General features: G+C 42.5%; 1 protein-coding gene across 4 annotated transcripts; it reads right to left on the bottom strand.

Moving 5' to 3' along the window:
* Nucleotides 1–133,838: 133,838 nt before the first annotated feature.
* GRB10 (growth factor receptor bound protein 10) lies at nt 133,839–419,292 on the bottom strand. 4 transcript variants are annotated; one of them, XM_081345556.1, is made up of 17 exons: nt 419,167–419,289; nt 315,001–315,098; nt 289,631–289,727; nt 242,955–243,159; nt 224,029–224,170; nt 208,222–208,378; nt 186,813–186,928; nt 185,692–185,766; nt 177,008–177,145; nt 170,349–170,459; nt 163,818–163,916; nt 160,290–160,367; nt 159,324–159,440; nt 153,202–153,268; nt 150,482–150,569; nt 149,358–149,451; nt 133,839–137,603 (listed from the first exon to the last, which is right to left on the bottom strand). In XM_081345556.1, exons 2-17 carry the CDS (start codon nt 315,049–315,051, stop codon nt 137,457–137,459), a joined length of 1,782 nt encoding a protein of 593 aa, XP_081201682.1. In that variant the 5' UTR covers nt 315,052–315,098; nt 419,167–419,289; the 3' UTR covers nt 133,839–137,456. The 4 variants fall into 4 exon arrangements, with proteins under 4 accessions (XP_081201682.1, XP_081201683.1, XP_081201684.1 ...); XM_081345557.1 differs by lacking the exon at nt 419,167–419,289 and adding an exon at nt 418,800–418,911; XM_081345558.1 differs by lacking the exon at nt 289,631–289,727 and having other exon boundaries at nt 419,167–419,292.
* Between the last annotated feature and the right edge of the window lie 157,424 nt (nt 419,293–576,716).

The following is a 576,716-nucleotide window of genomic DNA, read 5'->3' as shown; positions in this document are numbered from 1 at the left end:
TCTGACTTTAGAGTAATTGTCCAAAATAAATAAATTCACATACAGGCTGGGTTCAAATAACACACCAAACCCTAAACCCAAGGAGATAGGATAGGACAGGATAGGACAAAATAAAATAGAATTGTCAGAATCCATTTATATGTCATTTCTAACTCTCTTTTCTGGGCAAACCCAAATCTCACCCACCCACCCACCCTTGGATTCTGCCATCCCAAGGAGGAGAGGGAACAAACATGGGAGTTTATTGCTTTCACTTCCTTTCCTTAGATGTAACTTTTTGTTTATTTTGTCTGCCTGTTATCCATCACAATAAGATCAATGAGACGCATTTTCCCTCTTATCTTATGGTCAACTAAGAAAGGGGGTGGGGAAAAAAACCCCTCCGGAATCTGGTTTGTTTCTCCTGATGGAACGTGAAGGGGTGGGATTGATTCTGCTATGAATGGACTGATGTTTCTCCTTTTCCCAGGAGCAGCTTACCACCTGGAACTTAGCTGATCTGGAACTGACCAAATGAACTGTGGGGTGGGGCTTGCTTGGGGACATTTAAAAATTTGTGAAGGTATTTCTCAGATCCTGTCTATTATCTATATCTTAGTAAAATCTCCTGCTTGGATAATCTTGTCTCCAAGAGTGTTTCCTTCTTAAGATGTGGACTGAAGTGGGTTCTGACATTAGACAGGATCTGCATCAAGAGTCAACCTGGAAGGAAGAAACTTACTGGGGCACTTTGCAAAAAATACAATGTCTAACAATGAGGAAGGGAAGGAGGGAAGCCCCATGGAAAGGGAACTTTCCCCCTGACTGACATCCCACCAACTATCAGAAGCTGAAGTGGCATATTCCTCTGGGGAAGAGGTGGTGGAGATGCACAACTGCAAACCATGGTGGTTGATGGGCATTGGAAGGAAAAGTAAGTGGGAAACGGCATAGAGGAAAGTGACCCTGAGACAAGGCAGCCAGCAACCTGAATGGAAGCAAGAAATGGAGAGCTCTCTGCACGTCAGCAAAGAGGACAGGAGTTATGCACCACATGCAGACTGAATCCTAGAAAAAGCTATTGACCTGATTAAAAAAAATCCTTGGCTCATTAAGGGAGGAGAAACCTGAGTCCCGCAGCCACATCAGCATCTGGAGCTGCAGCTGGAGAGACAGTGGGGGGGATCCAGAACCTGTAGCACTGGGGGTGTCCTCTGAACCTAGAGCTACTACCTCAACAGCATCCACCCCCTGCCGACTTGCAGACGGGGATCAGGATGGGGGGCAATACTGCCAGCAGCATAGGCACCAATCCATTTAAAGACTCCCACCTCTGGAAGCAAAATTCAGGGGGGAGCTGCCACACTTGGGGTTTTTCCTAACTCAAATCCTCAGTTATATGGAAGAATACAGACAGGACATCCCCAGTGACAAAGCCTGCATCTGCATCATGCAATCCACCCTGGATGGACTGGCTGTAGACTGGGTGGTGAACCTGCATGACTCCAATGCCCCAGAACTCAATGACTTCAACCGGTTCATGTCATCCTTGAGAAGGCAATTTGAGGACCCTTTGGCTGATCGTAAGGCCTGGGAGAGAATCAAAATGGTGAGGCAGGGCAGACAGCTGGTGGCTGAATATACCCAAGAATTCCAGGCCATTGCCAATAAGCTGAACTGGGCAGAAGACATCTTCCTTAGCCATTTCAAAGATGGGCTAAACTATGACCTGTATGACACTTGCTTTGAGAAGACCCACACCACCTTGATGACTGGTACATCCTGGCAGAGGAGGCAGAGATAGACCTACTGAAGAGGCACTGCCGAGGAAAACCATGGACCCGCCCGCCTCCCAAGCAAACACATGAGACAGAGAAACCACTGGCTATGGCTAACAAATCAACAGGCTGTTTCAAATGCAGGTGAGAAGGCCAGCACACTGCAGAATGCCACTCAAAAGCCCCTCAGTGCAAATCAGACCTGTCACCAGCCAGGAAATCAGAGACGACCCCAGCCAAACCAAAAGAACCTGCCATGTGGGGGATAAAAGCTGCAGAATCCCAAACTCCTGCAAAGGAATGGGAGAGAACTCTGGCCTACACCACAAGGGTGGTGGACACCTCAGAGGGCAGCTCTGACAGCAAACCCCTGGTAAGTGGATCCATTTCACCCATCCTCAAGACAGTGACTATATTAGCCCACTCCATGCCCGAAGCTGTCAAACTGAAAGCCTTAATAGACTCTGGCTGCACCCGCTGCCTCATTAGCTCAATGCTAGTGGGGAATGTGGGCATTCCGGTGAGGAGACTAAAGCAACCTATCTCCTTTGGCAAGGTAGATGGGTCCATAGCAGGGGGGGTACCAGCTACCCTAGCCACTTTACCAGTCCACCTGTCCCTGGGGAACCATGTGGAAGATATAATGTTTCTAGTGACCCCAGGCATGGAATGCCCAATGATTTTACAGCTGGAATGGTTAAAGAAATGGAACCCCTGGGTAAATTGGAGAACAGCAGAACTCAACTTCCCAGAGGGGGAGTGTGTAAACTCAGAAGCCCCAAAGCCTCACCCCCTCAAACTCAAAGAATGGAAACAGCATCAGTGGGAGAAGAGAAGGGGTTACCAGAAATACCGGAAGAATACTGGGACCTTGCTGAAGTCTTCAGGAAGGAACAGGTGGATGAGCTCCCTCCTCACTGACCCAAAGACTGTACTATAAAAATCAAACCCGGGGCAAAACTCCTGAACCCAAGACTATACTCCATGAGCCCTAAAGAGATGGAGGAGATGGAAAGATTCATAAATAAAAATTTAGAAAGGGGATTTATTGAACCTGCCAAACCCAAAGTGGCTGCTCCATTCCTATTTAGAGAGCAGAAGGATGGCACAATGCGCTTGTGTGTAGATTACCGCACCCTAAATGCAATTAGTGAAAATAATCTATATCCCCTACCCCAATGAAGGTAGGGGTGGGGGTGTGGCGGTGGTTGTGAGGGAGACCTTCTGTCCGCAGGAGGCCATCGTTGTCCAGATATCCTGGTGTGAGTCACTCCTCCTGAGATGTGGCCCTAGGGCTCAGTTGGGCTTGCTGCTGGTGTACCTTTCACCTAGTCGCATAGCAGCAGCCCTGCCTGAACTTCTCAATATCCTCTCGGGTTTGGTGATTGAGTTCCCCAAACTTATGATTTTGGGGGACTTTAATCTACCATCCCTGGGGGGATCATCAGAGTTGGCTCGGGAGTTCATGGCTTCCATGATGGCCATGGACCTGATGCAAGTAATTCAGGGCCCAACTCATGGGGGGGGGTGTCACACGCTCAATTTGGTTTTTATATCGGGACGGTGGTTAGATGATCTGGGTGGGGGTTCTCCAATTATTATGCCCCTGTCATAAACCGATCATCATCTCCTGCGGCTGGTCTTCCGTTTCACCACTCCCCATTGTGGGGTTACGGAACCAACAAGATGGTTCTGCCCTAGGTGCTTAATGGGCCCTGAGCGGTTCCAGGCGGCGCTCGGGTCCCCACCTGCTGCCTTCACTCACAGCTTGGCCAATGCCCTGGTGGAAGCCTGGGAAAAGGCAGCCACAGAGGCACTCGACCGTGTTGTACCCATGCGGCCCCTGACCCGGCGCAGATCCCAGTGGGCTCCATGGTTTTCCGTTGAGCTCTGGGAGATGAAGCGTCGGAGATGGGGCCTAGAGAGCTGTTGGAGATCCAGCCGGTCTGAATCTGACCGATTGTGACTAAAGTCCTCTACGAGGTCTTATCTTGCTGTGATGAGGGCAGCAAAGTCTAATTACTTTGCTACCCTCATCGCGTCCGCAGATAATCGCCCGGCCACCCTGTTCAGGGTGACCCGCTCCCTGTTAATCAGGAGGTGAGGGAGGAGCCCTTGCAGGGTTGTGCCGAGGAGTTTAACCAACATCTGTCAGACAAAATCGCTCGGATTCAGGCCGGTCTGGACTCCGACTGGGCAGAGTCTGACAGAGATGACATGAGTGGTCTTGGTGATGTTATCTGGGAAGAGTTTGACCCTGCGACTCTGGAAGATGGGGACAGGATCATGGGGAAGCTGAGCTCCACCACGTGTTTATTGGACCCATGCCCCTCCTGGCTGGTCTATGCGGCTCGGGAGGGGACACGAGGCTGGCTCCAGGCAGTGATAACTGCTTCTTTGAGTGAGGGTAGCTTTCCTGCTGCCTTGAAGGAGGTGGTGGTGAGGCCCCTCCTCAAGAAGCCTGCCCTGGACCCGGCTATTTTGAATAACTATCGTCCGGTCTCCAACCTTCGCTTTCTTGCTAAGGTTGTTGAGAGCATGGTGGTGCATCAGCTCCCTCTGTTCCTGGAGGAAGCGGATTATCTGGACCCGTACCAATTGTTTATGTTTATGTTTATTATATTTGTATACCGCCCTTCTCCCGAAGGACTCAGGGCGGTGAACAGGGCATATATAAAAATACAAATTACAAAAATTAAAAAGAGAATTAAATACAAGCCCAAACTAAAAACAGTAGAAAATGTAAAAAATCCCCAATAAAAACCCCAACGCATCCCCCATCAGGCCAGGCCGGCTTGTTCAAATAGGTAGGTCTTCAAGTCACGTCGGAAGGAGTGAAGGTCAGGTGCCATCCGGAGCTCAACCGGCAGCTGATTCCATAAAGCCGGGGCGCCCACAGAGAAGGCCCTCCCCCTGGGGGCCACCAGCCAACATTCTCTGACCGGTGGCACCCTGAGGAGGCCCTCTCTGTGGGCACGCACAGGGCGGAGGGAAGTTGACGCCGACAGCAGATGGTCCCCGAGGTACTCCGGACCCATGCCATGTAGGGCTTTAAAAACCATTACCAAAACCTTGAACTTCACCCGGAAGACAACTGGCAGCCAATGCAGCTCACGGAGCAAAGGTGTAACATGGGAGTACCGGGAGACTCCCAAGACAACTCTCGCGGCTGCATTCTGAACCAGCTGGAGCCTCCGAGTGGTCTTCAAGGGAAGCCCCATGTAGAGAGCGTTGCAGTAGTCCAGACGAGAGGTCACGAGCGCATGAGTGACTGTACACAGGGCATCCCGGTCTAGATAGGGCCGCAACTGGCGCACCAGGCGAACCTGGGCGAAAGCCCCCCTAGTCACAGCCACTATATGATCTTCCAAAGTAAGCCGCGAATGTAGGAGGACTCCCAAGTTGCGAGCCAATTGGGCTTTAGGCCCAGGTACAGCACGGAGACGGCATTGGTCACGCTGGTGAATGATCTCTGGCGAGCTCGGGACAGGGGTTGTTCCTCTGTCCTAGTCCTATTAGACCTCTCAATGGCTTTCGATACCATGGTATCTTACTGCGGTGCCTCAGGGGGTTGGGAGTGGGGGGCACTGTTCTCCAGTGGTTCTCCCCCTACCTCCTGGGCCACTCGCAGTCAGTGTTGACAGGAGGGCAGAGGTCGGCCTCGAGGCCTCTCATTTGTGGAGTTCCTCAGGGGTCGGTCCTCTTGCCTCTCCTGTTCAATATCTATATGAAACCGCTGGGTGAGATCATTCGTGGTTTTGGAGTGGGGTATCATCAGTACGCCGATGATACCCAGCTTTTCATCTCCACCCCAAACCACCCCAGTGATGCCCTCGATGTGATGTCCCGTTGCCTAGAGGCGGTTCAGGTCTGGATGGGGAGGACCAGGCTTCCGCTCAATCCCGACAAGACTGAGTGGTTGTGCATGCCAGCATCTCGGGAAATTCAGATTGTTCCACCTCTAATTATGGGGGGTGAGGTATTACCCCCCGTAGATAGGGCTCGCAACTTGGGTGTCCTCCTAGATTCACAGCTCTCCTTGGAAGATCATATAGGAGCTGTGACTAGGGGGGCCTTTGCCCAGGTTCGCCTGGTGTGCCAGTTGTGGCCCTATCTGGACCGGGATGCCTTGCACACAGTCACTCATGCACTCGTGACCTCTTGTATAGACTACTGCAATGCTCTGTACATGGGGCTGCCCTTGAGGACCACTCGGAGGCTTCAGCTGGTGCAGAATGCGGCCGCACGAGTTGTGATGGGGGTCTCCCGATACTCCCATGTAACACCTCTTCTCCGCAAGCTGCATTGGCTTCCAGTTGCCCTCTGGGTGAGATTCAAGGTGCTGGTGATTACCTATAAAGCCCTAAATGGCATGGGTCCAGACTACTTACGGGATCACCTGCTGCCGGCGTCATCTTCCCTTCATCCCGTGCGCTCCCACAGAGAGGGCCTCCTCAGGGTGCCGTTGGCCAGAGAGTGTCGGCTTGCGGCCCCCAGGGGGAGAGCATTCTCTGTGGGTGTGCCAGCCCTATGGAATCAATTACCGGTTGACCTCCGGATGGCTCCCAACCTTCGCTCTTTCCACCGGGATCTGAAAACCTATTTATTTGAGCAGGCCGGCCTGTTTTAAGGGTTTGGGGTATTTTAATTATTTATTATTAGGGCTTAGTTAATTTAATTTCATTTTAAGTTTTGTATGTAAAGCTTTTATTGCCCTGTTCACCGCCCTGAGTCCTTCGGGAGAAGGGTGGTATAGAAATTCAATTATAAATAAATAAAATAAATAAGAGAGCACCTATTTAAGGGGGTCTTGGTTTACTTAGATGACATCCTTATCTTCACTGAGACAAGGAGGAGCATATTAATCTAGTCAGAGCAGTTATAAAAAAGTTGTGGGCTGACCACCTATATGCAAAATTATCGAAATGTGAATTCCACCAGGAAAGAATAGACTATCTGGGGTATCACATATCCCCACAGGGCATCAAAATGGACCCCGAAAAAGTCAGGGCAGTATTAGAATGGGCACCACCCCGCACAAGGAAGCAATTGCAAAGTTTCCTGGGTTTTGCAAATTTCTACCACCAACTCATCCCTTCATTCACCCAAATAGCCCTGCCCCTCACGAACTTGTTGAAAACAAGAGGGGGGGGGCATTGAAACCCAGCCAGCCCCTGAAATGGATAATGGAATGTCAAGCAGCATTTGAGAGGCTTAAGAGGCTTTTCTCTGCCAAGCCCATACTGAGACACCCAGATCTTGATACACCTTTTATAATACAGGCAGACGGGAGCTGTATTATTACAGGAAAATGACGAGGGGGTAGTGCAACCATGTACATATACGTCCATGGAGACAGAACAACATTGACCCATCTGGGAGAAGGAGGTTTACGCTGTGAGATGGTCATTACTTACATGGCATCATTTCCTTGAAGGAAATAAAATCCCCTTCCAGGGCTGGACAGACCACAGAAATTTGGAAGCACTAAAAACACCCAGGAAACTCACTCCTAAGGAAGCCCACTGGTTTCAGCATTTTCACCAATTCCATTTCACACTTTAACACTCACCAGGGAAAGAATTTCCTGGCAGATGCACTGTCTCGCATGCCCCAATATAACAGCACATGGGCCACTGACTCTAAACCACTTATGCCCAGACAACAACTGGCAGTGGCAGTAACTACCAGGGCCCAAGCTACAATGAAGCCGCAGTTGGATAGCCAAACTGGGATCGAATTCTGGAAGTCCTTAGAAACAGATGAATCGTGCCAAAAAAATAGACATGTATGCACAATCAAAGACAGATTACCCTGGGTGGGGGAGAAGTTATACATACTGGCCACCCAGTGGATCAATTTCATGCAGTTGTACCATGATACAAAATCAGCATGACATTTTGGGTTTGTAAAAACCTTACATTTAACTAAAAGGCAATTTTGGTGGCCATCCATGAAAAAGGACATAAAAAGCTATGTGGCCAGCTGCCAAACATGCATGACAGCTAAGAGGTTGCAAGGAAAGTCACCCAGACTGTTACAACCAGTGGCGAACCCCTCAGCCCTCTGGAAAGAAATAGCCATGGACTATATAGTGGAATTACCAGAAAGCAATGGGAACACTGTCATCTGGGGGGTTATGGATCTGTTTTCTAAACAGGTACACTTTATCCCTTGCCAAAAGATTCCCACCACAAAAACCTTAGTGAAACTATTCGTGCAGCACATTTACAGACTGCATGGGGCACCTTAACACATCATATCTGATAGGGGAGTACAATTTACATCAAAGTTTTGGAAGGAATTTTTATCCCTCTTAGGAACCACTCAGGAACTAACATCTAGTCATCATCCTCAGCGGAATGGTCAGTCAGAATGCAGGAACTCTGTACTTGAGCAATATTTAAGATGCTTTATTAATTTCCAACAATCAAATTGGATGGACCTACTCTCTTTCACAAGGGACGCGGTGGCTCAGTGGGTTAGGATGCTGAGCTTGTCGATCAGAAGGTCGGCAGTTTGGCGGGTCGAATCCCGAGTGCCGCGTAACAGAGTGAGCGCCTGTTACTCGTCCCAGCTTCTGCCCACCTAGCAGTTCGAAAGCACGTAAAAATGCAAGTAGAAAAATAGGGACCACTATGGTGGGAAGGTAACAGTGTTCCGTGCGCCTTTGGCGTCTAGTCATGCCGGCCACATGACCACGGAGACGTCCTCGGACAAACGCTGGCTCTTCGGCTATGAAACGGAGATGAGCACCGGCCCCTAGAGTCGGAAACGACTAGCACGCATGTGCGGGGGAACCTTTACCTTTACCTTACTCTCTTTCACAGAAGATGCTTACAATAACACAGTCCACTCTAACACAGGCTATACTCCTTTTCAAATAGCCACTGGTTAAAGTTTCAACCCTGTGCCAGAACTAATTGCAACCGAACCCAAAATCCCATCGCTGAAAGAATGGATGGCACAATTGCAAAGCACCTGGCCAATCATTAGGAAAGCTTTAGATGAAGCTAGGCAAGCATACAAAGCACAGGCAGACAAGAAGAGAGTCGATCCCACACCATACAGGGTAGGAGAGATGGTATATCTATCCACAAAATACCTAAAATCTCTACAGCCCTGCAAAACACCTGGACTAAAAATATATAGGACCTTTTCCAAAAAGAATCATAAACCCAGTAAGAGTAGAATTAGAACTACCCAAAAACCTTAGGCAAATACATCCAATCAGTTTGCTAAAAAGGGAAACACAGTCACCCTTATGGCCCAAAACCCCACCACCACCACCTGCAGTCATGGTTGAAGGAGAACAACACCTCAAAGTAAAAGAAATCCTAGATTCTAGAAAGTATCATGGGGATATTCAATATTTAGTAGCTTGGAAAAACCTTCCCTCCTAAGAAAATGAGTGGGTCAATAAACATCATATCAGAGCACTGAAACTGCTAAGGAAGTTTCATACAGAATACCCCAACAAGCCTGGCTAACAGTTATAATTTTGTCTCCTCTACAGGTGGATCTCTCCTATCTTTAAGGGGAGCAGGATGTCTGAATCCATTTATATTTCATTTCTAATTCTCTTTTCTTTGCAAACCCAAATCTCACCACCACCACCCCTTGGATTCTACCATTCCCAAGGAGGAGAGGGAATAAACATGGGAGTTTATTGCTTTCACTTCCTTTCCTTAGATATAACTTTTTGTTTATTTCGCCTGCCTGTTATCCATCACAATAAGATCAATGAGAGGCATTTTCCATTTCATCTTACAGGCAACTAAGAAAGAGGGTGGGGGGAAAAACCTCCAGAATCTGGTTTGTTTCTCCTGATGGAATGTGAAGGGGTGGGATTGATTCTGCTATGAATGGACTGATGTTTCTCCTTTTCACACAAGGGGCTTACCACCTGGAACTTGGCTGATCTGGAACTGACCAAATGAACTGTGGGGTGGGGCTTGCTTGGGGACATTTAAAAATATTGATCTGTGAAGGGATTTCTCAGATCCTTTCTATTATACCCTCTATTATCTATATCTTGGTAAAAGTTCCTGCTTGGATAATCTTGTTTCCAAGAGTCTTTCTTTCTTAACATGTGGATTGAAGAGGGTTCTGACAAGAATGCTTTATTAGCTAAGTGTGATTGGACACACAAGGAATTTGTCTCTGGTGCATAAACTCTCAATGTACATACAAACAGCAAAGTAATATAATATAGTAAGATACCAATAAGACAAGGTGGTAGAAAAGATGAGAAGAATAATAGTAAAACAGCATACTACATGGGTAAAAACCCTTGGATATAAGGGTGGGAATTAAGTGTTCAGCCAAATGATGGCATGAGGGGGGAAAAACTGTGCCTAGTTGTTTTGGTGTGCCCTATAGCAGCATCCTGAGAGGAGGAGTTGGAACAGTTTATGTCCAGGATGTGAGGGGTCTGTGAATATTTTCCCAGCCCTCTTTCTAACCCTTGCAGTATACAGGTCTTCAATGAAAGGCAGGCTGATTGCAATTTTTTCTCCAGTCCTATTTATCCTTTGAAGTATATACCCAGTGGTGATATTCAGCCAGTTTTCACCACTTTGGCAGAACCAGTAGCTAGTTTTTTGTTTCTCAGGCCCAGAATGGTCTTCAGGAAGTGGCATCCACACAGAGAACCAGTTGTTCACATATTTAAATCCCACCACTGTATATACCTGTTTTGTTTAGTAGCTCTACCAAACCAGACAGTTATAGAAGTACAAATGACAAACACAATAATTTTTCTGTAGAACTGTATCAACAACTCCTGGGGCAGTTTGAATTGATGGCTATATTAGTGGCTATATTTAATGGCTTTAATAATTCATCTAACAAATTGATCCAGCATCTCATGACAATGGCTGAATCAGAAATTGCAAATCTCATTATAGCATATTCTAGCATATATTGAAAATTTAGCTAACAGAGATACTAAATAAATTAATGCTAATGCTAAGAATACTATTTGATATCAGAATAACCATAAAATTGTCAGCATCTTTAATAATGATGGAAAATCACCAGGAAAATTGTTCTTTCTTCAAACTGAACAAGGAAAGTTTCAGATGCTAAGCAAAATCCAATGTTTAAAAAAGGTCTGATTTTGTTGCACTGTAATCCTTCATGGATTACTGCCTTGTCATGGTGAAGGGGCTTGCGTAATTCAATGAAGCTATGAGCTATGCCATGCAGGGCCACCCAAGATGGACAGGTCATAGCAGAGAGTTCTGACAAAACGTGATCCACTGGAGAAGGAAATGGCAACCCACTCCAGTATCTTTGCCATGAAAACCCTATCAACAGTACCAAAAGGCAAAATGATAGGATGCTGGAAGATGAGCCCTCAGGTCAGGAGGCATCCAGTATGCTACTGGGGAAGAGCAGAGGGCTAGTACTAGTAGCGCCAGAAAGAATGAAGCGACTGGGCCAAAGCCAAAAGGATGTTCAGCTGTGGATGTATCTGGTGGTGAAGGAAAAGTCTCATGCTGTAAAGATTTTTTCTCCATAGGAACCTGGAATGTAAGATCCATGAATCAAGAAAAGCTGGACATGGTCAAACAAGAGATGACAAGAGTGAACATCAACATCTTAGGAATCAGGGAACTAAAATGGACAGGAATGGGTGAATTTAATTCAGATGACCATCAGGTATACTACTGCAGGCAAGAATCCCTCAGAAGAAATGGAGTAGCCTTCATAGTCAATAAAAGAGTAGGAAAAGCAATACTGGGATACAATCCCCAAAATGACAGAATGATCTCAGTTCGAATCCAAGGCAAACCATTCAATATCACAGTAGTCCAAGTCTATCCCTACCACCGGTGCTGAAAAGGATGAAATTGACCAGTTCTATGAATCCCTACAGTACCTTATAGAACTAACACCAAAAAATGATGTCCTTATCATCATGGGGGATTGGAATGCTAAAGTAGGAAGCCAAAAGATAGGCAGAATAACAGAATAAGTTTGGCCTTGGAGTACAAAATGAAGCAGGGCACAGGCTGATAGAATTTTGTCAAGAGAATACGATGGCCATAGCAAACACTCTTTTCCAACAACCCAAGAGACGGCTCTACACATGAACATCACCAGATGCTGAACCCGCAGTTACTACTTCAGCAGCCCCCACTCCCCACCAACCCGCAGATGGCGGTCAGTATAGCAGACAATACCGCCAGTGGCAAAGGCACCGATCCATTCCAATATTTTATTTATTTATTTATTTATTTATTCGGTTTATATACCGCCCTATTCCCAAAGGACTCAGGGTGGTTTACAAGGCAAAATTTAAAAACAATCCAATATAAAATTAAAATAAAATTAAATTAAGTCTAGCCGCAAAAATTAAATCACAATTTAAAAACATTAAACCCCTCAGTCCAGACCAGATAGCTCAAAGAGCCAGGTTTTTAGGTCCCGGCAAAAAGAACAAAGGTCGGGGGCAGTCCGGAGTTCCATTGGCAGTTGATTCCATAGGGCAGGCGCGCCCACAAGAGAACGCCCTCCCCCTGTGGATCGCCCATTGGCAATCCTTGACCGGCAGTACCCTGAGGAGGTCCTCCCTATGGGAGCGCACAGGACGATGGGAAATTGATGCTGGCAGCAGGTGTTCCCTTAGATAATCTGGGCCCATGCCATTTAGGGCTTTATAGGTCATCACCAGCACCTTGAATCTCACCCAGAGGGCAACCGGAAGCCAAAGAGGTGTTACATGGGAGTATCGGGAGACTCCCATCACAACTCGAGTGGCTGCATTCTGCACCAGCTGAAGCCTCTGAGTGGTCCTCAGGGGCAGCCCCATGTAGAGAGCATTGCAGTAGTCTAGCCGGGAGGTCACGAGCGCATGGGTGACTGTGCGTAGCGCATCTCGATCCAGATAGGGCCGTAACTGGTGCACCAGGCGAACCTGGGCAAAAGCCCCCCTGGCCATGGCTCCTATATGATCTTCCAAACTGAGCCGTGAATCCAGGAGGACACCCAAGTTGCGGGCCCTATCAACAGGGGGTAACACCTCACCCCCCATAGTTAACGATGGAAAAGATTGGTTAGTCTGAGATGCTGGTATGCACAGCGACTCAGTCTTGGCAGGATTGAGACGAAGCCTGTTTCTCCCCATCCAAACCCGGACCGCTTCCAGGCAACGGGACATACCCTCCAATATTCCCACCACTGGCCACAAAATTCAGGAGGGAGCCACTACGCTTGGGGTTTTTCCAAACCCAGGTCCTCAGCTACATGGAAGAATACAGACGGGACATCCCCAGCAACAAAGCTTGCATCCTTATCGTGCAATTCACCCTGGACGGACCAGCCACAGACTGGGTGGTGAACCTGCATGATTCCAATGCCCCAGAGCTCAACGACTTCAATCGTTTCATGTCCTCTCTGAGAAAGTGATTTGAGGACCCCCTGGCTGATTGCAAGGCCCGTGAGAGAATCAAAATGATGAGGCAGGGCAGACACCCGGTAGCCTAATATACACAAGAATTCTCAGCCATTGCCTACAAGCTGAACTGGCCAGAAGACATCCTTCTTAACCATTTCAAAGATGACCTAAACTACAACCTGAATGATACTTGCCTGCCTCAAGCCAACTTGATAAATGGTACATCCTGGCAGAGGAAGCGGAGATTGATCTACTGAAGAGGCACCGCTGAGGAAAACCATGGGACTGCTTACCTCCTGAGCTGACGCATGAGCCAGCAAAACCAGAGAATGCTGCTCAAAAGACTCTCAGTGCACACCAGATCCATCACCAGCCAGGAAATCAGGAAAGTGCCCAGCCAAACCAAAAGAACCCGGCATGCGGGTGATAGAGGCTGTGGAGTCTCAAACCCCTGCCAAATGAAGGGAGGGAACTGGCCTACACCACAGAGGTGGTGGGAACCTTAGATGACAGCTTAGAGGGCGAACCCCTGAAAAGTGGATCCATTCCACCCATCCTCAAGACAGTGACTATATTAGCTCCCTCCATGACTGAAGCTGTCAAAGTAAAGGCCTTAATAGACTCTGGCTGCATTCGCTGCCTCATTTGCCCAATGCAAGTGGGGAACTTGGCCATTCCAGTGAGGAGACTAAAACAACCAATCTCATTTGGCCAGTTAGATGGGTCCATAGCAGGGGAGGTTGCCAGCTACCCTAGCCACTTTACCAGTCCACCTGTCCCTGGGGAATGCCCAATGATCCTAGGACTGGAATGGCTAAAGAAATGGAACCCCTGGGTAAATTGTAGGATGGCAGAGCTCAATTTCCCAAAGGGGGATCATGCAAACTTAACATCCCAAAGGCCCCCACCAATCCTAGGAGTGGAGAAAGCATCAGTGGGAGAAGAGAAGGGTTTACCAGAAATACTGGAAGAATACCGGGACCTTGCTGAAGTCTTCAGGAAGGAACAGGCTGATGAGCTCCCTCCTTATTGACCCACAGACTGTGCTATAGAAATCAAACATGGGGCAAAACTCCCAAAGCCCAGGCTGTACTCCATAAGCTCTAAAGAGAAGGAGGAGATGGAAAGATTCATAAATAAAAACCTAGAAAGGGGATTTATTGAACCTACAGCCCTGTAAAACCTTGGACCAAAATATATAGGACCTTTTCCAATTAAAAGAATCATAAACCCGGTAACAGTAGAATTAGAACTTCCCAAAAATCTTAGGCAAATACACCCAATTTTTCACTGCAGTTTGCTGAAAAGAGAATAACAGTCACCCTTACAGCCAGAAATCCCCATCACCGCCTCCAATCATGGTTAAAGGAGAACAACGCTTCGAGATAAAAGAAATCTTAGAATCTAGGAAATATCATGGAGCAACTCAATACTTAGTAGCATGGAAACACCTTCCCTCCTCAGAAAACGAGTGGGTCCATAAACGTTATGTCAGAGCACAGAAACTGCTAAGGAAATTTCATACAGAATATCCCAACAAGCCAGACTAACCACTATTTTTTTTTCTTTCCTCTACAGGTGGATCTCTCCTATTTTTAAGGGGGCAGGATGTGAGAATTCATTTATATTTCATTTCTAACTATCTCCTCTGATCTTAAACCAAATCCCACCTTTCCCTGGATTCTGCCATACTCCCAAGGGGAAGCAGGGATATGCATGCAGATTTTATTGCTTTCACTTCCTCTATTAACCACAATGTAACCTTTTGTTTATTCACCTTCCTGTCTGCTATCCATTACAATGTAACAAATTGCCTCCTATACTATGCATCTCTCTGAACTTCTTCTCCCTTACCGGGCAGCTAGAAAAATGGGAGGGGAAAGAGATACAAACCTCCAGGATCTGGTTTATTTCTCCAAAAGGAGGTGTGAAGAGCTGTGGAATGATTGTGCTGCAAATGGAACTGGATTGATATTATCTTCCCTTTCCCACAATGGACTTACCACCTTGGGATTGGCCAGTCTGAACCTCCCAGATGAACTGTGGGGTGGGGTTTGCTTAGGGACACTTTAAAATATTGATCTGTAATGGAATCCCTCAGATCCTATCTTATGCCTGCTAATTCCTATTCTTAATAAAAGTTCCTGCTTGGAAGAAACTATTCCCAAGAGTTCTGGCTTTCTTAAGATGTGGGCTTGAAGTAGGTCCTGTCAATGACTTTTAATACCTTGATATGGCAGAATAGCTGCTCCTCCTGTAGGCTATTCTGTTAACTGCAAACACTCTGCACAAACACACTTTTTCTGAGCTATGCTATATGGGAAGTATTTTGCATTAGAAGGAATGAAAAAAACATACATTTGATCAAGATTTCCCCCTTTTTAAAAGAACCAGAAATAACATTTTAACATTTCTTTTGAAATCGGATTAGAAGGGATTAAATTCTCTAAGCAGCAATAAATTCTGGTTTGTAAGATCTTACTAATGTGACTTTTTCAAATGATAAGCTTTCAAAGTCAAAATAATGAACTATTTTTAAATCTAAGCATTATCCTGCTGTTAGCCAGGAAAACTGGAGGTTTCTTGCACCTGGTGTGCCTTCACCTAAATAGACTCAGAGTCAGAAATGTGAGATTAAAAAGTATTATTTATTTATATAGACAAGTAAAAAGGGCCCTTTGCTGAAGTCTCAGCACAAAGGAGCAATTTTCTGTTTTCAGGCACAGGGTTTTTATGTTTTTACTTGAGAAAACAATGAATTTATTCATTGGTTACAGTAATTTGACATATCACTGACATTTTTATACCTGCCCTCTGGCTTTCCATGTAACATATACCATCCAATATGTTACCATGATCCTGATAATGCTCATCTAAAACATAGAAGAACAGAGTTGGAAGGGACCTTGGAGGTCACCTAGTCCAACTCCCTGAACAAACAGGAGACTATACCATTTCAAGCAAATGCCTGTTCAGTTTCTTCTTGAAAGCTTCCAGTGATGGGGCTTTCTGAAGGGAAGGTATTCTACTGATTGTGTCAGAATCCATTTATATTTCATTTCTAACTGTTCAAATCTAAATCTCACCCCCTTACTGGTTTCTGCCATTCCCAAGGAGGGGAAGAGAACATGTTAATTGGCCATCCCTATCCATTAGACACAAGGTTGTTTATTCAGCCTGCCTGGAGGCCATCATCAAAGACCAGGGAAAGAACCTTTGAACTGAGAAGAAAAAAGAAGGGGGGGAATTCTGGTTTGTATCTCCGATTGGAATTTGAAGGGGAGGAAGCAACGATGTTGTAAATGCATGGAAGGTCTCTTTTCCCACGAAGGGTTTTGACACATGAAACTTAACTGATCCGGGACTGACCAAATGGACTGAGGGGAGGGGTTTTTACTCGGGGATACTTTAAAAATATCAATCGGTGACACAGTTGCCAGATCCTGTCTAGATTATCCACTGTCAACCATGTTTTACTAAAAGTTTCTGTTTGGACAATCCTGTCTCCAAGAGTTCTTCTTTCCTAAGATGTGGGTTGGGGTGGGTCCTGACAGATTGATTGTTTTCATTGTTAGGAAATTTCATTTTAGTTCTATGTTACTTCTCTTCTTAATTAGTTTTCATCAATTGGTTCTTGTCTTGCCTTCTGGTATTTTGGAAAACAGTTTGTCCCCTTCATCTTTGTAATAGCCCCTCAAACATTGGAACACCATTATCAACACCTAATCCTTCTTTTTACTATATTAGACATACCCATTTATTGCAACTGTTCTTCAAGTGTCTTAATCTCCAGCCCACTAATCATATTTGTTGCTCTTTTCTGCACTCTTTCCAGAGTTTCAACATCTATTTTATATTGCATTGAGCAAAACTGGATGCAGTTCATCAGATTTAAAAATTTAGACGGTGTGTTTTCAGATCTAAATATTCAGGTGTGTTTTTACCTGTCAGCCATCGCATTTGGTACATTCAACTGAAGAAACTCTCAGCTCTTTTAAATTACAAGAGTGTAGCTTTATTGAAAGATCCATCTAGGTACTGCACAAGCAAAGTCAGTTCTGAGATTTTTGTCATGAAAGCTACATAGCTAAAATTCCTTTTCCCCCTCCAGGCCACCCACAGTGCATAGTTAACCAATTGGGCTCAGTTCTTTCATTTTGGGGGAAGAGTGTCTGTGCTGCTCAAACATTTCATAACCTGACCTTGCTCTCTAACATCTCACTGGAATAGAAGACACTCTTACATTTGGAGCTTCCTTCCCTCCTTAGGAATTCACCCACCCCTGTTCCTTGCAGTTTTGGCAAACTGCGAGATGTCAATGCTGCTAACATCTGATGTTTTACTCTTAAAATTAGAATTGGAATTAGATGATACTGGGGGAGGGGGAGGAGGATTGTGTATGGGAGTTAGTTAGACATAACAATATTGTAACAGTGTAAGAACCAAGGTTTTTTGAAATAAGAGATGATAAGAAATGGCAGGTTGGAGAACAGGAGGGAAAGCCTCCATTTCAAAATAATTGGATAATGTTATTTATGATTGCTAATTAGAGGAGGGGATACTATGTGCTCAGAGAAGGGGAATTCAGATTTTGGCTTTGCTATGTACGTGCCAATGCTATACTATTCAAATAAAGATTCTTTAAGGTAAACAATGCCTCGAAGTTCTTTGAAGAGTTTCATTGTTGGAACCATGACATTAAGCCAAAATCTCCAACTTTCCTAACTATCTAGGGGTCCCAAGCCCCAGTCACTGTCCCTAGAATCAAGGGATAAGCTGACAAAGATTCAGGGAAGATTTCAGCATGGAGAAAGAGAAAACGCCTGAAGCCAGCACCCCGGCAGCAGCTACTACCCGAGGGGGGGGGGAAAGGGGGAGCGACAGCCAGCATGCCAGTGAAGAAGGAGCTTTTCCAGGCCTCCCAGCTGGGGGCAAAACCCAAGCCACTAGGATAGCTGATTTGGTTGTCAAAATGGACCCAGCCCAGCAGAGACTCCAGATGCCTTGTGACAGCCTTGCCATCCTCAAGTGCTTCAAAGGCAGATGAGGTTGAGCTACCACAAAGGGATTCCCACATATCGCATTCCCCAGATCAGTAGAGAACTATCAAATTGTCTGCCACTGAGGACTCAGATGAGTGGAAATACCTGTCCGCAGCTTGTAGTCAGTCAATAGAGGAGTTGGTGGAAAAGTTTGAGGAACTAGAGATGAGGAGAGCAACCTTCCTGCTTCCCATATGCCAGTGATCGGGATGATTTTACGAGTCAGCCACCAACTCTTGGTGAGAGGAACTCCCAGCCTCTCCTTCACAGATAAGACAGCCTTCCTGCCCCTGAAATGCCCTACCAGGGCCTCCAGCCCCACAGAGAGAGACAGCTCCAGTTGCTACTCCTCCAGAAGCCCCGACCGTCACCAATGAGATGAGGGTCCGGGCAGTCGCCAGGACAGCCAATCCCCAGACCAGTGTGCACATCAATCACCCAGTCTGGGGTCCCTGCAGCAATGGGGAATATGCATCCCCCACAGGTGGGAGGTCAGCAATTTCTGAGCTTGCAGCAGCTAATACAGGCCTTGCAACAACTTGGGGTGATGCAGAGGCCAGGAGACCAGCAACCGGTGGGAGGACAGCCGCAGCAAGGTGGTTGGTTGCTGCCCCTAAATGTACAGCAACTGATGAGCTGTCCACAAATGATGAGGATCCAGAAAGAACCCCCTCCAAGGCTGGAGGGGGGTCTACAGCAATAGAGGATGCCACAGCTCCCTGCAGACCAACAGCAGGGGGGATGGCAAAAGCCCCCACTCAGGCAGCAACCATTGAGGGGCCTACAGCAACTGAGGATGCCACAACTCCCTGCTGACCAGCAGCAGGGGGGACAGCAGAAGCCTCCACCCAGGCAGCAACCTTTGAGAGACCTATGGCAACTCAGGATGCCTCAGATGCTGGTACTACAACAACAGCAGGGGGGTGGCAACAGCCCTTGAACGTGCAACCACTGGGAATGCAGCAGCAGCCAGGGTGGGGCCATCAGCAACTGAGGGTGCAACAGCCACACTGGAGGGCCCAACAGCTATTGATTGCTTTACCTTTCAGAGCAACCTTCGATGGGGACCCAGAAAAGTTGATTTTTTTTTTCAATCAAGTGTGCTCTCACTTGAACCACTCTGTCTATCTCTACCCAGGCCCAGCCGCTATGGTCGATGTGATTGCATCCAGCTTAGAGGGAGAGGTATCTGAATGGCTGAATAATTTATATAACAAGCAAGCCCCCAAATTGGAAGACCCCTATCTCTTCCTCCTAGGACTGAGAGCAAGTTTTGAGGACCCATCCATTGCCCTCAAAGCAGAAGAACAAATCCATGAGATAAAGCAAGCTGGCAGACCTGTTCTGAAGTATGTACAAGAGTTTTGCAAGATAGCCAGTCAGATAGAGAGGTGGCCTGAGCAGTCCATTGTCCATCACTTCAAAGAAGGGTTAGACGATCACCACTCTCAGGCCTGCATCTATCGAGCAGTACCTGATTAGCTGCAAAAATGATACCAGTCATGGTCGGTTGGAGAACAGGAGGGAAAGACTGCATTTCAAAATAATTGGAGAATGTGATTTATGACTGTTAATTAGAGGAGGGAATTGTGCTTGATACTATGTGCTCAGGGGAGGGGAATTCAGATTTTAGCTTTGCTATGTATGTGCCAATGCTATGCTACTTGAATAAAGATTCTTTAAGATAAACAATGCCTCAAAGTTCTTTGAAGAGTTTCATTTGTCGGAACCATGACACAAGCAACAGCAGGTACAACTATGGATCTGAGTCAGCTTTGACATGCCGACCTTCCAGCAGAATGAAAAATAAAACACAATAGAGCAGACAACATTAGACATCCACTTCCACAACCTCCCTCACTTGGGCCAACCTGGATGCTCAGCATGAAATCTGCACATTAATCTAGCTGCCTTTACATCCATTGCTGCCACCCATTTTTGCATTGGCCAATGGATAGTTTCTCCATAATACTAGCCACTGCAGTTGTCTACATCTGTGATACTGGGAGTTAAGAATCTCCTTAATTTCATAGTGCTCATCTCCTTTGACCAAAATGGGAGGAGGAGGCACTTCTGCAGCAGGTCCTACCCACGAACTGTGGAAATTTCAGAAAACTGCAGTGAAATGCTGGGTGGATTCACCTGAGGCTTTTTGGCAGCTGTAATTTTTACAGTAATCAGATTTATGATCCGGATAATTTGGAAAAGTCCTATATACTTGGGGCCCAACTTCATACAAGGCTGCCTCAGGTTAAGAAACTTTGAATAGAATAGAATAGAGCTGGAAGGGACTTTAGAGTCTTCTACTCCAGCCCCCTGCTCGAACAGGAGAAAACAGTAAAACAAAGCGGTGGAGATTTCTAGCTAAATTTCGACTGCCTTTCTCTCTCTTTTCTTGGGGTCTCCTCCCTTAACCGTGTAAAGGGTACGACTTCTTCCCTTGAACATTAAGCCGTTGGAATAATAGCCCAATCTCCCAAAGAGAGACAGTTCAGTTCTTCCCCCGCCAAGTACTAGCTTCCCCCACCCACCCACCCTGCAGAAAAACCGCCTGCCCGGTTTGGTTCCTGGGAGCAGAGGGGGCAAATACTATTTCAGACAAGTGACTGTCTAGTCTCTTCTTAAAAACCTCCAGTGATGGAGTGCCCATGATTTCTGGAAGCAAGCTGTTCTGCTGGTTAATTGTCCTCACTGTCAGGACATTTCTCCTTAATTCCAGGTTGCTTATCTCTTTGGTCAGTTTCTGACCATTGTTCCTTATCTTGCCCTCTGGTGCTTTGGAGAACAGTTTGATGCCCTCTTCTTTGTGGCAGCCCCTCAAATATTGGAATACTGCTATCATGTTGCCCCTGTTTCTTCTTTTCTTTAGACTAGCGGCTAGCCAAATCCAAGTCCTGCAGGCATTCTTCATATATTTTAGTCTCCAAGTTTTTGATCATTTTAGTTGCTCTTCTCTGAACATTTTCCAAGGTTTCAACATCTTTTTTGTAGTATGGCGACCAAAATTGTTTGCAGTATTCCAGGTGTGGTTGTCAGGACCCACTTCAATCCCACATCTTAAGAAGGAAGAACTCTTGGAAGTGATTTCTTCCAACAGGAACCTTTATTAAGAGTAGTTGAGAGCAGGCATCATAGACAGGATCTGAGATTTCCCATGCAGAACGATAGGTTAAGGTATCCCCCAAGCAAGACCCCACCCCATAGTCCATTCGGCCAGTGTGAAACAGCTAATCCCCAGGTGTTAGGTCCATCATGGGAAAGGGGGAGATAACATCAGCTCATTTCCAATTCACACAGGGATGGTCAGCGGCTCTTCACACCTTCCTCTGAGACCGTAGAAATAAACCAGGCATGGAGGCTACATTCCTTATTCCCTCCCTTGTTCTAGCTGACAGTTTAGTGAGATAAAGTTCAGAGAGAGATATAATGCAGAAAATCAAAATGTTACATTGTAGCAGATAGAGGACATGGAGGTAATAAACCCACAGGCACAACCCCCCTTCCTCTTGGGAGTATGGTAGAACCCAGGGAAAGGTGAGATTTGATTTTGGGTCAGAGGGGATAGATAGAAATGGAATAGGAATGGGTTCTGACAGTGGTCTTATTAGGATTTTATAAAGTGGTACTAATATATCGCGTGATCTTGATTCTATGCTTGTTTATGCAACCCAGGTTTGTATTACCTTTTTTGGCTGCTGCTGCACACTGCTGGCAAGTAATCATTCACTAGGATTCCAAGGTACCTCTCACAGTTACTGTTTTTGAGCCAGGTCTTGCCTAATCTGTACTGGTACCTTTGATTTTTCTGCCTAAATGTAAAACTTTGCTTACCTCCACATTGAAACTCATTTTTGTGGATAGGGCCCATTGTTCAAGTTTGTCAAGGTTTTTTTGGATCCTGAGCTTGTCTTCTGGGGTGTTGGCTATTCCTGCCATTTTAATGTCATCTTCAAATTTGATGAGTTCCCCTTCTATTCCCTCTTCTAAGTCATTAATGAAGATATTGAAGAGTACTGGGCATAAGTCAGAGCCTTGTGGTACCCCACTGCTTACTTCTCTCCATGTTGATGTAGTACAATTGAGGATTACTCGCTGTGTACAGTTTGTCAGCCAGCTACAGATCCATCTGTTAGTGCTGTTGTCTATCCTACCTTTTTCTAGCTTACTAAGCAGCAGGTTGTGATCTTCTTTGTTAAATGCCTTACTGAAATCTAAGTATACTATGTCCACAGCATCCAAGAAGAAATTTAGTCACTTTATCAAAGAATGAAATAAGATTGGTTTGGCATGATCTGTTTTTGACAAACCCATGCTAGCTACTGATTATAACTTTGTTTGCTTCCAGTTGTTCACAGATATGTTTTTGATTATCTTTTCCAGGATCTAATTAAGTGCCATCTGTAAAACATTTTGTATAGATTTTCTTTGTACGCCACCGCTTTTGTTATTTTAGAATTTCCCAAAGGCTTTGCCAGTTTTCTAGTTGTATGTTATGTCCAAAATTCTTTGCCCATGTTATCACTGTTTCTTTAACTTGTTCCTCTTCCATCTTTAAACTTAACATATATTTATAAAATTTCTTAATCAATTTTTCATCTGATGTCAGTAGTATCTGATCAAATTCTGTCTGTTCTTTATAAAATCCAGATGTTTTAACATCTTTTTCATATCTCATTTTGATTTGCAGGTATGGCCACCATGATAGGTCAATACCCTGTTCTTCTAATTTTTGTCTGTGCTTTAATTTCCCTTCATTATTCAAAATGTCTTTATAGGTCACAATTTTCTCAGAGTTAGTTAAGTTTGGGTGAATAAATGCTTCCATTTTTGAGAGCTATCCAGGTATTTTCATGTAAATTTTCACTTTTACTTTTTCCCATTCTAGAAGAAGTGTATTTCTTATGAGTTTGAAAGTATCTTTCTTTTATTCTTCCTATGCCATAGAAAGGCATGCCAACCAAGTTGTAGGTCATGTCCTTCTAGGTATAGTAGTCTTTTGTCTCTAAGGGTTATCCACTCTTTTAGCCATGTTAATAGAGCTGCTTGATACTAGAAAGTCCAGTCTGTCAGTCCAAATCCTCCATTTTCTTTTGATTCTTGTAGCATTTTCAATCTAATTCTAACTTTTTTCTTTGCCAAATGAATTTCAGTATTAATGTATTTAGTTCATCAAAGTTTCCCCCCAATCTTATAGGTATTGTTTGAAATACAAAGAGTATTGTTGGTAAAATATTCATTTTCACTGCTGCTATTCTCTCCAGCATTGAAAGTTGTAGATTTTTCAATTTTTCCAAGTCTAGTTTTATTTGTTTTAATAATTTTAAGTAGTTATCTTTTATTTTTGCACATCTATTTAAAAAAAACAGACTAAACAAGAGAGGAGGTGGAGTTGCTCTCTATATAAGAAATAACTATCTCTACAGAAATAGAGCACAACAATGACAAAAACTGTAAACTTGAATGCATTTGGGTCAATATAAAAGGGGGGGGGGAATGACATTGCCATAGGTGTATACTATAGGCTGCCCAACCAAGCAGAGGAAATAGATGAACTTTTTGCTAGCCAGCTAACTAAGGTATGTAAGAAGCACATCACAATAGTAATGGGGGACTTTAATTACCCTGATATCAACTGGGAGACAAACTCTGCACCAAGTGGAAGATCAAACAGATTCCTGACAAACCTAGCAGACAACTTTCTCTCCCAAAAAGTAGAGAAGGGAACTAGGGGATTAGCCATATTGGATTTAATTCCTACAAACAGAGATGAAATGATAGAAAATGTCGAAGCCACAAGAACCTTGGGGTGAAGTGATCATGCAATATTGGAATTCAACATTCTGGAAGCACAAGCAATAGAACACAGTCTTGGACTTTAAAAGAGCTAATTTCAATAAACTTAGAGAGACCTTGGGAAGAATTCCATGGATGAGAATCCTCAAGGGGAAAACAACTCAAGAAGTTTGGGAAATTTTGAAAAGTGAGATAATAAAGGCCCAGTCTAGCACAATACCAACAAAGAAGAAAAATAACAGCTCTCAAAAGAAATCAGCATGGCTGCATAAAGACCTCTCCGATAAATTGAAAGATAAAAAGGACAAGTATAAGAATTGGAAAGAGGGGCATATAACTAAGTCAGAATATCAGCAAATTGCCCGTGCCTGCAAAGATGAAGTGAGGAAAGCTAAGGCTCAAAATTAACTAAGGCTTGCGACCAAAGTCAAAAATAACAAAAAAACTACTTTCAACATATAAAAAACAAGAAAAAAGTTAAGGAAATGATTGGTCCATTAGTGGGGGAAAGTGGCAAGAAGGTGACAAGGAATAGGGAGAAAGCAGAACTATTTAACTCGTTTTTTGCATCTGTCTTTACACAAAGGGGAAAAAAAACAGTCCAACTTACCAAAACCAGTGCCATAAAAAACAGAATAGAAACGCAAGATAGGCAAGAAAATGTTAAGTGAACATCTGTCCAGCCTAGACGAGTTCAAATCACCAGGACCAGATGGATTACACCCGAAAGTTCTCAAGGAACTGGCAGACATGATCTCAGAACCACTGAACTACATTTTTCAAAGATCCTGGAGCACTGGAGAATTACCAGAGGACTGGAAGAGAGCTGATGTAGTCCCCATCTTCAAAAAGGGGAAAAAAATAGATCCAGGAAACTACAGACCTATCAGCCTGACCTCAATACCTGGGAAGATTCTGGAAAAGATAATCAAACAACAAATCAGCGAACACCTTGATGCAAACAAAGTCATCACTAAAAGTCGACATGGGTTTGTCAAAAACAGATCATGCCAGACAAATCTTATTACATTCTTTGACCAAGTGACAAAATTAGTGGACCAGAGGAATGCTGTAGATATAATTTACTTGGACTTCAGTAAGGCATTTGATAAAGTAGATCACAACCTATTACTTGATAAGATAGAAAAATGTGGGTTAGATAGCATCACCACCAGATGGATTCGTAGCTGGCTGACAGGCCGTACTCAGCATGTGGTCCTCAATGGAACTGCATCTACATGGAAGGAAGTGTGTAGTGGGGTGCCCCAGGGCTCTGTTCTGGGCCCAGTGCTCTTCAACATCTTCTTTAATGATTTGGATGAGGGGATAGATGGGGAACTCATCAAATTTGCAGACGAGACCAAGCTGGCAGGAATAGCCAATACTCCAGAAGATAGGCTTAAAATACAGGAGGATCTGGACAGACTCGAACACTGGGCACTATCTAACAAAATGAAATTCAGTGATGAAAAAAGTAAGGTTCTACATTTAGGCAGGAAAAATCAAATGCACAGGTATAGTATAGATGGTACCTTGCTCAATAGTAGTAACTGTGAGAGGGATCTCGAAGTCCTAGTAGACAATCACTTAAATATGAGCCAGCAGTATGCTGCAGCTGCCAAAAACGCCAACACAGTGTAGGCTGCATTAACAGAGGGATAGAATCAAGATCAAGTGAAGTACTAATACCACTTTACAATGCCTTGGTAAGGCCACACCTGGAATACTGCATCCAGTTTTGGTCACCACAATATAAAAAAGATGTCGAGACTCTAGAAAGGGTACAGAGAAGAGCAACAAAGATGATTGGGGGTCTGGAGGCTAAAACATATAGGGAACGGTTGCTGGAATTGGGTATGTGTAGTTTAACAAAGAGAAGGGTGAGGGGTGACATGATAGCAGAGTTCCAATATCTCAGGGGTTGCCACAAAGAAGAGGGAGTCAAGCTATTCTCCAAAGCACCTGAAAGCAGGACAAGAAGCAATGGATGGAAACTAGTCAAGGAGAGAAGCAACCTAGAACTAAGGAGAAACTTCCTGACAGTTAGAACAATTAACCAGTGGAACAACCTGCCTCCAGAAGTGGTGAATGCTCCAACACTGGAAGATTTTTAGATACTGGACAGCCATTTGCCTGAAATGGTATAGGGTTTCCTGCCTGAGCAGGGGGTTGGACTAGATGACCTCCAAGGTCCCTTCCAAATTATTATTATTATTATTATTATTATTATTATTATTATTATTATTATTATTATTATTATTATTATTATTATTATTATTATTATTATTATTATTATTATTATTTTGTTAAATAAATCTCCAAATATTTGATTTTTTTACTATTTGGAGACCTATGTTTTTCTGATAGTTGATTTTTTTTGTTTTCTGTGAGATTTTTAATTATCACTTTGGTCTTTTATGTATTTATTTTCAGACCTGCCACTTCTCCAAATTTTTCTTTTTCATAAGCTTAAGGCTTGTCTCAAGTGTTCTTCTAGTAGAAAAACCAGATGCAAATGCTTGTAATTTGTATTTTTCATCTTTTATCTCAAATCCTTTAATGTCTGTGTCTTACCTAATGTTTCTGTTTAACACCTCCAGTGTTAATATAAATAAGAATGGAGATAATGGACACTCTTGTCTTGTGCCTTTTTTCATATTGAAGTTTTCTGTAAAATTTCCATTTACAATTACTTTAGCTGTTTGTCTATAATAAATTGTTTTAATTATATTTATGAAGTTTTTTCCAAAATCCATTTCATCTAATTGTTGAATCATAAATTACCAATTTACATTGTCAAAAGCCTTCTGTGCATCTAGAAATATTAATGCTATCTCAGTGGTGGGATTCAGTCAGTTTGCACCACTTCGGCAGAACTGGTATCCAATTTTTTGTTGCCCAGGTCCAGAATGGACTTCTGGTAGCGGCATCCACACAGAGAACTGGTTGTTCACATATTTGGATCCCATCACTGAGCCATCTGCTTCCCTAGGTGGAGTTCATAGTATTCTAAAATGTCTAAGATCATTCTTAAATTATTTTTTATTTGTCTTTTAGGTAGGAATCCGTTTTGGTCTGTATGTATAAATGCAGTCAAAAATTTCTTTAATCTTTCTGCTATTATTGAGGCAAAAATTTTGTAACCCATGTTTAATAGAGCTATTGCTCTATAATTCTTTATTTGTGTCAGGTCTGGGTCTTCTTTAGGTATTAAAGTGATGTTAGATTCTATCCATGTAGTTGGTATTTTAGCCTCTAAAAGTACTTCATTACACATTATTGGATTTAGTGTGTCTTATAGATATTTATAAAGCTCTGGACCTGGAGTCTTATCATTTTTTTGTCTTGTTATAGCCTCTGTCACCTCCATCATTGATATTTTTTCATTTAAAATATTTTGTATATTCTATGGGATTTTTGGTAGATCTTTTTTTTTATATTGCTTTCTTTTTTCTTGAGAGGTTTCCTCTGTATCATGAAGTGTCTAATAAAAGTAACACCAGCTGCCTGCAATTAGTGCAGGTTCGCATCCCACCAGGCTCAAGGTTGACTCAGCCTTCCATCCTTCCGAGGTAGGTAAAATGAGGACCCAGATTGTTGGGGGCAATTAAGCTGACTTTGTAATAATGCCGCTTGGGGGTGTGTAAGAAAGCCCTAATAAGCAGGCATATACATAGAATGAAGGCTACTGCTAAGCTTGTAAGCCGCCCTGAGTCTTCGGAGAAGGGCGGGATATAAATGGAATTAAAATAAATAAAATAAAAAATAAAATAAAGTCTTTTTTTAATTATATCATTTTGGAACTGTAAATTGCCTTTTGAGTCTTGCAGTTTGTTCATCAATTTTTTCTCTCTGTTTTGAATTTATATGCTAGCCATCTACCTGGTTGTTGTTGTTTTTTTTAAAAAAATCATCTGTTTGGCCCTAGGTTTATTTTATGTTTTATTATTTCCATTTGTTTTTTAAGTGTTTTCTTTTGTGGATCTATTTGTAGTTCTAATTCTAATTTCATAAATGCTTCCTTTAACTTTAACTGTTGTTTAAACTTTAAACTGCTTTTTTTCTTTATTCTTTTTCACCATGTAGCCAACCCTCTGAAGGATGCTTTAGCTGTGTCCCACACATTTTGAAGTGATGTCTCTTCTTTTTTATTTATTTTGAAAAAGAACTTTATTTCCTTTGTTGCTATTTGTGTAAATTCTTTCTCTTTCAATAAAGATTTGTTCAGGGACCATCTTAATTTTTTCTTGTTTCCTCTCCAAGTCATCTTTATTGGGTTGTGATCTGCCCATATATTGGGTTCTATCTCGATCTCTTCTATAGTTCAGAAGACATCCTTACCATATCAATTCTGGACCATGATTTGTGTTTGTTTGTGTCAGAAGCCATATTTTAATGGGTCCCCTTTCCTCCCTCTTACTTCTGTCTTTCCCACCTTTAAACCCAAATCTCATTCTCTTCTCTTCCTGGGTTCTGCCGTACTCCCGGGGGGGAGTGCTTGTGGGTTATTGTTTTGCTTTTCTCTATCGCTACAATGTAACACTTTTCATTCCTGCATATTTCTTCTGTGAACTTTCTCTCCCCTTGTTGTCAGCTAGTAAAAGGGGGGAGAAGAATGGAATGTACACCCAGCTACTGGTTTATCTCCAGATTCACAAGGAAAGGTGCAAAAAGCCAACACAACATTGTTGCAGCCTAGGAGACAGCCTGATGTTATCTCCCCTTTTCCCACAATGGACTTAACACCTTGGGATTGGCCTGTTTGAACCAACCAGATGAACTATGGGGTGGGGTTTTGCTTGGGACACTTTTTATCTATTGATCTGGTGGGAAACCCTCAGATCCTGTTTATTATGCCTGCTATCTACTTCTCCTAATAAAAGATCCTTTTGGAAGAAACTGCTTCCACAGTTCTACTTTCTTAGGATGTGGGTTTGAAGTGGGCCTTGACATTAGACAGGATCTGCAGTAATAATCAGCCCGGAATGAAAGAACTTATTGGGGGTCTTCACAAGACCATGTCAGACAATCGAGCAAGAAAGGAAGAATCCACTACAAAAGGGGAGCCCCCCTGCTGGCTGGATCCCTGCAAACTATCCAGTTCTGAGTCTTCCTACTCATCAGTGGTGCATAGCCACAAACCTCGGTGGCCGGTGGGAGTCGGGAAGAAGGATGACTGGCAGAAGAAGGTGAGAAAGGTGACATTCCAAAGAGGCAGACACCAGCTAGGTTGGAAGGAGGAAATGGAAAGATCCCTCCATCTCAGCAAGGATGAGGAAGGTCATCGGGGGCATTCAAGCTGGCTGCTGGAATAGGCAATCGGCATGATGAAGATAGCCTTGGACTACCTGAAGGAGGAGAAACCTAAATCCTATACAGGAACCATTCATCTGGGTTGCAGGAAAAAGGGCACTGAAGGCCAGTCCGAAGCTAAAGCCCCTGGGACATCCAGTGGAGTGACTGAACCTGCTGTGGTTGCCGCTGCTGCCCCTACTCCCCAATGCGTGGAAGCTGCAACCCAAGAAAGGAGACACCACAAGTGCAAGAAGAGGCAATGCTCCATCCAAAAGTTCCCACCACTCGATGTGAAGTTCCGGAGTGAACCACGACGTCTGGGGTTTTTCCTAACCCAGGTCCTGAATTATATGGAGGAATACAGTTGCGACATTCCCAACGACCGTGCGAGAATTTGCATCATGCAAGCCACCCTGGATGGCATTGCAGTGGACTGGGTCATGGACTTCTACAATTCCGATGCCCCAGAGCTACTGAAATTCAATCAGTTCATGTTGTCCCTCAGATGCAGGTTTGAGGATCCATTGGTGGCTTGAAAAGCCCATGAAAGAATAAAGACAGTGAAGCAAGGCAGAAGACCAGTGGTGGAATACACTCAGGAGTTCGGAACCCTAGCCAGTAAGTTGAATCAGCCAGAGGACGTTTTACTTAACCATTTCAAGGATGGCCTGAATTATGATTTCTACGATGCCTGCCTTCCGCGTGGAGACCCCCACTGCCTGCAGGACTGGTGCATCCTGGCCAAGGAAGCTGATGTCACTGCGTGTTTTTTTAGTTTTGCCAGCTTCGCTCATTTCTAATTGTACATCTCTTCTGCTCTGCACCTGTGCTATTATCTTATCATGTAACCATAGTGAATCCAGCTATGTCCAGCTATGTTTTGGTTTTAAAATGTTTTGTGCGCATGCCTTAAAAAGTTTCTCACAGTTACTTCCTTATTTTGTTTTTCTGCCTGATGAGAGAATGTAGTCAGTTTAGGTCTTTTGTTTTCTCATTAAAAGTTTTACTATAGAATATGCCTTGGATTTCTTTTCTTTGATATTGACCATGCAAATGAACCACGGTCCATCCTCCTCTGGTCAGAATATTAATTGTTCCGTCACATTTGGTCCCTGAGGATGGTTTGTTTTTATTTTCAAGATTTATTGATAGGAAATTAGCCAGGCAGTTAGTCCAGCACTGAGGAGGCTGTGATTAATTGCTGCAAAGAAAAGAAGAAAGAAGAAGGAAAAGAAGAAAGAAGAAGGCCGGTTATCAGTCAGATGAAGAGGAGGCAGCCGTTTCACAGAGAGATCTCCCTTCAAGTTTACAGACTCCATTGGCATCGGCTACACGTCTTGGAGAAGCAGCCTTTGAGCCAAGGTCAGTTTCACCATTTTCTGTTTTTACAGACTCTCACGCTGATGCCTCAGCAGTAACCTCTGCTCATGGGGATCAGGCTGATTATGAGAGATTTGGTGCTAGACCTAAGGCTTTACTAGGGAAGGAAGTGAGCTATTATCCTCCAAGCCCTGAGCAAACTGTGCAGGAGAAGGCTTTGCACAGTTATTATGAACAAATTGAAGTTTTTGAGCAAGAGCTGCAAAACACAAAGTTGTGTGCAGCATGGTATAAAAAGCATGGGAGAGCCTCTGCTGGCATTCAGTTTTCAGAATCGGCCATTTTGCCTCCCTCTTCACAAGCAAAGCCACACCCACAAAGGATCGCAATTTTGCCTTTTTCCTCAAAGACAGAGGCACGCCCACAGTGGAATCTTGTGTCAGATGAATGGGAGCCTGACTGCCTGCTGTGTCAAATGACATGTGAGGATACAATGGTGCCTGAATCTAATGTTATAGCACCATCTGCTGGTGAATCTGTTTTACATGATGCATTTCAAAGAATGCAGAATGCATTTTCACAGATGTCCCTTCAGCAGGCATTGCTCCAAGCTGCCACACCTCCTCATTCATTGGGAGCTTCAGCTAGAATGCCTATTAATACTGCTACTGTTAAAGTTCCTGTCTCAGATGGAGCACAGCAGCCTTCACCCCAAGTGCAGCCTCCACTGGTTCCTCAAATACAAAGGCCAGTGCTGACTGCAGGCCAACTTAATGTAGCAGCTCAAGCACCAGCACCTTCTGCTGGCCAGGGTGGTATTGCAGCTCAAGTACAGCCACCCCCAGCACCAGTACCTGTAGCAGCTTCAATGCAACTGCCATAGGCCCTGGCACAGGTGCTACTGGTGCCCCCTGCTGGTTACATCCGAATGGCACAGCCTGCACAACCAGCACCTCCTGCAGGCCAAGTCCCAATTGCACAACCTGCACAGCCAGTGCCCCAATTGCATGTTCCTCAACAGGCACCCTCTATTGTACCACTGGCTGGTGATTCAAAACTGAAGCGGTCAGGATAGAATTACAGGGCATGGGTCAGTGAAGTTGGACTTCTGCTTCGTAGAGAAGGTACCCATGTGATGGTGTTTAATCCTCCTGCCCAGCCATGGCCTCCTGACATATGGGACTTGAATAATAGAGCATGCACAACGTTATGGATGTCCATGGACACTGAATTGCAGCTCACATTTTCACAAGATGCAACTGCCCAACAAATTTGGGCTCAATTAGAAGCATGTTACCGGCCTACGTCCATTGAGTCTACATGTTTGCTTTTGTCCAAGTTCCATGGTTCTAGGTTAAAACCTGGTGAATGTATTGGAGAACACTTAACTAAAATGAAAGGAATAAGAAAAGAACTGGGTGAGAAAGGCTATCCTATTGATGACTTTCAAATGATAAGCATTATTATTAACTCTTTGAATTATGGATGGAAAGATGCTATTTCCAAGATTAATCAAGTGCCTATTGCTCAACGCACAGTGGATCATGTATGCAGACTTTTAACTAAGAAGAGGCGCTTATGCAAGCCGTGCCACATTTAAGGGAACCACCTGCATCAAAGGCTTCAGCGAGGCGTTCCTTCCATGGAAGGGCCTACGTACCAAGGATGCCAAGATGCTACATCTGCAATCGTGTGGGACATGCCACCCGGGATTGTCCCCAACGGTTTCCAGCGCCCGCCATGTACCAGCCCAGAGGAACAGATTCCAGAGGAGGCAGAGGTAGAGGCAGACGACAAGGTCGTGGTCCCAGGCATGATCCTGAAGCTCCACTTGCCACATTGGTTGTAACCAACGATCCACAGCCTCAACCAGAGTACGACAGATGACTTCTTTGGACAGCGGAGCAGCGTTACATGTTACCTACAGAAAAGAGCTGTACACAGAGATGCACGAGCCTGAACCTGAACTTCATGAACTGTATTCTTTTTCAAATCATCCTGTTCAGGTCATGGGAAAAGGAATTGTTTATATTGAAGAGTTCGGTGCATTCATTCTCGATGTTTACTACGTACCATCAGCTAATAGTAATTTGCTTAGTCAGAGTCACTTGTCTAGGGTATCAAAATTCCAGGTCCATCATCTCAAAAAAGCAAGTTATGTAGTTAAAGATGGAGATATTGTTGCTGAAACCATGTTGATTGGTGGTGTTTATTATATAAAGCCAAAGTCTAAGCTGCAAGAGCAGGCAAGTATACCAGTGCCAAAAAGGGATAGCACAGGCCTAGTGAGAGATGTCCCAGAGAGAGATCCTGTTGCTACCCCAAAGGCTCCTAAAGCCAATGAAAAGACAAATGAGACACAGGTTGCTCACGGCAAGCCTGGGGTCCCTAATAAAAATGCTAATGTTGAGAATTCACTAACAGGTAAACCTTTGCATTCCAGGTGTATTCTGGGAAAAGGCTGCTACGGATGCACTTAACCGAGTTGTTCCCTTGCGGCCACTGACCCGATGCAGATCCCAGTTCGCTCCATGGTTTTCCATGGAGCTCCGGAAGATGAAGCATTGGAGATGGGGCCTAGAGAGCCGTTGGAGATCCACCCGATCTGAATCCGACTGATCACGACTAAGATCCTTTACTAGATCTTATCTCGCAGCAATGAGGATGGCGAGATCCAAATACTTCGCTACACTCATTGCATCGGCAGATAACCGCCCGGCCACCTTGTTTAGGATAACTCGCTCCCTCCTTAATCAAGAGGTGAGGGAGGATCCCTTACAGGGTCGTGCCGAGGAGTTTTGCCAACATCTGTCGGACAAAATCACTCGGATTCGGACCGGCATAGACTCCGACTGGGCAGAGTCTAACGATCAGAACATGGGTGATCTTGTCGATGTTATATGGGATGAGTTCGACCCTGTGACCCCAAAGGAAGTGGACAGAATTATGAGGAAGATGAGCTCCACCACTTGTTTATTAGATCCATGCCCTTCTTGGCTGGTTTATTCAGCTCGAGAGGGAACACGAATCTGGCTCCAGGCGGTGATATCCGCCTCCCTGAGTGAGGGTTGTTTCCCCTCCGTCTTGAAAGAAGCGGTGGTGAGACCCCTCCTCAAGAAACCTACCTTGGACCCAACTATATTAAACAACTTTTGTCCGGTCTCCAACCTTCGCTTTCTTGCTAAGGTTGTTGAGAGTGTGGTGGCACATCAGCTCCCTTCGGTTCTGGAGGAAACTGACTATCTGGACCCGTACCAATCGGGTTTCAGGCCCGGACACAGCACAGAGACGGCATTGGTCGCACTAATAAATGATCTCTGGAGAGCTCGGGACAGAGGCTGTTCCTCTGTCCTAGTTATTCTAGAACTCTCAGCGGCTTTTGATACCATCGACCATGGTATCTTGCTGCAGAATCTCAGGGGATTGGGAGTGGGAGGCACGGTTCTCCAGTGGTTCTCCTCCTATCTCATGGGACGTTCGCAGTCGGTATTAACAGGAGGGCAGAGATCGAGCTCGAGGCCTCTGACTTGTGGAGTCCCTCAAGGATCGGTCCTCTCGCCTCTCCTATTCAACATCTACATGAAACCACTAGGTGAGATCATTCGTGGTTTTGGAGTCGGGTATCACCAGTATGCTGATGATACCCAGCTTTTTATTTCGACCCCAAACCACCTCAGTGATGCACTTGATGTGATGTCCCATTGCCTGGAAGCAGTTCGGGTCTGGATGGGGAAGAACAGGCTTCAACTCAACCCTGACAAGACTGAGTGGCTGTACGTACCGGCATCTCAGGATATTCAGAACATTCCATCTCTTTCTATAGGGGGTGAGTTATTACCCCCCACAGATAGGGCTCGCAACTTGGGAGTCCTCCTAGATTCACAGCTTTCCTTGGAAGACCACATAACAGCTGTGACTAGGGGAGCCTTTGCCCAGGTTCGCCTGGTTCACCAATTACGGCCCTATCTAGACCGAGATGCCCTGCGTACGGTCACTCATGCACTCGTGACCTCTCATTTAGACTACTGCAATGCTCTTTACATGGGGCTGCCCTTGAGGACCACTCGGAGGCTCCAACTGGTACAGAATGCAGCCGCGAGAATTGTGTTGGGAGTCTCCCGATACTCCCATGTTACACCTCTACTCCGTGAGCTGCATTGGCTCCCAGTTGTCCTCCGGGTAAGATTCAAGGTGCTGGTAAAGGTTTTCAAAGCCCTACATGGCATGGGTCCGGAGTACCTTAGGAATCACCTGCTGCCAGCGTCAACGTCCCTCCGTCCAGTGCGCTCCCACAGAGAGGGCCTCCTAAGGGTTCCGCCATTTGGAGAATGCCGTCTGATGGCTCCCAGAGGGAGGGCGTTCTCTGTGGGCGCGCCTGACCTATGGAACCGTTTACCGGTTGAGCTCCGGATGGTTCCGACCTTCGCTCCTTCCCACGCGACCTAAAAACATATCTCTTTGAGCAATCCAGTCTGGTCTGACGGGTTCTGTTGTAATTATTGTTTTAAGGTAACTATCTTCTGCATTTGGGCAAAATTAGGGTTTAATTTGTTTTCAATATCTGTATTTGTGCATTCTGTTATTTATGTCACTGTTAACCGCCCTGAGTCCTTAGGGAGAAGGGCGGTATGCAAATCAAATAAATAAATAAATAAATAAATAAATAAATAAATAAATAAATAAATAAGTGGCATAGAAGATTGGGTCATGCCAGTTTCTGTGTTCTGAAGAAGATGCCAGAGTTCGCTAGAGGTCTGGATCTAAAGGGGTGTAAGGTGTTCTTGGACTGTGCTGTCTGCAAGAAAGCCAAATCTAAAGCAGTAGCAATTCCAAAACGTGCTACATGCCTGTCAACACGAATTTTTGATTTGGTACACACCGACATAGTGGGTCCTTTTACACCAACAATTGGTGGTAAAAGATGTTTCTTGATAATTGTTGATAATTACTCTAGATATAGTTATGTATTTTCTATGAGAGAAAAATCTGAGACCTTTCAGATCTTTAAAGACTTTGCCAATCTTGTCTATACCCATTTCGAAGTCAGCATCGCCAGAATTCAGAGTGATCGTGGTGCTGAATTCATATCTCAGCGTTTCCAGGACTGGATGCATAAGAATGGGATACTACACCAGACCTCAGCTCCTTACACTCCGGCTCAAAATGGAGTGGCAGAACGCAGAAATGGGGTTCTACAAACCATGATGCATTGCCTTCTTGAAGATGCTGACCTCAGTATTCCATACTGGGGGGAAGCTATCAAATATGCTAACCATATCATCAACCGCACTTGGAGTAGTGTGATAAATCAGACCCCTTATTTCATGTTATATGGACACAAGCCTGACCTCTCACATCTCCATATTTTTGGTTCCTATGCTATGGTCAATATTCCTTTAGCCGAAAGAAAGAAAGGGGGTCCTGCAGCAAAAAGGATGAGATTTATGGGCATTGATGATAATTCAAAATGGAGCAAATACATGGACTCTCATCACGTTGTAGTGATTTCACAATCTGCTATTTTTTTATTGAAAAGTTTTACAATACATTTTATCTTTAGGAAAACAAAACCCCTCCCAACCCCCTCCCCTCCCACCCTCTTCCCACTCCCCAACCCTCCCCTACCCCTCCCTCCCTTTCCCCTCCCCCCCCGACTTCCCAGAGCTGAGTACAGGGTATAAAAATACAAACAATCATAATCTAACTTATACAAACAATCCTAAACTATTTAAACTATCGCACTTTAACTCATATAGATAAACTCCAAACGTATATATATCATATCAATAATTATTCAAATGCAAAATAATACTTTTTAGTCCCATATTTGCTCCGTAGTATCTCTCTGTTGCAAATAGTCTTTCAGGTGCACTAAGATCTTTACCATATCCTCGAGGAAAAAAAACTTTACAGTCCATTCTTCTGTAGTCGATAATTTTACCTTTTTACTAGAAATCTTACTACCATAGTTAAATTCAACATCCATTTAATATCCACCAATAAGAACAATCACAGATAAAACAATTTTATATCAATTATTAAAAACTATTCTTCTTTCCAACTAGGCTTTAAATTTCCATACTAAAACCAGGTTTATACAACCTTTCCTTCTCCTAATATATTATACAACTTAAAATACCATACATTACTTTCCAAACTTAAATTTTTTTTATATAATCACATCATTCTTATATTTTCTATTACATATTTCATTATTACCCATAAAAATATTACAAGTTAACTTTCATCTATAATTTTCCCAAAGTTGCACCAGAGCATATCACAAAGTATATACCTGGAACACAATATCCACCTTCTTATCACACCGTAAATATACGTACCAACCAAATAGCAAATCATAACCTACAAAATATCAGTAAGCACTATTTATTTATTTATTTATTTATTTTAATTCCATTTATATCCCGCCCTTCTCCGAAGTCTCAGGGCGGCTTACAATTAAATTTTCATAATCATCTTAAAACTAAAACAACATAAAATATTACATGGTTATTTTATAAGGGTGAAAAGTATATCCCCAAATATTTAGCCCTTCTAACAATTTCAATTCCCATAATCCTTATTACATTATTATCTCCTGCAGTTATGCAACTAAATCTTCAGGCTTGATTCATTCGTCTAGAAGCAGCACGCCTCTTCCAATTTCTGGCCTCCTCCAGTGATACTGAAATTTGACCCACTCCTGTAACTTTCTCATCTGTCTGTATTATTCCTTCAGCATCTTGTAGATTCTCTCTGTATCGTTGAGATTCTCTCTCACCTTTTTTCTTTGTAGATTCCAAAAATGGTATGGGGGCTGCTTTTAAAACATTACTGTAGAAATCGCGTGCCTGAATCACCGTAGTAAAACAATGCCTCGTACCCTCATAGGTCACCACCATACCCACTGGTATCTGCCATCTAAACTTGATATCACGTCGTCTCAATTCTTGTGTCAAAAAAGCAAATTCCTTCCTTTTTCTTAAAATTCTTGAAGGGATCTCTTAAAATCAGAACTTTTTGCTCAGCAATTACAAAATCAATATTGTAGGAGGCCTGAATAACTTCATTTCTAATCATTCTCTTTGTAAAATAAACCACCACATCTCTGGGTAATTTCCTTTGTCTTGCAATCCAAGAATTAACACGAAAAACTTTATCTATATCTTCCATTATTTCATCTGCTGGTCATCTCAGCACCCCCTCCAAAGCCTCAGAAACCATTTCCTTCAAATTTTCTTTAGGATTTTCTTTTAAGCCTCTAATCCTTAAAGCAAACTCCATCTGATAATACTGTGTCGAGATCAAATCATAATCAATTTTCTCTACCACCTTTTCAGTTTCTGTCATTTTTGCTTCCAGTCTAATATCATTTTGACTGAGATCTTCCACTCTTTCGTCCAAATTCTCAATACATATAGCCATGCCTTGCAATGCAGATAAAATGTCTGCTCTCAGTTCTGTTAATTTCTCTGTAATCTTTTCATCCATAACCTTAGCTAGTTTTTCTGTTAACTTCTCCTCCAACTTTTTGTCCATTATCTCAGCAAATTGTTGCATTTGCTTTTCCATAGTCTCTTGCAGCACATTCTGCAAATCTTTTACTGTAAAGGCTGATGCAGATACGGGTGCAGGGGACAATAAAGTTTTCAACGAAGACTGCTGCACCAGAGCAGGAACTTTAGAAGATATAGCCGCCATTTTCACCCAATATTGTTAGCTACGCACTTACACTTACGAGCTCAGCAAAGTCCATTGGGTTAAAGATCAAAACACCATCTTCACCAAAATCTCCTGCATCGCTCTGCCTGCGTCCTCGTTCTCAAAAGTTCTTCCTTGCTAGCAGGGATGGCTGCGAACACCCTGTTCTGCTCCAAAAAACCCGGAGCAGAAGCGCCTCGCAGTCCGGAGCATGCCCAGGCTTCGGGGGGGCTCAATCCTTCAGCCGCCAAAACTTTAAGTTCTGGCGGCCCCAGAGAGCTCTACCCCTACCTGGGCACTCACCCCCTCCTCTTCTCCCAAGGAGGGGGCTTCCGAGCTGCCGAAACAGCTGATCGGCGCTGTTTTCAGTAGCTCTACGCAGCCGCGAGGCTGACAGCCGAAGAATGGCTGCCTCCGGCGACACCTTGCCATCCGGAAGTCCCACAGTCTGCTATTTTTGAAGAAGATGCTGACTGGTCCAGGATTCATTCTAACGATCCTGGAGTTTATTTTCATAGAGATGATGCTGCTGATGCCACGCAGCCTGATGATCAAGATGCACAGGTGAATGTTCCTTCCACGAGTTCTACTCAACCCATTGTTCCGTCTTTGCAAGCCACTGATGCTGCTGCTGGCGACGATGGTGAAGACAAGGATGAAATGGAACAAGAATGGATGGTTGTTCCGAGACGTGCCAAGAGGACCACAAAGGGAATCCCTCCAAAACGGTATTCATGGCAAGTAACGAAAGCACATTTACCTTTGATTTGTAATGTTACACTTCCTCCTGAGAAGTTCACACAAATCAAACATCTTCCTGAATCAGAGCAGAATAAATGGTATGAGGCAATGCAGGCTGAAATGAACAGTCCAAAGAAACTTCAAGTGTTTACGCCTGTAAGCCCTCCAGCAAACAAGAAAGTTGTTGGCACTCGATGGGTCTACAGAATTAAAAAGAAGCCAAATGGTGAGTCGTTGTACAAGGCCAGACTTGTAGCCCAGGGTTTCGCTCAACGTTATCCTGAGGACTATACAAATACTTATTCACGCACAGTGCGGACTGAGAGTGTGAAAATCGCCTTAGCCACTGCGACTATCCTTGGTCTAGAAGTTTTCCAGTTTGATGTTGAAACAGCTTATCTACACGCTGATCTTGATGAAGAGATTTGTATCAAAGGTCCTCCAGGTTTCTGACAGCAAGAAGGGGATAGTTGGTTTCTACACAAAAGTCTTTATGGTCTGAAACAGTCTGGTTTAATGTGGTACTTATGTCTTTCTGACAAACTAAATTCAATGGGCTTTATTAAGTCCAAAACAGATGAGTGCGTGTTTACAAAAAGATCTGATAATAGGTATGAGATAATTCTTGTTTATGTTGATGATATTGTTTATATTGGTCCAAATAAGCAGATGAGTGAATGTTTTGCTAAAGCTTTACAAAAGTTTTTCACATTGAGGTCTTTAGGACATATTAACACTTATTTAGGTGTTCAAGTTACCAAAACTCAGAAGGGGTTCAGTCTTACACAGGAAGATAAGATTGAACAACTATTGCATCACTGCAACATGAAGGATGCTAAACCAGTGAGTATACCCATGCAAACCGACTTTCACAACTTGACACATGAACCGAGTCCTGAGTTTGAGGATCAAACACTTTATCGCTCAGTCATTGGGTCGCTGCTATATATTAGTAGTTGGACTAGACCTGACATTGCACTTAGTGTTAATCTCCTATCACGACACATAGGCAAGGCAAAACAGTTTCATTGGACATGTGTTAAGAAATTATTGAGATATCTAAAACACACAAAAGACATGAAGTTGTTAGAACCCACACATACTGACTATGCAGAGTTATGTTGTTATGCAGATTCAGATTGGGCAAGTGATAAGAAATCACGTAAAAGCACTTCAGGTTATATAATGTTTTTAAATGGATGTCCTGTTTACTGGCATGTGCGTAAATAGAATTTTGTTTCTTGTTTCTCTACAGAAGCTGAATATGCCTGTGTTTCAGATGCATGTAATTCTCTAACGTGGTTTGATGCCTTAGTCACAGATATCTGGACACCTCTGATTCGACCAGTCACTGTGATGGAGGACAACGAATCTGTGGTTTATATATCTGAGAATCGCTTTACAGGTTCCAGGTCTAGACACACTGACATCCGTTACCAAAATATAAGACAAGCAGTTAAACAAGGTTTTGTCAAATTGCAGTATGTGCCTACACATGACCAAATTGCTGATATGCTGAACAAACCACTTCATACAGCCCAACACGAGTATCTGCGCAACAAGATGTGCCTTATCTGATTTTCTGCTTCACTGACAAAAGAAGGGGATGTCACTGCATGTTTTTTTAGTTTTGCCAGCTTCGCTCATTTCTAATTGTACATCTCTTTCTGCTCTGCACCTGTGTTATTATCTTATCATGTAACCATAGTGAATCCAGCTATGTCCAGCTATGTTTTGGTTTTAAACTGTTTTGTGTGCATGCCTTAAAAAGTTTCTCACAGTTACTTCCTTATTTTGTTTTCTTCCTGATGAAAGAATGTAGTCAGTTTAGGTCTTTTGTTTTCTCATTAAAAGTTTTACTATAGAATATGCCTTGGATTTCTTTTCTTTGATATTGACCATGCATTCCTCTGGTTGGAATGTTAATTGTTCCGTGACAGCTGAGATCGACCTAGCCAAGAGACAATGCAGAGGAAGACCCTGGGGAAAATCACCATCAGAACCATCCCATGAAATCATGAAGCAGCAGTCAACCACCAAGAGAACCACTGGCTGTTTCAGATGTGGCAAGTAGGGGCACCGTGTTGCAGAATGTCACTCATGCATCCCAACCAAGAAGGCAGACTGGATCCTGGCTGGGAAGTCTGGGAAATTGCCCACCAAACCAAAGGAGCCAACCATGAAAGGCACAGAAGCTGTTGAGTTCCCTGCCACTGCCCAGCGAGGGAAGGGAACTCTGGCTTACACCATCCAACTCATCTGATGAACCCCTGGCAAGTGGACCCATTGTGCCCCTCACTCAGACAGTGACCATACTAGCCCCCACCATGCCCAAATCTGTAGATGTCAGGGCATTAATTCACTCTGGGGGTATCTGTTTCCTTATCATCCCAATGTTAGTGGGAAACTTAGGCATACCGGTGAGGAGGCTGAAGAAACTGATTTCCTTTGGTTAATTAGATGGGTCCATAGCAGGGGGGATGTCACCCACCCTAGGAATGCTGACACTCCCACTCACCCTGTGGGACCACATAGAGACTATAACATTCGTGGTAACCCCTGACATGGAATGTCCCATAATCCTGGGCATGGCATGGCTGGCCAAATGGAACACATGTGTGGACAGGAGAACAGCAGAGCTTAGATTCCCAAAGGGGGAATCAACCAATATATCAACTTGGCCCCCCTCTCAAGAGGCCCCAACAGAGAAAGCAGTGATAGGGGTTGAAAAGAAACTGCTTGAAATACCAGAGGAATACAGGGACCTGGCTGAAGTGTTCAGTGAGGAGAGGTCGGATGAGTTGCCACCACATTAGCCCACAAACGGTGCCATAAAGATCAGACCAGGGACAAAACTCCCAAACCCCTGATTATACTCTGAGCATCCCAGGAGTTGCAGGAGATGCAGAAGTTCATAAATAAAAACCTAGGGGTTTTATCCAACCAGCTAAACCAAAAATGGCTGCCCCTGTCCTGTTCAGAGAAAAGAAAGATGGGTCTCTTCATCTCTGCATGGATTATAGGGCTCTGAACACAATAAGCAAAAGCAACCTATACCCACTCTCCCTCATGAAGGACATGTTGTGCCATCTTTCAAAAATTCAATTGCCCAATGGGGTACCAATTCTGAGTCCTGCCATTTGGACTGCAAGGGGCCATGGCTGTCTTTATGCAGCTAATAAACAACATACTAAGGAAGCACCTATACAAGGGGGTGTTGGTTTACCTGGTGATATCCTTATATTTACCGAGACTATGGAAGAGCATGCAAAATTGGTCAGTGGTCCTAAACAAATTGTGGGCACCCACCTCTATGCCAAACTGTTTAAATGTGAATTTCACAAAGAGAAATAGACTACCTGGGATACTGCAACTTCCCTGAGACCATACAAATGGACCCTGAAAACGTTAGGGCAGTGTTAAAATGGGCACTACCCCACACAAGAAAGCAATTGCAAAGCTTCCTGGGGTTTGCAAATTTCTATCACCAATTTATTCCCTCATTTGCTCAAATAGCCATGCCCATCACAAACTTATTAAAGACCAGAGGGGAAGGCAAACCTAAACCCAGCCAACCACTAAAATGGATGGTAAAATGTCAAGCCGCATTCAAGAGACTAAAATGGCTGTTCTCTGCCAAGCCCGTTCTGCAGCACCACGACACCAACAAACCTTTTGTAATCCAAGCAGACACTAGCGATGTAGCAGTGGGGGCTGTATTGCTACAGGAAAACAAGAAAGGAGATTTACAACCTTGTGTGTACACCTTGAGGAAACTAACGAAACTGAACAGAGGTGGACAGTATGGGAAAAGGAGGCATACACAGTGAGATGAGCACCTCACCTGGCAGCACTTCTTGAAAGGGAACAAAATCTCCTTCCAAGTGTGGACTGATCATAAAAATTTGGAAGCATTAAAAACACCAAGAAAACTTACTCCTAAACAAGCACAGTGGTCGTAACATTTCCACTGGTTCAATTTCACTATCAAACATCTACCAGGGGGGAAGAATTTTCTGGCAGACATGCTATCCAGAATACCTCAATACAATAGTACCCAACCCAGTGTAACAAAGACACTCATGCCCGAAACACAGCTGGCAGCACAAGTAACTACCTGAGCACAAGCCAAGCTACAAAAACCATTAGCCAGGCAGGCAGGCAGGAACTGAATTCAGAAAAGCACTAGAAATTGATGAATGGCTCCTGAGTCACAAACATTTGTGCACCTTCACAGATGGATTGTCCTGGGTGGGGGAGAAACTATACATACCTAAGAGTCAGAGATTAGCATTCATGCAGCTCTGCCATGATTCAAAATCAGCAGGCCACTTTGGATTCATAAAAACACTACACTTAGTGAAGAGGCAGTTCTGGGGACCATAGATCAAAAATGATATTGAAAGCTATGTAGTCAGCTGCCCAATGTATGCATCAGCAAAAAGATTACAGGGAAAATCATCTGGACTGCTACAGCCAGTAGCAAACCCTCAGCTCCCTGGAAGGAAATTTCCATGGATTTCATAGTGGAACTACCCAAGAGCAGTGGGAACACAGTCATTTGGGTCATAACAGACCTATTTTCCAAACAAGTACATTTCATACCCTGTTCAAAAATCCCCACATCAAAGACACTAGTAAAGCTGTTTGTTCAACACATCTATCACTTGCATGAGGGGGTGACAGGGGGGTGCAGTTCACATTAGAGTTCTGGAAAGAATTTTTGTCCCTTTTAGGGACCACTCAGGGACTGTCATCTATTCATCATCCACAAATGAATGGTGGGACTGAACGTTTGAACTCAGTACTTGAACAATAACTTAGGTGCTTTATTAATTACCAACAGACAAACTGGACAGATCTACTTCTGTTTCCTGAAGTTGCCTACAACAATGCCATCCATTCCAGCAAGGGCTACACCCCATTACAAGTAGCCACAGGACAAAGTTTCAACCTGATGTCAGAACTGTCACCTACTGAACCAGCCATCTTCTCATTAAAAGAGTGGATCACACAATTGCAGAATACTTGGCCAGTAGTTAGGAAAGCATTAGACGAAGCTAGAAAAGCATACAAAGCACAGGCAGACAAAAAGAGAGTCTGTTAGCCATATGGTGATAGCCTATCTAGTTGGGTTAGAAATATATAAACCATGATGTTGTAACTTTAAGGTGCTAATTGGCCAATGGGTGTGTAAGTTTTTGGATGGCCATAAGAGGGAGCTAGGAACGTAGCTTCTCTCTCTCTGCTCTTGCTGTTTTTTTTATTGAAAAGTTTTATCATACATTTTGTCTTTAACAATCCCCCCTAGCCCTCCCCTATCCCTCCCTCCCTACCCCTCCCCCCTCCCCCCCCGACTTCCCAGAGCTAAGTACAAGGTATAAAAAACCAAAAAAAACCAATCGTAGACATTCATATGCTAACAACCATAAACTCTGAAATCCATCTCTCTCTAGCTCATATAGGGTAATTACAAACACTATTAATATAAGATATATAAAAAAAAGGAAAAGAGAAAAAAAGAGGAGAAAAAAAAGGAAGACTTATTCAAATGCTACATGAAACTTCTTAGTCCCATATTTGTTCTGGATATACTCAATCCATTTTCTCCACTCCATAACATAACGTTCTTGCGAGTGATCTTTCAAATAAGCCGAGATCTTTGCCATCTCTGCCAGGTCAGAAACCTTTAAAGTCCATTCTTCTACAGTCGGCAGTTCCTCCTTCTTCCAATATTAGCCTATTAAGAGTCTTGCTGCCGTAATTAAATTCAACATCAGCTTAGTGTCCACAACCGTAGCATCTGTAATTATACCCAACAAAAAAAGTTGCGGACAAAACTTTATCCTTTGCTTGAAAATCTTCTGCATGTTCCACCAAATTTTTATCCAAAAGGCCTTAACCTTTTTACAAGTCCACCATATATGAAAATATGTTGCATCTTCTTCACCACACCTCCAGCATTTAGGCTGATAGTTCGGATACATACTTGCCAGCTTTTTAGGATCTAAATGCCATCTGTAAAACATTTTATAAAAATTTTCTCTTAAATTTTGAGCTTGTGTGAATTTTACGTTCCTCACCCAAATCCTTTCCCATGTGTCCATTGTAATAACTTCTTGGATATTTTGGGCCCATTTAATCATACAATCCTTAACGAGTTCTGTTTCTGAGTCAATTTCTATCAAGGCAAGATATATCCGTTTAATATGTGCTGGACCCTGATTTCTGATTTGCTTTATCAGATTTTCATCAGTCATTGTAAAACCATTTTTCTGATCTTCTTTCCACCTGGCCCGTAGCTGAGTATATTGAAACCAAGTCTGAACAATCTTCTCATCTTGCAAGAGACTATATGGTTTCAAACACCAGACATTTCTTTCCAAGCTTAGAATCTCCTTGTACGTAGTCACATCGTGTTTGAAACCAGCATGTATATTTTCTATTGCGTGTTTTGGGATTGCCCACAATGGTATCTTACAATCTAATTTATGTCTGTACTTCTTCCAAACCCTCAACAATGCCTGTCTTAAAATATGCACTCTAAAGACATTATCTACCTTCTTATCATACAACAAATATGCATGCCAGCCAAACAACAAGTCATGGCCCTCAAGATGTAATAATCTCTCTTGTGTCAAATTGATCCAATCACTTATTCCTGCTAAAGCAGCAGCTTCATAATATAATTTAAAATTAGGCATTTTAAGACCACCTCTTTCACGAGTATCCTGTATTATCTTTAGTTTAACTCGTGGCCTTTTCCCTGCCCATACAAATTTATTGATACCGCGCTGCCATTCCTCCAAGTTAGAATCTTTCTTAAGAACCGGTATCATTTGAAATAAAAATAAGAATTTAGGCAGGACATTCATTTTCACTGCTGCGATTCGCCCCAACAAAGACAATTGCAATTTTTCCCAACTCTCCATTTCTTTTTGAATTTTCCCCCATAATTTTTCATAGTTATTTTTATATAACTTTGTATTAGAGGGCGACAAAAGCACCCCCAAATATTTAACCCTTTTAACAATCTCAAATCCAGTTAATCCTTCTAAGAGAGCCTTTTGCGAAGCTGTCATATTTTTGGCCAGAATTTTAGTTTTTTGTGTATTGACTTTAAATCCAGAAACCTTCCCATATTGTATTATTATCTCCATCAGGTCCACAACAGAGTTCTCCGGCTGGGTCACTGTAACAACCAGATCGTCTGCGAACGCTCTCAATCTATAATCCTGATCTCTAATTTGTATACCCTTAATTTTTTCCGAATTCCGTATTTTAACCAACAATATCTCCAATGTTAGTACAAATAACAAGGGCGATAACGGACACCCTTGCCTTGTGCCCTTCTCAATATTACATGCTTCTGTCAGGCTATTATTAACTATTATTCGGGCAGTTTGTTTTTGATATAATGCCCTAATTGGTTGCAAAAAATTATCCCCAAAATTCATTTTATCCAAGACTTTCATCAAAAATTGCCAATTCAATTGATCAAAAGCTTTTTCAGCATCTAAAAAAATTAGCGCCGCAGGGATCTGGTTATTCCTTTCCAAAAACTCTAACACATCAACTATATGCCTCACATTATTTTTCATTTGCCTACCACTAATAAACCCCGTTTGGTCCCCATGAAACGTCTGTTGCAGAACCCTCATCAATCTATTAGCCAACACCTTAGCAAATATCTTGTAGTCTGTATTTAAAAGCGATATCGGTCTATAATTTTTAACTTGAGTAGCATCTTGGTCTTCCTTCGGAATCAAAGAAATAAAAGCAGTTCTCCAAGACGGAGGCACCTTTCCCCCCCTCTGAATTGTCTGGAACAGTTCCTTTAACGGTTTTATCATCTCTAATTGTAAATTTTTGTAATAAGCCGCAGTCAAACCATCCGTGCCTGGCGCTTTGTCCACCTTCAATTCCTTAATTGCTATAAGAATTTCTTCTTCTGTTATCAATTGATTAATCCCCTCTTTTTGTTCTTGCGTAAGAACCGGGATGCTAGCATTCTCCAAATATACATCAATATCTTTTTCATTAATCTTCTCCTTAGCATATAATTTAGAATAAAAGTCCAGAAAGGCCTCCTTAATAAGGTCCTGTTGAAACACAACCCTTCCCTTATGCTCAATTTTATCTATATTAGAAGCCCTTTGTTTTTTCCTCAGTCTATAAGCTAACCATCTACCTGGTTTATTAGCATTGCAAAAGGTGTTGTGCCTAGCAAACCGCAAATTGGTTGCCACTTGGTCAGCCATTAATTTATCAAATTGTCCTTTTAATAGCTTAATAACCTCCTTAGTCTTCACATCCGCTGGATTCAAAATCAAAGCCTTTTCTTTTTCCTTAATTTCATTCTCCAATTCTTTCCTCCTGGCTTCCAAAATACGTCTATGTTTATTGTTCATATATATCAACACCCCTCTCATATAGGCCTTGCTAGCATCCCAAACCATGTCCATAGAAGTGTCTTTGTTCATATTAATTTCAAAAAAATCCTTCATCCGCTGTTTACATTCTTCCACATTTCTCTGATTTCTAAACAAATTCTCATTTACGCGCCACGAGCGCCTATCTCTATTCTCCTTATTAATCTCTAGCCAGACTGGGCTGTGATCAGAAATAGTTCTTGCACATATCTTCACCTTTTTAATCCTTGAAAAAAAGTCATTAGTCAGCAAAATAAAATCAATCCTGGAGAAAGATTGATGTCTGTCAGAAAAAAAAGTATAATCCTTTTCATGCAAATGTATTTCACGCCAAATATCTCGCAGTTCCAAGTCATCCTTCATTTCAAAAAAGGATTTCGGCAGTCTAGCATGACTTGGAACGTGTTTAAAAGAACCAGCCTTATCCATCTGTACATCCAAAACACCATTCCAGTCCCCCATAAAAATAAACGATTTATAATCCAACTGAGTAAGCTTTGTGTGAAGTAAACTAAAAAAATCAACTTGTTGTTGATTAGGAGCATATAATCCAACTAAAAGCGTCTTTTTACCTTCTAACAGCAACTCTATCATAACGTATCTTCCATGCTTATCTGCTTCAATTAAGTCCGCTGTTAAGGCACTTTTAACATAAACAACCACTCCATTTTTCTTATTCATTGCAGAAGCAACAAATTGCGTGCCCAACCTTAAGTTCAATAAATACTTTTGGTCCATAGCCCTAATATGCGTTTCTTGCAAACATATAACATCTATCTTGAATTGTTTTAAATATTGAAAAACTTTCTTCCTCTTCTGTGGTGAATTTAGTCCATTAACGTTCCAGGTTAAGAATTTAGTCGCCATGCATGTCATCCCAAAGCTGTTGGAGCACATCTTTAATAGGCTCTCCTTTAGGCCGTGCTCCTCCCACTGCTTGGCTGTAAGTACGTTTTGGAAGTTCCATAGACTTCTGCTGATCTTGTTCTTTTATTTTTTTTGCTCGTTTTAAAGCAGCACGCGTCACCCTCTGCTCTCCAGGATCATCCAAAGAAGTTGTAGCTTGATCTCCTCCAGCACCATTCTCCTCTGTCTGTCCAGCTTCAGCCTCTTGAAGTTTTCCTTCTCCAGATCCCTTTGCAGCTTCCAGAAGTGATAGTGGGGTTGCTTTTAAAACATTGTTATAAAAATCCCGCGCCTGTGTCACAGTGACCAGACGGTACCTTTTGCCTTCATGCATCGCCACCAATCCAACTGGAATCTCCCATCTGAACCTTATATCACGTTGTTTGAGCTCTTGCACAAGAAATGCATAATCTTTTCTTCTCCTTAAAATCTTTGGAGGAATTTCTTTTAAAACCAAAACTTCTTGGTCAGCAATCACAACTTTAGTATCATAGGCAGCTTGAATAACTTCATCTCTAGTTTCCCTCTTTGCAAAATATACCACCACATCTCTAGGTAACTTTCTCTGTCTAGCAATCCATGAGTTAACACGGAACACTTTATCCATGCCTCCCTTTATTTCAGATGCTGGCTGACCCAATACTGCTTCCAGAGCTTCAGAAATCAGCTGCTTTAGATCTTCCTTAACATTTTCTTTTAAACCTCTGATTCTAACAGCATATTGCATCTGGTAATATTGAACTAGACACAGTTCTCTGTCCATTTTGTCTCTTAAATCTTCATTCTCCAATACCTTTGCTTCTAATATGGCATTCTTTTGAGTCAAGTCCTCCACTTTTTCATCCAGATCTTGCACACATTCAGCCACACTACGCACTGTAGACAAAATGTCTACCCTCATCGCACTGAACTTCTCCTCCATCCTCTCCTCCAATTTCTCCTCCATCTTTGCCAATTTATCACCCATTGATTCCAAAATTACCTGGGCATGTTTTTCAAGAGCATCTTGTAAGTCCTTCGATGTCAGTGCAGCGGGAGGAAGCAAAGCTTGCAATGATGTCTGTTGCACCGGAGAAGTTCCAGCACTCCGAAGAGTTTTTGGGGGAGGTTTAGCCGTCATCTTTTTACTTTCACTTGTGACGCACTTTCACTTTAAGTTTATAAAGTCCATTAAGCTAGAGAGCAAAAATAAAAGTCCTCTTCACCTTATCCTCCTGTACCGGTCTGCCTGCTCCTTTTATTCCATGGTCTTTCCTTCTGGCAGGGGTGGTCGCAAACGCCTGGCTCCACTCCAGAAATCACGGAGCGGAGACGCTGAACAGCTGGGAGCAACCCAGGCTACGGGGGAGTTCAATCCTTCAGCTGCCCAAGCTTTAAGCTCAGGCGGCCCCGGAGAACTCAACCCCTACCTGGGGCCTCTCCCCCTCCTCTTCTCCCAAGGAGGGGGCTTCAAATTCACCCAAACAGCTGATCGGCGCTGTTTCGGGTGAAAACAACACAGCTGAGCCGCGGGCAGCCCGAAAAGGCTGTCTCCGGCGCCGCGCCGCCACCGGAAGTCCAATTACAATTAGAATATTGTTCAACCGATATGAATATCGCAGATCATTTCACTAAGGTCCAAAGTGCTGTTAAACACAAGGCTAGTTGTGAAAAGATTGGACTAAGATTATAAGAAGTTATATATTATCCTACCCAAAGGGGAGAATGTTAAGCATATGGTGATAGCCTATCTAGTTGGGTTAGAAATATATAAACCATGATGTTGTAACTTTAAGGTGCTAATTGGCCAATGGGTGTGTAAGTTTTTGGATGGCCATAAGAGGGAGCTAGGAACGTAGCTTCTCTCTCTCTGCTCTTGCTGTTTTTCACTGTTAGTTACTCTGTTACTACTATTGTTGGTTTACTACTGTGTTAAACCTGAACAACTGTGTTTTTGACCTCTGGACTAGTAAGAAGACTTTGTATTTGGATTACTACTTGGACTGTTACTATTGTGTATGACGTGGACTGTTTATTTTTGACCGTGCTTTGTTTTTCAACCACAAAGTAAAATGTTTTTCTGTTTATCACAACTCAGTGTCTCTTGTGGTTACTGTGTGACTCTTACTGCTCTCAGTACCCTTCATTGTCTGTGCAACTTCTTGTTAGTTCAAGGAGACCTCTGCACACTTACTGACAGAGTCGAGCCAAAACCGTTCACTGTAGGGGAAATGGTCTACCTGTTTTTTTGGCAGTCAGGTTTCCAAACCAAGGCCTTTGAATTGCCAGATAGGTCTCCCTTCACTCCAATACATATTATTTGAATCAAAGGAGGCCATGTAGCCATCAGTGATCCAGAAAAACCAAAGCATTTGTAATCATTATGCTGTTGCCCTGTTAGTTCTAGTCTCTAAAAACTTTATCTTCAGTTTGGTCTGGATTCCTCTTCTGTCTGGGTTAATCTGCTTTAAGTAAAGAGTCTTATCCAATTTTGTAATTAATGCTTGGCTATCCAGGCTTTCAGAAAAGCCATCAAAAGAGCCTATAACTTTAGAAGTATACTATGTACAAGATAGTGATGCTAACATAGAGGATGTGGAAGATCAACTTGAAACTCACACTTTGATAGTTTGACATAAAGTTTGGCATTAAACAGCTTATTTAACACTAGTTTTATGTGGTCAATCATATTCATGCTACTCCCAGGGTAGGGGCTGGGGGGTGGCAGTTATTATTAGGGAGAGTCTTTGTCCGAGAGTGGTCACTGTCCCTCAGATAGGTGGGTATGAGTCTCTCCTTTTGAAGTGGGGTCCTGGAGTTCAGTTGGGCCTATTATCACGTACCTGTCTCCCAGCTGCGTGTCATCAGCCCTGCCCAAGCTTCTCAATGTCTTGTCCGGGATGGTGATTTAGTTCCCCATGCTTATAGTTCTGGGGGACTTCAATCTACCTTCTGTGGGTGAGGTGTCTGAGTTGGCCCGGGAGTTCATGGTTTCCATGACGGCCATGGACCTGACTCAAATAATTCAGGGCCTGACCCATAATGGAGGTTACACACTCGGCCTGGTTTTTATCTCTGGGCAGTGGATTAATGATCTGGGTAGGGGGGATTTAACCATCCAACCCCTGTCATGGTCCGATCACTTCCTTCTCTGGCTAGACTTTCAGTTCGCCACCCCCACTGGTAGGCAGAACTGACCAGGTGGTTCCACCCCAGGCACCTGATGGACCCTGAAAGGTTCCAGATGTAACTTGGGACATTTCCTGCTTCCCTTGCCCATGACGCTGCCAAAGCCCTAGTAGAAGCATGGGAGAGAGCAGCTGCTGGGGCCTTGGATCGAGTTGTGCCTTTGCGGCCTCTGACCCGGCACAGACCCCGGGTGGCCTCCTGGTTTATCAAGGGGCTCTGAGAGATGAAGCACCAGAAAAGATGCCTAGAGAGCTGTTGGAGGTCAGCGGATCCAAATCTGATCCAACACAGCTAAGAATGGAAGCAGCAAAGCGTGTTTACTTTTCCGCTCTCATTGCATCTGCAAATAACTGCCCAGCCGCCCTGTTTAGAGTGACCCGCTCCCTGTTTAACCAGGAACCGAGGGATGACCCCTTGCTGGGTAGGGCTGAGGAATTTGTGCAGTACCTGCAGGACAAAATCTCTCAGATCTGGACCAGCTTGGACTCCGACTGGGCAGAGTCCGGTGGAGTGGAAGGGCAGACCTTGATTTTACCATTTGGGGTGAGTTTGACCCTGTGTGTTCTGTACCAGCCTGCTACCGGCCCTGCAGAAAATGCAGGGACAACCCCTTTTACAAGAAGGCAAGAGGCTGGAATTACGCCTGCCAAATTTATTACCACAAAAACAAACAGAACAAGACAAACCAAGAAACAGGAGCTTTAAGAAACATGAACTATCCAAGCGGTTGCCTTCAGCAAACCAGCCCTCCCCACACATTCCCCTTATATAGAGTTCAGGGCGTGGCTTCTCTCTGCCTCCTTCCAAGAAGCCCCATTGCCTTCCTCTGTTTACTCCTAATTGACTGCCTCCTGCATCGGGTGTCCTTGAACAGGGCCAGCTGTGGGTCATCTTCATCCACACTGTCAGGCTCACACAGCTGGGTCTCCGTGGTGACCAAGTGGGAGGGGCCTTGCTGAGGGCTCTCAACAGCAAGATCTTCAACCCCCTCAGCAAGGTCTTCAACACCCCCCTCCTCCTCCTCTGAGTCGTCCGACCCAACTGCCGAACCCACAGGCTGACCCTGAATAACAACACTATCCCGCACCGCAGGGCCCTTCCCCTGGGTCTGCTGATCCGGATGCAGTCGGGATGGAAATTGTTCATGAAAAGCGGTCACCAACGCAGGGGCATGAACGGCGGTCGCGTCTTCCCAGGTGAAGTCCTCTGGTCCGTAACCTTTCCATTCAATCAGATACTGGAAACGACCTTTCAGCCAATGGGAATCCCTGATGCTGGTGACCTCGTACTCGGGGGTGCTGCCTCCATCACAAGGTCCTGATGGGGGAGGTTCTGCTTGGCGGAGTGGACAGGCCAGTTGCTCGGGGACCAACAGAGACCGATGAAAGACTGGGTGCACGCGCAGGGAACGTGGCAGAGTTAAGCGATAGGCGACTGAATTGATGACAGCCTCGACTGGGAACGGTCCTAAATATCGGTGATCTAACTTTCTCACCGGCCGTGTTGACGGTAGGTTCCTGGTGGACAACCAGACCCGATCTCCCACCGATAGTGGAGGCGTATCCCGTCTTGACCGATCAGCAAACTTTTTGTAATCGGCCTTGGCCTTCTCTAACTGACGTCGCACCAATCGATGGATCGCCTGTAACTCTGCCATGAAGTCGTTCGCTGCCGGCTCCGGTGAGTCCACGGGAGAAAGGGGGAAAAACCGGGGGTGATATCCCACATTGGCCAAGAACAGGGTCATCTGTGTGGAGGTGTGCTGCGAATTGTTAAATGCAAACTCAGCTATGGCCAGATAGTCCACCCAATTGTTTTGCTGCAGATTGACGTAGCAGCACAGATATTGTTCCAGGATACCAATGACCTTCTCGGTTCCCACGTCAGTTTGAGGATGATGTGCGGACGAGAGGCAAATCTTGATATCCAACGCATGCATCAACTCCTGCCAGAAGCGGGCTGTAAACTGGGGCCCCCTATCAGAGACGACTCTATCAGGGAGGCCGTGCAGCCGAAACACCTGCTGAATGAACATACGACTAGTGGCGCGGGCTGATGGTAAGCCGTGACAGGGGATGAAGTGCGCCATCTTGGTCAGCATGTCCACCACCACATACACTGTCGTAAAACCAGAGGATGGGGGTAAATCCATCAGAAAGTCCATGGACACAGCCCCCCAGGGTCTTTTGGGTGTCAGCAAAGGCTGCAGTAATCCAGGCGGGGCCCCTGTTGCTGACTTGGCCTGCCTGCATGGGATGCAGGAGGTAACATAGGACTGGAGGTTGTGTCGGACTCGGGGCCACCAGAAGGTACAGGAGACCAAATTCAGGGTCTTGAACAGGCCAAAATGCCCTGCCGCCGGGTTATCGTGACACTGGCTGAGGATGAGTCCCCTGAGTGGCCCTCCCAGAACGTAGAGCCGGTCACGATAATACAAGAGTCCATCCGTGACCGTCCAAGGAGAATCTGGCCCCACCTCCTCCTTCCGCTGAGCCACCCACACCTCCTGCTGCTGTGCCTCCTGGATCCAAGCCCGTATATCAACCGGCTCCCGCACCGCAGCAAAAGACTCGACGGGGATCACTGTCCTGGGCAGAAGCTTGTCTTCCACTCGGGAATATTCGGGCTTCCTAGACAGAGCATCTGCTCTTTGATTGTGCCCGCTAGGTATGTACCGAACCCGGAAGTCAAACCTCGCAAAGAAAAGAGACCATCGGATCTGGCGTTGGTTCAAATTCCGAGCGGTCTGCAGGCTTTCCAAATTCTTATGGTCCGTCCGGACCTCGATTTGATGCCGCGCTCCCTCCAGATGATGCCTCCAGGCCTCGAACGCCACTTTGATGGCCAGCAGCTCCTTCTCCCAGATTGTATAATTGCGCTCCGAAGGGTTCAGTTTTCGTGAATGGTACGCGCAAGGGAAGAGGGTACCGCTGGGCATCATTGCCTGGAGTAACACCGCCCCAATGGCAATGTCGGAGGCGTACGCCTCCACAACAAACAGCCGTTGCGGGTCAGGATGCTTCAAGATGGGCTCCTTCATGAAGGCTTCCTTCAAAGTCTGGAAAGCCTGTTGTTCTGGAGCATTCCACTGGAACCGAGTTTTCTTCTGCAGGAGCCGGGTGAGGGGGGCTGTCAAGGCAGAAAACCCAGGGATGAAAGTTCGGTAATAGTTGGCGAACCCAAGAAGTCGCTGAACATCCTTCACACGACGCGGGGGTTGCCAACTCTGCAAAGATTCAACCTTACTCGGCTCCATGGTGAGGCCCTCAGGAGAAATGCGGTGACCCAGGAAATCGATGGTCACCTGGTAGAACTGGCACTTCTCCAACTTGGCAAACAGCCGATGTTCTCAGACTCACTGCAGGACCTGATGGAGATGCTGATGGTGCACCTCACGCGACGGGGAGTAGATCAGCATGTCATCCAAGTAGATCACGACAAACTGATCCAACAAATCCCGAAAAATGTCATTCATGAAATGCTGAAACACAGCGGGGGCGTTGGTCAGGCCAAACGGCATCACTGTGTACTCAAAATGTCCATAGCGAGTACCAAACGCCGTCTTCCACTCATCACCCAGCCGAACCCTGACGAGGTTGTAAGCTCCACGCAGGTCCAGTTTCGTGAAGATCTTAGCCTCCCGGAGTCGGTCCAAGAGTTCGGAGATGAGGGGCAGCGGGTAACGATTGCGCACCGTGATGGCGTTGAGTTTCCTATAATCGCAGCAAAGCTGCAATTCACCAAACTTCTTTTTGACGAAGAGCACGGGTGCAGACACTGGCGAGGATGAGGGCTGGATGAAACCGTGAGCCAAATTCTTCTCCAGAAAGTCCCGCAATGCAGCCAACTCGGGGTCCGACATGGAGTACAAACGCCCCACTGGGAGAGGCGCATCAGGGACTAAATCAATTGGGCAGTCATAGGGCCTGTGCAGGGGTAATTGATCCGCCTCTGTCTCGCTGAACACATCAGCAAAGTCGGACAGTTCGGGAGGCAAGGAAACCCCTGGGGAACCCTCCACCTAGCCGGCACAGATATGGCGGGAGTGGTCCACGCACTGCAAGCTTGGGAAGGTGACCAAGTTCTGTGACCAATAGATCTGTGGGTCATGCGCCCGGAGTCACGCCAGTCCCAAGACCACGGGGAAGTGCAGATCTGAGGTGATATAGAACTGGATGGCCTCCACATGGGAACTGATGGCCATACATAATGGTTGCGTGGCGGCCGTAATTGGCCCAGACAGGAGCACTCGATGATCGATAGTCTCCACTAACATGGGCGGATCCACCGGGCACTGGGGAACAGCCCATTTGGCCACAAATGCTGAGTCCATATAATTTGTGGTGGCCCCAGAGTCAATTAAGGCATGGACTGGAATCCCCTTTGGCTTGCCAGGAAGGATCAGACGTGCCTCCAAAATCAGATGCCGTGGAGGTCCACAGGCAGCATCGGAAAGATGTCGCTCAGTGTTGTTGTGGGACGCCCGATCTATAACACTGTCTAGATCGGGCTTGGGGCGTTTCTCGACAGAAAAGTAGGGGACTTTCTCTGGGCAGACTCGGTCACTGATGCCCGCTGTCACTTCTTTGGGCAGAAAGCAGCCAAATGCCCATGGTCCCCACAGTAAAAACACAACCCCCCCGATCATCGTCTGTTCATTTCAGTCACCGATAGACGAGACCTGGTGGCACCCAGCTCCATTGGCTCCTCCCTTTGAACTGGGGGCTCACGCACAACAGGGGCTGCAGGGGTCCGTGGGGTGGCACGGTGACTCCTTCGCTGCTGCAACCGAGCATCGATCCGCAGGCAGAGATGGATCAGCCCATTCACACGGGCCAGCTCATCCAACATCTCCTCCAACAATCCATCCTGGAAGGCATCCACAAGCGCAGCCTCATTCCAGGCGGAATCCTGGCTAAGCAGCCGAAAATCGCTGATATAGCCCTGTAGGGGGCGTTGACCCTGCCTCAAAGCTTTCAGGCGTTGAGTAGCAGTCTGCGTCTTTATAGGGTCCTCATACATCAGACGCATATGATCACAAAACCCCACAAAGTTGTCCAACAATGGGCTAGGTTGAGCCAGCAGAGGCGTGCCCCAATGAGCTGCATCACCCGAAAGAAGGCTTAACACAAACCCCACCTTATCCCGGTCAGTGGGGAAATTAGCTGCTCTCACGCTGATAAAGAGCTGGCATTGTCCCAGGAAAGCAGGAAACAGTTCTGGAGTGCCTGTAAATTTATCCGGCATCGCAACTTGGCATTTTCTCCTGGGTGGGGGTGATGGTGGGGGTGCAGCATGAACCTGAGCTTGCAGTTGAGCCACCTGAGCTGCCAGCAAAGTGAGTTGCTGGGTGAGCTGGGCATTCTCAGCACGTAGCTGCTCCATAATATTAGTAAGGGGTGGGAGGCTGAAGGCAAACTGTTCTGTACCAGCCTGCTACCGGCCCTGCAGAAAAGGCAGGGACAACCCCTTTTACAAGAAGGCAAGAAGCTGGAATTACGCCTGCCAAATTTATTACCACAAAAACAAAATGAGCAAGACAAACCAAGAAACAGGAGCTTTAAGAAACATGAACTATCCAAGCGGTTTCCTTCAGCAAACCAGCCCTCCCCACACATTCCCCTTATATAGAGTTCAGGGTGTGGCTTCTCTCTGCCTCCTTCCGAGAAGCCCCATTGCCTTCCTCTGTTTACTCCTAATTGACTGCCTCCTGCGTCGGGCGTCCTTGAACAGGGCCAGCTGTGGGTCATCTTCATCCACGCTGTCAGGCTCACACAGCTGGGTCTCCGTGGTGACCAAGTGGGAGGGGCCTGGCTGAGGGCTCTCATCAGCAAGATCTTCAACCCCCTCAGCAAGGTCTTCAACACCCCCTCCTCCTCCTCTGAGTCGTTCGACCCAACTGCCGAACCCACAGGCTGACCCTGAATCACAACACTGTGACTCTGGATGATGTGGACAGGATCATACATAAACTGAGCACTACCACTTGTTTATTGGACCCATGTACCTCCTGGCTGGTTTTGGCCGCCCGGGAGTTGACAGGGGGCTGGCTCCAGGCAGTGGTCAATGCTTCTTTGACAGAGGGTGTTTTCCCCTCTGCCTCAAAAGAGGTGGTGGTGAGGCCCCTCCTCAAGAAGGCTGCCCTGGACCCAGCCTCGTTGAATAACTACCATCCTGTCTCCAACCTTCGCTTTGTAGCGAAGGTTGTTAAGGGTGTGGTGGCACATCAGCTCCAACAATTCATGGAGGAAGCGGATTATCTGGACCCATACCAGTCCGGTTTCAGACCCGGCTACAGCACGGATACGGCATTGGTCACACTGGTGGATGATCTCTGGTCAGCCCGGGACAGTGGCTGTTCCTCTGTCCTGGTCCTACTTGACCTCTCAACAGCTTTTGATACCATCGACCCTGGTATCCTGTTGCGATGGCTCGAGGGGTTGGAAGTGGGAGGCACTGTTTTACGGTGGTTCTCCTCCTACCTCTCAGGCCGTTCACAGTTTGTATTGGCAGGAGGACATAGATCTACCCTGAGGCCCCTCACTTGTGGGGTGCCTTAGGGGCCGGTTCTCTCCCCCCTCCTGTTTAACATCTACATGAAGCCACTGGGTGAGAACATCTATGGCTTTGGGGTGAGGTATCACCAGTATGCGGATGATACCCAGTTGTTCATCTCCACCCCGAGCCAACACAGTAATGCCCTTGACGTAATGTCCCGGTGCCTGGAGGCGGTGCGGGTCTGGATGGGAAGGAACAGGCTCAGGCTGAACCCCTCCAAGACCGAGTGGCTGTGGATATCGGCATCTTGTACTGTCCAACAAGTTCCTTCTCTTTTGATGGGGGGAGTTATTGCCCCCCTCAGAAAGGGCTCGCAACTTGGGTGTCCTCCTGGATTCACGGCTCAACTTGGATGATCATCTAATGGCTGTGACCATAGGGGCCTTTGCACAGGTTCGCCTAGTGCACCAGTTGCGCCCCTTTTTGGACCGAGATGCCCTATGCACGATTACCCACACCCTCGTCACTTCTTGTTTGGATTACTGCAATGCTGTTTACATGGGGTTGCCCTTGAAGAACACCTGGAGGCTTCAACTGGTGCAGAATGCAGCCACGTGGCTGCTTATGGGAGTATCTCGGTACTCCCATGTTACACCACTCCTGCACGAGCTGCATTGGCTTCCAGTTGCTCTCCGGGTGCGATTCAAGGTGCTGGTTATAACCTTTAAATCCCTACATGGCTTAGGCGCAGGGTACTTGCGAGACCACTTCCTGCCATTGTCAACCTCCCATTGCCCGGTTCGCTCCCACAGAGTTGGCCTCCTCAGGGTGCCGTCGGCCAGGCAATGCTGTCCAGCAACCCCCAGGGGCAGAGCCTTCTCTGTGGGCACACCGACCCTCTGGAATGAATTGCCCCTGGAGCTGCAGACGACCCCTGACCTTGGGTCCTTCCGCCATGACCTGAAGACGTGGTTGTTCCAACAAGCGGGCCTGGACTGACTACGGTTTTAATTAGCTTTTTACTAGTTTTTAAATTGTCATATAATTATTGCATTTATTGTTTAATTCTTTTTTAAATTTTCTATTTTATGTTTTTAATTTTTATTGTTATGGAAAAGGGTGGCATATAAAATTAATTAATTAATTAATTAATTAATTAATTAATTAAATATCAGGATGTCATCAAGATACACCAGAACCCCTTTATATAAATAGTCATATAGGACCTGATTAATCAGTTGCATGAAGACAGCTGGAGCCCCCCTGTAGTCCAAAAGGCATGACTTTGAATTGATAGCTCCCCATGGGACAGTTAAAAGCAGTCTTCTACTCATCTCCCTCCTTTATCCTCACCCAGCAATATGCCTCTCTCAGGTCTAATTTAGTGAAGACACTCCCCTTAGCCAGATGGTTTAGTAAGACCTTCAGGAGAGAGAGGGGGGGTTATTTTTCACACTCATCATAGTCAGACCTTTATAATCCATGCAGAGATGAAGTGACCCATCATTTTTTTAAAATAACACTGGGGCTCCCACTGCAAACTTGGCCTGTTCGATAAAGCCCCTCGCTAGGTTTTTGTCTACATATTGCTGCATCTCTTCCATCTCAAGGGGGAACATAGCATACATTCTTGGTCATGGGAGTTTGGCTCCCAGTAAGAGTTTGTGGTTGGTGGGGAGGCAGGGTGTCACATTGTTTCTCACTAAATGCCTCCGCTAAGTTGTGGTATTCACTGGGGATGAGTGGCTCGCCTAGTTGAGACAAGGGGTCCATGTGTGTTAGCTCATTGAGTGGGCTAGGTTCTCCTGTAATGTCTGTCAAGTTAAGTGGGGGCTTGGATCCTATAGGTAACCTCACAGTCCTCATACCCTTCTCCCACCAGATAAATGGCTTCCATTTGTCCAACCAGGCTAGCCCTAAGATCACAGCCTCAGTCATTTTCGGAGCCACATGAAATGAATGAACTCCCAGTGTTCATCTGGGTGCTGACCATGCACTGGGTACAACCTTCCTACAGAGTGGTGATCCAGAGATCACTAACAATCTGTTACATAGCTTGGATGCAGCTCAATGTAAAAAATGGGAACAATACAAAGAATCACTAAATTTCAGCAAATCCAGCAGGAAATCTTGGAGCCTATGAAGGAAAATGGGTGGACTTAGACAATCTGCACAACAAACACCCAATGTAACTCCTGACCAAATAACCTCTCAAGTTTTATCTGTCTCCAAAGCTCCAAGGATGAAAGATCATTCAACTCTCTTCAAGAAAGCATTTGTAGCTTTTTGGTTATAAGGCCAAAGGCTTCTCTATAAAGGAATGTGTAGTGTATGCTCTTAAAGCATACACGGAAATGTCAGCACAGCAGGGGGCTGGACAGCTCCAGGCTATAACCGCTTTGGCGGGAAAGCCTGAATAAAGCAAGTTGTTGACAGCCCCAGGGCATGGTCAGCTATTGCGGGAAGCCAGGGTTTAAATCCATTGGTCACCTGCACTGGCGGGAAGCCCAGGTTTAAATCTATTGGTTGCCATTCACCTGGGCAGGTATAAAGAGATGCCAGGTAACACCTTTGCTCCAGCTTCATTTCTGACTCAATAAAGAAATACTACCCAGCTCAAGTGTCCGTCTCTCCGTGCAACCACGCGACTTTGCACTGGCGACGAAGGTGGGATCCTGCACCGGACAATGCTAGCCGCGGACAGAATCCAATCAGCAGCCCCGGACCAAGACGCAGGACGACCAAGATGGCGGAATGGCACAACTGGGTCAGTATCCCCTTTTCAATAGCAACCGCCCAGAGGAGTGGGAAGCATTCGTGGGGCAGCTCGAGTGCTACCTATGGGCAAATGGGGTGAAAGATGACCGGCAGAGAGCAGCGGCGCTACTCTGCAGCTGCGGCACAGAAACGTACCAGCTGGAAGTCGGTCTCTGCGCACCTGACGACATCCACTCCGTCGGGTACAACGGGTTGCTGGCGAAGCTGACCGAGCACTTCAAGCCCGAGACGTCCGAGATCGCCTGGCAGTAACGGGACCAGCAGCCGGGTGAGTCTGCCAAGCAATACATGGCTGCCATGAGGCAGGCAGCTCACCTCTGTAATTTTGAAAATTTAGAGATCCGGCTGTGGGATTGGATCGTCTGTGGGTTGAGGGACAGGAAGCTGCGCCAGAAAATCTTTGCAAGCAGAAGCTGACCCTGAGGGATGTCCAAGAGGAATTCCTCGCCTGAGACGCGGCTGAGGAGTCCAACGCAAGGGAAGGTGAATCCATCCACCAGTTGAGCGGCTGCAGCAATGTGGACGGGGCAGAGTTGGAAGTGGATGCCATCCACCGACAACAGCTACCTGTCACCCCCAACCGAGACAACGTGAGGGAGCCAAGACCAGCCACGGCGGACGGAAGATGCCAGGAGTGCAGGTGCGGAGTGAACTGGCCCCGGTCTACCCAACTTCACGGCTACAGCGCGAATCGGCCCCGGTCTACCCAGCATTGCGGTTGCGGCCCCCGGTCTACCCAGTGTTCCAGCTGCGGCACGAACAGCTCCCGGTCTACCCGTTGCGCCAGCTGTGGAGGACAGCATCCCCGGTCTACCTGCCATTTCAAGTCGGCCAAGTGTCGGGCATGTGGGAAAACCGGACACATCGTAGCAGTCTTCAGGAGCAAGCAGCGGGATAGCCTGCACGAGGTGGAAGCAGAGTTCCAGTTTGCTACAGGTACCGGGGAGCGGTTGCCAGGACTGACAGTCAGCCACACGGCGGGACGCCAGACGTTTGTCTAACAGGGGCCCCTGTGGCGCTAACCCTGAAAATAAAATTGAGGCTGAAGCTGCAAGGGGTCCCCTGCACGATGGAGCTGGACTCAGGGTCATCCGTGTCCATCATCTCCACCAGAACGTTTAAGGAGATTTGCAAGCAGAGCGGCCAACGGGTTCCCTTGAGGCCATCCAGACTGACCCTCTATGACTTTCAAAATTCACCCATTAACATCTGGGGGGAGGCGTTGGTGAGGGTTCAGTACAAAGGGTTTGAGGGCAAATTAAGTGTACTGGTCGTCGAAGGCCAGCGGACCAGCCTCGTGGGGTTAGGGTGGTTCAACGCGCTGAGCATTGGAATCACGGGGATTCACCAGACGCGGAGCTGCCTTTCCCTTGAAACTGTCTGCAAGGATTTTGCGGACATGTTCGACGGACAGCTGGGAAGGTACACAGGTCCCCCAATCTCATTTAAGTTAGACCCCCAGGTGCAACCCATAAGAATGAAGGCTAGGAGGGTTTCGTTTGCGCTAAAACATAAGATAGAGCGGGAATTGGATAAGCTGGTAGACCAGGGGGTGCTAATGCCAGTCGATGGAGCGGAATGGGAAACACCCATTGTAACATTGCTCAAGGCAAACGGCGAAATTAGAATTTGCGCCGACTATAAGGGGACAATCAACTGGGCTCTGAGCACTCATTCATACCCGGTTCCTGCGGTAAACAGCATTCTCGCATCCCTGCAAGGCGGGTCGGTGTTCGCTAAACTGGATCTTGCCCAAGCTTATCAGCAGCTGCCAGTAGACCCAGGGGCTGCTAGAGCACAAACAATAATCACACACAAAGGGGCGTTCCGGGTAGACCAGTTGCAGTTCGGGGTCAGCGTGGCTCCTGGAATATTCCAGGAGGTGATGGAAAGGACCCTCAAGCAAATACCAGGGGTTTGCCCTTATTTCGACGACGTCCTGATCGCAGCCAGCTCCGAGGACGTTCTGGCAGCCCGACTGAAGGCAGTACTTGAGAGGTTCAGGGGTGCAGGGTTGAAGCTCAAAAGGGAGAAATGCAAGATTGGGGTAACTGAGACAGAGTTCCTGGGGTTCAGGATTGATGCTCAAGGCATCCACCCATCTGCATCCAAAGTCAGGGCAATCAAAGAAGCCCCAACTCCCAAAAACAAGTTGGAGTTGCAGGCATTCCTGGGCCTCCTCAATTTTTATCACGCATTCCTGCCACACAAGGCTACAATTGCAGAACCCCTACACAGGTTGCTTGACAAGCAAGCATCCTGGGACTGGACTGACAAACACGCTAACGCATTCAAAGCACTGAAGAACCTGTTAGCAGGCAATGCCACAGTCACCCACTTCAGGGAGGACCAGCCAATCTGCCTTGCTTGCGATGCATCCCCTTATGGGATTGGGGCAGTTCTCAGCCATTTAAGGGAGGATGGAACTCAGGCCCCCATCGCCTACTACTCCAGGACCCTGTCAGCTGCAGAGCGGAATTATGCCCAGATAGACAAGGAGGCACTGGCAGTGGTTGCATGAGTAAAGAAATTTCATGACTACCTTTATGGTAGGGAATTTCTAATTTATACAGACCATAAGCCATTATTAGGGTTATTTACAACAGAGAAGCAGACACCACAGATCCTGTCACCCCGGATGTTACGCTGGTCCATATTCCTGTCTGCATACTCATGCAAACTGGTACACAGGCCGGGCAAAGAGATGGGGCACGCCGATGGCCTCAGCAGACTTCCCCTAAGGGATACTGAGCCGGACCCAGCACCGGCTGTCCAAATACTGGCAATACAGGAACTGCCAGAATGCCCCCTCAACGCAAGGGATATAGCCACAGAGACCCCCAAGGACAAGGTTCTGAGCAGGGTACAATCATGGGTGAGCAGTGGGTGGCAGGACAAATCACCAGGGCAAGAGTTCATTGCTTACTTCTCTAGAAGGCATGAACTGTCCACACACAAGGGATGTCTCTTGTGGGGAAGTAGAGTCATCATCCCCACAAGGCTCAGAGAAAGAGTCCTCCAGTCATTACACGAGGGCCACCCAGGAATAGTAAGAATGAAGGCCCTGGCAAGGAGCTATCTGTGGTGGCCAGGGTTGGACAAGGAGATAGAAGAACTAGTAGCAGGGTGTTACACATGCCAGAGGACACGGCCAGGACAACCACATGCACCAGTTCACAAGTGGGAGGAAACACACTCACCATGGTCCAGGGTGCATATAGACTATGCAGGCACATTCCAAGGACACACATTTCTGGTAGCAGTAGACAGCCATTCTAAATGGCTGGAGGTGGTGCCTGTGGGCAACTTGACCTCAGCAGGAACCATTCAAGCATTGAGGGGGATGTTTGCTACACATGGTCTGCCTGATGTGATCGTGTCAGATAATGGAACACAATTTACCTCCTCGGATTTCCAGGTGTTCCTGAGGACCTTGGGGATTAGGCATGCCACCTCGGCTCCCTTCCACCCTGCCAGTAATGGATTGGCAGAACGATTCATGCGGACAACAAAGGATGCCCTCAAGCGCATAGTACAGGGAAATTGGAAGCAAAGACTGGCCACCTTCCTCCTACACCAACATGCAATACCGTGCACTGCCACAGGCAAAAGCCCAGCGGAACTCAGATGGGGCAGACACCTCATAACAACACTGGACAGGCTTCACCCAGACAGGGTAGCAGCAGACACCAGGACCCCCAACATCAAAACAAGTTTCAACACAGGAGACCCCATCTGGGCTAGGAACTATAGCACAGGTCACCCATGGGTGCCAGGGGAGATATTAGAGCAAACAGGACCCCTTTCCTACAGAGTAAGGGTGGAGGGGGGACTCCTTTGGAAAAGGCACCTGGATCAGCTGAGGAAAAGGGCTCCTGAAAGGGTTATAGAGGACACACTGGGGGCTGAGGAGGAAGAGCCAACACAAACAAAAACACCCAGGAGGGTTACCAGAGGGGCACAGTGGCAACCCCACCCCAGGCAGGAGACTGATAGAGAAACCTGGCAGCCACCAGAACCCAGCAGAACACAAAACCCGGGCACCGCAACACACACACACACACACACACCACAATCCACCACAACATTCACAAGGAAGAGAGCCTAGACACAGCACCACACCACCAGGTGAACCACTCCCAAGAACATCAAGCAGGCCGCACAAGGCTCCAAGCTACCTCGCGGACTATGTGCGTTCTTAGGGGGGTGGAGAAGCAACCAAGGAATAACAAATGTAAATTCTTGTGTATGTAAAATTTGTGTATAGTGTAAATAAGTGTATATAGTTTGGAGACAGGATGACAGAGGGTAATTCCTCACTATGGGGGAAGGAGTGTAGTGTATGCTCTTAAAGCATACACGGAAATGTCAGCACAGCAGGGGGCTGGACAGCTCCAGGCTATAACCGCTTTGGCGGGAAAGCCTGAATAGAGCGAGTCGTTGACAGCCCCAGGGCATGGTCAGCTCTGGCGGGAAGCCAGGGTTTAAATCCATTGGCCACCTGCACTGGCGGGAAGCCCAGGTTTAAATCTATTGGTCGCCATTCACCTGGGCAGGTATAAAGAGACGCCAGGTAACCCCTTTGCTCCAGCTTCATTTCTGACTCAATAAAGAAATACTACCCAGCTCAAGTGTCCGTCTCTCCGTGCAACCACGCGACTTTGCAGAATGACACTGCCATTGGCAATTTGAAATGTGGTAAAGCATCACGCTTCAATGGCTTTCATTCAGAATTCCTGATAAACTCTGGGAGGCAACACAGAACTGGATTGGTAAATTCCTCTTTCCAACAGCTGCCTCCCACTAGAATTTTTTTAAAAAGCTAAAATAATATTACTTCTAAAACCTGGCAAACCATAAGACAGAGTTGAAAGTTATCACCCAATCGCTCTTTTGAGCTCCTGCTATAAATTCCTGGAAAGATTAATTATAAACTGGATAGGTCCCACAATAGATGAACATCTGCCTGTGAAATAAGCCAGCTTCTGACAAGACTGGAGCTGTGTAGATCAGGTGCTAAGGCTAACAGGTTATATTGAAGCAGGTTTCCAACAAGGCTTCAAAACCACAGCCATGTTCATAGACCGAACTGTGGCATATGACACAGTTTGGAAGGATGTCATATTATCCCCTATAAAAATGTCTGTCAATTACTTAATAACATGCTGAGTGATAGGCCCGCCCTTAGACCCACCAAACTCCGCCTAGCTGACTTCCAGAAAACGCCCATTAAACTCCGGGGAAAAGCTTCCGTCCCCGTAGAGTTCAAGAAATTTAAAGGATCCCTTCCTATTCTTGTGACCCAAGAAAACAGAATCAGCCTGCTAGGATTAGATTGGTTCGAGGCACTAGGAATAGCGTTGACAGGTGTCAACGCCATTCAGCTGTCAAAATTGGAATCCGTCTGCCTTCAATTCGCGGACGTTTTTGACAGCTCACTAGGGAAATACACGGGACCGCCCGTATCACTTAAACTGAACCCAAATGTGATGCCTGTCAGAATCAAGGCCAGAAGGGTTCCCTTCGCCTTGAGGGGAAAAATAGAAGCGGAGCTTGACAGATTAACAAACTTAGGGGTCCTCGAACCGGTAGAAGGGGCCGAGTGGGAGACACCCATAGTGACCCCAGTTAAGCCAAACGGCCAAATAAGATTATGTGCCGACTATAAGGCGACCCTCAACCTCGCTTTAAACGCACATGCCTACCCGGTCCCGGCTGTCAAAGACATCCTCGCGGCCATTAAGTCAGGCGCCATATTTGCCAAGTTAGACTTGGTGCAGGCGTATTTACAGCTGCCTGTCACCCCTGACACCGCTTTGGCTCAAACAATAGTCACCCACAAGGGAGCATTCAAAATTAACCGCCTTCAATTTGGCATCTCTGCAGCCCCGGGAATCTTCCAGGAAATCATGGAGAAAACACTTAAGGGAATTCCCGGGGTCTGCCCATATTTTGACGACGTCCTAATTGCAGGGGAATCAGAAAATGACCTGGCTGACAAACTAACTAAGGTGCTCCTAAGGTTCAGGAAGGCTGGTCTCAAATTAAAAAGAGACAAATGCTCCATCGGGGTGCCCTCAACAGAGTTCTTAGGTTTTAAAATAGACGCCAAGGGAATTCACCCCACAGACACTAAAATTAAAGCTATTAAAACAGCACCAACCCCCAAAAACAAACAAGAACTTCAGGCTTTCTTGGGGTTAGTTAACTTTTATCACACCTTCCTACCGCATAAAGCCTCCATTGCAGAACCCTTACATAGATTATTAGACAAGGGCAAACCCTGGACGTGGACCCCTGAGCATGATAAAAGTTTTAACCTCCTAAAAAACTTACTCTCCAGCAGCACAACGGTAGCCCTGTTTAACGATCAGCTGCCATTATGTCTAGCCTGCGATGCCTCCCCGTACGGCATCGGAGCAGTCCTAAGCCATTTAACTAAAGAAGGAATACAGACCCCTGTAGCGTTCTATTCTAGAACGTTGTCAAAACCTGAGCGTAATTACGCTCAAATTGATAAAGAGGCTTTAGCTATAGTGGCTAGCGTAAAAAAATTTCATGATTACCTGTATGGCCGACCATTTACTATTTTTACGGATCATAAGCCCCTGTTAGGACTTTTCACAGTAGACAGGCTAACACCACAAATATTATCTCCCCGCATCCTGAGATGGTCTACCTTTCTATCAGCCTATTCATACAAATTAGAATACAGGCCAGGGAAAACCATGGGCCATGCGGATGGCCTGAGCAGATTGCCCCAAACAATAGTGGACCCAGACCCAGCACCAGCTGGAAGAATACTAGCTAAGTCAGAGCTGCCAGAATGCCCATTATCTGTCAAAGATATCTCCGCAGCTACCGTGGCAGACAAAATCCTAGGCAGAGTCCTAGGCTATGTCACGACGGGCTGGCAATATTCACCCCGAGACCCACTATTCCAACCTTACATCTTACGACAAAAGGAATTATCCACCCATCAAGGATGTCTCTTATGGGGCAGCAGGGTAATCATCCCAGACAAACACAGACTCAAAGTGCTAGAGAGCCTACACGAAGGGCACCCGGGCACCGTCAAAATGAAGGCTCTGGCCAGAAGCTATGTCTGGTGGCCTGGTTTAGACAAACACATTGAAGCACACGTAGCTGGCTGCTATTCCTGCCAGCTAGTTAGAGCCGCCCAGCCACAGGCTCCCATACATAGATGGGAAACTACAAAGACACCCTGGTCTCGCATTCACATAGATTATGCAGGTCCATTCCAGGGACAATCATTCCTAATTGTCGTCGACAGCTTTTCAAAATGGCTAGAGGTAGCGCCAGTAGCCAGCACAACCTCCTCAGCCACGATACAAGTTTTAAGGGGATTATTCGCCACACACGGGCTCCCTGATGTTATAGTTTCCGATAACGGCCCCCAATTTACCTCCTACGAATTCCAGAGTTTCACAACGGCGAACTCTATTAGGCACACCACTACGGCTCCCTTCCACCCATCGACGAACGGCTTGGCAGAGGTGATGGTAAAATCAACCAAGGAGGCACTGCGCAAGATCATCTCCGGCAACTGGCACCAAAGACTGGCACAATTTCTTCTGTCCCAACACACCACGCCTTGCACAACTACCGGGAAGTCCCCAGCAGAACTTCGCTGGGGCAAAAGATTAACCACCAGACTAGACCGTCTCCACCCAGACAGATCCCCTCCAGACCCAGAACCAGCCCTCCAACATAGAACTCTCAACACAGGGCAAGCTGTCTGGGCCAGAAACTACGGGGGAGGGAACAAATGGACACAAGGGGTAGTCATCGAACAAACAGGCCCTTTGTCATACATCATTGACATTGGACAAAATATACATATCCGCAGACACATTGACCAACTCCGCCAACGCAGTCCTCAAAACATAGGGGGAAGGGGGGACGACGGAATACTAACAGAAGCACCGCCGCAGAGACTGGCACGACAAAGCTCCCCCGACCGGAACATTCCATTTCAACACCCCGCACCAATCAATGCGGAACCAGCAGAACCAAACCCCCCACCCCCGGAGCCAACCCGAGAAGCCCCAAGGGAAACAGAACATCCAGCCGAGACAACTCCCCGGCGCTACGAGAGACTAAAGAAACCTCCCACCTACCTGAAAGACTACGAATGGGGAAACCCAAAAAAGAAACAGTTGGGGTAAAACAACTCAATCAGAGGGAGGGGGAAGGGGTGTTGTGTATTTACTAGTTATTATTATATTGAGTTTAACAGAAGTTACAGGGCTGAGGTAAAACCACGGCAGCTTTTGACAGCTGTCAAAAGCTGCCGGACGAAACCGCGCAAGCGCCAACAATTGACAGCTCTACACGCGCTACAGATGACAGCTCCGAGCTGTCAAAACCGGACGGCCCCGATTGGCGGTGACTGCGGCGCGGGAACAGACTCACCCCTGATTGGTCAAGCCGCCGGCAGCTGTCAGTATAAATAGAAGTCATGTTCTCTTGTTCTTTGCCTGGTTCGGAATAAAAGTTAAACCGTTAACTTGCTGTCTCGCCTGCTTCTTAGCCAAAGCACCTTTCAGATATAATGAGGACAAGAAGATTAAACAATGGCTTCCCACAAGGCTCTGTAATGGAACCTACGTTATTCAACTTATACATATCAGATATGCTGGCAACAAGGGGATGCAAAATTGGATATGCTGATGATTTGGCCATAGGAGTACAAAAAAACAACAACCCCAAAGCATGGAGGTGGCTGACAGTCTAAACTTCAAAAGAGCTGATTTCAACAGACTTAGAGATTGCTTAGAGAGGCTCATCCTATTTTCCAAAGCACCAGAAGACTGGACAAGAACTTTTTTTAGTCCCACAAACTGTTTCCCTGCAGCAGAAGAGAAACACGCCAGAGCTGGAAAGCAGGTTAGCAAAAAAAAAAAAATGCTTTTGGGAAGAGGGAGGAGCTACGCTGGGAGAAGTAGCAGCAAGGAGCTGCTGTTTCCAGAAGGGAGAAGGGAGACATGGGATAATGCAGGACAGCAAGCAAGTGCTATTCTCTGCTCTGCATCCCTGCACAGAGCTGCTCTGTTGACAAAGGACTGGCGGAGGGGGGGGCTGACTGAGTTCCGGCACCTTTTTTCTTACATAAAAAGCACTGCCTATTTTTTTTTACTCTTTCTATCCCAACATAGCCTCTTCCATTCTTGTAACATGCTGTATTTTCATAACATTCGTAAAATTATTTCCATAATGTTAAACGTACCCTTCTTTCCTCAACTCTCCTCCTTCCCTTCTTTTCATCTGTCACCAAATTTCCTTTCTGCACCTCTGTTCTTTTCATCCTATTTCATTCCTCATCTGTTCCCTTTTCATACCTGTATTTGTACACAAATAGCAACAGGTTGACAACCATTTATGCAGGCTCAGACCTTATTGTCACAAAGTGTGTGCATGCATGAGCAAGCACACATATGCTTTATTTTTATCTTGCATGGAAACATTTGTTGTTCCATCGGAGATTCAGCAAGACACATAGCACCATTTACAAGGATTGATGGGTAACTGCCCTTACTGCACATATTTTTTCAACATATTATAAAAACCATGTATTTTCAACAATAACAAAAGAAAATGACTGCATGTTTATGTGTGCTTTTGCATTCATCAGTCACTGCTGTAGCTTTTGTAATTTTCACCTACTTCTTCCCATTCTCTTAAAGACAATAACATTTTTGACAACATGTATACATACCGTGTTATCGGAATATGAAGCACAGTGCAATGCATAGTACACTTTATATGGATTCAGACAGTTTCACCTCAGGCCAAAGGAATAAATATCACACATGGCACACAACCCTCCTCCTTTCCTAGACTAACTGAACCATGGTCAAGAAACACTGATATGTGCACAGAGAGAGAGAGAGAGAGAGAGAGAGAGAGAGAGAGAGAGAGAGAGAGAGAGAGAGAGAGAGAGAGAGAGAGAGAGAGAGAGAAAGAGAGAGAGAGACAGACAGACAGACAGACAGACAGACAGACATGTACATAACAGCTTGGTGTCATCTGCAAATTTGATGAGTTCCCCACCTATCCCCCCATCTAAATTGTTGATGAAGATGTTGAAGAGCCCTGGGCTCAGAACAGAGCCCTGGGGCACCCCACTGCAAGGAAAGAAGGAAGGGACAATGGGAGAGAGGGAGGGAGGGAAGGAAGGCACCCACCCAAGTCCTACCCCCCTCCACCAGAGACCCATGGATTCCCCCCCACGGGCACCCCACAACCTGAGTGATGAGCTGACCCCCCCCACCCCGGCCATTGACTTCACTTGTCAAAAAGTTGCAAAAGGTGATCACATGACCCTGGGGATGCTGCAACAGTCATAAGTGTGAAAAATGGTCATAAATCACTTTTTTCAGTGCCTTGTATCTTTGAACAGTCACTAAGTGAATTGTTGTAAGTCAAGGACTACCTGTACTTTATCATTTTATTTCTTTTTTTTTGGTCAAGTTTTTGACACCTTGCTGGGTGACTGGTAGTACTCAGATATTGCCTTATCCTAAAAGTGGTACAATGGGTGAAAATGTGGAAAAGCCCTTATCTAGGGAACTCTCTTTCAAGAGCATAGTTGATACAATTTCCTTCTTTTTGTTTGGGTGTATTTATTTTAAGGATTATTTCCAAATTTTCCTTTTGACCTCCTTTTTCATTCTTATTACTATTGCCAGAATTTTGTGTTACCAGAAATTGTTAGTTTGATTAAGTTTGAATAAAGACAATAAAGGATTGTTTCAAGGATTCAATGCTTTCTTTAATTGCCAAATATTCAAAAATTGATATCACAATCTGGGCTGTTAATAAGCATTGCTTAGATGTAAAATTAGGGGTTTTTTTTCCTTTTTTCTCTCTCTCTTGGCTTCCTTCTGACAGTAATGCACATGGCAACCGGCACAACTGATGATGTAGCTGATCTTAGTGAATTAAAGTTGTTATGACAATCTGATTCCTCTTGTAATGAAGAAAGCAATTTTATCGGTTGCTTATGCTCAATTTTGTTTTTAAGTCTAACATATCCAGTAATTATCAGAGTTTAGTTCATAACTAGATAGCTCATAATCTAGTGGGTCATTTCTACATATAATATATGCTTGCATCATGTCTCCTCACCTCATGACTCTCAGGAGAGACCTAGTGAAATCCCCTCCTTCTCCTCTGGCTTCTTGCTCTTCCTGCCACTTTGCTAGGCAAGGGAGAACAAAAGGAACAGTAGACCACAAGGAAAACTGCAGCCCCTGTCTCCATTCGGCGCAGATCCTCACCTCACCATTGGATTTAAGTGGGGTGACTATTGGGGTCTCCCACTCCCCCCCATCTATGGGCTCTAAGATTCCCTGGCCTACCAGCTTGTCCAGTTCGCTCTCGATTTTGTGCTTGAGCGCGAACGGGACTCGCCGCAGCCTGACTCTAATGGGGGGGATGCTCAGGTTCAACTTGAACGAGATGGGGGATCCTGTGTATTTTCCCAGCTTCCCATCAAAGTCGTCTGCAAACTCCTTGCAGACGGCCTCGAGAGATTCTCCCTGGATCCGGTGGATCCCTGTGACTGCGATTCCCAGGGCCTCAAACCAGTCTAGGCCGACTAGACTGGCCCTCCGGCCCTCTACCACTACTACCTCCAGGTGCTCCTCGCGACTCTTAAACCTTACAGAAAGGGTGGCCTTCCCCCTTACCTTGACCGGTGTGTTTTGGAAGTCAGTCAGGGCTAAATTTGAGGGCCGTAATTGAATCCGCTGCTTGCTCCGGCTGTTAATGTATTTAAGGGTCTCGTCAGAAGTAATGGAGACTGCCGAGCCAGAGTCAAGCTCCATGTTGCAGGGGACGCCCTGCAAGTGGATTGTCAATTTAATTTTTGGTTTGAGCAGCTGGCGGCTACCAGTGTGGTGGATGCCTAGCCGGCTCTCAAAATATCCAATTCGTAATTGGGTCAGGGCCCCAGTACCTCTCAATGGCGACTCTTCCAGGTGCAGCTCATGAATCTTTTCTCGGGGGCAGTGGCTATGGCAGAGCACGGCTATGTGGTCTGTCTTCTTGCAGTCCCAACACGTGGCCGACCGGAACTTGCAGAGAGTGTACACGTGGTTTCTGTCACAACCTGTGCACTACTGTGAGCTGTTGGTTGGCTTGGGCTTGTCCGGGTGTCTGTCTCATTGGTCAGGGGTCACCTTCCTCCAGAGGAGGTCGATGCTTTGTTCATCCTCCTCATCCTCGGCTGTGGTGACCTGCTGGTGAATGCTGCCCGTCTGGCTGCCAGTTCTGGCTTCCTGGATGGCCTGGACAGCCCCGCAGGCCACTTCATGGGCCAGGATGGCATCCTGGGCTTCCTGGAGCGAGACCTCAGCCTTCGCGAACAGGCGCTCCTGCAGCCTCGTGTCCCGTAGGCTGCAAACCAGCCTGTCGCATAGCCGTTCCTCCAGATTCGAGAATTTGCAGGGAACGGCAGCTTCCCGCAGGGTGGTGATGTAGTCAGCCCCAGACTCATCGGTTCGCTGGTCCCTCTTCTCAAACTGCAACCTCCAGGCCAGCGCGGACATGCGGGGCCAGAAGTTTGTGTTCAGCTTGGCGACGAGGTCCCGGTAAGAGACGGTTTTGATGGGCTCTGGGGAGAATAGGTTCGCGGTGACCTCAAGCAGTGCAGGGCTGCCGATACAGACCAGGGCTGCCGCCTTCGAGCTGTCCTCTGAGATCTGATTAAATCTCATGTACAGCTCGTCGTGCAACAGGTATCAGGCTCATCTCTCCAGGTTACGGGTGTCGAATTCGCGGGGTTGTCCTGTTCTTGCCATCAATCCCTGCTGGCTGCTGTGGTGGCTGGTCTCAAATCATGGTTGCAGTGGCCGGAGCCAGTCGCAGGTCACTCGTGGTGGCCGGGTCACGGTGCTGGCGGTCGCGTTGAGGGGGGAGGAAGGATGCCTCTTTCCTCCAGCATGTGGTGCGTTCCCCTACTGACTTCAGCTCTTCTGTCGGCAGAATCCCATCCTCGTCACCACTGTAATGTAGTGGGTCCGACGCAAGGAAGAGACGCCAGCCGGAGTACGGGTTCAGCTCTTTATTGGGGGGGTACCGTACTGGCGAACAAGGGCTACCTGGCCTCCTTATATACCAGCCAGGTAGGTAGGTAGCCAATGGGGTTGGCCCTAAGTTTCCCACAGAAACTAGGTTTTCCCGCCAAACCATTCAGGCCAACGCCCCCTAGTGGCCACTATTATGCAGGTGACCTGCACCTGGATACATAACAATTCTGGTATGTCTTCAAGGACTCTCCGGGGACAAAGGGCACTCACTTGTCACTGATGCTTCCCCATCAGCCTTACCTAGCCAGCAGGCATTCAGGTCACTTCCTTGTCCTTCTAATTTCTACATATAATATAGGCTTATTATATGCCGTTTTCCCTTCCTTCATGATTCCCAAGAGACTCCTCTTTCTTGACTGATCTGTGAAACTGCCTACCATTTTGCTGGGATAAGGATAACCAAGGGAGCATACTGCACTTGCATAACTGCCAGCACTGCCCAGCCAACCCTACTGTGCCAGAAGGTATGAGTCACTTCCTTGTGCTTCCCTCATTGGCCACCACTGTTAAGAGATTTTAAAAGCAGTTAATGGCCACTTGCTTTTGGATCTTGTCACCATCTAATTGGATGCAGGAGCTTTTGTAGCCTTGTATTTTGAAAGCCAGGAAAGTATACAGAGTAGTCTGGCTGCGAGCAGTTGCTACTTGGTGCTCTCCAGGATGCACCATGAGAAGGTGAACTAGCTTCACAGCTCTGCTGACAGACTCATGTCCAAAGATCTTAAAATCTTAAAATTCTTCACTACCTGAATTTTCACTTCTAGCACCAGCAAAATAGTAACTATGTGCTTTCACCTTAACAGCAAACTAACATATGAAGCATTTAAGGTCTATTTAAACAACAACTTATTCCCCTATGATCCCCATCCAAGGTACCTTGGTGTAACATTGGAATGACTCTACCCTACAAGAAATACCTAGAGAATACAGTGGTAAAAATCAAGAATAGAATAGAATAGAATAGAATAGAATAGAATAGAATAGAATAGAATAGAATGGAATGGAATGGAATGGAATGGAATGGAATGGAATGGAATGGAATGGAATGGAATAGAGCTGGAAGGGACCTTGGGGGTCTTCTAGTCCAGGGCTTTTCAACCAGTGGTTTCACGGGCTTAAAGTCTGAAAGAACCAGGCTCTTGACTGACTGACTGCCTTTCTTTCCCCCCCCCCACTCATCTTTTCGGGGTTTTTTTTAAAACTTACCGCTTTAGAGGCAGTATAAAGGCAAACTCTGGCAGGCGCACACAGGGCGAGAGTCTCGGTCACCTTCCTCCCCCCACTCTGCTTTTTTTTTCCTGCCCTTTCTTCAATGGCCTTGAATGTGTGCTGAGGAGGAGCAGGGGCATCCGGCCCTTTTTCTCTCTGCTGCCTCTGCCGCTGTCAGCACCATGTTGAAACAACCATTGCTGCTGCCCTTCCCTCAACCTGCTGTGCCTTCCTCGGGCCCCTCTCCTCCGACCATGCTGCTGTTGCCTGTTTTCTGCAAGCAAGTGATCCCAGGTGACACTGGCGCTTGTGGCTTTTCTGTAGCTCAGACCCGAGGGCGGCTTCATTCCCACTTGGCCTCTCACAGGACCTGGGCTGCCTGCACTGGTGGGAAATGCAGCACTTCTTTTTCCTCAGCAGTGGAGCACAGGTGTCACTTGGTGGCGACTCTGTGAGATGCACCTTTGCAGTGGGTTTCCCCTTCCATTAGATTTCGGAGGTTATGCTCCTGGGGCATAAAAGTAGAGGCTCCAAACAGCGAGAGTGACACAGCTCTCCAATTCTCTGTTTTAGGATGAAACAGTCTCAAAGGTGGGGACCAGAGATTACTTCGCCCAAAGGAAGGATGATTTGGTGGCAATGCGGGTTTGTCTCCCTTCCTTTGGAGGAGGGAGAAAAGCATCACTCTCTTCCTTTGGGCGGGTGCAAATTATCTTGAGAACGGTAGCAATGCGGCCAGAAATGGGCATCTCTCAACAGTGCTGGGAAGAGCTATGGGAGGAATGATGTAAACAGAGAGGATCGGGGAAACTGGCTTGAACGCTAGGCTCCGGTAGAGGAATAATGACTGGGAGAAGTAGCCGGTTTGTAATGTACATGCCTGAAAATGGGAAACAGGCAGGTTGTGTGAGGTGCATCTATTGGGGAGAAACTTAGAATAGGAGGGCATGTGCTCTCCTCTGCCTCTGCGTGTGCACAGGCATTGCTGTGATGTCGCCGGTTCACCTTGCCCAGCTTCTCCATGTGGTGAGAATGTGCTGCTGCCTGCCAAAACCAGTCTGGGGTCTGGGTGGGGTAGCGCAGGACAATGGAAGGGAGGGAGAGAAGGAAAGGAAAGGAAGGAAGGAAAGAAAGAAGAAAGAGACAATGGGAGAGAGGGAGGGAAGGAAGGCACCCACCCCAGTCCCACCCCCTCTCCACCAGAGACCCATGGATTCCCCCCCATAGGCACCCCACAACCTGAATGATGAGCTGGCCACACACCCCCAGCCATTGATCACATGACCCTGGGACACTGTGAATGTCATAAGTATGAATCAGTTGCCAAGCATCCGAATGTAAATCACATGACCCTGGGGATGCTGCAACAGTCATAAGTGTGAAAAATGGTCACAATTCACTTTTTTCAGTGCCATTATAACTTCACACAGTCAATAAGTGAATTGTTGTAAGTCGAGGACTACCTGTACTTTATCATTTTTTCCTTTTTTTTGGTCAGGTTTTTGACACCTTGCTGGGCGACTGGTGGTACTTGAATATTGCCTTATCCTAAAAGTGGTACAATGGGTGAAAAGGTTGAAAAGCCCTGTTCTAGTCCAGCCCCCTGCTAAAGCAGGAGAACCTATACCATTTCAAACTAGTGGCTGTCCAGTTTCTTCTTTAAAAACCTCCAGTGATGGAGTGCCCACAATTTCTGGAGGCAGGTTGTTCCACTGGTTAATTGTCCTCACTGTTAGAAAGTTTTTCTTTAATTCCAGGTTGTTTCTCTCTTTGATTAGTTTCCAACCATTGTTTCTAGTCCTGCCCTCTGATGCCCTCTTCTTTGTGGAAACCCAAGATATTGGAACACTGCTATTATGTCGTCTCTGTTTCTTCTTTTGTTTAGATTAGCCAAACCCAAGTCCTGCAGCTGTTCTTCACACGTTTTAGTCTCCAGGCCTTTGATCATTTTAGTTGCTTTTCTCTGAACTTATTCCAAGGTCTCAACATCTTTTTGTAAACTAAAATTGGTTGCAGTATTCTAGGTGTGGTCTTACTAGGGTTTCATAAAGCAGTACTAATACTTTGTGTGATCTTGATTCTATGCCTTTGTTTATACAACCCAGGTTTGTATTAGCTTTTTTGGCTGCTGCTGCACACTGCTGGCTCACAGTCAAGTGATCGTCCACTAGGACTCCAAGGTCCCTTTCACAATTACTGTTTTTGAGTCAGGTCTAGCCTAATCTGTACTTATACCTTTGATTTTTCCTGCCTAAATGTAAAACTTTGCTTTTCTCCACATTAAAACTCATTTTGTTGGATAGGGCCCATTGTTCAAGTTTGTCAAGATCGTTTTGGATCCTTCTGGGGTGTTGGCTATTCCTGCCAGTTTAGTGTCATCTGCAAATTTGATGAGTTTCCCTTCTATGTTGTATTCTTGTTCTACTAGGAACAAGATACTCCAGAAATTATTTATTTATTTATTTATTTATTTATTTATTTATTTATTTATTTATTTATTTATTTATTTATTTATTTTATTGGATTTGTATACCGCCCTATTCCCGTAAGACTCAGGGCAGTTTACAGGGCAGTTAAAACCATGAATACAAAAAATTAAAAACAATTAAAACAATTAAATTAAATTCAAGCCCCAAGAGTAAATCTAAAACCCACTTAAATTAACAACCCCACAGTCTGGACCAAACAGATCGAACAGCTGGTTTTCAGGTCCCGGCGAAATGAGCGAAGGTCGAGGGCAGTCCTAAGTTCTGTGGGTAGTTGGTTCCATAGGGCAGGCGCACCCACAGAGAACGCCCTTCCCCTGGGAATAACCCGCCGGCATTCATTAACTGGCGGTACCCTGAGAAGGCCCTCCCTGTGGGGGCACACAGGACGATGGGAAGATGATGCCGGCAGCAGGTGTTCCCTTAGATAGTCCGGACCCAAGCCATTTAGGGCTTTATAGATCATTACCAGCACCTTGAATCTCACCCGGAGGGCAACCAGAAGACAATGTAGCTCACGGAGAAGAGATGTTACACAGGAATATGGGGAAGCTCTCATCAAAACTTGCGAGGCTGAATTTTGCACCAGTTGAAGCCTTCAGGTGGTCCTCAAGGGCAGCCCCATGTAGAGGGCATTGCAGTAGTCTAACCAGGAGGTCACGAGCGCATGAGTGACTGTATGTAGAGCATCTCGGTCCAGATAGGGATGCAACTGGTGCACCAGGCAAATCTGGGCAAAAGCCCCCTTGGTCACGGCTCCTATATGATCTTCCAAACTGAGCCGTGAATCCAGGAGGACACCCAAGTTGCGAGCCCTATCAACGGGGGGTAATACCTCATCCCCCATTGTTAATGATGGAGAAGGCTGGTCAGCCCGAGATGCCGGTATGAACAGCCACTCAGTCTTGTCAGGATTGAGACGAAGCCTGTTTCTCCCCATCCAAACCTGGACCGCCTCCAGGCAACAGGACATCATGGTGAGGGCATCACTGGGTTGGGTCGGGGTGGAAAGAAAAAGTTGGGTATCATCAGCGTACTGGTGATACCCCACCCCGAAACCACGAATGAAATCACCCAGCGGCTTCATGTAGATGTTGAACGGGAGGGGAGAGAGGAAAGAAAACCATGGAGCCCACCGGGATCTGGATTACAGCTCATGAAAACCCCAAATCCACAATTAGAATATTGTGAAAAGGTGCAATATTCTAGGCTCAAAGTGTCCCACTCTAATCAGCTAATTAAGCCATAACACCTGCAAAGGGTTCCTGAGCCTTTAAATGGTCTCTCAGTCTGGTTCAGTAGGAATCACAATCATGGGGAAGACTGCTGACCTGACAGTTGTGCAGAAAACCATCATTGACACCCTCCATAAGGAGAGAAAGTCTCAAAAGGTAATTGCAAAAGAAGTTGGATATTCCTAAAGTGCTGTATCAAAGCACATTAATAGAAAGTTATGTGGAAGGGAAAAGTGTGGAAGAAAAAGGTGCACAAGTGTTGGGGCCTTTCACAAGGAGTGGACTAAGGCTGGAGTCAGTGCATCAAGAGCCACCACCCACAGACGGATCCTGGACATGGGCTTCAAATATTGTATTCCTCTTGTCAAGCCGCTCCTGAACAACAAACAACGTCAGAAGCGTCTTACCTGGGCTAAAGAAAAACAGACCTGGTCTGTTGCTCAGTGGTCCAAAGTCCTCTTTTCTGATGAGAGCAACTTTTGCATCTCATTTGGAAACCAAGGACCCAGAATCTGGAGGAAGAATGGTGAGGCACACACTGCAAGATGCTTGAAGTCCAGTGTGAGGTTTCTACAGTCTGTGGTGATTTGGGGAGCCATGTCATCTGCTGGTGTTGGTCCACTGTGCTTCATTAAGTCCAGGGTCAATGCAGCCATCTACCAGGAGATTTTGGAGCACTTCATGCTTCCTTCCGCAGATGAGCTTTATGGGGATGCTGACTTCATTTTCCAGCAGGACTTGGCACCTGCCCACACTGCCAAAAGCACCAAAACCTGGTTCAATGACCGTGGGTTACTGTGCTTGATTGGCCAGCAAACTCGCCTGACCTGAACACCATAGAGAATCTATGGGGCATTGCCAAGAGAAAGATGAGAGACATGAGACCGAACAATGCAGAAGAGGTGAAGGCCGCTATTGAAGCATCCTGGTCTTCCATAACACCTCAGCAGTGCAACAGGCTGATAGCTTCCATGCCACGCCGCATTGAGGCACTAATTGCTGCAAAAGGGGCCCAAACCAAGTACTGAGTACATATGCATGCTTATACTTTTCAGAGGTCCGATATTGTTCTATGTACACTCCTTGTTTTATTGATTGCATGTAATATTCTAATTTTCTGAGATTGTGGATTTGGGGTTTTCATGAGCTGTAAGCCATAATCATCACAATTATGACAAATCACAGCTTGAACTATCTTGCTTTGCATGTAATGAGTCTATCTCATATATTAGTTTCCCCTTTTAAGTTACTGTCAGAATCCATTTATATCACATTTCATAATTGTATAGGTAGAACAACGTGCTATTTCTGGGGATTCTGCCATCTCTCCGAGCGGGGGGGGAGAGGATGGTTACTAAAGCGATTTTCAAACAACAGGGGATGTTTTAACTGGGGGAGGGAGGGGGACAGACAGGTCTGGATTGTATCTTCATTTACAACTGAAAAGGAAAGCAATAACCATAAAACCAAGGAGAGTTCCCTTTCCCATGGAAGGACCTGACACCTAGCAACTGATGAGAGCCTGACCAAATGGATGAGGGGAGGGGCTGAAATGGGAATGTTTTATATAGGATTGAAATGTAACTTTGTTAGATTCCGTCTTGTATTCCCACAATCGATTCCATCCTAGTAAACATTTTCCTTTTTGGACTAAACTTGCATCCAAGAGTTCTTATTTCCTAAGATGTGGATTGAGGTGGGTCCTGACAGTAGACGGAATCTGCTTTAAGAGTCAACCTGGAAGGGAAAACCTTACCGGGGGACTTTGCAACAAATAAAATGTCTGGCGACGAAGCAAGAGAGGAGGGAAGCCCCATGGAGGGGGAGTCTTCCCCCCAAATGGAATCCCAGAGACGATGGGAAGCTGAAGCAGCATATTCCCCCGGGGAAGAAGCGGTGGAGCAGTACGACCGAAAACCCCGGTGGTCGATGGGCGTTGGAAGGAAAAGTGAGTGGGAAAAGGCTTCGGGAGAAACGACCCTGAGGCGTAGTAACCACCAACCGGAATGGAGGCAAGAGATGGAGAGTTCCCTGCACGCCAGCGAGGAGGACCGGATCCTGGAAAAGGCCATTGATCTGATGAAAGCAACCCTGAGTTCACTGAGGGAGGAGAGAGCTGAGAATCGCAACCGAGGCAGCGCCTGGGGACGCAACTGGAAAGGTAACGGAGGGGATCCAACACCTGAAACCCCGGGGCCGTCCAATGGAACAGGAATTGCTGCCTCAGCAGTACCCACCCCCCCCAGAACCACAGATGGGGACCAGGATGAGGAGCGATACCGGCCACGGTGCAGACAACACTCCAGCCAAAGACTCCTGCCCCTGGAAGTCAAATTCAAGGGGGAGCCATCACGACTGGGATTTTTCCTAACCCAAGTCCTCAGCTACATGGAAGAGTACGGACGGGACATCCCCAGTGACAAAACACGCATCCGAATTGTGCAATCTGCCTTGGACGGGACGGCTGCAGACTGGGTGGTGAACTTGCATGACTCCAACGCCCCAGAACTCAATGACTTCAACCGATTCATGTCATCTTTGAGGCGGCGGTTCGAGGATCCTTTGGCTGACCGTAAGGCCCGGGAGAGAATCAAAACGGTGAGGCAGGGCAGGCGAGCAGTGGCTGATTATACCCAAGAATTCTGAGCCATTGCCAGCAAGCTGAACTGGCCAGAAGACATCCTCCTTAGCCACTTCAAAGACGGTCTGAACTACGACCTGTATGACGCTTGCCTGCCTCGAGGAGACCCACCCCACCTCGACGACTGGTACATCCTGGCGGAGGAAGTGGAAATAGACCTACTGAAGAGACACCGCAGAGGAAAACCATGGGGCCGCTTGCCACCCGAGCAAACACGCGAGGGGGAAAAACCACCAGCCACAGCCAAAAAATCAACAGGTTGCTTCAACTGCGGGAGAGAGGGCCACCGTGCTGCAGAATGTCGTTCAAAAGCCCCCCCACGAAAACCAGAGGCATCATCCTCCAAGAAGCCGGGGAAGCCCCAAGGCAACACAAAAGAATCTTCCATGAAGGGGACAGAGGATGTAGAGTCCACAATTCCTGCCAGGAACTGGGACTGGACTCCGGCCTGCACCACAGGGACGGTGGACAACTCAGAAGACAGCTCAGAGGGAGAACCATTGGTAAGTGGACCCCTTCCACCCATACTTAAGACAGTGACTATATTAGCTTCCCCTATGCCTGAAGCAGCCAAAATAAAAGCTCTGATAGACTCTGGGTGCATCTGCTGCCTTATCAGCCCAACGCTGGTGGAGAGATTGAGCATCCCAGTGAGGAGGCTAAAACAACCAATCTCTTTTAGTCAATTAGATGGGACAATAGCAGGGGGAGGACCAGCCACCCTAGCCACTTTACCAAACCACCTATCACTGGGGCCCCATGAGGAGGACATAACGTTTATAGTGGCCCCAGGCATGGAATGCCCAATGATCCTAGGACTGGAATGGCTGAAGAAATGGAACCCCGGGATAAACTGGAGGACAGCAGAACTCAACTTCCCAAAGGGGGGGCAGAAGAACTTAGACTCCAAAAGCACCCCCCCAACCCAGAGGGAGGAGACAGCAGCAGTGGGGAAAGAGAAGGGATTACTAGAGATACCGGAGGAATACAGGGACCTGGCTGAGGTTTTCAGTGAGGAAAGAGCAGATGAGCTTCCCCCCCACCGCCCCACAGACTGCATCATAGAATTCAAACCTGGGGCAAAACTCCCAAAACCCAGGATGTATGCCATGAGCCCAAGGGAAATGGCAGAAATGGAGAGATTCATAAAGAAAAACTTAGAAAGAGGATTTATTGAGCCTGCCAAACCCAAAGTGGCCGCCCCGGTTCTGTTCAGGGAGAAGAAGGATGGGTCTTTTCGCTTGGTTGTGGATTATAGAAATTTGAACACAATTAGTGAATGTAATCTGTACCCCCTTCCCCTAATGAAGGATATGTTATCCCACCTATCGAAAGGAAAGATTTTTACCAAACTAGACCTGAGGGAAGCATACTACCGTATTAGGATTAAGGAAGGAGACGAATGGAAGACTGCATTCAACTGCCCAATGGGGTGTTATCAATTCAAAGTATTGCCATTCGGACTGCAAGGAGCCCCCGCAGTCTTTATGCAATTAATCAATGACGTGCTGAGAGAGCACCTATATAAGGGGGTCCTGGTTTACCTCGATGACATCCTTATCTTCACAGAAACCAAAGAGGAACATATCAAACTAGTCAGAGCAGTCCTGAAGAAGTTGCGAGCTGCCCACTTATATGCTAAATTATCGAAGTGTGAATTCCATCAGGAAAAAATCAACTACCTGGGATATTGCATATCTCCAGAGGGCATCGAAATGGACCCTGAGAAGGTCAGGGCAGTACTAGAGTGGGCACCCCCCCGCACACGGAAGCAATTGCAAAGTTTCCTGGGGTTTGCAAACTTCTACCACCAATTCATCCCCGCATTTGGCCAAATAGCCATGCCCCTCACAAATTTGTTGAAAACGAAGGGGGGCTCACCCGTGAAACCCAGCCAGCCTCTGAAATGGTCAATGGAATGTCAAGCAGCATTTGAGAGACTAAAGAGACTTTTTTCTGCTGAACCTGTCCTAAAACACCCAGATCCCGACAAACCTTTTGTAATACAGGCAGATGCGAGTGATGTAGCGGTAGGAGCCGTACTATTACAAGAAAATGATGGGGGGACATTGCAACCATGCACATACACATCCAGAAAACTCACAGAAACAGAACAACGCTGGCCAATATGGGAAAAAGAGGCATTCTCGTTGAGGTGGGCATTACTAACATGGCGCCAATTTTTAGAAGGAAATAAAATACCTTTCCAGGTCTGGACAGACCACAAAAATTTGGAAGCACTAAAAACGCCCAGGAAGCTCACTCCTAAGCAAGCCCGCTGGTCCCAACATTTTCATCGATTCAATTTCACTCTCAAACACTTACCGGGGGGAAAGAACTTCCTGGCAGATGCATTATCCCACATGCCCCAATATAACAGCACAAGAGTTACTGACTTTAAACCACTTGTACCGGAACAACAACTGGCAGCACCAGTCACCACCAGGGCACAAGAAAAAATGAAGCCGAAGGTAGATAGCCAAACTGGAATAGAATTCAGGAAGTCTTTGGAAAGTGATGAATGGTTCTAGAAAAATAAACATGTGTGCACAATTAAAGATGGACTGCCGTGGGTGGGGGAGAAGCTATATATACCTGCCACACAGAGAATCAATTTCATGCAACTGTGCCATGATACAAAATCAGCAGGACACTTTGGCTTTGTAAAAACCTTACACTTAACTAAAAGGCAATTTTGGTGGCCATCTATGAAAAAGGACATAGAAAGCTATGTGGGTAGCTGTCAAATTTGTGCGATGGCCAAAAGACTGCAAGGGAAACCGCCAGGTCTGTTACAACCGGTGGCAAACCCCTCAGCCCCATGGAAAGAAATAGCCATGGATTTTATCGTAGAACTGCCAGAAAGTAATGGAAACACCGTAGTCTGGACTGTCACAGATCTGTTGTCTAAGCAAGTACATTTCATACCTTGCCAAAAAATCCCGACTGCAAAAGCATTAGCAAAACTTTTTGTACAGCATATTTACAGATTGCACGGGGTACCACAACGCATCATATCTGACAGAGGGGTGCAATTTACGTCAGCATTTTGGAAAGAATTTTTATCCCTCTTAGGAACCACCCAAGGACTGTCATCTAGTCACCATCCTCAGACAGACGGAGCTTCTGAAAGACTTAATAATATACTTGAACAATATCTGAGATGCTATATTAATTTTCAGCAGTCCGACTGGACGGACCTACTGCCTTTTGCAGAAGTAGCATATAATAATGCAGTCCACTCAAGCACAGGTTACACTCCTTTTCAAGTAGCTACAGGCCAGAGTTTCAACCCAATACCAGAACTAACCCCAAAAGAACCGGTTATCCCTGATCTGAAGGAATGGATTGCTCAATTACAAAATACATGGCCAATCGTTAGGAAAGCGTTGGAAGAGGCCAGAAAAGCATACAAGACACAGGCAGACAAAAAAAGAACCGATCCCACACCATTTAGGGTAGGAGAGATGGTATATTTATCCACAAAATACCTGAAATCACTCCAACCCTGTAAAAAACTAGGACCAAAATATATTGGACCCTTCCCAATTAAAAGAATCATAAACCCAGTAACAGTTGAATTAGAACTACCCAAAAATCTTAGACGAATACACCCAACCTTCCACTGCAGTCTATTAAAGAGAGAACAACAATCACCACTACGAGCAAAAATCCCACCACCACCACCCCCCATCATGGTGGGAGGAGAACAACATTTTGAAGTGAAAGAAATCTTAGATTCCAGAAAACACCATGGAACGATACAATATTTAGTGGCATGGAAACACTTCCCCTCCTCAGAAAATGAGTGGGTTAACAAACTCCATGTTAAAGCACCTAAGTTGCTTAAGAGGTTTCATACAGAATATCCAAACAAACCAGGCTAACATTTATATGTTTTCTTTCCCCACAGATGGACTCATCTTTTTTCTGAAAGGAGAGCCGAATGTCAGAATCCATTTATATCACATTTCATAATTGTATAGGTAGAACAACGTGCTATTTCTGGGGATTCTGCCATCTCTCCGAGGGGGGGGGAGAGGATGGTTACTAAAGCGATTTTCAAACAACAGGGGATGTTTTAACTGGGGGAGGGAGGGGGACAGACAGGTCTGGATTGTATCTTCATTTACAACTGAAAAGGAAAGCAATAACCATAAAACCAAGGAGAGTTCCCTTTCCCATGGAAGGACCTGACACCTAGCAACTGATGAGAGCCTGACCAAATGGATGAGGGGAGGGGCTGAAATGGGAATGTTTTATATAGGATTGAAATGTAACTTTGTTAGATTCCGTCTTGTATTCCCACAATCGATTCCATCCTAGTAAACATTTTCCTTTTTGGACTAAACTTGCATCCAAGAGTTCTTATTTCCTAAGATGTGGATTTGGTTGGGTCCTGACAGTTGCATTACTGAAATAAATGAACTTTTGCATGATATTCTAATTTTTCGAGTTTCACCTGTAGACTAATCAAGGAGAAAAGCAATCAGTGAAAACAATAAATCAGTGGAATGGCTTGCCTTCAGGAGTTGTGGGTGCTCCAACACTGGAGGCTTTTAAGAAAGAAGGTTGGACTAATCACTAGAAGACCTCCAGGATCCCTTCCAACTCTGTTATTCTGTTAAAATAAAACAGAAAAATTATGAACAACAACTAATGGTGGATGACAACCATTTAACACCAGGAAGACTTAGATCCAGGAACCCCACTGGCACTTCTACAATATCTGCCCAACAACTTTAATATCAATTCCAGTGAAAAGCCAAATGGGTCACTGAATGCCCAGTCATAAGAAGACATATAAATGATCCCACAAAAAAAGGTGCCAGTCTTTGAACTACCATGTCAGGAATGGACAATCCTGAAGAGGATTTGCACCTCACACTGCATCTGCCAAGACTCTCTGTTTAAATGGGGCATAGCATCCTCACCTCAGTCTGACTGCAGGGTCCCACATCAAAGTGTAGATGACATTGTGACTGGCTGTGAATTGAGGGCATACACCTGTATCTGATTTTTTAAAAATATAACAACTATTTTTCCTACACCTCCTCTATCATACCAAATTTGATCCTGTTCAATTTTGGCCCCTTTAACATATTTTTTTCCAATAATCCTTTGGGCTGGAAAGAAGAATAATGTAGGGAAGTATGAAGTTCTGGAATTCATCCAGCTCCTTACTAGCAGCTCAGCTCCTGGTCCTGTGACAGAACAGAGGCAGGACTTATTGCTTTGCACATACAGTAGGAATACATGGGAGTTCTCCCCCTCATGTTTGTCTCTCTTTTGTAGAGTTATCCTGCTGATGAACAGAGGGACAGAGCTTGAAGTCCCTTGCATAACTTTCTGCCAACATTCCATTAGATTGGAAAAATAAAAATTGTCACTCAGAAATTCAAGCATGTCTTTGTATTTTCAATTTTCATCATCTACGTTCTGACAGGGCAGTATCTTCCTTAGATAGCATTGAAGTTGGTCAACTTTTTCCACACTTTCTCCCCGCTACTGTTTATCAAAACTTTAAAAAATGTGTTTCTGCAGTAACAATGGCTAGTACTGCTTCTCTCTGCTGCCCATGTTAATTCTTGGTTATTCATTTGCAGCTAAGCAAACATTGCACATTGCCCTGGGTAGTTTCAAACATGAATCCAGTATTTTGCTCCCTTAGCTAATTATAAATGCAGAATTCTGAATAATGGAAGACTTAACCTATATTCTACTTATCTACATATCTTTATACAGTATATATTACTACAATATGTACTATATTTTTATTTTTCTTAATTTTATCTTATTAAATTTAATTAATAATAAAATATATCTCCATATATAGATCCTTCTCTGCTATCTCTCTTGCCCTTTAGAACAGGTGTCCCCAACCCTTGGCCTGTTGACTGCCATCAATCTGCAACATGCTAGAAACTGGGCTGCACAAACAAACAAAGCTCCATCTGTGGGATTTAGGCAGCATGCAAAAACATGCTCCCTCCAGTTCGTAGAAAAACCTCTCTCGACGGAACCAGTCTCTGGTGCCCAAAAAGTTGGGGGCCACTGCTTTAGAACATCTTATTCCTAGAAACAAGGTGAACCCCACTTTTCTAGCTTTCTGAAAGAGCATTAAGACCTGACTTTGCCAACTGACATAGGTAGAGTAGTATTGGACAACCCTGGGGTGAATGGTGATGTGAGGATGCTTCCTCTGCCTGTTTTAACTTGCAATGTCTCAATTTTAACTGTGTTCTTAACTCTGTGTTAATTTTGTTGTATTTATGCTTTTATACCTCTTTTTATATTTTTATTATAAACTGCCCAGAATCTCTTAGGTGAAATGGGCAGTGCAAAAATTTAATATATAAATAAGAATACATCAATTAAAAAAACATAGGAAAGCAATGCAAAAAGTCCCTCCAGAAACAAAGAGATATTTTGTCTCACTTTTGTGTAAAACACAATGTGTTTTTGAATAATAGCTACAACTGCAAAATCTATTAATATGGGTACTCATACCATAATTATTATAAAACAAAGTTACAATTTTAAAGAACATATGGTTAGAAAAATTAATAAATTTTATCCATAATAGCACTGAAAACAGCGTACAGCGTTAAATCTCTATTTCAATATAGTATTATATTAACATTTTCAGAAAAAATAGCACAAAGATTAGTTGATAATACTCAGATCTCAGTACAGTAATAAGTTTAAATTTTACTTACTGTTTTCCTATAATGCTCAAGTGTTCTAGCTGAAGTGGATAGAACTGGGTAGTTTTTTTCAATAACAAACAAACTTGAATACTTCAAAAGGTCCAATCAGAAGGAAGGCCATTCTGTTTTACATCATCTAACCATATAACATAACAATCATTAACTTTTTGTAGTTATGTAATTTTTTTGTTTGTATGTACTTTTTAAAATTACCCTGAATTGTCAGTTTGGGATATTTGAATATCAGTTCTCCTGTGCTGACTGCAATAGAATTAAGTAAAAAATAAGTTTAAAAATAAGGTTCCATTGCAGAATTGATTTCATTTATTTCTTAGATTGCTGACCATCCTGCCTAGAGGGTGGCTAACCAGTGGTGGAATTCAAATAAGTTAACAACCGGTTCTCTGCGGAGGGGGGGAGGCAGGGGGGATGCTGCCACAAGGCAGGGGGAGAGGGGGGAGCTGCCCTATGCACCCCGTAACAATTTACCATGCCAAAGGGCCCCCACAGCCAGGCCTACCATGCCCCAGCACCAGTCATAATTCAACTCAGCTTAATTCATAGTGTCCTCCTTTGCTTGAGAACCTTATTATATAGATGTTAAAAGCTGCATCATTGAGCAAGTCTAACAGAAGTGCATTTATGCTCTAAGGGAAGGAACAACAAAGAGGCACTGAAGCTGCATATGTCATTGCTGGGAGATTAATGGAAACTGATGAGACAAAAAAAAGGAGTCTTATCTTAGAAATAGAGTTGGAAATGACTAGCACGGAACCTTTACCTTTTTTTATCTTAGAACTAACCTGGGAAGCTTACTGAAAGCAGATTTATTTACTCAACAGGAACAGAAAAAGCAAAAAACTGCAATCATGTCAGTTTGGTGAAAAATTTATTAAATTTATTTTATTCTATTTATCAGTGTCATTAGCCTGGAAGAAGTGATATAAAAACATCCATTCCCTTTTTTTTATGGAGCAGCCTACAAAATTTAGGGTTAGTGTTGATTTAGGAACACTTCAGGATTGTTTTCCTCCTCAATAACTTGCAATTCTCCATTCTATTAAGTAGCCACACTCAGACCTTTTTCAGTCTAGTCTATGGAGATTTGCATCCTCTTTCAACCAAAATATTTCCTAATATTGATCACAACCATCCTTCTAAAACTTAAGCCTCACTTAGCTCTTATCTTGTATTCTTGTTCACCTTGAAATGTTTTATGTACAGCTTGCTCTTAAAGGTATTTAGCTCCAATGTAAATCTTTTTTATGAATCTGTTGCTGGACTACACTTAAGAGACTAATCTACTTTTACATTTTTAAAACATATAAGGAAAACTCTTATTAATTGGGCCAGAAATCTATTTAATCTAATATCTGCGGCTATAGTACGCTGGATTGTGACTTTTGGTGTTATTTATGGGGTCTTCCATTTCTTAAAATATCTTATTTATTATCTCTACTTAACCAAAAGAGGCTCTTTTAGCTTATTTTAGTTTGTTATTCTTTATTATTATTATTCCTTTGTTTTAAACAATTACTTTATTTGGTCCTGTTTCTATTGGGAAATTGCTTCTGGTTTTTATGCTAGAAGTAAAAAAAAGGAAACACAGAGTTTAGTTAGATTGAATAATGTGTACTTATAGAAATGATTTGGAAGTCAATACCTTTTTCTCTTTTTTTAATTCTACACTTCTCTCCTTCTTAATGTATATTTTCATTTCATTTTATTTTATGTTATAATAAATGTCAATAAAAGTTATTAAAAAGAGAGATTAAATGTTGCCATAGAAGTCAGCATCTCCAGTTATTGAGAGGAGGAAAGAGGCTAAATTCCAGAATGTTTGGAAATGGCTCAAAAACTGATCCTTCAGCACCTCATAATCTATAGACCACAAAAAACTGAGATATAGATTAAATAAAGAACTTCTCTGCTTCTTCTCTTTGTCATTCTGCCTGCTCATTAAGAGAATGCTATTCTAAGGTCACTTCCCTCCACCTTTTCCATGTATACAAGTACAGAGGATTTGCTCTTTCTTCAAGTAATTTTGTCTATCCCAAACATATATTTTCTTAGATGCCTGATATTTTAGTTGGAAAGCTTCACACCTTGAATGATCCAGTATTCTTGGCATACACTCCTGACAGACATTCTATGCCCATGGTGGTGAACCTATGGCACACGTGCCACAGGTGGCACGCAGAGCCCTCTCTGTGGGCACACATGCCATCACCCCAGTCCTAGGCCTTCAGCTGGGTTTTATAAAACTTTTTCGATTTAGGCCTCCGCTGCCATATACACAAAAAAAAGGTTCAACCAATCAATTTCAACTTCTCATGGAGAAAAAAAGTTCATGCAAATTTGGAATTGATTGATTGAACTTTTTAGTCCCACCCAGCCTGCCGTTACCACCACAGCCACACCCACCCAATGGGCCATGCCCACCCAATTGGCCATGCCCGCCCATGGCCACACCCACCCAATGGGCCATGCCCACCTGGCACACAATGATACATAAGTGGGTTTTGGGTTGCAGTTTGGGCACTCAGTCCCTAAAAGGTTTCCCGTTGTCACTGCGTGTTTTTTAGTTTTGCCAGCTTCGCTCATTTCTAATTGTACATCTCTTTCTGCTCTGCACTGTGTATTATCTTATCTTGTAACCATAGTGACTCCAGCTATGTCCAGCCAATGTTTTGGTTTTAAACTTTTTTGTGCGCAGGCCTAGAAAAAGTTCAGTTTCTGTTTTACTTTCTTACTTTACTTTCTGATTTGAGAATGTGGTCAGTCTAGGTCTTTTGTTTTCTCATTAAACGTTTTACTATAGAATATGTCTTGGATTTCTTTTCTTTGATATTGACCATGCAAATGAACCACGGTCCATCCACCTCTGGTCGGACTGTTAATTGTTCCGCGACACTCATCACTGTTCTATGCTCATTCATTCCAGGGACAATCCCCACCACAATGGGCTGCAGTGCTGTGGGGAGAGAGATAAAATGTGTGTGTGTGTGTGTGTGTGTGTGCATGTGTGTGTGATTCATGTCAGAATCTCTCCAACATGCACATGCAAAACAACGTAAGCTCTGCTGCTAAATTGTGGCAATTAACACTTCTGATAGGAATAAATTGAAAGATTACAACATCATTTCACATATGTAGTTCCAAGGCTCTTCCCTTGGAAACTCTACAATGAATTCAGAGTTCGGATGATTTCATATGTAACCTCCTATCCTAAAATAGATATTGAGAAAACAGTTATATTTCTTCCATTTCAAAACACGCTAAGAATAATGCCAATATATTATTCTATAATGTATCAGCTAAAACTGTCGCGGAACATTTAACAGTCCGACCAGAGGTGGACGGACTGTGGTTCATTTGCATGGTCAATATCAAAGAAAAGAAATCCAAGGCATATTCTATAGTAAAATTTGTTCAATGAGAAAAAACAAAAGACCTAGACTGACTACATTCTCTCATCAGACAGAAGAACAAAGTAAAGTAGTAACTGTGAGAACTTTTTTTAGGCATGCGCTCAACACTGTTTAAAACCAAAACATTGGCTGGACATAGCTGGAGTCACTATGGTTACATGATAAGATAATACACAGGTGCAGAGCAGAAAGAGATGTACACTTAGGAATGAGCGAAGCTGGCAAAACTAAAAAAACACGCAGTGACATCCCCTTCTTTTGTCAGCGAAGCAGAAAATCAGATAAGGCACATCTTCTTGCGCAGATACTCGTGTAGGAAGTGGCTTGTTCAGCATATCAGCAATTTGGTCATGTGTAGACACATACTGCAATTTGACAAAACCTTGTTTAACTGCTTGTCTTATATTTTGGTAACGGATGTCAATGTGTCTAGACCTGGAACCTATAAAGCAATTCTCAGATATATAGACCACAGATTCGTTGTCCTCCATCACAGTGATTGGTCGAATCGGAGGTGTCCAAATATCTGTGATTAAGGCATCAAGCCACGTTAGAGAATTACATGCATCTGAAACACAAGCATACTCAGCTTCTGTAGAGGAACAAGAAACAAAATTCTTTTTATGCACATCCCAGTAAACAGGACATCCATTCAAAAACATCATATAACCTGAAGTGCTTTTACGTGATTTCTTATCACTTGCCCAATCTGAATCTGCATAACAACATAACTCTGCATAGTCAGTATGTGTGGGTTCTAACAATAACTTCATGTCTTTTGTGTGTTTTAGATATCTCAATAATTTCTTAACACATGTCCAATGAAACTGTTTTGCCTTGCCTACGGGTCGTGATAGGAGATTAACACTAAGTGCAATGTCAGGTCTAGTCCAACTACTAACATATAGCAGTGACCCAATGACTGAGCGATAAAGTGTTTGATCCTCGAACTCAGGACTTGGTTCATGTGTCAAGTTGTGAAAGTTGGTTTGCATGGGTATACTCACAGGTTTAGCATCCTTCATGTTGCAGTGATGCAATAGTTGTTCAATCTTATCTTCCTGTGTAAGACTGAACCCCTTCTGAGTTTTGCTAACTTGAACACCTGTTGTTGTTGTTGTTGTTGTTGTTGTTGTTGTTAGCTGCGAAGTCGTGTCCAACCCATCGCGACCCTATGGACAACATTCCTCCAGGCCTTCCTGTCCTCTACCATCTTCTGGAGTCCATTTAAGCTCACGCCTACTGCTTCAGTGACTCCATCCAGCCACCTCATTCTCTGTCGTCCCCTTCTTCTATTGCCCTCGATCTTTCCCAGCATTAGGCTCTTCTCCAGTGAGTCCTTCCTTCTCATTAGGTGGCCAAAGTATTTGAGTTTTAGCTTCAGGATCTGGCCTTCTAAAGAGCAGTCAGGATTGATCTCCTCTAGGACTGACCGGTTTGATCGCCTTGCAGTCCAAGGGACTCGCAGGAGTCTTCTCCAGCACCACAGTTCAAAGGCCTCAATTCTTTGGCGCTCAGCCTTTCTTATGGTCCAACTTTCACTGCCATACTTTGCAACTGGGAAGACCATAGCCTTGACTATACGCACTTTTGTTGACAGGGTGATGTCTCTGCTTTTTTGTGTGCTGTCTAGATTTGCCATGGCTTTCCTCCCCAGGAGCAAGCGTCTTTTAATTTCTTGGCTACAGTCCCCATCTGCAGTGATCTTGGAGCCCAGGAAAATAAAATCTGTCACTACCTCCATTTCTTCCCCATCTATTTGCCAGGAATTGAGAGGGCCAGATGCCATGATCTTGGTTTTCTTAATCTTAAGTTTCAACCCAAGTTTTGCACTCTCCTTCTTCACCCGCAACAAGAGGCTCTTTAGTTCTTCTTCACTTTCTGCCATTAGAGTGGTATCATCTGCGTATCTTAGGTTGTTGATATTTCTTCCGGCAATCTTAATTCCAACTTTTGATTCATCTAGCCCTGCCTTTCTCATGATGTGCTCTGCATATAAGTTAAATAGGCAGGGCGACAGTATACAGCCTTGCTGGACTCCTTTCCCAATTTTGAACCAATCAGTGGTTCCATGTCCAGTTCTCACTGTTGCTTCTTGACCCGCATATAGGTTTCTCAAGAGACAAATAAGATGGTCTGGTACTCCCATCTCTTTAAGAACTTGCCACAGTTTGTTATGATCCACACAATCAAAGGCTTTAGCATAGTCAATGAAGCAGAAGTAGATGTTTTTCTGGAACTCTCTAGCTTTCTCCATGATCCAGCGTATGTTGGCAATTTGATCTCTAGTTCCTCTGCCTCTTCGAAATCCTGCCTGTACTTCTGGTAGTTCTCGATCCACATACTGCTGAAGTCTAGCTTGTAGGATTTTAAGCATGACTTTACTAGCATGAGAAATGAGTGCAATGGTGCGATAGTTTGAACATTCTTTGGCACTGCCTTTCTTTGGAATTGGAATGTAAACTGATCTTTTCCAATCCTGTGGCCACTGTTGAGTTTTCCAAATTTGCTGGCAAATTGAGTGTAGCACTTTTACTGCACTGTCTTTTAAGATTTTGAATAGCTCAGCTGGAATACTGTCACCTCCACTAGCTTTGTTGTTGCTCAGCTTTTCTAAGGCCCACTTCACTTCACATTCTAGGATGTCTGGCTCGAGGTCAGTGACCACCTCATTGTGATTATCAAGGACATTAAGCTCATTCTTGTATAGTTCTTCTGTGTAATTTTGCCACCTCTTCTTAATCTCTTCTGCCTCTGTTAGGTCCCTGCCATTTTGGTCCTTTATCATGCCCATTTTTGCATTAAATGTTCCCTTCATCTCTCCAATTTTCTTGAAAAGATCTCTGGTCCTCCCTATTCTATTGTTTTCTTCTATTTCTTTGCACTGTTCATTTAAGAAGGCATTCTTATCTCTTCTAGCTATTCTCTGGAATTCTGCATTCAATTGGGCATATCTATGTTTTTCTCCCTTGCCTTTCGCTTCCCTCCTTTCCTTAGCTATTTGCAAAGCTTCCTCAGACAGCCATTTTGCTTTCTTGCATTTCTTTTTCTTTGGGATGGCTTTGGTTGCTACCTGTTGTACAATGTCGCGAACCTCTGTCCATAGTTCTTCAGGCACTCTGTCTATCAGATCTAATTCCTTAAATCTATTTGTCACCTCTGCTGTATATTCAACAGGGATATGATTTAATTCATACCTGAGTGGCCTAGTGCTTTTCCCTACTTTCTTCAGTTTAAGCTTAAACTTTGCAAGGAGAAGATCATGGTCTGAGCCACAGTCAGCTCCTGGTCTTGTTTTTACTGACTATATAGAGCTTCTCCATCTTTGGCTGCAGAGCATATAGTCAATCTGATTTCTGTGTTGACCGTCTGGTGATGTCCATGTGTAGAGCCGTCTCTTGGGTTGTTGGAAAAGAGTGTTTGCTATGACCATCGTATTCTCTTGACAAAATTCTATCAGCCTGTGCCCTGCTTCATTTTGTACTCCAAGGCCAAACTTGCCTGTTATTCCAGTTATCTTTTGGCTTCCTACTTTAGCATTCCAATCCCCCATGATGATAAGGACATCATTTTTTGGTGTTAGTTCTATAAGGTGCTGTAGGGCTTCATAGAACCGGTCAATTTCATCCTCTTCAGCACTGGTGGTTGGGGCATAGACTTGGACTACTGTGATATTGAATGGTTTGCCTTGGATTCGAACTGAGATCATTCTGTCATTTTGAGGATTGTATCCCAGTATTGCTTTTCCTACTCTTTTATTGACTATGAAGGCTACTCCATTTCTTCTGAGGGATTCTTGCCTGCAGTAGTGTACCTGATGGTCATCTGAATTAAATTCACCTATTCCTGTCCATTTTAGTTTCTGATACCTAAGATGTCGATGTTCAGTCTTGTCATCTCTTGTTTGACCACATTCAGCTTTCCTTGATTCATGGATCTTACATTCCAGGTTCCTATGGAGAAAAAATCTTTACAGCATCGGACTTTCCTTTCACCACCAGACACATCCACAGCTGAGCGTCCTTTCGGCTTTGGCCCAGTCGCTTCATTCTTTCTGGCGCTACTAGTACTAGCCCTCTGCTCTTCCCCAGTAGCATATTGGACGCCTTCCGACCTGAGGGGCTCATCTTCCAGCGTCATATCATTTTGCCTTTTGGTACTGTCCATAGGGTTTTCATGGCAAAGATACTGGAGTGGGTTGCCATTTCCTTCTCCAGTGGATCACGTTTTGTCAGAACTCTCGGCTATGACCTGTCCGTCTTGGGTGGCCCTGCACGGCATAGCTCATAGCTTCATTGAATTACGCAAGCCCCTTCGCCACGACAAGGCAGTAATCCATGAAGGGGACTTGAACACCTAAATAAGTATTAATATGTCCTAAAGACCTCAATGTGAAAAACTGTTGTAAAGCTTTAGCGAAACATTCACTCATCTGCTTATTTGGACCAATATAAACAATATCATCAACATAAACAAGAATTATCTCATACCTATTATCAGATCTTTTTGTAAACACACATTCATCTGTTTCGGACTTAATAAAGCCCATTGAATTTAGTTTGTCAGAAAGACATTAAACCAGACTGTTTCAGACCATAGAGACTTTTGAGTAGAAACCAAGTATCCCCTTCTTGCTGTTGGAAACCTGGAGGACCTTTGACATAAATCTCTTCATCAAGATCAGCGTGTAGATAAGCTGTTTCAACATCAAACTGGAAAACTTCTAGGCCAAGGATAGTTGCAGTGGCTAAGGTGATTTTCACACTCTCAGTCCGCACTGTGGGTGAATAAATATTTGTATAGTCCTCAGGATAACGTTGAGCGAAACCCTGGGCTACAAGTCTGGCCTTGTACAATGACTCACCATTTGGCTTCTTTTTAATCCTGTAGACCCATCGAGTGCCAATAACTTTCTTGTTTGCTGGAGGGCTTGCAGGCGTAAACACCTGAAGTTTCTTTAGACTGTCCATTTCAGCCTGCATTGCCTCAAACCATCTATCTTGCTCTGATTCAGGAAGATGTTTGATTTGTGTGAACGGCTCAGGAGGAATTTTAGTGTAAAGGTGCTTTCGTTACTTGCCACGGATGCCGTTTTGGTGGAATTCCCTTTGTGGTCCTCTTGGAACGTCTCGGAACAACCGTCCATTCTTCTTCCGTTTCATCCTCGTCTTCATCATCGTCGCCAGCGGCAGCATCGGTGGCTTGCAAAGACGGAACAATGGGTTGAGAAGACCTCGTGGAAGGAACATTCGCCTGTGCATCTCGACCATCAGGCTGTGTGGCATCGGCAGCATCATCTCTATGAAAATAAACTCCAGGATCGTTAGAATGAATCCTGGACCAGTCAGCATCTTCCTCAAAAATAGCAGATTGTGAAATGACTACGACGTGATGAGAGTCCATGTATTTGCTCCATTTTGAATTATCATCAATGCCCATAAATCTCATCCTTTTTGCTGCAGGACCCTTTCTTTCTTTGGGCTAAAGGAATATTGACCATAGCATAGGAACCAAAAATATGGAGATGTGAGAGGTCAGGCTTGTGTCCATATAACATGAAATAAGGGGTCTGATTTATCACACTACTCCAAGTGCGGTTGATGATATGGTTAGCATATTTGATAGCTTCACCCCAGTATGGAAGACTGAAGTTAGCATCTTCAAGGAGGCAACGCATCATGGTTTGCAGAACTCCATTTCTGCGTTCTGCCACTCCATTCTGAGCCAGAGTGTAAGGAGCTGAGGTCTGGTGTAGTATCCCACTCTTATGCATCCAGTCCTGGAAACGCTGAGACATGAATTCAGCACCACGATCACTCTGAATTCTGGCAATGCTGACTTCAAATTGGGTATAGACAAGATTGGCAAAGTCTTTAAAGATCTGAAAGGTCTCAGATTTTTCTCTCATGGGAAATACATAACCATATCTAGAATAATTATCAACAATTGTCAAGAAATATCTTTTACCACCAATTGTTGGTGCAAAAGGGCCCGCTATGTCAGTGTGTACCAAATAAAAAATGCATGTTGACAGGCGTGTAGCGCATTTTGGAATTGCTGCTGCTTTAGATTTGGCTTTCTTGCAGACAGCACAGTCCAAGAACACCTTACACCCCTTTAGATCCAAACCTCTTGCGAACTCTGGCATCTTCTTCAGAACATGGAAACTGGCATGACCCAATCTTCTATGCCACATATGGATACAACTGGAATGCAAAGGTTTACCTGTTAGTGAATTCTCAACATCAGCATTTTTATTAGGAACCTCAGGCTTGCTGTGAGCAACCTGTGTCTTAGTTGTCTTCTTGTTGGCTTTAGGAGCCTTTGGAGTAGCAACAGGATCTCTCTCTGGGCCATCTCTCACTGGGCCTGTGCTCTCCCTTTTTGGAACTGGTATACTTGCCTGCTCTTGCGGCTTAGACTTTGGCTTTAAGTAATAAACACCACCAATCAACATGGTTTCAGCAACAATATCTCCATCTTTAACTACATAACTTGATTTTTTGAGATGATGTACCTGGAATTTTGATACCCTAGACAAGTGACTCTGACTAAGCAAACTACTATTAGCTGATACTACGTAGTAAACATTGGGAATGAATGCACCGAGCTCTTCAATATAGACAGTTCCTTTTCCCATGACCTGAACAGGATCATTTGAAAAAGAGTACAGTTCACGAAGTTCAGGTTCAGGCTCATGCATCTCTGTGTAAAGCTCTTTTCTGTAGGTAACATGTAACGCTGCTCCGCTGTCTAAAGTCCAAAGTAGGCGTCTGTCGTATTCTGGTTGAGGCTGTGGATCGTTGGTTACAACTAATGTGGCAAGTGGAGCTTGAGGATCATGCTTGGGACCACGACCACGACCTTGTCATCCGCCTCTACCTCTGCCTCCTCTGGAATCTGTTCCTCTGGGCTGGTACATGGCGGGCGCTGGGAACCGTTGGGGACAATCCCGGGTGGCATGTCCCACACGATTGCAGATGTAGCATCTTGGCATCCTTGGAACATAGGCTCTTCCATGGAAGGGATGCCTCACTGGAGCCTTCGATGCAGGTGGTTCCCATAAATGTGGCACGGCTTGCTTAAGTGCCTCTTCTTCGGTTAAAATTCTGCATACATGATCCACTGTGCGTTGAGCAATAGGCACTTGATTAATCTTAGAAATAGCATCTTTCCATTCATAACTCAAAGAGTTAATGATAATGCTGATCATTTGAAAGTCATCTATAGGATAGCCTTTTTCACCCAGTTCTTTTCTTATTCCGTTCATTTTAGTTAAGTGTTCTCCAATACATTCACCAGGTTTTAATCTAGAACCATGGAACTCAGACAAAAGCAAACATGTAGACTCAATGGACGCAGGCTGGTAACATGCCTCTAATTGAGCCCAAATTTGTTGGGCAGTTGCATCTTGTGAAAATGTGAGCTGCAATTCAGTGTCCATGGACATCAATAATGTTGTGCATGCTCTATTATTCAAGTCCCATATGTCAGGAGTCCATGGCTGGGCAGGAGGATTAAACACCATCACATGGGTACCTTCTCTACGAAGCAAAAGTCCAACTTCACTGACCCATGCCCTGTAATTCTGTCCTGACCGCTTCAGTTTTGAATCACCAGCCAGTGGTACAATAGAGGGTGCCTGTTGAGGAACATGCAATTAGGGTACTGGCTGTGCAGGTTGTGCAATTGGGACTTGGCCTGCAGGAGGCGCAGGTTGTGCAGGCTGTGCCATCCGGACGTAGCCAGCATGGGGCACCAGTGGTGCCTGAGCCAGGGCCTGTGGCAGTTGCATTGAAGCTGCTACAGGTACTGGTGCTGGGGGTGGCTGTAGTTGAGCTGCAATGCCACCCTGGCCAGCAGAAGGTGCTGGTGCTTGAGCTGCTACATTAAGTTGGCCTGCAGTCAGCACTGGCCTTTGTATTTGAGGAACCAGTGGAGGCTGCACTTGGGATGAAGGCTGCTGTGCTCCATCTGAGACAGGAACTTTAATAGTAGCAGGCTTAATAGGCATTCTAGCTGAAGCTCCCAATGAATGAGGCGTGGCAGCTTGGAGTGATGCTTGCTGAAGGGACATCTGTGAAAATGCATTCTGCATTCTTTGAAATGCATCTTGTAAAACAGATTCACCAGCAGATGGTGCTATAACATTAGATTCAGGCACCATTGTATCTTCACGTGTCATTTGACACAGAAGGCTGTCAGGCTCCCATTCGTCTGACACAAGATTCCACTGTGGGCGTGCCTCTGTCTTTGAGGAAGAAGGCAAAATGGCAATCCCTTGTGGGTGTGGCTTTGATTGTGAAGAGGGAGGCAAAATGGCCGATTCTGAAAACTGAATGCCAGCAGAGGCTCTCCCATGCTTTCCATACCATGCTGCACACAACTTTGCATTTAGCAGCTCTTGCTCAAAAACTGCAATTTGTTCATAATAATTTTGCAAAGCCTTCTCCTGCACAGTTTGCTCAGGGCTTGGAGGATAATAGCTCACTTCCTTCCCTAGTGAAGCCTTAGGTCTAGCACCAAATATCTCATAATCAGCCTGATCCCCATGAGCAGAGGTTACAACTGGGGCATCAGCTTGAGAGTCTGTAGAAACAGAAAATGGTGAAACTGACCTTGGCTCAGAGGCTGCTTCTCCAAGACGTGTAGCCGATGCCAACGGAGTCTGTAAACTTGAAGGGATATCTCTCTGTGAAACGGCTTCCTCCTCCTCAGCAGACAGATAACCGGCTTTCTTCTTTCTCCTTTTTCTCGGCATATTTGCAGCAATTAATCACAGTGACAAAAACAGATAGTACAATATAGATTATAGAAATATTGAAGAAAAGTTATTCATATTACAAATATCAATATACATGCATGAGCTCCTCAGTGCAAATAGAGAGATCCCGGAGATAGCTAAGCTTGTAAGCCGCCCTGAGTCTTCGGAGAAGGGCGGGATATAAATGGAATTAAAATAAAATAAATAAATAAAGAGTTGGTCAGTGCACTTACATTGGCATGTAACTAAATTTTCTTCAATGTGCATATAAACACAACCTGTTTAATATGTAGATCCTGGAAAGCATGTAGCCAAGATGCTCTCTTTAACAAATAGGGAAAATTGAGAGAGAGAAACACTGAATAATAATAATAATAATAATAATAATAATAATAATAATAATAATAATAATAATAATAATAATAATAACAACAACAACAACAACAACAACAACAACAACAACAACAACAACAACAACAACGATGACGACGACGACGATGATGATGATGGAAGGGACCTTGGAGGTTATCTACTCCAACCCCCTACTCAGGCAGGAAACCCTATATCATTTCAGACAAATGGCCATCCAGTCTCTTAAAAACTTCCAGTGTTGGAGCATTCACAGATTCTGGAGGTAAGTTGTTCCACTGATTAATTGTTCTGTCAGGAAATTTCTCCTTAGTTCTAGGTTGCTTCTCTCTTTGGTTAATTTTCATCCATTGCTTCTTGTCTTGCCTTCAGGTGCTTTGGAGAATAGCTTGACTCCCTCTTCTTTGTTGGCAACCCCTGAAATATAGAACATTGCTATCATGTCACCCCTCATCTTTCTCTTCATTAAACTAGACATTTCCAGCAACTATTCCTTATATGTTTTAGCCTCCAGTCCCCCAATCATGTTTGTTGCTCTTCTCTGTACTCTTTCTAGAGTCTCAACATCTTTTTTACATCGTGGTGACCAAAACTGGATGCAGTATTCCAAGTCTGGCCTTACCAGGGCATTATAAAGTGGTATTAACACTTCATGTGATCTTGATTCTATCCCTCTGTTAATACAGCCTAGCAATGTGTTGGCTTTTTTGGCAGCTGCAGCACAATGTTGGCTTGTATTTAAGAGCGATTGTCCACTAGGACTCCGAGATCCCTCTCAGAGTTACTAATATTGAGCAAGGTATGCTATACCTTGTTTTTTCTTGCCTAAATGTAGAACCTTACATTTTCACCATTGAATTTCATTTGTTTAGAGAGCACCCAATGTTCAAGTCTGTCAAGATCCTATCTTCTGGAGTGTTGGCTATTCCTGCCAACTTGGTGTCATCTGCAAATTTGATGAGTTCCCCATCTATTCCCTCATCTAAATCATTGATGAAGATATTGAAGAGCATTGGGCCCAGAACAGAGTCCTCAGGCACCCCATTACATACTTCCCTCCATGTAGATGCAGTTCCATTGAGAACCACATACTGAATATGGCCAGTCAGCCAGCTATGAATCTATCTGGTGGTGATGCTATCTAACCCACATTTTTCTACCTTATCAAATAGTATGTTGTGGTCTATTTTATCAAATGCCTTACTGAAGTCCAAGTAAATTATATCCACAGCATTCCTCTGGTCCACTAATTTTGTCACTTGGTCAAAGAATGCAATAAGATTTGTCTGGCATGATCTGGTTTTTGTTTTTTTGTTGTTTTGGTACAAGATTTATTAATTTTTTTTAAATTTTACATTCAGGTATTTATGAAGCAATATGGTGGTTGGGTAGTTAAAACTAAACAATAGCAAATAACAAATTATTTGTAAATAGCTCAAGTTATGTCAACAAAGATTCCCTCTCCAATTCCCTTATTTATAACATAGTCAAATTACTCAAATTAATCTAGTTCTAGGTTGCTTCTCTCCTTGACTAGTTTCCATCCGTTGCTTCTTGTCCTGCTTTCAGGTGCTTTGGAGAATAGCTTGACTCCCTCTTCTTTGTGGCAGCCCCTGAGATATTGGAACACTGCTATCATGTCACCCCTCACCCTTCTCTTTGTTAAACTACACATACCCAATTCCAGCAACCGTTCCCTATATGTTTTAGCCTCCAGTCCCCCAATCATCTTTGTTGCTCTTCTCTGTACTCTTTCTAGAGTCTCGACATCTTTTTTACACCGTGGTGACCAAAACTGGATGCAGTATTCCAGGTGTGGCCTTACCAAGGCATTGTAAAGTGGTATTAGTATTAGTACTTCACGAATAGTATTAGTACTTCATGAACAGTATTAGTACTTCCAGAATAGCCTATAATATATAGAAAAAAACTTAATTTTCGGGTAACCCACATTTCCCTATTTCATTAAAAAGCAATTATCCTGTCAACAGTACATATATTGTTCATTTCAATACATTCTTATTTTTTGCAAGTATATTCTGTTTATTCTGAGTATCTCGATACTCTCATGTTACACCACTCCTGCGCGAGCTGCATTGGCTTCCGGTTGCCCTCTGGGTGCATTTCAAGGTGCTGGTAATTACCTTTAAAGCCCTACATGGCTTAGGCTCGGGGTACTTGCGAGACCACCTGCTGCCAATGTCAACCTCCCATCGCCCAGTTCGCTCCCACAGAGTCGGCCTCCTCAGGGTGCCGTCAGCCAGGCAATGCTGGCTGACGACCCCCAGGGGGAGAGCCTTCTCTGTGGGCGCGCCAACCCTCTGGAATGAACTCCCTCCAGAGCTGCGCATGGCCCCTGACCTTCGATCCTTCCGCCGTGACCTGAAGACATGGTTGTTCCAACAAGCAGGCCTGGACTGATCATGGTTTTTAAATTTGGTTTTTATCGGCTTAAATTGTCCTTTATTTCTTTATTTATTGTTTAATTCTTTTTTAATCTTTGTACTCTATGTTTTTTAATTTTTTATTGTTGTGAGCCGCCCTGAGTCCTTAGGGAGAATGGCGGCATAAATTTTTTATTGTTTATTATTATTATTATTATTATTATTATTATTATTATTATTATTATTATTATTATTATTAATAATAATAATAATAATAATAATAAACTATTAAGATAATATATAGAATATATTTGTTGTAATGATAAAGATATAAACTGATTTTATATTTAACTTTTAGACGTCTAAGGGAAAGGAAAGTTAGCTATTAGAATTGAGTTATATTATAGAATTTGGAAGGATACAACAAGACATTTTTTCAATAATTGGTGAACTATTAAGATGATATTATTATTATTTATTAATAATAATATTAATAATAATATATTATTATTATTAATAATAATAATATATTAATAATAATAATAATAATAATAATAATAATAATAATAATAATAATAATAATAATAATAATAATAATAATAATAATAATAATATCATCTTAATAGTTCACCAATTATTGAAAAAATGTCTTTTGTGGTATCCTTCCAAATTCTATAATAGAACTCAATTCTAATAGCTAACTTTCCTTTCCCTTAGACGTCTAAAAGTTAAATATAAAATCAGTTTATATCTTTATCATTGCAACAAATATATTCTATATATCATCTTAATAGTTTATCAATTGTTAAAATAATATCTTTTATTATATCATTCCAAATTCTATAACATAGTTCAGAGTTATGTTCTAATAGCTTAATTTTGTTTTCCCTTAAAAATGTAAAACTTAAGTATAAAATCAGTTTATATCTTTTAAGGATTCCCCTTAGCCCATTAAAAGAAATTTTAAGCTCTATCATTACAAATCCCAACAAAAAGACAAATCCATTTTTATAAATCTAACTCTCGCCTTCTTTTTTTGCCAATCAGGCTTCTATATTGGTGCCTTTAGATTCTCAAATGTGTCTCTCTTTCTTCCTACACACATTGTTTGAATCCAGGGAGACCATCCAAATGTCAGTTTTGCAAAAAAAGTGTCCCCTTTGTAATAATTGAAGTGTTGCTTTAATAGCTCAATTGTTGATGTTTGGTGTGATATAGTTGTCATTAGTTCAGTCTGGTCTTCTTCTTCCAATTCCATCTGGCATAGGTAAGAGGAAATAACTGGTGTTATAGTTATTATTTGATTGGCTGGGTTCTCAATGTACTGTATTTGAAGGCCTTTAATATCTTACATCTTAGTGTTGCTGTCTTTGGCTACTATTGTTGTTTGAGTTGTAGGTTTTATAGTTAAAGTCGAGGTTTGGGCTTCAAGGTTCTCAATAGATTGTATTTGTTGTTCTTTAGAGTCTCCTATTTTAATGTTAGTTTTCACTTCTGTTTGTTTTTGGATTGTCAATTCATCATTTAAAGTCAAAGTTTGATTTGGTAGTTTTAAACTGTCGGATTTATCTTGCAGTCTGGTTTTGATTTGCTCAGTCATTGCCAAGATTGTTTCAACTATTAAGTTGTGGAATATAATCCTCCATTTCTTTGATGTTTACAAATACATCTTTCGTGGAGGCTGTTTTAATAAGAGTCAATGAGTGTCCACCTCCAGTATTCCTAAAGATTGTTTTCAGTGCCAGATATTCCCAATTCTTATCTTTGAAGATAGTGTCAAGGACAAATCTGTTATTCAATCAGCTTTCACAATAAAGAAAAGGTTTACTTGCTATATCAAGTTTTGCTACAAGATGTCATCAATAGCATATAGAATAAGGTGTAGAATCCTTTTCCAGACTAATATGAGGCATTATCCAATTAGTCCATTTTTTTCTTTTTCCCTTCTTTCACAGCTTAAGCACAAAATAGGATAGTAGATCCCCACAAAAATAAGAGCTTTTTAATAGGTACAAATAAGGTTGCTTAATTTTTTAGCTTAGCCATTTGATTTCTTTTAAAGCTTTAAAGATTATTCCCCAAGTAGGCAGTCGCCAATCTTTCAAAAAAGGGGAAGGAAATTTTCAAAAAGGTCCCACAGGAAAATAGGGGAATAAGAAAGGTAAGGTCTCACCCCGGTCCTCCAGATTGCTTCGTTGTATTTGATGGTGCTTTGGGCTTTTGGCAGGGAATGGCTTAATGATCGGACATCTTAATGGTCAATCTCTTCTTTGGGCCAAAGAAGCTGCTCCAGATCGAGCAGAGGGCTACCACCCTTCTGCAATCACAGGGAAGGCCTCCTCACGGTGGTCACCCCTCCAGGGCAACTTTCAACCTTTTTCAGGGTCCTCCAAGGAAGAAAGATGAGACGGCAGGGAGAGGGCTCTTCCTGCACTTCTGCAAGAGCTGCGTGTGCAAACCAGAAGCCTGGCATGATCTGTTTTTGACAAACCCATGTTGGCTTTTGGTAAATGATTTTGTTTGCCTCTAGGTGTTCGCTAATTCATTGCTTGATTATCTTTTCCAGAATCTTTCCAGGTATTGATGTCAGGGTGATAGGTCTGTAGTTTTCTGGATCCATTTTTTCCTCTTTTTTGAACATGGGAACTACATAAGATGAGATAAGATTAGATCACCTTTATTGTCATTTTTACTGTGGGCACAATGGCACACATCAAAAATGAAATTTAGTTGCCTGTTCTCAAAGTGAAACATATACATGACACACACCTAAAACATACTATATACAACATATGTATAGACCCACATCCCTGCATATACATAACAATAAAATATTAAATACTGTCCATCTTGAATATATAATGGAAGGAGGAAGCCTGAGAGTTCACAAGGTTAATGCTGTATGGAATGAAACTATGGCTGAATCTGGATGTTCTGCTTCAGATACCATGAAGCCTCCTCCCAGAAGGTAACAAGAAAAACAGATTGTGAAGAGGATGAGTATTGTCCCAGACAATCTTACAGACACTGTTCAAACAACACTTCTGTGCTATGTCCTGGATGGGAGGGACAGAACTGCCAATGATCTTTTCAGCCATCCTCACCACTCTCTGCACTGCCTTCATGTCTGAAGCAGTGATGCTTCCAAACCAGACTGTGATGATGTATGACAGGATGCTCTTGATCGTACCCCTGTAGAAAGTGGTCAGAACAGGGGAAGGAAGATGAGCTTTTCTCTTCAGCTCTTTTCCAGTCCTCTGGTAGTTCCCCAGCACTCCAGGATCTTTGAAAAATATACTTCAGTGATTCTGAGATTATATCTGCCAGTTCCTTCAGAACCTTGGGTTGTGACCTATAAAGCCCTAAATGGCACGGGTCCGGATTATCTTCGGGAGCTCCTGCAGCCAGCATCACTTTCCCATCGTCCTGTGCGCTCCCACAAGGAGGGTCTCCTCAGGGTGCTGCCAGTCAGGGAGTGCCAGCTGGCGGCCCCCATGGGGAGAGCATTCTCGGTGGGCGCGCCTGCCCTTTGGAATCAGCTGTCAGTGGAACTCCGGATGGCCCCCGACCTTCGCTCATTTTGCCAGGACCTAAAGACTTGGCTATTTGAGCTTGCCGGCCTGGACTGAGGGTTTTTAAGGTTTTTAAGGTTTTACTTTTTATTTTTTTGGGCTATCTAATTTAGTTTTCATTTTAACTTGTATATATTGTATTGTTTTAATCTGCCCTGTAAACAGCCCTGAGTCCTTCGGGAAAAGAGCAGTATATAAATTGAATTAAATAAATAAATAAATAAATAGTAATCCATCTGATCCTGGTGATTTGAACTTGTCTAGGGTGAACAGGTGCTTTCTTACCATTTTCTTGCCTATCATGACTTGTGTTTCTGTTTTTTACAGTATTGTTTTTGATAGGTTGGACTGTTTTTTTCCCTTTGTGTAAAGACGGATGCAAAAAATTAGTTAAACAGTTCTGCTTTCTCCCTGTTGTCACTTTCTTGCCACTTTCTACCACTAATGGACCAATCATTTCCTTAACTTTTTTCTTGTTTTTTACATGTTGAAAGAAGCTCTTTTTTGTTATTTTTGACTTTTGTTGCAAGCCTTAGTTCATTTTGAGCCTTAGCTTTCCTCACTTCATCTTTGCAGGTTGGGCTATTTGCTGATATTCTGCCTTAGTTATGTGCCCCTCTTTCCACTTTTTATACTTGTTGTTTTTGTCTTTCAATTTATCAGAGTTCTTTATGAAGCCAAGCTGGTTTATTTTGAGAGCTGTTAATTTTCTTCTTCATTGGTATTGTGCTTGACTGGGCTATTACAATCTCACTTTTCAAAATTTCCCAAGCTTCTAGAGTTGTTTTCCCCTTGAGGATTCTCATCCATGGAATCCTTCCCAAGCTCTCTTTAAGTTTATTGAAATTAACTCGCTTAAATTCCAAGACTCTAGTTTGACTGTGTTCTATTGCTTGTGCTTGCATAACGTTGAATTGAAGAAAGTATTATTTTGAGTTTTTGGAGTAACATTCTTATGTGTGCTATCCTGAACATATAATTTGGTAATCTTAGGGAAAAATGGGAGTATAAATTGCATGGAAATTTATAACCAAATATGCTCTGCATTTTACTTGAAGAAAACCTTTTACATTGCCTTGAAGCTTCTGGTCTTCTACTTTTTGGTCAAAAGTCAGATGAGGCTATTATGCAGTGACTCTGATTCAGTAGGACTCTCTTCAGATTTTGTTAAGGGCATGCTGGAGAAAGCAGTCACATTATGATGAGCCTTGTCAGAGCAAGTAAACAGCATGCCTTCAACAATTTTCATCAAAATTTTTGGTGAGTAGCAAAAAGAGCAAAGCATTAACAGTCTTTCAGAATGGCCATGTTCTCTCACAAAGCAGTTTCATGTCTTTTGCATGAAACTTTGTTGAAGCAAAACTTCCCTTCAAAGACTTCCATAGCCCTGGTAGATACCATTATGGAATCATCCAGTACTACATAGGATTTTCAGCCTCTAAAATCTGAGAAGACTGACAAAACATTTGGCACACTGAAGTCTACTGCTACAAGATCACAAATCTTTTCTGTTTCCCAATTTACAATCCGTTGTAAATTCTACCAAGATATAAATTTAGAAAAAGTAAAATGTTTCATTTTTTCTAGTTTTTTATTGATTGATTATGGTATGCTTTTACATTTAAAATATGTAGCTTTATTACTCCAAACATTGTTGCTATTTTGTTATTTTCAGAGGAAAGTGCTAACAACATCCAAAAGGTGATACTGGGGATGATTTTGCTCTTGACATTTAGGAGAACTTATCAGACAGTTTGTATTGCAGTTTATCAGTATGCAAAGGGCATGTCATTCCCTTATCTTTTACCTAATGTGGCTGAATACATTTTGGGCTGGTAGCATGAAAGCTTCTTAGGAATTGGTGAATGCTAACAAGGTAAAACATCAACTCAATGGAGAAAAATAATATATTCATTTCTTAATCTTTCATAAGGAGTTAGGGTTTTTCCTGAAGTGCAATGCAAGTATCATTGGTGGCCAATTTTTTTAAAAAAATATTTTATTGATTTTTTTTTTAACATAATCACTTTAATATTTGGTAAATAACATGTTGTCTGGCTTTATATTTTAAAAAAACAGTCAATAAAAATTAGTTTCTATAATTCTATAATCCACACAATAGCTTTGCTTGATTTTCTCTTCTTCTAATATTCTCTTTTGCCAACCTTGAATTGATACAATTTTTATTGCTAAGCACATTGATTTGTGCTTTAAATTGTAAGCCGCCCTGAGTCTTCGGAGAAGGGCAGGATATAAATAGGAATAAAAAATAATAATAATTAAATATACCATATTTTCCGGTGTATAAGACGACTGGGCATATAAGATGACCCCCTACATTTCCTGTTAAATTATAGGGTTTGGGCTATACTCACCGTATAAGACTACCCCTCTTCCAATGCACACCAAATAAAAATTAAAAAACATCAGATTTGATTTTAATATGGTAATTTTAATTCAAATGCTTATGACATTCAGGTACTTAGTAGGAAAACTGTCACTTATAAACATGGCTGTTTGTCATCAAACATGTAAACATAAAACAGTGCAAGTGGATTAAACATAATAATAATAATAATAATAATAATAATAATAATAATAATAATAATAATAATAATAATAATAATAATAATAATAATAATAATAGTTGGAAGGGACCTTGGAGGTCATATAGTCCAACCCCCTGCTAAGGCAGGAAACCCTATACCATTTCAGACAAATGGCTATCCAGTCTCTTCTTAAAAACTTCCAGTGTTGGAGCATTCACCACTTCTGGAGGCAGGTTGTTCCACTGGTTAATTGTTCTAACTGTCAGGAAGTTTCTCCTTAGTTCTAGGTTGCTTCTCTCCTTGACTAGTTTCCATCCATTGCTTCTTGTCCTGCTTTCAGGTGCCTTGGAGAATAGCTTGGCTCCCTCTTCTTTGTGGCAGCCCCTGAGATATTGGAACACTGCTATCATGTCACCCCTCCCCCTTCTCTTCGTTAAACTACATATACCCAATTCCAGCAACCGTTCCCTATTTTCCTAATTCACTTTTTCACTTTTCCTAATTCACTCTAAAGCTTTCCCTGCGCAGAGCCTTAAGTAACACCAGCTGCCTGCAATTAGTGCAGGTTCGCATCCCACCAGACTCAAGGTTGACTCAGCCTTCCATCCTTCCGAGGTAGGTAAAATGAGGACCCAGATTGTTGGGAGCAATAAGATGACTTTGTAATAATGCTGCTTGTGGGGGGGGGTGTGAAAGCCCTAATAAGCAGGCATATACATAGAATGAAGGCTATTGCTAAGCACATTGATTTGTGCTTTAAATTGTAAGCGGCCCTAAGTCTTCGGAGAAGGGCGGGATATAAATGGGATTAAAAAAAAGACCAAATGGGAGATCCGCTCCAGGTTTTCCAGCCAGCCCGCCCAGTTCCTGAGTCAAATGTGTCCTTAGAGCTAAGCAGCTGCTCTGACTGCTGCATTCCCCACCTGCCTTTCAAGTTGGGATAGACTACAGCTACTCTTCAACTTTAGAAGGAAAGACGCCCAGACCCCAGCCTGTAAAAAATCACAGACTGCAGCTTCTTCTCCAATTGGTCCCGCTTTCCCTGCGCAGAGTAAATGGGAGATCCGCTCCAGGTTTTCCAGCCAGCCCTGTCCCTAAAGTTTCAGCACCTGGCATATAAGACGACCCCTGACTTTTGAGAAGATTTTCATGGGTTAAAAAGTCATCTTATATGCCAGAAAATATGGTAGACATTTTTCTAATATTTCTGCAAATAATAACCACATCAATATAAAGCTTCTTTTCTAACTGATCATCTTGATTGCCTCATCATAGATCCTGTGTCATGGTTCCAACAGATACAACCAATTAAAAGAACTTCAAGGCAAGAATTTCTTCCTCAAAAATCATTTTATTCAAGAAACAAAGTATCAGCACTTACATAGTTGAACCGAAAACTGAAAGTTGCATCCCTGATACAAAGTAACAAGTTGTAATTCCCACCCCAACCAAGCTGTCACACATCACATTCACCAATTACAAATAAACATGGGCTTTCCCCTCCACACTCTCTTGCCAAAATTCTTTACTCACATTGACCTTGAACATAACCCACATCTGCAATTTTTATGGCTAACTAAGAATGCCCAAACACTACCCTCCCCCCTTAGCCTGTCTACGTGATAATCCCCAACTATAGAATGGAAAACTATATTGAAAAGTAAAAGTAAAATGGCTACAATTTCTTCTGTTGTCGCAATGCTGACATCCGGCCCCTCTTAATGAAAGGAGAAGTCCTATACTACAAACAAAAACCTAAATCAAGGCACACACACACACCCCGGTGTTTGTTCAGATGTTTATCATGAAATCTACAAATAAGCCTACCTGCTTTCACATCAGTACATTTCACCCAAGTAGCTTCTGACAGTGGATAGCCCTTCCATTGTACCAAGTATTGCAATTTTCCTTTGTACAATCTAGCATCTAAAATTTGTCTCACTTGATAATGGGTTTCCCTGGCTACCACCAGGGGTCCAGGAGCTTTCTTAGGAGGGGGTCTCAGTGTTGATTCTTTGTAAGGCTTTGTTGTGATTCAGCATCAGCCTGTAATACCGACAATGATGCCTGCCAGGGGACTGTGATGAACAATGATGATCAGGGCTCCTCTTATAGCCAGGACTGTCCCGACATGGGTGGTGATCTGGACTCCTTGATGGTTGATGATGACCAGGACTGTCATGCTGTTAGTGATGGTCTGGGGTCCTCCTCCTCACTGGTCTTGAGGTCAATACTGGTGACTCTGGGCAGGGAATGGCCGCCCAAGGCCCAACTGCAGAGCTAGCGCTTCTTTTCGGTAGGGAATGCCTCGGTTGCATTTGCCATCATGCTTGCTAGCCAGTAATGGGCAGGCGACCTGTTCTACGTTTCCCACTTCTAGCCCCTCGAACTTCTCTCTCAACTGCTGTACTGATTGGCTCTGGACTGCTGACAGGTATTTCCACTCACGCAACTCTTCTGCTGCTCCCAACTGTTTCGTTCCTCTACCGTCTGGGGAGCGCGATTCCTGTGAGGCACCTGTTTGAAGTTCCAATTCAGCTGCTTTCAAAGAACTCTTCCTCAGTTAGGTTCTCTCAGGATACTTAGAGTCTCCACTGGGCAGGGTCCAGTTGGAAGAGCACAACAGCTCCCGTGTCTTTGGTCTTGCTCCCACCGTGATTGCTTGTGCTTCATCTGCCGAGGCAGCAGCCATGGTCAGGGTGCTGGTTGTGGGTTCTTCCTTTTTATCCATGTTGGGATCTTCCCTGAATCTTTGTCAGGCTCCCTTCTGCTTTGGGTAGATAACTGGAGATCAGGACCTCAAGAGTAGAGGTGAGTTTGGGGTTAATGTCATGGTTCCGATAGATGAAACCAATTAAAAGAACTTCAAGGCAAGAATTTCTTCCTCAAAGAACATTTTATTCAGGAAACAAAGTATTGGTACTTACATAGTTGAACCCAAAACTGAAAGTTCCCTCCCCTGATACAAAGTAAGTTGTATCAAGTTGTAATTCCCACCCTAACCAAGCTGTCACACATCACATTCACCAATTACAAATAAATGTGGGCTTTCCCCCCCACTCTCTTGCTGCCAAAATTCTTTACTCACATCAACCTTGAACATAACCCACATCTGCAATTGTTATGGCTAAGAATGCCCAAACACTCCCCTCCCCCGTAGCCTGTCTACGTGATAATCCCCAACTATAGAATGGAAAACTACAGTGGAAAGTAAAATGGCTACAATTTCTTCTGTTGTCACAATGCTGACACCTGTTTTTTAAAAAAATATTTAAATTTGTTTTCCCCACTATGTTCAAAACATTCTTACCGGTTCAAATTTTCTCAGAGTTCTTTACACTTAAGTATTTAAGTCTTTTTCCTCATACAGGCCACCCCAACACTTTTACATTTCTCATATCTTAAAAAAAATGAGAGAGAGAAGAAAAACAAATAAGAAGGTAGTATACTACTTAAAATACATGTCTCTCTTTTATCCAGAATTTTTCTATCCAGAATTTATATCCAGAATTTTTCTTTTCTTTTTAACCATATTTAAATGTATGTTTAATCTTTAAATATTCCATTTAATAAATCCAATTATCTAATCTTTTAGATCTATTCAAAACATTTTTATCCACTGAAGTTTTCTCAAGATCAATTACACTTAAATATCTAAAATATTTCCTTTATATAAACCCTCCCAACATTTTTATATATCGCATGTCAAAAAACAAAAGAAAAAAAAGAAAAAAATACTATGTTACTTGAGGGGCTCATCCCTCTTAAACTAAAATTCATTTATATCCAAAATCTTTCTATTTCTTTAACCATATTCAAACAGATGTTTAATTTTTAAATATTCCCTCTGATAAATCCCATCATCTAATTTCTTAATTCTCACTTTAGGGTTTTTTTGTTTTTTTGCCATATTTCCTGATCAATTGAATCCGTTGAATCAAAGAGTCTTCCCATAGTCTTGTAAATGTTATTGCAGGTACAAAAGGAAATCAAGTAAGATGTTTTTATGGGAAGGTTTCACCCCATCATATTCATTGAAGATATTTTCCTTTCTCTCTCTCTTAATTTCTCTTATCATTATTTGTCTCTCAAGTTTTACTAGTTCTGACATCTCTGTAATCCATTTTGTCAAGTCTTCTTTCTTGACCTCAGATTTATTTTGTGATCTTAGAGTATAAGTTATCTTTTCCATATCCAGTATTTCTTGCAAGTTTTTTCCCACCTGGTTTAAATCATACTTCCTTCTATTGTTAGGTTCTGTCTTTAAATCTCTTTCCTCTGATTTATATTCAGTTGTCTGTTTTATCTGCTCATTCTCTATTTTTATTTTCTGAGAGGTTTTTGTTGTTGTAAAGTTAAATTGGAGATGTATTCATTTATATTTCCAAAAGTTTTTTTTTAATTTCCTTGTGGTTTGAGATCATTGTTGTTTGAATTAGTTGCAACATAGCACACATCTCCTCCTGGAAAGTTTTTTTTTCTTGTATTCTTTCTGCAGATCTCTGGTTTTTCATGATAGCCAAAAATCAGAGTTTTGTTTTCTCTGCAAACAGCTTTAGAGTCACAATTGAGTAAGTATTTATAATCCAGAAAGTTATTTTTTTCCTAAAGTTTGTAATTCTCACTTTGTAGGTAACCCAAAAATTTTTTCCACAGCTGTTCTCTGTTATTAAGGCATTGAAGGTCACAAAGACAAGTTATCTTTTCCTGGGCTTTTCCAGTTCCTATATTGGAACAACTACTATTGTATATTTTCATCCACCACTAGATGTCAGCACCAATTCATTTTTCAGTTTTCAAAATAAACAGTTGCTGTCCTCCACCAATTTCAAACTTATCCACATTTAGGTCTTATATTCATTTCATTTCAGCATATTTCTGTCCCCCCTTAAAAAATTAAATTCACTGCTTACGTCTGTAGGAGGGTGGGGCAAAGATCCCCCTCCTTCTCACTTTTGGAGGCTTTTTCCTTCGGTTTCCCCCCCCCAACAAAATCAATTATCAAGTAGGAGAGAGACAATCAATGTGTTTACCCAATTCCAAGCACATTGTTTACAGTCAGCTTAAAACAGTGCTTTTGGGCTTCAGCTGCTTGTAGCTTGGGCTAGACTCTGGAGTTAAGCTAGCCTTTCACCTGCTGGTTTCTGGAGGGCTTTCCCCAAATAACCGGATCAACTGCCATCTCTCCACAATTGGCAGGGCTTCCCTCCTTCATTGTTGCCTCTCTGGGGTGACTTCAGGCCCATTTAGGGTCCCCTAACAGACAGAAATTGGCCGTAGGATGTAGAACCCCTCAATCCCTTGGCTGCTGCACTACTGCACAAAACTGGAAGCCCATATTTTTCCATCTTTAATTGACTCACTAGTTTTCATCTTCTCTGGAGAACAGGTCTTACCTCGATAATTATATCATCATCATCATCATCATCATTATTGCCATCATCATCATCATTTTTTGGGTTGTTTACCAACAAAATTACATTCAATGTTAAAATTAAAGCCCTTCTCTCTTTTTTTGAATTTTTTTATTAGTTTTTATAGGGCTAAAGAGGGGGATAAGCGAATGGGAATTTGGGATAGGGTACAGGAGAGGTTGGGGGTGAGGGTTGGGGTTTTCCCTAATAACATTCAATATTTGGCAAAGAGCATATTGTCTGGGTAAATATATGTAAATAAAAGTAATAAAGCTAATAATTAATAACAATGATAGGTATAATAGATTATCATAAACAATACTAAGTTTTCAATGTATGGTATTTTTCTTACTCAAATAAATTCAAAATTGCATATCACATTCCTTTCTCTCTAACTTGCTTATCTACCCATTGATAGAATTTATTCCAAGTTCTATAGTAAACTGAATGTTCTTTCTCTTTAATCTCTAAAGTTAATCTATCCATTTCTGCACAATCCAATATTTTCTTGATTAATACTTCTTCAGTCGGTAGCTTTTCATTTTTCCAATATTGGGCATATATAATTCTCACTGTTGTCAATACATGTAACATTAAGTATCCACTCTCCTTGTCATAGTTGGGGCCTATCATTCCTAACAGAAATGATTCTGGTTTAAATTCTATTTGTTTTTTAATCATCTTCTCCAACAATAAATGTATCTTAAGCCAAAACCTTTTTGCTTTAGGACATGACCACCAGATATGGTAATAGGTACCTGGTCTTTGGTTACATTTCCAACAGACTGTGAAGTATTTTTAAACATTTTGGCTAGTCTCACTGGTATCATGTGCCATCTATAAAACATTTTATCCAAATTTTCTTTATATGGTACAGCTTTTGTTAATCTAATATTTCTGTCCCATAACTTTTCCCATTCTTCAAGCTCTATACCAGTGATGGCAAACCTTTTAGAGACCGAGTGCCCCACACTTATTTATCACAAAGTGCCAGGACTGCATCAGCATTGTGGTGCCCTCAGGGAGAGCAGGGAGAGCAGGGAGGCACCTCTGAGTGCCACCTCTGGCATGCAAAAACTGGGGGTGCAAAAATGGGCCACCGTGCTGCAAGAGACAAAAACAGCCACTGCCACACTGCAGGGTGCAGATACAAGGCACTGCACCATGCAAGAATGGGGCAGGGCTAGTGAGAATCACGCAGGCACTCACCCCACCAATTTGCAGCATGTGCATGCTCATGGCCCCATGCACGCATGCACACATGTAAAATGCTTCCCCCTCCCTTTTCTTCCAGTCCACCAATTGACAATGGTTGGTGACCTCTGCTCTACCACCTCTCCTCAAGCTTGCTAGTTGGCCGCTTCGTCTCCTTTTTGCTGGGTGGGGCTCCTGCTCTGGGCGGTGGTGGTGGCCTGATGGACCTGCTGCTGGCAGTGGTGGTGCGTGTGCCAACAGAGAGGGCTCTCAGTGCCACTTCTGGCACACGTGTCATAGGTTCACCACCACTGCTCTATAGTATGTCCAACATTTGTATAGTATGTCATCTTGAGAGACCTGGAAGTTATGTCAGGATGCTTTTTGTTGACTACAGCTTGGCTTTCAACACCATTTTGCTGAGCATTCTCATAGAGAAGCTGAGTGACTTGAAATTCTCCCCCGCCATCTGCAATTGGATTCAAGACTTTCTTGGGGATCGGTTACAAACAGTGAGGGTCGGGTCTGCTTTGTCCACCCCTCTGAAGCTTTGCACCGGCACGCCACAGGGCTGTGTGCTTAGCCCCTACCTGTACTCTTTATACACTTATGATTGTGTATCATCTGACCCATCCACTGCGATAATCAAGTTTGCAGATGATACAACTGTGGTGGGTCTTATTACAGGTGGGGATGAGACAGCATATAGGGCGGAGGTACAAAAACTATCCATATGGTGTAGTAACAACAACTTGCACCTAAACATTGGCAAGACGAAAGAGATGGTGTTAGACTTCTGGAGAAAAAAGGAGGAACCTGCCCCACTTTACATCGGAGAGGACTGTGTAGAGAGAGTTTCCTCCTTTAAATTTCTGGGAGTCTACCTCTGTGAAGATCTGACCTGGAAAGTTAACACAACCCAGGTGGCTAGAAAGGCCCAACAGAGGCTTCACATTCTTAGGGTCTTGCAGAAGAACAGGGTAGAACAACAGCTAATGACCCTCTTTTACTGGTCTACTATAGAGAGCGTCCTCTCGTATGGTATTGTGGTTTGGTATGCTGGTCTGACAGCCGCGGACAGGAAAGTATTACAGAGGGTAGTGAGCACAGCACAAGACATTGTGGGCTGTTCCCTGACAGCACTGGATGACATCGCCAGGGCTCGTTGCCTTGGAAGAGTGAGGAAGATTCTCAGGGATGACTCACACCCTGGACAGTATCTCTTTACTCTCCTACCATCCGGTAGGAGATATAGGAATATAGCCAGCCGTACCAACAGGCTGAAAAATAGCTTTTATCTGTGGGCTGTTAGGCTTTTAAATGGGACATAATCTCTGTGAACTTATGCAGAATTGACTTGGGAGGCCGGTGTGTGGTGTAGTTGGTTCACATGGTATGGTAGGATGGAGGGTTTGTTGTCACTGTGTGTTGGGGGGAGAGAGCATGGGGGGAGGCTCAGCTAATCTCAATGTACACATGTTGTACTTTGACAATAAAGGTTTATTATTGTTATTATTTGCCCATATTATCATTGTTTCTTTAACTTGTTCCTCCTCTATCTTTAAGTTAAGCAGAAATCTGTAAAGTTTTTTAATCAGCTTTTCATCTGTTTTTAGCAATGTAAGATCAAGTTCTGTCTGTTCCTTATAGAGCCCTGTTGTTTTCACGTCTTTTTCATATCTTGATTGGGTTTGTAGGTATGGCCACCATGATAGGTCAATACCTTGTTGTTGTAAGTCTTTTCTAGATTTCAATCTTCGTTCATTGTCCAGTAAGTCTTTATATGTTACAAGTTTATAATAGTTAATTAAGTCTGGGAAAGCAAAGGATTCCATTGTTGAAAGCCATTCAGGTATCTTCATATAATTTTTTTCTTTTATTTTTTTCTATTCTAAGAGAAGTGCATTTCTTATAGCATGGTTCTGGAAATATCTATGCGCTTTATTCTTCCCATACCACAGAAAGGCATGCCAGCCAATCTGCAGGTCATGCCCCTCTAGGTATAGTAATCTTTTGTCTCTAAGTGTTATCCATTCTTTAAACCACGTTACAATAGCTACTTGGTAATATAACAACCAGTCTGGGGGTCCAAATCCTCCCCTTTCTCTAACATCCAGTAGCAATTTCACTTTAATTCATGCTTTTTTCCTTGCCAAATAAATTTCAATATTATGGTATTCAGTTCATCAAAGGTGGCTTTTTTTAATTTTACCAGAATAGTTTGAAATAAAAAAAATTATTTTCGGTAAGATATTCATTTTAATTGAAGCTATTCTCCCTAGTATTGACAGTTGGAGATTTTTCCACTTTTCTAAGTCCAGTTTTATTTGTTTTAACAATTTTGTATAGTTGGGACTTCCGGGTGGCAAGACGGTCATTTCTGACCGTCAGCCCCATTGCTCTGTTTAAATCGCGAAAACAGCGACAATCAGCTGTTTCACAGTTTGGGAATCCCCCCCTTGGGAGAAGAGGGGGGGTGAGCATTCAGGTAGAGGTAGAGCTCCCCTAGACCCCCAGAATTATCACTCTGGGGGTCGAAGGGTGAGAGCTCCCTTGGAGCCTGAATTAGCTCCGGACTCGGGGACTCCTCTGTTTCAAGGTTTTGAAACAGAGCAGGACACTGCAACCATCCCTGCTCCCAATATTGTATTTTGGATTACTTGGACGCAGGCAGAGCTGAGCAGGAGAATATTGAAATAGCAAGTGTATGATCTTTAACTCCGGTTTAACTTAAAAGAAGGGGAGGCAGATGGTGCTGGAATAAATCTTTAGAGAAAGTGGGAAGCACAAAGAATAAGGGAAATAAAATAAAAGGAGGAAGATATAAAGTGGATTTTTAAAGTTGTAAAAGACTCTGTTAAAAACATTTGAAGTTAGCTTAAAAGTGATTTAAAAGACTTGGATATTTAACACTGAAGCAACAAAGTTGCAATTTGGGCGGAAAAGTGAAAGTGAGAAATGAAAGTTAATTGGGTGTTAAAATGGCTTCCAAACCACCTAGATTCCCTGCTTCTGAAAGTGCGGGGGCTTCACCAGTTCAATAATCTGGACTTCAAACATTGATGCCACCCCCCACAGCACCTACACCCACATTAACACTACAAGATTTAAAAGATGCTTTAAAACTTCAATCTGAGCAAATATCTGAGCAAATGGCAGAGCTTATTAATGAGAAAAATAAGGAAATATGAGAGGATATTTTGCTGGCATTTCAGGGACTGAAAGTTTGTATTGAGAGTCTGGATGAACGTGTGGAAGAAGTTAATCAAAATAATTTGATATTGGAAGCTAAAATCAGTGAAGCTGAGAATAAAATGGATAAAATTGATGATGAGGTGGTGATGATACAATATAAGGACATGGAGTTTGCCTTGAGGATCAGAGGTCTGAAAGAAAATCCACAAGAAAACCTAAAAGAGATATTGGCAAAAGCTGTGGTGTCTATTTTGGGTTGGCGAGCTGAAGATTTTATATTGGAAATAGACAAAATATTTTGTGTCAATTTCTGGATTGCTAGGCAAAGAAAACTACCAAGAGATGTGGTTGTTTACTTCTCAAAGAGGAAGATCAGAAATGCGATCATACAAGCCTTTTATAACAACAGATTTAAAGTGGCTGATCAAGAGGTTTTAATTTTGAAAGAAATACCACCAAGAATTTTAAGAAATAGGAAAGAATTTGTTTTTCTGGCAGATGAATTAAAAAAACCGACAGATTCAGTTTAGATGAGACATACCAACTTGGATAGTGGTGAATTATGTTGGTACAAGATATTGTCTTAATATAAGGGTAAATAGGTGTTTCAATAAAATCTTATTAAAAAGGCTTTTGTTGAATTTTATTCTAAATTATATGCAAGGGATATAACTCAAGGTTTAGATATAGATAGGTATCTACAAGAACAGAGGGAAGGGATGAATCAACCGATAACTGCGGAAGAAATTATTTTAGCAATTAAACAACTAAAAGTAGGTAAGACACCTGGAACATATGGTTTGACAGATACTTATTATAAAAATTTACAATTAGAGTTGGTGGAACCTTTGAAAGAATTATTTAGGACAATTCAGTCTGGAGGGGAAGTGCCTCCATCGTGGAGAACAGCATTTATAACATTGATTCCAAAGGAAGATCAAGATCTTACCCAATCTAAAAATTACAGACCTATATCGCTTCTAAATATGGATTATAAGATATTTGCAAAGATCTTAGCAAATAGATTAATGAAGGTTATGCAGAAAATGATTTATAGTGATCAAACAGGATTTATAAGTGGTAGACAAATGAAAAGTAATGTGAGACATATTCTAAACCTATTAGTATATTTGGAAAGAAATAATCAAGTCCCTGCAGCATTGATTTTTTTGGATGCTGAAAAGGTGTTTGATCAATTGAATTGGCAATTTCTATTTAAAGTTTTAGAGAAGATGGAGTTTGGTGATAAGTTTTTACAACCTATTAGGGCAATATATCAGAAACAAACAGCCCAAATAATAATCAATGGTAGTTTAACAGAAGCTTGCAAAATTGGAAAGGGCACAAGACAGGGATGTCCGTTGTCACCATTGCTGTTTGTTTTAACATTGGAAATATTATTGATTAAGATACATGACTCAAATAAAGGGAATTAAAATTAAAGATCAAGATTATAGATTGAGAGCGTTTGCAGATGACTTGGTTATTACATTATTACATTGGGTCTAATGTACATTGGGTCTCAGTCAGTTATAGATTTAATGGAAATAATTTTGCAATATGGACAAAGGTTAATAGGATTTAAGGTTAATAGGCAAAAAACTAAAATTTTGTCTAAAAATATGACTACAGAACAAAAGGTAATTTTAGGAAAATTAACAGGATTTGAAATAGCTAAAAAGATTAAATATTTGGGGGTATATCTTTCAGATTCAAATGTGAAATTATACAAAAACAATTATGAATTGTTATGGTTAAAAATACAAAAAGAATTAGATACTTGGAAAAAAATTACAACTGTCTTTATTGGGAAGAATTGCAGCAGTTAAAATGAATGTTTTACCAAAATTTTTATTTTTGTTTCAAATGATACCTATACTTAAAAAAGATTCAAATTTGGAGGAATGGCAGAAAGGTATTAATAAATTCATTTGGGCAGGGAAAAGACCGAGAGTAAAACTTAAGATAATGCAAGATATACGTGAAAGAGGTGGACTTAAAATGCCCAATTTTATTTTTTATTATTATTATTATTATTATTATTATTATTATTATTATTATTATTATTATTATTATTATTATTATTATTATTATTATTTAAACTTATATACCGCCCTTCTCCCGTAGGACCCAGGGCGGTTCACAAGGCGATTAAAACAATATAACAATACAAAAGTTAATAACAAATTAAAATAAATTAAATTATCCTTAATTAAAATCTAAAACCCTTAACTCTAATTAAAAACCCAATTGCAATAGGTTAAAAATTAAAAATTCTCAGTCCTGGCCGGAAAGCTCAAAGAGCCAGGTCTTCAGGTCCCGGCGGAACGAATGAAAATCTGGGGCAGTCCTGAGCTCTACAGGTAATTGGTTCCAAAGGGCAGGAGCACCCACAGAGAAGGCCCTCCCCCTGGGTGTCGCCCTCCGGCAATCCTTTGCCGGCAGCACCCTGAGAAGGCCCTCCCTGTGGGAGCGCACAGGACGAAGGGAACTTGATGCCGGCAGCGGGTGTTCCCACAGATATCCCAGACCCAAGCCATTTAGGGCTTTATAGGTCATCACCAGCAACTTGAATCTCACCCGGAGGGCAACCGGAAGCCAATGCAGCTCACGGAGCAGAGGTGTCACATGGGAGTATCGGGGAGCCCCCATCACAACTCACGCGGCCGCATTCTGCACCAGTTGAAGCCTCCAAGTGGTCCTCAAGGGCAGCCCCATGTAGAGAGCATTACAGTAGTCTAACCAGGAGGTCACGAGCGCATGAGTGACTGTGCGCAAGGCATTCCGGTCCAGATAGGGCCACAACTGGCACACCAGCCGAACCTGGGCAAAAGCCCCCCTGGTCACGGCTCCTATATGATCTTCAAAACTGAGCCATGAATCCAGGAGGACACCCAAGTTGCGAGCCCTATCGACGGGGGGTAACACCTCACCCCCCAGCCACTCAGTCTTGGCAGGATTGAGTCAGAGTCTGTTTCTCCCCATCCAAACCCGAACCGCCTCCAGGCAATGGGACATCACGTCGAGGGGATCACTGAGCTGGTTTGGGGTGGAAAGAAAAAGTTGGGTATCATCGGTGTACTGATGATACCCCACCCCAAAACCACGAATGATCTCACCCAGCAGCTTCATATAGATATTGAACAGGAGGGGAGAGAGGACCGACCCCTGAGGAACTCCACAAATGAGAGACCTCGGGGCAGACCTCTGCCCTCCCATCAACACCGACTGCGAATGGCCCAAGAGGTAGGAGGAGAACCACCGTAGAACAGTGCCTCCCACTCCCAACCCCCTGAGACATCGCAGTAGGATACCATGGTCGATGGTATCAAAAGCCGCTGAGAGATCTAATAGGACTAGGACAGAGGAACAACCCCTGTCCCGAGCCCACCAGAGATCATTCATCAGCGCGACCAATGCCGTCTCCGTGCTGTACCTGGGCCTGAAACCCGATTGGTACGGGTCAAGATAATCGATTTCCTCCAGGAACAGAGGAAGCTGATGCGCCACCACACTCTCAACAAGCTTCGCTAAAAAGCGAAGGTTGGAGACCGGACAATAGTTATTCAAAATAGCTGGATCCAGGGCAGGCCTCTTGAGAAGGGGTGTCACCACCACTTACTTCAAAGCGGCGGGAAAGACACCCTCACTCAAAGAAGCAGATATCACTGCCTGCAACCAGCCTCGTGTCTCCTCCCAAGCTGAATAAACCAGCCAGGAAGGGCACGGGTCCAATAAACAGGTGGTAGAGCTCAGCCTCCCCATAATCCTGTCCACCTCCTCGGGAGTCACAGGATCAAACTCAGTCCAGATAATACTCTCAAGACCGCTCTATTCCTCCCCATCAGACTCTGCCCAGTCAGAGTCCAAACCAGTCCGAATCTGAGTGATTTTGTCCGCCAGATGCTGGCTAAACTCCTTGGCCTGCCCCTGCAAGGGCTCCTCCCTCACCTCCTGGGAGAGGAGGGAGCGAGTTACCCTAAACAGGGCAGCCGGGTGATTATCTGCGGACGCGATGAGGTTGGCGAAGTAATTAGACTTCGCCGTCCTCATCGCTGCGAGATAAGACCTAGTGAAAGATCTTATTCGCAATTGGTCAGATTCAGACCGGCTGGATCTCCAACAGCTCTCCAGACTCTGTCTCCGATGCTTCATCTCCCGTAGCTCCACAGAAAACCATGGAGCCCATCGGGATCTGCGCCGGATCAGGGGTCGCAAGGGTACAACCTGGTCAAGTGCCTCGGTGGCAGCTCTCTCCCAAGCCTCCACCAAGGCATCAGCCAGGCTGTGAGTGAGGGAGATAGGTATAGACCCAAGCGCCGTCTGGAACCATTCAGGATCCATTAGGCACCTGGGGCGGAACCACCTGGTCGGTTCCACAGCCCAGCGGCGAGGGGTAGCGTATCGGAAGACCAGCCGTAGGAGGTGATGATTGGACCATGACAGGGGGACAATATTTGGTGTACCCCCTCCCAGATCATCAAACCACTGCCCAGAGATATCTCTCACAACAGAGATATATCTCGGAATGGAGAAGATGGATTTTCAATTATATTATGAAGCTGTGGCTTTATCGTCAATCAGTAATTGGTTTAATTTAACAGAAGGAAGATTATTGAATATTGAGGGATATGATTTATTATATGGTTGGCATGCATACTTATTGTATGATAAAAAGGTGGATAATACCTTTAAGACACATATATTAAGGTATGCTCTGTTGCGAGTTTGGAAAAAATACCAATACAAGTTAAATTATAAAATACCAATTTGGGCAATACCTAAATATGCGATAGAAAATATAAGTCTCGGATTTAAACATGTTGTGACTACATATAAAGATATTCTCAGACTGGAAAGGAATGTATGGCAATTAAAGCTATTTAATACTTTAGAAGAAGGGAAAATAGTACAAACTTGGTTTCAGTATGGCCAGATACAAGCTAGATGGAAAGAAAGATCAGAACAGATGAAAATCTGGTAAAACAAATTAGAGTTCAAAGTCAAGCACATATAAGAAGGATATATAATGCATTGATAGAAATAGATTCAGAAATGGAACTTGTTAAAAGATTGTATGATAAAATGGGCCCAGAATATTCAAGAGCCAATAATGATGGATGTTTGGGGGGAAAATTGGGTCAGAAACGTAAAATTTACCCAGGCACAAAACTTAAGAGAGAATTTTTATAAAATGTTTTATAGATGGCACTTAGATCCTAAAAAATTAGCATGTATGTATCCAAATTATAAGCCTAAATGTTGGAGGTGTGGCTGTGAGGATGTAATGTATTACCATATGCAGTGGACTTGTAAAAATGTTAAAGCTTTCTGGATTAAAATTTGGTGGAATATGCAGAAGATATTTAAGAATAAGATAAGGTTTACTCCACAGTTATTTTTACTGGGTATTATTACTGATTGTACTGTTATAGAAACTAAATTGATGTTGAATTTAATAATGGCAGCAAGACTTTTGGTTTCGCAATATTGGAAGAAGGAGGAACTGCCTACTATAGAAGAGTGGACTTTAAAATTTTCAAACTTGGCAGAAATGGTAAAAATTTTGGCATATTTGAAAGAACAATTGCAACAGAGATATATCTCGGAATGGAGAAGATGGATTTATTATATTCAGAATAAATATGGGACTAAAAAATTTCACCTAGCATATGAATGAGTATTAGAATTATAAGATGTATTATTATTTACTTATGTTTAAGGGGAGTTAAAGTGCGATAGGATTTAAAGCGTATTTATAGTTGGTTAGCATATTTTAGCTTAGGTTTGTTAGAGGCAATACCCTGTATTCAGCTCTGGGAAGTTGGGGGGAGGGAGGGGGTGGGGGGGAGGGGGAGGGAAGGAGTATATGTTTAAAATGTACTGAAAAACTTTTCAATAAAAAATAATAATAATTTTGTATAGTTGTCCTCTTTTACTATTATACATCTTGCTGTTAAGTAAATTCCCAAGTATTTTTTAACTATTTGAAGATTTCTTTTTCTTGCAAGTTGCATTTTCTGTTTTTCTGTTAAGTTCTTTGTCAAAACTTTAGTCTTTTCTCTATTTATTATCAGGCCTGTGACCTTGCCATATTGTTCTATTGTGGCCAATAATTTTGTGCTAGTTTCTAGAGGTTCTTCCAATATAAAGACCAAGTCATCTGTGAATGCCTGCAATTTATATTTTTCACCCTTTATCTCCAGTTCTTTAATCTCAGAGTCTTGTCTAATATTTCTGTTCAATACTTCCAAGGTTAATATAAATAGCAATGAGGATAAAGGACATCCTTGTCTTGTGCCCTTTTTAATATTAAAGTTTTCTGTGTAGTCTCCTTTTACAATTATTCTAGCAGTCTGTTCATCATAAATTGCATGAATTGCATTCATAAAGTTTTTCCCAAAATCCATTTTCACAAGTTGCTGAAACATAAATTGCCAATTTAAGTTATCAAACGCTTTTTGTGCATCAACAAATATCAAAGCCATCTGTTTGCCTGGATGAGCTTCATAGTACTCTAGAACATCCAATATTGTTCTTAAATTATTTTTTATCTGTCTTTTAGGCAGAAAGCCATTTTGATCTGTGTATATAAATTCAATCAAGAATTTCTTAATTCTTTCTGCCATTATCGAAGCAAAAATTTGATAGTGTATATCTAATGAAATTGGTCTGTAATTTTTTATATGTGTCAAATCTGTATCTTCTTTAGGTATTAAAGAGATATTAGCTTCAGTCCATGTCTTTGGTATTTTGTTTTTCAGGAGAGTTTCATTACAAAGTTCTTTCAGGATCGGAGTAAGCACGAAACACAGTGTAGAATTCTGCAGGTAGTCTGTCTGGCCATGGAGTCTTGTCCCTTTTTTTGCCTTTTTATAGCTTCTATAGTCTCCATCACTGATATTGGCTCATTCAATATATTTCGGATATCCTGGGGAATTTTCGGTAAATTTGCTTTTATTAAATACTGCTCTATTTTTTCCTTAGAGATTTCCTTTGCCTTATAAAATGTCTCATAATATTCTTTCACAATTTTTTTTCATTGCATCATTTTGAAACTGTATTTCTCCTTTTGTATCCTGGAGTTTCTTTATTATTTTCTTTTCTTTTTCCTTTCTCAATCTATATGCTAGCCATCTTCCTGACTTATTAGCGTTTTCAAAGAAATTCTGTTTAACCCATTTAATCTATTGAGTCATTAATTCCATCTCAGCTAAGTTTAATTTGTGCTTTATTATTTCCATTTGTTTCTTGAGTATTACTTTATCAGGACCTATTTGTAATTCCAATTCTAGTTTTCTAAGTTCCTCCCTCAACTTTAATTGTAGTTGTTTCTTTTCTTTGTTCTTCTTAGCAATATAAGTTATGGCCAGGCCTCTAAAATATGCTTTGGCAGTGTCCCAAACATTTTTATTTATTTTTATTTTATTTTAATTTCATTTATATCCCGCCCTTCTCCGAAGACTCAGGGTGGCTTACAAGCTTAGCAGTAGCCTTCATTCTATGTATATGCCTGCTTATTAGGGCTTTCACACACACCCCAAGCGGCATTATTACAAAGTCAGCTTAATTGCCCCCAACAATCTGGGTCCTCATTTTCCCTACCTCGGAAGGATGGAAGGCTGAGTCAACCTTGAGCCTGGTGGGATGCGATCCTGCACTAATTGCAGGCAGCTGGTGTTACTTAAGGAGGCATTAGCCCACTGCTCCACTGTTTCTTCCTTCTTGTTTATTTTAAAGAAAAATTCCATTTCCTTTATTACTAGTTGTGGGAATTCTTTCTCCTTCAATATCAATTTGTTTAGAGACCATCTAGGTTTCTTTTTAATTTTTTTCCAGATCATTTTTATTGGATTGTGGTCTGCCCAGTCATTGATTTCAGTTTCTGCCTCTTGAACTATCAGTTTCAAATCCAATGAAATCCATATCATGTCAGTTCTTGACCATGATTTGTGTCTATTTGAGTAAAATGTATATTGTAGTTTCTCTGGTTTTTCTCTCGCCATATATCTAGAACACTGAATTCTTCTATCATTTTTGAAAATGCTTTAGGTAGTAAATTTCCTTCTTTCCATCCTTGTTTAGCACTTTTATAGTCCAAAGTTCCATCCACTATTGCATTAAAGTCTCCCATTATACAAAAGCTTTGGTAGTTTAAGTCTAATATTTTCTTATATAGTTCAAGATAGAATTGTTCTTGTTTATCATTAGGTGCATATATTCCAATCATTAATATCTGCTTTTGGTCCATCATGATTTCAACCATTAGAATTCTCCCCTCATCATCTGCATAAATTTGTTTAGGCATCATCTTTTCTTTGTGCCAATGATCTAATCTACATACTACAGGAATAATTCATAAAATTAAAATTCAAGTGCTATCACAAATATAAAAAGCAATACTTTTATGATTATATATAGGTACTCAACTTATGACCATAACTGAGTCCAAAATTTCCACTGCTAAACAAGATAGTTATTAAGTGAGTTTTGCCTCATTTTACAACCTTTCTTGCAACAATAAGTAAATCTCTGTAGTTGTTAAGTTAGTAACATGTTGTTAAGTGAATCTGGCTTCCCCATTAACTTTGTCAGAACGTCACAAGAGGTGTGTCACTTCTAGCTTACCAAGGAGTAGTTGTGGCCTACTTTATAAAATGCCTTACTGAAATCTAAGTATACTATGTCCACAGCCTTTCGCTGGTCTTCTACTTTAGTCACTTTATCAAAGAATGAAATAAGATGGTTTTGGCATGATCTGTTTTTAATATACCTGCACTGGCTACTAGATGTAACTTTGCTTCTAGTTGTTTGCAGATCTGTTTTTTGATTATTTTTTCTAGGATCCTCCCATGTATTAATGTTAAACTGATTGGTCTGTAGTTTCCTGGGTCCATTTCCCCCTTTCTAATGTTACTATTTTGTTTCTCTCCCTCTCTTATGTTTGTATTCTACAGGTGGACCTGTCATTTTTCTAGAGGGGCTGTATGTCAGGTCCTCAAACATATTCCTGCTCTTGTAACCAATATTTGTATCTGCTTGTGCAACCATTATTTGGGGCCTGCCATTCTGTTGGGAGGAGGGATGTCTTTGGGGTGCTTTGCACTGTCTTGCCATTATGTCCTTTCCCCAGCAGAAGGAATGCATCTCCCTTAACTAGGAGACGCTTGGCATTTGGAGGCAGAAGGATTAATTAATTAATGAACCTTTATTGTCAAAGTACAACCATGTATACATTGAGATTAGCTGAGCCTCCCTTCATGCTCCCTCCCCCGAACTCACAGTGACAACAAACCTCCATCTTATTACACCATGTGAACTAATTGCACAACACACCGGCCTCGCAAGTCAATTCTGCATAAAGTTTATAAAAATTATTTCCCATTCAAAAGCCTAACAGCTCAAGGATAAAAGCTGTTTTTCAGCCTGTTGGTGCGGCTGGCTATACTCCTATATCTCCTACCCGATCGTAGAAGAGTAAAGAGATACCGTCCAAGGTGTGAGTCATCCCTGAGAATTTTCCTCACTCTTCCAAGGCAACGAGCCCTGGCGATGTCATCCAGTGGTGTCAGGGGACAGCCCACAATGTCTTGTGCTGTGCTCACCACCCTCTGTAATGCTTTCCTATCCGCGGCTGTCAGACCAGCATACCAAACCACAATACAGTACGAGAGGATGCTCTCTATAGTAGACCAGTAAAAGAGGGTCATTAGCCATTGTTCTACCCTGTTCTTCCGCAAGACCCTGAGAAAATGAAGCCTCTGTTGGGCCTTTCTAGCCACCTGGGTTGTATTAAACGAAAGTGAGAGAGACCTTGAGAAGCGAACCAATAGAGCCAGTTACCAAAACACTATGGCACCTGTGGATTGGCTAGAATTCAAATGGACCCTGGGAACCTGAAGGGAGGAGTTAAAATATTGCTTTTAATATGCTTTTAATATACTGTTTGTGCAGATTTTTCTCCAGATCTCACATTGATTGGAGTGAGGAGCACCTAAAATTCCTGAAGAAGAGGGCCCCTCCCCCATCCAAAGAAAAGGGCAGAAGGCATGGACTATGTTAGCCTCTGCCCGCAGCGAGCGTCCCACCAGAATACTGGGACTTAACCGAAGTGTTCAGTGAGCAAAAACCAGATGAGCTTCCACCTCACTGACCCAGAAACTGTGCCAAAGATGTACTCCATGGCTCCTAGGAAGTTGAATGAACTTTGCAAATTCATTGAGAAAAATTTGGCACGGGGGTTTATTCAACCTGTCAGATCCTGGGTGGCAGCCCCTGTGCTATTTACAAGAAAGAAAAATGGGTCTCTTTATCTGTGTGTAGATTGCAGGAGTCTGAATATTGTGTGCATGGAAAATGTGTACCTCCTCCCTCTAATGAGAGACATGTTAGTGCACCTGTCAAAAGGAAAAATTTTCCTTAAACTAGGCTTGCAGGAGACAAGAAGGGGGACAAATGGAAAACTGCTTTTAATTGTCCCCTGGGCTGTTTCCAATTTAAGGTGCTTCCTTTTGCATTACAAGGGGCCCTGGCTGTTTTTATACAATTAATTAACAAGGTTCTGCATGAACATCTGTATAAGGGGTTTTTTATTTATTTTGATGATATCCTGATCTACACTGAAACCAAGGCAGAGCATATCAAGCTGGTCAGAGCAGTTCTAAACAAACTATGCTGTGCTAAGTTGTATGCTAAACTATCAAAATGCGAATTCCACAAAGATCACATTGATTACCTGGGCTATTGCATCTCAAACAAGGAGGTGGACTCAGAGATAGTACAAGCTGTCCTGGAATGAGCCCCTCCTCACACCAGCAAACAACTCCAGAGTTTCTTAGGTTTTGCAAATTTTTACTTTCAATTTATCCCTTCCTTCGCACAAATTGCACTTCCCATCACTAATCTGTTAAAAACCTGAGGTGGGGATAAACCAAAACCTAGCCAGCCATTGAAATGGATGGGGGAATCTCAAGCCGCTTTTCAGAAACTTAAAGAGACTTTTCTTTGCAGAGCCAGCACTGAAGCAACCAGACCCAGAGGTAGCTTTTTTTTATTCAAGCCGATGCTAGTGATGTGTTGTAGGAGCAGTTCTCCTCCAAAGAAATAAGGAGGGGAAATAACAACCGTGTGCAACCTCTAAGTAGTTATTGGAAACTGAACAGAGGTGGGCGGCATGCAAAAAGGAAGCCTATGCAGTACATTGGGCTCTCCTAACCTGAAAGCATTTCCTAGAGAGGTGTAAAATACCGTTTCAAGTGTAGACTGATCATAAGAATCTCGAAGCTATGAAAACCCCTATGAAACTGTCTCTAAAGCAAGCAGGGTGGTCTCAGCATTTCCACTGATTCAACTTTACAATCCACTACCTCCCTGGAGGGAAGAACTTTCTAGCAGATGCCCTGTCCACAATGCCACAATATAACAGTGTAAAATCTGAAATAGTTAAACCATTTCTAACTCCTAAATAATTAACAGCACCTGTCACAAACCAGGATTATGGTGCCAATAGACAACATGGTAGCCCAAGAGTTCAAGAAAGCTCTGAAAATCAACAAGTAGTTTCAAATCTATAAGAACTTGTGTTGAAGAACTTGGGTTGGGTTGGGGAGAAAATATATGTTCCAGCAGTTCTAAGACTGAAAGTGATGAGAGCAGGACATGATTTGAAGATTGCTGGACATTTTGGTTTTGTCAAAATCCTGGACCTACTTAAGAGACAATTCTAGTGGCCTTCTTTGAAAAAGGACATAGAGAGCAATGCAGCTAAGCAGCAGCAGGAAAAAAAAAACCTAGACTGCTCCAGCCAGTAGCGAGCCCTTCAGCACCCTGGAGAGAGATCTCTATGGATTTTATTGTTGAGCTTTCTGAAAGTGCTGGAAATACAGTTATTTAGGTGGTTATGGACCTGTTCTCTAGGCAGGCCCATTTCATCTGTGCCCAAAGACCTCAACTGCCAAAACCCTGGCTAAACTCTTTTTGCAACACATATATCAAATTCATGGAGCCCCACAATGAATACTTTCAGATAGGGGTCCAGATTACCTCCAAGTTCTGGAAAGCTTTGCTGGACCTTTTGGATTCTAGTCAAGGGTTGTCTTATAGTCACCATCCTCAAATGAATGGGAGGACAGAGAGACTGAACTCAGTTCTAGAACAGTACCTCAGATGCTTTATCAACTATCAACAAGATAATTGGACTGAATTGTTACCCTTTGCTGAGGTTACCTATAATAATGCTGTGCATTCAAGCACTGGTTTCACCCCTTTCCAGGTTGCAAATGGTCAGACATTTGTCCCTATGCCTGAATTACCTGCTAAAGAACCTGGCTTTCCCTCTTTGCATGAGTAGATTAAACTGCTGCAAAATACCTGGCTGGTAGTGCAAAAAGCTTTAGATGAAGCTAGAGAAGCCTATAAGGATCAAGCTGACAAAAGGAGGGTGGGGCAAAACCCTTTTAAGAGATAAGGTGTATCTCTCTACCAAATATTTGCAATCCCTACAACCTTCCCCAAAACTGGGCCCTAAGTTTGGTGGGCCTTTTCCCATTAAGCACATAATCAATCCAGTGACTGTCAAATTAGAGCTCCCTAAGAGCCTACAACAAATCCACCCTGTTTTCCATTGTACTTTACCCAAACCTGAAATCACGTCTAAGCTTAGACCAATGGCACCTCCAGTGCCTACAGCCATATTGGTCGAGGGTGAACAACATTTTGAAGTAAGAGATATTTTGGATTCACACAAACATCATGGTTACACACAATATTTAATAGCTTGGAAGGATCTTCCATCCTGTCAAAATGAATGTGTTTATAAAAAACATATCAGAGTGCCTAAGTTACTTAATTTTTTTCTCACTAAGTATCCTGACAAACCTGATTGGAATAGAATAGAACTGGAAGGGACTATGTTTTTTTTGTTGTTTTTTTTCTTTTCTTAAGCTGCTTCAGGTGTGTCTCAGTTCAAACAATGTAGCAAACAGGCTCCGGCAGTTGCAAAAAGCGATAACCTTAAATTAAGCCTGTTTACCTACAAAGAAAACTTGCTAAAAGCCATAGACAGACTCAAGATAAGAAGGTTAAACCTAATTACATTACTTTAAAGGGATTAAACTTATGAAGCCAATACTTTGGACTCATTGCTAGCCTTTGTGAAACAGACTAAAATATTCCAATAACCAAAGCACACAAACCGAGCCTCTGAATTACAAAATGCTGTTAAAACTGTATAAAAATCCTCATGGTAATCCATTCAAGCTGCCAGCTGAACAGGAACCCACTGGCTTCCGAAATAAACCCACCTTCTTTTCGACATTCTCATCTACCAGCTTTTCATTTCATCAGCACTGATTGCATTCTCCTGGCTGGAGAAAATAAACCAGGGGACCTTTTCTTCCAGCAACAGCTGCTGCTTCTTCCCTGTTCTTTTCTTTCCTGCCTGCTGGCTCACCTTCCACAGTTTCTTCTCCATCCCCTTCTCTTTCCCTATTGTCTTTTTTCCCCTTTACTACCAAAATCACCTCATTTTATATCCTCTCCTTCCCTCCCCACTTTTCTTCAGTTCACCTCCAGCTGTGCACTGCTTCTAGAAGCACAAATCAGCTGGAGCCCTGCCAGGGCTCCTGAGGCTTCTGCTGAGCCCTGACAGTCCTGCAGCTACAGCTGCCTCTCCCTCAGGCTTAGGTCACTTCAGCTCATTCCCCTCCAATGCTACACTTCTCTAGGATGGTCGCATACCCCTGCCATTTGCCAAAGTACCACAGGTGGTATGCATACCACCAGTTGAAAAGCCCTGGTCTATTCCAACATTTTCTAGCTTACCAAGGAGTAGGTTGTTGCCTACTTTATCAAATACCTTACTGAAATCTAAGTATACTATGTCTACAGCATTTTGCTGGTCTACTAATCAAAGAATGAAATAAGATTGGTTTGGCATGATCTGTTAACAAACCCATGCTGGCTACCAGATATAACTTTGTTTGCTTCTAGTTGTTCACAGATGTTTTTTGATTATCTTTTCTAGGATCTTCCCAGGTATTGATGTTAAATTGATTGGTCTGTAGTTTTCTGGATCCATTTTTTCCTAATTCTAATGTGACTGTTTTCTTTCTCCTTCTCTCCCATGTTTGTGTTCTAGAGGTGGACGTGTCAGTTTTCTAGGGGTGATGTATGTCAGGTCCCCAAACATATTCCTGCTCTTGTAACCAATATTTGTACCTGCTTGTTTGGGGCCTGCCATTCTGTTGGGAGAAGGGATGTCTTGGGGTGCTTTGCACTGTCTTGCCATTATGCCCCTCCCCCATGCCCTCCTTATCTAGGAGACAGTTGGCACTTGGAGCCAGAAGGAAATTAAAGCAAGAGACCTTGAAGAGCACACCAACAGAGGCAGTTTCCAAAACACTATGTCACCAGCGGATTGGGTGAAATTCAAATGGACCCTGGAAGGAGGAGTAAAAATATTGCTTTTAATGTACTGCTTGCATGGGTTTTTCCCCTTGTTTGCCCTGATATCACAAGCCCCTAATAAAAGTTCATTTTGAGACAATGCTTGTTTCAAGAGCTCTGCTTTCTGGGTGGCTTGGTTGAGGTAGGTCCTTACAAGGTGATTACATGACACTGAAACACTGCGTCAAATATATGTTTTGCCAAATATCCAAATTTTGATCATGTGATTACATGGATGCTGCAATGGTCACATGGAAAAACTTAAAAATATATATATCATATTAAGTTGATGATTTCTTATATATTCTATATCTTTTAACAGCAGATGCTCTGAAAGTAGCTTAACCCTTTTAATTAAAAAGAATACAATGGATTCATGTATATAACATTCAGGTAAATTGCTAATTTGCTCCGGTATTGCCTACAACTCCAGTATTGCATTGGTAATTTGTCCCTTTGAAAAAACAAAATGAAGCCTGACTAGCAATATAAAATGAATACCATTGTTTTAATGTTTATTTCTAAACATTTAAGTGTAAGAAATATAACCATTTTTGTACAAAAATACCTAAAAAATAACAATTAAGTTCACTAGTCAAAAAAAAGAAAAAGAAAAGCTACTTACAATATGAAGCAATGCATACTGAACTGTGTCCCTTAAGTTAATAATTTTTGCATTCCCTGATAACTTTTATTTAATTTTACAGTCACAATAAAATCTTGTGGTATGATAATATAGATTATGCTAAGCAAGTTTTGCCACTAGAAAGGTGCATTGGTTGGTCAAAATGGTCAGGTACTTAGTGCAGAAAAGTTAGACAAAACAATCTAAAAATAGAGGCACATTTTTCTTCAAGATTAATTCAACAAATAAAAAAGTGGTACTTTAAAAAAACAGAAATAATATAATTTATCTTTTTTTAAAAAAAATTACCAAATGGTTTGGCATTTTCCTTCTTAACATATTACAAGATGCTGTATGACATATTTTATTTACAAAACAATCACAGGCAAAAATAAAATAAAACCAACAGGCTCCAAAAAGAACCCTGAGCATCTCTCCTTACATTCATGTCATTTAAATATCTTTTTAAAAAAATCAAATTTCCTTCAACCCTTGTTTCCTAAGTTGTCAGACAGCTGTATCTGTTGGTAATGTTCAAGATGGTTTAGATTGTACATTTCTAACAAAGGGAAGAAATGCAATAATTATGTGCTCAAGTAATTCTAAAGATAGTACAAAATAGTCTGTCCTGTTCATTCAAATTTATAATAAGATATATTGTCAAATTCAATTAAATGCATTTTTTATAACATGAAGCTATTGCTGGGAAACTGAACAATTGGAGCTACTGAAAAATAACTTAATTTCTGACTCAAGCAACTTCACTTAAATTTGAAAATCAGTATTTTGAAAATAATTCTGTTTAAGTCCATTTTACGAATATGCAATATTAAGTCAACTTATATTAGTTTATCTTATAGCTGTTTATAAAATATGTAAAATGTAATAATCAAAGTATTTCTAACAAAAATCAAGTTTCTTCATTGTATATATAGAAATTTCATAGGAAAACCCCTATTAGATTTGTTCTGTAAATTAAAATACCGTATTTTTTCATCACTATGGAAACTCAAGCTAGTTATATTGTTTTAGGCTAATCTCAACAGTATATGATTACCTTGTGAATAAATAACTGTACTCAATGTCAACTGTTCAGATTGCTATTAGTTACATGCAATAATTAGTATTAATTAATATCAATATAAAGGTTCAAGACTCCTGGAGCGACAGAGAAGTAATTCTGAACATTCATAGGCTGGAACATACTTCTTGATACATAAAACACTTCCTATATGCACTTGACCATCATCCTCAAAACACAATAATCATAATCATTGACCTTAATTAAGTGCAAGCTATCAATTAAAGAAGTATTGCTATGTAAACATGGAAAAGCTGAAATATTAAGCATTGCCTTGATTCCATTGTTATTATATTCTCCACATGGTATATCTCCATGTACACAGTTATGCGGAATTAGAAAACATGAGCCAATATCAGTACATTGACAGATATCTCACTTTAGTGGCATATATTTTTATTAGCTACATTTACAGCTAGAAAGCTGTGCCTTTCAAAAGAAATAAAGCATTATTTGTTCTGCATAACTATGTACAAATTAACATTCTAAGTGTATGGTTTTAGGAGGCCTAAACCAGGACTCATAGTAAGATGATGAACTAGGACTTGAAGCAAGTTTTCTCTAGTCGTTACAGATACTGGCATGTAAATTTTAGTGCATAAATCCCAAAGCATCAATTATCTGAGCTGTCAATGGCATGTCCTTCAATGGCTGAGACAGCTGGATATATAATTTCCAAATAAAAATGATTTATCCAGTTACTGCACTGCTGCATGTGTATTGCTCTCTTTTACAGCTAGACTGAAATAGACAGAGAGAATGTGAAGCAGTACCAGATGGATGATTTCCACAGTTTTGAACAAACTCACAGTGTAATTTTTGGCAATCCAGCAGCATGTTATCAGACTGCATTTCTCAATATTTACTTTACTGAAAATCATATTTATCATGTCATCATGTAGGAAAAGTATATCCGTGCTGATGGAAGATTCAATATCTAGCTATAATTAAAGATTGAGAATGTTATATGAACACTTCTCCTTTGCTTTCACTTTTGATTCTACTTATAATTTGTGTAACCCCAACAATAATATTTTTATTAAGCAAAGAAACATAAAATCAGAATTGTGTTTTGGTTATTAGAAAACACACATCCAGACAAAAAATAATTGGAAGGAACATACAGACTTTACAAAGCACTCTTAAATTCCTAACCATAGTTAGAAGACTAGGCAGTATTATATGTGCAATGGAGCTATATCATACATTCTGAAGAGTGAAGGAAATAATGCTAAAAATAGCAAACACTGATTTGTTTTATGCCAAGTAGACTACATAAATGACAATCTATTCCCTCCCATCAAAACATAAAAAGAAAAAAGCCAGATGATTCCAAATACATATAGTATCATTCAACACTAAACTGGCTACTGATAGTGGATTTTCCCATGGCATATATGCAGAAAGAGGACCTCCAGCAGACTGGGAAGGAGGGAGACAATTGAAACAATTCAAAACATCTGTGCATAAAAGAGTCCTCTTTCAGACACACGGTCATTATATTAAAAAGCATATACTAGTAGTGGGATATTTTTCCATCTCAGAATTGTCTCCATGTTGTTTCTTCAACATAAATGGTGGAGCATTTCATTTCAAAAGGGAGAAGCTATTTTTTGACTTTTAAATTATAATTAGACTGAAGCAAATTACTCAATATATAATTTGGAACACCCAAATCAGGCATCAATTTAAAAACTATCATTTAATATAGGCTAAATATAATTTTCAAAAGGAGTGCAAAAAATTGAAAGAGAGAGGGAGAGAGAGAGGAATATAAAGAAAGCAAACAATAAAAAAGAAAGAAAATACTCATTTAAATTGTCAAGATTAATCCAGGGTAAGAGTTCATTTCAATAATTTTGCTTCAAAAACCTGACACTATTATGGGGCAAGCCAAGGGACAATTTCCAGTTTTGTTTAGTGTTTTTACATAACTTTCCCCAGTTTGGGAGGGGGAGGGGGAGGGCTGCTAAGACACTCATCAGAAATCAGGCATAGGATTTAGACAAAAGAGCCAAATCTTGGACTGTTGGCATCCGTTCAAGCATCCCTTTCCAAGGCCCCTAATTTTGATGGTACACTTTGTTTCTCAAAAGCAATTACAAGTTGGCTTAATGTCCCAGGGTCAACTTTCTTCAATAATACTTCTCTTCCAACTCCAGTCTTGGACAAACCAGTCATCACCATGGACTGGCACAGAGGTCACAAGGCCACCCGGATGCAGTGATGTTTGAGTTTACAAGGCAAAACTCCCTTGTTTAATTGATAGAATTCAACAAGCTGTATTAGGTCAGTGAATTTGGTGCTGCCATCATCTAGACTGAAAAATATCTGTCCGTCATCTTCACACTTGAAAAATGAAAATGAAACAAAAATAAAATACTAAAGACAGAAAACAAATTATTCAAAAAGGAGTGTTAAAATATCTCTAGCAGTATGTGTATCCCCCTATTCATTTCATTACCTTTACCTCCTAGCTTTTTTCTTTCCTGCATACTGCAGGCCCTGAAGCTACATGAATTCCACAATTCTAAGATTTCTGTAGAATTACAATTAAGTCAAACATATCAGATTAGAGTTCTCAATTAAGGCACAAATGACCAGGCTCAATTTTCCCTACTTTGAACACAGTGTGCAAAGACCTAAGCAAATTCCAAATTCTTTTTGGAATTATGATGAAAAAAATCAACCTCAATCTCATCAGCCACCAGCATAATTGTCTAGAGAAGAAACTTATGCTGGGGAAGGTGGAAGGAAAGAGAAGTAGAGCAGAGTTCCTCAACCTTTCTGGGTTGCTGCCCCGAAGGGGGGGGAGAGGGGGGAAAAAGGGTCTGGGTCTGGGGAGAAGCAGATGCATGTGCACGTGCATGTGTGCACATAAGCACCTGTGTGAGGCTCTGAGTGTTTACATGAATGGGGCTGCAAGCACCCACAAAACTCATTCATCAGCCAGCCACTCATGTGGCCCAGTTGCGCATAGGGCATGGACCACTAGCGGGGATCCCTGAAGTAGATGATGAATAGCAGCCAGGTAGTTGAACTCAGTTACAGCAACAGTGGGTGCCCACTTGGAAGACCTGAAGAACCACATTAGAAATAGTTCATCATGGAGAAAATCCATCTGTGCAATCACTGAGAGTTGACACTAAGTTGATTTCACAAAATCAATTAAAATGACCTCTTTCCAAAGTATTAAACAACTTAAGGTTAAGCAACTTAAGATCAATCAGTTCCAGTAAAGGGCCATCCAGTAAAGGGCCATCAATACAGCATTTAAAGTTAAGAAATAAAGGAATGTACAGAATGTACAGAAAGTCTACATTCCCTTTTAATATTGTTGAAATGTATTAAAGATCAAATGAAGATAAATCACTTCAGAATTATTTCCATCTTTAATATAAACTGTGCAATTCAACTGAAAAACAAACTGAAGCAATCTGAGGGGGAAATTAACAATAAAAAAATTACAATAATGAGGTTGCATACATAAGTGTGTATACTCTTAAACTAATACTTTGCTGAAGCACTTTTTATGACAAATTCAGTGTTTTGGGAAAGGAGCCAACTGGCATGGCACATCTTGCCTTGGGAATCTTTCCCCAGGGTTCCTTGCAAAAGAACTCCAAAACTGTCAGATTGCAAAGGGATCTTCTGTGCTCAGATTTCTTCAGGTCACCCCACAAATTTTCAGTTGGATTCAGGTCTGGGCTCTTGCTGGGCTATTCCAAAACTTTGATCTTCTTCTGGTGAAGTTATGTTGAAAGGTGAAATTCCTTTTCATCTTAAGCATTTTAGCAGAGGCTTGAAAGTTTTGTGCCAAAAATTGACTGATATTTGGAACTGATTACAATTTCCTCCACCTTGATTAAAGGCCCATTTCCAGCTGAAGAAATGAGGCCCTAAAGCATAATGCTGCCACCAACATGCTTCACGGTGGGCACGGTGTACTTTTGGTGATGCACAGTATTGTTTTTGCACCAAACATACTTTTTGGAATTATGATGAAAAAGTTCAACCTCAGTCTCATCGGACTATAGCACATTTCCCAGCTTGCTTTTGTCAGATCTGATGTACATTTTTGCAAAATGAAACCAGGATTGGATATAATATATCAAAGATAGGTCAATAATTTACAACAGATTTATAGTTTAAAATTTTTGACAGGGCCTGTTTTGCATCGGTTGAAAACTTACGTTGTAGTAATGTATTAATTGGTATTCCATTAGGGGAGATATGTGTGTTTGTGTGTATGTTGGTCACAGCACAAATATATGATCAATGCAAGAGATTATTGTCACACATAGTGGACAACATATACCTGCCATATTTTCTCCACTTGTTGATGACTTTTTTACTTGGAAATTGTTTTGTACCCTTCTCCTAACTGATACCTTCCAAGAGTGAGATCCCTTTGATGCTCTGTAAGCTCTTTGCAGACCATGGCTGTTGCTATAAGAGTCCACTGAGTAAATAACAGAAAAATCCTACTGGCACAGCTGAACTTTATGTGGGCTTGATCAGAGTCACTTTAATTAATGACAAGTATGTACAGACTATTATTTACCATCAGTTTGAATGTGATTAGTTAATTCTGAACACAACCATATCTCTATTTATAAAAGGGTATGAACACTTATGCAGCCACATTATTCTAGTTTTTTATTTTTATTCCCCACTAAACATTTTCAATTTGCTTTTCAATATCCACTGTATATGTATATGTGTGTGTGTGTACACACACACACACACACATACACACACACACACACAACTTGAATCCCAGGTGCATTCATTTAAAATCCAATAAAGCTACTGATCTCCGGGATAGAGAAAAACTTTTTTAATCACTGAACTTTCATCAATCCACTGTTGACGTCGTCAAGGTAAGAGCTAATGGCTGAAAGAACCTGCTTTTGTAGGTAACTGCAATTACGTTGGGGAAACTGTTAAACATCTCTGGACTAGAGTCCATGAGCACAAGTTAGCAGTTGGATGTCATGAACAACATTCCCAGGTATGGGTGCACACAGCTGAGAATGACCATACATTTGATTTTGTGGTGGCTGAGGTCATTGCCCAAGACTTCAGGAAAAGTGGCCGATTATTAAAGGAAGCTTAGCTATCGGATCGATACTCGATCAATCAACATGTGGAACTGTTACCAGCATATCAAACATTGAGAAGACACAAACAGCTGTGCAGAGAATCAGAGCGGGCGAATTGTTTACCACTTCTTGCCGCACGAGCAGAAACATGAAACAGCAAGCTCGCTTACCCATTGAGCGGCAGAATGCCACAATGAGCAGGGGGAAGGAAGCACCAGCGGAACCCACCACAAGACTAAAAGAAAGTCAGTAGACCAACACGACCGAGATGAATCACATGGTGAAAGGATCAGCAATGGACACAGCTGTGTGGCAGATTGACAGCACGGCCGGACGGGACGATAGGGGGAGTGATCCGGCAATGCCGCTGAACAACTGTGTGCTACAGAATGGATGCAATCAGCAGGTGGGGTGGATGGGGGGAGGGAAAACATCAAAACCGAAGTGGATACCAGAATGTGTGGCAAAACTAGAAGCAATATGACCAACTGTGGGAGAACGAGGGGCAAGTAGACCAGTTATGCACTCTATGACCAGAGCATTAAACATAGGACCTGGGACCTTTTCAATGCCATCCTCGGACCTCCGGGTGGCAAGGCTCCGTTGAAGACAGCCATTTCGGCTGTCAGCCCTGTTGTCTCCGTAGAGCCGCCAAAAACAGCGACGATCAACTGTTTGGCGGCTCAGAAACCAGCTCCTCGGGAGAAGAGGAGGGGGTGAGTGCCCAGGCAGGGGTAGAGCTCCCCTAGACCACCAGAGTTGAAACTCTGGTGGTTGAAGGGTGTGAGCCCCCCTGAAGCCTGAGTTTGCTCCAGACGCCGGGACGCCTCTGCTTCAAGGCTTTGGAGCAGAGCAGGACGCTGCAACCATCCCTGCCAGCGAGAGTGAACTGTCTAAGAATATGACTATAGAACAAAAGGTTGCTTTAGAAGAGTTAACGGGATTCTAAATAGTTAAAAAGATTAAATATTTGGGGGTTTATCTGTCAGCTTCAAATGTGAAGTTATATAAGAATAATTATGAAACGTTATAGGTAAAAATACAAAAAGAATTAGATAGTTGGAAGAAATTACAACTATCTTTATTGGGAAGATGAATGTTTTGCCAAAATTTTTATTTCTGTTTCAAATGATACCTATACTTAAAAAGGATTTAAATTTGGAGGAATGGCAAAAAGGTATTAATAAATTTGTTTGGGCAGGGAAAAAGCCACGAGTTAAATTTAAGATAATGCAAGATACGCGTGAAAGAGGTGGTCTTAAAATGTCTAATTTGAAATTATACTATGAGGCTGCTGCTTTGTCATCGATAAGTGACTGGTTTAATTTAACACAAGGGAGATTATTAAATCTTGAGGGTTATGATTTGTTATTTGGTTGGCATGCATATCTATTATATGATAAAAAGGTGGATAACGTGTTTAAGATACATATATTAAGGTATGCTCTGTTGCGAGTCTGGAAAAAGTATAGACATAAGTTAAATTATAAGATACCAATTTGGACAATACCTAAACATGCAATAGAAAATATAAACGTGGGATTTAAACATGGTGAGACCACATATAAGCAAATCTTAAGTTTAGAAAGGAATGTATGGCAATTAAAGCCATATAATATTCTAAAAGAAGAAAAGATTGTACAAACTTGGTTCCAGTATGGGCAGTTACAGGCAAGATGGAAAGAGGATCAGAAAGTTGGTTTTTTGATGATTGATGAAAATTTGGTAAAACAAATTAGAGATCAAGGTCAAGCACATATAAAAAGGATATATAATGCATTGATAGAAATCGACTCAGAAACAGAACTTGTTAAAGATTGTATGATAAAGTGGGCCCAGAATTTTCAAGAGGTTATAACAATGGATACTTGGGAAAAGATTTGGGTTAGAAATGTAAAATTTACACAGGCCCAAAATTTAAGAGAGAATTTTTATAAAATGTTTTATAGGTGGCATTTAGATCCTAAAAAACTAGCAAGTATGTATCCGAATTGTCAGCCCAGATGCTGGAGGTCTGGTTGCAAGGATGCAACGTATTTTCATATATGGTGGACTTGTAAAAAAGTTAAAGATTTTTGGATTAAAATTTGGTGGAATATGCAAAAGATATTTAAGAAAAGGATAAAGTTTTCTCCGCAGTTGTTTTTGTTGGGTATTATTACAGATGCTACTGTTATAGACACTAAATTGATGTTGAATTTAATCACGGCAGCAAGACTTTTAGTAGCGCAATATTGGAAGAAGGAAGAACTGCCGACTATAGAAGAGTGGACTTTAAAAGTTTCTAACTTGGCGGAAATGGCAAAGATATCAGCATATTTGAAAGAACAATCGCAACAGAGATATATTGTGGAATGGAGAAGATGGATTGAATACATTCAGAATAAATACGGGACTAAAAAGTTTCATCTAGCATTTGAATAAGTAGGGGATTTTTATGATGCATAATTAGTTATCTGTTATTACTTATTAATATTATGACTATGGTGAGTTAAAGTGCGATAGAATTTAATGTTTTATTTTTGTTGTTAGCATATTTTAGCCTATGCTTGTATCACTATACCCTGTATTCAGCTCTGGGAAGTCAGGGAGGGGGGAGGGGAGGGGAGGGTTGGGGAGAGGAGGGGGGAGTTTTTTGTATTTAAAAATGTTTGTAAAACTTTTTAATAAAAAAATGCCATCCTCCTGGATTGCTTCTGTCTGTTTTCATCTGTCGGCACCCTTTATTGTCTGATTTTTTACTGTTTTCCTTTCTGTATGCCTGCATACACTACAGCAGAACTCTACTCGCTGCGGGATTCCCACCTCTTGCAGGAGCATCCATCTTTTCTACAGAAGATCTCCCTTGATGACAGGTCGTGGGACCCCGAGAGTATGCTGCAAAGAGGAGCCTGAGGGGATTTTTACAAAGACTTTTAAACAAATTTTTAAGGTGATCCAGGAGGGAGGAAGTTCAAGGGATCCGGAGTGAACTTGGGGGAGTTCAACCTGGATAGCAGTCCAGACCATCGGATGGTCACGGGGGGGGGAGCAGGGGGTTGGGGAGGATGTAGCTCCAAGGGGGAGGGTCTTTTTATTCTGACGGTGATTGGGAAGGGCAGAGAGTGTGGGAGCAGAGGTCTTGTCACCGCTGTCTTCAAGCAGTGGCCTGTTCCCTCCCTCATTGCTCTTCTTGCTCCCCGGGGGCACAGGATTGCAGGACCCTGGGCTCAGGTTGGTCTATATTAATGCCAGGTCCATGGTGAACAAGGCTCCCCTCATACAGGATCTTATTGAGGAGGAGAACGCAGACCTGGCTTGCATCATGGAGACCTGGTTGGGCCAAGAGGGAAGCGTCCCTCTCTCAGAATTATGCCCACCAGGTTTCCGGGTGTTTCACCAACCGCGGGCCCAGGGCAGGGGCAGGGTGGTGGTGGTTATTATTAGGGAGAGTCTTTGCCCACGAGAGGACACTGTCCCTCAGATAGGCGGGTGTGAGTCTCTCCTCTTGAAGTGGGGTCCTGGAGTTCAGTTGGGCCTATTGATCACGTGCATGTCTCCCAGCTGTGTGTCATCGGCCCTGCCCAAGCTTCTTGATGTCTTGTCTGGGTTGGCGATTGATTTCCCCAGGCTTATATTTCTGGGGGACTTCAATCTGTCTTCCGTGGGTGAGGCATCTGAGTTGGCTCGGGAGTTTATGACTTCCATGACAGCCATGGACCTGACTCAAATAATTCAGGACCCGACTCATAGTGGAGGGCACACACTTGACCTGGTTTTTATCTCTGGGCAGTGGATTAATGATCTGGGTAGGGGGGACTTAACCATCCAACCCCAGTCATGGTCCGATCATTTCCTTCTCCAGCTAGACTTTCAGTGCACCATCCCCCGCTGCCAAGAGGCAGAGCCTACCAGGTGGTTCCGCCCCAGGCGCCTGATGGACCCTGTAAGGTTCCAGACAGAGCTTGGGATATTTCCTGCCTCCCTTGCCCACGACTCAGCTGAGGCCCTAGTAGAAGCCTGGGAGAGGGCGGCTGCTGGAGCCCTGGATCAAGTTGTGCCTTTGCGGCCTCTGATCCGGTGCCGATCTTGGGTAGCCCCCTGGTTTACCGAGGGGCTCCGGGACAAGAAGCACCAGAAAAGACACCTAGAGAGCTGTTGGAGGTGGAAATGGCATTGATCGCACTGGTGGATGATCTCTGGTGGGCCCGGGACAGGGGTTGTTCCTCTGTCCTGGTCCTACTTGACCTCTCAGTGACTTTTGATACCATCAACCATGGTATCTTGCTGCGACGGCTCGAGAAGTTGGGAGTGGGAGGCACTGTTTTATGGTGGTTCTCCTCCTACCTCTTGGGCCATTCGCAGTTTGTATTGGCAGGGGGACAGAGATCTACCCCGAGACCCCTTACTTGTGGGGTTCCTCAGGGGTCGGTTCTCTCCCCCCTCCTATTTAACATCTTTATGAAGCCGCTGGGTGAGATCATCCATGGCTTTGGGGTGAAGTATCACCAATATGTGGACGATACCCAGTTGTTTATCTCCACCCTGAGCCAACCCAATGATGCCCTTGACGTGATGTCCCAGTGCCTGGAGGTGGTGCAGGTCTGGATGGGAAAGAACAGGCTCAGGCTCAACCCCTCCAAGACCGAGTGGCTGTGGATACTGGTAACTTGTGTTGTCCAACAAGTTCCATCTCTTTTAATGGGGGGGGAGGTATTGCCCCTCTCAGAAAGGGCTCGCAACTTGGGTGTCATCCTGGATTCATGGCTCAATTTGAAAGATCATTTAACGGCTGTGACCAGGGGGCCTTTCGCACAGGTTCGCCTAGTGCGCCAGTTGTGTCCCTTCTTGGACCAAGATGCCCTATGCACGGTTACTCATGCCCTTGTCACTTCTCACCTGGACTACTGCAATGCTCTTTACATGGGGCTGCCCTTGGAGAGCACCCAGAGGCTTCAGCTGGTGCAAAATGCGGCCGTGCGGGTGCTTATGGGAGTATCTTGGTACTCCCATGTTATGCCAATCCTGCGCGAGCTGCATTGGCTTCCGGTTGCCCTCCAGGTGAGATTCAAGGTGCTGGTAATAACTTTTAAAGCCCTACATGGCTTAGGCCCGGCGTACTTGCAAGACCACCTGCTGCCATTGTCAACTCCCCATCGCCTGGTTCGTTCCCACAGAGTCGGCCTCCTCAGGGTGCCGTCAGCCAGGCAATGCTGGCTGGCAACCCCCAGGGGGAGAGCCTTCTCAGTGGGCACGCCGACCCTCTGGAACGAACTACCCCCGGAGCTGCGGACAGCCCCTGACCTTCGGTCCTTCCGCCGTGACCTGAAAACTTGGTGGTTTCAACAAGCAGGTCTGGATTGATTGTGTATTTTAATTAGGTTTTATTAGGTTTTAAATTATTATGTAATCATTGTATTTATTTGTTTTATTCTCTTTTAAATTTTGTTCTATGTCTTTTTTTAAAAAAAAATAATTTTTACTTTGTGAGCCACCCTCACTCCTCAGGGAAAAGGGCGACATATAAATTTAAGTGTGTGTGTGTGTGTATATATATATATATATATATATATATATATATATATATATATATATATATATATATATATATATATATATATATATATATATATATATATATATATATATATACCGTATATACTTGAGTATAAGCCGAATTTTTCAGCCCACTTTTTGGGCTGAAAAATTCCACTTCGGCTTATACTCCAGTCAACAAAAAAACTTACCAAGGACTTGTGCGCGGCCGAGGCTTTGGTGCTTCCGGGATCGCGCGCACCTCTCCCAAGCCACCGCCGTCCGAGACCTGCCGAAGTTTGGGGAGGTTTGGGGAGGTCCGTTCCTCCGCGCCCTGCCTGCCTGCTTCTTTCCGCAGCGGAAAGAAGCAGGCAGGCAGGGCGCGGAGGAACGGAGACCTGCCGACGTTTGGGGAGGTTTGGGCGCCTCCCTAAACCTCCCCAGGTCTCCGTTCCTCCGCGCAGACCTGCCGACGTTTGGGGAGGTTTGGGTGCCTCCCCAAACCTCCCCAAACGTCGGCAGGTCTCCGTTCCTCCTGCCGACGTTTGGGGAGGTTTGGGCACCTCCCCAAACCTCCCCAGGTCTCCGTTCCTCCGCGCAGACCTGCCGACTTTGGGGAGGTTTGGGCGACTCCCCAAACCTCCCCAAACGTCGGCAGGTCTCCGTTCCTCCTGCCGATGTTTGGGGAGGTTTGGGCGCCTCCCCAAACCTCCCCAGGTCTCCATTCCTCCGCGCAGACCTGCCGACGTTTGGGGAGGTTTGGGCGCCTCCCCAAACCTCCCCAAATGTCGGCAGGTCTCCGTTCCTCCTGCCGACGTTTGGGGAGGTTTGGGCGCCTCCCCAAACCTCCCCAGGTCTCCGTTCCTCCGCGCAGACCTGCCGACGTTTGGGCACCTCCCCAAACCTCCCCAGGTCTCCGTTCCTCCGCGCAGACCTGCCGACGTTTGGGGAGGTTTGGGCGCCTCCCCAAACCTCCCCAAACGTCGGCAGATCTCCGTTCCTCCTGCCGACGTTTGGGGAGGTTTGGGCGCCTCCCCAAACCTCCCCAGGTCTCCGTTCCTCCGCGCAGACCTGCCGACGTTTGGGGAGGTTTGGGTGCCTCCCCAAACCTCCCCAAACGTCGGCAGGTCTCCGTTCCTCCTGCCGACGTTTGGGGAGGTTTGGGCACCTCCCCAAACCTCCCCAGGTCTCCGTTCCTCCGCGCAGACCTGCCAACGTTTGGGGAGGTTTGGGCGCCTCCCCAAACCTCCCCAAACGTCGGCAGGTCTCCGTTCCTCCTGCCGACATTTGGGGAGGTTTGGGCGCCTCCCCAAACCTCCCCAGGTCTCCGTTCCTCCGCGCAGACCTGCCAACGTTTGGGGAGGTTTGGGCGCCTCCCCAAACCTCCCCAGGTCTCCGTTCCTCCTGCCGACGTTTGGGGAGGTTTGGGCGCCTCCCCAAACCTCCCCAGGTCTCCGTTCCTCCGCGCAGACCTGCCGACGTTTGGGGAGGTTTGGGCGCCTCCCCAAACCTCCCCAGGTCTCCGTTCCTCCGCGCAGACCTGCCGACGTTTGGGGAGGTTTGGGCGCCTCCCCAAACCTCCCCAAACGTCGGCAGGTCTCCGTTCCTCCTGCCGACGTTTGGGGAGGTTTGGGCACCTCCCCAAACCTCCCCAGGTCTCCGTTCCTCCGCGCAGACCTGCCGACGTTTGGGGAGGTTTGGGTGCCTCCCCAAACCTCCCCAAACGTCGGCAGGTCTCCGTTCCTCCTGCCGACGTTTGGGGAGGTTTGGGCACCTCCCCAAACCTCCCCAGGTCTCCGTTCCTCCGCGCAGACCTGCCGACGTTTGGGGAGGTTTGGGCGCCTCCCCAAACCTCCCCAAACGTCGCGCAGGCCTGCCGACGTTTGGGGAGGCACCCAAACCTCCCCAAACGTTGGCAGGTCTGCGCGGAGGAACGGAGACCTGGGGAGGTTTGGGGAGGCGCCCAAACCTCCCCAAACGTCGGCAGGAGGAACGGAGACCTGGGGAGGTTTGGGGAGGCGCCCAAACCTCCCCAAACGTCGGCAGGTCTGCGCGGAGGAACGGAGACCTGGGGAGGTTTGGGGAGGCGCCGAAACCTCCCCAAACGTCGGCAGGAGGAACGGAGACCTGGGGAGGTTTGGGGAGGCGCCCAAACCTCCCCAAACGTCGGCAGGTCTGCGCGGAGGAACGGAGACCTGGGGAGGTTTGGGGAGGTGCCCAAACCTCCCCAAACGTCGGCAGGAGGAACGGAGACCTGGGGAGGTTTGGGGAGGTGCCCAAACCTCCCCAAACGTCGGCAGGTCTGCGCGGAGGAACGGAGACCTGGGGAGGTTTGGGGAGGCGCCCAAACCTCCCCAAACGTCGGCAGGAGGAACGGAGACCTGCCGACGTTTGGGGAGGTTTGGGGAGGCGCCCAAACCTCCCCAAACGTCGGCAGGTCTGCGCGGAGGAACGGAGACCTGCCGACGTTTGGGGAGGTTTGGGGAGGTGCGCGCGCACCTCCCCAAACCTCCCCAAACGTCGGCAGGTCTCCGGACGGCGGCGGCTTGGGAGAGGTGTGCGCGATCCTGGAAGCACCGAAGCCTCGGCCGCGCGCAAGTCCTCGGTAAGCTCCGGGCGGTCACTTGCTTCGCGTCTCCTGAGGGAAGGGGGGGTGACTGGAGCGGGCGTGTTTCCTCGCCTGCTGGGCGCCGCGATTTGCCCGGGGAACGCATGGGCCCCGAATGGCAGCGTGGAGCGAGGAAGCGGACAGCCAGGGCTTCCCCGAGAGCCGCGGCCACACAGGGTATTCCTGTGTATTCAGGCTTGCAAAATGGCGGATCGAGCCTCTGCTGGCGGCAGAGGCTTGCAGAGCGCAGATCCAGCCTCCGCCGGTGGCGGAGGCTTGCAGAACGGCGGATCGGCTTATACTCGAGTCAACACCTTTTCCCAGTTTTTGGGGGTGAAATTGGGGGTCTCGGCTTACACTCGAGTCGGCTTATATATACGGTATATATATGTAAATTACTAACAAAGAATTAAGGGAGACTTTGTTAGTAATTTACACAAATATATGAACTGTCCGGTGTGACTACAGCCTGTTCGATGGCCTTCAAGATAGGCTGAAAACAGGAAATAAAGATTTGCCCCATGTTTGGGGCCTAGCAAGGTAATCTAAATAGTTAACATTTGACATATATATATATATATATATATATATATATATATATATATATATATATATATATATATATATATATATATATATATATATATATATATATATATATATTAGCTGTTACTTTGATGACATCAACAGTGGATTGACGAAAGTTTAGTGATTAAAAATTTATATATATATACAAACCATGCATCTAAGACTGATAAATCCTATACTTAAGTAACTGTCAATTTAATACTTTAGAAAAATTAAGAGGACAGAAATAAATGCATATTCTGAAAGATATCATCATCCAGTACTACCTGAGTGGAATATTATACTTACTGGTAAAATCTGAAAATGTTTAATTTTTTGATGATGACACAATGTAAGTACAAATGCCTTTGGATTACTCTGGCTGTCCCGAAGAAGAAATAATCTACAAAATAACATTGTATGTTACTAACAGATTGACTATATAGTTCTTGAAAACAAACAATCCCACTGCTTTATAATATCAATACACAATATATTCCATGTCTATTTGTAAATAATCTAATATTACACTGATAAAAATAACATACAGAAAAATATACATAAGATGCTGATATTCTATGTATGTTCAAGGATACAATATCAATTGTTTGATTTCTTGTGATCTGAACATTAAAGTGATATTGGAGTATTCCAACTCAATAAGCAAGCACATAGCAAAGGTTCTAATTTCAGTCTTGAAAGTATAGATGTTCTCAATTGGCAAAGGACAGTTATTACTATTTGTTTTTCCAAGGATCTTATCCTATAGCAGTGATGGCGAACCTTTTAGAGACCGAGTGCCCAAACCACAACCCAAAACCCACTTATTTATTGCAAAGCGCCAGGGGCGCATCAGCATTATGATGCCCTCGGGCATGGGGGCAGGGAGGCACTTCTGAGTGCCGCTTCTGGCACGCAAAAACCAGGGGTGCAAAAATAGGCCACCGTGCTGCAAGGCGCTGATACAAGGCGCTGCACCATGCAAGAATGGGGCAGGGCTAGTTAGTATCATGCAGGCACTAACCCTGCCCCATTTGCAGCATGCGCATGCTTGCGGCCCCGTGCACACACTCATGCAAAATGCTTCCCCTCCCTTTTCTTCCAGTCCACCAATTGACAATGGTTGGTGACCTCTGCTCTACCACCTCTACTTGAGCTTGCTAGTCGGCCGCTTCAGCTGCTTTGTCCTGGGCGGGGCTCCTGCTCTGGGTGGCGGTGGCAGCCTGATGGACCTGCTGCTGCCAGCAGTGGTGTGTGTGCCAACAGAGAGGGCTCTGAGTGCCACCTCTGGCACGCGTGCCATAGGTTCGCCACCACTGTCCTATAGGCATCTTAAGGTGATTATGATGTAAATTTATTAGCACATTTATTTTAATGCTTCTACCAGGATTTATAGGCCATAGAATAAATAGTACCTAATTAAATATACCTACCCATCCACAAGACCCTGTTGTTTAATAATCCTGTGTGATTCTTCTCTTGAGATCCTTCCATGAAACCAGGGCTGTGTCCTATGAATAACTGATGAAGAAATAAATGGTTATAGCTGGTGTATAAAAAAATGTGTGTATATTACACTATGTGTTTTATCCTTGTTTATTATGTTCCTAACTGTAAGATTCAAATGGTGGGTTATACTATAAAAACAGAACAAGACAAAAACTATTTTTCTATTACATAACAAATTTTTAGCTATTATGAGCTCCCCAAAGTTACTTTCAGTGAGATAGTGATTATAATTTGATAGTTACATACAGGTGAAACTTGAAAAATCAGAATATCATGCAAAAGTTCATTTATTTCAGTAATGCAACTTAAAAGGAGAAACTAATATATGAGATACACTCATTACATGCAAAGCAAGATAGTTCAAGCCGTGATTTGTCATAATTGTGATGATTATGGCGTACAGCTCATGAAAACCCCAAATCCACAATCTCAAAAAATTAGAATATTACATGCAATCAATAAAACAAGGAGTGCACATATCGAACCTCTGAAAAGTATAAGCATGCATATGTACTCAGTACTTGGTTTGGGCCCCTTTTCCAGCAATTACTGCCTCAATGTGGCGTGGCATGGAAGCTATCAGCCTGTGGCACTGCTGAGGTGTTATGGAAGACCAGGATGCTTCAATAGCGGCCTTCAGCTCTTCTGCATTGTTCGGTCTCATGTCTCTCATCTTTCTCTTGACAATGCCCCATAGATTCTCTATGGGGTTCAGGTCAGGCGAGTTTGCTGGCCAATCAAGCACAGTAATCCCACGGTCACTGAACCAGGTTTTGGTGCTTTTAGCAGTGTGGGCAGATGCCAAGTCCTGCTGGAAAATGAAGTCAGCATCCCCATAAAGCTCGTCTGCGGAAGGAAGCATGAAGTGCTCCAAAATCTCCTGGTAGACGGCTGCGTTGACCCTGGACTTAATGAAGCACAGTAGACCAACACCAGCAGATGACATGGCTCCCCAAATCAACACAGACTGTGAAAACTTCACACTGGACTTCAAGCATCTTGCAGTGTGTGCCTCAGTCCACTCCTTGTGAAAGTCCCCAACACTTTTGAATGGCCTTTTCCTGACAATCCTCTCCAGGCTGCGGTCATCCCTGCTGCTTGTGCACCTTTTTCTTCCACACTTTTCCCATCCACATAACTTTCTATTAATGTGCTTTGATACAGCACTTTGGGAACATCCAACTTCTTTTGCAATTACCTTTTGAGACTTTCCCTCCTTATGGAGGGTGTCAATGATGGTTTTCTGCACAACTGTCAGGTCAGCAGTCTTCCCCATGACTGTGATTCCTACTGAACCAGACTGAGAGACCTTTTAAAGGCTCAGGAACCCTTTGCAGGTGTTATGGCTTAATTAGCTGTTTAGAGTGGGACACTTTGAGCCTAGAATATTGCACCTTTTCACAATATTCTAATTTTCTGAGATTGTGGATTTGGGGTTTTCATGAGCTGTAAGCCATAATCATCACAATTATGACAAATCACGGCTTGAACTATCTTGCTTTGCATGTAATGAGTGTATCTCATATATTACTTTCCCCTTTTAAGTTGCATTACTGAAATAAATGAACTTTTGCACGATATTCTAATTTTTTGAGTTTCACTTGTAGACAGAACAGATGTGAGAATCACATAACATTTTTAATCCCATCTCTTACTGACCACTGTTCTTGCTATATCCTTCTGATGTGCCCTGTTTTATACTTCTAGAAATACTATGAATCTTTTTTTAAGTGTCAAAAAGTATGTAATTAAGGAATTCATGTGGGTGACCAACTCAAATTTTGCAAATCCAGGTGGCATGCCACAGACTAAAAACAAAACAGACAAACAATTTCAATTGACTTTTGAATTGATTTTTGTATTAATTTATATTAATTTTCTTTAATATAAATGGAGTCTTGAACATCTCCACTGATTTGTTTTATTTATTTATCTAGTCAGTTTGCTGTTTCATGACTGTAATAAAAATGGGATATAACACAAGCTTTTCTAAAATGACGTGAACTAAACTCAGAAATACTTCCACATAGGGAAGGTCTCTGCATCTGGATCTGTTGAATCTGATCAAGCTACAAATCATAAGCCAGAAAGTATAAGTTTCAGCAGAACAAATAATTATGTAAATTATAGATATCAGATACAATAGATACAGTATATTATTCTTATAAATAAATGTGTCTATGTAAAAAAAAATTTAAAAAATGAAGTAACATTTTTCTTCTGCTTACTACATAACATAAGCCAACATGATGAATTACTCCATTTTTTCTGTCCATAAACTTAAAATTTTAAGAACCATTAACATTACACACACACAATTCTAAGTACTATATATTAATAAATAGAATAAAATCTGTTTAGTAATCAACCCCACCAGGACCCAAAGCCCTAAAAGGAGAAAAGCCATTTACTGTTCAAGTAGTCCCCATTTTAAGAACAAATTCTCTTCACAAGATCTGTCCTTGAATTTGTAAGCCAGAACTCTTTTTGAGGAAGAGTTGGAAGCAAATACGAAAGATGAATTGTCTAACTTAAATAGAACAATTATTGCTCTGAATCAAGTTAAATGTGAAATCAAAATGCAGTGACTCAACTTTTACATCAAAATAAAAAGCCTAAACTTAGCAGGTGCCATTCTTCTTACTTGTGCTCAGCAAGGAAGGATGAAGTAGGCTTTGATTCCCCAAAATGTTCATTCTTGTGCTACGTTTCTGCAGAACAAAACATACAATTATTAAGCATTAGCAGCTGTATGGGGCAAAAAGCATAAAGTTTGACCTGGTTCCGTTAAAAGGAAAAAGAAACCCAGGTACAAAGCTCTAATGTATTGGGATTTTACTTGAACTGCTTTCACGTGTCTTTTGAATGCTGCTTAAGGTTGCTCAATTGAGGTGTCTGTAACGGTCACTGACTAGCCAGATATGCAGTCTCCAAGAAGATCATTGTATGATTGGGGCAGGAATGGGTTCATTTAAACCTACTGGCCAACCGTATAAGTACCTGTGCAGAAGCCTCTGATTCAGTTCTGTTCCTGTTTGCCTCAATAAAGCAATGTTCCTGTTTGCAAACTCTCGTCTCGCTTCCTGCCTCCAAATAACTCACTACACAACACTGGTGATGAAGGTGGGATCCTGCTCCTTTGGAAGAGCTGAAAGTCACTAGGGGATGAGGCCAGCAAAGAGCCTGGCAGGGAACGCATTCCCCCCACCTCGGTCAGCCTAGCAAGCCATGCTAGCAACCACCCGCCCTGCAGACCAGTCCCAGGGCCTACAAAAGAAGCAGGATGAGACAACGAGGGACCCGAGCCGCAAAGACTTCCCGAAGATGGTGAAAGTCAGAAAGCTTGAGGAATTTGATGCTACTCACCCAGAGAGATGGTCATCCTACATCTCAAGAGTAGAAAACTACCTCCGCGCCAACCAAGTCACCGAACATGGCATGAAGGCCGCAACACTCCTCTGTGTCTGCGGGTCTGCAACCTTCGACATCGCGGAAAACTTAGTTGCACCAGCACAGCTGGAGTCCATTACTTACGTGGGCCTGAATAAATGGCTCGGCGACCATTTCCAGCCCAAGCTGTTGGTAATTGCACGGAGGCATGCCTTCAAACAACAAGTTCAACAACCCAGAGAGACAGCCACCGAATTCATCATGGCATTGAGACAAGCTTTGCTCCTGTGCCAATTTTCAGACTTGGATGAAAGGCTTTGAGACCAACTTGTCTGTGGACTATGGAGCAGAGAGTTGTAACAGAAACTTTTTGCAAGAGAGACTCTCTTGCTCCAGGAAGCCTTAAAAGAAGTCATGGCGGACGAAGCCGCCGATGGAGCTGTGAAGGCCATGAGGCCCACCAAAAGCACTCAGGATGAGGAAGCCGTCCACCACGAAGATGCCAAACTTCCAGAATATGTCGACTCTGACCATGAAGTTGACAAGATCCAAGGGCACCACGACAAGGAACTGAAGACTCCTTACAAGGCAGTTCCCTTCCCTCGGTTTTTGGGCTTTGATGGCCATCACCAATCAGCGGATTGCAGGTTCCGGACAGCCACGTGTCAGGCCTGTGGGTAAACCGACCACATCGTGTCAGTCTGCAGAGGTTGTCAGAAGGACTGCATGGGAGCTCGCCATCCCCTTAAGCCCAAACTTCGGCTTCAAGTCGAGCTGCAAGGAATCCCTTGCAGGATGGAACTGGACATGGGTTCAGTGGTGTCCATCATTTCCCTGGAGACTTTCCAGTTTGTCTGCAACCGCAGCAAGAGGTGGGCCAAGCTTAGGCCATCTGACATCATTCTGACTAACTTGCAAAACTCCTGAGTTGCTGTCAAAGGCAAGGCCACCTTGGTCATCAGGTTCAAGGGGTTTTCGTGGGCCCTGGATGTCATTGTGGTGGAGGGCCAAAGAATGAGCTTTATAGGGCTTGATTGGTTTGATGCTCTGGGCATCCAAGTCACTGGAATCCACCAGACACAAGTGGCGAACTTGGCATCAGTATGTGAGGAGTTCGCAGATGTTTTTGACACAAGCCTGGGAGAGCACAAGGGCCCTCCGATAGCCTTTAAACTTGATCCTGAAATAATGCCTATTAGGATCAAACCCTGTAGAGTGCCATTTGCGCTTAAACATAAAATTGATGCAGAGCTGGACAAGCTAGTCAGCCAGGGAGTACTACAGCCCATAGATGGGGGTGAATGGGGAAACCCCAATTGTAACACCACTTAAGGCCAATGGGAAGGTCAGAATTTGCACTGATTACAAGTGCACCATAAATAGAGCACTTAAGCAGCATGCGTACCCAGTACCAGTCATCAGCCACATCTTGGCATCGCTGCAAGGGGGCACTGTGTTTACTAAATTAGATTTGGCATAGGCCTATCAGCAGTTATATGTGGACGAGGCCACAGCAGCTGCACAAACTATTGTAACACAGAGAGGTGCTTTTAAAGTCAAATGCCTTCAAAAGCCTGGGATTTTTCAAGAAGTCATGGAGTGTATACTCAAGGGCATTCCAGGGGTTTACCCCTACTTTGACGATGTGCTCATCAACAGTAAGTCCACTGGGGTGCTTGCAAGGAGGCTCAAAGCCATCCTTCAATGGTTCCACAAAGCGGGCCTTAAATTGAAAAGAAATAAGTGTAACATTGGGGTCTCTTCTACTGAGTTCCTGGGATTCTGTATTGATGCTGTAGGCATCCACCCTTCCAAGTCCAAGCTGAAAGCCATTCAGCTGGCACATAGCCCCAGGTCAAAAGGAGAGCTTCAGGCATTCCTGGGTTTTCTTAATTTTTACCATGCGTTCCTTCCTATACCGGCAGAGCCGTTATACCGGCTCTTAGACCAAGGTTCACGAAAACAGTTTTAAGGCAGTAAAATCACTACTGTCCTCCAATTCAGTGCTTACACACTTTAAATAAACATTGCCTGTATGCATTGCATGTGACGCATCTCTTATGGGGTGGGGGCTGTTTTAAGCCATTTGGCAAGTAATGGGACTCAAGTCCCGATTGCCTATTATTTAAGGACATTGTCCTCAGCTGAGTGCAATTACGCTCAAATTGACAGAGGCCTTGGCCACTGTGGCCAGGGTGAAGAAATTCCATGATTACTTGTATGGCAAGGAATTCACAGTCTTCACTGACCATAAGCCACTGTTGGGGTTATTTACTATAGATAGGCAGACACCTCAAATACTGTCCCCTAGGATGTTAAGATGGTCCATTTTTAGGTTAGCCTACAGCTATAGGCTGATTCACAAACCCGGCAAAGACATGGGCCATGCAGATGGCCTTAGCAGGTTGCCATTTCCACAGGTAGAGCCAGATCCAGCTCCAGCAGCTCGCATTTTGTCAATTCAGGATTTGCCTGAATTTCCCCTCCATGCTGGGGATGTGGCTGCAGAAACTGCTACAGACAAGGTTTTAAGCAGAGTCTTGTCATGGATTCACACAGGGTGGCTTGAAAACAAGTTCCAGAGCTACTTCACACGTAGACACAAGCTTTCAGCTCACAAGGGTTGCATCTTATGGGGAGCAGGGTTATTGTCCCCAGTTCATTAAGGAACCATTTGCTTCAGTCTCTGCATGAGGGACATCCAGGCATAGTCTGGATGAAGGCATTGGCACAAAGCTACCTATGGTGGCCAGGGTTAGATAAGGCTATTGAGGCCCAAGTATGCGGGTGTTACACTTGTCAACAGTCCAGACCAGAAATGCCACATGCTCCTGTCCACAGATAGGAGGAAAATCATACACTCTGGTCAAGAATTCACATTGACTTCACTTTCAGGGACAGCTATTTTTGATAGTGGTTGACAGCCACTCTAAATGGTTGGAAGTAATTTCTATTGCAATTATGACTATTGCTAGGACCATCCAGGTGCTTAGAAAGCTTTTTGAAACACACGGGCTGCCAGACGTCATACTCTGGGACAACGGGGCCCAGTTCACAGCAGCAGAGTTTCAAGCCTTCTTGAGGACTAACTTTATAAGGCATGCAACATCGGCTCCCTTTCACCCCTCAACTAATGGACAGGCCAAATGTATGGTCCGCACTACAAAGGAGTCACTCAAGCGGATACCGGAGATTGGCACCATAGGCTGGTTGATTTCTTGCTTTACCAACACACTATGCAACAGGCAAGAGCCCAGCAGAGCTTCGCTGGGGAAGAAGGCTCATCACAAAACTGGACAGGTTGCATCCTGACCAGGTGGCAGCAGACACCTCATGCCCTAAGGCTCCAAGGGGGTTGCAAGTGGGTGATGGGGTGTGGGCCCGGAATTATGGGCATGGGAACTTGTGGGTGTCTGGAAAAATTGACAAAATCTCAGGCCCTCTTTTGTACAAGGTGGCTCTGGATGGGGGGGCAAGTCGTTCACTGCCACACTGATCAGCTGCGGAAGCGGTTTGCAGAGCGGCCACAAAGCAAAGACCTCACGACAGGTCCGCTCCTAGAGCAAGAAACCAGCAATGTAACAGAGCAGTTCACATGCTCTGAGGACTCTTGCAGTCAGTACTATGGGGAGGTGATCGTAGACGGACACAGTCTGGGAGTGCAACATGGGTCCCCTGATGGGGAAAGTCAACTCAAACAAGACAGCCGCTGTGCTAACTGCTTCTTCCTTGGACTTTGGTCTCAGCTAACCTGGAATGGCCAGCCAAAGGGACTCGAGTCAATCCGACTCTCATGAACTCATGAGTCCTGGTCTACCTAGCATGGCAAGCAAGCTGGTGGACTGGGAGTTGCCTGGATCCCCCAGGTGGTCTGCAAGGTCGCACAGACCACCACCATATTTGCAAGATTTATTCTCAAATAATATTAAGAATGTGTGCCCATTCTAGGGGGGGAGGGGTGTAATGTATTGGGATTTTAGTTGAACTGCTTTCACGTGTCTTTTGAGTGCTGCTTAAGGTTGCTCAATTGAGGTGTCTGTGTAATGGTCACTGACTAGCCAGACAAGCAGTCTTCCAAGAAGATCATTGGATGATTTGGGGTGAGAATGGGTTCCTTTAAACCTATTGGGCGCTGCCTAGTGGCCAACCATATAAGAAGCTGTGCAGAAGCCTCTGATTCAGTTCTGTTCCTGTTTGCCTCAATAAAGCAATGTTCCTGTTTGCAACCTCTCACCTCGCTTCCTGCCTCCAAAGAACTCACTACACAACAAAAGCTATGAAACTCACTGGAAAAACATACATTTCTCTCTAGTAGAAAGGCAGGATAAAACCAATTCATAGAAAGCAAATAATACTATTTTGAATATCCATTGGTATGAATAGTAGAAATGGTGATTCTGCAATCATTTATAGGAAAAACAATATATAAGAGGCAATTTGATATATAAGTTGATATTTTATATATAACATATACAGTAACTATGTTGGTATATAAGATTACATAATTACATAATTAATTAATTATTGAGTCAGTTTGGCTTAATGATAAAAGTGTTGGCCCAGAAACCAGTTCTAGGCTTGAGCCAATCACTCTCTCTCAACCCAACCCAACTCACAAGATTGTTGTTGTAGGGAAAATAGGAGAAAGGAGTTCTGCTTTGAGTTGATCAAAAATAAATACATAAAAAGTCAAGACAATAACAATATTTTTCTTCCATACACAAGAACTTCCTCTTGTTTCACTAATAAGCCAAGGACCAGAACATTAGATATTCACTATCTAAGAATGGAGATGTGGTAGGGTAGATTGAAGAAAAAAGCCTCTCAATAATATGATCAATGAAAGAACAGGATAAAAATATCTGTACCTCTCTATATCCATTGCCCCTTCATTCAATTAGTGCATGAAGCAGGCATAGCCTGATATCTTTTCCTTAGATAGTAGATTCAGCCCATGTTCATCTTCTTAACATGAAAACTTTGAATGAAAGGCAAGTGTAAAATGCCACTCAAAGGATTGTAATGGTTTTCCAATTAACATTCTCACATCACAGGAATCACACCCAGAAATGTCATTACTTTCGCATTACTAATGGACATTTGAAGAACACTAACAGTGACATAGAAAATCATGTCTTTCTTCAATCATATTTCAAATTCCTTTAAAGACATAACCACAGCACCATAGCTGATTTTATATTACATTTGTTCTCCAACTCTTTTGCAGTCATATGACTTGGAGTTGTTTACAATCCAAGATACAAGACATATTGTAAGAGATTAAAACAATAATGAAGTGCTCTTCTAACCTGTGATTGTTTCACATATATGTTTATAAAGGTTTGCCAATCAGCAAAGCAGAATGCAATATCTTACCCTCCATGCATGGCCTTCTTCCAAGGCTGCACATTGTGCTTCTTCTGGATTTTCAATCACTCTTCCAATTTGTCCAGAAAAATCCATTGCTACTAAGGAATTTTCAGAAACACTTCTCTGAAAGATTTTTTAAAGCATCATTAAAATAAAAATAAAATAAAAACTGAAATCCTAGAAAAATAACATCTGGGCAGTATATATATAATAACTGATGATATAACTGCTATCACTCAATCAAAGGAAAATTTGATGAAATAAATCAAGCAAACATTAAACCATGGGTAGGGAAACTGGTTCCCAATGACCCAAACAGCATATCATGGTTCTGTAATTCAGAACAGTTCTCCAACTTAATTAAAATAAATTCCACAAGACAAAGAATAGAACAGTGTTTCTCAACCTCAGAACTTAATTATATGGACTTCAACTCCCAACATTTCCAAGCCAAAAACACTGAAATGAAATTCTGTTCTAATCACTCCCTGACAAGACAGACAATAAAATTCTGAGATAAACAGCAGAGTTGAACATCTAGTGATCTCATTTATTGGTATATAAGTTAGGAGTAGTTAGGCAAATTGTATTTGCATTGTAATCCCATCCTTTAGTGCACTTTACATATTATTTCATTTTACTGATTTGTGATGTTCTTTTTTACTTCTTTGGTTTCCTTATGATGTAACAGGATTATCATTCTGATTCTATAAGAGTAGGGAGTGTTTCTCAACCTTGGTAAGGTTAAGATGAGTGAACTTCAATTTCATGCTGGCTGAGGAATACTGGGAATTGAAATCTACACATTCTGAAATCCACACATCCTAAAATTGCCAAAGTTGAGAAAAAAATGGTGGAGGAAATGTCAGGACTGGATAGTTAAAAGCTAGTTTCTATTATTCACTGAGAAAAGGCCACTTGAACTCCTGCTTATATATTACACAAATAATCTCTGTACTTAAATTAACTTACCACAGGAGTGGCGAAGTGAGGAAGCAGATTGTTTCTCTGTTGTGGAATTCTATAATTTTGGTATAGCAACATCCCATACTGAAAAATGGAGAGAGAAAAAAATCATCTGTTTATTTGTTCAGATTGTGACCATGTTTTTTTTTTTTTTTTGGCTTGGCTTAAATCACAGACTTCGACTTAGGAATTCTGTTCAGTTTTCAGTTTCTTCTGAGGAAGGCAACTGCAGTAAAAGAATAGCCCCTCTATAGAAATAGAGGTAGCAGAGTAGAGCATTCATGCTGAAATCTGCAATATTTTACCACTGAATACATAGAAGCTGATTATATCATAGAAGAAATACTGTGCTATATTTATTAGATTTATAGAACTTAAACAATGTGGCATACAACAAAATAAATAACAACAAAAACAAGTATGTAGTTTTAAAAAATATACTCAATATCTAAAATATAACATGGCAACCAAACGGAGATGGGGCCTAGAGAGCTGTTGGAGGTCCAGCCAGTCTGAATCCAACTGATTGCGACTAAGGTCCTCTATGAGGTCTTATCTCGTGGCGATGAGGACGGCAAGGTCTAACTACTTTGCTACCCTCATCGTGTCCGCAGATAATTGCCCGGCCGCCCTGTTTAGGGTGACCCGCTCCCTCCTTAATCAGGAGGTGAGGGAGGAGCCCTTGCAGGTTCGTGCCGAGGAGTTTAGCCAACATCTGTCAGACAAAATCGCTCGGATCCAGACCGGTTTGGACTCCGACTGGGCAGAGTCTGACGGTGAGGACATGGGTGGTCTTGGTGATGTCATCTGGGAGGAGTTCGATCCTGTGACTCTGGAAGAGGTGGACAGGATTATGGGGAAGCTGAGCTCCACCACGTGTTTATTGGACCCGTGCCCCTCCTGGCTGGTTTATGCGGCTCGGGAGGGGACACGAGGCTGGCTTCAGGCAGTGATAACTGCTTCTTTGAGTGAGGGCAGTTTTCCCGCCGCCTTGAAGGAGGCGGTGGTGAGACCCCTCCTCAAGAAGCCTGCCCTGAACCCAACTGTTTTAAACAACTATCGTCCGGTCTCCAACCTTCGCTTTCTTGCTAAGGTTGTTGAGAGCATGGTGGCGCATCAGCTCCCTTTGTTCCTGGAGGAAGCTGATTATCTGGACCCGTACCAATCGGCCTTCAGGCCCGGGCACAGCACGGAGATGGCATTGGTCACACTGGTGAATGATCTCTGGTGGGCTTGGGACAGGGGTTGTTCCTCTGTCCTAGTCCTATTAGACCTCTCAGCGGCTTTCGATACCATCGACCATGGTATCTTACTGCGGCGTCTCAGGGGGTTGGGAGTGGGAGGCACCGTTTTACGGTGGTTCTCCTCCTACCTCCTGGGACGTTCGCAGTCGGTGTTGGCAGGAGGGCAGAGGTCGGCCTCAAGGCCTCTCATTTGTGGAGTTCCTCAGGGGTCGGTCCTCTCGCCTCTCCTGTTCAACATCTATATGAAGCCACTGGGTGAGATCATTCATGGTTTTGGGGTTGGGTATCATCAATATGCTGATGATACCCAGCTTTTCATCTCTACCCCAAACCACCCCAGTGATGCCCTCGATCTGATGTCCCGTTGCCTGGAGGCGGTTCGGGTCTGGATGGGGAGGACCAGGCTTCCGCTCAATCCCGACAAGACTGAGTGGTTGTGCATGCCAGCATCTCGGGAAATTCAGATTGTTCCACCTCTAATTATGGGGGGTGAGGTATTACCCCCCGTAGATAGGGCTCGCAACTTGGGTGTCCTCCTAGATTCACAGCTCTCCTTGGAAGATCATATAGGAGCTGTGACTAGGGGGGCCTTTGCCCAGGTTCGCCTGGTGTGCCAGTTGTGGCCCTATCTGGACCGGGATGCCTTGCACACAGTCACTCATGCGCTCGTGACCTCCCGGTTAGACTACTGTAATGCTCTCTACATGGGGCTGCCCTTGAGGACCACTTGGAGGCTTCAACTGGTGCAGAATGCGGCCGCGTGAGTTGTGATGGGGGCTCCCCGATACTCCCATGTGACACCTCTGCTCCGCGAGCTGCATTGGCTTCTGGTTGCCCTCCGGGTGAGATTCAAGGTGCTGGTAATGACCTATAAAGCCCTAAATGGCATGGGTCCAGATTACTTACGGGAGCACCTGTTGCCGGCATCAACTTCCCTTCGTCCAGTGCGCTCCCACAGAGAGGGCCTCCTCAGGGTGCCGTTGGTCAAAGAGTGTCGACTGGTGACCCCCAGGGGGAGGGCATTCTCTGTGGGCATGCCAGACCTTTGGAACCATTTACCGGTTGAGCTCCGGATGGCTCCTGACCTTCGCTCCTTCCGCCGTGACCTAAAAACTTACTTATTTGAACAAGCCAGCCTGGTCTGATGGGTTTGGGGTATTTTAATATTAATTTTATTAATTTTTACTGTAATTGGGCTACATTATTTAATTCTTTCTTAACTTTTCTACATTGTATTTTTATTGTATTTATTGCCCTGTACACCGCCCTGAGTCCTTTGGGAGAAGGGTGGTATAGAAATTAAATAATTATTATTATTATTATTATTATTATTATTATTATTATTATTATTATTATTATTATTATTATTATTATTATTATTATTATTATTATTATTATTATTATTATTACCAACAACAACCAAAAGAGGACTCCATTCAATTAGACCCCAATGGTTAGGTTTCCTCAATTATTCTCTTGTTTTTAGCTCATCTTGTGTTAAAAAGGTTTGCAGTCTCAGAGTTAAGTCAATCAATCATTCAATCAGTTGAACTTGGGTGCTCTGTCAGTGAAGGCTTTTAGAAAAGACTGGACAACCATTAATCAGGAAATGTATAGGATTTCCTGCTTGAAAAGGGGGTTGGACTAGAAGACCTTCAAGGTCCCTTCCAATTCTGTTATTCTGTTATTTCTTCATACCATTCTCAAGATATGGCTATTGTTTTTATTATTTTCCCAATCCAGAGCAATACAGATAATCCTTGTTTAATGACTACAAATGGAGTCTGCAACACTATTGCTAAGTGAAGTACTTTTTAACTGGGAAAACAATGAGCTGGAATGTGCATTCCAGTTTAAAACTGACAAAGTTGGATGCTGGGATAATTAACAATAAGGAAATTACATTCCCTTATTGTTAATTCATTCATTGGGTTGGAAGAGTTTACATGACAGTAAATCTCTTCACTCATTCATTCAAACATTTATTGTTTTTTGCAGTGTATAAGTTGTGTTTTCTAGAACTTGGTTTTAAAATGGTCCCAAGGTTAACTTTGTTCCTTCTAATTCTTGCCATATCCTATCTCTGCTTCATTATTATACCTACACCCTATTTCCTGTATGTGGATATCTATTTGTCTCTTGAAGTTGTGTTTCCCTGAAAACAAATAAATAAAATGGTTTCTTAAAAAGATCTTAACTGTGCCTGAGTCCATATGAAAGATGAATGCAGGACCTCAAATCGCACACACAGGCTACCAGAAATATGAAATACCCCATGGTTAACCAGTACCTTGAGCAGTCTAAAGGCAGTCATCCAGCATGTTCTGCTTTGTTCATCCTCAGCACACAGCAATCTCAATTCTTTAGTTTCATTCCTTACTCTGTTGGGCTACAGAACAAACAACAAAATATTAATTCTGTCTTTCATCTATGAAATTAATTTACAGTTTAGGTGTAGTATACAAATCCTAAACATTTGTTATATTGTAGATCATTTCAGAGTGTCAGGACCCACCCCAATCCACGTCTTAGGAAAGAAAGAACTCTTGGAGCCAGGATTGTCCAAGAAGGAGCTTTTACTAAAACATGATTGTTAGTGGAAATACTAGACAGGATCTGAAACTGTGTTACCAATTGGTACTTTTAATTTAATAATTTAATTTAATTTAATAATTTAATTTGTATACCGCCCTTCTCCCGAAGGACTCAGGGCGGTGAGTCCTGTCCCAGAGTGAAATCCCCTCCCTTCAGTCCCTTTGGTCAGTCCCAGATCAATTAAAGTTCAGGTGTCAAAACCTTCCATGGGAAAAGAAATCTTCCATGCCTTTACGCCATTTACTTCCTCCCTTTCAGATTCTAATCGGAGATACAAACCAGATCTCTCCCCCCCCCTTTCTTTGTTCTTCTCAGTTTAAAGGTTCTTCCCCTGCTCTGATGACGCCTGCAGGCAGACTGAATAAACAACCTTGCATTAAATGGATAGAGATGGCCAATTAACATCTTCTCCTGTCCTCCTTGGAGAAATGGCAGAATCCAGTGAGGGTGTAAGATTTTAGAACATACATATAGAGATTTATGAATGGGATATAAATGGATTCTGACAGTCTGCTCTCCTTAAAAGAAAGATAGGTCCATCTGTAGAGAGAACAAAATATAAATGTTAGCCCGGTTTGTTCAGATATTCTGTATGAAATTTCTTAAGCAGCTTTGGTGCTTTAATGTGGTGTTTATTGACTCACTCATTTTCTTAGGAGGGGAGATGTTTCCAAGCTACTAGATATTGAATTGCTCCATGGTGTTTCCTGGAATCTAGGATTTCCTTCACCTCAAAGTGTTGTTCTCCTTCCACCATGATGGGAGGTGGTGGTGGTGGGGTTTTTGTTCATAGGGGTGACTGTTGTTCTCTCTTTAGTAAACTGCAGTGAAAAATTGGATGTACTTCTCTAAGATATTTGGGTAGACCTAATTCAACTGTTACTGGGTTTATGATTCTTTTAATTGGAAAAGGTCCAATATATTTTGGTCCGAGTTTTTTACAGGGTTGTAGTGATTTAAGGTATTTTGTGGATAAATATACCATCTCTCCCACCCTGAGTGGTATGGGATCGACTCTTTTTTTGTCCGCCTGTGCCTTGTATGCTTGTCTAGCTTCATCTAAAGCTTTCCTAACGATTGGTCAGTTGTTTTGTAATTGAGCAATCCATTCGTTTAGTTCAGGAATTACCGGTTCATTTGAGGTTAGTTCTGGCATGGGGTTGAAACTTTGACCAGTAGCTACTTGAAAAGGAGTGTAACCTGTGCTGGAGTGAACTGCATTATTATATGCCACTTCTGCGAAAGGCAGTAGGTCGATTCAGTTTGTCTGCTGGAAATTAATAAAGGATCTTAAATATTGTTAAAGCACTGAGATAGAATTTTCACATTGACCATTCGATTGAGGGTGATGACTAGATGTCAGTCCTTGGGAACCCCTAAAAGGGATAAAAATTCTTTCCAAAATGCCAACATAAATTGCACCCCTCTATCAGATATGATGCGTTGTGGTGCCCCATGCAATCTGTAAATATGCTGTACGAAAGGTTTTGCTAAGGCTTTTGCGGTAGGGATCTTTTGGCAAGGTATGAAATGCACTTGTTTAGAAAACAGGTCTGTGACAGTCCAGACTACCATGTTCCCGTTGCTTTCTGGTAATTCCACTATAAAATCCATGGCTATTTCTTTCCATGGGGCTGAGGGGTTCGCCACCTGTTGTAACAGTCCTGGTGATTTTCCTTGCAGCCTCTTGGCCATCGCACAAATTTGACAGCTGCCCACATAGCTTTCTATGTCCTTTTTCATGGATGGCCACCAAAATTGCCTTTTAGTTAAGTGTAAGGTTTTTACAAACCCAAAATGCCCTGCTGATTTTGTATCATGGCACAGTTGAATGAAATTGATCCTCTGGGTGGCAGGTATGTATAACTTCTCACCCACCCAGGGTAGTCCATCTTTAATTGTGCACACATGTCTATTTTTCTGGAACCATTCATCACTTTCCAAAGACTTTCGGAATTCTATTCCAGTTTGGCTATCCACCTTCAGCTTCATTTTAATTTGGGCCCTGATGGTGACTGGTGCTGCCAGTTGTTGCTCAGGCACAAGTGGTTTAACGTCAGTGACCCATGTGCTGTTATATTGGGGCATGTGAGATAATGCATCCGCCAGGAAGTTCTTCCCCCCGGTAAGTGTTTGAGAGTGAAATTGAATCAGTGAAAATGTTGGGACCAGCGGGCTTGCTTAGGAGTGAGTTTCCTGGGTGTTTTTAGTGCTTCCAAATTTTTGTGATCTGTCCAGACCTGGAAGGGGATTTTATTTCCTTCCAGGAATTGGCACCATGTAAGTAATGACCATCTCACTGAAAATGCCTCTTTTTCCCACACGGGCCAACGTTGTTCTGTCTCCGTGAGTTTCCTGGATGTATATGCACATGGTTGCAATGCCCCCTGATCATTTTCCTGTAATAATACGGCTCCCACCGTTACATCGATAGCATCTGCCTGTATTACAAAAGGTTTATCGGGATCTGGGTGTCTCAGGACAGGTTCAGCAGAAAAAAGTCTCTTTAGCCTCTCAAATGCTGCTTGACATTCCATTGTCCACTTCAGAGGCTGGCTGGGTTTCATGGGGGACCCCCCCTTCATTTTCAACAAGTTTGTGAGGGGCATGGCTATTAGAGCAAATGAAGGGATGCACTGGCGGTAGAAATTTGCAAACCCCAGGAAGCTTTGCAATTGCTTCTGTGTGTTTGTGGGGGGGTGCCCATTCTAATACTGCCCTGACTTTCCCAGGGTCCATTTCGATGCCCTCTGGGGATATGTGATATCCCAGATAGTCTATTCTTTCCTGGTGGAATTCACACTTCGATAATTTAGCATATAGGTGGGCAGCCCGCAACTTTTTCAGGACTGCTCTGACTAGTTTGATACGTTCTTCTTTCGTCTCAGTGAAGATAAGGATGTCATCTAGGTACACCAGGACCCCCTTATATAGGTGCTCTCTTAGCACGTTATTAATTAATTGCATAAAGACTGCAGGGGCCCCTTGAAGTCCAAATGGCAGTACTTTGAACTGGTAGCAACCCATTGGGAAGTTAAATGCAGTCTTCCATTCATCTCCTTCCTTAATCTAATGCGCTGATATGCTTCCCTCAGGTCTAGTTTAGTAAAAATCCTTCCTTTTGATAGGTGGGATAGCATATCCTTCATTAGGGGTAGGGGGTACAGATTACATTCACTAATTGTGTTCAAATTTCTATAATCCACACATAAGCAAAAAGAACCATCCTTCTTCTCCCTGAACAGGACCGGGGCGGCCACTTTGGGTTTGGCAGGCTCAATAAATCCTCTTTCTAAGTTTTTCTTTATGAATCTTTCCATCTCTGCCATTTCCTTTGGGCTCATGGCATACATCCTGGGCTTTGGGAGTTTTGCCCCGGGTTTGAATTCTATAGCGCAGTCTGTGGGGTGGTGGTGGGGAAGCTCATCTGCCCGTTCCTCACTGAAAACTTCAGCAAGGTCCCTGTATTCCTCCGATATTTCTGGTGACCCCTTCTCTGCCCCCACCAATGCTGACTCCTCTCTTTGGGTTGAGGGGGTACTTTGGGGTTTTAAGCTCCTAGGCTCCCCCTCTGGGAAGTTGAGTTCTGCTGTCCTCCAATTTATCCTGGGGTTCCATTTCTTCAGCCATTCCAGTCCTAAAATCATTGGGCATTCCATGCCTGGGGCCACTACAAATGTTATGTCTTCCTCATGAGTCCCCAGGGACAGGTGAATTGGTAAAGTGGCTAGGGTAGCTGGTCCCCCTGCTATTGACCCATCTAATTGGCTAAAGGAGATTGGTTGTTTTAGTCTCCTCACTGGGATGCTGAATCTCCCCACCAGAGTTGGGCTGATGAGGCAGCAGGTGCAACCAGAGTCTATTAGGGCTTTTACTTTGATGGCTTCAGGCATAGAGGAAGCTAATATAGTCACTGTCTTAAGGATGGGTGGAATGGATCCACTTACCAATGGTTCTCCCTGTGAGCTGTCTTCCAAGGTGTCCACCGCCCCTGCGGTGTAGGCCAGAATCCAATCCCAGTTCTTGGCAGGGGTTGTGGACTCTACAGCCTCTGTCCCCTTCATGGAAGAATCTTTTGGGTTGCTTTGGGACTTCCCTAGCTTCCTGGAGGGTGATACCTGTTTTATGCTGGGGGGCTTTTGAGTGGCATTCTGCGGTGCGGTGGCCCTCTCTCCTGCATTTGAAACAGCCTGTTGATTTTTTAGCTGTGGCTGGTGGTGTTTCCCCCTCACATGTTTGCTCGGATGGTGGACGCGCCCATGGTTTTCCTCGGCGGTGCCTCTTTAGTAGGTCTATTTCCGCTTCCTCTGCAAGGACATACCAGTCGTCGAGATGGTGTGGGTCTCCTTGAGGCACGCAAGCATCATACAAGTCATAGTTTAGCCTGTCTTTGAAATGGCTAAGGAGGATATCTTCTGACCAGTTCAGCTTGCTGGCAATGGCTCAGAATTCTAGGGTATATTCAGCCACTGCCCGTCTGCCCTGCCTCACCGTTTTAATTTTCTCCCGGGCCTTATGATCAGCCAAAGGATCCTCAAACCACCGCCTCAAGGATGACATGAATCGGTTGAAGTCGTTGAGTTCTGGGGCGTTGAGTTCTGGAGTCATGCAGGTTCACCACCCAGTCTGCAGCCGGTCCATCCAGGGCAGATTGCACAATACGGATGCAGGCTTTGTCACTGGGGATGTCCCATCCATATTCTTTCATATAGCTGAGGACTTGGGTTAGGAAAAACCCCAAGCGTGGTGGCTCACCCCTGAATTTTGCTTCCAGGGGTGGAAGTCTTTGAATGGATTGTTGTCTATGCAGCGGGCGGTATTGCCCCTCATCCTGATTCCCGTCTGTGGTTCTGGGGGGGTACTACTGAGGCAGCAACTCCTGTTCCAGCAGATGGCCCTGGTGTTCCAGGTACCGGATTCCCCCCCCACTGTCTCTCCAGTTGCTGCCCCAGGTGCTTCTGTAGCTGCAGTACTCAGCCTTCTCCTCCCTTAAGTGAGCTAAGGGTTTTCTTCATTAGGTCAATAGCTTTCTCTAGCATCCTCTCCTCTTCACTGACATGCAGGGAGCTCTCCATCTCCTGCCTCCATTCAGGTTGGTGGTTGCCCCGCCTTAGGGTCACTTTCCTCAATGCCTTTTCCCACTCACTTTTCCTTCCAACGCCCATCGACCACCGGGGTTTTCGGTCGTGTGGCTCCACCACTTCTTCCCCGGAGGAATATGATGCTTCAGCTTCTGACCGTTGCTGGGATTTCGTTTGGAGGGAAAACTCCCTTTCCATGGGGCTTTCCTCCTCTCTTGCTTCATCGTCAGACATTGTATTTATTGCAAAGTCCCCCGGTAAGGTTTTCTCTTCCAGGTTGACTCTTACAGCAGATCCTGTCTAATGTCAGGACCCACCCCAATCCACGTCTTAGGAAAGAAAGAACTCTTGGAGCCAGGATTGTCCAAGAAGGAGCTTTTACTAAAACATGATTGTTAGTGGAAATACTAGACAGGATCTGAAACTGTGTTACCGATTGGTACTTTTAAATTGTCTCCAAGTGAAATCCCCTCCCTTCAGTCCCTTTGGTCAGTCCCGGATCAATTAAAGTTCAGGTGTCAAAACCTTCCATGGGAAAAGAAATCTTCCATGCCTTTACGACATTTACTTCCTCCCTTTCAGATTCTAATTGCAGATACAAACCAGATCTCTCCCCCCACTTTCTTTGTTCTTCTCAGTTCAAAGGTTCTTCCCCTGCTCTGATGACGCCTGCAGGCAGACTGAATAAACAACCTTGTATTAAATGGATAGAGATGGCCAATTAATATCTTCTCCTGTCCTCCTTGGAGAAATGGCAGAATCCAGTGAGGGTGTAAGATTTTAGAACATACAAATAGAGATTTATGAATGGGATATAAATGGATTCTGACACAGAGTGTTCATATAAATTGAGAAATGTCTGAATAGACATATAGGCTTTATCTCCTTTTTGAAAAAATCCAGGCAAAGTCTGAAAGTTCAATAGACAATGGAAGGCATCTAATGAATTTACTGCTTTGGGAAAACTGTGAAATGAGGACCTCTATGCTCTCCATTAATATTATGCCAGATTAGTAGCTAATAACTGCCTGCCATACCATTTGAAAACAGTCAAATTGAAATCACAATAATTTTTAAAAGTAATGTAAAAATCTGTAAAACTTAATACCATGAACCACAAATTTTGTAATATTTTAAGCCTATACCTTTATACAAAAGCCATAGTCGGTCGGTGCACTGTACATTTTTTTGCATGCTATTAATGAAAAGATATTGCTGTCTTCAAGATCAGCTAGCAATTGAAGGTGTCTTGGTTCCTGGGGAAAGAGTTGTAATAGTTAAAGAAGTGTCAAACCATTATTTTATATTATCTGAAAATATAAAGAACAACAAAAGGGCAATAAAAGCACACTAAATATTTCTTAGTTGTTACCTCTAGCAGCAATAAACTTGGTTAGTAATGTTATCTTCCATATATTCAAAAAAACTGCTATGTGTTTAAAGACTTAGCATTTCTTCTCTATCAAATGTTAAAGTTCCTATCAAATGCTTTTAAAAATTGACTAATTCCTCACAACCTCAATTTATATTTGGGAACACTTTTTTCTGATTAACTTTTTAGATCATTCAGTGAAGTCCTGCTTCTCTACAGGTCTGAGGTTTCAGGGGTGACTTCAAAGTGATGGTAAATGGGTGGAAGGTAAGCTTCATTACAAAATGCTCATTTTTTAATAAAAAGACAATGGCAAGATGAGTTTAATTATATTTCAGATCTTATGGGTTTGCTGTGTCATATTTGTGTAGATACTTTGTATTTCCATGCTATTATTATTATTATTATTATTATTATTATTATTATTATTATTATTATTATTATTATTATTATTATTATTATTATTATTATTATTATGCTCTGACAAGCCTATTTCTTTAAATAACTTCCAAGCCTATTTTGAATCATAGAACAATATGGTTGAAAAAGACCTTGGAGGACTTCTAGTCCCAAAGCAGGAATTCTTACTCCATCCTGACAAATAGCTGTTCAATCTTTTCTTGAAGACCTCCAGTGATGGAGCACCCACAACTCCTGGAGGCAAGTTGTTTGATATTGAACTTGATTCTACTTTAAGTGCCTTTTAAGTCTTTCTAACATAGCAAATTTGTTTGCATAGTAAGGAAGCCCAAAAACTTAGAGAAGGGACCATTTATTGACTGTATTGTTTAAAAGAGTAGCTTTATTGATCCACAAAGGCAGAATCATCATATTTATTCAAGAAACTGACAAATTTGGATTAAACAGGAAATGATGGAGTACCAGGCAGAATAACTGAATTATCTTACAAAAGATAAATGTATCTTTGAAGATTTCTATGTAGAACTTTGAACTCATTCCCAGGGATAAATTATGGACAAAACTGGAGGCCACTACAATTGGTTGGCATCTTCTATTTTTAAATTCAGCAGATTTATATAAATATATCTCTGTAATATATTTGGGATATTTAATTTGTCTCACTCTAATGGCCAGGGGCTAAACAGAAATGCTGTTAATGCTTCTTCTATTTTTTAATTATATTAAGACAGTCAGACAAATTTAGATTTTACTAATCCAACTAACAAATAAACATCTCTCTGTGCCACTATGTCACAACCTGGTGGTGTTTGTTTCAATTACACTTTCAAACACAAGGCCTGGGGGCCGAATCCGGCCCGCAAAGTGGTTTCATGTGGCCCGTGAAGCCATACTGGAAACAGTGAGGGAACGGCCCCCACTGCCTTGGCCCTGGCCCAGAGACCCTCCTTCTGCCAGAGACCCTCAGATCTGTCCCACTCCTACCCAGGCCCCCATAGGCACCTTTGATGTGAACGATGTAGAGCTGGCCATGCCCACCCAGTAGGTCATATGCACTCTAGCCATGCCCACCCAGTAGGCCACGTCCATCCTGGCCATACCCACCCGGCCCCTTGAGGGCAACCACAATGCTGATGTGGCCCTCAATGAAATTGAGTTTGACACCCCTGCACTAGGGAGTCTGGAGAGATCCTTTCAATTCTCACCTTCTGCTGACCAGTGAAGTAGAGTAGAGTAGAGTAGAGTAGAGTAGAGTAGAGTAGAGTAGAGTAGAGTAGAGTAGAGTAGAGTAGAGTAGAACAGAACAGAACAGAACAGAATAGAATCTGGAAGGGGCCTTGGAGGTCTTCCTATCCAGGCCCCTGCTTAAGTAAGAGAACCTATACCATCTCAGACAAGTAGCTGTCCAGTCTCTTCTTAAAAACCTCCAGTGATGGAGCACCCACAACATCTGAGGGCAAGTTGTTCCACTGGTTAATTGTTGTCACTGTTAGGAGTTTCTCCTTAATTTCAGGTTGCTTCTCTCTTTGATCAGCTTCCAACCATTGTTTCCTGTCCTGCCCTCTTGGTGCTTTGGAGAATAATTTGACCCCCTGTTGTTTGGGGCAGCCCCTCAAATATTGGAATACTGCTATGATGTCACCCCTGTTTCTTCTTTTCTTTAGACTAGCCAAACCCAAGTCCTGCAGCTGTTCTTTATATGTTTTAGTCTCCAGGCCTTTGATCATCTTAATCACTCTTCTTTGCACTTTTTCCAAAGTCTCAACACCTTTTTTGTAGTATGGTGACCAAAATTGGTTGCAGTATTCCAGGTGTGGTTTCACTAGGGTTTTATAAAGCGGTACTAATACTTCACATGATCTTGATTCTATGCCTCTTTTTACACAACCCACGATTTTATTCACTTTTTTGGCAGTGGCTGCTGTACACTGCAGGCTCACAGTCAAATGATCATCCACTAGGACTCCAAGGTCCCTTTCACAGTTACTGGTTTTGAGACAGGTCTCCCCTAATCTTTACTTAAACCTTTGATTTTTCTTGCCTAAAAGTAAAACTTTGCTTTCCTCCACATTGAAACTCATTTTCATGGATAGAGCCCATTGTTCAAGTTTGTCAACATCTTTTTGGATTCTGAGTTTGTCTTCTGGGGTGTTGGCTATTCCTGCCAGTTTAGTGTCATCTGCAAATTTGATGAGTTCCCCTTCTATTTGTTATCTAAGTCATTAATGAAGATATTGAATAGTATTGGGCCTAAGACGGAGCCTTGTAGTACCCCACTCCTTACTTTTCTCCATGTGGATGTAGCACCATTGAGGACTACTCATTGAGTAGTTTGTCAGCCAGCTACAAATCCATCTGCTGGTGATGTTGTCTATTCCACCTTTTTCTAGCTTACCAAGCAGTAGATTGTGGTCTATTTTGACAAATGCCTTACTGAAATCTAAGTATTATATGTCCACAACGTTTTGCTGGTTTACTAATTTGGTCACTTTATCAAAGAATGAAATAAGATTGGTTTGGCATGATCTGTTTTTAACAAACCTGTGCTGGCTACCAGTTATAATTTTGTTTGCTTCTACTTGTTCACAAATCTGTTTTCTGATTATCTTTTCCAGGATCTTCCCAAGTATTGATGTCAAACTGATTGATCTGTAGTTTCCTGGGTCTGGTTTTTCCCCCATTTCTTGAAGATGGGAACCACATCAGCCCTTTTCCAATCCTCAGGTACTTCCCCAGTGCTTCAGGTTTTTTGAAAGATGTGGTGCAATGGTTCTGAGATAACATCTGCCAGCTCCTTCAGAACTCTTCAGTAATCTGTCAGGAGCTGGTGATTTATATTCATCAAGGTCATATAGGTTTTCTCTTACCATTTTCTTGCTTATTTTAATTTTTGTTTCTAGTTCGTCTTTTGCAGTAGTTTTTTTGGTATGTTGTACTACAATTTCTTTTTGTGGGAAGATTGATGCAAAGAATGAGTTAAGTAGCTCTGCTTTCTCCCTGTTGCCTGTTACGTCCTTGCCATATTCTCTTTTATTGGACCTTCTAAAGAGAGAAAGAGTCAAGTTTCTTTGACTTTTTTCTTGTTATTAATATGCTAAATGTTTTGTGGTTGTCATAAAACTCCAATGCCTTAAGTGGCATGTCCAGTCAAACTTATTTTTATTGTCCTTGATTTCTGCTCCAAGTCTTTGTTCATTCTGAATCTTTGCTTTCCTAACTTTGTCTTTGCATGTTCTGGCTATCTGCTAATAATCAGCCTTAGTTATGTGTCCCTCTTTCCAAGTTTTTTTTTCCCTTTTTGTCTTTCAGTTTGTCTGAGAGACATTTATGCAGCCATGCTGTTTTCCTCTTGACTTTCTTGTTTTTCTTTTTCAGTGGTATTGTGCTTGACTGGGCTTTTATGATAGCATTTTTCAGAGTTTCTCATGCTTCTCAAGTTGTTTACCCCTTTAGGGTTTTCATCCATGGAATCTTTTCTAGGTTCTCTCTGAGTTTGTTAAAATCAGCTAGTTTGAAGCTTAAGACACTGGTTGAATTATTTTCTATTGTTTGTGTTTGTATTATATTGAATTCCAGTATGACATGGTCACTTTCCCTCAAGGTTCCGACAATCAACTCGCTCAACCACTTTATTAGTAAGAATTAGGTCCAGTATAGCTTTACTTCTAGTTCCCTCCTCCACCTTTTGGATGACAAAATTGTCAGCTAAGTTGGTTAGAAATATGTTTGATCTCCTGCTCATTGCAGAGTTTTCTCCCAGCTGATATCTGGGTAGTTGAAGTCTCCCATTAACAAACATATGTTTGTTAACTGGTTGGCAAAGAGTCCATCTATTTCTTAAGATTGGTTGGGTGGCCTGTAGTATAAACCTATGGCAATGTCACTTTCCCCCCTTTTATATGGACCATATACATTCTCAGGGGCTTTTATCTTTGATCATAGGCATTTCTGTTGATATGTAGTATTCTCTTACATATAGTGCAACTCCCATCCTCTTTTTGTAATTCTGTTTCTTTTGAACAAGTTGTATCCATCTATCTATCCATTCCAGTCATTGGTTTTATCCCACAAGGTTCCTGTAATGCCAACTATATCATATGTACTCACATGTATTATTGCTTCTAGTTCACCCTCTTTGTTCCCCAAGCTTTGACCATTAGTATATAAGCATTTAAGACTTTTATGTCTTTCTGTGGGATGTTTCCTGAATCTCCTGATTGCTGTTTGAGTTTTTCCCTACCTCATTGTTTGATTTTTTTTCTTGGAATTTATGATTGGTTTTGTGTTCTAGAGATTCTAAAGGTGGCTCACCCTTCACCCTTAATTTTAGTTTAAATTCCTTGTAATGAGTTGGGCCAGTCTTTTTCCAAGTACATTTTCCCTGTTTTACTGAGGTGCAGCCCATCCATTGCCAAGTCCTTTGCATAGGAAATGCAGTCTATGATCCAGGAAACCAAAGTTTTCTTGGTTACACCAACCCTTTAGCCAGTTGTTTATTTCTAGAATTCTTTTTCCCCTCAATGGGTGTTGGCCTTTTGTTGGGAGTACTGATGAGAACACTACTTGTGCTCCTAGCTCCTTAACTTTATTGCCTAGTAGCTTATAGACTCTCAATATTGTGCTCAGGTTCTTTGTTGTGTCATTCATCCCAATGTGAAGGAGGAGGAAAGGGTAGTAATCTGTCGGCCTAATTATTTTGGTTAGGTTCTCAGCCACATCTTTGATTTTTGCTCCAGGGGACAACATATCCCCCTGGATTGCATGTCTGGTCGGCAAATGGCTGACTCTGTTCCTTTGAGAATAGAATCTCTTATGACCAACGCTCTCCTTCCTATTTTGGGGGGTGCAATCTGAGGTGCTTTTCTGTTTATCTCAGGTGTGTTTGCTGATGCAACTTTTTAAGGGATATTTGGTGCTGATTCTTTGCTAGGTATCTGCATGTTTTCCTTGAGGGGGAGGTTGTGGGCCTGTGTATTTCCATCTAGGGGGAGAAATCAACTGCTCAGTTTTAATGGGGTTGTTTCTGGTTGGGCTAGATTGGGCAGTAGGGGTTTGTTAGATGTATGCTGCTTCTGCCTTTGATTACCATGTTTCCTTCTATGTGTGACATCCCTCCATTTGTCTTCCTCCAAGGGTTTATCAATACGATCAAATCCTTTGGGAGTTATTTGTTCATTATTTGGTTCAGTTTGGGTATAGCTTTTTTGTGTAGGTTGGAGTTTGGCTCTAGATCCCTTACTTTTTCCTCTAGTACTTAACATAGTTTACATTTAATGCATGTACAATTTGGGTGTTTTGGGGGCATAAGCACATACATGTATTGCATACCACAATAGTATCAGTTGCCTCTTCTATGAGTTTGAAAACCCCTCTTTTTGGTTGGTGGATGTGCTTTGCTGTTAGCCTTGTTACTTCCTTCTCTGTTTTAGGTAATTGTGCCTATTTTTTTCCTATTCTTTTTTCTGCCTGTTTGTGCTCGTGTTTCTACCTTGTTATTTATTTAACCTTCTTACTAGTATATTAGTTTTATTTAACCTTTTCTTCGTTCAGTATCAGTCACCTCTTCCGTACGTTTGTTGTTTGAAAACCCCTCTTTTTGGTTGGTGTATGTGCTTTGCACTATCTGATGGAATCATAAAGAATATATGAAGCTTTCAAATATTTGGAATTGGTCATCTGGGCATTCATTTTGTGAAGATATTTTTTTTAAATTGCAACTGAGAATGCTCAGAGAAGAGACACTGCTATTTTCTTGTGGAAAGGGGAAGACAATACTAATGATCAGCCACAGGTTTTTCATGTGATGGTACCCAACACTGTAATTACAAAGATCACAACTCATTACAAGGATCTAATCTAAAACCTTAAGAAGCCCTTTACTGGCATTAAGTTATGCACCAAAACTAAGCTTACAATGAAATCCAGAGCACAGAGTAATTGAAGTTTACACTCCAACATATTACTGACAAGGTCTGTTGCTTATCTTATTAAACTAGTCTAACTAACAAGTACCTTTGAAGACCCTTTTGTAGAGCAATAAAGTCCAGATTTTCTCAGACAACCATATAGCTTCTTCCATGATTTTCTTCCCAATTCTTTCACATGTAAAAACCCCTGAATTTCTGGACAACTGTTTGAATTTAAAAATTTCTGTTGAAGATAAAGGGAAATGTTGAATTCTACAATTACAAAGAAAGTGGTACATGCAAGAGATATTACTTACTAATGGTTATTGTACGAATGCAAATATTTATGCTAAAAAAAATTTAAAAACCCAACAGCCAGACACTTCAACAGGGAAGAGATTTTCCAGTTTATTTCTCTAGAAAAATATTATCATGTAATGAATAATTCTAAAATCTACTGCTAATAAAATCACTATATTATGATCAGAAGCTATTTTGGTTGTAAGTATAGAGGCATTCCAGAGATGGCCAATGACATAACCCCCTATAACGGAGACAATAGTAGCAAGTTGCTACTCTACAATAAGCAAATCTATATAATCTATGTTGATCACACCTCCTAGTTATTTTGTTTTAAAAACAAAGCAATAAACATGTTGACAAGAGATGCACTGTTCATACATCATTAGCTTCCCCAGCCTGGTATCAATAGATATTAACATTTAATCTCCAAAACATTTAGTACAGAATTCCAGCCCAATATATCTTGGCAGAACCAGACTTGAAAAAACTGAACTTTGCTAGGGTTAAAAAAAAACCCTGCATATGAGACGTTGAATAGTCTCATATTAACATTTCCACAGGGTTACTGAGAACCAGTTTGATATAATGATAAGGCATCTGATTAGAAACTGAAAGATCAAAAGTTCTAATTCAAATTTGGGCATAAAGCCAGCTGGGTGACCTTGGACCAGTTACTTTTCTCAACCATAAGAAGGAGGCAATGGCAAATCACTTCTGACAAACTTGGGCAAAAATGTGCAGGGAATTACCAGGTAATCTCCAAGAACTGGACATGATTGAGCGTGTGTGCTTGTGCGCACATACACACACACATACACACACCAGAGATAGCCAGTTTGATATGATAGTTAAGGCATGAGGCTAGAATTGGGAAAGTATGAGTTCTAATCCTGCCACAGGAACCAATTCAGCTGCTAACCTTGTGCCACTCATTCTCTCTCATAGCCTTGAAAGGGAGGCAACAGCAAACCACTCCAAAACTAAAACTAAAAGTGGATGCTAGGAGACAAGACTGATTCAAAGGCACAAAAAATAGGGAGGATGGGTATTAAACATATATACTACAGCAAGTATTTAATTATTTGTGTATATGTGTAGACACAAACACACAAACACACACACAGAGACACACACAGACACAGACACAGATTATATATACATATATATATATATGTTAAGTATTTGTCAAGTCTTTTTGAATACCTTGCTAGTTAAATCTTCTTTCCTGTTTCAGCCTAGCCCAAGGCTATCCGCAGGCTATAGTCACAACTTATTTATTTATTTTTATTTTATTTTAATCCCATTTATATCCCGCCCTTCTCCGAAGACTCAGGGCGGCTTACAAGCTTAGCAGTAGCCTTCATTCTATGTATATGCCTGCTTATTAGGGCTTTCACACTTATGACAGTTCATTATTTGTGTAAATTATTCAAATTGCTAATAAAGAATTTGGGAGGCTGATATGGCCATTTCGAACTTATTTTGTTCTCATCAGTAAGTCATATCCTTTATCTGAGATTCGAACCTGGGCTAATTATATATTAGGCAGTTGTTTTAATATAAATAGATAAAGGGTATGACTGAAGCTCAGACCATGAGCTTCTTGTAATGTAGCATGGTATGGACCATGAGGGAACAGCTGACAACGGAGACTCTGTAACTCAGCTTTATTTCAGTTCTGAACAAGACAAACCCGGAGCTCTTTCAGACCCCCTTAAATACTCTAGCCAGTGTGCTTTTGACCAATCCCTGCATTGGAATATCCCACCGAATGCTGGTCAACCAATCTGAGCATATGCCAGTGCCACCTGCTGTTGCCGGCGGCCAAGCTGTCAAATTACCTCAACTATGTACACAACACCCCTTCCCCCAATATAAGAACAATAAACACATAATAACTTGACACTGCTGTAGTGCACAAATTCTTGATTGCCTTCCACCCCTTGACCTCACGACCTTACATAGTCCTCCAGATATGCTGGTGCCTTGTGAGTCCTGCTAGAATGCCTTATAGGCTGCTCAGACCTGGCAGGCATCAGGCCCTGGTCTTCTATGCCCCAACTGCTCTCATGAGCTAGGTTAAGTGATTGTCCACCCTGGTCCAGTGTCTCTGTGAATGGTTCAGGGTCAGTATAGGCCTCTTGCCTCTTCTGCCTACTTGCCAAGGGTTGAGGAGCAAGAAGATAAACATCAAGGTCTCTTGGTGGTGTTGGAGTGACCGGGGGCAATGGTGGTGATTGGAGGGCTTGGGCTTGCTCACGTTGCTGCTTTTCCAGGGCCCGCTTCCTTAGTTGGTCGATGTGCCTTCTGACCTGGCAGCCCCCTTCCCCCTCTGTAGTGTAAGATAATGGTCCAGTTTTGTCAACCACCACCCCTTGAGCCCACATGTCCCCAGAGCCATAGTTCCTGGCCCACACTAGTTTGCCAATGTCAAACTTCCTGGCGGGGCTGGGCTGCTCCACGTCAGCAGCCACTCTATCAGGGTGCAGTCTGTCCAACTTGGTAATGAGATGCCAGCCCCAATGCAGCTCAGCAGGGCTCTTGCCAGTGGCTGTGCATGGTGTGGAGTGTTGCGCTAGTAAGAATTGAGCCAACCTTTGGTGCCAATCACCGGTGATAATGCGTCTCAAAGCGTCCTTGGGTTGTTCTCACCATTCTTTCTGCAAGGCCATTGGTTGATGGGTGGAAGGGTGTGGACATGACATGCCCAATCAAGTTGGCCCTGGTGAAACTGTGGGCCATTGTCAGAGACTAACACATCTGGCAGACCATGCATAGCAAACAGCCACCTTAGCAATCCTAACAAGGGCTTGTGATCAGTAAAGATGGTGAACTCTCTACCATATAGGTAATCATGGAATTTCTTTACGCCTGCAACTAGGGCCAAGGCCTCTTTATCTATCTGGGCGTAATTCCTTTCAGCTTTTGAGAGTGTCCTGGAATAGAAAGCAATTGGTTTTTGTTCTCCATTTTCCTCTAAATGACTTAGTTCTGCGCCCACACCATAAGGGGAGGCATCACATGCTAAACAGATGGGCTTATTGTCAATGAAATGAGTGACTGCTGCATTGCTGGACAGCAATTGCTTAAGGCTCTTAAAACTGTTGTCATGTATAGTGGACCACTTCCAAGGGGTTTTCTTGTCCAACAATCTATGTAATGGCTCTGCAATAGTTGCCTTGTGGGGCAAAAATGCATGGTAAAAGTAGCCCCAGTAAAGCCTGTAGTTCTGCCTTGTTTTTAGGCACAGGAGCCATCTTAATTGCCTTTACCTTGGAGTTGGTGGGGTGGATGCCCTGTGCATCTACCCTGAATCCTAGGAACTCCGTGGATGTCACTCCAATACTGCATTTTTCCTTCTTAAGTTTGAGGCCAGCAGCACGGAATCTACTTAACACAGCCTGCAGCCTATCTGCTAAAACTTCCTCTGACTCCCCAGCAATTAGGACGTCATCAAAATATGGACACACTCCAGGAATACCCTTCAGCGTCTTCTCCATCACTTCTTGGAAGATCCCAGGAACTACGGAGATGCCAAACTGTAAGCGGTTCACTCTGAAGGCTCCTTTGTGTGTCACTATAGTTTGAACGTCAGCTGTTTTGTGGGCAACCGGGAATTGCTGGTACGCCTGTGCCAGGTCGAGCTTGGCAAAAATGGCGCCTGACTGTATTGCCGAGAGGACGTGTTTCACCGATGGGACCAGGTAAGCATGTGGATTTAAGGCCCTGTTTACTGTGGCCTTGTAATCCGCACATATTCTAATTTCCCTGTTTGGTTTAATGGGGGTGACAATGGGGGTTTCCCAATCTCCCCCTTCCACGGGCTCCAAGATCCCCTGTTTAACTAGCTTTTCTAGTTCTCTCTCAATTTTGTACTTGAGAGCAAACGGGACCCTCCTGGCCTTGATTCTTACTGGCAGAACATCGGGTCTTAATTTTAACTTAATGGGGCCCCCCGTGTATTTTCCCAGTTCGCCATTGAACACGTCTGCAAATTTTTTGCAGACAGATTCAAGGCTTCTGGACTGGATGATATTAACTCCCCCAAGCCAAGTGCCCAGGGCATCGAACCAGTCCAGCCCCACCAAATTAGTCCTCTTGCCTTCTGTTACTAATACATCTAAGTGACCCAGGAACCCCTTATATCCTACTAATAATGTGGCTTTACCCTTCATTTTAATTGGGGCCCATTGGAAATCTGCTAATTGAATTTGGGTTGGTTCCAAGGGAATCTGCCACCTGCTCTGGCCACAAATCGATAAATATGTCTCATAAGATATTATTGAGACAGATGAACCCGAATCCACTTCCATTTTGCAAGGAATTCCTTGCAAGCAGATCTCAATTTTGATTTTTGGCTTAAGCAGCTGGTGGATTGTTGACTGGCACACCACCTCCATACTTTCTACAATTGTTTGTGACAGGGTCCCAAGGGGCTCAGTGCTGGGGAATGGCAGGGTTTTTGTACCTGCTGGTGATGAGTCAAGTTCGTTCAGGCTGTCGTGGTCGCAGCTGCAGCAGACGGCTCGTATGTGCCTGGTTTTACTGCAAGACCGGCACTTTGCGCTGCGGAACCTGCAGGTCACCCTTGGATGACTGTCGCCGCAGCTGGCACATCTAGGTCATTGTTTCTGGAACTGTAGCTCGGGTATCTTGAGTTTTTGTTGGCTGTCCCCGGTTTTTTTTTGGTTCACACTGTTGTCGCGTTGGACTTTGAATTTCTCAAGCCTTTGCAGAATGGCATCGAGTTCTGCTTCATTTTCGGGTTCTTCACCTCCACCGTCCACAACACTCTCCTGGTGGACAGATCCACTGGAGCTGTTGCTGGGTTGGAGTGTATTTCTTTGGTTGATTGCCTCCTGGGCCATTATTTCATCAATGACCTCTGACAGGCTCAGAGTTGGCTTAGCGATTATCTTTTGCTGAAGTTGCTGATCACTCAATCCGAAGACGATCCAATCTTGAATCCAGTCTTCTAGATCGGGAAATTTACACATGCGAGTGGCTTGCTGTACCACAGCGACGAAGTCAGTCAATGATTCGCCGGGGAGCTGGTTCCGCTGGATGAACTGTAGCCACCAGAAAAGTTCAGACCTCTTCGGCATGAAATGTTGGCTCAGTTTGTCGGCGAGGTCGGAGTACAACAAGGTTGTGACAGAATCTGGGTTGCACAACCTGATGGCTACATCATAAACGGCTGGACCACTGAGGCACAGCAAAGCTGCTGCCTTCATGTGGTCTTCCATTATTCGGTTTACCAGGAGGTGGCCTTCGATCTGACCCAAGTGCGACTCCCAGCGCTCAGGGTAGCGGATATCGAACTCACGGATGTGCCTCAGTTGTGTCATGCTGTCCCTGTCCAGGATACTGCTTCAGCAGGGAGGAATTTTTTTCCTGGAAGAGTTTTCTCTTTCCACCTTCCAAGTGACTCAGCTAGTGATTGAGCTCAGCGTGAAGCAGTATCCCATCCTCGTCACCAGTGTAATGTAGCGTGGTCTGGCCGAGAGGGAACACCTTACAATGGAGACTCTGTAACTCAGCTTTATTTCAGTTATGAAAAAGACAAACCCGGAGCTCTTTTAGACCCCTTTAAATACTCTAGCCAGTGCGCTTTTGACCAATCCCTGCATTGGAATATCCCGCCGAATGCTGGTCAACCAATCCGAGCATTTGCCAGTGCCACCTGCTGTTGCTGGCGGCCGAGCTGTCAAATTACCTCAACTATGTACACAACACTTCTCATTGCAAAGTTTAGGCTTAAACTGAAGAAAGTAGGGAAAAGCACTAGGCCACTCAGGTATGAATTAAATCATATCCCTGTTGAATATTCAGTAGAGGTGACAAATAGATTTAAGCAATTAGATCTGATAGACAGAGTGCCTGACGAACTATGGACAGAGGTTCACAACATTGTACAACAGGTAGCAACCAAAACCATCCTAAAGAAAAAGAAATGAAAGAAAGCAAAAGGCAAGGAAGAAAGATATGCCCAATTGAGTGCAGAATTCCAGAAAATAGCTAGAAGATATAAGAATGCCTTCTTAAATGAACAGTGCAAAGAAATAGAAGAAAACAATAGAATAGGGAGGACCAGAGATCTTTTCAAGAAAATTGGAGAGATGGAGGGAACGTTCAATGCAAAAATGGGCATGATAAAGGACCAAAATGGCAGGGACCTAACAGAGGCAGAAGAGATTAAGAAGAGGTGGCAAAATTACACAGAAGAACTATACACGAATGAGCTTAATGTCCCTGATAATCACAATGAGGTGGTCACTGACCTCAAGCCAGACATCCTAGAATGTGAAGTGAAGTGAGCCTTAGAAAAGCTGAGCAACAACAAAGCTAGTGGAGGTGACAGTATTCCAGCTGAGCTATTCAAAATCTTAAAAGATGATGCAGTAAAAGTGCTACACTCAATTTGCCAGCAAATTTGGAAAACTCAACAGTGGCCACAGGATTGGAAAAGATCTGTTTACATTCCAATTCCAAAGAAAGGCAGTGCCAAAGAATGTTCAAACTATCGTACCATTGCACTCATTTCTCATGCTAGTAAAGTTATGCTTAAAATCCTACAAGCTAGACTCCAGCAGTATGTGGATCGAGAACTACCAGAAGTAGAGGCAGGATTTCGAAGAGGCAGAGGAACTAGAGATCAAATTGCCAACATATGCTGGATCATGGAGAAAGCTAGAGGGTTCCAGAAAAACATCTACTTCTGCTTCATTGACTATGCTAAAGCCTTTGATTGTGTGGATCATAACAAACTGTGGCAAGTTCTTAAAGAGATGGGTGTAGCAGACTATCTTATTTGTCTCTTGAGAAACCTATATGTGGGCCAAGAAGCAACAGTGAGAACAGGACACGGAACCACTGATTGGTTCAAAATTGGGAAAGGAGTCCAGTAAAGCTGTATACTGTCGCCCTGCCTACTTAACTTATATGCAGAGCACATCATGAGAAAGGCAGGGTTAGATGAATCAAAAGTTGGAATTAAGATTGCCGGACGAAATATCAACAACCTAAGATATGCAGAAGGAAGGACTCACTGGAGAAGAGCCTAATGCTGGGAAAGATTGAGGGCAATAGTAGAAAGGGACTACAGAGAATGAGGTGGCTGGATGGAGTCACTGAAGCAGTAGGTGTGAGCTTAAATGGACTCCAGAAGATGGTAGAGGACAGGAAGGCCTGGAGGAACGTTGTCCATAGGGTCGCAATGGGTCGGACATGACTTCTCAGCTAACAACAACAACTTATATATATATTGGACGTGGTGGATCAGTGGGTTAGGACACTCAGCTTGTTGATCAAATGGTCCACAGTCTGGCGGGTCAAATCCCGAGTGCCACATAACAGAGTGAGCGCCTGTTACTCGTCCCAGCTTCTGCCAACCTAGCAGTTCGAAAGCACGTAAAAATGCAAGTAGAAAAATAGGGACCACTATGGTCCCTATTTCTGTCATGCCATAGATCAGGGGTCAGGGACCCCTGCCTTAGAGAAAAGAGTAACATCTCACAATTAAAGGCAATTTTCAACAAATTTTTCCTTTTGCTCTTTTTTTCCAATGGATATGTCCTGCTTTACTTTGAATGAGATGGCATTATTCCTGATGAAGGTTTATTGCCAGGAAACATTTCACCTGATTCAATGGTATACAAAATTGCCTCTGTTTCTAGCCAATTCCTGCACATATTATTTCACAGCTAGATTGATGCAATTTGTTTTATGCAAAGCCTGCTTTTGAAGACAATTTAGAATTAATAGCTGGTACAAATGCAGATGTATAACACTAACTAGTTAACGTTTATATAGCATCATGTGATCTGAATCGGATACATGGAAGGAGCCTTCTTGAAGACTATAATTAAAATGAAACCTTCATTAGTCAGCCAGACCCTGGGAAACAATGGAAATGCTACCAGTGGCAAATCTTTCACCAGAACATCACAAAGCGTTTTTCTCCTGAACTCAGAAAATAAATAAATATATCTGAATTGTGGCATTTTGACATAGAATTGTTTGAATGAAAAACAAATAGAGAATGAGCAGAAACTTATCAGAATGTAATAATATTACCACACTGCATATAAGATACTTTTTTGGGAGGGGGGGGAAGGGTCAGTAATTCAGCCTTCTTTTTCAGTTTACTTTTCATTTTGAATGTCAAAGAGATCTGTCAATTCCACTTAGCTATAGTTAACAATTACTGTTTTTATTGGCATTTAGAAGAATCAGATCTGTTTTTCCTTGTATTTTCTGTAAGGAAAATAATATTTGGTCACACATTGTATTCAAAATCAAAATTCAAAAAGGTATTTCAAAGGCTTTGCTATAATAATTTAAACTCAACACTATGCTAGTTCAATGCTTGTCTAGTCTTAACATATTCCTTCTTTTGTCCAAACATATTCCTTCTTTTGTCCAATCTATTTTGACATGTACCATTCATTATCTTCTTTGCTCAACTGTATTGCTTTAAAAGCTTACCTGTAAAAGCTGTGACTGTGGAATACAACCATTTGATTGCTGACACCAAGCAATCATCTGTTCTGGAAAAAAATTCTAAAGTCGAGAGAAACAGAATGGTAATAACTTGCTGTTAATATACATCTAACTAATTTAGCACACAATTCTATGTATTAAAAATCTCAGTACACTTTTGCTCAGTTGTTTTTATTATTTGATATATACTTTGCCACTGTGTTCTAATAAGCACTCAAGGCAGCTAACAAAATGTAATACATAATATGTATCTTTTCAATCATAGTATCATGGTCTATTTACACAGATGTATCTAAAAAAATAGCTGTCTAGTTGAAATTAAGGAACAAGGTACCTTAATTACTTGGGTACCTATGTAACTGCTTCCACAGAGATGGTTTTGAAACTCAACATCAGAGCAACAGCATGAGTCATGATATACATATTTAACACCCCAAGAAGATCTACAACAGATACTGTAACCATATACAAATGGGATGATTAAGATACAGATATAGTCAATTTGCTTTCCACTTTCAAAATACAATAATAAAATACTGGGTAATTTTCTTTTCATTTTATTAAGGGAAATTTTGCTGTATCTTTTAACAGACATATTAATCACTGTGAACAACCATATAATTAAAAAAACCTGTACTGCCCATCCTTAGATGTTTAGTGCAAATATCTAAGTTTCTTGTATAGCTGTCTTTCATACTGTATGTTCTAATTGTTAAGGTTTTTAAAGTTATTATTTAGTTATTAATAACTAAACTCAAATAGGAATGTGAAGATGTACAATCTACCACTAAGAGTATACAACTCCACAAAATAGTAATGACCTCTTCCCCAAATGGATACTTGTTGGGAAGTCTGGCTTATAGATAAATATCAATTGAAGGCAAAATGTTTCTGCAAAAAATAGGAAATAATTATCTTTCCATAAAGTAAAAAAGAATTGTTATACTGTTTTCTACTGAGAATTGTTCCAATCATACATAATAAGATTATTTCATATTAATGCCATGATATTTATAAGAGTTGATACTGTACAGTTTCCAAACGAAAGCAAATCTTTTCAGGTTGACAAATTGTGATTACATAAAGGAAAATTATAGAATGCTTACCACAGGATTCTTAAAGAATTCATATTTTGCATAGTTCTTCCTGAATAAAAATTTACTTTCATTTCCCATAGTAGACTCAACTTGAGTAATCAGTTCATGATCTTCCAAGCATCTCTCTAGGCAGAAAATAAAACAGGCATTTTTCATTATCTTCTACAGAATCCTTTCCATATATAAGATATATTCCATATATAAGGACATAGGAAATAGGATAACAGGGTTGGAAAGGACTTTGGAAGTCTTCTAATGTAACGTGATTAATTGTTCTCATTGTCAGGAAATTTCTCCTTAGTTCTAGGTTGGATTTCTTGTTAATGATCTTCCACCTGTTACTTCTTGTCCTGCCCTCAGGTGCTTTGGATTAAGCCCCTCTTCTCTGTGACAGCTTCTCAAATATTAGAAGACTGCTATCAAGTCACCCCAGTCCTTCTCTTCATTAGACTAGACATGCCTCCTTCCTACAAACATTTATTATATGGTTTATCCTCTAGTCATGTCAAACTCACAATGTCACATGACGTCACGCAACATATTGGAGCTTTTTACCATTGCCAGCAATGGGGTGGGTGCGGCTTCTGGATGATGCGTCCAGCCCGTGGGCTGGCAGTTTGACACCCCTGCTCTAGATCCTTATCATCTTTGTTGCTTCTCTCTGTACTCTTTCTAGAGTCTCAGCAACTTTTTTGTATTGTGGTAATCAGAACTGGAGAAAATATTCCAAGTGTGCTCTCACCAGTGCAGTATGAAGTAGTACTAATACTTCATGTGATCTTGACACTATCCCATTGCTGATGCAGCCAAGGACTGCATCAGCAATGGGATAGTGATTTTTGACTTGATTTTTTTTGACAGCTTCAGTACACTGTTGGCTCATATTTAAGTCTCCACTAGGACACCTAGCTCTCAGTCTTAAGTGCTGAGCCAGGTCCACCTATTCTATACTACTGCATTTGCTTTTCTTGCCTTAATCTAAGGCCTTACTTTTCTCATGGCCAAAATTCTTTTTGTTGGATAGGACCCAGTCTGTCTTCTTACCTATCTTATCTACCAAGTTTTCCTGAAAATAGGACCTATCCTGAAATAAACCCTAGCCTGATTTTTATGTGTGTGCCTAATATAAACCCTATCCCCCAAAATAAGGCCTAGTTAAGACCCTGCCCTCTGGTTACAGGAGGTGGGACGAGGTGCATGTGTAAAAATCAAGCTAGGGCAGGGGTGGGGGAGGAGCTGCCCTATGCACCCTGCATCTGCTTACTTCAGGGCCATGGCACCCAGGTCACACCCTGCTTGGTGACCTCCCCCCACCAGTTCAATGACCTGGTTGCCTTCCTGCCTCTTCCCTTCCATTTCCCTCCTGAGCCATAATGCCATGTTATGGATGATGGGTCTTACCTGGTCCCCCTCCACCATTTTGAAGCTAGGGAGTAGTGACAGCAAAAGGGTCTGCTGCCATTGCACAACAGCCATGTCTGCCACTGGAGGGGCTTTCTTCAGTCCCTGCCATCCCCCTTTCCCCCTGCGGACCACCTGCTCAGCAGCAGCCTTCTCCTCCTCCAAATCTCCTATGGGTTATGCTGTGACCGGGGGGTGTAAGGCTCCACTGCTACCTCCCTTCATCAGGCCTGGTAGCCCTCCATTACTGCACCACACTTTCTTGCCATCCTGCCAGCACCCATGCAGGAAGTGGATCTGCTCAAGGGCTTTGCAGAACCATTGGGAAAGAGGAGCCTGGCCTCACCCAGCTCCAGCTGGCATGGTTTCCCTGAAGCTTAGCATCCTTCCATATGAAGAGTCCTTCCTTTCCTCCCTTCTTCCAGGAGGAAAGTGGCAGCAAATGGGCTGCCATTTCTACAATGGAGAAGGGAGACGCGGTGTAAAGACCCCACTTCAATCTACATCTTAAGAAAACAGAACTCTTGGAAATGGTTTCTTCCAACAGGAATTATTTATTAAGAGAAATTGATAGTTGGTATGCTAGACAGGATCTGGGGAATTCACTCCACCATTAAATGTTTTAAAGTGTTCTCAAGTGGCCCCCCACTTGCAGTTCTTCCAGGCGATTCAAATTGGCAGATTTCTAGATGTTACTGCAGGAAAAATAACATCCATCCGGCTCCATCGGCACGATCATTCATCTTATTGCCCAGATTCCAAGTGTTGCCTCTTTCCCCCTCCCCTTATCCCTCGCTGTCGGTAAAGAGCAGATCTTCAGAAAGGCATAGGTTGAAAGGCAAATGGCCACATTGTTTGGTTAATAGACCCAAAGTGAATCAACAAAGGGTTACTTTGTATTGTATCCAAGAAGTGGAAGTAATAAAAACCCCATGCATATCCCCTCCCCTTTTTTTAGTATGACAGAATCCAGGAGATAGTAAGGATTAGTTTGTAATTTAAAGAAGATAGATAGAAATGAAATATAACTGGATTCTGACACGGAGACTGATGCAGGACGGCAAGAAAGTGTGCAAGAAACTGCAGTGGTGGTGACAGAGGGCTGATGGAGAGATACCACAGCTGACACAGGGAGGCAGCAGGGGAGGCTTGTGCCTCCTAGTCACAGTGCAAGCCATGGGAGAGTTGGAGAAGGAGGCAGCTACCACCAGGCAGGTGATCTGTGGAGTGAAGTGGGGGTGGTAGGTACCAAAGAAAACCCTTCCAGCGGCAGACACAGCTGTTGTGCAGTGGTGGCAGAGCCTTTTGCCATCACTCCCCCATCTCCAAAATGGTGGAGGGGGACCAGGTAATGCCCATCCTCGGTAGCATGGCATTTCAGCCTGCGAGGGGAGTGAAAGGGAAGAGATGAGCGGGCAACTGGGTCATTGAACTGGTGAGGGGAGGTCACTGAGTGGGGAGTGGGCTGGGTGCAAGGGCCCTGAAGCAGGTGCAGGATGCGTGGAGCAGCTCTACCCTCCAAAAAATAAGACATTCCCCAAAAATAAGCTCTAATGCATTTTTGGTGCCCCCCCAAAAAAATATACAACTGGGTCTTATTTTTGGGAAAACATGGTGTCAGTCTAGTCTAGTCTAGTCTAGTCTAGTCTAGTCTAGTCTAGTCTGTCTATCTATCTATCTATCTATCTATCTATCTATCTATCTATCTATCTATCTATCTATCTATCTATCTATCTATGTTATTGAATGTTAGTATAAAGACCTGTCCCAACTGGTCCCTCAGGAAAGTAAAACTCTTGACTCCACTGAGGTTAATCAAAAGAACTTTTATTGAAAGAAAGTGGATGCAGCAATCCTGTCAGAACCCATCTCTTTGCTGGGAAGGAATTGCTTCTTTCCTTTCTGTGGGTTCTGTCATACTCTTGGGGGAGGGGGAAGCTTTGCAGTTTTCACATGTTTATTCTTTCTTGCACTTTGCCGCTACATTGTATCCTTTCTGCTTCCTCTATCTGCTTGCTCTTTGAACTATCTCCCCTTGATACCAGCCTGGGGTGAGAAAGGAATGTGCCTCCAGATATCTGGCTTATCTCTCGCTGTGGAAGCAGAGGTGCGAAGACCCAACAATGTTTTCACAGCCTTGGGAACAATCTTATCAGCCCCGTTCCCACCATGGACCTAACACTTGAGTATTGGCTCATTTGAACTGACCGGATAACCGGTGGGATTTGCTTTATGCTCCTTTAACCTATTGATTTGAGCAGGAAACCCTCAGATCCTGCCTTCTATGCCTGCTGTCGACTTCTCCTAATAAAAGTTCCTTTTAGGATGATTCCATTCCAAGAGTTCTGCTTTCTTGGGAAGGGGTTTTGAAGCAGGTCCTTACATTAGACAGGATCTGTAGAAGTCAGTCAGCCCAAAAAGAAGACTCTTACTGCAGGAACCACACAAACAATGTTGGAATTAGGCACAGAGAAGGAATAGGCCTCCATGGGGTGGGGAAAAATTCTCCTACAGGCTAGCCCAAGCAGATGCAGCTCACATTCCTCCAGCTCCTCAGACAAAGTCATGGTCACCGAGTGCAGAGACAAGCCAAGGTGGTCAATGGGAATTGGGAAGAAGGAGAACTGGGAGTGAAAGGCGAGGAAGGCGACCCTCATAGGGGGCAGTCACCAGCCCGACTGGAAATTGGAGATAGAGAGGTTATTCTGTCTGAGCAAGGACAAGGACAAAAGAACAGCCCACTCAACCTGGTTCCTAGAGCAAGTCATTGACATACTGAGAGTCACCTTTGACTCCCTCAAGGAGGAAAGGGCTGACCCATGTCACGGCACTGCAAACCTAGGTCTGGCTGAGGGAGCGAGTGGTACAGAAACCAAGACGGTGAACCCAGGCCCATCCACCAGCACTTCAGAAATAGCCAACACTACCACAGCAGCGACCACCCCCACCCAAGCTGCACTGGCTGATGTGGATGACTACCGACCCAGGGGAAGGAGAGACCACTGACCCAATCAGAAGTTTCTGCAGCTGGGGGTAAAATACAGTTGAGAACTGCAAAAATTGGGGTTCTCCTTAGCCCAGGTCCTGATCTACATGGAGGAGTATGGTCGAGACATCCCCAGTGACCAGGGGTGGGTGAGAATTGTAACCATGGCACTAGAAGGGGCAGCAGCCGTGTGGATGGTAAACCTCCACAATCCAGAGACCCCAGAGTTGTGGAATTTTAACCACTTTATGGCACCCCTCAGGAGACACTTTGAGGATCCTTTGGCTGATCAGAAGACCAGAGAGTGCATCAAGACTGTCCAACAGGGCCGATGCTCCATGGCTGAATATAGGGAGGAATTCCGAGCCCTGGCTAGCCAACTAAATTGGCCAGAGGAAGTCTTGGTGGACCATTTCAAAGATGGACTTAATGATGACCTACTGTATATTATGCCTGCATCCTCCGGAGAGACCTTGACCGGCTCCATGATTGGTATATCCTAGCTGAGGAGGCTGAGATCAACCGGGTCAGAAGACAACAACACATGGGAAGGCCCTGGGGAAGATCTCTGGTGGAGGCACCCTGGGAGCCGGCGAAACCAACTCCCAGAACTCCGAGGTCAACCAGCTGTTTTAAGTGTGGGAAGGATGGAAACTGCACTGCTGAATACCGCTTGAAAACTCCAGTGTGGAAACCTGTGCCATAGGGGGGAAACCTGGGAAAACCCTGCTGAAGCTGAAAGAAATGGCCATGAAAAGCCAGGAGGTTGTTGAGGTCTTAAGCCCATTCAACTCCAACCCAGACCAGAAAGCCCCCGGAATCCTCGGATGACAACTCAGAGGGCAAACCCCTGGTAAGTGGATCCATCGCGCCCCTCACCAGAACCATAGCCCAGGGATACTGGAGAAAGTCACTTCAAAGGATATATATATATATATATATATATATATATATATATATATATATATATGCGTATGCGTATATATGTACGCATACGCATACATACTTATGCGTATGCGTATAAGGTCGGCAGTTTGGCGGTTCGAATCCCGAGTGCCGCGTAACAGAGTGAGCGCCTGTTACTCGCCCCAGCTTCTGCCAACCTAGCAGTTCGAAAGCACGTCAAAATGCAAGTAGAAAAATAGGGACCACTACAATGGGAAGGTAACAGCGTTCCGTGCGCCTTTGGCGTCTAGTCATGCCGGCCACATGACCACGGAGACGTCCTCGGACAAGCGCTGGCTCTTCGGCTTTGAAACGGAGATGAGCACCGGCCCCTAGAGTCGGAAACGACTAGCACGCATGTGCGGGGGAACCTTTACCTTTACCTTTACATATGTACATATGTACATATGTACATATATACATATATACATATATACATATATACATACATACATACATATATACATACATATATATATATACGTACATATATATATATATATATATATATATATATATATATATATATATATATATATATATATATATATATATATATATATAATTGGTATTATTTAACATAACATAAATCATTCAGTAATTTGTAAACAGTATGTTGTCTGGGTAACATTTATAAAACAATCTTTAACAATTGATTTCTATAATCTATATTCCATATGTTAATTTCATTTGATTTCCCCTTTCCCCAAAGTATCTTTCTATTGCAAAACATTAGATTAAGACAATTCTTATTATTTTGATTAACAACAATTAAGTATATAGTTTTTCCAATAATCCTATTTGTCATTTTAGTTGCCTCATCGTAAATCCTGTTACTGTGCTCATTTCAGCTTATTTCTCCCCCCAAATTCTAAATATTCTTACTAGTGAAAATTTTTTCAACAATTAACTACATTTGCATTGGTAGATTTAATTCTATTTTTTCCATATAGGCCATCTCATACTTTTATATTTCTGAATCAATAAGTAAAAAAGTATAAAGAAAAAAGAAAAGAGGAGAGAGACAAAAAAGGGAAAAAAAGAAGAAAAAAGAAAAAAAAGACAAAAGCACTGAGATACAAAAAATAACATACAACTTAAATATGTATCCCTCCTAATTTAAAATATATTTATTCCCTCAATTTCTTATTCTTTTTGACCATAGCTGAGAATGTATTTAATCTATTTAAACTTTAAGCATTCCATTCAGTAGATCTAATCATCTAATCCTTTAACTCTCATTCAAAACACATTTTTATCCTTTTATTATCACCACATTTAAATAACTAAAATGTTTGCTTTGTTTAAATCATTTCAACTTTTTTATACAGAAAAGAAAAAGAAAAAAACATATTGTATTAATTTTAAAAAACCATCCCTCTAAGAGTACCGGTAATATATTTCAAAGTTTTTCTATTTCTTTAGCCATATTCAAACAAATGTTACTTATTGTATTTGTTAACAAGAAAAAAATTCATCTCTCTAGGAGTAATACATTCCAAAGTTTTTCCATTTTTAGCCATATTCAAACAAATGTTTCTTTTTTAAGTATTCTTTCTGATAGGTCCCATCATCTATTTTCTTTATTTCCATTTTAATTTTTTTTTCTGGCCATTGCCTTTCTTAATCAGTACGTTTTGCTGCATTATTCGTTTCCCTGTAAAGTATTTTTTCTCATTCTTTTCCTTATCTTCAAAGTTGCTTGGACGTGTTGAAATATTTCCCATTTGAATTAAAACATGATTTTTTTATTTTATATGATTCCATCTTTAAATCTCTATCCTCAGATTTATGTTTAGACATCTCTACTGTATTTTCCTGGGAAATTTCTTGGAGTGAAATTAAGTTGGAGATAAGTTGATTCACACTCTCAAAGTTGTTCTGTATTTTTTTTGGTAGTTTAAAGTCATTGTCCTTTGAAATTGTTGCCACTTATCATATTTTTCCTTTTGTAAAGTATTCATTGCTTCAGATTTGTTACTCTCACTTTGTTTACACAGCTGCATTTTCTAAGAACTTTGAGGGTCAAAGAAAAAAAATATCCTCACCCACCAGTAGGTGTCAGCATTTGCTCATTTTTCAGGTCTTTCTAGTCTTTTCTCTCTCTCTAAAGGGTAAGTGTGATCGCTTCCAGTAACCAAAAGGAGGGAGTAATAATCCCCCTCCTTTTTTCGGAGATCTCTTATTTTGGGGACTTTCTTCTGCAGGAAAATAGGTAGGATAGAGAAAATCAATATTCTTACCCAGATTCAAGCATGCTGTTTAAAATCTGCTTAGTTTAAAAGCTTATGGCTTCCGTTGTCACCAGCTATGGCTGAACATGAAGTTAGCCAGCCTTTTCTTCTGTTGGTTTCTGGGAGGCTTCTCCTGGACTGTTTGGGGAGACCACCACCTCTCCTAAATCCTTGGGATTTACTTCCTTCATTCCACCCCTTCAGGGTGGGTTCTGGCCCCTTAGGTCCCCAACAAAAAGAAATTTCAGCCGAAGGGTTCGGCATTCCGAATCTTCAGACTGCTCGCTGGAAAACAGGAACCGGAAGATGCTTCAAGAGCTTTAATAGATTCCGGCTGCACCCAGTGTCTCATTACTCAACTCTGGTGGGAAATCTAGGAATCCTGGTGAGGAAGCTGAAGAAGCCGATTTAATTTTACTTAACTTTGCTTGAACATTAATTCTATTCCTTCTCCACCTCTTTCTCCTATAGTGTACTGCTGTTTTTATCTGCTTTGATGGAGTGCTGCTGCCATCGCCATCAGCTTCACTCATATGATAAAACACTCATAGAACATATTCCAAATTTGTGTGTTTGTATTATTCATGTCAGATTTGATTCCCGATTACTGCCTAGACTAGTCCCTGCAGTTTTTTTTAAAAGACTTCAAAAATGGCTTGCCATTGCCTTTTTCATAGTGCTCAGAAAACATGACTGGCCCAAGATAACCTAATTGGCTTCTTGCCTAAATTGGGACGAGAAATCATAGTCTCCTAGTTTCCAGCCTGGTATCTTAATACTGCACCAAACTGGTTTTATATTCCAAAGCTTATATGTCTATGATATAAATATAAATACTAACTATTTTGGTACTTAAAAATCCCTCATTAAGTGATTTTTAAGCTTCAAAGGAATTCCTAATAGCAAAGGATATATGTAGCTCAGGGTTGAACTATAGAGGCCTTGGAGCTTTCCAAGCTTGGTTGTTTTCTTGCAAATGTTTTACCAACTGACTAGGTAACATTTTCAGCACTAGAAGATTGGCACTCATGGAGGGATGCCAGAATCTGAAATCGCCTACCCCAAAACCCATCATAACACACACACAATCCCCGCCCTTATCTACATGTCATAAATCACATTATCCAATTAGTTTCACATATGAGGTTTCACTTCCCATTTGGTATGTGGGCTTTTCCAATCTTCTCACAACATCCGGGTAGATGTCCTCCCCCCCAAAGGAAGCAATTAAAGTAACAGGCTGTCTCTTACATTGTAAGTGCAAAAACATGTCAACGTTTGCAGCATTGACAGGTAGTCTTCAACTTACAAGCATTTATTTAGTGACCATTCAAAATTACAATAGCAGTCAAAAAAGTGACCATTTTTCACACAACCATCCCATGGTCACATGATCAAAATTTGGATGCTTGGCATCCTGCTCATATTTATGATGGTTGCAGTGTCCTGGGGTCACATGATCACCTTTTGCAACCTTCCGACAAGCAAAATCAATGGGGAAGCCAGATTAACTTTACCACTGTGTTACTAACTTAACAACTGCTGCAAGAAATGGACAAAATTCACTTAACAAACATATCACTTAGCAACAGAAATTGTTGGCTGGGTATGGACAATTACTCTCAGTGAGATATATATAATAATCAAGCAGCATATAATTATCAAGCAATTTTGAGATCTCTGAGGAATAGTGGTAACTACAAAGCTAAAACTGAGGTTTAATGAATCCTATTTAACATTCCTTCATTTATTCAAACTAATATTATGCTTTAGGCATAATAGGTATCTCTAGGCAACATGTATAGAAAAACAAACAACTAAATGCAAGTAGGTTAAGAAACAGAGTCATGTCAAAAAGTTTACAATAAACACATACCATATTTGTTCAAATAGTTGCCACTAACAGAAATCACCATATCTTCTGAATGTGGATGGATAGGGTTTTTTTCTCCATTATACCAAAATTGGTATGTTTTTTGTTAATAATATTATAAAAATAATAATTTATTTTATATCCTTTTCCCACAACCAATTCCCAATAAGAAAAAGAGTGGAGGCATAGTTAGATGTATCTGGTTGGGAAATACTGAGTGAGACAAGGGTCATGTATGCCAGACTTGCCCTTCCCTCCCCCTCTCTCCTTCAGTCAAGCCAAGATCCTTGCTTTTTCCCTTCTCTTCCTTCCTTCCCCTTTGAACCAATTCTTCCTGAGTAATCATGTTTCAGTATACTCATAAATTAAAGTATTTCCTCTTTGTTCATTCCATGGACATATCCTTTAGAACAGCAATACTTAGAAACAAGAATAAATAAAAATAAAAAATATTTAAAGAGTTACTTCAAAATGTCATCACAAGTATCAATCTAGGATTGTGTTTCTAATGCTTCAGTATCCATGGTAGTTGCAAATATGAGAGTAGACACTAGAATATGGCAAGCTCTGTTGCACTACTAGTTGAAGCTGTAACTTCCCTATAAGTTTAGCTCCACTGATGATAGAAGAGAGATTTCAAAGTGGATGCAAACAAGCACTTTGCAACAAGCCCTCTCACTAGGATTTCCACCCACCAAATGTTTTTGGACTATAAACAAACAGAGTAATACTTAAGCAATGTCTGTTTGACACAGACTGACACTTGGATGCTGGTAATACAACTGGTTTCTACAGCAGATAGCAGAAGATACACCAACTCTGTATCTTACACCACTTAATGTATCTCTGGCACCAGCTATGTACATTCCAAGCAATTAACAATGGAATAGACTGCCTTCAGAAGCTGTGGGTGCTCCATCACTGGAGGCTTTCATAAAGAGATTAGACAACCATTTGTCTGAAATAGTATATGGTCTCATGCTTGAGAAGTGAATTGGACTAGAAGATTTCCAAGGTCTCTTCCAACTCTATTATTCCAAGTTCTATGTTCAAAATTGGCAGAGAATATTGGATATTACAATTACGTGACTGTGGCTTACACATTTTAAAAAAATATCCAAAAAGTAGACTCAAAACCCCTATATAACTTATGTTAATCCACTTGTCTCTAAAGACCAAAACAAAAAAAACATTGCAATGTTTTTTTAAAAATAAAGTTTTTGGGTCTTAAGGTAGTTCTCACTTAATGATGATAACTGGGAACAGCAACTCTATTGCTAAGTGGCATGGTCATATTTATTTATTTTATTTTATTTATTTAGTTATATTTATATACCGCCCTATTCCCTGAGGACTCAGGGCGGTTTACAGGGAATTAAAAATCCAAAATACAAAAATTAAGAACCAAATTAAAAAATATTAAATTAACCCTGTAGTCAGTTAAAAAGAACCCCAAATTAAAAATTCCTCCTCAGTCTGGGCCCGAGAGCTCGAAGAGCCAGGTCTTCAGGCCCCGGCGGAATGATCGAAGGTCGGGGGCAGTTCTCAGCTCCACCGGCAGCTGGTTCCAGAGGGCAGGCGCTCCCACCGAGAAGGCCCTATCCCTGGGTGTCACCCGCCGGCAGTCTCTTACCGGCGGGACCCTGAGCAGACCCTCCCTGTGGGAGCGCACTGGGCGAAGGGCATTTGATGCCGACAGCAGGTGTTCCCTCAGATATCCCGGACCCAGGCCATGTAGGGCTTTATAGGTGATAACCAGCACCTTGAATTTCACCTGGAGGGCAACCGGAAGCCAATGCAGCTCACGGAGTAGAGGTGTTACATGGGAGTATCGGGAAACCCCCATTACAACTCGCGCGGCCGCATTCTGCACCAGTTGAAGCCTCCGAGTGGTCTTCAAGGGCAGCCCCATGTAGAGAGCGTTACAGTAGTCCAAACGGGAGGTCACAAGCGCATGAGTAACTGTGCGTAGGGCGTCTCGGTCCAGATAGGGACGCAACTGGCGCACCAGGCGAACCTGGGCAAAAGCCCCCCTGGTCACGGCTCCTATATGGTCTTCGAAATTGAGCCGTGAATCCAGGAGGACGCCCAAGTTGCGAGCCCTATCGACGGGGGGTAACACCTCACCCACCATCATTAAGGATGGAATAACTTGGTTAACCCGAGATGCCGATATGTACAGCCACTCAGTCTTGGCGGGATTGAGACGAAGCCTGTTTCTCCCCATCCAGACCTGAACCGCCTCCAGGCACCGGGACATCACGGAGAGGGCATCACTGGGTTGGTTCGGGGTGGAAAGAAAAAGTTGGGTATCATCAGCGTACTGATGATACCCCACCCCAAAACCACGAATGATCTCGCCCAGCGGCTTCATATAGATGTTGAACAGGAGAGGCGAGAGAACCGACCCCTGAGGGAGTCCACAAATGAGAGACCTCGGGGCGGATCTCTGCCCTCCTGTCAACACCGACTGCGAGCGGCCCTGGAGGTAGGAGGAGAACCACCGTAAAACGGTGCCTCCCACTCCCAGCCCCCTGAGACGCCGCAGTAAGATACCATGGTCGATGGTATTGAACGCCGCTGAGAGATCTAATAGGACCAGGACAGAGGAGCAACCCCTGTCCCTAGCCCTCCAGAGATCATTCACCAGCGCGACCAATGCCGTCTCCGTGCTGTGTCCGGGCCTGAAGCCCGATTGGTACGGGTCCAGATAATCAGTTTCCTCCAGGAACAGAGGGAGCTGATGCGCCACCACACTCTCAACAACCTTCGCCAGAAAGCGAAGGTTGGAGACTGGACGGTAGTTGTTTAAAACAGCCGGGTCCAAAGCAGGCTTCTTGAGAAGGGGTCTCACCACCGCCTCCTTCAAGGCGGCAGGAAAGACACCCTCCTTCAAGGAAGCAGTTATTACTGCATGGAACCAGCCTCGTGTTCCTTCCCGAGCCGCATAAGCTAGCCAGGAGGGGCACGGATCCAACAAACAGGTGGTGGTGCTCAGTCTCCCCATGATCCTGTCCACATCATCAGGGGAAACAGGGTCGAACTCATTCCAGATAACGTGCTCAAGACCGCCTGATTCCTCCACATTAGACTCTGCCCAGTCAGAGTCCAAGCCGGTCCGGATCCGAGCGATTTTGTCCGCCAGATGATGACTAAACTCCTCGGCTCGTCCCTGCAAGGGATCCTCTCTCACCTCCTGATTAAGGAGGGAGCGAGTCACCCTAAACAGGGCGGCCGGGCGATTATCTGCGGACGCGACAAGGGCGGCAAAGTAGTTAGACTTCGCCGTCCTTATCGCCGCAAGATAAGACCTTATAAAGGTTCTTAACTGCAATCGGTCGGATTCGGATCGGCTGGATCTCCAACCGCTCTCTAGACCTCGTCTCCGCCGCTTCATCTCCCGGAGCTCCACAGAGAACCATGGGGCCCAACGGGATCTGCGTCGGGTCAGAGGTCGCATGGGTACAACGCAGTCGAGTGCCCTGGTGGCTGCCGTTTCCCAGGCCTCCACCAGGGCATCGACTGGGCTGTGGGTAAGGGTGATAGGTATAGGCCCAAGCGCCCTCTGGAACCGATCTGGGTCCATTAGGCGCCTAGGGCGGAACCACCTGGTCGGCTCCGCCGCCCAGCGGCGGGGGATGGCATGATGGAAAACATAAAATACAATATCACACACTAACTTACGGTGGCCATGTTGGGTGAATCCTACACACTCTCAACATCCTATGGTTATGTGATCACCATTTGTAACCTGCCAGCTTTCCCACTGACTTTGATTTTCAGAAGTTGGCAGTAAAGGTTGTAAATGACAATCAATGATAGTGGGACTCTGTGAATGTTGTAATTAAAAACAGGTTTCCAAATTCCCAAACTGCAGTCATGCCACTGCAGAGAAGATTCAACAACTACAATTATAAGGAATGGTCATTAGTTGCCCATCATTCAGCATCACTGTAACTTTGAACAGCTGCTCAACAAGTGGTTGTTCAACAAGGACTTTTTTTAACTGCATCAATCAGAATTGGACAAAATACTTTAGATCAGGGGTCTTCAAACTTGGCCCTTTTATGACTTGTGGACTTCAACTCCCAGAATTCCTCAGGCAGGCATGCTGGCTGAGGACCTCTGGGAGTTGAAGTCCACAAATCATAAAAGGGCCAAGTTTGAAGACCCCTGCTTTAGATCATATGGAAGAGTTCCAGCAATATTATGAAAGATATGTGAGGTTAGTACTCAAAGGAGAGCAATATTTTTTGTATCTTTATGTTGGAAATTACTTTTAAACCCATTCCTTCTCAGAGGCTGAATAAAACTAATGTGAGATTTACAGTGATATGAAGTTGAAGACAACTCAGGGTGGAAAAGTGGGATCTACAAAAGAAAACAAACTAGTTGTGGTGGAAGGCAAAAGAAAGTTAATACGTCATGCAGCTTCTCTTAGGGAAATGAATGCATCCACCAACCAAATTGATTAAAGTTTGCCAGAATTTACAGCAATAGCTATGCTGCCTGGGGATCTCTGGAATTTAACTGTTGGATTCTTTTGCCAGAATAAGAACAGTTTGAGTTTCATTCCTTTACACTGGGACAAAGATTATATATCTTTTTAAAGGAATGACAGGTAATGCAGAATAGCAATTAAAGAAATGCCCTGTTCAAAATTTGACTCTAGTGAACTCATTAAATGGACCCAAGCAAGTCATAGTATTTTAGCCTTAGACTTCCCATCTGTAACAAAAACATAGTAATATTTGGTTATATTATAGGAATAGGATTTTCCCAGATAAATATTTTACATTAAGTGCTTTGAACATGTTAAATTATTAAATGTATGCAAGTCTTATCAAAATGGTCTTAGGGCAACTCAAAACAACAGCTTGGATGTTAACATATACAGTACTAAATTAATGTTTGGTATTACAATCATGCTGTCAAGTTGACTTTTACTTTCTTCTTATAGTGAGACCAAAGCAATAGACCAGAAGCTTTCACAAAGATTGTTTAGCTAACTGCAAATTAGTAGCATGCCCAAATTTTGAAAAACCAAGAGTGAGTTTAAGTATGGTTTATTGAAGCATCCAACTTCAAACCATAGATTATGAAGCCTGACTCAATAATCCATGATAATTCAGTTTGAGTAGCATGCCAAATTATTATTAAATAGAAAATGGAACTGAACTCTCCTAACGTAACATCCTCCAAGCTACAAAAAAAAAAAAAAAACTACAGGCAAGTATAGACAACCTAGAATTACTCAACTGCAGAGTATATATCAGGTAATATTTCATTTTCAAACAACTTCTTAGTCTATAAATTGCACATATTTTATAAATTAGAATTTGTAAAGCTTTGCTATGATCAGAGAATTGAGGATGTAGTTAACAGTGACTGAAATATTAATCATTGTTAAATACAAAGTTATTGTTGAATAAACAAAAGCTTTTGATTTCCTAATCAACTTCTGTAATATATGTAAGTTAAACACTGTTTAATGTAAGAAACGTGACAGCTCTTTTGACAGCTGACAGCCGTACACGTGGTTTCTGATGACAGCTCCACAAGCGGCTACAGTTGACAGCTGAATCTGACAGCTGTGCACGTTGTCCGCACGGATTGGAGGAAACCGAAACGGCGGGAAAAATCCTAGGATGGGGATTGGATAGAGACTCGCCGGCGTCTCTATATAAGGGGGGTTCACACTTGCTTGTTGTTCCTGTGAGGCAATAAACAGCTGATTGAGTTGAAGCCTGCTGTCCTCTTTTCTATACTGGGAACCCGCCGCAAACACAACTGGCGATGAAGGTGGTACTGCTTCACGGAAAATAAGAACGAAGTCACAAGCTGACTAGTCACTGAGCAAAGTCACTGGGGGAAACTAATTCCCGTAATAACCGTGAAGCAGTAATTACTGAGACAGCATGGCAGCGGTTGGACAAATCAAGGAGTTCGACCTCAAATACCCAGAGCGATGGGAGTCGCACCTGGGTCAAGTCGAAGGCTACCTCTTGTTCAACAGAATAACTGAAGACCGCATGAAAGCTGCGGCTCTACTTTGCCTCAGTGGCACAGCTGTATACGATGTTGCGGCTGGCCTCTGCAATCTGGACCCAGTTAGTGCCATTCCATACGCAGAGCTGACGGATATGCTAAACAAGCATTTCATACCTGCCCAATTGGAGCTCTACTGGTGGCTCCAATTCGCCCAGCAAACCCAGAGGTCCGACGAAGCGGCAACCGACTTCATCATGGCCGTTCGACACGCCGCACACTGGTGCCATTTTCTGGACCTAGAAGATAGGATCCGGGACCAGATTGTCCTCGGACTCTTGGACAAGCGGCTCCAGAGGAAAATAGTCGCCAAGACCATGAGCCTCACTGAGGTAGTGAGCGAAATCCGGGCTTATGAAGCCATACGCAATGAACATCAAGACTTCCCCACCAACGGGGCCAACGGGTCGGTCCATCAATGCCTTCAAGCCAACAGCGAGGAGGAAATCACAGGGCCCGACAACGAAATCAATGCACTTCAACAGCAATATACGAAGTCTCAGACACAACGGAATGACAGACGAGGCCCTAACAAACCGCACACTCCCCACACAACAAACTGTGGACAAAGATGTGCAAGCTGCAGAGCACCTCACCCTCGGGCATCCTGTAAATTCAGGAATGCCAGATGCCATGAATGTGGAAAGACCAGCCACATCCATACCGTCTGCCACAGCAAGAACCGCGGAAACGTTAATGACCTGGATTCCTCCCTGCCAGGTATGACCAAACCCTTTCCCCCAGACACAGAGCCCCCAAAGCCCTTAGTACAAACTACAAATTGGCTTGGTAAACCTGACAGCCGCTTAAATGTCCACCAACTACTGAGGCCCAAGATTAGAATCAGGGTCCAATTACAAGGAATTCCTTATGAAATGGAGGTGGACTCTGGGTCCTCCGTCTCAATAATTTCAATGGATACTTTTAAAAATATTTGCGGCCTCAGCAAAAGGAGGATTTCACTTAAACCTACCTCTATGAAACTGGCAGATTTTCAACAAGCCCCAATTAGAATTAAGGGCATTGCCACGCTACACGTACAAAATAAAAAATTCCAGGGACCCCTTGAAGTCCTTGTAACCCAGGGAAAGGGGGCTAGCCTGATCGGACTTAACTGGTTCCAGGCTCTGGGAATTTGGGGAGGAGGAGTCTACTACACCCAGACCAAAAGCCTCGAATCCGTCTGCAAACAGTTTGCAGATGTATTCAATGGCTCCCTGGGGAAATACACAGGGCCCCCAATATCCCTAAAACTCAAACCTGAAGTCCTTCCAGTCAGAATTAAGGCTCGAAGGGTTCCATTCGCCCTCACGAAAACAATCGAGGACAAACTGGAACGCCTGATTAAACTAGGGGTGCTTGAACCCGTGGAGGGAGGAACCTGGGAGACCCCAATAGTCACCCCCCTAAAACCTAACGGGGAGGTGCATATTTGTGCAGACTATAAAGCCACCCTCAACCGGGCCCTGAACCCCCATGCTTACCCTGTGAAGCATGTTCTCTCGGCTATTCAGTCCAGCGCCATCTTCTGTAAACTGGATCTCGCGCATGCTTACTTGCAGCTCCCTGTCACCAGGGAGACCGCAGATGTGCAGACAATAGTTACACACCGCAGGGCTTTCAAAGTTCACAGACTCCAGTTTGGCATTTCAGCCGCACCAGGGATTTCCCAAGAAATCATGGAGCGAACCTTGAAAGCCATCCCAGGGGTGTGTCCATATTTCGACAACATCCTGATAGCTGGGGAAAATGAAGTAGAACTAGCAGAGAGATTAGAAACAGTACTAAGCAAATTTCAAGCCGCAGGGTTAAAATTGAAAAAAGAAAAATGTTCCATTGGAGTACAATCCACAGAATTTCTGGGATTCAGAATAGATGCTCAGGGAATTCACCCCACAGAATCCAAGGTTAGGGCAATTAAAAAAGCACCGGCACCAAAAAACAAAGCAGAGCTGCAAGACTTTTTGGGGCTCTTAAACTTCTATCATACATTCCTCCCTCACAAAGCACCTAAGGCAGAGCCTTTACACAGGCTTCTAGATAAAAACACCCCATGGGAATGGACCTCCATCCATGAAGCATGCTTCAAGGAACTGAAGGAGTTATTGTCCAATAATTTGACTATAACCCATTATAATGAGCACAAACCCATCTGCATAGCTTGCAATGCCTCTCTGTATGGGGTTGGCACCGTACTTAGCCATTTGGAGGAGGGAGGGGCCCAGAAACCAATAGCATTCTATTCCAGAACTTTAACAAAAGCTGAAAGAAATTACGCCCAGATCAATAAAGAGGCATTGGCCATTGTCGCTGGGGTTAAAAAATTTCACAATTATTTGTACGGTCAGGAATTTACGATCTTCACTGACCACAAACCCTTATTAGGACTCTTCACAGTTAACAAACCCCCCAAATTCTGTCCCCAAGAGTCCTGCGTTGGTCCACATTTCTGTCAGCTTATACCTTTAAATTACTCCACAAACCTGGTAGGGAAATGTGTCACGCTGACGGACTAAGCAGGTTCCCCGTTACAGATTTTGAGCCAGACCCTGCACCAGGGGGACAAATCCTGGCCATCAATGAACTTCCTGATTACCCTCTGCAGGTTAAGGACATAGCCTCAGCTACAGCCTCAGACAAACTTCTGAGTAGGGTACTAGCATGGGTAACCTCGGGATGGCAGGACCATTGCCCGGGGGCGGAGTTCCAGGCCTATTACAATAGAAAAAATGAATTATCAACACACCAGGGATGTGTGTTATGGGGGAGCAGGGTGGTAATCCCCAAAAAACACAGGACCAAGACCCTCCTAACACTGCATGAGGGTCATCCTGGCATAGTAAAACTGAAAGCTATAGCTAGAAGCTATCTGTGGTGGCCAGGCATAGACAAAGACATAGAAAAGCACATAGCTGGATGCTACCCATGTCAGCAGTCCAGACCAGGACCCCCTCATGCACCACTACACAAGTGGGAGCCTACGCACAGACCCTGGTCAAGGGTACATATAGATTTTGCCGGATACTTCCAAGGGCAGCTGTTCCTTATTGTAGTGGACAGCTATTCCAGGTGGCTAGACGTCATGCCAGTTAGAAGTCTGACCAAAGCCAGCACTGTACAAGTGCTGAGGGGGCTCTTCACCACACATGGTCTCCCAGATATTATCATGTCTGACAATGGACCGCAATTCACTTCTGCTGATTTCCAGATTTTCATCAAGGCCAACTTAATTAAACATGTCACCTTGGCTCCCTTCCGGCCTTCCACCAATGGCCTGGCAGAAGTTATGGTGAGAGCTACCAAAGACTCATTGCACCGTATCATCTCCGGCAACTGGCACCAGCGGCTGGCACAGTTCCTGCTAGCACAACACTCAACCCCCTGCACAGCTGCTGGCAAAAGCCCTGCGGAATTATGTTGGGGCCGTCGCCTAACCACCAGACTGGACAGACTGCACCCGGACAGGGTAACTACTGAACCTGAACTACCAGTCCCACCACATCAATTTAACTCTGGGGAACTTGTTTGGGCCAGGAATTTCGGACTGGGAGACAAATGGCTGCCCAGGGCCATTATTCTTCGTACAGGGCCAGTTTCATATCTGGTTGAGGGGGAAGGGGGCCGGCAGATGTCACCTTGACCAGCTAAGGAAGAGAGGACTGAGCAACCACTCCTCAGGTCTAGAGACACCCCCACAAGGGAACACAAGGGAACCTGTTCACGTTACCCCTAACCCAGTGGAATTGCCCCAACACGAGGGGAACAGGAACCCCCCAGATCCAGAGGAAATTCCTATCACACTGACAAGCCCCACTACTACTTCCAGGCATCCAGACAACCCAGAGCCCGCAACGAATATTCCCCTTCCTGAGGAAAGGACTAGGGACCAACCCCTACGTCGCTCCAGCAGAACAAGAAGACCACCGGCATACCTAAGGGACTACGTCTGGCTGAAACCCAAGGGTCAGGCCAAATGAACGTCTGAACACAACACCATATAAATAATTAACTGTTTATTTGTCAGGGGGGGAAGGGATGTAATATATGTAAGTTAAACACTGTTTAATGTAAGAAAAGTAAGTGACAGCTCTTTTGACAGCTGACATCCGTACACACGGTTTCTGATGACAGCTCCACACGCGGCTACAGTTGACAGCTGAATCTGACAGCTGCGCACACGGTCCACACGGATTGGAAGAAACCGAAACAGCAGGAAAAATCCTAGGACAGGGATTGGATAGAGACTCGCCGGAGTCTCTATATAAGGGGGGGTTCACACTTGCTTGTTGTTCCTGTGAGGCAATAAACAGCTGATTGAGTTGAAGCCTGCTGTCCTCTTTTCTATACCGGGAACCCGCCGCAAACACCACAACTTCTTCTAGACTTCATTCAGAAATATCACACTATAGAATCTGATTCCATTAATCACCATGGAAACTATTGTGATGTCACAGAAATTGAATTAGGGCATCACTGGATGAATGTGAAAAAAAATATTGAATGCAAAGGACCAAAGCTTCAGTTTGAACAATGCCTTGGTAATTTTGAATGGGAAAAGACTTGTAAAAGAAACCTTGAGTTTTAAAACCAATTTTAATTTGAGAAAAATGAGAGGGGAAAAATCCATCAGTCCTCATATTCATTTTATCAGGATCTGGTGCAGGGTACATCCAGTTTACAGGATCTTTCTAAAAATCCTATCAAATAAAATATAAGAAGCTGAGTAAATAATACTAGTTCACCACTGCTATATTTGAAAGAATGCAAAGAAAGAAAGAGAAATAAATCACTATCTAAAATATTTCCCAACTATAAGGCATTTAAATTATTCTTGTTCTTTTCTTCCTGTAACCATGGTACCTTAATGTTACTACGTGCAAGAACAGCTGCTTAAAAGCAGAGATTCCAAATTTATACAAAATTTCCATATAATGCAACATGAAATCTACCATCATTTCCACTTCGATAAAATTAATATTTTTTGATATTATTTGAAAGACCAATCGCAACAGAGATATATTGTGGAGTGGAGAAGATGGATTGATTATATCCAGAATAAATATGGGACTAAAAAGTTTCACTTAGCATTTGAATAAGTAGTGGATTTATATGATGTATAACTAGCTTGTAGTTATTTTATTAAGAGTTAAAGTGCGATAGAATTTAATATTTTGTTGTTGTTTGCATATCTTAGATTATGTTTGTTTGTATTTTTATACCCTGTATTTAGCTCTGGGAAGTCGGGGAGGGGGGACAGTTGGGGAGGTTTGGGGAGAGGGGAGGGGGATGGGAGGGGTTTTGTATTCAAAAATGTTCTGTAAAACTTTTCAATAAAAAAAATATTCAAGAAGCACAATCCTGGTGTCAGAGTAGTCTTAAGTGGACTTTAATAATGTGGTATGCTCAAACAACCAAGTTGTTTCCACTAATTATTTGTTTATGTGGAAATCTGACTCTGCTATATATTGAAATATAAGTCCATACTGCTGCAATATGTCCCCCCACAAAAGAAGTCATCAAGCATAATTGTATATATTACAATATGTGATCAAATTCCCATTAATGTCATGGAAGAAGTCAGATATACAATGCTTATTTCCACCTAAAAGATTGGCAGCATACAAATCCGAATATTTAACTGCATATATGTGCTCATAAAATGTGTTTGTTTGCTAGAACTGTCATGCATCAATATTATGTTGTAGCAGGTTTTTTTATTTATGAAACACGCATACATCTCCCAAGTTACTTAAATGCTTGTTAAATGTTTATATTTTTATTATATTTTTACTGGTAGGATTTTTTTTCAGATAATCAAATACAATTATAATAATTCATATAATAAACAGATTACCCCAACAAAGTATTCCATTTCATTATTATTGGAAATTCAGATATTTAACATAACTTCCTTTCTGTATTCCTTCATACCTAATCCTATGAGAGGATGATGCTCCACTAGGGCCCAGCTGTTGTCATCCACACAATGACTTTTGTAAACGAGCAACTGGCAGAGATCCCGAACTGTTGTATCTGCTAAAATCTCAACTACCTTGCAAGTCCCATCTTCACTAAAAACTTTTATATCCTGCAATAGAAAAAATGATAACACTTTATTGACAGCAGCATTGTATTCCAAAAAACATAAGAAAAAAAATGTACATAATTGACATTGGGCACATTTTGGGATATAATAATGAACCTCTACACCATGATACAATAAAATGCTGCCTCTTAGGCACCGTTCAGATTAAGTCTATTTGAACAATTTATCTGATTTTGGGGTCATAGGAAGGAAAGCTATAAAGAACACACATTACACCATACATACAATATATCTTTGCATCTTTTCTAGAAAACCAACAAGCTAGGAGTCTCAGAAAAAATGAGTTCTTACAACTATGTTAATATGAATATTAAGTATAATATGAGGGATTGAAACAATTGGCAGAAGTAGGGAGGGTGCAAGTTTAATCACATATTCTCCACTTCATGATTTTTTGCCTGGAATGTTTTAACACTCAAAAACATGAAATAAAAAATCATCAATTAAAACACAATTATCTTGATTAGTATTAAGTCTAATTTGGAACTGAAATTATTTAAAACAGTTACACGCACCAGTTACACTTCTTCCATGTTCGTATCACAAAATCCCATTCTTTCTTGCAACTAAATATACTGATAATTGACAAGAATAAAAATAGAATAAAAATAATTAAGATGAGATTGTAGTCTGCTGGCAACCTATGAATCTTCATTAAATGGGTCATTCCCATTTCCGATTAATATTGTTTTAATCAGTAATAATAATGTTAACCTGCAAAAAGTATCCCATTCACAAATTTAACCGCACATTAAGATTTAATATGGATTTAACCCTGTATTAATTTCATATTCTGATTTGGGGAAGGAGAGATGAAAAGAAAGCATTTTACCTCACCAATATGCACAAAGCAGCAGTCAGGAGAACAAGATGGCATTCTAAAATATAGATTTCTTGTTCAGAAAGATTGTTCTCTGCCTCTTCCAACCCTCTGAAATTCCAAGCTCAAGCAACTCAGGTTATTTCAATGGCTATTTCAGTGTCAGCAAGCCTGGTGGTGTGTGCACCATTTTCTGGAGGAAGCAGAACTTCCCTCAAAGGATTGCACACAATCTTTTAAACAGTGAATCAAACCACACTGTACAGACCAATCCTAGCCCTTTTTGTGACTGATGTAATCATTTCCACAGAACTCGCAAACATCCAAATTATGACTCCAGGAAGAATTTTCTTCCTTTATGACCACCCACGTGCATTTTAAAAAAAGAATAGCACCCAGTCCAGAAATCATTTGCCAGGATCACCAAAGTTTAAAAGAGCCAAAGTCTGTAGCCCAAACCTGACTGGCTCTTTGAACAGCTAGTCTGTTTGCCAAATCCCTCTCCATCCCTCTCCAGCTGATGTCATTTGTTTGCAAGTTAAGCCCTTGAACTTCTCCAAAGCTTTTAATGCTACTACTTTCTCTCTCACACACACACCTCAGGAAAGATTGTTCCTTCCCTCTTTGCTTTTCTGAAGCTTAATAATGGCTTTCAAAGAGAGCTGAGGAGCTATCATAAATTCAAAAGCTTCACCTGTCCTTTCCACTTGAACTCTTGTGTAATGCAGTATATTTAAGTAAGGGACCCCATGGTGCCCTATTAATGTAATGCCATTTCTCCACTCACTTTTGAATCAGCAGCACAGAGCAGCATGGGAAGGCATGATTAGGGAGGAGTTAAAATTTAAATGTGAAGGAAAAAAACATGATTCAAAGCTGGTGCATTCAGGAAATAACATCTGACAAGCACGATGAACCATCTCTTTCAGAAGGGGGGAGGGGAATTTCTATTAATGTAACTCTAAAAAGTGATCTAAAATTCCTACATATTTCAAAACAAAACAAAAAAATCCACACTAGCCTAGAAATAAAGGCAGACCTCAAAGTTTTGTGAATACGTTTTTAGCCTCTTTTTAAAACCAGGATCTTGGGGATTTTATTTTCCATAGTTTATAGGTAGAATATTTCATACGCAACTGGTTACAACCCAAGTAATAAAGGTTCAACTGCTTCAATGAAATACATGCATTATGTGTAGTCATTGCTGTGGGCAGCTAAATGACAAATGTGTTTCCTGAAAAATCTGTTCATTAGAAGCAGCACCAAACATCAGTAGCCTCCTTTTAGTCCCCTTCCTTCCCTTATGTGAATTCACTTCAGAAGGGTGACAATAAACTTAATACAGGGGGAAAAACCCAATATTTTATAGAACTTTAAAGTAACAAACAGATTATGTCATACATCTAGATAAAATCTAATAAAATCAACTGCTGGTCAAATTTTCCTTCATTAATTACATATGAATAAAGTTTTTCACCACAGGGAATCAGAGAGATGAAAAAGAGATTCCCAAAGTACAAAACATGCAATGTATTGGCCTTATCTGCTTAAATCACTTGTTTTATGTCTAACTGCTTGCTTAATGGCTGACCTACTTTTAAAATAATAGTAATAATAATAATAATAATAATAATAATAATAATGATGATGATGATGATGATGATGATGATGATGATGATGATGATGATGATGATGATGATGATGATGTTGGAAGGGACCTTAGAGGTCATCTAGTCCAACCCCCTGCTCAGGCAGGAAACCCTATACCATTTCAGACAAATGGCTGTCCATTCTCTTCTTAAAAACTTCCAGTGTTGGAGCATTCACCACCTCTGGAGGCAGGTTGTTCCACTGATTAATTGTTCTAACTGTCAGAAAGTTTCTCTTTAGTTCTAGATTGCTTCTCTCCTTGACTAGTTTCCATCTGTTGCTTCTTGTCCTGCATTCAGGTGCTTTGGAGAATAGCTTGATTCCCTCTTCTCCATGGCAGCCCCCTGAGATATTGGAACACTGCTATCATGTCACCCTTCGCCCTTCTCTTCATTAAACTAGACATACCCGATTCCAGCAACCGTTCCTTATATGTTTTAGCCTCCAGTCCCCTAATCATCTTTGTTGCTCTTCTCTATACTCCTTCTAGAGTCTCAACATCTTTTTTACATTATGGTGACCAAAACTGGATGCAGTATTCCAAGTGTGGCCTTACCAAGGCATTGTAAAGTGGTATTAACCTTCACATGATCTTGATTCTATTCCTCTGTTAATGCAGCCTAGCACTGTGTTGGCTTTTTTTGGCAGCTGCAGCACACTGCTGGCTCATATTTAAGTGATTGTCCACTAGGACTCTGAGATCCCTCTCACAGTTACTACTATAGAGCAAGGTACCACCTATACTATACCTGTGCATTTGGTTTTTCTTGCCTAAATGTAGAACATTACTTTTTCCACCACTGAATTTTATTTTGTTAGAAAGCGCCCAGTGTTCAAGTCTGTCCAGATCCTCCTATATCTTAAGCCTGTCTTCTGGAGTGTTGGCTATTCCTGCTAGCTTGGTGTCATCTGAAAATTTGATGAGTTCCCCATTTATCCCCTCATACAAATAGTTGATGAAGATGTTGAAGAGCACTGGGCCCAGAACAGAGCCCTGGGGCACCCCACTACATACTTTCCTCCAAGTAGATGTGGTTCCATTGAGGACCACACGCTGAGTATGGCTGGTCAGCCAGCTATGAATCCATCTGGTAGAAAGTCTGTCTAACCCACATTTTTCTATCTTATCAAGTAGAAGGTTGTGATTTACTTTATCAAATGCCTTATTGAAGTCCAAGTAAATTATATCCACAGCATTCCTCTGATTCACTAATTTTGTCACCTGGTCAAAGAATGCAATAAAATTTGTCTGGCATGATCTGTTTTTGACAAACCCATGTTGGCTTTTAGTAATAACTTTGTTTGCCTCTGGGTGCTCGCTGATTTGTTGTTTGATTATCTTTTCCAGAATCTTCCCAGGTATTGAGGTCAGGCTGATAGGTCTGTAATTTCCTGGATCCATTTTTACTCACAGACTTCCAGAACTCCCAAGTGGTGGTCAAGGTGAAGCCACATTAGTGGTGAAGTTCAAGGGGTTTACAGGCCCACTAGATGTTATTGTGGTGAAAGGCCAACACACAAGCCTCATAGGGCTAGATTGGTTTGATGCATTGGGCATCCAAGTAACCAGCATTCAATGGACACTGCCAAGAGTTTGCGGATGTTTTCAGTCCAAGCCTGGGAGAGTACAAGGGCCTTCCGATAGCTTTTAAGCTTGATCCCCTGGTAACGCCAATCCGGTGAAGCCCCGTCGAGTGCCTTTCACATAAAAGCCCAAAATCAATGCAGAGCTGGATAAGCTGGTCAGTCAGGGGGTATTGCAGCCCATAGACAGTGGGGTGTGGGAGACCTCCATCGTAATGCCACTCAAGGCCAACAGAGAAGTACGCATATGTGCTGACTATAAGTCCACCATTAATCAGGCACTTCAAAAGCATGCGTACTCAGTGCCAGTTGTCAGCCATATTTTGGTGTCCTTTCAGGGAGGCCACATGTTTGCTAAATTAGATTTAGCACAGGCCTATCAACATCTGCCAGTGGACAAGGCCACAACAGCCACCCAAACCATTGTTACAAATAGGGGGGCCTTCAAGGTCAAGCACCTACAGTGTGGCCCCAGGGATTTTTCAGGTAGTGATGGAACATATGCTCAAGGATATTCTGGGGGTCTGCCCCTATTTTGATGATGTACTAATTGCTGGGGAGTCTACAGAAGTCCTGGCTGAAAGATCTTGACAGACGAACAATGGGGTCCTATCCACAAAAATGAGTTTCAATGTGGAGGAAAGCAAAGTTTTACATTTAGGCAGGAAACATCAAAGTACTTTACTTAATCTTTAAGTAAAGATTAGGGGAGACCTGGCTCATAAACAGTAACTGTGAGAGAGACCTTGGAGTCCTAGTGGATGATCATTTGACTATGAGCCAGCAGTGTGCAGCAGCAGCAGCAGCCAAAAAAGCAAATACAATCCTGGGTTGTATAAACAGAGTCATAGAATCAAGATCATGTGAAGTATTAAGTACCGCTTTATAAAACCCTAGTGAGACCACACCTGGAATACTGCAACCAATTTTGGTCACCATACTACAAAAAAGGTGTTGAGACTTTGGAAAAAGTGCAGAGAAGAGCAACTAAGATGATCAAAGGCCTCGAAACTAAAACATATGAAGAACAGCTGCAGGACTTGGGTTCGGCTAGTCTAAAGAAAAGAAGAAATAGGGGTGACCTAATAGCAGTATTCCAATATTTGAGGGGCTGTCACAAACAACAGGGGGTCAAATTATTCTCCAAAGCACCAGAGGGCAGGACAAGAAACAATGGTTGGAAGCTGATCAAAGAGAGAAGCAACCTGAAATTAAGGAGAAACTTCCTAACAGTGACGACAATTAACCAGTGGAACAGCTTGCCCTCGGATGTTGTGGGCACTCCATCACTGGCCAGCACAGATTTGTTAAAAACAGATCATGCCAAACCATCTAATTTCATTCTTTGATAAAATGACTAAATTAGCAGACTGCCATTGACACAGTATACTAAGATTTCAGTAAGGCATATTACAAAGTAGACCATAACCTTCTTGATAAGCTGGAAAGAGGCAGAATAGACAACTAGTGTGCAGCAGCATCTAAAAAAGCGAATACAATCCTGAGTTCTATAAATAGAGGCATAGAATCAATATCACACAAAGTATTAGTATTGTTTTATAAAACCCTATAAAACACCTGGAATACTGCAACCAATTTTGGTCACCTTACTACAAAAAAGATATTGAGACTTTGGAAAAAATTCAGAGAAGAGCAACTAAGATAATCAAAGGCCTAGAGACTAAAACATATGAAGAACAACTGCAGGAATTGGGTATAAGGACCTGCCTCAACTAGATCTCACAAGGAAGCAGAACTCTTGAAACAGGCATGTTTGAAAAGGAACTTTTATTGAGAGTTAGTGATAGCAGGAAAGCAAAGCAAGGTCTGAGGATTTCACACGTGAATGGTTACATCAATATGCCCATTCAGGTCTCCTCCCCCCAGTGTCCAATCGTCCATTTGAAATCCAACCAATCCATAGGTAGTAGGTTTTTTTGAGAACCTAGTGATTTAGCACCATTCTCAAGATCTCTCAGTTTCGTTTCCCAATGGTCCTAGGCTCCATTGTCTGGAGATAAAACAGATGTTTTCAGATCACATTCCTTTCACACAGAGGGAGGGCAAAGCAAAGCAAGGCAATTACATTCCCCAACAGAATGGCAGGCCCCAAAAATGGCATAGGCACAAGCAATAAACTATACACAAATCCATTTGAGGGGTCCTGACATATGCCCTCCCCTTAAAAATGACAGATCCACCTGTAAAACAAAGAAAAAGAAGGGGGAAGAGACTTCTCCTCCTTGCTTGTAATTTTAACTTGCAGGTACTGATTATGGGCAATAAGGAGTAAGTGTTTGACAACTATTTAGATATTTGAAGTTTGTTAAAAGAACTCTCTTTAATGTGTTGCTGTAGGCTAAACATATTCAGATCTTGTAACCATTTTTCATAGGGTTTGGTTTCAGTTCCTTCTTGATAATCCCCTAAATTTGTGCCAATTTAGCAACTGTTTTGAACCATGATTCCCAAAAGAGACATGAGCCTATGTAGAGCTTTTTGTTTTTTAAAAATTCTCTTTCAGCTAAAGAAACACATTCCAGTTTTGTGTCATCTATATATCTTAAAAGCAACTCTTTAATTACATCATCCAATTACTGAATCATTGTTGAAAAGCACTAGACCCAGGGCATAATGCAGTACTCCATTCAGGACTTCTCTCAAAACTGAAGTGGAGCTATTAATAACAGGGAGGCCAGCAAATGAATGGAAAAGCTTGAAGAATATCATTGGCTACAGCATATGGCCTTCCCTTACTGAAGAGAATTGGCAACTAAGTAGATGATCTGAATGTGTTCTACTGTAGGTCTGAGAGGAGATTACAGTCAACTATTGCTACCCTCCCAATTTCAGATACATCAGTGATAGCCAAATCTGCTACACCTATCTCCATCGCTTCGAGCCCCTCATGTCTGGTGATCTTAGAAAAAGATGTGTGATGTCTATTTCATAAACCAGAGATCAGAAAAGCACCAAGCCCAGAAGGTGTACCTTATTGCTTGAAAACCTGTGCTGATCAACTGGCCACCATCTTCACCTGCATCTTTAAATCATTAAAGATCTGTGATGTTACTTCTTGATTCAAATACTCTATCATCCCAGTTCCCAAGAAACCCTCTATCAATGAACTGAATGAAGTTCTGAAGACTTTTGAAAAGTTAGTCCTGACCCACCTGAAAATCATCACTGCTGTTAGACCCCTTGCAATTTGTCTACTGCACAAATACATCAGCAAATGATGTTTTCAATATGGCACCGCACTACAGATTGCAACATCTTGAATCCCTAGCGACCTATGCAAGGATCCTTTTTGTAGACTTCAGCTCGGCATTCAAACATCATTCCAGAAATTCTTCACTGTAAACTGATCCAGTTAGCTGTGCCTGTCCATACTTGTAGGTGGATTGTAAGCTTTTTGATAGGAAGCAACAGGTGAAGCTAGGAAAAAATATCCACACTGAATATCTGAATAATTAGCACAGGTGCTCCTCAGGGCTATGTGCTCTCTCCATTACTCTTTTCTCTATATCCAATGACTGCATCTCTAAGGATCCCTCTATTAAAGTATGAAGTTTGCAGATGATACAACAGTCATTGGTCTCATTTGAGAAAGTGATGAGTCTGCATATAAAGCTGAATATCTGTCCCTGTGGTGTAGCTAGAATGATCTGGAACAGAACATGCTTAAAATTGTAGAGATGAGAGTGGATTTCAGAGGAGCCCTCCTATTTCACCACCACTTACTATAATGAACAACACAGTATCAACAGTAATCTTTCAAGTTTGGGGGTTCTATATAATCTCCCAGGATTTGAAATGGACTCAAAACATTAGAACCATCATTAAAAAGGCACAACAAACAATGTTCTTCTTGCATGAACTCAAAAAGTTTAGATTGTCCCAGGAGCTGTTGATACAGAGGAATTATTGAGTCTGTCATTTGTACTTCTGTAACAGTTTGGTTTCATACAGCAACCAAATAGGACAGGTATATACCTCAATGGATAGATAGGATTGCAACCAGCCTGCCTCCCATTGAGGACCAGTATAATTCAAGGGTCAGAAAGAAGGCTAAGAAAATATCTACAGATGTCTCATATCCTGGACATAAACTGTTTCGACTCCTCTCAGGATGCCAATACAGGGCATTGCATGCCAAAACAACTAGACACAGACAGTTTTTCCCCTCATGCCATCACTCTGCTGAACATATAATTCCCACAGTACTGTCTAATGTCTAAGTATATTTTCCCATATGGTATGGCTGTGTTATTATTATTATTATTATTATTATTGATCACAACACAGTCAGTCAAATGTTCAGACTGGATTTGGCATTTTTGTCTACCTATCGAGTCCTTACCAAGGACCTGGGATAGGCAGATGTGGATGTTGGATGGTACTACAGATATCATCGTAGAATGGAAGCAGGCCGCCTTTTGCAATTGACTAATGGCAAATTTGTCAATGACAATGGTGTTCAAGTGGTGCTCCAGTTGTTTTGGGATTGCACCCAAGGCACCTATTACTATTGGTACTACCCTTGCTTGCCTTTGCCACAGTCTTTCTATTTCTATTTCTATTTGTAGGTCTTTGTATTTTGTTATCTTCTCCAGTTTTTCTCGTCTATTCTGCTGTCTCCAGGCACTGCCACATCCACTATCCAGACTTTTTTTGTCTTTCTTATGGACAATTGTTAAGTCCAGGGTGTTATGTTGCAGGTGCTTGTCTGTTTGAACTCTGGAGTCCCAGAGCAGTTTAACTTTATCATTTTCTATGACTTTCTCTATTTTATGATCCCACCACTTCTTGCTTACAGGCAAATGATATTTCTTGCAGATCTTCCAATGTACCATTGTTGCTACTTTGTCATGCCGCTGCTTGCAGTCAGTCTGTGCGATCTTCTTGCAGCAGATTACCAGGTGGTCAACTGTTTCTTCAGCTTCTTTGTATAGGTGGCACTTACTGTCTGTTGCTGTCTTCTCAATTTTGACTTTGTATGCATTTGTCCTTAAGGCTTGGTCTTGTGCAGCCAGAATTAGTCCCTCGGTCTCTTTCTTCAACTTTCCTGCTCTTAGCCATTGCCAGGTCTTGTTATTATCTGCTTTCCCAGCTATTTTTTAATGTACAGGCTATGTACTGATTTATCTTCCCATGCCTCTGTTCTGTTCCTCATTTGGTCTTTCTTGTAGGCCAGCTTGGTCTCTCCAGTAGTCAGTAAGCCTTCCTGATATACTAATTTCAGTGCATCTTCATCATTGTCCTTCAGATATTCTTCCAAAGCCATTTTTTCTTCTTCAACCATCTGATGTACTTGCAGCATTCCACATCCACCTATTTGCCTTGGTAGATAAAGTATGTCAATGTCACTGTGTGGATGAAAGGCATGATTCACTGTTATTATTTTTCTGGTCTTCCTATCCATTGCTTTTAGTTTTGCTTGAGTCCAGTCCACTATTCCAGCTTTGTGTCTAATGACTGGAATTGCCCAGGTGTTGATTGATTTCAGGTACATTGAGTTTGGACTTTAAGATCTTCTTCACTCTCTTGATGTATACACTCTAATCTTTTTCTTGACTTCAGTGTGCTTGATGTTGTCAGCTTGAAGGATACCCAAGTATTTATAATAATCTTCCTTATCCAGACTTTTAATGTTATTTTCATGGGGCATCTTGATTCCTTCAGTTTTCACTATTTTTCCTTGTTTGAGAGTAAGTGTGGCACATTTGTCCAAGCCAAACTCCATTGCAATATCTTGGCTATATATACAGACAGTGTTCAGCAGCGATTCTATTTCAGATGATGTTTTTCCATACAGCTTCAGATCATCCATGTAAAGGAGGTGGGATAGTTTGGCAGATGTTTTTGATGTTTTATAGCCATGTCCTGAGTTATTCAGTATTGTTGACAGAGGAAACAGTGCAATAACAAATAGTAGTGGTGATAATGAATTTCCTTGAAATATTCCTCTCTTGATATTAACCTCTCCCAGTCTTTTCACCATTCACCTGCAACTGTGTCTTCCATTGTGCCATCAATCTTTGCAAAAAATTTCTGATGTTTCTACTGACTCCTGTTATTTCTAGGCACTTGATTATCCAGTCATGTGGCAGAGAGTCAAATGCCTTTTTGTAGTCAATCCATGCCACATTCGGGTTGGTCTTCCTTTTCTTGCAGTTTTCCAAGATCATTTTGTCTATTAGGAATTGATCTTTTGTTCCTCTGTTATTGGGGCGGTTCCTTTCTTTTCAGGTGGAAAGAGATTGTTTTCATCTAGATGCTGTTGTACTGCATCAGTTACCACACCAGTTAGCAATTTGAAAGTTGTTGGTAAGCAGGTAATTGGCCTGTAGTTGCCTGATGTTGCCCCTTCTGCTGGATTTTTCATTATTAGGTAGGTTTTCCCAGTTGTTAGCCAGTTTTCAATTTCTCCTCCTTGTAGTATATTGTTGAACTGCTTGGCAATGAGTGGGTATATAACAGTTAGATGTTTCAACCAAAACCCATGCAGTTCATCTTCACCTGGTGCTAACCAATTTTTGATCTTCCTTGCTCTTTTTTCTACCATTTTTGTTGTTATTACTAGTTCTTTCATTTCAACTTTTGTTTTATTGGCATCCACCCCTTTTAACCAAGCCGCATCCTTGTTGTGTTTCTTTGGGTTATTCCATATCTGCTTCCAGAACTTCACTGTTTCTTCCTTGACAGGTACTGATTGATTCATTGCAGTTTCTCCATTGATGGATTGGTAGAAACATTTCTGATTGGATTGAAATTGGAGGTTCTGCCTATAATTTGCAATTCGAGCTTCATATCTACTGATTTTCCTGGCTATAGCTGTTATTTGCTGCTTTATTATTTCCAGTGCTTCCTTGATCTTCCTTGTTTCTAAGTGGTATTTCTTGATTAGGTATTGTTTGCTCTTCTTGTTCTTCATTTTCTTTTCTTTCATCTGTTCTAGCTTGCTTGCATGTGATCTTAAATTGCTGATCTTATTTTCTAGCCTAACCTTCCATTTTTATGGTGCACTGTTTGTTTGTTTTTCTTTGTTGATTTTGCATCCCAGGTATTTAGTTATAACTGCAGCTGTGCTGTACATTAGTTGGTTTGTTTCTTGCAGTGAATTGGTGCTTATACTTGATATTGCAGTATTTGCATCTCTTAATGCTTGTGCTAGCTGTTTCTTTGGAACAAGCTTCCATGCAGGCAGCCTTATTCTGTTGTTTTTGTGCTGTTCTAGATGCTCAGTTATTCTTTGTTTCAATTCTTTTATTTCTTTAATTAGAGGGCTTTGTTCTTCCTGAGGAAGAGGTGCTTGGTTTCTAAATGAAAACAGTTGTATATCTCTGCTGGATTCCTTCACTGCTAACTCCCCCTGGCTTGCCTCTACATTCTGAATTACTTCTGGCAAGGCTTTGATTTCTTTGCCCTGGGTAAACCTTTGCAGTCCATCCAATTCTGTTTCTGTGAATACTTTATTTCATATTATAAATCAGCATTGATCTGCTAGTCTCTGTTCTGTTATTTCTGATTCTGGATGTTCTTTCCAGAACTGGTGCATTCATTTTAGATATCCTCTTCTTGTTGGACTTGATCTGTAATAACAGATCATTATTTCTTTGTTTTTAATCATTGTGTATTTGCGACAGATAAACACTTTTCTTCCAATAGTTCTACAGCTGCTGGCCCTGGTTGCTCAGCCAACAGTCCTGAGTCCTGTAACCCATTTTTCACCAGCTATCCAGGAACTCCAACATCTAGCATGACATCCGAGCTGGTATGGCATTCTGAAATTTACATCTCACCATATTTTTATGGGAGAGACACTCTTTGTCTGACTCCTCTGATGAGACCTGTCCAGAATGGTTGAACCTCTGGCATAGCTCTCATCTTCCTCAGAGTACACAAGCTCCACAACCACATCAAGGTAGTGCCTCACTGGGGGGGACGATAATGATGATGATGATGATTATAAAACTTTTATTCATAAAACATGAAACTCAGTCAACTGAATACTCAAATTGACTGGCATTAATGGTTGACATGGGTTGCTGCCAGCATCCTAGGTATCAACCAGTATCTCCTTAAAATGTAAGATGTTCCGAGTAGCACAGTTTTTTGTAGCTTTGCTGGAGTTATTGCAGGAATCTGCAATTTCTTGATTTATTTTGTAAAGTTTTTGGACATAGTTCCCAGTGCCCCGATGACAATGGGTATCACTGTTACCCATTTCATCCATAATCACGCAGTTTCAATGGCCAGGTCACGGTATTTCGTAATTTTTCCCCAGTTCTTTTTCCTCAACTCTGGCATCTCCTGGTACAGTGATATCAATCAGCTGTATGCTTTGGTTCTCTACAACTGTGATATCTGGCGTGTTGTGTTCCAAATGGCAATCTGTCTGTATTCGGAAGTCCCACAAAATCTTCACCCTCTCATTCTCACCAACTTTTTCCACCCTATGTTCCCATGACTTTTCGGACATAGGCAAGTCATATTTTTTACACAATGCCCAGTGGATTAGTTTAGCAACTCGGTCATGTCTAGTTTTGTAATCAGTTTGTGCGATTTTGCTGCACTCACATATTAAATGTGAAACAGTTTCAGCTTTGTTGTTGCAAAGTCAGTAATTTGGATTGTCAGTAGGTTTTTGTATCTTCGCTTTGATGGCATTAGTTTGTAGTGCTTGTTCTTGAGCAACCAGTATTAAGCCTTCTGTTTCTTTCTTGATGGTTCCCATCTTAAGCCATGCCCATGTCAAGTTGTTATCACATTTTCTTTCAATGTTTTTCAAATGTTGTCCATGCAAAGCTTTGGTTTTCCATCTATTTAATCTATCATCCAGCCATTTTTCCTTATATTCTGCCTTTGTTTCTGTTATTTTGATAATGCTCTCTGTTTTCACAGCCTGCAGCAATTTTTCTGTACTTTGATTCAGTCATTCAGACTTCTTTTTTCTTATCATCATCATCATCATCATCATCATCATCATCATCATCATCATCATCATCATCATCATCATTATTATTATTATTATTATTATTATTATTATTATTATTATTATTATTATTATTATTATTATTATTATTCCTTGTGTTTCTAATCACACTTGGCCAAATAAACTTCTTCTCTTCTCCTCATTCTTATTCTCATTCTGCAGAAAAAAACTGCAGAACAAAAAATTGAAACTGCAGTAAAAATTCTATCCTATGCTAGCCTAGCCTAGCCTATTCTCTAACAGCAGCAGCAGCAGCTATTATTTGTTTGTTTGTTTATATTCTTCCTTCATTGCTTTTTGTAAATAATGCATGATGAACATATCTAATACTCCTTCCTCCTATTTTCCCCACAACAACCACTCTGTGAAATGTGTTGGGCTGAGAGTGGGTGACTGGCCTAAGGTCACCCAGGTGGCTTTCATAGCTAAGGTAGGACTAGAATTCGGAGTCTCCCAGCTTCTAAATCATATTTTTATTATTTCTGAGAGATTATGAAGAGTATGAGAGTTAGTTTGGTTGAGTAATTAAGAGATCAGGCCACCCAGAGATCTAGCCCTCCTTAAGCATAGAGTCAATTGTCACCTTAGGCTAGTCACTTTCTTTGAGCCCTAAGAAGGAGACAATGGCAAAGTACTTGTGACATACTTTGCCAATAAAACTTCAGGGAGTTATCTAGACAGCCTCTAAGAGTTGGATATAACTGAATGGAAAGGGGGAAATGAATAAACCATTATTTTCAAAGTCCAACCATGTATACATTGAGATTGGCTGAGCCTTCATTCATGCCCCCCTCCAGATGGCAGCTTTCCTAGACAGCTTCTTCCGTTAACCACAGCAAAGGAGCCTCACCAGCCAGCTCCAATCATTCCTATCTGCCATGGCCAAATAGCCCAGAGAGACCCCACTCCTGGCCTGAAGCATCTGGGAAATGCTGGGTCTAGCTACCGCTCACCAGAGGCACAGCAATGTTGGACTTTTGGGAAAGCGGAGATCAATAATCTGTTCTCCTGACTCTGACAAGCCTTGAAGGGACCAAGGAATCTCACAGCCACAACTTGAGGTTGCTGACAACACACTGGCTTTGATTCAAGGTGAAGAGACACAAAGGGGCTCCTATTCATTCCCCCTCCCCATTCACCCCATCTAGATCTCAAGGGAGGCAACACTCAACAAGTGGCACAAGTTACCCTTGCAAAGACTCACTGCCCACTGCCCCTGGAAAATGCCTGCCCCAATCATTGGCACAGGAGCACCAAGCCCAAGGAATCTCACAGCTGCAATTCAAGGCTACTGACAGCACACTGGCTTTGATGCAAGGCAAAGAGATGCAAAGAATTCCTCCCTCCCATTCATTCCATCTAGATCTCAGGGGAGGTGAGTGCTGCAGGTGGCCTAGAGGGGGCTGCACAGCTACTCTTACAAACACCCCTGCCCTTGGAAAATGCTGTCCCAAACATTGTCCCAAGGGCCACCAACCCTATCAGCTTGACAAATTGGGCTCTAGCTCAGTAAGCAAGATCAAGGTCTTGACGCTGGCCAAACTGGAAGCCGGCCATGATGCTGGCTATGCTATCTCCTCAAAATCATCTGTGCTGGATTGATAGAGCTCAAGGTGGCCCATGTCAGAGGATGGTTGGGGTGGGCTTGTCCACTGCTCCCTATTGTGTCTTGCCTGGACCCTATTGGCCAGGGACAAGTGTCCCTCTGTGAATCAGCCGGGATGAAGGTTCAGGGGACCAGTGGTGAGCGATGAGTGGCAGAGGAAAAACACCAGCAGAGGGCCAACTGATGATAAATGGCCTGCGGTGAAGTGGGAGACTGCAAAGATCTATATGTCAGAAATGTATATATTTTAGGGCAGTCTTTCTCAATTTTGGGAACTTTAAGAAGTGTGATAATTCTCTATTGTGCTATGTTTTTTCAAAAAGAATTTATCCAATCTAGTAGAAAACCAGCATGATATGACACATTCCTAGGACACATTTTTAGGGGACCCAGACATTTTTTTCTATCAACAGATGGAGGAGAATTTTGAGAAGGAATTGGGTTGCATGCTAAAAACAAGACAAATATTCATGCTTATTTTAAAGTGCTGGTCAAGATATATAGGTCTTCAATGCTTATAGCAGAAGAGGGGGAAAAATAACAAAATCTCTGCCCACTCATTTCACTGGTACTTATCCAACAGGAGACAGGGATTTGGGGGAGGCAAAAGCTTGCATAATTCCTGTTTTAATACTGCATATTTACAAGAGTAATTTCCATAAGGTAATCAAGTGTTTCGAAAGAGAGTTCTTTATTAGGCATTTGAGTGCTATTGCCCATTAGAATTGAAAGCACTGGACTGAAAAGTCCAGTTCTGGTTGCACTCTGATTTTGGCAGTTCATTATGGATATAAAACCAATTCAGAAGGAACAAATTTCTTCACATCATAATCCTGAGCAATAGCAATTATATTGCATGGAGTTATACTAAGGTCCTTATGCTAAAAAATAAGACACCCTTTGATCAACTACAGCAAGAAATATCAATGTTAAAAACCAGTCACTTTCAAAAATGCAAAGAAAGACTCACTCACTTGCTTATTTATAGGTTGACTCTGGGGTAGAGATCCTGGTGCCAACACAGGTGAATTTGTGGGGCTGCAAAGTTCAGGGAAAGGATTTGGAATGGCAGGCAAAGAGGATGTTCTGAATTGTTGTTCTTCCTCCTGCAGACGTCTATAGTCAAATCAAATCATTATTATGATCAAAGTTCAATATAAGGAGAGTAGGACATAGTCAATTAAAATAACATTAAAAATACAGGTAGTCCTCGACTTACAACAGTTGACCATTCAAAATTGCACAGCACTGAAAAAGGTGACTAATGATCGTTTTTCACTTACAACTACTGCAGCATCCCCATTGTCACATGATCAAAATTCAGATGCTTGGCAAATGACTCATATTTATGATGATTGCAGTGTCCCAAGGCCATGTGATCACCTTTTGTGACCTTCTGACAAGCAAAGTCAATGGGGGAGCTAGATTCACTTAACTTATGTGTTATTAACTTAACAACTGCAGTGATTCACTTAACAAGGGTGGCAAGAAAGGTCGTACAATGCGGCAAAATTCAGTTAACAACTGTCTCACTTAGCAACAGAAATTTTGGGTTCAATTATGGTCATAAGTTAAGGACTACCTGTACATCAGTGTAACTATAAAAAGCTAAAAAATACAAAATAAAAAGTATATATAAAACAAAGGTCTAAAAGAAATTTAAAGTGTTCTATAGAACATATTATAGACATTTTCAAATGGTACTCTGATTAGGCTAGTTAACATTGGTTAAATTGGGACAAAATAAAAGCCATGGTTAAAGGGGCATTTCCCAAGATGGTGTGCTGAACAGCAGGGGAATCTATTTCTCCTGCTGATAAACAGCTGGTTATGTTACCAAAGCATGTTCTTTTTCAGCCTGCTCCATAGATCTGAACGGGAGCAGTTAGGAATAATCCAATAAGATCTTGGATGACCTTAGATCCACTTGGGAAGAAGAATCTTAAAGGTTGCATACCCAATAGGAGCGGCTTTGAGAGTCAGACCTTTCCATCTTTCTGCTCAGCTGCTCATTTTTTTAAAGTACACCTTGGTTTTAAATGCATGTTTTGAATTTTCCTTTTTATCTTGATCTTTTAAAAGTTAATTAACTGGTTCTATGCTGATTTTCTCTAACTCCTTATTGGATTCCAATGTGAATTCTTCAATCTTTTCTCATTGTTTTACTCTGCTGTTCTGAATTATTTTTGCTTTCTCTATATGGAAGTCGACTGAGATTTCCTGGTAGTGAAAAGTGACCTGTTTGGATTTACATTCACATTACATGATCTTAATTCTTGTAATTTTTGATGGATCTTTTTTATTTATTTTTATCCTTCTTTATTGTGAGAAATATTATCTCAACATTATCTGTGGCTACTTTATTTAACTCCCCTGTACTTGAAAGGCACTGTTTATGTCTGATTGTGAATGTCCAGTTACAGGATTAATGCAAACAATGCACCAACTTAAAGATAAAGCTGTCTGGGAAGCCTTAGGAAAAAATGCTTTTAAAGTTCAAACTGAAAACTTTGGTAAAAAGTTTGATAAAATAACAATCATTTTAAATCAACCTAAAGAGGATATCCAAACACAAGCAACTATAGCCAAACCAAATCACAATTGGTTGGACTGGAATCAAAAAACTGCTGTTGCCAGATTTAAAGGAGAAGAAACTTGGTTTAGAAATTGCTGACTTGTTGGTCAAGGCTGAAAGGGAGATGGAGTGTACAGTTAACAGAATTGATGACTGATAAAATGGATTTTCTTAAGAAGATTGATGGCAGTTGGAAATGGACTTACTATATCTATCTCAAAAACAATTTGGAATGGATTTTTTTGGGAAGATGGATCAACAACAGAGATTTATGATTCTGGGGAATAAGCACAATTGTTGGGAATGCTTTCAACCAAAATTTTAAGGAAAAATTTTATTATTAAGCATAAAATAGGATAAGATAAGCTTTATTGTCTATTATTATTATTATTATTATTATTATTATTATTATTATTATTATTATTATTATTATTATTATTATTATTATTATTATTATTATTATTATTATTTGATTAGCCCTTGGGCCATATCAAAGTGCAAAGTTCCAGAAACAAATTACTAAAATTTGATAAAAGCAATTTAAAATGGAATTAGATAAAATACAATTTAAAATGAAATTGGAATAAAATGAAATGAAATTGGAATAAAATACAGACTAAAATGAAACTGGAATAGAATACAATAATTTAAGATATAGATATCTATACCTGCAATCTACCCCAATCAGTCCCACATATGCAGATCTCAACTGGAACATTTTGCTTAAGTACTGTGCTGTGTTAAATGTTATTTTCAGTTTCTGGCCACACAGTTTCTGGATGGGGAGGAACAGGCTTCGTCTAAATCCTGACAAGACCGAGTGGCTGTGCGTATCGGCATCTCGGGTTGTCCATTCTATTCCATCTTTATCTACAGGGGATGAGGTGTTACCCCCCGTAGATAGGGCTTGCAACTTGCGTGTCCTCCTTGATTCACAGCTCAATTTTGAAGATCATATAGGAGCTGTGACTAGGGGGGCTTTTGCCCAGGTTCGCCTGGTGCGCCAGTTGCGGCCCTATTTGGACCGGGACACCCTATACACAGTCACTCATGCGCTCGGATAGACTACTGCAACACTCTCTACATGGGGCTGCCCTTGAATACCACTCGGAGGCTCCAGCTGGTGCAGAATGCAGCCGTGCGAGTTGTGATGGGGGTCTCCCGATACTCCCATGTAACACCTTTGCTCTGCGAGCTGAATTGGCTTCCAGTTGTCTTCCGAGTGAGATTCAAGGTGCTGGTGATGACCTATAAAGCCCTAAATGGCATGGGTCCGGGTTATTTATGGGAGCACCTCTTGCCGGCGTTAACCTCTCATCGCCCTGTGCGCTCCCACAGAGAGGGCCTCCTCAGGGTGCCGTCGGTCAGCGAATGTCGACTGGCGGCTCCCAGGGGGAGAGCATTCTCTGTGGGTGCGCCTGCCCTCTGGAATCAGCTTCCAGTTGAGCTCCAGATGGCTCCCAACCTTCGCTCGTTTCGCCGCGACCTGAAGACTTGGTTGTTTGAACAGGCCGGCCTGGACTGAGGGATTGGATTTTAGAGTTTAAATTTTAAAAATTTTAAATTTTAGAATGTATTTATTACTTAGGGCTATTGATTTAATCTTATTTTAATTTTTATACCTTGTGTGTTGTTAGCGTTTTAATTGCCCTGTACACCGCCCCGAGTCCTTGGAGAGGGGCGGTATATAAATCTAATAAAATAAATAAATAAATAAATAAATAAATAAATAAATAAATAAATAAATAAATAAATAAATAAATAAGGTAAGTTGTTTTGATCCCAATGGGTCATTCGTTTGGTATATAGACTGAGGTACATATTTCTCTCCCTATTATACAGACAACAATCAAATAGAATGTGAGCCAGGTCTTCTACCCCTTGCACTCTGCAGAGATGTTCATTGTAGAATATAGAAAGGAATCTCCCACTGTGTCAAGCTGTTCGAATATTGCTCACGTAAATATCTCCCTTAGATGTTTTGGCAGTTGTAACTTCAAAAAGCTGTCTATTTAAAAATATGTTTGTATTTGCTCAGTCATTTCAAGTTACCCATCTTACTAAAGATAGCTATGTCATTTTGTGTTTCTGTATCTTTAATTCTTTGGGCAGTTCTTTTTTAAAATCATTCTCCTGTTATGCAAGAGACAGGAAGGCCAGTTTCTCACAAAATTTGTTAGTTTGGTGATCCAGGAGATTGGTGATTGTGATTTTATTTGCTCTAGTAGACATACCTTGGGGAGTCTATCAGTCTCCATTTCACTGACTTTGTGCCAGTAGTCATATGCTGTAATTTTGGATAATGCATGAATTATATGAATTCCCAAATCAGCTCTAACTGCTGCAGCAGATGTTCTTAGATCTATACCCAAAATACATTTCAAATGCTGGGACTGTGTTTGTTCTAGGACTGTAGTTGAGTATAGACCCAAACTTCTGCTCCATAAAGAGCATAGAGGTAACCTTAGCTTTCTATTCTTTAATTAAATGGGTCTATGGACCCTGGGTAACTATAATTCTTTAGGTTAAGCAATAAATTCAAACAGGCTTTTGCTCTAAGTGTACTCCACTGGTGATGGCAGGCCCAAGATTCAGTCTTGGAAAAAGTTATGGCTAAAAATACAAAGGTGTTAAACCTGTTCAATTGGTTTACCATCTAATTGCCATCTATGTCTCCATTGATATTTTCCAAATACCATGATTTTTTATTTAGATTTACTGATGTTTAGGGAGTTATCTTGGCAATAAGAGCTGAATCTTCTTAATCGCTTACATAATCCTACTTGTGAATACGATAATAAAATCATATCATCCGCATAGAGTAAGCTGCTACAGTATGTATTTAGGATCATCGGCATATATATCATAGGATCCTTCATTAACCCTGGCAAATCATTGATATATAAACTAAATAATAATGGGACTGTCAAGCCCCGTGGGCTCGACATCACGAGGGGAGCAGGGGGAACACCGCGCAAACCGCCCGCCCAAGCCTCATTGCCGAAACCACCCAGGAGCAGCATAACCAGAAGCCAAATGGCTGCCAGCCACCACTGGCAGCCGCACAGGACCCACGACCATGTCCCCGACGGGCAGCTGCTACGGGAGAAAACGGCAACCGCGACTCTTCCTGGGACTCTCCAGCTGTCTGATTCTTGGCGGAGACGCCGAGGGGGCCAGAATTAACTCCGGACGACAGGGCGTTGTGGGGGGTGGCGAAAGGGGCTGTGACGGTGGAGGGGAGCACAGTAAGAGGGTGGGGGAGCACGACAGGGGGGTTAAGGGTGTACACTCACCTGCAGTCTGTGTGGGAGCTCAGGTGCAAGGAGCAGGGAAACGCGCGAGGAGACAGGAAGGGGGCAGGTTTTAAGCAGACCCAGCCAGATGCTGGTCTGCATGGGGAAGGGTGTGGTCAATTACCCACAATGTATAAAAGGCGCGTTGGGATGGCTAGCTCCCAACGCTGACTTTGTATTTGCTAGGAGTTTTCTGCAGTAAAGAATTCCAAGCCATCAACCGTACCACGTTGTCGTCATTCTTCCAGCGCGGACGGCCTTGACAGTAAGGGGCTCATAGGGGCGGTTGCTATGGGGGGTGGTGGCACCGCACTACACCCAGGACCACCGGCAGGAGTGCTGGGTTGGCAACAACCAGGGCCTATAGCGCAATGACCGGGTGCTCCAGCAGGGCTCTGGGGGGCACCAGCAGCGTGGGGGCCGCCACTGTTGCCCATGACTTTTGATGGCCATCCTGACCGCTTGACCCTCTTCCTTAGTCACGTGATCCATCATCTGGATAAGTACAGCCCCATGTATGCCTCCCAGTGGGCGATGGTGATGGTGGTCACAACAGCGCTTCAAGGGGAGGCAGCAGCATGGGTTGCTAACCTGTACAGCGACCGTGCCCAAGAACTGGGGGATGTTGGGCTGTTCCTCAAGGCGTTGCATTTCTTCTTTCAGGATGTTACCCATGTACAGCGGGCTGAAGCTGAGATAGTCGGGCTCCAACAAAACGGCCGGCCAGCGATGGCATTTATCCGGGAATTCAGGGAGGTGTCAGGAAAACTCAGTTCGTGGCCGGAGCAGATGTTGATCCATCACTTCTGGGCTGGGCTGGATGAACACCTTCAGAAGGCCTGTATCGTCTGAGGAATCCCTCCCCGGCTCCAGGAATGGCTCCGGGTCGCGGTTGAGCTGGACGTCGGCTTACAGTGCTGCCAGCAGTGTGCAAGGCCTCCAGCAGACACCTGACAAGCTCTGCAGAGGCCGCAAGGGGAGGGGCAAAAACCGGCATCACCAATGCCGAAACCCTAAGTACCACCGCCCTGGGCCACTCTCTGCTGTTTCTGGTGTGACCAACCGGGGCACCGTGTAGCTGACTGTCCAATACCAGCGCCCTGGGCGGTGGCGGAAGCAACCCCAGCACGGGGTGTGATCCCCGGGCATTTTGTGGAGCACTCTCGAGCCACACGTCAGGCTCTGGACACGACGCCCAGGAGGAACAACCAAGCAGAGACCGAGAGGTCAACGGACGTGGACCTAGAGGTCTACGAGAGCGTCGATGGGCAGGAGGAAGACCCAATGGTAAGCGCACCAATCTGCCCTTTCACGGTCCCAATAACACTGATGAACCCCAACACGGGTGAGGCACTGGGATTCAGGGCCTTGATCCACTCGGGTAGCACACGTTGTCTTGTCAGTTGAGAGGTGGTGGCGAAGGTGGGTGTTGGGGTTGTGCGGCTGGAAACCCCTATACGCTTCCAACAGGTAGATGGGTCCCTCTTGGGGGGAGCACCCATCACGCATGTAACAAAACCCATACGTCTGGACATGGGGGAGCACTGGGAGAGGTTGCAGTTCATCGTGGTGCCCTTCATGACCGAGGAGGTGATCCTGGGTCTTGCGTGGCTGGACAAGTGGGGCCCAACCATCTGGTGGGAGGGGGTTGCCGACACCTTCGTCTCGGGGTCAGGCCCCAACCCCCTGACCACGAACACGTGGGGGAAGACAGGTCACCAGGGAGGACAAAAGAAGGCTGCAGGGCCGGGTCAGAGGTGCAGGTTCTGCCAGAATACACCGACCTCTTGGAGGTCTTCGGTGAACAAGAGTGTGATATCCTACCACCCCATTGGACCACAGATTGTGCGATTGAGCTAGAGCCGGGGGTCAGGTTGCTCAAGCCACGAATGTACGCCATGGCACTGCGAGAGATGTTGGAGCTACGGCGTTACATAGACAAGAATCTGGCACGGGGGTTTATTCAGCCCGCTTGCTCACGCATGGCAGCACCCGTTCTCTTCAGGGAAAAGAAGGACGGTGGGCTGCGACTATGTGTGGATTATCGTGGGGTCAATGCGGTGTGCGTCTAGCACCTATACCCACTGCCTTTGATGAAGGACATGTTATCCCATCTGGCCAATGGGAGGGTGTTCACCCATTTGGACCTGTGGGAGGCTTACTATCGAGTGCGCATCAAAGAAGGCGATGAATGGAAAACAGCATTCAATTGCCCACTCGGCAGTTTTCAGTTTTGTGTGATGCCATTTGGCCTCCAAGGGGCTCCCGCAGTGTTCATGCAACTGATAAATCAGGTACTGCATGAGCATCTGTACAGGGGGGTCCTCGTGTATCTCAATGATATACTAATTTACACGGAAACTATGGACGAGCACGTCATTCTAGTGTGGCAGGTGCTACAGAAACTCCTAGAAGCTCAGTTCTATGTAAAACCTACGAAGTGTGAGCTCCATACCTCCCGTTTGGACTATCTGGGCTACCGGATATCCGCGGCCGGAATCGTGATGGACCCCAAGAAAGTGGAGGTGGTACAGCAGTGGCAAGCCACAGGAACTCGACGGCAGCTGCAGAGCTTCTTGGGGTTTGCCAACTTCTACAGGCAGTTCATACCATCACTCGCCGTGATCGCACTGCCCTTAATGGATCTACAGCAGACCAAGCAGCTGATGGTGAAGCCATGTCCAGGATTATGGGTGGCATGGACCACCGACTGTCAATGGGCTTTTGAGACGCTGAAGGAGTTGTTCGACAAAGAAAACGTTCTGTTGCACCCTGATCCTACTGTACCATTTAACATTCAAGCAGACGCCAGCGACGTGGCGGTAGGGGCCGTTGTCTTGCAGCGCAACAGTAAAAGGGTGCTACAACCTTGTGCCTACGCTTCCAAGAAGCTGTCAGCCGCTGAACGGGCCTGGGCCATCTGGGAAAAAAAGGCCTTCACCATTCAGTGGGCATTGGAAATGTGGCGTCATCACCTGGAGGGGGCAGAGAAGCCCTTTGAGGTATGGATGGACCATAAAAACCTGGAAGCTTTGCAGTCACTCAGGAAGCTGGCTCCAAAGCATGTTCGGTGGGCGTTGTACTTCAGGCGTTTCAGGTTCACCCTGAAATATGTCCCAGGGGGGAAGAACTTTCTAGCGGATGTGCTCTCGCGCCTCCCTCAATACGATAGCCAGCGGGAGGAGGTGGTGCAGGCTATTATTCCCCCAAGTGCATCGGAGGTGATACAGGCCGTGAGATCCAGGGCCGCCAACGACCTGTTACAATGCCTAAAGGAAGCTCTCAAGGAGGATACCTGGTTGCAATATCATCTGCATCTCCTGACCCTTCGGGAGGGACTGGCCTGGTACAGGGACAGGATGTACGTGCCGCAAGCTCTTCAAGCGGTTGTCCTGTATAGGTGCCATGATGCCAAACAGCCAGCCACTTTGGGTTCTTTAAGACTCTGCACCTCGCTCGGAGACAGTTTTGGTGGCCGGGTATGAGACGCCATATTGAAGAGTATGTGCGACGCTGTCATACATGTGCTGCTAAACCCCGGCCCAGAAAACCAGCAGGTCTCTTACAAGCGGTGGCAGAACCCTATCGGCCATGGCAGGATATAGCCATGGATTTTATTGTGGAGCTACCGGAGAGCCGGGGGTATACCGTGATATGGACACTGGTAGACTTGTTCTCCAAGCAGGCCTACTTTGTAGAGGGTTGCCAACAGCCCGGCGACTGGCGTCGGAGACGGGGCCTAGAGAGCTGTTGGTGGTCCAGCCGATCCGAATCCGACCGGTTACGACTAAGGTCGTTTACGAGAACTTATCTCGTAGCGTTGAGGGTGGCTAGGTCTAACCACTTTGCCACCCTCATCGCGTCCGCAGATAATCGCCCGGCCGCCCTGTTTAGGGTAACTCGCTCCCTTCTTAATCAGGAGGTGAGGGAGGAACCCTTGCAGGGTCGAGCCGAGGAGTTTAGTCGATTTCTGTCGGACAAAATCGCTCGGATCCAGACCGGTTTGGACTCCGACTGGGCAGAGTCTGACGAAGAGGATACGGGCGGCCTTGTCGATTTAATCTGGGAAGAGTTCGATCCTGTGACTCCTGAAGAAGTGGACAAGATCATGGGGAAGCTGAGCTCCACCACGTGTTTGTTGGACCCGTGCCCCTCCTGGCTGACTTATGCAGCCCGGGATGGGACACAAGGCTGGCTCCAGGCAGTGATTACGGCCTCTCTGAGTCAGGGTAGCTTTCCCGCCACCTTGAAGGAGGCGGTGGTGAGACCCCTCCTCAAGAAGCCTGCCTTGGACCCAGCAATTTTAAACAACTATCGTCCGGTCTCCAACCTTCGCTTTTTGGTGAAGGTTGTTGAGAGCGTGGTGGCGCAGCAGCTCCCTTTGTTCTTGGATGAAGCTGATTACCTAGACCCGTACCAATCAGGTTTCAGGCCCGGGTACAGCACGTAGACGGCATTGGTCGCGCTGGTGAATGATCTCTGGCGGGCTCGGGACAGAGGTTGCTCCTCTGTCCTAGTCCTTTTAGACCTCTCAGCGGCTTTTGATACCATCGACCATGGTATCCTGCTGCGACGTCTCAGAGGGTTAGGAGTGGGAGGCACAGTTCTCCAGTGGTTCTCCTCTTACCTTCTGGGACGTTCGCAGTCGGTGTTGGCAGGGGGGCAGAGATCAACCTTGAGACCTCTCATTTGTGGAGTCCCTCAGGGATCGGTTCTCTCGCCTCTCCTGTTCAACATCTATATGAAGCCGCTGGGTGAGATCATTCGTGGTTTTGGAGTTGGGTATCACCAATATGCTGATGATACCCAACTTTTTATTTCTACCCCAAACAACCCCAGCGATGCCCTCGATGTGATGTCCCGTTGCCTGGAGGCGGTCCGGGTCTGGATGGGGAGGAACAGGCTTCGACTCAACCCTGACAAGACTGAGTGGCTGTTCATGCCGGCATCCCGGGAACTTCCGATTATTCCATCATTGGCCATGGGGGGTGAGCTATTACCCCCCGTAGATAGGGCTCGCAACTTGGGGGTCCTTCTAGATTCACAGCTCTCTTTGGAAGAGCATATTGGAGCTGTGACTAGGGGGGCCTTTGCCCAGGTTCGCCTGGTGCGCCAGTTGCGGCCCTATCTAGACCGGGATGCCTTGCGTACAGTCACTCATGCGCTCGTGACCTCTCGTCTGGACTACTGTAATGCTCTCTACATGGGGCTGCCCTTGAGGTCCACCCGGAGACTTCAACTGGTGCAGAATGCAGCCGCGCGAGTTGTCTTGGGGGTTTCCCGATACTCCCATGTTACACCTTTGCTCTGCGAGCTGCATTGGCTACCGGTTGCTCTCCGGGTGAGGTTCAAGGTCTTAGTGATGACTTACAAAGCCCTTCATGGCATGGGTCCGGATTACCTACGGCAATACCTGCGGCCGGCGTCAACTTCCCTCCATCCAGTGCGCTCCCACAGAGAGGGCCTCCTTAGGGTGCCGCCGATCAAAGAATGCCGATTGGTGGCCCCCAGGGGGAGAGCATTCTCTGTGGGCGCGCCAGACCTTTGGAACCGCTTACCGGTTGAGCTCCGGATGGCCCCCGACCTTCGCTCCTTCCGGCGCGATCTTAAAACCTTCTTTTTCGAACAAGCTGGCCTGGTCTGATGGTGATGGGATGGGGTTGGGTTTTTATAAATAGCTCTAATTTTAATATGTATTAATTATTATGGGCATAATGGTTTAATCGCTTTTAATTTTTGTATTCGGTTTTTTACTATGTATTGCCCTGTTCACCGCCCTGAGTCCCTCGGGAGAAGGGCGGTATACAAATTAAATTATTAAATTAAATTAAATTAAATATGCACATTTACCACCTACATGGCGTGCCCAGGCGTATCATCTCGGAACGGGGGGGTGCAATTGAAGGCTAGGTTTTGGCGGGAATTCATCCAGTTCATTGGAGCAACCCAGGGGTTGAGTTCTGGGTACCATCCTTGCACAAACGGAGCAGCTGAGCGGGCCAACGCCGCAGTGGAGCAGTATCTGCACAGCTATATCTCTTATCAACAAACGGACTGGGTGGACCTGCTGGCGTTCGCGGAGGTAGCCCACAATAACGCAGTGCACAGCAGCACTGGCTACCCGCCATTCACGGTGGTGTCGGGATATGATTTTTCCCCTATCCCGGAGTGTGGCCAGGGGACGGCTTCCCCCTGCCAACCTAGGGAGTGGATGTTGCAAATGGAAGGGGTGTGGAAAGCAACCAGAGAGACACTAAAGAAAACGGCCGACGTTACCCAAATTCCTTGGCAAAGTACACCCAGTGTTTCACGGAAGCCTGTTGAAACCGGCAACCGTTCCCGTGGGGTTGGGGGAGGGGGCTCCCGGTCCTGTTCGTAACGGGCACTCCGAAATACAGGACATCATAGACTCCAGGGTGCAGAGGGGAAGGGTACAGTACCTACTATTGTGGAGGGGGTATCTGGCATCTGAGGCGTCATGGGTGGCAGAGCGGGATGTCCAAGCACCATGGCTAATCAGGGCGTTCCACCATAGGCACCCAGGTAAACCCGGGGGGGTCGGGTGGAACCCGTTGCTCATATCGGTGCCTGTGTAACATCTCCCGCTTGCCTTCCAGGTGGAGCCCTGGTGAGAGGGGCCGCCTGTCAAGCCCTATGGGCTCGACATCACGAGGGGATCAGGGGGAACGCCATGCAAACCGCCCGCCCAAGCCTCATTGACGAAACCACTCAGGAGCGGCATAACCAGAAGCCAAATGACTGCCAGCAACCACTGGCAGCCGCACAGGACCCACGGCCATGTCCCCAACGGGCAGCTGCTACGGGAGAAAACAGCAGCCGTGACTCTTCCTGGGACTCTCCAGCCGCCTGTTTCTCGGCGGAGACACCGGGCGGGCCAGAAAACAGCAGCCGTAACTCTTCCTGGGACTCTCCAGCCGTGTGGACCAGAGACGCCGGGTGGACCAGAATTAACTCCGGATGGCAGGGCGTTGGGGGGGGGGTGGCGAAAGGGGCTGTGACGGTGGAGGGGAGCGCAGTAAGAGGGTGGGGGACAGGGGGTTAAGGGTGTACACTCACTTGCAGTCTGTGTGGGAGCTCAGGTGCAAGGAGCAGGGAAACGCGCGAGGAGACAGGAAGGGGGTGGGTTTTAAGCAGACCCAGCTGGATGCTGGTCTGCATGGGGAAGGGTGTGGTCAATTACCCACAATATATAAAAGGCACGTTGGGATGGCTAGCTCCCAACGCTGACTTTGTATTCGCTAGGAGTTTTCTGCAGTAAAGAATTCCAATTCCAATTCCACTCATTCTTCCAGCGCGGACAGCTTTGAAAGGGACCAGGATACAGCCTTGCCTTACCCATTTATTTGTGTGAATCTTGTTAGTCAAAGCCCCATTAACCCCATACCACACCCTCAAACAGGTACTTGTGTAAAAGGCTTTAATCAAAGCCAGCAGTCTAGGTTCTATTTTAAGAGCTGTTAGTTTACTCCATAGTACTTCTCTGTTTACCATATTAAATACTGCTGTGAGATCTATAAAAATAACAAACAGGGGTCTCCTGTTATAGGCATATTTGGCAATTAGATGGTTCAAGACAAGCAATTATCAATAGTGGATCGGCTTTGTCTAAAACCTACTTGTTCTTCTGTGAGGATATGGTTTTCCTCTACCCAGATTTCAAATCTATTTAAAAGGAACCTAGCATATATTTTGCTGCAATGTCAATCAGACTGATGGGCCTATAATTACTAGGATCCTTTTCCCCCCTTTTTTATATATGGGATCAACTATTGCTATCTTCCACCCAATTTATTACAGGCACTGTTTAATTACTTTTTAATAATTTTTAATTTTTGTATCTTGTTTTTATGTATTGCCCTGTTCACCGCCCTGAGTCCTTCGGGAGAAGGGCGGTATATAAATTAAATTAATAATAATAATAAATAATAATCTGCTGTATGGCAGGTGTTATTTATATGTGTAAAAAGACCTGCCAATTCTGGTCCCTGCCAATTGGAAAATTTCTTAAATAATTCTTCTGTTAAAAAAACCTCACCTGGGGCTTTATTGTTCTTTAAGCTTTTAATGATGGATTGTATCTCCTTTTCTGAGACTGGTAGCCAAGGGGGTTCTACAGTTTACTAAATCACTGCTTAAAGACAGTTTCTCTGCAGGTTCCATGGAAGCAAACAAACACTGATAATAATTCTCCCAGTCCTCAGCAGAGATTGGTATATCAAATGCAAATCTCTATTCCTTTAGGACACCTGTACCAAAATATTACTGAGTTATGACTTTTGGCAGCCAACTCAAGTTCTGACCAGATTGAAATGGTAAAACTATTTTTAACTTTATATTTTTTTTTTATATTCCCTTCTTGTGTGCAACATCTCATTTTATATATGAACAGTAGGATTCCTCTGGGTGAGCTTCATGGCTGCCTTCAATTTCTTTTTCAGCCGCTGGCATTCAGGGTCAAACCAACGGAGTCTACCCACTCCAGCTCTTTTTGTAGCAGGTTTAATTGTTAGGCATTTCTTCAGGATATTAGAGAGATTAGAGAATGTGTTGAAGGCTGACAACCAGTCAGTAGTAGATGACTAGATTGTTCTAGCCCAGTTGATAGTATTCTCTGCTTTAAGGCAGTCTGATAATGCCTTAGTATCAACTTTGGCCCAAATTAATCTTTTATTTTGGGTCACCTCTACCTTTTTAGTAAGCCATCTGTCAGCCAGATTATATAGTCTTAAATCTGAGCAGCCTCGCAATATCACGCTTACAGGCTGATGATCACTATTGTTGTGAAAGTGTACCATGATCCCCAAGAAGAGGTCGACTTTATCTCTAGACACACAAAAGAGATCCAGTACACTGCTTGAATGGACCAAGTGGTAAGTGTAAGGATACATGTAATTTTTATCCTTATGTCTCAGAATTTGGAGATTACCCTTAAAGATTAAGGAGACAAAAAACAGGCCAGCAGTGTTACTTTGGCAGTTTCTCAAGAGCCAATGAGGATGGTTATAAAAAAACCTCCCCTGGGACTCCCTTCTTCTAGGCAAACTCATACAAAGAGGGACCTAACCTAGCATTAAAATATCCTAGTAATAGCACTATGGATGGAGGGTACAATACAGATATATTGTCTAGGATAACTTCCAGACCCATCCAGTATTCGGAGTTATAATACTGGGATATGTTTGGATGACCCATATACACATTTACCAGTATTAACTTGAACTCTTTATATCCAAATTTAACTGCCAAGATATACAAATACTTGTCTTCATTGTATAGTTTCTCCCCCTGCCATTGCAATTCTAAGAATGCATAACCCACCAGAGGGTTTCCCTTTGTTTTTTGGGATGAAAGCCTGGCAGTTGTACTGGTTCATCCACTTCAGTTAACCAGGCTTCCTAAAAGGCTATTATGTCAAATCTAGAGAGGAAGTTCATTAGTCCAGGGCTTTTCAACCAGTGATACAGGTACACTAGCACCTGGGAGGTGGTACACGACCATCCTAGAAAAGTAGTGGGAGAAGGGAATGGGCTGGACTGGTGGCAGCACAGCACAAGCCTGAGCAAGAGATGGCTGGAGCTGCAGGGCTGTCAGGGCTCAGCAGAAGCACCTGGGAGGTGGTACACGACCATCCTAGAAAAGTAGTGGGAGAAGGGAATGGGCTGGACTGGTGGCAGCACAGCACAAGCCTGAGCAAGAGATGGCTGGAGCTGCAGGGCTGTCAGGGCTCAGCAGAAGCACCAGGATCAGCGCTTCTTTGGGGCTGTCAGAGCTCAGTGAAAGTGCCAGGATCAGTGCCAGGCTCCAGCTGGAGATTGGCACTGATTCTGGAACTTCTGCTGAGCCCAGAAGAAGCGCCAATCAGCTGGAATGTTGCAGCATCCCTAGGTCTTGTGATTTACATTCAGATGCTTGGCAATGATTCATATTTATGATGGTCACAGTGTCCCAGGATCATGTGAAGTGACCAAAACCTGCTGCAACCACCCAGCAGGCGGGGGGAATAAAAACCAAACATACCCCCACCCCACCCCCACTGCCAATCCTCAACAGAAATGCTCACAACAATGAGAATCTTGGACAGGAGGAAGAGCACCGCCGGGTGGGCAGGCAGGTATGTGGCTCGGCTGTGGCTTGGAGTCACTTTTTTCAGTGCCATTGTAACTTCAGTCAATAAGTGTACTGTAGTAAGTCAAGGACTACCTGTATTTCATTACTTTTTTCCTTTTTTTTTTGGTCATCACGTTTTTGACACCTTGCTAGGCGACTGCTGGTACTCGGATGTTGCCATATCCTAAAAGTGGTACAATGGGTGAAAAGGTTGAAAAGCTCTGCATTAGTCCACTATCAACCATCCCTTTCCAACCAGCCATATTCCAGGTCAGAATCTGTATAGGATTCCAGGAGCAAGGTGGTCTGGCTTGGTTGATTGGCTAGGTGAAAAGAATGCCGGATGTCAACTTGACGTTGGAGCTGAGTCGATATTAACTATGCTGTTAACTGCTTTGCTTTTATGTACAGTAGATAGGTGACAGGTCAAATTGGTTGCAAATAGATGTAGAAGTTTAAACATTTTAGGACTGCTTCTCAAGTAGGGAGGAGACTAATATTGTTGCAATATATTTACCAGTATTCAACAAGCAGGGTAACGTATGTATATGTGTTTCTGTATTTTGTCCTTTTTAATGCACATTTTTTCTTTGTCTAATTTTTTTTGTTCTTGTAAAATTTCTCTTTTTTGTATTGTATTTTATCTTAACTTTCTAAATAAAATATTATTCAAAAAAACATGGTAAAGGTTACAAAAGGAATAAAAATAATTCTTATTTTTAAATATCTAATTAGGCCTACCAGTTTTTCTAATATCTTGCTAATAGTTTTTTTCATTTCTAAACTTTTACTTATATAGAAAAAAAGCACTTCTAAAAATTTACAAATATTGATTTAGTCACTCATAGAAAAAAGCTATTTAAATATGTACTTTAAAAACTTTAAAAAGTTATTCAGCAGCACCAGAGTACCTATTTTTCCCCCTTCATATTCTACTCATTACTTTGACTTTGGTCATAACTAAAATATTTTGCACTATACTATTCATTTATTGTTCAATTATGTCTGCTTTGCCATTGAATTTAATTTACATAGACCTAAATCTATTTCTAATCTGATACAATGTATATTAATTTTTAAAATTTCTAAACATCTGAAGTGCTGCAATATTAACATTTACAGGTGAAACTCAAAAAATTTGAATATTGTGCAAAAGTTCATTTATTTCAGTAATGCAACTTAAAAGGGGAAACTAATATATGAGATAGACTCATTACATGCAAAGCAAGATAGTTCAAGCTGTGATTTGTCATAATTGTGATGATTATGGCATACAGCTCATGAAAACCCCAAATCCACAATCTCAAAAAATTAGAATATTACATGCAATCAATAAAACAAGGAGTGTACATAGAACAATATCGGACCTCTGAAAAGTATAAGCATGCATATGTACTCAGTACTTGGTTTGGGCCCCTTTTGCAGCAATTACTGCCTCAATGCGGTGTGGCATGGAAGCTATCAGCCTGTGGCACTGCTGAGGAAGTGGAAGACCAGGATGCTTCAATAGTGGCCTTCAGCAGTTCTGCATTGTTTGGTCTCATGTCTCATCTTTCTCTTGGCAATGCCCCATAGATTCTCTATGGGGTTCAGGTCAGGCGAGTTTGCTGGCCAATCAAGCACAGTAAACCCACAGTCATTGAACCAGGTTTTGCTGCTTTTGGCAGTGTAGGCAGATGCCAAGTCCTGCTGGAAAATGAAGTCAGCATCCCCATAAAGCTCGCCTGTGGAAGGAAGCATGAAGTGCTCCAAAATCTCCTGGTAGACGGCTGCGTTGACCCTGGACTTAATGAAGCACAGTGGACCAACACCAGCAGATGACATGGCTCCCCAAATCAACACAGACTGTGGAAACCTCACACTGGACTTCAAGCATCTTCCAGTGTGTGCCTCTCCATTCTTCCTCCAGACTCTGGGTCCTTGGTTTCCAAATGAGATGCAAAAGTTGCTCTCATCAGAAAAGAAGACTTTGGACCACTGAGCAACAGACCAGGTCTGATTTTCTTTAGCCCAGGTAAGACGCTTCTGACGTTTGTTGTTCAGGAGCAGCTTGACAAGAGGAATACGACATTTGAAGCCCATGTCCAGGATCCATCTGTGTGTGGTGGCTCTTGATGCACTGACTCCAGCCTCAGTCCACTCCTTGTGAAAGTCCCCAATACTTTTGAATGGCTTTTTCCTGACAATCCTCTCCAGGCTGCGGTCATCCCTGCTGCTTGTGCACCTTTTTCTTCCACACTTTTCCCTTCCACATAACTTTCTATTAATGTGCTTTGATACAGCACTTTGGGAACATCCAACTTCTTTTGCAATTACCTTTTGAGACTTTCCCTCCTTATGGAGGGAGTCAATGATGGTTTTCTGCACAACTGTCAGGTCAGCAGTCTTCCCCATGATTGTGATTCCTACTGAACCAGACTGAGAGACCATTTAAAGGCTCAGGAACCCTTTGCAGGTGTTATGGCTTAATTAGCTGATTAGAGTGGGACACTAATATTGCACCTTTTCACAATATTCTAATTTTCTGAGATTGTGGATTTGGGGTTTTCATGAGCTGTAAGCCATAATCATCACAATTATGACAGATCACGGCTTGAACTATCTTGCTTTGCATATAATGAGTCTATCTCATATATTAGTTTCCCCTTTTAAGTTGCATTACTGAAATAAATGAACTTTTGCACGATATTCTAATTTTTTGAGTTTCACCTGTATTCAGAAGCAAGGCCATCTAAGTTCCATCAGATTTACTTCCTACCAATTATGCTGGGGCAAATAGTTATTTTAAGAAAAGAATTGTTATATGTAGCCTAGAATTGTTCTGGCAACTGAGAAGTTCTATAAATTTATTAAACAAACAAACAAACAGGGTACTGCTTGTTGACCTTGCTTTGCCTTCAAGTTTCACTTTGAGCAGATAACCTTGTCCAGCCTTCGCTTTGACATTCTAAGTACAGAAAGTCAGGGAGGGACATGCATGAGTTACTCAGTAGATTCACAACCCTCTTTCTTGCCTCTTTCCAGAACTTCCAAAAGTTATTTGTCAGTGTAAAAGGATGTACTTTATTCTAAACAAGTTCAGTCTTAAGAGAAAGTACACTGCCTTTTGTATTGACTCATACAAAAACAAAAATGGGTGTCTTTAAAGTTATCAATGCTTAACATTTTAACATTAAAGAAAACTTTTCAGGGAAAAATGCATACTCCAACCAATAAGCTCAAGGAAATGCTGTATTAAATAACTGTATTTATATATGATGAACCTAGCACCCTAGAGAATTCAAACAGAGCCACTGAGATACTACCTTCAATTTACAGAAATACCACTCAAGGAGAGAAATAATGCATCCTGTTAGGACCCACCTCAATCCACATCTTAGGAAATAAGAACTCTTGGATGCAAGTTTAGTCCAAAAGGAAAATGTTTACTAGGATGGAATCGATTGTGGGAATACAAGACGGGATCTGACAAAAGTTACATTTCAATCCTATATAAACCATTCCCATTTCAGCCCCTCCCCTCATCCATTTGGTCAGGCTGTCGTCAGTTGCTAGGTGTCAGGGCCTTCCATGGGAAAGGGAACTCTCCTTGGTTTTATGGTTATTGCTTTCCTTTTTAGTTGTAAATGAAGATACAATCCAGACCTGTCTGTCCCCCTCCCTTCCCCAGTTAAGACATCCCCTGTTGTTTGAAAATCGCTTTAGTAACCATCCTCTCCCCCCCCCCCTCGGAGAGATGGCAGAATCCTCACAAATAGCACGTTGTTCTACCTATACAATTATGAAATGTGATATAAATGGATTCTGACACATCCTGCCAAGTTCTTGCTGTTAATCAGACCCCAAATTTTATGGTTACAATTGCATTCTGAATTCGATCATTGTTGCACTGGTTATATACCTGACTGCCAGGATGCGAACTGGTTGAGATCTCTGTATTTTCTGTTGTGGAGACACTGGTTGTAGCGAACTAATTTCTGAAGCTAACAGCTGGCTGCCATTCTGAAGGAGTGGTGTCCTTTCTGAATGCATACAGAAGGTGGAACATAGACTTTCAAATGAGGAATTCATATTGTTAACTAAAGCTTCCAAATCCACATCATCATCTGAAAGGATAGAAAGAGATGAACACTGAAGATCAGAAGCAAAATATACATTAGTTTTATATAAAAAGTTACACATATTTGGACAGTTCTTATATAACAATTATCTACCATTTGGCATTAATTTCTTCAGGTTTACTGGATTATGCAGATGAGGACTATAGTTCAAGGGCCTTGTTCAGAGATACAAATATTTATTTATATTTATACACCTTCCCCACTTGCTAAAACAATGGGGTGGTGAACAAAGTATAATAGAATAACCTTATTGGAAGCGACACTGGAGATCTCCTAACAACCTTGGCTCTTTTATGACTGGCTCAGAAATTCTGGGAATTGAAGTCCACAGGTCATAAAAGAGCCGAGGTTGCCTATCCCTGTCCTAGTCTAATCTTCTGCTCAAACAGAAAACCCTATACCATTTCAGACAAGTGGCTGTCCAGTCTCTTGTCATTCTACTGATTAATTGTTCTATCTGTCAGGAAATTTCTTCTTGGTTCTACCTTGGTTCTCTCCTTCATTAGTTTCCATTCAATATTTCTTATTCTTCCATTCAATATTTCTTATTCTGCCGTCGGTGATTTTGAAAATAGATTGACCCCCTATTCTTTGTTGCAGCCTTTTGGACATTAGAAGACTATCATGTCACTTCTAGTCTTCTTTTCATTAAACTAGATATACCCAATTCTTGCAACTAGTCCTCATATGTTTTAGTCTCCAATCCCCTAATCATTTTATTGCTCTTCCCTGCACTCGTTCTAGAGTCTCAACATCTGTGTTACATTATAACAATCAAGACTAGAGGCAGTATTCTAACTGTGCTCCTAGTCAGGCATTATAAATCAGTTGTTCATGTGATCTTGATTCTATCCCTCTATTAATGCAGTCCTGGACTATGTTGGCTTTTTTGACAACTGCAGCACACTGCTGGATCATATTTAAGTGATTGTTCACTAGAACTCCAAGATCCCATCTCACAGTTACTACTACTGAGCTAGGAACCACCTATTCCATCACTGTGCATTTGGTTTTTCTTGCCTAAATGTAGAACCTTATTTTTCTCACCATTGATTTTTTTTTGTTGTTGAATAGGGTCCAGTGTTCAAGTCTGTTAAATCCATCTGGATCTTGAGCCTATCTTCCAGAGTGTTGGATATTCCTTCCAGTTTAATGTCATTTGCAATTTGATGAATTCCCCTTCTATCCCCTCATCTAACTCATTTATGAAGACATTGAAGTGTACTGGGCCTAAAACAGAGCCTTGGGGTACCCCACTGCATACTTTCCTCGATGTAGATGCAGTTCCATTAAAGAGTACCTGTTGAGTGCAGTTGGTCAGCCAGTTATGAATCCATCTGGTGGTGATGCTTTCTAACCGACATTTTTCTATCTTATCAAGTAATAATAATAAACCTTTATTGTCAAAGTACAACATGTGTACATTGAGATTAGCTGAGCCTCCCCCGTGCTCTCTCCCCCCAACACACTGACAACAAACCCTACATCCTACCACACCATGTGAACCAACTACACCACACACTGGCCTCCCAAGTCAATTCTGCATAAGATTATGTCCCATTTAAAAGCCTAACAGCCCATGGATAAAAGCTATTTTTCAGCCTGTTGGTATGGCTGGCTATATTCCTATATCTCCTACCGGATGGTAGGAGAGTAAAGAGATACCGTCCAGGGTGTGAGTCATCCCTGAGAATCTTCCTCACTCTTCCAAGGCAACGAGCCCTGGCGATGTCATCCAGTGGTGTCAGGGAACAGCCCACAATGTCTTGTGCTGTGCTCACTACACTCTGTAATACTTTCCTGTCCGCGACTGTCAGACCAGCATACCAAACCACAATACCATATGAGAGGACGCTCTCTATAGTAGACCGGTAAAAGAGGGTCATTAGCTGTTGTTCTACCCTGTTCTTCCGCAAGACCCTAAGAAAGTGAAGCCTCTGTTGGGCTTATGGTTTACTTTTATCAAATATCTTGTTGAAGTCCAAGTAAATTATGTCCACAGCATTTTGCTGCTCTGCTAATTTTGTCACATTGTCAAAGAAAACAATAAGATTTGTCTGGCGTGATCTCTTTTTGATTGGCAAACCTGTGTTGGCTTCTGATTGTATAATGTATAAAAACAAACACACACACACACACACACACACACACACATACACACACACACAGAGTATATGTATATGTATATATGTATGTGTGTGTAGTGTAGTGTATATGTATATATATACATGTATGTATGTATATATGTTATAAGTTTTAAGTTATAAGTTTTAATACATGCGTATATATATATATATATATATATATATATATATATATATATATATATATATATATATATATATATATATATGGATCTTTGGTTATTCGGGTTTTTTCCCACGTAGAATTGAAGGTGAACCTTCAATTCTACGTGGGGAAAAACCCGAATAACCAAAGATCCACATACAAACACCCGCGAAAACCTCAGAAACAAATATATATATAGTTAACATTTAAATAGTTAACATTTGACTCATATCTCCCCTTGCAGAAAGCTAACAAAGCGAGAGAGATCCTGTGGCTCAAGAGGTAAATAACACTGCCTAATATGCAATCAGCCCAGGTTCGAATCTCAGAAGGGTATAGCTGACTGATGAAGACTAAAGAGTCAGAAATGCATCTCAGTTTCCCTTTAATTCTTTGTTAGTAATTTACACAAATATATGAACTGTCCGGTGTGACTACAGCCTGTTCGATGGCCTTCAAGATAGGCTGAATACAGGAAATAAAGATTTGCCCCATGTTTGGGGCATCAGCAAGCCTGGTCAGGATCAATCTGATCTTAGTAGTGCTACCTTAAAAACATACTTCTTGGCTCCTGGAAGATGGCATTCTTCCATTTAAAACTGAGGATTCCCCTCCTGCCACATTTAATAGGATGTGTCAGGACCCACCCCAATCCACATCTTAGGAAAGAAGAATTCTTGGAGACAGGGTTGTCCAAGCAAGAACTTTTACTAAAACATGATCGACAGTGGATAATCTAGTTGTTCTCTTTTTAGTAAACTGCAGGGAAAAGTTGGAAAAATTGGATGTATCTGCTTAAGATTTTTGGGTAGTCCTAATTCAACTGTTACTGGGTTTATAATTCTTTTAATTGGAAAAGGTGCAATATATTTTGGTCCAAGTTTTTTACAGGGCTGTAGTGATTTAAGGTATTTTGTGGATAAATATACCATCTCTCCCACTCTGAATGGTATGGGATCGACTCTTTTTTTGTCCACCTGTGTCTTGTATGCTTCTCTAGCTTCGTCTAAAGCTTTCCTAATGATTGGCCAGGTGTTTTGTAATTGTGCAATCCATTCCTTCAGTTCGGGAATTACCGGTTCATTTGGGGTTAGTTCTGGCATGGAGTTGAAACTTTGACCAGTAGCTACTTGAAAAGGAGTGTAACCTGTGCTGGAGTGGACTGCATTATTATATGCCACTTCTGCAAAAGGCAGTAGGTCCGTCCAATTTGGTTGCTGGAAATTAATAAAGCATCTTAAATATTGCTCAAGTACTGAGTTAGATTTTGCACATTGACCGTTCGATTCAGGATGATGACTAGATTTCAGTCCTTGGGCGGTTCCTAAAAGGGATAAAAATTATTTCCAAAATGCTGATGTAAATTACACCCCTCTATCAGATACAATGCGTTGTTGTGCCACATGCAATCTGTAAATATGCTGCACAAAATGGTTTGCTAAGGCTTTTGCAGTGGGGATCTTTTGGCACGTGTTTGGAAAACATGTCTGTGACCGTCCAGACTACATGTTCCTGTTGCTTTCTGGTAATTCCACTATAAAATCCATGGCTATTTCTTTCCATGGGGCTGAGGGCTTCGCCACTGGTTGTAACAGTCCTGGTGATTTCCCTTGCAGCCTCTTAGCCATTGCATAAATTTGGCAACTGCCCACATAGCTTTCTATGTCCTTTTTCATGGATGGCCACCAAAATTGCCTTTTAGTTAAGTGTAAGGATTTTACAAACCCGAAATGTCTTGCTGATTTTGTATCATGGCACAGTTACATGAAATTGATCCTCTGGGTGGCAGGTATGTTTAACTTCTCAACCACCCAGGGTAGTCCATCTTTAATTGTGCACACATGTCTATTTTTCTGGAACCATTCATTACTTTCCAAAGACTTCCAGAATTCTATTCCAGTTTGGCTATCCACCTTTGGCTTCATTTTAGGTTGGGACCTGGTTGTGATTGGTGCTGCCAGTTGTTCTTGAGGGATAAGTGGTTTAGAGTCAGTGGCCCATGTGCTGTTATATTGGAGTATGCGAGATAATGCATCCACCGGGAATTTCTTCCCCTCCAAGTAAGTGTTTGAAAGTGAAATTGAATCAGTGAAAATGTTGGGACCAGCAGGCTTGCTTAGGAGTGAGTTTCCTGGGTGTTTTGTGGTCTGTCCAGACCTGGAAGAAGATTTTATTTCCTTCCAGGAACTGGCGCCATGTAAGTAATGACCATCTCACAGAATAAGCCCCCTTTTCCCACATGGGCCAACATTGTTCCGTCTCCATGAGTTTCCTGGATGTATATGCACATAGTTGCAATGCCCCCTCGTCATTTTCCTGTAATAATACGGCTCCCACCACCAAAATGCTAGCATCTGCCTGTATTACAAAATGTTTATCGGGATCTGGGTGTCTCAGGACAGGTTCAGCAGAAAAAAGTCTCTTTAGCCTCTCAAATGCTGCTTGACATTCCATTGTCCACATCAGAGGCTGACTGGGTTTCACTGGGGACCCCCCCCCCCCTTCGTTTTCAACAAGTTTGTGAGTGGCAGGGCTATTTGGGCAAACGAAGGGATGAACTGGCGGTAGAAGTTTGCAAACCCCAGGAAACTTTGCAATTGCTTCCGTGTGCGTGGGGGGTGCCCATTCTAATACTGCCCTGACTTTCTCAGGGTCCATTTCAATGCCCTCTGGGGATATGTAATACCCCAGGTAGTCTATTCTTTCCTGGTGGAATTCACATTCGATAGTTTAGCATATAGGTGGGTGGCCCGCAATTTTTTCAGGACTGCTCTGACTAGGTTAATATGTTACTCTTTGGTCTCAGTGAAGATAAGGATGTCATCTAGGTAAACCAGAACCCCCTTATATAGGTGCTCTCTTAGTACTTCATTAAGTAATTGCATAAAAACTGTGGGGGCCCCTTGCAGTCCAAATGGCAGTACTATGAAGTGGTAGCAACCCATTGGGCAATTGAATGGCGTGGTGACCCTCTCCCGCATTTGAAACATCCTGTTGATTTTTTAGCTGTGGACGGTAGGTTTTCCCTCTCGCGTGTTTGTTTGGTTGGCGGCTGGCCCCATGGTTTCCCCCGATGGTGCCTCTTCAGTAGGTCTATATCCCCTTCCTCTGCCAGGACATACCAGTCGTTGAGATGGTGTGGGTCTCCTCGAGGCAGGCAAGCATCATACTGGTCATAGTTTAGCCCATCTTTGAAATGGGTAAGGAGGATATCTTCTGGCCAGTTCAGCTTGCTGGCAATGGCTCGGAATTCTTGGGTATATTCAGCCACCAGCCGTCTGCCCTGCCTCACCATTTTGATTCTCTCCTGGGCCTTACGATCAGCCAAAGGGTCCTCAAACCACCTCCTCAAGGATGACATGAATCGGTTGAAGTCATTGAGTTCTGGGGCGTTGGAGTCATGTAGGTTCACCACCCAGTCTGCAGCCAGTCCGTCCAGGGTGGATTGCATGATACGGATGTGGGCTTTGTCACTGGGGATGTCCCGTCCATATTCTTCCATATAATTGAGGACTTGGGTTAGGAAAAACCCCAAGCGTGGTGGCTCTCCCCTGAATTTTGCTTCCAAGGGCGGTAGTCTTTGAATGGATTGTTGTCTGCACAGCGGGTGGTATTGTCCCTCATCCTGACCTCCATCTGTGGTTCTGGGGGGGTGCTACTGAGGCGACAGCTCCTGGTCCAGCAGACAGCCCCAGTGTTGCAGGTTCCAGATTCCCCCCCCCACTGTCTCTCCAGTTGCGGCCCCAGGCGCTGCTGCGGCTGCGATATTAAACTTTCTCCACTCTTAGTGAGCTAAGGGTTTTCTTCATCAGGTCAATAGCTTTCTCTAGGTTCCAGTCTTCTTTACTGACGTGCAGGGAGCTCTACATCTCTTGCCTCCATTCAGGTTGGTGGCCGCCCTGCCTCAGGGTCACTTTCCGCAATGCCTTTTCCCAGTTGTTTTTCCTTCCAACGCCCATGGACCACCGCAGTTTGTGGCTGTGCATCTACATCATCTCTTCCCCGGAGGAATATGATGCTTCAGCTTCCGACCATTGGTGGGGTTTCGTTTGGGTGGAAAACTCTCTTTCCATGGGGATTTTTTCCTCCCTTGCTTCGTCATTAGACATTGTATGTTTTACAAAATCCCCAGTAAGGTTTTTCCTTCCAGGTTGACTCTTAATGCAGATCCTGTCTAATGTCAGGACCCACCCCAATCCACATCTTAGGAAAGAAGAACTCTTGGAGACAGGGTTGTCCAAGCAAGAACTTTTACTAAAACATGATCGACAGTGGATAATCTAGGCAGGATCTGGAAACTGTGTTGCAGATTGATACTTTTAAAGTATCCCTGTGTAAAAACCCCTCCCCTCAGTCCAATTGGTCAGTCCCAGATCCATTACGTTTCAATTGTCAAAACCCTTTGTGGGAAAAGAGAAACTTCATGCATTTACATTGTTGCTTCCTCCCCTTCAAATTCCAATTAGAGATACAAACCAGAATCTCTCCCCCCTCCTCTTTGTTTGTTCTTCTCAGTTCAAAGGTTCTTTCCCTGGTCTTTGATGATGGCCTCCAGGCAGGCTGAATAAACAACCTTGCATCTAATGGATATGGATGGCCAATTAACATCTCTCCTCCTCCTTGGGAATGGCAGAATCCAGTAAGGTTGAGATTTAGGGTTGCACAGATAGGGGTTTATAAATGGATTCTGAAAGGATGGGTAGAGATACAAGCTTAAGATGAGAAGTCATAAGAGCACGTAGAGAGAATAAACAAAACACCAGTGATAATCTTTCCATGTATAATTTATAATTTTACCACTATTAGCACTTTTTAAATTACTCCATTCACTCTAAAATAATAGCAACAGCAGATACATGATGGAATATTGTAGCTGCTTCAATGCATTGTGTTTTGGGGAAAAAAACCATGGTATTATCTTCTCCATCTGCATTCTTTCTGGTTATCACCATATCTTACAATTTAAAAAAAACTTTAAAAGCTAAAATTAAAAATTGTTTTCTCATAAGTACAGTGAACTCAATGTCTAAAAGAGTATGCTTCAAGGAATTCAGAATCTGCTATATTCCATACAGGAAGTTATGACAAAAAATCAGGAGTCCACAGAAAAGGATTTGGCTAAATTGAAACAAGAGATGGGGGACATGCCTGGTGATATGAAACAAATCTCTGCAAGATTGAATGATGTCTGTATGACAATGGAAAGACATGAGGGCCAGATCAAGGAAGTAGTTATGAAGGTTGAGAAGGTTGAAGCAGTGATTGAGCGGCGTGAACTGTGACAGCTACTAGCTAATAAGCAGCTTGAAGACGATATAGTTCTGCTTGAGATGGAGAAATCTGCTCACATCCTGAGATTCCAAAATGTTAGGGAAGAGCCGGAAGAAGATTTAGAAAAAAAGATGGTGGAGATGGTGGCAGGGTTGCTGCAGAAGGACAAGCAGATGGTGCACAATGGCATTGATGAGTGTTTCCGGGTGTTTACATCATTTACTAGGAGACAGAACCTCTCGAGGGAAGTTTACGTAAAATTTAGTAGGAGATTGCTATGACAGGAGGTATATCAGAGATGGAGAAATCGGGTGATAAAATATGCAGGCAGGCAGGTCATTATTTTGAGACAGGTTCCGAAGAAAGTGCGTGATCGAAGACGGAACTATCACGCCCTGACAACACAATTACGTAAATATGGGGTGAGATACAAATGGCTTCTCCCAGATGGGCTCTTGGTGATGTGGCAGAGGAAAAGAATACATATTGAAACTCCCCAGGAGGCTGATGGGTTTCTCGAGAGCCAATTTAAAATTTGGGAGAAGGATGGAGGAAGAGAAGATTTAGATGAGGTAGATAGCAATGGCCAAGAGAGAGAGTTGGAGGAGAAGGGAGCGGTAGGAGGAGGAGAAGGAGAAGGATACGAGGAGAGGAACCAACGGGTAACCAGACAGACTACTAGAGCAAAGAACGTAGATAAGTAAGGATGGGGGAAGAAATATGTCTGTTCTCATTAAAAATAAATGGTCTAAATGTACAGGGGAAGAGGAAGCGGGTCTTTAAGAATTTATTGAAATTGCATATGGGTGTTATATGTCTCCAGGAAGTTCATATTAAAAAGCAACATGAATCTGTTCTGCATTGCCCAGAACTTGGTGAGCTATTTGTGGCACTAGCAGATGAGAAGCAAAGAGGCGTGATTTTTTATGTTAGGAATTACTTGGAACCAAAACTAATTTATGAGGATGATGAGGGAAGAATTTTAATGTTGGAGATATACATAAGCCGATTACAGGTCCTCTTGGTGGGAATATATGCCCCAAATAATGAACAATCTGATTTTTATCAAATGGTGTATCAAAAGCTTAGTGGTCTACAATACGAACATGTATCTATATTAGGTGATTTTAATGCAGTAATTGACAGGGATTTGGACTATAAACTGGGGAATAGTCAAAAGAGAGGAAACAGGAGAATACTTCCGAAAGTGTGCGCAGATATGAGGGATGAGCTGGGTCTTACGGATATTTTCCACCCTCAGACAAATCAATATACTTTTTTTCCCCCAGGCATGGATCATGGTTGAGACTTGATATGGTGTGGGTAACTACGGATTTAAAAACTTGTACGGTAGCGATTGAGATAGAGCCTAGTATTTGGGCAGACCATAATCCGCTGTTGGTTAGATGTATATATGTATATATGTATATATGTATATATGTATATATGTATGTAAGTATGTATGTATGTATATATGTATGTATGTATATATATATGTGTAAAAAATTTTAGATTGCTAGCAAAGAATTAAAGGGAGACTGATATGCATTTCAAACTTATTTGTTTTCATCAGTCAGCCATACCCTTCTGAGATTCGAACCTGGGCTGATTGCACATTAGGCAGTTGTTTTAACCTCTAGGCCACAAGCTCTTTCTCACTTTGTTAGCTGAGAAGCAAGGGAGATAAGTTTTTTTAATGCTTGTTAACTATTTAGATTACCTTGCTAGGCCCCAAACATGGGACAAATCTTATTTCCTGTTTCGGCCTAACCGAAGGCCATCCACAGGCAGTAGTCACAACAGTGACAGCTCATATTTGTGTAAATTTTTAGATTGCTAACAAATTCTCAGCTAACAAAGTGAGAAAGAGCTTGTGGCCTAGAGGTTAAAACAACTGCCTAATGTGCAATCAGCCCAGGTTCGAATCTCAGAAAGGTATGGCTGACTGATGAAAACAAATAAGTTTGAAATGCATATCAGTCTCCCTTTAATTCTTTGCTAGCAATCTAAAAATTTACACAAATATGAGCTGTCACTGATGTGACTACTGCCTGTGGATGGCCTTTGGTTAGGCCGAAACAGGAAATAAGATTTGTCCCATGTTTGGGGCCTAGCAAGGTAATCTAAATAGTTAACAAGCATTTATATATATATACATACACACACACATATATACATACACACACATATACATATACATATACATATACATATACATATACATACATACATACATACATACATACATATATATATATAAGGTAAGGTAAAGGTTCCCCCGCACATGCGTGCTAGTCGTTTCTGACTCTAGGGGCCGGTGCTCATCTCCGTTTCAAAGCCGAAGAGCCAGCGCTTGTCCGAGGACGTCTGCGTGGTCATGTGGCCAGCATGACTAGACGCCAAAGGCGCACGGAACGCTGTTACCTTCCCACCGGAGTGGTCCCTATTTTTCTACTTGCATTTTTACGTGCTTTCGAACTGCTAGGTTGGCAGAAGCTGGGACGAGTAACAGGCGCTCACTCTGCTACGCGGCACTCGGGATTCGACCTGCCAAACTGCCGACCTTCTGATCGACAAGCTCAGCATCCTAACCCACTAAGCCACCGCATCATATATATATATATATATATATATATATATATATATATATATATATATATATATATATATATATATATAATCACAATTGAAATATATGGAGGCTGGCGATTATTTCTTGAATGTAATTCAGGCCATTTCAACAGAAGGCTAAAATCTTGGTTAACGGAGAAGAGTCGGATGAAGTGACGATAGTGAAAGGCACGAGACAAGGCTGCCCACTTTCTCCATTGCTGTTTGTTTTTACTCTAGAACCTCTACTTAGGTCAATAAGACAGGATTTGGGTATAAAAGGGCTGAAGATTAGAGAACAAGAATACAAAATCCAGGCATTTGCAGACAACCTGGCCTTTGTCTTAGAAGACCCACTAACTTCTGGCTGCTGACTTATTGATAGGATACAGAAATTTGGTGAAGTAGCTGGACTACAAATAAATAAAGAAAAAACGAATATTATAGTCAAAAACATGACGGGAACACAGAGATTAGAACTACAAAATACCTTGGGCTTCCAGATAGTTTGTAAAATCAAATATTTAGGTATATGGCTGTCCGATAAATGTTCCTCAATAAAGGTGGATAATCATTTAAAATTGGTCAGACAATTGGAGAAGGATTTAGAGAAATGGGGTAAGCTACAACTTTCACTAATGGGTCAGATAGCTTTGATCAAGACCCAGGTCTTGCCTAGATTGGTATTCATTTTTCAGACGGCCCCGGTTAGACTGGATAAAACTTTTTTTTAGAAATTTAGATAGGAGTACTAGTAGATTCATTTGGCAGGGCAAGAAAGCCCGAATTAGATTTAAAATGATGCAGAAAATGAAAGAACAAGGTGGATTCGGAGTTCCAAATTGGCAATAGTACTATAATTCGGCGATCCTGGTATGGGTTCGCGAATGGGTCACATTGCCGTGTAAACGTTTGTTGGCAATTGAAGGTCACAATCTCCAGCAGGGGTGGCACACCCACTTATAGTGGGAACGAGGTAGACTCCCAGAATATTTTACTAGGCATTACTTATGTGGAATTTTCATTGAGATCTAGGCCGGAATTAGGAAAATACATTATAATAAAGTGCCACTTTGGACCTCACCCCTGGAAGCTGTGATTTATCCGACACTATACAATTTTGAGAAAAAGTTGACCTACAAAGAGATATTAGATTCAAATGGGAATTTAAAAACAAAGTTATTACTTCAGGAACAAGGGCTAAATTTAGATTGGTGGACTTATATGCAAATTAGTAGCAAATACATGAAGGACAGACGGAGGCCCGGAATTTGCCGAGAGCTCCATACCTTGGATAGGATTTTGTTGGGAGCGGATGATAAGATCTTATCTAAATGTTATAAATTTTTTATGGTTATGGAAGAACATGAAGAAGATGCGAAGACTTTGGTCCAAGCCTGGGTGAGAGATTTAGGTTGCTCAATATATACTGAGAGGTGGAGCGAAATTTGGATTAAGAACATTAAATTAACTCAGTCAATAGCATATAAAGAAAATATATATATAATGGCATATTGTTGGCATTTGCCGCCAGCCAGGCTAGCCAAAATGTTCCTGGGAACATCCTCAACTTGTTGGAAATGTGATGTCAAAGAAGGCACATATTTCCACCAATGGTGGACCTGTCGAGAGGCTATGAAATTCTGGAAGAATATTCAGAAATGGCTAAGTGAGATGTTGGGGTAACATATACAATTGTGTCCTGAGGTATTCTTATTGGGGATAAGACCACAAAATATAAACAGAACTGCGTGGTACCTGTTGCTACATGTAACCACTGCTGCAAGATTGGCGTGCACCTAATATTGGAAGATGGATGTAAGCCCACCCAATCAAATAGTAATACAGAAAATAATGAACTGTGCGGAATCAGATCGGCTTACTATGATGTTGAGGGGACGAGGGGACACAGATTACTACTTATCTTGGAATCAATGGTATAATTGGATGTTAAAAAGAGCTTTTAATTGAACTATTCTTCTTTTCTTTATGGTTGTTTTCTTATATGTAACGGGACAATATTATTCCTCCTCGCACTGTGATATAGACCACTATTGATTTAATGTTTGTTCGGTTTATAAATAAATAAAATAAAAAATAATAATAAAAAGAGTACCCTGTTTCATCAAATATGGAGTCGTATAAACACTTAGATTAACACATACATTATGGAATACATTACTTTTCCTTAGATAATGAAGAGTTATTTCATGATGTACGATTGTGTGTATGTGTAAAACATTATTGTAATCTGGCTTCACAATAGAAATCAAATAGCAAATATACTTTTACTAACACTCAGTTCAGTAATCACCACAGTTAGACCAATCCATGAAACAAGTTTGCTGTCTATCGGTTCTTATAAAAACATGGAATGTATATGAAAGAACTAACTTTTATGCAAATCCTCTTCCAGCCTCAACAGAACATAAATAGGCTGTCTACATCAGAAAAATCAAATAACATCTTTAATACCATCAAATTACATCTGCCTATCCCACGTTCTTGGGCAGGACTAGATAGGTGGTTAAAACTGCCAAAGTCTGGCTGATAACCATAATAATAATGTCCATATGTATAAATACATATCAAAGCAATAATAAACTATTTTAAAGCTTTTATATGAGGTATTTCTCAATCTACAGTGCCCATTCAACAAGTGAAAAATCAAATCAACAGAACTAGATACCTCCAGTAAAAAAACTAAATAATACTCCTGGTTAACATAAACATTTTACCAGTTCAAACTTCACAAGTATATTGTGGCAGATCCCAAAGTGTTCTAAAATCTACACCATAATTTATAAGTAATGTCAATATTTCTTTTAAACAAAGGAACCCTCTTCAAAACCACAAAAATCCCAAGTCAAATTTGCTATTTCAGTCATGTCTGATACTCTGTAATCAGATCTCTACATGTTTCCTTTTCAGGGACAGTCACTTCTCACTACTAACATTTTGGCTTTCTCAATATTAACTCTAGTTTTCCAACTTGCTTTATTTACTTAATTCAATGCTCCTCTCAAGCAGACTTCTCTGTCTGAATTCCATCAGTTCATAACAGAATATTGTGATGAAAATAGAATGGGCAAAAGTTAACTATTTTTTAATTAATTTTATTTTTTAATTTTAATTTAAAAATTAATTTAATTTTTAACGTTTTTCCTATCACAGCATCCACAGTGCCATCCACTTCTGCCAATGTCAACACCCCACCGCCCTGTGCGCTCCCACAGAGAGGGCCTCCTCAGGGTGCCACCGCTCAAGGAATGTCGACTGGTGGCCCCCAGGGGGAGGGCATTCTCAGTGGGTGCGCCAGCCCTCTGGAACTGCTTACCAACTGAAATCCGGATGGCCCCCGACCTCCGCACCTTCTGGCGCGACTTGAAGACTTACCTATTCCAGCAGTCCGGCCTGGCTTGATAGCTCTAATTGGGGTCCCAGTTTGTTTGTTTATTGTTTTTCAGTACTGTTTCATTATGTTTGCCTACCTTACTCTGTACACCGCCCCGAGTCCCTCGGGAGAAGGGCGGTTTATAAAAACAAATAAATAAATAAATAAATAAATAAATTTATTTTAGAATTCCTGTTGGCCAAAGGACACTATGGATTCAACTGTATTCAAACTGAAAACCAACAGTTTTAATATATAGCTGACCTACAGGATATTGGGACTGTGTATCACTGTTAGTTGTTTCAATTGCCTTTGTCCATTGTCTAGAAAACTCCCCACTCCAACCTTGATTTGTCTGCACGCTTTCTACAACAGAAAGTGTGCAGGGGGGATAGATAGGTCATAAATCCCAGAACAAATACTCAGTAGCAACTAGATACAAACACCAGAACCAGACTCTGAAGAAAGAAACCAATTCTGCCCCAAAGTTTCCATCCATTGTTTCTTGCCTTGCCTTCTAGTGCAGGGGTGTCAAACTGCCGGCCTATGGGCCGGAGTGTCACGGAAAAACCACGCCCATCCCATTTTCAGCAATGGGAAAAAGTTCCGAGACGTCGTGCGACGTCACATGACATCGCGAGTTTGACATGCCTGTTCTAGTGCTTTGGAAAATAGATTGATCCCTCTTCTTTGTGTAAAGTAAATACTGCACTTTCCCTTCTTACCATTTGCAATTTTCAAATTATTTATACAGTTGCAATTCTGCATATTTCTTCTAACACTAAAATGTATGTTGTAATAATTAATCTCTATCATAACACTATTTGGTTAGATCATAGCATAAACCACCAGGTGGCACCAGTTCCTTTAAAAAAAAGACTATCTCCCATACTTCCTATAATCAATAACCAAGCACTTTTAAGTTAACTATTTATAATTAGCTAAGGTATGTTGAAACTCATCTTCAGTAAACACTATAAATTAATTTGGGGGCACCATACTGAAAATTACTTAATCTGTCTTGCATTTACCAAAATAAAGAGAAACTAAATTATTGAAACCCTATATAATTTAGTAAAATTTACTAACCAATGCTAAACTGTGCAAGTTAACTAAAATTATATACTATAGGTAAAAAAATAAACTACCTGAACATTTTTGACAAGTTCATAAAATTGATTCTTAGGATTTACTGTAACCTGTGCTATTAATGCATGGATAACTCAACTGTACCCAGTGTAACCATTAGCAGAAATAGCTTGCAAAATAGGAAACTTCCTGAAATTCAAGTACCATCAGCTGGTTGTCACTCATCTACAATTTCCCACAAACCACACAAAAAGTGTTTCTAGGTTCTTTTGTTTAAATTTAGACTGGTGAAACATAAATTAAAAACATGATGTGTCATGTAAATCTGTTCAGAGCAAGGTCTTATATATGCAGAGTATTTGGGAAGAGAATATCAGACAGCATTTATGCCCTGGAGTCAGTTTGTTTTGATTCACAAGAACTAATTATTAAATTTTCACTAGTTGTTAAAAACAAACACTATTCAAACCTAATACTACACACACCCATTGAAATATACACCAACCATCTTCCTTCAAGTGCAAATAGAGAGTGAAATGGGGAAGGAAGAAATAAGAGGAGGTGTGCATATACAGAGAAGAGCATACAAAATCACATGAGGCAGTTATGTTGACAGTGTAGCTCAAAGAGAGAGAGAGAGAGAGAGAGAGAGAGAGAGAGAGAGAGAGAGAGAGAGAGAGAGAGAGAGAGAGAGAGAGAGAGAGAATAGTCTTCTTGATGACAGGCAAAGCTTTCATTGTTGATTATTAACTCTTCTCATGCTTCTGTGACCTTACGTATGCCAGGCTCACTTCAGGTTAGTCTGCTTTTCTTTTCTCCAGTTAAGAATCACTGCAGCTAAAACAACTCTTGAAAGTTGTGTTTTTATCAGTGAAGCCTTACTTATGTTTTCTTTGTTTGTTTGATGGACAGTTTTTGAGAATTCTGTTTAGCTTTCCAACATGCATATTTTCTTACATTTATCTGAGATTCTGAGGCTGCTTGGCTGGAATTAATGTTGAAATCAGCACATGACTCATTCACAAAGTACTATACTCTATATTGAGGTTTGCATACCAAGGATTGTAAACGTAATTGTGGGTAAGTCAAATGAAATCAAATCAGTATTTAAATATTTGTGTATTATAAATATAAAAAAGGTAAACATGCGTGCTAGTCGTTTCCAATTATGTATTTGTAAATATATAAATACATAATTATATATTTGATAAATAATTAAATCATGTATATGGAATTTGCAAATAAAAAGTATTGCAAAGTTTTATTATTTGTAAAATTTATAATAAACGTACATATTTATGCATATGTGGGTGTATACACATTGTTTTTAATCCATTCTTTTATTGTTTTTAAAACAATGAATAAAATGAACAAAGTGCAAAAATAAAACACACACTTAAAAAAAACTGAAGTAAAAATACAAAAAAGGAAAAAAGTACAAAATGTCATTTTAACATTAGTTACAATTCTACATATAGTTCTTTTTTAATGCATTTATTATTCAAATACACATACATTTCTATTACATTTTGTAACTATTTTTCTATAAATGGGTGATACATACCAACCCCCCGGGAGCCTTCAACCATCTTGGGAAAACCCCGACCCGGCAGCCGTTGACAGTTGACAGCTGTCAAAAGGCTGCCGGAAGAAACAACGCATGCGCGCAAACCCGCAGGCAGCCATTGATGGTGACAGCTGTCAAAAGAACTGCCGGGAGCAAACACGCACGCACCAAGACCGATCCAGCTGACAGCTGCCGGAGCTGTCAGCACGGCGATTCCCAAACAGGTCCTCCAGCTGAGCCGGCCGCTCAGCTGAGAGGATTCCCCTAGCAGTCGAATACACAGCCCCAAGCTGTCAGACTGCCGCAAGGCTATTGGCTGCCGCCCCAAGCGGCGGGAAAGCACAGTTCACCGATTGGTTGTTATGTTTGACAGTTCTCTATAAAAGCCGGTTTGTGTTTGCCTGTCAGCTGTCCGGAGCTGAAACCAAATAAACGTCTGAACCTTGCCTTCGGTCTCCCTCTCGTCCTCCGTGAGACAATTCAATGAGTCTCATATTTCATTGTATTTCTCCACCTGAAATTTATGTCTATAGGAAATCCACTCATTTTTTTTGTTTATATTCATTTTTATTTTTCCATTTCTTCCACAAACAAATCAACAAATATACCACAATACATAGATACATACACGTAAGTTTGGGTGCTGCTTGTCCATTTCCCCTTTCACTGTATCCACCCTTCTTCTCTCTCTTTCCTCTTCTCTACTTTCTTTCTCCCTTTCTCCTTTCTTTCCTACTTCCCTCTTCTTCCTCTCCTCTCCTCTTTCCCTCACCACTCCCCTCCCATTTCTCCCCACTTCTCCTCCTCTTTCCCTCCAACCTTCCTACTTCCTTCCCCCTCCTCTACTCTCTTCCCTCTCTCCTCTCCTTTCTTTCCTCCCATTCCTCTTCCAATACAATTCCGAGCATCTCCTCTCCTTAGATTTTCAATATCTATATTAGGTATGATAACATTAATTTTCTATTACATCAATATTTCTATAAATCTGACCTTCTCGGTATATACTTCTATAAATTTTTATACTACCTCCAGTTATGCAATACTATGTCGCCTGGGTCTCCCTCCGTATCTCATTTTTCTTCCATCTAAATTAGTGTTAGCCGTCTTTTAAGCATATTCTCTTTTTCACCCACTCGTAAAATTTTCCACAAATTTCATAATACTCTGACTCTGTCTTATCTTTAATTATCATTGTTAATCTATTCATTTCCGCATATTCCATTATTTTCCTGATCACCTCTTCTTCTGGAGGAGCTTTCAGTGCCTTCCAGTTTTGTGCAAACACAATCCTAGCTGCAGTGGTTATATGAATAATCAAATATGTGTTCTCTTTACTATATTTCTCTGGTAAAATACCCAACAGGAATATTTCTGGTCTTAGTTCTATACGTTGTTATATCATCTTTTCTAGCCATAATCTGATTATATTCCAATAGGTTTTAGCTTCTGCACACGTCCACCACATGATAGAAAGAGCCTGGTATTTGATGGCATTTCCAACATTTCATAGATCTGTCTTTAAACATTTTAGCTAGTCTTTCTGGAGACATATGCCATCTGTAGAACATCTTGTACATATTTTCTTTATACACTGTTGCCACTGTTAGTTTGTAGTTTCTTTCCCATAATTGCTGCCATCTATTTAATTCAATTGTATATCCAAGATTTCTTGACCATTTTATCATTGACTCCTTAACTTGCTCCTCCTCTAATTCCCTATATAATAAGTAGCTATACATTTTTAATACATTTTTCTTCAGTTCCCGTATTTCATTTAACCCTGTTCTCCCCAAATTAAAACCATCTATTTTAGCATCTTTTTCATATCTAGATTGTATTTGCTTTCTCATGTACCAATCCATCTTTATTCCTTGTTCCTCTAATTGTTCTTTGGTTTTCAGCTTCCCCATATCTGTTAGTAGGTCTTTATATCTTATAATGTTTCCCATGTTAAACATATTGGGGTGTATCAATGCTTCCATAGTTGAGAGCCAATCTGGAATCCTCAAGTAACGCTTTCTCTTTATTTTCTCCCAAACCATCAATAAATAATTCCTGATATGATGACTCTGGAAATAGCTTTGTATTCTATTTTTCCTATATCATATGAACACATGCCATCCCAACTGTAAGTCATGTCCCTCTAATGTCAATAATCTAGTATTCCTCAGTAAAATCCATTCTCTCATCCATGACACTGCTGCAGCCTGGTAATATAATTTCCAATTAGGTAAGCCAAACCCACCTCTAAGTCATGCATCCTGTAACATTTTTAGATTAATCCTTGCCTTTTCCCCCTGCCAAATATATTTCAAAATTATTTTATTTAGCCCCTGAAAATATTTCTTTTCCAATCTTATTGGTGTTGAAAACAAAAACAACAATCGTGGTAATATATTCACTTTGATTATTGCAATCCTACCCATTAATAATAGTTGTACCTTTTTCCATTTATCCAAATCTACTTCGATTTGTCTTTTCAATTTATAATAGTTATCTTCTTTAATTGTTATACATCTTGCTGTCAGGTGAATCCCCAGATATTTTACATTCTTTACAATCTGTATCTCTAACTTGCTCATCAATTCTTTTTTGTTTTTGTTTTTCACTAATATTTTTCACTAACATTTTTGTTTTATCTTTATTAATCTTCAAACCTGCTACCTCACCATATTTTTCTATTTGTTCTGTTAATACAGGTCCTGTCTCTAGTGGCTCCTCCAAGATAAATACTAGATTATCTGCGAAAGCTTGTAGCTTATATTCTTCTCTCTTAACTTTCATACCACTTATATCCTTATTCTGTCTTATAGTTCTATTTAGTATCTCTAGTGTCAATACAAACAATAATGGGGATAAAGGGCATCCCTGCCTTGTTTCCTTCATAATATTAATCTTTTCAGTCATATCTCCATTAATCATTATTTTGGCTATTTGCTTATTGTAGATTGCTTTAATTACATTTATAAATTTCTCCCCAAAATCCATAATCTGTAGTTGTCTTATCATGAATTGCCAATTCACATTACTGAATGCTTTCTGCACATCCAAAAACATCAATGCCATCTGTTTTTCGGGATGTGTTTCATACTATTCTAATGTATTTAATATAATTCGCATATTGTCTCTAATCTGTCTTTTGGGCAGGAACCCATTTTGAACCAAATGTATAAATTCGTTTAGGAACTTTTTAAGTCTTTCAGCCATGATTGATGCGAATATTTTATAGTCCACATTCAGCAAGGAAATTGGTCCATAGTTCTTTATTTTCTGTATTTCTGTTTCTTCCTTTGGTATCAGGGTAATAAGTGCTTCTGACCATGAATCTGGTATCTTAGCTTCAGAGAGGAGTTCATTATAGAGTTCCAGCATTACATTGCCTAACAATTCCTGCAATGTTCTATATAGTTCCGCTGGTAGCCCATCTGGTCCTGGTGTTTTGCCATTCTTTTGTTTTTTAATTGTTTCTGTTAATTCAATCATTGTTATTTTCCCTTCTAGTAGCTTTTTAAATTTCTCCAGTACTTTAGGTATCTGTTTTTTCCAAGAATTGTTTTATCCTATCATCTGAAACTGTTTGTTGCTTATATAAATTCTCATAATATTCTCAAGCTATTTTTTTCTTTTCTTCATTCTGGTGTTGTAAAGTCCCCTCGGCATCTTCCAGTTGTTTAATCCATCTCTTCTCTTTCTCCTTTTTAATTTTATATGTCAACCATCTCCCTGGTTTGTTTGCATGTTCAAAAAAGGTTTGTTTAGCTGCCTTTATTTTCATTGCCACCTCTTCATTTTCTATTAAGTTCATTTTATGCTTGTTCAACTCCATTAAATTTTTTATCTTTTTGTTTTGTGTATCTTTCTATAATTCTTTCTCAAGGGTCTTATATTCTTCCTCCAATTTTTCCCTAATTTGTCTTTTCTGTTTATTCTTTTTCCCCATATAAGTTATAACAAACGATCATTCCGCCGGGGCCTGAAGACCTGGCTCTTTGAGCTCTCGGGCCCAGGCTGAGGAGAAAATTTTAACTGGGGTTTTAATGTACAGGGTGAATTTAATGCTTTTTAATTGGTTTTAACTTTTGTATGTTTTGATTTTTAATTCCCTGTAAACCGCCCTGAGTCCTCAGGGAAAGGGCGGTATACAAATGCAAATATTAAATTAAATTAAATTAAATTAAATTATAGCAAGTCCTCTCATGTATGCTTTCGCCATATCCCAGACATTTTGAAGTGAGGTATCTTCTGTTTTGTTTTCCTTGAAGAAGAAAATCATTTCTTTTTCCATATATTGCTGGAAGTCTTTTTCAATCAATACAGTTTGATTTAATGTCCATCTTGTTCTTTTTTTTGTCCTTTCCATATAATTGTGACTGAGTTGTGGTCCGCCCATGTGTTTCTTTCTATGTTTATATTTTGTGTACTTGTGAATAAGTCTATTGATGTCCATATCATATCTATTCTCGACCAGGACAGGTGTCTATTAGAATAGAATGTATATTGCTTCTTTTCCAGATATTTTTCTCTCCAAACATCTAATATATTTAATTCATCCACCATATTATGGAAAGACTTTGGAAGTGTTCTCCTTAGGTTCTTGATGTTTTTTTTGTCATATTATAATCCAGCCCAGCCTTTAGGATAGCATTGAAATCTCCAATCATACATATGCTTTCGAATTCCAATTCTATTATTTTCTGGTGTAATTTTGAATAGAAATTTTCTTGGTTTTCATTTGGGGCGTAAATCGCTACCAATAAAGTTTTTTTTTACAATTCATAATTACTTCCACCATTAAAATTTGCCCTTCTTCATCTGAATATATCAATGTAGTTTTGAATATATAATATTCAAATATAAAAATATAATAAAATAAATAAATAAATAAATAAATAAATAAATAAATACCACACCACTTTTACTCTGATCTGCAAGTGAGGTATATAATTCTTCCAATTTTGGATATTCTAATAGATTTTTATGTTGTTTCTTAATATGAACTTCTTGTAAGCAAATTATGTCCATTTTTAATTTCCCAAATTTATTTAGTGTTCTTTTTTCTTTTTATAGTCGATTTTAGTCCATTTACATTTATCGAAATTGCTTTTATCTCTTTTTCCATGATTATTTATTTGAAGTTTTAGTTGCTCTCATTATTCTCATCTCTCTTTGCTCTTTTGCCTCTTTTGCTCTTGTTCCTTCTCTCAACACCCTTTCCTCCTGTTATATGCTATACTTACTCCATTGCTTCTCTGTCTTGTCTCCTTGCTGTCTGATTACTCTTTCCCCTCTCAGCCTTTCTTCTTCTTGCTGCCCAAAGTATTGATCATAGGTGGCAAGTGCATTAGGCCCTCAATCCATTGAGTGAAAGAGGCCATACATTTATCTTTCCAATGTTGCAATATCAGTCTTTTGGCCCTAGTAAGGACACAGAGAACTTATTTATGATGTCCAGTTGTCATGTTCCAAGAACTAGGTATGTAATTCAAAAAGTATTCTTGTCACACAATCCTATTTATCATATTTAATCATTTATACAGTCATATTTATGTAATCCAGTACTTTCTTCCAAAATTTAGAATAAAACTAATAGAAGCTTTTTGAAGAAGTATTATTCTATTATATCTCCAACAAAATGCTGTCCTACACAATCCTTTTCTCTACAAATGTAGTATACTCCAATAAAGTCTAAATATTTTTGTTATGTAAATCTTCCACAGGACACAATTATTAAACCACTACCAGGAAGTCAAGGTGTCCCCCAACCCCTAATGCTTGTCACTTAATGACTGCAACAGGAAAAGCTAGGATTGTAATCACTGAAGAAGCCAGGTGGGTGTTTTAGTTAAGGACACAACAACTTACAACCAAAATTCCAAATTCAATTATTGTTGTAGGTTGAGAACAATGTGTATATGCTACCCAATGCCTCTATCTTTATTTAGAGTCCTAAAATAAAGATGAGCATGACTTATTTTAGAAAAGACCAAAAGTCTTTCAACTCTGTATTTCTTCAGATCAATAGTTAGTGGAAGATGCTTTATCTCAGACATGTCAAACTCGCGACTTCACATGACGTCGCGCAATGTATCGGGACGGTTTTGCAATTGCTGGCAATGGGGTGGGCGCAGCTTCTGGATGACGCATCTGGCCCGTGGGCCAGCCGTTTGACACCCCTGCTTTATCTGAACATTTCTGGCAGAAAAACATATCATGTTCTGCAAAATACTGGTGTATTTTAATTTATTTATTAAATTCATATGCTACCCATTTCCCTGATAGTGTTTTATGCTTTGTATTCCATTTTTGTTTCTATGTAGGCAAAATCATTGATTTTCAATGTCTTTTATAAAAAAGAAGTCATCAATTAATAATGTAAAGAAACTAAACATACCATATGTTTTCATATAAGGCAGAGGTCCCCAACGTTTTGGGCACCAGGGAGTGGTTCTGTGGAGAAAGGTTTTTCCGCAGACTGGAGAGTGCATGGTTCTCTGTGCTGCCTGCATCCCATGGATGGGGTTTTGCTTGTTTGTGCGGACCGGTTGCTGGCATGCCGCGCCCTAGTACCGGTCCACAGACCAGGGGTTGGGCACCCTTGATATAAGGATCATAGGCTGTATATTAGTTATATGACTGAATGCACATAAACAACTGAATGTTAGGAAAGAATGTTTCTAACAGTTATTGGATTACTCCCTACACACTGGTAAGGCCTTTTTGCTTCAGTGATCTGCATAAGACCGATTTCTAAATATCTATCTATCTATCTATCTATCTACCTACCTACCTACCTTATTTTAAACTGTCCATCTTGCTCACAGAGGGACTCTGAGCAATATACAATAAAGGACTATATATTTCCTTATATAAAAGAAATAAGATCTTTATAGTTACAGAAAAAGCCTTCAATAATTTGAACTGGGTTTTCTTATTTCAGGTTCTGGAAAATATGAAATTTAGAAAAAACTGAATGAAACGAATGAGATCAATCTGCAAAAAAATTACAAAAAGCGTAAATAATTGTTAAGGGAGATCTTTAAAACTATGAAGGGATGCCCACTATCCATTCTCTTGTTTATTTTGGTTCTGAAAATACTGAAGAGTTATAAGACAAGATTTAAAGTTTTAAGAATGAAATTTTTGTTTACCTGTTTTGATGGCTCATACACCATTTAAACAATAGAAGAAGCACATATCTAAGTTTGTGTGGTAGTGAAAAAAAAATCATGAGTTAAATATAAGGTGCTACAAGATGCAAAAGAAAGAGAAGGATTGGGTTTATCTGACTTGAAAATTATATTTTGCAGCTTGCTGATTTGGATGAAAAGGGGATATATATTTGGAGTTAGAATATGAACTTCTGGAGGCAGCTAATCAGTTTAGTCTAGTAGTTAAGGCATTGGGCTAGAAAGTGAGTTTAAGACCCACCTCTGCCATGACTTTGAGTCATTCTCTCTCAATCCAACTCACCACGTAGGGTTGTTGTGGGGAAAATAGGAGGAAGGTGTGTTGGATATGTTCATAGCCTTGATTTATTAGTAGGAAAATAAAAATAAAAATAAAATAAAATAAAAAAAATAAAAAATGCATGCCTGCCTGCATACATAAATAGGGACATTGTCAGGGCCTCCATTTCTTTCTGATTTGGGGCTCTGCCATTCTGGTGGGAGGAGGTTTCACTTGCTTGGGAACGTGGCTAGCGGATGTATTTCCTTGCTTTGTTCTATCCCTCTTTGAAGAAGGGGCAGGAATGTGCCTGGGGCCATCTGTCTTATCTCCAAATCTGTGGCAGAGGTGATGCACCACTGGGAACTGTTCCTTATCACTCCAGGTCCCGTAACAACTTCATACCTGTGGATTGGCTGGAAATGAACTGGACAGTTGGGCATTGGGAAGATGTTTGCAAAGGATAGTTTTAACAGACTGTTTTGCATGGAAATTCCTTAGATCTTGCCTTGCTTGTTTGCTTTCACTGTCTCTCAATAAAGGTTCCGATTGGAAACTATGCTAGTTTCAAGTATTCTGCTTTCTTGGGAGCACTAGCTGAGGCAGGACCTTACATTTATAAAGAAATAAATTAAAAATTAATAAATTTCCATCTGTTGCTTTTTGCCTTACCCTCGGATGCTTTAGAGCAGTGGTTTCCAACCTTTTCTATACCTCGTGCCCCTAGAACGCTTCTGCTATATTCTCGCACCCCTTATAAAAGTTTGAAATAATGGTAATAAACTATGCATATAAACTATAATTTTGAAACTTCTAAACCCAAGTTTTCGCACCTCCTGGAATATCATCTCGCACCCCTAAGGGGTGGCAAACTGGGACAAATGGTATAGACCCTTAAGTTGGGGGATCATGAGACCTGTCTTTTCTTTTAACACTATTCTGCTATTAGCTTATTGCTTTACAACAAATGGCTATTTCCAGTTGGAATCCAAAAATATCAGCCAAATAAAGGAAATGATGACTGCTATGATGTTAATCTGTAATCCAGGGAGGCTTCAAATACTGAAGCTTTCTAAATGGATTGTGGAACAGGTATAGAAATTATTACAGAACTAATAATTGATTTGGAGTTTCACATATTGGGAACAGAATTATTCTCTGTTAAAGGTAATCAAAATTTCAATGAGAATAAAAATACTATAGTGATCATATTGTGCCATTAGCCTAGTCAGTTACCACTATGTGACAATCTATTCTGCTGTATTTCATGAAACTACTTTAATTCCATTTCATTTTATCTCATTTACTCGAATCCAAATAGCACTGTTTTAAAAATCCTAATATCTCTTCATACATATTAATTTCCTTTTAACATACAGCCTAAAAAAGAGATAAACCGAAAGGCAACCCTGGAAGTGTACAGAATGAAATATTTCAAATTCAGGCTTGATACTGATTTGTTCTGAACATGGCCAGAAAAGTTTCAAGCTTCAATCTGGTCTTGAGTAAAGACAGAGCAACTCTTCTCAACTACAAGAATGGAAAATTTCAGCTACAAAATATTTTGAATCCTTCTAGTTTACCACTTTCCATAGTATTTTGCAACTGGAAAATATTATAATGTTTAAAATTGTATACTGTTGTTGTGTTGCTGTTGTTTTTTTTTCCTTATGTGCCTAATGTCAGAATCCAGTTATATTTCATTTCTATCTTCTCTGATATAAAAAACCAATTCTTACTATCTCCTGGATTCCATCATACTATTAAGGGGGAGGGGGGTATGCATGGGGTTTTTACTACTTTCAATTCCTCTATTCACTACAAAGTAACCTTTTGTTGATTCACTTCAGGTCTGCTAAACATAACAATGTGGCCATCTGTCTTTCATCCTATGCCCCTCTGAACTTCTCTTTACCAGCAGTGAGGGAAAAGGGGGGGAGAGATGAAACACCTAGGATCTGGGTAGAGAGAGGACTGAATAATCGTGCAGATGGATGTTATCTTTCCTGGAGTTAACACCTAGAAATCTGCCAGTTTGAATTGCTCGGAAGAACTGCAAGGTGGGGGGCTGCTTGGGAACACTTTAAAACATTGAATGGTGGGGGATCCCTCAGATCCTGTCTAGCATGCTTATTATCAATTTCTCTTAATAAAAATTCCTGTTGGAAGAGACCATTTCCAAGAGTTTTGTTTTCTTAAGATGTAGATTGAAGTAGGAGCTCACATTAGACAGGATCTGCAATAATAGTGAACCTGGAAGGGAGAACCTTGCCAGGGGACTTTGCAAAAAATACAATGTCAGACAATGAGGCAGGGAAGGGAGAAAACCTCACGGAGAGGGAGCCTTTTCCACGACCGAAAACCTGCCAACTGTTGGGATCTGAAAGTCATACTCCTCAGGAGAAGAGGTGGTGGAGAAGCATAACCACAAACCTTGGTGGTCAATGGGTGTTGGAAAGAAAAGTGAGTGGGAAAAGAAATCAAGAAAGGTGACCCTGAGGGCTTCCGGGTGGCAACGCTCCGTCGATGGTGGTCATTTTTGACCGTCAGTCCCGTTGCTCCATTCGAATTGCAAAAAAAGCAACAATCAGCTGTTTTGTGGTTTGGGAATCCTCCCCTCGGGAGAAGAGGCGAGGGTGAGCATTCAGGTAGAGGTAGAGCTCCCCTAGACCCCCAGAATTTTAATCTGGGGGGTCAAAGGGTGAGAGCTCCCTCAAGCCTGAATTAACTCCAGACTCGGGGACTCCTCTGTTTTAAGGTTTTAAAACAGAGCAGGATGCTGCAACCATCCCTGTACTCAATATTGTATTCTGGATTACTTGGACGCAGGCAGAGCTGAGCAGGAGAATATTGAAACAGCAAGTATATGATCTTTAACTCCGGTTTAACTTAAAAGAAGGGGAGGAAGATGGCACTGGAATAAATTTTTTGGAAAGAGGGAAGAACAAAAGAATAAGGAAAATAATATAAAAGATCAAGGAGGAAGACAGAAAGTGGATTTTTAAAGCTGTAAAAGACTTAAAACATTTGAGGTTGGCTTAAAAGAGTCTTAGAAGATTTGGATATTTAACAGTAAAGCAACAAAGTTGCAATTTGGGCAGAAAAGTGAAAGTGAGAAACAAAAGTTAATGGGTGTTAAAATGGCTTCCAAACCACCTAGATTTACTGTTTCTAAAAGTGTGGGGGCATCACCAGTTCAACAATCTGGACTTCAGACATTGATGCCACCCCCCGCAGCACCTACACCCACATTAACACTAAAAGGTTTAAAAGATGCTTTTAAACTTCAATCTGAGCAAATATCTGAGCAAATGGCAGAGCTTATTAATGAGAAAAATAAAGAAATACGAGAGAATATTCTGCTGGCATTTCAGGGACTGACAGTTTGTATTGAGAGTCTGGATTAACGCGTGGAAGAAGTTAAGCAAAATAATTTGATATTGGAGGCTAAAATGTGTGAAGCTTATAATAAAATGGATAAAATTGATGAGGAGGTGGTAATGATACAATATAGAGACATGGAGTTTGCTTTGAGGATATGAGGTTTGAAAGAAAATCCACAAGAAAATTTGGAAGAGATATTGGCAAAAGCTGTGGCACCTATTTTGGGTTGGTGAGCTGAAGATTTTATATTGGAAATAGATAAAATATTTCCTGTTAATTCCTGGATTGCTAGGCAAAGAAAATTACCAAGAGATGTGGTTGTCTATTTTACAAAGAGAATGATCAGAAATGCAATTATTCAAGCCTTTTATAATAACAGATTTAAAGTGGCTGATCAAGAGGTCTTAATTTTGAAAGAAATCCCACCAAGAATTTTAAGAAAAAAGAAACAGTTTGTTTTCCTGTCAGATGAATTTAAAAAATGACAGATCCAGTTCAGATGGGAGATACCAACTGGGATAGTGGTGAATTATGCTGGTACAAGATATCGTCTTAATACAGTTCTGAAGGCACGTGATTTTTATTGCAACATACTGAAAGCAGACCCACCGCCATCCCCAGAATTTAAAAGAGGGAAAGAAGGAGTGCGACAGATACAATCGGAAGGTATACAGCGAGGTGAAGAAACCACCTCACTGATTCCAAAAGAAGCACAGCAAACTCTGGAAATTGTGCAGCCCTTGGTCCCATTAGAAGAATCAAAGGCTCAAAGAGTGACATGGGCTGCAACCAGATGAAAGGAACAACAACAACAGAAACAATATTCTACAATTACAACTCAAGAATCTAATAGTGAAGCAGTGGGAGGAGCGAGACCAAAGAGGCAGATGCTTGTGGATCTGCAAGATATGCTCCAAAAGCTTCAAGTTGCAAAAGATGGCAACAAAGTTTCTAACATGGAATGTTAATGGTTTAAACTCACCGCAAAAGAGAAAGAAAATATTTTAGTATTTGAAACAATTTAAAAATGATGTTATATGTTTGCAGGAAACAGATATCCGTGTATCTGATCAAAAATATTTGATAAATTCCAGACTGGGTGTACAGTTTATTGCATCTGCTCCAGAAAAGAAAAATGGTGTAGTTATTTATGTGAAAAAGACTTTAACTTCCTCCCTCCTGGGTACGACCAACTGCCTGTTTCCACACTCCCCTTAATGACGGGCCAAATTGTTGGGACTCCGAGAGGTGGCTGGGCTTAGATAGGGGCCTCGAATTGAGTTGTGTTAAGAGGCCCCTGATACATTTTTTAGCCAGTTATTTTAAAAGGTTAGGGAGGGGGAGGGATAGTAGGGTGGGGAGGGAATTATTAACCGGCACTCAGTCTGGGCCTGTTAGAGGTCCTGACGGGATGGGGTTGGGGGTGGAGGCTGCTGGTTCTGTGAATGTCGGGTTGGGCTTCAAATCCCCACAATAGGGAATGGCAGCAGGTGGTTGCACGGAGGGCCACATCAACATCTGGGATCACGTCCCTGCTGTCTTTGAGCGGTGGCATGCTCCGACCCTCTGGTTAGCACCCTTTTGCCCGGGGATGAGGGTGATCAGGCCCCTGAGCTTAGGCTGGTTTATTTTAATGCCAGATCCATCGTTAACAAGGCTCCCCTCATCCAGGACTTGATCGAGGAGGAATGTGTGGATCTGGCATGCATCACGGAGACTTGGTTGGGCTCAGAGGGAGGGGTTCCTCTGACCGAGTTATGCCCTCTAGGTTTCTGTGTGCTACACCAGCCACGGGCTCAAGGCAGGGGTGGTGGGGTGGCGGTGGTTGTCCGGGAGACTTTATGCCTGCGGGAGACCACCATTGTCCAGATGGCCGGGAGTGAGTCCCTCCTCCTGAGATGTGGCCCTCGGGCTCAGTTGGGCTTGTTGCTCACATACCTGGTGCCCAGCTGTGTGGCAAAAGCCCTGCCCAAGCTGCTCGACACCCTCTCCGGGTTGGCGGTGGAGTTCCCCAGGCTTATAGTTCTGGGGGACTTCAACTTGCCTTCACTGGGAGGGTCGTCTGAATTAGCTCGGGAGTTCATGGCTTCCATGACGACCATGGGCCTGTCCCAAGTAATTCAGGGCCTGACTCATGTGGGGGGTCACACCCTCGACCTGGTGTTCCTGTCTGGACAGTGGTTGGATGATCTGAGAGGGGGTTCTACAACCATTGTTCCCCTGTCATGGTCAGATCATCACCTCCTGCGGCTGGTCTTCCATTATGCCACCCCCCACTGGTGGGCAGTGGAACCGACCAGGTGGTTCCACCCCAGGTGCCTAATGGACCCAGAATGGTTCCAGATGGCGCTTGGTTCTATACCCATCGCCCTAACCCAGAGCCCAGTCGATGCCTTGGTGGATGCCTGGGAAATGGCGGCTGCCAGGGCACTTGACTATGTTGTACCCTTGCGACCTCTGACCCAGCGCAGATCCCGCTGGGCTCCATGGTTTTCTGTGGAGCTCCGGGAGATGAAGCGTCGGAGACGGGGTCTAGAGAGCGGTTGGAGGTCCAGCCGATCTGAATCTGACCGATTGCAGTTAAGAACCTTATAAGGTCTTATCTTGCAGCGATGAGGACGGTGAAGTCTAATTACATCACTGCCCTCATCGCGTCCGCAGATAATCGCCCGGCCGCCCTGTTTAGGGTGACTCGCTCCCTCCTTAACCAGGAGGTGAGGGAGGATCCCTTACAGGGACGGGCCGAGGAGTTTAGTCATCATCTGACAGACAAAATCGCTCAGATCCGGGCCGGTCTGGACTCTGACTGGGCGGAGTCTGACATGGAGGAATCGGATGGTCTTGAGCATGTTATCTGGACTGAGTTTGATCCTGTTTCCCCTGATGATGTGGACAGGATCATGGGGAGGCTGAGCTCCACCACCTGTTTGTTGGATTTGTGCCCCTCCTGGCTGGTTTACGTGGCCTGGGAGGAGACATGAGGCTGGTTCCAGGCAGTAATAACTGCTTCTTTGAAGGAGGATGTCTTCCCAGCCGCCTTGAAGGAGGCGGTGGTGAGACCCCTCCTCAAAAAGCCTGTCCTGGACCCGGCTGTTTTAAATAATTATCATCCAGTCTCCAACCTTCGCTTTTTGGCGAAGGTTGTTGAGAGTGTGGTGGTGCATCAGCTTCCTCTGTTCCTGGAGGAAACTGATTATCTGGACCAATACCAATTGGGTTTCAGGCCCAGGCACAGCATGGAGACGGCATTGGTCGCACTGGTGAATGATCTCTGGTGGGCTCGGGACAGGGGTTGTTCCTCTGTCCTAGTCCTATTAGATCTCTCAGCGGCTTTCGATACCATCGACCATGGTATCCTACTGCGGCGTCTCAGGGGGTTGGGAGTGGGAGGCACCATTTTATGGTGGTTCTCCTCCTATCTCCTGGGCCACTCGCAGTCAGTGTTGACGGGAGGGCAGAGATCCACCCGAGGCCTCTCGTTTGTGGAGTTCCTCAGGGGTCGGTTCTCTCGCCCCTCCTGTTCAACATCTACATGAAGCCGCTGGGTGAGATCATTCGTGGTTTCGGGGTGGGGTATCATCAGTACGCTGATGATACCCAACTTTTTCTTTCCACCCCGAACCAACCCAGTGATGCCCTCACCGTGATGTCCCATTGCCTGGAGGCGGTCCAGGTCTGGATGGGGAGAAACAGGCTTCGTCTCAATCCTGCCAAGACTGAGTGGCTGTGCATATTGGCATCTCGGGTTAACCAGACCATTCCATCTTTAATGATGGGGGGGTGAGGTGTTACCCCCGTTGATAGGGCTCGCAACTTGGGTGTCCTCGACTCCCGGCTCAATTTTGAAGGCCATATAGGAGCCGTGACCAGGGGGGCTTTTGCCCAGGTTCGCCTGGTGCGCCAGTTGCGACCCTACCTGGACCAAGATGCCCTACACACAGTCACTCATGCGCTCGTGACCTCCTGTTTAGACTACTGCAATGCTCTCTACATGGGGCTGCCCATGAGGACCACTCGGAGGCTTCAGCTGGTGCAGAATGTGGCTGCACGAGTTGTGATGGGGGTTTCCCGATACTCCCATGTAACACCTCTACTCCATGAGCTGCTTGGCTCCCGGTTGCCCTCCAGGTGAGATTCAAGGTGCTGGTGATGACCTATAAAGCCCTTAATGGCTTGGGTCTGGGATATCTGAGGGAATACCTGCTGCCAGCATCAAGTTCCCTTCGTCCAGTGCGCTCCCACAGGGAGGGTTTGCTCAGGGTGCCGCCGGTAAAAGTTTGCTGGCGGATAACACCCAGGGGGAGAGCCTTCTCAGTGGGTGCGCCTACCCTCTGGAACCAGCTTCCCATGGAGCTCAGGACTGCCCCCGACCTCGTTCATTCCACCGGGAACTGTAGACCTGGCTCTTCAAGCTTTCTGGCCCAGGCTGAGAATTTTAATTTTAATTTTAATTTTAATTTTAATTGGGGTTTTTACTTTTTTTCAGGGATTGATATATTTTTTAAATTGTTTTTAACTTTTGTATTTCTTGTTTTAAATACCCTGTAAACTGCCCTGAGTCCTTCGGGAAAGGGCGGTATATAAATCTAATAAAATAAAATAAATAAATAAAATAACAGCTAACCTAATTGAAGCAGATAAACAAGGAAGATATATTATAATTGAACTTTTAATAGAAGGGAAGAAAATACTTTTAATTGGATTATATGCACCTAATCAACAACAAGGAGAATTTTACAAACTTTTACATAATAAAATAATTCAATGGGATTATAAATCATGTATTTTAATGGGAGACTGGAATGGAGTGCTGGACACACAGAAAGATAAAAAGGACCTTTTAAAAGTACTCCAAATCATGCTAGATTGCCTAAATCCTTTTTTGATATGAAAGATGATTTGGAACTGAAAGATGTCTGGAGAGACTGAAACGTGGAAGAAAGGGATTTTACTTTTTTTCTGATAGACATCAATCTTTTTCCATGATCGACTTTGTATTAACTACTAATGATTTTTTTTCTAGGGTTAAGAAGATTAAGATACGTCCAAGAACTTTAGCAGATCACAGCCCTGTATGGATGGAATTGGACAAAGGGAAGGGAGATAGGAGATCTTGGAGGTTAAATGAAAATTTATTTAGATATGAAGACAATGTGGAAGAATGCAAAAAACAAATGAATTTTTTTTATTATAAATATGCATAAGGGTACACCCATTGAAATGGTTTGGGATGCAAGTAAAGCTTATATGAGAGGAGTGTTAATATATTTGAATAATAAATGTAGACGTAGATTGGAATATAAGCGTAAAGAATTAGAGGAGGAAATAAAGATGAAAGAGAAGGCTTTTATTTTGAACTCATCTAATAAGAGGCTGAAAGAAGCAATTAATTTGTTAAGAGGGCAGTTTGATATGTTGATGGCAGACCAAGTGGCAACTAATTTACGATATGTTAAACATAATACTTTTTATAATGCTAATAAGCCAGGTAGATGGTTAGCTTATCTGTTAAGGAAAAAGCAAAAATCACGTAATATAGATAAGATAGAATATAAGGGTAAAGAGGTGTTTCAGCAAAACCTTATTAAAAAGGCTTTTGTTGAATTTTATTCCAAATTATATGCTAGGGATATAACTCGAGGTTTAGATATAGATAGGTATCTACAAGAAGTGAATATCCTTATACTTACACAAGAGCAAAGGGAAGGGATGAATCAACTGATAACTGCTGAAGAAATTATTTTAGCAATTAAACAACTAAAAGTGGGTAAGGCATCTGGAACAGATGGTTTGACAGCCATTTATTATAAAAACTTACAATTAGAGTTGGTGGAACCTTTAAAAGAATTATTTAGAACAATTCAATCTGGAGGAGAAGTGCCTCCATCATGGAAAACAGCACTTATAACATTGATTCCAAAGGAAGATCAAGATCTTACCCAATCTAAAAATTACAGACCTATATTGCTTTTAAATACTGATTATAAGATATTTGCAAAGATTTTAGCAAATAGATTAATGAAGGTTATGCAGCAAATGATTCATAGTGATCAAACAGGATTTATAAGTGGTAGACAAATGGAAAATAATGTGAGACATATTGTAAACTTATTAGAATATTTGGAAAGAAATAATCAAGTCCCTGCAGCGCTGATTTTTTTTGATGCTGAAAAGGCGTTCGATCAACTGAATTGGCAATTTTTATTTAAAGTTAGAGAAGATGGAGTTTGGTGATAGGTTTTTATAACCTATTAGGGCAATATATCAGAAACAAACAGCTCAAATAATAATTAATGGTAGTTTAACAGAAGCTTGCAAAATTGAAAAGGGTACAAGACAGGGATGTCCGTTGTCACCATTGCTGTTTGTTTTAACATTGGAAATATTATTGATTAAGATATGTGACTCAAATAAAATAAAGGGAGTTAAAATTAAAGATCAAGATTATAGATTGAGAGCGTTTGCAGATGACTTGGTTATTACATTAAGTCAACCAATTCAATCGGTTATAGATTTAATGGAAATAATTTTGCAATATGGACAAGTTTCTGGATTTAAGGTAAACAGGCAAAAAACCAAAATATTGTCTAAAAATATAACTACAGAACAAAAGGTAGTTCTAGAAAAATTAACAGGATTTGAAATAGTTAAAAAGATTAAATATTTGGGGGTATATCTTTCAGCTTCAAATGTGAAATTATATAAAAATAATTATGAATTGTTATGGTTAAAAATACAAAAAGAGTTAGATAGTTGGAGAAAATTACAATTGTCTTTATTGGGAAGAATTGCAGCAGTGAAAATGAATGTTTTGCCAAAATTTTTATTTTTGTTTCAAATGATACCTATACTTTAAAAAGATTCAAATTTGGAGGAATGGCAGAAAGGTATTAATAAATTTATTTGGGCAGGGAAAAGACCGAGAGTAAACCTTAAGATAATGCAAGATATACATGAAAGAGGTGGACTTAAAATGCCCAATTTTAAATTATATTATGAGGCTGCGGCTTTATCATCAATTAGTAATTGGTTTAATTTAACAGAAGGAAGATTATTGAATATTGAGCGATCTGATTTATTATATGGCTGGCATGCATATTTATTGTATGATAAAAAGGTGGATAATGTTTTTAAGACACTTATATTAAGGTATGCCCTGTTGTGAGTTTGGAAAAAATATCGATATAAGTTAAATTATAAAATACCAATTTGGGCAATACCTAAACATGCAATAGAAAATATAAGTTTGGGATTTAAACATGATGTGATTACATATAAAGATATTCTTAGACTGGAAAGGAATGTATGGCAATTAAAGTCATTTAATATTTTAAAAGAAGGGAAAATAGTACAAACTTGGTTTCAGTATGGCCAGATACAAGCTAGATGGAACGAAGATCAGAAAATTCGCATTTTGACAACAGATGGAAATTTGGTGAAGCAAATTAGAGATCAAAGTCAAGCGCATATAAGAAGGATATATGGAATCAACTGCCAACGGAACTCCAGACTGCCCCCGACCTTTGTTCATTTTGCCAGGACCTAAAAACCTGGCTCTTTGAGCTATCTGGTCTGGACTGAGGGGTTTAATGTTTTTAAATTGTGATTTTAATTTTTTGTGGCTAGACTTAATTTAATTTAATTTTAATTTTATATTGTATTGTTTTTAAATTTTGCCTTGTAAACCGCCCTGAGTCCTTTGGGAGTAGGGCGGTATATAAACTGAATTAATAAAATAAATAAATAATGCATTGATAGAAATAGATTCAGAAATGGAACTTGTTAAAGATTGTATGATAAAATGGGCCCAGAATATTCAGGAGCCAATAATGATGGATACTTGGGGGGGGAAAATTGGGTCAGAAATGTAAATTTTACTCAGGCACAAAATTTAAGAGAGAATTTTTATAAAATGTTTTATAGATGGCATTTAGATCCTAAAAAATTAGCATGTATGTATCCAAATTATCAGCCTAAATGTTGGAGGTGTGGTTGTGAGGATGCAACATACTACCATATATGGTGGACTTGTAAAAAAGTTAAAGCTTTTTGGATTAAAATTTGGTGGACTATGCAGAAGATATTTAAGAAAAAGATAAGGTTTTCTCCACAGTTATTTCTGTTGGGTATTCTTACAGATTGTACCATTATAGAAACTAAATTGATGTTGAATTTAATTACGGCAGCAAGACTTTTGGTTTCACAATATTAGAAGAAGGAGGAACTGCCTACTATAGAAAAGTGGACTTTAAAAGTTTCAAACTTGGCAGAAATGGCAAAAATTTCAGCATATTTGAAAGAACAATCGCAACAGAGATCTATTTCAGAATGGAGAAGATGGATCGATTATATTCAGAATAAATATGGGACTAAAAAATTTCATTTAGCATATGAATGAGTATTAGAAATATAAGAGGTATTATTATTTAGTTATGTTTAAGGGGAGTCAAAGTGTGATAGGATTTAAAGTGCATTTATAGATGGTTAGCATATTTTAGCTCAAGTTTGTTTATTTATTTATTTATTTATGGGACTTATATGCCACCCTATCTCCCGAAGGACTCAGGGCGGCTAACAACAATGAAAACAACAATACAAAAGTTAAAAGAAATTAAATAAACAGCCCCAAAATAAATTAACTAAACAATTAAAAATTAAAACATTTTAAAAACCCATCGTCAATCCAGGTCAGCCTGATGAAAAAGGAAAGTTTTGAGGTCGCGGTGAAAGGACCGGAGATCCAGGGCCATCCGGAGCTCAAGGGGGAGTTGGTTCCACAGGGCTGGCGCTCCCACAGAGAAGGCCCTCCCCCTGTGGGTCACCAGCCGACATTGTCTAGCCGACGGCACCCTGAGGAGGCCCTCTCTGTGTGAGCACACTGGGCGATGGGAAGTCGTTCCTGGCAGCAGATGGTCCTGCAAATATCCCGGGCTTAGGCCATGTAGGGCTTTAAAGGTAAGTACCAGCACCTTAAATCTCACCTGGAAGACAACCAGTAACCAATGCAGCTCACGCAGGAGGAGTGTAATATGGGAGTATCGGGATACTCCCATCACTACCCGCGTGGCCACATTCTGCACCAGCTGGAGCCTCCAGGTGGTCTTCAAGGGCAGCCCCATGTAGAGAGCATTGCAGTAATCTATACGGGAGGTAACGAGTGCGTGGGTGACTGTACATAGGGCATCTTGGTCCAGAAAGGGGCGCAACTGGTGTACCAGGCGAACCTGGGCAAATGCCCCCCTAGCCACGACTCCAATATGATCTTCAAAACTGAGTCGTGAATCCAGGAGGATGCCTAGATTGCGTGCTCTATCAACGGGAGGTAACATCTCTCCTCCTATAACCAAAGATGGAACCTCTTGGACTAAACGAGATGCCGGTACGTAAAGCCACTCAGTCTTGGCCGGGTTGAGCCGGAGCCTGTTCTTTCCCATCCAAATCTGTACTGCTTCCAGGCAACGGGACATCACATCGAGGGCATCACTGGGTTGGTTCGGGGTGGAGATGAAAAGCTGGGTATCATCAGCATATTGATAATACCTCACCCCGAAGCCACAGATGATCTCACCCAGTGGCCTCATATAGATATTAAATAGGAGAGGAGAGAGTACCGACCCCTGAGGCACCCCACAGCTAAGGGGCCTAGGGGTTGACCTCTGCCCCCCTGCCAACCACCGTCTGTGAACGGCCTGAGAGGTAGGAGGAGAACCACCACAAAACGGTGCCTCCCACTCCTAACCCCTCAAGACGACACAGCAAGATACCGTGGTCGATGGTATCAAAAGCTGCTGATAGATCTAATAGGACCAGATCCATTCAAACTTCTGCCGCTGGATGCAAAATTCAAGGGGGAGATGACATGCTTGAGGTTTTTCCTAATCCAAGTCCTCAACTACATGGAAGAATATGGCCGGTACATACCCAGCAACAAAGCCCATTTCCAGATCATGCAATTTGCTCTGGATGGACCAGCCACAGATTGGGTGGTGAATTTGCATGACTCCGATGCCCCAGAGCTCAATGACTTCAACCATTTTATGTCCTCTCTGAGAAGATGATTTGAGGACCCGCTGGCTGATCGCAAAGCCCATGAAAGAATCAAAACGATGAGGCAAGGGACCCTACAGACTTAAAACCCTAATGGGATCTATCAAAATTAACAACAGAAAAAGCATCCATGGGAGAAGAAAAAAGCATCCATGGGACCAGTAGCTGAATATACACAAGAATTTTTGGACATTGCCAGCAAGCTGAACTGGCTGGAAGACATCCTTCTTAGCCATTTCAAAGATGGCCTAAATTACGACCTATACAATGCCTGACTGCCCCAGGGGGACCCACAACAACACGACGAATGGTATGTCCTGGCAGAGAAAGCAGAGATCGACCTACTGAGGAAAACAATGGAGCCGCTCACCACCTGAGCCGACCCAAGAGTCAATGAAGCCACCGGCTATGGCCAAGAAGCCAATGAGCTGTTTCAAATGTGGGAGAGAGGGGCATCAGGCCATAGAATGCCACTTGAAAGCCCCCCAGCACAATCCAGACAGATCACCAGCCACCAAATCCAGGAAATCCCCAGCTAAGCCAAAAGAATCCGCCATGAGAGTGATAGAGGCTGTGGAATCCCCAACCTCTGCCCAATGTGGGGAAGGAACTCCAGCCTACACTGTGGGGCCAGTGGACACCTTAGATGAGAGCTTGGAGGGCAAACCCCTGGTAAGTGAACCCACTGCACCCATCATCAAGACAGTGACCATATTAATTCCCTCCACGCCCGAAGATGTCAAGTTGAAAGCCTTAATAGACTCTGGTTGCACCTGCACCTGCATTAGCCTGATGCTAGCATTCTGTTGAGGAAGCTAGAACAACCAATCTCATTTGGCCAGTTAGATGGGTCCATAGCAGGGGAGTGCCAGCTACCCTAGCCACTTTACAAGTCCACCTATCCCTGGGGAACCATGAGGAAGACATAATATTTGTAGTTACCCCAGGCATGGAATGCCCGATGATCCTAGGGATGGAATGGTTAAAGAAATTGACCTCCTGGGTAAATTGGAGGATGGCACAAATCAGCTTCCTGAAGAGGGACCCTACAGACTTAAAACCCTAATGGGATCTATCAAAATTAACAACAGAAAAAGCATCCATGGGAGAAGAAAAGGGGCTACCTGAAATACCAGAGGAATACAGAGATCTTGCTGAAGTTTTCAGCAAGGAGAGGGCGGATGAGCTCTCCCCTCTCCCCACTGACCCATGGACTGTGCCATAGAATTCAAGCCTGGGGCAAAACTCCCAAAGCCCTTATTATACTCCATAGCCCAAAGGAGAAGGAGGAAATGGAAAGATTCATAAAGAAAAACCTAGAAAGGGGGTTCATTGAGCCAGCCAAGCCTAAGGTGGCCACTCCAGTCCTCTTTAGAGAGAAGAAGGATGGCTCTTTATGCTTATGCACCTATCACCTATTGAACACAATCAGTGAAAGCAACCTATACCCCTTACCCCTCATGAAGGACATGTTATCACACCTCTCGAAAGGAAAAAAAAATTACTAACCTAGATCTAAGGGAAGCGTATTACCGCGTTAGAATTAAGGAAGGGGATGAATGGAAAACCACATTTAATTGCCCAATGGGGTGCTACAATTCAAAGTTTTGCCATTTGAATTACAAGGGGCCCCCACAGTATTTATGCAATTAATGAATGAGGTACTATTTAAGAGGGTCCTGATTTATCTAGACGACATCCTTATCTTCACCGAAACAAAAGAGGAACATGTCAACCTAGTCAGAGTGGTTTTAAAGAAACTGTGAGCTGCCCACCTATATGCCAAATTATCGAAATGTGAATTCCACCAGGAAAGAATAGACTACCTGGGTTATCACATATCCCCACAGGGCATTGAAATGGACCCAGAGAATGTTAGAGCAGTATTAGAATGGACACCACCTTGAGAGCAGTATTAGAATGGACACCACCTCACACAAGAAAGCAACTGCAAAGTTTCCTGGGCTTCGCAAACCTTTACCGCCAATTCATCCCCTAGTTTGCCCAGATAGACCTGCCCCTCATGAACTTATTAAAAATGAAGACAGTGTCCTCAGTAAAACCTAGCCAGCCACTAAAATGGACAATGGAATGTGTTGCGTAGTGGGTTCTGGACAGCAGGAAGGATGCCAAGACGATGAGTACAATATAACAGTTCTTTATTTGGTGGAAGTGACTGTACTGGGGAATAGGGGCAAACTGCCCTCTTATATATACCTGGCCAGCACCTGGCCAGGTACTCAACCAAACAATTGGATTGAACCTCTGTTTCCCACCGAAAATGCTTCCTGCCAAAACATTTACAGTTCGATGCCTCCTGGTGGTGACTCTTATACAAGCTTTAGGTGTTCCAATAAAGCCTAATACATAACACACCTTTTCCCTTAAGGATGAAACTATATACACATACAATGAACTTACATACATGACAACCAACTTCCCAATGGGCTTATCCTGCGGCTTCCCTTATTTACGCACATAGTCCGTGAGGACCGTGAGGACCCTAAACCAGCACGCCTACCCGGGGACCGGGTAGGCGTGCTGGTTTAGGGCCCTATTTAGTGTGCATTTATAATTGGCACAGATACAGATCTCCCCGTTAACTTTGAGGGGGGTGACTATCGGGGTCTCCCACTCTCCCCCATCTTTTTAGTGTGCTGTCTAGAATTGCCATGGCTTTCCTCCCCAGGAGCAAGCATCTTTTAATTTCTTGGCTACAGTCCCCATCTGCAGTGATCTTGGAGACCAGGAAAATAAAATCTGTCACTACCTCAATTTCTTCCCCTTCTATTTGCCAGGAATTGAGAGGGCTCGATGCCATGATCTTGGTTTTTTTAATGTTTAGTTTGAACCCAACTTTTGCACTCTCCTTCTTCACTTGTAACAAGAGGCTCTTTAGTTCCTCTTCACTTTCTGAGTGGTATCATCTGGATATCTTAAGTTGTTGATATTTCTCCTGGCAATTTTAATTCCAACTTTTGATTCATCTAGCCCTGCCTTTCTTATGATGTGCTCTGCATATAGGTTAAACAGGCAGGGTGACAGTATACAGCCTTACCGGACTCCTTTCCCAATTTTGTACCAATCAGTGGTTCCATGTCCTCACTGTTGCTTCTTGACGCGCATATAGGTTTCTCAAGAGACAAATAAGATGGTCTGTTACTCCCATCTCTTTAAGAACTTGCCACAGTTTGTTGTGATCCACACAATCAAAGGCTTTAGGATAGTCAATGAAGCAGAAGTAGATGTTTTTCTGGAACTCTCTAGCTTTCTCCATGATCCAGCGTATGTTGGCAATTTGATCTCTAGTTCCTCTGCCTCTTAAAAATCCTGCCTGTATTTCTGGTAGTTCTCGATCCACATACTGCTGGAGTCTAGCTTGTAGGATTTTAAGCATAACTTTATTAGCATGTGCAATGGTGCAATAGTTTGAACATTCTTTGGCACTGCCTTTCTTTGGAATGGGAATGTAAACTGATTTTTTCCAATCCTGTGGCCACTGCTGAGTTTTCCAAATTTGCTGGCAAACTGAGTGTAGCACTTTTACAGCATCATCTTTTAAGATTTTGAATAGCTCAGCTGGAATACTGTCACCTCCACTAGCTTTGTTGTTGCTCAGCTTTCCTAAGGCCCATTTCACTTTACATTCTAGGATGTATGGCTCAAGGTCAGTGACCACCTCATTGTGGTTATCAGGTACATTAAGTTCGTTCTTGTATAGTTCTTCAGTGTAATTTTGCCACCTCTTCTTAATCTCTTCTGCCTCTGCTAGGTCTCTGCCATTTTGGTCCTTTATCATGCCCAGTTTTGCATGAAACATTCCTTTCATATCTCCAATTTTCTTGAAGAGATCTCTAGTGCTCCCTATTCTATTGTTTTCTTCAATTTCTTTGCACTGTTCATTTAAGAAGGCATTCTTATCTCTTCTAGCTATTCTCTGGAATTGTGCATTCAATTGGGTATATCTTTCTTTTTCTCCCTTGCCTTTCTCTTCCCTCCTTTCCTCAGCTATTTGCAAAGCTTCCTCAGACAGCCATTTTGCTTTCTTGCATTTCTTTTTCTTTGGGATGGTTTTGGTTGCTACCTGTTGTACAATGTTGCAAACCTCTGTCCATAGTTCTTCAGGCACTCTGTCTATCAGATCTAATTCCTTAAATCTATTTGTCACCTCTACTGTATATTCAACAGGGATATGATTTAATTCATACCTAAGTGGCCTAGTGCTTTTCCCTACTTTCTTCAGTTTAAGCCTAAACTTTGCAATGAGAAGCTCATGGTCTGAGCCACAGTCAGCTCCTGGTCTTGTTTTTACTGACTGTATAGAGCTTCTCCATCTTTGGCTACAGAGCATATAGTTAATCTGATTTCTGTGTTGACTGTCTGGTGATGTCCATGTGTAGAGCCATCTCTTGCGGTGTTGGAAAAGAGTGTTTGCTATGACCATCGTATTCTCTTGACAAAATTCTATCAGCCTGTGCCCTGCTTCATTTTGCACTCCAAGACCAAACTTGCCTGTTATTCTGGTTATCTTTTGGCTTCCTACTTTAGCATTCCAATCCCTCATGATGATAAGGACATCATTTTTGGTGTTTAGTTCTATAAGGTGCTGTAGGGCTTCATAGAACCAGTCAATTTCATCCTCTTCAGCACCGATGGTTGGGGCATAGACTTGGACTATATTATTATTATTATTATTATTATTATTATTATTATTATTATTATTATTATTAATAATAATAATAATAATAATAATAATAATAATAACAATAATAATTTTATTTATATACCGCCCTTCTCCCGAAGGACTCAGGGCGGTGAACAGGGCAAGAATAAAAAATACAAAGTTAAAAAAAGAATTAAATATATGCCCACTAAAAACAGTAAATACAAATATTAAAATAACAATAAAAAACCCCACCAATCCCCCATCAGGCCAGGCCGGCTTGTTCAAATAAGAATGTCTTTAGATCGCGACAGAAGGAGCGAAGATTGGGCGCCATCCGGAGCTCAACCAGTAACTGATTCCATAGCTCCGGGGCGCCCACAGAGAAGGATCTCCCCCTGGGGGCCACCAATCGACATTCTCTAATCGGTGGCACCCTGAGGAGGCCCTCTCTGTGGGAACGTACAGGGCGAAGGGAAGTTGATGCCGGCAGCAGGTGTTCCCTAAGGTACTCCGGACCCCTGCCATGTAGGGCCTTAAACACCATTACTAGTACCTTGAATCTCACCCGGAAGACAACTGGCAACCAATGCAGCTCACGGAGCAGAGGTGTGACATGGGAGTATCGGGAGACTCCCAACACAACTCTCGCGGCTGCATTCTGTACCAGTTGGAGCCTCCAGGTGGTCCTCAAGGGCAGCCCCATGTAGAGAGCGTTGCAGTAGTCTAGACAAGAGGTCACGAGCGCGTGAGTGACCATGCATAAGTCATCCCGGCTTAGATAGGGCCGCAACTGGCGCACCAGGCGAACCTGGGCGAAAGCCCCCCTAGTCACAGCCACTATGTGATCTTCCAAAGTGAGCCGTGAATCTAGGAGGACTCCCAGGTTGCGAGCCCTATCTACGGGGGGTAATAGTTCACCCCCCATAGAGAGAGATGGAATATCCGAAATAACCCGGGATGCAGGTATGCAAAGCCACTCAGTCTTGTCGGGGTTGAGTTGAAGTCTGTTCCTCCCCATCCAGACCCGAACCGCCTCCAGGCAACGGGACATCACGTTGAGGGCATCACTGGGGTGGTTTGGGGTCGAAATGAAAAGCTGGGTATCATCAGTGTACTGATGATACCCAACTCCAAAGCCACGAATGATCTCACCCAGCGGTTTCATATAGATGTTGAACAGGACAGGCGAGAGGACTGACCCCTGAGGAACTCCACAAACGAGAGACCTTGAGGTCGACCTCTGCCCCCCTGTCAACACCGACTGCGAACGTCCCAGGAGATAGGAGGAGAACCACTGCAAAACCGTGCCTCCCACTCCCAATCCCCTGAGACGCCGCAGCAAGATACCATGGTCGATGGTATCGAAAGCCGCTGAGAGGTCTAATAGGACTAGGACAGAGGAATATCCCCTGTCCCGAGCCCTCCAGAGATCATTCACCAGCGCGACCAATGCCGTCTCCGTGCTGTACCCGTGCTGTACCTGGGCCTGATTATGTTGAATGGTTTGCCTTGGATTCGAACTGAGATCATTCTGTCATTTTGGGGATTGTATTTCAATATTGCTTTTCCTACTCTTTTATTGACTATGAAGGCTACTCCATTTTTTCTGAGGGATTCTTGCCTGCAGTAGTATATCTGACAGGCATCTGAATTAAATTCACCCATTCCTGTCCATTTTAGTTCACTGATTCCTAAGATGTTGATGTTCAGTCTTGTCATCTCTTGTTTGACCACGTCCAGGTTTCTCCAGGTTCCTATGGAGAAAAAATCTTTACAGCATCGGACTTTCCTTTCACCACCAGATACATCCACAGCTGAGCATCCTTTCGGCTTTGGCCCAGTCGCTTCATTCTTTCTGGCACTACTAGTACTAGCCCTCTGCTCTTCCCCAGTAGCATACTAGACGCCTTCCTACCTGAGGGTTCATCTTCCAGCATTATATCTTTTTTTCCTTTTGGTACTGTCCATGGGGTTTTCATGGCAAAGATACTGGAGTGGGTTGCCATTTCCTTCTCCAGTGGATCATGTTTTGTCAGAACTCTCTGCTATGACCTGTCAGTCTTGGGTGTCCCTGCAGCTCATAGTTTCATTGAATTACACAAGCCCCTTCACCATGACAAGACAGTAATCCATGAAGGGGAGACATGGATAAGCCATTTTTAATACAGGCGGATGCAAGTGATGTGGCAGTGAGGGCTGTACTATTACAAGAAAATGATGAAGGGGTATTGCAACCCTGTGCATATACATCTAAGAAATTTACTGAAATGGAACAGTGCTGGCCTGTGTGGGAGAAAGAGGCATATGGGATACGTTGGTCATTACTTACATGGCACCTGTTTCTTGAAGGGAATAAAATCCCTTTTCAGGTGTGGACAGACCACAAATATCTGAAAGCCTTGCAAACACCCAGGAAGCTCAACCCTAAGCAAGCCTGCTGGTCCCAACATTTTCATCAATTCCACTTTACAGTCAAGTATTTGCCAGGGGGAAAGAACTTCCTGGCAGATGCACTATCTTGCATGCCCCAATATAACAGCATGCGAACCACTGATTCTAAATCACCTATGGTGGAATCAAAACTAGCAGTGCCAGTAATTACCAGAGCCCAAACTAAATTAAAACCACAGCTGAGTAGCCAGACTGGACCTGAATTCCAGAAAACTTTGGAAACAGATGAATGGTTCCAGAAAAATAGACCCGTGTCCACAATTAAGGACTGACTGCCTTGGGTGGGGAAAATGTTATATATACCAACCACCCAGAGGGTCACATTCATGCAGCTTTGCCATGACACAAAATCAGCATGGCATTTTGGATTTGTAAAAACATTACACTTAATTAAAAGACAATTTTGGTGGGTATCCATGAAAAAGTACATAGAAAGTTATGTGGCCAGCTGCCCAATGTGAACAAATGCAAAGAGGTTGCAAGGGAAATCGCCCAAACTGTTACAAACAGTGGGAAATCCCTCAGACCCCTGGAGGGAAATAGCCATGGATTTCATAGTGGAATTACCAGAAAGCAATGGGAATACTGTAATCTGGATAGTCATGTACTTGTTCTCCAAACAGGTGTACTTTATCCCTTGCCAAAAGATTCCCACTGCAAAAGCCTTAGCGAAACTTTTTGTGCAGCATATTTACAGATTGCATGGGGCACCCCAACACATCATATCTGATAGGGGAGCGCAATTTACGTCAGTATCTTAGAAGGAATTTTTATCCCTTTTAAAGGGGCCACTCAGGGACTGACATCTAGTCATCATCCTCAGGGGAATGGTCAATCAGAGAAAGCTAACTCAGTACTTGAGCAATATTTAAGATGCTTTATTCATTTCCAGCAAATGAATTGGACAGACCTACTCCCTTTCGTAGAAGTTGCCTATAATAATGCAGTCCACTCCAGCACAGGTTACACTCCGTTTCAAGTAGCTACCAGTCAAAGTTTCAACCCCATGCCAGAACTAATCCCAAACGAACCGGTAATCCCATCACTGAAAGAATGGATAGAACAATTACAAAACATCTGGCCAATAGTTAGAAAAGCCCTAGACAAAGCTCGGCAAGCATATAAATCACAAGCAGATAAAAAATGAATGAACCTACACCTTCATTATAGGTGAAATGGTATATTTGTTTACAAAATACCTAAAATCCTTACAACCCTGTAAAAAACTTGGACCAAAATATATAGGACCTTTTCCAATTAAAAGAATAAACCCAGTAACAGTAGAATTAGAATTACCCCAAAATCTTAAACAAACACACCCAATTTTTCACTGCAGTTTGCTGAAAAGAGAACAACAGTCACCCATACGGCCAAAAATTGCCCCCCACTACCTCCAGTCATGGTGGAAGGAGAACAGCACTTCAAAATAAAGGAAATCCTAGACTCTAGAAGATATCATGGGACAACTCAATACCTAGTAGCATGGAAACACCTCCCCTCCTCACAAAATGAGTGGGTCCATAAATGTCATGTAAAGGTCTTGAAGCTATTAAAGAAGTTTCATAAACAGTATCCTAACAAGCCAGACTAACTTTTATACCGGTTTTGTTTTCTTTATAAGTGAATCACTCTTATTTTTAAGGGGGACAGGATGTCAGAATCCAGTTATATTTCATTTCTATCTATCTTCTGTGATATAAAAATCAATTCTTACTATCTTCTGGATTCCATCATACTACTAAGGGGGAGGGGAGTATGCATGGGGTTTTTACTACTTTTACTTCCTCTATTCACTACAAAGTAACCTTTTGTTGATTCACTTTGGGTCTGCTAACCATAACAATGTGGCCATCTGCCTTTCATCCTATGCCCCTCTAAACTTCTCTTTACCAGCAGCGAGGGAAAAGGAGGGGGGAGAGATGCAACACTCGGGATCTGGTTAGAGAGAGGACTGAATGATCGTACCGATGAAGCCAGACTGATGTTATCTTTCCTGGAGTTAACACATAGAAATCTGCCGGTTTGAATTGCCCAGAAAAACTGTGGTGTGGGTGGCTGCTTGGGAACACTTTAAAACATTGAATGGTGTGGGGATCCCTCAGATCCTGTCTAGCATGCCTATTATCAATTTCTCTTAATAAAAATTCCTGTTGGAAGAGGCTGTTTCCAAGAGTTATGTTTTCTTAAGATGTAGATTGAAGTGGGTCCTTACACCTAATATATATGTCTGTATTTGCCTTACCTCCTTGCTGATTTAATGAAATGCAACTTGATTGTTTTTGGTATCCAGGTTCCACTAGATCTTGACCTGTATGTGCTGAAGTCTGATCAATTGAGTCCTAAAAATAAACATAAAAAGAAGACACTTGCAATTCAAAAGATAATTGCAATTCATAGTTAGCACAGTATTCAAAAGCTGAAAGTGAATTCTTTCCTTACATAAAATTCCTCTATTTTGAAGGGGGAACAGACTTAATTTGAAACAAGGTCACAAATTTAATCCTTGATAAGGTAACTACAATTCAGTTTCCTTTTATTCATTTTCAATATAGAACAGAGGTATCTTGTGAAACCTGGCAACTAAATTCCAGCCAAGCAAAGCCAATATGCAACAAGTTTCACCTCCCTTCAACCTAATTAATTGTTGCACAAGTATTATATTTGACCTCAAATATTAAACCTATAAACATTTATAATTACTACATATAATTTGTATTAAAGAAATTTTAAAAGAATAAAAACAATAAACATTTTGAAACAGAAAAGTAAGGAAAATATTTTATCTTAATGCTACAATGTAAGTTTTCAAGTTGCTTACATTTTGTAAAACATTATCTGTTGGCCTAAATCACTGGATAATTCTATTATCTGATGCCTTTAATCTGCTCTGTCATAAATATACATGGTATATAAATATATGACTTTATTTCCTCTTACACTTCAAAGAAATTTAATATAAACAATACCAGAAAATGAAAATAACTCAAAATAAATCATATTCAAAACCAACCAGACTGATGAAAATACCCTTGTACCATGCTATACTATTTATTACCATAAACAGTACAGCACAAATAGTACAGTATTTAAAATTATAGCAACATTCATTTTAATATGAAGAATTTTTACATGAAAGTACCAAACATGCCTAAAAAATTGCAGCAACTTGTATTAAATATGGATTCAGCCAGAGTTTTATTCTATACCCAGAATCAAGTCAGAAATAAATATACTATTATCCATCCTAGAGAAAGTATGGTACAATGTAAGAAAATGTGAAAGGTGTTACCTCAGGGATCCATAAATGTATAGGCTCTTCAGGAGCTTGGAATTTATTGAGTGTAAAGAATGTGTCATGATTTCAATAGATGAGACCAACTAAAATAGAACTCTGAGGCTTCAGGTTTTCTTTAAGAACATATTTATTGGCTACAAGGTATTGGCACTGTCAAAAGTGAAAACAATACTAAAATTCCCTCCCAAAAGTTACAGTATACAAAGTTAAACAGCCGACCAGTCTAACAAACAGAAATGACCTTGGTTCCACAGGAACTGTTTAAGACAACAGAAAAATCCCCCCCATTCTAGTGGCAACTGAAAATGAGCCAAATTGCTTCATTCAGGTTTATTGCAGAGTTGACAGTCGGAACCCCCAAAAGAAAACAGATCCTGTAGAGAAATAAACAGAGAAGTTAGGAATCTCCCGGAGGTTTCTGAGGATGCTTATCATAGGAAAAATTTATCAACCAATCTGCCTTGACAACTGTACTTTTCACACAAGTTGACTCTGACAATGGATATCCTTTCCACTGTACTAAGTACTGTAATCCCCCCTTGTATAATCTAGACTCATTTTATTTCATAATGAGTCTCCCCCTCAACCAAAAGGGGACCAGGTGCTTTGTAAGGAATTGCTCTTAAGGACGACTCTCTGAGAGGTTTTAGCAAACTACAATGGAAAATAGGGTGGATTTTCCCCAACATGAGAAAGTTGTAGCTCCACTATCAAGGATTTATAATTCTAACTGTAGGATAAGGACCAAGAAATTTTGGTCCTATTCTTGCTAGGTAATTTGAGTCCTTTATATTTAGTTGAAAGATAGACTTTCTCCCCTACCCGCAACAGTCTCTGAGGGGATCGCTTCTTATCTGCTTCTTCTTTGTATGTTTTTGCAGCTTGTGTTAGAGCTTTTTTTTTTACATTAGTCCAAACAGTCTGCCATGTCACCCACTGATCTAAAGTTTGTGAGGCAGATGGTTCTTGGGGGTATTCAGGCGTAGGAACGAACTCTCTGCTGGTGGTTATTTTAAATGGAGTGAGCCCAGTACTGCCGTGCATGGCATTATTATAAGCCACTTCAGCAAAAGGCAGGAGGTCAGCCCAGTCAGTTTGTTGGTAGTCAATGTAGCATCTGATGTATTGTTCTACCATCACATTAGTTCGTTCAGCCAATCCATTCATGCTCAGATGAAAAGCCAACGAAAGTCCTTGTGTGGACCCATCTAGCTTGAGAAAGTCTCTCCAAAACCTTGCTATAAATTGAACTCCCCTGTCGATATAATCCTCTTTGGAGCACTGAGGAGGTGGTATATATGTTTCAGAAACATCTTGGCTAATTTCTTAGCAGAGGGAAGCCCTGAGCAGGCTATAAAATGAGCCTGCTTTGAAAAGAGGTCAATGACAGTCCCTATTACTGTATTCCCCCTATTTTCTGGTAATTCAACAATAAAGTCCATAGCTGTGCCCTCCCAGGGTTGAGAGGGGTCCACTACCTGCTGCAACAATCCAGCAGGTTTCCAGGTTGCTTTTTCATGGCAGCACAAGTGGCACAGCTTTTTATGTAGCTTTCAATGTCCTTTTTCAGCCCCGGCCACCCAAATTGCCTTCAGACCAAATGTAATGTGTTTAGGAACCCAAAGTGGCTGGCTTACTTGGTGTTGTGAGTTCCAAAGGGCATAGCTTTGAACTGATATCTTCCCAGAGGGCTGTTGAAAGCTGTTTTCCATTCATCCACCTCTTTAATTCACACACGGTAATAAGCCTCTCTTAAGTCCAATTTTGTGAAAAACTTTCCCTTTGCCAAATGGACAACATCCCTTTCATTGGGGGAGGGGTTACATATTCTCCACACTGACTGCATTTAACCCTTTAAAGTTCACACACAGTCTCAGTGACCCATCTTTCTTCTCCTTAAACTGCACAAGGACAGCCACCCGTGACTTTGCAGGTTGAATAAAAACCCTGGCCAGATTCTTGTTAATGTACTCCCTCAGTTCTTTTAACTGTTTGGGTGTCATTGAATACATTTTTGGCTTAGGGAGTTTGGCACTGAAAGTTTCTGCTAAATCTCGGTACTCAATTGGTATAAGTAGGGTCCCTGGAATGGGTTCTATGGTAGCTTTCACAGGTTCAAGGGTCAGGTTTTGCTCTTTAGTATCGACAGCTTCTTGCATCTCAATGGGTATGTGAGTGGGAAGGGGTTCCATCGCTAACCTTAAGGTCCTCACTCCATCCTCCCACTAAATCAATTAAGTCAAGACAATCTGAGAATTACAGATTCAGTCATTTTTGGGACCACTATGAAGTGGATGATTTCCCAGTGCTCCCCCATTTCTAAATGCATTGGTTCAGTTAGATGCATGGCAGGAGTTCCTCCTATAAGTGATCCATCTGCCTGTTCAAATCTCATGGCTAGAGGCAGTAGATTGGCATGAATTCCTAGCTTTACCACCATAGGGAGGTTGATTATGCATCTAGTACAGCACGTGTCAATTAAAAGGTTTAAGTCCATTTGGGCTCCTGTATTGGGTACTGTAACTTTCACAAGAAAGACAAAAGGCAGGATGAGTTGGCTCACCATTGGGTCGTTTTTCCCCTCATCATCACTGTCATAATGTGCTGGCATCAGGAGTCATTTTGGATGAGGTTGTTTCTCCCTGGGGTGGAAAAGTGACCCAGACAGCTTGCTCTTGGCTGGCCCAATTTGATTTCTCCCACACAGAATAAGGCTTTCTGTTTGTCTTTGTGGTGATGACAGATGTACTCTTGGCTTGGGAAAGAGTGTTCTAGTTGGCCACAACTGAAGCACTTGATTGGGGTCCCCGCTGGTGGCTGAAGGGAACTGGTGCTGCAGGACTTTGGGAGCATCGGACCACTCATCATCTCTCCTGAGCCTACCTTGGTCTGGACTCAAAGATGATGAGCCTCTGGTAGTGGTCCAGTTCCATGTCTAAGGTTATAGCCATGTGGTACCATTCACAGAGCTGATCAGGAACTCCTAGGTAGGTGCACACCTGAAACAAATCATGCTTTGAAGTGGTGGATCAGCAATGGCTCCAGCCACAGTCTGAGCCTGCCCACCATCTTCCAGAACTCTCGAATGTAGTCCTTGGCTGGTCTCCCTCTCTGCTTCAGGTTATGGATGTCCTTCTCAGCTTGCAGAGCTAGGAACTCATCTTCGAACCTGGCTCTCAGTTCACCCATAAACAGATTGATGTTCCACAGTTCTGGTGTTCATCCTGCAGGGTGCTCACCCACTCAACTGCTTCCCCCCTCTAGGTTGGCATTGACCATCCCAGCTCCATTGGGGTAGGCAGGAGCATAGTGGTTCAGGTGAGTCCACACTTTGTTCAGGAACAAAGACAGCTTCTCAGGATCTTCATCAAACATGGGTTTGATAGGAGGTGGGGCTCCAGGCCATTGTCCCCAGGAGGCTTGTTGCATGCCCGGTCCCTGGCACTGGAGTCGGGGGAGAGCTACATCATGAAACCTGTCAGCTGGGCTCCAGGGCTTGTAGGACGTTGACCTCTCAGGACTATGCCACCACATTGGACTCAATGCCGAGACTGGCTGCAGTAGTGGTGAAGCAGCCTGAGCCATTGAGACTAAGCACAGGCTTTGGTGGGGAGGTAGAAGCATTGGGGAGCTCCTGCAGTCTCATCCACTGGAGATCAAGTGGCAAGCAGTCAGCTCCACAATTCCCACTTTGAGTCGGTCGGACTCCTCTCTCAACATCTTGACAGAGTGGCCTTGGAGGGCGATCAGGTACTTCCACTCCCGATTCATCCCAGCCAGCTAGCTGGCTGCTTCACCTTTCTCAGTACAGGTGAATGAAGGCCGTGGGATGAAATCAGTGGGAGCTCTGCCTCAGCAGCTCCAGCAGCAGGAGCCCCACTCTTTGCCTGTGCAATAGCCTGCATTCTGGTCACCATTATTGCACTGAAGCCAGAAAACAACTCTCCTCTCCTCTCCATTTCTTCCCTGAGTCTTTGTCGTCCTACAGATTTAGATAGGTGACTGGGGCTCAGGACCCCAAGTATAAAATTTTAAGGACTCTTGGTTTAAGGTCATGGTTCTGATAGATGAGACCAAATAAAACAGAACTCTGAGGCTTGAGGTTTCCTTTAAGAACATGTTTATTGGCTGCAAAGTATCGGCATTGTTAAAAGTGAAACCAATACTAAAATTCCCTCCAGAAAGTTAACAGTATACAAAATTAAACTTCCCACCCCATTATTATGCAATCAACTACGTTTTCCCAATAGGTTAGTTTGGCAAGCTTTCTAACAGAAAAGCTCAGCCTCCCAGTCTAACAAACAGAAATGACCTTTGTTCCAATGGGACAGAGAACTGTTTAAGCTAGCAGTAAAATTCCTCCACCACCCTCCCATTCTGGTGGCAACCAAAAACAAGCCAAGTGGCTTTATTCAGGTTTGTTGCAGAGTTGACAGAATGTTTGGGAGATTGTTATTGGAAGACCTGTTGACAACAATGTATACAATAAAATATGGACTATGAAATTTATCGCTGACTGAATGAAAGAAATTAGCCTTAAAGCATTTCTTAAAGAGATTGTGTTTCCCATAAAAGTACAGTACATCTATAAAAATGGCAACTTAAAAACTTAGGACAGGTCAGACATATTATTACACATAAATATATGGTCAAACACACTTCTATTAATAGCAAAGTTGAGATTTTTTTATGATTCTTTAACCTTTGTCAGACCCCAAAAAATGTATCCTCAGTTATTTTAGCTTTATAGCTTTCTTTGTTGCCTAACATTCTATCAGGACTGGGGAGCCTTTGGGGATGCTTTGCACTATCTGCTTTGTTGCCTTGTTGCCTTTCCTCCAGGGGATGGAATGTCTCACCCTTAACTGGAAGATGGTTTGTGCTTGGAGCCAGAAGAAATCGAAAGTGAGAGAGACCTTGAAATGCCCATTGAAAAGACCAGTTACCAAAATATGATGTCACCTGTGGAATGGCTGGGATTCAAATAAACACTATGACACTGGGGGTAGGAGTATGAAATGCTACTTTTAATATATTGCTTCTCAGGTTTTTCTCTCAGATCTTGCCTTGATTCCTTGCTGTCACTAGGCCCTAATAAAAGTTTCCTTTTGAGACAATGCTTGTTTCAAGAGTTCTGCTTTCTTGGGTGGCTTAGCTGAGGTAGGTCCTTACATAAGGTGAGATCTGCATACTGCCCAGACCAGAGAGGCAGCTGCTCTACTGAGGTGGGTCACAAACAACATGCCCCTTCCTACTGGCAATATGGAAGAGGGTGAACTGAAGAGCTGGAGTGGAGATATCATCCTGGCAGACCCCAGGGAAGGAACCTCCAGGGACCTGGGAGTGGCAGAACCCATGGCAGAAGGCAACCAAGCCAGGTGGTCCCTCGGGGTTGGAATGAAAGAAAACTGGGAAGGAAAGGCTCCAAAAGTGACTCTCACATGAAGTGGAGGAAAGAAGAAAGTAAAGAAGAAAGCTCCAGAGATAGCCCCTCTTGAAAGGAGACTGGTGGATCCAAATTCCAAGATGATGAAAGCCATCTTAAAGCACACAATGGAATACATGTGAGAATCCTTCAAAGAGCCCAGCTGAAAGAGCCATTGGAATTGGAGGGAGAAATAGAGGATTAAGCGGAGAAAGAAGAGTTGGCAGTGCCTGAGGTGATGGGGGTGCCTCCCCTTCAACAGTGGCATGACAGGCCAGACCGCCCCAAAGACCCAGAGTAGCCATACCCCAACTAGTATAGGTGAAGCCAATTCCATTGGGGATTCAATTTGGGCTCTTCCTGGCCCAAGTGTTCACATACATGCAGATATAAGGAAGAACACTGCCTACAGATGGAAAGAAAGTCAGAACGGTCACCCTTTCACTGGAAGATGCAGCAACCAATTGGATGGTGACCCTCTACAACTGCAATACTCCAGAGCTGAGAAATTTCAACTGCTTCATGGCAGCCCTCCAGTGTTGTTTTGAAGACCACTTGGCAGACAAGAAAGCTCCTGAGCACAATAAGACGGTCAAGCAAGGGCACTGACCAACAGCCAAATGCACCAAGGAATTTTGGGAGTTGGCCAGCCATCTAAACTGGCCAGAGGACATCCTGGTGAGTTGCTTTCAGGATGGCCTAAATGAAGACCTGTACAATGCCCGTGTGGCCCATGGGGCCCCAGGACAATTGTACGATTGATGCCTCTTAGCAGAAGAGGTGGAATTAGAATAGAGCTGGAAGGGACCTTGGAGGTCTTCTAATCCAGCCCCCTGCTCAAGCAGGAGGACCTATACTATCTCAGGTGATTGCCCAGTCTCTTTTTTAAAACTTCCAGCAACTGAGCGCCCACGATTTCTGGGAGTAAGCTGTTCCACTGGTTGATGGTCCTCACTGTCAGGACAATCCTTAATTCCAGATTGCTTCTCTCTTTGATCAGCTTCCAACCATTGTTTCTCATCTTTCCCTCTCATGCACTGGTGAACAACCTGGCCCACTGTTCTTTGTGACAGCCCCTCAGATACTGGAATACTGTTATCATCTCTCTCCTATTTTTTTCTTTTCTTTAGACTGGCCAAACCCAAATTCTGCAGCTGTTCTTCATATGTTTTAGTCAACGGGCTTTTGATCATTTTAGTTGCTCTTCTCTGAATTTTTCCCAGTTTCTCAACATCTTTTTTGTGATATGGTGACCAAAATTAGCTGCAATATTCCAGGTGTGGTCTTACTAGGGCTTTATAAAGTGGTACTAGTACATAGCATGATCTTGATTCTATGCCTCTGTTTATACAACCCAGCATTGTATTAGCTTTTTTGGTTGCTGCTGCACTCTGCTGGCTCATAGTTAAGTGATCGTCCACCAAGACTCTAAGGACTATCACATTTACTGCCTCCAAGCCAGGTCTTACCCAATCTGTATTTGTTCCTTTGGAAATAGATCAACGCAAGCACCAACACTGCCCAGTGAAACCCACTTTCAAGCCAATACCGAAAAAGAGAGCTGAGGCCACCTGGTAATCACCAACCACACCCCAATCCACTGCATGCTTCAAGTCTGGGAAAGAGGGGCACAGAGCAATCAACTGCCACAGCAAGGTACCTCAAAGAGAGGGGACCAGCAATCCACTGGCAGACCTATGAAAGCTACACTATGCCTGGGAGAACCGGCAATGGCATTTGAGGAGATCGTGGAACTCCTCTGAGCCTGGAGGTCTGAGGGTCAAGTTACAGCTCCTGCAAACAATGACTCTGAGGCAGCCGAGAGTGACTATGAGAACAACCAGTTGGTAAGTGGCCCAACTGACCCCATTATCGTGCCCCTAGAACTGTCCATACCATGAAGAGAGTAAAATTTGCAGCTTTACTGGACTCAGGCTGCACCAGCTGCATGGTCAGCCCAGAAGTAGTGGGGGAAAGGCAGGAGGCATGGACTACATTGCGAATTAGCCTCTGCCCTTAGTGAACAGGAATTGCAGAGCCTCCCACCGAATACCAAAATTCTGTTCAGTGAACAGAAGTTGGATGAGCTTTTGCCCCATGGACCACAGACTGTCCCATTGAAATTATCCCAGGAGCAATACTTCCCAAACCAAAGATGTACTCCATGACCCCAAGAGAACTTAATGAACTTCATAAGTTTATTGAAAAGATCTTAGCACGGGGTTTCATCCAGCTGCAAAATCCCTGGTGGCAGCCCTCATGCTTTTCAGAGAAAAGAAGGATGGGTCACTTTGTCTCCGCATAGATTATAGAGGCCTGAATGCTATATGCGTGGAGAACCTGTAATCCCCCTCATAATGGAAATGTTAGCACACCTGTCAAAAGGAAAAACTTTCTCCAAACTGGATTTGCAGGAGGCATATCACCACATAAGAATAAGGGAGGGTAATGAATTGAAGACTGTGTTTTATTGCCCCATGGTTTGTTTCCAGTTTAAGGTGCTATCTTTTGGCCTGCAAGGACTCCCTGCTGTTCTTTATGCAATTAATTAATAAAGTTCTGCATGAACACCTCTACAAAAGAGTTTTAATTTACCTTGATGACATCTTGATCTATATGGAAACCAAGGCAGAACACATTAAATTAGAGCAGTACTGAATAAACTGCGCTCTGCTAAGGTATATGCCAAACTCTCTAAAAATGAATTCCACAAGGATTTGGGTTATTGAATTTCCAGTAAGGGGGTCAAAATGGACCCAGAGAAAGTACGAGCTGTACTAGAGTGGGCTCCTAGAACTGTGCTAGAAAGCAGCTGCAAAGTATTTTAGGTTTCACAAATTTTTACTGGCAGTTCATTCCCTCATTTGTGCAAATCACACTCCCAATTACAAATCTATTAAAGACTAAGGGAGCAGACAAACCAAAATCCAGCCAGCTGCTGAAGTGGACGGGGGAGTGTCAAGCCACATTCGAGAAGTTAAAGAGACTTTTCTCTATGGATCCAGTTTTAAAGCACCCTGACCTGGAGAAAGCTTTTGTCATTCAGGTCGATGCTAGCAATGTGGTCATAGGAGCAGTCCTACTCCAAAGGCAGGAGGAAGGCAAGCTGCAATCCTGTGCTTATACTTTTAAAAAAACTCTCTGAAACTGAGCAGCGATGGGCTGTAAAGTGGTGTACAATGGGTCCTTCTAACCTGGAGACATTTCCTAGACAGGAGCAAAATACCATTCCAAATATGGACTGATCATAAGAACCTGGAAGCAATTAAAACTCCTAGAAAATTGTACCCTAAACAAGCACGCTGGTCCCAACATTTCCATTGATTTAACTTTACAATCCATTATCTCCCTTCTTAGCAGATGCTTTATCTAGAATGCCACAATATAACAGTTTTAAATCAGAAGTAATTGAACCATTTATGCCTCCTAAGCAATTTGCAGTGCCAGTCATTACTCGAACACAGAGCAAAACCATAAAGCCAATAGATCGAACAGCGTGCAAGGATTTCAAAAAAGCACTAGAGGCTGAGTGGTTTCAGAATCATAAGAACTTATGCTTAATCAAAGATGACCTGGCCTGGGTTGGAGAGAAACTATACATGCCAGCAAGCTTAAGATAGAGGTACAGAGAAGAGCAACAAAGATGATTAGGGGGCTGGAGGCTAAAACATATAGGGAACGGTTGCTGGAATTGGGTATGTGTAGTTTAATGAAGAGAAGGGTGAGGGGTGACATGATAGCAGTGTTCCAATATCTCAGGGGCTGCCACAAAGAAGAGGGAGTCAAGCTATTCTCCAAAGCACCTGAAAGCAGGACAAGAAGCAACGGATGGAAACTAGTCAAGGAGAGAAGCGACCTAGAACTAAGGAGAAACTTCCTGACAGTTAGAACAATTAACCAGTGGAACAACCTGCCTCCAGAGGTGGTGAATGCTCCAACACTGGAGGTTTTTAAGAAGAGACTGGACAGCCATTTGCCTGAAATGGTATAAGGTTTCCTGTCTGAGCAGGGGGTTGGACTAGATGACCTCCAAGGTCCCTTCCAACTTTTTATTATTATTATTATTATTATTATTATTATTATTATTATTATTATTATTATTATTATTATTATCATCATCATCATCATCATCATCATCATCATCATCATCATCATCATTATTATTATTATTATTATTATTATTATTATTATTATTATTATTATTATTATTATTGGAGAATAATGCAAGCTGGGCATGATTCTAAGACTGCGGGAGATTTTAGATTTGTTAAAACTCCACATCTACTAAAAAGGCAATTTTGGTGGCCTTCTTTGAAAAAGGACATAGAGAACTATCTGGCAAACTATCTCATGTGTACTGCAGCTAAGTGATGGCAAGGGAAGACGCCGGGACTTTTACAGCCAGTGGTGAGCCCTTCCGCACCCTGGAGAGAGATCTCTATGGATTTTATTGTAGAGCTCCCTGAAAGCTCTGGAAATACAGTTATTTGGGTGGTTATGGACCTGTTCTCTAGACAAGCCCATTTCATCCCTTGTCTAAAAATCCCAATAGTCAAAATGCTAGCTAAACTGTTTGTGCAACATATCTATTGCTTCCATGGGACCCCACAACACATCGTATCAAAACAGAGCGATCCAATTCACTTCTAAGTTCTGGAGAGCTTTTCTAGATCTTTTGGGTTTTAGTCAAGGACTCTCATAGAGTCATCATCCTCAAATAAATGGGGGGACAGAATGACTGAACTCAGTTCTAGAACAATACCTTAGATGCTTTATCAACTATAAGCAAGATAATTGGACTGATCTGTTGCCCTTTGCAGAAGTGGCGTATAATAATGCTGTGCATTCGAGCACTGGTTATACCCCTTTCCAGGTTGCCAATGGGCAGACATTTGTCCCCATTCCAGAGTTACCCTCCAAAGAACCTGAAATCCCCTCTTTGCAAGAATTGATCAAACAATTACAAAATACCTGGCCAGTACTACGTAAAGCACTAGATGAGGCCAGAAACACCTATAAAGCCTGAGCTGATAAAAAGAGAGTGGAGCAAAAACCTTTTAGGATTGGAGATAAAGTGTATCTCTCTACAAAATACTTAAAATCCTTTTTTTAAATCCCATTTATATCCCGCCCTTCTCCGAAGACTCAGGGCGGCTTACAATCTAAGCACAAGTCAATGTGCTTAGCAATCCTTGCAGCCCTCTAAGAAGTTGGGGCCTGGCAGAGGTTCCGCTGACATCAGCTGAAGACAGACTCAGGGAAATGTTTCTCTCTTCCCCGGGTCTGAATTCTACCAGCTGGTGGGTCTGAATGGACTGAATGCCACCCAAAGGCGGCCCCCAAAGGGCAAATGTCTGAGGATCACGGTTAGGCAGTAGCCGGACTGCTGGTCCCAACAGCACCCCTGTAACTGGCAGGCAGAAAGGCGGACCGCATTCATGCAATCTGCCATTGTCAGCTGTTCAGTAGAGACAAAAGAACTGGAACTGAAAGAGCAAACAGCTGAACTGGATGAGAAAATTCCTTTTACTCTCCCTACAACCCAAGACTCTTAGTGGAAAACACCTTTTCAGCCCTTGAAAGTGAAGCCCTTAGTTTCAGGGAAGGGGTGGATTTTTTTTCCTTTTATCTCTCCCCTCCCAAATGACAAGCGGTGGTTTAAGCTTCTGGTTAAGTGAAAATCTTATTTTATTACAAGGCTCTTTGTGGCATTAAAGTTTAGGAAAGTTTTTGTTTCTATAGAACTGGGCATTTTGTGTGAAAGCCATCATAACTTTTACTCTCTATTTTTACCTTTTAAATTTTTTAAACTTGAAAGTTATATATTTTTTTTTACTTTCCCTGCAAACAGGGTGGGAATGGATAGTTAATGCCATCTAGTGGTGAAATCTGAAAATTACATCCATCCTCCCTGAATGGAGTTATCTTTGACTGGAACTTGGCTGTTTGCCCAGACATTCCTTTGAATGTCCTTGGAAACTTTGTTTCAGAAAAAAAAGACTCCTTTTGGTCTCTTTGGCCTGCCTGATGTGTATTCTTTTCTTTTTTCTTCTTCTTCTTTTTAAGATAGATTATTGCCCAAACAAGTTTGTCTTTGAAGCTACCTGACTCCCCTGGATTATAAATACAAAGAGGCCTGGGATTGCTATTATCTACTTTTGATTATAATTGGATTATAATTTTGACATTTTTACTTATATCTACTACATTTTACTTATTTTATTACCTATTTTTATCATATTTTTAGTTCTATTTTTTGTCTTTTTATTTTTATTTTTATCTTTTCTCATCTTTTCTCTGTTTTTTTTGGGGGGGGAGACACCCTTTTTCTTTTGCCCCACTATTTTTCTAGACACCTCCTATTTTGTTCCTTTTATTTTTGTCTGGTCTTCTTTTTCTTTTTCTCTTTCTGTGCTCCACATCCACTTTTTGGGGGGATCTCTACTTTTGTGGATACCCTTATTTCTTACTATTTTTACTATTTTTGATGGTTTGCTTCTCCTAATTATTAGGAGCCCTATGGATTACAAAATTTGGCCATTTGGCAGAGACACCACATGACCTGAAGACAAAGATGAGCATTTCTAATTTATCCAAACTTGGGGAAAAAAGGCTCCTGCTCCTGCTTTGACTTCTGCAAGCCCAGTCTACCAGAAATTAATTACTACAATGCTACAACAGGAGAAGATTGACACCCAACAGAAGGACATCCAAGCAATTCTACAAGCAATCTATGATGCTAATGCTGCCCAGTCTTCTACAGCAGCTAAAAATCATGAAGAGCTAAAATTGACTTAGACAAAATGAATAAAAAAAATCAACAATATAGATTCTCAACTGGAAAACTTCCAAAAGATGATTGCAGAAAATCAAGAAAGAATCCAAAAAATGGAACATAAGTCAACTGAAGTTGATCAGAAACTAGAAGACCTGAAAGATGAAAATCAAAAACTGATGCAAATAAATGGAGAACTGGAAGACACTCTCGCAGTCATAGAAATGGAAAGAGCATCATACTTTCTAAGATTTCAAAACATATAAAAAGATAAGGAAGAGGATCTTTTAGAACTGATAATAGAGTTGCTGGCAGATGTATTAGGATTTAGAAAATCACAAATGAAAGGGGAAGTAGACCAGATTTATCATGTCAACTCCAACTGTGCTAGAAGAAATAAGGTGCCTAGAGAAGTGCATGTCAGATTTTTAAAAAGAGCTACAAGAGATGAGATTTTGAGAAAAGTAAGAGATGAATCATTGAAATAAAAAGAAAAAGAAATTGTGGGTCTTAAGCAAATCCCTAGAAGGATAAGAGAGGCTCGAAGAGGCTACCAATTTCTAACTAAGAAACTTGTTGAAAAAGGAGTGAACTTTAGATGGCTGATTCCAGAAGGGATTTTAATCTATTGGGATACGAAAAGATACAGACTGGATACACCTCTTAAAGCACTGGAGTTCTTTGACAGTCACAGAGCCTTTCTGGAGAGAGACGATCCAGAACCCAAAAAACAAGATGAAATGCCTGTTAAAGGTGAGGTAGACCAAAGAGTGAGGGAAGAGACCAAAGAAACTAAAACTACATACTCCCATTCAGAAGAAGGTACAAGACCAAGAGATCAGAGACAGATAAGATCGACTAGAAGATTAAGACCTAGATATAATTGAAAAGGATGGAGGAGACATGGATCTTGTCAATAAATATCAACGGCTTAAATTCCCCCTCAAAAGGAGAAAAAAAATTTCACGCTTACAAAAATTAAAAATTGACATAATTTGTCTTCAAGAAACCCATATTAAGAGGCAATATATCAAAATTTTAGTACAACCAAAAATTGGCAAACTCTAGTTTGCATCGGCATCTCAAAAGAAAAGAGGAGGAACCTTTTATATTAAAGAAAAAATGAGTCCCAAACAAATCTATGCAGATGAAGAGGGGAGAATTCTAATGGTTGAAATTATGGTGGACCAAAAGCAGATATTAATTATTGGAATATATACACCTAATGATAAGAACAATTTTATCTTGAACTTTATAAGAAAATATTAGACTTAAACTACCAAAACTTTTGTATAATGGGAGACTTTAATGTACTAGTGGATGGAACTTTGGACTATAAAAATCTGAAGCAAGGAAGGAAAGGAGGAAATTTATTATCTAAAGCATTTTCAAAAATGATAGAAGAATTCAGTAGTTTAGATATATGATGAGAGAAAAACCCAGAGAAACTACAGTATACATTTTACTCAAATAGACACAAATCATGTTCAAGAATCGACATGATGACCTCGTTGGACTTGAAACTGATGATTCAAGAGGCGGAAATCGAAACCATTGACTGGGCAGACCACAATCCAATAAAAATGACTTGGAAAGGAATTAAGAAGGAACCTAGATGGTCTCTAAATAAATCGATATTGAAGGACAAAGAATTCCTACAACTAGCAACAAGGGAAATGGAATTTTTCTTTAAAATAAACAAGAAGGAAGAAATATCACACCAAAATGTTTGGGACATTGCTAAAGCATATTTTAGTGGCCTGGCTATAACATATATTGCTAAGAAGAATAAAGAAAAGAAACAATTACAATTAAAGTTGAGGGAGGAACTTAGAAAGCTAGAATCAGACTTACAAATAGATCCAGATAAAGCAATACTTCAGAAAGAAATGGAAATAATAAAGCAGAAATTAAACTTAGCTGAGATGGAATTAATGGCTCAACAGATTAAACGGGCTAAACAGAATTTCTTTGAAAACAAGCCGGGAAGATGGCTAGCATATAGATTGAAGGGATAAGACTCCAGGGCCAGACGGATTACCTGCAGAATTTTACACTGCGTTACAAGATATGTTAACTCCAACCTTAAAAGAACTTTGCAATGAAATTCTCCTGGAAACTAAAATACCAAAGACATGGATTGAAGCTAATATTACTTTAGCACTTAAAGAAGATACAGACTTGACACATATAAAAAACTATAGACCAATTTCATTACTAAATCTAGACTATAAAATTTTTGCTTCGATAATGACAGAATTAAGAAATTCTTGATTGAATTTATACATACAGATCAAAACGGCTTTTTGATAAAAAAAATAACTTAAGAACAATTCTGGATGTTTTAGAGTACTATGAAGTTTATCCAGGGAAACAGATGGCTTTGATATTCCTTGATGCACAAAAAGCATTTGATAACTTAAATTGGCAATTTATGTTTCAGCAACTTGTTGAAATGGACTTTGGGGAAACCTTTATGAATGCAATTCATGCAGTCTATGATACACAGACTGCTAGAATAATCATAAATGGAGATTATAGAGAAAATTTTAATATTAAAAAGGGCACAAGACAGGGATGTCCTTTATCCCCATTATATTAACCCTTGGAAGTGTTGAACAGAAATATTAGACAAGACGGGGACTTCCGGGTGGCAAGGCTCCGTCGCCGGCAGCCATTCTGGCTGTCAGCCCTGTCGTCTCCGTGGAGCCGCCGAAAACAGCGCCGATCAGCTGTTTTGATGGCTCAGAAGCCCGCTCCTCGAGAGAAGAGGAGGGTGAACGCCCAGGCAGGGGTAGAGCTCTCCCGGGCCACCAGAGTTGAAACTCTGGTGGCTGAAGGATTGAGCCCCCCCGAAGCCTGAGTTTGCTCCGGACCTCGGGACGCCTCTGCTCCAGGGCTTTGGAGCAGAGCAGGGTGTAGCAACCATTTTTTAAATGGTTTATATCCCGCCCTTCTCCGAAGACTCAGGGCGGCTTACAAACTTAGCAGTAGCCTTCATTCTATGTATATGCCTGCTTATTAGGGCTTTCACACACACCCCAAGCGGCATTATTACAAAGTCAGCTTAATTGCCCCCAACAATCTGGGTCCTCCTTTTACCTACCTCGGAAGGATGGAAGGCTGAGTCAACCTTGAGCCTGGTGGGATGCAAACCTGCACTAATTGCAGGCAGCTGGTGTTACTTAAGGAGGCATTACCCCACTGCTCCACCATCCCTGCCAGCAAGAGCGAACTTCAGATAACTTGGATGCAGGCAGAGCGGTACAGGAGAATCAGGTGAAAGCAAGTTTATGATCTTTAACTCGGTGGATTTTGTGGTTTGATAAAAGTGAAAGTGCGTAACAGGCAATAGTGGGTGAAAATGGCTGCCAAATCCTCTAAAGTTCCTAGAAGCGCGGGGGCTTCTCTGGTGCAGCAATCTTCGCTACAAGCTTTAATGCCCCCCCCTGCACCTGCACCTGTACCAACTTTTACAGTGAAAGATCTGCAGGATGTTTTGCAAGATGCTTTGAAAAAGCAATCTCAACAATTAGCTGAACTTATGGAGGAGAAGCTTACAGAAATGAGGGCAGACATTTTACTTGCATTTCAAGGTATGGCTGTATGTATAGAGCATCTGGACGAGAGAGTGGAAGATCTCAGCCAAAATAATATCAGATTAGATGCAAAAATGACAGAGACTGAAAATGTGGTGGATATGATTGACGATGATTTGACCTTGGTACAGTACAGGGAGATGGAGTTTGCTGTGAGAATTAGAGGTTTAAAAGAGGATTCTAAGGAAAATTTGAAAAAAATAGTTTCAGAGGCTTTGGAAGGTGTTTTGGAGCGACCAGCAGAAGGAATTATGGATGATATAGACAAAATATTTCGTGTTAATTCGTGGATTGCAAGACAAAGGAAATTACCCAGAGATGTGGTGGTTTACTTTACAAAGAGAGCAATTAGAAATGAGGTTATTCAAGCTTTTTACAATAATAAATTTGCAATTGCTGAACAAGAAGTTTTAATTTTAAAAGAGATCCCTCCAAGAATTTTAAGGAGAAGGAAGGAATTTGCTTTTCTGGCACAAGAATTAGGAAGACAGGATATTCAGTTCCGATGGGAGATACCAGTGGGCATGGTGGTGATGTATGCAGGCACGAGACATCGTCTTCTTACAGTGTTGCAGGCATGTGATTTTTATACTAATGTTTTAAAAGCAGTCCCCATACCTAAAAAAAATGGTGAGGGAGAGTGTCAACCACAAAGTGAGAATGTACAAGGTGCTGAAAAAGTTACGCAGATGAAAGATGGAGAATTCCAGAAAGTTACAGGAGTGGATCAAATTTCAGTAACATCGGAGGAGGTTAGAGACCAGAGAATGACACGTGCTGCTGCCAGACGAATGAGATGAGAGCAAGAACAAGAACAGCAGAGAGTTATGATGGCACCTCCAAAACTTACTTACAGTGAAGCAGTGGGAGGAGCGTGACCTAAGAGAGTGCAGGTGATTTTGGAAGAAGTGCTCCAAAAGCTTCAGGTCGCGAAAGATGGCGACAACGTTTCTGACCTGGAATGTTAATGGTTTAAATTCATGACAGAAGAGAAAGAAAGTATTTCAATACTTAAAACAATTTAAGAATGATGTTATTTGTCTACAAGAAACACATATTAGAGCCACAGATCAAAAGTATTTGTTAAACTCAAGGTTGGGCACACAGTTTATTCTGAAGGAAGATCAGGATCTCACCCAAGCAAAAAATTATAGGCCAATATCACTTTTGAATACAGACTACAAGATATTTGCCAAAGTTTTAGCTAACAGATTAATGAGGGTAATACAACAAGTAATTCATGGTGTATAAACTGGGTTTATAAGTGGTAGACAAATGAAGAACAATGTGAGACATATAGTTGATTTGTTGTAATTTTTGGAAAGAAACAATCAGATCCCTGCAGCGTTGATCTTCTTGGATGCTGAAAAAGCCTTTGATCAATTGGATTGGCAATTTCTGATGAAAGTATTAGAGAAAATGGAATTTGGGGATAAATTTTTACAACCAATCAGGGCAATATATCAAAAGCAAACAGCCCGCATAATAGTTAATAATAGTCTGACTGAAGTATGTAATATTGAAAAAGGTACAAGGCAGGGGTGCCCGTTGTCACCTCTATTATTTGTTTTAACATTGGAAATTTTACTGATTAAAATACGTGATTCGGATAAAATTAAGGGAATTCAAATTAGAGACCAGGATTATAGATTGAGGGCATTTGCAGATGATCTGGTTATTACAGTGACTCAGCCGGATTATTCAGTTGTAGAATTGATGGAGATAATAACGCAATATGGGAAAGTTTCTGGATTTAAGGTCAACATACAAAAAACTAAAATGTCGTCTAAAAACATGACAGTATCACAAAAGGCTGTTTTAGAAGAGCTAACAGGATTTGAAATAGTTAAAAGGGTTAAATATTTGGGGATATATTTGTCACCCTCAAATGTGAAGTTATATAAAAATAATTATGAAAAGTTATGGGGAAAAGTACAAAAAGAATTAGATAGTTGGAAAAAATTACAATTATCTTTATTGGAAAGAATTGCAGCAGTGAAAATGAATGTTTTGCCAAAATTTTTATTTTTATTTCAAATGATACCTATACTTTAAAAGGATTTAAATTTGGAGGAATGGCAAAAAGGAATTAATACATTTGTCTGGGCAGGGAAAAAGCCACAAGTTAAATTTAAGATAATGCAAGATACGCGTGAAAGAGGTGGTCTTAAAATGCCTAATTTTAAATTATATTATGAAGCTGCAGCTTTGTCAGCGATAAGTGACTGGTTTAATTTAACACAAGCGAGAATATTAAATCTTGAGGGTCATCATTTGTTATTTGGATGGCATGCATATTTATTGTATGACAAGAAGGTGGATAATGTGTTTAAGATACATATTTTAAGGTATGCTCTGTTGCGAGTTTGGAAAAAGTACAGACACAAGTTAAATTATAAGATACCTATTTGGGCAATACCTAAACACGCAATAGAAAATATAAATGTTGGATTTAAACATGATGTGACTACATATAAGGAAATTTTAAGTTTTGAGAAGAATGTATGGCAATTGAAGTCATATAACATTTTAAAAGAAGAAAATATTGTACAAACCTGGTTCCAGTATGGGCAATTACAAGCTAGGTGGAAAGAGGACCAGAAAACTGGTTTTTTCAATGATTGATGAATATTTGGTAAAGCAAATTAGAGATCAAGTTCAAGTACATATAAAAAGGATATATCTTGCATTGATAGAAATTGATTCAGAGACGGAACTTTTTAAAGATTGTATGATAAAGTGGGCTCAGAATTTTCAAGAAGTTATTACAATGGATGCTTGGGAAAAGATCTGGGTGAGAAATGTAAAATTTACACAGGCCCAAAATTTAAGAGAGAACTTTTATAAAATGTTTTATAGGTGGCACTTAGATCCTAAAAAATTAGCAAGTATGTATCCGAATTGCCAGCCCAAACATTGGAGGTGCGGTTGTGAGGATGCAACGTATTTTCATATATGGTGGACTTGTAAAAGGGTTAAAGCTTTTTGGATTAAAATCTGGTGGAATATGCAAAAAATATTCAAGAAAAGGATAAAGTTTTGTCCGCAATTGTTTTTATTGGGTATTATCACAGATGCTACTGTTGTGGACACTAAGCTGATGTTGAATTTAATTACGGCAGCGAGACTTTTAGTTGCGCAATATTGGAAGAAGGAAGAACTGCCGACTATAGAAGAATGGACTTTAAAAGTTTCCAATCTGGCGGAAATGGCAAAGATTTCAGCGTATTTGAAAGACCAATCGCAACAGAGATATATTGTGGAGTGGAGAAGATGGATTGATTATATCCAGAATAAATATGGGACTAAAAAGTTTCATTTAGCATTTGAATAAGTAGTGGATTTATATGATGTATAACTAGCTTGTAGTTATTTTATTAAGAGTTAAAGTGCGATAGAATTTAATATTTTATTGTCGTTTGCATATTTTAGATTATGTTTGTATTTTTATACCCTGTATTTAGCTCTGGGAAGTTGGGGAGGGGGGGATGGGAGGGGAGAGTTGGGGAGGTTTGGGGAGAGGGGAGGGGGATGGGAGGGGTTTTGTATTTAAAAATGTACTGTAAAACCTTTCAATAAAAAAAAGAAATATTCGACAAGACTTTGAGATTAAAGGACTGGAGATAAAGGGTGAAAAATATAAACTGCAGGCATTCGTGAATGACTTGGTTTTTATATTGGAAGAATCTCTGGAAACAAGCACAAAATTGTTGGCCACAATATGGTGAGGTTGAAGGCCTGATAATAAATAGAGAAAAGACTAAAATTTTGACAAAGAACTTAACAGAAAAACAGAAAACACAACTTGCAAGAAAAACAAACCTTCAAATAGTCAAAAAGTTAAATACCTGGGAATTTACCTAACAGCAAGATGTATAACAGTAAAAGAGGACAACTATACAAAATTATTAAAACAAATAAAACTGGACTTAGAAAAGTGGAAAAATCTCCAACTGACAATGCTGGGGAGAATAGCCACAATTAAAATGAATATCTTACTGAAAATACTTTTTTTTATTTCAAACAATTCCGGTAAAATTAGAAAAGGTCTTTTTTGATGAACTGAATACCATAATATTGAAATTTATTTGGCAAGAGGAAAAAGCATGAATTAAAGTGAAAATGCTACAGGACATTAGAGAAAGGGGAGGATTTGGACTCCTAGATTGGAAGTTATATTACCACGCAGCTATTTTAACATGGATTAAAGAATGGATAATACTTAGAGATAAAAGACTATTATACCTAGAGGGGCATGACCTGCAGATTGGCTGGCATACCCTTCTGTGGTACGGGAAGAATAAAGCACATAGATATTTCCAGAATCATGCTATAAGAAATGCCCTTCTCTTAGAATGGGAAAAAATAAAAGAAAAAAATTATATTAAGATACCTGAATGGCTTTCAACAATGGAAGCCTTTGCTTACCCAAACTTAATTAACTATGATAAACTTGTAACATACAAAGACTTACTGAATAATGAAGGAAGATTGAAATCTAGAAAAGACTTACAACAAGGTACTGAACTAGCATGGTGGCCATACCTATAAATCCAAAGAAGATATGAAAAAGATGTGAAAATAATGGAGTTCTATAAGGAACAGACAGAACTTGATCTTACATTGTTAAAAACAGATGAAAAGCTGATTAAAAAAACCTCTATAGATTTCTACTTAATTTAAAGATGGAGGAAGAACAAGTTAAAGAAACAATAATAATATGGGCAAAAAACGTTGCACATACTATAGAGATTGAAGAATGGGAAAAGTTATGGGACAGAAATATTAGATTAACTAAAGCTGTATCATATAAAGAAAATTTGTACAAAATGTTTCATAGATGGCACATGACACCAATGAGATTAGTGAAAATGTTTAAAAGTACCTCAAATGTTTGTTGGAAATGTAATCGAAGACCAGGTACTTACTATCACATCTGGTGGACATGTCCTAAAGCTAAAAGGCTTTGGCTTAAGATACATTTATGGTTGGAGATGACTAAAAATCAAATAGAACTGAAACCAGAATTGTTTTTGTTAGTAATGACAGGTCCCAATTATGACAAGGAGACCGGATATCTAATATTACATGTACTAATAGCAGCAAGAATTATGTATGCCCAATATTGGAAACCCCTTCATGGGTTACTGCCTTGTCGTGGCGAAGGGGCTTGCGTAATTCAATGAAGCTATGAGCTATGCCGTGCAGGGCCACCCAAGACGGAAAGGTCATAGCAGACAGTTCTGACAAAACGTGATCCACTGGAGAAGGAAATGGCAACCCACTCCAGTATCCTTGCCATTGAAACCCTATGGACAGTACCAAAAGGCAAAACGATATGACGCTGGAAGATGAGCCCCTCAGGTCGGAAGGTGTCCAATATGATACTGGGGAAGAGCAGAGGGCTAGTACTAGTAGCGCCAGAAAGAATGAAGCGACTGGGCCAAAGCCGAAAGGACGCTCAGCTGTGGATGTGTCTAGTGGTGAAAGGAAAGTCTGATGCTGTAAAGATTTTTTCTCCATAGGAACCTGGAATGTAAGATCCATGAATCAAGGAAAGCTGGATGTGGTCAAACAAGAGATGACAAGACTGAACATTGACATTTTAGGTAACAGCGAACTAAAATGGACAGGAATGGGTGAATTTAATTCAGATGACCATCAGGTATACTACTGCGGGCAAGAATCCCTCAGAAGAAATGGAGTAGCCTTCATAGTCAATAAAAGAGTAGGAAAAGCAATACTGGGATACAATCCTGAAAATGACAGAATGATCTCAGTTCGAATCCAAGGCAAACCATTCAATATCACAGTAGTCCAAGTCTATGCCCCAACCACTGGTGCTGAAGAGGATGAAATCGACCAGTTCTATGAAGCCCTACAGCACCTTATAGAACTAACACCAAAAAATGATGTCCTTATCATCATGGGGGATTGGAATGCTAAAGTAGGAAGTCAAAAGATAAGCAGAATAACAGGCAAGTTTGGCCTTGGGTTACAAAATGAAGCAGGGCACAGGCTGATAGAATTTTGTCAAGAGAATACGATGGTCATAGCAAAATGGCTGAATCCCACCACTGATTATATTGTGCTTGATACTTCTTCCACTAGGATATCTAGCACTTCTCTTTCATGGGTGTTACTACGTTTGAGTGATCTTGATCTTTGTATAGCTCTGAATAGAATTTTCCAATTATTTCTAACATTTCTTATCTTATGCTACACACAGAGCCAACTTCAAGTTTTAATGGGAAAACCTTCTTTCTTTTATTTATAAGCTTGCATTCTGCTCTATTAATCCCTTGGTTTTCTTCAATTGCCTTTTATACAAGTTTTGTGCTAAATTATGTATTTTTTCCCAATACATTTTTTATGGTCCTGCAAGGTTCAATGTACTATAGTTTATTAGTGAAACTTCTCGTATTCTTCATTGTCTATCATTTTTTCATTAAATCAATAGTTTCATCAGAGATTTTTGACTGTACCAAGTTTTTTTCAGGTGGTGCTACAGATGTAGCAGATTCAAGGAGGTTTTTCACCATTTGTTGATTTTGGTCAGGAATGTTCAAGTCTTCAAATTTTGCAAGTGAGCTAAATTTGACAGATTAATCTCAAAATCATTGTTCTCTCCTAACAGATTATCGCTCTGTATTTTTATTTTTTATGATATCTTTAGCATTTTCATGATAAAACAACAATAAAAGACTGAAAAATAATCTCAGAAAGGAAAAAAATAAAGCAAGACAGAATAGAAAATATTAGAGAAAGGGGGAAAGGAAGAAACAAGAAAAAATAAAAAAAATATTTAAAGAGTTACTTCCAAACTTCATCACAAGTACAAACCTAGGATTATATTCCTAATGTTTCATTATGTATCAGAGTTGAAAGTGTGAGAGTAGACACTAGAATATGGCAGGCTATGTTATAATACTGGTTGAAGCTGACACTTCTCTATAAATTTAGCTCCATTGATATTAGAAAACAGATTTCAAAGTGGATGCAAGCAAGGCCTGTGCAACAAGCTCTATCACTAGGATTTCCCCCACTTAATATTTTTCGATTATGAGCAAAAAGAATCATACTTAAGCAATGTCTATCTGACACAGACTGACACTTTTATGTTAGTAATACAACTCGGGTTTCTACAACAGATAGCCAAAGATATACCAGCTGTGTATCTTACACAAATTAACTTCCCAAACCAGAGATGGGCTTTTACTTTAGCCCAATATAATGCTCTCTCTTTAGCACATCTAGCTGGAAACTATACTCACTATATTCACTATGAGCATCTCCTTACAACTCAGGACAGGTAGAAAATAGCAAACATGTTTTGTTTTTACCATTTTTATACAGAAAATGAAAAGCTCTATTTATCTCACACTTCATTAGGAAAGAGGATACAATAAACAATGATATATGCAATTCCTACTTTGTGATATAACTCTGAAATAACACATAAAGTTATCACGTTTTATATGATGGTATGCATCAGGGAAAGAGGGACGCGGTGGCTCAGTGGGTTAGGACGCTGAGCTTGTCGATCAGAAGGTTGGCAGTTTGGCGGGTTGAATCCCAAGTGCCGCGTAACAGAGTGAGCGCCTGTTACTCGTCCCAGCTTCTGCCAACCTAGCAGTTCGAAAGCACGTAAAAATGCAAGTAGAAAAATAGGGACCACTACGGTGGGAAGGTAACAGCGTTCCGTGCGCCTTTGGCGTCTAGTCATGCCGGCCACATGACCACGGAGACGTCCTCGGACAAGCGCTGGCTCTTCGGCTTTGAAACGGAGATGAGCACCGGCCCCTAGAGTCGGAAACGACTAGCACGCATGTGCGGGGGAACCTTTACCTTTACCTTATGCATCAGGGAAAGAATAAGAGCAACTGAACCTGCCTTAGTAGGGATAACCATATACAGGCAGTCCTCCCCTGACTTATAACCATTTGTTTAGTGACCATTCAAAGTTACAACAGCACTCAAAAAAATGACATGACCATTTTTCACATTTATGATTGTTGCACCATTCCCTTGGTGATGTGGATGCTTGACAACTGTCATGTATTTGGCACAATGCATGTGTCCAGGATTCATGTGAAGTAAAGTCAGTGGGGAAGCCAGATTCACTAAACCATTTGTTACTAACTGCAATGATTCACTTAACAACTGTGACAAGAAAGGTCGTAAAATGGGGCAAAATTTATTTAATTAATGTCTTGCTTAACAACAGAAATTTTGGTCTCAGCTGTGGTTGTAAGTCAAGGATTACACCTTTGTATGCATGTATGTATGTGTGCATGCGCGCACATGTGCATGTGTATTTATGTATGTGTACTATATTTGCATTTTATACTGCAATTCTAAAGTTCATATTATCCAGATTGCTAATTTTAATTTCTTCTTGTATATTCCAGAAGCTGAAGCTGAAACACCTTAAACTAACCCATACTGAGAAACACTGCCCTTAACAAAATAGCCTGCTGAGAGAACATTCAGTTGAAGTATACAGAATTTAACTTACTATCCGATATGGATGATGCAAAAATGAATCTGGGCAGCCAGCTAAAGCCATTTCAGTGACAGTGCTTCTTTAAAATTACATCTACTGTTTCTCAGTACCTGCAATACAAAAACAAGACAATGAGAAAATCATTCCATTATTACGTATTTATTGTTATAGCTAGTAATTCAGAATTGTGTGAACCCAGAGCATTGGGCTAATTTAATAAAAATATGTAATATTCACAACTTCTGTATATAAAATATATTAATTTACAAGAATAAATTACGGAAGCTAAATTGTTTATCACTCAGTATGGTAGCTACATGAATAATTTGTCAATTGAAAAATGTCAGAAATTTATTTTGGACTTTGGAAAAGCATTTTCTAATATTTTGGACATTTCAGACTAAGTAAAGGAAAAACAACTGCTTAAATTTATGTTTCAGATGGTAATAAAAATATTTTAATGAAAAAGCCCACTTCTTGAAATTAATATAAAACATCTAATTTTTGGAGTAGGGATTTCCCCAAATATAGACAAATTTGGATTTTCCAAAAGAATTTCTAGTACCGTATTTTCCGGCATATAAGATGACTTTTTAACCCATGAAAATCTTCTCAAAAGTTGGGGGGTCGTCTTATACGCTGGGTCGTCTTATACGCCAGAAAAAAAAAACAAATCAGTCGAGCATCCCCGTTCTTGCAAAGCCGGGCCGCCCCGCACAACCGAGCTATCTCCGGTGCAGCTCCGGGACACGGCTGGGCGGGAGCGTCAGGCGGCTCTCCCCACGCAAAGGCGGCGCTGCCCGTCAGCTCTTGTCCGTCGCAGAGGAGGCGAAGGCCCGACTGGCCCCGCCGGCCCTCCCGCTGCTCCCGCGCTTCTGCCGGCCCCCGAGGCGCAGTGTTTCCCGGGAGGCAGGCAGCGCCAGAGAGCAGCCGCCACCCCGCCATGGCCAGCGCCCCTCCTGCTTCCCCCCCCAGGCCTTGAACTTCTCCCATTTGGCGCAGGGCGGGGCAGCTCCGCCCGCAGCCTCTTTTTCATGTGCCGCTTCCTTCTCACCGTCAGCCGAGGCGCGCTCGGCCCGGGCTCCTGGTCCCTCTTCCCGGCCGGCTTCCCGCCCTGCCCCTCATGGAGCTGGACTGGGCGTGCAGCCTCTCGGTGTGGCTGCTTTTCCTGGGCAGCCTGGCGGTGCGGCTCCTGCGCTTGGACCTGTTGCTGAGCCGGCGGCTGCTGCTGCGCGTGGGGCTGCTGGCCGTCCTGCAGGCGCTGGGCCGTCCTGCCGCTGCCCGAGGGGAGGGCCTCGGGCCCGCCGGACTCACCTGTCACCAGCACCGCTCTCCCCCCCGCGGGGATGCACTTCCGCCGGGCGGTGCTGGCCGAGACGAGCCAGCAGGCAGCCAAAGCAATCCAAAAAGCTTTAACCCTTTTACAAGTCCACCATATATTGTGGAGTGGAGAGGATGGATTGATTATATCCAGAATAAATATGGGACTAAAAAGTTTCACCTAGCATTTGAATAAGTATTGATGTGATATTTATATTGCTTGTATTTAGTTCACAAGAGTTAATGTGCGATAGATTTAATAGTTTATTGTTGTTTGCATAAGGTAGACTATGATTGTTTGTATTTTTATACCCTGTATTGAGCTCTGGGAAGTCGGGGAGAGGGGAGGGGGAAGGGAGGGAGGTGTTGGGGAGGGTTGGGGAGAGGGGAGGGGGTGGGGAGGGGGTTTGCTTTGTTAAAAAATGTATTGTAAAACTTTTCAATAAAAAAGCCTTTGATCAATGGGATTTGATGAAAGTATTAGAGAAAATAGAATTTGGGGAAAAGTTTTTACAACCTATTAGGGCAATATATCAAAAGCAAACAGCCCATATTATATAAACAACAGTTTGACAGAACCATGTAATATTGAAAAGGGTACAAGGCAGGGGTGTCCTCTGTCACCTTTATTATTTGTTTTAACATTGGAAATATTACTGATTAAAATACGAGACTCGAATAAAATCAGGGGAATCCAAATAAGAGATCAGGATTATAGACTGAGGGTGTTTGCGGATGACCTGGTTATTACAGTAACTCAGCCGGATTATTCAGTTGTAGAATTGATGGAGATAATAATGTTATATGGGAAAGTTCCAGTATGGGCAATTACAGGTTCCAGTATGGGCAATTACAGGCAAGATGGAAAGAGGACCAGAAAGTTGGTTTCTCAATGATTGATGAAAATTTGGTAAAACAAATTAGAGATCAAGGTCAAGCACATATAAAAAGGATATATAATGGATTGATAGAAATTGGCTCAGAAATGGAACTTGTTAAAGATTGTATGATAAAGTGGGCCCAGAATTTTCAAGAAGTTATTACAATGGACACTTGGGAAAAGATTTGGGTTAGAAATGTAAAATTTACACAGGCCCAAAATTTAAGAGAGAATTTTTATAAAATGTTTTATAGGTGGCACTTAGACCCTAAAAAGTTAGCAAGTATGTATTCAAACTGCCAGCCCAAATGTTGGAGGTGTGGCTGTGAGGATGCAACGTATTTTCATATATGGTGGACTTGTAAAAAGGTTAACGCTTTTTGGATTAAAATCTGGTGGAATATGCAAAAGATATTTAAGAAAAGGATAAAGTTTTCTCCGCAATTGTTTTTATTGGGTATTATTACAGATACTACAGTTATAGATACAAAGTTGATGTTTAATTTAATTACGGCAGCGAGACTTTTAGTAGCACAATATTGGAAGAAGGAAGAACTGCCGACTATAGAAGAGTGGACTTTGAAAGTCTCTAACTTGGCGGAAATGGCAAAGATTTCAGCATATTTGAAAGATCAATCGCAACAGAGATACATTGTGGAATGGAGAAGATGGATTGAATATATTCAGAATAAATATGGGACTAAAAAGTATCATTTAGCATTTGAATAAGTAGCGGATTTTTATGATGTATTATTAGTTAGTAGTTATTTTATTAATATTTTGACTATGGAGAGTTAAAGTGTGATAAAATTTAATGTTTTATTATTGTTGTTAGCTTATTTTCGATTATGCTTGTTTGTATTATTATACCCTGTATTCAGCTCTGGGAAGTTGGGGGTGGAGGGGAGGGGAGGGTTGGGGGGGTTGGGGAGAGGGGAGGGGGAGGAGGGGGGTTTTTTGTATTCAAAAATGTATTGTAAAACTTTTCAATAAAAAAAGAAAAGTAGAAATAGGGGTGACATGATAGCAGTATTCCAGTATTTGAGAGGCTGCCACAAAGAAGAGGGGGGTCACGTCATTCACCAAAGCACCAGAGGACAGTGCTTTGAGGACAATTAACCAGTGGAACAGCTAGTCTTCAGAAATCCCGGGCACTCCATCACTGGAGGTTTTTAAGAAGAGACTAGACTAGACTAGACAGTCACTGGTCTGAAATGATATACTGTAGATTCTCATTCTTGAGCAGGGGGCTGGACCAGAAGACCTCCAAGGTCCCTTCCAGCTCTATTCTATTCTAAGTATTACATTTCTGTGTAACTTGAATTTGGAAAATATGCAGCAGTGGCAAAATTAACAGCATATATTCACAATAGGAATTTGGCTAAATGTAATGGTATAATGGTTCTCATACATACAATATTTCATGCAGCATGGCAAAAGCAAACATTTAGGGTCTGGCTTTGAACGAGGCCCAATGTTTATAAAAACTGTATATTAGCAAAAAGACAAAAAAGAGCTTATAAACTGAGTATTTTTCATCTTCCTCCCCATCTTTTCTTTTTTTTTCCCCAATATTTGAATCATTGACAAATTTGCTTTCTTTTTTTTTTTCCTTTTTCAACAAGGACATTCAACATTCAGTGATAATGCAGCAGAGACCTTAATCAGGCTAAAACTATAATCAACTTAAGATCAAAATCTTTATTGTACAAAAATATGTATTGTAATGTGCAATATTTATTGCACAACAACAAACACTGATGCAATCTGCAGCAGTTTTCGAATACGATGTTCAGCAATATTAATTTTGGATAAAAAAGTTTGCTTGCACAGGTAAGTAATTTTTAAAGTCATTTTGAGGTGTGCAATAATGGTTGTATAAAAAGTAATTCTGAACTTAACATAAGTAGTATATACCTACCAATGTTTTGTTTCTTTTATATTCATATATATTAAAATCTCTTTCAAGAAAGTTCCCAATTTCATGCCTAATTTTAATCATGTATGAATTTTTTGTATTAATTTTATCAAATTCTGAAAAGTTTATTTAAATTAAATATATAAATATTTGCTCGTTTTATTGGAACATCTGAATAGCCTATGCTCAGACTTCTCCAAAGCCTCCTCCTCATCCCAACCTCTTTTATATTTATTATGGCTTTCTTCATTACACCAAAATCACTGCTGATGCGGGCATCTTACATGGCAATATAAAATAACTTCAAAATACTTCAAAGTCAAAAAATACAAGTATATGCAATTTGTGAAATTCAACTCTACAATAATTGGCTTTAAAATAATGGTATTTGCAATTAGAGCAGTCTAATTAGAAAGTTCTAAGAATTGCTCTGCTCATTTATGACTATCAATCCCTGCTGTTTTAACAGAATAGGAAGAGTTGGAAGGGATCTTGGAGGTCTTCTAGTCCAACTCCTGACTCTAGCAGGAGACTCTATACCATTTCAGACAAATGGTTGTCCAATTGCTTCTTTAAAACCTCTAGTGATAGAGCACCCACAACTTCTGAAGGCAAGCCCTTCCACTGATTAATTATTCTGTCAGAAAATTTTTCCTACGTCTAGTTCAGTTCTCTCCTTGATTAATTTCCATCCACTGCTTCTTGGCCTGCCTTCAGGTGCTTTGGACTTTGGAGAATATGCTGACTTCTTCTTCCTTGTGGCTGCCCCTCAAATATTAGAAGACTGCTTTCATATCACCCCTAATCCTTCTTTCATTAGACTAGACATAACTAGTTCCTGCAACTCTTCTTCATATGCTTTAGTCTCCAGTCCCCTAATGTGCTTAGCAAATGTGCTAAGCATATTTGATTTGTGCTTAGATTGTAAGCCACCCTGAGTCTTCGGAGAAGGGCGGGATATAAATGGGATTTAATAAATAAATAAATAAATAAATTGTTCTCACAGTATTCTCTGTGCCACTCAACAGGTACTGCTATTTTAAAAAATCTTCCCTGCCTCCTGATACCCAGCCCTCTGCCCAAAAGCTGAACTAGACAAAAGTATTGTATTCTAGATTGCCAGGATGAGGTGGTATCAATGCACAGTTAGTTCAAAATTAGCAGAAAGGAAAACTCAATCTTTAATTGTACAGTATTTGTTAAAATTGTGACCTTCCACATAGAGAAAGAATCAGGAAATTTGTGGTATATAAAAATGTTCAGAATGTTCCAGTGTGGAATGTTAATTGAGAAAGATATTCCTCCTAAATACAAAGCTGAAGTGCTAACTCAACTGGATAACTTCTGTCATGCAAGATTAAGAAGTGGCTGATGCCTTTGCAGTGTGGTTTACCTGGAACTCAGTGGCAGTGAATAAACATAATTAGGAACATTATTTCAGCTACACAGTGAACAATTCACAAAACAGTTCCCTCTGATATCCATCTAGATATTTTTCTCTTTTTTACAAAGAGACTATAAAATTGGGGGTATAGATTATAGGACAGAACTTTTAAAATAGGTAAAGCAGTGCTTTTTTTGTAAAAGAAAAAGGTGCCGGAACTCACACGTCATACAACCCGCCTTGCCTATCCCACAAGGTTCCATCCAAAAAAGGTGCCGGAACTCCGTTCTGAGCGTTCTATGACAAAAAAAGCCCTGAGGTAAAGTAAAGGTAAAGGTTCCCCCGCACATGCGTGCTAGTCGTTTCCAACTCTAGGGGCCGGTGCTCATCTCTGTTTCAAAGCCGAAGAGCCAGCGCTTGTCTGAGGACGTCTCTGTGGTCATGTGGCCAGCATGACTAGACACCAAAGGCGCACGGAACACTGTTACCTTCCCACCATAGTGGTCCCTATTTTTCTACTTGCATTTTTACATGCTTTTGAACTGCTAGTTTGGCAGAAACTGGGACGAGTAACAGGCACTCACTCTGTTACATGGCACTTGAGATTCGACCCGCCAAACTGCCAACCTTCTGATCGACAAGCTCCGTGTCCTAACCCACTGAGCCACCGTGTCCCAATACTTTTAAAATACAAAGCTGTTATTCTGATAATTCATTTTTGTTATAAAATTACTACAAGAAAGTTGCTACAATCCTAGTTTTGCTTATGCAATGATAATTTAGGTTTTTAATGATTTAAATACAGGCTAAAATGATAATTCCCTTAATGCTGCTTGTTTGTTCTTTCCAATCCAAGAAACAGGGCTCTTACATTCTTCACTTTACTGATTCAAAATTTCATTAAGTACACAGAAAGAACCCACCTTTACCCTCAGAGCAACCTATTTGCAAGAGTGTACAAAAAAGGAAAAAATTATAAACCCAATTTTGAATTACATTTTAACTTATACTTAAGGGTTTTCTGTCTGATTACAAAATTTTTAAATGAAACAAGCAAATCCAAAAGCAAAAACAGAATAGATTAAGAATAGCACTGGAAAAAAATAAACAAAAAACACATTATAAAACAGCAACAAATTATAAGTCTGATATTCCTGGGTGAAAAATCATAGGGCTGGTGTCAACTCTACAATGAGCATGGCTGCAGTCATTTTTTCTTCTTATTCTAGATTGTCACATAGAACAGAGGGAGGAGGGTTGCCCAGGTGCTTTGTTAGTCAAAATAATTTTCTGTCCCACAGGAACCAAGGTCATCTGCTGCTCCTGAGGCTAGGGACTGGGCATTGCATTAAAAGCCCGCCAAATAAGTATATTGGGGAACATAGTTGCTTGCATACTTTTGTGGGTGGGGTTTTTAACTTGGTAATTGGGCGATTGTTACTTGTGTACTCCGACTTGGTTTTACTTTTGACCATGCCAATATTTTGTAACTAATAAACATGTTCTTTGAGGAACTTTCAAGCCTCGGAGTTCTGCTTTACTTGTCTCTGTCTGTCAGAACCATGACATTAAACCAAGTTTCTTAAAACTTAAGTTTTCTTTCAGGGTGTTGGGCCCCAATCACCTAGCCATCCTTTGGGAGAGCGGTAAACACTTGACGAAGATTTGAGAATGGAGGAAAAGAGGAGAGCCATTGTCAGCTGCAATGGAACTCAGGATGTCAGAGCACAAGCAGCCACTCCAGCCAACGAAGGAGGCATCACTGGCAGGTGGTCAGCCAAAGTCCCAGTTGATCCAACCTGGGAAGCTGGTACCGCAGGGGAGAACTATGATCCCAGCGGACTTCTATCAAGCCAAAGCTGCCCCTTAGCACAGGAGCACTTTTGTTGCCGCTGAAAAGGAACTCCTGCTGCTGTCATCCCAGGGTTTTTTGTCAGCAGCATGCCAGAAGGAAAAGGGATCGATCGGAGGGGATGACTCCAGAGAATGGAAGTTCTAGTCCGCAGTCCACAGCCCCTCGCTTGAGCAGCTAAAGAAATTCAGCAGATTTGAGGTAAAAGAGATGGTTCCCATTGCCCAGGATGTGTGTGCCATGAGGGGGAATGCTAAGGACTACCCATCTCTTTCCCCACCCCTCACTAGAGTCCCAGCCCGACTGCGGTAGCCCTTGCTGCCTCACCTATTCTCCAGCCAGCTGTGATGTCAAACCCTATATTGGGATACAGGGTCTTGGGCTGCCAGTCCAGGAACTCGGCCAAGGGAAGTCAGGAGGGTGGTTCTGCCAGATCCCCAGAACCAACAACCAGCTCAGCAGCAAGTGCAGGCAGTCCCGCCATGATTTGAGCCACCTCCCATCAAGCCCACCTTTGATGGGGACCCCAAGAAGCTATCCTTCTTCCTGAACCAACTGTGGGCTCATCTAGATTGATACACTTATACCTACCTGTCAGAACCCATATTATTAAGGGGCACTCTCATTCTATTTCCTCTATTGCTCTGGGTTCTGTTACACTCCTGGAGGGGAGGGGGGAACTGCTGCGGGCTGTCTCTTTGTTTTCTCTATTGCTACAATGTATCTCTTTTGCTGTTTCTGCATACTTGCTCTTTGAACTGTTTCTCCTTTGATGTCACCTTGGGGCAAAAGAAAATAAGCCTCAGGCCATCTGGGTTATCTCCTGTTTCAGAAGGGAAGGTGCAAAGCCACAACAACAGCACTACAAGCCTGGGAAAGACTGGTGTTATCAGCAACTTTCCCACAACAGACCTAACACCTCTGCTTCTCCAATAACACAATAGATCACAAACCCAAGGACCACCTGCTGGTCCTGACATCGCTTACTGAAGGAACTAAAGCAGCAATTAGAGACTGACACCTGGTTCAAAGACAACAAATCAATTTTAACCCTGGAAAGGCTCTAGGTTATACCTCCCAGATGGCCTCAGACTCCAAGCCCTTCAGCAGAGTCATGATGCAAAGCAGGCAGGTCATTTTGGGTTCCTGAAAATGTTGCATTTAGTGTGGAGGCGATTCTGGTCACCAGGGATGAAAAAAGACATTGAGAGTTATGTGAGGAGTTGTGCTACCTGCACTGCAATGAAAAGATGTTCTGGGAAGCAACAAGTGGCTGACCCTTCCCAGCCTTGAGAGGAAATAGCCATGGAGTTGCTTGATAGTTGCTAGTGGAGTTGCTTGAGAGCAAGGGAAACACCGTAATATGAATGGTAATTGATCTATTTTACAAACAAGTACATTTCATTGCTTGCTCAGGACTTCCCTTGTCAAGAAGCTAACCAAGATGTTTTTGAAACCCATATATTAGTTCCATGGCGTCCCAAAGCAAATTATTTCTGACAAGAGGTTCCAGTTTACTGCAAAGTTCTAAGGGAGTTTGTTAAACTGATTGGGTCAATTCAGGGGCTTTCATCTGCTTTTCATCCAAGTACAAATGGAGCAGCTGAAAAAGCTAACACAATGGTGGAACAGTACCTTAGATGCTAGATTAATTAGCAGCAGTCTAATTGGGATGACCTCTTGCCTTTCGTGGAGATAGCCTAAAACAATATAGTGCACAATAGCACTGGATTCACCCCATTTAAAATAGTAATGGGTCGAGATTTTGTGCCTATGCCTGAGTACCCCCAGGAGCCTCCTACTCAGGGCTTTTTTTGTCATAGAACGCTCAGAACGGAGTTCCGGCACCTTTTTTGGATGGAACCTTGTAGGGTAGGCAAGGCAAGTTGTATGACATGTGTGAGTTCCGGCACCTTTTTCTTTTACAAAAAAAAGCACTGCTCCTACTTCTCAGACTTTGGATCAATGGGCGATGTCTTTCCAGGGGGATTGGGTGAATGTGAAGAAAGCATTGACCAAGGCTACCAAGGTTTACAAGGAGCAGGCAAACGATGCTCTCCTCAAAACCATTTTATGTTGGGCAATTAGTTTATTTTTCAACAAAATATTTAAAGTTAAAGTTACCCAGCAGAAAATTGGGGCCAAAGTTCCTTGTCCTTTTCCCATCACAAAAATCATAAACCCTGTTACAGTGGAATTGAAACTTCCACAGCTGTTGGGAAAAGTCCACCCTATGTTTCATTGTAGTCTGTGAAACCTGTATCTGAATCCTCTTTAAGACCTATTCCAAAGAAGCCACCTGGTTCAGTAGTGGTAGAGGGGGAGACACGTTATGAAATTAAAAAAAATCTTTTTTTATTGAAAAGTTTTACAATACATTTTTAACAAAACAAAACCCCTCCCAACCCCCCCTTCCCACCCCTCCCCAACACCTCCCTCCCTTCCCCCTCCCCCCTCCCCGACTTCCCAGAGCTAAATACAGGGTATAAAAATACAAACAATCATAATCTACCTTATGCAAACAACAATAAACTATTAAATCTATCGCACTTTAACTCTTATAAAATAACTACAAGCAATATAAATATCACATCTATACTTATTCAAATGCTAAATGAAACTTTTTAGTCCCATATTTATTCTGAATATAATCAATCCATTTTTTCCACTACACAATATATCTCTGTTGCGAATGGTCTTTCAAGTACGCTGAGATCTTTGCCATTTCCGCCAGGTTGGAAACTTTTAAAGTCCATTCTCCTATAGTCGGCAGTTTTTCCTTCTTCCAATATTGCCCAACTAAAAGTCTTGCTGCCGTAATTAAATTCAACATCAACTTAGTGTCCACAACAGTAGTATCAGTAATAATGCCCAGTAAAAACAATTGCGGACAAAACTTTATCCTTTTCTTAAATATCTTTTGCATATTCCACCAAATTTTAATCCAAAAAGCTTTTAACCTTTTTACAGGTCCACCATATATGAAAATACGTTGCATCTTCACCACCACACCTCCAACATTTAGGCTGGCAGTTCGGATACATACTTGCTAATTTTTTAGGATCTAAGTGCCACCTATAAAACATTTTATAAAAGTTCTCTCTTAAATATTGAGCTTGCGTAAATTTTACATTTCTAACCCAAATCTTTTCCCAAGTATCCATTGTAATGACTTCTTGAAAATTCTGAGCCCACTTTATCATACAGTCTTTAACAAGTTCTGTCTCTGAATCAATTTCTATCAATGCAAGATATATCCTTTTAATATGTGCTTGACCTTGATCTCTAATTTGCTTTACCAGATTTTCATCAGTCATTGAAAAACCAATTTTCTGGTCTTCTTTCCACCTGGCCAGTAATTGCCCATATTGAAACCAAGTTTGTACAATCTTTTCTTCTCTTAAAATATTATATGGCTTTAAATGCCATACATTCCTTTCCAAAATTAAAATTTCCTTATATGTAGTCACATCGTGTTTAAACCCAACACTTATATTTTCTATTGCGTGTTTCGGTATTGCCCATATAGGTATCTTATAATTTATTTATTTATTTATTTATTTATTTTATTGATGGGATTTATATCCCGCCCTATCTCCTGAAGGACTCAGGGCGGCTCACAATAAAACATATAATAAGTGCATAAATCAAGATAAATGAAATTGAGAACATCAGTGCAATAAAAAATTAGAGAATTTAAAAATGAATTAAAAATACTAAATATAAATTAATTAAGATGCCTGTCAGTCTAGGTCAGCTTGGTGGAACAGGTGTGTTTTGAGGCCGCGGCGAAAGGATTGGAGGTTTTGGGCTATCCGAAGCTCAGGGGGAAGCTGATTCCATAGGGTTGGTGCTCCCACAGAGAAGGCCCTCCCCCTGGGGGTCGCCAGCCGACATTGCCTAGCTGACGGTACCCTGAGGAGGCCTTCTCTGTGTGAGCGTACTGGACGATGGGAATTTGTTCCCGGCAGCAGATGGTCCTGCAAGTATCCCGGACCTAAGCCATGTAGGGCTTTAAAGGTAAGTACCAGCACCTTAAATCTCACCCGGAGGGCAACTGGTAGCCAATGCAGCTCCCGCAGGAGGGGTGTAATATGGGAGTATCGGGAAGCTCCCATCACAACCCGCGCAGCTGCATTCTGCACCAGCTGAAGCCTCCGGGTGGTCTTTAAGGGCAGCCCCATGTAGAGAGCATTACAGTAATCAATGTCTATACTTTTTCCAAACTCGCAACAGAGCATGTCTTAAAATATGTACCTTGAACACATTATCCACCTTCTTATCATACAATAAATATGCATGCCAACCAAATAACAAATCATGGCCTTCAAGATTTAATAATCTCACTTGTGTTAAATTAATCCAATCACTTATCGCTGACAAAGCAGCAGCTTCATAGTATAGTTTAAGATTAGGCATTTTAAGACCACCTCTCTCACGCGTATCCTGCATAATCTTAAATTTAACTCGTGGCCTTTTCCCTGCCCAGACAAATTTATTAATACCCTTTTGCCATTCCTCCAAATTTGAATCCTTTCTAAGAATAGGTATCATTTGAAATAAAAATAAAAATTTCGGCAAAACATTCATTTTCACTGCTGCAATTCTTCCCAATAAAGATAATTGTAGTTTTTTCCAGCTATCCAATTCTTTTTGAACTATTCCCCATAACTTTTCATAATTATTTTTATATAGCTTTACATTTGAGGGTGACAAATATATCCCCAAATATTTAACCCTTTTAACAATTTCAAATCCCGTTAGCTCTTCTAAAACAGCCTTTTGTGATACTGTCATATTCTTAGACAACATTTTAGTTTTTTGTATGTTAACCTTGAATCCAGAAACTTTCCCATATTGCATTATTATCTCCATCAGTTCTACAACTGAATCTTCAGGCTGAGTTACTGTAACAACCAGATCGTCTGCAAACGCCCTCAATCTGTAATCCTGATCTCTTATTTGAATTCCCCTAATTTTTTCCGAGTCCCGTATTTTAATCAATAATATCTCCAATGTTAAAACAAACAGTAAAGGTGACAACGGGCACCCCTGCCTTGTGCCCTTTTCAATGTTACATACTTCCGTCAAACTATTATTAACTATTATACGGGCTGTTTGCTTTTGATATAATGCCCTAATTGGTTGTAAAAATTTATCCCCAAAGTTCATTTTATCTAATACTTTCAACAAAAATTGCCAATCCAATTGATCAAAAGCTTTTTCAGCATCCAAAAAGATCAACGCTGCAGGGATCTGATTGTTTCTTTCCAAAAATTCCAACAAATCAACTATATGCCTCACATTGTTCTTCATTTGTCTACCACTTATAAACCCAGTTTGGTCACCATGAATCACTTGTTGCAATACCCTCATTAATCTGTTAGCTAAAACCTTAGCAAATATCTTGTAGTCCGTATTCAAAAGTGATATTGGCCTATAATTTTTTGCTTGGGTGACATCCTGGTCTTCCTTCGGAATCAAACAAATAAGAGCAGTTTTCCGGGACGGGGGCACCCCTCCTCCCATTTGAATTGTCTGAAACAATTCCCTTAATGGCTTTACCATCTCTAACTGTAATTTTTTATAATACACAGCAGTCAATCCATCCGTACCTGGCGCCTTACCCACTTTCAATTGTTTAATTGCTGAAAGAATTTCTTCCTCAGTTATCAATTGATTCATCTCTTCCTTTTGTTCTTGTGTAAGAACAGGAATATTAGCATTCATCAAATATACATCAATATCTGCCTCACTAATCTTATCTCTAGCATACAACTTAGAATAAAAATCAACAAAAGTCTTTTTGATAAGACTCTGCTGGTACACTACCTTACCCTTATGTTCTATTCTATCTATATTACAAACCCTTTGCTTCTTCCTTAACAAATAAGCTAACCATCTACCTGGTTTATTGACATTGCAAAAAGTATTATGTCTAGCATACCGTAAGTTAGTTGCCACTTGATCAGCCATCAACTTGTCGAACTGTCCCCTTAATAAATTAATTACCTCTTTAATCTTCACATCCGATGGATTCAAAATTAAAGCCTTTTCTTTTTCACTAATTTCATTCTAATTCCTTCCTCCTGAATTCCAGATTGCGTCTATATTTGTTATTCAAATATATTAATACACCTCTCATATAAGCTTTACTAGCATCCCAGACCATTTCAATAGAAGTACCTTTATGCATATTAATTTTTTTAAAAAAATCCTTCATCTGGTTTTTACATTCTTCCACATTTTCCTGATTTCTAAACAAATTCTCATTTAGACGCCAGGAGCGCCTATCTCTATTATCTTTTTCTATCTCTAACCAGACTGGACTATGATCAGACATAGTTCTTGGACAAATCTTAATCTTCTTAATCCTAGAAAAGAAATCATTAGTAATTAGTATAAAGTCAATCCTAGAAAAAGATTGATGTCTATCAGAAAAAAAAGTATAGTCCTTCTCTTGCAAATTTCTTTCTCTCCAAATATCTCGCAATTCCAAATCGTCCTTCATTTCAAAAAAGGATTTAGGCAGTTTAGCATGACTTGGAATACTTTTAAAAAGACCACTCTTGTCCATTTGTACATCCAAAACACCGTTCCAGTCTCCCATAAAAATAAAAGATTTATAATCCTACTGAGTAATCTTGCTGTGTAGTAAACTATAAAAGTCTGCTTGTTTTATTTTTTTATTGAAAAGTTTTACAGTACATTTTATCTTTAACAATCCCCCCCTCCCCCCACCCCTACCTAACCCTCCCTATCCCTCCCCCCCATTCCCCCTCCCCCCCCGACTTCCCAGAGCTAAGTACAGGGTATAAAAACAAAGAACAATCATAAACATCCATATGCTAAAAACAATAAACTATTAATTCTATCGCCCTCTAGCTCATATAAAATGACTACAAGCAATACTAATGTTACATATAAAAAGAAAAAGAAAAAAAAGAGAAAAGAAAACTTATTCAAATGCTAAGTAAAACTTTTTAGTCCCATATTTGTTCTGAATATAATCAATCCACTTTTTCCACTCCATAATATAACGTTCTTGCGAATGATCTTTCAAGTAAGCCGAGATCTTTGCCATTTCCGCCAGGTCAGAAACTTTTAAAGTCCATTCTTCTATAGTCGGCAGTTCCTCCTTTTTCCAATATTGACCTATTAAGAGTCTTGCTGCTGTAATTAAATTCAACATCAACTTAATGTCCACAACAGTAACATCTGTAATTATGCCCAGCAAAAACAATTGCGGACAAAACTTTATCCTTTGCTAAAAGATCTTTTGCATATTCCACCAAATTTTTATCCAAAAAGCCTTAACCTTTTTGCAGGTCCACCATATATGAAAATAGGTTGCATCTTCACCACCACATCTCCAACATTTAGGTTGATAGGTTTAGGTTTAGGTTTATTAAATTTTTATACCGCCCTTCTCCCGAAGGACTCAGGGCGGTGAACAGGGCATATCATAAAACTACAAAAATACAAAAGTTAAAAAAGAATTAAATTATTGCCCACAGTAAAAACAATAGAAAATATATATAAATATTAAAACCCTAAATAACTCCCCATCAGGCCAGGCCAGCTTGTTCAAATAAATGGGTCTTTAACCTGCGCCGGAAGGAGCGGAGATCCGGTGCCATCCGGAGCTCAACCGGCAGCTGATTCCACAAAGCCGGAGCGCCCACAGAGAAGGCCCTCCCCCTGGGGGCCACCAGCCGACATTCTCTGACTGGAGGCACCCTGAGGAGGCCCTCTCTGTGGGAGCGCACGGGGCGGAGGGGAGTCGACGCCGGCAGCAGGTGGTCCCCGAGGTATTCCGGACCCATGCCATGTAAGGACTTAAAAACCATCACTAAGACCTTGAACCTCACCCGGAAGACAACTGGTAACCAATGCAGCTCGCGGAGCAAAGGTGTAACATGGGAGTACCGGGAAACTCCCAAGACAACTCTCGCGGCCGCATTCTGTACCAGTTGGAGCCTCCGAGTGGTCTTCAAGGGAAGCCCCATGTAGAGAGCATTGCAATAGTGAAGACGAGAGGTCACGAGCGCATGAGTGACCGTACACAGGGCATCCCGGTCTAGATAGGGCCGCAACTGATGCACCAGGTGAACCTGTGCGAAAGCCCCCCTAGTCACGGCTACTACATGATCTTCTAAGGTAAGCCGTGCATCTAGGAGGACTCCCAAGTTGCGAGCCCTATCTACGGGGGGTAAAGACTCACCCCCCATAGAAAGTGATGGAACATTTTGAATGTCCCGGGATGCCGGAATGTACAGCCACTCAGTCTTGTCAGGGTTGAGTTGAAGTCTGTTCCTCCCCATCCAGACCCGAACCGCCTCCAGGCAACGGGACATCACAGCGAGGGCATCACTGGGGTGGTTTGGGGTCGAAATGAAAAGTTGGGTATCATCAGCATATTGATGATACCCAACTCCAAAACCATGAATGATCTCACCCAGCGGTTTCATGTAGATGTTGAACAGGAGAGGCGAGAGAACCGAACCCTGAGGAACTCCACAAACGAGAGACCTAGGGGCCGATCTCTGCCCCCCTGCCAACACCGACTGCGAACGTCCCAGGAGATAGGAGGAGAACCACCGAAGAACTGTGCCTCCCACTCCCAATCCCCTGAGACGCCGCAGCAAGATACCATGGTCGATGGTATCGAAAGCTGCCGAGAGGTCTAATAGGACTAGGACAGAGGAATATCCCCTATCCCGGGCCCTCCAGAGATCATTCACCAGAGCGACCAATGCCGTCTCCGTGCTGTACCCGGGCCTGAAACCCAATTGGTACGGGTCCAGATAATCCGCTTCATCCAGGACCAGAGGGAGCTGATGCGCCACCACACTCTCAACAACCTTCGCAAGAAAGCAAAGGTTGGAGACTGGACGAAAGTTGTTCAAGACAGCTGGGTCCAAGGCAGGCTTCTTGAGGAGAGGTCTCACCACCGCCTCCTTCAAGACGGTGGGGAAATTACCCTCACTCAAAGAAGCAGATATCACCGCCTGGAACCAGCCTCGTGTCCTCTCCCTGGCTGCATAAACCAGCCAGGAAGGGCACGGATCCAATAAACATGTGGTGTAGCTCAACCTCCCCATAATCCTGTCCACTTCATCAGGGGTCACAGAATCAAACTCCTCCCAGATAACATTGACAAGACCGCCCGTGTCCTGATCGTCAGACTCTGCCCAGCTGGAGTCCAAACCGGTCTGAATCCAAGCGATTTTATCCGACAGATGTTGACCAAACTCCTCGGCACGACCCTGCAAGGGATCCTCCCTCACCTCCTGATTAAGGAGGGAGCGAGTCACCCTAAACAGGGCGGCCGGGCGATTATCTGCGGACGCGATGAGGGCAGAGAAGTAATTGCACCTTGCTGCCCTCAACGCTGCGAGATAAGACCTAATATAGGTTCTTAACCGCAACCGGTCGGATTTGGATCGGCTGGACCTCCAGCAGCTCTCTAGGCCCCGTTTCCGACGCTTCATCTCCCGGAGCTCCGCGGAGAACCATGGAGCTCGATGGGATCTGCACCGGGTCAGGGGCTGCAAGGGTACAACTCGGTCCAGTGCCTCAGTGGCTGCCCTTTCCCAGGCTTCCACTAAGGCATCCGCCGAGCTGTGAGCGACGGAGGCAGGTGGGGATCCCAGCGCTGCCTGGAACCCGTCAGGGTCCATTAAGCATCTGGGGCGGTACCATCTAGTTGGTTTCGCATCCCCACGGTGGGGGGTGGCAAGACGGAAGACCAGCCGCAGGAGGTGATGATCGGTCCATGACAGGGGCATAATAAATGGAGAGCCCCCACCAAGATCATCCAACCACCGTCCAGATAAAAAAACCAAGTCAAGGGTGTGGCCTCCCTCATGAGTTGGTTCAGAAATTACCTGTGTCAGGTCCATGGCCATCATGGAAGCCATGAACTCCCGGGCTAACTCAGATGACCCTCCCAGGGATGGTAGATTGAAGTCACCCAAAACTAGAAGTTTGGGGAACTCAATCACCAAACCGGAGAGGACATCGAGTAGCTCGGGCAGGGCTGCCGCTGTGAGACTAGGCGAAACGTACACCAGCAGCAAGCCCAACTGCGCCCCCGAACCAAACCTCAAAAAGAGAGACTCACACCCGACTATCTGAGGAACGGTGGTCTCCCGCGGACATAAGGTCTCCCTAATAACTACCGCCACTCCCCCGCCCCTACCTTGAGCCCGAGGCCGGTGTAGCGCTCGGAAACCTGGTGGGCAAAGGTCAACCAAAGGGACCCCACCCTCTGGACCCAACCATGTCTCGGTGATACAAGCCAGGTCCGCATGCTCACCCTCCACCAGATCCCGCACAAGGGGAGCCTTATTAACCACGGACCTGGCATTCAGGTACACCAGCCGGAGCTCAGGAGGCTGCACATCCTCGCTCCCGGCACCTCGGGGAAGAACCAGAGGGTCGGAGTGCCTCACCGCTTGCAAACAGCGGAGACGGCCCTCCCGGTAACGATACGGCCCTCTGTCCATACGCCTGCTGCCATACCCCAGTGTCGTGGGAATCGGTAATCCCACGACCCGCTCCCGAGCCCCAGATGTAACCACAACCCGCTCCCCCCGAACGCCGTCGGACCCAGGCCTGGCCTGCAACACGGTTGTATGGCCACCCCCCATAGTCAGACAACCATTACCCCCCACCCCCCTCCCTAACCCTCTAAAAAATTTGACTAAAAAATTAACCAGGGGCCTCTTGTTAAATTTATATCGAGAGCCCCTGGCCTTACCCGGCCATCTCTCAGGGTCCCAATAATTGGGCCCTTCATCGAGACTGGGAGTAGCAAAGAAGGCGGGACGCACCCAGGAGAGGGGGGCACCCCTGAGGGCGAGCAAGTCCGTATTGGAATATCGGTACATACAGTCCGAATAAGTCCGGAGAGGGCAGTCCAATGGTTAAAAAATCCAACAGGAGGTTCGAAGGTAAGGAGTGGAACATTTGGGCCATCCACCAACCTGCTGCCACTCGGTTGGATGCTCCCAGGGGCAGACCACAACCCGTCCTCTCACGACGGGGCGCGAGTCTGCTCCCGGGGATGGTCCAAAATGCACACCCTGGGTGGGGCAGAACCCATAGAGCTCCCACCTCTATGGGGCTGCCGATGTAAAACAAGCCACTCTCCCACTGTGGCTTGTGCCCAGGTCCGTCCCAGTCCAAAGGGGAAAGAGGAGGCAGGTGGAGAATTAATAAATAAATTAATAAATAAATTGGTAGTCCGCTATGTCGCCGCCGTTGCCACAGCCATCGTCGCTGCCAGTAAAACAGGCCAGCGGGCCTCGAAGACGCTGCCGTCGCCATCACCGTCGCCGCCATCAACTGAAGCAGCCGGAACCAAACGAGTCGCTGTCGCCATGGTCGTCCTCTCCACCGCCCAGAGCAGCTCGAGGACGCTGTCGTCATAACCGCCTCCGTCGCCGGCAGCGGCTCGAAACCAGCACAGGGGGCAGCCTTGTCAACAAAGTAGCAAGCGGTCGTCTTCTCCGCCGCCAAAATGGCCCGAAGACGCCGCAGCCGCCGAGGAAACAGCACAGGCAGGTCCAATGACACAAAATGTCTCCGCCGCCGCTGCCGCCGTCGCCGCCGCTGCCGCCAGAATGGTCTGCAGGCGTCTTGCACAGGCTCTCCTCCCCTCTCCCGGAAGCGCCAATCAGCTGGGGCTCCGAGGACACCGAGAACTCCAAGGACGCTGAGAACGCTGCCGAAAACGGCCGAAAACCGTCCAAGACAGCAGCGTCAACCCAATGGCCCATGGCGGCCCAAAACAGCTGGAAACCCCCCCGCCGCCGACCGCAGCCTCCTAGGAGAGGCCCAGAGACACCAGGGCAGCAGGAACCGGCAGGCCAAAAAAGCCGAGCCCAGCAACACCGCGGAAGACGAACAGGCGATGGAAAAGGCAACACGCAGATGGAACAGGCAAATAGCAAAACTACCTCCTTATTTGCCTCATAAATTCAGCTTCATGGATTTAACAATCCACATCCCCTACCCAGCGGGCCCAAAAAGACCCCTGAGGGGCTCCCAAGGGACGCCCAACAGCTGGAGCTCACGGAGCTCAGCCCGACACGTCCGCCATCTTCAAAAGCGGAAATTCGGATACATGCTTGCAAGCTTTTTAGGATCTAAATGCCATCTATAAAACATTTTATAAAAGTTCTCTCTTAAGTTTTGAGCTTGCGTGAATTTTACGTTCCTCACCCAGATCTTTTCCCAAGTGTCCATTGTAATAACTTCTTGAATATTCTGGGCCCATTTTATCATACAGTCTTTAACAAGTTCTGTTTCTGAGTCAATATCTATCAATGCAAGATAAATCCGTTTAATATGTGCTGGACCCTGATTTCTAATTTGCTTTATCAAATTTTCATCAGTCATTGAGAAACCAATTTTCTGGTCTTCTTTCCACCTGGCACGTAATTGAGTATATTGGAACCAAGTTTGAACGATCTTCTCATCTCGCAAGAAATTGTACGGCTTCAAACACCAGACGTTCCTTTCCAAACTTAAGATCTCCTTATACGTAGTCACATCATGTTTGAAGCCTACATTTATGTTTTCTATTGCATGTTTCGGGATTGCCCACAACGGCATCTTGCAATCTAACTTATGTCTATACTTCTTCCAAACTCTCAACAATGCCTGTCTTAAAATATGCACTTTAAATACATTATCTACCTTCTTATCATACAACAAATATGCATGCCAGCCAAATAACAAGTCGTGGCCCTCAAGATTTAATAATCTCCCTTGTGTCAAATTAATCCAATCACTTATTCCTGACAACGCAGCAGCTTCATAATATAATTTAAGATTAGGCATTTTAAGACCACCTCTTTCACGAGTATCCTGCATAATCTTAAGTTTAACTCGTGGCCTTTTCCCTGCCCACACAAATTTATTGATACCCCGTTGCCATTCTTCCAAATTAGAGTCTTTTTTAAGAATCGGTATCATTTGGAATAAAAATAAAAATTTAGGCAGGACATTCATTTTGACTGCTGCAATTCTTCCCAGTAAAGACAATTGCAATTTTTCCCAACTCTCCAATTCTTTTTGAATTTTTCCCCATAACTTTTCATAATTATTTTTATATAACTTTGCATTTGAGGGTGACAAATACACCCCCAAATATTTGACCCTTTTAACAATCTCAAATCCAGTTAATCCTTCTAAAAGGGCCTTTTGCAGTGTTGTCATGTTTTTGGCCAAAATTTTTGTTTTTTGTACATTAACCTTAAATCCAGAAACCTTCCCGTATTGCATTATTATCTCCATCAGGTCCACAACAGAGTTTTCTGGCTGAGTCACCATAACAACCAGATCGTCTGCAAACGCCCTCAGTCTATAATCCTGATCTCTAATTTGAATACCCTTAATTTTTTCCAAATTCCGTATTTTTATCAATAATATCTCCAATGTTAAAACAAATAATAAAGGTGATAACGGACACCCTTGTCTTGTGCCCTTCTCAATATTGCATACTTCAGTCAGACTATTGTTAACTATTATTCGGGCAGTTTGTTTTTGATATAATGCCCTAATTGGTTGTAAAAATTTATCCCCAAAATTCATTTTATCTAAAACTTTCATCAAAAATTGCCAATTCAATTGATCAAAAGCTTTTTCAGCATCTAAAAAAATTAGCGCCGCAGGGATCTGGTTGTTCCTTTCCAAAAACTCCACCACATCAACTATATGCCTCACATTATTTTTCATTTGTCTACCACTAATAAACCCAGTTTGATCCCCATGAATCATCTGTTGCAAAACCCTCATCAGTCTATTAGCTAACACCTTGGCAAATATCTTGTAGTCTGTATTTAAAAGTGATATTGGTCTGTAGTTTTTTACTTGAGTAGCATCTTGATCTTCCTTCGGAATCAAAGAAATAAAAGCAGTTCTCCAAGACGGAGGCACATTTCCCCCCCTCTGAATTGTCTGAAACAATTCCCTTAATGGCTTTATCAGCTCCAATTGTAAATGTTTGTAGTAGATCGCAGTCAGACCATCCGTACCTGGCGCTTTATCCAACTTCAATTCCTTAATTGCTATAAAAATTTCTTCTTCTGTTATCAATTGATTAATCTCCTCCTTTTGTTCTTGTGTAAGAACCGGGATGCTAGCATTCTTCAAATATACATCAATATCTGTTTCATTAATCTTCTCCTTAACATATAGTTTAGAATAAAAATCCACAAAGGCTTCCTTAATAAGATCCTGTTGAAACACAACCTTTCCTTTGTATTCAATTTTATCTATATTAGAAGCCCTTTGTTTTTTCCTTAACCTGTAGGCTAGCCACCTACCTGGTTTATTGGCATTGCAAAAAGTATTATGCCTAGCAAACCGTAAGTTAGTTGCCACCTGATCAGCCATCAACTTATCAAATTGTCCTCTTAGCAGTTTGATGACCTCCTTAATCTTCGCATCCGATGGGTTCAAAATTAGGGCCTTTTCTTTTTCCCTAATTTCATTCTCCAGTTCTTTCCTTCTAACTTCCAAATTACATCTATATTTATTGTTCATATATATTAACACCCCTCTCATATAAGCTTTGCTAGCATCCCAAACCATGTCCATAGAGGTATCCTTGTTCATATTAATTTCAAAAAAATCCTTCATCTGCTTTTTACATTCTTCCACATTTCTCTGGTTTCTAAACAAATTCTCATTTACGCGCCAGGAGCGCCTATCTCTATTGTCCTTGTTGATCTCCAACCAAACTGGACTATGGTCAGATATAGTTCTTGCACAGATCTTTACCTTCTTAGTCCTAGAAAAGAGGTCATTAGTCAGTAATATAAAATCAATCCTAGAAAAAGATTGATGTCTATCAGAAAAAAAAGTATAATCCTTTTCATATACGTGTGTATCTTGCCAAATGTCTCGCAATTCCAGGTCATCCTTCATTTCAAAAAAAGATTTAGGCAGTTTAGCATGACTCAGGGCACGCTTAAAGAAACCAGATTTATCCAGCTGTACATCGAGGACACCATTCCAATCTCCCATAAAAATAAAAGATTTATAATCCAACTGGGCAATCTTTGTATGTAGTAAACTAAAAAAATCAGTTTGTTGTTGATTAGGAGCATACAGTCCAACTAAAAGCGTTTTTTTGCCTTCTAACAGCAAATCTATCATAACATATCTTCCTTGTTTATCTACTTCAATTAGTTCCGCTGTCAGAGTACTCTTGACATAGATAACCACTCCATTTTTCTTATTAATTGCAGAAGCAATAAATTGCGTGCCCAACCTTGAGTTCAACAAATACTTTTGGTCCATAACCCTAATATGCGTTTCTTGCAAACAGATAACATCAGTCTTAAATTGTTTTAAATATTGAAAAACTTTCTTTCTCTTCTGTGGTGAATTTAATCCATTAACATTCCAGGTTAGGAACTTAGTCGCCATTCTTGGCGTCCCGAAGCTTCTGGAGCACGTCTGCCAGGACCCCTTTAACTTCCTTAGGCCGCGCCCCTCCCACAGCTTCACTGTAAGTACGCTTTGGAGGTTCCATAACTTTCTGCTGATCTTGTTCTTGCTCTTGTCTCACTCGTCTTGAAACGGCACGCGTCATCCTCTGCTCTCCAGCAGCTGCCGATGAAACTGTAATTTGATCCCCTCCAGCACCATTCTCCTCTGTCTGTGTTCCATCAGCATCTTGAGGCTTTCCCTCGCCATATCCCTTTACAGCTTCCAGAAGTGATAGAGGGGTTGCTTTTAAAACTTTGCTGTAAAAATCACGTGCCTGAGTCACTGTAACCAGACGGTGTCTTTTACCTTCGTGCAACACCACCATGCCCACTGGGATCTCCCATCTAAACTTGATGTCACATTTCTTAAGTTCCTGTGCTAGGAAGGCAAAATCTTTCCTTCTCCTTAAAATCTTTGGAGGAATCTCTTTTAAAACCAGAACTTCTTGCTCAGCAACCACAAACCTAGTGTCATAAGCAACTTGAATAACTTCATCCCTAATTGCTCTCTTTGTAAAGTAAACCACCACATCTCTAAGTAACTTCCTCTGCATTGCAATCCATGAGTTCACACGAAAGATTTTATCTATACTTCCCTCAATTTCAGCTGCTGATTGGCCCAGTACCACTTCCAAAGCCTCGGAGATCAGCTGCTTTAAATCTTCTTTAGGATTCTCTTTTAAGCCCCTGATTCTGATAGCAAACTCCATCTGATGGTACTGGACGAGACTCAAGTCTCCATCCATTTTATCCCTTATATTTTCATTCTCTAATACTTTTACTTCTAATATAGAGTTCTTTTGACTAAGATCCTCCACTTTTTCATCCAAACTTTGCACACATACAGCCACACTTTCAATTGTAGACAAGATGTCTGCCCTCATTGCTCTAAACTTCTCTTCCAACTTCTCTTCCATTTTCTCCTCCAATTTCTCCTCCAGCTTTTCCATCATATCTGACATTAATTGTGTTTGCTTTTCAAAGGCATCCTGTAAATCCTTAAGAGTCAGTGCCGGAGCAGGTGCGGGAGGGAGCAAAGCTTGCAACAAAGTCTGTAGGACCGGGGAAGCCCCCGCACTCCGAAGAACTTTAGAGGCTTTCATCGCCATCTTCCCCCACTTTCACTTGTTGCGCACTTTCACTTTTAATCCATAAAATCCGTTGAGCTAGAGAGTAAAGATAAAAGTCCACTTCACCTTGACCTCCTATACCGCTCTGTCTGCGTCTTGATACTCAAGAGTCCTTCCTTCTGGCAGGAGTCGTTGCTAACGCTTGGCTCTGCTCCAAAAATCATGGAGCAGAGACGCTGCGCAGCCCGGAGCAAACCCAGGCTTCGGGGGGGCTCGATCCTTCAGCCGCCCAAACTTAAAGCTCAGGCGGCCCCGGAGAGCTCAACCCCTACCTGGGGCCTCACCCCCTCCTCTTCTCCCGGGGAGGGGGCTTCCGAATCACCTAAACAGCTGATCGGCGCTGTTTTCGATGATTCAACAAAGCTGCGGAGAGGACAGCCCGGAGACGGCTGTCTTCAGCGTCACGTCGCCACCGGAAGTTCAAAAGTCTGCTTGTTGTTGATTATAATCCAACCAGAAGTGTTTTCTTGCCTTCTATTAACAGTTCAATTATAACATATCTTCCTTGTTTATCTGCTTTAATTAACTCCGCTGTCAAGGTATTCTTAACATAGACAACCACTCCATTTTTCTTATCCGTTGCAGAGGCAATAAATTGTGTACCCAGTCTTGAATTTAATAAGTACTTTTGATCCGTAACTCTAATATGTGTTTCTTGTAAACAAATAACATCATTCTTAAATTGTTTTAAATATTGAACAACTTTCTTTCTCTTCTGTGGTGAATTTAAGCCATTAACATTCCAGGTTAGAAACTTTGTCGCCATCCTTCGCAACCCGAAGCTTTTGGAGCGCTTCTTCCAAAATCACCTGGACTCTCTTAGGTCGCGCTCCTCCCACAGCTTCACTATAAGTAAGTTTTGGAGGTGCCATCATGACTTTCTGCTGTTCTTGTTCTTGCTCTCGTCTCATTCGTCTCGAAGCAGCACGCGTCATCCTCTGGTCTCTGGCCTCCTCCGATGATACTGAAATTTGATCCACTCCTGTAGCTTTCTCTTCTATCTGCATCATTCCTTCAGCACCTTGTAAATTCTCACTACATAATTGAGGCTCTCCCTCACCATTCTTCTTTGTAGATTCCAAAAGTGGTATGGGGACTGCTTTTAAAACATTACTATAAAAATCACGTGCCTGCAACACTGTAGTAAGACGATGTCTCATGCCTCCATGCATCACCACCATACCCACTGGTATCTCCCATCTGAACTTAATATCACGTCGTCTTAGTTCTTGTGCCAAAAAGGCAAATTCCTTCCTTCTCCTTAGGATTCTTGGAGGGATGTCTTTTAAAATCAAAACTTCTTGCTCAGCAATTGCAAATTTAGTATTATAAAAGGCTTCAATAACCTCATTTCTAATTGCTCTCTTTGTAAAATAAACCACCACATCTCTGGGTAATTTCCTTTGTCTTGCAATCCACAAATTAACATGGAAAATTTTATCTATATCTTCCATAATTGCATCTGCTGGTCGCCCCAGCACACCTTCCAAAGCCTCAGAAACTATTTTCTTCAAATTTTCTTTAGGATCCTCTTTTAAGCCTCTGATTCTCACAGCAAACTCCATCTCATGGTACTATACCAAGGTCAAATCACTATCAATTTTATCCACCACATTTTCAGTCTCTGTCATTTTTGCATCTAATCTAATATTATTTTGGCTGAGATCTTCCACTCTCTCGTCCAAGCGTTCTATACATACAGCCATGCCTTGAAATGCAAGTAAAATGTCTGCCCTAATTTCTGTTAACTTCTCATCCAGAAGCTCTGTAAGCTTTTCATCCATAAGCTCAGCTAATTGTTGCGATTGCTTTTTCATAGCCTCTTGCAACACATCCTGCAAGTCTTTAACTGTAAGAGTTGGTACAGGTGCAGGTGCAGAGGGAGGGGGCATTAAAGCTTGTAACGAAGACTGCTGCACCGGAGAAGCCCCCGTGCTTCTAGGAACTTTAGAAGATTTGGCAGCCATTTTCACCCACTATTGCCTGCTACGCACTTTCACTTTCAAACTCCACAAAGTCCATTGAGTTAAAGATCATAAATTCACTTTCACCTGGATCTCCTGTATCGCTCTGCCTGCATCCAGGTTCTCAAAGGTTCTCTCTTGCTGGCAGGGATGGTTGCTGACGCCCTGCTCTGCTCCAAAAAACCCGAAGCAGAGGCGCCCCGCAGTCCGGAGCAAACTCAGGCTTCGGGGGGCTCAATCCTTCAGCCGCCAAAACCTTTAGCTCTGGCGGCCCCGGAGAGCTCTACCCCTACCTGAGCGCTCACCCCCTCCTCTTCTCCCGAGGAGGGGGCTTCTGAGCTGCCAAAACAGCTGATTGGCGCTGTTTTTGGCGGCTCTACGGAGCCGGCGGGGCTGACAGCCAGAATGGCTGCCTGCGGCGACGCCTTGCCACCCGGAAGTCAGCGAAATAAAATAAATTCTTGATTCTAGGTTGTACAAGGAGAATTTACAATTTCTCGTTCAGTGGAAAGGTTATCCACTGTCAGCAGCTACCTGGGTGAAATGTACCAATGTGAAAGCAGACAGGTTAATAAAAAATGTTTACAATAAATATCCTCATAAGCCTCGAGGAACATGCTTTTTGTTTCCCATAAAGGAGACTCTTTCCTTTTGAGAAGCGCCAACTGTCAACTCTACAATGATCATGGCTGCAGTCATTTTTTGTTCTCATTCTAGGGTGCCACATAGAACGGAGGGAGGAGAGTTGCCCAGTTGCTTCATTAATCAAAGTAATCTTCTGTCCCATGGGAACCAAGGTCAACTGCTGCTTCCGAGGCTAGTGACTGGACATTGCATAAAAAGCCCACCAAATAAGTATATTGGGGGATGTAGTTGCTTGCATAGTTTTGTAGGTGGGGTCTTTAACTTTGTAATTGGGCAGTTGTTACTTGTGTATTCAGATACTTTGTAACTAATACAACATGTTCTTTGAGGAACCTTCAAGCCTCAGAGTTCTGCTTTATTCCTCTCTCTATGTCGGAACCATTTTCAAGGAGGGGACCTTGAAGATCTTCTAGTCTCCTCTGACCAATGCAGAAGACCCCTACCCATGGAAGAAGATAAATGTCCTAAGATGGATCCAAAAAGTAAAATAATATGTGTCCCAAAGGAAAGCATATTTTGTTGCACAGGACCTTCAAATTGGGAAAAAAATCTTCTCCCTTGCTGTCTACGTTTATTTAGTAGAAACATAAGAAAGACCACAAGCTTTACTAATAAGCTTTTCAAGAACTTTTAACTGGATTGAACACATTTTTTCTTCTACTAATTACAGCCACTGCCCCACTTACTTTATTTCCCTTAGTCAAAAATAATATCTGAATGCTGAACTTGAGAGAATACTATGCAATATGATAGCAGTGATTTTAAACTATTCTGAATAACCAGCAATAGAGTACAAGGGAACACACTTCCAGAAATGCATTTAGAACTGGACTTTTTCAGCTAAATTCATTACTGTCATTAAGGGGCAGGAGGTGGGATAAATAGATGAAAAAGAACTGTAACACTAAGTACAACTGTGTAGTAGACTCTATCCTTGAGCTTTTATAACTTTGATCCATTTGAAGTTTTAGAGAAGACTTATTCAAATCAATGGAAACATTTAGATGAATATAAGGGGAACTCATCATATTTACAGACAACACTAAAGTGGCAGGAATAGTCAACACCCCAGAAGATAGGCTCAAGATTCAGATGGATCTTGACAGACTTGAACACTGAGCCCTATAAAACAAAATGAATTCAATGATGAGAAAAGTAAGGTTTTACATTTAGGCAAGAAAAAGATAAAGGTACAGATTAGGTGAAACCTGGATCAATAGCACTTAAATATGAACCAGCAGTATTCAGTTGTTGTTGTTGTTGTTGCTGTTAGTTGCGAAGTCGTGTCCGACCCATCGCGACCCTATGGACAATGTTCCTCCAGGCTTTCCTGTCCTCTACCATCTTCTGGAGTCCATTTAGGCTCACGCCTACTGCTTCAGTGACTCCATCCAGCCACCTCATTCTCTGTCGTCCCCTTCTTCTATTGCCCTCAATCTTTCCCAGCATTAGGCTCTTCTCCAGCGAGTCCTTCCTCCTCATTAGGTGGCCAAAGTATTTGAGTTTTAGCTTCAGGATCTGGCCTTCTAAAGAGCAGTCAGGGTTGATCTCTTCTAGGACTGACCGGTTTGATCGCCTTGCAGTCCAAGGGACTCGCAGGAGTCTTCTCCAGCACCAGAGTTCAAAGGCCTCAATTCTTTGGCGCTCAGCCTTTCTTATGGTCCAACTTTCACTGCCATACATTGCAACTGGGAAGACCATAGCCTTGACTATACGCACTTTTGTTGACAGGGTGATGTCTCTGCTTTTTAGTGTGCTGTCTAGATTTGCCATGGCTTTCCTCCCGAGGAGCAAGCGTCTTTTAATTTCTTGACTACAGTCCCCATCTGCAGTGATCTTGGAGCCCAGGAAAATAAAATCTGTCACTACCTCCATTTCTTCCCCATCTATTTGCCAGGAATTGAGAGGGCCGGATGCCATGATCTTAGTTTTCTTAATGTTTAGTTTCAACCCAACTTTTGCACTCTCCTTCTTCACTCGCAACAAGAGACTCTTCAGTTCCTCTTCACTTTCTGCCATTAGAGTGGTATCATCTGCATATCTTAGGTTGTTGATATTTCTTCCAGCAATCTTAATTCCAACTTTTGACTCCTCTAGCCCTGCCTTTCTCATGATGTGCTCTGCATATAAGTTAAATAGGCAAGGCGACAGTATACAGCCTTGCCGGACACCTTTCCCAATTTTGAACCAATCAGTGGTTCCGTCTCCAGTTCTCACTGTTGCTTCTTGGCCCGCATATAGGTTTCTCAAGAGACAAATAAGATGTTCTGGTACTCCCATCTCTTTAAGAACTTGCCACAGTTTGTTGTGATCCACACAATCAAAGGCTTTAGCATAGTCAATGAAGCAGAAGTAGATGTTTTTCTGGAACTCTCTAGCTTTCTCCATGATCCAGCGTATGTTGGCTATTTGATCTCTAGTTCCTCTGCCTCTTCGAAATCCTGCCTGTACTTCTGGTAGTTCTCGATCCACATACTGCTGGAGTCTAGCTTGTAGGATTTTAAGCATAACTTTACTAGCATGAGAAATGAGTGCAATGGTGCGATAGTTTGAACATTCTTTGGCACTACCTTTCTTTGGAATTGGAATGTAAACTGATCTTTTCCAATCCTGTGGCCACTGTTGAGTTTTCCAAATTTGCTGGCAAATTGAGTGTAGCACTTTTACTGCATCGTCTTTTAAGATTTTGAATAGCTCAGCTGGAATACTGTCACCTCCACTAGCTTTGTTGTTGCTCAGCTTTTCTAAGGCCCACTTCACTTCACATTCTAGGATGTCTGGCTCGAGGTCAGTGACCACCTCATTGTGATTATCAGGGACGTTAAGCTCATTCTTGTATAGTTCTTCTGTGTAATTTTGCCATCTCTTCTTAATCTCTTCTGCCTCTGTTAGGTCCCTGCCATTTTGGTCCTTTATCATGCCCATTTTTGCATTGAACGTTCCCTTCATCTCTCCAATTTTCTTGAAAAGATCTCTGGTCCTCCCTATTCTATTGTTTTCTTCTATTTCTTTGCACTGTTCATTTAAGAAGGCATTCTTATCTCTTCTAGCTATTCTCTGGAATTCTGCATTCAATTGGGCATATCTTTCTTTTTCTCCCTTGCCTTTTGCTTCCCTCCTTTCCTCAGCTATTTGCAAAGCTTCCTCAGACAGCCATTTTGCTTTCTTGCTTTTCTTTTTCTTTGGGATGGTTTTGGTTGCTACCTCTTGTACAATGTTGCGAACCTCTGTCCATAGTTCTTCAGGCACTCTGTCTATCAGATCTAATTCCTTAAATCTATTTGTCACCTCTACTGTATATTCAACAGGGATATGATTTAGTTCATACCTGAGTGGCCTAGTGCTTTTCCCTACTTTCTTCAGTTTAAGCCTGAACTTTGCAAGGAGAAGCTCATGGTCTGAGCCACAGTCAGCTCCTGGTCTTGTTTTTACTGACTGTATAGAGCTTCTCCATCTTTGGCTGCAGAGCATATAGTCAATCTGATTTCTGTGTTGACCGTCTGGTGATGTCCATGTGTAGAGCCGTCTCTTGGGTTGTTGGAAAAGAGTGTTTGCTATGACCATCGTATTCTCTTGACAAAATTCTATCAGCCTGTGCCCTGCTTCATTTTGTACTCCAAGGCCAAACTTGCCTGTTATTCCGGTTATCTTTTGGCTTCCTCCTTTAGCATTCCAATCCCCCATGATGATAAGGACATCATTTTTTGGTGTTAGTTCTATAAGGTGCTGTAGGGCTTCATAGAACCGGTCAATTTCATCCTCTTCAGCACCGGTGGTTGGGGCATAGACTTGGACTACTGTGATATTGAATGGTTTGCCTTGGATTCGAACTGAGATCATTCTGTCATTTTGAGGATTGTATCCCAGTATTGCTTTTCCTACTCTTTTATTGACTATGAAGGCTACTCCATTTCTTCTGAGGGATTCTTGCCCACAGTAGTATACCTGATGGTCATCTGAATTAAATTCACCCATTCCTGTCCATTTTAGTTCGCTGATACCTAAGATGTCGATGTTCAGTCTTGTCATCTCTTGTTTGACCACGTCCAGCTTGCCTTGATTCATGGATCTTACATTCCAGGTTCCTATGGAGAAAAAATCTTTACAGCATCGGACTTTCCTTTCACCACCAGACATATCCACAGCTGAGCGTCCTTTCGGCTTTGGCCCAGTCGCTTCATTCTTTCTGGCGCTACTAGTACTAGCCTTCTGCTCTTCCCCAGTAGCATATTGGACGCCTTCTGACCTGAGGGGCTCATCTTCCAGCGTCATATCGTTTTGCCTTTTGGTACTGTCCATAGGGTTTTCATGGCAAAGATACTGGAGTGGGTTGCCATTTCCTTCTCCAGTGGATCACGTTTTGTCAGAACTCTCTGCTATGACCTGTCCGTCTTGGGTGGCCCTGCACGGCATAGCTCATAGCTTCATTGAATTACGCAAGCCCCTTCGCCACGACAAGGCAGTAATCCATGAAGGGGCAGTATTCAGTAGCAGCCAAAAAAGCCAATGCAATCCTAGGTTGCATTAATAGGGATAGAATCAAGAGCACATGAAGTATTTTTTCATAAATATTTTATTAATTTTCTAATTTTACAGTCAAACACTTAATAGACAATGTGTTATCTGGGTCCATTAGTAATTCAGTGGCATATATTAACTTCTTCAATCTAGATCTAATATTACACCAGTGGTGTCAGATGCAAAACACGGAAGCTGCATCCACCCCATTGCCGGCAATGGCAAAACTGTCCTGATACATTGTGCAATGTCACATGACATCGCGAGTTTGACATGTCTGCATTACACCATCAAATGTTTCCTCTCTTCTTCTGATAGTACCTGTTTTCCCACACTAGGCAAATACAATTCTTATTGTTATCAATAAATATACAAATGAACATCAACATCTTGGTTACATTTTTCTCATAATATCAATAATGCCAGTTTTAGATAACTTTTCTAACCAAAACATATCTTAATTGCATTTGCATTTAATACCCATATCAGTATCCTGTTTTTACTTTTTCAAAAAAATTTAATTTCCCCTCAGTATTCAAAATGTCTCTATCTTTTTATAATTTCAAAATAAGTTATATTTGAGTAACCAAAAGCTTCCCTTACTGAAACTCTTGGCATTTTCCTGTTTCCCTTCTCATGACAAAATCTAATATTCTAATTACAAATCTTATCTTTCTAGTTATGATAATACTTCTATTTCTAGCAATTATCTATTCTCCACCATATTCAAACATCTAATTAATATAATATCCCATCTAATGGATCAAAACCTCTATTTTCTTCAGTCTTACTCTAGCTTGCTTTCTTTGCCAACTAATTTTCCAAGTCAATGCATTTGAATCATCAAGTAATTTTTCCTCTTTTTTGTGTATGTTATTTGAAATAAGAAAGACCATTTGGTTAAAGTATTTTTGGAAGAACGAACCCACTGATATTCATTAAACAGCCTCCCTCCTTCTACAATTTTCCACAGTTCTCCTAACAGCTCTATCTTCCATTCAATCAGTTCGTCCTTTTCCTCAAATGTGTTCTGCATTCTTGATTGGTAATATGTCTTTTCCATTTCCAATATTATTACTCCATCTTCTAGTTCTTCAGTTATCTGAACCTGACAGTTATTTCCTTCCTTTAGGTCCTCCATCTTTGGATCTCCTTCCTCCAGTTTTCCTTCTATTTTCTGAGTTGCTAGTTCCTTCTTTGTAGTCATGTTCTGGGTTTGTAAATTTAGATTAGAAAATTGTTCTTTTATCTCCTTTGTGTTATTCCTAGTCTCATCACAAGCTAAAGCAATAGTCTCTTGTATTGATTTCAACATGGAGAGAATTTCTTTCTGATCTTCATCCATATTTTTCTTGATGGTATATCAAACTGAAGCATTGGGGACAAGTGTTAGAGATGGTTTTTTTTACCATTTAAAGCTGAGTATGGGATATCCATTTCATTTTTTGTAGGTGGTCTTCATAATAAAAATTGTTCATCAATCAAAGATTTGTAATCCAAAATATTCCATTATCTCAAGCAATGATGTGTTTCTCCTTCAGAGAACTAGTTCCTCAACACAACTCTGAAAATCAGTTAATATTTATATTCGTAGTTCAGGCAGGCCAGTTTCAAGGTAGTTCATTGTCTCTGCCACACCCATAAGCAGCCCAAAAGGGATTTTTTTGCCTTTTTCCCAGCTGCAGTCTTCAAAAGTGAAAGTTCCCAAGCAAGAATCTTATCTAAATCTGGGCTTCAGGTCAAGTTTCCTTTAGGCATAACAAGTTGTATTGCCATAATTTGGCACTAGATGTCGTTAGTGCCATTTTCCACCTCTTTAAATCCAAACTTATGTTAAAGCTTTTCAAATCTTTTCTTTTTTAAAAAAAGTCTCAAAAACACTTTTAGTCCCCAAATTTCAAAGATATATATTTATTCCAAATTAATCTTGTAATTTTCTCTGTTTCCCCCAAGTTCACTGTTATTCTTTTCCTGAAGAAATGGGGTGGAAATTCCCCTTCCCTCTCTCATCGGGGAGGGTAGTTTGGGCAGTTTTTTTCAGGAAGAAGTCTTAGAGTCATAAAGAGAGGATAGGGTCTCACCCAGTTTCATCCACGTTGCTGTAAGTTTGCTTGTTAGTGCTTATTGTCTTCCGTTGTCAGCAATTTCTGACTGGCTACACAAATGTAAGCAGTCTTTTCCCCCATCAGTTTGGAGGGCTTCCTTGGATCAAACAGTAGGGCTGCCACCCTCCCACAATTAACAAGGGTCCTGTCCTTGCTTGTCACCTCTACGGGGCAACTTTCAACCCTTTCCAGGGTCCTCTGCAAGGCGAAATTGAATGCAAAAGATGGAGCCTGGTCTTCCTGCACCCATCTCACCGCAACATCAAAACCAGAAGCCAAGAGCATGTGAAGTATTAATAATGCTTTATAAAGCCTTAATAAGACCATACCTAGAATACTCCATCCAGTTTTGGTCAGCATATTATTAAAAAAATTCTAGAGATCTGTAAAGAGTGCAGAAAAAAGCAATATCGATAATTAGGGGGCTGGAGGCTAAAATGTATGAAGAATGGTTGCAGGAATTGGATTTGTCTAGTCTAATGAAAAGAAAAACTAGGGGTGACATGATAGCAGTGTTGCAATATTTGAGGGGCTGTCACAAAGAAAACGGGGTCAATTTATTTTCTGAAGCACTGGAAGGCAAGACAATAAACAATGAATAGAAACTACCATGTTTCCCCAAAAGTAAGACCCAACCAGAAAATAAGGCGGGATTTTAAAGCATGTGCCTAATTAAACCCTACTCCCAAAATAAGCCCCAGCATTGTGGTTGTCCGAGAGGGTGGACATGGCCAGCTTGACATCGTTCACATCAGGGGTACTTGGGGGAACCTGGGTAGGGCTGGAGGGCATCCAGGTGTCTCCAGCAGAGGGGTGGGTGGGATTAGGGTGGGTGCCAGGACCTGATCCACCAGAGGAGCCTTGTTGATTCTCTCAGGTCACATGGGGCAGCTCCAGAGCTGGGCTCGGGCAGAGTGGGGATTCTTGGCTGCCTCTTGGAGATGGGGGCTGTCCACCCTTCCAGTTGGCTGGGGCCATCACAGGTCAGTGGTGGGCAGAAGGCTCACTGGAGGAACAGGTTGGATGGCAGGGGCCAAGTACACAAGGACCACAGTGTGGCACCACTCCCTCCCCACCACCTGCCTGTGTCAACAGCACCAGCAGCAGATGGAGTCAGAGGTGGGGGGCAGGCACAGGAACTATGATGTTTTGCATGGTACAAATGAGGTAGAAGATACTGTTACTGCACCAAAGCCATTTAGTCCAAGGTGACCAGTAAATGTGGTTTCAGCTTTTACACTGTCCCTTGATAGAATATTAGTGGGTCTAATTCAGGGATCGCTCCCCTTTTCCTTCAGTATGGCCCAAGCTCCCTATGTTTCTTTCCACTTCTGCCTCAAAGCCTCAGCAATTCAGGTCTCTCCCTGCCTTCCCAGCGTGCAATCCTAACCAAACCCCATTCCTTTGACTACCACTTCCTCCTTTACCTATTTCTATCTGCTGGGGAGGGGCAGACTTTCTTTCTCATAGCTTGTTCTTCTCCTGGACTATTTTCTTGCAGAGGGGCTATGAACATGGCTTTGAGGCAACAGCTGCATGGCATCTTGATGCTGCAGGTTCACTGCACTGCAAAAGTTTTGCTCGTTTACTTTTGCAGCAGCAGAACATGCCCCATTCTGAAAGGAGAAAGGAGGACTGCCCATTGGTTTTTGGCTTATTGGAAGGGTCCTCTCAGTTTGGTGATTGGCTTACAGCTTGGTGTATGCTGTGTGCTGAAGTTCTGTCCAATTTAGTGAAGTGAGGTTTAACAGGTTGAGCCCTGCCATCCAACCTAGTCCTCCAGTGAGCCTGCTGCCCGCTGCTCTGCCCCCAACCCATGCCTCTGCCTCCGCCTGCCACTTGGAGGGCAAAAAAATAAGACATCCCCCCCTCAAATAAGCCCTAATAGTTCTTTTGAGCCAAAAATAAATATAAGATCCGGGTTTATTTTCGAGGAAACATAATAATCAAGGAGAGAACCAAGCTAGAACTAAGCAGAAATTTCCTAACAGAGAGAACCAGTGAACTGGCTTACCTTCAGAAGTTGTGGGTGCTCCATTACTGGAGGCTTTTAAAAAGGGACTAGACAGCCATTTGTTTTGAATGGCATAGGGTCACCTGCTTGAGCAGGGGGTTGGATTAGAACAGCATTCCTCAACCTTTCTGGGTTGGTGGCCCGGTTGGTGGAGAGGGAATGATTTTGTGCAAGGAGCAGGCATACATGCTCACGCACAATTTATGTGATTGGCTGGTGTGTGTACCACTAGTGCAAGAGGGGTTGCGAGCACCAGGGTCCACTGTTCACGCAAGCGGGGCTACAAGTGCCAGCGCCTGCTGCTTGCACAAGTGGGGCTGCAAATGCCTGCTTGAACAAGGGGAGTTGCATGCACAAGCACACCCACCCATCACTGACACAGCTTGGTTCTAAATGGGCCAAGGCCCAGTAGTGGGCCATGGCCCAGGGATTGGGGACCCCTGGATTAGAAGACTTCCAAGGCCCCTTCCAACTCTGTTATTCTATTATTTTGTGAAAGTTCTGCTCCAGGGAAAAAGGGGGATTTTACCTAGGCTGGGTTTTGTGCAAAAACTTTAGAACTGGCTTTGCTGCTTCTAGCCTATGTGGAATTATCAGTAAAGTTATACTTTTGGTAAAATAACGTCCTAGAAATTTCTTTTGCTGCATTTATCAATGAGACACTTCATATTCCATGACATAGTAATCATGGATGAGCTGAAGCTAAAGGTAAGCTCTTTTCAAGTTCAATAATAATTGATTCTTTCTAATCAAACACATCTGTCAAATTTCAAAATTATGTAACCTTGGAAAGTTTCCATTCTCATTAAGACAACTAAATGAAGAGTACAAATAGAATTATTGTGGTTGGAAACTCAGATCAAGGCAAGAGGACACATTATTAAAATACACACACACGCACACACACACACACACACACACACACACACACACATATATATCATTCGAGTTTTTTCCCGCGTAGAATTGAAGGTGTAGGAGCAACGTTTCGACGGAATCCCATCCGTCATCCTCAGGCTGGTGGCTTCAGCTTCCTTGTTCTGGGAGAAGCATGTGGTAGTGGCTGTTTGTTCCTCTTTTTTAAACTGCCAGAGGGGGTGTGTTCTGTGGGTGGAGGTGTGCTCTGATTGGGTGGGGGATTAGGTGTGTTCTGATTGGGTGGGAGTGTGTTTTGAATGGTGGGGGTGTTCTGATTGGGTGGGGGTGTGTTTTGAGTGGATGGGCTGGTCTCAGCTGCCAGCCTTAGACCTGAGCTGGTGAGTTGTGCTGCTTTTGTTCGGCTTCGTGTTTGTGGTGGTGCCATGTTTTTATAGTGGGTGTCAGTTTGCTTATTGTGTGGTTTGGAGGGGTTTAAAGTGGCTGATGTTGCAGCTGTAGTTAGGTTTCTGTTTTGTGGTTGTGCGTCGTTATCATTGTGGGTTCGGATTTGGGTTTTGAATGGTTGTGTGGTGGTGATGTCATGTGATGTTATCAGGAGTTTGGGTCTGGTATCATTCTTGGTGGTTGGGACTCATCTGTCAATCAAGGCGGGTTTCCAAATGGCTGGTAGGCGAGAGGTATCATCTCGTTTGTTCATGCTGTGGGGGCGTTTTTCTATCTCAATGGCTTCTCTGATTATTCTGTTGTTAAAATGTTCAATTTTGGCAATAGTTTTGGTTTTTTTAAAGTCAATTTCATGTCCCGTGGCTTCAAAGTGTTGGACCAGGGATGAAGTTTGTTCTCCCTTTCTGAGTGAGTTTTTGTGCTCTTCAATGCATGCACTTATTCTTCTGTTGGTCTGTCCGATGTATGTGGTGGGGCAGGTGGTGCATGGGATTTCGTATACTCCTTGGTTTTCTAACCCAATTATGTCTTTGGGGTTTCTTAGGATGGTGGATATTTTTCTCTCTGTGTAGAATGCTGTTTTGATGTTGTGTTTTTGGAGGATCTTGCTGATTCTGTCTGTGGTCCCTTTTAAGTATGGGAGGAGGGCTTTGCCATTTTCTTGTTCTCTGTCTTGGGTTTTTGTGGGTGTCTCTCTTCGGATTAAGTTGGTAATCGTGTTTCTTTGGAATCCATTGGCTGTTAGTACATTAGTTAGTACAAAGATTCCTCCTGGACCGAATCAACAGAGACCTCCTCACACTTCCCCACCATTCAAAACACACTCCCACCCAATCAGAACACACCTAATCCCCCACCCAATCAGAGCACACCTCCACCCACAGAACACACCCCCTCTGGCAGTTTAAAAAAGAGGAACAAACAGCCACTACCACATGCTTCTACCAGAAGAAGGAAGCTGAAGCCACCAGCCTGAGGATGACGGATGGGATTCTGTTGAAACGTTGCTCCTACACCTTCAATTCTACGCGGGGAAAAAACCCGAATGACCAAAGATCCACATACAAACACCTGCGAAAACCTCAGAAAACATATATATATATATATGTATTGTTGTTGTTGTTAGTTGCGAAGTCGTGTCCGACCCATCGCGACCCTATGGACAATGTTCCTCCAGGCCTTCCTGTCCTCTACCATCTTTTGGAGTCCATCTAAACTCACGCCTACTGCTTCAATGACTCCATCCAGCCACCTCATTCTCTGTCGTCCCCTTCTTCTATTGCCCTCAATCTTTCCCAGCATTAGGCTCTTCTCCAGTGAGTCCTTCCTTCTCATTAGGTGTATATGTATATGTATATGTATATGTATATGTATATGTGTATATATATATATATATATATATATATATATATATATATATATATATATATATCCACCAATATGTTGAGCTGAGAAAAAGAAAATGCAGAAAAAGCAAATCCATCAATTTTGTGTAGTTAGGAGAAGGATTATGGCTCAATTCCTATGTTCAATCCCTGGCATTTCCTGTTCAAGATCTCATGCTGCAAGACTGTGAACTGGCTATGCTGAAATTACAGGGGTGCAGCTGCTAGCAGAAAAAGCAGTATTTGACCACAAATTTGATTTCAGTTTAGGCAGTTTATTTGGTCCATTAACTAAAGATCTTTCAGAATAAAGCTACAGGGCACAGTTCTAAACACATCATATTGTCTCATATTAATTGATAAAACTAAAAGAGAATAGTAAATTGTAGAAGACCACTGCTAAAATTTTATAATATATTAACCTTATACCATCCCAAGAAAAATATACTGTATTATTCCAAGCTCTACTGGACTTTATTATCAATGAATTACAACAAAAAAACTATAAACAAAGTAGAAGAGAAATATAATTGATATGGATTATATAACTGACAGATCTCCAATGACAAAAATGTTCCTTCCAAATAAGAGAAATCCAAGAAGATTCATGCAGTTGTCTAAAAGTAAGAGGTTTCTCCTGAAACATTTTAAGACATTTAAAGATTTTGAAATGGCATGTGAATAAACGGTCCATAGCCCATCAGGAACCAGGCCGGGCAAGTAAGCCAAGCCCCATTCATGCATGTGTAGGACCCAAGCAACATGTAAAACAGCACACATCCAGTCCATGGGAAAACTGCCCTCCTGGCACCCAAAAAGTTGGCGACCACTGAATTACATATTATGCAATAAGCTAAGTCACAAAAGCAAAGTTACTTTTTCTTTCAGAAGAGAATATATGTTCAGAAATTCTGGAATATGTTGTAGATAAAACCTACTTTACAAATTCCTTCCTTTTATTATTTAGAAGGAAAAAAATCTAATTTCAAAAGGTTCACCTGCATTTTAGTGCAATTGAGTCAAATAAAGTCTACATAAATGTATGCAATACTTCACTGATAAGTGCACTGAAGTCCTCCAGCAGAAGACAGATTACAAACAACTGCTGACATGCAAGAAAAAGGAAGCCAGGGGACTTCCTGTTTGGCAGCCATTGGGACAAGTCAGGAAAGTCAGCGCTCGGCTTTCCAGCTTGGTTTTTCTTCATCTAGCAACCCTTAAAGGGTCGGAAAGTTGCCCTGGAGGGGCAATGAAGGAGAAGGGATACTTCAGGAGCTCAGATCAGGGGGCAACCGATCAGAGCGAACTGTAGGACCCTCTGGAAAACGAAACGAAGGGAAAGGCTGTTTTAAATCTTCGGCCATAGGTGTCTCCGACAGGGAGCAAAGGATTATAAAACAATGGAATTTCAATTGCGTGCTGAAGCTGGGTGAGCAAGATGTTTACTTTTCTTCTCTTAGAGGACTATAAATGTTGAGCCCCTGATTGGAAAGAGCTGGAATGTAAAGAACCCCCAGAAGATTTACAAGCAGCGAGTAATTACACAGGGGGAAGAGACTCTTTGTTAAAAATACTGGACATTGATAAATAAGTCAAGGAGGACATCTAGTGGTGAAAAAAAGAATGAAATTTTTGCAATATTCTTTGTTGACTGAAATTTAACCTTGAGAAAACAGCTGCAGGTGATAAGGCTACTTTGTTATGAGACTGGAACTTAAAGTTACTTTTATTGAATTTGACCAAATTTAAACAGATGTTGTTTTGGCTATAAGACTGTAAACTTCAAAGTGACTTCATCGAATATTACCAGACTTATGAAAAAAAACTGCTTCTGCACCCTCAGTAGGACAATCCAGTCCTACAACACAGGGATCTATTGAAGCTATGTTGCAAGGGGAAAAGATAAATACAGCTCAAAGTGAAACACAGACTTCTTTAAAATTTCTTCAGGATCTTATGTTAAAGAATCAAGAGACTTTGGAATGGAACCATTTAGCGATGCAAGAGAATCATAGAAGCACACAAGCAACATTGGAGAAGTTAAATGAAGAAACTGTGGATATAAAGGGAAAATTTGAAACTCAAAATCAAATGATAATAAAAAATCAACAAAGATACACAAGAGTGAAGAAAAAACAGGTGATAATGACAAAAAGATAGAAATGTTATTACAAGAAAATGAAAAATTAGATAACGAAATTAAGTTTTTAGAGATGGCAAATGCGGAAAACTATTCAAGATTCCAAAATATTCCTGAAGATAGAGAGGAAAACATAGAAGAGGTGATTATTGACATCCTGGAGGAGGCTCTGAAAGCGGATCGAGGGGAAATCCAACTCAAATTAGACGGGATATTCCGCTTCAATTCAAGCTATGCAAGAAGAAATAAGTTACCAAGTACATGTACAGTTTACAAGGAAGTCAACAAGAGATGAAATATTATGGAAAGTAAGAGATGAACCAATACAATATAAAAATAAAGAAATTGTGGTTTTAAAACAGATACTTAAAAGAGTCAGAGATTCACGAAGACAGTAGCATTTTTTGACTACCAAGTTGATGGCTAATGGCATAAACTTTAGATGGCTGATGCCAGAAGGCATTTTAATAAACTGGAACAATACAAGATACAGACTTGATTCAATTTGGAAAGCAGAAGACTTTGAAGAGAAGAATAGGTCAATCTTGGATGAAGGAGCAAAAAGAGGTCAAGGGGAGAGTAAAGAGCAGAAACCAACAGAAGAGAAGACTCAAGGAGCAACTGCACAAATAAATGAACAGAATGAGGAAGACCCCCAAAAGGGGGAGGATGAAGGACTTGTCAGAGAACAAAGGACTACTAGATATGTTAGACTGAAATATAAGTAAATGGAAATGGATAAAGAAAGTGGAATTTTCTCAGTAAACATAAATGGACTGAACTCTCCAATTAAAAGAAATAAGATTTTTAGGAAATTACAGAAATTGAATTTGGATATAATTTGTTTGCAAGAAACACATATAAAAGTACAGCATTATAAATTATTGGAATATCCAAAAATTGGAAAACCTTATTATGCATCAGTACAACAACAAAAAAGAGGAGTAGCTCTATATATTAAAGAGACAATAAATTTGAAAATGGTATATTCAGATGAAGAAGGAAGGATCTTAATGGTATAAATCTATCTGCATCAAAAGCAAATATTATTAGTGGCAATTCATGCACCGAATAACAATCAAGAAAAATTTTATAAAAACTAACATAGAAACATAATAGAAATGGAGTATCAAAATATTAGGAGATTTCAATGCAATAACAGATGGGAAAATTGATTATAAAAGTAACAAAACAGGGAAAAATGGTAGAGGAAGATTACCTAAGAAATTTTTTGATATGGCAGAGGAAATTGGAATCCAAGATATTTGGAGGGAAGTGAATCCACAAAAATTACAATATATTTTATTACTCAAATAGTCAGAAATCTTGGTCAAGAATTGATATGATTTGGATGACTGTTGACTTGAGAATGAATGTGCAGGACATTGAAATAGAAATATGCACATGGGCAGATCATAATCCTTTGAAAATGACTTGGAAAGGAACACAAAAAAGGCTAAGATGGACTTTGTTCCATATTAACAGAAGAAGAATTTATACACTTAACAAAAAAAATTGGACTTCCGGGTGGCAAGTCTCCGCCACCAGCAGCCATTCAGGCTGTCAGCCCCGTTGTTTCCGTGGAACCGCCGAAAACTGCTGATCAGCTGTTTTGGCGGCTAGGAAGCCCGTTCCTCAGGAGAAGAGGAGGGGGTGAGCACCCAGGCAGGGGTAGAGCTCTCCCGGGCTGCCAGAGTTGAAACTCTGGTGGCTGAAGGATTGAGCCCCCCCGAAGCCTGAGTTCGCTCCGGACCTCGGGACGCCTCTGCTCCATGGCTTTGGAGCAGAGCAGGGCGTAGCAACCATCCCTGCCAGCGAGAGTGAACTTCAGATAACTTGGATGCAGGCAGAGCGGTACAGGAGAATCAGGTGAAAGCAAGTTTATAATCTTTAACTCGGTGGACTTTGCGGAGTTTGACAAAAGTGAAAGTGCGCAACTGGCAATAGTGGGTGAAAATGGCTGCCAAATCTTTCAAAGTTTCTAGAAGCGTGGGGGCTTCCCTGGTGCAGCAATCTTCGCTACAAGCTTTAATGCCCCCCCTGCACCTGCACCTGTACCAACTTTTACAGTGAAAGATCTGCAGGATGTTTTGCAAGAGGCTTTGAAAAAGCAATCTCAACAATTAGCTGAACGTATGGAGGAGAAGCTTACAGAAATGAGGGCAGACATCTTACTTGCATTTCAAGGCATGGCTGCATGTATAGAGCATCTGGACGAGAGAGTGGAAGATCTCAGCCAAAATAATATCAGATTAGATGCAAAAATGACAGAGACTGAAAATGTGGTGGATAAGATTGACGACGATTTGACCTTGGTACAGTATAGGGAGATGGAGTTCGCTGTGAGAATTAGAGGTTTAAAAGAGGATTCTAAGGAAAATTTGACAAAAATAGTTTCAGAGGCTTTGGAAGGTGTTTTGGAGCACTCAGCAGAAGAAATTATGGAGGACATAGACAAAATATTTCATGTTAATTCGTGGATTGCAAGACAAAGGAAATTACCCAGAGATGTGGTGGTTTACTTTGCAAAGAGAGCAATCAGAAATGAGGTTATTCAAGCTTTTTACAATAATAAATTTGCAATTGCTGAACAAGAAGTTTTAATTTTAAAAGAGATCCCTCCAAGAATCCTAAGGAGAAGAAAGGAATTTGCTTTTCTGGCACGGACACTTTTGGGAGCCTCCCGATACTCCCATATCACACCTCTCCTCCGTGCGCTGCACTGGCTTCCGGTTGCCTTCCGTGTGAAGTTCAAGGTGCTAACAATGACATACAAAGCCCTACATGGCATGGGTCCGGACTACCTACGGGAGCACCTTCTGCCAATGTCAACACCCCACCGCCCTGTGCACTCCCACAGAGAGGGCCTCCTCAGGGTGCCACCGCTCAAGGAATGTCGGCTTGTGGCGCCCAGGGGGAGGGCATTCTCAGTGGGTGCGCCAGCCCTCTAGAACTGCTTACCAACTGAAATCCGGATGGCCCCCGACCTCCGCACCTTCCGGCGCGACTTAAAGACTTACTTATTCCAGCAGTCCGGCCTGGCCTGATAGCTCTGATAGCTCTAATTGGGGTCCCAGTTTGTTTTGTTCTGATTATTGTTTTCAATACTGTTTCGTTTTGTTGCCTATCTTACTCTGTACACCGGCCCGAGTCCCTCGGGAGAAGGGCGGTTTATAAAAACAAATAAATAAAATAAATAAATAAATAAACTCAAGGTTGGGCACACAGTTTATCGCTTCTGCAACTGATAAGAAAAATGGAGTGGTTATTTATGTTAAGAATACTTTGACAGCGGCTTTAATTGAAGCAGATAAACAAGGAAGATATGTTATAATTGAACTGTTAATAGAAGGGAAGAAAACGCTTTTGATTGGACTATATGCTCCTAATCAACAACAAGGAGATTTTTACAGTTTATTACACAGCAAGATTATTCAGTGGGATTATAAATCTTGTATTTTGATGGGAGACTGGAACGGCGTTTTGGATGTACAAATGGACAAGGGGTTTTTTTTTAAAAGCACCCCAAGTCATGCTAAACTGCCTAAATCTTTTTTTGAGATGAAGGATGACTTGGAATTGCGAGACATTTGGAGCGAAAGGAATTTGCAAGAAAAGGACTATACTTTTTTCTCCAACAGGCATCAATCTTTCTCCAGGATTGACTTTGTATTAATTACTAATGATTTTTTTTCTAGGATTAAGAAGATCAAGATTTGTCCAAGAACTATGTCTGATCATAGTCCAGTATGGTTAGAGATAGAAAAAGATAATAGGGATAGACGGTCCTGGCGCTTAAATGAAAATTTGTTTAGATATCAGGAAAATGTGGAAGAGTATAAAAAACAGATGAAGGAATTTTTTAAAATTAATATGCATAAAGGTACTTCTATTGAGATGGTTTGGGATGCTAGTAAAGCTTATATGAGAGGTGTATTAATATATTTGAACAATAAATATAGACGTAAATTGGAATTTAAGAGGAAAGAATTAGAGGATGAAATTAAGGAAAAAGAAGGCTTTAATTTTGAATCCATCTGATGGGAAGATTAAAGAGGTAATTACTATATTAAGGGGTCAGTTTGATAAGTTAATGGCAGATCAAGTGGCAACTAATTTACGGTATGCTAGACATAATATTTTTTGTAATGCTAATAAACCAGGTAGATGGTTAGCTTATTTGTTAAGGAAGAAGCAAAGGGCTTCTAATATAGATAGAATAGAACATAAGGGTAAGGTAGTGTACCAGCAGAGTCTTATCAAAAAGACTTTTGTTGATTTTTATTCTAAGTTGTATGCTAGAGATAAGATTAGAGATGCAGATATAGATAATTATTTGACAAGAGCTAATATTCCTGTTCTTACGCAAGAACAAAAGGAAGGGATGAATCAATTGATAACTGATGAAGAATTTTTTTTAGCAATTAAACAACTGAAAGTGGGTAAAGCGCCGGGTATGGATGGATTGACTGCTGTGTATTATAAAAATTTACAGTTAGAGATGGTGAAGCCTTTAAGGGAATTGTTAAAGACAATTCAAATGGGAGGAGGGGTACCTCCGTCTTGGAAGACTGCTTTTATTTCCTTGATTCTGAAGGAAGATCAGGATGTCACCCAAGCAAAAAATTATAGGCCAATATCACTTTTGAATACGGACTACAAGATATTTGCCAAAGTTTTAGCTAACAGACTAATGAGGGTAATACAACAAGTAATTCATGGTGATCAAACTGGGTTTATAAGTGCTAGACAAATGAAGAACAATGTGAGACATATAGTAGATTTGTTGGAATTTTTGGAAAGAAACAATCAGATCCCTGCAGCATTGATCTTTTTGGATGCTGAAAAAGCCTTTGATCAATTGGATTGGCAATTTTTGATGAAAGTATTAGAGAAAATGGAATTTGGGGATAAATTTTTATAACCAATCAGGGCAATATATCAAAAGCAAACAGCCCGTATAATAGTTAATAATAGTCTGACTGAAGTATGTAATATTGAAAAAGGTACAAGGCAGGGGTGCCCGTTGTCACCTCTATTATTTGTTTTAACATTGGAAATTTTACTGATTAAAAGTATGCTCTGTTGCGAATTTGGAAAAAGTACAGACACAAGTTAAATTATAAGATACCTTTTTGGGCAATACCTAAACACGCAATAGAAAATATAAATGTTGGATTTAAACATGATGTGACTACATATAAGGAAATTTTAAGTTTTGAGAGGAATGTATGGCAATTAAAGTCATATAACATTTTAAAAGAAGAAAAGATTGTACAAACTTGGTTTCAGTATGGGCAATTGCAGGCTAGGTGGAAAGAGGACCAGAAAACTGGTTTTTCAATGATTGATGAAAATTTGGTAAAGCAAATTATAGATCAAGTTCAAGCACATATAAAAAGGATATATCTTGCATTGATAGAAATTGATTCAGAGACGAAACTTGTTAAAGATTGTATGATAAAGTGGGCTCAGAATTTTCAAGAAGTTATTACAATGGATACTTGGGAAAAGATCTGGGTGAGAAATGTAAAATTTACACAGGCCCAAAACTTAAGAGAGAACTTTTACAAAATGTTTTATAGGTGGCACTTAGATCCTAAAAAATTACCAAGTATGTATCCGAACTGCCAGCCCAAATGTTGGAGGTGTGGTTGTGAGGATGCAACATATTTTCATATATGGTGGACTTGTAAAAGGGTTAAAGCTTTTTGGATTAAAATTTGGTGGAATATGCAAAAAATATTCAAGAAAAGGATAAAGTTTTGTCCGCAACTGTTTTTATTGGGTATTATCACAGATACTACCGTTGTGGACACTAAGTTGATGTTGAATTTAATTACGGCAGTGAGACTTTTAGTAGCACAATATTGGAAGAAGGAAGAACTGCCGACTATAGAAGAATGGACTTTAAAAGTCTCCAACTTGGCGGAAATGGCAAAGATCTCAGCGAATTTGAAAGACCAATTGCAAGAGAGATACATTGTGGAGTGGAGAAGATGGATTGATTATATCCAGAAAAAATATGGGACTAAAAAGTTTCACTTAGCATTGGAATAAGTAGTGGATTTATATGATGTATAATTAGCTTGTAGTTATTTTATTAAGAGTTAAAGTGCAATAGAATTTAATATTTTATTGTTATTTGCATATTTTAGATTATGCTTGTTTGTATTTTTATACCCTGTATTTAGCTCTGGGAAGTCAGGGAGGGGGGAGGGGAGAGTTGGGGAGGTTTGGGGAGAGGGGAGGGGTTTTGTATTCAAAAATGTACTGTAAAACTTTTCAATAAAAAAATTAATGGAACTCTTTTTTAAAAAAAATAAGAAAGAAGATACTACAATACAAAATCTATGGGATACAGCTAAAGCATACTTCAGAGGTATAGCTACATCGTATATGGCAAGGAAAAATAAACATAGAAAACAGCAATATATATTATTAAAAAAGAATTTGGAAAGTTAGAATCAGAATTGCAAAGGAATCCACAAAAAAAGATTTTAACAAGAGATACGGATATGATAAAAACATAAATTAAATTTGTTAGATTCAGAAAAAAATGGCAGAACAAATAAAAAGAGCAAAGCAGAACTTTTTTGAAAATGCCAACAAGCCGGGAAGATGGTTAGCCTATAAACTTGAAAAGCAGAAAGAAAAAAATGATACATAATTTACTGGATGGGAAAGGTTATTTACAATATAAAAATGAAGAAATAAAAAAGATAGTTAAAGAATTTTATAAGGAATTGTATGATAAAAAGGAGACTTCAAGAGAGAAAACTGTAAAATACTTGAAAGGCAGTAATCTTCCGAAGATTTCAGAAACATTTAAAAATATGTTAGATGAAGGAGTTACAATGATGGAAATAACAGAGGCTATAAAGAGACAAAAAAATGGAAACACTCCTGGTCCAGATGGACTTCCGGCAGAGTTATACAAAAGTTTACAAGAGATATTAAGTGACCCATTGAAAGATGTTTGTAATGGACTTCTACTAGAAGCTAAAATGCCGATGACATGGATTGAAGCAAATATTACTTTAATACCAAAAGAAGGATTCAGACTTGACCCAGATCAAGAATTATAGACCGATCTCATTGCTTAATGTGGATTATAAATTTTTTACTTAAATAATGGCGGAGAGACTGACAAAATATTTGGTCGAATTTATACACTCGGATCAAAACGGCTTTTTACCAAAGAGACAAATCAAAAACAACTTAAGAATGATAATAGATGTATTGGAATACTATGAACTACATCCAGGGAAACAAATGGCATTAATATTTTTAGATGCTCAAAAGGCATTTGATAATCTTTCATGGCAGTTTTTGATTCATCAATTACAAATAATGGACTTTGGACAGAATTTTATAAATATGGTTAAAACAATATATAATAAACAAACAGCCAAAGTGATTGTGAATGGAGATAGTAGTGAGAGCTTTGAAATAAGGAAAGGCACAAGGCAAGGATGCCCTCTATCCCCTCTGTTATTCATTTTCACTTTGGAAGTTTTAAATTGAAATATAAGACAAGATACAGAAATTAGAGGTTTGGAGATAAAGGGTGAAACATATAAATTACAAGCATTTGCTGATGATTTGGTATCTATTTTGGAAGATCCCTTGGAGATGATTCCAAAATTGTGGGGGAAATTAGAACAATATGGTGAAGTAGCGGGATTAAAAATTAATAAAGAAAAAATTAAAATAATAGTTAAAAATTTTACGGATAAGCAAAAAAGTCGAGTGTCAGAAGTGACAGAGGTACAGATAGTGAAAAAGGTAAAATATTTGGGTATATATCTATCAGCTAAGTGCTCAACATTAAAAGAAGATAACTATATAAGGTTATTGAAACAAATAAAGTTAGACTTGGAAAATGGAAGAATTTAAAATTGTCACTTTTAGGAAGGATAGCTACAGTTAAAATGAATATATTGCCTAAGATTTTATTTCTGTTTTGGACAATTCCGATAAAACTTGGGGAAAATTTTCTTCAAGAGTTGAATTCTTTAGTTTTGAAGTTTATATGGCAAGGAAAAAAAGCTAGAATAAAGATAAAAACTTTGGAAGATACTAAGGAAAATGGAGGCTTTGGGTTACCTAAGTGGGCTTTGTACTATCAAGCATCGCTATTAACATGGGTGAAAGAATGGATAATGCTTAGGAATAAAAGGTTGTTATATTTGGAGGAACATGATTTACAGTTGGGATGGCACGCGTTTTTGTGGTATGGGAAAAACAAAATTCATGGATATTTTCAAAATCACTGTATTAGAAATGCTTTGATAACAGTATGGGGAAAAAATTAAAATTAAAATATATGTAAAAATTCCAGGGTGGTTATCAACAATTTAAGCTTTTTCACACATAAACCTGTTAGATTTTGAAAAAACTTGGACGGATAGAGACATTTTAAATATTGATGGGACATTAAAATCGAAACAAGAGCTGGAACATCAGGGCATCAACATGTCATGGTGGGTATGCTTACAAATACAAAATAGATATGAAAAAGATATGAAAATGTATGGATTTTATAAAGAACAAACGTGTTTGATAAGATATTATTAACTTCTGATGAGAAATTAATTAAAAATTGTATAACTTTTTGTTAACCTTAGAGATGGAAAGTGAACAAATTAAAGGGACAATGACAAGGTGGGCGGAAAACTTTGGTTATAATATAGAATTAGAAGAATGGAAAAAATTGTGGGAGAGAAATTATAAATTGACAATGTCAACTGCGTATAAAGAAAATTTGTATAAAAAGTTTTATAGATGGCATTTACCTCCAGCTAGATTAGCAAAAATGTTTAAAAATGTATCAGGCAAATGCTGGAAATGTAAACATAACTTAAAAAGGTAAAGGAATTGTTCCAGACAATCCAGAGAGGGGGAAAGGTGCCTCCATCTTGGAGAACTGCTTTTATCTCGCTGATTCCGAAGGAAGACCAAGATGCTACTCAAGTAAAAAACTATAGACCGATATCATTATTAAATACAGACTACAAGATATTTGCCAAGGTGCTGGCTAATAGATTGATGACGGTTCTGCAACGGGTGATTCATGGGGATCAAACTGGGTTTATTAGTGGTAGGCAAATGAAAAATAACGTGAGGCATATAGTTGATGTGTTGGAATTTTTGGAAAGGAACAACCAGATCCCTGTGGCGCTAATTTTTTTAGATGCTGAAAAAGCTTTTGATCAATTGAATTGGCAATTTTTGATGAAAGTTTTAGATAAAATGAATTTTGGGGATAAATTTTTGCAACCAATTAGGGCATTATATCAGAAACAAACAGCTCGAATAATAGTTAACAATAGTTTGTCAGAAGTATGTAGTATTGAGAAGGGCACAAGGCAAGGGTGCCCGCTATCGCCTTTGTTATTTGTGTTAACATTGGAGATATTATTGGTAAAAATACAAAATTCGGAAAGAATTAAGGGTATACGGATTGGAGATCAGGATTATAGATTGAGAGCGTTTGCAGATGATCTGGTTGTTACAGTGACCCAGCCAGAGAGCTCTGTTGTGGACCTGATGGAGATAATAATGCAATATGGGAAGGTTTCTGGATTTAAAGTTAATGTACAAAAAACTAAAATCTTGGCCAAAAACATGACAGCATTGCAAAAGGCCCTTTTAGAAGGGTTAATTGGATTTGAGATTGTCAAAAGGGTCAAATATTTGGGGGTGCTTTTGTCGCCCTCTAATACAAAATTATATAAAAATAATTATGAAAAATTATGGGGAAAAATCCAAAAAGAAATGGAGAGTTGGGGAAAATTGCAATTGTCTTTGTTGGGGCGAATCGCAGCAGTAAAAATGAACGTCCTGCCTAAATTCTTATTTTTATTTCAAATGATACCGATTCTTAAGAAAGATTCTAATTTGGAGGAATGGCAGAGAGGTATCAATAAATTTGTTTGGGCAGGGAAAAGGCCACAAGTTAAACTTAAGATCATGCAGGATACTCATGAAAGAGGTGGTCTTAAAATGCCTAATCTTAAATTATATTATGAAGCTGCTGCGTTAGTAGGTATAAGTGATTGGATTAATTTGACACAAGAGAGATTATTAAATCTTGAGGGCCACGACTTGTTGTTTGGTTGGCATGCATATTTGTTGTATGATAAGAAGGTAGATAATGTGTTCAGAGTGCATATTTTAAGACAGGCATTGCTGAGAGTTTGGAAGAAGTACAGACATAAGCTAGACTGTAAGATACTATTGTGGGCAATTCCAAAACACGCAATAGAAAATATACATGCTGGTTTCAAACATGATGTGACTACGTACAAGGAGATTCTAAGCTTGGAAAGAAATGTCTGGTGTTTGAAACCATATAGTCTCTTGCGAGATGAGAAGATTGTTCAGAATTGGTTTCAATATACTCAGCTACGGGCCAGGTGGAAAGAAGATCAGAAAAATGGTTTTACAATGACTGATGAAAATCTGATAAAGCAAATCAGAAATCAGGGTCCAGCACATATTAAACGGATATATCTTGCATTGATAGAGATTGACTCAGAAACAGAACTTGTTAAGGATTGTATGATAAAATGGGCCCAAAATATTCAAGAAGTTATTACAATGGACACGTGGGAAAAGATTTGGGTGAGGAATGTAAAATTTACACAAGCTCAAAATCTAAGAGAGAACTTTTATAAAATGTTTTATAGATGGCATTTAGATCCCAAAAAGCTTGCAAGTATGTATCCGAATTATCAACCAAAATGTTGGAGGTGTGGTGATGAAGATGCAACATATTTTCATGTATGGTGGACTTGTAAAAAGGTTAAGGCCTTCTGGATAAAAATTTGGTGGAATATGCAGAAGATTTTCAAGCAAAGGATAAAGTTTTGTCCGCAACTCTTCTTGTTGGGAATAATCACAGGTGCTACGGTTGTGGACACTAAACTGATGTTGAATTTAATCACGGCAGCAAGACTTTTAATAGGTCAGTATTGGAAGAAAGAGGAACTGCCGACTATAGAAGAATGGACTTTAAAGGTTTCCGACCTGGCAGAGATGGCAAAGATTTCGGCTTACTTGAAAGATCACTCGCAAGAACGTTATATTATGGAATGGAGAAAATGGGTTGAGTACATCCAGAACAAATATAGGGTTAAGAAGTTTCATGTAGCATTTGAATAAGTCTTCCTTCTCTTTTTCTTTCTTTATTTCCTTTTTTTTCGTTTTTCTTTTCTATATATATTTAATATCATTAAGGTTTGTATTATCCTATATAAGCTAGAGAGTGATGGATTTTAGAATTTATGGTTGTTAGTATATGGTTGTTTATGATTGTTTTTTTTTCTATACCTTGTATTTAGCTCTGGGAAGTTGGGGGGGAGGGGGGGAGGGGTAGGGAGGGAGGGAGAGGGGAGGGGGAGGGAGGGAGGGAGAGGGGAGGGGGAGGGGGGACTGTTAAAAATAAACTGTATGTTAAAACTTTTCAATTAAAAAAAAAAGGTAAAGGTAAAGGTTCCCCCGCACATGCATGCTAGTTGTTTCCAACTCTAGGGGCCAGTGCTCATCTCCGTTTCAAAGCCGAAGAGCCAGCGTTTGTCCGAGGACGTCTCCGTGGTCATGTGGCCGGCATGACTAGATGCTAAAGGTGCATGGAACGCTGTTACTTAGGTACATACTATCATAATTGGTGGACATGTGATAAGGTAAAGGCTTATTGGAAAAAAATACATGCTTGGCTAGAAAAAATATTAGGAGAACATGTAGCATTTAATCCTGAATTTTTTTTATTAGGTACAGTACCAGAAAAGACTAACAAACAAAATATATACTTGGTTTTACATATTGTAACTGCAGCAAGAAGAAGATATGCGCAATGCTGAAAAAATGAACAAATACCGTCAGAAGAAGAGGTAATAAAGAAAATATTGGAATGTGCAGAGATGGATAGATTGACTATGAGACTAAAAGACAAAGAAGAATAAGAATATTATCAAAGCTGGAATTTATTTTATAAATGGTTAGAAGAGAGAAACAAAGAGTAGGACCTGACTATGTATTAGCGTGTTATGAACCCAGTTCGCATGTTGTTTGAAAAACTAACATATGTATGTAGAGATTAAAAAATAACAATAAAAAACTTTTTAAAAAAAGAAAAAGGAAGAAAAAGGAATCCAGGAAAAACAACTGGACACAACTCATTCAAGCAATCAAATACAAAGACTCAGCCTCAATCTTGAATATCATATCGCATCAAGCTCCCAAAGCAACAGTCCATCCATGGTGGGCTGTCATATCCCCTCAGGGACCTGGGAGGCATACTTTCATGAATTCTACCTAGAAACCTCTGTTGGAAGTGGATGCCTTAGATAAACTATAGAAAATCTGCCAGTCTGGACATCAGTGACAGTGATAGAGATCAATAATCTTGTTGCTAAACATAAGAAGACCTAATCTAGAGACCATTAAAAACAACTAGGACTTCTGGGTTTCCACTCTGGCCTCACACTTTACTTGCATTGGCACCTATGGACAGTCCCCTGCTAATTATAGACTTATCAGCCTCCTCAACGCAATCATCAAATTCTATGCAAGATACCATTACATTACCATGGAAATTCCAGGACTGGCTGATAAAAAGAAACATTTTCAGAGAAGCAAGACAGTTTTAAGGAAGGCCAATCCAGCATTGATCAGAATTTAGCATTCTCACATCTCATTGAAAAATTACTCCTTCCACAGCACTTTCAAGGTTCAAAGACTCAAAGCAGCTTTTGATCCCATACCCCAAGCTAAACTATGGGAAAAACTGGAAGCCTCCTTGATTGACCAAGGTTTACTTCAGCTAATACATATGATTTGGACCAGATTAAAGTATGAATGACCTACTGAATATTGGTCCAAATTACCCCTTTTTTGCCCTTGGTCTTGCCCCATTAACTATGAGGGATGATTTTCAATCCATATGGGAAAAGGCAGTAACAGTAAAATCTCATCCACTGATTGCCTTCCAAGTCTTCTTCATAGCATGGCTATGATTAGTCCAAAGGACTCATTAAAACAGAGTATAACAGACACAGAGCACCAATTGGATACAGTTGATTCCAAATCTTTACTGCCAATGAATCCAACAGATACTCTGCCTCTGTGTGATATACTGAACTACAGTATACACAAAGTATCTAATCACCATAGGGTCTTTACTCTGGCACAATGTCATGCCCTCCCATCACCTATCCTTCAAGGATATGAAGATTCCCTACCTGGAGAGACACAAACAAACAACAAAGCATATGATTCTCCAGTGCCAGAGATATTCGCATTGTTCATCTCAACATTATTGCATAAATACCAGGACACATAGGACAATCCTATACCTCACTGTTGCTTTCCGATATTAACCCTGCTGTTAACATGTAACGTTCCTAGTTTCTGTGCAGCAAGGTTTAAAAACTGTCAGATGATCTGTGCCATAAACTAGTCTTAATACGCATCTAGTTTGTCATACCAGAGTGCTCTGAATTGTAATAGATTTAGTATGCCACATAATTTTATGTTCTTATACATCCATCTAACGCATCTATCACTAATTTTAGATTCCTTTTAAACTTCTCATTGTGGGTGGATAGGTGGGTATGAATGGTATGGGTATGTATATGCATGTATTTGTATATGTGCATGTGTGCGTATAAACACAAACACACACACATGATACTTTTTAACTTCATATTTTTTTAAAATATATATGCTTTAACAATATCTTTGAGCAATAAATCCAGAGGTTAATTTTTAAAAGTGTCTACTCTATAGATAGACTTTGTTTAAAAGAAACAAGTTTTACCTGACAGGATTGAGACTGATTTGAACATGGATTTTAATATGACCTGCTGCAAGAATGAATGAAAAAAGATTTTATTTTAAATCCGTACCCCAACCGTCATGGCTCAATTTGCAAACCCAGTTCACAGCCAGACAAGAAGCAATGGGGGAATGGTATGGGTTGGAATTCAAGGGAGGGGGTAATAGAATGCAAGAACACAGACTTTGGGGAGAGACATACCAACATTCCAAGGTCACCGGCTGGGAAAGTTCACCAGAGTTTGTTCCCTAAACAAACTGAACATAATTGATTGGATGTAGTAAAGTGACAATGGGAGGGCCAGGGAAAGGGGGAAATGTTTAATTATGCTATGCATATGCAAAAACATTAGAATTGGCTTCACTACTTCCATATCCATGACAGATCAGTAAATTATACTCTTGGAAACAAAAAATGGCACAGGAGTCTTTATTTGCTGCATGCAGTGAATGAGATGGTTGACATTAAGCTAATTCTCACAGTAATAACCTGCTAGGAGGTTTGAGTAACTGTCAGAACCCATTTCTTTAGTGGGGGCCCTTTTTCTTTCCCTTTCCTTTCTATGGGTTCTGCCAAATTCCTGGGGGGATGGGGGAGGCTTTTGGGGGATTGTATGTATAGTGAGTGGCCTTTCGCTTAACTGCTACAATGTATCCTCTCCACTTTTTCTATCTCCTTGTTCTTTGAACTATTCTCCCCTTGATGCCAACCTGGGGTGAGAAAGGAATGTGCCTCCAGCCATCTGGCTTATGTCTCACTGTGGAAGGGAAGGTGCAAAGACCTAACAATGTTTTTATAACATTGGCAACAGAGTCTTATCAGCCTCAATCCCACAGCAGACTTAACACGTGGGGATTGACCCGTTTGAATTGACCAGATGAACTGTTGGGGTGGGCTTTGCTTTTTGCTTTTTTAACCTATTGGTTTGAGTGGGAAACTCTCAGATTCTGCCTTCTATGCCTGCTGTCAACTTCTCCTAATAAAAGTTCCTTTTGGGATGAATCTGTTCCAAGAGTTCTGCTTTCTTGGGAAAAGGTTTTGACGTGGGTCCTTACAGTAATGATGTCGTCTACACAGAAAGACTTAAGAGGAGAAGAAGAGGTCAGGAGAACATCTAGCAAGAAGCACCAGTGTCATCCCAGAGCAGAGCAGGTGCCCAATTAGCTGGAACATGGCCAAAAGCAAAAGCCAGGAAGCCAATGCAGCAATCCATGATAGTTAAAGAACAGCCAGGAGATGCCTCATCCCAGGGGCTGAAGATCTGGTGGTTGGCAAGGATGGGGAAGTTGGCAGAAGCCAAGGAGTCCCCCAGGGTTCAACAGGGTTCAAGAGAGCTGATGGAAGATTTGGCAAGCAGCAGAATGAGATGACCCCACTAAGTGAAAACTTCTGATCAGCACCCCTAGCCCGACTATGGAACAGTTAAAAGGGGTGGAGGTTCGTGTAGTAGCAAAGCAAATCATTAGGGACAACCACCCCCTCTGTAGTAACTCTTGCTGCTACTCTTCCTCCTCCTCTCCAGCCAGCAGTCCCAGCCCCACCAACAGCCACCGGGAGATTTTACTCTACCCCAGAGATTTAACTTGGTCTGTGAGGAGCATCAGCCCCCCCCATCATGGCTTGCTTCAACAGGCACATGAACACCTAGTCCACTTCTTGGCTCAGGCTTGGCACATGGAATGCTACCGAGCGATATACCCGGACAATGTGACCTGGGTTCATGCTATTGCCTCCAACCTGGAGGCCACCTCGAAATGGCTGGTGTTGCTGCATGATAAGGATGCTCTGGAGCTGATTGACCTCAATGCCTTTATGCAGGCCATGGTGGCACAGTGCTTAGAGTGCAGTACGGCAGGTTACTTCTGCTGACTACTGGTTACCAGCAGTTCAGCAGTTCAATTCTCACCGGCTCAAGGTTGACTCAGCCTTCCATCCTTCCAAGGTGGTTAAAATGAGGACCCAGATTGTTGTGGCAATATGCTGACTCTGTAAATCACTTAGAGAGGGCTGTAAAGCACTGTGAAGTGGTAGATAAGTCTAAGTCTTATTGCTATTGCTATTATTAAATGAGAGTACTTTAAGAACCCAAGTTGTGCAGATACCTACATCCGTGCTTTGAAGCAGAAGGAATGACTGGTGACAAAATACATCCAAGACTTACATTGACTCACCAGTCACCTAGGGGACTGGCCTGAGTGCCTACTGGCCACTCACTTCAGAGGGGGACTGAATAAGGAGTTATACCACACCTGCCTGTCCCGAGGGCGGCCATGAACCCTGAGGGCATGGTATCATGTAGCCAGTGTGACAGAGATCAGTCTAATGGAGTTTAACAAGTACACAGGACAGAAGAGTTCCAGCCACTGCCCAGCTTGAGAGGCAAGGAGCTCCGAGAGGGGGAAGAGGGGATGAGTCCACTATCAAAATGGGAAAAGTAGAGTTCATAGAGTTCACCATTCCATCCAGCAAGGAAGGAACTGCAACCCCTACCAAGACGGGCCCTGTCATGTATGAGAGCAACAGTTAAGGAGAAGATGGTAAGTCAGGGGTGTCAAACTGCCAGCCCGCAAGCTGAATGTGTCACGTGGAAGCTGCATCCACCCCATTGCAAGCAATGGCTAAACAGCCCTGATACGTCGCACAATGTCACATGACGTCACGAGTTAGACATGTCTGTGGTAAGTAGTCCCATCATCCCCATCACTGCTAGGGTCAAGTTCACTATGGCTTTTTCAGAAGTAAAGGGACATTAACAGCCCTGTTGGACTTGGGCTGTATTAGCTGCCTAGTCAGCCCCCAAATGGTGGAAAAGCTAGGGATGAGGCTAAGGAAGTTGAAAAACCCCATAGCCTTTTCCCAATTACATGGTTCAATAATGGGTGGAACACCGACTGCCTGTATGACAAAGCCCGTGGAGTTAAAGGCAGAGACTCATGTATAAATCATTTGATTCATTGCATCCCCTGCGATGACAAAGGCTATGGTCTTAGGCTTAGTGTGGTGGAGAAAGTGGAACCCCTCCATTAATTGGGATGGAAATGGATGGCAATGTAGAAGAAAATAACCAGCCAAGAGGCAATAGTGAAAGTGTTAAAGAGCCACCACTTGCCTGCAGTTGAAAAAGCGAAAGCAAACATCATCAATAAACTTAGGGGAAAGAGGCTGATTCCCAAAAAAGAGGTGTTCAGCCTCACATCTGTGCTATTGAAATTGTGCTCAGGGTCAAACTGCCAAAGCCAAAGTTGTATTCAATAATGCCCAGGGAAATGCAGGAAGTCCGAGCATTTGTGCATAAGAACCTGGCCCAGGGCTTTATTCTGTCAGCGAAGTCATGAATGGTGGCCCCAGTACTCTTCAAAGAAAAGAAAGATGGGTCCCTTAGGTTGTGTATAGATTATCATGGGCTAAACAGTATTTACACAGAGAACGCCCTCCCCTTGATGAAGAACATGTTGGGACACCTCACAAAGGGGCAGGTATTTACAAAATTGGGCTTGAGAGGGGGTGTTGTCTTACCTGAACGCCTTTTCTCAGCATGACAATGGAGAATCCACAGATGGGTTGATCTTGCCTTTCTGCCCTAGAGACTAAGTCAATCAACCTTTGCCACGCCTGTCTCCTTCCGGCTAGGAATCCCCAGTCACAACGAAGGCGCAGCAGTTGATGAATATGCAAGCTGGTGGCTTAATTTTCCCTGACACAGGACCAGATGGACCCTGGGGGGGGGAGTGGATTCTCCATTGTCATGCTGAGAAAAGGCATTCAGGTAAGACAATGCCCCTTCTCCAGCATGACAAGTGGAAAATCTACAGATGGGACATAACAAAGCCTCACTGTTCCTGTGGGCGGGAAGACATCTGGGCCTGTGTCCCACTATCTGACACTACTCTTTGGAGAACTCTCCTGCCAAATGAAGCATCTGCTGGTGCGAACTTATCTAACTTATAATGCCCCACAAATGGAGAAGGGGACGACCACGTCGCCACCTTGCATATCTCTTCTATTGATGCCTGTGTTGCCCATGCCGCTGAAGATGCAGCACTTGGGGCGGCAAGGATTGTGCCTGGTACTCCCCCGCTATGCAAGCCCTAATCCATCTGCCTATAGTAGAGGCAGACACCTTCTGACACTTTGAAGAGGGCTGGAATGAAACGAAGAGGGCTTCAGAATTTCAAAAGGAGGCAGTCTGTTTAATATAGCAATGCAATGCTCTGCGAATGTCCAAGGTGTGCCATTTACGTTCTAATTCGTGGGACGGCTCTGGGCAAAAATCTGGCAGCACAATCTCCTGTGCTCTGTGAAACAAGAGTGTTGACCTTGGGAACAAATGAGGGGCCTAAGCGTAAAACCACCCTTTCCTTGTGAAAAATACATAAGTCATCTCTAATAGAAAGTGCTGCCAATTCCGAGATGCGCCTAGCCGATGTGACAGCTACTAGGAAGGTGACCTTAAGTGTCAAAAACTGCAGAGATGAGGTTCTGATGGGCTCAAATGTAGATGAAGTGAGAGCCTGTAAAACCTTGGACAGATCCCAAGAGGGATATCTGTGGACCACAGGTGGCTTGGTGTTGACTGCTCCCTTGATAAAAGACCATATCATGGGATGTTGAGCCAAGGGTTCTGAGGTGCCATATGTGAGTACCATGGACAGAGCAGCGACTTGCCTATGAGTAGTGTTGGGTGTTAAGCCCTTCTTAAACCCCTCCAGTAAGTAATCCAATATTCTTGGAACAGGAATGGTAGCCGGATCCAATTGTTGTCTCCCACATAGTTACAGAAATCCTTCCATGTGGAATCATAAATTCTATTGGTTGCAGGCTGTCTTGAAGCCTGAATTATATGAATCACACCTGATGAGTAGGTTTCGTCTGTTAGGAGTCTCCTTTCAAATGCCAGGTGGTTAGCTGGAGCCACTGAGGCTCTGGATGTTGTAGAGCCCCTTGGCTGAGGGAGATCTGATCTTGATGTATCCTCCACAGAGGAGATATCAATAGGCCTACGAGGTAGGCATACCACGGCTGTCATAGCCAGTGGGGAGCAATGAGTATCACCTCTGCCCATTCCTGCAGTATCTTTTGGATAATTGCTTGGATCAGAGGGAGAGGAGGGAATGCATACAGGAGCTCTCTGGGCCATGGGCTGTGGAGGGCGTCTACCCTTTCTGCCCCTGGAGATGGGAAGCAGGAGAAGCATCTCAGGAGCTGGGAATTCACCTGGCTAGCAAACAACTCCAGCACAGAATGACCAAACCTCTCCAATATTTCCCTGAAGAGATCTGGGTGCAGGCACCACTGGGAGTGGTCCACTGTTGCCCTGCTCAAAAAATACACTTGGTGATTCATCTCTCCTGAGATGTGCTCCACCTTGAGGGACAAGAGGTTGGTCTCTGCCCAGGTTTCCAATAATTGAGCCTGGAGTGGGTACCCCCTTGCCTGTTGATGTGGGCTTTCGCCACAACGTTGTCCATGAGGACTAGAACGTGTTGCCTTGCCACTATGTGGCGAAAGTGGCATAGAGCCAGATGAATAGCTCTGAGTTCCAACCAGTTTATGTTGTGCTTCAGATCTAACCGGGACCACTGACCTTGGGCCAACTGGGAGTGCAGGTGCGCTCCCCAGCTGAACAAACTGGCATCCGATGTTAGGATAAGTCAGTTGGGCTCCTTGAATAAGGTCCCCCTGTCCATCACTGGAGAGACCCACCACTGGATGGATTGCAGGGTCTGAGATGGGACCCATCCCTTGTGGACCCATCCCTTGTGGTTGGAGGAACAGGTGCCTAGTATCTGGAACAGGAGCAAGAACCATTGGAGGGTTCTGGAGTGGAGTTGAGCCCAAGGAACTATTGCTATGCAGGAAACCATCTTTCCTAGCAGTTGTGAAAGGATTGCCAGGGCGACTACTCACTCTCTTTGAATCTGAGAGACTAGGGATTGGATACTGTCTTGACATTCCTGAGACCAGTAAACCTCGCATCTCCTTGTGTCTATCACCGTGCCCGGGTGAAGGATGCAGTTGGAGGGAAATGTCTGGCTCTTTTGAAAATTCACCGAAAACCCGTGGTCCTGGAGAGTCTTGATGGACAATGCCAGGTCTGACTGAGCCAAGTGGACTGAGGAGGATTGGATAAGGATGTCATCCAGATAACACTGGACACGCACCAGAATGGCTCTCAGATGTGCAACCAGTGCTGCCAGGAACTTTGTGAATGCTCTGGGGGCCGATGACAGGCCGAATGGTAGAGCTCTGTATTGAAAGTGGTGGCCTGCATAGCAGAATCTTAGGAATTTGCAATGCCTGGGAAGGATAGGAATGTGCAGGTAGGCCTCCATCAGATCAATTGACATCAGGTGGTCCCCCTTTCTGATGCCCGCTAAGATGGGGTGGAGCGTCTGCATCTTGATTTTTTTTTTGTATGCCAAATGGGTATTTAGTTTATTTAAATCCAGGATCACTCTCCATTCTCCCGATGCCTTCGGAACGATGCACAGAATGGAATAAAAACCCCATCTTTTTTGCCCTGCTGGTACCAGTTCTATGGCCTGAATTTCCAGATGACAAATTGCCTCCTTCATGAGGCATCGTTTGACTGGATTTTTGGAAGATGGGCAAGAGACAAAATGCCTCGGGAGAATGGAGTTGAACTCCAGAGTCAAGCCTAATCTTATGGTGTTGAGGACCCAGAGATGTGTAGTGATGGTCTCCCATCTGTGTGCAAAGAGGGCCAACCTGCCCCCTATGGGAGAGGTACTCTTGTTGTCACTTGGACCATCTGAAGGGAGGGCCTCCCATGCCACAAAAGGGCCATTTGGCCTGAAATTGCTGTCTGGGTCTGTCCCTGTTACCAGATCTGTCGAACTGATGTTCTGGTCAGGGAGGATAAGTGTGGGAGTAATGAGCAAAATCCAATCCTGTGTAGGTCGGGCGAAAGGACTACCTGTGGGCATAAGGGGTTGCTCTCCTGTCCATTCTCCTGATCAGAGGGCACATGACCTTATGCTTATCCTTATTCTTGATAAGGATTTAGTGCCTCCCCAAATAACTCCCCCCCGTAAGGGGCTGAGGCCAACCTCCACTTGGATTTAGCATCCACTTGCCAGTGTCTGAGCCACAGAAGTTTGTGGGAGGTGATGTTAGAAGCTAATGCCCAGGAGGAAAATCTGGCTGTCTGCAAAGAAGAATCAGCCATGTACTCAGATGCAGCCATTAATTTATTTAGATCTTGGTGCATCCGTACCTCTTCTGGTGGGACCCTAGCCTGTAATTGGCAAAGCCAGAGGAGAGAAGTTCTAGCGAAAAAAGAAGTTGATGAAGCTGACTTCACCGCCCATGCTAAAGCTTGATGGGTCCTGCAGAAATTAAGCTCCACCTTCTTATCCTCACTTCAGAGCCTCCGCTATATCTTCAGATATAGCAAAAGATGAAACCAAAGGTGCTAAGGGCTCATCTACTGTGGGAACTGCTAGAACCTCTGACAGTGCTGGAGCTGCATTAAGCAACCTTTTATCAGTCCCCCCCCCGGGGATGAAAAAGTACCTGGTGCTCCCCATTGTCTTTGGACAATGTTGAGAAAAAGGGGAGGACAGGGAATGTCCTGTTGAGTAAAGGTAGGTTCCGAAAAAACCTTACTGGTAGATGCTTGGCTGGTGGAAGGTTCCGCCTGAGAAACACTTTCAGGACCAAGTTGGGCAGTGCTCCTGGCTGTCAGAATCCATTTATATCCCATTCATAAATCTCTATCTGTATGTTCTAAAATCTTACATCCCTCACTGGATTCTGCCATTCCCAAGGAGGAGAAGAGAAGATGTTAATTGGCCATCCTTATCCATTTGTTGCAAGGGTGTTTATTCAGCCTGCCTGGAGGTGTCATCAGACCAGGGGAAGAACCTTTGAACTGAGAAGAACAAAGAAAGGGAGGGGGGGAGAGATCTGGTTTGTATCTCCAATTAGAATCTGAAAGGGAGGAAGGAAATGTCGTAAAGGCATGGAAGATCCCTTTTCCCTTGGAAGGTTTTGACACCTGAACCTTAATTGATCCGGGACAGACTTCCGGTGGCGACGCGACGCCGAAGACAGCCGTTTTCGGGCTGCCCGCTCCGCAGCTGTGTTTTTCCATCGTAAACAGTGCCGATCAGCTGTTTAGATGGATTTGAAGCCCCCTCCTCGGGAGAAGAGGAGGGGGTGAGGCCCCAGGTAGGGGTTGAGCTCTCCGGGGCCGCCTAAGCTGAGAGTTTGGGCGGCTGAAGGATTGAGCCCCCCCGAAGCCTGGGTTGCTCCGAGCTGCGCAGCGCCCCTGCTCCAGGATTTATGGAGCAGAGCCAGGCGTTAGCAACCACCCCTGCCAAAAGGAAATACTTTTGATTGTCAAGATGCAGGCAGAGTGGTACAGGAGGTCAAGGTGATGTGGACTCTTATCTTTACTCTCTAGCTCAATGGATTTTATAGCTTTAAAGTGAAAGTGCGCAATAAGTGAAAGTGGGGGAAGATGGCGGCTAAAACTTCTAAAGCTCTTCGGAGTGCGGGGTCTTCCCTGGTGCAACAGACCTCATTGCAAGCTTTGCTTCCTCCTGCACCTCCTCCGGCATTGACGCTTAAGGATTTACAAGATGCTCTTGGAAAGCATTCACAATTGATGTCTGACATGATGGATGAAAAGTTGAAAAAGCTGGAGGAGAAAATGGAGGAGAAAATGGAGAAATTGGAGAAGAAGATGGAAGAGAAGTTTAGAGCAATGAGGGTGGACATGTTGTCTATGATTGAATCTGTAGCTGAATGTGTGCAACAGCTGGATGTAAAAGTGAAGGATCTCAGTCAAAAGAACTCTATATTAGAAGCAAAGGTATTAGAAAATGAAAATATAAGGGATAAAATGGACGGAGAATTGAGCCTTGTTCAGTATCATCAGATGCAGTATGCTATTAGAATCAGGGGTTTAAAGGAGAATTGTAAAGAAGATTTAAAGCAGCTGATTTCTGAGGCTCTGGAAGGGGTATTGGGCCAGCCAGCATCTGAAATTGAGGGAAATATGGACAAAATTTTTCGTGTAAATTCATGGATTGCAAGACAGAGGAAGTTACCCAGAGATGTGGTGGTCTATTTTACAAAGAGAGTAATTAGAGATGAAGTCATTCAAGCTGCTTATGATACTAAATTGGTAGTGGCTGAGCAAGAAGTTTTGGTTTTAAAAGAGATTCCTCCGAAGATTTTAAGGAGAAGGAAAGATTTTGCATTTCTTGTACAGGAACTTAAGAAATGTGATATTAAGTTCAGATGGGAGATTCCAGTTGGACTGGTGGTGACGCATGAAGGTAAAAGACATCGTTTGGTTACTGTGGCCCAGGCACGTGATTTTTATAGCAATGTGTTAAAAGCAACCCCCCTATCATTTTTGGAAGCTGTAAAGGGATACGGCGAGGGAAAGCTTCAAGATGTTGCAGATAGACAGATAGAGGACAATGGTGTTGGAGGGGATCAAGATACAGTTTCATCGGATGTTGCAGGAGGCCAGAGGATGACGCGTGCCGCCCTAAGAAGAGCGAGACGAGAGCAAGAGCAAGACAAGCAGAAATTTATGGAATCTCCAGAGTGTACTTACAGTGAAGCTGTGGGAGGGGCGCGGTCCAAAGAGGTTTTGGGGGTCATGACAGACGTGCTCCAAAAGCTTTGGGGCGATAAGATTGGTGATTAAATTTTTAAATTAGAATGTCAATGGATTAAATTTATCATAGAGGAGAAAGAAGGTTTTTTTTTAATATTTAACACAATTTAAGATTGATGTTATTTGCTTGTTAGAAAAGTATATTAGGGTTATGGACTAAAAGTATGTGTTGAACTAAGAATGGGTATCCAAGCTCTTAATTAACAACAAGTTGTCTTACAGACTGTTTAAACCTTTTTTTTTACTCTTTTTATTTGAACTCAAGGATGATTTGGAACTGCGAGACATTTGGCGTGATACATGCAAGAATTATTCTTGATCATGGTTTAGTTTGGTTGGAGATTATTAGGTTAATAGAGATAGGCGCTTTTGGCGCGTAACTGAGAATTTGTTTAGAAATTAGAGAAAGGTTGGAGAATGTAAATAGTAGGTGAAAGTTTTTTTTTGTTTTTTTTGAAATTAATATGAATAAGGACTGGGATTAAGAAAATCTATTCTGTGTAAAGCTCTTTTTCTGTTTTCCTCTTTTTCTTTTTTACTTTATTTGTAATATTAATATTGTTTGTATTCATTTTACATGAGCTAGAGGGAGATAGAATTAATAGTTTATTGCTGATAACATAGGGGTGCTTATGTTTGTTTTTTGATTTTATACCCTGTATTTAGCTCTGGGAAGTCGGGGGGGGGAGGAGGGAATGGGGGAGAGGGATAGGGAGGGTTGGGTGGGGGTGGGGGAGGGGGGGATTAAAGTCAAAATGTATTGTAAAACTTTTTAAATAAAAAAAAATGATCCGGGACAGACCAAATGGACTGAGGAGAGGGGGTTTCACTCGGGGACACTTTAAAAGTACCAACCTGTAACACAGTTTTCAGATCCTGTCTAGATTTCCCACTAACAATTATGTTTTAGTAAAAGTTCCTTTCTGGACAATTCTGTCTCCAAGAGTTCTTCTTTCCTAAGACGTGGATTGGGGTGAGGACCAGATTAAACAGGCCTAAGAAACGAGGGGGATCAGGAAATAAGTCCTCATCTTCTGACATCCCCTGCTCTCTCTGATCCTCGTCCCCTATGAACGTCATCCTACTCCTGGAGGAATGTGAGGGGGAAACTGACCACTGATATGCGGTAGATTCTGCCTGGGGAAGATATGACCATTGCTGTGAGATGGATATTCTGATGCTATCAACTCAGGCCAAGCTGCCTCGTGCAGAGTTGAAGCTATGTCTTGGGCAATGGCCTGAGAAATCAGGAACTGCAGTTGTTCTGACAGTTCTGGCTCCTGAGCATCTGGAGGATGAAGTCCTGCTGCTGTGGGAGTGAATATGGCCTCTGGGCCCAGAGGCCTAGCCGTAGCAGGAGGAGCAGGGGTCTGAAGGCCGAACCCTTCACTGGGAGGGGAAGCCAACTTCAACTGTTCTATTACAGGAAAATTGAACTGACCTGCCTCACCCCCTGGGGACCAGGCACTGAGAGCAGCCGAGGGAGAAGGCACTTGGTGAGGGCCAAAAACCAATGCCTCCATAGAAACAGAAGTACTTTGACCAACCTTTGAATCCTTCCTTTGCCTTGCAGCTTTGGACAATTGCCTTTCCAATGCCTGATGTCTTTCCAAGACCTGTTGCCAGAGATAGTTCTGGATTTGAGCTTCCCAGCAGCCTCCTGCTTAGCTAATTTGAGCTTCTTGCATCGGGCAAACTGCTGGAGGCACCTTGTACCTGAGCTCCTGTAGATTCATCTGTCATTATGACACTAGAGATATCCTGGAAATGGCAATCGCAACGCATTTACAAAAGGGAGGAGAACTCAATAGTAAGGAGCTAAGTTGTGGTTAGAAGTGGTGGTGACACAACCAATGTAATGGGATATCCAGCACACACACAATCATAGAGGTGGCAGCAAGACCAACTTAATGATACAGCCAGCACACGTTAAGTCCTGCTGGTGGCACCAAGACCAACTTAATGGTATGGTCAGCACACTCCAATAATCGGTTGGTGGTGGCAAGACCAAGTTAATGGAATAGCCAGCACACTATAAGCAGTAACACTGCTAAGAAAATGGAGGTAGTTAAGGCACGCACTCAGCCACGCCCTGAAGCCTTGGAAATGTCTGATCGATTGCATACCTCCGTAAAAGCAATGAGGATGGAGGCTGTTGCAGTTTTGTGATTATAATGAGAGCAGCCTGAAAGCACCTTGAAGAAAGTGATTTCATCCATTTAAATGGCCTGGGAAATGATTGTGCAGTTTGCAAAATGGCATTTTCAAAATGGCAGCCGCCAGTAAAACGACCTCCTGCTCTGACACCAGATGCAATTAACTGCTTGTAGCAGTATATTCAATGGCTGGGGAAAGAAGGCTGCTGTCTGGATGTTCCCAATTAAATCTATTTGCTGCTAACTTGCCCTCGCTGGAAGGAAGGATCCCCCCCTCGGGAACAAATAAAGCGGCACCCAAAATGGTGACCACTACACTCGTTGTTTGTCTAGAAACTAAAAATACCTTGAGGCTTCAGCCAAAGCCTACAACCCACAGCGGTTTAAATATCAGCACTGATATCAGCGCAGAGAAAAGTAAGGGGAGGGAGGATACAAGCTGAGAAGAATCCAATGGTGTTGCCTTCTGCAAGAGCCAACCTAAACCACGTCTCTCTCGGGCTAAGACTAAGTCGTGACTGGGGATTCCTAGCCGGAAGGAGAGAGGCATGGCGAAGGTTGATTGACTTAGTCTCTAGGGCAGAAAGGCAAGATCAACTCATCATGCTGGAGAAAGGCATATTACTGAGAGAGGATCAGGAAGGGTGATGAATGGAAGATGACATTCAACTGGGCTGTTACCAGTTCTGAATGATGCTGTTTGGACTGCATGGGGCCCTGGCCATCTTCATGCAACTAATAAATGAGGTCCTGCATGAACATCTGTTCTTGCAACACATGTACTGGCTGCATGACACTCCCAAGCACATAATAATAAATCCACTTCAACCTTTTGTGTGAATTCCTGAATCTATTAGGCTTTTCCCAGAGTCTTAGCTCTGCCTATCATCCATATTTTTTGTACTTGTCCTTTTTGTCTGAGTTTATCAGAGAGATCTTTGTGCAACTTCTTAGATTTTTCTTTTCAGTGGTATTGTGCTGGATTGGGCATATTTTTCATATTTTTCAGAGTTTCCCAAGCTTCTTGAGTTGCTTTCCATTTTAGGATTTTCATCCAAGGTCTCTTTCCCAAGAAATCAGCTCTTTTAAAGTCTAAGACACTGGTATCATTATCTTCTATTGCTTGGGTTTGCATTATATTGAATTCCAGTACGACATGGTCAATCTCACCAAAGTTCCTGCAGTTTCAACTCCCTCTATCACTTCTTCCCTGTTCAGGAAACTTAAGTCCAGAATGGCTGTCTCTCTAGTTAGTCTTCCAGTTGATATCACAGTAATTGAAGTCTCCAATCACTATTGTAGTGTGTTTCCTACATATATTTGTTAGTTAGGTAGCAAAAAGTATATCTATTTTTTTCTGTTTGGTTGGGTGGCCTGTAGTATACACCTACGTATGGCAATGTCATTCTTTTTTTTATGTTAACCCATATGCATTCTAGAAGATTTTCGTCTTTGGTCTTGTGCATTTCTGTAGCAATATACTGGTCTTTTACATAGAGTACAACTCCACTTCCTCTTTTATGGGGTCTGCTGTTGTTTTTTTAAACAGTTTATATCCTTCTATCAGTATGTTCCAGTCATGGGTTTGATCCCACCAAGTTTCAATAATTCCAATTATATCATATATATCATATCATGTATTAGTAATTCAAGTTCACCCTGTTTGTTTTCCAAACTCTGAGCATTCAAGATCTTCAAGAAAGAAGTTAATAAAATGAGGGCATTTGCTGATGATCTGGTTATATTCCTGCAAGATCCAAAAATACAATATAGAATATTTGATGAGGAAGTTAAATGAATTTGGGGCTTTAGCAGGTTTTAAAATAAACAAACAGAAAACAACATGCTGACTAAGAATATGTCATCTCAGGATAATGTTATTGTGATTAAAAAGTCATGTTTTAAAGTTGAGAAAAGGGTGAAATATTTGGGGATTATGTTGACAAATACATATATAAAATTGTTTCAAGACAACTGTGTGCCTCTTTGGAATAATATCAAAAAGGATTTACAAAGTGTTGTTCTCCTTCCACCATGATGGGAGGTGGTGGTGGTGGGGTTTTTGTTCATCAGTGAAAAATTGGGTGTATTTGTCTAAGATTTTTAGGTAGTCCTAATTCAACTGTTACTGGGTTTATGATTCTTTTAATTGGAAAAGGTCCAATATATTTTGGTCCGAGTTTTTTACAGGGTTGTAGTGATTTAAGGTATTTTGTGGATAAATATACCATCTCTCCCACCCTGAATGGTATGGGATCGACTCTTTTTCTGTCCGCCTGTATCTTGTATGCTTGTCTAGCTTCATCTAAAGCTTTCCCAATGATTGGCCAGATGTTTTGTAATTGAGCATTCCATTCCTTCAGTTCGGGAATTACCAGTTCGGTTGGGGTTAGTTCTGGCATGGGGTTGAAACTTTGACCGGTAGCTACTTGAATAGGAGTGTAACCTGTGCTGGAGTGGACTGCATTATTATATGCCACTTCTGAGAAAGGCAGTAGGTCCATCCAGTTTGTTTGCTGGAAATTAATAAAGCATCTTAAATATTGCTCAAGCACTGAGTTAGACTTTTCACATTGACTGTTCGATTGAGGGTGATGACTTGATGTCAGTCCTTGGGTGGTTCCTAAAAGGGATAAAAATTCTTTCCAAAATGCCAACGTAAATTGCACCCCTCTATCAGATATGATGTGTTGTGGTGCCACATGCAATCTGTAAATATGCTGTTCGAAAAGTTTTGCTAAGGCTTTTGCGGTAGGGATCTTTTGGCAAAGTATGAAATGCACCTGTTTAGAAAACAGATCTGTGACAGTCCAGACTACCGTGTTCCCGGTGCTTTCTGGTAATTCCACTATAAAATCCATGGCTATTTCTTTACATGGCTGAGGGGTTCGCCACCAGTTGTAACAGTCCTGGAGATTTCCCTTGCAGCCTCTTGACCATAGCACAAATTTGACAGCTGCCCACATAGCTTTCTATGTCCTTTTTCATAGATGGCCACCAAAATTGCCTTTTAGTTAAGTGTAAGGTTTTTACAAACCCAAAATGCCCTGCTGATTTTGTATCATGGCACAGTTGCATGAAATTGATCCTCTGGGTGGCAGGTATGTATAACCTCTCACCCACCCAGGGTAGTCCATCTTTAATTGTGCACACATGTCTATTTTTCTGGAACCATTCATCACTTTCCAAGGACTTTCGGAATTCTATTCCAGTTTGGCTATCCACCTTGGGCTTCATTTTTATTTGAGCCCTGGTGGTGACTGGTGCTGCCAGTTGTTGTTCAGGCACAAGTGGGCAAGATAATGCATCTGCAAGGAAATTCTCTCTTCCCCCCCCCAGTAAGTGTTTGAGAGTGAAACTGAATCAGTGAAAATGTTGGGACCAGTGGGCTTGCTTAGGAGTCAGTTTCCTGGGTGTTTTTAGTGCTTCCAAATTTTTGTGGTCTGTCCAGACCTGGAAGGGGATTGTTGTGATTCAGGGTCAGCCTGTGAGTTCGGCAGTTGGTTCGGACGACTCAGAGGAGGAGGGGGGGTGTTGAAGAGCTTGCTGATGATGGCCTTGAGGCTCCGCAGAGCCCTCAGCCAGGCCACTCCCACCTGGTCACGACGGAGACCCAGCTGTGTGAGCCTGACAGCGTGGATGAAGATGACCCACAGCTGGCCCTGTTCAAGGACGCCCGACGCAGGAGGCAGTCAATCAGGAGTAAACAGAGGAAGGCAATGGGGCACCTCGGAAGGAGGCAGAGAGAAGCCATGCCCTGAACTGTATAAAAGGGGAATGTGTGGGAGGGCTGGTTTGCTGAAGGCAACCGCTTGAATAGTTCCTGTTTCATAGCTCCTGTTTCATGGTTGGTGTCTTGTTTTGCTCTGTTTTATGTTAATAAATTTGGCAGGCTTTATTCCAGCCTCTTGCCGTTTGTAAAGGGGTTGTCCCTGCTTTTTCTGCAGGGCCGGTAGCAGGCTGGTATAGAACAGGGATTTTATTTCCTTCCAGGAACTGGCACCATGTAAGTAAAGCCCATCTCACTGAATATGCCTCTTTTTCCCACACGGGCCAACATTGTTCTGTCTCCGTGAGTTTCCTGGATGTATATGCACATGGTTGCAACACCCCCTCATCATTTTCCTGTAATAATACGGCTCCCACCTCTACATCGCTAGCATCTGCCTGTATTACAAAAGGTTTATCGGGATCTGGGTGTCTCAGGACAGGTTCAGCAGAAACAAGTCTCTTTAGCCTCTCAAATGCTGCTTGACATTCCATTGTCCACTTCAGAAGCTGGACGGGTTTTACTGGGGACCCCCCCCTTCATTTTCAACAAGTTTGTGAAGGGTAGGGCTATTTGGGCAAATGAAGGGATGAATTGGCGATAGAAATTTGCAAACCCCAGGAAACTTTACAATTGCTTCCGTGTGCGGGGGGGGGGGATGCCGATTCTAATACTGCCCTGACTTTCTCAGGGTCCATTTCGATGCCCTCTGGGGATATGCGATATCCCAGGTAGTCATTTTTTTCCTGGTGGAATTCACATTTCAATAGTTTAGCATATAAGTGGGCAGCCCGCAACTTTTTCAGGACTGCTCTGACTAGGTTGATATCTTCCTCTTTGGTCTCAGTGAAGATAAGGATATCATGTAGGTAAACCAGGACCCCCTTATATAGGTGCTCTTTAAGCACATCGTAAATTAATTGCATAAAGACTGCGGAGACCCCTTGCAGTCCAAATGGCAGTACTTTGAACTGGTAGCAACCCATTGGGCAATTGAATGCAGTCTTCCATTCATCTCCTTCCTTAATCCTAATGCACTAATATGCTTCTTTCAGGTCTAGTTTGGTAAAAATCCTTCCTTTCAATAGGTGGGATAGCATATCCTTCATTGGGGTAGGGGATACAGATTACATTCACTAATTGCATTAAGGGGGTGGTAATCAACAACCAAGCGAAAAGAACCGTCCTTCTTTTCTCTGAACAGAACCGGGGCGGCCACTTTGGGTTTGGCAAGCTCAATAAATACTCTTTCTAAGTTTTTCTTTATGAATCTTTCCATCTCCGCCATTTCCTTTGGGCTCATGGCATACATCCTGGGCTTTGGGAGTTTTGCCCTGGGTTTGAATTCTATAGTGCAGTCTGTGGGGTGGTGGTGGGGAAGCTCATCTGCCCGTTCCTCACTGAAAACGTCAGCAAGGTCCCTGTATTACTCCGGTATTTCTAGTAACCCCTTCTCTTCCCCCACCGATGCTGACTCCTCTCTTTGGGTTGAGGGGGTACTTTGGGGTTTTAAGCTCCTAGGCTCCCCCTCTGGGAAGTTGAGTTCTGCTGTCCTCCAATTTATACTGGGGTTCCATTTCTTCAGCCATTCCAGTCCTAAAATCATTGGGCATTCCATGCCTGGGGCCACTACATATGTTATGTCTTCCTCATGAGACCCCAGGGATAGGTGAATTGGTAAAGTGGCTAGGGTAGCTGCCCCCCCCCTGCTATTGACCCATCTAATTGGCTAAAGGAGATTGGTTGTTTTAGTCTCCTCACTGGGATGCTCAATCTCCCCACCAGTGTTGGGCTGATGAGGCAGCGGCTGCAACCAGAGTCTATTAGGGCTTTTACTTTGATGGCTTCAGGCATAGAGGAAGCTAATATAGTCACTGTCTTAAGGATGGGTGGAATGGATCCACTTACCAAAGGTTCTCCCTCTGAGCTGTCTTCCGAGGGTCCACCACCCCTGCAGTGTAGGCCGGAATCCAATCCCAGTTCTTAGCGGGGGTTGTGGACTCTACAGCCTCTGTCCCCTTCGTGGAAGATTCTTTTGGGTTGCCTTGGGGCTTCCCTAGTTTCTTGGAGGGTGATGCCTCTGATTTATGCTGCGGGGCTTTTGAGCGGCATTCTGCGGTGCGGTGACCCTCTCTCCCGCATTTGAAACAGCCTGTTGATTTTTTAGCTGTGGATGGTGGGTTTTCCCCCTCGCGTGTTTGCTCGGTTGGCGGGCAGGCCCATGGTTTCCCCCAGTGATGCCTCTTCACTAGGTCTATCTCCGCCTCCTCTGTCAAGACATACCAGTTGTCGAGATGGTGTGGGTCTCCTCGAGGCAGGCAAGCATCATACAGCTCATAGTTTACCCCATATTTGAAACGGCTAAGGAGGTTATCTTCTGGCCAGTTCAGCTTGCTGGCAATGGCTCAGAATTCTTGGGTATATTCAGCCACCGGCCGTCTGCCCTGCCTGACTGTTTTGATTCTCTCCCGGGTCTTACGATCAGCCAAAGGATCCTCGAACCGCCTCCTCAAGGATGACATGAATCGGTTGAAGTCATTGAGTTCTGGGCCGTTGGAGTCATGTAGGTTCACCACCCAGTCTGCAGCCAGTCTGTCCAGGACGGATTGTACAATACTGATGCGGGCTTTGTCACTGGGGATGTCCCGTCCATATTCTTCCATATAGCTGAGGACTTGGGTTAGGAAAAACCCCAAGCGTGGTGGCTCCCCCCTGAATTTTGCTTCCAGGGGTGAAAGTCTTTGAATGGATTGTTGTCTGTGCCGCGGGCGGTATTGCCCCTCATCCTGATCCCCATCTGTGGTTCTGGGGGGGTATTACCGAGGCAGCAACTCCTGTTCCAGCGGATGGCCCCGGTGTTGCAGGTACCAGATCCCCCCCCACTGGTCTCTCAGTTGCAGTCCCAGGTGCTGCTGTGGCTGTGGTACTCAGCTTTCTCCTCTCTTAGTGAGCTAAGGGTTTTCTTCATCAGGTCAATAGCTCTCTCTAGGACCCACTCTTCACTGACGTGCAGGGAGCTCTCCATCTCCTGCCTCCATTCAGGTTGGTGGTTGCCCTGCCTTAGGGTCACTTTCCTCAATGCTTTTTCCCACTCACTTCTCCTTCCAACGCCCAGTGACCACCGCGATTTGCGGTCATGCATCTCCACCACCTCTTCCCCGGAGGAATCTGATGCTTCAGCTTCTGACCATTGGTGGGGTTTTGGTTGAGGGGAAAACTCCCTTTCCATGGGGCTTTCCTCCTACCTTGCTTCATTGTTAGACATTGTATTTTTTGCAAAGTCCCCCAGTAAGGGTTTTCCTTCCAGGTTGACTCTTACTGCAGATCCTGTCTAATGTCAGGTCCCACCCCAATCCACGTCTTAGGAAAGATGAACTCTTGGAGACAGATTCTAATCGGAGATACAAACCAGATCTCTCCCCCCTCCCTTTCTTTGTTCTTCTCAGTTCAAAGGTTATTCCCCTGGTCTGATGATACCTCCAGGCAGGCTGAATAAACACCCTTGCAACAAATGGATAAGGATGGCCAATTAACATTGTTAGCAAAGTGCTTCTTGAGTTATCAGGAACCTACACAGGCAAAAGCATACTGAGAATAGTAAGAGTCACACAGTAACCACACAGATACACTGAGTTGTAATAAACAGAAAAATACTTTACTATTAGGTGTAAAAGCAAAAACACAATCCAAATAAACAATCCAGGTCATACATGAATAACAACAGATAAGCAACAGCAACAGTTCAGGGAGTATCCAAAATACAATGTCTTCTTATCGGTCTGAAGGTCAAGTACACAGTTCCTAAGGTTTAACACAGTAGTAAGCAAAAACAATGAGAGCAAAAAGAGAGAGAGAAGCCACGTTCCTAGCTCCCTCTTATGGCCATTGGAAAAACTTACACACCCATTGGCCAATTAGCACCTTAAGGTTATAACATCATGGTTTATATATTTCCAACCCAACCAGGTAGGCTATAACCATATGCCTAACATTCTCCCCTTTGGGTAGGATAATATATAACTTCTTATAATCTTAGGCCAATCTTTTCACAACTAGCCTTGTGTTTAACAGCACTTTGGACCTTAGTGAAATGGTCTGCGATATTCATATCAGTTGAACAATATTCTAGTTGTATTAGTTTGTCCTTGACACATTGTCTGACATTTAAGTAACAAAGATCTGTATGTTTGGAACTTGTTCTGATGGCAGCGTTAATTGCCATCTTTATCGCAGCTTGGTTGTCCTCATATACCAGCTACCGGTTGAGCTCCGGACGGCGCCCAACCTTCGCTCCTTTCGCCGCGAGCTAAAAACATACTTTTTTGAACAAGCTGGCCTGGCCTGATGAGGGGATTGGGGGGGGGGGGTTGCTACTGTTTTTTATTAGGTTTTAATGATGTATTTTAGTATGTGGGCATTTATTTAATCTTGTTTTAACTTTTGTAATTTGTATTTTTATTCTTGCCCTGTTCACCACCCTGAGTCCTTCGGGAGAAGGGCGGTATAGAAATAGTATTAAAATAAAAAATAAATATACAATAAATGGATCCTTTACAGTTAAGCCCATGTCCAACAATAACCGTTTGTACACCAGCAATTCCATACATAAAACCAATAAACATGAAAAATCGGCTTCCATCGTAGACAGGCTTATGTCCTTCTATCTGATGGATTTCCATCCAATTATAGAATCACCCAACATTATAGCTAACCCTGAAGTTGATTTACGAGTGCTTCTATCAGAGGCAAAACCTGCATCTGCATAGGCTGTGAGAATTAACTCATAATTTGGCTCTAAATATAACGAATAGTGAACAAAAAAGGTAAAGGTAAAGGTTCCCCCACACATGCATGCTAGTCGTTTCTGACTCTAGGGGCCGGTGCTCATCTCTGTTTCAAAGCTGAAGAGCCAGCGCTTGTCCGAGGACGTCTCCGTGGTCCTGTGGGTGGCATGACTAGACGCCAAAGGTGCACAGAACGCTGTTACCTTCCCACTGTAGTGGTCCCTATTTTTCTACTTGCATTTTTACATGCTTTCGAACTGCTAGGTTGGCAGAAGCTGGGACGAGTAGCTGCTTGCCAGTGTTTGACAGTCGGTTCATTACTGTATCTTGTTAATTGGTTGACACTGTAAGAAATGTCTGGTCTTGTCCAATTACTCAGATACATAAGACTACCTATTAAGGATTGGTATATAGTTTTATCAAAAACAGGACTTTCAATATTAGTGTCCTTAAAATCCAGAGCCATCAGAGTCTTTGTTGGTTTACAAAGCCCCATGTTATATCTTTTTAACAACTGAGTTATTTTACTGGCTTGTGAAACTGCTACTGCTAAGTTTGTAAAGCCGCCCTGAGTCTTTGGAGAAGGGCGGGGTATAAATGGAATTAAAATTAAAAAAAAACCTTGAAACCTCTATTTGTCTTTACAATATCTAGCCCCAAATAGTGGCTTATTTCCCCTATGTTTCTAATTGTAAATTTCTTTTGCAAACTTGAAATGATGTTTTGTGCTTCTTGCTCAGTTTTTGTTATTATTGCAGTATCATTAGTAAACAGCAGAAGTAAAGACAATACTCCGTTATATTTTCTCCTAAACAAACATGGATCAGCATTACTGGCTACGAAACCTATCGCATCCAACTCATTGACTATACACTTATTCCACTCAAAACCCGATTGTTTTAAGCCATAGAGGCTTTTCTTTAACTTCCAACAATCGTTTTCTATATTCTTGGTCACTCCTGGTGGTGTTCTTAAATAAATGGTGTGTTATAATGGAGTTTCCACGTCTACATGATTTATTGTATATCGGTTTTTAACCGCCCACACTAAAGCTGCTCTTAAAGTAGTTGCCCTCAGACTAGGTGCAAACACCTCATCATAGTCCTCAATGGTTTGAGCAAAACCTTGTGCTACTAATCGTGCCTTATGGGTAACAGTCCCATCTATACCCTTCTTTACCTTGTATATCCATTTGCAACCTATTGCATGCTCACCAGGTGGCAGTTTTGCTTTTTCATAGACCTTTAGATCTTGCAAAGACTTTAACTCCCTATCCATCGCAGCCTTCCATGCTTTCTGTTCCTTTTCAGGATACATCCTAATTTCATCATAATTAGAAGGCTCTAAGTCAATTTGGCATATTACACTGGCCTCATAGCGATCAGGTGGATGTCTGTTGCGCATTGAATGCCTAAGTTGTACAGGGCTTTGTATTGATGTCTCCTCTTCTTCCTCCTTTATCTCCCCTATCAAATCTTCATCTTTTACAGGTACAGAAGATGTATTATCATTTCTAGTTATGTTATCAGGGGAGTTTTTAAATACAAGAGGATCAGTATTAACATTTTCTTACTCCAGCCTATCCCAACCAACGTGCTCAAGGAATTTGGCACTTGCACTACAATGTATATTAGTGGTGCCTTGTTCCCCAAAACGATAAGATTTATGGTTAGTTTCATATCCCACAAAAAACAATTGCCTTGCCCTATGCTGGCCTTTACTCCTGAGTTGTGCAGGAATGTGTACCCATGCTGGGGTGCCAAACATGTGCAGGTAACCCAGGTCTGGTTTTCTGCCATGCCATAACGTGTATGGTATTTTACCGGTAGAAGAGTTCACCATGACATTTAGGACATAGTTTGCACATTTTACCGCCTCCCCCCATAGTCTATATGTTAAGTCAGAATCTGTTAACATAGTCCTTATCATAGCTTGTAATGTTTGCCCACGTCTCTCAACAAATGCATTGTGTTGAGGCCTGTAAGGGGTTGAACACTTGTGCTCAATGCCAGCTGATTGTAGCATATCTACAAAACGCCTGTTAGTGAATTCAGTGCCATTATCAGTTATTATACACTGAACTTCTCACTTTGTTTTTCTCTCTACAAACTTAAGCCAGTTTGAAAAATGTTGGAACGTGTCTGCCTTTGATTTAAGTAGGTAACAAAACCCATAACGAGAGCAATGATCCATGATGCTCAGGACAAAATATGATCCCCCTAAACTACACTTCATGGGGCTGATAAGATCTGCAAATACAACTTCCAAAGGGACAGTGGTCTTGAAACCATTTAATTTGTTTGCAGGAGTTGCCTTGCTCTTTTCCTGATTACATGCATTGCAATACAGGTATCTCTTACATGGCTTCAGTCTTATTCCTTTCACTAATTCAATAGTCCTACGTAGTGTGGTAAAGTTCACATGCCCTAACCGTCGATGAAGCAAATGTATGCACTCATCATGTGGCTTCTTGTTCTCACATATAGAGTTAGCATTAGTCGTTTTAACCGGGTTGCCAGTGAGAACAAACAAACCATTTTTTAGGTTGGCAGTAACACAGGTTCCATTCCTCTCCATAATACATTTCTCCCCCTTGAACATCACCACAAACCCAGCCTTAACCAATGCCTTTACAGATAAAAGTTTAAATCGTAGTTTCGGCACATACAGCATTGGTAAACGTTCGTCAATATATGGACAGTATGCATTACTTTCACCAGAGGCCTTCATCCTCCAACCATTGGCCAGTGAAACATGTTGATTGCTGCATTTCATATGGACAAAACCCTCTTTGACTTTGGTGATACATTGAGAAGCCCCACTATCAACCACCCACAGATCGTTGTATATGGTTGTTGGTTCACCAGAAACAGCCAAACCAATGTCCTTCTTTGTCTTCCTACTGCTATCCACATTCTGTTTTCTACCCTTCCTAGATAACCTAGCTATATGCCCTTTAGCCCCACAAGAATAGCATTTCTTAACAGTATAAGCAGTAGTATACTGATGTTCCTCTTGTGGAGATGGCTCTCTCTGCTGGTCTTTGTCTTGCCTCCTTCTGGACTCCTCCAGCAATCTTCTGGTTATCCCTGGCAGTGTCATCTCATCTTTGGACAGGACTTCCAAAGAAGATATGTATGCATCACAACTTTCGTCTAAGGAGGACAGGATGATATAAACCTGATGCAGCTCTGAAAAAATCAGTTCTTTCTCATGTAGCTCTTGCAGAGTTGTTTTCATGAAGTTCTAATGGGCTAACATATCCACATTCTTTTGAAGATGAGCCCTAAACAGTTTATGTGTGAGATGCATGTGTGCACCCACATTATCACAAACATAGATATGTCGCAAAGTGGCCCAACACCTAGCAGCAGACACCTCACCACAAATATGGACAAGCTGATGGTCATTCAGTGTTAGTCCAATTATGCATAGAGCCTTTTCATTGTCACAGTTAAACTTGGCTATCTTCTGTGCATCGTCCTCATCTTCTGGATCCCAAGCAGTCACATCTGGAGGGTCATCAACTACAGCCCATAGTCCTTCCTTGCACAGCAGCAAGCAACACTTTGTTGACCATGCAACGTAGTTGGTCCCATCTAACCGGGTTATCCAGGAGATGCCTGACAACTGTTCTTGTGCCATTTTTACACCAGATAGCCAACACAAACTCAGCTATGATACTGTGTGTACTAACTCTCAGTACGTATCTGGGCCCATAACCAATGTTAGCAAAGTGCTTCTTATTAGGAACCTACACAGGCAAAAGCGTACTGAGAATAGTAAGAGTCACACAGTAACCACACAGATACACTGAGTTGTAATAAACAGAAAAATACTTTACTATTAGGTGTAAAAACAAAAACACAATCCGAATAAACAGTCCAGGTCATACACGAATAACAACAGATAAGCAACAGCAACAGTTCAGGGAGTATCCAAAATACAATGTCTTCTTACCGGTCTGAAGGTCAAGTACACAGTTCCTAAGGTTTAACACAGTAGTAAGCAAAAATAATGAGAGCAAAGAGAGAAAGAGAAGCCACGTTACTAGCTCCCTCTTATGGCCGTTGGAAAAACTTACACACCCATTGGCCAATTATCCCCTTAAGGTTATAACGTCATGGTTTATATATTTCCAACCCAACCAGGTAGGCTATAACCATATCCCTAACAAACATCTTCTCTTCTCCTCCTTGGAAATAGCAGAATCCAGTGAGGGATGTAAGATTTTAGAACATACAGATAGGGATTTATGAATGGAATATAAATGGATTCTGACAGCCAGGAGCACTGCCTAACTTGGTCCTGAAAGTGTTTCTCAGGCGGAACCTTCCACCAGCCAAGCGTCTACCAGTAAGGTTTTTTCGGAACCTACCTTTACTCAACAGGACATTCTAAAATGTAAGATTTTAGAACATACAGATAGGGATTTATGAATGGGATATAAAAGGATTCTGACAGTGAGACAACTTTTATTTGTTTTACTTTTTCTTTCTTTTTGCACATTTTCTTTCTTGGCTTTTTATATTTTTCTTAGTTTGCATTAGTAAACTTCAATATAAGTATTATTTTAAAAGTGAAGCTCTCATTTGAAGCTTTCCTACAATATGACAAATTGAAGTATTAAAATAAGACAAGAAATGGAGCATTTTAGCTAAACAATAAAACATAACTACATTATATGTCCCCTTCATAGATTACTGCCTTGTCGTGGCGAAGGGGCTTGCGTCATTCAATGAAGCTATGAGCTATGCTGTGCAGGGCCACCCAAGACAGAAAGGTCATAGCAGAGAGTTCTAACAAAACGTGATCCACTGGAGAAGGAAATGGCAACACACTCCAGTATCTTTGCCATGAAAACCCCATGGACAGTACCAAAAGGCAAAATGATATGACGCTGGAAGACGAGCCCCTCAGGTCAGAAGGCGTCCAATATGCTACTGGGGAAGAACAGAGGGCTAGGACCAGTAGCACCAGAAAGAATGAAGCGACTGGACCAAAGCCAAAAGGACGCTCAGCTGTGGATGTGTCTGGTGGTGAAAGGAAAGTCTGATGCTGTAAAGATTTTTTCTCCATAGGAACCTGGAATGTAAGATCCATGAATCAAGGCAAGCTGGACGTGGTCAAACAAGAGATGACAAGACTGAACATCGACATCTTAGGTATCAGCGAATTAAAATGGACAGGAATGGGTGAATTTAATTCAGATAACCATCAGGTATACTACTGTGGGCAAGAATCCCTCAGAAGAAATGGAGTAGCCTTCATAGTCAATAAAAGAGTAGGAAAAGCAATACTGGGATACAATTCCCAAAATGAAAGAATGATCTCAGTTCGAATCCAAGGCAAACCATTCAATATCACAGTAGTCCAACTCTATGCCCCAACCACCAGTGCTGAAGAGGATGAAATTGATGGGTTCTATGAAGCCCTATAGCACCTTATAGAACCAACACCAAAAAATGATGTTCTTATCATCATGGGGGATTGGAATGCTAAAGTAGGAAGCCAAAAGATAACCGGAATAACAGGCAAGTTTGGCCTTGGAGTACAAAATGAAGCAAGGCACAGGCTGATAGAATTTTGTCAAGAGAATACGATGGTCATAGCAAACACTCTTTTCCAACAACCCAAGAGACGGCTCTACACATGGACATCACCAGACGGTCAACACAGAAATCAGATTGACTATATGCTCTGCAGCCAAAGATGGAGAAGCTCTATACAATCAGTAAAAACAAGACCAGGAGCTGACTGTGGCTCAGACCATGAGCCTCTCATTGCAAAGTTTAGGCTTAAACTGAAGAAAGTAGGGAAAAGCACTAGGCCAGTCAGGTATGAATTAAATCATATCCCTGTTGAATATACAGTAGAGGTGACAAATAGATTTAAGGAATTAGATCTGATAGACAGAGTGCCTGAAGAACTATGGACAGAGGTTCGCAACATTGTACAAGTGGTAGCAACCAAAACTATCCCAAAGAAAAAGAAATTCAAGAAAGCAAAATGGCTGTTTGAGGAAGCTTTGCAAATAGCTGAGGAAAGGAGGGAAGCGAAAGGCAAGGGAGAAAAAGAAAGATATGCCCAATTGAATGCAGAATTCCAGAGAATAGCTAGGAAAGAATGCCTTCTTAAATGAACAGTGCAAAGAAATAGAAGAAAACAATAGAATAGGGAGGACCAGAGATCTTTTCAAGATAATTGGAGTGATGAAGGGAACGTTTAATGCAAAAATGGGCATGATGAAGGACCAAAATGGCAGGGAACTAACAGAGGCAGAAGAGATTAAGAAGAGGTGGAAAAATTACACAGAAGAACTATACAAGAATGAGCTTAAGTTATATGCAGAGCACATCATGAGAAAGGCAGGGTTAGAGGAATCAAAAGTTGGAATTAAGATTGCCGGAAGAAATATCAACAACCTAAGATATGCAGATGATACCACTCTAATGGCAGAAAGTGAAGAAGAACTAAAGAGCCTCTTGTTGCGGGTGAAGAAGGAGAGTGCAAAAGTTGGGTTGAAACTTAACATTAAGAAAACCAAGATCATGGCATCCGGCCCTCTCAATTCCTGGCAAATAGATGGGGAAGAAATGGAGGTAGTGACAGATTTTATTTTCCTGGGCTCCAAGATCACTGCAGATGGGGACTGTAGCCAAGAAATTAAAAGACGCTTGCTCCTCAGGAAGAAAGCCATGGCAAATCTAGACAACACACTAAAAAGCATAGACATCACCCTGTCAACAAAAGTGCGTATAGTCAAGGCTATGGTCTTCCCAGTTGCAATGTATGGCTGTGAAAGTTAGACCATAAAAAAGGCTGAGCGCCAAAGAATTGAGGCCTTTGAACTATGGTGCTGGAGAAGACTCCTGCGAGTCCCTTGGACTGCAAGGCGATCAAACCGGTCAGTCCTAGAGGAGATCAACCCTGACTGCTCTTTAGAAGGCCAGATCCTGAAGCTAAAACTCAAATACTTTGGCCACCTAATGAGAAGGAAGGACTCACTGGAGAAGAGCCTAATGCCGGGAAAGATTGAGGGCGAGAGAAGAAGGGGACGACAGAGAATGAGGTGGCTGGATGGAGTCACTGAAACAGTAGGCGTGAGCCTAAATGGACTCCAGAAGATGGTAGAGGACAGGAAGGCCTGGAGGAACGTTGTCCATAGGGTCGCGATGGGTCGGACACGACTTCGCAGCTAACAACAACAACAACAACATTATATGTAGCCTCTCGTGCTGTAATTTGGTTGATATTTTCTGAGTTTCTAATAAAATATATAATACAAATTTTAATGACCAAAAGAAAGTGAGAAATAAAGGAGACAGCAAAGAAAACAAATTTCAGTATCTGCACAAATAAATCATAATTAAAAGCTGAAGAAAATAACTCACTCTAAAAAAAATTTTTGAGAAAATTTATATCAACTACAACCTTTCAGAAACTTCTAAAGGAACATACTAACAGCTTCGTCAGTACTCAAAAACTTTGGCTGTTGGATTTTTTATGTATTGAGTTAAAGAAAGTACATCAATCAGAAACCTAATACTATCAGATCCTTGACAATCTTGTATAAATCCAGCCCAAGTTGCATGCACAATAGTCGGAAGAACAAAATGTAATCTGCAGGCCCAAGTAATATACATTCTTGGCATCCACATTTATTAAGGAAATAGGTCTATAATTGGAACACATAGAATTACTAACCAATTTGTCTCAGTGAAGCTAAGGAGCAAGGGGCAGTAGGAATTTAGCTGAAATAATTTCATCATTAATTTCCAGTACAGAGAAAGAAGAACACCATTATATTTTTTGTATCGGTGAAACAGAAAATCATACAGGTAGAATCTTTCCCTATTTTTATTAGATTAACTGCATTTACAATTAGAAAAAGAAACCTAACCATTAGGATCATGATCACATCTGTTGATAAGAAATCAAAACTATAACTTGGAGTAAAAATTTTCAAAACTTATACATTAATAGTATAGTTAGAATCAATATTTTTCATATGTAAATCAAATTGTATCACATTGCTAAAATTATTTAAATATAAAAACCAGTGACAGAATTTTCCATCCCTTTGCCAATACTTTGGGGTCTTATATTAAAAAATCTTGTTGCAAAAAGGTGATGGTTGTATTCATTTTTAGCAGAAATCTATACTTCTCAAAAACAATACAGTTTCTTCTTCTGCATCAAGAGATTTAACTTTAAATCTTTTTTGATCCTTTTATAAACAGCATATGAACTGGCATTACATCAAATAAATATTTATAATTCCCCACCATACCATAGATTGGAATGAAACCAAGTCCAAGGTCATACCATCACTGTTTTTATCTATTCAGTAGATCTGTGTCCTTCTATGTATTACAGAAAGAAATTTAGAATAGAATAGAGCTGGAATGGACCTTGGAGGTCTTGTAATCCAGCCCCTTGCTCAAACAGGAGAACCTATACCAGTGGTGGTGAACCTTTAGAGACCGAGTGCCCAAACTGCAACCCAAAATCCACTTATGTATCGCCAAGTGCCGGGTGGGTGTGGCCCTGTGTGGGCATGGCCCACTGTGTGGGCCTGGCCTGCAGGGTGGGTGTGGCTACAGTGGGCATGGCAGACTGATTGGGCATGGCCAAGGTGGACATGGGGAGAGATGCCTGTGGGGGTTGGGTAGACCACGGTTTACCGAGCTGGGTGACACCTCTCTCTGCATGTGTGCTCAGGCAGAGGAACCAGGCAGGCATGGCTCTCACTCTCCTCCAGCTTCCATCTGCCCAAGGCCTGGGATCAGGGTTAGGCAGGGTGGGTGCTCCTGTTATCCAAAAGAGAAGAAGCAGCATGGAGGCTCTGCACCCAGTCCAGCCCAGCCCCGGCAAGGCACGGAAAGCAAGGTAGCAGCCCCATGTGCCTCTGACAGAACCCTCGCAGCGTGCCGTTCTTCCACTGCTCTGACCCAACCCTCACAGACACCTGACTCAGTTTCTTACCTCCACCCAGCTTGTTCTGGGCCTCATGGCAGCGGCATTGGGCAGGAGGCACCAAACAGCCGGTTTGGCATGAGGCAGCTGTTTACCACCTCGTGTATTGCGCCCAATGCAGCTCAGCTGAAAGTGGCCATGGAACATTTGGGGCAGGTCTCCCCCCTCACCATGCAAATTGCCCTGCTGCGGCTGCCATTTCCCCCCACCCACCACGCAGATCACCCTGCCGATGCTGCCACTTGGAAAAGGCCTCTGCCGCCCAGATTTATAGCTGCAAAGATTTCGCATGACCTCCCATGGCCGATCCAGGTGGCAGAGGCCTTTTCCAGGCCTCCGGAGCTTGGACCAAGGCCGTGGGGTGATTTTGCGTCCCCCCCAACAGCCCGATCCGGGCTCCAGAGGCCTGGAAAAGGCCACTACTGCCCGGATCAGCCATGGGGGGGGGCGTGAAATTGCTCTGCAGCCATAAATCCAGGTGACAGAGGCCTTTTCCAGATCGGGCTGCTGGCGGTCCGCAAAAATCGCTCTGTGGGCATACCTGGACTCGTGCTGGCAGCTGCCTCCACCATCCAGCCCGGATCCACCCAGCTCTTGCAGCTGACTCCAATGCAGAGAGAAAGAGAGCAAGAGCACAGGTGCATGTGGAGATGTGGAGGGGATCAGCCTGGCCCCGCCTCCCTCCGGGGCGATGGTGCATGTGCCCACAGGGACGGCTCTGCATGCCACCTGTGGCATGTGTGCCATAGGTTTGCCACCACAGACCTATACCATCTCAGACAAGTGACTGTCTAGTCTCTTCTTTAAAATCTCCAGTGATGGAATGCCCATGATTTCTGAAGGTAAGCTGTTCCACTGGTTAATTGTCCTGACTGTCAGGAAGTTTCTCCTTAATTCCAGATTGCTTCTGTCTTTGATCAGTTTCCAACCATTGTTTCTTGTCCTGCCCTCTAGTGCTTTGCATAATAATGTGACCCCCTCTTCTTTATGGTAGCCCCCTAAATACTGGAATACTGCTATCATGTTGCCTCTGTTTCTTCTTTTCTTTAGACTAGCCAAACCCAAGTCCTGCAGCCGTTCTTCATATGTTTTAGTCTCCAGGCCTTTGATCATCTTAGTTGCTCTTCTCTGAACTTTTTCCAAAGTCTCAACATCTTTTTTGTAATATGGTGACCAAAATTGGCTGCAGTAGTCCAGGTATGGTCTTACTAGGGTTTTATAAAGCAGTACTAATACTTTGCGTGATCTTGATTCTATGCCTCTGTTTATACAACTTAGGACTGTATTAGTTTTTTGGCTGCTGCTGCATACTGCTGGGCCATAGTCAAGTGATTGTCCATTAGGACTCCAAGGTACCTCCCACAGTAACTGTTTATGAGCCAGGTCTCACCTAATCTGTACTTGTACCTTTGATTTTTCCTGCCTAAATGTAAAACTTTGCTTTTTTCCACATTGAAACTTACAGTATTTTGTTAGATAGGGCCAATTGTTCAAGTTTGTCAAGATCTTTTTAGATCCTGAGTTTGTCTTCTGAAGTGTTGGCTACTCCTGCCAGTTTAGTGTCATCTGAAAATTTGATGAGTTCCCCTTCTATTCCCTCATTTAAGTCATTGATGAAGATATTGAATAGTACTGGGCCTAAATCAGAACCTTGTGGTACCCCCAGTGCTTACTTCTCTCCATGTAGATTAGTGCCATTGAGGACTATTCGTTGAGTACGGTTTACCAGCTAGCTACAGATCCATCTGGTGGTGATGTTGTCTATTCCATCTTTTTCTAGCTTACCAAGGAATTGTGGTCGTCTACTTTATCAAACGCCTTACTGAAATAAAAATATACTACATCCACAGCATTTCGCTGGTCTCCTAGTTTAGTCACTTTATCAAAGAATGAAATAAGATTGGTTTGGCATGATCTGTTTTTAACAAACCCGTGCTGTCTACTAGTTATAACTTGTTTGCTTCTAGTTGTTTGCAGATCTGTTTTATTATCTTTTCTAGGATCTTCCCAGGTATAGATGTTAAAGTGATTGGTCTGTAGTTTCCTGGGTGTGTTTTTTTCCCTTTCTTGAAGATGAGAACCACATCAGCCCTTTTCCAATCCTCAGGTACTTCCCTGGTGTACCAGGGTTTTTTAAAGATATGGTGCAAATGTTCTGAGATAATATCCGCCAGCTCCTTCAGAACTCTGGGATATAATCTGTAGGGTCCTGGTGATTTATATTCACCAAGGTAGGATAGGTGTTCTCTTACCATTTTCTTGCTCATTTTAATTTTTCTTTCTAGTTTGTCTTTTGCAGTGGTTTTTTTGGTATGTTGGGCTTTAATTTCTTTTTGTGTGAAGACTGATGCAAAGAATGAGTTAAGCAGCTTTGCTTTCTCCGTGTTGCCTGTTATTTCCTTGCCATCTTCTCTCTTTAGTGGACCTACAGTTTCCTTGACTTTTTCTTGTTATTAATAGGTTGGAAGAAACAGAATCCTTGATTTCTGTTGCAAGTCTTTGTTCGTTCTGAGCCTTTGCTTTCCTGACTTCATCTTTGCATGTTCTGGCTGCCTGCTGATAATTGGCCTTAGTTATGTGCCCCTCATTCCATTTTTTGTATTTTTCCTTTTTGTCTTTCAGATTGTCAGAGAGATCTTTGTGCAGCCATGCTGGTTTCTTCTTGAATTTCTTGTTTTTCTTTCTATGTTCCTCCTTCCTTGTTCAGAAAAATTAATAGATTTCTAACTATTGACTAAATCCATTGTTCATATAATGATGAAAGAGCTGCAAATTCAGAAACACATTGTGACATGGTCAGTATAGGAAGGTCTGATTCTGATTTCCTCCAACTATTACCAAATCTTAGTATACAGATTTGAAAATAATTATGTACTTACTCTGAATTGTATATATTCAGTAATCATAATATCAATCTTACAACCAAACAGCAATTATTTACAATTATCTTATCTTTTCCTTCAAGATGAAAATTTGAAAATTTCCTAAATTTCCTGAACACTTACATTCATTTCTAATAGAGAACTAAAACCTCTGGTTTCCTCCCAAGGTCCATCCGTAAATCACCAATCTAGCAGTGTTTGGGCTGGTAAAATTCCACACTCAGGGCAAAGAGCCTTTGAAGGTGTCAGCACCAGCATGAATGGATTTCAACTGCCTGTTCTTCCTCAATTGTCAGTTTCCCCCCCCTGCATAATTTCCCACCATAACAGTATACAGCAAATTGCCCATTTGTTCCCCCTCCCTCTGCCCTTTGAAGAAAGAATGCTGGCAAGGTGCAAAGCCTAAGCTGGTGATTCTGACAGTACCTATGTTTTCTGTAACAAGTGTCTTTTAAAAATATATATAAATTGTCTATGAAATTGCAATTCTGTTCCTTTAAAAACATGCACACAATGCTTGTGCTTAAAAGCCTACAACCCTTGTTTCATGCTACTGCAAACTGCCGCAAGAAATAGTAGTAGTAAATTGAAATCTGCAATAGATAGGCTTGGACTAGGCTCAATAATTGGTTATAATTATATCTTTTCTTCTTGTGGTACTTGTAGTATTAATATAGTTATTATTAATACTGCAAATATAAACAAGAAAAAAGAGGAAAATGTCCTACAAACTGACAACTTGAAAATTCAGTTTCTACCATAATGCCAGATATGGAAAATAGGAAACAGGGGTAGGACAGCATGATAAAAAAAAACATAGCCCCTGGGAAAAATAAATTTTTCTTATTATAACTCCAAGGACACTGCATCAAACAAGTTGAAAATTGGAAAGATACATGGTGTCAAAACATGGAGAATATTTAGTCCTCCAAAGAAATTTCAACTCTAATTTAAAGCAGTGGATTTTTTTGGATTTGGATATTCTTTGATGGAGAATGCAGAAATGGAGGTCAAATCCTGAAAATCTGAGTTCTGTTTCTGCAGCCCTTTGACAGAATTCCCTCAATCACAAAGGGGAGAGCAACTCCTCTAAAAGGCTGCAAAAAGGGAAAACACATTCCAATGATACTAATACCATTACTGCAGTATTCTGAAACAGTACCCTTCCATCCATTTAACAATCTGGGAGATCACTTAATGACTGTGTCATGGTTCCGATAGATGAAACTGAGCCCTGCCCATCATCGTGGTGACAGCCTTAGACACCAAGAACAGTATGTTAGCCCTGAGTGCCATCGCCCCTATGAGAGTCCCGATCGTTACCCGCATCACCGCAGCCCAGACTATCCCGGCGCAGGGAGAGCCCTGTTACCGAGATCGGGGTAGCCCTGACTGTCACTATTACCGACAAAGCCCCCACTTCTACATCTAAACTGCAAAACAGTAAAAAAAAAAGGCACTCTAAAAACAAAGGTAAAATGGCTGCTGATTCCTAGTTGTCAGAGCATTGACATCCAGCCCCTCTTAATAGAAAAGAGTAGTCCTGCAATTTAAACAAAAGCATATGTTAAGGGTTCCCCCAAGCTTATTAGGAGCTTTTCCGGGTGGGGTTTTCTGTGGCATTATCTGAGAGACAACCTGGGATGTCGGCATAATAGAGTCAATGACTTGCTCGCGCTGGCTCTTATATTGAGGCAATCCGGATAGGGCATCAGCTTACCTCTAGAGTAACTAGAAGTATTGGGATTGTAGCCATTGAGGTAAACAGTCACATGGGCTTCTCGTCTCACTCACCAAAAACTGAGATTCCCAATTGTGATTGATAATCAAAGACTACCTGTACTGATGTCTGGGATTCAAAGAAAAGATGAATTTCATTCATACTTCTATGTTTCAGATTCCTGAAGGCACAGCTACATGAGGAAAACAAGGTGGATTTTTTATTTCCTATTCAATCATTCCAATATATGAATTCCTGTGTAAGTTAACTCCACTCAGTAAAACTGAAAATTTTCACAGTACATGTAGACCTTGATTTACAACTGTTCATTTAGAAGCAGTCTGGAATGACAACAACCTTGGAAAGGATGCTTTATGAACAGTTAAAGTTTCCAGACACTTTAGTCAGGTGACTGCAATCTGGGTTCTTGTCAACCTGTTCACACTTAAACCAGTTCTCCACCACCATTTGATTGCCATTTGCAATCTTCTCAGAAAGTCAGTGGAAAATTGTCAGGGAAGGTTGCAACAGCTGCCGCCTTCTAAGAAGACTTTGTCTCCCCTTGGAGGCTGGCTGAAAGAGCTGCCAGCCAAAGGAAACTAAACTTTTTTGGTGGGGTGCAGAAACAGATTTCAGATCCTAAAGATCCAAGCTCCATTTCTGCAGCCCACTAGAGTGGTTCCCATCTAAGCACAGAAGTGAATCAAGTTCCTCCACTATATACAGAAACTACACTCAAACTCTAAAGATCCAAGCTCCATTCCTGCAGCCCACTGGAGCAATTCCCTTTGTGCATGAGGAAGGGAGAAGATCTGAATTTGACAGGCAATTCTTTTGCTACAACTGCTAAATATCCCAACAAGTTGCCCAATGACGGCAACCTAGAATGCTGGGATTGGAGTAATTGAGCAAAGCAGTCACATGGGCATCTTGCTTAATAATTACTTTGCTCAATGGCCAAGATTCCAGTTCCAATTGTGGTCATAAGTCAAGGACGACCCATAATTAGGAGAGGTTTATCTGTTATACAAAAATAAAAGACTGTGGTGATATACATTCTCTACATTTCAAAGAGCAAACATATCTCCCATTAGTTTTTCATAGAGAACAGGCTAAAATTTATCTGCTTGTTCGGCTTGTTCTGAAAGTCCAAGTACTTTTTTTTTTTACTAAAAAAGTTACTTTGTCTTGGTAAAAATCTGATTTATATTTCCCACATCTCCACAAGGACAAACAAAACATCTTTCTTAGTCACTGCCAACCCAAGGAGGGAAAAAGTGGTGGTAGAAAAAATCAGTGAACAAACTAAATAGCAAAGCACAAGTCAAACATTTCTATTTTTAGTAAAGAGTTGATGGCTCCCCCACCACCTCCCTTGAAGTTTAATGTTCATCATAAAGTACTTGTCACCGCTTTGATTTCAATAGTCTTCAGATGTATATAATACACTTTCTTCTATGGTAAGGTAATAGTATGTGCTTCACAGAGACAGGCAAGTTAAGTGGAGTATGTTACACCTTATAGTTATCAGTTACAAGAACATCAGAAATAAATGGTTAAAACTCTCCAATAATATTTCTGGGGCTCAGAGTTAGGAGTTAGTAGTGATTGCTATCAAGAATGAGGATGCAAGTGAATGCCTTTCTAATATACCATGTTTCCCTGAAAATAAGACTCGGTCTTATTTTATTTTATTTTTTTGCTTCCAAAAGAGAAGTAGGTCTTATTTTGGGGGAATGTCTTATTGTTCCCCTGATACCTGCCTCAAAACAACCCTGCAGGAAACCACATGGCCTGCTGCACCATGTCACTTCCACCAGGAGAGGCAGGTGGGTTTGTATGTGCTACTAGAGATTTGAGCTGTGAAAAGATGCAAACCTCACTATTTATTATTCAGGTTTATTTATTTGTAAAGATTTGTATACCTGCTGCTCACAAGTCATTCAGGACAAAATATCACAAAAAACATTATCCATAAACATTCAATATTCAAGAGCGTAAATATAAACAACTGCTGTAGCTAAAGCATTAGGGCCACTCTCAAATCTGGCAAACAAAAAAACTTTCAAGATAATTGAGAAGGAACTGATCTGACCTATCTGGGCTGGCCACTGAGAAGATCCATACTTCATTCCCATCTCAAACCAAAGTATATCTAATCAGCTTACAAGACAAGACAGACAGAGAAGCGAGAAGAGGACCCTATAGTTTAATGATATAACATTGGTACCTGGACTTTCCTTCTCTGATTTTTCCCCATAACACAGTGTTACTGGGTAGAGAGGCAGCTATTGGCCCAAAGTCACCCAGTGAGCCTCTGAAAATGGACTTAAATCTGAGTAAGCTGAACATCAATCCACATTACTTTTCCACTTTAATTTTCAAGCAGCTGTCAGTTATTGTATTTTTAAAGAGGTCCTGGAAATAAATGACCATTTATCAGATACAGTATCTGCAAACACTAAAACATCAGTGCTTGGATGAGAAATATCAGAGCTATAAAAAAGAAAAAAAATCCTGGAGGGTAGTAGCAGTCAGTTTCCATATAGCTTCAATAAAATTACATAGGTATGCCATGAAAATACCAAAGCCAACCACTTTTTTATTCCTTTAGGCAGTAGTTTTAATAAGCTTAATTAAAATATCTGCATCCTTCTCTTATATTCCTATATTCTGCATCCTTCTCTTATATTCTTATACAACCACAAAAAGAGAAATCATGATTACTTTACCCCTATTTTTAACTATTTTTAAATGCACCTTCTTTGCCATTTTTCTTAAGAACTTTTCATGAACTCTTCATAAGGAAGCATGTGATCTTGAAAAACCTGACAATTATTATGGGACACTAAGTTAGCCATATATTAATTTATCATACACCATCATGCTATTTTGTTATTCCTAGTGATCACTATGATGATCCATCCTTAACTTGGTCTTTCGGGTCTTTCAATGGTGAAATAATTGCTATTGTAACTGAATATGGCTGCTGGTCATCTTCTACTCTTTCCTTTCACCTTTCTTAGCACTAGTACTTTCTCCAGAGAGTTAGGTTTTGTAGAATGTATCCGAAGTAGGATACATTTGAGCCATTTGTGCCTGAAGTGATAACTCTGGATCTTCCTTAATATCTATTTGGCATTTACCTTTCAAATTGCCAACATACGCTGGATCATGGAGAAAGCTAGGGAGTTCCAGAAAAACATCTACTTCTCCTTCACTGACTATGCTAAAGCTTTTGATTGTGTGGATCACAACAAATTGTGACAAGTTGTTAAAGAGATGGGAATATCAGACCATCTTGTCTCTTGAGAAACCTATATGTGGGCCAGGAAGCAACAGTGAGAACTGGACACGGAACCACTGATTGGTTCAAAATTGGGAAAGGAGTCCGGCAAGGCTGTATACTGTCACCCTGCCTATTTATTATTTATTTATTATTTATTAATTTTATTTGTATACCGCCCTTCTCCCGAAGGACTCAGGGCGGTGAACAGGGCAATACATATTAAAAAACAAGATACAAAAATTAAAAACAATTAAACAAAATGCCCACGAATAAGTTAAAACACATTAAAAAGTAGGTTAAAACACATTAATAAAACCCAACCCCATCCCATCAGGCCAGGCCAGCTTGTTCGAAAAGGTAGGTTTTGAGATCGCGCCGGAAGGAGCGGAGGTCAGGCACCATCCGGAGCTCGACGGGAAGATGGTTCCATAAATCCGGCGCGCCCACAGAGAACGCCCTCCCCCTGGGGGCCACCAGTCGGCATTCTTTGACCAGTGGCACCCTGAGGAAGCCCTCTCTGTGGGAACGTACTGGGCGGAGGGAAGTTGACACCGGCCGCAGGTGCTCCCCAAGGTATTCCGGACCCATGCCATGTAGGGCTTTGTAGGTCATTACCAACACCTTGAATCTCACCCGGAAGACAACTGGAAGCCAATGCAGCTCGCGGAGCAGAGGTGTAACATGGGAGTGTCAGGAAACTCCCAACACAACTCTCGCGGCTGCATTCTGTACCAGCTGGAGCCTCCAAGTGGTCTTCAAGGGTAACCCCATGTAGAGAGCGTTGCAGTAGTCCAGATGAGAGGTCACGAGCGCGTGAGTGACCGTACGTAAGGCATCCCGGTCTAGATAGGGCTGCAACTGGCGCACCAGGCGAACCTGGGCGAAGGTTATAACTTATATGCAGAGCACATCATGAGAAAGGCAGGGCTAGATGAATAAAAAATTGGAATTAAGATTGCCGGGAGAAATATCAACAACTCAAGACTGTGGTGGCAAACCTATGGCACGCATGCCACAGGTGGCATGCAGAGTCCTCTCTGTGGGCACGCGCACCGTTGCCCCAGTTCTAGGCCTTCAGCTGGGTTTTATAAAATGTTTTCACTTTAGGCCTCCACCACGTGCAAAAAAAAGTTCAGTAAATCAATCAATTTCAACATCTTGTGGGGAAAAAAAGGTCTTGCAAAGTTGGAGTTGATCGAACTTCATTTTTAGTCCCACACAGCAGTGGAGGAAATGATGCATTGGAGCCAGAAAGACGGTGCTGCGTGGGGGTGGAGGGAGCGGCGGGAGCAGGGCACTCCATGCGAGGGGTGGTGCGGGGCCTGTGCATGGGGTAGAGAAGCAACACAGCAGTGCTAGCATGGTGGTAGACCAGTTGCTTCCCTCCCCCTGCCAGACCACCTGCCAAAACCGTGCAGGGTAGGTTGCTGCCCTGCCCCCACCCAGATGCCCTTGCCTCCCCCAAGCGTGTTTTTTTTTTACTAACCTGCCTTTCAGCTGCATTCTGTTTCTCCGTTTGCTTCTCAGCCTTCACCATGTGTTTGTAGGACTATCAGGGGAAAAAAGTTCCATGAGACTTTCTAACTTCTCACGAGATTTCAAGAAGTTAGAAAGCCTGATGGAGCTTTTATTTTTTTTACACATGGTAAAGGCTGAGAAGCGAATTGAGAAATGGAATGCAGCTGAATGGCAGGTTAATAAAAAAAGCTTGGAGGAGGCAAGGGCATCTGGGTGGGGGCGAGCCCAGCAACCTTAACCTCCATGGTGGCAGGAGGGTGGGGCATGTGCCCTTCCCATGCCAGGCCAGCCCTTGCAGCCCCAGGTTGGCCATGCTGGGCAGTGGTGGGCAGGGTGTTGAAGTGGGGGCTGGCAGGCTGACCAAAACAGCAGGTGGAGTGCCAGAGGCTCAGGGAGGGGAGGGCACTGAAGTGGGCGGTCAGGCCATTGGCAAGAGCAACATGTCTGAGTGGAAAGCAGCCTCAGAATAAGTGAGGCAGGTAAGGAAACAAATCTTCACTCCCCCCAGAAATTGCCTTTCTTTCCTTACCTGACTCCCAGCCCCGTGCCGTTGCTCCTTTGTGATCTGCCATCGCAGCCACGTAAAAGATCACAAAGTTGGAATTGATTGACTGACCTTTTTCCCCCAAAAAAGACTTTCTTTATTTCCTTGCACATGGCAGTGGCAGCAGATTGCGAAGAAGAAGCGGCGGCGGGATAAGGGCGCTCTGCGAGGGTTGGGTGGGAGTTTAAAAAGTATGGCAGAGAAAATCCTCTACCTTATGTGGGATGGGGGAGGATTCTCTGCTCTCCAAGGCTTTTTGCTGCCAGACTGTTTTACTTGATGCAACAGAATGGGAAGGATCCACATTTTGCAGCAAGTAAATTTTAAAGAAAGTTTTAAAAGTATAGCAGAGAAAATAATCCACCTTACATAGGATGCGGGGGGGGGGGTTCTCTGCTCTCCAAGGCTTTTTGCTGCGAGCAAGTAAACTTTAAAGAAAGTTTAAATTTAATTTAATTTAATTTATTAATATTTCTATACCGCCCTTCTCCCGGAGGACTCAGGGCGGTGTACAGGGCAAGAATAAAACACAGAGATTTACAAAAAATAAAAGATAATTAAATACATGCCCAATTAAAAAATACAGTTAATACATGGTAAAAACCCCAATAAAAATAATAAAAAGACCCCACCAATCCCCCCTCAGGCCAGGCCGGCTTGCTCGAACAAGTATGTTTTCAGATCGCGGCGAAAGGAGCGAAGATCGGGCGCCGTCCGGAGCTCAACCGGTAATTGGTTCCATAACTCCGGGGCGCCCACAGAGAAGGATCTCCCCCTGGGGGCCACCAGTTGACATTCTCTGACCGGTGGCACCCTGAGGAGACCCTCTCTGTGGGAACGCACAGGGCGGAGGGAAGTAGACGCCGGCAGCAGGTGTTCCCTAAGGTACTCCGGACCCCTGCCATGTAGGGCTTTAAACACCATTACTAGCACCTTGAATCTCACCCGGAAGACAACTGGTAACCAATGCAGCTCACGGAGCAGAGGTGTGACATGGGAGTATTGGGAGACTCCCAACACAACTCTCGCGGCTGCATTCTGTACCAGTTGGAGCCTCCGGGTGGTCCTCAAGGGAAGCCCCATGTAGAGAGCGTTGCAGTAGTCTAGACGAGAGGTCACGAGCGCGTGAGTGACCGTGCATAAATCATCCCGGCTTAGATAGGGCTGCAACTGGCGCACCAGGTGAACCTGGGCGAAAGCCCCCCTAGTCACAGCCACCATGTGATCTTCCAAGGTGAGCCGTGAATCTAGGAGGACTCCCAAGTTGCGAGCCCTATCTACGGGGGGTAATAATTCACCCCCCATAGAAAGAGATGGAATATCCGAATAGACCCGGGATGAAGGTATGCAAAGCCACTCGGTCTTGTCGGGGTTGAGTTGAAGTCTGTTCCTCCCCATCCAGACCCGAACCGCCTCCAGGCAACGGGACATCACGTTGAGGGCATCACTGGGGTGGTTTGGGGTCGAAAGAAAAAGCTGGGTATCATCAGCATACTGATGATACCCAACTCCAAAGCCACGAATGATCTCACCCAGCGGTTTCATGTAGATGTTGAACAGGAGAGGCGAGAGGACCGACCCCTGAGGAACTCCACAAACAAGAGACCTCGCGGTCGACCTCTGCCCTCCTGTCAACACCGACTGCTAGCGTCCCTGGAGATAGGAGGAGAACCACTGTAAGACCGTGCCTCCCACTCCCAATCCCCTGAGACGCCGCAGCAGGATACCATGGTCGATGGTATCGAAAGCCGCTGAGAGGTCTAATAGGACTAGAACAGAGGAATGACCCCTGTCCCGAGCCCTCCAGAGATCATTCACCAGCGCGACCAATGCCGTCTCCGTGCTGTGCCCGGGCCTGAAACTCGATTGGTACGGGTCTAGATAATCCGCTTCATCCAGGACCAAAGGGAGCTGATGCGCCACCACACTCTCAACAACCTTCGCAAGAAAGCGAAGGTTGGAGACCGGACGAAAGTTGTTCAATACAGCTGGGTCCAAGGCAGGCTTCTTGAGGAGAGGCCTCACCACCGCCTCTTTCAAGACGGCAGGGAAGCTACCCTCACTCAAAGAAGCTGATATAACTGCTTGGAACCAGCTGCGTGTCCTCTCCCGGGCTGCATAAACCAGCCAGGAAGGGCACGGGTCCAATAAACATGTGGTGGAGCTCAGTCTCCCCATAATCCTGTCCACTTCCTCCGGAGTCACAGAATCAAACTCCTCCCAGGTGATATCGACAAGACCGCCCGTGTCCTAATCGCCAGACTCTGCCCAGTCAGAGTCCAGACCGGTCCGAATCCGAGCGATTTTGTCCGACAGATAATTGTTAAACTCCTCGGCACGACCCTGCAAGGGTTCCTCCCTCACCTCCTGATTAAGGAGGGAGCGAGTCACCCTAAACAGAGCGGCCGGGCGATTATCTGCGGACGCGATAAGGGTAGCGAAGTGATTAGACCTCGCCACCCTTATCACAGCGAGATAAGACCTAATGTAGGTTCTTAGTCGCAATCGGTCGGATTCGGATCGGCTGGACCTCCAACCGCTCTCTAGGCCCCGTCTCCGATGCTTCATCTCCCGGAGCTCCGCGGAAAACCATGGAGCTCGACGGGATCTGCATCGGGTCAGGGGCCGCAAGGGTACAACTCGGTCAAGAGCCTCAGTGGCTGCCCTTTCCCAGGCTTCCACCAAGGCATCTGCCGAGCTGTGAGTGGGGGAGGCAGGTGGGGACCCCAGCGCTGCCTGGAACCTCTCGGGATCCATTAAGCGTCTGGGGCGGTACCATCTAACTGGTTCCACACACCCACGGCGGGGGGTAGCAAAACGGAAGACCAGCCACAGGAGATGATGATCGGTCCATGACAGGGGCATAATAATTGGAGCCCCCACCAAGATCATCTAACCACCGACCAGATAAGAAAACTAGGTCAAGGATGTGGCCTCCCTCATGAGTCGGTCCTGAAATTACTTGCGTCAGGTCCATGGCCGTCATGGAAGCCATGAACTCCCAAGCCAACTCAGATGATCCTCCCAGAGATGGTAGATTGAAGTCCCCCAAAACTATAAGTTTCGGGAACTCAACCACCAACCCAGAGAGGACATCGAGGAGCTCAGGCAGGGCTGCTGCTGCGTGACTAGGCGAAAGGTACACCAGCAGCAAGCCCAACTGCGCACCAGGGCCGCATCTCAAAAAGAGAGACTCACATCCGACTATCTGGGGAACGGTGGCCTCCCGCAGACCTAAGGTCTCCCTCATAACAACAGCCACTCCCCCACCCCTACCCTGAGCCCGAGGCCGGTGTAACACCCGGAAACCTGGTGGGCAAAGATCAGCCAGAGGAATACCGCCCTCTGGGCCCAACCAAGTCTCCGTGATGCAAGCCAGGTCCGCCTGCTCACACTCGACCAAATCACGGACGAGAGGAGCTTTATTGACGACAGACCTGGCATTCAAGTACACCAGCCGGAGCTCAGGAGGCTGCACATCCTCACTCCCGGGACCTCGGGGAAGAACAAGAGGGTCGGAACGCCTCACCGCTTGCAAATAGCGGAGAGGCCTTCCCTGAGATCGATACGGCCCTCTGTTCCTACACCTGCTGCCATTCCCTAACGTCGTGGGAATGGGCAATCCCACGACTTGCCCTGGAGCCCCGGGGGCAACCGACCCCCGCTCCTCCCCTCCGCGATCAATCCCGGCCCTGGCCTGAACAACGGTTGCTGGACTGCCCCCCATATCCGAACAACCAAAAGAAGTTCCCACCCCCCTCCCTAACCTCCTAAAAAATTTAACCAGAAAACTAATCAGGGGCCTCTTATTTGGCTTATATCGGAGGCCCCTACCCGTGCCCAACCATCTCTCAGGGTCCCAGCAATCGGGCCCTTCATCAAGAGGAGGTGTAAAGAATAAGGCGGGTTGCTCCCAGGATGGGGGGGACCCCCTGAGGGCATATAAGACCGTGCTAGAATAAGTCAGACGCATGATCTTAAATAGGTCCAACAAAAAAGACAGCAAGGCAGACCAGATCGACACGGGAGGATCTTAAAATTAAATAAGTCGAAGGCAAATGACCAGAAAGCCAGCCCAGCTCCACTGCCACTAGAGCTGGGGAACCCCGGAGCGGATCGAATCCCGCCCTCTCACGGCGGTCGAGGCCGGGGAGCAGCCTGGTACATAAAACCGGGGAAGCAATACCACCCAGAGCTCTCACCCCTGAGAGGCAGCAGATGTAAAATCATAACCACTCTCCCACAGTGGTTATAACCTGGACCTTCCATTATAGGGGAGGGGGGAGAAGAGGAGGGAGTTAGAGCAAAAGAGTCTATAAATACATCAGGATTAATAAGCCGGTATAGTCACAAAATGGTAGAAGAAATTCCAGTTGTATAAGTCACTTCCATGTTGTAAAAGACTGGATGATAATCAGTCAAGAAGGAAACCACAACATGGTCTAATCATTTTCTGGCGGCGCAGAGATTAAATTTTGCCTCACAAATGTCCGAGGCAACAGCGTCCGCGTTCCACCACCAGGCCAGGTCACCATGTCAGAGAGGCCAACTCCCTTCACTGTCAGCACTCTCGGACACCAGCCAGACGACGTCTCCACCACTCCAGCGTTTTCACCCCCCCGCCGCTCCAAGCCGCGATTCATAGTCAGTCCAGCAACACGCAGCTCCCCAAGCAGCAGGAAGGCATTCCGGAGCACCACCGAGCTGTAAAAATTAATCCAGGCGTCACAGGTCTCAGGAACGCCACCAGGCTCCGAAGAGGGGGTCTCGAGACCCCCGCTGCACAGATGGTCAGCCGGTCGGCGCCACGTTGAGCAGAGCTCCAGTGAAAAATCAGACTCTTTCCAGGCACCTCAGCAGCCTCAGCAAGCTCCATCGGGGCTCCGCCCAACTCCTCCGCGTCCAACAGCCTCCATCGGAGTTCGCCGGGCCCCTGCGGCACCGGCAAACAGCTGGTCAACGTCGTACAGCACGGGGCTCTGCTCAGCTCTTCCATGTCCAACCAGGCCATCCAGAAACTCCTCCGGGCTCCTCCGGGCTCCTCCGGGCTCAGCTGACAGTCCTCAGAGTCCTCAGAGCCCTCGGAGAGTCCAGGCTCCCAGAGCCAAGGTAAACCATATAGGCGTTCCGAGGCAGGCACCGAAGCTCAGCTCACCTCGTCCTTGTCCACATCCTCACCCAAAACCTTCACAGGGCTCAAATATCACTGCGAAGCTCCCCAGGGTCGCCACATTGCTAGAATTGCCGAAGCTCCTAACGGAGCTCAGCCGCGCACATCCGCCATCTTGGGCATGCTCAGATGAAAAAGTATGGCATAGAAAATATTCTACCTTACATGGGATCAGGTTTTTTTTTCTCTGCTCCCCTTGCATACCTCAGTACCTAGCACGGCTGCCAGCCACTCACACAGGTCCATTAGGCCACCGTCCAGAGCTGCATGCATGCCCAGTATGAAGGAGGTGAAGCGGTCAGCTAGGAAGCCCTGCTTAGAGGTGGTAGAGCACACCTAGGGCCAGCAGACAAAAGTCCACCCCAAGCAGGGAAAACCAGATGCCCATCAGCGTCATGGCCGCCCAGCCCCAGCAGAGATGGGAGAAGGCACACAAGCCTAGCTGGGCCTGGGGGGCCATGGTGCCAATGGAGATCCAGCTTTCCCTGCTTGGGGTGGCCTTTGGGTTTGCTGGCATGGGCATGCTCTACCACCTCTGCTCGAGCTTGCTAGTCAGCTGTTTCACCTCCTTTGTGCTGGGCAGGCCAGGTGTTCCAGGCAGTAGTGGTAGCCTAATGGACCTGCACAAGCTGCTGGCACTGGCAGCCTGAGGAGGGGCTAAGGTGTGTCAGGTGTGCGAGGGGAACAGGCTCCACATGTGGGCCAAGGGCAAGATCTGCAAGGGGGCCAAGGAGATGATCAGCAGCAACCTGTTCTCCAACCACAAGCAAAAACAGATGGGATGGAGTAGGCGCATCCGGTGGTATGCATCATGCGCTTCCCTCCTCCCCTACTGTGCCTGCTGCTGGAGGGCTGGCCCGGTATTGGCAGTGGGCTGCGGAGCCCCAAAGTGCACCAGTCGAGGGGCCAGCAGGCTGTGGCTGCTGATGGATACTGATGGCCCCCATGCACTCGCTGTGTGCAGGGGCCGATGGTGTCAGGCAGCAACCGTCCCAGCCTCGCCTTGCAGCAATGGCACCCCTGCCCTGCCCCCCTGCCTCGCCTTGCCCCACAGAATGAGCCTCCTGCCCACCATCTCACCTGCCAGAGACCCCTGGATCTCCCCCAATCCTGCGCAGCCCAGACAGGCGTCCTTCCCTACCAGCAACATCGAGGTGGTCATGCCCACCCAATCTGCCATGACCATGACCCCTGCAGCTATGCCCATCCAGTGGCCACACCCACTCAGACTGCCATGCCCACCCTGGCCACACCCACCCGGCAATACATAAGTGGGTTTTGGGTTGCAGTTTGGACACTCAGTCTCTAAAAGATTCGCCATCACTGCCCTATACCATTTCAGCCAAATGGCTGTCCAATATATTCTTAGAAACCTCCAGTGATGAAGCACTCACAACTTCTAGATCAGACATGTCAAACACAAGGCCCGGGGGCCAGATCCGGCCCGCGAAGTGGTTTCATGTGGCCCGCGAAGCCATCCTGGAAACAGTGAGGGAATGGCCCCCACTGCCTTGGCCCTGGCCCAGAGACCCTCCTTCTGCCAGACCATCAGATCTGTCCCACTCCTGCCCAGGCCCCAGTGGCGTAGCGTGGGTTGTCAGCACCCAGGGCAAGGCAAGTAATTTGCGCCCCCTAACCCGTGGATTTTAGCACTCGAGTCTGCCGCAGGGAGCCCCGCATCCTGGGCGTCCGCAGCACCCCCCACCCACGCCTCCCCCGGGAAAAGGGGGAAGGTCCGGCATCCCCTCCCTCACGTGCGGCAGAAGCGCCGGGACCCGAGGCCGTGCCAGGAGGCGGGCGGCGCAGCGGAGGATATACAGAACATTCAAATAGAAGGAAAATATGTGCATCAATAAGACAAAACCAGATTTACATATATTATTCCCCTCCACTTGAATATTTATAAATATATTGGAGCAATATTACTTTCCTTCCCTTACGAAGTAGGCCCAAAATTTATGAAGTTCTACTTCTATTTACAACCAATTTGACCTTAATCTACTTGGTAGATAGAGAGGCAAAGTAGTTAACAGGTGAACCAACAGCAAAGTTAAAATGTCAAAGCACTTTGTTAATAATCTATATTCTATTTTACTTCTATAAAGCCTCAAACAGCTTCTTATTTACAGTAAGTTACACAGTGCCTGCTCATTTCTGTATCTGTCAACTGCCCCACTCTGATAGTCAACAAGAGAAACTCCTGGGTTTAGTTTTTCCTCCAAGAGAATACGGTACTGAAAAGCCATGTGGGTACAGAAGTGGGAAATCCAGTTCTAACATTTTGCTTGTAAAAGTCATAAAACAAATTCCTCCTTTCTTCCCTGGATCTCCCACTGTCCTTTCAACATCAATCAGTTGCATTTGAGTTGTTTTGAGAACGATCTCAGAGAAGTGGAGGCAATTAGAGCTCCCAGACCTGTCACTTGACCTAAAATTATTTTATTTCCTCCGAACATGGGAACGGGGGTGCCCAACCTTCCGGGAAACACCAGGATCTCCCAGGCAGGGAGCCGGGCTGCGCCAAGAGGTGGGGCTGCGGGGCAGGAGGGGGTCTTGGGGGAAGGATCTGAAGGGGATCGGAGAGCCGTTCGTGGAAGCCGCAACCCAGGAGGAGGAGAAGCGAAGGCGCAGCGCTTCCCACGGAGCAGAAAAACTCGCGAGGAAAGGCGGAGACTCGGAAGGGGAGGGGGCGCAACTGGGGGAAACCCACCTGGCTCTCCCAGGAATCCCTCCTCCCCTTCCCGCCCCTCCTATTCCCTCCCCCTCTCGCGGCGTCCTTGCCCACCTGGCGCCCCTCCCCCGCCACAGGAATCCCTCCTCCCCTTCCCCCCCAGGGATTCCCCCCTCCTGATTGCCCTCCCCCTCTCGGAGCCTCCTTGCCCACCTGGCGCCCCTCCCCCGCCAGGGGAACCTCCGCAGCCCTGGCGTAAGAAGCGTCGAGAGACCAGGAAGGGGAGATGGAGGGGCAGGAAGCTGGATTGCCAGCCCCCCTTTCTCCTCTCTAGGCGCAAAAACTCTGCGCTTAACTCCTCCGCTGAAGCACTGCGGGGAGGGGGCGACTGGGGCGCCGCCGAGCAATGCTAAAGTGCTCCAAGCGGGAACAGCAAAGGACCGTCACCCTTCATGCAAAGCCCCAAGACCAAAAACTAGGATCCAGATTGAAAAGGAAAGTTGCGTGTGCCAATCTGCACCTCTAAATGCAAATTAGGAATTCGTCGCCGAGCGCGCCCCCCCCAGATGTTGCGCCCGGTGCGGCCGGCCCCCCCTGCACCCCCCACGCTACGCCACTGCCAGGCCCCCATAGGCACCCTTGATGCGAATGATGTAGAGCTGGCCATACTCACCCAGTAGGCCATACGCACTCTAGCCATGCCCACCCAGTAGGCCACACCCACCCTGGCCATACGCACCCAGCCCCCTAAGGGCAACCGCGATGCTGTTGCGGCCCTCAATGAAATTGAGTTTGACACCCCTGTTCTAGATGCAAACTGTTCCACTGGTTAACAGCTCTCACTGTCAGGAAGTTTCTCCATAGTTATAGGTTGATTCTCTCCTTGATTAGTTTCCATCCATTGTTTCTTGTTCTGTTTTCAATTGCTTTGGAGAATAGGTTGACCCCCTCATCTCTGCACTCTTTCCAGAGTTCTCGATATCTTTTTTTATATCGTGGCAACCAAAACATGATACAATATTTCAAGTGTGATCATACCAAGGCATTATAAAGTTGATATTAAAAAGTATAGTATCATCTGCTACTAGCTTTAACTCATTTTTGGCAACCACATACTTTCTCCAGCCAAAATAATGACCAACCATTCCAAATGCATACAACAATGGTCTAACAATTGAATCTGCCAGAACTTAAGTTACAGAATCCAGACAAAAATTGCAAATGAGAGAGAGAGACAGAAAGAGAGGGAGGGAAGGAGGGAGATGGAGGGGGAGAGATTACCTCATTTACCTATGGGAATAAAGGAGGGCTTGCATCTATTATAAAATATATTGCTGAAAAGATAACTCTATTATTTGAAAATGTGATACATCTTTAGCTTTATTACAAAAAGAAAAAGGGACCAGAGTTTTCCTTTACCTAATAATAAGCAGCCAGCAAGTAACAAGAATGTATTCCAAGAATATCTTTATGGATATGATTGCCAATCATGACTGACTATATTTTTATAAAATTTCACAACACATAAATAAATAACATTAATTTTATGAGGTATCTTGTACATTTTAAGGATGCCCTAATCTAGAAAAGAACACAATCCAATGTTCCAAATATTGTGCTAATGCAAGAGGGAAGGAAGGGGTATGTTCACCTTCAGAGAAGTTCCCTGAGGATGGGCTCCAGCATTAGTCCAAAAGCTCAGAAGACAAAACTTCTGGTCCTGGTGACAGACCCAGATTGGATCCTACAACATTATCCTGGGACAGGTATATTTGCCTTCATTCCTGAGAAGACTTTGAATTTAGACAGACAACATGGTCTCTGCCATTCCCCCCCCCCCCCACTTCTCTGGTTCTAAAGGAATTAACTATTTGTAGGTGTTATATTTATTTAGGGGAAAGAGAATAGAAAGTGTAACACTCTCCTGCAGTTTTGAAGAAATAAATAGTTAGCAAATCAAAACCTACTACGGAGCAAACAATGCATTTGTAAGGCCCATATTTATATCTTTCCGGATTACAGTTCAAAGACTACATTTATCAGGTTGCTGTCGGATTAGCTCCACAATTCTTTCGCCTCCCTCTTCAGATGCATCCTCTTTTTCCAGCCCCACTTCCACATCCAATCTCTGGATTGACCGACTCCTCAAAGTGGGCGCGGCAAAGAATAGACTGCACTATCAACCACAAGTGATTGGCATAACCGGACAAGCCCCTCAAATCTACGGTAGTTACTTAGGACGGGAGGTGGAGAATAGGAGAAAGATGAACTCCACCCTTACTTTATGATGCAATGTGGAAAAGACACATAGATCGAGTCTTGAGAAACAAAGTTTCTAGCCCCAAAATTTGTTGCCTTTTTTTTTTAGTGAAATGAGCGAAAATTTGTGTCACCCGTAAAGAAACACAGCACGTTTGGGGCATTTCCAATGGGTTCTAGTCCCTCCCCACCATATCAGAGGTGCGCGTGCCAAAAAGAGAGGAGAAAGGAGAACGCGTGCTTATTAAACGTAGGGGGATTTTCTTCCCAAAAGACAGCGCAAACCACCCAGTTCCCCATCGCAAGCGAAGGGTCTCCCCGCTCCCGCTGCAAGCAAAAAGACGGCCGCCTTTCTCACAGAACTCTCGCTCCTTCACACGAGAAGGCTCCTTTTACTCAGTTACTAGCCCATTTCTCAATCACAGCAAAGAAACGAAAAGCGAGGCACGACCCAACCTCTCACTTTTCCAGGCAAGACTTACCTGCCGAATTTCGAGCTCTCCTCTTTTTATCCTTTCGCCTCCCTTTCCTCCTGGGCGACGGAGAACTCAAGCGATCTGGGAACCCCCGCCTCCTTCCACACTCCCTTCTGACCGTGCAGATCGAAACAAGTTTAGGGCGGACTAAGAAAGGCGTGCAAGAAGAAAAAGAACCGGGGCAAGCAAGGAGGAGATCCTCTTGCATCAGCACCCGGAACTTTCTTGGAGGCGAGGGGAGACAAAAAAAAAACTCCTGGCGTCCATACGTACACAAAAACCCACATACAAATAACCTAGCAAGTCCAGTAGGAGTAAGAAGAGATGAATCTGAGTGTACAGCCGTCTTATTCTTTCGCAATCATATATTTACCGTTGGTTATTGGCTTTCCTCCTCAAAGTTCCTTGTATTAAATCGGAACTATTTGTCCGAGCCGCCGCCGGCGCCAACTAACACTTGGTTGCTCAGCTGACTCTTCCCAACCCAGCAACGTTCCTCTCTCTCTCCCCTTAACTGGGCCTTAAGCCCTCCCATCAACGCGCCTCCCGCTGTCTGCTTCACGCAGTCGCAAGCGATAGTTCTTCGGCCATGTATGGTTTGGAAGTCTCCCAGCGGATTTTAGGAGCCTGTAACTTTTTCTGAGACTGAACAGCTTACCCACGTAGCCAAGGAGCGCGCACACCTCGGCACCCAAAGTGTAACCGAGCATACAAGACATTAGAGGCTTCTTTAATATGGGTGGGTTTGATCTGGAGTCTGAGATTAGTCTCATTTTGTTAAATTTGGAATGTTCTGCAGGCGTATCTGGGAGTGAAGCCTCCTTGTACGAGTTAGAAATCATTTCCCAATAAGCATATGTGGATTAGCTACTCGCAAATATTCTTAGAACAAATTATAAAAAGTCTTTCGTAGTTAACTGCAAGTTGCATTGTTTCTCTGTTGACCAAATTTTTGATGCAGCAGAACAGTGAAAGCCTGCTTCAACAAAAGATAGGGACCCCCATCCCTTCATGTTTGTTGTTGGCACATATATAAAGAAAAATACTTAACACAGGACCTAGATTCATTCTTTAGCTTTTGGCATCTTTAGATGGACTAAGAAGTGCTCCTGTCTGAAGCCAAGGATAGCTGCAGCTATTCATGTGGAGTGACAAGACTGAAAAATTTATTATATTTTCAGCTATCCAAAAAGAAATGTTCTGTTATTGGAAAAATAATAAAAAGCAGTAGCTTTTTAGGAGGAATAAAAAAAATCTCACTTGTAATGTATTAGACTTATATGCTGTAAGTGCTTGCTTATGTTGAACCTTTTGCTAATGACTGGATTCACATGTATGTTTTGTAATGGATGTGTCAGAATCCAGTTATATTTCATTTCTATCTATCTTCTTTGATTTAAAACCAATCCTTACTATCTCCTGGATTCTGTCATAAAAATAAAGGGGAGGGGGTATGCATGGGGTTTTTACTACTTTCACTTCCTATATTCACTACAAAGTAACCTATTGTTGACTCACTTCGGGTCTGCTAACCATAACAATGTGGCCATCTGCCTTTTATCCTGTGCCCCTCTGAAGCTCTTCTCTTTACCCATAGCGAGAGAAAAGGGAAGGGGGAAAGATGCAATACCTGGAATCTGGGTAATAAGAGGATTGAATGATTGTGCCGATGGAGCCGGACTGATGTTATTTTTGCTGAAGTTGATGCCTAGAAATCTGCCAGTTTGAATCGCCCAGAACAACTACGGGGTGGGGGGGCTGCTTGGGAACACTTTAAAACATTGAATAGTGGGGGGATCCCTCAGATCCTGTCTAGCATGCCTTCAGTCAATTTCTCTTATAAAAATTCCTGTTGGAAGAGACCGATTCCAAGAGTTCTGTTTTCTTAAGATGTAGATTGAAGTGGGTCCTGCAATATTATCTGCGATAATAGTCAGCCTGAAAGGGAAAACCTTGCCCGGGGAATTTGTAAAAAATACAATGTCAGACGACGAGGCAGGGAAGGGAGAAACTCTCCTTGAGAGGGAGCCATTTCCCTGACTGAAAACCTGCCAGCTATCGGGATCTGAAATGTCATATTCCTCGGGAGAAGAGATGGTGGAGACGTGTAACCACAAACCTTGGTGGTCAATGGGTGTTGGAAAGAAAAGCAAGTGGGAAAAGAAATCAAGAAAGATGACCCTGAGACGGGGGCCCAACCAACCAGAATGGAAGCAGGAGATGGAAAAATCCCTGCCCGTAAGTGAAGAGGAAGGAAGTTGGGCACAGCATTCAAACTGGATCCTAAAGAAAGCTATCGACCTGATCAAAAGAACCCTCAGCTCCCTAGGGGAGGAGAGTTCTGAGCCCCACAGCCGCACCAGCACCCGGAGCTGCAGTTGGAGAGACACTGAGGGGGAATGGGAACCTGCAGTCCCAGGGACATCCACTGATCCAGTAGCAACCATTTCAGCAGCCCCCACCCCATGCTGAACCGCAGATGGTGACCCGGATGGAAGACAATACCACCGATGACAAAGGCACCAATCCATTCAAAGACTCCCGCTGCTGAACGCAAAATTCAAGGTGGAGCCAACATGCTTGGGGGTTTTCCTAACCCAAGTCCTCAACTACATGGAAGAATATGGCCGGCACATCCCCAGCGACAAAGCCAGTATCCATCGTGCAATCTGCTCTGGATGGACTGGCCACAGATTGGGTGGTGAATTTGCATGACACTGATGCCCCAGAGCTCAATGACTTCAACTGTTTCATGTCCTCTCTCAGAAGGTGATTTGAGGACACCCTGGCTGATCGCAAAGTCCGCAAAAGAATCAAAACAATGAGGCAAGGCAGATGCCCAGTAAGATCCCTTTTCAGGTATAGACAGACCACAAAAATCTGGAAGCACTGAAAACACCCAGAAATCTCAAACCCAAGCAAACCCACTGGTCCCAACATTTTCACCAATTCCACTTTACACTCAAGCATTTGCTGGTGGGAAAGAACTTCCTGGCAGATGCACTATCTTGCATGCCCCAATATAACAGCACACGAGCCACCAATTCTAAACCACTTATGGTGGAATCACAACTGGCAGTGCCAGTAACTATCAGAGCCCAAGCTAAATTAAAACTGCAGCTGGATAGCCAAACTGGAATTGAATTCTGGAAAACTTTGGAAACGGATGAACGGTTCCAGAAAAATAGACACGTGTGCACAATGAAGGATGGACTACCTTGGGTGGGGGAAAGGTTATATATACCAACCACCCAGAGGGTCACATTCATGCAGCTTTGCCATGACACCAAATCAACAGGGCATTTTGGGACTTCCGGGTGGCAAGGCTCCGTCGATGGCAGCTGTTTCGGCCGTCAGCCCCGTTATTTTCCATTAGAGCCGCTAAAAACAGCGATGATCAGCTGTTTGGTGGCTCGGAAACTCTCTCCTTGGGAGAAGAGGGGGGGCAAGCGTTTAGGTAGGGGTAGAGTTCCCCTAGACCACCAGAGCTGAAATTCTGGTGGTTGAAGGGTGTGAGCCCCCCCAAAGCCTGAATTTGCTCCGGAGTCTGGGACTCCTCTGTTCTAAGGCTTTGGAGCAGAGCAGGATGCTGCAACCATCCCTGCTATCAATAATTAATTTTGGATTACCTGGATGCAGGCAGAGCTGTGCAGGAGAATACTGTAATAGCAAGTATTTGAACTTTAACTCTGATTACTTTGAGAGAAAAAGTTGCAAGCGGTGTGGAAAGTGAAAGTGCGCAGCAGAAATTAATCAGGTGTTAAAATGGTTTCTAAATCAACTAAAGTTCCTAGAACTGCTGGTACTTCACCAGTTCAGCATTCTTCATTACAGGCTTTGATGCCTCCCCCTGTGGCACCCACTTCTGCACCCGCATTAACTATAAAGGATTTACAAGATGCCTTAAAGATACAGTCTCAGCAAATAACTGAACTTATTGAGGAGAAGAACACTGAAATAAGAGCAGACATATAAAAATATAATAAATATAATATAATATTTTGGCTGCATTCCAAGGGCTTGCAGTTTGTATTGAGTGTCTGGATGATCGCGTGGAAGAGCTCAGTCAAAATAATATGAGATTAGATGCTAAAATGTTGGATGCTGAAAATGTGATGGAGAAGATTGATGATGATGTAGTTATGATACAATATAGAGATATGGAGTTTGCTGTGAGGATTAGAGGATTGAAAGAAGACCCTCAGGAAGATTTGAAAGAATTATTGGCACAAGCCCTTGAACTGGTTTTGGAGCGCCAAGCAGAAGATATTATGGGGGATATAGACAAAATATTTCGTGTTAATTCTTGGATTGCAGGACAAAGAAAGTTACCTAGAGATGTGGTGGTTTATTGTACAAAGAGATCAATTAGAAATGTGGTCATCCAAGCCTTTTATAACAATAGATTTACAGTTGCTGAGCAAGAAGTTTTAATTTTGAAAGAGATTCCTCCAAGAATTTTAAGGAAAAGAAAAGAATTTACTTTTCTGGCAGATGAATTAAAGAAATGGCAGCTTCAGTTTAGATGGGAGATTCCAGCAGGCATGGCAGTGATGTATGCAGGCATGAGATATCATCTTAATACAGTTTTGCAGGCACGAGATTTTTATTCTAATATTTTGAAGGCAGGTTCTCCGCCATCTTCAGAATTTAAAGGAAGGAACAGTGAAGGAGAGCATCAGTCACGAGTGGAGAGTATACAAGGAGCTGAAGGAGCTACTTTGCAGAAGGATAAGAAATACCAGCAAATCACAGAAGTGGATCAGTCCCAGGTGCCAACAGAAGAGGTTAGAAAACAAAGAATGACACGGGCTGCAATTAGACGAATGAGACAAGAACAAGAACAACAGAAAGCTACAATCATATTTCAAAAACCTACTTACAGTGAAGAAGTGGGAGGAGCGAAACCGAAGAGAGTGCAGGTGGTTCTGCAAGAGGCGCTCCGAAAGCTTCAGGTCACAAAAGATGGTGACAAAGTTTCTAACTTGGAATGTTAATGGATTAAATTCCCCGCACAAGAGAAAGAAAGTATTTCAGTATTTTAAAAAATTTAGAAATGATGTTATTTGTCTACAGGAAACGCATATTCGACCAGCTGATCAAAAATATTTGATAAATTTTAGACTGGGTACACAGGTTATTGCGTCTGCTCCAGACAAGAAAAATGGAGTAGTTATTTACGTTAAGAACAATTTAACAGCTAATTTAATTGAAATAGATAAACAAGGAAGATATATTATAATTGAACTATTAATAGAAGGCAAGAAAATACTTTTGGTTGGATTATACGCTCCTAATCAACAGCAAGGAGAATTTTATAAACTATTACATAGCAAGATAACCCAATGGGATTATAAATCGTGTATCTTGATGGGAGATTGGAATGGTGTTTTGGATGTACAAAAGGACAAAAAAGGTCTTTTTAGAAGTATACCAAGTCATGCTAGATTGCCTAAATCTTTTTTTGAAATGAAAGATGATCTGGAACTGAGAGATGTTTGGAGAGAAAGAAACTTGCAAGAAAAAGATTTTACCTTTTTTTCCGATAGACATCAATCTTTTTCCAGGATTGATTTTGTATTAATCACTAATGATTTTTTTCAAGGATTAAGAAGATTAAGATATGTCCAAGAACTCTATCAGATCATAGTCCAGTATGGTTGGAATTAGAAAAAGAGAATGGAGACAGGCGGTCTTTGAGACTGAATGAAAATCTGTTTAGATATCAAGAAAATGTGGAAGAGTGTAAAAAACAGATGAAAGAATTTTTTAATATGAATATGTACAAGGGTACTTCTATTGAAATGGTTTGGGATGCAAGCAAAGCTTATATGAGAGGAGTGTTAATATATTTGAACAATAAGCATAGACGTAAATTGGAACATAAGCGAAAAGAATTAGAGGAGGAAATTAAGAGGAAAGAGAAGGCTTTAATTTTGAATCCATCTGATAGGAAGATTAAAGAGGTAATTACTTTATTAAGAGCTCCGTTTAATATGTTGATGGCAGATCAAGTGGCAACCAATTTACGGTATGTTAAACACAATACTTTTTGTAATGCTAATAAGCCGGGTAGGTGGTTAGCTTACTTGTTAAGGAAGAAACAAAGGTCATGTAATATAGACAGAATAGATTACAAGGGTAAAGAGGTGTTTCAGCAGAATCTTATTAAAAAGGCTTTTGTTGATTTTTATTCTAAGTTGTACGTCAGGGACAAGATTCAAGATGTAGATATAGATAGATATTTACGAGAAGTTAATATCCCTGTTCTTACACAAGAGCAAAGGGAAGGGATGAATCAATTGATAAATGATGAAGAATATTTTAGCAATTAAGCAATTAAAGGTGGGGAAAGCACCAGGAACAGATGGTTTGACTGCCGTCTATTATAAAGATTTATAGTTAGAAATGGTGGAACCTTTAAGAGAACTATTTAGAACAATTCAATTGGAAGGAGAAGTGCCTCCATCGTGGAAAACAGCCTTTATATCGTTGATTCCAAAGGAAGATCAAGATATTACCCAAGCCAAAAACTATAGGCCAATATCGCTTTTAAACACTGATTATAAGATATTTGCAAAAACTTTAGCAAATAGATTAATGAAGGTAATGCAGCAAATGATTCATAGTGACCAAACTGGATTTATAAGTGGTAGACAAATGAAGAATAATGTGAGACATATCGTAGATTTACTGGAATTTTTGGAAAGAAATAACCAGGTTTCTGCAGCACTGATCATTTTGGATTCTGAAAAAGCTTTTGATCAATTGGACTGGAAATTTTTATTTAAGGTATTGGAGAAAATGGAGTTTGGGGATAATTTTTTACAACCTATTAGGGCAATATATCAGAAGCAAACAGCTCAAATAATAGTTAATGGTAGTTTCACAGAAACATGTAATATTGCAAAGGGTACAAGACAGGGGTGTCCGTTGTCACCTTTGCTGTTTGTTTTAACATTGGAAATATTATTGATTAAAATACGAGATTCAAATAAAATTAAGGGAATTAAAATAAGAGATCAAGATTATAGATTGAGAGCGTTTGCGGATGACTTGGTTATTACAGTAAGTCAACTGACTTACTCAGTTGTAGAATTGATGGAGATAATAACGTCATATGGAAAAGTTTCTGGATTTAAGATAAACACGCAAAAAACTAAAATATTGTCTAAAAATATGACTATAGAACAAAAGATTGTTTTAGAAGAGTTAATGGGATTTGAAATAGTTAAAAAGATTAAATATTTGGGGGTATATCTTTCGGCTTCAAATGTAAAATTATACAAAAATAATTATGAATTATTATGGTCAAAAATGCAAAAAGAGCTAGATAGTTGGAAAAAAATTAAAATTATCCTTATTGGGAAGAATTGCAGCAGTAAAAATGAATGTTTTGCCAAAAATTTTATTTTTGTTTCAAATGATACCTATACTTAAAAAAGACTCAAATTTGGAGGAATGGCAGAAAGGTATTAATAAATTTGTTTGGGCAGGGAAAAGACCGAGAGTTAAATTTAAGATAATGCAAGACATACGTGAAAGAGGTGGTCTTAAAATGCCCAATTTTAAATTATATTATGAGGCTGCTGTTTTATCATCAATTAGTGATTGGTTTAATTTAACACAAGGGAGATTATTGAATATTGAAGGTTATGATTTTTTATTTGGTTGGCATGCATATTTATTGTATGATAAGAAGGTGGATAATGTTTTTAAGATACATATATTAAGGTATGCTCTGTTGCAAGTATGGAAAAAATATTGACATAAGTTAAATTATAAAATACCAATCTGGGTAATACCTAAACATGCAATAGAAAATATAAATGTGGGATTTAAACATGATGTGATTACATACAAAGAAATTTTAAGGATAGAAAGGAATGTATGGCAATTAAAGCCATATAATATTTTAAAAGAAGACAAGATTGTACAAACTTGGTTCCAGTATGGGCAGTTACAAGCAAGATGGAAAGAAGATCAGAAAGTTGGTATCTCGATAACTGATGGAAATTTGGTAAAACAAATTAGAGATCAAGGCCAAGCACATATAAGAAGGATATATAATGCATTGATAGAAATTGACTCAGAAACGGAACTTGTTAAAGATTGTATGATAAAGTGGGCCCAGAACTTTCAGAAGGTTATAACAATGGATACTTGGGAAAAGATTTGGGTCAGAAATGTAAAATTCACACAGGGTCAAAATTTAAGAGAGAATTTTTATAAAATGTTTTATAGATGGCATTTAGACCCTAAAAAATTAGCAAGTATGTATCCAAATTGCCAGCCTAAATGTTGGAGGTGTGGTTGTGAGGATGCAATGTATTATCATATATGGTGAACTTGTAAAAAAGTCAAAGCTTTTTGGATTAAAATTTGGTGGAACATGCAGAAGATATTTAAGAAAAAGATAAGGTTTTCTCCACAGTTATTTCTGTTGGGTATCATTACAGATTGTACTGTCATAGACACTAAATTGATGTTGAATTTAATTACGGCAGCAAGACGTTTAGTAGCGCAATATTGGAAGAAGGAGGAACTGCCTACTATAGAAGAGTGGACTTTGAAAGTTTCCAACCTGGTGGAAATGGCAAAGATTTCAGCATATTTGAAAGAACAATCGCAACAGAGATACATTGTGGAATGGAGAAGATGGATTGAATATATTCAGAATAAATATGGGACTAAAAGTTTCATTTAGCATTTGGAGGGAAATAGCCATGGATTTTATAGTGGAATTACCAGAAAGCAATGGGAATACTGTAATTTGGACAGCCACAGACTTGTTTTCCAAACAGGTGCACATCATCCCTTGCCAAAAAATTCCCACTGCAAAAGCCTTAGCAAAACTTTTCATGCAGCATATTTACAGATTGCATGGGGCACCACAACACATCATATCTGATAGGGGAATGCAATTTATGTCAGCATTTTGGAAGGAATTTTTATCCCCTTTAGGGACCACTCATTGACTGACATCTAGTCATCCTCAGGGAAATGGTCGATCTGAAAAATCTAACTCAGTATTTGAGCAATATTTAAGATGCTTTATTAATTTCCAGCAAATGAATTGGATGGATCTACTCCCTTTTGCAGAAGTTGCCTATAGTAATGCAGTCCACTCCAGCACAGGTTATACTCCTTTTCAAATAGCTACCGGTCAAAGTTTCAACCCCATGCCAGAACAAACCCCAAATGAACTGATAATCCCATCACTGAAAGAATGCATAGAACAATTACAAAACACCTGGCCAATAGTTAGAAAAGCCCTAGACAAAGCTAGGCAAGCACAAGAAGATAAAAAAAGAATTGAACCCACACAATTCATTGTAGGTGAAATCAGGGCTTTTTTTCTAAAAACAAAAGGTGCCGGAACTCTCATCTTGGTGGGTGCAGGAGGCAGAGGGCAGCGCTGCTGCGGTCATGGGCATGAGAGGTGTTGGCAGTGGGCTGGCCCCTGGGGCCGGAGCCGGCGCAGCTGATGCAGTGGGAGCAGCGGGGTCCACTCTATATGGCGGGGCTGTGCGAGGCAAGCATCGGAGGCATGGCGGGCCAGGCGATGCAGGGAGGCCACTTTGGCGTGCAGGGTGAGGCAATGGTGGTGCAGGTCCAGCACTGGGTAGGCCACCAGCCTGGCTGACACGGGTGAGCACAAGGAAAGAGTGCACATGGACTCTGCAGAACCCACCTCCCACTCCTTGTCCTCTCTTACTTACCTAGTTGAGATGGTGTAGTTGGGCAGCAGGGAGGGATGCAAACTTCCTGACAACTCACCTTCGCTGCAGATAACTTGCCGGTGCAACATTTTTTAAAAAAATCCCATTTATATCCCACCCTTCTCCGAAGACTCAGGGTGGCTTACAATCTAAAGCACAAATCAATGTGCTTAGCAACATTTACCGGCCGGGTCTTTTGGCGCTCTCAGCAGCAATTCCTACTGGCTTTCAAGTAGCATAGCTTGTGGGAGGGAGGGAGTAGCATAGCTTGTGCAAAAGCTTTTTCTGTGTGTGTGCAAAAAAAGGTGCCAGAACGCCATTCAGAACGTTCAATGAGAAAAAAAGCCCTGCTTTTATGTTTTAATCTTATGATTTTAAAAATATATTTTTTTCTATTGTAAGTTGCCCCAAACCTCGTCATGTGGATTGCATACAAATATTATATAATCAGTAAATAAAGGTAGAACATATGTTAAATATACATCAAATGATAAATTGTTTCCCTACAAAGTCAATTCTTGCTCAATGACAAACCAAGGAGTTAACTTGGAAAGGCAAGAGGAAAATCTAGAAGAGGTCTGTGCAACTTGTAGAAAGGAAAGGCCCACACTGATAAATTAAAAATCTTTGTGGTCTGCAAAGGAATGCTGGTGGGCTAATCAATATTTGGTGACTAGAGGAGCATCTACAGTGTTGGAGCTAGTGGTCATGGTAAGCCATGGAGACACTAGGCAACATGACCTTTAGGGCAGTGGTGGTGATTTTATTACTTTTTTTTAAAAAAAGTGTGCTCTGTCCAAGGGTGCATGGCAGGCTGCATGTACAGGCCTGGTCTAGAATTTATTTTGGAGCATTCAACTATCTAGAGCAGGTATGTCAAACTCATTTTGTTTGAGGCAACTTCTTATAAAAGAATTGCCATTAATTTGTTTTAATAAAATAATTTAAATCAATTTTTCACTTGATTTCAAATTAAATGAATTATATTGGTTGACAATGAGATTTTTTTTAGTACAATTGCCACATGCAATAAATTGTTTTTAAGTATTTGTTAATGGAAGGAAAAAGCAACCCTTGCTTTGTTACTGATCCCAGAGAAGCATTTGCATGTATGCAGGTATCCTTAGGGTGCCATAGTTATGGATGAGAAATATTGGTTGCAAAGTTGGCATTTCTAGATGTAATACAGATATTTTGGACTTATTTTTACTTCTTTGCATGTTTGATATTTTTAAAAAGGCATATGCTACTGACTACGCTTATGCACATATGTAACATCTTTTGCTAGGATACATGACTACTGCTTGTCCAGAATGTGAAAAGTGAAAGATTGTGAATAAACAAAATTTTAATGTACAGATAATACCACCAGAAATTATTTTAGCCTTCTTAATAAATGTTGTTATTGATGTTAAGCTCACCATGGAAAACATCATATATTGTTATGTATAAAGGTAAAGGTAAAGGTTCCCCCGCACATGCGTGCTAGTCGTTTCCGACTCTAGGGGCCGGTGCTCATCTCCGTTTCATAGCCGAAGAGCCAGCGCTTGTCCGAGGACGTCTCCGTGGTCATGTGGCCGGCATGACTAGACGCCAAAGGCGCACGGAACGCTGTTACCTTCCCACCGTAGTGGTCCCTATTTTTCTACTTGCATTTTTACATGCTTTCGAACTGCTAGGTGGGCAGAAGCTGGGACGAGTAACAGGTGCTCACTCTGCTACGCGGCACTCAGGATTCGACCCGCCAAACTGCCGACCTTCCGATCGACAAGTTCAGCGTCCTAACCCACTGAGCCACCGCGTCCCTTATTGTTATGTATATACTAGGTTAATTATTTAAAGACTGAAGTGCAACATAACTAGATTTTAAATAATCTGTTTTTCAAAACACACAACAGTCCAAACAGTAAAAGTAAAGTCCAATTTAAGAATGTTTCATTCTTAAGAATTGTTTAATTTAAAGTGGTTTATTTGAAGGGATGCGGTGGCTCAGTGGGTTAGAATGCTGAGCTTGTCGATCAGATGGTCGGCAGTTTGGCAGGTCGAATCCCAAGTGCCCCATAACAGAGTGAGCACCTGTTACTTGTCCTAGCTTCTAACAACCTAGCAGTTCGAAAGCACGTAAAAATGCAAGTAGAAAAATAGGGACCACTACGGTGGGAAGGTAGCAGCATTCCATGCGCCTTTGGCGTCTAGTCATGCTGGCCACATGACCATGGAGACGTCCTCAGACAAGTGCTGGCTCTTCGGCTTTGAAACGGAGATTAGCCTAGAGTTGGAAACGACTAGGATGCATGTGCGGGGGAACCTTTACCTTTACCTTTTAGTTGTAATAGATGGTAAGATTCAAAATAGTTTTCAAAAGTACAAAATAGCATCAGCTAAATTAGACATATTACATTGAGAAAAATTTTTCTCATTTCTTTCCTGTTACCTTTATGAAATCATCATTCCAGAGATGTTAACATAGGAAATAGATTATTTTGTTATCTAATTTTACCTTCCAAAAGACAGAAGCAGATGAAAAATCTGAGGTTCTTTCCTCTTGGCTTTTTTGAATTAGCTGCTTTAGATTCTAAAAGTTCAGTTCCTAAAGCAGTAACCCTGTAAATAATTTTAATGTCCTCCTCTAGTGCAGGGGTAGGAAACCTTGGCTCTTTTATGACTTATGGACTTCAACTCCCAGAATTCCTGAGCCAGCATGGCTTAGCTTGGAAACCTCTCCATTTCCCCTCAGCATGGCTGGCTCAGGATTTCTGTGAGTTGAAGTCCATGAGTAATAAAAAAGAGCCAAGATTGCCTAGCCCTGCAATAGGCTTAGGAAAGCCAATAGAGGGAGCTTCTTCTTCTTCTTCTTCTTGCAAAAAGAAGGTGCCGGAACGCCGTTCTGAGTGTTCTATGAGGAAAAAAAGCCCTGGGTGAAATGGTATATTTGTCTACAAAATACCTAAAATACTTACAATCCTGTAAAAAACCTGGACCAAAATATATAGGACCTTTTCCAATTAAAAGAATAATAAACCCAGTAACGGTAGAATTAGAATTACCCAAAAATCTTAGACAAATACACCTAATTTTTCACTGCAGTTTGCTGAAAAGAGAACAACAGTCACCATTATGGCCAAAACATCTCCCCTACTACCACCTCCAATCATGGTGGAAGGAGAACAACACTTTGAAATAAAGGTAATCCTAGACTCTAGAAGATACCATGGGACAACTCAATACCTAGTAGCATGGAAACACCTCCCCTCCTCACAAAACGAGTGGGTCCATAAATGTCATGTAAAAGCCCTGAAGCTATTAAAGAAGTTTCATTCAGAATATCCTAACAAGCCAGACTAATTTTTATACCTGTTTTGTTTTCTTTACAGGTGGATCTCTCTTATTTTTAAGGGGAGCAGAATGTCAGAATCCAGTTATATTTCATTTCTATCTATCTTCTCTGATTTAAAACCAATCCTTACTATCTTCTGGATTCTGTTATATAAATAAAGGGAAGGGGGTATGCATGGGGTTTTTACTACTTTCACTTCCTATATTCACTACAAAGTAACCTTTTGTTGATTCACTTCAGGTATGTTAACCATAACAATGTGGCCATCTGCCTTTCATCCTATGCCCCTTTGAAGCCGTTCTCTTTACCAACAGCTAGGGGAAAGGGGAGGGGGAAAGATGAAAAACCAGGAATCTGGGTAATAAGAGGATTGAATGATCGTGCTGATGGAGCCGGACTGATGTTATTTTTCCTGAAGTTGACACCTAGAAATCTGCTGGTTTGAATTGCCCGGAAGAACTGCAGAGTGGGGGGCTGCTTGGGAACACTTTAAAACAGTGATGGCAAACCTTTTAGAGACTGAGTGCCCAAACTGCAACACAAAACCCACTTATGTATCGTCAGGTGCCGGGTGGGCATGGCCCATTGGATGGGTGTGACCAATTGGGCAGGCATGGCCCATTAGGTGGGTGTGGCTATGGTGGTAATGGCAGACTGGGTGGGACTAGAAAGATCAATCCCAACTTTGCAAGACCTTTTTTCCTCATGAGAAGTTGAAATTGATTGATTGATTGAACCTTTTTTTTGCACACGACGGCAGAGACCTAAAGCAAAAAGGTTTTATAAAACCCAGCTGAAGTCCTAGGACTGAGGCAATGGCACGCGTGCCCACAGAGAAGGCTCTGTGTGCCACCTGTGCCACACGTGCCATAGGTTTGCCACCACGATTCTAGGTTATATAAGGGGAAGTTACAGTATTTAGTACAGTGGGAAGTCTACCCACTATCAGAAGCAATGTGGGTAAAATCTACTGATATAAAGGCTAATAGACTTATTCGTAAATTCTACAGCAAACCTTCTAATAAGCCTAGGGTCACAGGTGGCACGCTGAGCCCTCTCTGTGGGCACGCATGCCGTCACCCCAGTCCTAGGCCTTAGTTCCATCCATGAACAACCTGCATCAATACGTCCCAGAGGCAATTTTTTACTAACCTGCCTTTCACCTGCATTCTGTTTCTCCATTCACTTCTCAGACTTTGCTGCGTGTTTGTGGGACTATTGGTTAAAAAAAAAGTTCCATCAGATTTTCTAACTTCTCATGAGATCTCAAGAAGTTAGGAAGTCTGTGTTATGTTTCAGGTTTGGACGAGCAAGAAAGACGCCAAGCAGATGAGTACAGAAGAATAGCTGCTTTATTCATAACTTTAACTGTACTGGGGGTTAGGGGCATCCATGCAGTCTTTATATACTCTTCCATAGTCTGAACAACCAATCAGATTGAACCCATCATTCCCGCCAAGTTGACTGCAGCCTGGACTGGAAAGTCCTATCTGTGTTGCTGGAGAACCATTAGCTTTCTAGCGTACATGTGATGTGGTCTTCCCAAAAGCTCAATACATAACACCCCTTCCCCTTTTAAGGAACAGACATTATAACCCTTGACATTTAAGGATTATGATTCACTCCCAACCTCCAATGTTTAATTTGAATGTTTGACCCCATTCAAGGTAGAATAATCATAACACGAGCTTCTCGGATGTGCAATGTATAAGTTGCATCCAATGAGACTAAGACAGTTTTGCTGTTCTGCCAGTAGTATCGCACTACCTAATAGTACATAGTGGACTACAAAGAGATTAAAGAATGTCTCACTGAAATGTCTCTCACTCAGTTAATCCCCTTTCAGTATGCAAATGCAACCTATTACATGTTGATTAACAAAATCCAAAAAACAATGGGCATGCTCACAAGCTGGTAAACCATTTACAATACTTTGTCTTATTTGACAACATAGTCAGCAAGATATGCAGGTGGCCTGTGAGGCTGTGAGGAATGTCTTTGAGTTCCACCCACTTCGTGGTCTACAACTTATCTGGCATGCCAGGTGAGTTCATGCTCTCCTGTGCTGGAGAATCTGAGGATGGAGGATTGCTCTGGCTGGCCTTGCCTGGTAGGCCCACCCCAGAGTTGAAACCTGAAGCAGAGTGAGTGCAGCAGTCACTGGAGTTTGGCTGATCTGACTGATCAGGGGTTCCAGGTTGCACCTCCATGCTCTCTTGGTCTTCTTCAGACTCGAAACCTGCTGTGTGCTGAAAACACTGATAGGGAGGATAAGAGCTAGCCTGTGTGCCATCTTGATAACTACTAGAGGGCCTAGTACCCCCATACTCACTTAGTGACCGTTCTGGAAATCTCTTCCTTAGTTGGTCCACATGTCGTCTTAACAGACGCCCTCGCTCCACCCCTACTGTGTATGATAGGGACCCTGATTTGTCAACCACCTTCCCCGGAACCCACAAATGTCCCGGCCCATAATTTCTGGCCCAGACCAAGTCACCAGGTTGTAGCCCCCTTGGGGGTGTGGGTTGAGCAGCATCTGATGCCACTCTGTCTGGATGGATTCTGTCCAGCTTAGTGATGAGGCATCTGCCCCAGCGAAGCTCCGCAGGACTTTTTCCTGTGGCTGTACAAGATGTGGAGTGTTGACAAAGTAGAAAGTCTGCTAGTCTGTGGTGGCAATCACCTGTGATGATGCACTTGAGTGCGTCTTTGGTCGTTCTTACCATTCGTTCTGCTTGTCCATTTGACGATGGGTGGAATGGTGTAGATGTGGCATGTCTGATCATGTTTGCTCTGAGGAAAGCCTGAAACTCAGCAGCAGTAAATTGAGCCCCATTATCTGAAACCACGACATCAGGTAGCCCATGTGTAGCAAAAAGTTTCCTCAGCACCTGGATGGTCCTAGCAGTAGTCATATTGGGGACTGGAACTACTTCCAGCCATTTTGAGTGGCTATCCACTACAACTAAGAATAGCTGTCCTTGAAAAGGCCCAGCGTAATCAGTATGAATCCTGGACCAGGGCATGTGAGTTGCCTCCCATCTATGGACAAGTGCCTGAGGCATTTCAGGTCTTCACCTTTGGCAGATATAACAACTGTGTACCTGCTCCTCAACAGCCTTATCTAAACCAGGCCACCACAGGTAGCTTCTAGCTAATGCTTTCATGCGCACTATACCAGGGTGTCCCTCATGCAAGGACTGTAGTACTCTATCCCTCAAAACTGAGGGGATAATGACTCTATTACCCCATAACAAATATCCTTTGTGTGCAGATAACTCATGCCTTCTGATAAAATAACTCTGGAATTCAGGGCCTGGACTTCTGTCTTGCCATCCCATGAATACTCATGACAATACTCTGCTTAGAATTCTATCTGTAGCAGTTTCAGCAGCAATGTCCCCAGCATGGCCCATTTCCTTTCCAGGTTTGTGAATCATCTTGAAAATATAAGCAGACAAAAATATGGACCACCTGAGCATTCTAGGTGATAATATGTGGGGGGGTTGCTTATCTGTTGTGAATAAGCCCAAAAGAGGTTTGTGATCAGTAAATACAGTGAATTTCTTTCCACTGCCTTGGTGGAGCAGTGGGCTAATGCCTCCTTAAGTAACACCAGCTGCCTGCAATTAGTGCAGGTTCGCATCCCACCAGGCTCAAGGTTGACTCAGCCTTCCATCCTTCCGAGGCAGGTAAAACGAGGACCCAGATTGTTGGGGGCAATTAAGCTGACTTTGTAATAATGCCACTTGGGGGGGTGTGAAAGCCCTAATAAGCAGGCATATACATAGAATGAAGGCTACTGCTAAACTTGTAAGCCGCCCTGAGTCTTCGGAGAAGGGCAGGATATAAATGGAATTAAAATTAAAAAAATTAAAAATAAAAATAAATAAATAATCATGGAATTTTTTGACCCCAGCCACTATGGCTAAGGCTTCCTTATCAATTTGTGCATAATTTCTTTCAGCAACAGATAAAGTTCTAGAATAATATGCTATGGGGACTTGCTTCACATTTTTTTCTAAGTGGCTTAGAACAGCTCCCACTCCATAGGGAGATGTATCACAAGCAATGCAAACAAGTTTAGATTCTATATAATGTGTGACAGTAGATTTGTCTGACAACAGGCCCTTAAGGTCCTGAAAACTTCTCTCATATACATTAGTCCAATTCCAGACAGCCTTCTTATCAAGCAGCCTGTGGAGGGGCTCTGCTATAGCTGCCTTATGAGGCAGAAATGTATGATAAAAATTCAATAAACCCAAAAATGCTTGTAATTCTGCTTTATTCTTAGGACTAGGAGCCATTTTAATGGCCTTTACCTTTGGTTCTGCAGGGTGGATTCCACTGGCATCTATACAGAATCCCAAAAACTCTGTTGAAGTGACCCCTATACTGTATTTGTTTCTTTTCAATTTAAGGCCCGCGTTGCGTAGCCTGTGCAATACAGCCCTGAGCTTACTGGCCAAAACCTTTTCAGATTCTCCTGTGATGAGAACATCATCAAAGTATGGGCAAACACCCTGAATGCCCTTAAGTGTACGTTCCATAATTTCTTTAAATATGCCTGGTGCAATGCTTACGCCAAACTACAACCGTTTGACCTTGAGAGCTCCTTTGTGTGTGACTATAGTTTGAGCTGCTGCTGTGGCCTCGTCTACTGGCAGCTGCTGATACGCCTGCACCAAATTGAGCTTAGCGAAAATGGCGCCTCCCTGTAAAGAGGCGAGAATATGGCTGACTATTGAAACCGGGTAAGCATGCAACACTCCTTGTTCCACTAATTTATCTATTTCTGCTTCAATTTTGTGTTTTAACACAAACGGAGCTCTTCATGGTTTTATTCTGATTGGCATTACATTAGGGTCTAATTTTAATGAAATAGGCGGCCCTGTGTAAGTTCCCAACTTAGAATAGAACACGTCTGCAAATTCCTCACACATAGTTCTGAGGTCAATATTTTGTGTTCGATTTATGCCTGTTATCTGGATTCCCAATGCCTCAAACCAGTCAAGTATTATCAGACTTGTTCATTGGCCCTCTACCACTATGACATCCAGGTGCCCTAGAAACTTTTTAAATTTTACTGACAGGGTGGCCTCCCCCTTGATTTTAACATGGGCGTTCTGAAAGTTGGTCAGAATAATGCTTGAGGGCCTCAATTTCACCCAGTGATTGCGGCAGCTGCAAACATAGTTAAATGTCTCATGCGAAATGATCGAGACTGCTGAGCCAGAGTCTAATTCCATCTTGCAAGGAATGCCTTGTAATTTGATTGAAAGTTTAAGCTTGGATTTAAGGGGATGACAAGCCCCTGTGCAGCAAATACTCCTCCGGCTTTAAAAAACCCCCACACTGGTTGGACCCTGGGCCCCGGTACCTCTCCTTGTCGGCTCCCCCGACTGCTGCTTGTGTTGACCGACTCTTTGATGAGCTTGGCATACGACCGCAATGTGTCCAGTCCTTCCACAGGTCTGACACGTGGCCATCTGGAACCTGCAGTTCATGCGGGCATGGTTGCTGCCATAACCCATGCATCTAGGGAAGAGAACTACCTTATAATTGTTCTCTTCTTGTTGAAGTCCGCGTTCTTGTGTTCCTGCTTGCTTCTGTAGCTTGTCTATCTCTGTCTCTTCCTCTATTGTGGTTTCGCCACCATATTTTGCGACCTCGTGGTGGATTGATTCTCCTGTTTTAAGAGGTTTGGTGGTTTGCACTACTTGTACTGCACCTCCGGCTGCTTCGTCAGCCATTATTTCATCTTGTGCTTCCAACAGTGTTAAATTTGGTTTTGAGAATAGTCTCTGTTGGAGGGGTTTATCGCAAAGGCCGCATACTAACCGATCCCTCAGGCATTCTTCCAGGTTGGAGAATTTGCAAAGACGCACGGCCTGGTGCAGGCCTGTGATGAACTCTTTTTTTTATTGAAAAGTTTTACAATACATTTTATTTTTAACAAAACAAACCCCTCCCAACCCCCTCCCCTCCCACCCTCTTCCCACTCCCCAACCCTCCCCAACCCCTCCCTCCCTTTCCCTCCCCCCCCCGACTTCCCAGAGCTGAGTACAGGGTATAAAAATACAAACCATCATAATCTAACTTATGCAAACAATCCTAAACTATTTAAACTATCGCACTTTAACTCATATAGATAAATTCCAAACGTATATATATCATATCAATAATTATTCAAATGCAAAATAATACTTTTTAGTCCCATATTTGCTCCGTAATATCTCTCTGTTGCAAATAGTCTTTCAGATGCACTAAGATCTTTACCATATCCTCGGAAAAAAAACTTTACAGTCCATTCTTCTATAGTCGGTAATTTTACCTTTTTACTAGAAATCTTACTACCATAATTAAATTCAACATCCATTTAATATCCACCACAATAATATCAATAATACCCAATAAGAACAATCACAGATAAAACAATTTTATATCAATTATTAAAAACTATTCTTCTTTCCAACTAGGCTTTAAATTTCCATACTAAAACCAAGTTTATACAACCTTTCCTTCTCCTAATATATTATACAACTTAAAATACCATACATTACTTTCCAAACTTAAAATTTTTTATATAATCACATCATTCTTATATTTTCTATTACCTGTTTCATTATTACCCATAAAAATATTACAAGTTAACTTTCATCTATAATTTTTCCCAAAGTTGCACCAGAGCATATCACAAAATATATATCTGGAACACAATATCCACCTTCTTATCACACCGTAAATATACGTACCAACCAAATAGCAAATCATAAGCTACAAAATATCAGTAAGCACTACTACAAATCTTCCCAATTAAATTTTCATAATCATCTTAAAACTAAAGCAACATAAAATATTACATAGTTATATTATAAGGGTGAAAAGTATATCCCCAAATATTTAACCCTTCTAACAATTTCAATTCCCATAATCCTTATTACATTATTATCTCCTGCAGTTATGCAACTAAATCTTCAGGCTTGGTTCATTCGTCTAGAAGCAGCACGCCTCTTCCAATTTCTGGCCTCCTCCAGTGATACTGAAATTTGATCCACTCCTGTAACTTTCTCATCTGTCTGTATTATTCCTTCAGCATCTTGTAGATTCTCTCTGTATCGTTGAGATTCTCTCTCACCTTTTTTCTTTGTAGATTCCAAAAATGGTATGGGGGCTGCTTTTAAAACATTACTGTAGAAATCGCGTGCCTGAATCACCGTAGTAAAACAATGCCTCGTACCCTCATAGGTCACCACCATACCCACTGGTATCTGCCATCTAAACTTGATATCACGTCGTCTCAATTCTTGTGTCAAAAAAGCAAATTCCTTCCTTTTTCTTAAAATTCTTGAAGGGATCTCTTTTAAAATCAGAACTTTTTGCTCAGCAATTACAAAATCAATATTGTAGGAGGCCTGAATAACTTCATTTCTAATCATTCTCTTTGTAAAATAAACCACCACATCTCTGGGTAATTTCCTTTGTCTTGCAATCCAAGAATTAACACGAAAAATTTTATCTATATCTTCCATTATTTCATCTGCTGGTCATCTCAGCACCCCTTCCAAAGCCTCAGAAACCATTTTCTTCAAATTTTCCTTAGGATTTTCTTTTAGGCCTCTAATCCTTAAAGCAAACTCCATCTGATAATACTGTGTCGAGATCAAATCATAATCAATTTTCTCTACCACATTTTCAGTTTCTGTCATTTTTGCTTCCAGTCTAATATCATTTTGACTGAGATCTTCCACTCTTTCGTCCAAATTCTCAATACATATAGCCATGCCTTGCAATGCAGATAAAATGTCTGCTCTCAGTTCTGTTAATTTCTCTGTAATCTTTTCATCCATAACCTTAGCTAGTTTTTCTGTTAACTTCTCCTCCAACTTTTTGTCCATTATCTCAGCAAATTGTTGCATTTGCTTTTCCATAGTCTCTTGCAACACATTCTGCAAATCTTTTACTGTAAGAGCTGATGCAGATACGGATGCAGGGGACAATAAAGTTTTCAACGAAGACTGCTGCACCAGAGCAGGAACTTTAGAAGATATAGCCGCCATTTTCACCCACTATTGTTAGCTATGCACTTCCACTTACGAGCTCAGCAAAGTCCATTGAGTTAAAGATCAAAACACCATCTTCACCAAAATCTCCTCCATCGCTCTGCCTGCGTCCTCGTTCTCAAAAGTTCTTCCTTGCTAGCAGGGATGGTTGCGAACGCCCTGTTCTGCTCCAAAAAACCCGGAGCAGAGGCGCCTCGCAGTCCGGAGCATGCCCAGGCTTCAGGGGGGCTCAATCCTTCAGCTGCCAAAACTTTAAGTTCTGGCGGCCCCAGAGAGCTCTACCCCTACCTGGGCGCTCACCCCCTCCTCTTCTCCTGAGGAGGGGGCTTCCGAGCTGCCGAAACAGCTGAACGGCACTGTTTTCGGCGGCTCTACGGAGCCGCGAGGCTGACAGCTGAAGAATGGCTGCCTCCGGCGACGCCTCCGGCGACGCCTTGAGAAGTTGCACTCTCTGATCATATTTGAATCTCCACACCATTTCAGACATTCTTGGTTTAAAATGTCCATTCAACTTTTGCTTGAGGTTGGCAAATGATACTGACTCTATCGGTGTGGAGGCAAATAGGCTCTCCACTAGATCAAACGTTGCAGGTCCGCATACGCAGAGCAGTGTTGCTGCCTTGAGGCCTTCTTCAGCAATTTGATTTGCCCATAGGTAATTTTCGATCTGCCTGAGGTACGACGGCCAGTCTTCAGGGTGGCGAATGTCGAACTCTTGGAGCTTGCCGACCTTTGGCATCTTCTCAACTCCTGCGTTCTGGATCCTGCTTCATGAGCTCAGACGGGTAATTCTGAGCATGTGGCCACTAACATATTAATACTAGCCGGCCGAAAGAGAGGGGGGGAAAGATGCCTCTTCCCACCAGCATGTAAAGCCGACTCCTCGTGACTTCACCTCTTTGCGAAGCAGGATCCCACCTTCATCGCCACTATTATGTTTCGGGTTTGGACGAGCAGGAAAGATGCCAGGCAGATGAACACAGAAGAATAGTTGCTTTATTCATAACTTTAACTGTACTGGGGGTTAGGGGCATCCATGCAGTCTTTATATAGTCTTCCATAGTCTGAACAACCAATCAGATTGAACCCATCATTCCCACCAAGTTGACTGCAGCCTGGACTGGAAAGTCCCATCTGTGTTGCTGGAGAACCGTTAGCTTTCCAGTGTATATGTGATACGGTCTTCCCAAAAGCTCAATACATAACAGTCTGATGAAACATTTTTTTTTACTGATAGTCCCACAAACACGTGGCAAAGGCTGAGAAGCGAACAGAGAAACAGAATGCAGCTGAAAGGCAACTTAGTAAAAAAAAACACTTGAGAAAGGTGAGGTCATCCGGGCAGGGGCAGGCGCGGCAACCTTACCCTGCATGGTGGCAAGAGGGTGGGGCACATACACTTCCCATGCCAGGCCAGCCCCTGCAGCCCTGAGGTGGCCGTGCTGGGCTATGGTGGGTAGGGCGTTGAGGTGGGGGCTGGTACGCTGACCAAAGCAGCAGATGGAATGTGGAGGCTCAGGGAGGAAGGGTGCTGAATTGGGCGGTCAGGCCATTGGTAAGAGCAATGTGTCTGAGCAGAAAGCAGCCTCAGAACAAGTGGGGTAGGTAAGGAAAGAAATCCTTGCTCCCCCCAGAAATTGCCTTTTTTTCCTTATCTGACTTTCAGCCCCGTGCCGTTTCTCCTTTGTGATCCACCACTACTGCTGCATGCAAGGAAACAAAGGACGTTTTTTTGGGGGGGGGAGTCAATCAATCAATTCCAACTTCTCATGAAAGATAGCAAAGTTGGAATTGATTGACATTTTCCCCCCAACCCCCCTTCCTTTGTTTCCTTGCATGTGGCAGCGGCGGCAGATCACAAAGGAGAAGCGGCGGTGGGACAAGGGTGCTCTGCAAGGGTCGGGTCTGGGTGGTAGGGGAAGGGCGCTCTGCAAGGGTTGGGGTGGGGTGGCGGGAGAAGAGGTTCTGCAAGGATTGGGGCAGGGCAGGGGGAGAACAACACTCTATGAAGGTTGTGTCGGCATGGTGGGAGAATGGCACTCTGTGAGGGTTGGGTTGGGTGACAGGTAAAGGGTGCTCTGTGAGGGTTGGGTCAGGGTGGCTGAAGAAGGGCACTATGCAAGGGTTGGGGTGGCGGGAAAATGGCACTCTGTGAGGGTTGGCTCAGAGCAGCGGTAGCGATGGAGCCCTCCGTCGGGGGGGAAAGTAGTAGTGCTTCTCACTGCATTTTTTTGCCCTGGACCTTTAAACCATTTTTAAAAACACAACAAGTGTTATATGTATCACAAAAAAGCCAACCCATGGCTGAATGGAATACAATGGCTTGCTTGAACTTACCATCTTACCGCACATCAGAGCAAAGCTTTTCCTGATAACAATAACTAAGATGGGTGTTCCCCATTTTAAAGTAACAATCACACAAAACCTCCACCCTTCCCCCTGAAAACATGACCTGCACACCTCCGAAGCTGATGCTTAATCAGAAAGTTGCCCAACCACCACCACCCTGCCCCAAGGTGAGCGGCTAAGGCTTCACCACACCCAGAGCTTTGGGAGTGGATGAGAGCTGCCTTTTAAATTAAAGCCTGTAGGGGGGGGTGAAATTCATAGCTTTTCTCATACTCACGTTCCCTCCATTTTTAATCCCATGAAGGTGTTTAGTTATTTTATTAAGCCATTGGTGGTATTTTTCATAGCGCTGTTAACATCATGGTCTTTTTAATAATTTTATGCTTTTGCCTCCCATCCCCTCACTCCCCCCCATCACTTCTGCTGAGGTACATCTTGGTTCATGTTTATTCATGTTTATCCTGCCTTTATAAATAACTCAAGCCTAATACTCTTTCCTCAACCTATTTTCCCCACAGCAAAGACAACCCTGTGAGATGAGTTCGGTTGTGAGGGAGTAACTGACCTAAAGTCGTTCAGAGTGACTGACTTAAAGTTCATGCCTAAAGTGGGACTAGAACTCGCAATCTCCTTGTTTCTAGCTTAGTGCTTAACCAACAACCCAAATTGTCTTTCTTGTTGTCGCCTTGTAGCTCCCTTGTTGAAATTTGAGCAATGGAATTGTTTTTTTTATTATTCCTTTGAACAGATCAGCTTAAAAGAGAAGAACTTTTGATTGTGAGACCATTTTAATCTGTGTAAGTTGGAAGTACTGTAGCACTTACCTTCTTCCATCCTTAGTAACACTGAAATGGCTTTTTGGTTGGACAGCTGGTCACCACTGGTCATTTCAGCCCACTCGAGGGTCTTGCCCTTGGCCCATGGAGTGCATTCCCCTTGCACACCTCGTACCTACCATGGCCACTAGCCACTTGCACAGGTCCACTAGGCCATAGCCCAGAGCTGCAGGCCCACCTAGCATGAAGGAGGTAAAGTGGTCAGCTGGGAAACCCCGCATAGAGGTGGTAGAGCACACTCAGGGCCAGCAAGCAAAAGGCCATCCTGAGTGGGGAAAGCCAGATCCCCATCAGTGTCATGGCCACCCAGGCCCAGCAGAGATGGGGGGAGGCACACAAGCCGAGCTCGGACGGGGGGCCATGGCGCCAATGGAGATCTGGCTTTTGCCGCTTGGGGTGGCCTTTGGCTTGCTGGGCTTGGGGGTGCTCTACCACCTCTACTCGAGCTTGCTAGATGGCCATTTCACCTCCTTTATGCTGGATGGGTCAGGTGATTCAGGCAGTGGTAGTAGCTTAATGGACCTGCATGAGCTGCTGGCAGGGGCAGCCTGAGGCAGGGCTAAGGTGCGTCAGGTGTGTGAGGGGAACAGGCTCCATGTATGGGCCAAGGGCAAGATCCGTGAGGGGACCAAGGAGATGATCAGCAGCAACCTGCTCTTCAACTGCAAGCGAAAACAGATGGGATGGAGTAAGCACATCTGGTGGTCTGCATCACGTGCTTCCCTCCTCCTCTCCTCCACCTGCTGCACACAGTGAGGGCATGGGGGCCAACAGTGTCCATCAGCAGCCACAGCCTGCCCACTCCTTAACCGGCACACTCTGGGGCTCCACAGCCCACTGCCCATACTGGGGCCCGGTATGGGCAGTGGGTTGTGAGCCCCAGAGTGTGCCGGTTGAGGAGTGGGCAGGCTGTGGCTGCTGACAGACACTGTTGGCCCCCATGCCCTCACTGTGTGCGGTGTCAGGCAGCAGCCACCCGGGCCCTGTCTTGCCTTGACTTGACTTGCGGCAATGCCACCTCTGACCTGCCCCCTGCCTTCCCTTGCCTTGCCTCACCCTGCAGGATGAGCCTCCTGCCCACTGTCCCACCCACCAGAGACCCTCTAGATCCCCCCAACCCTGCCTCGCCCCCACTGGCATCCCTTCCCAAGGGCAACATCAAGGTGGCCATGCCCACCCTGACCACACCCATTAAAGCCACATCCATCCAGTGGTCACACCCACCCAGTGGGCCGTGCCCACCCAGCACCCAACAATAAATAAGTGGGGTTTGGGTTGCAGTTTGGGCACTTGGTCTCTAAAAGGTTCACTATCACCGTAATATATGTATATGTATATGTATATGTATATGTATATGTATATGTATATGTATATGTATATGTATATGTATATGTATATGTATATGTATATGTATATGTATATGTATATGTATATGTATATGTATATGTATATGTATATGTATATGTATATGTATACGTATATATACACACACACATACACATATATATATATGTGTGTGTGTGTGTGTGTGTGTGTGTGTGTGTGTGTGTGTGTGTTAAATGCTTGTTAACTATTTAGATTACCTTGCTAGGCCCCAAACATGGGACAAATCTTTATTTCCTGTTTCAGCCTAACCGAAGGCCATCGACAGGCAGTAGTCACAACAGTGACTACTCATATTTGTGTAATTTTTTTTATATATATATATATATATATATATATATATATATATATATATATATATATATATATATATATATATATAGAGGGACGCGGTGGCTCAGTGGGTTAGGACGCTGAGCTTGTCGATCGGAAGGTCGGCAGTTTGGCGGGTCGAATCCCGAGTGCCGCGTAACAGAGTGAGCGCCTGTTACTCGTCCCAGCTTCTGCCAACCTAGCAGTTTGAAAGCACGTAAAAATGCAAGTAGAAAAATAGGGACCACTACGGTGGGAAGGTAACAGCCTTCCGCGCGCCTTTGGCGTCTAGTCATGCCGGCCACATGACCACGGAGACGTCCTCGGACAAGCGCTGGCTCTTCGGCTTTGAAACGGAGATGAGCACCGGCCCCTAGAGTCGGAAACGACTAGCACGCATGTGCGGGGGAACCTTTACCTTTTATATATATATATATATATATATATATATATATATATATATATATATATATATATATATATATATATATATATATATATATATTCAATTCAGTCATGATTATTTAGTAGAGATTGGAGTCCTTATAAAAATGCAGAGAGAGAAAGAAAAAGAAAAAAACCATCCTTGCAAATAGATCTGAATTTAATTCATATGAGAGAGGGAGAGGGAGAGGGGGAGGGGGAGGGGGAAGGGGAGAGAGAGAGAGAGAGAGAGAGAGAGAGAGAGAGAGAGAAATAACACTCATGCAAACAGGTCTGTATCTAATTCATTTTGTAATTATGTCTGTGTAAGTATGCTTTGTTAAGGGTAAAAAGAATTATCCAATCAAGAGCGATGTGATCTGACCTCAGTCCATTCTTCAAATGTAAAATCCCATATCTTATTCCATGTACTTTCCTACAGGGATTACTATTATTATTATTACTATTTTCCTATTGTATTTTCTAAGTTAGAGAAAATTAACCTTTCCTTAATGAGGTCTGATAATTATTGCACATAATTTAACAATTTTTATAGCAGCATGGAGAACCTGGCACAAGGCAACAGCAAGGACACCTTTGGGAATTGCCATATAGGCTAATCATAATCTAATATTTATCTTGTTGTCTCAGAGTGACTATAAATATGAATGTATATGTACAGCAATCTCATGTCATTAGGTAAAAGGTAAAGGTTCCCCCGCACATGCGTGCTAGTCGTTTCTGACTCTAGGGGCCGGTGCTCATCTCCGTTTCATAGCCGAAGAGCCAGCGTTTGTCCGAGGACGTCTCCGTGGTCATGTGGCCGGCATGACTAGACGCCAAAGGCGCACGGAACGCTGTTACCTTCCCACCGCAGTGGTCCCTATTTTTCTACTTGCACTTGTTACGTGCTTTCGAACTGCTAGGTGGGCAGAAGCTGGGACGAGTAACAGGCGCTCACTCTGTTACGCGGCACTCGGGATTCGACCCGCCAAACTGCCGACCTTCTGATCGACAAGCTCAGCGTCCTAACCCACTGAGCCACCGCGTCCCTATATGTCATTATATTGCCTAATTAATTATTTATGATATTACTCAGTAATGATAAGTATTTTATCTGGATAACCTTTAACTATAAAATATATTTTAATTTTGCAATGGTTGTGAATATCTGTAGCTCGGGTGCAGTATGAAGGTGGGGGTTTGTTCTCTGAGCTTGTGGGTTGATTTCTGAATGTTTTGTTACCAGGCTAGGTAACATCTTCAGCAGAGTTTAGGATATGTCAGTATCACTGTTCCTCTATTTATAAGGACTTCATATGGTCAGTAGGTTTTGTGATGGGGAGGTCACATCAGATGAAGGTCTTGTCAGATGGGTCTTGTAATAGGTTGGGTGCAGGTCATATCATCCTGATGGGATCACCCATATCAGGTCTAAAAGCAGAATCAGTCATGCAACAACTCAAATTCATAGCCTTACCCATCCAACCAAAATTTTGGACATGCGATGTCGATGACACGTTCGTCACCATCAAACTTTCTCAAATTGAAGAAACACACCATCTACACAACAACATATTGCTGGGATCAAATTCATACACAAAGAGGAAACAGACAAAAGACTCCCATTCCTTGATATTGACATAAGGTGACTAGATAACAGAGAATTGAAAATCTATGTCTGCCAGAAATCCATTTTATGGACCAGATACTCAGTTTTGCAAGCCCACAAAACAAGTTGCATTCAGACTCTCTTCAGAAGGGCCAGGACACACTGCAAGCATCACAGCACTAAGAAAAGTGGAAGAGAAGCAGCTGCTTGATGTTTTTCTCCACAATGGCTATCCCAAAACCTTTGTATTCCAAAACACAGCATCCAAACCATAACGTGTCCTACAGCCCAACTATCACGCAAAAAATAATCCTACGATACACAAAAGGAGTATCAGAAATGATAGCCAGAATTCTCCAGCCTCTAGAAATAACAATAGCTCACAAACCTATAGGTACACTCCACCAGAAATTATTCAGAACCAAATGCAAGATACAGAAGGATGAAAGAAACAATGTAATTTACAAAATCAACTGTAACTATTGCAACTAATTCTACTTACTATTTTTCCTATTGGGCTATTCCTTTACAGTATCTCCATTCACCTTCAACATCTCTTTGTAGATTATTCCATTTTCTATGCCACAATAACCCAAACTGTCAGAATCCATTTATATCACATTTTGTAAATGTATAGGTAGAATATTGTGCTTATTCTGGGGATTCTGCCATCTCTCCGAGGGGGGGGGGGAGAGAGGATGGTTACTTAGATTGAAATAGGCTATCTTCAAACACCAGGGAAACATTTGATCTGGGGGAGAGAGGGGGAGAGAGAGATCTGGATCGCATCTTCATTTACAACTGAAAAGGAAGAAGCAATAACAATAAAAACAAGGAGAGTTCCCTTTCCCATGGAAGGGCCTGACACCTAAGTAAATGATGGGAGCCTGACCAAATGGATGAGGGGAGGGGGTTGAAATGGGAATGCTTTATATAGGATTGAATTGTAACTCTATTAGATTCCGTCTTGTATTGGCACAATCGATTCCATCCTAGTAAACATTTCCTTTTTGGACTAAACTTGCATCCAAGAGTTCTTATTTCCTAAGATGTGGATTGAGGTGGGTCCTGACAGTAGACGGAATCTAATAGAGTTATGCTGTACTTGAACAATATCTAAGATGCTTTATTAATTTTCAGCAGTCCAACTGGGCGGACCTACTGCCTTTCGCAGAAGTAGCATATAATAATGCAGTCCACTCAAGCACAGGTTACACCCCTTTTCAAGTAGCTACAGGCCAGAGTTTCAACCCAATACCAGAACTAACCCCAAAAGAACCGGTCATCCCTGATCTGAAGGAATGGATTGCTCAATTACAAAATACATGGCCAATTGTTAGGAAAGCGTTGGAAGATGCCAGAAAAGCATACAAGACACAGGCAGACAAAAAAAGAACCGATCTCACACCATTCAGGGTAGGAGAGATGGTATATTTATCTGAGGACCCAGATTGTTGGGGGCAATTAAGTTGACTTTGTAATAATGCCGCTTGGGTGTGTGTGTGAAAGCCCTAATAAGCAGGTATATACATAGAATGAAGGCTACTGCTAAGCTTGTAAGCTGCCCTGAGTCTTCGGAGAAGGGCGGGATATAAATGGAATTAAAAAAAAACCTGAAATCACTCCAACCGTGTAAAAAACTAGGACCAAAGTATATTGGACCCTTTCCAATTAAAAGAATCATAAACCCAGTAACAGTTGAATTAGAACTACCCAAAAATCTTAGATGAATACACCCAACCTTTCACTGCAGTCTAATAAAGAGAGAACAACAATCACCCCTACGAACAAAAATCCCACCATCACCACCACCCATCATGGTGGAAGGAGAACAACATTTTGAAGTGAAAGAAATCTTAGATTCCAGAAAACACCATGGAATGATACAATATTTATTATTATTATTATTATTATTATTATTATTATTATTATTATTATTATTATTATTATTATTATTATTATTATTATTATTATTATTATTTATTAAATTTATATACCGCCCTTCTCCCGAGGGACTCAGGGCAGTGAACAGGGCACATATAAATAACAAATACAAAAATTAAAAAGAGAATTAAATAATCGCCCAATAAAACAATACAGTATAAAAACCAATTAAAAACCCTAAAAATATTTAGTGACATGGAAACACCTCCCTTCCTCAGAAAATGAGTGGGTTAACAAACTCCATGTTAAAGCACCTAAGTTGCTTAAGAGGTTTCATACAGAATATCCAAATGACCAAATGGATGAGGGGAGGGGGTTGAAATGGGAATGCTTTATATAAGATTGAAATGTAACTCTATTAGATTCCGTCTTGTATTGCCACAATCGATTCCATCCTAGTAAACATTTCCTTTCCGGACTAAACTCGCATCCAAGAGTTCTTATTTCCTAAGATGTGGATTGAGGTGGGTCCTGACACAAACACAATAATGCAAATAGCATGCAGATTCTAACAATTATTACTTGCAAATACACCACCAAAGTGGCTGCATCATAAAGTGAAGAGCTGATGTTGTAGAGCACAAATGCCAAAGTACTCTGAATCATAACTATATGCCCAGATGTATTTGGATGTAGCTTTCAGTAGGTCAAGCCCATTCATAAAGTTTGTGCATGTCCAACATAGAAGACAGAAGTGTTTCTTTGCTTCTTCCTGAAGACTGTCCCTTAGGCACAAAGCCAGTTCTGCTTTTGTTATGTATGCATACAACCTGTCAAAGCTGTGTGGAGTCACAAGGTGGAGGCACAAGGTGGGTGAGTCACTGCATTTTCTCCTTTGCCATTCAAGCTCCAGGAAGCTTAGCATTAGAAACATGCTATGCGACTGCTCCTAAGAGCAGATGATCAGAAATCTCAAGTGTCATTTCTCCTTGTCATATAAATCATACTCTGCTATTCTCAGTGATCAACACATTTGCCTTCATAAATTCTGTTAATCTACTTTCTCATATTGTGGAAGAATTTCAGAGAGAAAAAATAATATTTTAATATTGAACTCACTTCTTATCCCAGTTAATGGGATTTTGGAAAACTCTGAACTGTATTTGTACAAAAATATGTTACTCTGCTGTCTAGTTTTTATAGTATGAATCATTATCAAATAGTCTTATGGTGCCTTTGAAAAGAAAATCTGCATATTAGAAAACAGTGAAACTTTAAAAATACTATTTATCAGTAGACATTGTTGTAAATAGTATCAGTAATGTTAATGTCTTTTGAGCAGCAGACATTGTTAATAAATAAATAGTATTTTATCACTGTTTTCTAATATGCACATTTTCTTTTTAAAGAGAACATACAGACTGTTTGATAGTGATTTATACTACAAAAACTTCAACAATACAACAATACATAAATCATATCTGAAATGAGATCCTTAAGTAAGGAAAATAATAAAAGGAGAGACACAGGAAATAAAAGCTATTTCAGATAACAATAATTAATTAAATAATAATAATAAGCCACCATCTACTATACATGGATGACTTAAAACTGTATGCAAAAAGCCACACTGAACTTGAATCAATACTCAACACAGTTCAACTTTAGCAGTGACATCAGAATTGACTTTGGACTTGGAAAATGTGCTATATTATCCATGCAGCGAGGAAAAATGGGAAAAATAGAAGGAATGTAACTGGGAAACGGAAGTATTATGAAAGCATTAGCAAAGGATGATGATTACAAATACCTAGGCATATTGGAAGCAGATAACATCTTGAACAGAAAAGTCAAAGAGTCAACACAAAAGGAATATATCAGGAGAGTCCGCAAAATACTAAAATCAAAGCTGAATGCTGGAAATATAATTAAAGCCATTAATACATGGGCTGTCCCAGTGATATTCTACCCAGCTGGAATTATCAACTGGACTTTGGCTGAATTGGAACACCTAGACCAGAAAATGTGTAAACTTGTGAATATGCACCACACTCTATATCCATGAAGTGACATCGACAGGTTGTACCTGCCAAGAAGAATAGGGGTGTCAGAATCCATTTATATCCCATTCATAAATGAATGTCTAAAATATTATACCCCTCCCTGGATTCTGCCATTTTCCCGAGGGGAGAAGAGAAGATGTTTATTCAGCCTGCCTGTAGGCTGTCTTCAAAGACCAGGGAAAACCTTTTAAACTGAGGACAACAAAGGGAGGGAAGGGAGAAGGAGATCTGGTTTGTATCTCCATTTGAATCTGAAAAGGAAGGAGGCATGGGAAGATCCCTCTTTCCCACGAAAGGGTTTGACACCTAAGTTTAATTGATATGGGTCTGACCAAATGGGTTTGAAGGGAGGGGGTTGAACCGGGAACTCTTTATAAAGTATCAAAGTGTAACACAATGCCAGATCCTGTCTAGTATTTCCATCTCCAAACATGTTTTAGTAAAAACTCCTTTTGGACAATTCTGGTTCAAGAGTTCTTTCTTTCCTGAGATGTGGATTGGGGTGGGTCCTGACATTAGACAGGATCTGCAGTAAGAGTCAACCTGAAAGGGAAAACCTTACCGGGGGACTTTTCAAAAAATACAATGTCTGATGACGGAGCAAGAGAGGAGGAAAGCCCCATGGAGAGGGAGTTTTCCTCCCAAACGAAATCCCAGCAGCGGTCGGAAGCTGAAGCGTCATGGAACCGCACGACCAAAAACCTCGGTGGTCAATGGGCATCGGAAGGAAAAGTGAGTGGGAAAACGCATCGGGGAAAGTGACCCTGAGGCGGGGCGGCCACCAACCAGGATGGAGGCAAGAGATGGAGAGCTCCCTGCACGTCAGTGAAGAAGAGTGGATGCTAGAAAAAGTTATTGACCTGATGAAGACAACCCTTAGCTCACTAAGAGAGGAGAAAGCTGAGCACCGCAGCTGCAGCAGCACCTGGGGCCGTAAACTGGAGAGACAATGGAGGGGATCCTGTACCTGCAATACTGGGGCCCTCCGCTGGAACAGGAGTTGCTGCCTCAGTAGTACCCCCCCAGAACCACAGATGGGGTTCAGGATGAGGGGCAATACCGCCCACGGTGCAGACAATGGTCTAGTCAAAGACTTCCACCTCTGGAAGCAAAATTCAAGGGGGAGCCACCACACTTGGGGTAATCATGGAACTTTTTTATGCCGGCCACTATAGCCAGGGCCTCTCTGTCGATTTGAGCATAATTCCACTCTGCTGATGACAGAGACCTAGAGTAGTAAGCAATGGGAGTCTATTTCCCATCAGGCCTCAAATGGCTCAACAACTACCCCTATCCTATACGGTGATGCATCACACGCGATGCAGACAGGCAGCTTTTCACTAAAGTGAGTGAGTACTGAGTTTGAAGACAGCAGTGATTTGACTGCCGTGAAGCTTTACTCATGGATACTCATCCACTGCCACTGGGCCTTCTTGTCCAAGAGCCGGTGTAACAGCTCTGCCACTGTGGCCTTCTGTGGGAGGAAAGCATGTTAAAAATTCAGGAGTCCCAAGAAGGCCTGAAGCTCCCCCTTAGACTTAGGGCTGGGAGCCTGCTGGATTGCCTTTAGCTTTAAATTCATCGGGTGAATGCCAGTGGCATCTATGCAGGAACTGAGGAATTCAGTCGAGTCTACCCCAATCTTGCACTTCTCCTTTTTTAATTTCAGCATCATTTCATGGAACTGCTGAAGGACAGCCTTGAGCCATTCTGCTAGTATCTCCTCTGACTCCCCGGTGATGAGGACATCATCGAAGTAGGGGCACACCCCTGAGATTCCTTTGAGTGTATGCTCCATCACTCCCTGGAAAAGCCCGGGGAAAACGCTGACCCCAAATTGCAGGCGCTTAACCCTGAAAGCCCCCCTGTGGGTGACAATTGTCTGAGCGTCTGACATGGTGTTATCCACAGGCAGCTGCTGGGAGGCTTGCGCCAAAACTAATTTGGCGAAGACGTGACCCCCCCTGTAGGGATGCCAGAATGTGGCTGACCACAGGCACCAGATATGCATGTTGAAGTGCACGGTTAATCATGCACTTATAGTCTATGCATACACACCTCCCCATTAGCCTTAAGTGGCTATGGGGGTCTCTAATGATGAGGAGGGAAGCCCCATGGAAAGGGAACTTTCTCCCCAACCAAAATCCCATCAACTATCAGAAGCTCCTCTGGGTTAGAGGTGGTGGAGACGCATGGCTGAAAACTCTGGTGGTTGATGGGTGTTGGAAGGAAAAGCGAGTGGAAAAAGCCATCGAGGAAAGTGACCCTGAGGCGGGGGAGCCACAAACCTGAATGGAAGTAAGAGATGGAGAGCTCCCTGCACATCAGTGAAGAGGACGGGAGTTATGCACCACATGCAGAGTGGATCCTAGAGAAAGCTATTGATCTGATGAAAAAAAACCTTTGGCTCACTAAGAGCCTAAATCCCGCAGCTGCAACAGCACCTGGAGCTGCACCTGGAGAGACAGTGGGGGGGGGGATCCAGAACCTGCAGCACCAAGGCTGTCCACTGAACCCGGAGCTACCACCTCAGCAGCACCCACCCCCCACCATCCCACAGACAGGGATCATGATGGAGGGGCAATACCGCCCATGGCATAGGCACTGATCCATTCAAAGACTACCACCCCTGCAAGTGAAATTCAAGAGGGAGCCACTGGGCTTGGGGTTTTTCCTAACTCAAGTCCTCAGTTATATGGAAGAATATAGACGAGACATCCTCATTGACAAAGCCCGCATCCACATTGTGCAATCTGCCCTGGACGGACTGGCTGCAGACTGAGTGTTGAACCTGCATGACTCCAATGCCCCAAAACTCAACGACTTCAACCACTTCATGTCATCCTTGAGGAAGCGATTTGAGGACCCTTTGGCTCATCGTAAGGCCAGGGAGAGAATCAAAATGGTGAGGCAGGGCAGACGCCCAGTGGCTGATATACCCAAGAATTCCAGGCCATTGCTAATAAGCTGAACTGGCCAGAAGACATCCTCCTTAGCCATTTCAAAGATGGGCTAAACTACAACCTGTATGATGCTTGCCTGCCTCGGGGAGACCCACACCACCTCAATGACTGGTACATCCTGGCAGAGGACTTGGAGATAGACCTACTGAAGAGGAACGACCAAGGGAAACCATGGACCCACCCACCACCCAAACAAACACACAAGCCAGCGAAACCACCGACTACAGCTAAGAAATCAACAGGCTGTTTCAAATGTGGGAGAGAGGGTCCACCGCACCACAGAATGCTGCTCAAAAGCCCCTCAGTGCAAATCAGAGCCATCACCATCCAGGAGATCAGGGAAGTCCCCAGGCAAACCAAAAGAACCAGCTACTAGGGGGATAGAGGCTGTAGAGTCCCCAACCCCTGCCAAGGAATGGGAGGGGACTCTGGCCTACAGCGCAGGAATGATGGACACCTTGGGAGACAGCTCGGAGGGAGAAACCCTGGTAACTGAATCCATTCCACCCATCCTTAAGACAGTGACTATATTAGCTTCCTCCATGCTCGAGGCCGTGAAAGTAAAAGCACTAAGACTCTGACTGCACCCTCTCCTCATCAGCCTCACGCTGGTGGGGAACTTGGGCATTCCAGTTAGGAGACTAAAGCAACCAATCTCCTTTGGCCAGTTAGATGGGTTCATAGCAGAGGGGGTACCAGCTACCCTAGCCACCTTACCAGTTCACCTGTCCCTGGAGACCCATGAGGAAGACATAACATTTGTAGTGACCCCAGGCATGGAATGCCCAATGATTTTAGGGCTGGAATGGTTCAAGTAATGGAACCCCTGGCTAAATTGGAGGACAGCAGAACTCAACTTTCCAGATAGGAAGTGTGTGAACTCAAAACCCCAAAGCCCCCCCCCCAAAACCCAAGGAGCAGAGACAGCATCAGTGGGAGAAGAGAAGGGGTTACCAGAAATACCGGAAGAATATCAGGACCTTGCTGAAGTTTTCAGTGAGGAATGGGCAGATGAGCTTCCCCCTCACTGACCCACAGAATATGCTATAGAATTCAAACTGGGGACAAAACTACCGAAGCCCAGGCTGTACTCCATGAGCTCCAAAGAGACGGCAGAGATGGAAAGATTCATAAATAAAAACCTAGAAAGGGGATTTATTGAGCCTGCCAAACCCAAAGTGGCCGCCCGGTCCTGTCCAGGGAGAAGAAGGACAACACAATGTGCTTATGCATACACTATAGAGCTCTTAACACAATTAGTGAAAGTAATCTGTATCCCCTGCCCCTAATGAAGGATATGCTATCCCAGCTATCGAAAGGAAGGATTTTTACCAAACTAGATCTAAGAGAAGCATACTACCGCATTAGGATTATGGAAGGGGATGAATGGAAGACTGCATTCAATTGTCCAATGGATTGCTACCAGTTCAAAGTCCTGCCATTTGGATTGCAAGGGGCCCCTGCAGTTTTTATGCAAATAATTAATGAAGTGCTAAGAGAGCACCTATCCTTGTTTACCTAGATGACATCCTTATCTTCACTGAGACCAAAGAGGAGCATATTAATCTAGTCAGAGCAGTTCTAAAAAAATTGCGGGCTGCCCACCTATATGAAAAATTATCAAAATGTGAATTCCACAAGGAAAGAATAGACTACCTGGGATATTGCATATCCCCACAGGGCATCAAAATGGACCCCGAGAAAGTCAGGGCAGTATTAGAATGGGCACCACCCCGCACAAGGAAGCAATTGCAAAGTTTCCTGGGGTTTGGAAACTTCTACCGCCAATTCATCCTTCCGTTTGTCCAAATAGCCTGCCCCTCACAAACTTGTTGAAAATGAGAGGGGGGTCCCCAGTGAAATCTAGCCAGCCCCTGAAGTGGACAATGGAATGTCAAGCAGCATTCGAGTGGCTAAACAGGCTTTTTCTGCCGAACCTGTACTGAGACACCCAGATCCCGATAAACCCTTTGTAATACAGGCAGACGCGAGCGATATGGCAGTGGGAGCTGTGTTATTACAGGAAAATGACAAGGGGGCATTGCAACCACATGTGCATACATGTCCAGGAAACTCATGGAGACAGAACAACATTGGGCCGTGTGGGAGAAGGAGGCTTGTGCTGTGAGATGGTCATTACTTACATAGAGTCATTTCCTTGAAGGAAATAAAATCCTCTTCCAGGTCTAGACAAACCACAAAAATTTGGAAGCGCTAAAAACACCTAGAAAACTCACTCCTAAGCAAGCTCTCTAATCCCAGCATTTTTACTAATTCTGTTTCACTCTCAAACACTTACTGGGGGGGGAAGAGTTTCCTGGCGGATGCATTATCTCGCATGCCCCAATATTACAGCACATGGGCCACTGACTCTAAACCACTTATGCCCGAACAACAACTGGCAGCACCAGTAACCACCAGGGCCCAAGCTAAAATAAAGCCGCATGTGGATAGCCAAACTGGAATAGAATTCCGAAAGTCTTTCAAAACTGATGAATGGTTCCAGAAAAATAGACATGTGTGCACAATCAAAGACAGACTACCCTGGATGGGAGAAGTTATACATACCTGCCACCCAGGAGATCAATTTCATGCAGTTGTGCCATGATACAAAATCAGCAGGACATTTTGGGTTTGTAAAAACCCTACACTTAACTAAAAGGCAATTTTGGTGGCCATCCATGAAAAAGGACATAGAAAGCTATGTGGCTAGCTGTCAAACTAGCGCAACAGCTAAGAGCTGCAAAAGAAGCCACCCAGACTGTTAGAACCAGTGGTGAACCCCTCAGCCCCCTGGAAAGAAATAGCCATGGATTTTATAGTGGAATTACCAGAAAGCAATGGGAACACTGTCATCCGAGTGTTCAGAGATCTTTTTTCCAAACAGGTGCACTTTATCCCATGCCAAAAGATTCCCACTGCAAAATCCTTAGTGAAACTATTCGTGCAGCACATTTACAGACTGCATGGAGCACCCCAACGCATTATATCTGACAGGGGAGTACAATTTATGTCAAAGTTTTGGAAGGAATTTATGTCCCTCTTAGGAACCACCCAAGGACTGTCATCTAGTCATTATCTGCAGACGAATGGATCGACTGAATGTTCGAACTCAGTACTTGAGCAATATTTAAGGTGCTTTATTAATTTCCAGCAAACAAATTGGATGGACCTACTTCCTTTCACAGAAGTGGCTTACAATAACATAGTCCACTCAAGCACAGGCTACACTTCCTTTCAAATAGTCACTGGTCAAAGTTGTAACCCTATGCCAGAACTGATCCCAAATGAACCAGAAATCCCATCGCTGAAGGAATGGATTGCACAATTACAAAACACCTGACCAATCGTTAGGAAAGCTTTAGACAAAGCTAGACAGGCATACAAAGCACAGGTAGACAAAAAGAGAGTCGATCCCTCACCATTCAGGGTGGGAGAAATGGTATATTTATCCACAAAATACTTAAAATCCCTATAAGCCTGTAAAAAAACTCAGACCAAAATATATTGGACCTTTTCCAATTAAAAGAATCATAAAGCCAGTAACAGTAGAATTAGAACTACCCAAAAATCTTAGGCAGATACACCCAATTTTTCACTGCAGTTTCTTAAAAAGGGAACAACAGTCACCCCTATGACCAAAAACCCCACTACCACCACCTCCTATCATGGTTGAAGGAGAACAACACTTCGAGGTAAAAGAAATCCTAGACTCTAGGAAACACCATGGAGCAATTCAATACTTAGTAGCTTGGAAACACCTCCCCTCCTCAGAAAATGAGTGGGTCAATCAACATCACATTAGAGCACCCAAGTTGTTAAAGAAGTTTCATATAGAATATTCCAGCAAACCAGGCTAACATCTATATTTTTGTTTCCTCTATAGGTGGACCCCTCTTTTTTTAAAGGAGGGCAGGATGTATTTCATTTCTAGCTCCCTTTCTGTGCAAACCCAAATCTCACCCACCCACCCCGGATTCTGCCATTCCCAAGGAGCAAAGGAAATAAACAGTGGAGTTTATTGCCTCCATTTCCTCCCCTTAGATGTAATTTTTTGTTTATCTAGCCTGCCTGTTGGCCATCACAAAAAGATCGATGAAAGAAATCCTCTCTCTCTGATCTACGAGCAACTAAGAAAGGGGTGGGGGAATTCTGGTTGTGTCTCCGGATGGAATGTGAAAGGGAAGGGAGTAATTGTGCTGCAAATGAACTAATGGTTCTCCCTTTCCCATGAGGGGCTTGCCACCTGAAACTTGACTGACCCAGAACTGACCAAATGAACTGAGGGGTGGGGTTTTGCTTGAGGATACTTTAAAAATATCGATCTGTGAAAAGATTTTTCAGATCCTGTTTATTATACCTTCTATCATATATGTCTTAGTAAAAGTTCCTGCTTGGACAATCTTGCCTCCAAGAGGCTTTCTTTCTTAAGATGTGGATTCGAATGGGTTCTGACATGGTAGCAATGTGGCCTGGTTTGCCACATGCCCAGCACATTGCTGCTCAGAATCGGCATTCCGAACATCTATGGTGGCCTCCGCAGCCCATGCATCTAGGGAAGGGAACTGCCTTGTCAGCTGGTCTCTGTCCCTTCTCTGGTTGCTTTTGCAGCTGATTGATCTTGAGGTCCAAATCGGAGTCTTCCATGCACTTGGTGTCCTCGTGGTGGACAGCTTCTGGGTTGGGCATGCTCTTGGAGGCCTGCAATGCTTTAACAGCCCCTCTGGCGGCTTCATCAGTCATTACCTCCTTCAAGGTATCTTGTAGTGAGAGGGTCTCCTTTGCAAACAGCTTCTGCTGGAGCTCTCGATTTCTCAGTCCACAGACTAAATGGTCCCTCAGCCTTTCCTCCAAGTCTGCAAAGCTGCAAAGCCGAGACACCTGTCGGAGGGCAGCTATGAACTCAGTTGCAAACTCGCTGGCTTGTTGCTCTCGCTGCTCAAATGTGTGCCTCCACGCTATGATGGATAGTTTCATCTCGAAGTGGTCCCTGAGCAGCTTCTTCAGATCTGTGTAGGTGACCGACTCATGCGGAGCAGGGCCAACCAGGTTCTCGGCTATGTTGAAGGTAGCCAGGCTGCACACGCACAGGAGTGTGGCGGCCTTCAGCCCATCTTCACTAACCTGGTTAGCACCAAGGTAATTCTTGATGCAAGAGATGTAAGAACTCCACTTCTCAGGGTGCGCCATGTCAAATTCCTCCAATTTTCTGACTTTTGCCATGATGAGTTGCTTCTTGCTTGCAATTCCTTGTGCTGCTGGCTTCTGTGCTGGCCCTAGGATGGATCCTTAGGGTGTGGTGGTCTCCAGCATGGCTTGCTGGCAGACTGAGGGAGGAACGTAGTTCCTGCTAGGCTCTGGTGCTGGCCTCACCCCCTAATGACTTCAGGCTCTCGGTTAAGCAGCACATCCCACCTTCATCACTACTGTTATGTTCTTGGTTCAGTTAGGCATTGACGAGGCAGAGTGGTGAAACAGCAAGCATGTTTATTAAGTAACAACAGAAGCAGCCCTAATGGCTGCTGAACAGCTATATATACGGTTCACCTCTAGGCGGCAACCAATAGATTTAAAATAACAATTCCCACCCAAAACATAGTCAACAGCTTGGAGACAGGCAGTCTGGGTTGCAGCAACAAGAGCCTTGGTGGAGCAGTGGGCTAATGCCTCCTTAAGTAACACCAGCTGCCTGCAATTAGTGCAGGTTCGCATCCCACCAGGCTCAAGGTTGACTCAGCCTTCCATCCTTCCGAGGTAGGTAAAATGAGGACCCAGATTGTTGGGGGCAATAAGCTGACTTTGTAATAATGCCGCTTGTGGGGGGGGGGAAAGCCCTAATAAGCAGGCATATACATAGAATGAAGGCTATTGCTAAGCACATTGGTTTGTGCTTAAATTGTAAGCCGCCCTGAGTCTTCGGAGAAGGGCGGGATATAAATGGGATTAAAATAAAATAAAAATAAAATAAAATAAAACAAAAACTGTTTAAGCAATCATTCACTTAAGTACAGCAATTAAGGACAGTACTTTGTGCAACTGATGGCAGCAATTAAGGCCAATACATTACACGTTGCTTCTTGTCCTGTCTTCAGGCGCTTTGGAGAATAGCTTGACTCCTGCTACTTTGTGGCAGCCCCTGAGATATTGGAACACTGCTATCATGTCATCCCTCACCCTTCTCTTCATTAAACTAGACATACCCAATTCCAGCAACTGTTCCTTATATGTTACTTGTATTATATATATTTTCTTATATATTACTTGTCTGCAATGTAATTGTTTGTATTATTGAGATCAATAACATATTTACTGTAACACAAACACATGTCCTCTGTTTATTCTATAGGAAATAGATATCCAAATTTTTTTGGCCCATTTGCTTCTGTTAGTTCCTTTGTCAGGGATGTTCATTTTGAAATCTGTGGTACATCTCATTGAGAAACAGAAATTCTCCAATAGTCTGATTCTATTGGTCTGTATCCTCCTGTTCCTGCTCCTGCTCCTTCTTCTCACTCTCTTGCTCATCTATCATCATCTATCTGTCTAATCTATCTATCTATCATCTATCCACAGTATCTATATCTAATGTGCTGTAAAATAAAATATACAAGAAAATATTAATGCAGGCTTGTATTCAGACTGGTGCAGGTTATGTGTTCATATTGTCTATTGGCTAACACATGAATCATTTCAATGGCTACTTCCTTGGAAGTCAGTAACTCTGAACTTAGTGGAATGAATGAACCCATGTTGGATTATACTGAATATACTTTTGGGTATTTGACACATGCTGACAATAGTAATACCATCATGCCTCATTGTCCAATTTTTTTTTCATTCATCTTTTGAAACTCCAAGTCAACAAAACTTGTTCCAAGTATCATGTTTTCCTGAAGGACCAGCCATAAATCTAGAAAAGTTCATTCACCTCTAAGGAAATAGTCTTCTTTAGCCTTCATTGTTGTTACTAGCTATAACAAGGTAAAAATAGAAATTAGTTGAGATAAGCATTAAAAGGGAAAGAAACAAACTTAATAGCTGCCAATGTTGCAAGCAAATGTAATCTTTCTGATAACAGCAGAATATATTACCATTTCTGTTTCTGCTGGACTGAGATTTTAAAAAATATTGTTTGCAGGTTATAATCTAAATTTGTTTCAGTTTACAGCAAATTTTTATGCAGTTTTTTTGCTTGTACCCTATTATAACTGAATAAAATATATTTATTACATGTGTCATATCAGAAGGTAACTCGAAGGTCACGGAGCACTCCTTAGGGCAGGCAGTTGTGATACAGGTCTTTGTTCTGCCTCTCCCGGAAATGGTAGACTTGCATGTGCTCAGGCTACTCTTTCAGGTGACCTACCAGGCTACAATAATCTTGGATATACTCTGCCATTGGCTGCTTGCCCTGCTGCAGGAAGTGGATATGGATCTCTGCATGCCACACTGCTGTGGGGTCCCTCCATCTGTCCCTGCATGAAATGACACCTGCATGGAAGTATCGAGGTCTTTCAGCTTCAGAGCTCCCTTGTCATGGAGAGACACCAGCCATCCCACTGCATTCTCCTCCAGATTTCATGTAATGGCATTGACCTGGGCATGCTTCTCTGGGTACATTGTATGATGGAACTATATCACTCAATGGAGTTCCAGACCTGAGTCAGGAAATAAGCTAAGTTGTCAGAATGCCCATTGAACTGTACCACTAGGGTAAGTGGTGGCCAATCCTCTTGCACCCAGACATATCCAGGCAGCAAGGCCACTGCTGCCAGGGCTGCCAGAGCAGGGACTCCAGCTGCCGCTGGGATTGTGTGTGCTGGTGTCTGCTCCCCCAAATATGGCTGTGTCAGGGATGGGAGCTGTTACCCCTTGATAGGGAGTTCCCACCACCCTGGATGGGGCTGGCACCATTGGCTGAAGGATTGGAGGAGATGGAGTGGGCCATAGTTTCATGGCCCCCATCCTGACTCCATGATTGCTGCCCTCAGTGGTGGCTCCTTGGACCTCCATCCTGCTGAACATCTCCCTCAGCTGTTCCATTGTTGGACTACGAGCTATGGCTGTGAACTTCCACTTGGCTGGGTCATCCCACTCGGCTGCTCACCTACCTTCCATTTGCTCCCCTGAATCACTATGATTCCAGGGTGGATTGGTTGATTCTCTGCTTCCACTGCCTTCCCCACGTGGCTCACCCATTGGCCCTTGGGGCCCAGGTAGGGTCTTTCCATCACTCTCTCCCCATTGAGTGCTGCTTGCCTGCTGGGTAGGACCTATCTTGGTGTCTGGACAGGAAAAGACAGTGCTTGGAGGGGACAGCCACCTTTGGGAGGGTATGGGTGGGTATGCCACCATTGCTGCTGGTGTTGGTGCCATGGGGAGGGGGCTCAGAGGAGACCCTCAGAGACTTTGCAGAAAAGTGAGCACCTGCTTGGCATGAGGGCACGTGACACACAGTTTGCAGGAATTGGGGTGCCGCATTGGGGAGCTGGGGACATCTGAGGAGCCCCTTCTTCTCCCAGTCTCTCCTGATTATGGGTCTGCTCAGGGTGGCTGGGAGGTAAATTCAAAGTGCTGTGATGATGAGATGAGGTGGGGCAGCAGCCTGCATGTAGCCTGCCCACTCCATCCCACCACAAGGTGAGCCAAGGCAGGTGGCAGGGTGTGAGTGGACTGGCTGTGGGGGACCTGTGGTTTGCATGGGGCAGCTCCATCCCCCCCCATCTGCCTCACCTCACCTTGTGATGGCAGCACCAGTGTGATGCATGCTCTCCTGCCCCATTGTGGCAGTGAGCAACCAAATGGTGAGATGGAGTGGGCGGACTCTTAACTAGGGCTCATATTAGGCACAGGTGTAAAAATCAGGCTAGGGCTTATTTTTAGGTCTTATTTTGGGGGAAATACAATACTAGTACTTCAAGTTCACCCTGTTTGTTCCCCAAACTTTGAGCATTAGTGTATAGGTATCTAAGTTCTTTATGGTGGATTATGGATTTGTTTCCTAAATTTCCTATTTTATATCTTTGTTTTTCTTCCTTCTCATCACTCCTTATCTGCTTGTTTGATTGGTTGCCTTGGGGTTAGGTTCTAAAGATCTTTAAACTGATCACACACATACACACACACACACACACACACACACATTTTAGTTTAAAGCCTATCAGAAAAGCTGAGCCAATTGTTTTCCAAAAACATTCTTCCTGGTTCTTGTAAAATGCAGCCCATCTCCTATCAGAAGCCTTTCATGTAGGTAATGTAGACTCTCAGTTGCATTATCCATTAAACCAGTGGTTTATTTCTAAAATCCTTCATTTCCTCATTGGATGTTGATCTTTTGTTGGAAGTATATATGAAAACACCACTTGTGTCCTAATTTTTTGGCTTTCATGCAGAACTGCTTATAGTCTCTTGACATTGTTTGCAGGTTTATTCTCATATGATTTGGCCCCATATGAAAGAGAAGAAAAATATAATAATCTGTGGGCTTTATTATTTTAGTAAGGCTCTTAGTCACATATTTGATCTTCAGTCCTGAGAGACAAGATACCTCGTGTTCCTCTGGGAAGTGAATCTCCTATTACCAAAACTCACCTTTTTTTTTGGGGGGGGGGGAATTATTGTTGGATTGAATACTATTGTACATGCTAGAATTATAGCATAGGATTCAAGATCTATATACAACTTCAGATTAGTCCAGAATGATACTATGCCAGATAACAATATTTTTGAGTTGTACAGTATCTTTACAGTTCACTTTCCCTATATATTTCTTCCCCTTAGTTCAAAACAAAGCCAGAGGCATAGCATGCAAGAAGATGTTCACTATGCCATGAGACTTCATATCACCACCACAAATTGACTGTTGCAGGGCTTCTCCAGACCTCTCTCATTAATTTGAAAGATTTTAAAGATACAAAATCAGTAAGAAATCACACTGAGTTTTTCCATTTTGGAGATAGTTTAGGGAAGTTCACCATGATCTCACCTGGGGTTGTTAGTTACTAGGAGGATTTGTGGGTGATGTCCAGGGTGATGAGGAAATTTCCAGCTGGTAAGACTTTCCTAGATTCTAGAAAACACCATGGTCCCACTGAATACCTAGTAGTGTGGAAACATCTTCCACCCTACCAAAATGAGCGGGTCCACAAATGCCATGTTAAAGCCCCTAAACTCCTTAGGAAATTTCACACAGCATACCCCAACAAACCAAACTAATCAATCTTTTTCATTTTGTTTGTTTCTGTCTCCCCACAGGTGGATCTTTTTCTTTTAAGGAGGGCAGGATGTCAGAATCCATATATTATTAAGGGACACTCCCTCTCATTCTATTTCTTCTACTGCTCTGGGTTCTGTCATACTCCTGAAGGGGGAACCATTGCAGGCTGTCTCTTTGTTTTCTCTATTGCTACAATGTATCTCTTTCGCGGTCTCTGCATACTTGCTCTTTGAACTGTTTCTCCCTTGATATCACCTTGGGGAAGAAAGAAAATGAGCCTCAGGCCATCTGGCTTATCTCCCATTTTGGGAGAGAAGTTGCAAAGCCACAACAACATCATTACAAGCCTGGGAAAGACCGGTGTTATCAGTAACTTTCCCATAATGGACTTAACACCTGAGGATTGACTCATTTGAACTGACCGGATGAACTAATGGGGGAAGTTTGCTTGGGACTTGTTTAACCTATTGAACTGAGTGGGAAACCCTCAGATCCTGTCTATTATGCCTGCTGTCAGGAACTAATAAAAGTTCCTTTTGGAAGAAACTATTTCCATGAGTACTGCTTTCTTAGGATAAGGTATTGAAGTGGGCCCTGACAGGTGGGTTTTTATATCTCTTTGGGGATTTGCATTTGAGATGCCTGTTCCTGTGCAAGAACATATCTTTTAATATTCTAATGGTTGTCGCCAGATTCCTATAGGGTCATGTAGGGGTCATGGCTGGCTTTGTAGGCAAAAGGGGTAATGCAAATCCTAGGTGTTTGTCTGAGCTAATCTTGTCAACTTTTGGCTTGCCTAATTGTGTTACTTATCTGGAATCTCTGTTTGCTCTTTGCTTATGAATAGAGTGGCCCAATTTTTCTGAATGGATACAACATCTTTTTCTGATAGCAGGAAGACTGGGGCTGTTTTCTGCCTTTGTTAAGATTTGTTTTCCATTTCTCCTTTAGGGGAAATATTCTCTTGCCTCTTAATATTCCCTAAAATATTTCATTCTTGGAGTCGGGGTGGGGGTGTTGACTTCCTATATTAATATGTACTCAGTGGCTACTTTGGCTTAATGTGGGATCTCTCAAGTATGGTCTGTTGCATGACCTAATAATGCCTTTCCCAGACTTGGAGAAAAAGAGGATACAATAGTGTCCTCTGTGCCCAATCTGCTGGTCCCCTCTCCTGCCAAGATGCTGATATTATTTCTTAAGGCCTGACAATGTAAGCTTACATGTTCAGAAGTAAATAACTGAATATCAAATTTAACTGTTACCAAGGCAAAGTTAAGTAGAACTTCTGCTTAAAAGAAAAGGCCAAACAGCCACTACTACTTAATGGACATGCTTGGATTCTTATATTATAATCCTGTCTACCAGTTTAAACTTGCTAGTTAATTCAGTAACATTTTCTCCCTCTGTAATGAAGATCAATTCCTAGATTCAGACCATGGTATCTAAATAATTAATTAGTGCCTTGTGCTAGTATAAAGAATAATAAATCTACTTCAGAATTAGATAGATAACTAGATTAGTCTGCTAAACTACGAAGGGACTTGGACTGTAAGGTTCAACTGTTGGCAAACCCTTCTTTCTCATGACACTATATAGTAGAAGTACACAATACACAATATATGGAAGATTTTTTTTAAAATCAGATTACACCCATGGTAAGACCAACAAAATAGCTTTTTTTCAGAGAGGCAATAGTTAGCTCCATCTCTTTGTCCCACTAGATGAGATGGAAAATAGTATTAGAGATAAGAGAATAATGGAATTCCTGATGGACATCTCCTTAAAAGGGGAGATATGGAAGAAGTTGAGTCAGAACCATCTGCTAATAAGTGTTTCCCCAAAAGTAAACCCTACTCCAAAAGTAAGCCCAAGCTGATTTTAGAGGGGGTGGGTGGGCCTAATATAAGCAAAATCTCAAGAAGTTAGAAAGTCTGATTGAACTCTTTTTTTGTCCCAGAAATACATGGTGAAGGCTGAGAAGTGAATGGAGAAACACAATGCAGCTGAAGCAGGTCAGTAAAAAAAATGCTTGGGGGAGATGAGGGCATCTGGGCATGGCAACTTTACCCTGTGTGGCTTCAGCAGGTGTCTGACAGGTGAAGGGAAGCAACTCCACCCCCGTGCCACCAGCCACACCTCCTCACCTCATAGTGGTGGCAGCAGCAGCCAGCTGGGCAGAAGGCGATCTAGGAGGAGCAGCTGGTAGAGGCCAAAAGTGCCCAGACAGCATGAGAGCTGCAGTGCCCGCCAGAGCCCAAAGAGTGCCAGGTTCAGCCCTTAGCCCAGTGCCTGCAGCACTGACTAGGTGTGCAGGCTGGTGCTCAAGCAACCCAAAGGCAGAGGCATGGTCAGCGCAGTTCTACTGGCAGCCGCTGGTGAAGGGCCTTGGCAGGCTGGTGGTGGGGCAGCACTCTGGATCTGGGCTGACTTGCCCCATACCAGGCTCTATGCCCTTTCTGCCATCCCCCACCATGGCCACACCAGTACCATACCTGGTCCACCACCATGCTCTCGCTGCTGCATTGCTTCTCCACCCCATGTACAGGCCCTGCCCCACCCCCGCAAGCTTGCAGCCTACTGGTACTGGTACTGGCAAAAGGTAAGCCCTCCCCCAAAGTAAAACCTAGTGCTTACTTCAGAACCCAAAAGAAAGTAAGACAGGGTCTTACTTTCAGGGAAACACAGTAGATCTGATGGCAGAGACTTGTGCAGTGCTGGAGCCATCAACCCCACTCTGGTATTTCGAAAACCAGCAAACTGTCAGAATTCCTTGTCTACAGCCATCAAGAGTCTCTGGATTCTAGGCAAAAATCAAGACTCTGAAGCAGAGAGACAAATTTCATAAATCTGAGATATAGCTAAAATACCTGGGAGTACTAACTGGAAAAAAGACTCTACAGTAATTTATTGCACTTTTTCTCTCTGGGAACAGAACTAAGAACAACTATTCAAAACTCAGTTCTGATTTCCATGCTTTCTACTTTGCTGTGTCTTGAACCCTGAACTTTCTGCACCTTGTATCTTACCTCTTCTCTAGATTCATTCCTGGATGAACAAATATGATAAAGGTTCCAGAGGCTAAATTGTATGATGAAAGGTTGAGGAAGCTAGATCTAGTTAGCCTATCAAAGAGAAGGGGAGGGGGGCATGATAACTTGAGGAGTACTTGAGGAGCTGTCACAAAAAAGAGATGATTTATTCTCTAAGGCACTAGAGGGGCAGGGCAAGAAATAATGGATAGAAGCTTATTAAAGAGAGATCCAATCTAGAAGAAAGGAGAATTTTTCTGACAGTGAACTACTAATCAGTGAAATAGTTGCTTCCTGGGGTTGTGGGTGCTCCATTACTGGAGATTTTCAAAAATAGACTGGACAACTATTTGACTGGGATTGAATAAGGTTTCTGCCTTGAACAGAGGGGACTAGAAAACCTCCACAGTCACTTCCAGCCCTATGATTCTATGATTATTTGTTTACTTGATCTGTGCCTGATTGTACTGTAAGCCCTGAGGTTCTTTTTCAAAGGCTGCTTATTCTCTACTAAGAGAACTGTCTGAGCAAACTTATATTTGACTGTGTCAGATTTATAACCTCCTAACTTGGTTATAAATTTGACAGCCAGCTGAGCCAGAAAAAAAGTAGAGACTAGGCATATCAGTGATTGTCAGTTCAGCATTCTGAAAAGAGAGCCAATGTCTCTGGTGTGAGCAAGTCTGAGAATAACATTTCCACATTACTCCAAGTAGAACATAGAATAATAAGGTTGGAAGGGACCTTGGAGGTCTTCTGTCCAACCCCCTATCCAAGGCAAGAGATACTATACCATTCCAGACTTTTTTGGGTTTGATGGGATGGATACACATGATCATAAAAAGAATAACAGAACAGAATAATAGAGTTGCAAGGGATGCCAGAGGTCCTTTAGTTCAATCCTCTATTCAAGCAGGAGTCCCTATACCATTTCAGCAAAATGGCTGCCCAGTCTTTTCTTAAAAATCTCATAATGGAGCAGCTACAACTTCTGGAGGCAACCCGTTCCACCAGTTCTAATTGTACTCATTGTTAGGAAGTTTCTCCTTAGTTCTAGGTAGTTTCTCTCTTTGATTGGTTTCCATCCATTGCTACTTGTCCTGCCTTTTGGTGCTTTGGAAAATAGGTTGACCTCCTCATCTTTGTGGTAGCCCTTCAAATATTAGAACACTACTATTATGTCACTCCTAGTCCTTCTTTTCACTAGGCTAGACATATCAAATTCCTTCTTCATATATTTTAGCCTCCAGCCCTCTAATCATTTTTGTTGATCTTTTCTGCACTTTTTCCACAGTCTCAACATCTTTTTTATATTGTGGGGGACCAAAACTTCCAAGTGTGATCTTACCAAAGCATTATAAAGTGGTATTAACACTTCACGTGATCTTGATGTTATCTCTCTGTTAATGACACCTAGTATTGCATTGGTTTTTTGGGGTGGCTACAGCACACTGACACATATTTAAGTGATTAAGTGCTAGAATTCCAAGATCCCTCTGGCGGTTAACTGCCATTGAGCCAGGTTCCACCTATTCTATAAATATATATTTGGGATGTTTTTTGCCTAAAGTGTAAAACTTTTCTTTTCTCTACATTGAAAGTGTTCAAGTTTGTTGAGATCCTTTTGTATCTTGACCCTGCTCAAGTGCTGCTCCCCTTTCCTCTACTCCATGTGGTGCTGACTTCCTTTTCCCTTCTTGGGCTATGTCTCCTACCAGCTCCTCTGAGCTACCTGTAGGCCAGTTCCCTCTCTGCACTCTTCCGGGGTCCTCAGAGAATGTAAATGGGGTTGTTCAGGTCCATGTTCTCTAGTCTCAGGCAGAAATATGTAACATGGCTGCCTCCTCCCCTAGCATCTGAGAGGAGCCCACTAAATTCAAAGAGGAATTGGAAACAATTATAGAAGCTTATAACCCCACTTGGGCTGATCTTGATCAATTAATGCGAGCTCTCTGCCCAAAAGGCATTTGGGAGAGGCTTAAAGAAAAGGCTTCTTGGCCCTTCCAGGCTCCTGCACAAGCTGAGTTGCCCAATGCACGATTACAGTTACTTGCCAACATCATTGATGTTTGCCCTGTTAGAACTGATTGGAGTAAAATAAAGGCTTGTAAACAGCAGGACCAAGAATGCCTGGCTGAATTTATGGAGTGCCTAACTTTGGCTTTTGAATAACATTCAGGCATGCAGGATCCTCGCACCAACGCTACGGAAGGTATGGTTTCATTTTTTTTACATGGGCTACATCCTAAGGTTTCAGAAACCATTCAGACCAATGTTATTGGCTGGGAAGCAAAAACTGTTTGAAATTGTATCTATAGCTGATCATTATGCAATTTCCCTTAAACAAAAATGGGAAGAAAAGTCCAGGTTGATGGCTTTTCAGTTGCATACCTTTGAAAATCTGCCTGCTTTGTCCCCTCGCCCTGGACCCAAAATGATACCCCCAACTTTCCTTTGGCTTTTGCTCCTCAGCATTGTTTTCAATGTGGCATGGAGGGCCATTTTAAGTCTTTCTGTCCCTATCTATCTGCTATCCTGGCTACCTCCCCTTTCTCTCCACCAGGCCCTAGGATGTCCACCCCACAGCCTAGGCAAGTCCCTCCTTGCTTTCCCATTCTCCCTTTTTGTTTTGCACAATGACTACCTACCCCCATTGCCTCAACCTACCCTCAATTTTACTAACCCCAAGGTTGTTCTTTCTGTTGGAGGCCTTCCCACTAAATTTCTAGTGGATACTGAAGCTGCTCAGTCCACATTGCAGGCTACTGATTTCCCCATATACAGCCTTTTCAATAAATTATTAATGCTATTGGGGTTACTGATATCTCTCTCCCTCACCATGTTAGCAAACCTACTGCTGTTTTCTTGGGGCCTATTTCTACCAGTCATGCCTTTTTGCTTAGTCCTTGTTCCCCAATTAATCTTTAGGCTGTGATCTCCTTTGCAAACTTGGTTGCACTATCTATTATGAGCCCGATGGGTTTTACTTGATGTTCCTTCTTTGGTGAGCATCCTGTTTTTGCTTACCTTTCTTCTCTTCCTGATGTTAGTTCTTTGAGTCCTCTTCCCCCAACTTTTCAGATTCTTCCCTTAATGTTTTACAACAAGAACTCCTTTCAAAAGTCCCTGAGACCCTCTGGTCTGCCCATGCCGATGATATAGGCTGCATTTGTTCTGTAGAACCAGCTTGGATTCAGCTAGACACACACACACCCCAAGCCCCTTTCTTCAAGTTCCTCAATATTCCATGTCCAAAGAAGCTCAGGAAGGGATTTGTCCTGTTATTGAATCCCTTCTCCAGCAAGGCATACTGATTCCTACCAGAAGCCCATGTAATACCTCTATTTTATCTGTTGAAAAGAAGCTTTCAGGTAAATGGAGATTCATGCAAGATTTATGAAAAATTAAGCAGATAGTTATTCCTTCTTACCCCACCATTCCCAATCCTACTACTATTTTTGTCTTCCATTCTTGCTACTGCACACTATTTTACTGTGGTGGACCTTTCTTCTGTTTTCTTTTCTATCCCAATCCATCCTGACTTTCAGTTTTTGTTTGCTTTTCAGTATAGTGCTTTGCAACTAACTTGGCATTGATTGCCCCTGGGCTGCTGAAAGTCACCCTCCATTTTTTCTCAAATTTTAAAGCAAGATTTGGCAGACATTGTGTTCCCCATGGAATCCATTCTTATTCAATATGTAGATGACCTTTTATTAGCTTCTTCTACAATGTAGGCTAGTTTGACTGATTCCCTTGTTTTGCTTCAAAGCCTTGCTGTTAAAGGACATAAGGCTTCGAGGTCTAAACCCCAGCTTTATCTTTCTCAAGTTACTTATTTGGGTATACTCCTTTCTCATGGTTTTCACTCTATACTCTCCTCTCATGTTCAGACTATTCTACAACACCCTAAACCCACCAACCAGAAAGCTATGCACTCTTTCCTTGGAATGGTTAGCTTTCGTTGACAATGGATTTTTGCTTGTGCTCTCTTAGCTCATCCCCTTTATGATCTCACCCTTCATGATACCCCTGGACCCCTCCAATGGTCCGCTATTGCTGAATCTTCTTTTCAGAAACTAAAACAAGCATTATCTTCCACTCTGGCTTTAGAGTTGCCTGACTATTCCAAACCTTTTACTTTTTTCTGTCATGAACACAAGGATTTTGCCCTTGGTGTTCTTACTCAGTCCTATTATTTTGCACAAAGTCCTATTTTGCTACAGCTCTAGACCCAGTTGCTTCTGGTTTGCCTCGACGTTTACATGTGGTCACTGCCTCTGCTCTGCTGGTTGCAGTGGCGTAGCGTGGGTTGTCAGCACCCGGGGCAATTTGCGCCCCCTAACCCGGTGACGTCATGGCACTGCTGAAAAGACGTGCCCCGCAGCGGCGTAGACTTTCCAAGAAGAGTCGCGCGCATGCGGGATGCTTCCGGGTCCCTCTCGAGGGCGGCTGGGCGGGGCTCCGACCTGCAAGAGCCGCTGCATTCAAGCTCGCACGTGAGCCCCGCTAAATAAAGCCACGCATGCGCACGAAGCTAGGCCAGCCGGCCGGCGGGTCCGTCTTCGCTCGGCCAAGCCTGCCGGGGCGCCTGCGGGGCGCTTGCGGTTGGCCTGAGCCTGGGCGGAGAGTTGGGCGCTTCTATTTATTTTATTCAGTTTATGTGGCCGCCCATCTCACCTGCCGGACTCGTTTCGCTTTGCAAGAAAGAGCAGCTCGAGAGCGGAGCCAAGCCAACTCTGTGCAGCCCTTGGGGCTCCCTGAGCAGCTCAGTGCGAGCGCGCCCCCCCCCCCAGATGTTGCACCCGGTGCGGCCCGCCCCCCCTGCACCCCCCACGCTACGCCACTGGCTGGTTGACTGTTTTGCTGATTTAGTTCTTGGTCACACTCTAGTGATTGCTGTTCCTCATTCTGTTTCTGCCTTGTTATTATGTACTATAACTAAATTTCTTTCTACATCCCACCTCACTAAATATGAAGCTTTGCTTTTTTCTTCCCCGCATATTTCTTTACAACGTTGCCCTTCTCTCAACCCTGCTTCCTTACTCCCTATACTTTCAGATGGAGAACCTCATGATTGTGAATTTCTTTGCTCCATGCTTTCTAAACCATGGCAAGAACTTAAAGATGTTTCTCTCCCTAATCCTGATCTTGTTATGTTTACTGATGGTTCCTGTTTTCGCTCTCATGCTGCGGTTTTGGTTGCGGGCTTTGCTGTCTGATCCCCCTTTGAACCTTTATTATCTGGCCCTCTTCCTGAAGTACATTCTGCTCAAATTGCTTAGTTAGTTGTCCTCATTCAGGGTCTCCATCTAGCTGCTAGAATATCAGTCACCATCTATATAGACAGCCGCTATGCCTTTGGAGTAGTACACAATTTTGGCCAGCTTTGGCAGCTTTGTGGATTCCTTACAGCTCAAGGATCCCCAAGTATAGATCAAAATTTAGTAAAACAAATTAGAGATTTAACTTGTGCACATATAAAGAGGATATATAATGCTTTAATTGAATTGGATTCAGAAACGGAATTAGTTAAAGATTGTATGATAAAGTGGGCACAAAATATTCAGGAACCAATTTCATTGGACACTTGGGAGATAATTTGGGTCAGAAATGTTAAATTTACTCAGGCTCAAAACTTAAGAGAAATTTTTTATAAAATTTATTTATTTATTTATTTTTATTTTTATTACATTTATATCCCGCCCTTCTCCGAAGACTCAGGGCGGCTTACAAGCTTAGCAGTAGCCTTCATTCTATGTATATGCCTGCTTGTTAGGGCTTTCACACACACACCCAAGCGGCATTATTACAAAGTCAGCTTATTGCCCCCAACAATCTGGGTCCTATGTTTTATAGATGGCATCTGGATCCCAAGAAGTTGTCTAACAGGTATCCTAATTTACAGTCTAAATGTTGGAGATGTGGTAGTTTAGAAGCCACCTATTTTCATATATGGTGGACTTGTAGAAATATAAAAGCGTTTTGGATTAAAATTTGGTGGAACATTCAAAAGATTTTTAAGAGAAAGATAAAGTTTTCTCCGCAATTGTTTTTATTGGGTATTGTTGTAGATTGTGATGTTAAAGAAACTAATTTGATGTTGAATATGATAACAGCATCACGGTTACTGGTGAGACAGTATTGGAAGAAGGATAGTTTGCCTACTATAGAAAAATGGGTGTTTAAAGTTTCGAATCTTGCAGAAATGTCTTAGATTTCTGCTTACTTGAAAGATCATTCACAAGAAAGATATATTTCAGTTTGGAGGAGATGGATAGATTATATTCAGAATAAATATGGGACTAAAAAGTTCCATTTACCTTATGAGTAGATTTTAGAGGGATATTGTTATTGGTACTTTGTATGCAGTTATTTTAAAGGGGAGTTAAAGCACATTATGAATTTGGTTAATTGTATATTATGCATAATTTTTATTTAGAATATGATTATTATAACTATAATCCTGTATTTAGCTCTGGGAAGTGGGGGGGGGAAGTGGGCAGGTTTGGGGTGGGGGGGATTTGGGGATATATTGTAAAATCTTGTTTTTGTAAAACTCTTTAATAAAAAAGGATCCAGTACACATCACAGAACTTCTGGAAGTGCTCCAACTACCTTCTCAAGTTGTTGTTGTCAAGTGTCTTGCTCACCAGACTTCCTCTGATGAGGTTGCTATAGGAAACCCGTTAGCAGATGCTACAGCCAGAAAGGTGGCTCTTATTCCATTAGACTCCTCCTCTACTCTTACCTCTGTTTCAGAATCCTTTCCCATATCTACTTCTGTTGACTATTTGGTAGCTGCCCAACAGTCTGCTCCTGTCTCTGAGCACCGTGTATGGAACAACTCTTTCTGTGCTCCTGACTCAGCTGGTGTGTGGCATCATTCGGATGTTCATCCTGTTTGCCCTTGATCTATCTTGCCTTATCTCATTCATCTCCAGCATGGGCCTGCCCAAGTTGGCCTGGAGGGAGTGTCCTCTGCTATCAACAAAGAATGGTTTGCCCCTAGGTATATGCCTTGGCAAGACAAATTTGTTCTACCTGTATCCAGTGCTTTTTTTCTAAAAAAAAAAAAAAGGTGCCGGAACTCTCATCTTGGCAGATGCAGGAGGCGGGGGTGGTGGGGGGGCGGTGCTGCTGCAGTCACAGGTGCTAAGGGTGTTGCCGGTGGGCTCCCCTCCCTGGAGCCAGAGCCGGCGCGGCTGGGGCTGTGGGAGCAGCAGAGCCCACTCTATATGGCGGGGCTGCGCAATGTGGGCAGCGGAGGCGGTGCAGGCCAGGTGATGTTTTAATCTTATGATTTTAAAAATGTATTTTTTCTATTGTAAGTTTCCCCAAACCTTGTCATGTGGATTGCATACAAATATTATATAATTGGTAAATAAAGGTAGAACATATGTTAAATATACATCAAATGATAATATGCTTCCTTACAAAGTCAATTCTTGCTCAATGACAGACCAAGGAGTTAACTTGGAAAGGCAAGAGGAAAATCTAGAAGAAGTCTGTGCAGCTCTTCAACATCTTCATCAACGATTTGGATGAGGGGATAGATGGGGAACTCCTCAAATTTGCAGACAACACCAAGCTGGCAGGAATAGCCAATACTCCAGAAGATAGGCTTAAGATACAGGAGGATCTGGACAGACTCGAACACTGGGCACTATCTAACAAAATGAAATTCAATTGTGAAAAAGTAAGGTTCTACATTTAGGCAGGAAAAATCAAATGCACAGGTATAATATAGGTCAGACATGTCAAACACAAGGCCCGGGGGCCAGATCCGGCCCGTTAAGTGGTTTCATGTGGCCCATGAAGCCATCCTGGAAACAGTGAGGGAACGGCCCCCATTGCCTTGGCCCTGGCCCAGAGACCCTCCTTCTGCCAAAGACCCTCAGATCTGTCCCACTACTGCCCAGGCCCCCATAGGCAGCCTTGATGCGAATGATGTAGAGCTGGCCACGCCCACCCAGTAGGCCATATGCACTCTAGCCATGCCTACCCAGTAGGCCACGCCCACCCTGGCCATACCGACCCGGCCCCCTGAGGGCAACCGCAATGCTGATGCGGCCCTCAATGAAATTGAGTTTGACACCCCTGGTATAGGTGGTACCTTGCTCAATAGTAGTAACTGTGAGAGAGATCTCAGAGTCCTAGTGGACAATCACTTAAATATGAGCCAGCAGTGTGCTGCAGCTGCCAAAAAAGCCAACACAGTGCTAGGCTGCATTAACAGAGGGATAGAATCAAGATCAAGTGAAGTACTAATACCACTTTACAATGCCTTGGTAAGGCCACACCTGGAATATTGCATCCAGTTTTGGTCACCACGATGTAAAAAAGATGTCGAGACTCTAGAAAGAATACAGAGAAGAGCAACAAAGATGATTCGGGGACTGGAGGCTAAAACATATAGGGAACGGTTGCTGGAATTGGGTATGTGTAGTTTAATGAAGAGAAGGTTGAGGGGTGACATGATAGCAGTGTTCCAATATCTCAGGGGCTGCCCCAAAGAAGAGGGAGTCAAGCTATTCTCCAAAGCACCTGAAAGCAGGACAAGAAGCAATGGATGGAAACTAGTCAAGGAGAGAAGCAACCTAAAACTAAGGAGAAATTTCCTGACAGTTAGAACAACTAACCAGTGGAACAACCTGCCTCCAGGAGTGGTGAATGCTCCAACACTGGAAGTTTTTAAGAAGAGACTGGCCAGCCATTTGTCTGAAATTGTATAGGGTTTCCTGCCTGAGCAGGGGGTTGGACTAGGTGACCTCCAAGGTCCCTTCCAACTTCTTCTTCTTCTTCTTCTTCTTCTTCTTCTTCTTCTTCTTCTTCTTCTTCTTCTTCTTCTTCTTCTTCTTCTTCTTCTTCTTCTTCTTCTTCTTCTTCTTCTTCTTCTTCTTCTTCTTCTTCTTCTTATTATTATTATTATTATTATTATTATTATTATTATTATTATTATTATTATTATTATTATTATTATTATTATTATTATTATTATTATTATTATTATTATTATTATCTTGTAGAAAGGAAAGGCCCACACTGATAAATTAAAAATCTTTGTGGTCTGCAAAGGAATGGGCTAATCAATGATTTGGTGACTAGAGGAGCATCTACAGTGTTGGAGCTTGTGGTCATGGTAAGGCATGGAGGCACTAGGCAACATGACTTTCAGGGCAGTGGTGGTGATTTTATTACTTTAAAAAAAAAGTCTGTGCTCAGTCCAAAGGTGCTTGGTAGGTTGCATGTACAGGCCTGGTCTGGAATTTATTTTGGAGCATTCAACTATCTAGAGCAGGCATGTCAAACTCATTTTGTTTGAGGCAACTTTTTATAAGAGAATTGCCATTAATTTGTTTTAATAAAATAATTTAAATCAATTTTTCACTTGATTTCAAATTAAATGAATGAGATTTTTTTTTTAGTACAATTGCCAAATGCAATAAACTGGTTTTAGGTATATGTTACTGGAAGGAAAAAGCAATCCCTGTTGCGTTACTGATCCCAGAGAAACATTTGCATGTATGCAGGTATCCTTAGGGTGCCATAGTTATGGATGAGAAATATTGATTGGAAAGTTGGCATTTCTGGATGTAATACAGATATTTTGGACTTATTTTTGTTTCTTTGCATGTTTGATATTTTTAAAAAGGCATGTGCTACTGACTACGCTTATGCACATTTGTAACATGATCACTGCTTGTCCAAAATTTTACTATACAGATAATACCCCCAGAAATTATTTTAGCCTTTTTAATATATGTTGTTATTGATGTTAAGCTCACCAGGGAAAACATCATATATTGTTATGTATATACTAGGTTAAATATTTAAAGACTGAAGTGCAACATAAATAGATTCTAAATAATCTATTTTTCAAAACACACAACAGTCCAAACAGTAAAAGTAAAGTCCAAATTAAGAATATTTCATTCTTAAGAATTGTTTAGATTCAAAATAGTTTTCAAGAGTGTACAAAAGATACTATTTTTTTTCTAGAATCAGCTAAATTAGACATATTACATTGAGAAAAATGTTTCTCATTTCTTTCCTGTTACCTTTGATTTCATTGCAGGGATGTTAACATAAGAAATGATGATGATGATGATGATGATGATGATGATGATGATGATTAATTGAAAAGTTTTACAATACATTTTTAAATACAAAAAACTCCCTCCTCCCCCTCCCCTCTCCCCAACCCTCCCCTCCCCTCCCCCCTCCCCAACTTCCCAGAGCTGAATACAGGGTATAATAATACAAACATAAACTAAAATATGCTAACAACAAAAATAACACGTTAAGTTCTATCGGACTTTAACTCTCCGTAGTCATAATATTAATAAAGTAACAAATGACTAATCATACATCATAAAAATCCACTACTTATTCAAATGCTAAATGAAACTTTTTAGTCCCATATTTATTCTGAATATATTTATTTATATTTTTTATATTTATATTTAAATTTATATACCGCCCTATTCCCATAGGACTCAGGGCGGTTTACAGGGAAAATTAAAATTTAAAATACATCATATACAATTAAAACTAAGATTAAATTAATCCCTGAACTTAACTAAAACCCCATTAATTAAAAATTAAAACCCCTCAGTCTGGGCCAGACAACTCAAAAAACCAAGTTTTCAAGTCCCTACGAAATGAGCGAAGGTCGGGGGCGGTCCTAAGCTCCGTGGGAAGCTGGTTCCAAAGGGCCGGCGCGCCCACAGGGAACGCCCTTCCCCTGGGGATAACCCGCCGGCATTCCTTAACTGGCGGTACCCTAAGAAGGCCCTCCCTGTGGGAGCGCACAGGATGATGGGAAGTTGATGCCGGCAACAGGTGTTCCCTTAGATAATCCGGACCCAAGCCATTTAGAGCTTTAGATGTCATTACCAGCACCTTGAATCTCACCCGGAGGGCAACCGGAAGCCAATGCAGCTCACGGAGAAGAGGTGTTACATGGGAGTATCGGGAAACTCCCATAACAACTCGCACAGCTGAATTCTGCACCAGCTGAAGCCTCTGAGTGGTCCTCAAGGGCAGCCCCATGTAGAGAGCATTGCAGTAGTCTAGCCGGGAGGTCACAAGCGCATGGGTGACTGTGCGTAGGGCATCTTGGTCCAGATAGGGCCACAACTGGCACACCGGACAAAGCTGGGCAAATCCATCTTCTCCATTCCACAATATATCTCTGTTGCGATTGATCTTTCAAATATGCTGAAATCTTTGCCATTTCCACCAAATTGGAAACTTTCAAAGTCCACTCTTCTATAGTCAGCAATTCCTCCTTCTTCCAGTATTGCGCAACTAAAAGTCTTGCCGCCGTAATTAGATTCAACATCAACTTAGTGTCTATTATGGTAGTATCTGTAATAATACCCAATAAAAACAATTGCGGGGAAAACTTTATCCTTTTCTTAAATATCTTTTGCATATTCCACCAAATTTTAATCCAAAAAGCTTTAACCCTTTTACAAGTCCACCATATATGAAAATATGTTGCATCCTCACAACCACACCTCCAACATTTGGGCTGGCAGTTTGGATACATATGTGCTAATTTTTTAGGGTCTAAGTGCCACCTATAAAGCATTTTATAAAAGTTCTCTCTTAAGTTTTGGGCCTGTGTAAATTTTACATTTCTAACCCAGATCTTTTCCCAAGTGTCCATTGTTATAACTTCTTGAAAATTCTGGGCCCACTTTATCATACAATCTTTAACAAGTTCCGTTTCTGAGTCAATTTCTATCAATGCATTATATATCCTTTTAATATGTGCTTGACCTTGATCTCTACTTTGTTTTACCAAATTTTCATCAGTCATCGAAAAGCCAGCTTTCTGGTCCTCTTTCCATCTTGCCTGTAATTGCCCATACTGAAACCAAGTTTGTACAATCTTTTCTTCTTTTAAAATATTATATGGCTTTAATTGCCATACATTCCTTTCTAGACTTAAAATTTCCTTATATGTAGTCTCATCCTGTTTGAATCCCACATTTATATTTTCTATTGCATGTTTAGGTATTGCCCAAATTGGTATCTTATAATTTAACTTATGACTATACTTTTTCCAAACTCGCAACAGAGCATACCTTAAAATATGTATCTTAAACACATTATCCACCTTCTTATCATACAATAAATATGCATGCCAACCAAATAACAAATCATGACCCTCAAGATTTAATAATCTCCCTTGTGTTAAATTAAACCAGTCACTTATCGATGACAAAGCAGCAGCCTCATAATATAATTTAAAATTAGGCATTTTAAGACCACCTCTTTCACGCGTATCTTGCATTATCTTAAATTTAACTCGTGGCTTTTTCCCTGCCCAAACAAATTTATTAATTCCTTTTTGCCATTCCTCCAGATTTAAATCCTTTTTAAGTATAAGTATCATTTGAAACAAAAACAAATATTTTGGCAAAACATTCATCTTCACTGCTGCAATTCTTCCCAATAAAGACAATTGTAATTTTTTCCAACTAATTCTTTTTGTATTTTTCCCCATAACATTTCATAATTATTTTTGTATAACTTCACATTTGAGGCTGACAGATATATCCCCAAATATTTAATCTTTTTAACTATTTCAAATCCCGTTAGCTCTTCTAAAGCAGCCTTTTGTGGTACAGTCATATTCTTAGACAATATTTTAGTTTTTTGTATATTTATCTTAAATCCAGAAACTCTCCCATATAACATTATTATCTCCATCAATTCTACAACTGAATAATCCGGCTGAGTTACTGTAATAACCAGGTCGTCTGCAAACACCCTCAATCTGTAATCCTGATCTCTTATTTGAACTCCCCTAATTTTATTTGAATCTCGTATTTTAATCAGTAATATTTCCAATGTTAAAACAAACAATAAAGGTGACAGCGGACTCCCCTGTCTTGTACCCTTTTCAATATTGCACGATTCTGTCAAACTGTTATTTACTATTATACGAGCTGTTTGCTTCTGATATATTGCCCTAATAGGTTGTAAAAAATTTCCCCAAATTCCATTTTCTCTAATACTTTCATCAAAAATTGCCAGTCCAATTGATCAAAAGCTTTTTCTACATCCAAAAAGATCAGCGCTGCGGGAATCTGATTTCTTTCCAAAAATTCCAGTAGATCTACAATATGTCTCACATTATTCTTCATTTGTCTACCACTTATAAATCCAGTTTGATCACAATGAATCACTTGTTGCATTACCTTCATTAATGTATTGGCTAAAATTTTTGCAAATATCTTATAGTCAGTATTTAAAAGCGATATTGGTCTGTAGTTTTTGGCTTGGGTAGCATCCTGATCTTCCTTCAGGATCAACGAAATAAAGGCAGTTTTCCACGATGGAGGCACTCCTCCTCCCAATTGAATTGTCTTAAACAATTCTCTTAAGGGTTCCACCATTTCTAACTGTAAATTTTGATAATAAACGGCAGTCAAACCGTCAGTTAATTTTAATTTAATTTAATAATATTTATATACCGCCCTTCTCCCTGAGGACTCAGGGCGGTTCACAGGGCAGAATAAAATACCAAATACAAACATTAAAAAGAGATTAAATGATTGCCCAAGTTAAAACAATAGGAATACAATTCTAAAAACCCCAAGATAAAATTAAGACACCAAAAATAAAACAACCCCACGGATCCCCATCAGGCTAGGCCGGCTTGTACAAACAAAAACGTCTTGAGATCGCGACGAAAGGAGCGAAGATCGGGCGCCATCCGGAGCTCTACCGGTAGCTGATTCCACAGCTCCGGAGCGCCCACAGAGAAGGATCTCCCCCTGGGGGCCACCAATCGACATTCTCTGATCGGTGGCACCCTGAGGAGGCCCTCTCTGTGGGAACGCACAGGGCGGAGGGGAGCTTGATGCCGGCAGCAGATGTTCCCTAAGGTACTCCGGCCCCATGCCATGAAGGGCTTTGAACACCGTTACCAGTACCTTGAATCTCACCCGGAAGACAACTGGCAACCAATGCAGCTCACGGAGCAGAGGTGTAACGTGGGAGTATCGGGAGACTCCCAACACAACTCTTGCGGCTGCATTCTGTACCAGTTGGAGCTTCCGGGTGGTCCTCAAGGGCAGCCCCATGTAGAGAGCGTTGCAGTAGTCCAGACGAGAGGACACGAGCGCATGAGTGACCATGCACAAATCATCCCGGCTAAGATAGGGCCGCAACTGGCGCACCAGGCGAACCTGGGCGAAGGCCCCCCTAGTCACAGCTCCTATATGGTCTTCCAAGGTGAGCCGTGAATCTAGGAGGACTCCCAAGTTGCGAGCCCTATCTACGGGGGGTAATAGTTCACCCCCCATAGCCAGAGGTGGAATGTCCGAATAAACCCGGGATGAAGGTATGCAAAGCCACTCAGTCTTGTCGGGGTTGAGTTGAAGTCTGTTCCTCCCCATCCAGACCCAAACCACCTCCAGGCAACGGGACATCACGTTGAGGGCATCACTGGGGTGGTTTGGGGTCGAAAGGAAAAGTTGGGTATCATCAGCGTACTGATGATACCCAACTCCAAAGCCACGAATGATCTCACCCAGCGGTTTCATGTAGATGTTGAACAGGAGAGGCGAGAGGACCGACCCCTGAGGAACTCCACAAATGAGAGACCTCGCGGTCGACCTCTGCCCTCCTGCCAACACCAACTGCGAACGTCCCTGGAGATAGGAGGAGAACCACTGTAAGACTGTGCCTCCCACTCCCAGTCCCCTGAGACGCCGCAGCAAGATACCATGGTCGATGGTATCGAAAGCCGCCGAGAGGTCTAATAGGACTAGAACAGAGGAATATCCCCTGTCCCGAGCCCTCCAGAGATCATTCACCAGTGCGACCAATGCCGTCTCCGTGCTGTGCCCGGGCCTGAAACCCGATTGGTACGGGTCTAGATAATCCGCTTCATCCAGGACCAGAGGGAGCTGATGCGCCACCACACTCTCAACAACCTTCGCAAGAAAGCGAAGGTTGGAGACAGGACGAAAGTTGTTCAATACAGCTGGGTCCAAGGCAGGCTTCTTGAGGAGAGGCCTCACCACCGCCTCCTTCAAGACGGCGGGGAAGCTACCCTCACTCAGAGAAGCCGATATAACTGCCTGGAACCAGCTGCGTGTCCTCTCCCGGGCTGCATAGACCAGCCAGGAAGGGCACGGGTCCAATAAACATGTGGTGGTGCTCAGCCTCCCCATGATCCTGTCCACTTCCTCCGGAGTCACAGAATCAAACTCCTCCCAGGTGATATCGACAAGACCGCCCGTGTCCTGATCGTCAGACTCTGCCCAGTCAGAGTCCAGACCGGTCCGAATCCAAGCGATTTTGTCCGACAGATGTTGGTTAAACTCCTCGGCTCGACCCTGCAAGGGATCCTCCCTCACCTCCTGATTTAGGAGGGAGCGAGTCACCCTAAACAGGGCGGCCGAGCGATTATCTGCGGACGCGATAAGGGTGGCGAAGTGGTTAGACCTCGCCTCCCTTATCGCAGCGAGATAAGACCTAATGTAGGCTCTTAGTCGCAATCGGTCGGATTCGGATCGGCTGGACCTCCAACCGCTCTCTAGGCCCCATCTCCGACGCTTCATCTCCCGGAGCTCCGCAGAGAACCATGGAGCTCGACGGGATCTGCACCGGGTCAGGGGCCGCAGGGGTACAACTCGGTCAAGAGCCTCAGTGGCCGTCCTTTCCCAGGCTTCCACTAAGGCATCTGCCGAGCTGTGAGCAAGGGAGGCAGGTGGGGACCCCAGCGCCGCCTGGAACCTCTGGGGATCCATTAAGCGTCTGGGGCGGTACCATTTAATTGGTTCCAAACACCCACGGCGGGGGGTGGCAAAACGGAAGACCAGCCGCAGGAGATGATGATCGGTCCATGACAGGGGCATAATAATTGGAGAGCCCCCACCAAGATCATCTAACCACCATCCAGACAAGAAAACTAGGTCAAGGGTGTGGCCTCCCTCATGAGTCGGTCCCGAAATTACTTGCGTCAGGTCCATGGCCGTCATGGAAGCCATGAACTCCCGAGCCAACTCAGATGATCCTCCCAGCGATGGTAGGTTGAAGTCCCCCAAAACTATAAGTTTCGGGAACTCAACCACCAGCCCAGAGAGGACATCGAGCAGCTCAGGCAGGGCTGCTGCTGCGTGACTGGGCGAAAGGTACACCAGCAGCAAGCCCAACTGCGCACCAGGGCCGCATCTCAAAAAGAGAGACTCACACCCGACTATCTGGGGAACGGTGGCCTCCCGTGGACACAAGGTCTCCCTCATAACAACAGCCACTCCCCCACCCCTACCCTGAGCCCGAGGCCGGTGCAGCACCCGGAAACCTGGTGGGCAAAGATCAACCAGAGGAATGCCGCCCTCTGGGCCCAGCCAAGTTTCCGTGACGCAAGCCAGGTCCGCCTGCTCACCCTCGACCAAGTCACGGACGAGAGGAGCCTTGTTAACGACCGACCTGGCATTCAAGTACACCAGCCGGAGCTCAGGAGGCTGCACGTCCTCACTCCCGGGACCTCGGGGCGGAACCAGAGGGTCGGAGTGCCTCACCGCTTGTAAGCAGCGGAGAGGCCTTCCCTGAGATCGATACGGCCCTCTGTTCCTACACCTGCTGCCATTCCCTATCGTCGTGGGGATGGATAGTCCCACGACTGGCCCTGGAGCCCCAGAAGCGACCGACCCCCGCTCCTCCCCCCCGTGATCCGCCTCAGCACTAGCCTGAACAGAGGTTGTTGGACTGCCCCCTCATCCGAACAACCAAGAAAAGAACCCTCCCTCCTCCCTAACCCCCAAAAAAATTTTGACAAAAAGCAAACCAGGGACCTCTTGTTAGGTTTACGTCGGAGGCCCATACCCGTGCCCAGCCATCTCTCAGGATCCCAATAAATGGGCCCTTCCTCGAGATTGTACTCGGCTGGAAAGGCGGGCCGCCTCCAGGAAGGGGGAGCACCCCTGAGGGCGAGCAAGTCCGTAGAGGAGTACCTAAAACAAGGCATAAGAGCAGTCCAGATATAGGCAGTCCATAGTCAATTAATTAAGGAGGGACCAAACAGAGAGCAAATAGGTGTCCCGAGCTTCCACCCAGCCACTGCCACTCAGCTGGGTGCCACCCCAGGACAGGCCAACCACCGTCCTCTCACGACAGTTGGAGAGCCTATTCCTGGGGGAATGGTCCGAAACATCCATCCTGGGTACAGCATGTCCCCTAGAGCTCTCACCTCTAGGGGCAGCAGATGTAAGTTCAAGCCACCCTCTCACGGTGGCTAGTACCCAGGGAACTCTGAATCCTTTGGGGACGATATGTGGATGACAATAAGCAACAGTCCAAAGGCAGAGATGTGATAGTATATTACACCATCAAAGTCTGCACTACTAAATAGCCGAATCCTCCGTTGCTCTGCCTTTCGAGAAGATTGATCATGGCCAGTTCTGCAATCATTGGGGTCTTCCAAATTATCTAATTCTTTTAGGCCCAAAAATCCAATGGCACCAACCAAAGTCACAACTGGTGCCACGGAAAGCATAGATCTTTCAAGGGACCACTGGGCTCCACTGGGATCCACCGGAGTTAACCGGCTAGCCCAGGAACCTTCGAGGCCACCAACAGCAGTGAGGGTACCAGGCCATCTAGAAAGAGTAAAGCAAGCAGAGGAAGAGACAAGTTGAGTGCAGCATCGCCGCTGAGCTGCCAGGGCCGCTGCCACCACCGGAGCGCTGCTGCAGACGCCGCCGCCATTATTGCCGCCGCCAGGACGCTGATGGAACCGAGAATAATCCAGCCCTTCCCGCCGCCGATGGAAAACGGGCCAAAAAGGCTCAGGCGGGAACGGGCAAACGGTCAGGCAGACGACCCAGCAAACAATCGATGATAAGGAAGGCCTAGAGCGGCCCTGGAGCAACGCCGCCGCCGCCGCCGTCACCGTCGCCATCGGAACGAGCCAAGAACGCCGCCGCCGCCACAGCCGAGGCAGACCAAGCCGACCACAGAAGCGGCCCGAAATGGCCCGAAGCGCCTCCGCCGAGACCGCTAGCAGCCAGGGACCATCCGAGGACGCCGGCTCCGCCACCGCCGAAGACGCCGCTGCCAAAACCGCCGGCCGCCGAAACCGCCAGGTACCGCGAAAACGCCCCGGAAAACGCCCGAGGCAGCGGGAAGGCGCCGCAAACATCCAGTCCGGGAAAGCAGCAGAACCGGCAGCAAACCAGCAGTCCAACACCCTTCAGCTGCCAAATCGTTGCCCTCACTATCCCCCCAACCCAGAGGGTATAAACACCCCTGGGGGGCTCCTAGGACGCCTATTTTCCCGGTCCTTTACCCACTTTTAATTGTTTAATTGCTAGAAAAATTTCTTCATCAGTTATCAATTGGTTCATCCCTTCCTTTTATTCTTGCGTAAGAACAGGAATATTAGCATTCATCAAGTATCCATCTATATCTATATCTCTAATCTTATCTCTAGCATACAACTTAGAATAAAAATCAACAAAAGTCTTTTTAATAAGATTCTGCTGATACACTATTTTACCCTTATGTTCTATTCTATCTATATTGCAAGCTCTTTGCTTCTTCCTTAACAAGTAAGCTAACCATCTACCTGGTTTATTAGCATTACAAAAAGTGTTATGTCTAGCATACCGTAGGTTAGTTGCCACTTGATCTGCCATTAACATATCAAACTGACCCCTTAGTAATGTAATTACCTTTTTGATCTTCCCATCAGATGGATTCAGAATTAAAGCCTTTTCTTTTTCCTTAATTTCATCCTCTAATTCTTTCCTCTTAAATTCCAATTTACGTCTATATTTATTGTTCAAATATATTAATACACCTCTCATATAGGCTTTACTTGCATCCCAAACCATCTCAATAGAAGTACCTTTATGCATATTAATTTAAAAAAATTCTTTCATCTGTTTTTTACACTCTTCCACATTTTCCTGATATCTAAATAAATTTTCATTTAAACACCAAGACCGTCTGTCTCCATTATCTTTTTCTATCTCCAACCATACTGGACTATGATCAGATATAGTTCTTGGATAAATCTTGATCTTCTTAATCCTAGAAGAAAAATCATTAGTAATTAATACAAAGTTGATCCTGGAGAAAGATTGATGCCTGTCAGAGAAAAAAGTAAAGTCTTTTTCTTGCAAGTTCCTTTCTCTCCAAACATCTCTCAATTCCAAGTCATCCTTCATCTCGAAAAATGATTTAGGCAGTTTAGCATGACTTGGCGTGCTTTTAAAAAGACCTCCCTTGTCCATTTGTACATCCAAGACGCCATTCCAATCTCCCATAAAAATACAAGATTTATAATCCCACTGAATAATCCTGCTGTGTAATAAATTGTAAAAATCTCCTTGCTGTTGATTAGGAGCATATAATCCAACCAAAAGCGTTTTCTTGCCTTCTATTAATAATTCAAATATAACATATCTTCCTTGTTTGTCTGCTTCAATTAAACTCGCTGTTAAAGTATTCTTGACATAAATAACAACTCCATTTTTCTTATCAGGCGCAGAAGCTATAAACTGTGTGCCCAACCTAAAGTTTACCAAGTACTTTTGATCAGCCGCTCGAATACGTGTTTCCTGTAAGCAAATAACATCGTTTTTAAATTGCTTTAGATATTGAAATACTTTCTTTCTCTTATGTGGTGAATTTAGACCATTAACATTCCAAGTTAGAAGCTTTGTCACCATCTTTTGCGACCTGAAGCTTTTGGAGCACCTCTTCCAATATCACCTGCACTCTCTTTGGCTTTGCTCCTCCCACTGCTTCACTGTAAGTAAGTTTTTGAGATGCAATCATAGCTCTCTCCTGTTCTTGCTCTTGTCTCATTCGTCTAGCTGCAGCGCGTGTCATTCTTTGGTCTCTGACCTCCTCCGTTGGTACTGAAATCTGATCGACTCCTGTAGCTTTCTGGAATTCTCCATCTTTCAATTGCGTAACTCCTTCAGCACCTTGTATACTCTCACTTTGTGGTTGACGCTCTCCTTCGCCATTCTTCCTTTTAGATTCCAGAAGTGGTATGGGGCCTGCCTTCAAAATATTGGCATAAAAATCACGTGCCTGTAAGACTGTGAGGAGACGGTACCTCGTGCCTGCGTGCATCACCACCATACCTACTGGGATCTCCCATCTGAACTGGATATCCTGTCTTCTTAATTCTTCTGCCAGAAAAGCAAATTCTTTCTTCCTCCTTAAAATTCTTGGAGGGATCTCTTTTAAAATTAGAACTTCTTGCTCTGCAACTGTAAATTTATTATTATAAAAGGCTTGAATAACCTCATTTCTAATTGCTCTAAATAAACCACCACATCTCTAGGTAACTTCCTTTGTCTTGCAATCCAGGAATTAACACGAAATATTTTATCTATATTCACCATAACATCTTCTGCTGAGCGCCCCAGAACCTGTTCAAGAACTTCTGAAACTACTTTTTTCAAATTTTCCTTAGGGTCTTCCTTCAACCCTCTAATTCTCACAGCAAACTCCATCTCTCTATGCTGGACCAATAATAAATCGTCATCAATCTTTTCCATCACTGTTTCAGCATCCATCATTTTGGCATCTAATCTCATATTATTTTGGCTAAGTTCTTCCACTTTCTCATCCAGACATTCAATACAAACAGCCATGCCTTGAAATGCAAGTAAGATGTCTGCCCTTATTTCTGTATTCTTCTCAATAAACTCAGCTAATTGCTGAGATTGCTTTTTCAAAGCCTCTTGCAAAATATCCTGCAGATCTTTTATTGTCAAGGCTGGTGCAGGTGCGGGTGCCGGAGGGGGGGGCATTAAAGCCTGTAATGAAGATTGCTGAACTGGCGAAGCCCCCGCGCTTCTAGGAAGTTTAGTTGACTTGGCAGCCATTTTCACCCACTTAATTCTATTGCGCACTTTCACTTTTAAAAGTCTCCAGAAAGTTTATTGAGTTAAAGTTCAAATACTTGCTCTGACCACCTGCTGCCGGCGTCAACTCCCCTCCGCCCTGTGCGTTCCCACAGAGAGGGCCTCCTCAGGGTGCCTCCAGTCAGAGAATGCCGGCTGGTGGCCCCCAGGGGGAGGGCCTTCTCTGTGGGCGCCCCGGCTTTGTGGAATCAACTGCCGGTTGAGCTCCGGATGGCACCGGATCTCCGCTCCTTCCGGCGCGGGTTAAAGACCCACTTATTCGAACAAGCTGGCCTGGCCTGATGGGGAGTTAATTTAGGGTTTTAAATATTTGTATATTTTATTGTTTTATTTTGGGCATTAATTTAATTCTATTTTAACTTTTTGTATTTTTGTATTTTTATTATATGCCAGGCATGTCCAAAGTCCGGCCCGCGGGCCATTTGCGGCCCGCGGGGCGGATTAATATGGCCCTCGGACAGCCCTCCCTGCTCTATGTAAATGCGGCCCTCCCTTCTGAGAGGGCCGCATCCTGGCGTCACCGCCCAAACCTGGAAGACGAGCGGCGCAGGCGCGACGCCCCCAACCTCCACTGCAGAATCTGTCTCCTTCCCCTCATTGGGCTTTCATTCAGTTCACTGTCCATAGCCAGAAAATCAGCCTATCTCTGCCTCTCCCCCCCCCACACACACGATACTCTGCTTTTTCCACCCCCTGCGGGAGAAAGTTTTATGCTCCGTTAAGGACACAACTGGATGCTCATCTGTTCGTAAAAGAAATCGTGAGAACCACCATAAAAAAACACCCCCTCCCCCGAGAGAAAGAGAGAGGCTCACGTCGGCACTTGTTGCCCTTTGAAGATCAGACTGGAGAGGAGCCAAAACAGATTCTGCGAAGGTTTCCGATGCTTTTGTGAAGCTCAAGTGGATGCGAGTCCTTTTTATGCAGCCTGTTTAGTTTCGGTTTCTGCTTTGCACCGATTCCTGCAAGTCAGGCGTGTTCGGAAATCAGCCCAGGTTGCAAAAGGCGGCTTTTCTACCCAGAACCTTAACTCTAAATCCCACCCTGGATGCTTCAGGCAACTTCCAGAGGCCACCTGTGGAAACTCTGCAGCCTCTCTTAAAATGGGGCATTGCAAATCAAAACGGTTTCTGGTTTTATAAATACCCGCTGGTTGTCTGAATGGGGAGTTCTTTCTTTCTTTCTTTCTTTCTTTCTTTCTTTCTTTCTTTCTTTCTTTCTTTCTTTCTTTCTTTCTTTCTTTCTTTCTTTCTTTCTTTCCTTCCTTCCTTCCTTCCTTCTTTCTTTCTTTCTTTCTTTCTTTCTTTCCTTCCTTCCTTCCTTCCTTCCTTCCTTCCTTCTTTCTTTCTTTCTTTCTTTCTTTCTTTCTTTCTTTCTTTCCTTCCTTCCTTCCTTCCTTCCTTCCTTCTTTCTTTCTTTCTTTCTTTCTTTCTTTCTTTCTTTCTTTCTTTCTTTCTTTCCTTCCTTCCTTCCTTCCTTCCTTCCTTCCTTCCTTCCTTCCTTCCTTCCTTCCTTCCTTCCTTCCTTCCTTCCTTCCTTCCTTCCTTCCTTCTTTCTTTCTTTCTTTCTTTCTTTCTTTCTTTCTTTCTTTCTTTCTTTCTTTCTTTCTTTCTTTCTCTTCTTGATCTCTGAATGTTTCACATCCATTTCTGGCAGGGATCAAGTCAGTTGCCTGCACTTTTTTCAATTCCACTTTAGCTAAGTGATTGGCAACTTTTTCTCATGAAATTAGAAAGAGAGATTAGGTGGGATGTGACTAGATTCAGCCCTCCGTCCCCTACCTTTATTTTTTAAAAGTGACTTGTGGGGGGGAAATGATGAATTCTGTAAGTTTCCAGATGATACACAACTGGATGGGTAAAATTCTAAATCAGATTCCACATTCAAAACCAACTTGAGAGGGTAGGAGAAAAGATGTTAATGTTTTGAATTGTTTTAATGGTTTTTACTGTTTTTTGTTTTAAAATGTTTTGAAGATTTTAATTGTAATACCAGTAAATGTTTTTGAATTGTGAGCCGCCCAGAGTTGTTTGCAGAGATGGAGAGGGCCGGCCTGGGAGGACTCGCTGCTACAACTGCATCAAGTTTGCGCTCTCGGCGTCCTCCACCCTGTTCTCGGTAGGTAGGCCACTTCCCCGGACGCGCTATCCGGCCGGCAAGCAGAGCGGAGCGGGCGCCCCGGGCGAGCTCCGCTCGGCAGCAGCGCTGCCTGGCCGGCCGCTCCCTCGGCGCTCTTCCCTCACCGGTCCGTGGCCGCCTTGCCCTGAGTGCGCGCTCGCTCGCCGCCTCCGCTTCCCGCACCTTTTCCTGGCTGGCCGAACCGCCATGCTCCTCCCCCCGCCCCGGGCTTGGCGCGGCGTCTGTGCCGGTGCAGCGAGGCTGACGGTGCGCGCCTGGCCTGGCCGAGCGGGAGAAGGGCCTGGCGGGCGGAGTCTCCGAGCTGGTGCCAGGAAGACCCCAATGGCTTTCCCGCCCCCGGAGATGCCCCGGTGGCCAGGGAAAAAGGGCCTGCCGCGCCCTCGGATTCTCTCTGCGCTGCGAGTACCGCTCGGTTGCCAGGCGGGCTCCGAGTGGCAATTTTCTTGTCCGCTGCATGGAAAGGTCTCGGCTTGAATTCTTCCCGGATGTTTCTGGTTGGTCCCCTCTCAAGTGCTAACCAGGAATGCAGGTGAAGCCCTTGGTATGTGGCAGCCGAGAAAATTGCCTTTCAGAGCCCCTTTATGCAATGGTTCTTTTGTCAGCCAGAAACAATTGGTTGTGACCATCTACCTGGGCACCCTCTACTCTTCAGCAGCCTCAAGGCCAGGCAAGGGGTGGGCGTGCGGCGCTGGTTCTCTCCTCGGCAGGGGGGAAGGTGAGGCAAGACTAAGTGACTCTCATCTGCGTGACATTTTCCGCATCAAAACCACTGCCTTTGTACCAGACCGAGCCTATTTGCTGCAGTACAGGTCTCAGTTTCACCCTTCACATTAGTGCAGGTAAGTTTTTTTTAAAAATTTATTTAAAATACATTGTGAAAACTCAGCTGACAGTTGATCTTAATGTTATAAAATGAAAAGTATGCCATTTTCAATTAACTTGGCATAAAATAATTCATTTGCATTTAATTGCAATTGTTCAAAGAATGTTCGGAAAAATGTTCGGCCCTCCAGCATGTTCACTTCATCCAATCTGGCCCTCTTTGAAAAAAGTTTGGACACCCCTGTTATATGCCCTGTTCACCGCCCTGAGTCCTTCGGGAGAAGGGCGGTATAAAAATTTAATAAACTGAAACTGAAACTGAAACTGACAGCATTCTCCTGCACAGCTCTGCCTGCATCCAAGTAATCCAAAGTTCACTCTCGCTGGCAGGGATGGTTGCAGCGTCCTGCTCTGCTCTAAAGCCTTGGAGCAGAGGTGTCCCGGAGTCCGGAGCAAACTCAGGCTGCGGGGGGGCTTAACCCTTCAACCACCAGAGTTTCAACTCTGGCAGTCCGGGGGAGCTCTACCCCTGTCTGGGCACTCACCCCCTCCTCTTCTCCCAAGGAGCGGGCTTCTGAGCCGCCAAACAGCTGATTGTCGCTGTTTTTGGCGGCTCTACGGAGACAGCGGGGCTGACAGCCGAAATGGCTACCATCAATGGAGCCTTGCCACCCAGAAGTTGCCAAGAAATAGATTATTATTATTGACTTCTGGGTGGCTCTCCAGCGTCGCGGACGGTCGGAATCGACCACCAGCCCTTCGTTTCTGTTTGAACCGCTGAGCAGCTGACAATTAGCTGCTTTGCGGTGTGAAAACCCCACTCCTCAGGTGAAGAGGGGAGGGGGAGTTCCCAGGTAGGGGTAGAGCCCCCTTAGAGCCCCAGAGCGTTTGTTCTGGGGCTTGAAGGGTGAGGGCCCCCCCAAAGCCTGGGAGTCTCCGGAGCAGAGGACTCTTCTGCCATTAGCAGAACAAGACGCTGAATCCACTCCTGCCGGTTTGATTGACATTTAGAAACATTGTTGCAGCAGAGCAGAGACAGGAGTTCTATAAACAGCAAGTACAAGGCTTTAACCCTCGAAAAACAATTCTTTTTTCATCCTGCTTACTATTTGGAAAAGAAAGGGAAAATGGCATCTGAGTGAATAGAGAGGAGAGAGGGGAAGAGCTTTTTTTCCTTTTTTATAAGAGGTGAAGGGGTTTTTCTTTCTTTCTCTCTCTCTCACTTTTTTTTATATAGTGAAAGTGTTTGCTGGGAGATTGAGGAGGAATTGGACTTTAAATTTGCTCTGCCTGAACTTACAAGATGTGGTTTTAGTTCTTAAAGGAGAAGAGAAGTGAAAGAGTGAACAGAGAGTTAAGTGCCTTTAAACTGGCTTCTAAGCCTCCTAGAATCCCTGTTACTAAAAGTGCAGGGACATCGCCTGTTCAGCAATCTGGACTGCAGTCTTTGACATCATCCCCTGCAGCTTCTCCACCTGTAACGTTAAATGACCTGCAAGATGCCTTAAAAGCAGCTTTAGCCACTCAGTCTAAAAAAATACCTGAAAAAATAACTGAACAGGTGGCTGAGCTTATTGAGGAGAAGAACAAGGAAATGCGGGAGGACATTCTTTTAGCACTTCAGGGGCTGGTAGGATGTATTGAGACTTTGAATGAACGGGTGGAAGAAGTGAAACAAAATAATTTGTTGTTGGAGGCTAAAATGGGTGAAGCTGAATTTAAAATGGATAAAACGGAGGAAGAGGTTCTGATGTTACAATATAGAGATATGGAGTTTGCCCTAAGGATCAGAGGTTTGAAAGAGAATTCTCAGGAGAACTTGCAAGAGATGCTGGTGGCACCTATTTGGGGGTTTAAACCCAAAGAATTCTTTGGGGAGATAGATAAAGTCTTCAGAGTTAACTCTTGGATTGCCAGGCAGAGGAAATTGTCATGGGATGTGGTGGTGTATTTTACGAAGAGGAGGATAAGAAATGAGATTATCCAAATTTTTATAATAAGAGATTTACAATTGCTGGTCAAGAGGTGTTGATTCTGAAAGAGATTCCCCCAAAAGTTTTGAGAAAAAGGAAAGAATTTGCTTTTTTGGCAGAAGAATTGAAAAAACAACAGCTTCAGTTCAGATGGGAGATTCCAATGGGGATTGTGGTGAATTTTGCTGGAATAAGATATCGTCTTAATACAGTTTTGAAGGCACAAGATTTTTATACTAATGTATTGAAAGCAGGTTCACCGCCCTCTACAGAAGATAAAGTAGGAAAGGATGAAGGAGTGCAACAGTTACAAGAAAAACAGCAATCTTCAGAAATTGTGCAACCCTTGGCTTTAGCAGAAGAAACTTCGACTCAAAGAACAACATGGGCTGCATCTAGACATAAGGCACAACAACAACAATGGCAACAGGATCAATGTTTGATGATTACAACTCAAGAATCAAGTGAAGCTGTGTGTCAGAATCCATTTATATCACATTTCATAATTGTATAGGTAGAACAACGTGCTATTTCTGAGGATTCTGCCATCTCTCCGAGGGGGAGGAGAGGATGGTTACTAAAGCGATTTTCAAACAACAGGGGATGTCTTAACTGGGGAAGGGAGGGGGACAGACAGGTCTGGATTGTATCTTCATTTACAACTAAAAAGGAAAGCAATAACCATAAAACCAAGGAGAGTTCCCTTTCCCATGGAAGGCCCTGACACCTAGCAACTGACGACAGCCTGACCAAATGGATGAGGGGAGGGGCTGAAATGGGAATGGTTTATATAGGATTGAAATGTAACTTTTGTCAGATTCCGTCTTGTATTCCCACAATCGATTCCATCCTAGTAAACATTTTCCGTTTGGACTAAACTTGCATCCAAGAGTTCTTATTTCCTAAGATGTGGATTGAGGTGGGTCCTGACAGTAGACGGAATCTGCTTTAAGAGTCAACCTGGAAGGGAAAACCTTACCGGGGGACTTTGCAACAAATACAATGTCTGGCGATGAAGCAAGAGAGGAGGGAAGCCCCATGGAGGGGGAGTCTTCCCCCCAAATGGAATCCCAGAGACAATGGGAAGCTGAAGCAGCATATTCCCCCAGGGAAGAAGCGGTGGAGCAGTACGACCGAAAACCCCGGTGGTCGATGGGCGTTGGAAGGAAAAGTGAGTGGGAAAAGGCTTCGGGAGAAACGACCCTGAGGCGTAGTAACCACCAACCGGAATGGAGGCAAGAGATGGAGAGTTCCCTGCACGCCAGCGAGGAGGAGCAGATCCTGGAAAAGGCCATTGATCTGATGGAAACAACCCTGAGTTCACTGAGGGAGGAGAGAGCTGAAAATTGCAACCAAGGCAGCGCCTGGGGACGCAACTGGAAAGGTAACGGAGGGGATCCGACACCTGAAACCCCGGGGCCATCCAATGGAACAGGAATTGCTGCCTCAGCAGTACCCCCCCCCCAGAACCACAGATGGGGACCAGGATGAGGAGCGATACCAGCCACGGCGCAGACAACGCTCCAGCCAAAGACTCCCGCCCCTGGAACTCAAATTCAAGGGGGAGCCATCACGACTGGGATTTTTCCTAACCAAAGTCCTCAGCTACATGGAAGAGTACAGACGGGACATCCCCAGTGACAAAACATGCATCCGAATTGTGCAATCTGCCCTGGACGGGACGGCTGCAGACTGGGTGGTGAACTTGCATGACTCCAACGCCCCAGAACTCAACGACTTCAACCGATTCATGTCATCTTTGAGGCGACGGTTCGAGGATCCTTTGGCTGACCGTAAGGCCCGGGAGAGAATCAAAACGGTGAGGCAGGGCAGGCGAGCAGTGGCTGATTATACCCAAGAATTCCGAGCCATTGCCAGCAAGCTGAACTGGCCAGAAGACATCCTCCTTAGCCACTTCAAAGACGGTCTGAACTACAACCTGTATGATGCTTGCCTGCCTCGAGGAGACCCACCCCACCTCGATGACTGGTACATCCTGGCGGAGGAAGTGGAAATAGACCTACTGAAGAGACACCGCAGAGGAAAACCATGGGGCCGCCTGCCACCCAAGCAAACACGCGAGGGGGAAAAACCACCAGCCACAGCCAAAAAATCAACAAGTTGCTTCAACTGCAGGAGAGAGGGCCACCGTGCTGCAGAATGTCGTTCAAAAGCCCCCCCACGAAAACCAGAGGCATCATCCTCCAAGAAGCCGGGGAAGCCCCAAGGCAACATAAAAGAATCTTCCATGAAGGGGACAGAGGCTGTAGAGTCCACAATTCCTGCCAGGAACTGGGACTGGACTCCGGCCTGCACCGCAGGGACGGTGGACAACTCGGAAGACAGCTCAGAGGGAGAACCATTGGTAAGTGGACCCCTTCCACCCATACTTAAGACAGTGACTATATTAGCTTCCCCTATGCCTGAAGCAGCCAAAATAAAAGCTCTGATAGACTCTGGGTGCATCCGCTGCCTTATCAGCCCAACGCTGGTGGAGAGATTGAGCATCCCAGTGAGGAGGCTAAAACAACCAATCTCTTTTAGTCAATTAGATGGGACAATAGCAGGGGGAGGACCAGCCACCCTAGCCACTTTACCAATCCACCTATCACTGGGGCCCCATGAGGAGGACATAACGTTTATAGTGGCCCCAGGCATGGAATGCCCAATGATCCTAGGACTGGAATGGCTGAAGAAATGGAACCCCGGGATAAACTGGAGGACAGCAGAACTCAATTTCCCAAAGGGGGGGGCAGAAGAACTTAGACTCCAAAAGCACCCCCCCAACCCAGAGGGAGGAGACAGCAGCAGTGGGGAAAGAGAAGGGATTACCAGAGATACCGGAGGAATACAGGGACCTGGCTGAGGTTTTCAGTGAGGAAAGAGCAGATGAGCTTCCCCCCCACCGCCCCACAGACTGCACCATAGAATTCAAACCTGGGGCAAAACTCCCAAAACCCAGGATATATGCCATGAGCCCAAGGGAAATGGCAGAAATGGAGAGATTCATAAAGAAAAACTTAGAAAGAGGATTTATTGAGCCTGCCAAACCCAAAGTGGCCGCCCCGGTTCTGTTCAGGGAGAAGAAGGATGGGTCCTTTCGTTTGGTTGTGGACTATAGAAATTTGAACACAATTAGTGAATGTAATCTGTACCCCCTTCCCCTAATGAAGGATATGTTATCCCACCTATTGAAAGGAAAGATTTTTACCAAACTAGACCTGAGGGAAGCATACTACCGTATTAGGATTAAGGAAGGAGACGAATGGAAGACTGCATTCAACTGCCCAATGGGGTGCTATCAATTCAAAGTATTGCCATTCGGACTGCAAGGGGCCCCCGCAGTCTTTATGCAATTAATTAATGACGTGCTGAGAGAGCACCTATATAAGGGGGTCCTGGTTTACCTAGATGACATCCTTATCTTCACAGAAACCAAAGAGGAACATATCAAACTAGTCAGAGCAGTCCTGAAGAAGTTGCGAGCTGCCCACTTATATGCTAAATTATCGAAGTGTGAATTCCATCAGGAAAAATCGACTACCTGGGATATCGCATATCTCCAGAGGGCATCGAAATGGACCCTGAGAAGGTCAGGGCAGTACTAGAGTGGGCACCCCCCCGCACACGGAAGCAATTGCAAAGTTTCCTGGGGTTTGCAAACTTCTACCGCCAATTCATCCCTGCATTTGGCCAAATAGCCATGCCCCTCACAAATTTGTTGAAAACGAAGGGGGGGTCACCCGTGAAACCCAGCCAGCCTCTGAAATGGTCAATGGAATGTCAAGCAGCATTTGAGAGGCTAAAGAGACTTTTTTCTGCTGAACCTGTCCTAAAACACCCAGATCCCGACAAACCTTTTGTAATACAGGCAGATGCGAGTGATGTAGCGGTAGGAGCCGTACTATTACAAGAAAATGATGGGGGGACATTGCAACCATGCGCATACACATCCAGAAAACTCACAGAAACAGAACAACGCTGGCCAATATGGGAAAAAGAGGCATTCTCGTTGAGGTAGGCATTACTAACATGGCGCCAATTTTTAGAAGGAAATAAAATACCTTTCCAGGTCTGGACAGACCACAAAAATTTGGAAGCACTAAAAACGCCCAGGAAGCTCACTCCTAAGCAAGCCCGCTGGTCCCAACATTTTCACCGATTCAATTTCACTCTCAAACACTTACCGGGGGGAAAGAACTTCCTGGCAGATGCATTATCCCGCATGCCCCAATATAACAGCACAAGAGTCACTGAATTTAAACCACTTGTACCGGAACAACAACTGGCAGCACCAGTCACCACCAGGGCACAAGAAAAAATGAAGCCGAAGGTAGATAGCCAAACTGGAATAGAATTCAGGAAATCTTTGGAAAGTGATGAATGGTTCCAGAAAAATAAATATGTGTGCACAATTAAAGATGGACTGCCGTGGGTGGGGGAGAATCTATATATACCTGCCACACAGAGAATCAATTTCATGCAACTGTGCCATGATACAAAATCAGCAGGACACTTTGGCTTTGTAAAAACCTTACACTTAACTAAAAGGCAATTTTGGTGGCCATCTATGAAAAAGGACATAGAAAGCTATGTGGGCAGCTGTCAAATTTGCGCGATGGCCAAAAGACTGCAAGGGAAACCGCCAGGTCTGTTACAACCGGTGGCAAACCCCTCAGCCCCATGGAAAGAAATAGCCATGGATTTTATCGTAGAACTGCCAGAAAGTAATGGAAACACCGTAGTCTGGACTGTCACAGATCTGTTCTCTAAGCAAGTACATTTCATACCTTGCCAAAAAATCCCGACTGCAAAAGCATTAGCAAAACTTTTTGTACAGCATATTTACAGATTGCACGGGGTACCACAACGCATCATATCTGACAGAGGGGTGCAATTTACGTCGGCATTTTGGAAAGAATTTTTATCCCTCTTAGGAACCACCCAAGGACTGTCATCTAGTCACGATCCTCAGACAGACGGAGCTTCTGAAAGACTTAATAATATACTTGAACAATATCTGAGATGCTATATTAATTTTCAGCAGTCCGACTGGACGGACCTACTGCCTTTTGCAGAAGTAGCATATAATAATGCAGTCCACTCAAGCACAGGTTACACTCCTTTTCAAGTAGCTACAGGCCAGAGTTTCAACCCAATACCAGAACTAACCCCAAAAGAACCGGTTATCCCTGATCTGAAGGAATGGATTGCTCAATTACAAAATACATGGCCAATCGTTAGGAAAGCGTTGGAAGATGCCAGAAAAGCATACAAGACACAGGCAGACAAAAAAAGAACCGATCCCACACCATTTAGGGTAGGAGAGATGGTATATTTATCCACAAAATACCTGAAATCACTCCAACCCTGTAAAAAACTAGGACCAAAATATATTGGACCCTTTCCAATTAAAAGAATCATAAACCCAGTAACAGTTGAATTAGAACTACCCAAAAATCTTAGACGAATACACCCAACCTTCCACCGCAGTCTATTAAAGAGAGAACAACAATCACCACTACGAGAAAAAATCCCACCACCACCACCCCCCATCATGGTGGAAGGAGAACAACATTTTGAAGTGAAAGAAATCTTAGATTCCAGAAAACACCATGGAACGATACAATATTTAGTGGCATGGAAACACCTCCCCTCCTCAGAAAATGAGTGGGTTAACAAACTCCATGTTAAAGCACCTAAGTTGCTTAAGAGGTTTCATACAGAATATCCAAACAAACCAGGCTAACATTTATATGTTTTCTTTCCCCACAGATGGACTCATCTTTTTCTGAAAGGAGAGCCAAATGTCAGAATCCATTTATATCACATTTCATAATTGTATAGGTAGAACAACGTGCTATTTCTGAGGATTCTGCCATCTCTCCGAGGGGGGGGGGAGAGGATGGTTACTAAAGCGATTTTCAAACAACAGGGGATGTCTTAACTGGGGAAGGGAGGGGGACAGACAGGTCTGGATTGTATCTTCATTTACAACTAAAAAGGAAAGCAATAACCATAAAACCAAGGAGAGTTCCCTTTCCCATGGAAGGCCCTGACACCTAGCAACTGACGACAGCCTGACCAAATGGATGAGGGGAGGGGCTGAAATGGGAATGGTTTATATAGGATTGAAATGTAACTTTTGTCAGTTTCCGTCTTGTATTCCCACAATCGATTCCATCCTAGTAAACATTTTCCTTTTGGACTAAACTTGCATCCAAGAGTTCTTATTTCCTAAGATGTGGATTGAGGTGGGTCCTGACACAGTGGGAGGAGCGAGGCCCAAGAGGCAGATTTCTGAAGATCTTCAGGCAGCGCTCCAGAGGCTTCAGGTTGCAAAAGATGGTGACAAAATTCCTGACCTAGAATGTTAATGGCTTGAATTCACCACAAAAGCGGAAGAAAATATTTCAGTATTTGAAACATTTTAAAAATGATGTTGTATGTTTGCAAGAGACTGGGTACACAATTTATTGCATCTGCTCCAGAGAAGAAAAATGGTGTGGTAATATATGTGAAGAAGGGTTTGATAGCCAAATTAATAGAAGCAGATGTACAAGGAAGATATATTATTGTTGAACTTTTGATTGAAGGGAAGAAAATACTTTTAATTGGAATATATGCTCCTAATCAACAACAAGAAGACTTTTATAAATTGCTACATAACAAAATAATTCAATGGGACTACAAGTCTTGTATTTTAATGGGAGACTGGAATGGTGTGATGGACACGCAGAAGGATAAGAAAGGTTTTTTTAAAAAAATGCTCCTAATCATGCTAGATTGCCTAGATCTTTTTTTTATTTGAAAGATGATTTGAAATTGAGAGACATTTGGAGAGAAAGAAACGCGGATGAAAAGGATTTTACTTTTTTTTCTGACAGACATCAATCTTTTTTGAGGATTGATTTTATATTGATTACTAATGATTTTTTCTAGGATTAAGAAGATCAAGAAATGTCCAGAACTTTATCGGATCATAGTCCAGTTTGGATAGAATTGGATAAGGGTAACGGTGATAGAAGATCATGGAGATAAAATGAAAATTTATTTAGATATGTAGAAAATGTGAAAGAATGTAAAAAGCAGATGAAAGAATTTTTTATTTTGATTATGCACAAAAGCACCTCTATTGAAATGGTATGGGATGCAAGTATAGCTTACATGAGAGGTGTCTTGATATATCTGAATAATAAATATAGACGTAGAATGGAATTTAAGTGTAAAGAAATAGAGGAGGAAATAAAGAGGAAAGAGAAAACCTTTACTATGGATCCATCTGATAAGAGGCTAAAAGAATCAAGTAATTTGTTAAGAAGTCAGTTTGATATGTTAATGGCGGACCAGGTGGCAACTAATTTAAGATATGCTAAACATCATATTTTTAATAATGCAAATAAACCTGGCAGGTGGTTAGCTTATTTATTAAGAAAAAAACAAAGATCTCGTCATATAGATAAGATAGAATATAGGGGTAAAGAAGTATTTCAGCAAAATCTTATTAAAAAGGCCTTTGTTGAATTTTATTCGAAGTTGTATGCAAGGGATAAAAGTCAAGGTGTAGACATAGATAGTTATCTACAAGGAGTGAAGATCCCAGCACTCACACAAGAGTAACGGGAAGAGATGAATCAATTGATAACCACTGAAGAAATTATTCTAGCAATTAAACAATTAAAAGTAGGAAAGGCACCTGGGACAGATGGATTGACTGCTACTTATTATAAAAATTTACAATTAGAGATGGTGGAACCTTTAAAAGAATTGCTTAGAATGATTCAATCTGGAGGTGAGGTACCTCCATCATGGAAAACAGCATTTATAACATTGATTCCAAAGGAAGATCAAGATCCTGTACAAACCAAAAATTATAGACCTATATCGTTGTTAAATACTGATTATAAGATATTTGCAAAAATTTTAGCAAATAGATTGATGAAGGTTATGCAACAAATGATTTATACTGATCAAACAGGATTTATAAGTGGTAGGCAAATGAAAAATAATGTGAGACACATTGTAAATTTATTAAAATATTTAGAAAGAAATAACCAAGTCCCTGCAGCGCTGATTTTTTTTGGACGCTGAAAAAGCTTTTGATCAATTGAATTGGCAATTTTTATTTAAGGTGTTAGAGAAGATGCAGTTTGGGGACAAGTTTTTACAATCTATTAGGGCTATATATGACAAACAAACAGCTCAAATAATAATTAATGGTAGCTTATCAGAAGCTTGCAAAATTGAAAAGGGTACAAGACAGGGATGTCCATTATCACCATTATTGTTTGTTTTAACATTGGAAATATTATTGATTAAAATACGTGATTCAAAGAAAATACAGGGAATTAAACTTAAAGATCAAGATTATAGATTGAGGGCGTTTGCAGATGACTTGGTTATTACATTAAGTCAACCAATTCAATCAGTTTTGGATTTAATGGAAATAATTTTACAATATGGACAAGTTTCTGGATTTAAGGTAAATAGACAAAAAACTAAGATATTGTCTAAAAATATGACTATAGAACAAAAGGTAGCTTTAGAAAAATTAACAGGATTTGAAATGGTTAAAAAGGTTAAATATTTGGGGGTATATCTTTCAGCTTCAAATACTAAATTATACAAGAATAATTATGAATTTTTATGGTCAAAAATACAAAAAGAGCTTGATAGTTGGAGGAAATTACAACTGTCTTTATTGGGAAGAATTGCAGCTGTGAAAATGAATGTTTTACCAAAATTTTTATTCTTATTTCAAATGATACCTATACTTAAAAAAGATTCACATTTCGAGGAATGGCAGAGAGGTATTAATAAATTTATCTGGGCAGGGAAGAGACCGAGAGTTAAATTTAAGATAATGCAAGACATACGTGAAAGAGGTGGTCTCAAAGTGCCTAATCTTAAATTATATTATGAGGCGGCAGCATTATCGTCAATTAGTGATTGGTTTAATTTAACACAAAGGAGTTTATTGAATATTGAAGGGTGTGATTTGTTATATGGGTGGCATGCTTATTTATTGTATGATAAAAAAGTGGATAAAGTTTTTAAAACACATATATTAAGGTCTGCCTTGTTGAGAGTTTGGAAAAAATATCGATACAAGTTGAATTATAAAATTCCTATTTGGGCAATACCTAAACATGCAATAGAAAATATAAATGTGGGATTTAAACATGATGTGATAACATATAAAGAAATTCTTAGATTGGAAAAGAATGAATGGCAACTGAAGTCTTTTAATATTTTAAAAGAAGAAAAAATAGTACAAACTTGGTTTCAGTATGGGCAGTTACAGGCTAGATGGAAAGAAGATCACAAAATTGGTATTTCAATATCAGATGGGAATTTGGTAAAGCAAATTAGAGATCAAAGTCGAGCGCATATAAGAAGGATTGTTAAAGATAAAATGTATTTTAAAACTTTTCAATAAAAAAAAAGAAGGATATATAATGCATTGATAGAAATTGACTCAGAAGCGGAATTGGTTAAGGATTGTATGATAAAATGGGCCCAGAACTTTCAAGAACCAATAATAATGGATACTTGGGATAAAATATGGGTTAGGAATGTCAAATTCACACAGGCACAAAATTTAAGAGAGAATTTTTACAAAATGTTTTATTGATGGCATTTAGATCCCAAAAAATTAACATGTATGTATCCAAATTGTCAACCAAAATGTTGGAGATGTGTTTGTGAAGATGCAACGTATTATCATGTATGGTGGACTTGTAAAAAAGTTAAAGCTTTTTAGATTAAAATTTGGTGGAATATGCAGAAGATTTTTAAGAAAAAGATAAGATTTTTACCACAATTGTTTTTGTTGGGTATTATCACTGATTGTACTGCTATAGAAACCAAATTGATGTTGAATTTAATAACAGCTGCAAGACTTTTGGTAGCGCAATACTGGAAGAAGGAGGACCTGCCTACTATTGAAGAATGGACTTTGAAAGTTTCGAACTTGGCAGAAATGGCTAAAATCTCGGCATATGTGAAAGATCACTCGCAACAGAGTTATATAGTGGAATGGAAAAGATGGATTGATTTTATTCAGAACAAATATGGGACTACAAAGTATCATTTAGCATTTGAATAGTTATTAGTTATTGTAATTAGAGGCTATATTATTGTTCTTTTCTATGGTTAAGGAGAGTTAAAGCGTGATACGGTTTAAAGAGTAATTATAGTAATTAGAATTATTTAGAGTAAGATTGTATGATGTAATACCCTGTATTCGGCTCTGGGAAGTCGGGGGGGTGTTGAGATGGGATGGATCGGGAGAGGGGTGGGGTAAATGGGGTATATGTTTTAAAAATGTATTTTAAAACTTTTTAATAAAAAAAAGAAATAGATTATTTTGTTATCTAATTTTACCTTCCAAAAGACAGAAGCAGATGAAAAATCTGAGGTTCTTTCCTGTTGGCTTTTCTGAATTAGCTGTTTTAGATTCTAAAAGTTTAGTTCCTAAAGAGGTAATCCTGTAAATAATTTTAATGCAGGCTCTAGTGCAGGCTCTTTTATGACTCAAGGACTTCAACTTCCAGAATTCCTGAGCCAGCATGGCTCAGCTTGGAAACCTCTCCCTTTCCCCTCAGCATGGCTGGCTCAGGATTTCTGGGAATTGAAGTCTACGAGTCATAAAAAAGAGTCAAGATTTCTAGCCCTGCAATAGGCTTAGGAAAACCAATAAGGGAGCTGGGTTGTTTTTTGTTTTTTGTTTTGCAAAAAAAAAGGTTCTGGAATGCCGTTCTGAGCATTCTATGAGAAAAAAAAGCCCTGCCTGTATCACCTGTCACCAATACAACATTGGTCAATCCGTCCCCACTCAATTTGGCTCCCATCCATCACCTTGGGGCCCCTTTATTCACATTCAGATGGATTTCATCCAAATGCCTAAATGCTGTTCTTAAAAATATGTATTGGTTCTTGTCTGCATGTATAGTGGTTGGGTTGAAGCATACCCCTGTGCAAAAGCTGATGCTAGAACTGTTGCCAAATGACTTCTCAAAGAATTTTTGTCTCACTTTCGCATTCCCATCTATTTAGGCAGTGATAAAGGAACACAAAAACTTCATTGCCCCAATAATCTGCAATTGTCAGGTAGGGTTGAATGCATGAACTCCACCCTTAAAAACAAATTGGATAAGTTATGCGATGAAACCAATTTGAAGTGGCCTGATTATCTGTCTCTTGCACTGATGTCTATGAGAATAATTCCATCTAGGATAACTGGCCTATCCCATCATGAAATTCTGATGGGACGGTGTCTTAGTCTCTGAGTCCTGATCTCCTGTGTTAGTTGTTGTTGATGTTCCCCAGAGCTGAATGAAATAGTATGTATCATGTATATATATATATATATATATATATATATATATATATATATATATACATGATAGATATATATATATAAACATGATAGATATATATATAAACATGATATATATATATATATATATATATATATATATATATATATATATATATATATATATATATATATATATATATATATATATATACATGATATATATATACATGATATATATATATATATATATATATATATATATATATATATATATATATATATATATATATATATATATATATATATATATATATATATATATATATATACTTGTGTAAATTAGTAATTTTAGTAGTATGTTAGTAATTTACACAAATATATGAATTGTCCGGTGTGACTACTGCCTGTTTGATAGCCTTCAAGATAGGCTGAAAACAGGAAATAAAGATTTGCCCCATGTTTGGGGCCTAGCAAGGTAATCTAAATAGTTAACATTTGAAATATATATATATATATATATATATATATATATATGTATATATGTATATATGTATATATGTATATATATATATATATATATATATATATATATATATATATATATATATATATATATATATATATATACATGATATATATATATATATATATATATATATATATATATATATATATATATATATATATATACACATATATACATATATACATATATACATATATACATATATACATATATACATATATACATATATACATATATACATATACATATACATATACATATACATATACATATACATATATATATATATATATATATATATATATATATATATATATATATATATATATATATATATATACATGATACATACTATTTCATTCAGCTCTGGGGAACATCAACAACAACTAACACAGGAGATCAGGAGAACTTTTGCACTCTCCTTCTTCACCCACAACAAGAGGATCTTTAGTTCCTCTTTACTTTCTGCCATTAGAGTGGCATCATCTGCATATCTTAGGTTGTTGATATTTCTCCCGGCAATCTTAATTCCAACTTTTGATTCATCTAGCCCTGCCTTTCTCATAATGTGCTCTGCATATAAGTTAAATAGGAAGGGCGACAGTACACAGCCTTGCCGGACTCCTTTCCCAATTTTGAACCAATCAGTGGTTCCGTGTCCAGTTCTCACTGTTGCTTCTTGACCCACATATAAGTTTCTCAAGAGACAAATAAGATGGTCTGGTACGCCCATCTCTTTAAGAACTTGCCACAGTTTGTTATGATCCACACAATCAAAGGCTTTAGCATAATCAATGAAGCAGAAGTAGATGTTTTTCTGGAACTCTCTAGCTTTCTCCATGATCCAGCGTATGTTGGCAATTTGATCTCTGGTTCCTCTGCCTCTTCGAAATCCTGCCTGTACTTCTGGTAGTTCTCGATCCACATACTGCTGGAGTCTAGCTTCTAGGATTTTATGCATAACTTTACTAGCATGTGAAATGAGTGCAATGGTGCGATAGTTTGAACATTCTTTGGCACTGCCTTTCTTTGGAATGGGAATGTAAACTGATCTTTTCCAATCCTGTGGCCACTGTTGAGTTTTCCAAATTTGCTGGCAAATTGAGCATAGCACTTTTACTGCATCGTCTTTTAAGATTTTGAATAGCTCAGCTGGAATACTGTCACCTCCACTAGCTTTGTTGTTGCTCAGCTTTTCTAAGGCCCACTTCACGTCACATTCTAGGATGTCTGGCTCGAGGTCAGTGACCATCTCATCGTGGCTATCAGGGACGTTAAACTCTTTCTTGTATAGTTCTTCTGTGTAATTTTGCCACCTTTTCTTAATCTCTTCTGCCTCTGTTAGGTCCCTGCCATTTTGGTCCATTTTTGCATAAAACGTTCCCTTCATCTCTCCAATTTTCTTGAAGAGATCTCTGGTCCTCCCTATTCTATTGTTTTCTTCAATACAATAGAATTGTTTTCTTCAGCACATTGATTTGTGCTTAGATTGTAAGCCGCCCTGAGTCTTCGGAGAAGGGAGGGATATAAATGGGATTAAAAAAAAATTCTTTGCACTGTTCATTTAAAAGGCATTCTTATCTCTTCTAGCTATTCTCTGGAATTCTGCATTCAATTAGGTGTATCTTTCTTTTTCTCCCTTGCCTTTTGCTTCCCTCCTTTCTTCAGCTATTTGCAAAGCTTTCTCAGACAGCCATTTTGCTTTCTTACATTTCTTACTATTTGGGATGGTTTTAGTTGCTACCTCTTGTACAATGTTGCGAACCTCCATCCATAGTTCTTCAGGCACTCTGTCTATCAGATCTAATTCCTTAAATCTATTTGTCACCTCTACTGTATATTCATCAGGGATATGATTTAGTTTATACCTGAGTGGCCTAGTGCTTTCCCCTACTTTCTTCAGTTTAAGCCTAAACTTTGCAACAAGAAGCTCCTGGTCTGAGCCACAGTCAGCTCCTGGTCTTGTTTTTACTGACTGTATAGATCTTCTCCATCTTTGGCTGTAGAGCACATAGTCAATCTGATTTCTGTGTTGACCGTCTGGTGATGTCCATGTCTTGGGTTGTTGGAAAAGAGTGTTTGCTATGACCATCGTATTCTCTTGACAAAGTTCTGTCAACCTGTGGCCTGCTTCATTTTATACTCCCAGGCCAAGCTTGCCTGTTATTCTAGTTATCTTCCTACTTTAGCATTCCAATCCCCCATGATGATAAGGACATCAATTTTTTGGTGTTAGTTGTATAAGGTGCTGTAGGGCTTCATAGAACTGGTCAATTTCATCCTCTTCAGCACTGGTGGTTGGGGCATAGACTTGGACTACTGTGATATTGAATGGTTCGAACTGAATCCCCTTCATGGATTACTGCCTTGTCGTGGTGAAGGTGCTTGCATAATTCAATGAAGCTATGAGCTATGCTGTGCGGGGCCACCCAAGATGGACAGGTCATAGCAGAGAGTTCTGACAAAAAGTGATCCACTGGAGAAGGAAATGGCAACTCACTCCAGTATCTTTGCCATGAAAATTCCATGGACAGTACCAAAAAGCAAAAAGATATGATGCTGTAAGATGAGCCCCTCAGGTTGGAAGGCATCCAATATGCTACTGGGGAAAAGCAGAGGGTTAGTACTAGTAGCGCCAAAAAGAATGAAGCGACTGGGCCAAAGCCGAAAGGACGCTCAACTGTCGATGTATCTGGTGGTGAAAGGAAAGTCTGATACTGTAAAGTTTTTTTCTCCATAGTAACCTGGAATGTAAGATCCATGAATCAAGGCAAGCTGGACGTGGTCAATCAAGACTGAACATCGACATCTTAGGAATCAGCAAACTAAAATGGACAGGAATGGGTGAATTTAATTCAGAGGACCATCAGGTATACTACTGTGGGCAAGAATCCCTCAGAAGAAATGGAGTAGCCTTCATAGTCAATAAAAGAGTGGGAAAAGCAATACTGGGATACAATCCCCCAAATGACAGAATGATCTCAGGCACTGGCTTACCTCATCATAAGTGTTTAAGATGAACACTTCTTAAATGTAGCTGACTTAAAAACTGCAAAAGAGGTTTGGCTGAAGTTGAAAAGCATGCATGTGAGTGTGTCAGCATGCAACATAGTGCAATTATCAAAACAATTGTACAGAGCCTGGCTGCTGCAGCAAGAGAACATAGAAGAGCATTTGCTCCACATGCAGAAACTATTTGTTGAATTGGAACAGTGGGGAATGCAGTTTCATGAATCTCAGAAGGTACTGTTCGTACTAAACAGTCTTGATGAAATACTGTTTGGGCCATCATTTCAGCTGTTTTTGAATGCAGACCAGAAGAGGAATTAAGTATGGAAGGATTTAAAGCCAGTTTGATTTCAGAAGAACAGAAATGCCATTTTACATGAAGCCATGAGGAGAAATTCCTAAGGTGGAGGTCCAAGGAGCAGAGAGAGCAGCATAGAATTCCCAAGAGGAAAGAACAGGAGAAAAAGAAATTTTTTATCTGTGGGGCTGAAACTCATTTCAAGAAAAACTGTTTACATGGAAGAACAACAGCAAATGGACAAGCTGCAGTTACAGATGTTAGCTATTGTCATAGCAGAGACAAATGGTTAATAGACAATGAGGCTAGTCAAACAATTGTTAATAATTCTAAGTTATTTTCCAGATTGGATTCAACTGGAGGAGATGAAGTGACATTAGCAAATGGCCAGAAGGCAAAAGTCATGGGGAAAGGCAGTGTACTGATTCCATGTCTGGAGGAAAAGTTTAATAATGTATTATGTGTGCCTGAAATGGAGCATAATTTACTGAGTGTCTCCAGTCTTGACAAAGAAGGATTTGAGACCACCTTTGTAGATGGGAAATGTCTCATAAAAAGAAATGGGAATGTATGTGCACAGGGCATAATACAGGATAATCTTTATGTCTTGCAGGCACAAAAGATTCAATGTGCCCAAACATTTGGTAATGTGGCACAACATGATTCATGCATTCATCTCTTGCACAGAAAGCCTGGCCATGCCAGCTTCAGAGTGTTGCAAAGGATACCAGAGTTTGCAGAGGGATTAACCTTGAAAGGGTGTAAGGCATACTTAGACTGTGCAGTATGTAAATCCAAGGTGTTCCCACCAAGCAAGAAGAGCACAAGGCAGACAACAAGGGTTCTAGAGCTGATACATGCAGTAGGACCAATGCAAACCAGCTTGGGAGGAGCCAGGTATGGTTGTAGATGACCATAGCAGATTTGGTTTCTGTTATTTGCTTAAGAGAAAAAGAGAGGTGCTGCAGAAGTTCAAGCAATGGGTGAGCTTCGCAGAAAGAAGATATAGGCAACAGGTATACCAGCTGCAAACTGACAGGGGTTTAGCAAGTTTTCAACAGTGGTTGGGGCAGCTAGGAATAAGACATAGACGCACAAATCTGTACACAGCAATTGAGAATGGTGTGGCTGAGAAATGGAATGGAGTCTTGCAGACCATGAAAGACTCACTGCTGGAGGATTCTGGTCTGAATAGGTCATATTGGGGCGAAGCCATATTGACTGCTAATTATTTGGTCAATAGGCTGTGCAGTTCCTGTATAAATGATACTCCATATGCTGTGCTATATGGGAGAAAGCCATCTCTGGCACATTTAAGAGTGTTTGGAAGCAATGCATGGGTGCATATACCAAAGACAATTAGGAAAAAAGGGCAACCAAAGGCTAGAAAGCTCAGGTTTATGGGCTATGAGCCTGGCTCAAGGAGATATTGCTTTAGCGATGGAAGCAGAAGGATATAAATTTCCAGATCTTCTAGCTTTGCAGAGCAGAATTGGGGCAGAATTGATGCCAATTCTGGGGATGATCCACTTAGTGATGGTGACTCACTTAGTGAGGGTGTCAGCGTTCAGGGAGGAGAAGCTGAAAAAGGACCATCAGAAGAAGATGGTGACTCTGATGTGAAACAGGAAAGGGTTGACAGTCAAGAGCAATCAATGCCATGCAGGTTAGAGTGAAGAAACAAAGGGATTCCACCTGACAGGTATTCTGCTGGGAAAGTAAAGGTGTGTAATGTGTGGTATGAGCCAAGAAACTATCAGGAAGTATTGGCACTACCCAAAGTGGAGCAAGGGAAGTCAAAAGAGGCCATGGACAAAGAAATGAAATCCATGGATGAACATAAAGTGTTCACCTCTATGACTTTGCCACAAGATTACAAAGCTGTAGGATGTACAGTAAGTGGATATACAAAAAGAAAGTGTTACCCAACAATGAAGTCCAATATAAGGCAAGATTAGTGGCACAGGGGTTTTTACAGAAGAAAACCATGCACTATGATGAGGTATTTGCACCAATGGTAAAAAGTGAAACTATAAGGTTGGTACTAGTGTTGGCAACAGCACATGGGCATAAAATTTGGCACTTTGATATAACCACGGCATTCCTCAATGCAGAGTTGGAGGAAGAAATTTACATGGTTCAAGCACCAGGGTGTGAAAATAAAAAGCCTGGTACTGTATATTAAACTGAACAAGGCCATTTATGGGCTGAAGCAATCAGCCAAAAACTGGAACATCTGTTTAGATGTGGCATTGAAGGGTCTTGGGTTCAGGAGTTGTAAGGCTGATGGTTGTGTATATACTACAAGATTCCATGGTGGGGATTGCCAATTATTAGCATTTGTGAATGATCTTTGATTCATTGTGAAGGATCTGGCACAGATGAAGGAATTTGCTAATCAGTTGAAGAAAAAGATTAAGTTGAAAAGTCTGGGTGAAATACAAAACTATCTTGGTGTAGAGATACAAAAAATTGAGAGAGGTGGCTATGTTCTCAGTCAAAGAAGGAAAATTGAACAACTGTTAGAGAGATACAACATGAAGGATTGTAATTCTGCTCCAACACCTATGAGCATAGATTTTCACAACATTTTGGGCGAGGACAAAAGTGAAGCTTTTGATAAGGAGTTATATCAATCAGCAATAGGAAGCCTGCTATATCTGTCACAATGGTCCAGACCAGACATCACTTGTGCAGTAAGCATATTAAGTCGCTTTACTGCCGCACCAACGCAGTTGCATTGGATAGGTGTGAAGAGAATTTTCAGGTATTTGAAGGGAACTGTGAATTTGGATCTTCAAATACAGGTCTCTGAAGAATTAAAGTTAAAATGTTATGTTGACAGTCATTATGCCAATGATGTGCAAACCAGAAAGTCCAATTCTGGGTTTGTGGTATTATTTGGAGGGACTTTAATTGAACGGAAGTCCAGAAAACAAACAACCATAGCTATTTCTACTGTGGAGGCAGAATTTATTGCTCTGTCTGAACTTTGTTCAGAGGTAACCTAGTATGTACAGCTGTTAAAGGATTTAAACATAGAAGTTAAAGAAGCTGTAACAGTATTTGAAGATAATGTTGCTTGCATTAAAATGGCAACAGGTGACAGAGTGAAAAGTAGAAGCAAGCATGTGGACATTAAATATTGTAATGTCAGAGAAGCCATCAAAAGTAAACTAATTTGCTTGCTTCAGTTTTCTTCAGATGACAATCTGGCAGATGTAATGACCATTGGGTGGAGTAAACCATGGGAAGAGTATTAAATTATTTGGTTTTATGTCTATTCAATCATAAAGGAAGGAGTGTCACTGTGTAAGAAATTTTATAAACTGGAATAGCTGTAGCAACAAACCAGCCAATGAGAACTGTTTTTGATTAAGACACAGTATTGGCTGTGTGAGGCATGTGATCCAGCCTAGGTCTCTCTCTGAGTGCTTATCTCCTGTGTTAGTTGTTGTTGATGTTCCCCAGAGCTGAATGAAACTGTATGTATCATGTTTATATATATATTATAGATGAAGTTTTTCTAAACTATGTGTCAGTGCTGTGACAATGAATATCAATGCTCTGACAACTGAGAATCAGCAGCCATTTTAACTTTGCTTTTAGAGTGCCATTTTTTTATTGTTTTGCAGTTTAGATGTAGAAGGGGGGATGAAGTAAATGCTTGAGGGTTTAGTTCATCATAACAATTGCAGCTGTGTGGGAACTCAAGATCACTACTTGATAAAGTTTTGGCGGGCTGAAGAGCTGGGAAGGAAAGCCTGCATTTTGTGTTAATTGGAGAATGTGATTTCTGACAGTGTGGGAATTGCAATGTTACTTTGTATCTGGGGGAGATTTCAGTTTTGGGTTCAACTATGTAAGTGCTGATACATTGTTTCCTAATAAAATGTTCTTTAAGGAAGAATTCTTGCCTTGAAGTTCTTTTACTGGTTTCATCTATCAGAACCATGACATTAACCCAAAACTCATATTCTCTTTAATCTTGTGGGGTCCTGAGCTCCAATCACCTACCCAACGTAGAAGGGAGACTGACAAAGACTCATGGAAGATCCCAAAATGGAGAAGAGAAAGAAACTTATCACTTGCACTGCAACCACAACTCCTATGTCAGTGGATGGAGCACAGGCCATTGCACCGATGGAAAGTGTGGTTCTGGATGCTCCAGCGGCAGGGGTGAGATCAAAAACTAGGGAGCTCATCTGGTCATCTGACTGGACCCTGCCAAAGTAAAGGCTGTAATTGAATGGCAAGTCCCAAAGACTCGAAAACAGCTTCAGAGCTTTCTAGGATTCACAAATTTTTACCGTCAATTCATCCCTTCATTTGCTGAAATTGCTTTACCCCTGACAGACTTATTGAAAATGGGTAAAGAAAGGGGGAAGCCACAACCAGGCCAGCCACTGCATGGACTATGAACTGTCAAACTGCTTTTGAAAATTTAAAAAGACTATTTGCAGCTGATCCGGTCCTAAAACACCCCTACCCAGGGGAACCATTTGTGATTCAAACTGATGCTAATGATTTAGCAGTAGGAGCAGTACTTTTGCAAAGAAATCATGAGGGAGTCCTACAACCCTGTGCCTACACTTAAAAAAAAAATCAACTGTGAGAGAAGGTGGGAAGTTTGGGAGAAGGAAGCCTTTGCTATTTGATGGGTGCTACTAACATGGTGTCATTACCTGGAGGGAAGCAAAGTGCCTTCGAAGTATGGACTGATCACAAAAACTTAGAGACATTGAAAACCCCTCACAAACTATCCCCCAAACAAGTACCCTGGGCGCAATACTTTAATTGGTTTAATTTTACCCTAAAATACATATGTGGGGGGGGAGAATTTCTTAGCTGATGCCCTATCCAGATTGCCTCAATATAAGAGCCAACATGAGCAAGTCAATGACTCTATTATGCAGGCATCCCAGGTTGTCTCCCAGATAATACCACAGAAAACTCCATCCGCAAAAGCTCCTAAACCTGATGATCCAGTAATGAAGAAGTTAAAGCAAGAACTGATCACTGATCAATGGTTTAAAGACAATCAAAGCATCTTGACCCATAGAAATGGGCTGGCTTACAAGGGGGAAAAATTATATCTGCCCGAAACTCTCAGGGTCCAAGCGCTGCATCGCAGCCATGATGTAAAACAAGCCAGACACTTTGGTTACCTGAAAATGCTACATTTAATTCAGCAACAATTTTGGTGGCTGGAGTTGAAGAAAGAGGTGGAAAACTATGTCAAAAGTTGCACAGTGTGTGCCACCATGAAAAGAATTCCAGAAAAGCCCCCTGGGATATTGCAGCCAGTTGTGGACCCTTCCCAGCCATGGGAAGAGATTGCTATGGATTTTATTGTTGAGTTAGCTGAAAGCAGGGGAAATACAGTGATATAGACTGTAATTGATCTTTTTTTTGAAGCAGGCTCATTTCATCGCCTGCTCTGGTATCTGGTCGGCACAGAAATTGGCTAAGATGTTCCTTAAACACATTTACAGATTACATGGCATGCCAAAGTGAATAATCTTCGACAGAGATGGTTAAATTTTGGAGAATTTTTCTGAAAATAATTGGCTTGTCACAAGGGCTGTCATTGGCTTTTCATCCATCTATGAATGGGATGGCTGAAAAAGTGAATGCAATGGTGGAACAGTACCTTAAATGCTATGTGGATTACCAGCAAATGAACTGAGCTGACCTCCTCCCCTTTGCTGAAGTGGCTTACAACAATACCATCCATAGCAGCACCAGTTTTATGCCTTTTAAGATTGCTACAGTAAAGGAGTTCAACCCAATACCTGAATATCCCCTACCTCCCAGACTCTAGACGAGGGTTTTTCAACCTTTTCACCGATTGTACCACTTTTAGTATTTGGCAGTATTTGAGTACCACCTAGCAAGGTGTCAAAAACTTGACCAAAAAAACCCCTGTTCAAAGTTGCAATTAAACTGAAATGACTTATGACCATTTTTTATACTTAGGACCATTGCAGCATGCCAAGGTCATGTGATTTATATTTGGATGCTTGGCAACTGATTCATATTTATGATGGTCACAGTGTTCCAGGGTCATGTGATCCCCTTTTGCAACCTTTTGACAAGCAAAGTCAATGGCAGGGCTGCTGGTGGCCAAGTGCTAAGGCGGGACTTCCTTCCCTCCCTCCTTCCCTGCCTCCCTCATTCTAATGCCACCTCTTTCTGAATAAAGAACCCCTACACACAATATTTTCTCTCTTCCATATATTCATCAAACAAGGAAAAGCCTCCAGAGACAGAAAAGACAAGTTGATGAGTGAACTAGCTTAAAAAGGCACATTCCCCTTTAAGAATTAGCTACTGGCTAGAAAGGAAAGTTAAGGAGCGCAACTGGCACTTAAGGAAGAAAAAAAAATGTAGTAAGTATTGGCTGTTGGCTAAGGCAGTCTCCCAAAATGGCTCCATTCATAAGTAAAGGAATGCTACAGGCAAAATCCATTCAGGAGAAAAATACTTCAAAATCCCTTGCAGCAAAACTTACAGCTAACAATAGCAGAGCAATAGAAGCTAACATGAGACATCAGCCATCAGCCAAATAGAAATTGCCAAACACTCCTTAAGCACACAAAGCCCACATTGCACAAATCCTAGAACTTCAAAGTCACAAAATCACATAAGAATCCATCTCCCTCCCTCCCACCCTCCCTGCCTCACCTTCAGGTGATGCTGCCTTTCTTCATTCTTTGTGGAGGGCAACCCCTTCCCTGCTGCATTTCTTGCCTGTTTGTTGCTGCCAGCACAGGTGGCTGCCACAGACGTTGTAGATCAGCTCATGGCCGGCCTCCTTGGCCTGCTTGATCTTCTCTCTTCTCCCCCCAAACCTCCTCCTCCTTTTTTCCCTTCAGTGCAGCTAGAGCTGACTCCACCTCCTCCCAAGATGGCTTCTTTTTCTCTCTCTCCCTCTCCTGCCCAAACTGCCTCCTTTTATAGCCTCTACTGTCTCCGCCTCTCCTCCTCCTTGCTCATGGGGGAGGGTGAGCCAGAAATGAGCCTGGAGCCTTTGCCTTGCCCCAGCCACTCTGCAGCTCCAGAGGACTCTCTTACAGTAAGTCCTTGCCTGCACTGGCTCTTTCCCTCTCCCACTACACTTGGCTACGCAGGGCTGCTTACCACCTGCCACATGTTAATGTACCACAAGTGGTACACGTACCGCCAGTTGAAAAGCCCTGCTCTAGACCAATGGATGTAAGCTTGTGGGACAATCCTAAAAAAAGTGCAGAAAACATACAAAAAGCAAGCTGATAAAAAAGGGCTCCCCAGAGATCGTTCCATGTTGGGGAAAAGGTCTATTTATCCACAAAATATTTGAGATTCAAGTTACCCAGTAAAAAATTGGGACCAAAATTCCTGGGTCCTTTCCCAGAGGGGAGTGAGCCAGTGCAGGCAAGGACTTACCCAGTTACTGTAGAGTTGAAACTCCCACAACTTTTAGGAAAAATACACCCTGTATTTCATTGCAGTTTATTGAAACCTTTCTGTGAATCGACCTTGCTACCCTTTCCCAAGAAAGCTCCTGGTCCTCTGTTAGTGGCTGGGGAAACATATTACAAAGTGAAATGTATTCTTGATTCTAGGTCAGTGGTGGCGAAACTTTTAGAGACCGAGTGTCCAAACTGCAACCCAAAAGCCATTTATCTATTGCTGGGTGCTGGGTGGGCATGGCAAACTGGGTGAGTGTGGCCAGGGTGGGTGTAGCCAGCTCAATGTTGCTACTGGGAAGGGATGCCTGTGGGGGCTGGGCAGAGTTGGGGGAGATCCAGGGGGGGTCTCTCGTGGGTGGGGCAGTGGGCAGAAGACAGAAGAGTGTCTCGCAATGGTTTCCTTCCCTGGCAGGGTGGGGGGCATGGACAGAGGCTCCTGAGCCCCAAAGCTCTTCTTAGGGTGGGAGGAGGAGGGGCTGTGCTGGGATCAGGGCTCCTCGTGCCTTCCACTGCCAGCCTGAACTCTTCTGTCACAAATGCCACAGCTCCACTTGCCTGACAGGGTGGGGGTATGTTCACACATGGGGATGCGAGTGAGGCTGCTGTCTTCCTTTCTATGCCATACCGAGGCTGGGCTGGACTGGGTGCAGAGCCTCCGCACCACTTCTTCGGCTGCAGACATCAGGAGAGACCACTCCATCTACCACTTGTCCCAGGGCAGCTGCCACCATCTGGTGCTCTCCAGCCTGTCACTGGCCAGCTGGACGGGCAGAACTCAGGCCTTCTGCCGCAGATGCCGCAGCAAAATTTGCCTGACAGGGGAGAGGCGCGTCATGCTCGGGGACGCATGTGGGGCTGCTGCCTCATTTGCTGTGCTGCAGCTTGACTGAGCACAGAACCTCCTCACCACTTCTTCCCCAATGGACATCAGGAGCGCCCACCCCACCTACTGCTCATCCAGCACTCTGCAGCCTGTCGCTGGCCAGCCAGATGTGCTGAGCTCTGTCCTTGGGCAGATGGAGACCGTAGGGGGCTTCTGCCTCAATTTCCATGCCATGCAGGGGCTGGGCTGGACTTTGCTGAGCATGGAGCCTCCTTGCTGCTTCTTCCCCTGCAGACATCAGGAGTGCTCACCCCACCTACCGCTTGTCCCGGGGCAACTGCTGCCATCCGGCCCTCTCCAGCCCATTGCTGGCCAGCTGGGCATGCCAGGATGCCCTTCTTCAGGCTCCCTCAGCCTCTCCCCGCCTCCAGGCTGGGGCTGGTCATATTTCACCCATGGGCAGTGCTGTGCCCGTCCCCAGCCAGTCCTACTCCTCCATCCTCCTCCAAGCCAGACGGCACCTCTCCCTGCATGTGTCCTCAGGCGAAGGAGCCCAGCAGCTGCAGCTGTCACTCCCCTCCAGTCTCCATCTGCCTGAGGCCTGAGCTTGGCATGCCCAGCTGGCCAGCAATCGGCTGGAGAGTGCGGGATGGTGGCAGCTGCCCTGGGATGAGGGGTAGCCAGGGTGGGTGCTCCTGATTTCCACAGGGGTAGAAGCAGCATGGAGGCTCTGTGCCCAGTCCAGCCCAGTCCTGGCACATCATGGAAAGTGGCAGAAGCCCCACGTGCATGCAACCCAACCCTCACAGAGCGCTGTTCTCCTGCTGCTTCAACCCAATGATCACAGAGCCCTGACCCAGTTCCTTACCTCTGCCCGGCTTGTTCCATGGCCTTATGGCAGTGGCACTGGGCAGGAGGTGGCAAACAGCCAGTTTTGGCATGGTGCAGCTGTTTGCCTCTGGCCATGGCCATTTGCTGCCTCACGCGTCACACCCAATGCCGCTGCAATGAGGCCATGGAAAAAGCCGGGCAGAAGTAAGGAACCTGGTCAGGGCAGTGGAAGAAGGGCGCTCTGTGTGGGTTGGGTCAGAGCGGCAGGAGAAGTGTTGGGTCGGAGGAGCATTGGGTGCAATATGTGAGGTGGCAAACAGCTGAGCCACACCGAAGCCGTCCGTTTGCCACCTCCTGCCCAATGCCGCTACCCTCGGAGAGCGCCCTTCTCCTGCCACCCCACCTTACCTCCAACTCAGCTTGCTCCATGGCCTCATGGCAGCGGCATTGGGTAGGAGGTGGCAAACAGCCAGTTTTGGCATGGTGCGACTGTTTGCCACCTCTCATCTTTTTTAAAAACAAGTTTTATTAGTTTTTCAATTTACAACATATATATTTAGAAAGCATCATGATACCTGGGTAGTCATCAATTGAGTAACAGACCCACCCCAATTCACATCTTAGGAAATAAGGACTCTTGGAGCTGAGTTGTCCAAAAGGAAAAAATTTACTAAGAATAAGATTGGTTGTGGAGATATGAGACAGGATCTGGTCTTGAGTCACATTTCAAATCTATATAAGCATTCCCGGTTCAACCCACTCCCCTCAAAACTCCATTTGGTTAGGATCCCATCAATTTGGTTGTCAGGTCCTTCCGTGGGAAGAAAGGAACTTCGTGCATTCCTTTGTTGATTGCTTTCTTCCTACAGCCCCAACAGACAGATCACTTCCCACCCTTTGTTTCCCCAGATCAAAGGTTCTTTAAAAGCAGCAACAGATAGACTGAATAAACAATCCCCTCGTTCCTTCTACCAGTATGGCAGAATCCCGGTAGGAACAATATTTTAACCATACATTTATGAATGTGATATCAATGGATTCTGACAGTTTGGGTTACATTATCATAACATCCTTCTCTATTTCCCTCAACATTCAATACACCATATTTAAACTAGCAAATTTCAAGGAATAGCATGGTCAATTAGAGAAGATTTTGTCAATCCAATTTTGATAGGGTATATCTACAGTATATCATGTTATTAAATTTTATCTAATTTTGATGTTAATTATAGTGTCCAAGTTTAACCTTTAACATCCCAAATAGTATTCACAACCCAAAGTTCCCTTATCTTATTACACCAAAGGTCACAAGTTACCAATCAGGCTTTCTAACTTCTTGAGATCTCGCAAGAAGTTAGAAAGTCTGGTGGAACTTTTTTTTAACCAATAGTCCCACAAACACATGGTGAAGGCTGAGAAGCTAATGGAGAAATGGAATGCAGCTGAAAGGCAGGTTAGTAATAAAACGCTTGGGGGAGGCAAGGGCATCTGTGTGCGGGCAGGTGTGACAACCTACCCTGTGCTGCTTTGGCAGGTGTCTGGCAGGGGGGGGGGAAGCAACTGGTCTACCACCATGCTAGCACAGCCACATTGCTTCTCCATCCCATGCACAGGCCCTGCCCCACCGCTCGCATGGAGCACCCTGCTCCCACTGCTCCCACTACCCCCATGCGGCACCTTCTTTCTAGTTCCAATGTCACTTCCTCCATCGCTGTATGGGACTAAAAATAAAGTTCAATCAATCAATTCCAACTTTGCAATATCTTTTTTCCCCCACAAGGTTGAATTTGATTGATTGATTGAACCTTTTTTTTGCACAGAGTGGTGGAGGCCTAAAGCGAAAACGTTTTATAAAACCCAACTGAAGGCCTAGGACTGGGGCGATGGCATGCATGCCCACAGAGAGGCATCTGTGTGCCACCTATGGCACACGTGCCATAGGTTCACCACCATGGGATTAGGCAAAACCTGGCTCAAAACAGTAATTGGAAGAGGTACCTTGGAGTCCTAGTGGATTATTACTTAAACATAAGCCAGCAGGGTATGGCAGCAGCCAAAAAAGCTAATACAATCCTTGGTTATATATACAGAGGCATAGAATCAAAGTCACATGAAGTAATTAGTACCACTTTTTAAAACCTTAATAAGACCACACCTGGAATCACCACATTACAAAAAAGATGTAGAGAATTTGGAAAAAGTGCAAAGAAGAGCAACTAAGGGCCTGGAGACAAAAACATATTAAGAACGGTTGCAGGAATTGGGTATGGCCAATGTAGAGAGAAAAAGGACTGGGGTGACATGACAGCAGTATTCCAGTATTTGAGAGGTTGCCATAAAGAAAGGGGGTCAATTTATTTTCCAAAGCATCAGAAGGAAGGACAAGAAACAATGGAAGGAAAATAATCAAGGAGAGAAGCAACCTGGAATTAGGGAGAAACTTCCTAACTGTGAGGACAATTAACCAGTGGAACAGCTTGCCTTCAAAAGTTGTGGTGCTTCATCAATGGAGCATTTTTTTAAAAAGATTGGACAGCCACCTATCTGAAATAGTATAGGGTCTCCTGCTAAAAGATGTCCAAGGTCCCTTCCAACTGTATTCTGATTGATAGTCTATTCTGTTCAAAATGGCCTTTGATGTAAAAATTGCAGCCTTGCTAGTGGTAGAGGCTCATTTCCCATAAGATGTAAAACAGTTTTTCTTTTTAGTTTTTAAATAAGGCTCTAAGTAAACATCCCTTTTGCACAATATATTTTTCAATGAAACCAATATCAACAGCTGATGCATCACAGATCAGCTGGAATGTTGCAACATCTCCAGGGTCGTGTGATTTACATTCAGGTGCTTGGCAACTGATTCATATTTATGATGGTCACAGTGTCCCAGAGTTATGTGAAGTGACCAAAACCTGTTGCAACCACCCAGCAGAAGGGGGGCGAAATAAAAACCAAACACGACCATCCCTGCTGCGAATCCTCAACAGAAATGCTCAAAACAATGAAAACCTCAGACAAGAGGGCGGTCAGGCAGGTGTCTTGCTCGGCTGTGGCTTGGGGGGGGCACTTTTTTCAGTGCCATTGTAACTTTGAACAGTCACTAAGCGAACTGTTGTCAGTCGAGGACTATCTGTACTTCATCACCTTTTTCCTTTTTTTTTTTGGTCATCAAGTTTTTGACACCTTGCTAGGCGACTGTTGGTACTCGGATGTTGCCATATCGTAAAAGTGGTACAATGGGTGAAAAGGTTGAAAAGCCCTGCCATAGAGCTTTCTTAATTTTCTGAACATTTAAACTAAGCTTACCAAGATATTCTGTCAGATTGTATTTCATTGAAAGGTAACTATTGGATGGAAAGACACCTTTTATTTAAGTATTAGTGGGATCTTTGATGTTGTCCAGTCTAATATGTACTTAATACAAGATCTGAAATATGAGCTACAAGTGCAGCATTCTCACAAAAGAGATGTCTGATATTAAATATTTTCAGTAAGTGAAAACACTACAACCACCCAAGACAGTTATTTCCACTGCTGAGTAGCTTTTTCTTATTAAAATTCTTATTTTAGCTTGCATTGCTAAACTTTGCCAAATTCATATCCTCCTATTCAGCATAGGAGTTGTTAGGTAAGGGTATCCATTGGCACTGGGTCAGATATTATTAATATGCAAATGATACCCAATTTTATATTTCAACCCCAGGCTAAATAGGAAATGTTAATGAAAGTTCCATCACAGAGCCTGAAAACTTTAAGGATCTGGATGAGAAGGAACTATCTTAGGCTGAATTCTAGCAAGACTGATTGGCTTTACTTATCTTCCATTTCCAGGGATTTTCTAATTTTAGTTCTAAGTGGGATTGCACTTCCCCCGGTGGCATTTCTGTGTAATTTGGTAGATCTCCACTCAACCTTTGTGCTCAGAGAGCAAGCAGCACTCAAAGCCAGGAGGACCTTTGCACAGATCCAACTGGAGTGCTTGGTACAATTTATCTTGGTTCAGAAAGCCCTTTTGGCACTCACACATTAGTCATCTCTTATTTCATCTCTTAAGCTTTATATAGACTACTCTGGAAAACCACTTGATTGGTGGCCTGAATACTTATGAGGTCACCCACTTCTGATTTTTGCTTCCTCTTCAGTAAGCTCAGTTCAAGGTTACCACTCTAGGTCCCATCAGTTACACACTAGCATTCAGGAGATCTAGGAAATGGGTCTTCGTAGCAGCTAGCCTAACCACCACATCAAACTGCCTCTATTATATGATTAGGAATCCAAAATTCTTGATAAAATGCTGAAAATCACCAAGATTGAAAGGAGTTCTACAGTTCTACCTTCCTCTTGCCCCTGAACTAAACAAAATATTTTCTCACATAGAAACATACTTTATACCAACATATTTGTTGCTGCTTCACTTGTGGCTCATATGCCAGTTAGTATATTATAAAAGATTCTGCCAGCATATGTCAATGCACTTCACAAGGACTCTGCATTGCTTGTCTAATATACTTCCAGATTAATAACCTCACCATCTTCTAGTTCTTCAGTTTTCAATATAAAAATGCATCTAAAATTGATCTGAGGTGCCTTTTCCTGTTTTCCTCTCTGGAGGAAAACTCCCACCTTGGAATGAAATTAGTAATAGGAATTAGATTCTAAAACAGAGTTATTTATTTATTTATTTTATATATAAAGTGAGCAAATACTCTGAAACAGACATTCATATGCACAGAAATGATGAGGAAATATTAACATATCTCACAATTGCTAAGCCTGCAGATAAGATAGTCTTTATCACCAGTGATCCAAAACCAGGACTGCACCTTTGTCTAATAATACTTAGTAAAACATGTCAAGAGAGTCAATCACATGGGTAGAAGTGAAAATATTCCTATGCACCCAATTGCATAGAAATAACTGAAGAAAAAATGGCAATTATACAAGTAAATGGTGATGTGAAATGCAATCAAAAGTCTTGAATCAAATAAATAAATAAATAAATAAACAAACAAACAAACAAACAAACAAACAAACAAATAATAAAAGGATTATAGTTGAAATGAAAAGTTGTGAGGCAGTACTAGACCATAATACTTAACAGGCTTGCAACTTTGACTTTTTAAATACTTCTGATGTTTTCTTTAGCTCTTTAAGTGTAATATGATGAGAAGCAGAAAATGGAAGTTTAAACCAGAGAGAGGACTGGGGTTTTTTTTGGTAGTTAAGCATAACAATGACAACTATCCATTTATAGTCAACCATATAAAACTGATAATTTATTTCAAACTCTCAGTTTTGCTATTTTATTTTTGTATGTGTATGAAAGAATAAGATCCATTATTTCTCTCTTATTTTATTATATTAATTTGCGCCAAATCCACTTTTCATTTTGTTCCTTACCTTAATTGCTATGGTACCTTGAGAGCTTTTTGGTTGTTGTTTTTTCACTAAGTTTTATCTTGAGGTAAAATATAAAAATGTTCAGTTTTTGGAATGCACATGCTGTTTCACATGGTATACAGCTGCTAGGTATCCCCTCACCTTAAATTTACTATTAATATAAGTCAAAGTTATACAAAGTTTCACTAGCAAAAAAGAGAAAAATTCTTAGCCTGCAAAGGTATAGATGGACACAGAAGAAGAAGAAAAAATATCAGTAGCTGTTGTAATGCCTAAAAATATTATACAAAGAGAACAGCCTGTGCTGTAAACTGTTGACATATAATACTGAGATTTTCTATATAAGAATGCAGTGATCTATATTTAACCACTGATATAACTAGCCTTTTTACATGAGAAGCAATTAGGACATTTTATTTGTAAGGTCAGCAGAATGTGAAGATACAGTGAAAGCAAAGTAGTTGGGAAACGCTTATATAGGAGTTCACTTCTATAGGCATATGGTGAAGTTAATTCCATACAACATTCAGAATAAAAAGGAAGATAAGCAGACAGGAAGATTTTGTAATACACACACAAAGAGACATACACAGACTTACAAAAAACAGGATAGTCACCACTTCCTTTTCTTATTATAAAGAAATTGCATTTCTATTTATTTTTCAAACCATTTATTAATTTTCTATTATTATACTTGATTAGTGCTTAAAAACATTGTGTTGTCTGGATTAATTTCTTTGCTTAATAATACAAGTTACATTCTTAGTCTCTAGCTCTTTTTTCCAACCATTATAGCAGAAGAATGATACATTGCAAATTATAGCAAATTCATTTAAAGTTACAGCTAAGCTTTTTCTTTCTTCTTGGTCAGCACAATTTTTCTTAAGTTATCTCTGAGCAGTACAGAGTGCAAATAAGAAAAAATGAACAATGGCTGGGTTATACATAAATATTTTGATCCTTTCATTCCTCTCTTTTTATTGGCAATAGTCTCCTATTGCTGGACTAATAGCAAATATTCTTTGGGCACTGGCATCAAAGTAAGGATCTTAGCTGGTTTATCTAGCTTTCCTGATGCTATAACTGCTATTCCAGAAATTGTGCTAGCAACAATTGACCTTATTAAAGGTATCAAGCAAGGTAATAACATTAATCCTCCAAAGGCCAGAGCTATGAGGAACAAAATTCTCTTCCAATCTCCAAACATTCCTCCAAACCATCCAACAGAATCCATAATTCAACCCCAGGTTTGGACAGGTACATGAGCAAGCTTCCTCAATGGTCTGTGATTTCCTGAATTGCCTTTCCATTATCATCAATCTGGATACAGCAGTTGGTTAGGTTGAATTTTCCACAGACTCCTCTTCTTTGGCTAGAACACGGGTCGGCAACCCGCGGCTCCGGAGCCGCATGTGGCTCTTTGAGCTGTCTCCTGCGGCTCCCAGTCGCCCGGTGCACGTGCACCTCTTCAAACGGGCAGTGGTGCGCACGCACCTCTCCAAACCTTTGGAGAGGTGCGCGCGTACCTCCGCCCGAACGGGCAGTGGCGCCGCTTGTTGGGAAAGCTGCCGCAGCCCGTTTGCACAGCTGCCGCGTTCGTCCATGTTTGACGAGCGCGGCAGGTCTCCCAACAGGCAGCGGCGGTTTGGAGAGTGCGCGCGCACCTCTCCAAACCGCTGCCGTCCCGTTCGGAGGTCTGCCGCGCTCGTCAAACATGAACGAACACGGCAGGTCTCCAAACGGGAAGGTTGGCGATTTGGAGAGGTGCGCGTGCACTCTCCAAACCGCCGCCATCCCGTTTGCACAACTGCCGCGTTCGTCCATATTTGACGAGCGCGGCAGGTCTCCCAATGGGATGGCGGCAGTTTGGAGAGGTGCGTGCGCACTCTCCAAACTGCCACCATCCCGTTGGGAGACCTGCCGCATTCGTCCATGTTTGACGAGTGCGGCTGGTCTCCGAACGGGATGGCGGCGGTTTGGAGAGGTGCGCGCGCACTCTCCAAACTGCCGCCATCCCGTTTGCACAGCTGCCGTGTTCGTCCATGTTTGACAAGCACGGCAGGTCTCCGAATGGGAGGAGGTCTGCCGCGCTCGTCAAACATGAATGAACGCGGCAGGTCTCCAAATGGGATGGCAGCGGTTTGGAGAGGTGCGCGCGCACTCTCCAAACTGCCGCCGTCCCATTTGCACAGCTGCCGCGTTCGTCCATGTTTGACGAGCACGGCAGGTCTCCGAATGGGAGGAGGTCTGCCGCGCTTGTCAAACATGAACGAACGGGGCAGGTTTTCAAATGGGACGGCGGCGGTTTGGAGAGGTGCACACGCACTCTCCAAACTGCTACTATCCTCTTTGCACAGCTGCTGCGTTCGTCTGTGTTTCTTTCAAATGCGGAGGAATGCAGCAGCTCTGCAAACGGGGCAGCGCCGGTTTAGAGAGCTGTGCAGCTCCCCAAACCTCCGCCTCCCCATTTGAAGAGCTGCTGCATTCATCAAACGCAGAGGTTTGGAGGTCCCGGGAGAGGGGGAGGGCGCTCGGGTGGCTCCGGCGGTGCCCGGGCTAAAGGTGCTGCCGCAACCCAGTGCCCATTGCCTGCAGGTCCATCTCTCTCCCCCCCCCACGTAAGCTGGCGGCACTGGGCAGCGACAGGTGCGTGCAGCTCAGGATGCGGTGCGGGCGTAGGGGGTGGTGTATTTTTTGCTTGTTCTGCGCATGCGCGTGCATGCCCACATGCGCGTGCACATTTTGCGGCTCCCACTTTTTTGTGTGTATGACAGAACCGGTTCCGAGTGGCTATTTTGCTGTTTCAGGTTGCTGACCCCTGGGCTAGAAGATAATCTCGAGCCAATCAATTTTGGTAAATAGCAGTTCTCATTTGAGTATTAATTTTTACCAGCAGATTAAGGGCAGAAGAAATTTTGTTAGTAATTATTTCTAAAACTCTTGTAACCTAATGATTCTATTTAACGTATAAATTCGGGTTTGATAACCCCAACTACCATCATTAGCCCAGACTGCTGGATCATACACCTGAATGATCCTTTCAGGAGGCCACTTTTTAGCTCTTTCCCAATCACCTATACCACCAGGTAATTGCTCTTTTTGCTCCTCCCAGCTCATCATATAGTGGAGAGTGGTGAAGTCCACTCTTGCTTTAATCACCAGTGGATTTTCTCTCAAAAATGCAGCAGTTTCCTTTCTAATATATCAGGCAGCAATAATCCAAAGCAATAGGCAGATTGTGATAAAGGTGAATAACAAGAAGTCAGGAATCCAGGTCATCAAAAAGGTCTGCAGCTGAAGCTAGGGTTCATTGCAAACTTAGCTTCAAATCAGCAATGGGTTGACACTTCCACTGGGGTGATGGAATTTTCTTTAAGCTGGAAACATGGATCCATGCTTTGATGCCTTTGACTTTAGCCGCTGTGGGTGTGCTGAGAAGAACCTGGCAGCACTGGTTGCACTCAGGAAGAGTTCCTTTACTTGAACCCATTCTCCAGATTGGACACATGGTAGCACTGTTGTCACAGGTGGGAAGGCATCCTGCACCTGTTTAGAAGTACAAGACAGAACCTGGGCCAGTTTCTGCAAATATTTGGTTATATTTGTCTCTCCTTCATCCCTTAATATTGACCAGGATAAAAAAGGTCTACCATAGAGCATCTCAAAGAGTGACAATTTCCACCAACTGGGTTAAGGCAATGTGGCAAGGCAAATGGGTCTCCTGACATAACTTGGCTAAATGGGTCTTCAATGTTCTGTTAAGGTGTTCTGCATGTGTCAAGGCCTGAGTCCTATAGCTTGAATGACAACTTCTTTAGCTGTTTGAGTTGCTGTGGGGATGGCTTCTGACCATCCAGTGAACATGTTGACTAAAACCAAAAGGTTGCTCTTTGTTCCTTTCTTAGGCATTTCAGTAAAATCAACTTGCCAAGCCTCTCCTGGATAGCAGGCAACTCTGATATGTCTTTGTGGGATTTTGGCTCCTCCTATAGGGTTATTCTTCTGACATACCTTGCACTAATCCATTACTGTCTTACACAGTCTTCTCATATTCTCAATCTTGTATCTTCTCTGTAACCATCTTTTCATCACTGTTGGACCTGCATGGATGGCCTGATGAACTCTTCTCACTATTGAACAAACTAGCTGCCTAGGCGTTGTACTCTGTCTTTTACTATCCACCAGCCTTTCTTCCACTGACCATCTGTTTCTAACTTATCTCTAAAGGTAAAGGTAAAGGTTCCCCCACACATGCGTGCTAGTCATTTCCAACTCTAGGGACCAGTGCTCATCTCCATTTCAAAGCCGAAGAGCCAGGGCTTGTCCGAGGACATCTCTGTGGTCATGTGGCCGGCATGACTAGACGCCAAAGGCACATGGAATGCTGTTACCTTCCCACTGTAGTGGTCCCTATTTTTCTACTTGCATTTTTTACGTGCTTTCGAACTGCTAGGTTGGCAGAAGCTGGGTAACAGGCGCTCACTCTGTTACGCGGCACTCAGGATTCGACCCGCCAAACTACCATTATATAAAGGGGGAAGAAAATCAGTAGACTTTTCTGGGATCAATGCTACCGCACAGGTCATGGTTTCTGGACTCATGGCAGCCTGTTTAGCCCAATAGTCTGCTGCCTTACTGTATTGCCACTAGAGACTAGACCAGAGTCAGTTTGGTGTCCATGACAATGTATGATTTCAATAGCTTTGGGTAGGTGAACAGCTTCCATCAAAATCTTCCAGAAAGGGTTTCATCCTTAAAGTTTTTCCATCAGCTCCCACATAGCCTCGAGATTTCCATAAGGTAGCATGGGTGTGTGCAGCTAAAAAGGCATATCAGTTGTCAGTGTACATAGTCACTTGTTGACCTTCAGCTAAATAACTTGCTTCTATGGGAGCCATTAGTTCAGCTGCTTGTGCACACATATGTGAAGGGAGCCATCTCTGAAGCACCAGTCCCTCTTCTGTTACTACTGCTAATCCCATGTGTCTTTTTCCATCTTTCATGAAGGATGAGCCATCTGTCCAGAACACCAGATTTTCTTTCTTTTTTTTAAAAAAAAATATATTTTATTGATTTTTTAATATAAACATCTTGATATTTGGTAAACAGCATGTTGTCTGGGTTTTGGAATATAGAAATTAACCATTAGTGATTACTTTGTAAATATAAACCCAGAACACCAGATTTTCATCCATCAATGGCTCAGTCTTTAAATCACATCTGGATCCAGTGATGCATTCTAACACATCTAAGCAATCATGGGGCTACTGGAACCCATTTTGGACCCACATTTTGCAATAAAACTCCTATAGGACAGTCTTTTTGTTCTGTAAGGTACAAATCAAATCCTTGAGACTGGTCTGGTAGAGCCAAGCAAGCTGCTTTCATCAGACTCTCCCTCAAGAATTTCCAGGCTTGGGTATGTTCTTCAGTCCATTCCCAAGCCATATCTTTTTGGGTCAGTTGGTACAATGGTTTGGCTATTATGAAGTAGAGGGGGATCCATAGTCTGGCATATCCTGTAATGCCAGGAAAGATCTAAGTTGTTTCACATTGGCATTGGTAAGGCTATCAGCACCTGGAGCCTGCTTTCATGTACACATCTAGTTCCTTTATTTAGTACACATCTAGTTCCTTTATTCCTTTATCTAAATAGTTTACAGTTTGCTTAGCCCACTGGATTTTCTTTGGGGACACTGTATATCCCATTTTTGGCCAGATGATTTAGCAACTCAATTGACTTTTCCTCCAACTGTTGTTCATTTTTGGCTGCTAATAGTAAGTTATCCACATATTGTAAAAGCATTGTGGGCAGGGCATCAAAGTCTTTTAAATCCACAGACAAGGCAGCAGCAAAACTGTAGGGCTGTTTTTATATCCTGGGGCAATCTAGTCCATGTAAACTAGCAGTGATATCCATCATCTGAGTCTTTCCATTCAAATGTGAAATAATCTTGGCACTCTATGGCCAAGGAAATGCAGAAAAAAGCATCCTTTAAGTCTATTATGGTGTACCACACTTGGCAGTGCGACCGGGTGGTCAAAAGGGTGTAAGAATTGGCCAACACAGGGTATAAAGCTTGAATTCTCTGGTTGATTTCTCTGAGGTCTTAAAGTGCCCTCCAAGTCCCATCAGGCTTTGGGCCTGGAAAAATTGGAATGGACCATGGGGACTGAGTATCTCTAAGAATGCTAAAATTTTAAAAGTTGGAATATGTTCGTTTATGCCAATGCAAGCCTCTCTTTTTACTGGATACTGCCTTATTGAAATAGAGGCTGCATCAACTTTCAGGTTTGTCAAGTGGGGAACTGCAAATTTAGCATATGCATGTGTACAGAGAGTCTGAAGGTGACTTAGAATCCTGCAGACTCAGGAAACACAAATATGCTTGATCAGGGGAAAAATTGAGCAGTACTCCCTGAGGGGAGCACTTGAGGGTGGCTCCCAATTTTCCTAATAGATCCCTTCCTAACAAATTAATAGGACACTGAGGCAGAATGAAAAATGAATGAGTCACACTTGGATCTCTTTAACTTCCAAGCATCCACTTTGTTTGGCAGTTTCCATTCTCCCCATAACACCTATTATGGGGGTACTTTGAGTAGTTAAACATGGCACAGTAGTGTCATTGAGGACACTTTAAGTTGCCCTGGTGTCAACAAGAAAAGATTGGGACCTTCCCCCCACTTGTAACTCCACCAGAGGCTCAGGGGTAGAAACTAGTCCTCCAGAGCTCTGTCAATATAGTTCTTCTTGTCATACCGTCATCTGTCCCTGGGGAGGGCCTGGGGTTGGCTGGAACTGAAGCCATTGTTGTTGTCTATTGGGCTGAGGACTTTGGTGATTTAATGGATACTCTGTCAATGCTGCTAACATCAAATGTTATTGCTTGACAAGAGATGCAGGAGTAGCCATTTCATATATTAAACTTGTGTATAGCTTTAAGAGATTGAGTTTAAGGTTGGGAGGGGGGATGAGGAGGATTGAACCTTCAAGGCCATCTGAATTTACAGAAGATAAGACCTTGGTGGGTTTTCTAACAGAAGGGAAACTGATTCTTTAAATTAATTGGAGAATATGATTAATGACAAAATTCGAAAGGTGGACAATTGTGTTTTAATATATTGTGCAAGTGGTGGAGATTTCAGATTCCAGCTTCCTTTGAGCAAGCATTTGCCGGTGTATTAGGCTAATAAAGGACTTTTAAGGTAAACAATGCCTCAGAGTCACTTGAAAAGCCCATACGTTGGAAAATTGACATACTCATTCTTCCAATGTCCCATCTGTTTGCATTGGGCACATTGGTTTTTCTGTAAATTCCCAAACTGTTGGTTTGGAGGTCCTCTCTTAGGCTTTGACTGTAATACCACAGCTAGGAAAGTAGCCTGTTTCTTCATCTTCTTTTCCTCCTTTTCTTCCTCTTTTTCCTCTCGTTGGGAGTAGATGGTAAAAGCTGTTTGAAAGGAGTTCCAAATTTTTTTTCTTTCTTGTATAGCTACTTATAATATTTCTGAAAACATTTCCTAATTTCTGCAGGGTTCTCAATAGTCTTTTCCTCTTGCGTTATCATAGTTATTGTACTTTGTTTCTGTCTCTTTTTCAACTGCCAAGCTAGTAACTTACCACATTTATTTGCCGATTCAAAAGACCTTTGCTTCATCATTTTTATTTTCCATTCAATTTCTTGATTAATTATCTGAGAGAATTGTGATTGAAGGGCCTTTATTTCTTTTTGAACCTGTTGATTCTTTGGATTACTCCTCAATTTTTTCTCTTTCTCTTTCAATTGGTTCAAGATGATATCTTTCTTTTCATTTTGGGCCTTCTTCCTTATTACATTCTGTTGAATCAAAAAACCTCTCATGACTGCCTTACTTGCGTCCCAAATGATCCTTTTTTCTACCTCTGTATTCAAATTTATCTCAAAATAGTCTCTTATGGTCTTTTGGGCCTTCTCAACAATCTTAATTAAAACAGAACAGCTATTGAACAAATATGGATGGCAGAAAATTCCTGAAGAGAAAAGGACCCTACTCAACTACCAGATTACAAGACAAGAATTGGAGGCAGCAATTAATCAAATGCAAATTGGCAAGACACCAGGACCTGACGGATTGACAGCAAAATACTATAAGACATTGAAAGACTGGCTGATTCAGCCACTGATGGAAGTATGCAATGAATTACTAGAGGGGGTTAAGGCACCCGAGACCTGGAGAGAAGCATTTATTATGCTGATACCTAAACCAGATACAGACAGAGCTCAAGTAAAGAATTACCGTCCAATCTCCTTGTTAAATGTGGATTACAAAATTTTTGCAAATATCTTGGCTACAAGATTGAAGAAGGTCTTTGAAGATCTTATTCATCATGATCAAGCAGGTGTTTTACCTGGTAGACATATGAAGGATAATATTAGGAATATAGTAGATATTTTGGAAAGGTTAGAGGCCAAAAAGAACTTTAAGGCTATATTAATGTTTATTGATGCAGAGAAGGCCTTTGACAACATTTCTTGGAGTTTTATGAAGAAGAATTTTGAAAATATGGAGTGTAGTTATCCTAGACTCTCAAAGACCTTTTTGCCTTCTATATTAAAAGTTGCAAAATCCTACATTCCTGCCTCTGGTGATAAAAACTCTTTCTTCTCCATTTACAATCACATTCCTAACAAGACTTGTCTCATGTAATTGCCCTTGCCTCGAGATATGGCTTCCTGTCCTTGCCTCAAGTTATGCCTTCCTGTGATAACCCTTATCTTCTCTGTTAGCATTTGTATATGGTTCCTGTCTCCTGTAATTATCCTTGCCTCAAGTTATGCTTTATTGCTTCCTTGTCCTTCTCTGTTAGCATTTGTATATGATAAGTTATGCTTTATTGCTTCCTTGTCCTTCTCTGTTAGCATTTGTATACGATAGGTTATGCTTTATTGTTTCCTGTGATGACCTTTGCCCTCTTCATTAGCAGTTGTATGCAATGAGTTATGTTCTCCTATGACCTCACATATGTTAATTCCTCATGTGTACTTCCCCCTCCCTGGTGAAACTGCTCAATAAAAGAGTGCTGTGCAAAGCTGTTCGGGGGCAACACCATCCACCCCGGGCACTCTGTGCTCTCTCACCTTGAACAAACTTGTGTTGGTGCCTCAGTTTGTCCTAGGGTTCTGTTCCTGCGCTATCGCAGTTCCCAAGTGTGACCGTTGGAACGTCCGGCACACTGGGTCGGTGGCAAAGGGCAAAATCCTTTCATATTCAAGGTGTTCACCCTTGCGAGGGTCCCTCTAAATTCTCACCCCTGTTACGGGGCTCTAAGAGTTGAGGCCGGAACCCTGACCGGTCGCTCGACAAAACAACTGGGGGCTCGTCCGTTGGATCGCGGCTTCAACTCCACAGTACGACTCCTGTCCAGGGGTGTACTGCCTGCACTCCTGTTACCACGCACCTCGGAGAAGGCTTCTAATCGTGAGTAATGGGCTCCCCACTTTCCAAAGTTTCGTCAGGTCATAGGGACGAACTTTTTAATATAGTGCAGAATGCTAATTTTGTTCAAAAACACAATGGCACCGTGGTCCATCCTGTAGGAAAGAGACTTTTAACAAAACTTTTACAATATCTTAACAAAAATTGTCCGGCTTATCCGGAATCAGGCACTTTGTCTGTTATAACCTGGGAAAAGTTAGGTAAATATCTTCACAATCATCCCAGGGCGCCTGCTGACATTTTGTCCGCATGGCAAGCAGTGATGGCAGCATTAAAACTTTTGCCATCTCCTTTAGATCTGACATCTTCTACCTCTGAACCTCTTGATCACTCTTCTGATCTTCCGCCTTCATCTGAAGCCCCCCCACCCTATCCTTCTGCACCATCTACAACATCTTCTGACAAACCTTCCTTACATTCTTCATCGTCATCTGAATTTCTAGCCTCCTCTTCTCCAACCTTATTGCCAGGAGGCCAATTAACAAATCTTCTTACTTCATCTGTTTTTCTGATGGATTCTCCTGAAGAAACATCTCTTTATCCTTTAAATTTAGCCCCAGGTGGAGGGGGTCCTGCAATTCATCAAAATATACCTATAAAATTATTAAAAGATTTAAAAATGGCAGTAAAAGAATATGGTATCCAATCGCCATATGTTAAAGGATTACTTGATTCATTAGTAGATGCTAATTCGGCAATGTTACTTTATGATTGGAAAACTCTTTTTTCTATGCTTTTAACTCCTGCTCAATATGTCATTTGGCAATCAGAATACGAAAAACATGTTGAATCAGAGGTCCGAAAAGGACTCCCTCAGGCTGTAACACGTGAACACTTGTTGAGCATCGGTCGATTTGCCACCTTAATTCAACAGCAAACTTGTCCTCGGCGTGCTTTTGCCATAATACATCTCTGTGCAATGGCAGCTTTACGCCGAGTAGATGATGCCTCCGGAGAATCTGCTCAAAATTTTCTCAAAATTGTTCAAGGACCTACGGAACCATATGCTACATTTATCAGTCGCCTTCAATTGGCATTAGAACGACAAATTGATAATAAAGCTGGCAGAGATGAACTAATTATTAAATTGGCTTATAGCAATGCTAATAGTGATTGTCAGAAAGTCTTACAACCCATTGCTAACAAACCAGGAGTTACACTTGCAGAATTTTTAGAACTTTGTCGCAGTGTAGGGACAACTTCCTATCAGATGGAAGCACTGGCGGCAGTTATTTCTGCTACTAAAGCGCCCCCTGAAACTTCGCCGGAAGCTTTTCCTATCACAAGAACAGGAAATTGTTTTAACTGTGGCAAACCGGGTCACTTTAAAAGTCAGTGTCGACAGCCTGGGGGAGGGGGTGCGCCTCGTGGCCAAGCACGGGGACCACAGCCACCCCCCAACACAAAGCCAAAAACAGTCTGCCCACGTTGCCGCAAAGGATTCCACTGGGCTTCGCAATGTCGAGCAAATGTTTCCATTCAACAAAATCAGGGAAACTAGGCACGGGGCGATCAACCAGCCCCACTCCAAAGGTTGAATCTATTTCCACACTTCCTTTTGATTTGGCAAACACTCAACCTTCAAATACATTTTCATTGCCTGTTATTTTAACTTCAGACATAACATATGATGATCCTGGATCAATTTTTACCATGCCATTATCAATTACATTGCAGAAACCTGTTTCCTCTAATATTCCGGCTTTACTTATCCCTAATTCTGTTCTAATTGTTGAAGGAGTAGTCGCTGCTCCTTTTCTTTATGACTCTACTTCACTTCATAATCTTTCTTTATCTGCCTATGGCGATAGGGCCTTTCACCTTAGAGCAGGCACACAAGTTGCCACACTAATTTTTCTGTCACCACCAACTAACGACACCCCTGGTGTCTTTTCTTTGCATCAACCTGTTCATGCTTCTAAATCCTTTCTTACTGTTTCTTTACAAGGCCGATTTTTTTCTGGTCTAATTGATACAGGAGCTGATGTTTCTGTGATCCGTACAGCTGAATGGCCTGCTGATTGGCCTCTTACCAATACCTCTGCTGTTCATGGAGTGGGAGGAGCACAGGCTGCCAAGGTTAGCACTAACTGGCTGTCTGCCTCCACTCCTGATTCTTCGGCTACTGCCTTTCTTAAACCTTACGTGTTGCCTCTTCACTGTAACCTCTGGGGGCGAGATCTTCTTTCTCAACTTCGGGCTACACTACATATTCCATAAATATGTTGCCTAAACCTTTGTCACTTGCTTTAAAATCTAGTCTTCCTGTGTGGGTAGATCAATGGCCACTTCCTATTGAAAAACTCACTGCTTTAATAGATTTAGTCCAACAACAGTTGCAGCAGGGTCATATTGAGCCTTCTACTAGCCCTTATAACACACCAATTTTTGTCATCAAAAAGAAATCAGGAAAATGGAGACTATTACAAGACTTAAGAATGATCAATAACATTATCCAACCAATGGGCCCATTGCAATGTGGCCTACCTAATCCTAATTTGATTCCTCAAAATTATGACCTTGTTGTAATTGATTTGAAGGACTGGTTCTTTTCTATTCCGCTTGCGGAACCTGACCGTCTTCTTTTTGCTTTTACTATTCCTGAGTTTAATAATAGTAGACCCACTAAAAGGTACCAATGGAAAGTTCTTCCTCAGGGAATGTTAAATTCTCCAACAATGTGCCAATACTATGTAGATAAAGTTTTAGAACCATTTAGACAAAAATATCCAAAAATTTTGGTTTATCACTACATGGATGACATACTAATTGCAGCAGAAGGACCAAAGGGTACTGTTATGCAAACAGTCCCTTTCCTTACTCAGCTTTTAAATTCTGCTGGTCTTTTTATAGCCCCAGACAAAATACAGTCACAATATCCGGTACAATACTTGGGTCATAAGGTACTTGCAGCTGCAGCTGCCCCTGATCTTCCACTTTTAAATATTGGACCAGTTACTACCTTGGTCAAATTACAACAATATCTTGGTACTTTGAATTGGGCTCGACCTTATTTCTCTCTTCCTACTAATATTTTATCTCCTTTATTTAAGGCCTTAATAGGCCCCAAACATCCTGCAGATAAAATCACCTTGGATTCACATCAATTACAAGTGATTCAAGATGTTAATTTGGCCCTTCGTACTTTATGGGTGGATCGATTAGAAGCCAACATTCCAATATCTTTGGCTGTTCTTTCCACTCCGCAATTGTATACAGGAATTCTTATGCAAATTAGTAGCAGTAAAAAACTTCTAATTTTGGAATGGTTACACCTTTCTCACACTCCTAAAACTTCTATTTTTTCTCGAATTACCCAACTTGCTGCTCTTTTTACCAAAGCTCAAAAACGGGCAAAGGCAATGATGGGTCTGGAAATAGACACAATTTATCTTCCCTTCCGATTGACACAATGGGAAGAAATGTTTGTAAATTCAGATGTCCTTCAAATTGCTCTTGAGAATTGGAATGGAAAGTTATCTTGCCATCTCCCCACAGACCCTCGACTACAATTGATCAAAACAATCCCAACTACAATTTTTAATCCAATAGCAAAACAACCTATTCCGCAGGCACTAACAGTGTTTACGGATGGTTCAAAAACCATTGGGGCATGTGTTTGGCAACTTGATTCCACATGGCACAAATGTCTCACTACGGGACAATCATCAGCTCAACAAGCTGAATTAGCTGCTTTTAATCTGGCCCTTTCCATTTTTCAAAATCAGCCATTGAACATAATCACGGACAGTCTTTATGTTGCCAACATTGTTTTTTCTATTTTTGATGCCTATATTTCTCCTTCTTTATCACCATCATTAATGACTTTATTTTTACAGCTGCAACAATTGTTACAAAAACAAACAACACCATTATTTGTAGCACATATTAGGAGTCATCAACACCTTCCAGGATTCCTATCAGAAGGGAATCATATGGCGGATGAAGCCTGTAAATCTGTCTCACAGATTTGTGCTTTAACAGCCGGAGAAAGTCACTCATATTTTCATCAAAACAAAAAGGCTCTTGTGAAGCAATTCGGACTCACACACCAAGAAGCTGCTGCAATCATTCAACAATGCCCTACTTGTAGTCTTCAAGCTCGAAGTATCCCTGAAGGAGTAAATCCTAGGGGTACACAAGCTTGCGAGACTTGGCAAATGGATGTTACACAATTTCCTCCATTTGCCCCTTGGAAGTATATTCATGTATCCGTAGATACGTATTCAGGCTTTATCATGGCCACCCTACAAAGTGGGGAAACGGCCAAACAAACAATCAATCATTGTATTAGATCTTTCATAACACTGGGATGTCCTAAAGTTTTAAAAACTGACAATGGTCCCGCGTATACAAGTACTGCATTTTCGGAATTCTGCTATCGATGGGACATTGTACACAAATTTGGTATCCCATTTAATAGCCAAGGGCAGGCTATTGTGGAACGCACAAATCAAACACTTAAAAATGCATTGCAACGATATTTAGGGGCAAAAGGCGTAAGCCCCCCGACACTCCCAGTGTTGCAAAATGTTCTTAATGTTTGTCTTTATACTCTCAATTTTTTGAACCTTACAGGGTCACCAGCTACTTCAGCCGCTTCTCGACATTTTTCTAACCCTCCTTGTCCAACCTCCAGACCTTCTGTTTATTATAGGCAACTACCAGATCCTACTTGGAAAGGACCGGTACCCCTGATCACCTGGGGAAAAGGCTACGCTGCAGTCCAACTTCCGGATCGCACACTGTGGGTCCCTGCACGTTGCGTACGGCCCTATCATGCTATCACAAAACTTTCCCCTGCTGTTGACTTTATGTCTTTGCCTTTACTCTTTAGCGACAGCTCAACTGAGGGCTGACCCGCATATTATACTTGCACCCCCTTTTACATCTGTCACTTTCACTTTTCGAGATGACTCTCTGCCTTACTGTAATTATGCATTGCAACACCGCGGTCGTTATCTTGCTTCTCCTTTTCCGGCACATATTCAATACACTTATTTTCCATGTGCTATTTTCCTTCGTGTAACGGTCACCCCCTCCACTATTGGCTCTTACTCCTGCCTTGGATTTCTAGCCAATGGCACCCGTTTCAATCAAACCGTGTATCTCTTCTCTTCGTATTCTGCCTCCTACCTTCCTGTCCCTTCTCTGCTTGCATCTTGGCTCTCCAGATACCCACCCTATTCAAAGGATCCTTGTGCCGTACGTTACGTCCGCTGCAGACGCCCCTCTCCTGTCAACACGCTAAAGTGCCTCTGGTCTTTTGATCGCCTCGTCGGCCACTGTGAAGGAGGAAGCAAAATTTCCCCGCCGCCTCATCATCACATCCATCAATGGGCTCCGCCAAGTCACGGCCAGCGAGGGCGCGATCAACGTCCTTTGTCACTCTCCCGCCAGCCGCATAACATTGCTTGGACGATTACCGATGCGCAGCCTGCTGCACCAGCCGCTCCAAGAACCATTCTACAAGCCTTATCACCACGTCAACATTTTCCTCGATCACGACGCTCTTTGCCCTCCGTCCCTGTCAACCAGCATCGCCCTGCAAACTACACCTGGACTATCACTGACTTTCAAGGAAACACCCTATACTCCATTTCCAACCGTACCCTGTGGCCCTGGTTTCCCACGCTCTACTTTGACTTTGCTGAAATGCTCGTAGGAGCCCATGGGTTTAAGCACAAAACAAAGTGCGATCCTTCCCCTCGTGAGGTCTGGAGCACAGGCCCAGGCCTATACATTTGCCCAGGCTATATTACAGACCTATCCCATATAGATGAATGTGGAACCGCCTCTGATTGGTATTGCAAATCCTGGCAATGTGTGTCCACAGGAAAAATTTGGTGGACTGCACCTTACACTACTGATTACATCAAGGCAGGACTGGGGCCGGACTCCAACTTGCCTTGGTCCTCATGCAGCAATTGGGCCTGCTGTGGTGTTCGCCTCAACCCAATGTACATTACCTTCACATCACATGGAAAAAGGCTCCCGCTTGCTGCTTGGTTAACAGGGAAAAAGTGGGGGGGCAGATCCAATGATAAATCCAGATACCATCATCCAGGTAATATTTTCATAATTCGACTCACTATGTCCCTAGAAGTATCCCCACCTGTGGGTCCAAATAAGCCAGATAACTCTCCTTTTTTACAACCCTTTCCAAGGGAAACTAATCCGTTGATAACTCTTGTTTCCTCCACACACGACGCCCTAGTAGCAGCCCATGCTTTCCCTGACAATGATACCAAATGTTGGTTGTGCTTATCTTCTCAACCCCCTTTTTATGAAGGTATTGGCTCCCCCTCCCCATTTGCAAACAGCACCTCTGATGCCACTTGCAGGTGGTCCAATTCTTCTATAACTATATTTTCCATTGAAGGCCAAGGATGCTGTCTTGGATATGTACCTTCTAATTACTCCCACTATTGTATTAATGCCTCATCTGACGCTTATATATCTTGTATGATATTTTTACCAAATGAAAGGACAGGACTTCCTTATGGAGCTGAGGGGTGGTCTACAATGTATACTCACTCTACAACAGCAGATCTTTCCAAACGACTTAAGGGTCAGTTCTTCATTCCTTCCAATGGCTCCATCTGGGCCTGCTCCACTGGTGCCACTGCATGTGTCAGTGGAGACATATTACACACACAAAAAGCCTTTTGTATCCAGGTTTACCTTCTCCCAAAAATGTCTGTCTTTTCTGATAATGACTTTGTCTCTCATATGGAACCACCCCAATATTTTTTTCGAGCTAAGCGCGAGGTAATCACCAATATGACCCTAGCCATTCTCTTAGGCCTGGGAGCCACTGGTGCAACAACAGGTATTGCAGGTATGGTCCTGGGTGACCAAAACATCCGCAAGCTAAGTATCGAAATTGATGCAGACCTTAAACGAATCGAACAGTCTATGGTTGCTCTCCAAAATTCTCTCACCTCACTATCTGAAGTTGTTTTACAGAATAGAAGAGGCTTGGATTTGCTTTTCTTGAAAAATGGAGGCCTATGTGTAGCTTTGAAAGAAGAATGTTGCTTTTACACTGATAGCTCAGGTATTGTGCTTGACTCCATGGCAGAATTAAACAAACGATTGAAAGACAGAGAAGGGGAACGCTCCCAGCATTATACTTGGTATCAAGGAATGTTTAACATCTCTCCCTGGCTGACCACCCTCTTCTCAGCCATAGCTGGTCCTTTAATTTTATTATTACTTGCATGTGCAATTGGCCCATGTGTTATGGGTAAACTTTTAGATTTTCTACAACGAAGGCTGAGCAGCATTAGCGATGACATTCTGTTGATGAAACACACTGTTGACAGTGAATACAAACACCCTCTTTTAGAATTTACCTCTGAGACTGATGAACCGTCACACCAACACTCTTTGAAAGGAACACTGGCGCCGGCACAGGAGGTATCGAAGGATTTCTCTTTTTCCCGCGTAAGTGTCCTAGAAGAGAAAGTTCTAGACTACATTGAGGGGCCTTCTCAGTAATTGGCCTTAAAAAACCGAAAAAGAGGAGTTGTAGTTATCCTAGACTCTCAAAGACCTTTTTGCCTTCTATATTAAAAGTTGCAAAATCCTACATTCCTGCCTCTGGTGATAAAAACTCTTTCTTCTCCATTTACAATCACATTCCTAACAAGACTTGTCTCATGTAATTGCCCTTGCCTCAAGATATGGCTTCCTGTCCTTGCCTCAAGTTATGCCTTCCTGTGATAACCCTTATCTTCTCTGTTAGCATTTGTATATGGTTCCTGTCTCCTGTAATTATCCTTGCCTCAAGTTATGCTTTATTGCTTCCTTGTCCTTCTCTGTTAGCATTTGTATATGATAAGTTATGCTTTATTGCTTCCTTGTCCTTCTCTGTTAGCATTTGTATACGATAGGTTATGCTTTATTGTTTCCTGTGATGACCTTTGCCCTCTTCATTAGCAGTTGTATGCAATGAGTTATGTTCTCCTATGACCTCACATATGTTAATTCCTCATGTGTACTTCCCCCTCCCTGGTGAAACTGCTCAATAAAAGAGTGCTGTGCAAAGCTGTTCGGGGGCAACACCATCCACCCCGGGCACTCTGTGCTCTCTCACCTTGAACAAACTTGTGTTGGTGCCTCAGTTTGTCCTAGGGTTCTGTTCCTGCGCTATCGCAGTTCCCAAGTGTGACCGTTGGAACGTCCGGCACACTGGGTCGGTGGCAAAGGGCAAAATCCTTTCATATTCAAGGTGTTCACCCTTGCGAGGGTCCCTCTAAATTCTCACCCCTGTTACGGGGCTCTAAGAGTTGAGGCCGGAACCCTGACCGGTCGCTCGACGCAACAATGGAGGCTGGGCAGATTTTTATGAATGGTTTAAATGCAATCTATTTTGAGCAAAAAGCAAAAATTATAGTTAATAATGTGGTGTCAGAGGAAATTAGAATTGAAAAGGGTACCAGGCAAGGGTGCCCACTCTCCCCTCTGTTGTTTATTACGGTTCTGGAAGTATTGCTGAATATGATAAGGAAAGAGGAAGGTGTGAAAGGGATTGTAGTGGGTTCGAAACAATATAAGTTAAAAGCCTTTGCTGACGATTTGGTGTTAACGTTACAAGATCCCGAAACCAGTGCAATTAAAGCACTGGTAATAATACAAGAGTTCGGACATGTTGCAGGTTTTAAATTGAATAAGAGTAAAACCAAAGTTTTAGAGGAAAACCTGTCATTAGAGGAAAAAATAAGTTACAGGAAGCCACTGGTTTGATGTTTGTAAAAAAGGTGAAGTATCTGGGTGTAAATATGATGGCAAAAAATTGAATTTGTATAAAGATAATTACGACAAAATGTGGAATGAAATTAAGAGAGATCTGGATATTTGGACAAATTTGAAATTGTCTTTGATGGGCCGAATTTCAGTTGTTAAGATGAATGTATTGCCAAAAATGTTGTTTCTATTTCAAGTACTTCCAATTATTGAAAAGTTGAATTGTTTTAAAGAATGGCAAAAGGTATTATCGAAATTTATCTGGCAGGGTAAAAAACCTAGAATTAAGCTCAAGCTATTAACAGATTCAAAAGATAGAGGGGGCTTTTCCCTACCAGATTTGAAACTTTATTTTGAAGCTGCTGCTTTTTGTTGGTTGAGAGATTGGTTTGTGTTAGAGAATACAGATGTATTAGATTTGGAAGGTTTTCACAATGTATTTATGGTATGATAAGATAAAGGTCCACAAAGGCTTTAAAAATCATATAATTAGAAAGTCATTGATTAATGTGTGGATGAGATATAAAGACCTGTTAGAAAGTAAAACACCCATGTGGATTTCATCACTAGAGGCTAAGACCCAGAAAAGGTCAAATATGGAAACCAAGTGGCTGAAATATAAGGATATATTGGTACAAGAAGGAGACCAATTTAAGATAAAAATATATGAGCAGTTGAAAGATAATGTTGATGATTGGTTTCAATATTACCAAATGAATGAAGTGTATAAAATGGATAAAAAAGAGGTTTTCAAATAGAGAAATCCAAATTGGAAACATAACTGTTAGATACAAAATCAAAGAATCTTTCCAAGATGTATAATTTATTGCTGGTGTGGCACACGGAAGATGAACAAGTGAAATCAGTGATGATTGATTGGGCTAATGATGTGGGGCATAACATTATGATGGAGGACTGGGAGAGGATGTGGAAAAAGGGTATTAAGTTTACAGCATGCAATATTTTGAAAGAAAATATGATGAAGATGATGTATAGGTGGTATTTAACACCGGTTAAACTTGCAAAAATTTATCATACACATGATAATAAATGCTGGAAATGTAAAGCTGTAGAAGGAACCTTTTACCACATGTGGTGGACTTCCCCCATAGTAAAAGACTTCTGGGAAAAGATTTATAATGAATTAAAGAAAGTTTTGAAAAACACATTTATTAAGAAACCAGAAGCCTTCTTATTGGGTATAGTCGGAAAAGAAATTCCCAAAAGAGATGTTACTTTCTTTCTGTATGCCACAACAGCGGCGAGAATTTTGATAGCCAAGAATTGGAAGACACAAGAAATACCAACGGTGGAAGAATGGCAGAGGAAAATGATGGACTATATGGAACTCGCCGAACTGACAGGGAAAATCCGTGACCAGGGAGAAGAGTCAGTGGAAGAAGATTGGAAGAAATTCAAGGACTATTTGAAGAAATATTGTCATATTAACTAGTTTGAAATGGACTTGGAAGTGTTTATAGGTTGTACTTTTAGAGTTTAATGTTTAGTATTAAGGATAATATGAAACAATGATTGTTAAATGATAAGAAATTAAATATGTTGTTGTTGTTGTTGTTAGTTGCGAAGTCGTGTCCGACCCATCGCGACCCTATGGACAATGTTCCTCCAGGCCTTCCTGTCCTCTACCATCTTCTGGAGTCCATCTAGGCTCATGCCTACTGCTTCAGTGACTCCATCCAGCCACCTCATTCTCTGTCGTCCCCTTCTTCTATTGCCCTCAATCTTTCCCAGCATTAGGCTGTTCTCCAGTGAGTCCTTCCTTCTCATTAGGTGGCCAAAGTATTTGAGTTTTAGCTTCAGGATCTGGCCTTCTAAAGAGCAGTCAGGGTTGATCTCCTCTAGGACTGACCGGTTTGATCGCCTTGCAGTCCAAGGAACTCGCAGGAGTCTTCTCCAGCACCATAGTTCAAAGGCTTCAATTCTTTGGCGCTCAGCCTTTCTTATGGTCCAGCTTTCACTGCCATACATTGCAACTGGGAAGACCATAGCCTTGACTATACGCACTTTTGTTGACAGGGTGATGTCTCTGCTTTTTAGTGTGCTGTCTAGATTTGCCATGGCTTTCCTCCCAAGGAGCAAGCGTCTTTTAATTTCTTGGCTACAGTCCCCATCTGCAGTGATCTTGGAGCCCAGGAAAATAAAATCTGTCACTACCTCCATTTCTTCCCCATCTATTTGCCAGGAATTGAGAGGGCCAGATGCCATGATCTTGGTTTTCTTAATGTTTAGTTTCAACCCAAGTTTTGCACTCTCCTTCTTCACCCGCAACAAGAGGCTCTTTAGTTCTTCTTCACTTTCTGCCATTAGAGTGGTATCATCTGTATATCTTAGGTTGTTGATGTTCCTTCCGGCAATCTTAATTCCAACTTTTGATTCATCTAGCCCTGCCTTTCTCATGATGTGCTCTGCATATAAGTTAAATAGGCAAGGCGACAGTATACAGCCTTGCCGGACTCCTTTCCCAATTTTGAACCAATCAGTGGTTCCGTGTCCAGTTCTCACTGTTGCTTCTTGGCCCGCATATAGATTTCTCAAGAGACAAATAAGATGGTCTGGTACGCCCATCTCTTTAAGGACTTGCCACAGTTTGTTATGATCCACACAATCAAATGCTTTAGCATAGTCAATGAAGCAGAAGTATATGTTTTTCTGGAACTCTCTAGCTTTCTCCATGATCCAGCGTATGTTAGCAATTTGATCTCTAGTTCCTCTGCCTCTTCGAAATCAGTTTCAGTTTCAGTTTTCAGTTTTATTTGATTTGTATACCGCCCTAGGGACTCAGGGCGGTTCACAGGGCATATATAAATAACAATACAATACAATACAAAAGTTAAAAAAGATTAAATCAATGCCCAGTTAAAAACAGTAATACAATTCTAAAACAACAATTTAAAACCCAAATCCCCCGTCAGGCCAGACCAGCTAATTCAAATAAATGGGTCTTCAGGCCACGACGGAAAGTTTGGAGGTCTGATGCCATCCGGAGCTCCACCGGCAGTTGGTTCCACAAAGCCGGGGCACCCACAGAGAAGGCTCTCCCCCTGGGGGCAGCCAGTCGGCATTCCCTGACTGGAGGCACCCTGAGGAGGCCCTCTCTGTGGGAACGCACAGGGCGGAGGGGAGTTGACGCCGGCAGCAGGTGCCTGTAATCCTGCCTGTACTTCTGGTAGTTCTCGATCCATATACTGCTGGAGTCTAGCTTGTAGGATTTTAAGCATAACTTTACTAGCATGAGAAATGAGTGCAATGGTGCGATAGTTTGAACATTCTTTGGCACTGTCTTTCTTTGGAATTGGAATGTAAACTGATCTTTTCCAATCCTGTGGCCACTGTTGAGTTTTCCAAATTTGCTGGCAAATTGAGTGTAGCACTTTTACTGCATCGTCTTTTAAGATTTTGAATAGCTCAGCTGGAATACTGTCACTTCCACTAGCTTTGTTGTTGCTCAGCTTTTCTAAGGCCCACTTCACTTCACATTCTAGGATGTCTGGCTCGAGGTCAGTGACCACCTCATTGTGATTATCAGGGACGTTAAGCTCATTCTTGTATAGTTCTTCTGTGTAATTTTGCCACCTCTTCTTAATCTCTTCTGCCTCTGTTAGGTCCCTGCCATTTTGGTCCTTTATCATGCCCATTTTTGCATTAAATGTTCCTTTCATCTCTCCAATTTTCTTGAAAAGATCTCTGGTCCTCCCTATTCTATTGTTTTCTTCTATTTCTTTGCATTGTTCATTTAAGAAGGCATTCTTATCTCTTCTAGCTATTCTTTGGAATTCTGCATTTAATTGGGCATATCTTTCTTTTTCTCCCTTGCCTTTTGCTTCCCTCCTTTCCTCAGCTATTTGCAAAGCTTCCTCAGACAGGCATTTTGCTTTTTTGCATTTCTTTTTCTTTGGGATGGTTTTGGTTGCTACCTGTTGTACAATGTTGCGAACCTCTGTCCATAGTTCTTCAGGCACTCTGTCTATCAGATCTAATTCCTTAAATCTATTTGTCACCTCTACTGTATATTGAACAGGGATATGATTTAATTCATACCTGACTGGCCTAGCGCTTTTCCCTACTTTCTTTAATTTAAGCCTAAACTTTGCAACAAGAAGCTCATGGTCTGAGCCACAGTCAGCTCCTGGTCTTGTTTTTACTTACTGTATAGAGCTTCTCCATCTTTGGCTGCAGAGCATATAGTCAATCTGATTTCTGTGTTGACCGTCTGGTGATGTCCATGTGTAAAGCCGTCTCTTGGGTTGTTGGAAAAGAGTGTTTGCTATGACCATCGTATTCTCTTGACAAAATTCTATCAGCCTGTGCCCTGCTTCATTTTGTACTCCAAGGCCAAACTTGCCTGTTATTCCAGTTATCTTTTGGCTTCCTACTTTAGCGTTCCAATCCCCCATGATGATAAGGACATCATTTTTTGGTGTTAGTTCTATAAGGTGCTGTAGGGCTTCATAGAACTGGTCAATTTCATCCTCTTCAGCACCGGTGGTTGGGGCATAGACTTGGACTACTGTGATATTGAATGGTTTGCCTTGGATTCGAACTGAGATCATTCTGTCATTTTGAGGATTGTATCCCAGTATTGCTTTTCCTATTTTTTTATTGACTATGAAGGCTACTCCATTTCTTCTGAGGGATTCTTGCCCGCAGTAGTATACCTGATGGTTATCTGAATTAAATTCACCCATTCCTGTCCATTTTAGTTCGCTGATACCTAAGATGTCAATGTTTAGTCTTGTCATCTCTTGTTTGACCACATCCAGCTTTCCTTGATTCATGGATCTTACATTCCAGGTTCCTATGGAGAAAAAATCTTTACAGCATCGGACTTTCCTTTCACCACCAGACACATCCACAGCGGAGCGTCCTTTCAGCTTTGGCCCAGTCGCTTCATTCTTTCTGGCGCTACTAGTACTAGCCCTCTGCTCTTCCCCAGTAGCATATGGGACGCCTTCCGACCTGAGGGGCTCATCTTCCAGCGTCTTATCGTTTTGCCTTTTGGTACTGTCCATAGGGTTTTCATGGCAAAGATACTGGAGTGGTTTGCCATTTCCTTCTCCAGTGGATCACGTTTTGTCAGAACTCTCTGCTATGACCTTTCCGTCTTGGGTGGCCCTGCACGGCATAGCTCATAGCTTCCTTGAATTACGCAAGCCCCTTCGCCACGACAAGGCAGTAATCCATGAAGGGGAAATTAAATATAGATATTAAATATGATTTAAAATTATGAAATAGAAATTGCTAAGGATGATTTGGGGGGGACTTGAGGAAGTCACCTGAAAATGATTAGAAAGATTAGGAATAACGGAAGTTAAGTATACTTTTTTTTTTATTGAAAAGTTTTAAAATACATTTTATCTTTAACAATCCCCCCCTCCCCCTCCCCTACCTATCCCTCCCTACCCCTCCCCCCCTTTCCCCCCTCCCCCCCCCGACTTCCCAGAGCTAAGTACAGGGTATAAAAACAAAGAACAATCATAAACATCCATATGCTACCAACAATAAATTCTTAAATCTATCACTCTCTAGCTCATATAAAATAACTACAAGCAATATTAATATTACATATAAAAAAAAGAAAAAAGAAAAAAAGAAAAAAAAGAAAGGAAGACTTATTCAAATGCTAAGTGAAACTTTTTAGTCCCATATTTCTTCTGAATATATTCAATCCATTTTTCCCACTCCATAATATAACGTTCTTGCGAATGATCTTTCAAATAAGCCGAAATCTTTGCCATTTCTGCCAGGTCAGAAACCTTTAAAGTCCATTCTTCTATAGTTGGCAGTTCCTCCTTCTTCCAATACTGACCTATTAAAAGTCTTGCTGCTGTAACTAAATTTAACATCAACTTTGTGTCCGCAACAGTAGCATCTGTAATTATACCCAACAAAAAGAATTGCGGACAAAACTTTATCTTTTGCTTGAAGATCTTCTGCATGTTCCACCAAATTTTTATCCAAAAAGCCTTGACCTTTTTACAAGTCCACCATATGTGAAAATATGTTGCATCTTCACCACCACACCTCCAGCATTTTGGCTGATAGTTCGGATACATACTTGCAAGCTTTTTAGGATCTAAATGCCATCTATAAAACATTTTATAAAAGTTCTCTCTTAAGTTTTGAGCTTGTGTAAATTTTACGTTCCTCATCCAGATCTTTTCCCACGTATCCATTGTAATAACTTCTTGGATGTTCTGGGCCCATTTTATCATACAGTCTTTAACCAGTTCTGTTTCTGAATCAATTTCTATCAATGCAAGATATATCCGTTTGATATGTGCTGGACCCTGATTTCTAATTTGCTTTATCAAATTTTCATCAGTCATTGCAAAACCAGTTTTCTGATCTTCTTTCCACCTGGTCCGTATTGAGTATATTGAAACCAGGTTTGAACAATCTTCTCATCTCGCAAGAAATTATACGATTTTAAACACCATACACTTCTTTCCAAGCTTAAAATCTCCTTATACGTAGTCACGTCATGTTTGAAACCAACATTTATGTTTTCTATTGCGTGTTTTGGAATTGCCCACAATGGTATCTTACAGTCTAACTTGTATCTATACTTCTTCCAAACTCTCAACAATGCCTGTCTTAAAATATGCACTTTAAACACATTACCTACCTTCTTATCATACAACAAATATGCATGCCAGCCAAATAACAAGTCGTGGCCCTCAAGATTTAATAATCTCTCTTGTGTCAAATTAATCCAATCACTTATCCCTGCTAACGCAGCAGCTTCATAATATAATTTAAGATTGGGCATTTTAAGACCACCTCTTTCACGAGTATCCTGCATAATCTTAAGTTTAACTCGTGGCCTTTTCCCTGCCCAAACAAATTTATTGATACCCCGTTGCCATTCTTCCAAATTAGAATCTTTCTTAAGAACCGGTATCATTTGAAATAAGAATAAAAATTTAGGCAGGACATTCATTTTCACTGCTGCGATTCTTCCCAACAAAGACAATTGCAATTTTTCCCAACTCTCCATTTCTTTTTGAATTTTACCCCATAGTTTTTCATAGTTATTTTTATATAACTTTGTATTAGAGGGTGACAAAAACACCCCCAAATATTTGACCCTTTTAGCAATCTCAAATCCAGTTAATCCTTCTAAAAGAGCCTTTTGCGATACTGTCATATTTTTGGCCAGAATTTTAGTTTTTTGTGCATTAACTTTAAATCCAGAAACCCTCCCATATTGCATTATTATCTCCATCAGGTCCACAACAGAATTTTCTGGTTGGGTCACTGTAACAACCAGATCGTCTGCGAATGCCCTCAATCTATAATCCTGATCTCTAATTTGAATACCCTTAATTTTTTCCGAGTTCTGAATTTTTATCAATAATATCTCCAATGTTAAAACAAATAATAAAGGTGATAACGGACACCCTTGTCTTGTGCCCTTCTCAATATTACATGCTTCAGTCAAACTATTGTTAACTATTATTCGGGCAGTTTGTTTTTGATATAATGCCCTAATTGGTTGCAAAAATTTATCCCCAAAATTCATTTTATCTAAAACTTTCATCAAAAATTGCCAATTCAATTGATCAAAAGCTTTTTCAGCATCTAAGAAAATTAGCGCCGCAGGGATCTGGTTGTTCCTTTCCAAAAACTCTAACACATCAACTATATGCTTCACATTATTTTTCATTTGCCTGCCACTAATAAACCCAGTTTGATCCCCATGAATCACCTGTTGCAGAACCCTCATCAATCTGTTAGCCAACACCTTAGCAAATATTTTATAATCTGTATTTAGAAGTGATATCGGTCTATAATTTTTAACTTGAGTAGCATCTTGATCTTCCTTCGGAATCAAAGAGATAAAAGCAGTTCTCCAAGACGAAGGCACCTTTCCCCCTCTCTGAATTGTCTGAAACAGTTCCTTTAACGGCTTTATCAACTCCATTTGTAAATTTTTATAGTAAACCGCAGTCAAACCATCCGTACCTGGCGCTTTATCCAACTTCAATTCCTTAATTGCTATTAGAATGTCTTCTTCTGTTATCAACTGGTTAATCTCCTCTTTTTGTGCTTGCGTAAGAACCGGGATGCTAGCATTCTCCAAATATACATCAATGTCTTTTTCATTAATCTTTTCCTTAGCATATAATTTAGAATAAAAATCCACAAAGGCTTCCTTAATAAGATCCTGTTGAAACACAACCTTTCCCTTATGTTCAATTTTATCTATATTAGAAGCCCTTTGCTTTTTCCTTAGTCTATAAGCTAGCCATCTACCTGGCTTATTAGCATTGCAAAAAGTATTATGCCTAGCAAACCGCAAGTTGGTTGCCACTTGATCAGCCATCAATTTATCAAATTGTCCTCTTAATAGCTTAATAACTTCCTTAGTCTTCACATCCGATGGGTTCAAAATTAAGACCTTTTCTTTTTCCCTAATTTCATTCTCCAGTTCTTTCCTTCTGGCTTCCAAAGTACGTCTGTATTTATTATTCATATATATCAACACCCCTCTCATGTAGGCCTTGCTAGCATCCCAAACCATGTCCATAGAAGTATCCTTATTCATATTAATTTCAAAAAAATCCTTCATCCGCTGTTTACATTCTTCCACATTTCTCTGATTTCTAAACAAATTCTCATTTACGCGCCACGAGCGCCTATCCCTATTGTCCTATTGTTAAGTATTCTTTTTGTATTTTGGTGATTGTATTGTTTATGTTATGTCTTGTTTTATATATATGTTTTTTTTGTTTAAATATATGTTTTCATAAAAGCAATTAAAAAAAGAAAGGAGTTCCAAATTTTGTTCAGTTCACAGGTTCTTCCCCTGGTCTAATGATGGCCTCCAGGCAGGCTGAAATAAACACCCTTGCAACAAATGGATGAGAATAGCCAATTAACATTGTCTCTTCTCCTCCTTGGGAATGGCAGAATCCAGTGAGGGATGTAAGATTTTAGAACATACAGATAAGGATATATGAATGGGATATAAATGGATTCTGACAATCTGCTCCCCTTAAAAGAAAGATAGGTTCATCTGTACAGGAAATAAAACATAAATGTTAGCCCGGTTTGTTCGTATATTCTGTATGAAACCTCTTAAGCAACTTTGGTGCTTTAACGTGGTGTTTATTGACCCACTCATTTTCTGAGGAGGGGAGGTGTTTCCAAGCTACTAGATACTGAATTGCTCCATGGTGTTTCCTGTAATCTAGGATTTCCTTCACCTCAAAGTGTTGTTCTCCTTCCACCATGATGGGAGGTGGTGGTGGTGGGGTTTTTGTTCGTAGAGGTGACTGTTGTTCTCTTTTTAGTAAACTGCAGTGAAAAATTGGGTGTATCTGTCTAAGATTTTTAGGTAGTCCTAATTCAACTGTTACTGGGTTTATGATTCTTTCAATTGGAAAAGGTCCAATATATTTTGGTCCGTGTTTTTTACAGGATTGTAGTGATTTAAGATATTTTGTGGATAAATATACCATCTCTTCCACCCTGAATGGTACGGGAGCTACTCTTTTTTTGTCTGCCTGTGTCTTGTATGCTTGTCTAGCTTCATCTAAAGCTTTCCTGATGATTGGCCAGATGTTTTGTAATTGAGCAATCCACTCCTTCAGTTCGGGAATTACCAGTTCGGTTGGGGTTAGTTCTGGCATGGGGTTGAAACTTTGACCGGTAGCTACTTGAAAAGATTTGTAACGTGTGCTGGAGTGGACTGCATTATAATATCCTACTTCTATGAAAGGCAGTAGGTCTGTCCAGTTTGTTTGCTGGAAATTAATAAAGCATCTTAAATATTGCTCAAGCACTGAGTTAGCCTTTTCACATTGACCGTTCGATTGAGGTTGATGACTAGATGTCAGTCCTTGGGTGGTTCCTAAAAGGGATAAAAATTCTTTCCAAAATGCTGACATAAATTGCACCCCTCTATCAGATATGATGCGTTGTGGTGCCCCATGCAATCTGTAAATATGCTGTTCGAAAAGTTTTGCTAAGGCTTTTGGGGTAGGGATCTTTTGGCAAGGTATGAAATTCACTTGTTTAGAGAACAGATCTGTGACAGTCCAGACTACCGTGTTCCCATTGCTTTCTTTTAATTCCACTATAAAATCCATGGCTATTTCTTTCCATGGGGCTGAGGGGTTTACCACCGGTTGTAACAGTCCTGGTGATTTCCCTTGCAGCCTCTTGGCCATCGCACAAATTTGACAGCTGCCCACATAGCTTTCTATGTCCTTTTTCATAGATGGCTACCAAAATTGCCTTTTAGTTAAGTGTAAGGTTTTTACAAACCCAAAATGCCCTGCTGATTTTGTATCATGGCACAGTTGCATGAAATTGATCCTCTGGGTGGCAGGTATGTATAACTCTCACCCACCCAGGGTAGTCCATCTTTAATTGTGCATACATGTCTATTTTTCTGGAACCATTCATCACTTTCCAAAGACTTTTGGAATTCTATTCCAGTTTGGCTATCCACCTTCGGCTTCATTTTAATTTGGGCCCTGGTGGTGACTGATGCTGCCAGTTGTTCTTGAGGGATAAGTGGTTTAGAGTCAGTGGCCCATGTGCTGTTATATTGGGGCATGCGAGATAATGCATCCGCCAGGAGGTTCTTCTGCCCCGGTAAGTGTTTGAGAGTGAAATTGAATCAGTGAATATATTGGGACCAGCAAGCTTGCTTAGGAATGAGTTTCCTGGGTGTTTTTAGTGCTTCCAAATTTTTGTGGTATGTCCAGACCTGGAAGGGGATTTTATTTCCTTCCAGGAATTGGTGCCATGTAAGTAAAGCCCATCTCACCGAAAATGCCTCTTTTTCCCACACGGGCCAACGTTGTTCTGTCTCCGTGAGTTTCCTGGATGTATATGCACATGGTTGCAATGCCCCCTCATCATTTTCCTGTAATAATACGGCTCCCACTGCTACATCGCTAGCATCTGCCTGTATTACAAAAGGTTTATCGGGACCTGGATGTCTCAGGATGGGTTCAGCAGAAAAAAGTCTCTTTAGTCTCTCAAATGCTGCTTCACATTCCATTGTCCACTTCAGAGGCTGGCTGGGTTTCACAGGGGACCCCCCCCCCCTTTGTTTTGAACAAAGGGGCATGTCTATTTGGGCAAATGAAGGGATGAATTGGCGGTAGAAATTTGCAAACCCCAGGAAGCTTTGCAATTCCTTCCGTGTGCGGGGTGTGTGTGCCCATTTTAATACTGCCCTGACTTTCTCAGGGTCCATTTTGATGCCCTCTGAGGATATGTGATATCCCAGATAAGTCTATTCTTTCCTGGTGGAATTCACACTTTGATAATTTAGCATATAGGTGGGCAGCTCGCAACTTTTTCAGGACTGCTCTGACTAGGTTGATATGTTCCTCTTTGGTCTCAGTGAAGATAAGGATGTCATCTAGGTAAACCAGGACCCCCTTATATAGGTGCCCTCTTAGTACATCATTAATTAATTGCATAAAGACTGCGGGGGGCCCCTTGCAGTCCAAATGGCAGTACTTTGAACTGGTAGCAACCCATTGGGAAGTTGAATGCAGTCTTCCATTCATCTCCTTCCTTAATCCTAATGCGGTAATATGCTTCCCTCAGGTCTAGTTTAGTAAAAATCCTTCCTTTTGATAGGTGGGATAGCATATCCTTCATTAGGGGTAGGGGGTACAGATTACATTCACTAATTGTGTTCAAATTTCTATAATCCACACACAAGCAAAAAGAACCATCCTTCTTCTCCCTGAACAGAACCGGGGCAGCCACTTTGGGTTTGGCAGGCTCAATAAATCCTCTTTCTAAGTTTTTCTTTATGAATCTTTCCATCTCTGCCATTCCCTTTGGGCTCATGGCATACATCCTGAGCTTTGGGAGTTTTGCCCTGGGTTTGAATTCTATAGCACAGTCTGTGGGGCGGTGGGGGGGGAAGCTCATCTGTCTGTTCCTGACTGAAAACTTCAGCAAGGTTCCTGTATTCCTCTGGTATTTCTGGTAACCCCTTCTCTTCCCCCACCGATGCTGACTCCTCTCTTTGGGTTGAGGGGGTGCTTTGGGGTTTTAAGCTCCTAGGCTCCCCCTCTGGGAAGTTGAGTCCTCCAATTTATCCTGGGGTTCCATTTCTTCAGCCATTCCAGTCCTAAAATCATTGGGCATTCCATGCCTGGGGCCACTACAAACGTTATGTCTTCCTCATGAGACCCCAGGGACAGGTGAATTGGTAAAGTGGCTAGGGTAGCTGGCCCCCCCCTGCTATTGACCCATTTAATTGGCTAAAGGAGATTGGTTGCTTTAGTCTCCTCACTGGGATGCTCAATCTCCCCACCAGCGTCGGGCTGATGAGGCAGCGGGTGCAACCAGAGTCTATTAGGGCTTTTACTTTGACGGCTTCAGGCATAGAGGAAACTAATATAGTCACTGTCTTAAGGATGGGTGGAATGGATCCACTTACCAATGGTTCTCCCTCTGAGCTGTCTTCCGAGGGTCCACCACCCCTGCGGTGTAGGCCGGAATCCAATCCCAGTTCTTAGCAGGGGTTGTGGACTCTACAGCCTCTGTCCCCTTCAAGGAAGATTCTTTTGGGTTGCTTTGGGACTTCCCTAGCATTTTGGAGGGTGATACCTCTGTTTTATGCTGGGGGCTTTTGAGTGGCATTCTGCAGCGTGGTGGCCCTCTCTCCCACATTTGAAACAGCCTGTTGATTTTTTAGCTGTGGACGGTGGTTTTTCCCTTTCACATGTTTGCTCGGGTGGCAGGCAGGCCCATGGTTTTCCTCAGCAGTGTCTCCTTAGTAGGCCTATTTCCGCTTCCTCTGCCAGAACATACCAGTCATCAAGATGGTGTGGGTCTCCTCAAGGCAGGCAAGTGTCATACAAGTTGTAGTTTAGCCTGTCTTTGAAATGGCTAAGGAGGATATCTTCTGGCCAGTTCAGCTTGCTGGCAATGGCTCAGAATTCTTGGGTATATTCGGCCACTGCCTGTCTGCCCTGAATCTGTCTGACATGAATCAGTTGAAGTCGTTGAGTTCTGGGGCATTGGAGTCATGCAGGTTCACCACCCAGTCTGCAGCCGGTCCGTCCAAGATGGATTGCACAATACGGATGTGGGCTTTGTCACTGGGGTTGTCCCGTCCATATTCTTCCATATAGTTGAGGACTTGGGTTAGGAAAAACTCCAAGCATGGTGGCTCACCCCTGAATTTTGCTTCCAGGGGAGGAAGGGGTGTCTCTTCTCCTCCTTGGGAATGGCAGAATCCAGTGAGGGATGTAAGATTTTAGAATGTACAGATAAGGATATATGAATGGGATATAAATGGATTCTGACATGGGTGCTCCTAATCTCTTGTCTCTAATGCAGAGAGACAGCGGAGAAAAGACACACACTAATCAAAAAAGTTTTTTTATATATACAGTTAAGGCACTCTCTCATGTTAACAGGCTAAAAGATTCCTTTTTCATCTGAACACTTATTTTCTTTATCAGTTTAGGTCAGTTACAGCTTCTTACAGAGCTTCTTACAAAGCCAAGCTTCGATTACACAATTGCTGCCACACAGCCAGAGCTTTCTCCTTAAGCAGATACATTTGCAAGTTACAGTGGTAGAACGATACCTTGCAAGCTATAGCAAACACATTTAAAGTTACAGCTAAGCTTCTTCTTTCTTCTTGGTCAGCACAATTTTTCTTATGTTATCTCTGAGCAAAGTACAGAGTGCAAACAAGAAAGAATGAACAATGGCTGGTTTATATATAACAGATTATATTTTGATTTGTTCACCATTATTTGCCCAAATTGCCCTCCCCATCATTAACCTGTTAAAAATAAAAGGGGAGGGGAAGCCTAAACCCAGCCAGCCACTGGTGTGGACAATGCCAAGCAGCATTTGAGAAATTCAAATGCCTGTTTGCAGCTGAGCCAGTGTTGAAACATCCTGACCCTAATGTCCCATTTATCATTCAGGCAGACACTAGTTATGTTGCTGTGGAGGCAGTTCTCTTACAAAGAAACAACCAGGGTGTCTTACAACTATGTGTGTACACCTCCAAGAAACTCACTGACATTAAACATCGGTGAGCAGTTTTGGAAAAAGAGGATTACACGGTGCACTGGGCACTCATAACTTGGAGGCACTTCCTGGAAGGGAGCAAAACATCTTTTGAACTGTGGACTGACCATAAAAACCTAAAAGGGCTGAAAACACCTCAGAGATTGCCACCAGTACTTTAATCAGTTCAACTTCACCCTCCAATATCTCCCAGGGGGGATGAATTTTTTAGGGGATGTGTTATCCAGAATGCCTCAATACAAGGGCTCTAAGCTGAAGGTTGTTAGACTCATTATCCTATCCCACCAGCTTGCAGCACCAGTAATCACCCAAGTGTAGGCAAATATGAAACCCCAAATAGGTGAATGGATAGAAGTGACCCTAAAGGCAGCAGTTGGTTCCAAGCCTACAAAAATGAATGTAACATACAGAGTAGTCTAGCCTGGGTAGGAGCCAAACTATACATCCCTGAAAGCCAGAGACTGCTGATCTTGGAGAAAAGCCATGACTCAAAGACTGCAGGACATTTTGGCTCTGTAAAGACTGTACACCTAATTAAGTGGCAGTTTTGGTGCTTAAAAAAGAACATTCAGAGTTATGTGGCCAGTTGCCCAGTATTTGCCTCAGCAAAGTGACAGCAGGGGAAAACACCAGGACTCCTCCAACTGATAGCAGAGCCTAGCACCCCCATGGAAGGAAATTTCCATGGGCTTCATAGTGAAACTCCCTGAAAGTTCAGGGAATATTGTGATCTGGATGATAACTAGTTTGTTTTCTAAGCAAGTATATTTTGTGCCCTGCCAAAATATCCCTTCTGCCCACACCCTGGCTAAGCTGTTCATTCAACATATGTATAGACTGCATGATGCTGTATAATGCATAATCTCCGATTGTGGAGCACAATTCACTTCAAAAAAATTTCAGGAGTTTCTAAAACTCTGGGGAACATCCCAGGGGCTTAGTTCCAGTCATAATACAGAAAAGAATGGGGGGCTGTGAACATGTGAATGGGGTTCTGGAACAACAACAACAACAACAACAACAACAACAACAATAACAATAACAATAACAATAACAATAACAATAACAATAACAATAACAATAACAATAACAATAACAATAACAATAATAATAATAATAATAATAATAATAATAATAATAATAATAATAATAATAATAATTTAATTTCTATACCGCCCTTCTCCCGAAGGACTCAGGGCGGTGTACAGGGCAATAAATACAATAAAAATACAGTGTACAAAAGTTAAGATAGAATTAAATATTAAAGCCCAATTACAGTAAAATTAATTAAAATTAATATTAAAATTCCCCAAACCCATCAGACCAGGCCGGCTTGTTCAAATAAATAAGTTTTTAGGTCACGGTGGAAGGAGCGAAGGTCAGGAGCCATCCGGAGCTCAACCGGTAAACGGTTCCAAAGGTTTGGCGCGCCCACAGAGAATGCCCTCCCCCTGGGGGCCGCCAGCGGGCACTCTCTGACCGATGGCACCCTGAGGAGGCCCTCTCTGTGGGAGCGCACTGGACGAAGGGAAGTTAATGCCAGCAGCAGGTGCTCCCGTAAGTAATCCGGACCCATGCCATTTAGGGCTTTATAGGTCATCACCAGCACCTTGAATCTCACCCGGAGGGCAACCAGAAGCCAATGCAGCTCACGGAGTAGAGGTGTTACATGGGAGTATCGGGAAACCCCCAACACCACTCGCGCGGCTGCATTCTGCACCGGACAATAGTTGTTTAAAACAGCTGGGTCCAGGGCAGGCTTCTTGAGGAGGGGTCCCACCACCGCCTCCTTCAAGGTGGCGGGAAAACTACCCTCACTGAAAGAAGCAGTTATCACTGCCTGGAGCCAGCCTCGTGTCCCCTCCCGAGCCGCATAGACCAGCCAGGAGGGGCACGGGTCCAATAAACACGTGGTGGAGCTCAGCTTCCCCATGATCCTGTCCACATCTTTCAGAGTCACAGGATTGAACTCCTCCCAGATAACATCACCAAGACCGCCCATGTCCTCACCGTCAGACTCTGCCCAGTCAGAGTCCAAACCGGTCCGGATCCGAGTGATTTTGTCCGACAGATGTTGGCTAAACTCCTTGGCATGATCTTGCACGGGCTCCTCCCTCACCTGATTAAGGAGGGAGTGGGTCACCCTAAACAGGGCAGCCGGACGATTATCCGCGGACGCGATGAGGGTAGCAAAGTAATTAGACCTTGCTGTCCTCATCGGCGCAAGATAAGACCTCAGAGAGGACCTTAGTCGCAATCGGTCAGATTCAGACCGGCTGGATCTCCAACAGCTCTTTAGGCCCCGTCTCCAACGCTTCATCTCCCGGAGCTCCACAGAGAACCATGGAGCCCACTGGGATCTGCACCAGGTCAGGGGCCACATGGGTACAACTCGGTTGAGTGCCTCCGTGGCTGCTTTTTCCCAGGCTTCCACTAGGGCATCGGCCGAGCTGTGAGCACAGGCGGCAGGTGGGGACCCAAGCGCCGCCTGGAACCACTCAGGGTCCATTAAGCGCCTAGGGCAGAACCATCTTGTTGATTCAACGACCCCACGATGGGGAGTGGCAAAACGGAAGACCAGCTGCAGGAGATGATGATTGGTCCATGACAGGGGCATAACAATTGGGGAACCCCCACCCAGATCATCTAACCACCGTCCAGATAGAAAAACCAAATCAAGCATGTGACACCCCCTCCCCATGAGTCGGGCCCTGAATTTCTTGCATCAGGTCCATGGCCGTCATGTAAGCCATGAACTCCCGAGCTAACTCAGATGATCCCCCCAGGGATGGTAGATTGAAGTCACCCAAGATCATAAATTTGGGGAACTCAATCACCAACCCTGAGAGGATATTGAGAAGCTCAGGCAGGGCTGCTGCTACGTGACTAGGCAAAAGGTACACCAGCAGCAAGCCCAACTGAGCCCTAGGGCCACATCTCAGGAGGAGAGACTCACACCCAGATATTTGGACAACAGTGGCCTCCCACGGACATAAGGTCTCCCTCACAACTACCGCCACACCCCTGCCTCTGCCCTGAGCCCGAGGCCAGTGAAGCACCTGGAAACCTGGTGGGCAGAGATCGACCAGAGGGACACCACCCTATGGGCCCAACCAGCTCTCCGTAATGCAAGCCAGGTCCGCACGCTCCTCCTCAACCAGATCACGGATGAGAGGAGCCTTATTGACTACAGACCTGGCATTAAAATACACAAGCCTGAGCTCAGGTGGCTGCTCATCCTCGTTCCCGGAACCACGGGATGAAACCAGAGGGTCGGAGCACATCACCGCTTGAAGACAGCGGGGATGCACTCCCGGGTGTTGATACAGCCTTCTTTTTGGATGCCTGCTGCTATTCCGTCATGGGAATAGATAATCCCACACCCTGCTCCGGGGCCCCAGGGGCAACCAACCCAAGCCCCATCCCACCGTGATCTGTCCCAGGCCTGGCCTGAATAGCGGTTGGTGGATACCTCCCAGTTTCCGACCAAACCTGCAATCCCTCCCCCCTCCCTCCCCCCTCCCTAACCCTCCAAAATATTTGGATAAAAAACAAACCAGGGGCCTCTTGTTGAATTTATAACAGAGGCTCCTATCCCTGCCCAACCATCTCTCAGGGTCCCAATAATTGGGCGTGTCATCAAGAGGAGAGGTAAAAACAGAGGCGGGTCACACCCAGAAAGGGGGGGCACCCCTGAGAGCAAATAAGTCCATGCTAGAATAAAATAGGCGAGCCATTGTCCAAATGGGTCCAGCAAGGCAGTCCCATAGTCAATCAGGAGGATCTAAAATGGAAGGTCAAAATATCCAGTCCACCAGCTCCTCTGCCACTTGAGCTGGGCAACCTCCTGGGTGACCTCCGAACCAGGTCTGCCACTGCCCTCTCACAGTGGGCCCAGACCTATCCGGGAGTGGAACAGGATACAAACCCCGGGTAGGCATACCTCCCTAGATCTCTCACCTCTCTCACAGTGACTCAACTCCGGGACCTTCTGAGTCCTGTGGGGTCATGGGAGAAAATACCTGAGATGGGGCAACACAGAGGTGGCAGACAGTGGCAGTGTTGGACTGGGAGGTCTGCAAGCAGCAGAGAGGCAGCAGCGGCAGACTGGAGGCCTGCAGGCGACTGCATTCTTTTCTGTAGACCAGGAGTCCTGCAGGTGGAGGCAAGGCAGCAGCAGCAAACCGGGAGACCTGCAGGTGGCAGTGGCGGACTAGAGGGCTACAGGCAATGGCAAGGCAGCATGACAGAGACTAACAAACACCAAACTCATGAAACAGGCAATTGAGGCTATTGTGGTATACAATACATGTTCCATGTATGCACACATGAACACCCAAAAATCTATACATGCATCAGATGCAAATTAAGTGAACTACTACAGGAAAAGGTTAGGAACCTAGAAGCAACTTTAGCCAAACCCCAATGTATGAAACAAAGCTCCACCCAAACAACAAACAAATAACTCCCAGAAGACCTGACCCTACTGATAAACCCTTGGAGGAAGACAAATGGAGGTATGTCATATACAGAAGGAAACACAATACCCAAAGAAAGAAACAGTATAAAACAAACAAACCCCCTCTGCCCAACCAGAGGCAGCCCCATTATAAAACTGACCAGTCGATTTCTCCCCTTAGATGGAAACATGCAGACCCACAACCCCACCTCAAAGAAGACATGCAGACACCTAGCAAAAAGATAACTTCAAATACCCCTTAAAATGTCACTTCAAATATCCCTAAGAAAACCACATCAACAAACTCACCTAAGATAAACAGAAAAGCACCCCAGATTGCAGCCCCCCCAAAAAGAAAGGAGATTGTTAGTAATAAGAGGCTCTATCCTCAAAGGAACAGAACCATCCATCTGCAGACCAGACATACAATCCAGGGAGGTATGCTGTCTTCCTTGGAGCAAAAATCACAGATTACTACCCCCTCCTCCACCTTTGGTAGAGGACAGGAAGGCCTGGAGGAATGTTGTCCATAGGGTCGCGATGGGTCGGACACGACTTCGCAGCTAACAACAACAACAACCTCCACCTTGGGATGAACAACACAACAATCTGCGTACAATAGTGACGGGTTTACAAGCAACTAGGCAATAAAGTCAAGAAGCTAGGAGCACAATTAGTGTTCTCATCAGTACTCCCAACAAAAGGCCAACACCCATTGAAGGAAAAAATAATTTTAGAAATAAACCATTGGCTAAATAGACAAACTTTTTTTATAGATATTTTATTAGTTTTTAAGTATAACAATCTCCAGGGCCTGGTGGACAGTGTGTTGTCTTGGTTTATATTTTAACAAGAAAAAAGGACAATAATAATTAATTAACAATCAATAATAATTAAATTTGATAATTCCATAATTAATATATTAATTAATGATACATTTCTTTGATCTTCCCTTCTCCCATTTGTATTCTCCTTCTTCAACCTTAGCCAAAATATAATTCTTAATATTTTCAATATATAAATGATTAGATTTGGCATTTTTAATATTTATACAAAGAATAATAATCTCTCTATATAACATTTTTCTCAGCTTATATTATTGTCATAACCATCATCTCATTAATTCAGCATACATCCTATTTTTATAATTTTTGTTCGCTTAAATTCCCTTATGTTCAATCCCATTCTTATCAGTCATAATTTCTTCATATTACTCATCTAACTGTCCAAATTTTCCCATTTAGTTACATCCTCCCAATATTTTATATCATGCATTATAAAAATACCATACTTTTTATCTATCTTAGAATATCTAGATATAACATCCTTTTTAATCACTTTATATTTCACTTATATATTAATAAAAGCTACTATTTTAACATTTAATATATTATAAAACATACCATATTATTTAAATCTTTTATCCTTGTTATAAGCCACCTTTGTGTTCAAAATTCTTTGTTCTTTTAGCCATATTCAAACAAACGTTTATTCACGTAATAGTCCATCTGGTAGGGCGAGTCAAATCTCTTGTATCTGTCTCTGGTCTTCTTCTTTTGCCCAGTAATTTTCCAAGTTGATATAATCCACTTAACCAGCAGTTCCTGTATTTTTATAAATGTTGTTAGGAATACAAAAGATGAAGTAAGTAAACTTTGATGGTTCTCCTGATAATTCCATTTTTCTTGAAGATTTTTTCCTGTTTGTGTCAAATGGTAATTCATTTCCTTTGTTGTTCCATCAATTTGATCATACTCTTCTAATTTGTAGTCTGCTGTCTGATTTATTTGTGCCTTTGTTGTTATTTCTTGGGTATTTTTTTAATTGTAAATTTAGATTGGAAATATGCTTATTTAAATCATCAGAGTTGTTTCGGATTTCCTCATGGTTTGAGTCTATTGTCATTTGTATTTGTCCTAACATTACATATATTTCCTTCTGGAAAGTATTTACCTTGTCTTGCTTCTGGAGGCCCTTGATTTTCCAGGCTATGTCCTTCAGGAGAAAATATTGAATGTGGCATCCTGTTTTTTGATACTATGTGATATCCATGTTGTCTCTCCCCTTCAAATAATCTTTCATCAATGTTTTAATTCAAAAGTCAATTTATCAGTCAGTCAAAATTACAGTTCAATATATTAAGCCACTTTAACTCCTTCCTACAGATTCTCCTCTAAAAGATTAGCCAAAAAGCCAATGTTTTTCTTTTCCATAAACAGTCCTTAGATTTAAGCAACAGTCCAAGTGTTGGTTTTTTTCAAACACTTTTTAATCTTACAGCTGGCTCTTCCTTTGTTTCCAGCTGTGTTCAAAGTTATTTGCAATTCAAAGGAACTTTTTCTTTGTTTCTAGCACTCTGCCAATTTCAGAGTCCTTATTGTTCGTGTTCTATTCTCTGAGTCTCCACTAGATGACAGCAGTTATTTCTTTTTTCAGTTTTTCTTTCAATCAAAAAGTTATTTTTGTTATATATTTTTATAATTCCATCAAAAAAATTTAGGGTATACTCTTGACAGTTTTTTAGTTCTTAAATTTGTTTAGACTGAAGTATTTTAAATGAAATTTTAATATATTTCTTTCCTCCTTTAATATTAATTCGCTGCTTCCATCTGTAAGGGAATGGGGATATAGTTTCCTCCCTTCACTTATGGAGGTTTTCTTGCTTTGGGGATCTTTTCAAGGATTTATTATTATTATTTATTATTATTATTTATTAAATTTTTATACCGCCCTTTTCCCGAAGGACTCAGGGCGGTGTACAGGGCAATAAATATCGAAATATAAATACAAAAGTTAAAAAAGATTAAATAATTATGCCCAATATAATACAATAATTAAAACTATGTTAAAACCAAATCCAAACCCCTAACCCATCATACCAGGCCGGATTGTTCAAATAGATAGGTTTTTAGATTGCGTCGGAAGGAGCGAAGGTCAGGGGCCATCCGGAGCTCAACCGGCAAGCGGTTCCATAGGTCTGGCATGCCCACAGAGAACACCCTCCCCCTGGGGGCCACCAATCGACATTCTCTGATTGGAGGCACCCTGAGGAGGCCCACTCTGTGGGAGCGCACTGGATGGAGGGAAGTTGACGCCGGCAGCAGGTGCTGCCGTAGGTAATCCAGACCCATGCCATGTAGGGCTTTATACGTCATTACCAGCACCTTGAATCTCACCCGGAGGGCAACTGGCAGCCAATGCAGCTCACGGAGCAGAGGTGTAACATGGGAATATCGGGAGACCCCCAACACCACTCGCACGGCTGCATTCTGCACCAGTTGAAGCCTCCGAGTGGTCCTCAAGGGCAGCCCCATGTAGAGAGCATTGCAGTAGTCCAAATGAGAGGTCATGAGCGCATGAGTGACTGTACGCAAGGCATCCCGGTCTAGATAGGGCCACAACTGGCACACCAGGCGAACCTGGGCGAAGGCCCCCCTAGTCACAGCTCCTATATGATCTTCTAAGGAGAGCTGTGAGTCTAGGAGGACCCCCAAGTTGCAAGCCCGATCTACGGGGGGTAATAACTCACCCCCCATAGTAAGAGATGGAATAATCTGCATTTCCCGAGATGCCGACACGCACAGCCACTCAGTCTTGTCAGGGTTGAGCTGAAGCCTGTTCCTCCCCATCCAGACCCGGACCACCTCCAGGCAACGGGACATCATGTCGAGGGCATCACTGGGGTGATAGTAGATAGTAGATAGAAGAAATAAGATCAGTACTCTCACCAATTCCAAGCACGTTGTTTACCAATGTTTTGATTCGTGCTCTGGGACTTCGGCTGCAAGCAGCTTGGGCTAGACACTGATCTCATGCTAGCCTTTCTCCTGTCAGGTTTGGAGGGCTTTCCCCAGATCAAACAAAACTATTGCTGTCGCTTCATGATCAATGGGATGCCCCTCCTTCATGGTCACCTCTCCGGGGCAACTTCAGACCCATATAGGGTCCCCCAAGCAGGAAGAAACTAGCTGTGATGAGCAGAGCACAAAACCAGAAGTCCAGAAATAGACAAACTCTTTGCCAACCAGTTAACAAATGCATGTAGGAAACATATCACAGTAGTAATGGGAGACTTCAACTATTCAGATATCAACTGGGAGACAAACTCTGCAGCAAGCGGGAGATCAAACAGATTCGTAACCAACCTAGCCAACAACTTTGTTACCCAGAAGGTGGAGGATGGAACTTAGATGTAAAGCTATACTGGACTTAATCCTTACAAACAGAGTAGAAGTGATAGAGGGAGTTGAAGTTTCTGAGCATAGAATCAAGATCATACAAAGTATTATTACTGCTTTTTAAAATATTGGAATACTGCAGCCTATTTTGGTCACCATACCACAAAAAAGAAGTTGAGAGGTTGGAAAAAATTCAGAGAAGAGCTAGTAAAATTCAGAGAAAGCCTAGAGACTAAAACATATGAAGAATGATTGCAGGACTTGGGTTTGGCTAGTCCAAAGAAAGAAGACATAGGAGAGACATGATAGCAGTGTTCTAGTATCTGAGAGGCTGCCAAAAGGCGGAGGGGGCCAGGTTGTTCACCAAAGCACCAGAGGGAAGAACGAGAAACAATAGTTGGAAACTGATCAAAGCAAGAAGCAAACTGGAATTAAGGAGAAACTTCCTAACAGTGAGGACAATCAACCAGTGGAACAGCTTACCCCCAGAGATTGTGGGCACTCCATCACTGGAGATTTTCAAGAGGAGACTGGACATTCACCTGTCTGAGATGGTATAGGTTCTCCTGCTTGAGCAGGGGACTGGACTAGAAGACTTCCAAGGTCCCTTCCAGCTCTATTCTATCTCTTATCACAAGTCCAAAGGATTGGGTTACTCAATTACAGAATACCTGGCCAGTGTTTAAAAAGTCACTGGAGGAAGCAAGAGAAACCTACAAAAGGCTGATAAAAAGTGAATAAATCCAAAAGACTTTAAAGTAGGGGACTATGTTTACCAGTCTACAAAATACTTGCAGTCTACACAACCTTCCAAAAAACAGGGACCAAAGCATGTTGGCCCTTTCCCTATTAAGAGGATTATCAATCCAGTTACAATAGAGTTTGAACTGCCTAAATCACTTAGACACATCCACTCAAATTTCCACTACAGCCTTTTAAAACCTGAAAATCTGTCTCCACTATGCCCAGTGCCACCACCACCACCACTTTGAAATTGAATACATTTTAGATTCTCATAAACATCAAGGCAAGCTCCAGTATTTACTCTCATGGAAAGACTTTCCTTACTCTGAAACTGAGTGGGTGGACCTCAAATATGTCAAGGCAACTCCTTGACATATCAAGCTCCTTAAGCCTTTTCATAACCAATATCCTGATAAACCAAAATAGCTTGCATACCTAAACATGGACCTGTATTGTTTCTCTCTCCCTTTGTTCTTGTTCTGCAGAACTACCATCCCTGTTAACGAGAGCAGCATGTCAGGTCCACCATCTTCAGCTTTGTTATGTATTTACATGTTAATATAACGTTAAACATTCTTAATGTATAAGAACCAACAGGGCTGAGGTAAAGCCGCGGCAGCTTTTGACAGCTGTCAAAAGCTGCCGGACAGAACTACGCAGGCGCCAACTGACTGACAGCTCTCGGCTGTCAAAATCACCCGGCAACAGCGCACGCGCCACCAGATGACAGCTCCGAGCTGTCAAAACCAGCCGACTCCGATTGGTGGAAGCGAACGGAGCGGGAAGCCGGCACAGCCCTGATTGGCCAGACGTTTGACAGCTGCTAGTATAAATAAGAGCAATGTTCTTCTGTTGTTTGCCTGGTTCCTAATAAAGTTAAGTTTGGTAAACTTCGCTGTCCTGCCTGCTCCTTCAAAGCAAGCTTGGCATCTTGCTGGTGTCCCACTATAAAAGGACCAAGGAAGGGAGGGGAAACAAATGAGCAATAAATCTGTATGAGCCTATGGTGGGAATTCAGGAGGGGAGAACAGTTGAAGAAGAGCAGAGCATTTTGGAATCTGGTTCATGCCAAGCATCTTCAGGGCTGTTTACCCTGAGAGTGAGATTTCACCATACTCAACATCTCAGCATATCCAAAAACATTTCAGCAAGGTTGAATTGGCTAAAGATGGACTGGTCATGAGGGGAAGGGATGGGGAACCAAGGGGCATAGTTCTGTATTGTTGCACAGGAACCATAGATTCCACCTGTCGTTATTACTGACACCAGCATCTCTTGGTAAAAGTACTTTTTGCTTCAACCAAATGGAGTCAACAGTTTTTCTTCCCTAAGGGATCAAACTGGGGCAGATCTGATATAACAGCTTTTTTCATTTCACAATCCTGGTTAGATGCAGAGTTCTGATTATGCATCAGTGCTTTGGAAATTAAAGGTTCTTAATAAGATTTTGCAAAAGGTTTTGATCTGAAGCTTGATACTTCATTCACCTGATGCTGCTTCATCATGTTTTTGAGAACCCTTGTTCAGGGATTAGCATATACTAAAATTATATGAGTAATTAAGTAGTAGCAGGTCCCTTTCAAAAATTCATAATATAGTTTTCTTATCTTGGAGCATAGATGTAAACCACCTATCAATGTTTTTTATTTTTTTTATTTATTTTAATTCCATTTATATCCCGCCCTTCTCCGAAGACTCAGGGCAGCTTACAAGCTTAGCAGTAGCCTTCATTCTATGTATATGCCTGCTTATTAGGGCTTTCACACACACACCAGCGGCATTATTACAAAGTCAGCTTAATTGCCCCCAACAATCTGGGTCCTCATTTTACCTACCTCGGAAGGATGGAAGGCTGAGTCTACCTTGAGCCTGGTGGGATGCGAACCTGCACTAATTGCAGGCAGCTGGTGTTACTTAAGGAGGCATTAGCCCACTGCTCCACCAAGGCTCTGTTAACAGAGAATGCATTATATTTGAAATAAAAGTAGATGTAGTAAAATACATATGATAGTATAGTTTTTTTAAAAAAAACTGGAACTAGAAAAAGAAATAAATTGTGTAGCCTTGTCTAAATATTGTTAACCTAACCCTAACTCTAACCCAGAACTTCATTCAATCAAATTAAAATACTGTTCCTTTAAGAAGCCTCTGCCTGAGTTTTTCATGACTGGATTCTATGATTTATCAGATTTTACCAAGGGCCAGTGACCTTATAATAGGAAAGACTCACTCCTGTCTAAATAACATTTTGAAGAGAGGAGACTGGAAATCCTGTAACCTCTGAAACCCAGAGGTTCATTTAACTAACAATAGGACAGGTAAGAAAGAAACAAAGACTCAGGATCTTCTGAACCTTCTCCTCATCTATTTCTGCCTAAGTATGATGTATTTCATGTTGTTTCCCCCCCAATTATCAAATGGGAGTAATGTAGCAGCTTGTGTGCCATTTCAACTGCTTATTCAATAGGATTTTTAGAAAAGGCTGCCTGAAATGCAAACGTCCAACCTTGTACAAGATGAAAGAAATATTGAAAAGCTTGATGAAAAATGTAGGCATCACAAGAGAAAAGCAGCTGAATCTCCCAAGTGGGAATGAAAACAGATGAAGTTTGTGATGAAATTTCAGAAATGCAAAATGAAATGAAGAATGTAAAACTTTTATAACAAAACATTTTCTTGCATGTTTTTCAAAATGTTAAAAAATTTTGAAGAGTGCAGAGGCACATAGAAAAAGTTTTCTAAAAAAATTGCATTTCTGTAAAACTAAAATGTTATCATCTTAACAACATCAATTTGAGCAAAAGTCATTTTTAAAAATGTGGTTTTCTATGGTCATTAAAATGATTTAAGAAACAATTCAATGTCTAAAATTGATTGAAATAACAGTCTAATGTTAGCCATAAATTAAAATATTCAATATTAAATGATTAAAATTAGGATCTTTTCAAATAATTGCTTTGATTTTCTAGAAATAGTGGATATTAAAGGGTGGATGATGATGATGGTGATGATGGTGATGATGATGATGGTGATGATGGTGATGATGATGATATTTGTTTGGCTGCCCATCTCGCCACAAGGTGATTCTTGTATTTTTCTGATTTGTTTTTGGTTTCTGGTTGGCTTCTGGTTATAAATTTGTCTATTTTACGAATGTTAAGAGTAAGTATATTGGGTTTTTTAAAAATTATTTTGCAAGCATAAGAAAATAAATTTTGTACCCATCATTTTATTGTAAGATAAAGTAAATTCTGGATCTAGATAGCACAAGATAATTTTGATGGATAAATTACTAAGATCAAGATTTATTGTTCCTGATTTTTTTCTCTCATGTGAGAGAGAGCAGAAGAATTGTGTTCTAATAGCATGACAAAGTTATCAGCATTCCAGATGAAAACATTGTAATATTTCTATCACTGTTATCCAAGATAAGAAAACTTTTTTGCATAATCCACTATATTTGTAGTTGCCTATAGAAAGGTTCCTATGGTTTCAATGAATTCCTCAATATATATTACCTAAGAAATATTCTCAGAATATTCTGATTCCTGAAATGCAGGAAAAGAAAAAATGATAGACCCATTTAACACCTAAGATGATGGTGCAGATTATAAGATTTACTTCAGCTGTCCAGTGGGACCCAGCCAGATTCATAGAGTAATTAGATATTGCTCAGAATTACATTTCCAGGAAGCTTAATCATAATTTATATTTGGAAGTAGGTTTTGAAAGAGGTAAACATGCTGTCCACTTGAAAAGTTATTCTTAGCATCAATAAACGGGCTGCATCTACTTTAGAAAGATAAGGAAAGGCATGTGAAATTACTTTCAAGAAAATGGAAAACATATACCTCTGCCATAAGGCATTGTGACACAGTGAATACACCCTGCTATATTTCTTCTAAAGGGATTTCAAAAATTCCTAGTAGGGAACTACTATTTCTAATAATAGATCTGAAATGTTTGCAATAAGCAAGTAGAGATTGAGAAATATAATTTTAGAATAGAATAGAATAGAATAGAATAGAATAGAATAGAATAGAATAGAATAGAATAGAATAGAATAGAATAGAATAGAATAGAATAGAATAGAATAGAATAGAATAGAATAGAATAGAATAGAATAGAATAGGAGTTGGAAGGAACTTGGAGGTCTTCTAGTCCAGCCCCCTGCTCAAGCAGGAGAACCAATACCATCTCAGACAAGTGACTGTCCAGTCTCTTCTTAAAAACCTCCAGTTCTGGAGTGCTCACAACATCTGAGGGCAAGCTGTTCCACTGGTTAATTGTCCTCATTGTTAGGAAGTTTCTCCTTAATTCCAGATTGCTTCTATCTTTGATCAGTTTCCAACTATTGTTTCTTGTCCTGCCCTCTGGTGATTTTGAGAATAATTTGACCCCCTCTTCTTTGTAGCAGCCCTTCAAATACTGGAATACTGCTATCATGTCTCCCCTATTTCTTCTTTTCTTTAGACTAGCCAAACCCAAGTCCTGCAACCATTCTTCATATGTTTTAGTCTCCAGGCCTTTGATCATCCTAGTTGCTCTTCTCAGCACTTTTTCTGAAGTCTCAACATCTTTTTGTAGTATGGTAACCAAAATTGGTTGCAGTATTCCGGGTGTGGTCTTACTAGGGGTTTTTTTTATTGAAAAGTTTTAAAATACATTTTATCTTTAACAATCCCCCCTCCCCCTCCCCAACCTATCCCTCCCTACCCCTCCCCCCCTTTCCCCCCTCCAACCCCCCGACTTCCCAGAGCTAAGTACAGGGTATAAAAACAAAGAACAATCATAAACATCCATATGCTACCAACAATAAATTCTTAAATCTATCACTCTCTAGCTCATATAAAATAACTACAAGCAATATTAATATTACATATAAAAAGAAAGAAAAAAGAAAAAAAAGAAAGGAAGACTTATTCAAATGCTAAGTGAAACTTTTTAGTCCCATATTTCTTCTGAATATATTCAATCCATTTTTCCCACTCCATAATATAACGTTCTTGCGAATGATCTTTCAAATAAGCCGAAATCTTTGCCATTTCTGCCAGGTCAGAAACCTTTAAAGTCCATTCTTCTATAGTCGGCAGCTCCTCCTTCTTCCAATACTGACCTATTAAAAGTCTTGCTGCTGTAACTAAATTTAACATCAACTTAGTGTCCACAACAGTAGCACCTGTAATTATACCCAACAAAAAAAATTGCGGACAAAACTTTATCTTTTGCTTGAAGATCTTCTGCATATTCCACCAAATTTTTATCCAAAAAGCCTTGACCTTTTTACAAGTCCACCATATGTGAAAATATGTTGCATCTTCACCACCACACCTCCAGCATTTTGGCTGATAATTCGGATACATACTTGCAAGCTTTTTAGGATCTAAATGCCATCTATAAAACATTTTATAAAAGTTCTCTCTTAAGTTTTGAGCTTGTGTAAATTTTACGTTCCTCACCCAGATCTTTTCCCACGTATCCATTGTAATAACTTCTTGGATGTTCTGGGCCCATTTTATCATACAGTCTTTAACCAATTCTGTTTCTGAATCAATTTCTATCAATGCAAGATATATCCGTTTGATATGTGCTGGACCCTGATTTCTAATTTGCTTTATCAAATTTTCATCAGTCATTGCAAAACCAGTTTTCTGATCTTCTTTCCACCTGGCCCGTAATTGAGTATATTGAAACCAGGTTTGAACAATCTTCTCATCTCGCAAGAAATTATACGATTTTAAACACCATACACTTCTTTCCAAGCTTAAAATCTCCTTATACGTAGTCACGTCATGTTTAAAACCAACATTTATGTTTTCTATTGCGTGTTTTGGAATAGCCCACAATGGTATCTTGCAGTCTAGCTTGTATCTATACTTTTTCCAAACTCTCAACAATGCCTGTCTTAAAATATGCACTTTAAACACATTATCTACCTTCTTATCATACAACAAATACGCATGCCAGCCAAATAACAAGTCGTGGCCCTCAAGATTTAATAATCTCTCTTGTGTCAAATTAATCCAATCACTTATCCCTGCTAACGCAGCAGCTTCATAATATAATTTAAGATTGGGCATTTTAAGACCACCTCTTTCACGAGTATCCTGCATAATCTTAAGTTTAACTCGTGGCCTTTTCCCTGCCCAAACAAATTTATTGATACCCCGTTGCCATTCTTCCAAATTAGAATCTTTCTTAAGAACCGGTATCATTTGAAATAAGAATAAAAATTTAGGCAGGACATTCATTTTCACTGCTGCGATTCTTCCCAACAAAGACAATTGCAATTTTCCCCAACTCTCCATTTCTTTTTGAATTTTACCCCATAGTTTTTCATAGTTATTTTTATATAACTTTGTATTAGAGGGTGACAAAAACACCCCCAAATATTTGACCCTTTTAGCAATCTCAAATCCAGTTAATCCTTCTAAAAGAGCCTTTTGCGATACTGTCATATTTTTGGCCAGAATTTTAGTTTTTTGTGCATTAACTTTAAATCCAGAAACCCTCCCATATTGCCTTATTATCTCCATCAGGTCCACAACAGAATTTTCTGGCTGGGTCACTGTAACAACCAGATCGTCTGCGAACGCCCTCAATCTATAATCCTGATCTCTAATTTGAATGCCCTTAATTTTTCCGGAGTTCCGAATTTTTATCAATAATATCTCCAATGTTAAAACAAATAATAAAGGTGATAACGGACACCCTTGTCTTGTGCCCTTCTCAATATTACATGCTTCAGTCAAACTATTGTTAACTATTATTCGGGCCGTTTGTTTTTGATATAATGCCCTAATAGGTTGCAAAAATTTATCCCCAAAATTCATTTTATCTAAAACTTTCATCAAAAATTGCCAATTCAATTGATCAAAAGCTTTTTCAGCATCTAAGAAAATTAGCGCCGCAGGGATCTGGTTGTTCCTTTCCAAAAACTCTAACACATCAACTATATGCCTCACATTATTTTTCATTTGCCTACCACTAATAAACCCAGTTTGATCCCCATGAATCACCTGTTGCAGAACCCTCATCAGTCTGTTAGTCAACACCTTAGCAAATATTTTATAATCTGTATTTAGAAGTGATATCGGTCTATAATTTTTAACTTGAGTAGCATCTTGATCTTCCTTCGGAATCAAAGAAATAAAAGCAGTTCTCCAAGACGGAGGCACCTTTCCCCCTCTCTGAATTGACTGAAACAGTTCCTTTAACGGCTTTATCAACTCCATTTGTAAATTTTTATAGTAAACCGCAGTCAAACCATCCGTACCTGGCGCTTTATCCAACTTCAATTCCTTAATTGCTATAAGAATTTCTTCTTCTGTTATCAACTGGTTAATCTCCTCTTTTTGTACTTGCGTAAGAACCGGGATGCTAGCATTCTCCAAATATACATCAATGTCTTTTTCATTAATCTTTTCCTTAGCATATAATTTAGAATAAAAATCCACAAAGGCTTCCTTAATAAGATCCTGTTGAAACACAACCTTTCCCTTATGTTCAATTTTATCTATATTAGAAGCCCTTTGCTTTTTCCTTAGTCTATAAGCTAGCCATCTACCTGGCTTATTAGCATTGCAAAAAGTATTATGCCTAGCAAACCGCAAGTTGGTTGCCACTTGATCAGCCATCAATTTATCGAATTGTCCTCTTAATAGCTTAATAACTTCCTTAGTCTTTACATCCGATGGATTCAAAATTAAGACCTTTTCTTTTTCCCTAATTTCATTCTCCAGTTCTTTCCTTCTGGCTTCCAAAGTACGTCTGTATTTATTATTCATATATATCAACACCCCTCTCATATAGGCCTTGCTAGCATCCCAAACCATGTCCATAGAAGTATCCTTATTCATATTAATTTCAAAAAAATCCTTCATCCGCTGCTTACATTCTTCCACATTTCTCTGATTTCTAAACAAATTCTCATTTACGCGCCACGAGTGCCTATCCCTATTGTCCTTATTGATCTCTAACCAAACTGGACTGTGATCCGAAATAGTCCTTGCACAAATCTTTACCTTCTTAATCCTAGAAAAAAAATCATTAGTCAACAAAATAAAATCAATCCTAGAAAAAGATTGATGTCTGTCAGAAAAAAAAAGTATAATCCTTTTCACGTAGGTGTATGTCACGCCAGATATCTCTCAATTCCAAGTCGTCCTTCATTTCAAAAAAAGATTTAGGCAATCTGGCATGACTCAGAGCACGCTTAAAAAAACCCGCCTTGTCCATCTGTGCATCCAATACACCATTCCAGTCCCCCATAAAAATAAACGATTTATAATCCAATTGAGTGAGCTTTGTATGAAGTGAACTAAAAAAATCCGCTTGTTGTTGATTAGGAGCATACAGTCCAACTAAAAGCGTTTTTTTTACCTTCTAACAACAAATCTATCATAACATATCTTCCTTGCGTATCTGCTTCAATTAATTCCGCTGTTAGAGTACTTTTAACGTAGACAACCACTCCATTTTTCTTATTCATCGCAGAAGCAACAAATTGCGTGCCCAACCTTGAGTTCAATAAATACTTTTGGTCCATAACCCTAATATGCGTTTCTTGCAAACATATAACATCAATCTTAAATTGTTTTAAATATTGAAAAACTTTCTTTCTCTTCTGTGGTGAATTTAATCCATTGACATTCCAGGTTAGGAATTTAGTCGCCATGCGTGGCACCCCGAAGCTTTTGAAGCACATCTTTAATAGCCCCTATATTTTCTTTGGGCCGCGCTCCTCCCACAGCTTCACTATAAGTACGCTTTGAGAATTCCATAAACTTCTGCTGGTCTTGCTCTTGTACTTGTCTTGCTCGTTTTACAGCGGCGCGCGTCAACCTCTGCTCTCCAGCAGCCACCAATGAAGCTGTAGTTTGATCCCCTCCAGCACCATTCTCCTCTGTTTGTCCATCGTCAGCCTCTTGAGGTTTTCCCTCTCCAGATCCCTTTGCTGCTTCCAGGAGTGATAGTGGGGTTGCTTTTAAAACATTGTTATAAAAATCACGTGCCTGAGTCACAGTAACCAGACGGTATCTTTTACCTTCGTACATCACCACCAGTCCAACTGGAATCTCCCATCTAAACTTGATATCACGTTGCTTAAGTTCCTGTACGAGGAATGCAAAATCCTTCCTTCTCCTTAAAATCTTTGGAGGAATTTCTTTTAGAACCAAGACTTCTTGCTCAGCAACCACAACTTTAGTATCATAAGCAGCTTGAATAACTTCATCTCTAGTTGCTCTCTTTGTAAAATAGACCACCACATCTCTAGGTAGCTTCCTCTGCCTTGCAATCCATGAGTTTACACAAAAAGCTTTATCCATACATCCCTCTATTTCAGATGCTGGCTGGCCCAATACTGCTTCCAAAGCCTCAGAAATCAGCTGCTTTAGGTCTTCTTTAGGATTCTCTTTTAAGTCCCTGATTCTTATAGCATACTGCATCTGATGATACTGAACAAGACTCAATTCTCCGTCCATTTTGTCCCTTAAATTTTCATTCTCCAGTACCTTTACTTCTAATATAGTGTTCTTTTGACTAAGATCCTCCATTTTTTCTTCCAAACATTGCACACATTCAGCCACGCTTTCCACTGTAGACAAGATGTCTACCCTCATTGCACTAAACGTCTCATTAAGCTTCTCTTCCATCCTCTCCTCCAATTTCTCCATTCTCTCCTCCAACTTTGCCACCTTATCATCCAGCATTTCTGAAATTACCTGGGATTGCCTTGCAAAGGCGTCTTGTAAATCCTTAAGCGTCAATGCCACAGGAGGTGCAGGAGGAAGCAGAGCTTGCAACGATGTCTGTTGCACCGGGGAAGTTCCCGCACTCCGAAGAACTTTAGAGGAAGATTTAGCCGCCATCTTTCTTCACTTTCACTTGTTGCGCACTTTCACTTTAAGTTTATAAAGTCCATCAAGCTATAGAGTAAGAATAAAAGTCCTCTTCACCTGAGCCTCCTGTACCGCTCTGCCTGCTCCTTTTACTCCATAGTCTTTCCTTCTGGCAGGGGTGGTCGCAAACGCCTGGCTCCGCTCCAAAAATCCCGGAGCAGAGACGCTAAACAGCTGGGAGCAACCCAGGCTACGGGGGAGTTCAATCTTTCAGCCGCCCAAGCTTTCAGCTCAGGTGGCCCCAGAGAACTCAACCCCTACCTGGGGCCTCACCCCCTCCTCTTCTCCCGAGGAGGGGGCTTCAAATCCACCTAAACAGCTGATCGGCGCTGTTTTAGGTGGAAAAACTCAGCTGTGAAGCGGACAGCCCGAAACAGCTATCTTCGGCGCCGCGCCGCCACCGGAAGTCCCGGTCTTACTAGGGTTTTATAAAGCAGTACTAATACTTTGCATAATCTTGATTCTATGCCTCTGATAATTCAACCCAAGATTATATTAGCTTTTTTGCTGCTTCTGCACACTGCTGGCTTATAGTCAAGCGATTGTCCACTAGGACTCCAAGGTCCCTCTCACAGTTACTGTTTTTGAGCCAGGTCTTGCCTAATCTGTACTTGTACCTTTGATTTTTCCTGCCCAGGTGTAAAACCTTGCTTTTCTCCACATTAAAACTCATTTTGTTGGATAGGGCCCATTGTTCAAGTTTGTCAAGATCTTTTTGGATCCTGAGCTTGTCTTCTGGGGTGTTGGCTATTCCTGCAAGTTTAGTATCATCAGCAAATTTGATGATTTCCCCTTCTATTTCCTCATCTAAGTCATTAATGAAGATATTGAAGAGTACTGGGCCTAAGACGGAACCTTGTGGTACCCCACTTAGCTTAAGAGGGATGAATATAGTATTCTTTCTTTTCTCTTTTTTTACTTTGTTTTTTGATATGAGAAATATAAAAATGTTTGGGATGGTCAATATAAAGGAAATGTTTTAGATATTTAAATGTAATTGACTTTAAGAAAATTCCAAAATTCCAGATTGGCTGGCATGCCTTTCTCTGGTATGGAAAGAATAAAGCACATAGATACTTTCAGAACCATACTATAAGAAATGCATTTCTCTTAGAATGGGAAAAAATAAAAGAAAAAAATTATACTAAGATACTTGAATGGCTTTCAACAATGGAAGCCTTTGCTTACCCAAACTTAACTATGATAAACTTGTAACATATAAAGACTTACTGGACAATGAAGGAAGATTGAAATCCAGACAAGACTTACAACAACAAGACTTACAACACCCATATCATGGTGGCCATATTTACAAATTCAATCAAGATATGTAAAAGACGTGAAAGCAAAGGGGCTTGATAAGGAACAGACAGAACTTGATCATACATTGCTAAAACAGATGAAAAGCTGATTAAAAAACTCTATAGAATACTGCTTAACTTAAAGATGGAGGAGGAACAAGTTAAATAAACAATGATAATATAGGCAAAAAATGTTGGACATACTATAGAGCTTGAAGAATGGGAAAATCTATGGGATAGAAATATTAGATTAACCAAAGCTGTATCATATAAAAAAAATGTATAAAATGTTTTATAGATGGCACATAACACCAGTGAGACTAGCTAAAATGTTTTAAAAATACTTCAAATGTTTGTTGGAAATGTAATCAAAGACCAGGTACTTATTATCATATCTGTGGTCATGTCCTAATGCAAAAAGATTTTGGCTTAAGATACACTTATGGTTAGAGAAGATGATTAAAAAACAAATAGAATTTAAACCAGAATTGTTTCTCTTAGGAATGATAGGCCCTAACTATGACAAGGAGAGCGGATACTTAATGTTACATGTATTGACAGCAGTGAGAATTATGTATGCCCAATATTGGAAAAATGAAAAGCTACTGACTGAAGACGTATTAATGAAGAAAATATTGGATTGTGCAGAAATGAATAGACTAACTTTAGAGATTAAAGAGAAAGAACATTTAGTTTATTATAGAACTTGGAATAAATTTTATCAATGGCTAGATAAGTGAGTTAGAGAGAAAGGAATGTGATATGCAATTTTGAATTTATTTGAGTAAGAATGATATCATACACTGAAAATAGTATTGTTTTTGATAATTTATTATACCTATCAGTGTTATTGTTAGCTTTATTATCTTGATTTATGTACATTTACCCAGACAACATGCTGTTTGCCAAATTTTGAATGTTATTGGGCGAAAACCCAACCCTTCCTCTACCGTATCCCAAGCACCCATTTCCCTACCCTCCTTTTTAACTCTATAAAAACTAATAAAAAAATTCAAAAAAAAGAAAATTCCAACAGATAATGAAAATGTTTTGAATAGAGTTTAAAAAAGATGATTGGATTTATTAAATAAAACATGTAAAGATTAAACATATATTAAATTATGGGTAAAAAGGACAGAAAATTTTTGGAGATAAATGTATATTAGTTTAAGCAGGATATGTATTTAAGTAGTATATTATTTTCTTATTCTTTTCTCTCTTTTTTTCTTCTCTTCTTTTTCTCTCTCTTTTTTTTACTTTTTAAGACATGAGAAATGTAAAGGTGTTGGGATGGCCTGTATGAGGAAAATAGATTTAAATACTTAAATGTAATTAACCTTGAGAAAAT

This window comes from Vipera berus, assembly GCF_964194415.1.
Source record: "Vipera berus genome assembly, chromosome: Z".
Lineage (NCBI taxonomy): Eukaryota > Metazoa > Chordata > Lepidosauria > Squamata > Viperidae > Vipera > Vipera berus.
The sequence above is the reverse complement of the archived record's forward strand: the minus strand, read 5'-3'. Positions and strand labels throughout refer to the sequence as shown.

Bases quoted from the DNA above. Each gene is read 5' to 3' on its own strand.
- GRB10 (XM_081345556.1), bottom strand. From the start codon at position 315,051: ATGGCTTTAGCTGGCTGCCCAGATTCATTTTTGCATCATCCATATCGG. The intron at 170,460-177,007 runs GTACTTGTTAGT...CTCTTTCCCCAG, and splicing joins CTACAAAAGGGTCTTCAAAG to GAACCAAGACACCTTCAATT. The intron at 159,441-160,289 runs GTAAGTTAATTT...AAAATCTTTCAG, and splicing joins CTCACTTCGCCACTCCTGTG to AGAAGTGTTTCTGAAAATTC.